Source organism: Narcine bancroftii, chromosome 1, assembly GCF_036971445.1.
Source record: "Narcine bancroftii isolate sNarBan1 chromosome 1, sNarBan1.hap1, whole genome shotgun sequence".
NCBI lineage: Eukaryota > Metazoa > Chordata > Chondrichthyes > Torpediniformes > Narcinidae > Narcine > Narcine bancroftii.
The window spans coordinates 279,739,324-280,316,039 of record NC_091469.1 but is presented as its reverse complement, the minus strand read 5'-3'; the positions used below and the strand labels follow the sequence as shown (position 1 = coordinate 280,316,039).

General features: G+C 41.4%; 6 protein-coding genes and 3 long non-coding RNA genes across 23 annotated transcripts; 6 read left to right on the top strand and 3 right to left on the bottom strand.

Moving 5' to 3' along the window:
- The first annotated feature begins 90,056 nt into the window (after nt 1–90,056).
- Nucleotides 90,057–163,838, top strand: LOC138751571 (tetraspanin-32-like). 5 transcript variants are annotated; one of them, XM_069914021.1, is made up of 9 exons: nt 90,060–90,236; nt 92,246–92,360; nt 99,822–99,919; nt 104,812–104,922; nt 133,772–133,846; nt 147,614–147,715; nt 154,941–155,027; nt 157,091–157,174; nt 163,522–163,838. In XM_069914021.1, exons 1-9 carry the CDS (start codon nt 90,153–90,155, stop codon nt 163,618–163,620), a joined length of 855 nt encoding a protein of 284 aa, XP_069770122.1. In that variant the 5' UTR covers nt 90,060–90,152; the 3' UTR covers nt 163,621–163,838. The 5 variants fall into 5 exon arrangements, with proteins under 5 accessions (XP_069770131.1, XP_069770137.1, XP_069770122.1 ...); XM_069914029.1 differs by lacking the exon at nt 90,060–90,236 and adding an exon at nt 90,976–91,071; XM_069914030.1 differs by lacking the exon at nt 157,091–157,174 and having other exon boundaries at nt 90,057–90,236.
- A 16,269-nt stretch (nt 163,839–180,107) lies between these two features.
- On the top strand, nt 180,108–275,437 carry LOC138744652 (CD81 antigen-like). Its single transcript, XM_069901142.1, has 8 exons — nt 180,108–180,271; nt 209,924–210,038; nt 256,398–256,495; nt 259,260–259,334; nt 263,924–264,040; nt 264,180–264,260; nt 272,433–272,519; nt 273,545–275,437. The coding sequence occupies exons 1-8, from the start codon at nt 180,206–180,208 to the stop codon at nt 273,605–273,607; spliced, it is 702 nt and encodes a 233-aa protein (XP_069757243.1). The 5' UTR covers nt 180,108–180,205; the 3' UTR covers nt 273,608–275,437.
- Nucleotides 275,438–277,799: 2,362 nt separating this feature from the next.
- On the bottom strand, nt 277,800–311,562 carry sigirr (single immunoglobulin and toll-interleukin 1 receptor (TIR) domain). Of its 3 annotated transcripts, XM_069901102.1 has the most exons (10): nt 311,243–311,540; nt 310,706–311,098; nt 303,526–303,730; nt 301,825–301,952; nt 301,392–301,538; nt 299,509–299,652; nt 298,791–298,893; nt 289,287–289,437; nt 285,759–285,933; nt 277,800–281,441 (listed from the first exon to the last, which is right to left on the bottom strand). In XM_069901102.1, exons 2-10 carry the CDS (start codon nt 310,824–310,826, stop codon nt 281,248–281,250), a joined length of 1,368 nt encoding a protein of 455 aa, XP_069757203.1. In that variant the 5' UTR covers nt 310,827–311,098; nt 311,243–311,540; the 3' UTR covers nt 277,800–281,247. The 3 variants fall into 3 exon arrangements, with proteins under 3 accessions (XP_069757203.1, XP_069757194.1, XP_069757208.1); XM_069901093.1 differs by having other exon boundaries at nt 310,706–311,540; XM_069901107.1 differs by lacking the exon at nt 285,759–285,933 and having other exon boundaries at nt 310,706–311,562.
- Nucleotides 311,153–319,234, top strand: LOC138744649 (uncharacterized). Of its 2 annotated transcripts, none has more exons than XR_011345676.1 (3): nt 311,153–311,396; nt 316,280–316,386; nt 318,590–319,234. It is a non-coding gene; the product is annotated as an uncharacterized lncRNA (long non-coding RNA). The 2 variants fall into 2 exon arrangements; XR_011345674.1 differs by lacking the exon at nt 311,153–311,396 and adding an exon at nt 311,411–311,560.
- On the bottom strand, nt 316,412–438,187 carry LOC138744625 (anoctamin-9-like). Of its 3 annotated transcripts, none has more exons than XM_069901064.1 (24): nt 437,982–438,187; nt 434,834–434,899; nt 433,067–433,180; nt 424,545–424,681; nt 410,962–411,011; nt 407,509–407,567; nt 405,727–405,815; nt 401,236–401,370; nt 400,673–400,769; nt 398,902–398,962; nt 398,367–398,449; nt 395,223–395,327; nt 391,738–391,902; nt 389,819–389,855; nt 385,050–385,161; nt 384,742–384,799; nt 382,547–382,644; nt 373,338–373,477; nt 369,099–369,251; nt 341,649–341,796; nt 333,132–333,251; nt 325,966–326,059; nt 325,408–325,520; nt 316,412–319,264 (listed from the first exon to the last, which is right to left on the bottom strand). In XM_069901064.1, exons 1-24 carry the CDS (start codon nt 438,165–438,167, stop codon nt 319,174–319,176), a joined length of 2,511 nt encoding a protein of 836 aa, XP_069757165.1. In that variant the 5' UTR covers nt 438,168–438,187; the 3' UTR covers nt 316,412–319,173. The 3 variants fall into 3 exon arrangements, with proteins under 3 accessions (XP_069757165.1, XP_069757176.1, XP_069757183.1); XM_069901075.1 differs by lacking the exon at nt 437,982–438,187 and adding an exon at nt 437,866–437,968; XM_069901082.1 differs by lacking the exons at nt 316,412–319,264; nt 325,408–325,520 and adding an exon at nt 329,649–329,702 and having other exon boundaries at nt 325,984–326,059.
- Nucleotides 400,251–408,397, top strand: LOC138744645 (uncharacterized). The gene is made up of 3 exons (XR_011345669.1): nt 400,251–400,591; nt 400,683–400,798; nt 407,886–408,397. It is a non-coding gene; the product is annotated as an uncharacterized lncRNA (long non-coding RNA).
- Nucleotides 438,188–446,565: 8,378 nt separating the features above from the next.
- ano9b (anoctamin 9b) lies at nt 446,566–575,368 on the bottom strand. Of its 6 annotated transcripts, none has more exons than XM_069901011.1 (25): nt 575,150–575,368; nt 543,646–543,714; nt 540,016–540,129; nt 530,193–530,326; nt 527,277–527,353; nt 518,579–518,643; nt 515,263–515,345; nt 498,596–498,730; nt 495,323–495,419; nt 494,908–494,968; nt 493,334–493,416; nt 492,501–492,605; nt 489,564–489,728; nt 488,976–489,012; nt 477,830–477,941; nt 476,175–476,232; nt 466,803–466,900; nt 464,892–465,034; nt 461,037–461,189; nt 458,252–458,399; nt 457,431–457,550; nt 454,183–454,276; nt 449,660–449,772; nt 448,448–448,532; nt 446,566–448,141 (listed from the first exon to the last, which is right to left on the bottom strand). In XM_069901011.1, the coding sequence occupies exons 1-24, from the start codon at nt 575,156–575,158 to the stop codon at nt 448,463–448,465; spliced, it is 2,343 nt and encodes a 780-aa protein (XP_069757112.1). In that variant the 5' UTR covers nt 575,159–575,368; the 3' UTR covers nt 446,566–448,141; nt 448,448–448,462. The 6 variants fall into 6 exon arrangements, 5 of the variants coding, with proteins under 5 accessions (XP_069757112.1, XP_069757119.1, XP_069757106.1 ...); XM_069901018.1 differs by having other exon boundaries at nt 446,566–447,909; XM_069901005.1 differs by having other exon boundaries at nt 446,566–448,532.
- LOC138744620 (uncharacterized) lies at nt 493,002–515,429 on the top strand. The gene is made up of 3 exons (XR_011345659.1): nt 493,002–493,081; nt 497,361–497,544; nt 515,357–515,429. It is a non-coding gene; the product is annotated as an uncharacterized lncRNA (long non-coding RNA).
- Nucleotides 547,856–565,462, top strand: LOC138751566 (uncharacterized). The gene is made up of 2 exons (XM_069914007.1): nt 547,856–548,557; nt 563,923–565,462. The coding sequence occupies exons 1-2, from the start codon at nt 547,885–547,887 to the stop codon at nt 564,039–564,041; spliced, it is 792 nt and encodes a 263-aa protein (XP_069770108.1). The 5' UTR covers nt 547,856–547,884; the 3' UTR covers nt 564,042–565,462.
- Nucleotides 575,369–576,716: the final 1,348 nt, after the last annotated feature.

The window sequence follows — 576,716 nt, the reverse complement described above, 5'->3', positions numbered from 1 at the left end:
AAAAAATTGCAAAATAATTCCCAAATCTTGAACTCCAATTTATTCATTTGGTGGGTGGGGGGGGGGAATGGGAGGGTTGGTGGGGGGGGAATGGGAGGATTGGGGGGAATGGGAGGGTGGGGGGGAATGGGAGGGTGGGGGGGAGGGGAAGTGGGGGGAAATAATCATTCTTAATGTACGTGTGATTTTTGGAAGTGTATGTCAAGAAACTGAATTTCAACTATAATTGGAGACCAAACCATTGCTGCATTTAAGCATTGTCTTTAATTTGGGACACTAGCAAAAAAAAAGATTTTGAAATGGTGTTTGAACAGTAAAATGTTGGAGGAACCCAGCAGGTCTCAGAGCGTCCATAGGAGGTAAAGGACCTTATACCTTGAAGAAGAGCTCAGGCCTAAAACGTTGATTATACACCTTTACCTCTTATGGACACTGTGAGACTTGCTGAGTTTCTCCAACATTTATGTGTTTTTAACTACAATCACAGTGTCTGCAGACTTTCGTCTTTCACTTAAAATTAGTGTTTGGGTCATTTATTCACAGAAACAATGTCTAAAGCAGGACTTGAGTTTGCTCACATTGGTGCCATTTCTGACACTTTGCTGACAACAACAGAGAAGGGTGCTTACCCTTAAAGTCATATTTCCGATGGTGACTGACAGCAGTGTGTTGTGACTGACATTCAGGAGAGAGAGAAGCTACAGGAGGGAAGGAGACATCTCCCACACTTGCATACATGCAAATCATGGTCAACGCGATAAAACACCAGAGGGAGTTCATGTGTGTTTGGGTGCAGAGGCTTCCCAAGTTGATCTTTAGAAGCAGCTCCCAGGAGATAACTGCAGGAGTGGGAATCTCCCCATGGTGCAAAAATGCAGAAAGAAATGTTATGTTCTTATGAAATGCCATGGTGATCAGCACAAAACTGTTTAGAACGCAGAGTAGAAATCCTTACAGGGGAAGATAGATTATACAGAACTTTAAGTGAATTAGGAATTTGAAATGTTTAAGGTGCTTTAAACAATTGAAGCTGCAATTCATTCATCTGCATTTTATTAACACTATAAGTGGATCTGCAAAGCTGGATGTGAGATTTTTATAGATCATCTGGACTCCCCACTTATTATTGCTGTACCATTTGGAGTATGAAAAGGGCAATTTGATTTCCATGAGGATAATTTTGCAGTGGCAAGTCACTCAAATAGAGAAAACAATGATACCCTCTTGCATATCGCTGGGAAATGAGTGTGAGGATACTGAGAGGGATATCTCTCTGGACAATCTCCTTCTTCCTGTTCCACTTGCTCTTCATCTCTGCCACATGACCCTTAGGATCTAGGAATCTTGGCTAGTCTTCTTCCAGCACCAGCTGTTGGCCTCAGTATGCATGAAGCAGACAACGAGGAAGTTTTGTCATTATTATTGACAACAGCAGAGGATGACTTGTGGTTTGTCTACCTGATCCAGGTATTTGTTTTGCTCTCATTAGACAGAACAATGAAGATTTTGCTTCCAGAATATTTTTGGGTGGATTTTATGGATTTTGAGTTGCTGATCATGAAAATCACCTTGACATTTTCCTATCACATACCATTTTTTTTTAGATATCACCTATCTTTGTGATTTCCTGTCCTATCTTAAAACTACTAGTATATTTCCCACAAGCAAGATGTTTTTGTTAGTCAAAGAATGCCTGGGGATGCACTCATTGCAGGTGCTATGCAAATAGTGCCTTAGGCCTGGGCATGTTTAGTCAAGATAGATGCTATGAAAGCAGCTCACATATACAGATGCTGTGCATTACATTGATTATAGATTTGATGCACATGTTCTTCAGGTAATAGCACAGTGAGTATATTTAACAATAGCATCTATTGTCTTCAAGAAGATTCAATACAGCAGAAATATCTTGTCAATGTTGCAACAGCTGTGATAGATTGTTACACTTGTGGCGCATATATGCTTAAGGCAGTGGTTTTCAACCGTTTTGTCCCACTCACATACAACCTTAAGTAATCCTTTACTAACTACAGAGTATCTATGCCATACGTGAGTGGAAAAACAAGGTTAAGAACCACAGGCTCAAAGATACAGCATGACTGCACTTATTAAGAAACCCTATGAGCTCTACTTCAATTGTAAAATTGGTGACCAAGACAAATCCTGAGCTCCTCATATTTGTGATGCAACATGTGCAGTCAACCTAGGAGCGTGACATGCAATTAAACATGTTAAGTTCAATAAAAAAATACTTTTTAAATGATACAGCAAATTTAAAATGATCTTTGTGTTCAGCTTGAAGATGTCCATCATAGTCCCTAATTTATTTCAGGAAGCAAACCCTTTGAAAAGATTTGTTGTCCAGTGTTATCTTCAATGATTAATGGGTTCACTGATTGAGCTGCCAGAGAAGCAATGTGTAGGTATTTCCTCTCCAAGGAGCTGGATGTTTCACTCAGTAAAAAGGACTCACATGGGCCTCTTCTAAATATTGCCTTCACTTCTCAAGATCCACAAGCTACTACACATTGTGAGAGTAGAATAATTTCCTGACGATGACAAGGTCCGGGTTCTTCAGAGGAACTCTTATGATTGCACACTCTTGGAAAGCCATTACATGAGCAAATCGTAATGTCTAAGATACTACCTGATCCTCTTTGAGAATTTATTTGTGAATGGAGTACCTTGGTGATCTCGCTTATGCTGCAAGGATTAGCAATTTAGCTGAGATCTGCTGTGGTCTCTTGGAAAGCTGTGATGAGAAAGCTGAGAGTCACTGTAATGTTGACCTCCAGTGACGGAGCAGTCCAGGCACAAGGCCACAGATAAGAATCTTCCTTCAGGATGTCATAGATCTCAATGGTAACAGCTTTAGAAAAGCTGAACCTGCAAATACATTGTTTACCAGAGATGTTTAAGGAGGATATGGTGTCTCTAAAGACTCTCTGGGGAGTAGATAGATATTCAAGGAGCTTGCCATAAATGCTCAGCAAGTTTATCCAATCAAAAAGAGGATACCATAGGAAAAGGACACAACCTATAGTTAATAACAGAGCTAACAGTATACAAAAAGGCAAAAGTTAGTGATAGGTCTGAAGACTGAGGTTTTTAGGATCCAGCAGCAAGACTGAAAAAGCTCATGTTGAAGGGAGAATATAAAAACAAACATTAGAAGTTTCTGTGGATATTAAATAAGAAGATGGCAGCCAAGGTAAATGTGGGGCCTCGAGAGAAGAAGTCTGATGAATTAATAATAGCTCACAAAGAAATGTTAGATGAATACATTTTTTTGCACATCTCCACCACAGAAGATATTGCTAATGTCCATGAGCTATCACATGGGTTCATTTCAAATACTCAGGTAGAACTTACAAAAACCCCAATTACATTGGATAAAATATTGGAGAAGCTCAGGGAACTAATGGCAGACAGGTCACCAGTCCTGATGGACTGCATGCAAAGGTTTTAAAGGAAGTAGCTTTAAAGATAGTGGACGCAATGGTTAAATTGTCTCCCTCTCTATATATTGTAAAGATATATTTGGCCAGATCCTTAAAAAAGAAAAATAAGGGAGATACTGAAAATGTAAAATACTTCTGACACATGGTCACTCATTGGAAAGGTTAACTGCTGTTCTTTCCAGAGATACAGCCTGGCAAATAGTGAGTGTGTCTTCTAACAAATCCTATATGTTCAATTAAGGGTTTGAATGCAATCTGAGATTACATTAGTCACAAAGTAGGAGTTTTCTCTCTTTGTAATTGTATCAGCGGGGCTCTTATCCAAAGATTCTTTCATCTGGGATATGTCCAAATGTCTGGTTCCAGAAACCCATTTAAATGCAATGGAAAGGTATTTTCTTTTGTATGAGACATTAAAATAAGGCCTGGACCATTTTCTCATGTGAACATACAAGATTATGGGGGAATCTCCTGTTCTTCTGTTTGATATCTACCCTTCACTTTCATTACTTAGCACAAATTTTCTTGTCAGTTGCCTCACCAATGTTTATGGGACCTTATGGTCCTCTAAATTGGTGACAGCAGTTACCTTCATTACAGGAGATGTGAAGGAGAAAGAAAATAAGTGGGTATTAAAACAAGTTGACAACTTGTTATCACTAATTTTGTGTTAGTATCTAAGATAAATTTCACTTTCTTTGGCTGAATCCTTGGTGTTGAATTACTTGAGCCTCAGGTGACAGATAAGTCAACGGTTGATGATGGTTTAACTGCAAACTGTCATTCCCATGCGTTTGCTTTCCTGATTGAGCAAGCGGCTTTCAGCCTGAAGTTTCAGTGGCGTGAAATCCATCACAGAACTGATTATATTTTGCTGGCTACTGAGATGAAACTCAATTTGTAGCCGATGGTCCTATCACAGGCTAACGGGTGTCGCTGCTGCAAAAGGCCTATCTACAGACACTGTTTATTCATCAACCTTCCAATTGCTTGTCCTGACCTATTTCTCTGCCAAAAATAGCCTTGCTCAGGTCATTGTTACAAATTGAATTGTGCTGCTTGAGTGCCTATGCCAGCTCTTCAAGCCAGATTGCCTGCAGTCAACACTCTGCCAGAATTACAACTACAACACATGTCCTAAGAAAGAGTAACCCTTTAAACAACATCAACTCTCTTGCCGTACACAAAGCTCTGGGATACAGGCATCCATCTCAAGCTGTCAGATCTTCTGCCTCATGGAGGATATAAAAAACACAGCAAAGGTGTGTGTGTGGATGTTTCCCATTAAATCTCTGGGGACAACACAAAATCTGATGAAATAATAAATCCAAAACTTAGACAAGATATTATTCAGATTTACCATAGCTTCTATTGGTAATACAGTTTCTAAAGGATGAGAACCCCCCATTTATAAACTGCTTAATCTCTCACTGCATTCAAACCCTTCATTTTACAAATAGGATAATAATGATTCTAATAATGACCTTACTGTCATATACGAGGAAAATGTACATATGCAATGAAATTTTTATTTGCTTCAGCCAGAGATGTACATTAGATGCACCAACTACAACAGCATATATTAAAATTACCCCAATACAATAAGAGATAATGGCATAAAGGATAGATAAATACACGTTACAGTTAGTGAAAGAAAGAAAAGTAGTGTTTCAATAGCACAGACTGTTTTTCAGGGGTTTCAGAGTAGTTTAAGGTTAGAGTAGTAAATGGAGGTTCAAGAGCCAAATGGCTATTGGATAAAAACTTTTCTTGAACCTAAAAGAGCTGAACCTCAGGATTCTGTGTCTCCTTCCCTCATTAAGCGGCAAGGAGAGGTTATGACCAGGATGAAGGGGGTCCTATATAATGTTGGCTACTGACTTAAGTCAGTGCCTCACATAGACACCTTCCATAGATGGGAGGTTGGAGGTCGTGAATGACTTGGGAATGTATGCTACTTTCTGTAGCGTTCTGTATTCCTATGTACTCAAATTACCAAACCAGTCAGCACACTTTCTATAGTACACCTACAGATGTTTAATACAGGATTTGACGTCATGCCAAATCATCTCAGAAAGTAGAGGCATTGGTATTCCTTCTTCATGGTCGCCTTGATGTGTTGGCTCCAAGAGAGGTTCTCTGATTTGTGAATTCACAGAAAATTGAAGGCCTTCTCCACTGCCGTCTCATCAATGAACATAAATACTTGGTCCCTTAGCCTTCCCTTCCTAAATTCCATAATAACCTCATTGGTCTTGTTGAAGGTGAGAGCAAGATTGTTGCGCTGGCACCATCCAACCAAATTCTCAATCTCCATCCTATATTCTGATACATCACTTCCTCCTATTTAGCCAATAACAGTGGTGTTGTTGGCAAATTTATAGAATTCATTGGAGTCTAACAATCTACATCTATTATAAGATACACATGCAGTGAGTCAGTCAGTATTTTGGGAGAAAGAAACAGTTTTAACATTTCAGATCACTGACATTGGATTGCATTGGAATTATTTTACATTTCCAGGATCTTTTGCTTTCGTAAAATCAAATTCATGCATTTTTTATGCATGCATTCCTTAGACAACTTTAGATCCTTGCCTTCTTAACCATATAACCATATAACCATTTACGGAGCGGAAACAGGCCATGTTTTGAGTCCGCATCAGTTCACTGATTTTGTGCGCCCTCTTCAGGCAATGGTGCCGATGGGTTTGGCCCTCGAAATCCAACTTCAGTGGCTGAAATCTTCCGTTATGACTTCTCAACTCATGAACTCAATTCCTCTATTTAATGAAGCCCGACATCCCATAGGTCTTCTTAACTATCCTATCAATATACGCAGCGATCTTGAGGAATGTATAGATTTGGTTGACATCCAGCTGAGTTGAGATGTATTCCATGGCAATGAATGGATCTGAACATGCATGAAGCTTTGCATGAAGAAAAGCATTACCCTGATTATATACATTGCCATACTTACATACTAACACAGTTACATCCTTGTTTATTCTGAAATATATAGCGGTTGGTGCAAACACTATTACTGCACCAGCGACCCGGGTGTCTAATAGGTTTGTAAATTCTCCCTATGTCTACATGGATTTCTTCTGGATGATCCAGTCTACCCTCAGGACCGGTGCTAGACTATTTTGTGCCCTTGGCAAGGCCAACTTCTTGCACGCACCCGCCCACCCACCACAAAAAAAGATTAAAGTCTTGCCTGCGAATGTTTAGAGGGTCGCTGTAGAGATTCGAACCGTCAAGGTTTAGCATTGAACAGGAGTTTGGGGTGCAAGGTGGGAGGGAACCAGGGAGGAAACCAGGGACCAAGGATAGAGCAGGTACAGTGCAGAAACTGGTGGGGAATGAGGGGAGGGAGTGCATGGACAGGGGGCATCATGGGGGCCAGGAAGGGAGGAAGCGTGGGGTCCAGGGAGGGGGAAAGCAGGGACTGGGGAGATAGAGAGGAGCAAGGAAGGGGGAGAGCAGGAACCTGGGGGGGGCATGGATCGCAGAGGAGGGAATGGGGAGAGGGGACTAGGGGGAAAGGGGGAAGCGGGTGAAGAAAGGGGGAGCATAGAGGACTGGGGACCTCATAGGGTGGGAACAGAGACCAGGGAGGGGTGAGAACAGGGAGGGACACATTGGGCTCCAGCGACTCAGTACTGAGCCAATGTGGCCAGGGCAGAGCAAGGGCATTTTCACCCCCCCCACCCTCCTCCCTTGGGGAGCCACTATCCCATTGCCTTCCTGGAGTCCCTCACTCACTGGACAGTGCCTCCCCCCTCAAAAAAAATTAAGGCTTTACCTGATCACCGTGCATTGGATGGGGCACTTGAGCTGAACTTGTCCGACCCTGACTGCTTTCCCTTTGGTCTACGCTCTAGCTGGCTGCCTAGTTTGTCGAATGGTAGCACCGGACCTGCCGACCCTCCAAACATGTATGGGGTTTGTAGTTAATTGGTGCATTTGGACAGCGCAGGCTTGTACAGCATAGAATAAAACAGCACAGTACAGAACTTTTTTTAAATTTTTTTTATTTTTCACACTGTAAACCATATCAATCAAGATACATACAAACATTTCCCTCTTAAATATACACAGTGGCATTTTTCCCCCTTATTTCCTCCCTACCTTCCCTCCCCCCCTTCCCACCCCCCTCCAAACCCATTTAATGTTCAACATATACAATACAATAAAACCGTTAAAAATGTCATCACACAATGAAAATAAACAAGAAAATTGTGTCACTAGACCAAGTCATTTTGTCTTCTTACCATTTTATCATTTTAGGGGGTGGAGGTCCGAGGCAAGCCCTCTCTGTTGTGTTCCATGTACGGTTCCCAAATTTGTTCAAATAATGTGACTTTATTTTTGAAATTAAATGTTATTTTTTCCAATGGAATATATTTATTCATTTCCATGTACCATTGCTGTACTCTCAGACTCTCTTCCATTTTCCAAGTTGACATTATACTTTTTTTGCTACAGCTAAGGCTATCATCATAAATCTTTTTTGCGCTTCATCCAGTTTGAGACTTAATTCTTTACTTCTTATGTTACTTAGAAGAAAGATCTCTGGATTTTTTGGTATGTTGCTTTTTGTGATTTTATTTAATACCTGATTTAGATCTTCCCAAAACTTTTTCACTTTCTCACATGCCCAAATTTCATGTACTGTTGTTCCAGTTTCGTTCTTACAGCGAAAACATCTATCTGATACTGTTGAATCCCATTTATTTAACTTTTGGGGTGTGATATATAACCTGTTTAACCAATTATACTGTATCATGCGTAACCTCATGTTTATTATATTCTTCATAGTTCCAGAGCATAACTTTTCCCATATTTCAATTTTTATCTTTATGTTTAAATCTTTTTCCCGCTTTTGTTTGGGTTTATAGCTTATTTCTTCATTTTCTTTCTCTTGCAGCTTGATGTACATGTTTGTTATAAATCTTTTAATTATTATTGTTTCTGTAATCACATAGTCAAAGCTGCTTCCTTCTGGTAATCTCAGACTGCTTCCCATTTATCCTTTAAGTAGGCTTTCAGTTAATGGTATGCAAACATTGTACCATTAGTTATTCCATATTTGTACATCATTTGTTCAAATGATAATAAATTATTTCCCAAAAAATAATTTTCTATTCTTTTAATTCCTTTTCTCCCCCATTCTCTAAAGGAAAGGTTATATATTGTGAAAGGGATTAGTTCATTTTGTGTCAATAATAATTTTGGTAGTTGGTAATTTGTTTTTTTTTCCTTTCTAAGTGAATCTTCTTCCATATATTGAGTAAATGATGCAGTACTGGTGAAGTTTTATATTGCACCAGTTTTTCATCCCACTTATAAAGTATATGTTCCAGTACCTTCTCCCCTATTTTATCTAGCTCTATCTTAGTCTAATCTGATAAAAATCTGATAAATACCTTAATTATGCTGCTCTATAATAATTTTTTAAGTTTGGTAAATGCAAACCTCCTTATTTGTACCACTCTGTTAATTTATCTAACGCTATCCTCGGTTTCCCCCCTTTCCATAAGATTTTCCTTATTTTTCTCTTTAGTTCATTGAAGAATTTCTCTGTTAAGGGAATTGGTTACGATTGAAATAGGTATTGTATCCTTGGGAAGACATTCATTTTAATGCAATTTACCCTCCCTATCAATGTTAGTGGCAATTCTTTCCAATGTTCTAAGTCATCCTATAATTTCTTCATTAATGGCTGATAATTTAATTTTTATTGGTATCTTAAATTATTATCTAATCTAATAACTAGATATCGGATTGCTTGTGTTTGCAATTTAAATGGTGATTCTTTTTTAAATTCTGTGTAATCCGCATTATTCATTGGCATCGCTTCACTTTTATTTGGGTTGATCTTGTACCCTGATATTTCTCCATATTCCTTCAATTTCTTATGCAGTTCTTTTATTGATATTTCTGGTTCTGTTAAGTATACTATGATGTCATCTGCTAATAAACTGATTTTATACTCCTCTTTTATTTTTATCCATTTTATTTTATTTTCTGTTCTTATCAGTTCTGCCAATGATTCTATTGCTAAAACGAACAGTGAGGGAGATAATGGACATCCCTGCCGAGTTGACCTACTTATTTTAAATTGGTTCGATACATATCCATTTACTGTCACCTTCGCCAATGGTCCATTATATAATGCTTTAATCCAATTAATATATTTTTCTGGTAGGTTGAACCTTTGTAATACTTTGAATAAATAATTCCATTCTACCCTGTCAAAGGCTTTTTCTGCATCTAAAGCAACAGCCATTGTTGGTATCTTATTTCATTGAATTCTCATTAATTTCCATTGGATTCTATGTAATTTGTTTGTCCTTTTTCCTTGATGCCAAAACAGTTCTTTTACCTTGTTCTGTTTTAAGTTGCCAGGCTAATATTTTGTGCATTTTTTCTCCCAGTTCGTAATACTTTTGCTTTGTTTTCATTATGTTCTTCTCCACCTTGTATGTTTGTAATATTTCATATTTTATTTTTTTGTCTGCCAATTCTCTCTTTTTCATTATATCATCTCTTTTTACTAGTTCCTTTTCTGTATTTACTATCTCCCTTTTCTACTGTTCTATTTTCCAATTGTAGTTCTTTTCATCCTAGTTACATAACTTATTATCTGCCCTCTAATGAATGCTTTCATTGCGACCCATAATATAAATTTGTCTTTCACTGATTCCATGTTTATTTCAAAATATGTATTAATTTGGCATTCAATAAACTCTCTAAATTCCTGTCTTTTAAGTAGCATGGAGTTTAATCTCCATCTATATGTTCTTGGTGGGATGTCCTCCAGTTCTATTGAGAATAATAGGGGTGAATGATCAGATAGCAATTTAGCTTTATACTCAGTTTTCCTAACTCTCCCTTGAATATGGGCTGACAACAAAAACATGTCAATCCTTGAGTATGTTTTATGTCTACTTGAATAATATGAGTATTCCTTCTCCATATATCCATAAGTTTAATTTCCTGCATTGATTTATCCATAAATTTGGCCATTTTATTCTTTTTGCTAGTCTTTTGTCCAGTTTTATCCAACTTTAGGTCCAAATTAAGGTTAAAATCCCCTCCTATCTATATATTCCCCTGCGTATCTACAATCTTCAAAAAAATATCTTGCATAAACTTTTGATCCTCTTCATTACGTGCATATATATTGATCAAATTCCAGAGTTCTGAATATATCTGACACTTTATCATTACATACCTCCCTGCTGAATCTATTATTTCCTCCTCTATTTTGATTGGTACATTTTTATTGATTAATATAGCTACACCTCTGGCTTTTGAATTATATGATGCTGCTGCTACATGCCCTACCCAGTCTCTCCTTAATTTATTATGTTCCACTTCAGTTAGATGCGTTTCCTGCACAAATGCCATATCTATGTTTTTTTTTCAATAAATTTAATAATAGCCTCTTACTTTTAATTGGGTTATGTATTCCATTAATATTTATAGTCATATAGTTCTACATAGCCATCTCATTCTCTGTTTATACCTTGTTTCTGCTTCCCCACCACCACCTTCCCCCTTTTCCCCATTTTCATCTCTCAGTTTTCCCTTTTTGAACTCAATGTATGACAACACTTCTAAAACATAAAATACTTCAACAACTGCCACATCTAAAATTCCCTTAACCTCAAGTGTTCCCCCCCCCCTCTCTGAGTTGCCCCTTGTCCCTTGCTGGGCAACCACAACTCCCCTCTCCATTTGGATTGCAAACCCCCTCGCAAGTGTCAATTGATTTTGCAGTGACTGCTATTCTCTCCCACCAAACCCCCCTCCAGAAAAGACTTTTATCTTCACAATTAATAAAGCTCACCCTTTTTTTCTTCCCCCACTTCCCTTTTCTTTCCCTTCTTTAGTTCTTACTTTTACATTATTTTTACATCTTTATATGTAGTTGTCGTCCTTCTTTGTTTTTGTTACATCTCTTCATTTCTCCTTCTGTCCTGCAGGCGTTCTGAAAATTCTCGTGCTTTCTCGTGGATTCTCCGGATCTGAGAACAGTCTGTTTTGCTCCCCCGGGATAAATATTTTAAGCACAGCTGGATATCTTAGCATAAATTTATAGCCTTTTTTCCATAGGATCGATTTTGCTGTGTTAAACTCCTTCTTAGTACAGTCCCTTGATGTTGTACTGACCCATATATCCCTTCCTTAAAAAAAAAGTATTAAACCCTCCCTATCCCCTAACCCTCTATTTTTCTGTCATTTATGTGTTTGTCTAAGAGTCTCTAAAATTCCCCCAATGTTTCAGCTTCCAACACCCTGGCAAGGCATTCCAGGCACCCACAACTTTCTGTGTTAAAAAACTTACCCCTGATGTCTCCCCTAAACTTCCCTCCCTTAACTTTGCACATATGTCCTTTGGTGTTTACTGATCTTGCCCTATAAAACAGGTGATGACTGTCCACCCTATCTATGCCTTTCATAATCTTGTAGTCCTCTATCAAGTCTCCTCTCATCCTTCTATGCTCCAAAGAGAAAAATCCCAGCTCTGCTAAACTTGCCTCATAAGACTTGTTTCCAAATCTAGGCAACATCCTAGTAAATCTCCTCTGCACTCTCTTCATAGCTTCCACTTCCTTCCTATAATGAGGTGATTAGAACTGAACACCATACTCTAAGTGTGGTCTCACTAAAGATTTGTAGAGTTGCAACATGACCCCTCTAATCCTGAATTCATTCCCTCATTAATGAATCCCAGCATCCCTTAAGCCTTCTTAACTATCCTATTAACCTATGTGGTGACCTTGAGGGATGTTTGGGTTTGCACCCCAAGGTCCCTCTGTTCATCCACACTCTTAAATAACTGACCATTAACCCTGCACTCAGCCTTCTGGTTAGTCCTTCCAAAATGCATCACCTCACACTTATCCAGATTGAAATCCATCTGTCACTTTTCCACCCAACACTGCATCTTGTCTATATAATTTATTTAACTTTCAATAACCTTCAACTCCATCCACAACTCCTCCAACCTTCGTGCCATCCGCAAAATTACTGACCCATCCTTCCGCTTCTTCATCCAGGCCATTTATAAAAATCACTAAGAGAAAGGATCCCAGAACAGATCCCTGTGGCACTCCACTTGTCACCAACCTCCAGGCAGAATACTTTCCTTCCACTCCTACTCTCTGCTTTCTTCCTACATACCATTCTTTTTATCTATACACTGATTTTCCACTGATCCCGTGACTCATGACTTTCTGGATGAGTCACTCGTGGGGGACCTTGTCAAATGCCGTGTTACAATCCATGTCGACCACATCTATCACCCTACCCTCATCAATTTCTTTTGTTACCTCCTCAAAAAACTCAATTAGACACATGAGGTATGAGCTTCCATTCACAAAGCTATGCTGACTATCCTTGAGTAGGCTGTACTTCTCCAAATGCTCATAGATCCAATCCTTAAGAATCCTCTCCATTAGTTTACACACCACTGATGTAAGACTCATCGGTCTATAATTCACAGGATTATCCCTATTACCTTTTTTAAACAAGAGCACTACATTTGCCATTCTCCAATCCTCTGGCATCCCCCCCCCCCCCCCCCCCCACTCCCAACACCTGCAGCCAAAGAGGATTCAAAGATTATAACTACTGCCCCAGCTATTTCTTCTCTCACTTCCCACAGCAGCCTGGGGTATATCACATCCAGCTCTGGGGACTTATCAATCTTGATGTTTTAAAGAAGATCCAACACTTCCTTAATCTCCAGTTGTGATCAAGGTCATTTCTCTTGTGAATACTGATGCCAAGTATTCACTTAGGACTTTTGTGGGCTGGAAGGACCCATTACTGTGGTATATTTCAAAATGTAAAATAAATAAGTAATACCTTCTCAATCTTACAGGCCTCTCACACACTCATGAGATTATATACTTGCACATTCACATGTTGAAACAAACTCTTGTCCTTATTCATGTCATGTGTTGATATACTTATTGTCACACATTCCACATGAACCATTTCATCTTTGGGGTAGCCCTGAGCTCCTAAATGAAATATCGTCCACAGATTCTTCATGACCAGCTGAGCATATCCTGCATTTTTTGTAATTATTTCAAATTTCCAGCAAATCTTTGCTTTTTGCCCACTCTGACCTCTCTGTTCCTTAGTTACACTGTTCTAAAGAAGTTCAATGTAAGCTCAAAGAACAGCTGTTCACATTCTGATTAAACCTGTTAGAGCCCTCAGCTTTCCTGCATCTTATATACTGTTCTTGTCTTAATGAACTTGTGATAAGATGATGAAATGATGAAAATTTATTGTTATTGTATAAAGACAATGTCCAGATGCGCCAAAATGTTTACTTTCAGCAACCACACATGTACACGAGTACACCATTACAATAATATAAATTAACTACCATAATATATCAAGACAGAAAAAGAGATAATAAATATAATAGGATAGATAAAGATTTACAATTGCAATTAGTGTAAGAAAAAAAATGCATTGCAATATAGCAGACAAATCTTTTGGTGGTCCTGGACTACTTCTTCACCCTTCCTTGACACCCAACTGGCATTGTGAAGCACCATTAATTTGTGCAAGAAGATAAAGTACCATGGCATGATGCCAAAAAGCATTGTTCTATAATGGACCCTATTACTGCAAAGGACTCCATTTATTTTTAATGTTCTGCCTTTGCCTGCAGATTACCATAGACTACATACAGGTGAGCAGAAGATCTCCAAGAAGCCATCCTTGCAATCTTCCTTGGCCTTCAAATAACCTTGGCCAGCATAATACCATGTTCTTTATACTAGAGGATGTGAAAACTTTACAAACAACTTCAGAGTTGCTTTGGGGCTGATAAGTCAAGCGAGAGGAATGGGTTTGGGTGAAATATATGTAAGGCTGTTAAGAGGAACAAATGGAGATACTTGTGGTGGTACACCATCGGCCTACTGCAGGGGGCAACCTCTGTACCTGCAGGAGTGTACCGCCGGCCAACTTCAGGGGGCAACCTCTGTACCTGCAGGAGTGTAAGGGGACAGGACAACACCTGGCTGGCTGTCAATCAGTCGACCTAAATGGATCAAGCCCCACCCGGTCAGGTGTCAATCACTCTCCGGGATATAAGCCTGAGGCAGCCTTCGAGTTACTGCAGCTACAGCCAGCCTGGCTCTGTGGAAGTCTTTGTGGATTAAAGCCTGTTGTACAGTCTTTACCTTGTGTGTGTCTGATTCTGGCCAACAGCACACCACAATACTGACTATTATTTCTCAATCCTTTTAGCTGCTGGTGGGGTGTCAGAGAAATAAAATGCAGTACATCTATTTAAGAAGTAATAGAAAATGTTAATAGCCGCTGGACAGTTTCAAGTCCATGGTCGATAAATCACCGGAGAAATTTTTGACAAATAGTCTAAAATCACCAATTAAAAAGTAATAATTAAATCAAGGACCTTCAACATAGATTTATTAAGGGAAGGTTATGCATGACCAATGACAGATTATTTTGAGGAAGTAACAAGAAGGGTCAGTTAAAGGAGGGGCACTTGACATAGGCTATAGGGATTTTAACAAAATTTTGACAGAACCACATGATATTCTGATTGGAAAAGTAAAAATACATGAGAGCCAAGGGAAGATAGCAACTGGAATCCAAAAATGATATAAGACAAAGGGTAATGATCAAAGAGAGTTTTAATGATTAGAAGTTTTAATTCTGTGGGGCTCTGCATTTATGTATCACTCGATTAGATGAATGCAGGAGCTAATATGTACAGGTTGTGAGCTTGACAGTGAAGAAGAAAATACCATATTAGTGTTCAGAAAAACACAGCAAACCAATGAAGTGAGTCAAAAAGTGACACATTGGATCCAGTCAGGAAAAATAAATAGTAAGACACTTGGAAACAACAACAGGTCACGGGAATGCATGACCAGTGGCATGATATCAAGAAGTGTAGGGAAATGGAAGTATCCTTGATGGAATATAATCTTGTTCCAATTCCAGCTAAAAGACACCCAGCATTCAATTGTTTGCTTCCCCTACTATTCCCTTCTGCATTTTGAAAAATGAGGCAAATGGTTTCTTTCACTTCTCCATTAGGCAGTGTGCACTCCAAGGAATATTGTGCACGTGGAATCATTAATAGGTGCTGATTACCACCTTCAGGGCAGCATCTCACCAGAAGGTCAGTCATCCCTTTCTCAAAGATCTTTGCAATGCTATAGTCCTCTTTGCATCCCTCAGTATATGCATTCTTAAATCAGTCTCAATTACAATTAACATTAATCTCTGCAACAGTTTATATCATGTAATCTCCAGTACAATTTAACTAAATGCCATAAAACCATAAGAATTAGGAACAGAATTCTGCCCACCGAGTCTACTCCGCCATTCGACACACGACTGATGTAATTTTCATCGCAACCTCTTTCTCCTGCCTTCTCATAACTTTTGATAACCTTACTTTTCTTTTTCAATATTTTTATTTAAATTGAAGTTCGGCATTGAAAAATACAGCATACATAAGAATACATATTAAAAGTCAAAAAAAGTACATTACACTTAGATCATAACAATTCATCTAAGGTACCTTCATTCTCAATTAAACAAATTATATTACAGTAATATTTTATTATATAAAAAAAGGTCTAAACCCACTACCAAAAACAAAGCTGGTTGGCAAGGAGAGGAGATAAAATTACCTTATTAGTCAATACTTCTGCATTCATATCAAATCAGAGATTCTGAAAATAATTCAAAAAGGTCCCACAATGTCTGAAATTTTAAATTCAAATGTAACCAATGAGCATGAGTAGGAGGAGCACTATCCTTTCATTTTAAGCAACACCACCTGCCTAGCCAGAAGAGAAGTAAAAGCTAATGCATGCAAATCGGATGCTATTAGAGTTATGCCACTCTCTCCAACAATATCAAAAAGGCAGTTAAAGGATTGGTCTAAAATTAATTTTAAAAAGTAAAGAAAAGGTTTGAAATATTTCATTCCAGTATTTCTCAAGGGTCTGGCATGTCCAAAACATATGAATTAATGAAGCATCTCCATTGTTGCACTATCGCAGCGAGGAGATACATCTGCATAAAAACAAGATAATTTGACTTGGCACATGTGAGCTCTATGGATTACTTTAAATTGTAGGAGAGAGTGGCGGGCACATAAAGCTGAGGTATTAACCAATTTGAAAATTGGGTTCTATGTTTCTTCAGAGATTAAAAGCTGTAGGTCCTGTTTGCAGGCTTTTTAAATTTTATATAAAGGCCCTCTCCTATTCCCATTAACATATAAATGTTAGATATTGAACCATTATAGAAAGGTTGTAAATAAAAATTAGATCTATTAAATTCTTACCAGTGCTCATAGGGAATGTAAATGAGATCGCAAAATATCTCTAACCTATAAATAATGAAAAAAATGAGTATTTGGTATTCCATAATAAACTGACAGTTGTTCAAAAGAAGCAAAACTTCCTTTGATAAATAAATCTTTCAAGCATTTAATACCTAATCTATACCATTCTTTAAAAGCTATGTTTATCATTGAAGATTTAAAGAAATAATTAGAAAAAATAGGACTAGAAAGAGAAAATCTCAATAAGCCAAAATGTTTTCTAAATTATATCCAGGTCCTCAAAGTGTGTTTAACCACTGGGTTACTGACACCCTTACTAATCGAGAAATCATCATCCTCTTCTTTAAATGTACTCAATGCCACCAGTTACCTTTTGGCAGGGCCCATATGACATTGTACTGTATCTGGGAAAACATGTTCTTAAGATGCCTATTGCTCATCCGGATATAACAGTGAAAGCAATGGTGGCACACATCTCAGACTTACCATCTTCACACTAATTTATCTTATTCATAAAATTAAACTTTTTAAACCAATTTACTTTTCTTTCTGCTGTGAGGTCAATCTGTCAATTGCCCCAGGAACTACACTACTAATACAAACAAGTTAAGAACAGGCAGTGAAAAAAAATGGTGGTGGTGCCATTACAGCTGCTCCAGCAGCACCATTGCTGTTGCGGACCCTCAGAGAGTAGGCAGTGGAGACACATTGCACCCCCGCGGGGCCCAATCCCCCAGTCTGACTGCTGCCAGCTCCGTACAGGCTTTACATGGCCCTTTAAAGGAGCTGATAGTGGTTTATTTTCAAATCCTGTAACTGCAGGGTTTGGTCTCAAGATGGCAGCGCCTATGCACGGCAGCAACCATGAGGGGTTGCAGACTCTGGGAAGCAGAGGACTGGTGAAGGTCACCAGAAAATGCAGAGTCCATCTTCCCCATTTGAAAAGAAGCAGAGGAATGACCTTACAAGATGGTGACTACAACGGCAGACCAGTGAGGGACTCTGAGGCTGAAGAACACATAGTTCTCTGTTGAGAACTCAAGGCAAGCAACACATATAGGCTGCAGGCTGCTGGAAAGAACATACACCAGGCTGCGGACTGCTGGAAACTGGCTCGAGACTGGCTGAAAAGGTACCAGGTATTAGAAGTGGGACACAAGAGGGTGCCAATGGTGCTGGAGGCATCCTGATCATGTCAGAGGTTTGCATCTGGAGCTCGGGTTGCTGATGGCTTAGATTGAAGGCTGTGTGGCAGTGGAGAGTGGGGGGAGAGCTGGAGGGGAATCCATGGATACTCAATGACTAGGGTGACTCTCTTTTGGTTCTCTTTTTCTGATTGTAAGGGGTGAATGGCAATTTCTGCTGATAGCAAATCTTTGTCTGCTTTACGGTAGACTAAAAGGAAATTCATGTAATATTACATTTTCTATTTTATTACATGAAAATAAAATAATTTTGAATCAGTATGTCTATCATTCTGATGCTGTGGTACTGTAAGTGGGAAGAAGATGAGTGACATCCTACAGAGACTAGAATCCAGTTGGACATCACTTGCATTGGTTCATGCTTATTCTGAACAACTGCAATCTGGGAAAATGCAACCCTGATATTTTTGAGTGTGGAGAAGGTGAAACAGGAGAAGGCATGTTTTGTTCACATGAATGCCCAGGATTTTTATTTTTAATTCACAGTCATAGTTAACCCAGTTAAAATATTAATAGTCATACTTAGTATGCTGGAGAATGGTACCCATAGACCCCTTACTAACATAAGGACTGTGGAACAATAAATGCTGCAGTGATGTACATCAGCATTCTATGGCCTATAGAATCCTAAAGATTCTCAGCTCAAAATTCAAATTTATTGTTGGACTACATACACGATATCACATATAATCCTGTTATTAAGTTCGTATGTTCTTTATAAATATAAAACAGTAATGGTCAGCCTAAGGTGGCTCCAATTTTGCCTGGATTTCAGGTGCGATATTTATCCTTGTAACAGCTTTGGCCATAAAAGCAATGTGCATTTAGATGGCCCCACTAAGTAAGTGGGTGTTCCAAGAAGTTTCGTTGGTTTAGAAAATACCTTGAAGTAGGGGTTGACTTGGTTCCCCTGATTCTGTAAGTCCTAAGATGAAGCTAATGTGGCACTTGTAGATTCAGCCATGAGGGAAATTAGTGTTGGTAAGTGGGCAGATTGTTTGCCATCTTGTGTTCTCCTTCCATTGATTGCACTGTTCCTTCCCAGGTGATTCATATTTATTTTGATTGTCATATGCCAGGGATTCCTGGGAGGGGGAGAGATTGAGCCTTTTAGGGCTAGAGAAACCATTTTCTCTGGCACGATGGCAATTTTTTGGCACAATGGTGCTTGGACTGGGGAGGTGGTTTTGGCACTATGTGTGTGGACAATGTTGGCTGCTCATTGATTCTGCCCAAGTCTTATCAGAGCTCTAAGCCTCTGGGTGTTGGCCAGGCACAAATAGTGATTTGCCGATCAAGCCAAAGGATTTGGAAAAGTTTGTGGGGACAGCTTTTGATGTAACTTTGCTGTTGCCTTGCAATGTTCGTGACTGCTAAACACATAAGAGGACATGAATCACTACCATTCACTGAAATATGAGATGGTGCTAGGTTTGATGACTTGGTCTGCTAATGCTCTTTTCAGACTTACAAAACAAAAATGGTGGCACTGCCAGAGCTGCTGTTACGGCAGTACTTCCACTGGTGCAAACCCGTGGAGAACGGGAGTGGAGACACAGCACTCCCCTGCAAGGTTCAACCGCCCAATCCAACTACCGAAAACTCCATACAGGATTTAAAGGGCCATTTAAAGCAGCCAACAGTGATTTATTTTAAAATCTTGTGACGTTGGGGTCTGGGCCTAAGATATTGGTGCCTGTGTTCTACAGCAGCCTCAGTTGATTACAGACTTGGGGAAGCAGAAGACTGGTCTAGGGCACCAGAAAACAGGGAGAACACCTCCATTTGGGAAGGAGAAGCAGAGGAGATGACCCACGAGGCAGTAACTACAGCGGCATACCAGTGAGGGGTTCTGAGTCTGAAGAACACACAAGCAGCAGGCTGTTGGTTACTCGAGGTGAGAAACACGCGCAGGCTGCAGGCTGCTGGTAACTGCAGTGAAACTCACACCAGGCTGCTGATTGCTGGAGACTGCCTCAAGACTAGCTGAAGGGGTTTCAGGTATCAGAACCAGGATTCGGCGAATGCACTATAGGCTTCCTGATCATGTTGGAGGTTTGGATCTGGAGCTTGGGTTGCCAATGGTTTGGTCTGGGTTCTGCATGGCTGTGGAAGCTGCAGGAGTGCTGGAGGTGAATCCAAGTATGCTTGGTATCTATGGGTGGACTCTTTATAGCTTCTCTTTCTTTGACTTTAAGAGGTGCCCAGCAAATTTCTGCTGATGGCAAAACTGTCTGCCTTATGGCAAACTACCGCAAATTTCATAGAATATTAAACCTGTTTTATTACATGACAATAAAGGAATCTTGAACTGTGCTGGTGCCGCAGTGTATTTCATCATCAATGCCTATCTTCACTAGGTGGTAGATCTGAGATATGGAAAAGGACTCGTATATTATTGGGTCTCCTGTACACCTTGATTGTCAGAGTGTAGTGTGCATGCCAGGGCAGGCTGATGGCCGATCAGAATGTTTGCAGCTAAGCCCATCAATGAAATATTTGATGATCTCTTGCTCAGCCTCCAAATATACTTGTATACAAATGTTGTCTGTCTCCAGCCAATTGATGTTGGTGTGATCATGATACGCTATTTTAAAACTGAAAATGTTAGAAATCAAGCTGGGCAACAAACTACTTTGCTGTAATAGGCCACCCATTTGCATAAATAACACAGCTTTCTACAATTTCCAGTCAACTGCAGCAGTGACATTTGATCTTTCCCAGGGTCTGAAACAACTGGCCAGGATGGCAGTTCACAGTGACAGATGTAGTCACAGTCTTCCTCCTCTATTTACAACTAAGATGAAGGTTACAGAAGCTTGGACAAATATTGTCCCTTCAAGAGTAAAACAGCCACATATTAGAGGACTCATCATAGCCTGGCCACACTCTTCTTCGGGAAGGATATTCACCAGTGTGAAATTATGCACCACCAGATTCAAGGACAGTTCTTTTTCTCCCCTCCACTGCTATCAGACTGCAGAACAAAACTCACATCAGTGAAATCCTATGCTCTATGCTAACAGATCTCTCTCAGTTACTCCACACTGTTTTATTTGCTGTACCCACACATGGGTTGACTTGCTGGATAGCACGCAAAACAAATCTTTTCACTATGCCTCACTACATGTGGCAATAAAATTGAATTTGAGAATATCACATAACATAGAGAACGCCTTGTGTTTCCAAAGCTTTTTGTTTACTTTTCCAATTTCTAATGCTCTGTTTTTTAATTAAAACAATCATGCCAATCTATATTTGAATTCATACCATAAAAGAAATTAGAACATTGGTTGAATTCAAGAATCCTGGGTGATAACTCTCCTCCGAGCTCACCCTCCAGAAAAAAAAAATAATTCCAATGGAGTGTTATGAAGCTTTCTTCCCATAAATTAACAGTGCACCATTCTTGCTTTAATTCAAATGTTGGCCTGAATTCATATTTGGTCAAAAAATGATCAATTCTGTCTGTCACTGGACCAAAATGAAAGATAATCACAGGAATACCATAACTGTAAACAATGCAGTGGTTCATGAAAGCATCTCACCATCACTCTCTCAATGCAACCAGAGTTGTTTAACAAATTTGGCCATTGCAGCATAGGAATACACACAACTTATTTTTGAACTTCCTCTTCTTTACCTGGCAAGATGCCTACATCCTAGAAGGCATAGTAATATTTCAGGCTGATGCTAATGTCCCTTGCAACATTACGATATTACGCTATGCAGATAAAATACATGCACCAATATAAGGGCCAAATATTAGAATCAAAACATGCTGAAAATCTGAAATAAAACAGATATACTGGAAACAAATATCAAGCGGAAGCAGTGGATAGAGAAACTGTACATGTTCATGTCTCAAACCCTGATAATGAGTCTCAGATCTGAAATATCCCTTTCCTCAGAAGCTACCTGATCTGGTGATTTTTCCAGTATTTTTTATGTTCAGAAAAGAAGATACGCGGACAGGCCATCAAAAGCTTGATCAAAGGGATAGACTTTCTGGACAAGGGAGGATTAGAGGGGTGGAGGTTTTAAGAACAAATATAAGTGTTTGGGATCTAAGCAGCAAAAGGCATGACTGTCCTCCATGATCTCCATTAGTATCGGAGCCTCACAGGGCTGTGTTCTTAGCTCTATTCACTCATCATCGGTAACACCAATAACACCATCTACAAATTTGCTGACAATACTATGGTAGTGGGTTATATAAAGGGAGGGGATGAGTCAATATTCAGGAGGGAGATTGAAAACTTGGCTGAATGGGGCACCAACAACAACCTTGCACTCAATGTCACCAAAAATAAGGAGCTGATTGTTGACTTCAGGAAGGGAAAGCCAGAGGTATACAATCCAGTAATCATTGGGGGATCAGAGGTGGGGAGGGAGAGCAAATTTAAGTTCTTGGGAGTCACTATCACAGAGGATCTTTCCTGGAAACACTGGAAAATTTCTACAGAGGTGTGGTGGAAAGTGTGCTGACTGTCTGCATCACAGTCTAGTATGGGAACACCAATACCCCTGAGCATAAAGGCATCCAAAAGGTAGTGAACACACAGGCAAAACCCTCCCCACTACTGAGTACATCTTCAGGGAATGCTGCTGTCAGCACATGCTCCGTTCTCACTGCTGTCATCAGGAAAGAGGTGCAGGTGCCACAAGTCTCACACCACCAGGTTCAGGAACAGCTTCACCATCAGACTCCTCAATGACAAACTCAATCAGAGACTCATTTAAGGTTTCTTACTTGTGCACTTTATTGCTTTTTTGTTCTCTTTGTATTTTACAGTCATTTTTTCCCCCATTCTTTATCTGTTCACAGTTCTTTATTTGTTTACATGTTTATGCTCCATGCAGTTTATTTTTGCACTACCAATTAGTGGTAATTCTGCTGTGCCTGCAGGAAAAAGGAATCTCAGGGTTGCATGTGTATGTACTCTGACAATAAATATGAAATCCGTCAATAGTGATAAGATTAAAATCAGGGTTGTCCAAACTTGCTGAAATGGAGGACCTTTTAGATGTAGAAGTTGTGTAGATGGGGAACACCAACAAGCATTCCTAATCTGGAGTTCCGCTCCCCGAGAGACTTGATGAAGAAGATCAACTGAATGGACCACATGAGCTTCATAATTTTGATGTGAAACTTGAAAGTCTGCAGACACTGCAATTGTAGTTAAAACACAGTAATGCTCGAGGAACTCAGCCTATCTCGCAGCATCCATAGGAGGAAAAGATATCTTGTTAAATAAGAGCTGCAAGAACAGTGGAAACACTTCAAGGCACATCCATTATCTTCAAGAGAGAGGAAGTTGTCATTGAGGATTATGATTATCCTACACAAATGCACATTTTTAGTTAATATCATCTTGAACTGAGCATACAATACAATTGTAACAAACACATGGATTATTGATTCACAGTGTCCCTGTAAAAAGGTTTTTGGTTATGCTGTGTCCAATGAAATTACTTAGAAGTGTCTCAAAGAATTTCACATGCAATTAATCTTTTAAAATAGACTTATTGTAGTTTGATAACATTGCAGTGGTTTTTTTTTCCAGCGTCTGTTAAGGAAGAAATATTAATCAAGAATTCCTAGATATACAGTACTATATTTAATATGTGAACAAATAGGTTAAATAAACAAAGTCTTAGTTTAATATTATAGGGCAAATATCAGAATATCAGCCTGCATTGTTAAGTACAGATTTTAGATTGTGATTCATTTCTTGTCTTCAAAAAAGACATAAAACAATGCAGAAAAGGAAAGAACAGATTACCCTTCCCTCCACCCCAACAATCAATTCCTTCTTCTATTGGGTCAATGTAAATAAGCAGCTTCTTATGCCACAATTTGTTTTATATTTGGCATCATGGGAACATAAAATGAATGAGTTATCTGGGAAATGTAGCGCTATAGTCAGTATGATGTTTCTTTTATTGTAATAAAGAAACGTGGGTTCTTTTCAAACAACTATACTTTATTAGCTATATAACTGACCATGTGGAAGCATCCATCTTGAATCCCCAAAGCTGCAACAAACTAGTCTCTGACTCCCTCTAATGGTCAGGACTGTCACTAGTACTCTATCATTACATCCCCTTTCCTTGAGATGTTTAACAATGTGACATACTAAATCTGTATTCATTTTAATTTAAAGTTCAACATAAATATAAACACAACTTCAGCACCACAAACTTTTTAAGTGTGCAGTTCTTTTTCTTTTAGAGATTCAGCCTTTCGGTTGTTTTGATAACACGTATGGATCTTCTTAACACAGGTGCTTGTGTCGGCTCTGCTGCTCCACTACTGTCTAGAACTGGTGATGTTTCCCCTGTTGCTTTGCAGGCTGGATCTTCTGCATTTGTCTGTTCCTGCAATGTCTTTTGCATTTTCAGCAGGCTCTTTCGATTCCTCCTCAGTATTTGACCATCCTCTATTCTGATCGTGTAGGATCTTGGATTTACTTCTTCGAGAACAGTGGCCTTTTTGTCCCATGTGTTGGAATCTCTGAGACTCACTGTGTCATGTTGTGCCAGTGTCCCTAAGCTTCTTGCTGACTTGTCATAGTTTGCTTTTTGACTCCACTGCAGATGCTTTTGTTTCCATTCAACATCTTAAACATCTCTGTTCTTTTTTGGGTCTGTAGAGTGGGTAAGTGTGGTGCATAGTCTACGTCCCATTAGAAACTCAATGGGTGACATGACGTGTTCAAGTGGCAAAGCACTGTAACTCAATAGAACTAAATATGGATCTGAGCCAGTGTCTAGTGCTTTCTTGAGCAACTATTTAACCATGTGCACTTTTTTCTCTGCTTTACCATTTGAATGTGGATGCAGAGGACTTGAAGTCACATGTCAAAAGTCATATTCTTCTGCAAAGTTCTGGTCTTCTCTACAGCTGTAGCAAAGTCCATTTTCAGTGTAGACCATTTGAGGAATTCCATGTCTCGTAAAGATTGATTTCATATATTTGATCACACAAGCAGCAGACATATTAGGAAGTAACACAATCTCCAGATAGTTCAATTGATAGTCAATAACCAGCAAGTAATTCTTTCCATCCATGTGGGACAGATCAGTCCAAACTTTTGGCATGGCTCTGCTGGTAAGTCAGTTATTATAAAGGTTCCTTTGTCTGCTTTGTGTGATGTCCAAACAGGTCTCACAGCTGTAAACCACCCTGTCAATGTCAGAATTTATCCCTGGCCAATAAACAGCAGTTCTGGTCCTCCTCTTGCATTTTCCATTCCAAGGTGCCTTTTTTCTCAGTGGGTCTGGGCTTCTCTAATATTGCTTTCACCTTGCTTCACCTTGCTTTTGTCTGGCTCCACACCTGCCTCTGACAGTTTATCTCCCAGAAAGGTGATTTTCTTCACACCAAACTGACATTTGAGTCCATGCACATGCATAGGACACCGTTCTTCTTTTTGACACACACCATTGAATTCACCCATTCTGTGAGCTCTTCCACTTTCTTTATGACCCCTAGTGATGTCATTCTGTTGAATTTCTGGTTGATCTTTTCCCTTAGTGGTGTTGGAACCTGCCTTGCACCCTCCTTTAACTGTAGGCCTTTTTATAGGGGGGAAAAAGGCAGATGTAAAGGTGGATATTCTCCATCTTTACATTGCTTTACTTACCTTCATAAAAGCTCTGAGGGCAAATTCAGCAAGCAAACTCCGATCTGTCCAGGAGATACGCTCAGAGTGGAGCGAGGTCGCTCCATCTCCTCCATAAAGGAAATGCTGCTGAAAGCGGCTGAAAAAGGGTGGTCTGATGATGTCATCAGGCCATGACCCAGGAGCGCAATTGTTAAAATTCTGTTTGCGCACTCAGCAGTGAGTGCTAACAGATCTCCACCAGTGCTCTTACCTGCTCTTCGGTCGCCATTTCGGGTATAGGCCGCTTTCCCATCACAGCATGTATGTTTGATGTCATGGCGATGGACAACGGTACTGCACCACTCGCCCTGCCTCCCTCAGCTCTAGTTGAAGGGAACGCTGGATCAGCCTTATAGGCCTTCTCCAAAAAAGGTAATAATTCATCTTTTTTTTGTTGAGCTGGCTTTAACTGGTAGTTGCACCATTAAAAGGCCTTGTTTCTTATAGGTGAATGGTAGAACTCAAAACCCCTTGAAGATGTATGGAAATTGATCCAGTATTTCCTCTACACTGTTGACTAGGCCTAGGTGTTCACATGCTTTGTCACCCAGCAGTGATTCATATCCATCTTGGACTATTATGAACCTGAGGTGGTGCCCTTTATCTTTAACTTTCACCTTGAGTTTACATGTACTTTTCATGTCGATGCTCTGTCCATTGTAGGCTTTGGTATAGGATTTGCATGGATGTATGGCTTTATCTTCATTGCCCTGATCTTGCGCTCACAGATCAAATTGATTTTTGCCTCTGTATCCAGCTTGAAAGGAATATTTGTTCCATTTGTAGGTAATGACACAGTTCACTTGTCCTTCTCGACTCTATTCATGCTTGGCTGTTCAGTGTCTGTTAGGTTATAGTCTTTCTGCACTACCATGCCCACGAAAAGTGTGTCACTGAGAGCAGTTTCTTCTATAGTGTGTATAGAGTGCATCTTTCACTTTTCTTTTGTTTCCCTTTGGAAAAACAATGCTTTGCATAATGATTCTGCCCTTTGCACTTATTACAGAATTTTCCACAGGCTGGGCATCATTTTGGTGCATGTTGAGTGCCACATCATTTACAATTGAAATTCTCTCCACTTTTTTGTTGCTTCCTATATCTAGTTTTTTTGCTTATATATGGGACACACACTATGGCTATGGTTATGCCTTTGTTTTCACTGGCTTTTGCACTCTCACTGACTCACTGGCATGGCATATCTTCACAGCTCCAGGTAAGGTAAGCGCTGTCTCTTTCAGCAACCTCGCTCTCACTTTCTTATCAATAATCCCCAACACAATTTGATCACGGATCATTGAATCTTGCACTGATCCAAAATTTCATGTTCTTGCTTTTAATTTCAAATCTGTTAAAAAAGTATCAAAGCTCTCTCCCTGCAGCTACGTGCATGAGCGAAACATGTCCCTCTCAAACATTATATTTTTCTTTGCTGAACAGTGTTTTTTAATTTTTTTTTATTTAAAAAATTTTTTAATTTTCTTTGGGAGGGGCATGAACGGTGTTTATCAACCATCTTGATAACCTTTCCAAACTTGCCCTAGTCTTCTGCCTCAGCAAAAACAAATGTGTTGACAACCTCTAATGCTTGAGGTCCCGCCATGATAAGTAGCAGTGCAACCTTCTGTGCATCAGATTTTCTATCAAGTCCAACGGCTTGCAGGTACAGCATGAATCTTTGTTGAAACAACCTCCACTCATGGTTGACATTTCCAGGCCAATTTACAGCATCACTATTCTTCACACTTTCCATATCTCTGCTGAGAACTACTAAATACACACTCTGCACACTCCTGATGTTTCTTCCACTTCTGTGCACATTCCCTGTGTTTCTTCCACTCCTGGTACCATGCCTACCCCTGGTCCCATGTGATGTTTCTTTTTATTGTAATAAAGAAACTTGGATTCTTTTAAAACAACAATACTTTATTAGCTACAGAACTGACTGTGTGAAAGCATCCATCTCGAATCCACAAAGCTGCAACAAATTAGTCTCTGACTCCCTCTAGTCAGGAGGATCACTAGCACTTTATCATTACCGTCATCTTTGGCTTGGCTTCGCGGACGAAGATTTATGGAGGGGGTAAAAAGTCCACGTCAGCTGCAGGCTCGTTTGTGGCTGACAAGTCCGATGCGGGACAGGCAGACACGATTGCAGCGGTTGCAGGGGAAAATTGGTTGGTTGGGGTTGGGTGTTGGGTTTTTCCTCCTTTGCCTTTTGTCAGTGAGGTGGGCTCTGCGGTCTTCTTCAAAGGAGGTTGCTGCCCGCCAAACTGTGAGGCGCCAAGATGCATGGTTTGAGGCGTTATCAGCCCACTGGCGGTGGTCAATGTGGCAGGCACCAAGAAATTTCTTTAGGCAGTCCTTGTACCTTTTCTTTGGTGCACCTCTGTCACGGTGGCCAGTGGAGAGCTCGCCATATAACACGATCTTGGGAAGGCGATGGTCCTCCATTCTGGAGACGTGACCCATCCAGCGCAGCTGGATCTTCAGCAGCGTGGACTCGATGCTGTCGACCTCTGCCATCTCGAGTACTTCGACGTTAGGGATGTAAGCGCTCCAATGGATGTTGAGGATGGAGCGGAGACAACGCTGGTGGAAGCGTTCTAGGAGCCGTAGGTGGTGCCGGTAGAGGACCCATGATTCGGAGCCGAACAGGAGTGTGGGTATGACAACGGCTCTGTATACGCTTATCTTTGTGAGGTTTTTCACTTGGTTGTTTTTCCAGACTCTTTTGTGTAGTCTTCCAAAGGCGCTATTTGCCTTGGCAAATGTCTATCTCATTGTCGATCCTTGCATCTGATGAAATGGTGCAGCCGAGATAGGTAAACTGGTTGACCGTTTTGAGTTTTGTGTGCCCGATGGAGATGTGGGGGGGCTGGTAATCATGGTGGGGAGCTGGCTGATGGAGGACCTCAGTTTTCTTCAGGCTGACTTCCAGGCCAAACATTTTGGCAGTTTCCGCAAAGCAGGACGTCAAGCGCTGAAGAGCTGGCTCTGAATGGGCAACTAAAGCGGCATCGTCTGCAAAGAGTAGTTCACGGACAAGTTTCTCTTGTGTCTTGGTGTGAGCTTGCAGGCGCCTCAGATTGAAGAGACTGCCATCCGTGCGGTACCGGAAGTAAACAGCGTCTTCATTGTTGGGGTCTTTCATGGCTTGGTTCAGCATCATGCTGAAGAAGATTGAAAAGAGGGTTGGTGCCAGAACACAGCCTTGCTTCACGCCATTGTTAATGGAGAAGGGTTCAGAGAGCTCATTGCTGTATCTGACCCGACCTTGTTGGTTTTCGTGCAGTTGGATAATCATGTTGAGGAACTTTGGGGGACATCCGATGCGCTCTAGTATTTGCCAAAGCCCTTTCCTGCTCACGGTGTCGAAGGCTTTGGTGAGGTCAACAAAGGTGATGTAGAGTCCTTTGTTTTGTTCTCTGCATTTTTCTTGGAGTTGTCTGAGGGCAAAGACCATGTCAGTAGTTCCTCTGTTTGTGCGAAAGCCGCACTGTGATTCTGGGAGAATATTCTCGGCGACACTAGGTATTATTCTATTTAGTAGAATCCTAGCGAAGATTTTGCCTGCAATGGAGAGCAACGTGATTCCCCTGTAGTTTGAGCAGTCTGATTTCTCGCCTTTGTTTTTGTACAGGGTGATGATGGTGGCATCACGAAGATCCTGAGGCAGTTTACCTTGGTCCCAACAAAGCTTGAAAAACTCATGCAGTTTGGCATGCAGAGTTTTGCCGCCAGCCTTCCAGACTTCTGGGGGGATTCCATCCATACCTGCTGCTTTGCCACTTTTCAGTTGTTCGATTGCCTTATATGTCTCATCCAGGGTGGGAACCTCATCCAGCTCTAGCCTTAGGGGCTGTTGAGGGAGCTGGAGCAGTGCGGAATCTTGGACTGAGCAGTTGGCACTGAAAAGAGATTGGAAGTGTTCTGACCATCGGTTGAGGATGGAGATCTTGTCGCTGAGGAGGACTTTGCCGTCTGAGCTGCGCAGCGGGCTTTGGACTTGGGGTGAGGGGCCGTACACAGCCTTTAGAGCCTCGTAGAAACCCCTGAAGTCGCCAATGTCCGCGCTGAGCTGGGTTCGTTTGGCGAGGCTAGTCCACCACTCATTTTGGATCTCCCGGAGTTTGCGCTGAAGATGGCTGCATGCGCGACGGAAGGCTTGTTTCTTCTCTGGACAGGACGGCTTTGTAAGGTGAGCCTGGTGGGCAGCTCGCTTCTTTGCCAGTAGCTCCTGGATTTCCTGGCTGTTTTCGTCAAACCAGTCCTTGTTTTTCCTGGAGGAGAAGCCCAGTACCTCTTCAGTGGATTGCAGTATGGTAGTCTTCAACTGATCCCAGAGGGTTTCAGGGGACGGGTCCGTGAGGCGGGTTGCATCGTCGAGCTTTGCTTTGAGGTTTGCCTGGAAGTTTCCTCTCGCTTCGTCTGACTGCAGGTTTACAACATTGAACCTCTTTCTGGGGGCTTTATTGTTCCTGGGCTTTGGTTTGAAGTGAAGGTTGAGCTTGCAGCGAACCAGCCGGTGGTCAGTGTGGCATTCCGCGCTAGGCATGACCCTGGTGTGGAGCACATCTCGTTTGTCACTTTCTCGCACCAGGATGTAGTCCAGGAGGTGCCAGTGTTTGGATCGGGGATGCATCCAGGTGGTCTTAAGGCTGTCCCTCTGCTGAAAAAGTGTGTTTGTAATGACAAGCCGCTGTTCTGCGCAGAGCTCCAACAGGAGGCGCCCATTGTCATTGCACTTGCCGACGCCATGCTTGCCCAGGATTCCTGGCCAGGTTTCTGAGTCTTTGCCGACACGAGCGTTGAAGTCGCCCAGGATGACAACCTTGTCGGCTGTAGGGGTGCGTTGGATGAGGTTGCGCAGGTCGGTGTAGAACTTGTCCTTTTCTGCTGGTTCCGCCTGGAGGGTTGGAGCATAGACACTGATGAGGGTGATGTGACGCTTGGTTTGAAGGGGGAGTCGCATGGACATGATTCGGTCCGAGAGGCCTGTCGGAAGGTTTTCGAGTTTGGAGGCAATGAAGCTCTTGACCATGAAGCCTACACCAGATAGGCGTCGTTCATCCGAAGGCTTGCCAGACCAGTAGAGTGTGTAGCCCGCGCCGCGTTCTTGGAGGCTGCCTACATCTGCCAGGCGGACTTCACTGAGAGCGGCTATGTCGATGTCAAGTCTGAGGAGTTCATGTGCAATGAGGGTAGACCGACGTTCAGGTCGGTGGCTGTCAGCCTTGTCTAGCATGGTTCTGATGTTCCAGCATGCTAGCTTGAGTTTGTGAGCATTGTGCCTTACTAATTAACAAACTTGACCCATTTTTTTTGCTCCTGTAAAGTGGAATGTTATCAGGAAGATTATGATGGAATCCATATTCAAAGTAAGCAGGATAAATCATAATTTCATTCATTGGGACAGCTACTGAGGAAACAGCTCAGTGAAATTTGAGAAATGGAAAGCAAACATTGGGAGTGCTGGGAATGAAGCCAATCATGTCTCTGTGATCTCATCGCAAAGTACAGATCAGAATCAATTATTTTCAGGCGAGTGATCCCATGGGCTCCTTTCAGTTTGGCAGAGTGAAATAAAGCTGCTTAATTCACCAAAGCTTCAATTTAGCAACAAGAGGACTGATGAGATGGTAAACTGCATGGACATTTCATCACAGCAAAGGAACTCTGACATCCAGTACAGGATGGAAATGATACCCTGCTGCAAGAAAGTGAGGCCACTCAGACCCTCTTGTCTGTTCCACCAGGTCAGATTGTGGCTGATCTAATTGTAACCTTGACTTCTGACTTCCATCTACCCACAGTAATCTTCCACTTCCCTGTACATCAAAAAGCTCGTCACACTGCCTTAAAGGTATTCATAGACTTTGCAACTCACAAAATATTGGGTCTAGAGCAATGGTTTTCAACCTTTTTCCTTTCCACTCACATACCACCTTAAGTAATCCCTTACTAATCACAGAGTACCATTGGCATAGGGATTACTTAAGGTGGTATGTGAGTGGAAAGAAAATGTTTGAAAACCACTGAGTTAGATCATTTGGAAAATATATGATTGAGATCAAGAACTATAGGAGAGTCTGGTGATTTGGGGTCAGGTCCAAGGGACATTGGGGAGTTAAAATGGTGTGTTGTGAGGTTGATATGGTGGTGTTATGGTAGCACGGGTCAGAGATGGAAGGTGTATGAGTTGTATAGCTTTACAGTCCCATTTGCCTACATTTGGTCCATATCCCTCTAAATTATTCCTATCCACACACCTGTCTGAGTGTTGTTTAAACATTGGAATTGCATCTGCCTCTACCACTCCCTCTGGCAGATCATTGCACATACATATCATCCTTTTATTAAAAAGATGGTCATGAGGTCCACTCTAAATCTTTCCCTCTTACATTAAATCTATGGCTCCTTGTTTTTAACTTCCCTACTTTGTGAAAAGACTATGATTTACTGTGCCTATTCTCTCTCACTTTTATATGCCTGGTTAATGTCATCCTTTGGTCTCCTATACTCCAGGGAAAAGTCACACAGCCTTTACTTATAACAAGCTCTCCAGCCATGAATCTTTTCTGCACCCTTTCCATCTTAATGATATATTTTCCATGGCTGGATTACCAGTACTACACACAATACTCCAAGTGTGGTCTCACCATTGTCTTGCATACTTGTAACATGGTGCCCCAATTCCTGTACTAAATGTTATAACTGATAGGGGCAAGAGTGCCAAATGCCTTCTTCACCACCCTGTCTACCTGTGTCACTACTCTCACTATACCAACATCTGAGGTCCCTCTGTTCTAAAAAACTTTCCAGGGCACTATCTTTTACTGTGCAAGTCTTGTGGTGGTTTAACTGACCCAAAATGGAGCATCTATATGTGTTAAAATTCAATTCCATCTGCCATTCCTTGTCCCTCTTTCTCAGTTGAACTGTCCATAAAACTGTCCATTTTGGTGTCACCTGTGAAGTTACTAACCATGATCATCCAAGTCATTAATATATATGACAAACTGATCCCTGCACATCACTGGTCTCCAATCTGAATAACATCTTTCCACTACCACCCTCTGACTCCTATCATCAGTCCAATTCTGTATGCTTGGTAGACTAGTCTGGAAGGTCAGATTGCTACAAAAGCTTTGCTTAAGTCCATTAGGTCAACATCCACCACCGTTTGCTTGTCAATCCTCTTCGTCATCTCTTAGTAAAAAATCAAATTTGTGAGACAATATTTCCCACAAACAAATCCATGCTGACTGTCCTTAATCAGAACACGCCTTTCCAAATGCTGAGAGATCCTGTCCCTCAGAATCCTCACTAACAACCTTCCCACTCCTGTTGTTAGAGTTACCAACCTATAGTTCCCTAACTTCACTTCTTAAATTAAGACATATCTTTATCTACCCTCCAAACTTATGGTATTTCGGCCATGGCTAAAGATTATACAAATATCTCTGCCGGGCTTCCTGCAATTAGTTGCCTAGCTTCCAACAATATATACCTGACCAAGCCCCAGGAATTTATTTACCATTATGTGCTTTAAGACTTTAAATATTTCCTCTTTTGTAATATGGATATGTTTGAAATGTACATCCTGGAAGTAATGAAAGCTACTTGTTCCAGGAGCAAATGACAAAGGTGGTTTCCAGAACAGTAAGATTCAATCTTTCTGTCAATATGCACCAGAAAGAATGAAAATAACTCACATGTGTCATGTGTTTATTATTGCATCTCATTCTGAAAAAAAATCATTTTAATTTGCTCGTGTTTGAAATAAACAACATGCAACCTAATTCCCAACCAATCTGTTAATGTGAGGATGATTTCACAGTATGTACATTGGTTTGGGATCCTCTGCTCTTGTTTGAAATAATAATGTGGAATCTTCTTTCCCTGCTAAACAAGTTGAGCATGCTAGCTAAAAGATGACAGTGCCTGTCTACTATGTGACAACAAATAATACCCCTGCCAGTAACATCAGAAGAAGGCAGGTATTGAACATTATGGGACTTGTGCACTCATTATTAATTTAACTGGTCACTCCAGGAAGCATAACTCACAACTCTAATTATCCCAGGTGTAACTGTTCCTAAATTAAAACCCAGATGAATATAGAAGCAAAGCACACAAAAAGTGCTGGAATGACTCAGCGAGCCAGGCAGCATCCATGAAAAGTCAAGTCAAAGCAAGTTTACTGTCATCTGATTACTCAAGAACAACCCGGTGAAACAGCTTTCCCTGGTCTTTAGTGCAAAACACAAAGACATACCACAAGACGTAACACACATACAGACAAACAATACATATGCAGGACAAGTATTACATCCATATAAATAAATAAATATTTTTTTAATTGTTTTGTGAATACGAGAGTCTCAGATGCTTAGTGTGAGCAGTTCCTTTGGTCATTCAGAATTGTCACTATCTGTGGGAAGAAGCTGTTCCTCAGCCTGGTAACGCTGGCTTTGATGCTCAAGTATCTCTTTCCCAACAGGAACAGCTGAAAGATGTGGAAGGGGTCCTCAATGATTTTGCATGCCCTCTTCAGACAAAAATGATGGTAGATCATGTCGATGGGGGGGAAGAAAGACTCCAGTGATCATCTCTGCTACTCTTATGGTCCTGTGGATTGACATTTGATCCATTTCTCTGCAGCAATTGTACCACATTATGACACAGCAGCCAGAATGCTCTTGATAGAGCTCCTATAGAAGGAAGACATAATGGTGGCCGGTAGCCTTGCTCGTTTCAGTCTTCTCAGGAAGTGCAGTCGATGTTGCCCCTTCCTGACAAGTGAGGAGATGTTAAGTGTCCATGGTAGGTCACTAGTTAAGTGTACTCTAAGGAACTTGGTGCTCTTGACTCTCTCTACTACAGAGTTGTTGATATGTAGCAGAGGGTGGTAGTTTCTGGTCCTCCTGAAGTATATGATCATCTCCTTCATCTTGTTCACATTGAGACTCAGGTTGTTACTTTTGCACCATTCTACAAGGGGTTTTCTACCTTTTCTCTGTAGTGCGACTTATTGTTGCTGATGACACCCACTATTGTTATGTCATTTGCAAACTTGATGACAGTGTTGGAGCTGGATCTGGCGTAGCAGTTGTGTGTCAGTAGCATAAACAGGAATGGGCCAAAAATCCTTCAAGTATCTTCAATCCAAAAGGTTGACTATGTATTGCGTTCCATGGATGCTGTCTGACCTGCTGAGTTCCTACGGCACTTTCTGTGCATGTTGCTTCAATTTTCCTGCATCTACTGACTTCTTGTTTACCATAGATAAAAAGAGCATGGCCTGCAGATAGTAATAGAGGCATTGAGTTCTTGCTCCACATAACAGCTGCTCTCATCTTGCCCTGTAGCCAGGCAGCTTCACACCCTTCACAGGAGGCAGGATGAAAAACATTCAAGCAACACAAGGCACAGTTGTAGATCAATGAAAAGGGAAATGACACCTAAAAATCATGAATGAATTGCTAGGTTTTACTATGATTTCCATCAATTCCTAATCCCAGCAATAATATGTTGCTTGGAGGGGAAGGGAAAAGGAGGCTCTTGGGCAGCTCGTTTAGGAAAAGCAATGTTCACACATTCAGGAATTTAACTAGAGGGGAAAAGGAAACCTCTACATGAACTCAATGCCCTTTCTTCCCTTCCCCATTCCAGACTATGTGTTGTGCATAAATGTAAATGGTAAGGATGAATTTAGTATACTGATTAGCTTGTCATTTTTACATGTACTTACATCAGTTGTAATAATTTGAATTATTTAGTAAGAGGCTTAGTGTACATTATATGGAGTAGATGAGAATAGGAGTCCTGCTTTCAGCATGTTTTGGTATAATATCTGTCTCTTGTTAGCAACGGGCACTGCTAACTGTGGTGTTACTATGGTTACAGCACGAGTTGAATGCTGCTTGACTAGGTCCTGATAGCATCAAAAGACATACTGTTAATGAGAGTGAGGCTGAATGCATCTGTAAAATTTTTACCAAATCTAGCAGCATCTTGCCTCCTGCAGGTATTGACTAGTATCCATTTAATAAGTGAAGGTAAAAGTTCCCCTATAAAAGCTTCCTTCCCTAAATTTAAAGCTTTATGTACCACCAATTGCCAGCTGATTAATTCACAGTGAAGTGACTTGTTGCCAGCATATGGATGTACTTCGCCCATACATGATGGGAGAGTGTTACACACAATTTAATTCCCTTGTCATGCAATGTACTCCTGCATTGCTTTATGGCTCAATGTCTCCCCCCTCAGGGGTTATTGTTCTACTTACCAAGGCACAGAGCAGGTAACAGCTATATTCTAATGAATAGGAATTTACTTCAAAATTATTTTGATAAAATAGTACATCCAACAAGGCTCAGCATCTGCTATTTTGTAGTTTAAAAATACTGACAAGCTCTGAATGTTATAGAAGGATATCCAAAATAGTCTTTTAAAATTTCTTTCATAGAAATGGATGCCCCCTTACTGTCATTGATAAAGCCTGCACCTGTATCTCCTCCATTTCAAGTACTTCTGCCCTTAAAACAAACATCCCCCCAAACCCCCCCCCCCTCCACCCCAGATAGAATGAGGATAGAATCCCTCTGGTCCTCACTTTCCACTCTACTAGGCTCCAGATCTGACACATTATCCTCTGACAAATTCAGCACAATCCTACTACCAGTCCAATGTTATCCTTTCTCCAGGAGGTGTATCCACATACATATATTGTAGAAAGTACTCCTGGACACACATAACAATGATCACCCCATCTAATCCTTAACACTCTGGCATTCGGAGTCAATGTTGGGGACACTGAAATCATCCAATATAACAGCTTTGCTATTTTCACAAACCTCAGCAATCTCTCCATATATTTGATCTTCTCACTCCCAGCGACTATTTGTTTACCTACAATTTATTCACATCGAGATGACTAAAACTTTTCAGTTTCTGATTTCCACAAACACCATCTCACACAATAGTTCTCCAGCAACATCCTCTTCAAAGACTACTGTGATATCCTCTTTGACAAATATTGCAAATCTAGCTCTCTTCCCACTGTTCTTATCACACCAGGAACACTGAGATGCCAGTCTTGGTCCTCCTTCAACCATGCCTCCTTCATGGCTACAGCATCCCATTGTTCTGTATCTATCCATGCCCTAAGTCTGTACACATTCCCCTTCAGGCTTCATTCATGAAAATAAAAGCAATGAAATTTACCCATCTTACCTCAACATTTGTCCTCCACTATTTGTCTTAGTCAGTCTCCTTAACCTTTTCAGTCCCTCACACTTCATCTAGTTTCCCCACCCCCTGTGAAACTAGCTTAAAGCCTCCTGGATGAGTCTATCAAATCTCCTCACTACAATGTTGGTCTCTCTTTGTTTCAGGTAATTGATGTTTGATGGGATAAGAAAAATAAGACAGAACATAGAGTCCTGTAAATGGCTGGTTAATGCTGGGAGTGCAGCAGAAGATCTGTGCAATTGCCAGTAAGTTTGTTGAGTCACACCCTTCTGTGTTCCATCAAGAAGAAGGTACACAAGTCTGAGAACGTGAACCTCCAGATTCACAAAAAATTATTTACTGCTATTATCAGATTGTAAAACAGACATCTCACTGGTAAAAGATCATGTGCTTACACTATTTTAACTATACTTTTCTCAGTATTCTGCAAATTGTATTTGTAATACCATATTCTGCATTCTTTTTCAAAGAGTAACACAAGTACAACACAACACCCTGCATGCACTTTTGTTTTATTATTGTATTTCCTGCTGTACTTCAATATGGGTTTACATGCCTGGATAGCAAGCAAAACCAAGCTCTTCCCTGTTTCTCAGTCCACATGATGATAAGTAATTCAATTGAGAAAAGAACATTTCAGGGCAACGTCTAAAACTTAATGGGAAATCCCTGGCCGCAAACTTGACAATTCCAATGTCTGCTGTCCATCCACAGAATACCAGCATGCTGGAATTCTCCAGGTACCTAAACTAGCCTTGAATCAGGTTAAGCCTGGTATAGGAACTAGAGACTTCTACTGCATGGTCCATTTTACCAACCCCCCCCCCCCCCCAACCATCTCCTCATCTCCTTCTTACTGTGGATATATACTAAAAATTTAGTCCTCAGATGCCCAAGTTCAACAACCTGGTAGAAGAAAAAGAGGGTGAAGAAATTATGTCAATTGATTTAACATCCTGAGTTGCCATATGCAGATGTTGACTTTGTGCACCTGATAAATCATTGGATGCAGGTGATCTGTAACCAGGGCAAGTAAAGGATGGACCAGGATAGGAGGGAGGAGGACAGGAATAAGAGGAAGAGGGAATTGGGCCATAGTGGAGGTGGATGAAAGGGAGAAGAGTTCTGTACTGCATACCTCTGGGAAGAGATCCTTCTCTCAAGCTCTGAGCAACTTTGCCAGTTGGATTTGAGCAGGAGAGGATCATTGAGTGGCTTGTCTCCATTTGCAAAGGAAGGGATTTTGGATGAGAAGAGGGAGCATTTCCAATGGAGCTCCTACTTCCAAGACTGACTTGACACAATCCCTGACCCTGACCAGAACCATATCATGCCTCAAGTTCTTCCATTCTGTTCTCTTTCAATCTCTCCTTCCACCTTCTGCTCTCTCCCTCCTGCCCACCTCCATCACAGAACTTCATAGTAAGTGAAGTATGTCCTTCTCCATGCTCTGGTTCTCCCCCACATGTACTCTGATCCTTTCTCTAGATCCACTGAGCAAAATCACAAAAGCTGAAGGAGACTGGGGAAAAGCTGGCTGTGAGGAAGGTTGGGAATAGGCGGAAACTGGGAGGGTTGAGGAAGATTAAGAGCAGGGAAAGTTGAATATTGGAAAGGTAGAAGAGACTGGAGATCAGGAGGACTGGGAGAGGATGAAAATTGGCATTGAGGAGCCTGGAAATCAGGATCTAGAGGAGGGTAGAGACTTGGGACTTGAGAGACCAGAATAGATAGGTGAAGGGAAGCCTAGCAAAACTTTAGGCATCTAAAGATCAAGTTAGAGCAGGAAAGTTGGACAAGACTAGAGTCAGGAATCTATAAAAAGCTGGAGTTCACAAGGACCGGCAAGTAGATTAAAGCCTTCTCAATAAGTTGAGACAGGAAGAACATTTAGTGAACCATCATTAATCACATTTATCACAGGGCTTCATAATGGGTACATGCATCACCTGCCAGCCAGGTGTACCAATCTTGTGCGTTGCATGGATCATCTCTATATACATAGGTTGGGAGTCCTATCAAAGCTCAGTGACCTAGTGAGATTCTTTGGAAGATTGACAGACAGCTGGAGGAGGACATCTGGAGACATTTAAACTTGTTATAATTTTTTAAAAATCCATTGTAATTGCTAGTATGCCTTAAGAAGATATAGATTATTACAGAGAAGTGTCAATAGTGAGAGGTACAATGGAATGCAGGTCAGACGAATAAAATTGGATCCCAAGATGTGTAAGCACCTGATCATAACCTCGTTTGTGAGGGCAGTTGATTGCCAACATCTTAATTCTGAACTGTACCACACATGGTATGCATCTGACAATAAATATGAATGCTCACAAATACTAATAATTAACTTGCAGTTATTCAGATCTGTAATTTCCAAAGAGGAGTTGAGGGTGAAGAATAGTGAATTTCTTGGAGGCTGAAAGGACTTTGACTATAACTGAAATCTTCTCTGAGACACTCAAAGCTGCACAGTGGGAATCTGAAAATTAATTGCCCTAATTTCATGCATCACAGCCTTAATGTCTATCTAATAAATGGATATTGGTAAATCTGGGCTTGATTAGCAGTTTCTGTCATCAGCTCCTATGTATAACATCATTTATACATCTAGACAGGTGACGTTTTGGCTTGTGGTAGTGTTTGTGCTTTTTACTTTTACCATCTTTAGCTTTGCTTGGTTCTACTTTTCAAGTCCCATTTAATGCAGCTAATTCTTTTCTTTAAATATTTAATTTTAAAAGACTGTTGGGTCAGCTTGTATTTTAACTCATTTCTCAAGTGGGGTGGGGCGGGGGAATTATAGATCATATCTGTGCACCTATGTGCCTCAGATATGGCAGCCACACTTCAAAGGCAGCCAATTCTTCCTCCCACCTGTTTCCCTTCAATGTCAGCTCAGATCAGATCAAATACCCATGGCATTTGATGTTGAGTCTGGATGAGTAGAATTTCTTTATTAACTTTGTAAGACCAAAAGCACCCAGTGCAATCAAATAGCTGCAAACGAATCACTGATCCTATCATTCCTCTTCCTGCTCGATCTGCCAAATACATTGATGGTGCAAAGGTCGAGGCAGAGATTAAGCAAGTGGTGCTGAAACTCAAACACCATATCCTCCGATTCAAAAGGATCACTGAACTCCATATCTTTAAAGTGGACTCTACTGATGCCCTATCTTCGAAGCATACCGTATCCAACAGTTGGTGAGCCTGTGGATTTGGCTTCACTGATGGTAATAGTCAACAAGCTGCAGGAATACAGGCCCTGCACTGTACTGCCCTTCACTGATCAGTTGCAGACTGGCCTTATTCTGGGAGACTGCATTCAGGATCACACTGGTAGAAAGAATATAGACCTGATGGGATGTAATCACTTAGTTTCTTCAGTTCATGTGTCATTTTTAGAAGGATCAATCCAATCTGTTGTACAGGTAGACCCTGACTTACGATGGGGTTCAGTTCCGGGACTCACATCGTAAGTTTAAGTTATCTTAAGTTGGGATCTTTCTGTAAGCAGTGGAAATAACAAGAGCTACACAAATGGACCCAATCTTGATGCAAGTATAGAAATAATTATTAAATTAATGGAATGTGGTGAGCAAGATTACTTTGCTCTCGGCATCCCCCTGTCCCTCACTCATCATCTTCTCCTCATGGTGCCAGGTAACTTGGGGCATTGGCACCTGGCTCCGTAAATAGTTATATGGCTATGGTTATGGTTATATGTCTGTGCATGCTCTCACCCTCTCTTCCTCCCCAGTGATGGAAATCTGTGCATGCATTCCAAATCACCATTTTAAAACAAATGGTGTTGGGCGATTGACTGTTGACGTACGTCTTCTTGATGTTACTACAAGAGAAGGAAAAGCAACCACATTGATATAGGTAGACTGTGACTTACTTTTATTCAAAATAGATTCTGATCATTGTAGCTTCGAAATATCATAAGTCGGAACATTGTAAATCAGGATCTATCTGTAGTGATTGGGGTAGGTTGGTGAATTACTTCCTTTAATCAACCAGAGCCTTGGTGACATTTCTGCAGCTCACCTCCTGAGTTACTGCACCCTGGTGAAAGTCATAAGTTTCATTCATGCTTTATTAAATCTGGATGTTGCCTTTGTTCAAAGAGCTTATACCCTGAACACCTCCTCCTGCTTCCCTCAAATTCCTGTTGTATATTTTAGGTGAGTTAAGATTACAAATTGTGAGTGCGTAATTCACCTATTATACAGCTAGGAGATATGCAACCTGGAGGCTAAAATTTTATGAATTATGCCGAAATCCAAATATCTGATGAACATAATTTTGCCCACATAATTACTTCAAAACTCTCTTCACACAAATATTGGTCCTTTCTGTCCAAATTTCCTTCTTCACCTTCCCAGCTGCTTGTATTGAAACTGAACTCCATAAATTATCATTCTAATGAAGTGTGCATTAATATGCACATATGCATGAAATGCATATTTATTTTTGGACGGTTTAGAGGTGAACTTGGTTCATTCTAAATTACATTTATGATAGTAGTTTTGCAATTGTAGTAAGGTTAGGTACTCTGATAGAAATAAAATGGTGACAGAGCTCAATAATTGTTCCTTCATGTCTCCACTTAACTTCACCTTCACTCCTTGAAACTGGATCTAGCAATGTTCTGGTCAGCTTATCTTCAATGAAAAGGACATACAAAATTTGGTACTTGAAAAATGTTTGGTTTTTCCTTGAACCATTAATGTTGGATTGTTAAAATTGCTTGGGATGAGATTCATGCATGAGAATGTTTGTCAAATCATCTGACCTAAGAAACGATCCAAAGTGGAATCTCGCCCTCACACGGACACACTCAGATTTTCTCACTTGTACTTTCACTTAGTTGCATTTATTTTCAGAAATCCGCACATTAACACATTCTGAGTCGTATTCATATAGAACTGCTCTGATTGACAGGATACAGAGATATTTAGGGCATTTAAGGACAAGAATTTTTAACATAATAGCTTTCAAAGGGGTACTTCAAAGTGATATCTAATATATTTATTCACAGAAACAAACATCTGTAACATGCTTAATAATAAGTGGTGGCCTATGAGCCAACCTCCTGCTCCTACAATGCACATGTCCTCAGAGATTTCTTCTTACCAGTGAAGTTACTGAAAGTCACATTTATCATTATACTCAAACATCTGACATTGTAATAGGATAAGTATGCCATGATTTTATTCCTTTGACTTTCAACTCAGGAGATTTTTAAAAATGTTATTGAATGACATTAAGCATTTTGCCTAACGCTGACACAGTATTGATGATCTACATTATTCTGAGTGCATGTGATATGTCTTAGGAGAAACTAAAAGTTTAGAAAATTTTCCTTCCCAACAGACCAAAAAATCTAAGAAAAACATCAACGTTTGACTTTCTTAGAAATGCCTAGGTCCTGTTCATTAAGACCCTTGTCATCTGTTCCTTGTATTGTCAGAAGTAAATACAGCTTCGAGCCATCTGATACTGAGAAAAATGCCTGAAAGTTCACTTCCATTTGGTAGAGGATATGTTTTAAATAGCAGCAATAGAACATACTAAGATGCCTATGAAATACATTCGTTTGAATGAACTTCAGAGGCAGATTTCAACATCCTGATACAAACACACAATTTCTATCCTATGCATAAGAATAAAGATACCATGTCTTTTCCCTAAATTAAATCTATGTCTCCCTGCTTCTCAAGATATGTTTAACAGAATAATAATTTTGTCTAATTCTCCAGGCCATTGTTTTAACTTTTTGATGTACATTTTATTCTCTTATTCTTATTCACATTTCTTCACATTAAATGTCATCTGTCCTCACAATTCATCGATATCCTCCTGAAGTCACTGAAGGAATTTTCATAATTAATCACTTTCTATTTTTGTTGCATCTCCACCTCTTATTTGTGCTCTTGCATCATGTGCCCATCTATTGCTCTTTAAGGTGACTGATTAAATCAACTGCAATACTCCAAATCCCAACCGTGAACAATTCCTGAAGAAGCTTGCAATGTTGTGATGAGGCCGCAACATTTCTTAGCTTCTACAGGTCCTACTAAGGGCAAGATCAAAGCTCAATAATCTATATGTCAAAAGAAGGAAAAAAAAGAACATTTTTCTCTTAATTTATTTTGACATTTTGTGTGGATTAGTCAGTAATGATAACTGCCTCTTCAAGTAAGTTGAAATGCTCATTGTGCAGGTCACTGAAATGATAAATGTTTTATAAATGAAGCACTTTATGCAGAGCAGGGGGTGTGATGATAGCCCAGGGCCAGATGGCATGAAGGAAATAGCAAAAGTAAAGTTGGCAGCTGTCAGCCTCTGCTTTTACCTCCTCTTCAATGCTCTATTCTGGATGACAGACTGACAGCTCTCTTTTCGCTCTCTCTGTGCTAATTCTCTTGGAAATATTGTAGAAACAGCAAATCTTGTCTCAGAATCAGAATCTATTGTCATGAACAGGTCACAGAATTTGTTGCTTTGCAGCAGCATGACGGGTGCAAACTTGCTATAAATTACATTATTGAAAAAATAATGCAAAAAAAAAGAGAAAATGAGGTAGTGTCTGTGGACAAATGCCTGAAGAGGGCGCACAAAATCAGTGAACCGGTGTGGACTCGAAAGGCCAACATGGCCTGTTTCCGCTCCATAAATGGTTATATGGTTATGGTTATGGTTCAATGTTCATTCTGAAATCTGATAGCAGAGGGGTAGCAGCTGCTTCTGTACCATTGGGTGTTCGTCTTCAGGCTCCTGTACCTCCTTCCTGATGGTAGCAGAGTGAAGAGGGCATGGTGAGTATCCTTGAGGATAGAGGATGCTTTCTTGAGAACCAGCTCTTGTAGATATCCTTAATGGAGTGAAGACTAATGTCCACCATGGTGCTGGCCAAGTTCACAACTCTCCATAGTCTTTTCTTGTCCTGTGCATTGGCACCTCCTTAATGGAGAGTGATGCAACTAATCAGAATGCTCTCCATGGTACACCTGTAGACATTTGCAAGAGTCTTTGGTGACATATCAAATCTCCTTAAACTCCTTATGAAGTATAGCTGTTGGTGAGCCTTCTTTATGATTGCATTAACGTGAAGGTCCCAGGGTAGGTCTTCAGAGATGTTGACACCCAGGAATTTGAAGGACTAAACCCTTTCCACAGTGAGTCCTCTGCAAGACCTGATTTGTGTTCTTCTGATTTCCCTGTCAAGAAGTCCATAATCAGCTCCTTAGTTTTGCTAATGTAGAGTGCAAGATTGTTGTTGTAACACCACTCAACTAGCTGATCTATCTCCCTCCTGTGCACTTCTTCATTGCAGACTGTGATTCTGCCGATGAACATGGTGACATTGGCAAATTTGTAGATGACATTTGAATCGTCATCAACACAGTCATGGGTATAGAGTGAGTAGAGCAGTGGGCTAAGCACATCCTTCAGCTGTGCCTGTATTGATTGTCAGCAGGGATGAGATGTCGTTCATGATTCGTACTGACTGTTGTCTTCCAATGAGGAAGTCAAAGATCCAGTTGCAGAGGAAGGTGCAGTGGCCCAGGTTTTGAAGCTTCTTGACCAGAACGGAGGCCCTGATGGTGTTGAAGGCTTAGCTGCTGTCGATGAAAAGGAGTCTGATATATGTGTTGCTGCTGTCCACATGATCCAGGACTAAGTGGAGAGCCAGTAATATTGCATCTGCTGTGGAGCAATCTTCACTGATGAAATCAAACAGCACATCATCATCTGGACAATCACTGCCCATACACTGAATTCTCAGCTGTTACAATTCCTGCTGATTGTTTCATAATCCACACTCTTTATCCTACTCTTTCACTCCCACTTCCGGGAAGATATTGCCTCTTGTTGAGTTACGGCTAGTCCTTCATCCAAGTGAATATTTCAGTACAAGCAGGAACCATGAGCATTAATTGTCTTACTTGCTGTGGAATTTTCAGGGTCATCACACATACTAGGCTAATCCCCAAAACTAAGGGATCGTCATTTGTCATTGTTCTGCATCTATTCGCTGAAATGTGGGGAGAACAACAACGTTGTGTGGCCATCATATTAATGTCACAACCCACATACCCGGTTCAATTCCAATGAACGTCATGCACGCATTATTACCCGCACCAATATGGCACCCACATGACTGAACTTTGGACCTTACACAGCTCCAGCAGTCTACACTGGCCCCAACCTGAGTTCAAGCAACATTTTATTTATGACATTTTCTTATTCGTTCGAGGGATGAGGGCTTTGAAGGCTGAGCAGCATTAATTGCCCTGAGGGAACTGTTGATGAGCTTCCTTCTTGAGATGTGGATAGATCCATAATGCTATGAGGGAGAGAATTCCAGGGTTCTGATCCAGTGGGAGTGAAGGACTGGCAATATATTTCCAAGTCAGGATGGTGTGGGGCTTAGAGGGAACCTCTTGGTGGTAGTGTTCCCATGGTTTTGCTGTCCTTGATCTTGTAGCTAGTAGAGGTCATGGGTTGTAAAGGTATTGTCATAGAAGTTTTGGTGAGTTACTGCAGTGCCTCCTGTAAATTATACAAACTGCTGCTACTGTGCACAGTGATACAGTAAATGAATAATTGTGGACATATTGCCTATTGAGCAGGCTGCTCTAGTCCGTATGGTGTTGTTGCAGGCGCTGCATTCAATCAGGCAAGTGGAGAGTTTTCTGTCACATCCCTGACTTGGGCCTTGTAAATGGTGGACAAACTTTGAGAATTAGATGGCGAATTACTTGACGTGGGTTTTCTAGTCACTGACCTGATCTTGTGACAACATTGTATATGGAGCTACTCCAATTTTAATTTCTGGTTAACAGCAACCCCGAGAATATTGACAGTGGGGTATTCAGTGATGTTCACACCACTGAATGCTGGGGAGTGATGCTGAGTTTTCTCTTGTTGGACATCATTATTGCCTGGCACTTGTGGAAAGTGCCATGAAATGCTTCAGAAATTTGCAGAGTTGCTGAAAGCGCTGGCAGAGGTTTTAATTTGTTCTATTCACTTCATCAAATTTTTAGATCCACAAAATCATATTGACACAGGGAAATATTACTGACAAAAATACAGGAAAAAGATGAAAATACCCTGTATGGTAGCCTAATCAAGAATTTGTAGATCAGGATAACGAAGAGGGTTCTGGTGAATTCTTAAAAGATGGCTTCAACAAGAGTTGGCTGAAATTGTTTCACACATTTGACTGTTTTCCAGCCTAATTATTTTATTCCTCTGGCTTTCTCAAGGTTTTTGAGTTGTTTGTCAATACAGCCATAGATTTGGAATCATTTCTACATTTTGGTGTCAGATGTAGGATCTAATGTGCAGGTATTAGTTGCTGTTACATAGACTATATATGCTTAATCCATTGCTAGAAATAGTGGCCTCAGCAAGTTATTTAACAGCTCAGGAAGCATGGGGTAGAGGACACAAAGCATGCAAGGTTAGAAACTCAAACAAAAAAAGTTATTTTGCTCACCAATGGAGGCGTGTAGAGAACCTAGTTACTGCATTTATAAAGAGAACTGGAAGCATATCTGCTGAGAAAGAATATTGAGAGTTATGGGGGTAAACAGGATAGCATGCAGATGCTGCATTTGCAGTGCAATACAAAAAAGTGCAGAGAAACTCAGCAGGTCTTGCAGCATCTGTTGGAAATAAAGAGCAACCAATGTTTCAGGCCTGAGCCCTTTGTTAGGGTTGGTGGGGTGGTAGGTAGGGTGGCCATTCCAAAAGAGGACATGGTCATAGGTTACTATGTATAATGTGTTAAATTAAATACACACTGTACATATATATGTTAACTTGTGACCATGTCCTCCTTTGGAATGGCCACCCTACTGGTAGGTGAGGACAAGAGGAATCCTGTCCTTGTTGTGTGGGGGGGGGGGCAGAGGGGGCCAGGGCAAATGTTGCTGTAGTGGGCTGAGTCCACTATCTTTTGCAGGGCTTTCTGCTCAGAGGTATTGGTGCCCCCATACCATGATGCAATGCAGCCGATCAATGCACTTTCCACTACGCATCTGTCGAAGTTTGCCAAGCTTTTTGATGTCTTACCAAATCTCTGCAAACTCCTAAGGAAGTAGAGACGCTAACATGATTTCTTCACTATGACCTTGGTATGAAGGGTCCAGGAAAGGTCTTCCAAGATAGTGACTCACAGGAATTTAAATTTCTTCAACCTTTTAGGTTAACTGCAACATGTCTTCAGAGACCGCTGAATGACTTATTTAGAAAATATAAGAACTGTTAGACTGATGCAGAAGTAGCCTCAAACAGACCCAAAGATTGGGACAATGAATTTAATCTTAGCTGTAGCTAACCTGGAAAGAAGGTGCCAGCAGTGGAACAAAGTGAAATAGATTTAATTCTGCAGTGTTACCATCCTTCACCTCCACAAGTATAAAATTATGCAAATCTTAAATGCCTCCATCTTTGTCCTATTGAAAGCAAGTTGCAAAGCTAAAAGAGTTCCTATTTAACAAAATATCCTATATTATGATCTATGAGGAAGACAATTGGCTTTAGTACAGCACTTGAGTATGTTTCAAAGCATATTTTAACAGAAATTCTTGGAACTGTACAGTAAAAAGGAAGAGGAGATAAAGTTTATCCATGGTTAAAACCCCACCAATAAGGGAGTCCTGGCGATCTAAGTAAGATGGGTTTGTTTCCTTGGTGAAATGTGAGAAGTGAATTTAATACTCGCTAAACCCCAGAGATCAGTCAGACCTTCTAAAGGATATTCAGTTCTTCAGGTCTCCTCCCGTTCATTTTCTCAGCATATTAATTTCCTTCTTATAATTATCCTGTATAATTAGCACATTAATAATTTTTTGACAGTTAACAACTTGAGCTCGAATCTACAGTTTGAGATAATTGCAAGACAAATTATTCCATTTTGATATAATATTATTTTTTTCCATTATATTGAACTTAACGATTAATTTGTGGGTTAATATATAATTAAAATAACATAGAGGAGTATATACAAATATGTTTACAAAAAAGGGAAGTAAAATTCATCCTCAATAATTTTTTCCTTTATTACTCCCATTAGAATATGCTATAATTTAAAGATTTTAATAATAAAAATGCTTCAAAATAGATTTTGTTAGTGTTTAAAATAAAGCATGATGGCAATATTTGTACATATTAATAAATTTGAATTCAATCAAATATTTTGCTTTGATTTGCACTTATTCGCATCAAACTATGAAAATAGTTAGTGAAAACAGGTAAATCCAAGCATCCTCAATTGACTTGATCTTCCACTCAGCACTATGCTGTCTGGAGTTTTGGATGTGATTGTAAAAACACTGCTGCTTGAGGTAATTGTAGAAGTGAATTATTAAAGGTTTCAATTCATGAATTTTAAATGATGTAAAAGAAAGAACATAAAATATATTTTACCAGTCCAGAAATGGACTGAACCTTTCCAAAACTGTATTAAACTTCCCAAGCAGCTTTTTATTATTTAATCAGTATTAGAAAAGCTAAACTCTGACAAGGGCCTCATTTGTTCATGTAAATCAAGGTCCCATCACATACATGGTCATGGATGGCATGTTAACTCACAAATCAATAAAGTACCTGCTGCAGACATCCCACAGGTAAAGCTCAGATGAACTTTCCTTCGTGAAGCCAGGAGCACTCTTGAGACTTTTTTTAACTACATTTCCTTCCTCTGCAATTATAAGTCTCTTGCAACTTTTACCAAAACCTCCCTCTATTAGACTTCCCTTGCCATTGGCAATTTTCTCTTCACTTTAAACACATTTGACCAACAAGATTAAACAAAGTTAAAATACCTGGATTGCTGTCCAATCCCATGGCTTCTGGACAATATCAACCCGAGAATTATAGTATGTCTCAAATTACTGGAAAATGAAGATGACATATTTTCTGGAGGTTGAAATGCTTCCAATCTCCACTCAAAAGTAATGTAATTTGCCCTTTCTTGCCACAAGAGTTTCTAAATATAACATGTTCCAATCTTTCACATTATATGGTTTAACTTTTTTTCAGATGATCTGACTTTAGTTTAAATAATAATGTCCATTCCTAGTTTAGGTACATTGTAAGACCTACATTCAGGGAATTTTTGAGGTGAGTCAGCTTTTGATGGTAGAATGATGTTTATACTTTTATTAATATTTTATAATCTATAAATTAGAAAGATTGCAATAGCATATGATGCTGTGAATGCTGAAATAGTATAATTTCTCTGATGTCCTTTGCTTTTTCTCATGAGAACGATGAGATGAAAGATTCCTGTAAACCTGGACACTTGCCATTGCAAAATGTAACCATCACCATCAATGGCATCTGTGGCTTCAGCTACCAAGACCTTGAGCTCAGAAATTCCCTCCTTAATATTCCTCACCTCTCTTTCATCCTTTAACAAACTCCTTAGATCCAAATTCAACAAACTTTTTGTCAAGTACCCTGTTATCTGCTTCTGTGGCTCTGCATTGAATTTTATTTGTCAATAGTCCTGAGAAATAGTTTCTTCTGTGAGGAGAGGTAAGGATCAACTCTGAAAACTAAAACAAACGACAGTTATACTTTAATAACCTGCATATCTGACAAATAATTGAAAAATGGTGGACAAACAGATAAATGCCCATTGCTGTATTTTCACATAAAGCAGAGAGGTCATTAATTTTTACAATGCTGCTGGTCTAGTTGGGAAGAGGAACAGAGAAATTCTGGAATAAAATTACATCATTAAATAAACATGTTAGAAAGGTCATAAAGAAGGCAAACCAAAGCTAGAATTTATTTCAAGAAAGATATAGCTAAAATAGATAGGTTATGTCAAAAGTGTATTGAACATTTGTTAAAACACACTTGGAGTCATAGTGTTAAACCCCACAGAAGCAGGCCTTTAGCTCAACTCGTCCATGCCAACCTGAGCTGGTCCAATTTACCTACTTTTGGAGCGTATCCCTTTAAGTTATTCCTATCCTTGTACCTGTCCAAATATATTTTTAAACATTTTCATTGTACCCCCCACTATTACTTCCTCTGACAACTCGTTCCACATTCCCACTACTGTCTGTGTGAAAAAAATTCTGTTTAAATCCATGTAAGATGCTAAATGGTGGGAGATGATCCTTGTTGTGATTATAAGTGCAAAATATTGCTTGAGCATTATAACTCACAAATAATTATCTAACAGCTAGCTTGTAACAGAATTGATAGAGCAGGTAATGAAAGGGTTGTGAAAGGGGGATTCTGAATGAGGCATCTTCCCTGGTGTCATTCTGTGTTGTATTAGTGCACTGAGCAGCACCAACATTTTCTACTTAATCTCAACAGTGAGCAAGCCAGGAAGGACATGACAGTGATCAGACCACCAAGCAGGATCCTGCTGTCCTCTGAGGCACACAGATTCCCACAGCGTACTCATTAATCAGTGTACATAGCAAGAACAAGTGTGCAGTAGAGGACAATAAGTCTATTCCTAAAGGTCAAAGACAGTGCGGTACTGAAATCAGCAGAGCAAGCCTTACAGACACTGCGTAAAGACAAGGTGACTGGAATCTGGGACTGACACATCTTTTCCTCTCTTTCTCTCCCACACGCAAGCAATCCATTCCATGATCAATTTCTTCCAGCGACTCATTTACCCACCACACTGATAAACACTTATGAATAAGGAAAACCTGTCAGTCCATCTGAATCAATCACCTTAAAAAAATCTCCCTTTGGAGCATTAAATAATTTCTTGAGTAATCATTTCCTTTCTTTTCATTGCATTATATACATGATTTGATTGTACCTTTTAACTCTGCATTTGCTTTTATTTATTTCAATCTGTGGTTAAATTGTTCCTGAAGTGTGTCCCTCAGAATGTGAAGTCAAGAATTTAATAATACTGTAAGTCACAAAAACTTTAAATTCTTAAACAGTCGGGGTTGCAGTGGGAAAAGGTTCAGTATTAAGTTCTAAGATAAATTAAGGAATATACAGTAAATTCAACAGGAGGGAGTAATGGGTTAAAGTTGAGTTCCATGTGATGAGACAGAGGTTGCCCTTGGCAAACTAGGAAAATCTAAAGTATTACTAATGCGCCACGGAGAGTAAAACAAAAACTGAAAGCGCACTGAAAGACAAAATATATTCCAAATGCAAACATTGGATGATAAAAGTCAATATTAATACCTATGAAAAGGAAGGATGAGAAGAAACAATGCAAATATTTGCTGCAATATTACGAAGAAAATGTGGATGATCAGCAGTAGTAATGATCCCCTTAGTTAGAAATATTGGGGGTACTGTAGGTGAATTAAGAAAATGACAGGTATGTGATTGATTATTTTGCATCAATGTCTACACTAGAAAGCATCTCAGAGTAAGTCTAATATTGAATCAAAAAGATGAATACAAGGAAATGTATTAATACTTTTCCTTAAACAGCCAGCCCACAACCCACAGCATCTGAGCCTACTTTCCCCTCTTGGGATTGGCGATGACTCTCTTCCAATTCTATTTTATAGGATCTGAGGTTACTGATGACCCTCCAGGCAATATCTTATCCAATCCCAAGTTTTAACCCAAATTTTTTTTGATGTCAGCTGTTTGTGTGAAACTTTCTCACATTCCTTTCAGAGACTAAGACATACCCAGTTCTAGGATTTATGACTGTTGTGCAAGTTATAACTGCCAGAAATGTTTAAGTTTACAGGCTAATATACAATATTCTCCTTCCAAGGTCATTATTAGATTGAAATACTGATTTGAGAGCCAATGCTGCAGTCTGGGTAGAAATGCAGCACAAAAATCTTGCTGTGCCAGCTCTGTGGTTCCAGGTCATTAGATATCAAGCATCACCACTTTATAAAACAGAAGTATCACATGAAAGGTACTTAAAATATATGAAACACATTACAAAAAAATGATCAAATAGTGAATCAGAGCTCATGTATGATTCACATCGTGATGGATTCACTCCACCTAATTAACTTTGAGGAAAAATTCTGCATAAGTATTTCATGACCCCTCAAGGAAATTAAGCAAATTTCTAAAATATTCATTCTTTTTGTTTACTTATCTTGACCAACTCATTCTCTAATTACTAAACAGTCTACCTCAAATCAACTACACTTCCAGATCTTTATGATCTTTATATGTAATCAAATATCTGAAGGACCAGTGATAGTAATAAATGAAAAGCAATCCAAGTTGCAATCTTGATACCTTTGATATAGTTAATGAATGATATTGAGCAGACATGACAGATGCAGGGCTGAATCTGACTAAAAGCAAGTAAGATTATGGCCACATTGTCCTTTCAATATCACTAGTGCCCTGCATTGAAAGAATGTTAACTATGCTGTATTCTGTCTTGTCACAGCCCAACAAGCACAGAAAGCAAACAGCTTTGCCAGGTCTGCAGACTTTTCCATAATGCCAAGTTTGATTGACACTTCTGATCATCTTTTTTCAAGATTTTTTCATTTCTTTCTTTTTAAAATATTTTTATTGAGTTTAATAAAAACAATACACACATATAAATCCAATACACAAGATGGAATATAAGAAGGTAGATCATTTGTACATTTCAAATGAAACCTTGATTATACATAGTATAAATTCTGCTCACCCATTCCAATCAAACCCATTATATCAAGATATTAACAAAGAAAAAAACAAAAAGGAAAATGAATACCCCCCAATAATCAAAACCTTGCCCTCTAAGCAAGGCAAACTTGCATAACTAATACATATAGGAAACGAAGGACAACATTCAGAAACCATTCGGTGCTATTTAGAAGCATCCAAACACCCTAATTCTTTAAATTATGGTAATACAGTACAACTCCAAATATCCAAAATGGTCGGGACTGGGCCTAAGTTGGATAAACTTTTTTTTCAGAGAATTGGTCATTAAAAAAAAATAAACAGCCCAGCAGCAACAGCAAATCACTTGTAAAGGTGTTTAAACAACAACAAACAACAATCCTTTTTAAGCATTAAAATAATGTTTAATTCTCACCAAAAAATGCTGGCTGCTGCCAATCACCGACACCTCCCCTCATCAAGGCCCTGATTCTGCCGGATGCTCGAGGTCAGCAGTCCTGCCGGGAGCCCAAGGTCCCCGCAGCCACCGGCAGCCCGAGGTCCTCACGGCCACTGGCAGCCTGACATCCCTATGGCTGCTGGCAGCCTGAGGACCCCACGGCCATGGGCAGCCCAATGTCCCCAGTCAGTTTGACTCTGAAAAAATTTCTGATAAATGAGGATTTCGATTTGTTTTGGATATCCTCATTTATCCGAAAAAATTTTTTTAACAAATTTATTTATATTATTAAGAATATACAGAAAAAAGTATATAAAGGAGCAAAATCCCTCATTACAGACTTATATTAATAAAGAACCTAAAAATAAATTAGTAAATTAGTAATACATTTATCCCCTCCCTTTTTTTAACATCTTTATTTATATTATTAAGAATGTTCAAAAAAATGTATATAAAAGAATTTATCCAAAATTTTTTTAAATTTTCAGATAAATGAGGATTTCAGAGAATCCAATTTTGGATAATTGGAGTTGTACTGTATTCCATGAATAGACCCCATGTCTCATAAAAGTTCACCTTTATACCTTTAACATTATATCTGATTTTTTTTTCTTCTAAACTTAGGAAGGACATGACCTCTTGCAACCATTGAGTATGTGTAGGTGGAGTGCTGTCTTTCCATATAACCATATAACCATATAACCATTTACGGAGCAGAAACAGGCCATGTCGGCCTTTCGAGTCTGCACCGGTTCACTAGAACAACTCCATTAGTTCAAACCTCCCACTCTCTGCCAATAACCCTCCAATCCCCTCACCTCCATGTACACATCCAACCTTCTCTTAAATGACAGAAGGGACCCTGACGCAACACGCCTTTATGGGTGGAGATTGATCTGCACAAAGTCGGAGAGAGTGTAGCAGAGGATTTTGTATATAAATGGGACACTAAACCTATATCTGATAGAAAGGAAGCACCATTAATAAAGCACACTTATAATATTTGGCATAAATTGAATAATTTAATTGGATTTAAAAGGATAACTCCAAAAAACACCCTTAAATCAAAATAGATCAATTCCTGTCCATTTCATTAAAATTGCCCATCCAGCTATCAGAGGTAAATGCTAAAATTCACTTCTGAGATGAAGTCAATACTATTTCCTCCTCCTGAGAAAGACCCAAATAGAGCAATTAAGGGGACATTTTTGCATTTCATACTGATATCACATTGTGCTTTGCTCAGTCTAAAATTCATGGTGTCAAACATAAGAGAGCAGACTTTACCATAGGCATTCTGACAAACAATGGAGGATCAGCAACATTAGCAGGAGGAAGAGAAAGGAATGAAGAAGTCCAAAGGGTTCATATGTACCTGGGGTGCTGTTGAAGAGCTCATAGTCACGTCCCATACTTCCCCTCTGACAGCTCAAAATCATCCACTTTGCCATAATGCAGGTTCTTAGCACAAAATAAACCCACAAATAAAATGTATTTAGGAAATCACACCATGTTGTAAACATAAATAATCTAATCACTCTTTACATGTACATTATTTATTCGGAACTAAAGATCTGACTGTGTTTTGCACCATCTCATCATCGTCAATGAAACATTGGTCCAGCTAGCCAATAAGGGACCAGCATGGATAGGAATAGTGTGCCTGGGTGGAAGGTCAAATGCTATCTGCATGAGAAAGAACAACAATTTTCGTTTCATGACGCCACTGTCCTTTCTCAGCAATCTTAATAATATGTCAGATTGATGTGGAATTTGGCAAGTTCCTCTATGCTCTGGTAATGCAGCAGTTTAACTGCAGAGCAATAAGTGATCTTGCATTGCAGCAATCTGAGCTTCAAATAATTCTCTGAAACTTTGACTGGCTACTGATATTGAGTCCCCAGAATCCACAATGTTGGTTTTCTTACATTGTACCCTGGTTAGGTCCATTCATGTATAGTTGGATTTTCCCCCATATTCTCCCTGAAAACTCCCTAAGACCTCCATAAAGCTCTTTGAAGGTTTTTTTTAATAATTTTTTATTTTTCACACAATAAATCACATTAACCATGATACACATTTTTTCCTTTTCACACATATACAATGTCATTTTCTCCCCCCCCTCCCTCCTCCCCTCCCACCCTCCCTACCTCCCCCCTCCTGTCCATTTAAGGTATAAAATCTAGGATACATTAAACCAGTCAGACAATGTTGTCATTCAATAAAAATACACCAGAAATTCCACTGAGTCCATTCTTTTCATTTCCCTTTCCTTCCGTTAACTTAGGTAGTGATTGTCCCTGGTAGGTTTTCGCTATTGTGTTTAATATAAGGCTCCCATATTTGTTCGAATATTTCAATATTATTTCTTAAACTATATGTTATTTTTTCTAATGGAATACATTTATTCATTTCTATATACCATTGTTGTATTTTCAAATTATCTTCCAATTTCCAGGTTGACATAATACATTTTTTTGCTACGGCTAGAGCTATCTTAACAAATCTTTTTTGTGCATCCTCCAAATCAATTCCAAATTCTTTGTTTTTTATGTTACTTAGGAGAAAGATCTCTGGATTCTTTGGTATATTGTTTTCTGTTATTTTATTTAATATCTGATTGAGATCTTCCCAAAATTTTTCTACTTTTTCACATGTCCAGATTGCATGAATTGTTCTTCCCATTTCTTTTTTACATCGAAAACATCTATCAGATACTGTTGGGTCCCATTTATTTAACTTTTGAGGTGTAATGTATAGCCTGTGTATCCAGTTATATTGTATCATATGTAACCTTGTATTTATTGTATTTCTCATCGTTCCAGAGCATAACTTCTCCCATGTTTCCTTTTTTATCTTTATATTTAAATCCTGTTCCAATTTTTGTTTAGTTTTACCATTTGTTTCCTCATTCTCCTTTTCTTGCAGTTTAATATACATATTTGTTATAAATCTTTTGATTATCATTGTATCTGTAATCACATATTCAAAGTTACTTCCCTCTGGCAAACTCAAACTGCTTCCTAATTTATCCTTCAAGTAGGATCTCAATTGGTAATATGCCAGTGCTGTATCTTGAGTTATATTGTATTTATCTTTCATTTGTTCAAAGGATAATAATCTATTTCCTGAAAAACAATTTTCTATTCTTTTAATCCCTTTTTTCTCCCATTCTCTAAAGGAAAGGTTATCTATTGTAAAAGGGAGTAACTTGTTTTGCGTCAATATTAGTTTTGGTAATTGATAATTTGTTTTATTTCTTTCTAAATGAATCTTCTTCCAAATATTGAGTAGATGATGTAATACTGGAGAACTTCTATGTTGTACCAATTTTTCATCCCATTTATATAATATGTGTTCAGGTGTCTTTTCCCCTATTTTATCTAATTCTAATCTAGTCCAATCTGGCTTTTCCCTTGTTTGATAAAAATCTGATAGGTATCTTAATTGTGTGGCTCTATAATAATTTTTAAAGTTTGGCAGTTGTAAGCCTCCTTGTTTATACCATTCTGTTAATTTATCTAGTGCTATCCTCGGTTTCCCCCCTTTCCATAAAAATTTCCTTATTATTTTCTTTAACTCCTTGAAGAATTTCTCTGTCAGTTGTATTGGCAATGCCTGAAATAGGTATAATATCCTTGGAAAAATGTTCATTTTAATACAGTTTATCCTTCCTATTAGTGTTAATGGTAAATCTTTCCAATGCTCTAAATCATCCTGTAATTTTTTCATTAGTGGATAATAATTGAGTTTATATAGTTGGCCGAGATTTTTGTTTATTTGTACACCTAGGTATCTTATTGCTTGCATTTGCCATCTAAATGGTGATTCTTTCTTAAATTTTGAGAAATCCGCATCATTCATAGGCATTGCTTCACTTTTATTTACGTTGATCTTGTAACCCAACACTTCTCCATATTCCTTCAATTTCTTATATAATTCTTTTATTGATAGTTCTGGTTCTGTTAAGTATACTATAACATCATCCGCAAATAAACTGATTTTATATTCCTTGTCTTTTATTTTTATCCCTTTTATATTATTTTCTGTTCTTATCAATTCTGCTAGTGGTTCTATAGCTAACGCAAACAGTAAAGGTGATAGTGGGCATCCCTGTCATGTTGACCTGCTTAAGTTAAATTGCTTTGATACATGTCCATTTACTGTCACTTTCGCTAATGGTCCCTTATATAATGCTTTAATCCAATTAATATACTTCTCCGGTAAACTGAATTTTTGCAATACTTTGAACAAATAATTCCATTCTACTCTGTCAAAGGCCTTCTCTGCGTCTAAAGCAACTGCTACTGTTGGTGCTTTATTCCCTTCTACTGCATGAATTAAGTTAATAAATTTACAAATATTGTCTGTTGTGCGTCTTTTTTTTGATAAATCCAGTTTGGTCTAGATTTACCATTTTTGGTACATACTCTACTAATCTGTTTGCTAATAATTTAGCTATTATCTTATAATCTGTGTTAAGTAAAGATATTGGTCTATATGACACTGGTGTGAGTGGATCTTTCCCTTGCTTTAGTATTACTGTAATTATTGCTGTTTTACATGAATCTGGTAAGCTTTGCGTTTTATCAATCTGGTTGATTACTTCCAGGAGGGGCGGAATTAATAAGTCTTTAAATGTTTTATAGAATTTTATTGGGAATCCATCCTCTCCTGGTGTCTTATTATTTGGTAATTTTTTTATTATCTCTTGTATTTCTACTATTCCAAATGGCTCTGTTAATTTATTTTGTTCCTCTATTTGTAGTTTTGGTAGTTCAATTTTAGTTAGAAATTCATCTATTTTCCCTTCTTTCCCTTCGTTTTCAGTTCGGTATAATTGTTCATAGAATTCTCTAAAGTTTTCCTTAATTTCTTTTGGATTATATGTAATTTGTTTGTCTTTTTTCCTTGGTGCCAATACCATTTTCTTAGCTTGTTCTGTCTTAAGCTGCCATGCTAGGATTTTGTGCGTTTTTTCACCTAGTTCATAATATTTCTGTTTTGTCTTCATTATATTTTTCTCCACCTTATATGTTTGTAGTGTTTCATATTTTATTTTTTTATCCGCCAATTCTCTTCTTTTAGTGATATCTTCCTTCATTGCTGATTCTTTTTCTATATTTACTATTTCCCTTTCCAACTGCTCTGTTTCCTGATTATAGTCCTTCTTCATCTTGGTTACATAACTTATTATTTGCCCTCTAATGAATGCTTTCATTGCATCCCATAGTATAAACTTATCTTCCACTGATTCCGTATTTATTTCAAAATACATTTTAATTTGTTTTTCAATAAATTCTCTAAAATCCTGCCTTTTAAGTAACATGGGGTTTAATCTCCATCTATACATTCTTGGAGGGATGTCCTCTAACTTTACTGTCAATATTAAGGGTGAATGGTCTGATAGTATTCTAGCTTTATATTCTGTTTTTTTTACTCTATCTTGCATACGAGCTGATAACAAAAATAGGTCTATTCTTGAGTATGTTTTATGTCTAGCCGAGTAATATGAATATTCCTTTTCCTTTGGGTGTTGTTTCCTCCATATATCCAAAAGTTGCATTTCTTCCATCGATTTAATTATAAATTTGGTTACTTTGTTCTTTCTGTTAATTTTTTTCCCAGTTTTGTCCATATTTGAATCCAAATTCAGGTTGAAATCCCCTCCTATTAATATGTTCCCTTGCGTATCTGCTATCTTCAAAAAGATATCTTGCATAAACTTTTGATCTTCTTCGTTAGGTGAATATACATTGAGTAGATTCCAAAACTCCGAATATATCTGACATTTTATCATTACATATCTCCCTGCTGGATCTATTATTTCCTCTTCTATTTTAAATGGCACATTTTTACTAATTAATATAGCTACTCCTCTTGCTTTTGAATTATATGATGCTGCTGTTACATGTCCTACCCAATCTCTCTTTAATTTCTTATGCTCCAATTCAGTTAAATGTTTCTTGCACAAATGCTATATCAATTTTTTTCTTTTTTCAGTAAATTTAGCAGTTTCTTCCTTTTAATTTGGTTATGTATTCCATTAATATTTAAAGTCATATAGTTCAACGTAGCCATTTTATACTTTGTTTATCTTCCCTTTCCGTTTCTCCATCATTACCTTTCCTTCTTATCCATTTCTGTTTTCTTGTTTTGAATCCTTTATAAGACAACATTCCTAAAACATCAAACATTTTCCTTATTCTCCTATTTAAAACTTCTTTAGCCCCAATCCCCCCTTCCCCTTCTGAGTTGTCCTTTATCCCTTGTCGGACAACCACATCTCCCCTCTCCATTTGGATTTGCGAATTCACTCGCAAGCGTCAGCTGATTTTGCAGTGACCGTAACACCCCCCCACCCAGCCCCCCCCCAGAAAAGATTTCACTTTTCATATGTGACAAAGGTCACTCTTTTAATTCCTTCCTTATTCCCTCTATTCCTTTTCCTTCCCTTATTAATTCTTGTCTATACTATCTATATTTTCCTCTAAATACGGATACATTCATGTATGCACATTATACATATACACACATATACCTCTTTACCCACATACATATAAATCGTGGTCATTTTTACTCTTATTACATGTCTTCATCTCTCTGTTTGTTTTGTAGTTGTTCTGCAAATTTCCTTGCTTCCCCTGGATCCAAGAATAGTTTTTTTCCATAAGATCGTTTTCGATGTTTTGAACTCCTTCCTCTTCTTCAGGAGTTCAAAACTTATGTCTTTTTAGTTCGCAGTCTTTTGTACTCTCGTTACACGTCTTCATCTCTCAGTCTATTTTGTAATTGTTCTGCAAATTTTCGTGCTTCCTCTGGATCCGAGAATAGTCTGTTTTGTTGTCCTGGAATAAATATTTTCAATACCGCTGGATGCTTTAGTATAAATTTATACCCTTTCTTCCATAAAATCGCCTTTCTCTTCTTCAGGAGTTCAAAACTTATATCTGGATAAATGAAGATTTTTTGCCCTTTCTACTCCAGTGGCTTATTGTCCTCTCTTACTTTTTCCATTGTTTTCTCCAGTACCTTTTCTCTTGTAGTATATCTTAGGAATTTTACTAAAACAGATCTTGGCTTTTGTTGTGATTGTGGTTTAAAGGCCAATGCTCTATGTGCCCTTTCTATTTCCATTTCTTGCTGTAGTTCTGGACATCCTAGGATCCTAGGGATCCAATCTTTTATAAACTCTCTCATATTCTTGCCTTCTTCATCTTCCTTAAGGCCCACTATCTTTATGTTATTTCTTCTGTTATAATTTTCCATTATATCTATTTTCTGAGCTAATAGTTCTTGTGTCTCTTTAACTTTTTTATTAGATTCCTCTAATTTCTTTTTTAAGTCCTCTACCTCCATTTCTACTGCTGATTCTCGTTCTTGCACCTTGTCCATTCTTTTTCCCATTTCTGATAAGGTCATATCTATTTTATTCATTTTCTCTTCTGTATTGTTTATTCTTCTTCTTAAATCATTAAATTCTTGCGCTTGCCATTCTTTAAATGACTCCATGTATTCTTTAATAAGAGAAAGTATATCCTTTATCTTGCCTTTCCCTTCTTCTTCTATTTCACTGTACTCTTCCTCTTCCTCTTCTTCTTCCTCTGGGTTGGCCATCTGTTGTTTCTTTGTTGCCCTTTTCTTCTCTTCTTTCTTGTTTTCGTTGTCTTCTGTGTTCTCCTCTTGCTGCAGGTGTTCTGCAGCTGTCATTGCCGGCTGTGGAGATCGACTCCCCAGCTGGTCACCCCTCCCGTCGGTGTGTTTTTTTTCATGCACATCGCGCATGGCGAGGAGTCACGCATTCACGGTTGCGCACTTTTACTCGGCTCAGCGAGCCATTTTTGTAGTCCACTTTCTACCGACCTGAGGGAGCGGGTTTCTCTCTCCACCGCGGGCCTCTTCGAACAGGTAAGGCCTTTTCCTTCATCTTCCGTTGTCTTCTCTTCCTCTCTTCTTACCGTTGGTTTCAACTTTTCTTTTTACGTCGCCATCTTCTTTCCACCTTTATATTCACTTTACTTTGATTTTTATTTTTGTGCCTTTGTGCTTTGCTTTGTTTTTTCTGACTTTTCTGGAGAGGGCTGGAGTTCACCGTCCGGCCACTACTCCATCACGTGACTCCTCATCGCTCTTCGCTAAGTTGATGCCAAATTTTTTTGATCTTATTAATACTGATATCGAGCGGGGATTCTAATGATCCAAGCACTTCATATTGCATACTCATCAACCCACTTCCACAACATCCATCATCTGCAGCAGAACAGAGATATGATTTCACCCCTTCAGTTTAGCTGGTGCTAATTTTGTGTTGGTACACCACCGGCCTACTGCAGGGGGCAACATCTGTACCTGCAGGAGTGTACTGCCGGCCTACTGCAGGGGGCAACCTCTGTATCTGCAGGAGTCTAAACGCCTGGCCGGCTATCAATCAGTTGGCCTGAATGGATCAAGCCCAACCCGGTCGGGTGTCAATCACCCCCTGGAATATAAGCCTGCGCCGGCCTCCCGAAGCCTCACTCAGAGTTACTGCAGCTACAGCCAGCCTGGCTCTGTGGAAGTCTTTGTGGATTAAAGCCTGTTGTACAGTCTTTACCTTGTGTGTGTCTGATTCTGGCTAACAATGCACCACAATATTTTTCCATGGCTGCCATGGAAAATCTCCTGAACACAGGGAGCCTCGAAGTCAACCCACGCCACCCGGAAGCCCAGACATGCTTCAAGATCTAGTGGCACGTGGTTGAGACAATCATCAAGGCACATGCAGGCAGTATCCTGGACTCAGATCAAAAGAGGCTGGTCCTACTCCGGTCAAAGCTGGGTCCCCATGCCTTCCAGGCAACCAAAGGCTGCTCCACGTACAAGAGTACAATGGACACTCTTGAGAACTTGTACAAGCCCCCCATGAATATGGTCTGTGCAAGGTACCTCCTCAACCCAGCAACCCGGGGAGACGGCTAAGTCTTACCTGGGACACCTGCGAGAGTTGGCCCAACCGTGTCTGGGCGGGGTAGGCGCAGAGGAGGTCGAGAGGCTGATCCAGGACGCCTTCGTCTGAGGGTTATGCTCGAGGGCCATCCGGCAGAAGCTGTTGTAAGATAATATGTATGCCCTGACCAAGACAGTGGAAGTGGTCCGAACCCTGGAAGCTGCAGCCCTGCACATCGAAGCCTTCGATTCCAGGTTCCCCCAGGTTCCCTTTTGGCCCTCTCACATTGCAGCTGCAGCCCCAGACCGAGCTGGGGAGGAGAACGTTGCTGCGGCATGCGCAAGGCGCCTCTGTAAGTACTGTGGGTCCTGGTGTGGGGCAGATCGACGATCACGCCAAAACTGCTCGGCTAGGAATCAGTACAGTTCCCGATTCGGCAAGTGAGGCCATTTTGCTAAAGTGTGCCTCTCAACATCAGCTGGCAGCTCAGTGGTCCTCTATGACCTCCCCCGCAGACCCCTCCATGTGCGCGTGCCGGGCGCCACCATTGTCCCCGCTTCAACTTCCGCGTTCCCCGACTCCCACAGTGCAGCATCTGGCTCCACCAGCGACAATCGCAGCATGTGCCCTGAGCACCTGGACCAGCCCCTGCCCTTGCCAGCGCTGCTCGCGGAAAACTACAGCGACGTCACTTCTGGCTCACGGTGTGACGTCACTTCCGGCTGATGTAATGACATCACTGCTGCCAGCCGCGATTATGTTACTTCCCCTGGCGCATCAAACACGGCTGGGGAAGGAGGCCAGCCACGCAGCGGGCCCCCACGTGCCGCCACCATCTTGAGCCAGGCAGCAGCTGACACGGAGGGCCCCCGACAATGATGAGAATGATGTGGTCAACTCAGGCAATGACCAGGCTGCCCTATTGACACTCCCCACGCCTCTAAACGCCATCGGCTACCGCACACCACACCCCACGACCGACATCAACGTGTTCAACAAGGGCGATGACCAGACTGCCCTACTGACACTCCCCACGCCTCTAAACGCCATCGGCTACCACACGCCACTCCCCATGACCAACATCGACGTGGTCAACACGGGCAGTGACCAGGCCACCCTACCGACGCTTCCCATGCCATAAATCGCTGCGCACAACTAGAAAGCAACAACTCCAACCCTGAGACGATTCTGGCTGCCACCATGCTGACCAGGGACATCCCTCACGACCTTGGGTGCTCAATGATGGTCGTGCAAGTCAACGGGCAGGTAACAAAGTGCCTGTTCAATAGTGGCAGCACTGAGAGCTTCATTCACCCGAGCGTGGCCCACTCATTGAGATTAAAAGTCCACCCCACCACCTGCTCGATCGCCCTCACCACCAAGGATAAGACTGTTGGTACCCTTGGATGCTGCTCGACCGATATAACTATGGGAGGGGAGACATACACAGGGTTCAGGCTCCTGGTCATGCACAAACTCTGCGCCCCAGTCGTCCTAGGCCTAGATTTCCAGTGCCACTTGCAAAGTGTCACCCGCCTTCGGGGGGCCCCAACCTCCACTCACGTTACACAGCACGCCAACCTACCAGCCCCGGCCAACCTGCGGCCTCTCCACATTATGCATCAACTCATCAGCGCTCTTCCCACATCTTACACTAGGCTGCAAGCCGATCGTCACCAGAAGTAGGCGCTATTGCACCGCAGACAGAAACTTCATCAAGGTGGAGGTGCGGCGACTCCTGGCGGAAGGTGTCATAGAGCCCAGTAACAGCCTTTGGAGAGCCCAAGTCTTGGTGGTCAAAATGGGAAGTAAGCCAAGGATGGTCGTGGATTATAGCCAGACCATCAACCGGTACACCCAACTGGATGCCTACCCCTTGCCGAGGATAGCCGACGTGGTCAACGAGATAGCCAGCTACCGGGTTTTCTCCAAGATTGACCTGAAGTCGGTGTATCACCAAATCCCATCCACCTGAAGGACAAGCCCTACACCGCCTTCGAGGCAGACGAGCGCCTGTACCAGTTTCGCCGAGTTTCCTTTGGGGTCACGAATGGGGTCTCCGTCTTCCAGAGGGAGATGGATCGCATGGTAGACTGGCACGTATCTGGATAACGTCACTATCTGCGGCCATGACAAGTGGAACCATTATGTTAACCTGTAAAAATTCCTCCAGACGGCTGGGGAGCTGAACCTCACTTACAACAAGGAGAAGTGTGTATTTAGCACCACCTGCCTTGCCATAGAAACATTAAACCATAGAAAATAGGTGTAGGAGTAGGCCATTTGGCCCTTCAAGCCTACACCACCATTCATTTTGATCATGGCTGATCATCCACTCAGTACCCTGTTCCAGCTCTCTCTCCATACCCCCTTGATCCCCCTAGTCACAAGTACTAAATCTAACTCTCTCTTAAATATAGCTATGGAACCGGCCTCAATCACTTCCTGTGGCAGATAATTCCATAAATTCACCACCCTCTGAGTGAAAAAATTCTTCCTCATCTCAGTCCTAAAGGACTTCCCCTTTATCCTTAAACTGTGACCCCTGGTTCTAGACTTGCTCAACATTGGGAACAATCTTCCTGCTTCTAGCCTGTCAAATCCCTTAAGAATTTTGAATGTTTCTATTAAATCTCCTCTTAATCGTCTAAATTCCAGTGAGTACAAGCCCAGTTGTTTTAGCCTTTCTTCATATGCAAGTCCCGCCATCCCTGGTATCAATCTGGTAAACCTTTTCTGCACTCTCTCCATGGCAATGATGTCCTTCCTCAGATAAGGAGACCAAAACTGAACACAATACTCAGGTAAGGTCTCACCAAGGCCCTATACAACTGCATCAATACCTCTCTGCTCCTGTACTCGAATCCTCTTGATATGAACGGCAACATACTATTCGCCTTTTTTACTGCTTGCTGCACCTGCCTGCCCACTTTTAATGACTGATGCACAGCAACACCCAGGTCTCTTTGCATCTCCCCTTTTCCTAATTGGATACCATTAAGATAGTACTCAGCCCTCCCATTCTTTCCTCCAAAGTGGATAACCACACACTTATCCACATTATATTGCATCTGCCATGCACTTGCCCACTCACACAACCTGTCCAAGTCACCCTGCACACTCTGAACAGCCTCTACACAGCTCACAATCCCACCCAGCTTCGTGTCGTCTGCAGACTTGGAAATGCTGTTTTCCATTTCCTCATCTAAATCATTAATATATATCGTAAATAACTGGGGTCCGAGCACTGAGCCTTGTGGTACCCCACTAGTAACTGACTGCCATTCCGAAAAGTACCCGTTTATTCCTACTCTTTGCTTCCTATCTGTCAACGAATTCTCTATCCTCCTCAATACCATATCCCCTATACCGTGTGCCTTAAGTTTGTATAATAATCTCCTGTGTAGGACCTTACCAAAAGCCTTCTGAAAATCCAGGTAAACCACATCCACTGGTTCTCCCCTATCCACTCTACTAGTTACATCCTCAAAAAATTCAATAAGATTATTCAGACACGATTTTCCCTTCATAAAACCATGCTGGTTCTCACCAATGAATTCACCACTTTCCAGATGTGCCACAATCACATCTTTAATAACTGACTCTAACATTTTCCCTACTACCAATGTCAAGCTATAATTCCCTGATTTCTCTTTCCCTCCCTTTTTAAAAAGTGGAGTTACATTAGCCACCCTCCAGTCCTCAGGAACTACTCCAGAATCTAAAGAGTTTTGAAAATTTATCAACAATGCATCCACTATTTCATGGGCTACTTCCTTTAGCACTCTGGGATGCAGGCCATCTGGCCCTGGGGACTTGTCTGCCTTTAATCCCTTCAATTTATCCAACACAACCTCATAACTTACACTTATTTTCCCCAGTCCTTCCGTCACATTAGCCCCATGGTCCCCTATTATTTCCTGAAGATTATTCATATTTTCCCTAGTAAAGACCGAACTTCATCCTGGGGTACATCGTGGCCCATGGGGTTGTCGGCTAAGATCCAGAAAGGATGCGCCCATTAATGGAGCTACCTCTGCTCCCCATGCTAAAGGCCCTCCACAGGTGCCTCGGCCTATTCTCCTATTACTCGCAGTGGGTCCCTCGCTTCTCAGACAAGGTCCGCCCATTGGCCCAAGCTACAACTTTTCCCCTCCCTCCCGAGGCGCAGGCAGCCTTCATCCGCACCAGGCAGGATATCACAGACACCATGATGCAGGCCATGGATGAGGACTCCCCCTTCCAAGTGGAGAGCGATGCCTCCGAGGTAGCCCTCGCCGCTACCCCCAACCAAGCCGGGGGGGCACCCCGTTGCTTTCTTCTCTAGGACACTCCATGGCTCCGAGTTAGGGCATTCCACCATTGAAAAGGAGGCCCAGGCGATTGAGGAAGCGGTCCGCCACTGGCGCCACTACCTGGCCGGCAGGAGATTCACCCTCATCACGGACTAGCGGGCCGTGGCGTTCATGTTTAACACTATCTACAAGAGCAAGATCAAGAACGACAAGATCCTGTGCTGGAGAGTCGAGCTGGCAACCTACAGCTACGACATCCAATACTGCCCCAGGAAGTTTAACAACTACCCTAATGCCCTCTTTTGGACCTGTGCGTCTATGCATGAAGACAGGCTGCAGGCATTGGATGAGTCCCTCTGCCATCTGGGTGTCACCAGGTTGTACCACTTCATTAAGTCCCGGAACCTGCCGTATACCATCAGGGACGTCAGGGACATGACTGAGGCCTGCCAGGTCTGCGTGGAGTGTAAACTTCGTTTCTTCCGCCCGTCCAAAGCCCACGTTGTAAAGGCCACTCGGCCCTTCGAGCATCTCGGCATAGACTTCAAAGGGCCCCTGCCTTCCACGAATCGAAATGTCTACTTCCTCACGGTAGTGGACAAGTACTCACGCTTCCCTTTCACTATCCCTTGCCTGGACACCTCCAAGGCCATCGTCATCAGAGCCCTGGGGCAGATCTTCACCATGTTTGGCTACACTGCTTTCATCCACAGTGACGGGGGATCTAGTTTCATGAGTGACGAGCTGCGCCAGTACCTGACAGCGAGGGGCATCGTGACCAGTCGCACGACGAATTATAACCCGAGAGGCAATGGGCAAGTGGAACACAAAAACAGGAGGTCTGGAAGGCAGTCCTCCTGGCTCTCAAGTCAAAAGGGTGGGCCGTTGAGTACTGGCAGGACACCCTGCCTGAGGTGCTCCATGCCATTCGGTCGCTGATGTGTATGGTTACCAACGAGACCCCTCATGAATATTTGTTCTCATTCCCCAGGAAGTCAGTTACTGGAATGTCCCTCCCAGAATGGCTCACGTCCCCGAGACCGGTGCTCCTGCGTAAGCACATACGGACACACAGGGCCGAAGCCCTGGCTGAGCAGGTCTTCCTCCAACGTGCAAAACACAACTACGCCTACATTAGGTTCGACTCTTATACGTTGACCCTGGCCCCCTCGGCCACCCCTCTGCACGGCACCACAACAGTCACACAGACCCCTGCCGCCAGCCCTCCCACTTCCCCTCCGACCAGTGACCAAGAGCCAGTCCTACGATGGTCACAGAGACGCCGGTGGCCGCTGTATCATCTCAATCTGTAAATATTGTATGTTGTATAGTGGGTACAATTCTTTGTTACTGCCCCCCCCACCCCCACCCCGGGACAATTTTAAAGAAGGCGGTGAATGTGGTGGTACACCACAGGTCTACTGCAGGGGGCAACATCTGTACCTGCAGGAGTGTACCGCCGGCCTACTGCAAAGGGCAACCTCTATACCTTCAGGAGTGTAAGGGGACAGGACAACACCTGGCTGGCTGTCAATCAGTCGGCCTGAATGGATCAAGACCCACTTGGTCGGGTGTCAATCACCCTCTGGTTTATAACCCTGCGCCATCCTCCTGAAGCCTCACTCAGAGTTACTGCAGCTACAGCCAACCTGGCTCTGTGAAAGTCTTTGTGGATTAAAGCCTGTTGTACAGTCTTTACCTTGTGTGCATCTGGTTCTGGCTAACAGCGCACCACAAATCTTCCTCTTCTTCTGGATGCAGGCCATTCACCACCTGATTCCTACCCCTAAGGTAACCCCTAAATTATGTAGAGCATCAACGTAGCTGACTGAAGACGTGGAGTTGATTGACAGTGTGGCGTCATTGTGATGCTGTCTGATTCTGAATTGTCAAGTAAGGCTGCAGCTTTTCAGCTGTCAACAAAAAAACCTAACAAAGGTAAGGTTGTAGTGCTGGGAGGGATAAATAAAAGATGCTAATTTTCAGCACCTCCCACGAATGAAGAAGTTGCAGTTTGATGGAATTTAAGTAGGGTTATGTATGGGGAAGCCAACTACAGCCTCAACAATTACTGTCCTGATAATGTCCAGCACCATCTTGTCCACGGGTCTAAGATTTGCAGAAACACCTGCACTCTTCTGGTTAAGATCTCACAAATGATGTTTGAAGTGAAATGTTCACTCTGGTTCTTTTTCATAGATCCTGTGTGACCTGTTCTCTTTCCACAGACATATACTACAAACCCTCCAACTCCCATAACTACCTGGACGACACTTCCTCACACCCTGTCCCCTGCAATGATTCCATCCCCTTCTCTCAATTTTTCTGTTCCCAAGATGAGGTCTTCCAGTCCAGATCTTCCGAAATGTTTGCCTTCTTCCACAAAAGTGGCTTGCCCTTCACCACTATCAACACACTCCTCATCTGCACCACCTCCTCCATTTCCCACTCATCTTCCCTGGCCCCTCTGCTCCCAGGCGCAACAAACATAGAATGCCCCTCATCCTCACCCACCAGTCTCCGCATCCAACATACTTATCTGATGGAATTTCTGGCACTTACTATAGGATCCCACCACCAGACACATTTTTCCTTCTCCTCCCCTCTCGGCATTCTGCAAGATCTGCTCCGTCCATGATTCCTTCTGGTTGCATTTTCTTTCCCCTCCCCTTTTCCTGTCTTTCCAGTTCTTCCACCCACCCAGCCATCCCTCATTTCTGCTGTTCCTTCCTTCCTTTCTTCACCTCATCTGTCATTGCCACCCTCCTTTTCCCACCCCTCACCACCCTTTTGTTCGGATGCCTGCCGGCATTTTCTCATACTTTGTTGAAGGGCTCAAGCCTGAAACATTGGTTTTGTATCTCTACCTTTGTTACATAAAGGGCACTGTTTGACCTGCTGAGCTTCTCCAGCATTTTGTGTTTTTACTTCAATTACAGTGTCTACATATTTTTGAGATTTACTTATATCTGACCCTCTCAGTGTTTGCAACATTTCTGCTTTTGTTTCAGTTTTCCAGGATCTCCCTTTTTTTTAAAACCTTATCCACAATTGCCTCTAGTTATACACATAATCCTACACGAGAAAGAGATGTTGAAAGTGAGTATTACACAATTCATTTGGGTCTTTGGTGGCAACATGACACTTTGTGCAAGCTGTGATATTTGAGTGTGATGCTTGCTGTGATTCCACATTTACAAGGAATTGATGTGCAAGGATCAAAATAATAAAGATTGTTGATAGATCAATGATGCTGATGTGGTAATCTGCAATCAAATCCTCGTGTTGACCTTTGTATTTATCTGTTCCCATTGCTCTTTGAACTTTTGCCTGGAGAACTTTGTGGCCATGTGAAGACACAGGGCATTTCTTTTACTGTGCGCCTCCTTCATAAGGACTTCCTGTGCAGCACCTAAAATCTCAGGAACTGGGAACTCCCATGTTGTCACATATTTACATGTTTCTCAGCTTGGATGTACTTGCAGAATAATATCAGCACCCACTCCAGTCACAATTTACTCCCCTTAAAAGATTGAGGATGACTTTAACTGTAATATCTCATGAGATCAGCCCCTGCAGATGCTTGCAGCCAATTAAGAGCCTGGTTTACCCTGGCTGGAAAATAAAATCATTAAAACCATGCTGCTGATATTGCAAACTATGGGGGCCACTTAATGGCAAAGAGGCAGTCAAATGAATCTATCTAGATTTTCCTCATAAATCCTTGTCCAATGTTTCTCTGTTAGAGAGGATCAAACTGAGCTAACATGCCTCCCACAAATGCAACCTTGGATTTTATCCCAGCAGGGCTGAGCTCAATGGTATACTATGTTTGTTTTGAGGAAGTTAATTAAATGACAATTTCTCAGTAGAAAACTTCAGCGAAGTAATCAATGTGTTTTCACGTCATCATAAGCAACTACAACAAATCAATTTGGTGAAGGGTCATTTGCTGGATTTGTCCGAACTATGTTCCGGGCACATGCAGAGTTAATCAGGTTGTATATGTGAGATGAACATCAATCTGTGTAAGTCTTGAGTTTCATGTGGTGCAACTGCTCCCTGCAGTACCAGATTAGCATGCCTTAAGCATTCAAACCAAGCAGTAGAAAAACTAGGTCAAGTAATGTGACTTCTAATAGAGGAAAATATTGCATCAGTGTGGAAAAGACTAAGGCAAGACTCTGTGGACACAACAGAATTTGTTTTATGTTTAATAGTAAATTGTGCTGATTATAGAATATGAAAAACATTTTGATTAGGATGTGGAATCCAAATTTTTTTTGACAAAGCTGGAATTCAATGCCCATTCCTTGTGAAGATGTAAGTGAGCAGCTGATGACTAATAGTCCTGACAGTACACATATCCTCCACAGAACTACCTGAAAGAATGGTCCAAGTCAGAGGTTCTCAACTGTTTTTTGCCCTAGGCCCCACTTAAATTTTTCAAAAATACATACGTCCCACCATTAGTGGAAAAAAAGTTTTATATTCAAAAGAAGGTTTAATTAAATCATTTAATGCAAGTATATTTCAATGCAATTAAGGTCGGGAATACTCTGGAAAACGTATTTCATATTCAACTACTACTTCAATATGTCAACCATCTCAAACACACATTCAAGATAACGGGTTTATTCTTTCAAACCAATTTTTAAATTATTTCCCAAAATATTCCTCTGCCCCACTAAAATATTCTTAAGTCCCACGCCGCACCAAAATATTCCCACACCCCACCAGTTGGGCGTCCAAATAATTGACTCAGTCACAAAGTTACAACAATAGATTTACAATTTGGGATTATGTGACAGGAGGCAAACCGCCCTTGCTCTGAGAGGTTAAAATGTCTCTGAGTTTGGAGGCTACTTTCATAGAAGCCTCAATGAGCTGGGAGCATTTTGTAGATACCACAATGCAATGCAACCACAAAACATCAGCGGTGGAGAAAGTAAATGCTCATAGGGGTGGAACAGGTGCTAATCAGATGCTTAGCTTTGTTCTGAATGCCACTTAGCTTCCCATGTGTTGCTACTGCCACACAAATATAGATAAGTGGAGAGTATTTTACCAAAACCTGATTCCTGTCTTGTGAAATGCTCTGCTTCTGACCTGTTTTGTGGACATAATAATTGTGGCTGGTCCATTTAAGTTTATGATCAATAATAACCATCCCCATGCTTGAACAATTGAAGGTGGTAGGTATTGTTGTCAAGTAGAGATGGCTATGTCTGGATCCTATTTGGCCCAATATTACCTTTGACATTAACTGAATCTGTTCGTCTGTTGGTGCAAGCAGTGACTAGCCATCTATGAGGCTGGTCAGTACATTGAAGTAAAAGCATTGTGTCAATGCACCAGACATCAGTGATTATACGCTGGTGAGTTTGATTTGTCATATTCCTCTGACAAATGAATGATGTCTGTTAACAAATATAGAGTAAAGCACATTCAGCAGAAAACTGGTGAATCTGCTGAGCTGGCAGGAGGGATATTATCCCAACAGGTCCTCAAACTGAGATGTTTGAGACATAGATGCTGTGCTAAGCTTTTGTAAAGTTGGTTCCTATCAATCCTCTAAATTAAAATTTTCATTCAGAGGCTTTATTTTATACATATACCTGTATATGTTATAGTATTCCTGGTTTCTTTATATATGTTGCCATTTCAGATTTTAACCAGTTGTTATCTAACCTTTCAGGTGGGAAGCAGATCAGAAATCACCTCATCTGCCAATCAAGGTCAGTCCCATTCACAGGTGAGGCTGCCACGCTACTGGTTCTCATATGTCACCTGAGCACATCTGAGCTGGCCTCCCCAGCCAACTGCAGTATAAAGCCCACCACATGGACCAACTTCATCACTTGTTCCTTCGAGATGATTGCTGAGCTCCACTCCAGGTTGCAAGCCACGATCAATGCTGGAAGACCGATTGTGAGGATTCTGATCAAGGTTGTGAGCCATGGGTTACATTGGAAAACCTGTTGTGAAGTGCATGCCAGTGCAGGGTGGGGGTTATTGTGGCTTACACCCACAAGAGACCACTGTGTTTCACCTGTTGTAATTGTAACTTTGTATTAATCAGTGTACCATGCTTGCTTATGGTAGAGGGATTGACGGATATTGTTTGTGTAACCCTAGCATCACAGTCGAGAGTTGTGATTATCATCAATTAACTAGCGATGGGTGTGCATGAGTTGAATGTTACTGCTTTGTATGCATGTGTGTGAGTGGATTCCCTGTTTTGAATTCCCCTGTGTGTAAATAAAAACTCTAGTTTACTACTAAAAGGTGTCCAGGACTTTGTTATTTCTTGAACCCTTCCCACCTATTCTCAACCTCACACTAGTATTTTATCAAATTTCTGTGGTTAAAAACTAGAATGCCATTCAGACTGAAAGGCAGCATTTTGGATCCTCTTTCAAATATTTTACAGCTTTCAGCCAGACACTTTCAATGAAGCCTCCATTTTTCTTATTGTTAAAAAGTATAAGGACCTGTTAGATTGTTCCTCCTACCAACCAATTTAAATATTGATACTAAGATAATGTCTAAGATTTTAGCTCATAGATTAGAGAATATCATGCCTTTAATCATTTCTGAGAATCAAACTGGGATAAGTGAGGGATGTTACTTACAATTTAATATCCATCGTTTGTTAGACATTCTTTATTCTCTTACAGTTTCATCCTCTGAATGTATTATTTCTTTAGATGCTGAAAATGCTTTTGATAGAGTAGAATGGGTTTGATATTGACTGCTTCACAATTCCATGTAAATGCCCTCGATTCCCTTATCAGTAGAAGGGACATTTTCACGAGGTGAAAAGATGCTGTCCCTCCCACTCACACTCAATGGTTGTCTGATGTGACGTTGGAAAAAATTAGATGCTCCACTACTGAAATGAATCTTAACTTTGTTTCTTTATGGGGTTCTTTTCTTAATCATTTTCTGGTTTATGACCCCATTGGTTACTTTTTTTTAATTATCAGCGGTAGCTGTTCGTGTTAAGCCAATAGTCTCTGTAGTGTGTGGTTTGATAAGTAGATCAGTAGTTTAGTGTTTTTATCTACTTTTTTTAATGTAACATAGGTTAAATACCATTTGTATTACTATATAAGATTTGTTATTATTCTATTTTATTCTCATGTACCTATGTAACATGTATATGATAAAACTAATAAAAATATTGAAAAAGGAAATACTTTACAGTTTTCAAATCTAAAATTTATCAACTGGTCTTTATTGGACTCTATTTGAAAATATAAAATCTCCAATTTGCTGTTCCCATTCAAGATGAAAGATTACTCATGGTACAATGATGGGGTTTCATTCAGAGCATAATGAAAGTCCTGGCAAGGATCTGAGGTACCCACAAAGCATTGACTGCTGCTCTCTCTGCTTCTTTGCAGTGTTTAATCTGGTGAGTTTCTCCAGCGTTGAGTTTTTACTTCAACCATGGTGTCTGCAGACTTTTGTATTTTACCCCTGCAGTAGTTCTCAGTCTTTTTCTTTCCATTCACATAACACTTTAAGTATTCCCTATGCCATGGATGCTCTGTGATTAGTAAGGGATTGCTTAAGGTGGGATGTGAGTGGAAAGAAAAAGTTTGAAAACCACTGTTTTAATTGTACCTAATTGACTCGTTATGTGCACGGTTTCAGAACTCCAAAGGAAATGGGCCAATGACAATTTTCTCAAGCAAAATACTTCAGTAACAATTGGGTCTTGAGCAGTGATTCTCAATCTTCCCTTCCCACTCAAGCAATCCCTTACTAATCACAGAGCACCTATGGCATAAGGATTACTTAAAATGGTATGTGAATGGAAAGAAAAAGTTGAGAACCACTGGCTTACAGCATTTAAAGCCTGTCCACCTGAAACCACGTTATAAGAGAGGAGCACAAGATCATCTAACTGTTGTACTTTATAATTTTTTAAAATAATTTGTGTTTCATGGGAGGAAGGCCATTGAATGCATGGACGTTGAAAGAATAAGGACTAAAGAATATTTTTCATTCATCTGAATGGTGACAGCATAACATCATATGAATCAGGTTTTTGGTAAGTAATCATTTCTTAAATATAATTTATATTTTAATTGATATTAAATGATTGTTTTCTGTCAAGATGTGTACAGGTTGAAATAGAATTTCACAGCCTTTAATTGCTATTAATTATTTAATTATGTTTCTACAGTATTTCCATTGACACAGCAGGAATACATAGTACTACAGACTGTTTAAATTTCCATGCCAACATTTGTGCCTACGGGATTATTTCCCCAATTTTTACTCCTCTCCAAAAGTAAATGAATCCAATCTGTGGATCTTGGCAGTCTTCCCAGTATATTATTCACAGCTATTCTATAGGTCCTAACTTCAGTAATATGTGTCAGAAGATGACGGCATTAAATCTGAGAACATTGAAGCTAAGTTCATCTTTGGCTCAGTTGAGAGCATTCCTCCCTTGAATATAATTATTCTAGAATAAAATCCCACGACAAAGATTCAAGAACAAAAATATAGCATACAGTGCGCTTGTGAAAGAGCGCTACAGCATCAAAGTTACTGCCTTTTGGGTCAGATTTTAAATGGTCTTCTTTCTATATTGCTCTATGTTAGAAGAGCAGAGGTATAATCCTGTCCAATATTTATCCTTCAACCAACATCACTGTATTGGGAAGGGTTGTGGCTGTCATGTGACAGCACTGCCCCCCTACCTCGTCTGAGGACACACCACCTGCCAATCAAGGTTTGGTTCCTCCCCAGCCATTAATGCACATCTTGCTGTTGGTGTCCATGTAAATTACCTGGACTGCATTCTCCAGCCTGTCTGTACTTGGCCTTGGGCCATTGGCTGTTGTAATTAGATTAACTCTCCTGCCACTGAGCCATTGGCCCCCAGTAAATGATGTGGGCTTGTCCCTCCAGCACTATAAAGGTTCCATGTGCTCTTTGTTCTCTCTCTTTGCCAGCTTGGGACCACCCTGCTTCACTCCAGGCCTAGAAATGTGGAAGGGCGCAGGGGAAACTGTTGGTAAGATGTGCATTGTTAAAAGGGTTGGGAGCATTTAATTAGTGTCCCTTGTAGCATAGAGCCATGCCTGCACTGAGTCAAGTGGTGGTGGGATCATCAAAGTGATTTTTCCCTGATCATTGTATGTTCCAGTTCATTGTGTGCGTGTGTGTGTTCGCTCTGCATCAGTTACCATTTTCCCACACGACTTCTGTAAATAAAATTCTTCCCTACATCAAAACTTTGTTCACAGTCCTTGCCTTTGAGACCTACTTTGTGTCCTCGCTCACAAGCACAAAAAACATTACCATTGTTACTTATGAGACCTTGCAGCTTGATTCCATGAGAGATAGAATGCATACCAATGTTCAACTACCATATATTTCAGGATACGTTGACCTTAAGATAAGTCGAGTCCCCATTTTTAGCCTCATTTTCATGGTTTTATCATATAAAATTGACCCTCCCAAAAATCGCGTTGACTGAGCTGTTGGGCCTAGCCTGAGGGTGGTTGTTATCATGGAGCCTCCAGCAAAATGACGTAACTATGAAGCAAGTTTTAAGTTAAAAGTAATAAAAGTGGCCAAGAAATCCAGCAACTCTGCTGCTGCAAGAAAATTTGTTATAGGTTGGGGGCTTTTCTTGTGATTCAAAGGTTGTCTCTCTCATATGCCAAATTTACGCTGAGCGTTTTTTTTTTTGGTTTAAGATCTCACTTTGTACCCAGTGTATAAGTTGACCCCTGATTTTTGAGTGCTTTTTGTGGGTTTCAAGACTCTATTTGTATGCCAAAATACACAGAAAATCCTTTGGAACAAGGATTGGTGTGCTAAGCTGCTCAACAGAATGACTTTCAGGAAATCCATCCACTTCATGCCAAACTTATCAAATCCCATTTGGCTATTTTGATAATTCCCCAGCAGTGTGGGTCAGATGGATATTATTTCAGTGTTAAAGGCTTGAATATTTGCAATTAGTTAGAATAACCTACCGTACAATATTGTCAATGGTGAGATCCAAAGAAGATGATTATTTGCTTGAGGGCAGGTGACCATTTGAATTTTGAGTCATAGGGGATTAAGTCTACTTTCAGATAGTGAGTGGTCACAGAGTGTTGCTGGTTGATCAGCTAATCAATGGATGCTGATGAAGAATAAGAGATTGAGCAATAAATACTAGAAGGATTGGTTGAATAAGGGGTTTCTTGTCTGCTCATTGGCATGTCTAACATTGGATGGAGTAAGGGATTAAATTAATCAATAAATAATTAGTATTGCCTTTGGAAGACTACACAAAAGAGTCTGGAAAAACAACCAACTGAAAAACCTCACAAAGATAAGCGTATACAGAGCCGTTGTCATACCCACACTCCTGTTCGGCTCCGAATCATGGGTCCTCTACCGGCACCACCTACGGCTCCTAGAACGCTTCCACCAGCGTTGTCTCCGCTCCATCCTCAACATCCATTGGAGCGCTTTCATCCCTAACGTCGAAGTACTCGAGATGGCAGAGGTTGACAGCATTGAGTCCACGCTGCTGAAGATCCAGCTGCGCTGGATGGGTCACGTCTCCAGAATGGAGGACCATCGCCTTCCCAAGATCGTGTTATATGGCGAGCTCTCCACTGGCCACCGTGACAGAGGTGCACCAAAGAAAAGGTACAAGGACTGCCTAAAGAAATCTCTTGGTGTCTGCCACATTGACCACCCCCAGTGGGCTGATAACGCCTCAAACCGTGCATCTTGGCGCCTCACAGTTTGGCGGGCAGCAACCTCCTTTGAAGAAGACCGCAGAGCCCACCTCACTGACAAAAGGCAAAGGAGGAAAAACCCAACACCCAACCCCAACCAACCAATTTTCCCCTGCAACCGCTGCAACCGTGTCTGCCTGTCCCGCATCGGACTTGTCAGCCACAAACGAGCCTGCAGCTGACGTGGACTTTCTACCCCCTCCATAAATCTTCGTCCGCGAAGCCAAGCCAAAGAAGAAGAAGAAGAAATAATTATCACTGAATAAATTAGTAATCAGTTGATATCTTTAATTCTTCCAGGTTTTATGTAATATTTAGAGCCATTGACATTCCTTACATTCCAATTAACCTTTTACTGCCCATCTCTATGCTGTCAAGAGAAGGATCCTGAACATCTCCCATTCACTGGTCTATGCCTCTTATAACAACAGTGCCACACTATCAATTCCTGGGAGTTATGTATTCCAGCTGTTGTTAGGTTCTCATTCTTCTCTCTCTTTCGTGCTCCTGTCACTGTTGTGCCTTTGATCAAAACTCAGTCACCTCTCACTCCGCACAGAGTATTCATCTGGGCTTTTTATTAGCTCCAAAATATATTCAGGTTCCATTTTTAGAAATTAATTGAATGTGGGGCTTATATTTGCATCTTATTACTGTGAGGCTGTTTATCTCCTTCCAACATATAAAATGAAAACTAACAAGCATGTGTTGATTTGATATTGTCCCTTCTGTCATGGAGACAAGTCACCACTTGCTAGAACATACAGGATCCGGCTTCCTCACTAATAAAGTAGTTAGCTTTATGACACATGCCAGCATTTTGGTTGGACTTGTTCCTGTAAAATGTGTATATCTGTTTCTTTAACAAGGGGAGTGTCCAGTAATCCATAGATGGAACCCAACATATTTTCACTCATTGAACCAGATGTACCAAAGGGAATTATAGCACAAATTTCCCAAACTGTCCAGTGAAAGCAGTTAAGAGCAAAGCGGGAGAAGGTTTTAAGGACAAGCTCAACCACTGTGGTCCTTAGCATGTGTCTGTAAGAATGTACAGTAGTTCCTGAGTAGATTATTTATCTCAGTCTTTTGTAAGGTCCATAATGTCACAGATGCCAGAATTTACCAATGCATTTCATTCTGTGTTGTATCAAGAACCATCAAAGAACTTCGGATCCCCAGCTGGATCAAGTAGTGATGTATACTCTAGAAACAACTGCAACTTTATCTAAGACGTTTCAGATTGCTTTCACTAGATTTTATCTTGCAATGTGAAAAATGTCCAAGTATGTTCTAATCACAAAAAAACAGATCAAATCAGCTGAAATACTGCCCCATTATTCTGCTATCAATCGTCAGCAGAGAGATGGAAGGTATCTTTGACCAAGATCATAAAGCTTCAATCCTCACTGTAACCTGTTCAACACGGACAAAGGAGACAATTTATAAACATGAAGCAAGAGCATCCATCTTTTATACCAAGAGATCATTTATTCCAACATGCCATTAAGGACCCTGAATAAACCACATTAATTGGCATCAAGGGAAAAATAAACACGTTGAATTTCAGTGAAGTAAAAACACAATGCTGGAGAAACTCAGTAGGTCAAACAGTGTACTTTATATAGCAACGGTAAAGATACACAAGATACATAACTAATGGAGGTGGCCTCATGTACTGTCCCATCAAGACCACCTGTAAATTGGAGGAACAACACTTGGTTTTACATATGGGCACTCTCCAACTGGATGGCGTTAACATCGACTTCTTCTGTTTTGCCAACTTGTTCTCCATTCTCCCTCTCTACCCTTTTTTCTTTGTCTTCTTTCCTTCAGCTCTCCACTCCCTTCCCTCTCCATTCACAGAGCCATTCCTCTTCCCCCTGTTTGCTGATGTGCCCTACCTCCTGCCTTTGGGACTGTGCCCTGCCCTCCCCCACCATTTTGTTTAGATGCCTACCAACATTTTTTCATACCTTGATGAAGGGCTCAAGCCTGAAACATTGGTTATCCATCTTTATCTTTGCTATATAAAGTACACTGTTTGACCAGCTGAGTTTCTTCAGAATCATGGTGTCTGCAGACATTTATGTTTTACTTCTGGAACTTCAAAGACCTTAGCCCACTACATTGTAGTAGTGTCTTATGGTAGTACCTAGACCCAGGTCCAAGTATTATGGTTACAAGAGCACCTTAGAAACAGAGAAATCTGCAGTGAGTGACTCAACTCCTTTCCTCCAAAACCTTCTGTTCCCTAAATCATAAATTATAAATGAATCGGTATAATCTCTACTTACCTGGATATATGCAGCTCCAACAACATTCAGGAAGTTGGACAGTTTTTAATGTGAAGCAGCCTGCTTAGATGCATATTGAATCTCCTTCCTCCTCTACCAGCAGATCCCAGTGTGCAGCATCCCAGAAGATCCACTGCAATAATTTGCCAAGGCTCTTTCAACAGCACATCCCAAACCTACCATGAAAGACAAGGCTTACTACTAACAGTCCTATGGTAGTGCTTTCACACAGGTTTAAGAAATCAGTTCGTTGCTGCTCTCTCAAGACCAATTAGAAATGGGCATTCAGTCCGAGCCCAAGTAGTGCCTCGCAAGAATGAATAACAAATGATCACATTAACTGTGATCAAAACTATTACTCTCCTTTAGTGTTTGTCCCAATGTTGGTGATATTTAGACATTGGTTTGAAATGCCCCTTTCATTCTAACATTAATATAATTCTCACTTTTTAAACTAATAAAAATCTGTGAATAGCCACTGTACTGCTTGATGATGTTGACCTGCTGCTCGTGATTAAATCGCTTATATTGCTAAAGATCCCAACGGACAGAATCAGACTTCTATTCCTCCATTTTCAGTGGTGATATTGACCCATTTATTACTCAAATTGGGAGGCCTTTTGTTTTGATGCAGTAGGGGCATTAATAGCAGCTTGCCAGGAACAGTTGCTTCAGAGTGAAAAATAACATGGAAGAAGGATTCATGCATTATGAAGTTTCTTTCTATAAATCCACTTCTAAAAACCTCTGTGAAAAATCAACTAATATATTTGGATTTAACTCAGATGCAGTATTGGAATCCTCACATAACTAATAGATGGCTTTGTAAGCCTCATGTGCAGTGATTAACTGTCTTGGTTGCAGCTGCGTATGAGGCAAATAGCGCCAATGTCAATAGACACTAAACAGTTGCCAGGATTATATTTATATTATTATACCTGCATAGATGGACTAATGTTTGGCAAATATCTGTATACTCAGGGAAACTATGCTGGCAGGGATGGGTGCACTGCATGACCCAGACTATTATAACTTCCTGGCTGAGGCAAACACCACCATTATTTCTGGATATAATATCCAGTGTAGATGTAATCACCTTCAATGAGATCATTGTTGTCAAAGGTAAAACTTCCATTATTGTCATCTAATACTACATTTAGAATGTAACATACATGAAATTCTTTAACTTTTGTCTATCGTAAGGCCCACAGAGTCACCACTTTGTCCAGAGCCCCTCGCAGAAACCTACAGCACTTACTGTTCCTAAGCACTCCTCTCCAAGTACTGACCAGTCCTGACCTTGCTTAGCTTCTGAAATCAATCTCAGGCGTATTCAGGCTATTAGGTGCTGTCAGCCACAATGGGTTGGGGAAGAGGGCCCTTTGGTATTCAGTCTGATTTCAAATCAAGTCGTCACTTTTATTTATCATTCATACCATGCTTGCACAGTAAAGAAGAGATGGCATTTCTCCAGGACCATGGACCATATTTACATAAATATAATTTAAAATAGAAGTTAAACACATAAAATATTAAATATACTGTAAGGGTCCCTGATACCAAGGTACTCTATGCACATATGTTCTGGGAATTCAGGCCTGGGGGAAAAACTGTTGCCCAATCTAGATGTATGGGCCCTATTCCTGCAATACCTCCTACCAGATGGAAGAAGGGAGAACAGTTTACGTGAGGGGTGTGTGGAGTCCTTCACAATGTTTATTGCCTTTCACCTGCATCGAGTATTATAGATGTCCTTCATGGTTGGAAGAAAGCCCCCAATCTTCATCTGGTTATATCCTAATTGAATTGAACCTCATTGCTCCCTGAAAACCTTAGTTAGTCAATATGTTGCGTAACTTAGAGAGCTGAGTTTATTCAATTCTGTTCTCAGCCCTTGTTTCAGTGAAGTGTGACATGTGGAGCAGGAGGACCATTAGAGTTGGGTTTTGTGTTCTTCACAAAGTGGAGAAATGTGGGCCATTAAGGAAAGCTGCCCTTGAAAAGTGTGCAATGTGGATGCCAGATCAGAAAAGACACTTTTTTCCTTTATTTGCCCCTGTGCTCCATAGTTTTTAATTTATAATCAAACAATTCACATGTGATTAAAGTGCACATTCCGGATTTTATTAAAGGTTATTTGTATACATTTTGGTTTGACCAAGTAGAAATTGCAGTACTTTTTAAACATAGTCCCCTCATTTTAGGCACCATATTTGGGACATAGCAATGGTATGTACATTAAAGGAGTCATTCTTTGTTGCATATCCCTTGCATGCAATGACTGCTTAAAGTCTGTGAAACCCTTAACAACTGGGGTGTGGCTCTCTACAAGTATTAATCCATCAACTTCAGTGTATTGTACACCTTACCCACAACACTTCCAGCAATGTCCACAGTAGCGACCTGGCATGGAGCGATGTCCGTGGCTTCGACCATGAGGCAGAGAGAGAAAGAATGTGCTATACATCGATGTTTTATACAGTTCTGATCTGGGTATCTAGTCAATAATTGTCATGTATTTGATGTTCAGAAAGAACTGCACGCGGAGATGTGATGCTTCATTCATTTTTTAATACAGAAATAAAAATGGTCCCCCCATACCCAATATGTATGAATGATGATGTCATCACACCCAGTGTAAATATACATAACACTCTTATTCCCCCACCCCCCGCCCCCACAAAATGAATGCTTTGTGAAATAACATATGGGCAGCACTATAACTAAACCACAATATCTATGTGGTTCCTCTCAGGATGATGAATAAGCTATAATTAAATGTAATATTAAACTGCCAAGTCACTGAGCATAGTCCTTCAGTCACTCGGGGGGATGATTTTCCCTTTTTGATCATCTCAGAGAGGTATAATCCATTGAGGAACTTTGCAACTTCTCCGGGCTCTTTGCTTTTGGGTGTAGTACCTCGGTTGGTGGTGAGGACTGTGAAGTTTGTCTTTCGAGAACCTTATTGGGACATTACATAGGACTGTGTTCAGCAGGACTGCTTTGTTGAGTCGTGGGACTGCTTGGTTGAGGCACAGCCTCATGCCTTGAAGGTAATTCTGGAATGTTCACAGTAGGATAGGCCCCTGGAGTTTCATCTAGAGTAGCATAGGCCCACAGAATTTCATCTGGTATCTCATCAGGATTGTTGGCTGTGGCCATAGGATCATCCACTGCTCTCAAATATTTTAGTTCCCACCAGTATAAGATAAGAACAAGGTCTTAGTTTTTTAAGGATAGCTCCTCTCACCCATGGTCCTTTATTATCCTGGTAGTCTCGTACCAGTATTGATTCTCCCACTTCTAGAGATCTGGTAGTCTTATCGGGAGATGTAGATTGCTCTATTTGAAGGCCTATGTTTGGATGTACTGTGGAAAGCATTTTTCTCAAGATACGTCCAAACATCAATTCAGCTGGTGTTTGTTTGGTGGTTGAGTGAGGTATAGTTCTATAGCCTAATACGAAATCTGCAATTTCATGATACATTTAGTGTTTTCTTTGTTTTCATGGCCTTCTTGAAGGACTGAAGGACTATGCTCAGTGACTTGGCGGTTTAATATTACAAAATGTTCTGCTTCCCTATTTGTGGTTTGGTGATAGGGTACTGACAAGATGTGTTGAATATTGTTATTCCATAGGCCTTAAAGGCCTCCAAACTGTGGAACATTATTGGAAACCAGTTCAATTAGTAATCTATACAATGCAAATATACTTCACAGTTTTTCAATGGTCTGGTCTGTTATTGTTTTCCTTATATGTTTCACCACTGGTCATTTGGAGTGTGCATCAACTAGATTGAGGAAGTTTTCCCCCAGCAAAATCAATGTGAATCCTGTGCCAGGGTTGTGATGGCCATTCCCATGATTCACTTCAGCCTGACGGGCTCTGGGTTGCACATCTTGACAAATGCCACATCTTCTAAACAATCTGTTCAATGTCCAGGCCTGTTGAGGGCCATCAGATGTGCATCCGTGCCAATGCCTTCATTCGAACCATCCCTAGGTGGTTGTTGAGGAGTTCTGATAATATAGCTGTTTGCCATTTTGTTCCCCACAATAAACAACCTTCCTCATGGTGCCTTGTATAATAAGATTTTAGTTCTTCCGATATCATTTCAGCCTTGGACCACCCATTTGGCGTGGATGACCCTTGATAGTAGAGTTTCTTTTTGTATTTCTTTTCTGATTGTTTTTGCTGTAATAGGTAGATGGTGAAGTTGTTCTTGATTGATAGAGCTGTAGCCTCCACCATCCATTTAATTATCTTGTCTTTCTGTTAATTTCCGGAAGGGGCAGGAGAGATAGTGCATCACCATGGTTGTTTTGTGTTGCTGGTTTATGTTTTAAGTTATAGTTGTATGTGGCAAGCAACGTGGCCCATCCTTGAATTCTTATCATCACTAGCGCTGGTATCCCCTTTTTAGAGCCTAGAATCAAACTTAGCTGTTTGTTGTCAGTTACTAAAGTAAATTTCCTACCATATAAGTTTTGATGGAATCATTTGATGCCAAACACTATGGCAAGTCCTTTTTCCAGTTGTGCATACTTCTGTTCACAAGTCATCAGAGACCGACTGGGAGGTATAAACCACTGGTTGTTCCCCTTCTTCAGTTACTTGTGACAACATCGTTCCTAATCCTACTGGCGACATGACTAGCACCAAAATAACTTCTTTGTTTTGGTCATTGCTTGATGTTAGTATTTCTTTCAAATGGTCCACTGCGTGACTAGTCTCGTCATTCCAATGCCATTTATGATAATGGTTAACCAAGCCTGGGTATGATTGCAATTTGGCTCGGTTTGTTGGGTAAGGTGCTCTGCAGAATGCTTTGGTGCCAGCAGTGTCTATTTGTACTCCTTCTCTGATAATTGTAAAGCCCAGATATGTGACGGAAGGTACCATAAATACACATTTATCTTGGCACAGCTGGATGTTTGCTTCTTGTAAACGGGTAAGGGCCTTTTCTAGATTGGATTGGTTCTCTGAGTCATCTCGACTGGTAATTATAATGTCATTAAAAGTCCATAAAATAATTTGTGTGTGGGCCCTTGAAATATGGCCGGGGCTGCTGATATTCTAGTATAGGTGGAAAACCCCAAATGAGTATCGATTGCCACATATTTATTTGCTTAAGGTGGTACGTGAATGGGAAGGGAAGATTGAGAACCACTGCTCTAGATCCAATTGTTACTGATATACTTTGCTTGAGTATTTCTGTTCTTAAAGTCTTCAGTGGACAGTAGTCATGACACATCCACGCCTGCCTCCTGAAGAGTGTTTCTGATCTGTCGGACATGTGTTTAGGGATTTTTCTTCATTATGATGAGAATTTTTCTATCATCAGTAGTGGAGATCTTCCTTGGCCTATAAGTCTCTTGGCGATTACTGAACTCACCAGTATGCTCCAATGATATTCCAAACAGTTGATTTACACAATCCTAAAGTTTGGACCATGTCTCTTAATGTTTTATTCTTGATTTTCAGCCTCATAATGGCTTCTTTGACGTTCATTGGCACAACTCTGGTCCTCATGTTGAAAAATGGCAACTACAGACTCCAAAGGTCATCAAAAGCTTAGAAGTGAACCTAGCTCTCTTATACCTGCACCAATGAATCAATTAAACAAACATGAGTAATCACAAACTCCTGTGAAGCCAAATGTCCCAAACATTATGGTGCCCTGAAATTGGAGAACTATGTATAAAAAGTGCTGTAATTTCTACATGGTCAAACCAAAATGTATGCAAATAACCTTGAATAAAACCTGGACTGTGCACTTTAGACAAGTGTGATTTGTTTGATTACAAATTTAAAACTGTGGAACTCAGGAGCATATAAACGAAAAAGTGTCTTTGTCCCAAATGTTATGTAGTGCACTGTAAATAGTGAACAATTGAATGAGGAATAAGAGCCAGAATATCTGGGAGGAATGTTGTGAATATGCAATAAAGCAAAGTGAGACATACTCTGCAAATGGAAGGAAAAGTAACCAACCTGTGTTCAGCATTATGAATGACACTGTCATGTCCTTACAGTGGGATCAGAAGCCAACAGCACCACCTGCTGTCATCGCATTCAAGAAATTATATTATTTCATCTGAGAAGAAATACAATTTGACATGATGATGTGTGACAACACATGTGGACTTGCTGAACATTTCCATATCATTAATATTAATTTCAATCAACTAGTCACCAAATGATATTTCTTGACTATCAGTCAAAAGACCCCTGAAGATGTATTTAAATGTTCTTGTATTTAATAAAAAACATAATCTAATAATGTTCATTTAGATATCCAGCATGTGACTTCCTTTGATATTTTGGATCAAATACTATTCTGCAAATGATTCTTAACAAAATGATGAGAAATGATGAGGCAGTCCATATCTTTGTTCTCCTCTTTGTCTGCTTTTAAAGATTGAATTGGAAATCTGTATATCTCATGTGGAGAGCAGAGAAAATGGAGCAGTGAAAGTACAGATTAAAGTGGTTCTGAATTAGTTGAAAGATTAGTATTTTGCTAATATAACACCAGATCATTTCATTGCTTTCAGAATCAGAATTTGTTATCTTGAATATGTCAAATATTCATTGCAGGTGCAAATACTAAAGTGATACTTTACACTTACAAATTAAGTAAATTAGTGCTAAAAGAAGAGAACATGAGGTAGTGTATATCAGTCTGTCGTGGTCGTGTACTTACCTTCATCGCGAATGGTGCTGGCCACCATCTTTTCCTCAAAGACTGTCTCTCGGGTGTTCAATTTCTTGTCAATTGCGGTGCAGAGATTTCAGTGGTCTCTCCAACCACAGAGGAACGCAGAACCCAAAATGTCATGTGTTCTTTCAGCCGCAAATGTTTCATGTGTTCAAACATATCGCCAATTGCTGCCGAATGCTGCAGCATCTCTATTACCCCTAACTGAACTACAAAAATGATCTGATAAGTCCGTTTCCTAAAAACCATTAACTCTGGGAGATGATGCGTGCCTTCAGTGATGTGAAGATGGCACTTGTGAATGCCATGATGTTTGTACATCAAAATGCCAATGCCTTGCTCTCTCTTACCACAGATGCATGCCAGTGCTGTGGGAACAGTGTTAGAACAATGTGTTCCTGGGCAATTGTTGTTTTTTTCAGCCAAGGTATCACTGGCACAAAGTATAGTAAGTTTAGTCAAGGACTCTTGGCCATCTATCTCACAGTGAAACATTTTCACTTTTTATTGGAAGGTCGTCCTTTCACCATTTATACAGACCACCAGCTTCTTATGCATATCGCAAGTACAAGCAAACATCTCTACTCAGCTAGAGAGATTTGGCACTTGGACTTCATCGTACAATTTTTATCGGACATTCGGCACATCCGAGGAAAAGCAAATGATGAGGCAAATTCCCTATCTAGACGTGATATTGACACCTTACATATAACTACTGTCACCACCATGTCTCATACACAGCACGTCAATCCCAATCCCATCCGGTATTGCCGGATCAACTCTGGTGTCCATCTTCGAGATGTGACCCTGGATGAATCGGTGAAAAGTTAGTCTGTGATTTTTTTTTTGACAGGAAGGCCTGGGGCTTTTGTGATGGTGGCTATGAGACATGAGTTTCTCTTCACAATCTGATAGATGAGCATCAACCAAACTAGTTTTACTTGGCCTCATGTTAAACGGAATGCTGGATTATAGGCAAGGACCTGCTTGCCAGTCAATGCTCTAAAGTCTCCAGGCACACCATATAACCACTTACAGCACAGAACAGGCCAGTTTGGCCCTACCTCTCCATGCCGTAACCAATCCCCACCCTCCTAGTCCCACTGACCAGCACCCAGTCCATACCCCTCCAGTCCTCTCCTCTCCATGTAACTATCCAGTCTTTCCTTAAATGTAACCAATGATCCCGCCTCAACCACGTCTGCCGGAAGCTCATTCCACATCCCCACCACCCTCTGCATAAAGAAATTTCCCCTCATGTTCCCCTTATAATTTTCCCTCTTCAATCTTAAACCATATCCTCTAGTTTGAATCTCCCCCTTTCTTAATTGAAAAAGCCTATCCACATTTACTCTGTCCCTTTTAAAATCTTAAACACCTCTATCAAGTTCCCTCTCAATCTTCTACGCTCCAGAGAAAAAAGCCCCAGTCTGCACAACCTTTCCCTGTAACTCAGACCCTGAAATCCTGTCAACATTCTCGTGAACCTTCTCTGCACTCTCTCTATTTTGTTTATATCTTTCCTATAATTTGGTGACCAAAACTGTACACAGTACTCCAAATTTGGCCTCACCAATGCCTTGTACAATTTCATCATAACCTCCCTACTCTTGAATTCAATACTCCGATTTATGAAGGCCAACATTCCAAATGCCTTCTTCGCCACACCATCTACCTGAGTATCAGCCTTGAGAGTACTATTTACCACAACTCCTAAATCCCTTTGTTGCTCTGCACATCTCGATAGCCTACCATTTAATGCATATGACCTATTTAGATTTGCCTTTCCAAAATGTAACACCTCACACTTATCTGTATTGAATTCCATCAGCCATTTCTCAGCCCACACCTCCAGCCTTCCTAAATCACCTTTTAATCTACGGTAATCCAAGTTGGGTGTTTTGTTGTTCTGGATTCCTTTTTCCAGCACGTGCACCTAGACATGATAGGCCCACTTCTGCCGTCTTGAAGATATACTAAATCATGTGTAAAGACTGGACTACCAGGTGGCAGGAGGCCATTCCTATCACTGACATCTCTGTGGGGATGGTCGCCAGGGCTTTTGTGGATCGTTGACTTCCATATTTTGGCGTTCCAGTCATTATTACAACAAATCAAGAGTCTCAGTTTCAGTCAGCATTGTTCAAAGCTCTCATTGATCTTCTGGGCACTACCTATATCATCTGCAGGCCATCGGCCTCATTGAGCATTTCCAGGTGGTGATGCATATACGTGGAGTGAATGTTTGCCCATAGTTCTCCTTGGAGAGTATATTGCTGTTAAGGCAGATGTTCAGTGGCAGAGCTAGTATATGGCCCTGCCATATACTAGTATATTACTAGTATATATACTAGTATATTAACCCTGCCAGGCGAGTTTGAAGTCCAAGCACAACGTTCTATGATCAGGCTAGTTATGTTGATCATCTTCAGGAAAACATGAGATGACTCCAACTACTCCGACGTGGCAGGTACCATCTCCAGTGTATGTGCCAAATGATTTACAATGCTGTACTCGTGTTCATTTGGCATGCTGTTGTTCACAAACTACTTCAGCCCTTTTACGATGGTCCTTTTCAGGTTGAATGATGCCACCCGAAGACTTTTGTGATTGACAGGAATGGAAAAGCTGACACAGTTTCCACTGATGGATTGAAGTCAGCGCATATCGATCGTCTGTATTCTAATTCGGAGCCAGAGTCAGAGGGCCAGTCACACCCTTGCCAGTCAGACTGTGCATTGCCTGTCTTGCACTACCACACAAGGTTGGGCTGAACTGTCAGCTCTCTGGACCATTACGTAGCGGGTAAGTTCCAATCAGTTGCCTCCTTGCATGGCTCGGAAGCTGGGGGTGGGGGGGGGGCGGGGGAGGGTAGGCACTGTTGCGTACATGTATTTACCCACATCAAGAGTGGTGCCAGCCGTCACTGATGATGTAAGTGAAGTGGTGCACATGAGTAATAGCATGCGTGCGCGGGCGTGTAAAGCATCAGTATGCTGATGATGGATCTCAGATGCAGGAGGAGGAGAGTGAGAGTGTCAGGATCATCCGTGTGGGCAGTGAGGCAATGAGAAGGTCAGAGGAGTTTAGCTGGGTGATGTTTGGGGAGTTGAAGAATGCAATTTCGAGCTTAAATGGGATATTCTGGGAAGACCATCTGTGACTTTTTTCAGTGGGTTTGGGATAGTTGCCTCCAAGAAACATTTATTTCAAATAATTCCCTACATCAGAAGAGATTCCAGTGCTATAGTTAAACAAGAGAATTATCATCCCTGCTTGCTGCTCAGTTTTCATTCCAACTCATATAACTACAAAGCAATACTGCCAAACATTTTTTTTCCATTATGATGTTTGTTAATGTTTATATATATATATATATATATATATACAGACAGACAGAGGCAGCATTAAGATTATACTCATGGTAATTGGACCATGTAAATACTAAGGAAGCAGACCAATACATTACAACATTGATGGAGAGAGCAACAGATTTAATGTTTCAGGCCAGAGACCCTTCGATAGAATTGGGTATTGGGTTACAAGGAGAGGGAGGAGGTGGAAAGACCTGGAAGGTTGTCCAGGTGATATGTTTTAGTTAATAAATGATGGGGGCAGCGAGAGAGAGAGAAAAAAAAATAAAGTGCTGGAAGTCTGGGTTGCTGAATACAGTGGAAAATTGAAATAAAGAGAAATTGGCAAAAACTCAGCAGATTGGACAGCATCCACAGAGAGGGGAAAGCTGAGGTCACGCACAGTTCTGACACAAAAGAGGTGGGTTACTATTTCCCCCAATAGACCCATGTCAACTCCACCACTATCCAAGGCAAAGCACGCTGTCCGGCCACAAAATGCCTGTGATGAAGGGGGTTATTTCTCCTGTGTCTGAGAAAGTTACTGAGTTTGCCAACTTGTCCCTTGTGAGAGTTGCCCGAGCAATAACTTTTTTAACAGATGGGTAAACGGATTTTCGTGTTCACACTTGTTTTCACGTCATGTAGCGACATGAAGGTCACGCCCCAAGGCAGACGACGCCAAGCGTGTGATAGCCCCTGAGGCGAGCTGATCTGATCCATGTCAGGCTGAGTGACACTTGGTAACTTGAGAAATGATCGGAGCTGCAAGCATGAAGATCGGGTGGCTGATCAGAGCCACAAAATACCAACTGTTGGGCATCAGTCTCGTCCTTGTGGTAAATGTTAAAACATTAATAATGATATGATTAATATCCGGAATTAATTCGGAAGTTAATAGTCCAGCGGTCGTGGTGTTGGGTCATTTTGTTTAACCGTTTAAAAGAGGGGACGAAAATAACGGGAATAGAATTCATATTTTATTTGAAGAAGTTTGGTTTATTTCCAAACTATTTTCTTAGCAAATGTTAACCATAGTAGAGATGCAGGTTTCCTCAATTTTTAAAAAGACTTTTAATAGTTGGGTTAAGGCTGTACACAGAGTTGAAATTCTTAACTTTTTAAAGTCCCCCCCCCCCCATCTTTTCTCACATCATGCCCGTCAGAGTTTTCTCTCCCCTCTATAACATGACAAGTGGGGGCTTCAGAATCAAAAAGCCTGGGTTCTTTATTCTTGGGGAAAATCATTGGTGAAAATCATTCCTTCCTCTCATTGAGCACTTTGGCTTACACCTTATTACTAAACTCATAAGATGATATCTGTCACTTCGGGCACCCATCATCAGTAAGATTATTGGATTGAGTAAAACTCTCTATTTCATTGCTAAACACCTCATTGCTTTGTGGGGCTCCTGCACTCAACAGGCTGGAATAACTCTTCATTTCTGGTTGTCTGATATTTCAAATCACCACCTCAGTCCCTCTTCGTGTAGGTGGCTCTTGTGCAATGTCATAATGAAGGCCAACACCTCATCTTCAGCTTGAGCTCATTGCTGCCTTCAGGGCTCAGTTGTGAATTCCCCAATTTAAGTTAACTAATTTTTTTTAAAAATCTGTCACAGAATCTGTCCTTTCTGAATGTCATCGTTTCTAAATTGTATCCAGATCCTCAAAGTATGTTTAATCATAAACATAAACATTAAACATAAATAATTAATTTATTTAAGGATATACAAATTGAGGATCCAAGAAGAGAAATGAGAGAAAATTTTGTAGCAGAATTAGAACTCCAAAGAGATCCATATTGGACAGGCTTCATGGTTAATATAGTATAACCAGAATGTAAGGTTTCATATATTGACTGCCCAATAATAAAACCTGAAGTTTGGCAATGCTAAACCTCCATTCTTTTTAAGTTTTTGCAAATAGACTTTATATAGTATAACCAGAATGTAAGGTCATCTTTTTAAGATTTTGTGGTTTTATGGTTTTTAGTAATTATTACACCTAAATAGGGGTAAAGTGATTTCTTACAATTATAAAAAGGAAGGTTAGTATTTATTGATGCAAAATTATTCAAAAGCTCAATCCAATCCTATAACTATTCTTTCCACTTGGTCTATCTTGCAATGCTATGAGAATGGAAATGGATTAAACAGCACCAGTATTTCCAAGAATATCTCTAAATTCCCTGAAAATCAACCTCAATTTCAACATCCAAGTTCACACATGCACATATTGATGTTGAATCAAAATCCTACTTGTCCATCAACTCCTTTGACCTCCTCAATATGCTCATTCAGAGTTTTCCCTCCCAAAATTATATCATATTGTGGATATATGTCTTACTCTATATATTATGCTTGGCTTATTAACCTATTCTTTCAAGAATCCATTTTAGAATAACCTACAGTCAGTTCCTGCAACCCTACTTTAATTAGTGAGATATTATCCCTCTTTGCTTGAAATGAATTAAAAAACCAATTAAATTCATTTTGGAAAAAGAAACTGTTTGATCCAACATTATTGTTGGAAAGATTTTCCTGTTTTATTGTTCCATTCCTTTCATCTTAGCTAAGAACATCAATACTGTATATTTTAAAAAAATACAAATACAAGGTGAATAGCTTTTCTGAAAATGTTTCTGATAGAAAAAAAGGCCTTTACTAGGGCATTTGGCGGAAACAAAAAATAACTTCAATGAATAGTAGGAGAGGAAAATGGAGTGGGATAAAAGAAAAGATAAAAGAAAGTATTTACTTTATTATCATTGTCTCATGATGAACAATTTTTCTCAGTTTATTATCTTGCATCTCAATACTTTTCCCATTGTTGTGTCTTAAACTAGTTCCTTGGAATTGTAGTTGCTGCAGTGATCATGTGGAACTCCTTCAATGACACGTGTTACGTCATCCGCAATGTGACAATGGAAACCAACCAATATGCCAAAATATATGATCTGGGTGAGTTTCCTTGCAGATGGCTAAAAAACGGATATACTAAAAGAGGCCTTTGTTTAATCCTAATGAATATATAGCCTGCTAATATATCACAGCTTTCTGACAGGACTTTGCAGATAACAGAATGCACTTAAAATAATGTGAATGCAATAACTGTATCTTTTAATCTACTTGATTGTTCACTTTCAATAGTAGCTAAATTAAAACTAAAATGAAAATTGAGCTGAAGGACCAGTATGCTTTATGGTAGGAATCACTAAGTATTGATACAATAAATATTGACTTTCAATTAGAATAACATCATGGCTTGGCTTAGTGAATGAAGATTTAGGAAGGATCGTAAACATGGGCAGTACTGGCCACAGTACCTGAGGTTTATCTGCCACTGCCCAGCACGCTGGATGGTGACAGCCAGGACCTCGGGTCATAAGTGTTACGTCAGAGTGTCCTTCTTCTAGACGGATGGCCTAATGAGGTTAATGAGCCCCATCTGCCCCGGTTTGAAATCAGAGTTTTCATTCTCTTAGGCTGGCTGCCAACCAAGGCTAACGAGCCCAGCCTACCCATCCTGTTATACCGCCAGACACTGGATTACGTGTACATTTTCCCTGAGTGAGTGGGAAAACAGGCCCAGACCTCACCCACCCACCCCACCCCCATTAGAATTACATATAATGAGCGAGAAAAATATATTGTATTTAGAAAGTTACATTGTTTAAATTTGTTTGTTCATTGGATATGGATATTGCAGGCAAAGCTGACATAAATTTTCCATTCTGAATTTTCCCAGTCCAAGTCATATACAGACCAGGCTGTGAAAAGATGGCAGATTTCCTTTAATGAAGGGTATTACCTGAACTGGGTTACATCAATTTTTACAACAAACTACTAATTTCATGGCAACAATTTTTGTTGCTCAGGTTTATGTAATTGTGCTTAAAATTGCCTGGGGTGGAATTCACACTTGAGCCTGGAGCAATGATCCACAACTCTGACTAACTGCTTGTCTGATAACTTACAATCTCTTAACTGTACCCCATATCAAGCTCATTCTCATAAAATAGGCATTGTCTATCAACAGTTTGGCATGAAGTCAGATGCAACTTACCAATAATTTGCATTTTTACTATGCTTTAGTATAAATAACATAACTGAAAGTTATGTTAAGAAGACCGCAGAGCCCACCTCACTGACAAAAGGCAAAGGAGGAAAAACCCAACACCCAACCCCAACCAACCAATTTTCCCTTGCAACCGCTGCAATCGTGTCTGCCTGTCCCGCATCGGACTGGTCAGCCACAAACGAGCCTGCAGCTGATGTGGACTTTTTACCCCCTCCATAAATCTTCGTCCGCGAAGCCAAGCCAAAGAAGAGTATAAATAACATAACTGAAAGTTACACAATGGCATAACAGAGCAAGAAAATTTGTGTACCATCCCAATCGCTCCACAGCAGACTCAATGTCACTGGGTTTTCACTCAGTTCTGGATTACCTAGAAGACAACAACTCATACGGCCGCTCTTCATAAACTACAGCTCAGCTTTCAACACCATTATTCCCTCAGTGCTGGTAGAGAAGCTCCAAATCCTGGGCCTCTGTACCCCTCTGCAACTGGATCTTTGACTTCCTCATTGGAAGATGACAGTCAATACAAATTGGAGACAACGTCTCCTCCTCAGTGACGATCAACACAAGTGCACCTCTAATATGTGTGCTTAGCCCACTGCTCAACCCACTGTGTAGCCACACAGTTGTAGGCACAATTCAAATGCTAACTACAAATTTGCCAATGACACCATTGTGTAGAGCAGAATCACAGAGGGCAATGGGGAAGTGTACAGGAGGGAGATAGATCAGCTCGTTAAGTGGTGTCACGACACAATATTGCACTCAGTGTTATCAAAACCAAAGAGATGATTGTGGACTTCAGGAGGAAAATCAGAAAAACACAAACCAGTCCTCCTCGAGGGCTCAGCAGTGGAGAGGGTCAAGAACTTCAAATTGCTGGGTGTCAACATCTTCAAGGATCTGTCCTGGAGCCTCCATGTCAATGCAATCATTAAGAAGGCTCGAGGATTTTGAGGAGATTCAGTATGTCACTGAAGACTCTCGAAAACGTCTACAGGTTTACTGTGGAGAGCATTCTGGCTGATACAGAGATGCCAATGGTCAGGACAAGAACAAACTCCAGGGTGTTTTTAACTTGGCCCGCAACATCACAGGCAAGGATCCCGACCACCCAGGCCATGCCCTCTTCCCTCTGCTAACATTGGGAAAAAAGTACAGGAGCCTGAAGACAAGCACTCGGCTGAACAAGGGCAGCTTCTTTCTCGCTGCCGTCAGATTCCTGAATGTACGATCAACCACAGACACTGCCTGACTTGGTCTTTTTTCTTGCACTATTTTTACTTATTTTATAAGGTGGTTTTATATAAATGTTTGCACTATGATGTTGCCGCAAAACAATGAATTACATGACATGCTCTTGACTATAAATTCTGATTTTGAAAAAGTCAGCACTGATTCAAGGATTGAAATAAAAGGAAAGACAACTGAAAGTTTGGTTAATGTGATTTAAAGGAGAATTTTGAAGGAACAGAGAAAGGTAGATGGGTTTGAGGAGAAAATTCCATCATCTCAGTTAAAAATCCCTTTTCACTGGCACCATGTCCCAGGAATTAATTGGGACAGGGAGCAATGGAAAAAAGAAATCTGTCAGCACGCTGGCATCACATGTTGTCATTTCACACCAGGGATTAACCACCTCGACCTCTACTCATATCCCTGGTGTCAGCTGACATCGGCATGCTGATAAAAGGGACAGCAGAAAGTCACCCATTTCCAGTTGAAGGTAAAACACTCAGAACCCCTGGGATGAGTTGTGTCCCAGTTAAGGGTCTTCTTCTTTGGCTTGGCTTCGCGGACGAAGATTTATGGAGGGGGTAAATGTCCACGTCAGCTGCAGGCTCGTTTGTGGCTGACAAGTCCGATGCGGGACAGGCAGACACGGTTGCAGCGGTTGCAGGGGAAAATTGGTTGGTTGGGGTTGGGTGTTGGGTTTTTCCTCCTTTGTCTTTTGTCAGTGAGGTGGGCTCTGCGGTCTTCTTCAAAGGAGGTTGCTGCCCGCCGAACTGTGAGGCGCCAAGATGCACGGTTTGAGGCGATATCAGCCCACTGGCGATGGTCAATGTGGCAGGCACCAAGAGATTTCTTTAGGCAGTCCTTGTACCTTTTCTTTGGTGCACCTCTGTCACGGTGGCTAGTGGAGAGCTCGCCATATAACACGATCTTGGGAAGGCGATGGTCCTCCATTCTGGAGACGTGACCCACCCAGCGCAGCTGGATCTTCAGCAGCGTGGACTCGATGCTGTTGGCCTCTGCCATCTCGAGTACTTCGATGTTAGGGATGAAAGCGCTCCAGTGAATGTTGAGGATGGAATGGAGACAACGCTGGTGGAAGCGTTCTAGGTGCCGTAGGTGATGCCAGTAGAGGACCCATGATTCGGAGCCGACATCCGGTACCGCACGGATGGCAGTCTCTTCAATCTGAGGCGCCTGCAAGCTCACACCAAGACACAAGAGCAACTTGTCCGTGAACTACTCTTTGCAGACGATGCCGCTTTAGTTGCCCATTCAGAGCCAGCTCTTCAGCGCTTGACGTCCTGTTTTGCGGAAACTGCCAAAATGTTTGGCCTGGAAGTCAGCCTGAATAAAACTGAGGTCCTCCATCAGCCAGCTCCCCACCATGACTACCAGCCCCCCCACATCTCCATTGGGCACACAAAACTCAAAACGGTCAACCAGTTTACCTATCTCAGCTGCACCATTTCATCAGATGCAAGGATCGACAACGAGATAGACAACAGACTCGCCAAGGCAAATAGCGCCTTTGGAAGACTACACAAAAGAGTCTGGAAAAACAACCAACTGAAAAACCTCACAAAGATAAGCGTATACAGAGCCGTTGTCCTACCCACACTCCTGCTGGAAGATATTACTAAGTTTATAAATGGACATGGAATTACATATAATATTCAATATAGATAAACTGAGGTAGCAAATTTTGGTAAGGATGGGGAAATTTCTGTTGGCTTTCAAAATCCTTTCCAATATTTCAAGTGTTGAAAGTGTGCTATGATCCATGCAGGAAGATAACTGGATTACTTTGCTGGAGATATGAATTCTAAGGTTGAGGCTGTAGTGAATTGCTAGAGGAAGCTTTCCTTTGCATTTGTGCTACACCTCTTCTACTGTGAGAGCACTGTCTTTTTGTCCAATGGATATTGCTTCTAATGGAACTTTATGCTGCATATTTACCACATTGGTATTCTGGGAGTGTTTGAAATGAAACATGAAAGGACCTGAAATGGACATGTTCTATTCACTACCAGTTACCTTAGTGACTCTCCTTCAACTCTTCCCATAACCAAAAAGAAGTGAGATTGGAATGAATCAATACCAAAAAGGTCCAGAAGTTAATTTGGTCATTTGAAGGAGATAAGTGTCAGGTATAAATTTTGTTTGGTATATGTGTCTGAATTCAGCTCAGGAAATAAAATTGCTGTGTTCCAGGCTGAAGTTCAAAGACATCTCCTGTCCACATGAGGAGCCAAGGCAAAATTTCACGAGTACAGTGAAAGCAGTGCTGCAGCTGCTGTTAAAGGGAAGAATTTGTTGATGTGGTCATTGACCTTGACCACATGCATGAGGATATTAAGCTGCATCCATATCTTTAGTATCTTGGTTCTGGTAGTGAACCTTTTGGCTACTTCTTCCCACTTCTGCTTAATTACTGTTTGGAAGCATTTCTTGGGCCCATTCCATCAAAAAGAGCAGGTTTAGAAATTCGACTCTCACGACCTGACACGAGCTGTGCAATGACTTCCATCAATAGCAAAAGCTACAGGCATACCTTCAATCACACCATCAAACTTCAGCCAGTGTAAAGGAGCTCCTGGAAATGCTTATATAGTAAATATTATGATTGGCCTCTATGATCATTTTAATGAGGTGGATAGATAAAATTAAGCTGTGGGTTGCACTGTGTCAATGTGGCAGAAAACCCTGAAAATTCTGTATTTCTAGCTATTTGAATTTTTATATCTTTATTACATTTTCTGTTTGTAACTCATTCTATCCTGTGCTTCATTCTATCATGAATACGTTTGTCCCATGTAATACTTTTTATCTAATACATGGTAATGCATGCATGTTCAATGTAACACACGTTAGCTAGTCTTATATTCTTTCTGAGGAGCCCACTCCAGCACTCCGCATTTGATTCCCTGATAGGATTAAATAATATAGCAGTCTGAGGGGCCCCTTCTCTGTTGTATCTCTATTCACATGGCAAGTACTGCTTCTGTTATCAGACACTGGCAGCACTGTGACAACTGTTATCCTGGTTATTTTTTTCATGTCTGTGGTCCCTGTAAATTTTGAGCAGAGTTGAGGGAGCTGATGTAGCTTGACTTGTTTACTCTATCTATGTGGTAAATCTCATTGATAGTCCTCCTCTGAGCCAGCAGGGAGGATGGGGAAGTTTATGTGAATAAGAGATTATCTTGTAGTCTCTGATCTTTGGCAGACATTTTTCTCTGATAGATACTGGTCAAAATGATAAAACTCCATGTCCTTTTGGTTTGAGATCCACAAGCCCAATGAGTTGAGAAATGTTCCTCTCAGCAGTGGGAGAGAGATTAGTGTCCTTTTGTTCATTCACTGACTGCAATGTAGACATTGCAAAAAAAAACCCTGCATTTTTTATGCATTCTTAGTTTCTGTTTAGATGGTAGCAGGGAGCTCCCTTATTGAATTGCTGCAGACCTGATGGTGAAGGTACGGAGAGATTGAGGAAGTTAACTACACGACACTGAAGTAACAAGGCCTAGGCCCTGATAGCTTGTGGCTTGAAGGGTGGTGCATACCTGTCACTGTGCCCTTGATCTTCCAGGTTTAGAACAGGTCATTGAATTCCAAATTAGTGCTGTGATGTATGATGCACACTACATCTGTAGTGAAATAATTAACATGTAAGGTGGCAGATGGAATTCCAATCAATGAAACTTCTTCATCCTGGGTGGAACTGAACTTAAAAGTTGGTGTGATGTAGAATAAGTGTACTTAAGTAGTGAACTCTGGAAATCTAAATAGACATGGAATGAATATATTCCATAATATAGTTTTCCCTTCTGCTGCTGGGTCATACAAGCAGCAGAATGTACAGTAGTGGGTTTCAAAGAAAAAAAAAACACATAGGATTCAGATTTCAATCTGAACTGAGTCATCTAAGTTGTGGCAATGTTCTTGAATACCAAGGGGAGAAACAACTCCTGATGTTCATGCAACCACAGCAATGTGAAACTCTTGAGTACAGGCAGGCATTGAACTCAGCATTGGTCATTCACTTTACAAGCTAATAAATAATCATCACATTTGTTGAGGCCCTAAGAAATTACAGGCCTCCTGTTGGTCCACAGTTCAGCAAAAGCTTTCAATCACCAAGAATAGAGAGGGAAGTGAGAAACAGAAAAATGACACGTGATGCAGGTTTCAGAGAGAGAGCCTATTAGATATGGAAGGGAAAGTTTATCATAATAAATTGTTCCTTGACCCAGAGGGACAGGTTGAGATCTCATGGGAAATCCAAGGGGGGGGTCCTTCCCATCCTCACTGGTGACAGGTGCCAGATCTGTTAGCAGAATAGGGCAGCTTGTCTGAAATGCTTTTGTACAGGTACAGGCATGCAACTCTCTCTACTAATTAGATTCTCTCCACCTTACCCACAATAATATATGATATTAGAGTAAAAGGACATGAAGCTAATGAGGTAGTAACTCCAGAAGATGGCAAAAATAGCCAGTTCCATCACAGGCTCTGACCTCCCATTCATTGAATGCATCTATGTGAGGGGCTGTCTCAAGAAGGCAGCCAACATCATAAAGGCTCCTTTTCACCCTGGTTATAAGCTCTTCTCTCTGCTATTTTCAGGCAGAAGGTGGAGAAGCCTTAAGGCCTGCACCTCTAGGTGCAAACCAATTTCTTTCCACAGCTATCAGACTCTTAAACCTCCGCTTGTAACACTAATCAGAGAGGGACTGCTCTGACACCTCAAAAGGGCTGTTCGTACTACTGCTGTCATTACTTTTGCACAAGGATAACTGTGAATATTTATCATCTCTATTTTTTATTGTCCCTTTTTAATTTAATTAACTATACTATTATTTAATAGCATTCTTTTATTTTAGTTGTTTTGTTTTTTCACAAAGTACATGTTCAGCTGCAGCAAGTAAAAGTTTTGGTGCATATATACATTGTACAATGGACAGTACATGACAATAAACTTGTTATCATTATTAAACCCATTCTGTGAACTACAAAACTGACGGTGAGCTTTCCATAAGAAATGCTCTCTCTGACTTCAACATGTTAAAAACAGTTGTGTTTTTTGTCTCTTTTTAAAGCTGTGTACAGCGGCCTGTCCATCAGCACCTTTATTGCACTCCTGGGAATCTTCTGTCTGATTGGAATTTTGAAGGAATCTGAACTCCTGCTCAGTGTGGTAAGTGCCAATTGTGAATAAATAGTCTGACCTAGAAATGATAAGATGTGAAATTACTTTGTGCAGCTGAGCTGCTCCAGATCCCTACATGCAAAGAGTTCAATTGCCAGACCTTCAATGCGGTAACCAACTGCATCTGCTGGGATTGTATCTGCTTAAGAGTTGCCTGGGAAACAACCATGTTTTCCTGCATTGGCAGTAACGTTTAAAGCAGCCGAACCCAAAAACAACCACTTTTCCATTTGGCAGGCTGAAGCACGAATAAATGCTCTCATGACTGGAGGGAGAACACACGCTTTTATTAGCTATAATTGAGGATAGGGATTTACAGTTGTCTTCAGAAGGGCTCAGGATCTAGGCGGGAAACCAGGTTTATATATGGGTAGATGGGGGCAGAGCCAGCCATCAGTATAACACACCACCAGTTCACAAATGAATCTAGGCTAGGTGGAGAGAGAAGGAAGTAAGAACTGGAATAACTAGTTTAAGGGGGGAGGGGGGAAGGGGGAACAAGCAAGTTGATTAGTGGAATGCAGTGAACTCAATGTTCATGCCCTGGGGTTGGAGAGTGCCCAGATGGAAAAATCAGGTGTAGTGCAGGTGGTCAGGGTGGGGTGGTGTGAAAGGCCATGGACAGACATGTGAGCTTGAGAGTGTGACTCAGAATTGAAATGGTTGGTAATGGGGAGGTTGCTTTTGTTGTGTTGGGTGAAGCTATCTCCTAATTTGCCCATCGGTCTCTCCAGTGGAGAGAAAGCCACAGATGAAGTGTTACTTGTTCACTATAATCTCAACCAGACACACAGTGATCCTGTCATAGCATCATGTGCACAGATCTAGCAATTCAGTTTCACTTGGATCAGCAACTGTATCGAGCTGCTGATTACAGTTTGTCAACATTCCTACACTTTAATTCCAGTACACAGAGCATATAAAACACAAATTTGCTCCAGTCATTTGAATTTGTTGAGCAATAATTTTGAAATAATTATCAAACAGCCCAAAATTCCACACACTTAACCCACCTGAACATTTCATACTGTCCACTAAGCAACAGCAAGATTGAGATTATAGCAATGGGTAGAATTTACTTGACATGGGCAAAAAAAGGGAAAAAAAAGCATGAGTTTAATTAATGTAATCAATTGCTAAATGAAATTAGCTTCATGAGTCTGCAGGCACCATGAATGAAGTAAAAACACAATGCTGGAGAAACTCAGCAGGGCAAACAGCGTACCTTATATTGCTAGACAGGAAAAGCCAGAGAGTAGTGGTGAATGATTGCTTCTCAGACTGGAGGCCTGTGAGTAGCGCTGTGCCTCAGGGACTATTGTTTTTTGTGATTTATATCAATGATATGGATAGTAATGTGGTAAATTGGATCAGTAAGTTTGCAGATGGCACTAAGATTGGAGGTGTTGTGCACAGTGAAGAAGGTTTTCAAAGACTGAAGAGGGATCTGGATCAGCTGGAAAAATGGGCTGAAAAATGGCAGATGGAATTTAATTCAGACAAGTGTGAGGTGTTGCATTTTGGAAGGGCAAACAAAGAAAGGACATACACCATAAATGGTAAGGCACTGGGGAGTATGGTGGAACAGAGGAATCTGGGAAATCAGATACATAATTCCCTGACAGTAGCGTCACAGGTGGATGTGGTTGTAAGAAAGCATTTGGAATATCGGCCTTCATAAATCAAAGTATTAAGTATAGGAATTGGGATTTGATGGTAAAGTTGTATAAGACATTGGTGAGGTCAAATGTGGAGAATTGTGTGCAGTTTTGGTCACCTAACTACAGGAAAGATATCAATAAGATAGAAATAGTGCAGAGAAAATTTACTAGGATGTTGCCCAGACTTCAGGAACTGAGTTACAGGGTAAGGCTAAACAGGTTAGGACTTTATTCCCTGGAGTATAGAAGAAATGAGGGGAGATTTGATAGAGTATTAAATATTAGGTGGAGGATAGACAGAGTAAATATAGACAGTTTTTTTTCCACTGAGAGTAGGTGAGATACAAGCCAGAGGACATGGGTTAAGAGTGAAAGGGGAAAAGTTTAGGAGGGAACGTGAAGGAGAACTTCTTTACAGAGAGTGGTGGGAGTGTGGAGCGAGCTGCTAGCTGAGGTGGTGAATGCGGGCTCAATTTTAACATTTAAGAAGAATTTGGACAGGATGGGAGTGGTATAGAGGGCTAAGGACTGGGTATGGACTGGGTGCAAGTGAGTGGGACAAGGCAAAAAAAATGGTTTGGCACAGACTAGAAGGGCCAAAGGGGCCTGTTTCTGTGCTGTAGTGTTCTGTGGTTCTATATCCAACATTTCAGGCTTGAGCCCTTCCCCATGGTATGAGCAAAATGTAGGACCTCCATTTTTTTGTTTATCTTGTTGTGGTGATATGTAATTACACCAATAGGTCACCAGGGGTCATCCTGGTGATCTTGTATATAAAGCAATCCAGAGCTACAGTCTAGCCTTCCAGGTTCATCTTGCAGAGACAAGACCTCTTACTGTACATATTAGTTTATTAGAGCTGTCTTATACTCGCACTGCTGGTGTGGTTATTGTAAGTACAATATGTAATTACATATCACCACACGTAACCTTGTTATCTTGTTATTCTGTTACCTTGAAGAAGGGCTGAAGCCCAAAATGTCGATAATATATCTTTACCTACTTTGGATGCCACAAGACCATCTGAGTTCCTCCAGCATTCTGTGTATTTTTACATTTTGCTCATACCTTGATGAAGTTCTCAAGTCTGAAACATTGGTTATGTATCTTTATCTTTGCAATATAACATACACTGTTTGACCTGTAGTTTCTCTAGCATTATGTTTTTACTTCGAGTCTATCCAATTGAATTCAGTCAGCTACTAAATGATTGTACAAACCAAAATACCAATATATCCTCTGCTATGTACAAAAATAATCTGTAAATTTATAAAATGAATTTCAAAGCAAAGTAAGAGGCCAATGTGTAAAAATCAGCACATATTCAAATAACTTTTGCATCATCCTTTTTGAATATAAACTTTCCTTCCTTTTTTTGTGCTGTGTTAACTCAGAGAATCCAGGACCAAATTTGGTATGACATTTGTACTGGTTTCAAGAAGGCTGCAGCCTGCAACATTATGAGAGGGCATACTGAAAAATTTATTTTTTCTAAAAATAAACTGTTAATAGTTGTAACAATTTCTCTGAAGATAAAACTAAGAGAGTCCGAGGGTATTTGAATAGTCACCTCATTCTGGAATTCAGTCACATTCCACTAGAGAGCAGTGAAGGCCATCTAATGAATTACAGAATTATTCTAAACAAGCATAGTTCAGGATCGAATTTAAAATGGAATAGTATTACGGTTTCAGTTATTTAAGCCGAATATTATTTTTATTTACATACCCCAATCTAAACCAGACTGATACAAAATATTACAGCCAAAATTGATTTTTTATGATTTGATTCATGTTTAACTTCAAATTCCTGGTTGTCAACATCTCCGAGGATCTGTCCAGGAGCCTCCATGTTGATGCAATCACAAAGAAGGCTCGCAAGTGGCTACATTTTGTGAGATCTGAGGAGGTTCGGTATATCACCGAAACTCGTAAACTTCTACAGGTGTACTGTGGTGAGCAGGCTGGCTGGTTGCATCACTGCCTGGTATGGAGGTGCCAACTCTCAGGACAAGAATAAGCTCCAGAGGATTGTTAACTTGGTCTGCGACATCACAGGCACCAGACTTCACTCCATTGAGGACATCTACATGAGGTGGTGCCTTAAAAAAGCAGCCTCTATCCTCAAAGTCCCCAACATCCAGGCCATTCCCTCTTCACTCTGCTACCATCGGGGCAAAGGTACAGGAACCTAAAGACGAGCACTCAGCGGCACAGGGACAGCTTTTTCCCCGCTGCCATCAGATTCCTGAATAATCAATGAACCAAAGACACTGCCTTACTTTTCGTGCCCTCGTATTGTTATTATTATTTTATTTTTTATAATAATGTCGTAAGATGATTATAATATGAATGTTTGTGATATGACGCTGCCGCAAAAGACCAAATTTCATAACTTGTTCATGACAATAAATCCTGATTCTGAAAAATATTCAAGGTTCCTTTATTGTCATGTAATAATACAGAAAATGTAATGTTCAACAAAATTTCATTCTGCCTGTGGTAAGACACCATTAGTATTGCCCGGCCTCCTTACAGTAGGAAAGAAAGAGAAACTTGATGTCCATGGATTCGCAGCCTCTGCAATTGCACAGACTCCTGTTCAATCCATCGGCAACATGAGCTCCAGTTCAAAGCTCTGACACGATCAAGAAGGCTTCAGCACCCAAGGTCCTTTGGGAGCCCTCATTGCCCTCAGCTCTCATGAATCCCAGTTCCATGAGTCCTTGCCTGCATGTCACTGACTGCCTGTGCCTATGTCGGTCTTTCAGCCACTGAGCCCCTCTCTAATCTGATGCTGGGATCACCATCCTGCACAGTCCTTTAGTTGCTGAGCCCCTCACTGGTCCACTGCCGTGGTCACCGTGCTGTAGGGTCGTCTCTTCTGCTTCTCCTTCTCAACAAGGTGGAGGTGTTCTCCCCATTTCCAGTGTCCTGCGCTAGTCCGTTGCTCCCCAGATCACTTGAAAAAGATTATTTGAAGAGCTAGCCTTACTCTAAAAATGGCTGTTTTCCAGACTGAATTATTTGCTGTTGTTAGTTTCCATTAACTGTGCTCATTTGCGGGAGTTTTAACATGCTCTTAAAGTTATTTATAAACCACAAAAATGTCACAGTGCATTCTTTAAAATGTTGTAATCTCATTAGAAGCAAACAGAAGTATAGGATTGCATGATTTTTGAGTAACTTTCAGTCCATTTTTTATCCACCCCTAATTCAGATGGGGATTGAAAAGCAAAAATCTGCACATGTTGGAAATCAGACAATGTTCGGAATATTCAGCAGGGGTCAGGCTGCATTTGTGGAAAAAGAAACAGAAGTAAAGCTTCAGGTCAATAGTTTTGATCACATACCACCTGACCCACTGGGTCTGTCCACTATACTCTGTTTTTTGTATCATGTGCAACTAATTTACCATCTTCATATAGTTTTTACTCAGAGGGCAGCCTGAAAGAAGAAGTCACACAAGACCTTGTGAAGAACTTGACAGTCATTAGGTGTGCATTGTAGATTGAGGTTTGTTCCTGAAGAAGACAGTACTATTCTGCAACAGAGTCAACTTGTTAAGCAAAAAATCCGTTGTAAGGAAAGCCATAGAGCTTTTCAGCACAGAAACAGGTTCTTTGCACCAACGTCTCTATATCATCCAAGTTTTCTAACAAACTTGTCCCACTTGCTGGTGTTCAGCCCATATGCCTCAGAACGTTTTCTGTCAATATCCTTTACAGCCTCTGGCAATTTGTTCCATATATCCAACATCCTCAGTTTCCTTTTAACTTCTTTTCAATTCTCACCTTAATTCTATGCCCTCTTGCTTTAGATTTGCCCTATGCTGGGAAAAAGACTACAACTACTTATAATTCTCTATAAGACCCTCTTCATCCTCCTAAGCTCCACAGATAAAAGTTCCAGCAACTCCTAATACTTCAAGCTCGCAAGTCCTGCTAACTTTCTTGTGGATCTTTTCAGCAATGATATCTCTCCTACAGCTGGGTAACTAGAATTCTACATACTATTCCAAGTGTAGGCTCACCAACATAATGTGCAGTTGTAGCATGACATCCCTGTTCCTATGCTCAATGCCTTCACCAATGAAGGCAAATTCGCCAAATGCTTTCTTCACCACACTCTCTACCTGTGTCACCCCTTTCATGGAACTATACACCTGTAAGCCTGTCTTTTGGTTCCACCATTTACTTTCAAAGTCCTGTCATCCTACCAAAGTGAAACACCTTGCACTTACCAAAGTTAAATTCTATCTGCTATTCCTCAGACCACAATCCCAGTTCATTTAGACCCTGCTGTATTCTCAGAATATTTTCTTCATTGTTAAACCACAATTTTGGTGTCGTCCTCAAACTCAAATTGTTATCCAACAGATACAAATAACAGAGGACTCAACTTTGATCCCTGATCATTGAGCGCCAATCTTAATAACAATCCTTCACTATCACTCTATGGCTTCTATCAGCCAATTCTGTATCCAATTGGTAAGCTCACCCTGGATCCCATGTGATCAAACCTTCCAGGTCAGCTGATCATTAGTGTCCTTGTCAAAAGGCTTGTTAAGATCCATGTAATTAACTCTACTGCCTTCCCTCTTCAATCTTCTTGGTCATCTCTTCAAGAGATGGTTAAATTCGTGAGACTTGATTTCCCATCCACAAATCCATACTGACTATCCTAACCAGTCTTTGTCTTTCCAAATGGATCTAGATTCCCCTCCTTTACCTTGCTCATAAAATTAAATTCATCATCCTTCAGTTCTGTGCTTTGTTCTTACAGCCTTTCCTAAATAAAGTCATGGCATTAGCCACGCTGTAGTCTTCTGATATCTTATTGTGCTTCACAATGATACAAATTTCTCAGCAAATTCTTCCCTAGACTCCTACACTTGCTCAGGCCCTGGGATTTATCTACCTTTATGCAATTTAACACATCCAGTACCTAAGTGGACTCCATTCAACACATCACTATTTCCTTCCCTGAGTTCCCTGGCATTCATGTCTTTCTTCATTATAGGCACAGATGAGAAATACTTAAAATATTAGTAAGCGGACCTATTCTCTCTGCAGTTACTCTTTTGCCCTTGATACACTGATTTTGCAATCTCCTTTACATTATCCACATTATGTCTCATTTTTACCTTCCTGGTTACCCTCTTTAGTGAACTCCTACATGCTCCACACTCCTCAAGGATTAATTTTATCTCACCTGCCTTTAGCTAATATATGCCTTCTTTTTCTTGATCAGTACCTCAATATCTCTAGTCATGGTTCCCTACTCTTTCCATCCTTACCTTTCATTCTAACAAGAACATGCTGTCCCTGAACCCTCCCTATCTTTCTTTCAAAAACCTCCCACTTGTCAGATGTCCCTTTACCCACATATGTCCTCTTCCTTTGCCATGACTTTTTGCAAATTCCTGTCTGATGCCATCAAAATCAGCATTGCTCCAATTTCTCTCTTGAACTTGTAGACCATCCCATCTTTTCCATAACCTTTATTAAGTTTTGAGATCTCTAATGAAGGCCCAAATGACCATTCAGCAGAATTCCAATGAAGGAACTTAGATCTGAAATATTACCGTATATTTCGGTGGATATGGCGACCTTCAGATAAGATGTGACCCCAATTTCAGTCTGAATTTCATGGTTTTAGCTCATATAAGATGACTCCCAAACATACCGCTACAATATGTGTGTTGACTGAGCTGGTGGGTGTGCCTGGTAGGTGAGTGATGCACTGTCACAAAGGGATTCATGGTTCAGTCTGTTGTTAGCTTCTGTCTTAACCAGTTTTTCAAAAAATTGTCGAATTATTATCATAGAGCCACCAGCAAAATTAAGAAAATATGAAACAAGTCTTAAGTTAATCTTTTAAAAAGTGTGGTATCTCTAGTGCAATGGAATGATTTATTGTGGGACACTGAAGCCTAAGCCAACTCACCAGATTCAGACTTTGACCCATATGATGACAGTGTAAACAGTGAGACCCCGGGTGTGGTTGCCGAGTTCTTTGTCTCAGGTGATGACACTGGTAATTTTCAAGGATTTTAAATGTATGTGATGTAATTTTTAAAAATTTTACAATTCTTTTATTAGTTTAATACCACATTGGCAATGGATTTTAGTGCAAAATAAACATTGTTTATTTTTTTTTAATATACGGGTAGCTTAAAACATTGTTATAGGGTGGGGTCTGGGTGGGTTAATGGAACCAATCAAGTGGTATTTTGAGTAGAATTTTAAGTCATTGTTTCTGTATTTGGCCTATTGGACGACCCCTTTTATGGAGGTTTTTTGGGTGCTTCAAATGTCATCTTATCCACCGAAATATATGCTAACTCTATTCCTCTTTTGCAGGAGTTGCCTGATCTGCTGAGTGTTTCTTGAATTTTCTGTTTACAGCATGTGCAGTTGTTTTGATTGCCGTATTTCCAAGTTTACTCAGGCTAAAAAAAAAACTAACGGAGAGTGATTCATAGAGATATGGTCAAGTTGAGTGAGCAGGCGAAAACATCTGGCAAATGGAATACAATGTAGGAAAATATGAGGTCATTCAGTCTGGTGCACAAAAAAGAAAAAGAGAGTTATGTTTTTAAAGAGTAAGAAGTGTGTAGAGCTCGTCGAAAGAACCAAAGACTTGTTGATCCAAACCAAGGCTTTTATTAGCAAAAGACCGGAGCTCTTCACAGGTGGCCGACCAGTCCGGAATGATCCGACCTGGCTAGGGACACAATCCTTTAAGGCCCAGGTAATAGGTGTGGCTTAGCTCTCAGCCAATCGCTGTAAGCACAGTCTAGATACAGTAACTATATACACTATGTACATTGGTGATAGATATGTACTATCACATTCACCCCTTCTTGGAGAACTGACCCTGGGAAAAACAAAAACGAGGGAGAGAATGAAAGGAAGGGGTAGGTCAAGGACTGTAGCGGTCAGGGGGTCTGACCATCCGGTGTGACCGCCGTGGTGCCGGGATTGGGGTCGCTGGAGTGGTGTCGCCAGCGGGCTTGTCGGGTGCGACTGCTCCGTCGCTCAATTCCCCAGTCGTGTTGTCGGCAGGGTGGCCCGGGTGCTGTTGGTCCTTCTGCTGCGGCACGGGGCCTGGAGAATAAAGAGTTGGGGAAGGTTGGGTTGGGGGGTTTGCTGGGTCTACCGCGTCCTGAGCTAGGTCCCGCACCGAAACAGTGTCCTCCCGCCCGTCTGGGAACCCAACGTAGGCGTAATGTGGGTTCGCGTGGAGTAGAGTCACTCGGTCGACCAAGGGGTCGTTCTTTGAGTGCCGGACGTGGCGTCGCAAAAGGACGGGGCCAGGGACGGTGAGCCATGCCGGTACAGTGGTTCCTGATTCGGATTTCCTCGGGAAAAGGAACATCCTTTCGTGGGGGGTGGCATTTGTTGCAGTACATAGGAGGGAGCGGATGGAGTGTAAGGCACTAGTGAGAACCTCCTGCCAGTGAGAGGTGGGGAGACCTTTAGACCGGAGAGCCAGTGTAACCGCTCTCCATATAGTGGCATTCTCCCTCTCGACCTGGCCGTTACCGCGTGGGTTATAGCTCATGGTCCTGCTTGAAGCAATACCACACTCCAGAAGGTACTGTCGCAGCTCTGCACTCATGAATGAGGACCCCCTATCACTGTGGATGGAATTGGGGTACCCGAAGATGGTGAAAATACTGTGAAGGGCCTGTATCACTGAGGTGGCAGTGGTGTCTGGGCAGGCCACAGCGAATGGGAAGCGGGAGTACTCGTCGATGGCTGTAAGGATGTAGGTATTACGGTTGGTCGACGGTAGGGGCCCCTTAAAGTCTACGCTAAGACGCTCGAAGGGGCGGGTGGCTTTGATAACGTGGGAGTTATCCGGACGGAAGAAGTGGGGCTTGCATTCAGCGCACACCGCACAGGCTCGGGTCATGGAGCGGATCTCCTCGAATGTGTAGGGTAAGTTGCGCGCCTTGACAAAGTGAGCAAACCTAGTGACCCCTGGATGACAGAGCGCCTCATGGAGTTTCCGTAGTCTGTCAATCTGTATGCTGGCGCACGTCCCCCTGGAGAGCACGTCAGGCGGGTCGTTGAGCTTACCAGGCCGGTACAGGATGTCATAGTTAAAGGTGGAGAGTTCGATTCTCCATCTGGCGATTTTGTCGTTTTTTATCTTACCACGCTGGGTGTTGCTGAACATGAAGGAGACTGCGCGTTGATCAGTCAACAGTGTAAAGCGCCTCCCAGCGAGGTAATGTCTCCAACGACGCACCGCTTCAACTATGGCCTGGGCCTCCTTCTCGATCGAGGAGTATCTACTCTCAGGACCCTGGAGGATTCTGGAGAAGAAGGCTACAGGCCGACCGGCCTGGTTCAAGGTGGCTGCCAGGGCGAAGTCGGATGCATCGCTCTCGACTTGAAACGGGACAGACTCATCGATCGCGTGCAGCGTCGCAGCAGCAATGTCAGATTTGATTCGATCGAAAGCCGCTGTGGCTTCGGTCGAGAGGGGAAAGGAGGTGGTCTTGATAAGAGGACGCGCCTTGTCGGCGTAGTGTGGAACCCATTGGGCGTAATACGAGAAAAGGCCCAGGCAACGTTTGAGAGCTTTCTGGGTATGTGGGGGGGTGGGGGGGGGGGGGGTAAGTCCATTAGGGGACGCATGCGGTCAGGATCTGGCATGACTATCCCGTTCTCCACCACACAACCTAGAATAGCGAGTCGAGTGGTCCGGAAGGCACACTTGTCCAAATTGTAAGTCAGGTTCAGCCGACGGGCAGTTTGAAGAAATTTGTCTAGGTTAGCGTCGTGGTCCTGCATGTCGTGGCCGCAGATGGTGATATTGTCCAGATACGGGAAGGTAGCGGTTAGCCCGTTCTGGTCCACCATCCTGTCCATTTCCCGCTGGAAGACCGCGACACCATTAGTGACCCCGAATGGTACCCTGAGAAATTGATATAGCCGCCCATTCGCTTCAAATGCCGTGAATGGTCGGTCCTCACAGCGGATCGGGAGCTGGTGGTAGGCCGAACGTAGGTCAATAGTGGAGAAAATGCGGTATTGGGCGATCTGATTCACCACATCCGTGATGCGTGGCAGGGGGTACGCATCCAGGAGCGTGAAGCGGTTAATGGTCTGGCTATAGTCGACCACCATCCGTAGTTTTTTTTCATTCTTGACAACCACCACCTGGGCTCTCCAGGGGCTTGAACTGGGTTCAATGATGCCCTCATCCAGCAATCTACGCACCTCACTCCTAATGAATTGCCTGTTTTCGTAACTATATTGCCGACTTTTGGTGGCCACAGGCTTCCAGCCAGGGGTGAGGTTTGCGAAGAGTGCCGGCGGTAGCGTCGGCCCCGGGGGTGGCTGTGGCGGCGGCAGCAGCGGCGGTAGCGTCGGCCCCGGGGGTGTCTGTGGCGGCGGCAGCAGCGGCGGTAGTGTCGAGTGTTCCGCACGGGGGCGAGAGGCGGGCCATCACCATGGTTGCGAGGGTGGGTTTCCCCTTCCGGGTTCGGCGTCTCCGTGACGTCAGGCGTTGCCGTGCAGGGGAGCCCTCGCTCTCATTGGACGAGAGCTCTGGGGAAGAAGAGTTTGAATGGGATAGCGGCGATTGGGCTTCACACGAGGCACTGTGTTTGCTGGCGGCCATTTTAGACCTACAGACTGCAGCAAAGTGGCCGTTTTTAAGGCACTTCTGGCACTTGGCTTTTCTTGCTGGGCACTGGGACCTGCTGTGCTTGTCCCTCCCGCAGAAATAACATTTTGGGTTCGCACGGGGTAGGGTAGCAGCAGCCGACAGGCCGTCAGGGGTAGGGTAGAAGGGCACTCTACTCACATCAGAACGAGGGGTCCAGTCCCTAGAGAGCTCGGTGGACTTTAAGGCTGCATCCTCCATTGTGATTGTAATCCGGGCCACGTCCTCTAGTTTTTCTACCCCTTGTTCGAGCAAGCGCAGCCTCACTTCATTTGATCTGAGCCCAGCCACATAGGCATCCCGGACAAGGTCGCTGGTGATCTCGGCAGCAGTTTTGTCCACACAGTTACAGTCCTTGCCCAATGCCTTTAATACTTGTAAATATGCCCTGCTGGACTCGCCGGGCTGTTGCTTCCTCGACGCAAGCACGAGCCGGGCATGAACTCTATCACCGGTACATTTCTTTCAGTACCTTTATGGCTGCGGTGTAAGTGGTCTCATCCTGGATGTTCTCGTAGACTCTCAAGGACACCATAGACAGCAATGCTGTTAGACGCTGGTTATCCTCCTCCACCTCAATGAGCCTTAGGAAGTTTTCAAAGTTCAGCAGCCAGAAGTTAAAGGCTTTGAAGGCTGTAGCTGACCGTGGGTCGATATCAAGTTTTTCTGGCCGAATTAAACGCTCCATCCCTTTCAAAAAAAATTTTTTTTTGCTAATAAAATTGTAGAGCTCGTCGAAAGAACCAAAGACTTGTTGATCCAAACCAAGGCTTTTATTAGCAAAAGACCGGAGCTCTTCACAGGTGGCCGACCAGTCCGGAATGATCCGACCTGGCTAGGGACACAACCCTTTAAGGCCCAGGTAATAGGTGTGGCTTAGCTCTCAGCCAATCGCTGTAAGCACAGTCTAGATACAGTAACTATATACACTATGTACATTGGTGATAGATATGTATTATCACAAAGTGTGAAAGATTCTGCACATCTCTAAAAAAAACAATGTGCAGGCGTAACTAACAGCTTGGAAACCAAATGTCTGTTGACCTTTGTTATGAGAGGATTTTAAAACAAAAGTACTGCCATTGTTTAGGGCCGAGATGGGATCAGGATTATTGCAATGCAGTTTTATTCTCCTTACCTTAAAACAAGGGAGCACAATGACAGTTCACTAGAATTCAGAGATGGTGAATTTGCTAGATATATTGAGATCAAGTTGGGCTAGCCCTGTATTCCTTCGACTTCAGAAAAGATGGAGGAGATCTCTTTAAAACTTTCAAAATGATTACAGAACTTGCCAGGCTAGATAAAGAAGAATGTTTCCCTAGTCAAGAAGTTTAAAACACAAGTCACAGAATCTCAGAATAAGGAGTAAACTGTTTAGGATTGAGATGAGGAAATTTTCTTCACTCAGAAGGTTGTGAATCTACAGCCCCTTTCATACTGGCGCTTGTCCCAGTAATGGATGACCAATTTACCAGTTAAGGGTCCAGTGTGAAAGCTCTTTAATTGGCATGCAGGCGTCATTAGGCGCCAGGGATGATACTATCTACCCAGTGTTTGATGACGCCTGCATGCTGATTACCCCAGTGTTGATTATGTTTTTGCAAGAACATGAAAGAAACAAAATTAAAAAGAAGGTATAAACCTTTATAAACGTCTAAAGGACTGGAAAAGTCGCAGCTGGAGAGAGAGGTGGCGGATCTTCCATCCCAGAATTCCATGCAGCAGAGAAATCCCTCCATGAGTGCTCCATGAGTACTCTGTGCATACAACCCTTTCTCTGCTGCACAGAGAGCAGGTCCGGTATTGCTCTTTCCTACGGTCTTTATAAATTGTGCGCTATTTCCGCTAGGACTTTCCCATAGCGTTTATAAATTGTGCAGTTATACTTTCCTGTGGTCTTTTATAAAATTATAAAGGTTCATATAGGTCGGCACAACAACAGGGGCTGAAGGGTTCATACTGTGATGTACATAAAGCTTAATCATGTTATAATTAAGCATGATTCATTTTGTTTAAATTGATCAGGATTTAGGACAGGTCCACCATAACTTGATGCATCACTCACACGTCACCAGTGAAAGATAAAATCCCCTATCCCCAGGGATGCCTTGTGATGAGTGTGAAAGAACACAGAGAACCGGTTAACAGTGTCCAATGTGAAAGGCAAAATCTGCTTCCTAAACCAGTTCTCTGAACAGCCAATCTACTGGTTAGCTAGTGTGAAAAGGGCCTAGGCACATCCTAGGCAGGATGTGAAAGGTAAATTGCTGAGTTCATTCAAAACAGAAATTAATAAATTTCTGGATATAAAGGAAATTCAGTCATATCAGATTATATACGAAATAGACAATTTGCCATGATCTTAATTAATAGCAGAACAGGCTTGATGAGATGAATGACCTTATTAAAGAATACAAGAAATTACAGCACCGTACAGGCCCTTCAGCCACAATGTTAATATAGATATACAGCACAGAAACAGGCCCTTCTGGCTCATGAGCTGGGGTGCCCAAATTCCCCAATTAATCTACAACCCCCATATATTTTGAATGGTAGGAGGAAACCGGAGCGTCCCAAAGAAACCCACACAGACATGGGGAGAACGTACAAACTCCCTGCAGACAGCGCCGGATTTGAACCCAGGTTGCTGGCACTGTAATGGCAATGTGCTAACTGCTTCACTAACTGTGCCGACCTACAGAAACCTACTCAACAAACTAAAGCTTCTCAACCTCACACCAATCACCCTCTATCTTTCTTTCATCCATGTGCCTGACAAAGAGTCTTTTAAATGATCCTGTTATACCAGCCTCCATCACCATGCCTGGCAAGACATTCCAGGCACCCACAACTCTCTGAGTAAAAAAAAAGTATCTCTGATGTCTTCTCTAACATTTCCTCCTCTCTCCTTGTACAAATGTCCTATGGTATTTGCCACTCTCGCCCTACCTAGCCTCCTATAATCTTGTAGACCTTTATTAAGTCACCTCTCCTCCTTCTTTGCTTAAATGAGTAGTACCCTAGCTCTGCTAACCTTGCCTCATAAAACATTTACTCCAATCCAGATAACATCCTGGTAAATCTCCTCTGCCTTCTTCATAGCTTCCGCATCCTTCCTGAAATGAGTTGACAAGAACAGAGCACAATATTTTGTGTGGTCTGGCCAGAGTTTTAGTGAACTGCAAAATGACCTTACGACTCTGGAACTCCATCCCACTACCGATGAGAACTGGCAAACGATAACCCTTCTTAACTATCCTATCAACTTGTGTGCCAACCTTGGGAGATCCCCCTTTTATTTCACATTTTTAAGAATCCTGCCATTAACTATGTACTCTGCTTTCAAGTTTTACCTTCCAAAATGCATCGCTTCATACTTATCCAGATTGAACTCCATCTGCCATTTCCCCATAACTCTGCATCCTGCCAATACCCTGTTGTAACCTATGACAACCTTCTACAATCCATAGCACCCCGATCCTTCATATCATTTGCAAAATTACTGACCCATCCCTCTACTTCTTCGTCCAGGTCATTAATAAAAATCACAATGAGCAGGAGTCCCAAAACAGATCTTTGCAGAACTCCATTAATCACTGCACTCCAGGCAGAATACATTCCATCTCCTAATATCCTCTGTTTTGTACAGGCAAGCCAATTCTGAATCTGCATATTAAAGGATTTCCATGCATTTAATGCCTCATTATTTTCTGAATGAATTTTCCATGGGGGACCTTGTCAAATGCCGTACTAACATCCATGTACACCATATCTATCCTCCTACCTTCATTAATTTCTTTTGCTACTTCCTCAAAAAAACTCAATTAAACTTGTGAGGAATGACCTGCCCTTCACAAAGCCATGCTGACTATCCCTGAGAAAACTATACTTCTCTAAATGCTTGTAAACCCTGTCCACAAGAATCATCTCCAATAGTTTGCCTACTTCTGACATAAGGTTTAATGGTCTATAATTCCGGCTCTGATTTCTAATGTTTATTATTTTATGTTTTTAAAATCTCCATGTGATGAAGTAAATTGAGGCTTTCTATTAAACATTTGATTTTGCATACAGCAAAATATGCAGATATACTTAGTTATCACCTAACATTACACAATCTTATTTATATTGGAGTGAAATGCAAAATGATGCTGTGATTATAGTAAAAACACAAAAATGCTGGAATACCTCAGTGGGTCTTGAAGCGTCCATTGCTGATAACCAATGCTGATCTTGATGGTTCTCTTTTCCAAATTCCAAATAACTTTGTGGTGACCCCTCGAATTGCATGCATGTATGTAATATGTAGTTGCTCTCTGCTAGCTGATATGGAGGACCGGCGCTACAGGCTGACTAGGGGGAAGTAGCCCCCCCCTCCCCCTTGCTTGCATATAAGTGTTCCTGCCCACTGCTCTCTGCTCAGATTGAGACTAGACTCATAGATGGCTAACCCTGCCATATTCTTGCTAATAAAAGCCCATGTTATTCGCATATCTCCTGTCTCATGCGGTGCCTGGAAGCATTCTTAAATGTGACTGGAATAGTGGACGACAAGCAGAAGCTACTCCTACTTCTGTCCTGGGTAGGCACCAAGGCTTTTGTGCTAATAAGAGACAAGGAGACTTATTTGGCTGCTATCGCTGCGGAATGAAGTGCATGCCAGACACTTGCTGGCTACATGCAAACAGCAGCCGGGAGAGTCAATCATTGACTTTATCCTGACCCTTCGTGACCTGGAAAAAGTTTGCTTAAGGAGAATGAAGTCTGCTGAGGAATTTGTTGATATACTGGTCCAAGAATCATTGGTCTCTGGAGTAAAATCAAACTATGTGAGACAGCGGCTGCTATAAGAATCGCCGAGCCCCAAGACCTTGAGCTTCGAAGGGGGGTGGATATCTACTCGTATGAACCGGCTGCTGAATTATGGCTGCGTGCCCCTAGTCTACTCGATACCCTTGGCCGGGCTCAAGACTTGGCCAGTGACCCTGTTGTGGCTGCACTCCTCGAAATCAGCAGAAGCGCTTCTTCTTTGGTTAAGCTAAGCACCCAAGATCCTGATCTGCTGCTGGAGAGGCTGTGTGTGTTAAGTGCGGCAAGAAGGGACACTATGCAAAGGTCTATAGAGGGTTCTCTGAAAGGACTGCCAAAACTGCTCTTATCTCTGAAGAGGAACAGGAAAATCCATTAATCCCTTCTGTCTGCTTATCTCAAAATCTCCCGCTGGCGCTCAATGTTTTGTGTGAATCGAGTTGGACAACGCCCTCTGGAGACGAATGACATGAAGAACAGGATGATTCATTACTGACGACGCTGGCTTCACTGAAACTTAATCAGGCAAGTAGCCGTGATTTAACCTGTTCCAGGCTGAACATAAATGGGCGCTGAATTAAATGGACGCTGCACAAACTGCTTGTTCGACAGTGGGATCACGGAGAGTTTTATCCACCCTCGTGTGGCTGCCCTCTGCACTCTCAAGGTACAAAACACTAACCGTAAGATTGGTCTAGCCTCTAGCTCCCTCACGGCAGAGGTACATAGCTACCGCCTTGCCGATCTGTCGATTAAGGGCACTGAATATAAAGATATGCGATTGCTTGTCTTACTTATTCTCTGCGCCCCTATGATCTTAGGACTGGATTTCCAGCATGAAAGTGTAACCCTATCTTACAAAAGACCTCATCCAACTGTGGTCATCAGACAACCCTCCTGCAACCTCTCGACACTGAGAGTGTCCCTGATGCGACTATTCATCGATCTCTCACCCGATTGCAGACCCATAGCTACCAAGAGCCAGCGCTACTCTGCTGCCGACAGGTCATCCATCAAATTAGAGATACAATGACTACTGCAGGAAGGCATTATCGAACCCAGCACCAGTCCCTGGCGTGGTCAAGTCGTCGTAGTAAAACAAGGAATAAAGCATCAGATGGATGTCGGTTACAGTCAAACTATAAACAAATTCACTCAATTGGATGCTTATCCCTTACCAAGAATAAATGGCATGGTGAACAAAATAGCCCACTACAAGGTCTTCTCCACCATAGACCTAAAATCTGCCTACCACCAGCTGCCCATTCATGAAAGTGACCGTACTTAAACAGCATTCGAAGCTGATGGTAGGCTGTACCAATTTCTCCATGTCCCTTTTGGGATCACCAACAGAGTGTCTGTATTCCAGAGAGAGATGGACCACATGGTGGATGACAATAACATAACCGCCACCTATCCCTACTTTGACAACATCACAATATGCGGCCACAACCTACAGGATCACGATGCTAATCTCGAAAAATTTCTCAAAGTTGCCCAGAATCTAGACCTCAGTTACAACAAACAAAAGTGCACCTTCCATGCAACTAGATTGTCTATCCTGGGCTATGAGGTACAAAATGGTGTGAACAGCCCAGATCCTGACTGGATGCACCCTCTCATGGAATTACCAGTCCCTACAACCCTTAAAAGATGTCTGGGATTTTTCTCCTACTATGCCCAATGGGTACTTCGCTACGCCGACAAAGCATCTTCTTTCCCCCTCTCTGAACAAGCACTGGCTGTTTTCACTAACATCAAGTAAAACATTGCCAGAGCTTCCAAGCTCTTGAATCTAAGCCATTCGAAGTGGAAAGCGACAACTCAGATTTTGCCCTGCCTGATACCTTAAATCAAGCAGGCATTGCCGCCTTCTCCCACACCCTGCAGGTCCCTGAAATACGACACTCATCAGTTGAGAAAGAGGTTCAGGCAATTGTCGAAGCTGTCAGATACTGGTGACACTATCCAGCAGATAGATAGTTCACCCTGATCACTGACCAACGATCAGTGACTTTCATGTTTAACATCCAGACCTGTAGCAAAATTAAAAACGACAAAATACTCTGCTGGAAATTAGAACTATCAACCTTCAATTATGATAACCTGTACCGCCCATGCAAACTCAATGAACCCTCTGATGCCCTATCCAGAGGTACTTGTGTCTCTACAAATTTCATTCAACTCCTCCATGCCAACCCATATTATGCCTTTGTTTCTTTTCCAGACGGGAGGGAGGACACCATGTCTGTCTGACATGTCACACTAGCTGGGGTGCCTGAGTCTCCCTCTCCACCCCAATCTCAAGCACGTAGCCCACCCACACAAGTACCACTCGGTATCCAACCACAGTGTCGACCCCATTTACCTACACTTCACCTCACCACATCCATTTTCTTCCACAGGAATCTAACCCCGCACCTACAAATGGCAGTACTGAACCTCCACCCACGACACCATCATTTCTGCCATCCCCTACAACACCCACCATTGGACCTTCTCCAGCTCAAGTATCACCACCACAAGAGTCTGCAACTCAAACCTCACCACCCCAGGAGCTGAGACTGTCCAAACGTCACATCAAGCTGCTGGAAAGACTGAACCTGTATTTGTAACTATAAATACTCCGATTGTATACTCTTAATTTAGCCTTGGTCCATTATTTTACCAGTCTGTCATGGATAGTTTCCATTTTTTAAAAAGTGGGGGTTGAATGTGGTGACCCCTGGAATTGCACGAATGTATGTACCTGTAGTATGTAGTTGCTTGTAGTTGCACTCTGCTAGCAACAGGCTGACTAGAGGGAAGTAGCCGCCTTGCTTGCACATAAGTGTTCCTGCCTACTGCTCTCAGCTCAGATTGGGACTAGCCTCGTAGATGGCTAACACTGCCAAGTTCTTGCCAATAAAAGCCCATGTTATTCGCATATCTCCTGTCTCGTGAGTTATTGACGGAGGTTCAAACTTACAAGAAAGGGCAAGCTTAATTTTTTACATTGTCAGTTTAGTTTTGTGTATTTATTTTTAAATATTTGTGGTTGTTACCAGAAAGCATATCTTCTTCTTTTCTTTGGCTTGGCCTCGCAGACGAAGATTTATGGAGGGGGTAAATGTCCACGTCAGCTGCAGGCTCATTTGTGGCTGACAAGTCTGATGTGGGACAGGCAGACATGGTTGCAGCGGTTGCAGGGGAAAATTGGTTGGTTGGGATTGGGTGTTGGGTTTTTCCTCCTTTGTCTTTTGTCAGTGAGATGGGCTCTGCGGTCTTCTTCAAAGGAGGTTGCTGCCCGCCGAACTGTGAGGCGCCAAGATGCACGGTTTGAGGCGATATCAGCCCACTGGCGGTGGTCAATGTGGCAGGCACCAAGAGATTTCTTTAGGCAGTCCTTGTACCTCTTCTTTGGTGCACCTCTGTCACGGTGGCCAGTGGAGAGCTCGCCATATAACACGATCTTGGGAAGGCGATGGTCCTCCATTCTGGAGACGTGACCTAACCAACGCAGTTGGATCTTCAGCAGTGTGGATTCGATGCTGTCGGCCTCTGCCATCTCGAGTACTTCCATGTTAGGGATGAAGTCGCTCCAATGAATGTTGAGGATGGAGCAGAGACAACGCTGGTGGAAGCGTTCTAGGAGCCGTAGGTGATGCCGGTAGAGGACCCATGATTCGGAGCCGAACAGGTGTGTGGGTATGACAACGGCTCTGTATACACTAATCTTTGTGAGGTTTTCCAGTTGGTTGTTTTTCCAGACTCTTTTGTGTAGTCTTCCAAAGGCGCTATTTGCCTTGGCGAGTCTGTTGTCTATCTTGTTGTCAATCCTTGCATCCAATGAAATGGTGCAGCCGAGATAGGTAAACTGGTTGACCGTTTTGAATTTTGTTTGCCCGATGGAGATGTGGGGGGGCTGGTAGTCATGGTGGGGAGCTGGCTGATGAAGGACCTCAGTTTTCTTCAGGCTGACTTCCAGGCCAAACATTTTGGCAGTTTCTGCAAAACAGGACGTCAAGCGCTGAAGAGCTGGCTCTGAATGGACAACTAAAACGGCATCGTCTGCAAAGAGTAGTTCACGGACAAGTTGCTCTTGTGTCTTGGTGTGAGCTTGCAGGTGCCTCAGATTGAAGAGACTGCCATTTGTGCGGTACCGGATGTAAACACCGTCTTCATTGTTGAGGTCTTTCATGGCTTGGTTCAGCATCATGCTGAAGAAGGTTGAAAAGAGGGTTGGTGCGAGAACGCAGCCTTGCTTCACGCCATTGTTAATGGAGAAGGGTTCAGAGAGCTCATTGCTGTATCTGACCTGACCTTGTTGGTTTTCGTGTAGTTGGATAACCATATTGAGGAACTTTGGGGGGCATCCAAGGCGCTCTAGTATTTGCCAAAGCCCTTTCCTGCTCACGGTATCGAAGGCTTTGGTGAGGTCAACAAAGGTGATGTAGAGTCCTTTGTTTTGTTCTCTGTACTTTTCTTGGAGCTGTCTGAGGGCAAAGACCATGTCAGTGGTTCCTCTGTTTGCGCGAAAGCCGCACTGTGATTCTGGGAGAACATTCTCGGCGACACTAGGTATTAATCTATTTTGGAGAATCCTAGCGAAGATTTTGCCTGCAATGGAGAGCAGTGTGATTCCCCTGTAGTTTGAGCAGTCTGATTTCTCGCCTTTGTTTTTGTACAGGGTGATGATGATGGCATCACGAAGGTCCTGAGGCAGCTTTCCTTGGTCCCAGCAGAGCTTGAAAAACTCATGCAGTTTGGCATGCAGAGTTTTGCCACCAGCCTTCCAGACCTCTGGGGGGATTCCATCCATACCTGCTGCTTTGCCACTTTAGTTGTTCAATTGCCTTATATGTCTCTTCCCGGGTGAGGACCTCATCCAGCTCTAGCCTTAGGGGCTGTTGAGGGAGCTGGAGCAGGGTGGATTCTTGGACTGAGCGGTTGGCACTGAAAAGAGATTTGTAGTGTTCTGACCATCGGTTGAGGATGGAGATATTGTCGCTGAGGAGGACTTTGCCGTCTGAACTTCGCAGCGGGGTTTGGACTTGGGGTGAGGGGTCGTACACAGCCTTTAGAGACTCGTAAAAACCCCTGAAGTTGCCAATGTCCGCGCTGAGCTGGGTTCATTTTGTGAGGCTAGTCCACCACTCATTTTGGATCTCCCTGAGTTTGCGCTGAAGTTGGCTGCATGCGCGACGGAAGGCTTGTTTCTTTTCTGGCCAGGACAGCTTTGTAAGGTGAGCCTGGTGGGCAGCTCGCTTCTTTGCCAGCAGCTCCTGGATTTCCTGGTTGTTTTCATCGAACCAGTCCTTGTTTTTCCTGGAAGAGAAGCCAAGTACCTCTTCAGTGGATTGCAGTATGGTAGTCTTCAGCTGATCTCAGAGGGTTTCAGGGGACGAGTCCATGAGGCGGATTGCATCCTCGAGCTTTGCTTTGAGGTATGCCTGGAAGTTTCCTCTCACTTCATCTGACTGCAGGTTTCCAACATTGAACCTCTTTCTGGGGCTTTACTGTTCCTGGACTTTGGCTTGAAGTGAAGGTTCAGCTTGCAGCGAACCAGCCGGTGGTCAGTGTGGCATTCCGCGCTGGGCATGACCCTGGTGTGGAGCACATCTCGTTTGTCCCTTTCTCGCACCAGGACGTAGTCCAGGAGGTGCCAGTGTTTGGATCGGGGATGCGGAGCATATACCATCTATTAATATGATGAAACTGTTAGTGAAGTTGACTGGATTAACAGTTGGGGGTCTGGTAAATTATTCTGAAGATGCAAGTTCAAATCCCACCACAACCGCTGGGGAACATAAATATGTCACAAACAAAGGTCGCAGCACCAATCCTTGCAGTACTCGTTACAGATTCCCAGTCAGAGAAGCACCTATCTGCCACTACCCTCTATCTCCTATAAAGCCAATTTGGATCCAGTTCACCAACACACCTTAGATCCCTTGTGTCTTAACCTTCTGCAGCAGAGTTAAATAAAATCTGGAAGTATATATATTTAAAAAAATCCAGGCATGGTAAAATTTACCTCAAAATACTACTTTACTGTGAAAACCCTAGCAGAACTGAAACTTAACTGTGAACTGTTTCTCTTACCATAGACATGCTGAGTTTTTCAGGAATTTAACTTTCTATTGTAAAAATGTACCTCGTTCATTAATTATCATTTGGGGAAAGAAATATGGTATCTTTACCTGGTCTGGCCTATATGTCTCCAAACACATTAATGTGGCTAATTCTTTATGAACTCCATATTTCAAGCTGGGTTTGATCTCTGGACAACAAATATTTTGTTTCCTGAACACTTTTGGGTTTATTTTATGGATTTTGGGCTGCTTATCATGAAAATCCCCTTAAAATATTCCTATCACATAACATTTTTTAGATATAACCTATTTCAAGCATACATAACCATGATTATTGAAAATCAATTTTCTGCATTCGCACTTGGACATCTTCCCTGCTGATCTTGGTGCAGTCAGTGGTAAACATGGTGAAAGGTTTCACCAGGATATTGTGACCATGGAAAAATGGTATCAGAGCAACTGGAATCCATCAATATTGGCCAACTATTGTTGGACACTGATATGAGAGGCCCCAGATGCTGAGTACAATGAAAGTCAGTGGCAAAACATTTTTAGATCAGTTGATCTATGTGCCAGCAACATTATGCAATTAAACATGCTAAATTCAATAAAAGTCAATGTTTCTCCAACTTCCTACATGATACAGCAAATTTGAAATTATCTTTGTGTTCAGCTTGAAGTTGCCTATCATAATCTCCATCTTTTTTTCAGGAAGCAAACCTTCTGAAAAAAAATTGTTCACCAGTGTAACCATTCTTTCCATTGTCAGTGATATCCAAATGCCATGACCAAGGTTAATCAGTATCCTAACCATCACTCGACATCAAAATTGAGTTTGTGGTCAGGTCTGTGTGATTTAATTGAACGGGGGGTATGCTTTTATCCAGTTGGAACTTGAAAACTGAATTATTTGGGGAGATTTTGGACAAACTGGCCAAATCAAATTGATGAGCGATTCTATTATCAATCACAGAGTTAGCATTTAAAACATGCTGAACTTTTCGGCTGAAGCATCTGCTCTCTAAAGGTTTAATTAATATTGCTGTTTCTCAGAATGTTCTGCTACTACAACAATAAATTCCCTGTGATGATGACAGCAGAGATTTTGAAGTGATCAGCCTCTGCAGATGAGGCAGAAGCTGATCACTTAACAGCAATTACAATATCGGGCGCCACTGATAATTTTCAGATGAATATCATCAACGTAGCTCAAGTAGGGAACAATAAGGATGGTTCCAAGGTTCCAAGGTTTCCATTCTATTCCATAACTAATCAGTGACTAATCAACCCCACCTCTACCAGGATCCTCAAGAGATGGGGAAAAGAAGGAAGAGCATAAATATCATCAAGAGAGAATTGTAATATTTATTCCATTCTGTTCTGTATCCATCGACAGGCACTATCCTGGGATTTCCCCGTCATGTGTTAAGCCTCTATGTGAGGATATGCTGAAATTTAATTTCAGTAATTACTCTTTAAACAAAATCAACGTGATGCTAAATAATCTAATTGCCTTTCAATTGTAAAGTCTATATGATATAAAAATATCATTTAATCTCTTACATTAACAACCAATTCTGTGTGCATGAGCCACCGATTTCAATCATAAAATGTGTCAAAACATTTTGATATCAAATCAGAAACATACATTAGAACACAAAACAGTACAGCAGATTAATAGGCCTTCAGCCTGCAATATTGTTAACCCAACTAATCTCATCTGCTTGAATAAGATCCACATCCTCTATCTCTGACCTGCACATGTGTATATTTAAATACCTCTTAAACAGTATCATATTGGCTTCATGCCCATGCTCTATGAAAAGAGAAACTTGCCTTATACATCACCTTTAAACTTTGCCATTCTCACTTTAAAATTATGACCTCTGGTGTTTGACTTTTCAGAATCAGGATTTATTGTCATGAACAAGTCATGAAATTTGGTCTTTTGTAGCAGCGTCATATCACAAACATTCATATTATAACCATCTTACTAAATATTATATTAAAAAAAATAACTATAATAGGGCACGAAAAGTACGGCAGTGTCTTTGGTTCATTGATTATTCAGGAATCTGATGACAGTGGGGAAGAAGCTGACCTTGTGCCGCTGAGTGCTCATCCTTAGGCTCCTGTACCTTTTCCCTGATGGTAGCAGAGTGAAGCGGGCATGGCCTGGGTGGTGGGGGGTTTTGAGGATAGAGGCTGCTTTTTCAAGACTGACTCGTGTGGATGTCCTCAATAGAGTGAAGTCTGGTGCCTGTTATGTCGCAAGCCGAATTAACAACCCTTTGGAGTTTATTCTTGTCCTGAGAATTGGCACCTACATACCAGGCAGTGATGTAACCAGCTAGAACACTCTCTACGATACACCTGTAGAAGCTTACGAGAGTCTTCAGTGACATAACAAACTGTCTGAGGCACCTCACAATGTATAGCCACTTCTTTGTGATTGCATCCAAGACAGATCCTTGGAGACATTGACACCCAGGAATTTGAAATTCTTGATCCTCTCCTCTACTGAGCTCTTGATGAGGACTAGGTCATGTTCCCCTGAAGTTCACAATCATCTCCTTGGTTTTGCTGACATTGAGCACAAAGCTGTTGACGTTACCCCATTCAACTAGCTGATCTATCTCCCTCCTGTACGTTTCCTCATTGCAGTTTGTGATTCTGCCGACAACTGTCGTGTCATCGGCAAACTTATAGATGGCACAACAACTATTTACCTGATCTATGTCTTTCATAATTTGATAAAGACTCATAGAGTATAGAGAATGGTAACAGGCCCTTGGCCCAACTCATCCATGCTGACCGAAATGATAATCCCATATACCTTAATTTGGCCCATATCCATTGAAACCTTTCTTTTTTTCAAATATTTTATTTATAAATTTTCAAACTCTAACCCAGTTTCCAGTAATCAATCATAATTTACAATTATCACTTATATACAAAATTTGCCATTGAGTCTGAGCTATTTTTCTCCTTCCCTCCCCCCTCCTCACAACAAAAGTAGGGAACACATCAGGGATTTGTCATGGCCTGAGTGCCGGAACACAGGGTGATACATTTTTCTTGACTTTACTTGATTGGGATGGTATGGACCCCTCCACCCCTCCCTCAGTAGAAGGATAGATGGGGAAGGCAAGGCGGCAAGATACACAGGTCCACACTATAAGTGTGCTCCTATAAAATTTAAATATCGTTGCTAAATTTTTAGGGTTATATTTTTTTCTTGAAGTTGTAAATAATTTTCTCCAAGGGAACACAGCTTTGCATTTCCGCATTCCAGTGCACAATGCTCAAATGGGAGTCAGATTTCCAGGTAAATGCTGTGCAGTTCCTGGCCACTGTCAATGTAATTGGATTTGGAAATTGGACAGCTTCATTCTAAGCCTTATGTCCATCATGTTTCCCAATAGGAACACCTCTGGGTACTATGGGAATTATTTACCTATGATTTTTTTTCTAGGGCTTGGCCTAGTTCCACCCAGAAGAGTCTCACCTTGGTACATGTCCAGTTCCTATCACAATGCCACATCTGAAGCATTGGTCTGAAATTTCTGGTTTACCCTTATTCAATTTTTGTGATGTCAAATATAGATGGTGGAGAAAGTTATACTGCATCAGCCTACACCATGCATTAATAATCACAGTCATGCTGCTCTGATACAGGTCTGACCAGCACCGCTTATCAATCATTGTTCCTGAGTCTGATTCCCACCTTTGCCTCAATTTGTGAAGGCCTGGTTCAGTGCCTTCCACTTGGAGTAAGAAATACATAACCGAAATGAACTCCTTTCAAATCAGGGTCTCTGTCATTGCACATCAGTAATGTCATGGATGTACCTAATTTGTCTCTCAAGAAAGATCTATCTGAAGGTAGTAGAGGAATGTCTTATTTGACAAGTCATATTTATTTCTGAGTTGCTCAAATGACCTTAGTTGCTCCTGTTCATAACAGTCCTTGATACACCTGGCCCCCTTTTGTCACCAGGTGTCCAAGATCTTGTTGTCTAAATCAATGTGATTAACCTATTCGGAGTCAGCGGTGTTTTTGGGGACAGCTCACTTTAGTCCCTACGTATTGATTAATTTTGTTCCATATAGAAATTGTGTGTTTTAATATGGGGTTGTCTTTTTTGCCAGATACTAATTTAGTGTCCCACTTATAAATAAAGTCTCCTGCTACCTTTTCACCCCCATGTGCAGACCAATTTGTGTCCAGAATGGTACACCTCCCCCCTCAAATAGTGAGGCGATATATTTCGACTGGGCAGCCCAATAATATTTCTTAAAGTCTGGTAACCTTAAACCACCCAAACTGAAGTCCCAGGTTAATTTTTCCATAGAGACCCTGGCTGCCTTGCCATTCTAACATGTGATTGTAAATTCTGAAATAATCCCCAGGACAGCACTATGGGCAGACTCTGGAAGAGGTACTGAAGCCTCGGCAACCCATTCATTTTAACATAGTTGACCCACCAGCGTGATAGGCAGGGCCATCCACCTATTTAAGTCCTCCTTGATTCTCCGGAGCAAGGGGGCATAGTTTAGCTTATATATCTCCTAGATATTTGATCCCATTTTGCGGCCACTTCAATTGACTATTCTCTTGATATTGACTGTAATCCCCCTTAATAAGTGGAATGATTTCACTATTATCCCATTGATCTTATTCCCAGAGACCTCTCCATAGTCTTTCAGAGTAGAGTCCAGCTTGGCCAGTGAATTTACTGAGTCTGTCAGATATATCAGCAAATAAATTGATTTTGTTTTCCTCCTAGCCTACCCTAAATCCCTTGATGTCTGGATACTGGTGAATGGCCTTGGCCAACAGCTCCATAGCTAGTATGACTAGAGCTGGACACCCTTGTCTACTAGATCTTGCCAGTGGGAAGGCATTGGTCACAACTTTAGTCTTATCTGCATGGTACAATGCCCTTATCCAATTTATAAAAGTTAGCCCTTGCCTCAACTTTTCTAGCACCTTGAACAAGAAGTCCCACTCCAGTCTGTCAAGTGCCTTCTCTGGATCCAGGGCTACAGCTACGCTTCTTTCATCCCTTGACTTTGCGGATGCATTATACTCAGCAGCCTGCCAATGTTGTCCGTCGCCTGCCATTTTTTGCCCAAAGCCCACTTGATCCTTATTTATTAATTTCGACCAATGTTCTGCCAATCTACTCGCCAGGGGTTTGGCAAGTATCTTATAGTCTGTATTTAATAATGAGATTGGTCTATAAGAGGACAGTTTCAGTGGATCCCTGCCTTTTTTGAGAATCACTATAATAATTGCTGTCAAAAACTATTCTGGAAGGTTCTGGGTCTCAATCACATGGTCTAACACCTCCATAAAAAGAGGTATCAATAAATCCTTAAATTTCTTGTAAAATTCAGGCAGAAACCCATCCTCCCTCAGAGATTTGCTAGTCTGTAGTAAAATCAATGCCTTTCTATTTCTTCCTCTGTGAAGGGGAAATCTAACCCTTCCTGTTCTTCTAGGTCTAAATTTGGTAGTTCCAATTTTGACAGTAACTCACTGATTTTATCTGGCCTTATATTGTTCTTCGGAGCTGGATTTTTAAAAGTCCCTCGCTAAACAAGTAATCTCCTGTTCCAATTCTTCCACCTCCCTCATATATTCCTTTCTGACTGCTTTAGTGTATCCAATTATTTGATCTCTCAGATAACGCCTTGAGTGTTTCCCAGAGGAGAAATTTATCTGGAGTAGAGGTACAGTTGGTCTCACAGCTTCTAACAAAGCTACAAAACTCTGGCTTCCTTAACAGCAACCTATTAAGGTGTCATCTAAACACTATCTTTTGTTTATCTGGCATTTCTATGCATTGAAATCTTTCTTAAACATAAGTCCAAATAACTTTTAAATGCTATCTTTATACCTGCCTCTACTATTTCTGTATGCAGCTCACCACCCTCTTTGCTTAAAGAGGAATTATTGAATGAAAAATTTGCCCTTCAGATTGCTTTTAAATCTTTCTCCTTAAGCCTATTCCCTCTAATTTTAGACATCCCTGGATAAGCAACTACCATATTTAATTTATCCCCTCAGCCTCCTGTGCTTTAGCTAAAACAGTCCCAACCTATCTAATCACTGCCTTTTACTTCCTATGGAAGCTGCTTGACATGGTAAATTTTTCAAGCATTTTTGTGTACTGCTCTAGTCCCCAACATCTGCAGATTGTCTTGTTTACCTATCTCTTCTTGTAATTCATGCCTTCCAGTCACGGCAACATTCCTGTAAATCTTTTCTGCTTCCCCCCAAATTGATAAATATGTCATAACTATCACTTTCTTATTGCAATGATGGAATATGTAATTCACGGTATTCAGAGTGAACTTTTGCTGAAACCAGCAGGTCTAAACAATAGGCCCTTTCAGGTGGACCCTCTGCCTTGAGGGTGGTGGACTCACCTTTCAGGTGGCAGCTGGAAAAGGCTGCTTGCAGCATTGCCTGGTCCACCTGAAAGGGCCTTCATATCCAGAGGCGCCTCGTAGCACCTCCAGATCTGATGGAGGCAGGGCAACAGGTGCTTCAGCACCACCCGTCATTAATATGTGGCATATCAATGACCGTCTTCCCTACCCATAATCCCCCATGCAGGTGGAACTGCTTGTTTCCCACAACAGTTCCAGCTGCATGGGGGATTATGGGTAGGGAAGAACCCCATTACTATGGTGCATTTTTTGTGCTGCAGAGAGCGGCCCCGGTGCAGGAACAGCCAGCCGGACAGTTGACAGTTGCACCAGCTGTCCGCCCCTGCCCCACCGATGGTCTACATCCTTGGCTAGTTGGGCCATGTCGATACCACCTGTAACCTGGAAATTGTTGGGCATGAGAGTGCTTCTGCTACTACATTGGATGTCCCTGCGACGCGTCAGATGTCGGTAGTAAATTCTGAGATATAGAAAAGGCGGCATTGCTGTCTGGCTGACCATGCCCACGATCTTCCCCAGTGCTTGCACCAGTGGTTTGTGGTCTGTGTATGCTGTGAATACCCAGCCTTCTAGGATGTATCTAAAATGGTGTATGGCCTGGTACAGATTGAGCACTCCTGGTCAAAAGCACCATACTTAAGTTTGGGTGGCCTCAGGTGCTTGATTGACCCACTACCGCTCTCTCGGAGGCGTCCGTCGTCAATGACAATGAGTCTGGGTCTGGGTGGGCCAAGAAGGTGGCTTCAGATAGTGTTGTTTTGGTTGCGTTGAAGGCTTGAAGTACTTCAGTGGGCCAGGTGAGAGTCTTCTCGCCCCTTTTGATGAGGTCGAATAGTGTTTGCATGATGGCTGCTGCTCCTGGGAGGAAACGATGGTAAAAGTTCACCATCCCTACGAATTCCTGCAGTCCCTTGAGAGAGGTTGGTTTGGAAAAACTGTGGATGGCCTCTACCTTATCAGGCAGTGGCATGACTCCTGTGCTGGTGATACAATGTCCCAGGAAATCGATGGTGTCCAAGCCATTTAGCTGGGTTGATCGTTAACCCATGAGCCTGAAATTTGGCAAAGAACTGCTGAAGGTGTTCCTTGTGAGTTCCTGTGTTGGGGCTGGCGATGAGAATATCGTCTAGATAGACGAATATTCCCTCCAGGTCCTGAGTCACCATGCTCATAGGCGCTGGAACGTTTGAGCTGCATTTTTTAGGCCAAAAGGCATGTGCACTAATTTGAAAAGTCCGAATAGGGTGATGATGGCAGTTTTTGGGATGTCATCGGGATGCACTGCGATCTGATGATATCCTTTAACCAAACTGACTTTAGAGAAGATTCAAGTTCCCCGGAGTCAAGCAGCGAAATCTTGCACATGTGGTATTGGATACCGGTGTGGCACTGTTGCGTCATTTAACCACTGGTAGTATCTGCACGGGCACCACCCTCCAGAGTTCTTGGGGCCCATATGTAGTGGGGAGGCCCAAGGGCTTTTCGAGTGGGAGACGATACCTAACTCCTCCATGTTTGCAAACTCGGTTTTGGCCAGGAGGAGTTTGTCCTGGGGAAGTCGTCTTGCCCTTGCATATGGTCCTGTCATCTCAATGAAGTGCTGCACACCATGTGCAAGTTCCGCATCGTGGAAGTTTGGGGCCAGTAGCGACGAAAAATTAGCCAATAGGGAGATGTACTCATTCCGGTTGGAGGCGTGGACTCCCATCGGCTGGAAATTTTGTTGGCATACGTTGAGGGGAAAAACCGGTTTGTTGGCCCACAGAGAGTCTGCCCCTAGGAGGGAACGCAACATCGGGCATTATGGCCCCATCGATGGTGATAATAGCAGTAACCAGTAGCCTTGTCGAGACGGCTGTTGGGGAAGGGGACTGAGTAGTTTCTGCCAGTGTGGTAGCACCCACCGCACAAACGGGCTGGACATGGATTTGGTCCGACTGAGGGGTTCAGAAAAGCCAGTCCGCTTCCTTGGCCACGAGGTGCAGGTGAGCAAAGTCTATATTGGAGATGGCTGAGGCAATGTGGATTGGCAACTTCGACAGGAATAGGGGTTCAAACAGTCTGTCTGCTAATGCCACTATCTCCTGCATAAGGTCGGAGGGGTTGCGATCCCCTAGGCCCTGTGAATTAAGTATGCAAATGGTCTGTTTGTGCCAGCTGAGTTCGAAAGGGTTGAGTAAGAACTGACGAAAGAGGGTATACTTGCATTCCATGGGTGGGTGGTTCACAAAAGGGCTGCCTCTTGCTGCTGTGACTGGATCCATGGCGCTGATAATGTTCCAGAATTTGGTGCCTTCAGCCATTATGCTTTTTAGCATGAACTGTGCCTCAGCTAATTGCAGCCAGCTGCGTGGCTGGTTGGTCCCAAATGAGGCAAGTGGACACCCATGGCATTCACTATAGCCGGGGCGGGAGCAAAAATGGTCGCAACTGCAGCAGGTTGGTCGCCGGCAACTTCAGGAGCCACTGAAAAGCCGGTAGGGTACATGCTGCTGCAAACCGTAGAAACCTATGTGGGATCACCACTGTAGCCTGCATGATATGGTGGTGCTGTGAAAAGAAAGGAACATGTCCACACTGAGCTGAATGAACCAGCAACTGACTCTTTACTCAAACAGACTGTGCTACGAAAGCAATATTGCGAAACCTCCCTCCCCCCCCCCCACTCACCGTGCTAGTTTACGGGAATTATGTCAGTGCACAGTCTCAGGAGCGGCGCTCATTTTCGCAGTCCACTCTTTAACCATGGCACTCTCCTCAGTGAAAAGGCAGTCTCTGCACCGTGGTGTGTAGGCTGTGTGCTGTGACAATTTGACCCCTTGTGTGCGGGGCCAGACAAGATAACAATAACAATAATAGCTTCTCTTAATTGCAAAACTCCTGCATTCTGGTAGTTGTCACGCTGTAATGGCATTTCTCTTACATCTGTGACAAGCGAAATGACTGGGAAGGAAATTGTAGGCATAAGCAGGTACTGCAAGAGCCTGAGGGCTTTCTGTCCATCTGCAAGCACTTCATGACCATGACATAGATATCCAACCAAACCAGATGGCATCAGTAATATATCCCTACCTCCTGTTAATGCTGCAAGACCTGCAGAGCTCCTTCAGCATTTCTGTATTTATACTGAAACCAATCCCATGTCTTGTTTCCTGGATACCAGCGTGACAATCTGTGTCACCTCATGAACATTATCTGAGATTTACAGCCTTCCAGTACAGTGAAGAACATTCTTGCTGCATTCCATAATAAAAAATATTAACATTGCTCTGAAGGAATCAATAGTGCTAGAGGATAAAATTGGGAGCCAGGATGGTGATTAAGCATATTGATTTGCTGTGGTGAAGAAACTTGGTTCTGGAGAGGTGCTGCTTTGATGCATAGCCAATGCCTGAGGTGCTATTATGCAGCTCAAGCCCACACTGTCTAATAGCAATATTTGCAGATAATAACATTTACAATTCAAGAAAACTATCCAAGGACAACCCATGCAAAGGCAAGAAAGATGTAGTTCCTGTTAGAAAATTAAGTAAGTCATTGAATAATGGTTATTTAGGCTCTGGGTGAACCATTCTGTTAAACTGGGGAATCCTAATAACATATGTCAGTTGTTATTCAGTGTGGCAGTATTTCTTTGAACTGGAGATGCTTTGTACTGAAAGAGTGCAGTAATACAGAGGTGTCTTCTGAACGAGACACAAAACTGTAGCTCTGCCTGCCTGCGTACACACTTAAAATAATACACTTATTTTGGAAAAGATTGGGGATTTTCCTTTCAGTGTTCAAGGTGAGGTTTGTCTCTCAATCCGTATTAGTGAAGCACCATTTTTGTAATTAGTGCCTTGTCTCTTGTAGGACCTTTATGTGTGCAAATAAGCAATTGCATTTTTTTTAATGTCAGAGAAGTGGTAAGTTTCAAAAGCACTATCATTGTTAGGCACTTTTGAATAAACTGGGCTTACAAAAGATGGCTTGCAAATTAATATCAAATAAATAAGGATCATTCTATTACATTCCCTCAGTCCCAGGTACATCTATCTTTGGCTTGGCTTCGCGGACGAAGATTTATGGAGGGGGTAAAAGTCCATGTCAGCTGCAGGCTCGTTTGTGGCTGACAAGTCCGATGCGGGACAGGCAGACACGGTTGCAGCGGCTGCAGGGGAAAATTGGTTGGTTGGGGTTGGGTGTTGGGTTTTTCCTCCTTTGCCTTTTGTCAGTGAGGTGGGCTATACCGAGAAGTAAAACACGAAGGTCTGCAGACATCATGGTTGAAGTAAAAACACAACGCTGGCGAAACTCAGTAGGTCAAACAATGTACTTTATACAGCAAAGATAAAAATATAACTGACATTTTGGGCTTAAGCCCTTTACCAAGGTATGGAAAATTGTCAGCAGGTGTCCGAATAAAAGGATAAGGGGGAGGTGTGGTCGCAGAGGCAGAAGGTAGCAGCAGGTATTACAGATGGGGAACATTGAAAACCAGTCCCACAGAATTCCCCTTGGAACTCTGTGCTGGTAGACACTCGCATGGAGGGCAGAAGAAACATTACGAAGACACACTAAAGGCTTCCCTAAAGTCGCTTGACATAGTCAAGACCACCTAGGAAACGCGGGCACAAAACTGCCCTAATTAGTGCGGCCTTATGAAACAAGGCACACTTCTGAAGCACAGCATGTGTGAGTTCCGCAAGTCCAGAGCCATTTGCCCAACCTGTGCCCAAATTGGCTTGACCAGTCATCTTCAGACACACCAATCTTAAATTGACTAATGGTGTTGAGGTCTTAATTGAGAACTTCTTCAGGGTAGGCATCCCTCAAAGAGACTGACAGAGTTTTGCAGTAGTCAGAAATAAAACACGAAAGTCTGCAGACGTCATGGTTGAAGTAAAAACACAATGCTGGAGAAACTCAGAAGATCAAACAGTGTCCTTTACACAGCAAAGATAAAAATACATATCCAACATTTCAAGCTTGAGCCCTTCATCAAGGCTTGGAAAAATGTCGGCAGGCATCTGAATAAAAGGGTGAGGGTGGAGGTGTGGACACAATGTATGTGCTCAACATTTCCTCGCAACAGTCTCTATTCTGGATGTTCACCTCACTAAAATACCTTATTTCTCAGTTTGCTTCTTTCTTTATCCACAGGCGCTGATCTGCTTCTCTGTGCTGTTTTGTGGAGTAGTACAGCTGGTGTATTGGAAGTCTGTCTATAAACAGGTGGTAAGTCCAATGTCAAACTTGGACGTGATAAAAAGAAACATTTCTCTTAATATCATTGTGGGTGACAGATTTTATATATCACACATGTCAAACTCTGGCCCGCGGGCCAAATTTGGCCCGTGATATAATTATATTTGGTCCGCAAGATCATATCAAAAATGTATTAGAGGTGGCCCGCTGGCCGCCGCGCCAGTATAGCGCATGCACAGTAACCACTGTGTCCCAGGGTGAGAGAGGGAGATAAAAATCCTGGACCTTGAAAAGTAGTGGTGGGTGGTTTTATAAACACGCTGTCGTGTCCCCCCACCCACCCCCCCCACCGCAGCGCGGCCTGGCCGGTGTCAGGGGAAGCCAAGGCCGCTTCCCAGCGCCCGGAACCCCAGTGGCACAGCGTTTCTTGGAGCTGCAGATGGAGTCGAGACGTCGGAGGGAAGATTGGGGCTCCCCGCCAGGCGATGGGGGCGCCGGCCGCCGGCCGCCCTGCGCCTTCCCACCGGACCAGTGGCGGGTGCCCAGAGTACACGTGGAGAGCGAGGCTGGTCGGGCAGGTAGGGTGGAACCCCCCGCCAATCTCAGGAGTGGCGTGGGCTGGATCGGGATTAGCCGCACTCACCTGCTCCTCCACCGCTGACCGGGATCCCAGCGCGGTCCTGAGCGCGGAGACTGCCCTGGAAAGGTCCTGGGACACCGGCACAGAAAGAAGAGCAGGGTCCGTAGAACATTACAGATCAGAAACAGGCCCTTCGGCCCTTTGACTCTACCTCGTGAAAACCCAACACTGGAGAAACTCAGCGGGTTAAACTGTATCCTTTATCCAGCAGAGAGGTACCTGACAATGTTTGGCCCTTGATCCCCCTCATCAATGTATGAGCGAAAGTCTGTGGTTCTCGTAAAAACACCAGAAGGGAGAAACTCAGCAGGTCAAAGGGGGTCCGGGAGAAACTCAGCAGGTCAAAGTGGGATCCGGGAGAAACTCAGCAGGTCAAAGGGGGGTCCGAGAGAAACTCAGCAGGTCAAGGGGGGTCCGGGAGAAACTCAGGGGGTGCCTGACCTCGCCAGGACCGTTGCCCACTCCCCCTCCCTGCCGTAGGCCGACCCGCGACTCACAGTGACGGGGCCGCTGATCCGCCGAGATGCCGCCCTGCAGCGAGAGCCGATGCCCCCGCACTGTCGTTGTCCAACCCGATCGCCCGCAAACCCCGCCCTCCCGCACACAGGCCTGAGTAAGGATTATGAACTTTAATCTCAGGATAAAACGATCTTCCAATAGTTTCATGTCACAATGATAAATATATTCCTGGTTAAAAATGGTCCTGCACCTGGATACAAGCTCATTAGGCATAAAACTTGAAAAGTGTGTCAATCAAAGGATATCTGTACCAATGGAAAAAGGGCATGGCAAATAACCCTGCTAGAGTTCATGCCCACAATCAGTCACCCATTTGATTGTTTCAGGAATCATGTTATTCTCCCACATTCTCAATAGCCCTCAGATTTTACTATTCGACAGCACACTAGCAACATTTGACAAATCCTCTATAGAGAAATATTATTTATTGAATATTTTATTTCTCATTTGTTAATGCTTCTGGAAAGAGTTTATCCAAAACTATTATTAAACATTTATTTTAATAAGAAAAAGTTTAACATTACATATGTTGAAAGAAGAGAAAACATGCAGATGTTGTTGAAAATTTTCAATAAATATTTAGTTCGGCCCTCGACTTAGTCCAAGTTTTTAATTTTGGCCCTCCGTGAATTTGAGTTTGACACCCCAGTTATATATGCTTGTTAATTTCAATGAATATGTTTAATTTACAATGATAATCCCTCAATAAGTATATTGTGCGGTTTGGAGAATAGGTCAACATTTCTATGAGTCCAAAATTGGTCTTAATGGTGAGCAATGAATTATCAGTTTTGTTGCAGGGATGCAAAGCTATCACACTGCTACATATTGGACAATAGACAGAAAATAAACATCTGAAAAAAATCTTGCCCCAGCAGATGGATGAGCTTAAGTAAAATGGGAAGTAAAACAAAGTCTCAGACCTGAATCTGACTGGTTTTAACAGAGGCAGAATGGGCCACCAACAACTCAAAGGAGTCAAATATCTTTATAAACAGTTCAAAAAGAGTAGTTTCCTCTGTTCAACAACAACCAAAAGAAATGTTCTTAAATCATCCCAAACTGTCTTGGACTAGGATTATCAACCAATATTTGATATTAAACCTTATGAGGATTACACAAATATAGTTCCAAAATATATTTTAAGGAACATATTAAAGAAGAAAAAGGTGGTAGAGTGTTGGTGAGGTTAAAGGAGCCCACATCAATTTGAGGGTCTTTGCAGTTGGTGATAATTAAAATTGGAAATGCCCTTGAGGCTGGAAGTGCATGAATATTCTATAAATGAGGAGATTAGAGAGTTAGGGGGAGATCACAGAGCTGATCTTAAAATGTATATGAACATTTTAAAAATTAAGATATCACTTAAGTTCATTGTTTATTTATCATCGGATTGTAAAAGTACAAGTCAATGAAACAGTGTTTTCCAATCCTCGGTGCAAAACATACAGACACACAACCAGAAATAACACACAACAGACAAACTATACATATGCAGAATATGTACAGTATATATAAATATTAAAATAAGTAAATATTATTGTTAAATGAATAATTGAGTCAAGAAGAGTTTGTATGAGCAGTTCATCCATTGTTCAGCAGTATCATTGCCCATTTCTCAGCCTGGTGGTACTGGTTCTGATACTCTTGTGTCTCCCAAAGGGAGTAGCTGAAAGATGCTGTGTGAAGAGTGGTAGGGGTCCTCAATGATTGTAGCAGCCCTATTTAGACAACAATCTTGGGAAAATGATCTGTGGCACAGTTTGCACAGTGGTTAGCACAACACCGTTACAGTGACTTCAACCCGGTTTGAATCTGTCACTGTCTGTAAGGGGTTCGTACGTTCTCCCCATGTCTATGTGAGTTTGCTTTGGTTTCCTCCTGCTTCAAAACATACCCAGTTAAGTTAATTGGGTGGCACGGACTCATGGGCTGAAAGGATCTGTTACCGTGCTGTATGACTAAACGTTAAAAATTAAATCCCATCAGTTGGGTGGAGGGACACCCCAGTGGTTCTCTCTGCCACTCTGATGGTCCTGTGGATTGACCTCCAATCGACTGCTCTACTGCAACCAAACTATGATGCAGCTGGCCAGGACCCTCATGATAGACCTCCAAGAAACTTGGCAGGATAGTGGCTGGTAGCTTTCTAAGGAAGTTTGGTCATCGTTGCTCCTTCCTGACAAGTGAGGAGATGTTTTGTGTCCAGGATAGGTCGCTTCTTAAGTAGATTGTGAGAAATGTTTGTCCACATTGAGACTCAGGTTGTTATGGTGGAGGGTGAGATGGAGTAGAACTGGGAATGAGAGGGGTTGGGCAGAGAATGAGGGAGTGAGATGGGTGAGAGTGAGAGAGGGGTGGAAGGAGAGTGAGGGATGGGGAGGAGAATAAGTGGATGATGGGGAGGAAAATGAGGGTGGTGGCAAGAGTGAGGGGTGAGTTGGAGGAGAATGAGAGGGTGGCGGGGGAGAGATTGAAAGCATGAGGAGGAAAGTGAGGAAGATAGGAATGAAGAGAATCACAAGGGTGGGAAAACTGCAAGTGCCAAATATATGTAGAAGTTAGATTTTAGGTCCCTTATCTGTCCTAATTAAATTGCAGAACCATTTATCATGAAGGCTGTGGATGTCCATTTGATGGGGCCACTTCTCCCTCCACCATCCTCAACCTCCATTTCCTTCACACTATGCCACTCCTAGTTCCACAGCTTCCCATGGGCAGTCGTGACTCCCTGCAGTAACATCACCAAGCCAGAGATGACATGAAACCAGAGAGGCCCCCACTGCAGCAGGAAACTAAATTTTCTGAATCTCAGGGCAGGAAATCTCATTTCCAGGAGATTATGGTCTGGAGGAGCTCCCCTTCACTGGAAGCATTGTAGGATATTTATTCTAAGTGATCAGCATCTCCCCTCGGGTTAGGGTTAGGTGTCTGAAGGGTACTTCGTTTGTAGTCAGTTCCTTCTGCTATTTTATTATTAATTACTTCATCTATGACATCAGCTCACTGCAACATTGCAAAAACCTTTCTGTACGTTGAGTGGTCAATTGCTTCAAAAATCACAACCAGTCTGCATTAACCAGCCTCAGTCTTGATACATGAGAATATATTCTCCTCAGCAGCCCATCGGTCCAAATACATTTCTGGTGCAAGTTGCAACTTCTGGCTTTTGGTATAGAGCACCTATTTTGCATTGGGGAGGGACAACATGGCGCATTATATAATGCTGCAAAATAATGAATTTCGTCACTAGTTCGTGACAGTAAATCCTGATTCTGACCATGTAAAGGGGTGTTATACAGATGGAGTCGGCATTTCACTGGGTCTGGAATTCAAAAGTTTCCTCAGCCATCGTCTTCCAGTGAATCTTAGTGTTCCATTTCCGCACCTTAGATAAAAGTGAGAGAAAACTCCATTGGCCAGCTAAGTGTACATCCACCATCCAGACTCCTGTCTGTCTGTGGGCCGCAGATTAGCTGGTATTAATTAAGCACTTGGTAAGTTATTGGTTGAACTGCTGAAATTGTAGAAGTGACTCGCAGACAAACAATTAATCTTATACAGACTGTCTTTGATTTATGTCATCATAACTCTAAGAGCTTTCCCTCAGTATCCATTACATATTAATGTGATCACTCAGCCAATAGCTCGGGCTTTTATTTAATGAAATCCCTGGGGTGTCTGGGTCATCATTAATAACCAAAAATTGATTTGAGTTTTGTTTTGTGAAGGCTGGGAGATATTTTACAAGTCAACCAAAACTTGTTTTGGGGAGGTAGGCATCAACAGCCTGATGAAGCTTCCTATCGGTCACACTTTTCCAACATACTGTATCATCCACAAAATTGAAACACCTCCCAAGCACCTGACTCCGTACTGAAACTGGGATAGATAGCTGTGCAACACTAATGTAGTCAGAATAGATCCAAAAATGCTCACACTTCACTTAATGTTTGTTAGTAGCTATGCTTCATTCCTGAAGCTGAATGCAAATACTACTTACATTATCACTGATTAGGTCAATTGACATAATCTATTTATATCTCTCTGTAATTTAATGTATTGACATACACCACATCATGTATCCTTGGTTCGTGACAAACTTGTTTACTTGGCTTTCAATCTCACCATCCAAGGCAAACCTGTCTGGACATTATAATCATACCCTGCCACAGGAAATACTTGGTCATTTTCTCCACTTACAAAATATCCTAATAATGTCAATAATATGTCTTCAATTCAACGAGTTCTGACTACAGCAATGTGCCTTTTATGAAGAACTTCCTCAAATATTTTTCTGGCAGTATATGTGAAGGACAACCATGGAGATTCTTTCAATCAGAGTTTTCAGGCATCATCCACCTTTACATTGAAGTGCTCGCACAGAGTGGGCAGAAGGAGGTACTGATGGGTGCTGATTGGACATCAAATGTTCTTATCCTCTATTTGATATCTAATTCAGTAATAACAAAGTTGAGCTTTGATGAAACTTGGTCTATACTTTGTTGTAACACCTTAGCTTACAAAGTATAGGTTTCTAAGTTTTCCTGTCCTGAAATGGAATTAAATGTTCAGTGTTAGACAAAGCTACAGTAAAACCATATATTTTCTGTAGTTAATAAATTCTGGTAGACATTCATAAAACTTCTGACTTTATCCCGATGCCAGTTCCTGAGCAATACTGCTTTCCAGATTACAGATCTCCATAATTATCCAAAATCAGTTCAGATAACTCCTTACTGACACCAATGTCGGCCATCTTCTCCTTCCTAGGCACTCCTTTTCAATCAAGGATGACGTTATCATTCGATCTCTGTGGGTTCTGAGATGGTAAATGAAGCCAAGGGAGGAACTGCACTCTTCCACAGATGGGGCAGGAGGGGGAGGTTGTGAAGTGATGTGCTCCTTCTGCCACTTACACAAGGATTATTTCTGATGCTGATGAATCAATGTGAATCTCTCAGTGCCATCCCAAATGCTACTCCTCCATTTGCAAATGTCATGGTCCAAGGATTCCAAGCAGGGAAGATGCATTTTGAAAAGACTTTATTGTAGGCCACAGGTCAAGATGAAAACCGCACTGTACATACAGGCAGAGGAAAGATATACTGATAATTTAAGATAGTGTAGTGTAGTCAAATTGGTGCTTCAGGTCCTGGAATAGTATTGATATCTCTTGTAATGATTCTGATCCAGGTTTAAGTTCTGGATAAGAGAGCAGGTTCATTGTCAGTGCAAATCCAGAATTAAAGCAGTGCAGACAAATTCCAGCATAATGAAAATGAATTAATTGCCATACACAATGTACAATGTCTGAAATTCTTACTCGCTGCAGTCGAGCAGGTACTTATAAAGAAAAAATATAAAAGTAAACTAATTGAATTAAATTAAAAAGAGACAATAAATACATGATAGATAATAAATATTCACAGTAATTCAATGCATAAAGTGACGTAATAGTGTCAGCAATCCATGATTAATGCACCAAGGAAAGATAACAGAGACTGATAGCTATTGGAAAGAGATTATTCTTATACCTAGAAGTGCTGGTTTTCAGGCTTCTGTACCTTCTGTCCAATGGTGGCAGTGAGAAAAGGTTGTGGCCATGGTGCTGAGGATCCTTTATGATGTTGGCTGCCTTCTTTGTGGCAACGGATCACATAGATGTCTGGAATGGTTGGGAAGTCAGAGGTTGTGAAGGATCAGGCTTGTGCTTCCTACCTTCTGCATATTTTTGCATTCCTGCGCACTTGGATTGCCAAACCAGTCTCTGATTCAACCAGTCAGTATATCTTCCATAATGCACCTTGAAGTGCCAGTTGATGAAGTAGACAAAGACGATGTGGTCAAACAATAATCATGGCTTTTATTACCAGAAACTCATTGCACAATAATGAAAGACAATAGATGCATATACAGTTATATCCAAGGGGAGTGTCCTTAACAGTAGAGATAATGCACAGCCAATGTTAGTAAAGCAAGGCTCGCCAGAGGGGAGACAAGCAGCTTGGCAGACATTCACCACAGTCATCCCCCCCAGCAGAAGAAGGGTTAAAATCAAAAGGACAGCTGCTATGAAAGACTGAAGCAAGCAATACATGGATACCATGTTTGGCCTTGAGATACTCTAACAGCCAAAATATGCCAGTACCTAGCAAGCAATCAAAATATAATGAGATGTTTTATGAATATGTCAGCCTACCAGGTTGTTTACGAATTCTGGTGCTTCGTCTCAAAACAGGTGGCTCCTTTGCAACCTTGGGAACTGGTACAGGTCCTGGGTCTGTAATGTGGGAAGGACTGGCTTCTGGACCCACTCCAGAATCACCAGCGTGAGGCAGTGGAGCCTCAGCATGGCCATCTGAAAGCTTACTAGGGATCACAGGCTGGGGGGGTTGAGTTCAACCTCCCAGGCTCACTCTGAGTAGGGGTGCAAGGAAGGGGCAAACCAGGCGAGGCAGATCTCTTAGGGGTACAGTGTCAGTACTCCCATCTGGGAATTTAACATGAGCGTAGTTGCGGTTAGTATGCAGTAGCTGAACTGGTTGGACTAGGGGGTCTGTTTTACGCGCCCAAGTGTAGCTCTTCAGCAGCACGGTTCCAGGCTCAGATAAACAGGCTGGCCAGTCCATCACAGTTCCTGATTTCCTAGGAAAGGCAAACATATGTTCATAAGGTGTTTGATTTGTTGCAGTACCCAATAAAGACCGAATAGAATGTAGTGCCTCAGGCAGCACCTCCTGCCACCGGGTAACAGGATAACCATGTGTTTTTAAACCAAGATTAACAGTCTTCCAGACTGTAGCATTAGCCCTTTCAACCTGCCCATTGCCCTGTGGGTTGTAGCTCGTGGTGCGGCTGGTGGCAATCCCCTTTCGTAGCAGGGCTCACACAGTTCAGTGCTCATGAATGCTGAGCCTCTATCGGTATGAATGTAATTGGGAAAACCAAAAATGCTGAAAATTCTGTCAAGTGACTTAATGATAGACGCTGACGAGACGTCACAGCAGGGTATAGCAAAGGGAAACCTGGAATATTTGTCAATTACAGTAAGGAAATATATATTTTTGTTGGAAGGTAACAGCCCTTTAAAATCTAAGCTAATCCTCTCAAAAGGTCAGGTTGCCTTGATGAGAGTGGCCTTTGGAGCTTTGAAGTTTTGCAGTTTGCATTCTGCACAAACAGGACTGCTTTTAGTCAGTTTCCTGACTTCTTCCAGAGAGTAAGGAAGGTTGTTAGCCCTTAAGTAGAATCTCGTGACTCCTGGGTGGCACAGTCAGCTATGGATCTCTTTTAGCCCCTTCAGCTGAGCACCAGCAGCAGATCGTGACAATGCGTCAGAGGGATCATTTAACCTGCCCAGTCTGTAGTGGATCTCATAATTATAAGTTGAGAGTTCTATTCGCCAGCGTGCCATCTTATCGTTCTTGATTTTACTTTTGTGTTGAGTACTGAACGTGTCGGCTACAGATTTCTAATCAGTGACAAGGGTACATTTTCTGCCATCTAGAAAGTGTCTCCAGTAGCGAACAGCTTCAATCATAGCCTGGGCTTCTTTTTCAATGGCAGGATGTTTAAGTTCAGGTCCGCGTAATGTGCGGGAGAAGAATGCCACATGTCTGCCCTTTTGATTAAGGGTTCATGGCAAGGCACAATCTGAGACATCAGTTTCCACTTGGAATGGGACATCCTCGACAATGGACGAGAGTGCAGCTTTGGCAATATCAGCTTTAATTCTCTCGAAACCTTTCAAGGTCATTGGAGAGAGAGGAAAAGATTTAGTGTCAAACAGAGGGCGTGCCTTCATGGCGTAGTCCCGAACCCATTTGCAGTAGTAGGAAAAGAATCCCATACACTTTTTAAGGGCTTTTGCTGAATTTGGGGGTGGTAACTTCTTAAGTGGAGCCATTCTTTCCGGGTCGGGGCTGATTTCGCCCTTGCGGACAATGTAGCCCAGAATGGGTAGCTCTGTCGTGCTGAACACACATTTGCCCTTGTTAAATGTAAGGTTGAGTTCTTTAGATGTTGCTAAAAATTTCTTTAAGTTGTTGTTGTGCTCAACCTGTGTTTTCCCACAGATTATCCAGATAATTATCATTATCTAGATAGGGAAATGTATCCTGTAACTCATACGTCCTAACAATCTTATCCATTTCCCTCTGAAACACTGACACACCATTAGTGACTCCAAAAGGTATCCTTTTAAACTGTTATAACCCCCCCCCCATCAGCCTCAAAGGCTGTATAGCACACATGTCAAACTCTGGCCCGCGGGCCATATAATTATATTTGGCCCGCAAGATCATTTCAGAAATGTATTAGAGGTGGCCCACCCTGCAGCGAGAGCCAATGCTGTTTTTTGGTAATGTCACCCCCACCATCCTCCCCCTTCATTGCACATCCTTCCCCATAGTAACACGAGAAATTGTAACACGAGAAGTCTGTCGCTGTCATCAGCCAGCAAGCCAGTTGGAAGGCTCCCTGCACAACCAGTCACTTCTCCCACCTGTCGAGCGGTGCGGCGGATGGGCGAGCGCCTGTGATTTCCTGTCGGCGCGACGGGCATGGCAGGCTGCGCACGGCCCTCGGGCAGCACGAGCCCCGCGCGACTGGCACCGGACGGCCCTTCCACAGCGCGAGCGCACTTCTCCTGGTCGCCACGGCCTTCAGCGCTTGCACCCACGCGGACCCCAGGGACGGCTGGTTCGGCCATGCATGTGAAGAGAGAGATAGTGGTTGTCCACAAAGGCTGATCGGCAGCGCACTGGGCCTAAGTGGGTGGGTAAGCAGGGGTGGGCAGAGGGTGTAGGTGAGGAGTAATGGGCAGGGGAAGTTATGGTGGTGCGAGGGGCAGTTAGAGGGAGGGATGAGTAGAAGGAGGGGTGGATAGGGAAGAGGTAAAAGGGGAGGGGCAGGGCGAGTAGGGGACGGGTGATTAGAGGGTGAGAGGGGTAGAGGGAGGAACAGGTTGAGGGGAGAGGCAGTAGAGGGGCATGTATAGGATGGGGTGGGTAGAGGCAGAGCGAGTGGAGTGAGGGGTGAGTAGAGGTTGGGTAAAGGACTGGTCAGGTAGAGGGATGGTGGGTCGAGGGTGAATAGAGGCCTAGAGCCTGAGGAGTGAGCAGGAAATGCTGAGTCCTGATGCAGGCCAAAATGGACACAGCCTGTGAATGCTGACAACATCTCCACAGGGACCAAATATGTTTCCCTCAGGTCAAGCAAAGGGTGAACTTGAGCTACCTACTCCTGACCTGTTACATTATCCTCCTAAAGTTATATCCTAAAGTTTAACATTACATATGTTGAAAGAAGAGAAAACATGCAGATGTTGTTGAAAATTTTCAATAAATATTTAGTTCGGCCCTCGACTTAGTCCAAGTTTTTAATTTTGGCCCTCCGTGAATTTGAGTTTGACACCCCTGCTGTATAGGGTCATTCCTTTTTTTTTAAAATGGGGATTTGGTGGTAAGCTGCTTTGAGGTTGATAGTGGAGTACACTTTGTATTGTACTATCTAATTAATCATTTCATTGATGCGTGGCAGGGGGTAGGCATCCAGGTTAGTGTAATGGTTGATTGTCTGGTTGTAGTCAGTAGCCAGTCATTTCTTAGTATGATTTTTCACAACTACCACCTGGGCTCGCCATGGACTCTTACTGGTTTCAATTACTCCCTCTTTAAGCAATCTCTGCGTCTCAGCTTTGATAAACTCACGATCTTTTTTGATGTAAGAATGGCTCTTAGTGGCAATCTGCCGACACTCGGGGGATAAATCACTGAAAAGGGAAGGAGCTTTGATCTTTAATGTGGACAGACCTCAGTAATTAGCGCGGGGGATGGTAAGTGTGGGTAGTGGCCCACCAAAATTTAACACTACCACTGTTTATCTGAAATTGAATAGCTAACCCCAGTACCACAGGGGCGCAGAGCTCCAGCATAATAAAGAGCCACACATCACCCAGGCAATATCCCTGCAAATTTAAAGTAACTTTACACTTGTCCCGTACAGTTTTTGTAAGTTCACTGCAAGCCATCGATATCTTTCGGTTCACTGGATATCTCCGCAAATTTAAGGCTCTGGCAACTCTCTCATGGATGTAGCTGTCAGCACTCTCCGAGTCTATTAGACAATCAAGAGTCTCATCATTCACCTTCCCCTTCGTAGTTGACCGTTCCAGTCCATAACATCCCTCAAGCTTTGGAGTCAATTGAGGTATCACAGGGGATCTCACCTCGCCGTCACTTGAAATCGATTCAGCCTGCTCATCTGAAGATTCCCCCTTTTCACAGTTGTCTTCCATTCCTGCAGCTCCAGGATGCATTTTCTTGGTGCTTCTCTTCTTCTTGCCAGTGGCAGTACTTTTCGCCTTACACGCTTTAGCAGAGTGGCCGAGTTTCCCACAATATCTGCAGGTAGAAAATCGAGCCAGGCACTTCTGTCTGGGGTGCCAGCTCTTATCACAGAAGTAGCATTTTTCAGGAGTTCACCTTTTTCTTTCCTTCGGGGTTCCAGCACTCTTGGATGTTTCCTTTTCAGTTTCTAGCATTTCACTGGACCGCATGGCACTTCTCAGTGTTTTGGCTAGAGTTAAGGGCTCCGTCTCCAGCAGTCTCTGTCAGATGTAACTGGAGTCAATCCCCTTGACTAAAACATCCAGCTTCAAGGCATTGCAGTGTTGTTGCACATTGACTGTGGTAATAAAATTGAATGCCAGTTGATGAAGTAGACAAAGACGATGTGGTCAAACAATAATCATGGCTTTTATTAACAGAAACTCATGGTACAATAATGAAAGACAATAGATGCATATACAGTTATATCCAAGGGGAGTGTCCTTAACAGTAGAGATAATGCACAGCCAATGTTAGTACAGCAAGGCTCGCCAGAGGGGGGAGTCAGGCAGCTTGGTAGACATTCACCACAGAGGCTTGATAGCGTATCTGACAACATGCTAAATCTCCTCAGAATCCTTAGAAAGTAGAGACACTGGCGTGCTTTCTTTACAATTGCCTCAGTGTGCTGGTTCCAGCAAAGGTCTTCTGAGATATGGACTCCCAGGAACTTGAAAATTCTAACTCTTCATCTCCTTCCTATTAATGCAAACAGGTGCATAATCCCTTAGCCTTTCTTTCCCAACATCAACAATAGGTTCCTTCGTTTTGGTGACATTGAAACCAAGATTTTTGTTCTGGCCCCACCCATCCAGGTTGTTGATCTCCATCCTGTATTCTTACTCATCATTTCCAGTTATTCAGTCAATGACAGTGGGGTCCTCAGTGAATTTACAAATTGAGTTGGGAGCTGAACAGGACTGCGCAGTCATGGGTGTAGAGTGGGGACTAAGCTTACAGTCTTTATGTAGCCCCTCTATTATTGGCCACAAAGGAGAAAGTGATGTTTGAGATCTGCATTAATTGGGGTCTGCCAATGAGGAAGTCAATGATCTGGTTTCAGGGGGAAAGACAGTCTCAGTTTACTGGTAAGGCTGTGTGGAACACCAAGCTGCATTCAATATTGACAGTGGCAATTTAGTGAGTAACCCCAAACTAAAAACCTCCTGAAAGCTCTGTTCTTCACCCTTGCACTTCTTCCAGGTTAATACAAAATACATTAGCAATCTTAAAAGGCTTGTAGTGTATTTATTTTTATGGCCATGAACTTCCTCCATTTTTCAATCAAATGGCAATAGCAGGACCACAGACTTGTCACCCACTGAAATTTTTAAAACTCAAGAGTATTGATCGATAATTCTCAGCTCATCCAGTTATCCAGCCACATTTTCCCACATCACTCTGAAGAGTTCCACTTCCTTGGAGTGCACTTGAGAAATTCCTCCATCAGGTTCTGTGCTCCCAGTAGTACAGCATGTCCATCAGGTTCTGTGCTCCCAGTAGTACTTATCATGGTATAATTTGAAGACAATCATCTGGTGCCAGGCTAATTTGAAGATATGGGCAGAAAGGAGGAAAAGATTTTGAAAGACTGAAGTGACCTACAGCCCAAAGTAATTACGGTGTGTTACTGCAATGATGGTCTTGGGGATATAATATACATCATTCTTTCCATACCAGTTGCTTTGGTTGATCATCAAAGAGACCTTTGGCGACTTTGCCAACAAATTCCAATTCCATGCTCCAACATTTGTTTCATCATATGATCTACTTTGTCCACTGTTTTCTTTGGCAAGTTCACAAAGCTAACATCAATCCATACTGGGAGATTATTTAAAATAAAATGTGAGAACTAAATAGTCTGGAAGAGTTGACTGTGACAATATACGCAAACTGGAAAATGCACATCCAGACTTCTCCCTTCTGTAATTGTCTACTTTTCTCATTATGCGAAATAACTTTTAGAATAGGTGTCCTGTACCACTAGAAGTAACTTGTTTCCTTCACTATGTTACACTTCACATCTGCAGTTAACAAAATGGACAAAGTAGGATCAACTCACTCATGCTTTTTGGGATCCATGTAATTCTCCAATTTTACTCCTAGTCAGGTGAACTATTACATCAGAGGTGGGAGCAGGGAAGAAAATCAGCAAAGCAAACCATGTGTCTTTAGTTCCTAAATGTTGCTAGAAGGCTTTGTATGCACATGTTTGGCTTTTAACATTTGGGTAACTTGTTCCATCAGGTGGAGGATGCAGCAAAGGATGTGTACGATTTCCTATATGCTGATTACATGAGAAATAACTCCTACCCTTCAAAGCAGGATTTATTAAACATTCACTCAGCTGTAAGTATTAGCAACATTTAATTCCACTTTGATAAAACCTTTGCTGCAGTAATGCTGGAGTTTGTCATTAGTACCAAAACAAATGGCATCAGTTTTACCAATATTTCTGTTCATTCAATCCCAATGATGAGCAGAGCGTCAGTTTAAAAAGTGAAAGGTATGACAAAGTTGGTACTCAATTCAATTCATGCAGAAAACTGAAATATCTGGTTTTCCCATGATAAAATATTGTACAAGCTGTGAGCTTTGAACCATTGGAATTTAGAAGCATTTGAAACACATGATATCCTGAAGGATCTTGATGTCAATAGAGGTGGAGAGGATATTTCCTTTGTTTTGGGAGAACTTGGAACTTGGAAGCTTTGAAAATGGGTTGTCCATTTAAGATCCGGAAGATGCAAAATTTTTCTCTCAAGGATTGTGGGTTTTTGGAATTCTCTTCTTTAAATGGCAGTGGAAACAGAGATGGAATATTTTTGAGGTAGAAGTAGATAGATGCTTGAAGCATAGGGATGAACAGTTACTGAAGAAATGGTGAAAAACCGAAGACACAGTTAGATCAAGTTTCTTTTTATTAAATGGTGGTCGAGATTTGCAGGACTGAATGGCCTACTCCTGCTTCTGATTTAAATGTTCCTTTCTTTGCATGAAACTGATTCAGTGTTTCCTAATGATACCTCTGAAAGACTATGTAGAAGAGAAATAAGAGACTCCAAAGGACGACTCTGGATGGATTCTAGACATTATGGTGCAAGCGCTGAGAAATGGTGTTACAGGTGACTGCCTGGCTGTGACTGGATGGATAAGGCAAATGTGTGCAAAAGTTGGGTGTCATGTTTGGGTGCCCAACATTTCTTCTGAAACAGTATTGTAACTATGACAACATATAAATCATTTTCCTTATTTTCTTTCAATGGGTTTACAGCATTAGGTCTTCTTCTTCTTTGGCTTGGCTTCGCGGACGAAGATTTATGGAGGGGTAATGTCCACGTCAGCTGCAGGCCCGTTTGTGGCTGACAAGTCCGATGCGGGACAGGCAGACACGGTTGCAGTGGTTGCAGGGGAAAATTGGTGGGTTGGGGTTGGGTGTTGGGTTTTTCCTCCTTTGCCTTTTGTCAGTGAGGTGGGCTCTGCGGTCTTCTTCAAAGGAGGTTGCTGCCCGCCGAACTGTGAGGCGCCAAGATGCACGGTTTGAGGCGATATCAGCCCACTGGCGGTGGTCAATGTGGCAGACATCAAGAGCTTTCTTTAAGCAGTCCTTGTACCTCTTCTTTGGTGCACCTCTGTCACGGTGGCCAGTGGAGAGCTCACCATAGAACACGATCTTGGGAAGGCGAAGGTCCTCCATTCTGGAGACTTGACCTACCCAGCGCAGTTGGATCTTCAGCGGCGTGGATTCGATGCTGTCGGCCTCTGCCATCTCGAGTACTTCGATGTTAGGGATGAAGTCGCTCCAATGAATGTTGAGGATGAAACGGAGACAACACTGGTGGAAGCGTTCTAGGAGCCGTAGGTGATGCCGGTAGAGGACCCATGATTCGGAGCCGAACAGGAGTGTGGGTATGACAACGGCTCTGTATACGCTAATCTTTGTGAGGTTTTTCAGTTGGTTGTTTTTCCAGACACTTTTGTGTAGTCTTCCAAAGGCGCTATTTGTCTTGGCGAGTCTGTTGTCTATCTCGTTGTCGATCCTTGCATCCGATGAAATGGTGCAGCCGAGATAGGTAAACTGGTTGACCGTTTTGAGTTCTGTGTGCCTGATGGAGATGTGGGGGGGCTGGCAGTCATGGTGGGGAGCTGGCTGATGGAGGACCTCAGTTTTATTCAGGCTGACTTCCAGGCCATACATTTTGGCAGTTTCCGCAAAACAGGACGTCAAGCGCTGAAGAGCTGGCTCTGAATTGGCAACTAAAGCGGCATCGTCTGCAAAGAGTAGTTCACGGACAAGTTGCTCTTGTGTCTTGGTGTGAGCTTGCAGGCGCCTCAGATTGAAGAGACTGCCATCCGTGCGGTACCGGATGTAAACAGCGTCTTCATTGTTGAGGTCTTTCATGGCTTGTTTCAGCATCATGCTGAAGAAGATTGAAAAGAGGGTTGGTGCGAGAACGCAGCCTTGCTTCACGCCATTGTTAATGGAGAAGGGTTCAGAGAGCTCATTGCTGTATCTGACCCGACCTTGTTGGTTTTCGTGTATTAGGTAGTTGAGCCATAAATAGCAAGGAGACCCTCTGATCTCTGGTCAATGTTGAGGTGGCAAAGCATTTTCAAGGACCCACAATAAGTGCTGTAATAGGGTCAATCTGCCAATTTCAGTTTAGGATTAGAAAAAGGTATTCAACAATGAAAATATTCTCAGGCATCTATACTTAGCCCTAAAAATTACTTGCAGCTAAAAGAAATCCTGAATATAATTCTTAGGCAAAATGAAAACAGTTTTATTTAAATGATGTGAAAAATTGTTTCCATTAGGGAATGAAGAGCAAGAATGGTAGGGCAGCACAATATAGCATGGAGGGTCATCATTGTTGTGTGAATCAACCTCTATATATGTTTCACTCATTTATTATTTCTTTCCAATTTCAATCTTGGTGTGAATGGAAATTTGACATTTATTTAACTAAATCAGGTACAAGAAATCAGAGTTCCCAAAAAACATGTCCTTCAGTTCCTTCCAAATACACTAAATATAAAACAAACACACATACATACACACCAAGATGGTGAACAATCCAACAGAAATGAACACTGAAAAGACCTTGAACAATGCTCCAGTTGTATGTCAGTGTTCATTATGTACTGTGGAAATTCTAGATGTGCATTTCAACATGATGAAAATGGTGATCTCTCTCGTCAACAACACATATTTAACTCCCTCTCCTGAATTAATTCTTCTAAAACTATTCTAACTTTAGTAGAACTGAATAGAATCAGGAGTTAACCAGCCTGCAAAGACCTTCCCTGATTCTCTACATCCATATATCACTGTATTTTATGAGAAGCTGAGCCTTTGCCAACATCTTCATTTTTCAATGTTCTGAATAAAGACCCAAAGCCAAAATCAAGTAAGGAAAAGACTGGATGCATGACTGAAAGAACAATTCTTAAGTTATTCTGCCTCAGATTTCTTCCAAACTGTAAACTGTTTTGCAGGATCTCTCTGTACATCTCTAAATGCTAGATCATTGTTTTCATAGCTGGAGAGGTCATTCACGTGTGATAGAAATTCAGTTTTATCGCATTGCAAAGTCAAGGGAGCAATAATTTATATCATACCGTAGGATCAAACAGTTTTTTTTAATGGTAAGCATAGTTTTAGTGCTTGGATAGAATTCAACCAGTTGCATTAAATTCTGGCAAAGCTTCAGCATGTCTGTCACAAGGAACCCAGCTTTAATCAGGCAAAACAATGGAGTGTCAGCATTCTTCTATATCTTACTTCCATCAGGGAGTAGATTTGTGAAGGCACTTGGGAACAAACCCAAGGAAACTTTTCCTAACAGTAAATAGCCACAGATGTTTGTGTATCTCATTGATGCCTCGCACTGTGCCAGCTGAAAGTTAAGTGGTGTTCTGTGAGTCTGTACTGCCATTAGAATCTGGTAGGCTACTATTTGTGTTTGCAGTTGTAGAAGTAGAATAGAGCTGCCACATAAACGATTGTCTTGCCAATACTTGCCAAGAATGTTTGGCACTAAGAGGAACAAGAGTTTAGAGCACAAATTCTCCATTCCTTGCTTTAATTTAACTCATTCTCTCATTTAAAAAACAACTTTGCAGAACAGTATATGGCAATAAAACACTGATTTAGATATTCCATCCTGAAGTCAAGAGTAATTAGACACCAAGACAAGCCTTATCACAGCATGGTAAAACCTATGACCACTTGAAAGACAGTTGATGATTCACCCTGTGCAGGGTAAGCCATTAGGAATGCAGACAAGCAACGAGTAGGTGGAGAAGGGGCTTCGAAAATTAACTAATTGTTATCAGTATCCTCCTGGTCCAGTGATCAGGAGATAACTTATGGATGATCAAAAGATCTCCAAGCCACCTACCAGCTAATAGATTAAATATTATGAAGAAGTCATGCAACTTCTTCAGGTTTCCCAGCCTAATGTGACCAAAGTTCCAGCAGGAAGTCTGATAATGGACATACATTGGCTCTTTTTGCACTTCTAGTGGTTACTGCAGTGGGGCAGAAATTGCTCCAAGGTACTTCTGGCAATGAGGAATACATGGAAGTAGGCAGCTGAACCATTTCATTAAGTAAGCTTCATCCGATCAAATTCAAGTACTAAATTTATCTTTAGTATTGTTTGCCTCTGTTGTAAATAGCTATATTAAAATTCCAACTGCTGAAAGACTGGTGTGAGTTTGCAGTTTAATAACAGCAAATGGAAAAAAAGATAACAAAGTATTTTCCATTCTACTGAAATTCTTGTCTGGGATGCTATTCTGGGCATTACTGGTGGCAACTATCAATAAAAGACTGCTGCATCAATTTTCTATGTTTTCCTTTGCTTCTCTCACTTTTGCCTTATCTTTCTTTGTTAACATTTTGATATAAACCCCATAAACCTATTAGAGAATGGCTCCTTATTGCCAAAACTATGCAGCATGCATAGGACTGTTTATCTCCAACTTTTTGGCACAACTGTAGAAGACACCCTGCCTCGCAGTTGCAACAAATAGTTTTTGTTGGACTATAAAGGTAATGTTCTGCACAAAAGAATGGGTATAGGAATGCAGATCATTATATTTACATTCCACTTACACTGAGGAATTTTGCAAAGGTTTAGCAGCCCTGGCAACAATGAATCTCACTGCCACCCACTGACTTCCATGACTTTAACCAAGAGGACAAAAGTAAGTATGCAGAGATGGGAGAAGAGTCAAACATCAAACCATGCTGAACTCACCATTTCTGGTCCAATTCCAGGCTACCACTAAATGGAAAAAGACACCTGTCCAACCAAATACTGAACAGTGGGTGGTTGGTTTCCAGCAAGAAATAATGGTTTGTTTGCCAGTCACAAAATAGTTCATGGAAATATCTCAATAATGTTCACTCCAATTGTTTCCAAAACTCTTTAAAATAGCTAAACATTCTGACCGTTAGATCTTCATTACATCATCTTCAATTGGCACCATATCTACAAGACTTCTCACTCAGGCCATCAATTAAAGCAATAGTCATTGGATCTCAATTTAAATTCCTTACCAGGTGTCCTCATTTCCTCCTCAGAAGAAGAGTGAATATGGAATATAGAAATCTATATCTCTTTGCTTGTTCTCACTTCCCACCACCCAACCAATTCCCATTGAGTCAGGAGAGTTTGAATCTCTTCTTTTGTAGTCAACGAGTAATGTGGGCATGATGGACAGTTACACAGGGAGGGAATAATGAAGGGTTCCTCCCTATCAAGAATTAATTTACTTTATAATCTATCTCTGTTCAGGCACCAGATGAATTTTAATTGAATGCAAGGGAAAACCTACCCCTACGCTGTAGGTTTACTGAAGCAGATGGTCTAGTGATGTGACAAAAATAGGTGTTCTCGATTGTGGACTAGAAATGTCAGGGTTTGTAAATATAGTTCCACAACCATAGACAGGTCCATGACATAGTACCTCAGGTGTAACAGCTACCATTTCTCTAAGTCATGGACTGCATGAGCAAGTACTTGTAGGACCCGCCATTAGCAGCACTTTGTCCCAAATTCTTTGCAATAGAAAACCATCAATATTGCAGAAAATTGCAGTAAACTAATTATATTAAGATGCAAAAGTAGCATCATCAGTAGCAGCAAAATATCATGGTTTGGACCTGATGCTATTCCCTATAGCTTTAAGTTTTCAGGATTCAAATTCAGAATGCCAGTCATTTTTATGAGCTATTTTCTAGAAGAACACTGATGAATTAACCATATTCCACTCCTCTTGCATGACAGTCTGCTTCACTTGGAGGTTTTGTCCACTGTGAACTGTGGTGCAGGTACCCAGGTCAAGTGCAGAATCTTGAATCATGAATGACCCAAGAGGACAGCAGAACCTTGCAATTTTGCTCTTTGTATAGCTCAAATAAAAATGCACTGGTTTCCTTGAGCCAGGGCATATACACTGAGAAACGATATATTCACTCTTATAGCTGCACATTTAGCTGCCTCAATGAGATATTCAAGTAGGAATATTCGTGTTACTGTCAATGACCGCAAGGAATAACCATCCAGAATTACATTACATGACCCCAGAGACAGGTAGGGTGTGTGTGTGTGTGTGTGTGTGTGTGTGTGTGTGTGTTGTAAGGTAAAACATCATGAGATGGGAATGTGTAGGGAGTTACCCTGTACAGGGCAGTAACAAGAAGGGGAGGTGTCCTTGTACTCCTGTTAGGTAAAACATCATGAGATGGGACCGGAGAAGGAGTCACCCAGTACTAAGGAGTAACAGAATGCATCCTTGTACTTACAAGATAAGAGAGACATTGATGGATTGAGAGGCAGGAAGCTAGCAGGGAAAGGATAGCAACAGTTTTAGTCATTGGACAAGTAATGATATGATGATGTTCTAAGCATGTATCCAAGGGTATAAAAAATCACCATTTTGCTGATAACGGCAGAATGCATTCTCCGACTAACTTTGTTGGTCGCAAGTGTTACAATCCGGTAATAAAGAACAAAGAACCCTGATTTCGACTCAGCCTGGTGTTTGTCTCACTCATTCATGAACAAAGCAGACCTAACAGTGTGTGTGTGTGTGTGTTGTGGGGACATCAAGGGACAAAATGACTATTCAGGCTCTCTATGACCATATTACATTCATGTCACACATGAAACAAAAATGACGGCTGAGATTTTGCATCTGCCAACTACCTGACCGTCAAGGCTGGGGACGGAGGAAGCAGGAAAGTAGTTTTAGGGCGAGGGTAGAAGTGGAGTGAATGGCAGTGGAATTCTAATCATTCCATTCTTAACCACTAATAAGAATTTCTATTGTGATCAAATTAATTTTAATTTGGAAAGTACATTTTTGAACTTGACAGTAATCTGGTTTTGTTTATGTCTAATATTTTATACAATTGCTAGGGGCACCCAGTGCAATTGGAACTAAGTAAACCTGTTCTATTAAAAACACAATGCTGGAGAAATTCAGCAGGTTAAGATAAAGGTACATAAACAACATTTCGGGTTGAGCCCTTCATCAAACCTTTTCTATTGTCTTATAGTTTTCCTGCTGTGGAAAAAACTCAACATTCAGCTACTACAGACAAGTTGAGAATGAAACATGCTTTCCAGATCATGAACCTCATAAGGTATGCAAAATATTAGAACTAATTACAGCATTAAAACTCTAGTCTTGGGTTAGAGACAATGGGAAGAGTCATGATTAGGATAATAGAGACCAATAAAGACCTTGTCCAGCATTATGGGCTACAGACTATATCTACGCATGGCCACTACAAGACATTAACACCCAATTAACCTACAACTCCCAGTATGTTTTGAACAATGGGAGGAAATCACTAGAGCCCCCAGAGAAAACCCATGCAGACTTTGGGAGAATGTACAAACTCCTTAAAGATAGTGCAGGATTTGAACCCCGGTCCCGATCTCTGGCACTGTAAAGGCATTGAGCTATACTTGGAGACTAAATTTGAAAGTCTGCAAATGATGTGACTGTAGTCAAAACACAGAAATGCTGGAGGAACTCAGCAGGTCTTGGTATCTCCATAGGAGGTAAAGCTATATATATATATATATCCAATGTTTCAGGCCCGAGTCCTTCTACGAGGTATATGTAAAAAGCAGCCAGGCACCTGAATTAAAAGGCTGAGGAGAAAGAAAGAAAGAACATGGGGAGGAGAACAGACCAACAGACAAAAGGTGACATTTGGTCATGGATAGGACAGGAGAGGAAAGGTGAGAATTCCACACAAGATTACAAGAAAATAAGTGCAGCAGAAGACTAATTGGCCTCTCAAACCTACCTCACCATTCAATACAATCACAGCTGATCTACACTGAGGATATGATGAGCACAGCGAATAGAGGGGAACAGATGAATGTTCCACACTTGGATTTCCAGAAGGTACCTCATGAAAGATTTATGCAAAGGATAAGAGAGCATGGACTTTGAGATAATGTATGATCATGGATAAAGAACTGGTTATCCAATAGAAGGCAGTGTTGCGATGGAAGCTTTGATGAGTGGAGAGCCGCAGGGACTGCTGGACCTGCAACTGTTCACAGTATACATTTACCAGTCCTCCATTGTCCTCATTCTCTGATCTTTCAAATTTTATCTACCTCCATTTAAGTACTTATTATGATCAGCTGCAGGGCAAAAAAACAGTCCCAGGCAACTCAATCTCTCCTACAAGGCTAACACACTCATCTCTGGAATCAACCTGGTAAAACTCCACTGTATCTCCTCAAAAGCTAGGATGTCTTTTCACAAGTAAGGAGACCAGAACTGCATTGAGTGCTCCAAATGAGGCATCCCCAGTGCCCCGTACGGTTGCAGCAGAACCTTCCTGCTCTTAAATTCAACCCCTCCAGCAATGAAGGCCAACATTCCATTTGCTTTCTTGAATCCCTGCAAACTAGCCTTTCGTGATTCAGACACAAGCATTCCCCAAATTCCTCTGCACAACAGCATGCGGCAAACTTTTACCATTTAAATAATAAACAGACTTATTTTTCTTTCCAAAGAGAATGGCCCCTCATGTACCAATATTATATTGCATATGCCTGACCTTTCCCCAGACATGTAAACTATTTATATCTCCTGGCAGACTCCCGCATCCTCTGCACAATTTGCATTTCCACTTAATTTAGTGTCATTATCAAACCTGGATACACAATACTCTTCTAAATCGTAAATGTATACCGTGAACAGTTGCAGGTCCAGCAGTCCCTGCGGCTCTCCACTCATCAAAGCTTTCATCGCAACTCTGCCTTCTATTGGATAACCAGTTCTTTATCCATGATCATACATTATCTCAAAGTCCATGCACTCTTATCCTTTGCATAAATCTTTCATGAGGTACCTTCTGGAAATCCAAGTGTGCAACATTCACCTGTTCCCCTCTATTTGCTGTGCTCATCATATCCTCAAAGTACTCCAGTAAATTTGTCAAACATGAAGTGCCTGTCCTGAATCCATGCTGCGTCTGTCTGATGGAACAATTTCAATCCAGATGTCTTGCTATTTCTTCCTTAATGATAGCTCAAGCATTTTCCAACTACAGATGTTAAGTTAATGACACTATAGTTATCAACCTTCGGCCTCCATCCTTTCTAAACAGTGGTGTGACATTTGCTGTTTTCCAATCTCTCCCGTAGCTTCTTAATAAGCATGTGCTTTATCCATTAGGATTGCCTCCAAGCAATACAGACTCAGATCGCTGACACTATTGCTATCATTGGAGTGCTGACTATTTTGCTGGGAATTGTTACGGTAAAACTTTAATTCAATGTTTACAATGCAACATGTGAGCTTTTTTCTGCTGTTGAACTTGAAGATGCAATGCATTTTATTTTGCACATATTTATTGATGGTGCTTTACACTCTGAAGTGTACATGCTACGTAGCCTATCCGGGTGCTGAGGTGAGATTATACTTGAGAGATGAGAGCAATGGTGGTGATTATCAGGATGGAGGTAACACAGTGTTACAGGAAGTCATGCTGCTGACTCACAGCTCCAGTGACCCAGGTTCAATCTCCAGTGCTGTGTCTGTCTACCCTTTGCACATTCTCCCTATGACTGCAAGAGTTTAAACTGGAAGCTCCAGCTTTCTTCCACATTCCAAAGATGTGCAGCTTGATTGCTTATAGGAGAATTGGGGAGTTGTTGGGTATCTGAGAGGGAATAGATTACAGAGAGGTAAGCAAATGGAATTGATCAAATCTAAGTGAAACACAAAAGTCTGCAGATGCTGTGATTATAGTAAAACACAGACAACTGCTGGAGGTAAAGATATATTACCAACATTTTGGGCCTGAGACCTTTTTCAAGGTATAAGTTAAAAAGCAGACAGACACCTGAAATAAAAGAAAATAAAGAGCAGGGGGCGCAGCACAGACCAACAGACAAAGGATGATAAGTGGACATGGATAAGGCGGAAAGAGAGATAAGGTGAGGATTGATCAGGGAGGGTGTGAATGCAGAGCTGGAGGAAAGGAGACAGAGGGAAAAGGAAAGAGAGAGACAGAGAGGGGAAAAGAGAAATAGGAATGGATGGGGACAAGGGGACTATTGGAAGCCAGAAAAGTCAATGTTAATGCCCTCAGGTTGGAGGGTACCCAGATGGAATTTGAGGTGTTGTTCCTCCAAATTGCAGATGGTCTCAATCTAACAGTGGACAGACATATTGGCATGGGAATGGGACGGGAAATTGAAATTGGTGGCCACTGGGAGATCCTGCTGTTGTGCTGAGGTGCCCTATGAAGCAATCTGCCAGTCTGTATCTGCACTCTCTCTCTCTAATGTAGAGGAGACGACAATGGGAGCATCAGATGCAGTAGATGATCCCTGCAGATTCACAAGTGAAGTTTGCTTCATTTAGAAAGATTGTTTGGAGCCCTGAATGGTGGTGAGGGAGGAGGTATGGACACAAGTGTAACACTTCCTGCATTCACAGGGGTAGGTGCCAAGGAGTCAATTGGTTGGAAGGGAGGAGTGGACAAGGGAATCTTGGAGGGAGTGATCGCTATGGAAGTCAAGAGTGGGGAATATATGTCCAGTGCTGGGAACACATAGTAGGACATAGTAGGTGGCAGAAATTGTGGAGGATGATATTTTGGATGTTGAGATCAGTGGGGTGGTGGGTGAGGACAAAGGGAATCTATCCTTGTAGACATGGGAGTGGAGGATGCCAGGGAAAATGTGCAAGTAATGGAGAATATGTGGCTGAAGGTCAAGTAGAGGAAATGCCAATTTGTTTTGAAAGAAGGCAGGCATTTTAGATGATCTGGCATGAAAGACCTCATCCTGGAAGCAAATGCAATGAAATCAAAGGAATTTTGTGAGAAAGGAATGGAATCCATACAGGGGACAGGGTGTGAAGAGGTTTAGTTGAGATACCTGTGGGAGTTGGTGGGTTTGTAGGAAACACCTGTCGAGAGTTTGTCTCCTGAGATTGAGAAAGGGCAGAGTGTTACTACAGATGGACCAAGTGGATGCAAGGTTGGGATGGAAGTTGGCAGCTAAATGAATAAAGTCAGCATGCTCATCATAGGTGCATGAGGCAGCACCAAATTAATCATCAATGAAGCAAAGCAAGAGCTGAGGAGCCTAGCCTGTATTGGCTTGCAGCGTTGATTGCTCCATGTAGTCAACAAAAGGCAGACATAGCTGGGGCCCATGCATGTATCCATGCTTACCCCTTTGATCTGTAGAAATTAGGATGATTTAAAGAATATGTTTTTGAGGGTGAGGACAGGATCTGCCAGCTGGAGGAGGGTGGTGGTAGAGAGAGACTGGTTGGATCTGTTGTCAAGGAAGAAACAAAGGGCTTTGAGGCCTTTGGTATGGGATATGGAGGTGGAGTGTGATTGATGTCCATGGTGAAGATGAAGTGGTCCAGAAAGAATTGGAAGTTGTTGAAGTGATGGAGGGCATGTGAAGTATCGCAGATGTAGGTGGGAAGGGACTGGACCAGGAGGACAAAATGGTCAAAGTAAGCAGATACCAGTTTGGTAGGGCAGGAACATGGAAATGATGGGTCTATTGTGGCAACTGGGTTTGTGGTTATTCCATAGGAGGTAGAACTGGCAGTATGGGATGGGAAGATGACCAGAAGTGATGAATTCAGAGATGGTGCATGAGGCAGAGGTTTGATGAGTTTTGGTTGAGTTCTGTTGAAGGGGTTAGTCGGAGGAGGTGTCTGAGAGTTGTCATCTGGTTTTGGCCAGATAGAGGTCAGCACCACCCTTGTCTGTGGGTTTGATGGTGAGGTTGGGATTAGTGCAGAGAGAGTATTGGGCAAGGCGTTCCAAGGGGTTGAGATTAAAATGAGTGAGGGGAGTGGTGAAATCAAGATGGTCAATATCTTGGCGGTAGTGGGAAATATAAAAGTCCAGAGCAGGCAGAAGGTTGGGATGAGGTGTCCAGGAGGAAGAAGATTTAAGGTGGGAGAAGGGGTCTGCATTGGGAACAGAGAATTATGGTTGTAGAACTAGGCACAGAGACAGAGCTGATAGAAGAAGAATTCATGGCATGTGTGGAACCCTCCTGAAGTGTGGGTGAATGGTGCCTCAACTGAGGACAGAGCATTCTCTCACTGAGAAAGGAAAGTTGGAGGGGGTGATAAAAACCTGGTAGTGGTTGGAGTGGGGTGGAGGGTCAATGGGGTGGAGGGTGTCATAGGGAGGAGGGTGGGGTGGATCAGGAGGTGGAGGGTAGGAAGGATTCAAGGGAGGAATGGGTGAGGTGGTAAATCGGAGGGGGGGGGGAAGGGGAAAGTGAAAGGGACCAGAGTGAGAGCTCACGACAGAGGTTCAATCCTTTAAGCCGCCAGGGCCAGAGTGAGAGTCCACAATGGATAGGTGCCCAGTCTGAGGTGGAGAATAGAATACAGGAACCAGTGTGCTGAACATCCTCCTATTACGTTGTTATAAAACATGTTAGATAAAGCATTGATGAAGGGTTCAAACCCAAAATGTCAGTTATGTATCTTTGTCTTTGCATTTTGTGTTTTTACTACAGAGTCTACAGAATTTTGTGATTTACTTTAGATATGACATTGGTAAATTCCTACATTCTGAAATCCTTAAGACTAAGGTGGATCCACAGCTCAGGACATTCAGTGTCAAAAGATTCTTCAGTGAGGGTGGGGCTACCATCTTTGTGACTGTGGGTGATATTCTCCCATATTATTAGAGAAAAGAGTAGTGCCATAAAAGTGTTTTTTTAATTAATCAAGAAAACTTTATTTTGTTTCTAAATCAGGATAGAAGATCTGATGATTAGATGATTCATAAGATGTCATGTGAGAATTTTTTTTAATCATTATGAATGCAGAAAGGAAAGTTGGATAAGGCGAGAAAAAGAGAAAAATATATATTTTAATACCACTGTTTATTATATTGCTTTTCACAATTTACACATAATATAATCAGGTATTAACTATGTTCATACTCATTTTAATTTGGAATAAGAATTAGCAAAGTTTTCAAGTGACATCAACATTAAAAGGTGGTTCAGCTATGAGAAAGCCTGTAAATGGTTTTCTGAGGACAGAGACAGTCAGTTACAAGTCAGATGAAATTTGACATTGAGAAATTTGAGGTGATACGATTATGGGATGAAGAGCAAGAATAAATATGTGCAGTTTGGAAAAGAACATTGAAATAGCACAACACATTAAGGTTCATAGAAATATCTCGAAATGGGCTGGCTAAATATAGATGTTATAAATATTGACAATATTATACTCGGGAAAGATTCTAAAATCAGCCACTGAATTGACTTGATTATTCCACTGCACCTCTGACTGACCTCACACTTTCTACTGTCTGTAAAGTTGAAGTCATCCAGAACTCTGCTGCCTACCTTCTAACTTCTCCCAAGTTGCTTTGCCGATAATGATGGCTTACACTCAAACTTGGTTATCCAAAGCTTTGAGTTTTAAATTCTCATTTTGAATGCAGGAAAAGAGAACCGTGGTTGACAAAACAGGTGAGGCATCTAGTTAAGAGGAAGAAGGAAGCATACATTAGATTTAGTAAGCAAAAAACAGAATGGCTCGAGAATTATATGGTAGCCAGGAAGAAATTTAAGAAAGGGGGCATGAGAAGGCCTTAGCAGGTAAGATTAAGGAGAACTCCAAGGGTTTCAATGTGTATTTGAAGAACAGAAGGATGATGAGAGTGAAGGAAGGGCCACATAAGGATAAAGTGAGCAGCATGAGCCTGGAGGCAGAGGAGGTTCAGGAGGTCCTAAATGAATGCTTCAGTATTCACCATAGAAAAGGACCTTGGTCAAGATGAGGTCAGAATAGAACAAACTTATGTTCTGGACCATGTTGAGATTAAGAAAGAGAAAGAGCTGGATCTTTTTAATAACATTAGGATTGATAAGTCCCTGTGACTGGACAAGATATACCCCAGGTTGCTATGGGAAAGGAGGGAAGAGATTGATCTTTGCATCCTCCTTGGCCACAGGAGAGGTGCTGGAGGATTGGAGAATGGTAAATGTGATCCCCTTGTTTTAAAAAGGTAAGAAGGTGAATCCTGGGAATTATAGACCAGTGAACCTTACATTAATGGTGGGCAAACTACAGGTACTCCTCTACTTATGATGGGGTTATGTTCCAACAAACCCATCGTAAATTGAAAAAATAGGTTCCGTTCAGTATCTAGTTTTGGTGGTACTGCTGTCGATTGATAACGAGTGTTAAGTTGCATGTGTACTCACCATTAATGTACATAGCTGAAAGCACACTGAAAGAAGTAGGGTCATCAATTTCTCACTCTTCTGCTGATGGTTGAGATTAAACAATGCCACAGTAACTGGAGTCTTTTTAAGTGATATTGATGGAAAGATAAATGTTGGACTGGATTATAAGATTTGTTCTTCTACATTCCTTGGTATAGTATCCTATCTGAAAGTGCAGCAATGCACATTAAGTCTTTTGTTATCACAAGAGAATTAGTAGTATTAATAATAAGACATGAATTTGCAACATTTATTTTAGCAAATTCATGTATTTTTTTTAAACTTCATCTTGGAAAGGAAAAAAATAATTGATTCTTTTTAAAGGTTGTGCATGCTCATTTCAGGTCCTTGCATCACTTCAGGTAATCCTTCAGTGTGTAGAGTGGGAGTCTGCCACCTTACAATGTTGCTCTTGGGCCAATGGGGTCATGCTGCAATGTGGGAACACAGAATGGCCATGTCCCAAGCTGGCATCATTCTAGAACTAAAGGCCTGGCAGATGGGCAGAAACTGTCCATTATCCCTCTTATATAAACATCCGAGGGAAATTTTTTTAATGTATTATTGTATTTTATCAATTTGTATCTTTAAATTTATTTTTAAAATCAGTATGTGCTTTTTTAAATTGTGATTTAATTTTAAGTGTAGGAAAATTGCTGCTATCGCTTTAACACTTGAAAGAATGAATGAATTGCCCTTGGAAATATCAATAAGTATTAGTCTGATTTTGAGGTTCTTAGTAGTTCCCGGATCTTGAAGGATTCCGTTAATGTGATAGTCAGTTATTTGATTTGTTATGTCGCAGACCAGCAGCAATAGAAATTCACCAAGAGTCCAGACTTTTAAACTGATGTACAGAAGTAATCACGAAGAAGATGTGAGAGACTGAGCCAAAATTCACTAATCATTGTCAAGTTGCTTCCAGAGAAATATCCTTTCATATGAATAGTTTTCACAACTCCCTGTTTTCTTACTTGGGGGAAACAAAACATGTTCAGAGAGCGGGAGGTTTGAACTAGTGGAATTGTTCCATTGAACCGGTGTGGACTCGAAAGGCCGACATGGCCTGTTTCCGCTCCGTGAATGGTTATATGATTATATATGATTATAACAGCTTGTCAAAGCCACCGGGGCATTGACACTTGTTGAATGCACTGTGTCTTTGACATTTGTTGAAGGCACTGTAACATCAACACTGTTTAAAGGCTGGGTCATCGACACTTATTTTGATGGTTTAACAAGCATAGTCTTCTTCAGGATGATATTGCTGTTCCTGTTAAGGTTTGCAAGTTGAGAAAAAGGAAGTAGGATGGGAGCTTATTTTTTAAAGTGGTCTTTAACATTTAGTTTCTGTTGTCACTCTAGGTCTATGGAATAATCCTCGCAGCCTTCTTCTGTTTTACTACTTGCATGATCCAGATCTGGAACAAGAAAGGAAAGTATTCACTGGGCAAGAAGCACTGAATCACTGGGTTGAAATCAGAAACTAGAAGCCTACAAATTTAGCTTTCTTAATAACTGTAAAAATTATGAAAGATACTATCTCTCAGATTCTCTTTACTCAAGTGTATCATGTTTTCATTGTAACGGGTATTTTGCTTCATGCCATTGAGATACAATACAAAAGGTCTTTTTCAAACAAAGGAATGGCTTCAAAAAATAAATTTATTAAACTCCTAAAATGACTACAAAATTCCTGTCCACAAGCCTAGCAACATTACACATCAATATATCTTTAATTTAAAAGGCATTTTCTTCAGTAATTTCTGTGGTCAGGTACAGCCTGAATGTGTGATTTCCTGAATAGCTGATACTTCTTGAAAGGTATTCTGAGATTCATCAGGTTGTTATCTAAACAAAGCATTTCCACTTTCACTTTTGATGTTAACTCAAGCCCTCAGATTGTCTTGCTTCATTTTCACTGTCCTCCACAGGAGTGTCAGTTTGGTCTTAATCATATACAGTACTCCCCATCCCCAATTCATTTAGCCTATATGTGCACAACTGAGTGTCTCTGCAGGAAGGGCAACTGCTTCACTGCTCCAGTGTCCTGAATCCAATCCTGATATTGTATGTGATCTGTGTCTGGAGTTTGCACATTCTCCCTCAGCCTGCATTTGTTTTGCTCAGATGCTTCAGTCTCTTCCCACATGCCAAAAGTTGGGATGTTGGTTGGTTAATTGGCTGCCATAAATTGTCCCTCATGCCAATGAGGATCAGAAAAATCAGAGGGTAATTCATGGGCATGAGAGAGAATAGAACACAAAGAAATGAATGGGGGAATGGGACTGTTGGGAATGTTCTGAGTGCTGACATTGATTCAAAGGGTTGAATGGCCTCCTTCTACATCGTAACAAAATACAAATAATATGCTGTCTTTGATGACACCGAAATCACCCCAAGCGGTCATGTTTCTCTGCTTCTAATTGATTGGAGTTTTTATTTCAGACCATTCCCTCCCCTAAAGTAATCTACAAATTGACAGTCCTCCTGACCTCAGTGTTAAATCCTTCCAATTCCAAAATTAAAATGTTTCACTGTTTGGTACCCACTGGGTGACTCACACACACAGGCAGCGAGATGACATGATTGACAGATGAATAGCCCCAATGTTTAATAAACAATACAACTTCTATGCAATGCTGCCTCAACCATTGAAAGGATGAATTATGCAATATTTTCAGTGCTTTCAGATGGTCTTTGCTGCAGTGAGAGTCTGTTTGTTACATTTAAATACTTGGTACTAATGTCTTCTATCTTGATGGTGACGGCTCAGTGGGTGAGTGATCCAGCTGGATTGGTACTGAGCCACACAGGCCCAAAAGCTCCTCGAATTAATTGCTGCTGCTCTGTTAGCTGATTAGAGCTGGGAATGGGAGCAGCAACTGCAGTGGTTCTGTTGACCACAATTCCTTGGGTTTGAGTAGCTAAAATCAGGTAAGGTTCCTAAATCTAATTGTCATCCACAATGACACCTGCATAAAAATACAAGTTTGCGAAGCCTTCACATTGCCTGTGGGAATTCCTATTATTTCTGAAAGAGAGTTCTCATGTCCAAAGGGTCCAACTTAACAAATACTCCAAAGCAAATGTGGATAATAATTGGCTCCCATGGTTCTTTTAAGCATTTAAAATATAATACAGGCATATTCTCTTGGAAAAAATATTGTGGTCAGTAGAAAAGTGGAGATTTACATTTAAATAGCACTTTTCATATTCTCTTCATATTCCAAATTCAAAAGGTGTGCTATTATGTTTGCAGACAGAGCAGTGAGGATGCACATAAAAAGGTCCCACAGAATGAAGCGAGAAAATAATCAAGACAGACATCTACTTATCATGGATGAAATAAATGTTTGTCAAAGCAATTTTCCTCAGAAGAAAAACATCAATTTAGAATTTTATTCAAAAGTGAGCCCTGGAAGCTAGGTTATGTATTTCCTTCCTAGGTAGGGCTTTAGCCATATCCTAAAGGCTCAGAAAGGTAAACATGCAACTGGTGAGCTGAGACTGATGTTAACAAATGTAGAGTCATGGAAACCATTTCATTTATGCTCAATAAATTATAGGAATAAAAGCTGATGAGATCCAGATGCCCCGTGATCTTACTGAGCCCAGAAAAAAATATCAAAGCATTCCAAATCCTGCTCAATTAGAATCACACAAGCAGAATGGTAAAATACAAAACCAGTATTTTACAACCAAGTTAAAGCAATAAATGGACAGACAAGGAAACTGAGCACAGCAATGGACAAAGATGGAAAATGAGAGAGAAAGATAGAGAAAGAGGAAAAGAGGGAAAGAATGAGACAGAAATCTATAACAAGAACAATCCAATGGTTCAGTAATAAAATTAACATTGAGAATGCAACACCAGACCAACAGAAAGGCGGGCACAACAGGTAGGAATCTGTAGAAAGGAATCTTTAATGTAACATCAGTCTACCAAATCAGGCACAACATTACACAAGTAGTGAGCATGAAAATTGTAGCCAGGCAGCGAATATTAGTATAAAACTAAGCAAGAAGGCTATCCTTGCACTTTGAGATGTGCACAGATGACTGAGCCCACTGAGAAACCAATATGAATCAGAATTATACTGGTCTGCCAGACTTCTACCAGCTGGGGATTAATGGAATAACAATTGTAACAAGGTTGTGCTCAAAGCGAGATTGGCAACACATAATTATTATTTTTGTGGAGAGGGACATTGGTATCAGTTTCCCTTATGCTGATTATTGTTGGGTCGGGCGGCAGATCGTGCCATTATTTCTGATGGACCCATCTTAGAATTTATTTTTAAACAACTTTTCCAGGGATATTTCAGGGTCTATATACCAGTCATTAAAACTGAGTTAAAATATGAGGAAAATAATTTTTTTTTAATTGAAATCTGTTAAAAAGATTGAAGATTCTAGATGTGTTGCAAAGATTCTCCTTCTCTGATTACTAAGACTCCCTATTTCATGTTCAGTAGATTTTTTTTTAAATTAAATACACAGCACGATAACAGGACCATCTGGCCCATGACCCTGTGCTGCCCCAAATACCCCAATTAACCTTCACCTGTATATATTTTTGATAGATGGGAGGAAAATGGAGCACCCAGTGAAAACCCATGGGGAGAAAGTACAAATTCATTACAGACAGCATCAGATTTGAACCTGGGATGATGGCACTGCAATATTAACTGCTATGCTGCCCTCTATGCTTTTTATAAGCTGAGAGCAGCTTCACCATGTTTAGTATGTAGTTTCATGTAGCCATACATCGAAGTACTCGAGTTGGCAGAGTCCGCAAGCATCGAATCCATGCTGCTGAAGACCCAACTGCGCTGGGTGGGTCATGTCTCCAGAATGGAGGACCATCGCCTTCCCAAGATCATGTTCTATGGCGAGCTCTCCACTGGCCACCGTGACAGAGGTGCACCAAAGAAGAGGTACAAGGACTGCTTAAAGAAATCTCTTGGTGCCTGCCACATTGACCACCCCCAGTGGGCTGATATCGCCTCCAACCGTGCATCTTGGCGCCTCACATTTCGGCGGGCAGCAACCTCCTTTGAAGAAGACCGCAGAGCCCACCTCACTGACAAAAGGCAAAGGAGGAAAAACCCAACACCCAACCCCAACCAACCAATTTTCCCTTGCAACCGCTGCAACCATGCCTGCATGTCCTGCATCGGACTTGTCAGTCACCAACGAGCCTGCAGCAGACGTGGACATACCCCTCCATAAATCTTTGTCCACGAAGCCAAGCCAAAGAAAGAAAAGATACCCCATGGATTCGACATTGGAGATCATCTGGCTCTGTGCACCGGTTCAATGGAATGGAGAGATCAGCACTAGGCAAGATGTTGAATAGGTGAACGGAGGCAATAGTTGAAAAGACAGTTTCACATTGTGTGAATGCAGTGAGAGGAAAGCCAGCTCTGTTTAAGAGACCCAGCTTGTACAACATCAAGCTATAAATTCTTTTCATTTTACCAAGTGGTTGGTTCTTTGAAGACACAGACGTCCTAATGGCCAAAGGAGCAAGGATCTAAGTCAAGATGGGGATGAGATGGATACAGCAATACAAGTAGAGGCAAAGCATATTTTAGAATTTCCAATTCTTCTAACGGAATAAATACATCAGGCAAGAAGTATGATGTACTTTTGTGTATTCTTACTGTAATTTTCAGTTGCAATTCAGGATGCAGAGTATTAATGCAGCCTCACTACAAATCACATTGAGTGTCATTCACATAAATTGTAAGCAATTTAATTGTATCAAATTTAGAATATTGCCTATAAGCTTAAGTAGAATGTTTAATCAAAACCCACCACTTAAAGACCAGGTTGTCAAGTTCAAGTTCAAATTTATTGATTATCTGATTTCACAATTACAATCTGATGAAACAGCCTTCTCCAGTCCTCAGCACAACACACAAACAGATATTACACACACACACACAAACGATACATATGCACAGTACTTGTGTAGAAATAATAAAATAAATAAATATAATTGTTAAATAAATAGTTGAGTCACAGAGGGTTTATAATGAGCAGTTCATCAGTCATTCAACAGTCTCACTACCTGTGGGAAGAAGCTATTTCCCACTCTGCTGGGTCTGGCTCTGATGCTCCTGTATCTCTTTCCATGATGCTAGATGTGGGATGGTAGGCGTCTTCACTATTTAGTTAACAATCCCAGTAAATCCCATTGATTGAGGGGAGGGAGACTGCATTGATCCTCTCTGTCACTCTTATGATCCTGTGGTCTGACATCCCCCGCAAGGCCACCAACCTCATTGTCTCCCATCCGCGCACCACCCATTTCTACCTTCTACCCAAGATACACCAACTTAACCCATCCGGGCAAATGTAGTTTCCATGACTCTACATTTGTCTCTGCTTGCCCTTGCCCCACAAACTAATTTCATCCTACTTTGCTCCATCTTTTCTCCCCACCTACATCTGAGATACCTCACACACCCTCCACCTCCTCCAAGATTTCAGATTCCCTGAACCAGACCTCCTCATCTTCACGAAGGATGTCCAATCCCTTTACACCTTCATTCCCCATACAGAAGGACTCAAAGCACTTTGCTTTTTCCTGAACCACAGACCTGAGCAGTCACCTCCCACCACCACCCTTCTCCGTCTATCAGAACTTGTCCTCTCTCTTAACAATTTTTCATTTAACTCACCCCACTACCTCCAGATTAAAGGAGTAGCCATGGGTACCTGCATGGGTCCCAGCTATGCCTGTCTGTTTGTGGGTTTTGTGGAGCAAAACATGCTACAAGCCTACACAGGCAAGTCCTCCCAACTCTTCCTCCGGTACATTGATGACTACATCAGGGCGGCCTCAGGCACCCATGATGAGCTTGTCATTTTCATCAATTTCGCGACTAATTTCCACCTGGACTTCAAACTCAACCTCAATCTCTCCCTTTTCTGGATCCCTCTGTCTCCATCTCAGGAGACAGACTCTCCACTGGCATTACAATTACAAATCCTCTAACTCCCACAACAACCTGGACTACTATTCCTTACACCCTGTCCTCTGCAAGGACTCCATCCCTTTCTCTCAATTTCTCCATCTCTGCTGCATCTGCTCCCAAGATGAGGTCTTCCAGTCCAGAGCCTCTGAAATGTCTGCCTTCTTCCATTATTAACTCGGCCCTCACCCACATCTCCTCCATTCCCCACTCATCTGCCCTAGCCCCCCTTCCCCCAGAAACAATAAACACAGAATCCCCCTTATCGTCACCTACCACCCCATCAGCCTCGCATCCAGCACATTATCCGGCACTTACTGCAGGACCCCACTACCAGACACATTTTTCCTTCTCCTCCCCTCTCAGCCTTCCATAGGCACTGCTCCCTCCGTGACTCCCTTGTGCACTCTTCCCTCCCCACCCATCCACTCCCCGGCACTTTCCACTGTGGTCATAGGAGGTATAATACTGCACCCACACCTCCTCCCTCACCATGGTCCGAGGTCCCAAGCATACCTTTCAGGTGAAGCAACACTTCACCTGTATCTCCAAAGAACTCATTTACTGCATCCGGTGCACCCTCTGTGGCCTTCTCTACATTGGAGAGATTGGTCGTAGATTAGGAGATCGCTTCACCCTGCACCTCCTCTCCATCCGCAACAAAAGTGCCCTCCTCGTAGTCAACCATTTCAATTCTGAGTCACACTCTCAAGCTCACATATCTGTCCATGGCCTTTCACACCACCCCACCTGACCACCCGCAGATTGGAGGAACAACACCTCATCTTTCGTCTGGGCATTCTCCAACCCCAGGGCATGAACACTGAGTTCACTGAATTCCACTAAACAGCTTGCTTGTTCCCCCTCCCCCCCTTTAACTAATTATTCCAGTTCCTACCTCCTTTCTCTCTCTACCTAGCCTACACTCCTCTTCCCCCCCCCCCACCCCCACGGTGTTTCTCCCCCCTCTCCACCTATCATCTCCCACCCTCACCACCCCCTCCTTTTGTTCAGAGGTCTGTCATGTTCCTCCACACCTTGATGAAGGGCTCAAGCCCGAAACATTGGTGATGTATCTTCACCTTTGCTACATAAAGGCACTGTTCGACCTGCTGAGTTTCTCCAGCATTTGTGTTTTTTTGACCTCCAATCTGGTGCTTCACTTCAACCATACCACTCTGTGATGCCACCAGCCAGGATACTCTTGATAGAGCTCCTGCAGAAAGTTGACAGGATAGCAGCCTTGTCTGCCTCCGTCTTCTAAGGAAGTGTAGTCATTGTTGTGCTCTCCTGTCAAGTTAGGAAATGTGACTCTGTGGCTAGGCCCAATTTAAATGCTATCTACAAATTTACTGATGACACCACGGTTTTCAGCAGAATCACAGACGGTAATGAGCATAGAGGAGTGAGAGATTAGCTGGTCGAGTGGTGTCACAACAAAAACCTTGCACGCAATTTTAGCAAAACTAAGGAACTGATTGAGGACTTCAGGAGGGGAAATCAAGAGAACACAAACCAGCCATCATTGAGTGGTCAGCAGTGGAAAGGATTAAGAACTTCAAATTCCTGGGTGTCAACATCTCTGCAGATCTATCCTGGGGTTTCCATGTCGATGCAATCATGAAGAAGGGTCACCATCAGTTATATTTCACGAGAAGTTTGAGAAGATTTGGTATGTTACCAAAGTCTCTTGCAAATTTCTGCAGATGTACTATGGAGAGCATTCTGTCTGGTTGCATCACTGCCTGATATGGAGGTACCAATGCACAGGACAGGAAAAGACTACAGAGAGTTGTGAACTCAGCCAGCGACATAACAGGGATCAGTCTTCACTCCATCAAGGACATCTACAAGAGGCGGTGTCTTAAGAAAACATCCTCTATCCTCAAGGATCCTCACCAACCAGACCATGTCCTCTTCACACTGCTATCATTGGGAAGGAGGTACAGGTGCCAGAAAATGAACATACAATGGTACAAACAGCTTCTTCCCCTCTTTCAAAAGATTTCTGAATGAACCACAAACAGTACCTCACTTTCTCTTCTTTGCACTAATTTATTTTTTTAATGTAATTTATAGCAATATGTGTGCACTGTAATGCTGCCTAAACCACAAATAAATTCTGATTCTGATATTTTATATCCAAGTTGGGTCACTTCTTAAGGACTCCAGGGAACTTGTTAGTGGAGAGAGTAGAGAGCAGAGTTATTAATTGGTAGTTATTAATTGGTCCTCTTGAAGACCATAATCGTCTTCTTCATCTTGTCCATATTAAGACTCAGGTTGTTATTCTCACATCTTTTTCATGAGATTTTCCACAAGTACAACTCTTTAGTACAACTCATCATTGTTGTTGATGAGGCCAACTACTGCTGTGTCATCTGCAAACTTGATGAATCTGTTGGAGTTGGATCTGGTGTTGCATTCGTGGGTTAGTAACGTGAACAGGAGCAGGTTGAGCACACAGCCCTAGGTGCACCAGTGCTGAGCGCGATGGTGCTCAACATTCTACTGCCATGCTGTTAAGAAGCCCAGAATCTAGTTATGAAGAGGGATGTTGAGTCCTAGCGAGAACAGCTTCTCTATGAGCTTCTGGGGCATGATCGAATTAAACTCTGAGCTGGTGAAAGAAAACCAGCCTGGCATAAGAGATGTCATTCTCCAGATGGGACAAGATGGAATGGAGGGACATAACTAGAGGCTACATTGGCTCAACCAATCATAAAGTTTCTGCCATCATTAGGGAGATGCTGAATATCTGCTAAGATGGGTTTTCTTCTTCCCCAGTCTATCACTGATGCAGTATCAGTGATATAGGTAGCCTACAAGAAATTGTTTTTTGCAGAGGAACACAAGAAACATGGTCTTGATCTTTGGTCCAATTTCCTGGTAATTCAAATATTCTATCTCAGACCTGAACATACTTAATGACTCAAAATTCATAAATATCTCAATTAATGCTCAACCAACACCAAAGATGACAAATCAAATCCTCTCAATCTTTCCAAATAAAACAACCTTCACATCCATCCCTAATCCCAAAACTTAATCTAGTGAACTTTACCTACATTGTTTCTCAGTCAGGTTTATCCTTCAGTAAATAATAAATCAAAACAGTACATAGTCCTCCATGTTTCTTCTTTGGCTTGGCTTCGCAGACGAAGATTTATGGAGGGGGTAAAAAGTCCACGTCAGCTGCAGGCTCGTTTGTGGCTGACAAGTCCGATGCGGGACATGTGTGGGCTCACTAAAGAACAAGATTTGTAGTGGGATTTCCTTATATTTTTACCTTGTACTGTTCCAATAAAATGTCATTCCATTTATCTATTTAATTGTTTAATTTCTTCTTGTACCATATGCTAAATTGATTAACTAACCAGAAAAATAATCACTCAGAATACCATTCAGCCCATCATTCCTGTCAGACACTTATATCACTATGAGCACCAATGTCATTGGACAACAAATTTTTTTCAAAAGGTTTGTTTCCTGAAAGGAAAGTGGGGATTATGGTAGACAACTTTAATGAGATAATTTAACTTTAATAAAGATAATGTCAGATTTGCTGTATCACGTAGCAAGTTGGAGAAACATTAAATTAACCTTTATTGAATCTAGCATGTTTAATTGAATATTGATGATGACACGTTGTTCTCAGGTTAACTGCTCATGTTGCAGAGCAAATTTGAGGGGCCCAGAATTTGTCTTGGTCACTAACTTTACAACCAAAGTGGAACTCATAGGCTTTCTTAATAAGTGCAGTCATGCTGCATCTTTGAGCCTTCAGTGTGTACTCACCACAAATGTAACAGAATATATTGCAGTTGTGACATTGACGAGACATTTCTGCTGCATTGAATCTTCCTGAACACAATAAATGCTATTGTTAAGTACACTCACTATGCCATAGCCTGAAGAACGTGTATCTACATTTGTTCAATCTACTGTATATCAATGTAATGCACAGCATCTGTATATGTCAGCTGCTTTTATAGCCTGCTGCATCAATCCTGACAAAGCATGCCCAGGCCTAAGACAACATTTGTATAGCATCTGCACAAAGTGCATTCCTAGGCATGCTTGGATTGACCAAAAGAGCTTGCTTTATTGGTTATATACTAGTAGACTTAAAATATGATAGGAAACCACAAAAATTGGTTATATCTTAAAAAATGTACATGATAAGAAAAGTTTAAAGTGATTTTTGTGATCAGCAGCCCAAAATCCATAAAATATCCCCAAAAGTGTTCAGGAAGCATATTTTACTGTATCACATCATCTAAATAGGACTCTGATTTTTTTTTAACCAAAGTAAATAACCTAACATTTTCCTTCAATGTATTCAACCTGCCATCTTTTTCATGGCAGATGACCTTGACATTTTGGGAGAGAGGCAGAAAAATTCTATAATCAGGAGCTGCAACCTGCAGAAAGACCATAGGTTAAGGGAGAAGCACAGTGGAAGAAAGTTGCCTGAGCAATCAGTGCCTGGACATATGTTTCAAATTCCTGGTTCCAGTATGGTTCCAGTGGCATTAAACTCCCACTTATGTGTTCAAGGTCAGTAGATTTTCCACATCTTAACCAGTACTGCAATTACAAATTTTACATAATCACGGCACTCACATATCTATCTCACACCTTACACATGTTACAGCTATCCAACCATTTTCTGCACAAACATTGAAATATTCCCTCCTTCTTATTGAGGTTACTCACAACTACACCCTTCCATGACTAGAGGCACAGTGAGTGAAAAAGAGGGACCTTCAATCTTGTCAAATCTTCACAGTACCACCGGGCACCTATTTATTGATCATTGTAAATGATAGTTATATCCAACCTCCCTTCTCATTTTTCAACCTTGCCTTATTCTACAATCACTTCTAATTGACAAAATACAGATAAAACACACCCCTCTAATCAGTTTATTCTTTATCATGATTATATCCTTGAATTTTTTATTTCAGAAGCAAAGCAGGGCTTTGAGCAGGAAAGAAGTCATTTTATTATTGCATTTGTCACTCCGAAGCACTCCCTCAAATTAATGCAACCATTAATTTGGAGCATGGATTTACATGTGGTGAATTATCAGGCATTTACTGCAGGCCAGGGTAAGTGGTAGTTCCGTACCAACACAAGGAAAGCAAAGTCAAATATCAGAGGTCTCATACTGGGGAAAGCTTGTAGATGACGACCAATGAGAATGCACATGGGACATGTTTAGGCTATTGTGTGGCCTGCTTTGAAATACTGGTAAGGTGCTAAGGAGCATGCAGTAAGTGCAGCTTCAACAATGCAAAGAGCCTGGAACCCAAATATTTCAGCATGAAAGTGGGAGCCAACTGCATGTCAATGCTCACAGATACCACATAGAGCACCATCTCCTGGCAGACAGAAGTCTTGTAGTAAAAGCTCAGACTCATCACAAATCCCAGCTTGCTGCTAAAATTGTTTGAGATTCTGTTGTTAACATGAGAACGCTGTGCATATTTCACACCCCCACCACCAGCTCTCCAATAGTGAACTTGCAATTACCTGTTGATCAATTTACCCATACTGTGGATGCTCAGATAAGTTTAAAGCCAGGCCACCAAGATCCAGAGTTGTTCACAGTTGCCCTCTATAACCATCTGTAACTTCCTTTACTCCAAGTAGGCTTGTTGCTCCATCAAACAAGCCAAGAGGAAAATAGGCACTCAAGTTCAATGGTGATTATTCAGTAATTGTTGGGCTTTGATTATAGTTGTACAAAAATATTGAGCATACACATTGCTTAATTCTAGATCATTCATATTGTAACAGAGCAACGGAGGAAACACAGTATTGGAAAGCTGTATTTTCTTTTTGAATTATCACATGTGATATTTAGATTATCAAAATGCATTGGATAATGTACTGTGAAAGAGATTGTTAGATAAAATTAGAGCAAATGGAATCTGAGTGTAAAGTACTGGCAAGAATTAAGTATCATTTAACAAACAGAAAACAGAGAAGAAATATACGAGTCTTAAGAACATAAAAACAGGAAACAGAAAAGGCCATCTGCCTACCATTCAACACAGTCATGCCTCAACTGGCCATGGACATCCACTTTTTTGCTGTAATTTCCTTATTCTTCAGAAATCTGTGTCTGAAATATATTCATTCAATTATGTTCTTGAGGAGAGAATTCCACAAATTCATGCTCACGAGGGGAAGCAGATATTCCTTGTGCCTATTTTAAATCTATCCCCTGAATCTTGAGGCTATTTCCCTCACTTCTTGTCTCACCCACTTCTACCTTATCTATTCCTTTCATAATTTTATATGTCTCTACAAGATCCCCTCATCCTTGTAAAATCAAATTAATATAGTAGAGGCTACTCCATCTCTCCTCATAAGATCACCCCTTCATTTGTGGAATCAAACTGGTGTCCCTCCATTCTTAAGTGAGGATAGCAGAGCCCACATACCGAACTCCAGGTGTGGTCTCATCTTTACTCTGTACAATTAATGCAGAAGTTTCCTCCAGCATGAGGACCAACATTCCAAGATTATTTGCTGCATCTGAAAATTAACCTTCTGTAGCTCAGGCACAAAAACTCCTGTCCACTGCACAACAGCGTTCTGCAAATTTTAAATAATAGTCCGATCTGCTGTTTTTCCTTTCAAAGTGGATTAACTCATTGACCGACGTAGTACACAGTCTGCCAGATCCCTTGCCCACAAATTAAAATATCACTCTGCAGAGTCTCTATGCCCTCCACATAATTTGCTTTTCTACTCATTTTAATGCTTTCAGCAAAGTTAGATATGTTGCACTTAGTCCCCCTCCTCTAAATCATTTATGAGTCATTTTCATGCAGGGAGGCTGGAACTAGTGGGGTGCTGCAGGAATTGGTACTGAGATACCAGCTTTTCCCACAATCTAAATCAGAGATTTGGGTGAGGAAACCTCATGTGATATATCCATGTCTGTTGAAAATCCAAAGCCAGGTGGCAGGTAGATTGTGAGGAGAACGTAGAAGGGCTTAGTAGTGATACAGACAAGTTAAATTGATGGATAAGTTCAGAGGGACATTGCTTTCTTGCAGACTGAGCCTGTATACTCAAAAGAGGTTATCCCTCATTGAAAGATACAAAATTCTTCCTGGGGCTTGACAGAGTGGATGCAGAGTTGGGGTCAGCTGTCAAGAACCAAATGAAACAGACACAAGTTAAGGGGCTGGCAATTCGGAAGAGGGATAAGAAGATATTTCTTCAGCCAGAGGCTAATCGACCCCTCGTCTTTTTTTTGCCTCAAGAGTTGTGGACCCACAATGGGTCAAGAAAGATTTTTATAGATATTTATTGTGAATCAAGGGACATAGAGTTAGTGAAAGAAAGTGGGGGGAGAGGTAATTAAAAGCTAGCTCTGATCTTATTGAGATCAGAATAATGGCCCTCTCCTGCTATTTCTCACGTTCTTATGTTACGTACATGGGTGCTAGGTATTACTGGGAAGTCAGCACTGATTGATCATCAACATTTGCCACAGAGAGCAGAAGGAACCTCTTCCAGAATTTCCAGCATTGAGCAAACTCCTGTTTCACAATACATGTTACTTATATTTTGGTGATTCAGTTTGGATTGCAGGGGAATAGATAATGGCTGTGTAGATACATTCTGTGATCTTTATGTAAATAACATAAAAAACTAAGTAGACCATTTAGACCCATATTCCTGCTCTGTCATTCTGCCCAGACTGCCAAATCCCTCCTTTTGAGATTGTGGCATTTAATCCCTGTTAACCTAGCCCAAAGTAAATATCATCCTTGCATTTACCAGGCCAAACTCCAAAAGAAATGTTATATTTTTCAATGAGATTTTATTCCGTTTTAAAAATTTACAGGATAAAATTGTGTGGTTACATGATCCACCATTTTAATTACCTCCTTGAAGGAATTCAATGAATTTGTAGAGTACATTCTATTATGTCTAATATTATCATGATCTCTGTTAAAGATGTCATTGTTTTTAGTTGTTTGTTCATAATACACTTAATAATTTTTCTATCAATTATTATTTAGAGCAGTGGTTTTCAAACCCCGCCCCCCTCACCCCAAATTCACATTCCACTTTAAGCAATCCCTTACCAATCATAGAACACTTATGGCATGGGGATTGCTAAAGGTGTAAGGCAAGCTGTTTGATTTAGAGTCATACATCTCAGCAGTCTCCAGCTAGACAGCATCAACATCTTTTCCAATTTGTGTTAAACCCCTCCCCCAGTCTCTCTCCTTCCCTCATTCTCTGTCTCCCCTTCCCTTCCTTCTCCTATAAGAGAGCTATCTTCTTAGCTCTCTCCCCTCTCTCTATCACTCCCCATCTTTTTTTCTTTCCTCTCCTCCCACCTGGATCCACCTTTGACTGTAAGGCTGTGTATCCCCCACCTTATTATTCATGTGTTTGTCTGTTTCTGAGCACTCCCAAAGAAGGCCTCAGGCCCAAAACATTGACTGTCTTTTAATTTCTGCACGACCTGCTGGATTTCCTAGCATTTTTGTGCACTGCACTAGACCCCATGATCTGCAGAATTTCTTGTTTAACCTCCTAAACATGGTTGGGGGTGGTCATATCACAGTGATGGCTTTGGTGATTATATGTTACGTATAATCGTATATGTTGTTAAGGTAAACGGGGTCAAGATTAATATCATTTTCAGACAGTCACCAGGAATAAATTTGGTGATTGGGACAACTCCTGATTTCTTCCCCACAGAAGTTGTCTAAAACAGATGGCACACATTTAAGATAAGAGGGAGAGTTGAAGAATACCTGAAGAATTTTTTTTCACTTCAAGGGTGGTTGGAATTTGGAATACAATACCTCAGGGGATGTGGAAAGAATATTCTGACATCATTTAAGAAATACAGAGGCCTGCACTTGAATTGTGAAGACATAGGAAGTCATGTGACAGAAAAAATAAGATGAGTCATGGAAAGTTGGCATGAACATCTGCGGCAAAAGCCCCATTTCTACCCGTAATTACTCCGTTCCTATATTAACAAATTCCTTATTCAATTTTAGCTGTGGGGAATTGGTAGATTACATGGATTTTATTTTTTTGCTATTCCCTTTTCCATTACTGGTCATTTGTGCTCTGCTTTAATATTTTCATTTGCATGCATGCAAATTCTTTCTAATCACATTTTTTCTTGTGATAATTCCCTTCTTTCTTTATCTTTCATCTTCCTTGCGATATTATTTACATACTCCCTTGTAGTACATGGGATTTTCCTCACAGAGCCAATAGCCCTCAGGTAGCAGTGAACTGAGAACAAGAATGCTTAACTGAAGTCCATCAATAAGACCAGAAGATACCGGGGCAGAAATAAGCTATACAGACCATTGAGTCCGAATAAAACAACTCCAAGAGTAGAAATATTGCAGTCTCCTGCCATCATCGATCAATTTTTTTTTAAATGCCCAATTATTTTTATACTAGACAAACATGACTGAATTTAAAAAAAAAACGATAACCTAGTTTTTCTCCTGCTCCTTAATTCTTCATTTGCCCGAAGAAAGGCACTTGCCTCTATGCCATTGTTCTGACAACCGAGATGGGACGCGTGATGAACAAAAGATGCTGGAAAATCTGAAATAAAACAGAAAATGCAGTCCACTCAAGGGATCAGGCTGGACCTGTAGCGAGCGAGCGAGAGAAACCACGTTTATCGATTCAGGCCGATGACTTTACTCAGGGTTACAATTGTAAAAGTGCCACCTTATTTCCCAAATAGCATTTTCGCGTTAGGGAATTTAAATAGAATATATATATATATATATATATATATATATATATACATACATACATATATATATACATATATATACATACATACATATATATATATACATATATATACATACATATATATATATACATACATACATATATATATACATATATATACATACATACATATATATATATATATACATATATATACATACATATATATACATACATACATATACATACATATACATACATATATATACATATATACATACATATATATACATACATATATATATACATATATATATATATATACATACATATATATACATATATATATACATATATACACACATATATATACACATATATATACATATACACACACATACATATATATATACACACATACACATACATATATATAGATATCTATCTATATTTATATAGATATATATATATAATACACAGCATGTATTTGATTCACACATATATATATGTATATATACACACACACATATATGTATATATACACACACTCATATATGTATATATACACACACACATACACACACACATATATATCTATATATATGTATATATACACACACACAGATATATATATTTATACAGTATAATATATAATATATATTATATATACTCAGTGTCTCGTACCTACACACACACATATATACTGAGGTGTACATCAGAGTTAAACAACAAAATCTGTAGATGCTGGGGTCGAGTGCAATTGACGCATTGCTAGTGACTTCAGTGACACTCGGTTTGTTCAAAAAGCCTTCCGAGAGTTTCACAAAACGTTAATCTATTTGTGGCAGCAACTGCGTCGTTCTTCAGTCACACAGACCCCCATCATCTCTTTAGACAGGCTCTGGAGTCAGGGAGCGTTCAGGCTGGTTCGGTTGAGTTTCACGCAAGAGTTTATCTATTCTGGGGAATTGGTCAAACTGGATTCACGCTGGCATTGGCCAGGAGCAGAGTGGAGCCCGGGTTCCAGTGGATCCGCGCCGGCTTTCACCCAAGTTGGCTTGGACAGGATTTCATTGGCCGTGGTCTGGGAATAATAGGATTGCTGTTCGATTTGGCCGTGGTGGTGGGCGTCATAGCGCGGTCATTGATTGGTTGGCTGGAATCTGGAAGGGTGGTTGTCTGCCTTTGATTGGACAGGTCTGTTGGGAGGGCGGCGCGTCCGGGAGCCCCTCAGTCGCTTCCAGCTCGTCAAAGCTTGTTGAGTTGCCGTCCGTGGGAGATTTGACGTGCGAATACCTGACGGGATCATGGGGGTGGAAGGTTGCATGAAGTGCATCAAATACCTGCTGTTCGTTTTTAATTTCCTTTTCTGGGTAAGTGATGATCCGCGGGCTGAGAATCCCCCGGCGGCGGCGGCGGCGGCGGCGGCGGCGGCGGAGGGGTTTCTGACGCTGGATTCGAGCCGGGAGATTGGGCGGAGCCCCCTCCCTCCTGCCCCAGACCCTGGGCTCGTCGACGCCCCGGTCTCGCGGTCATCGCTTCTCCCTGCCTGACCGTTCGCTCTTTTGTTCTCCCGGTGTGGGCGGGGGCGGGGGTCTTCGGATAATCCCTTTCTCCGCGTCGGGTTCCTCGTTTTCCCTGCTGCTGACTGGCTGGGTGGGTGGGTTTGGCAGCCAAACATCATCCTGTTTCTCCAGAATCTCTGGCAATGTCTCGCCGAGTCCCTCCCTCTAGAAGAGAGAAGCCCAGACGCTAGGAACGTGAGGTTATTTGGCAGCGGGGACCCAGACTAACCACGAATAGAGAACTTTAGACCCAAGGGAGGGATTGGGGGGGGGGGGGGGGTGCGAATATCTTTTCGTTCGCCTTTACAAAAAGGAGAAAATCACGTCGATTAAAGATGCAAACGCGAACATCATTGATTCTAAACCTAAACAGTCCAAAGGGCTGGTCTCTGTGAAAATGGTCACGAATGAATGAAATGTTTCCCAGGTTGATTTGGGGGGGGGAATAAATTCTGACCATTGCTTTCCAATCTACATTTGGGTAATAATACTGATAGACTTCATAAACATTTCAGCCCTGACAGTTTAGCTTGTGGGTGGAGAAGCGAATTGTTGGAGAAAAATACACTGATTAAGAATTGTTATAATTTAGAAATAAGCATATTAACTAATTAAGAGCTGGTATGGTCTTCGGTTAATGTTGCTGTCCACGAGTTTTTTTTTCCAGAAGTAACAAAAAGTCAGTAAATTCGAAACATTTAGTTAAGAGGTTGGACGAACTTTTATTTGACACTAGTGAAAATAAAGTACTGGGAAATTCAAGAGGAAGTTGGGTTCAACATCGTCTATGCCAGTAAATTAAGGGAATTTTAGTCATTTTGTTTTAGTCCTTAGTGATGCCATCATCATCACCCTGTACAGAAACAAAGGCGAGAAATCAGACTGCTCAAACTACAGGGGAATCACGCTGCTCTCCATTGCAGGCAAAATCTTCGCTAGGATTCTCTAAATAGAATAATACCTAGTGTCGCCAAAAATGTTCTCCCAGAATCACAGTGCGGCTTTTGCGCAAACAGAGGAACTACTGACATGGTCTTTGCCCTCAGACAGCTCCAAGAAAAGTGCAGAGAACAAAACAAAGGACTCTACATCACCTTTGTTGACCTCACCAAAGCCTTCGACACCGTGAGCAGGAAAGGGCTTTGGCAAATACTAGAGCGCATCGGATGTCCCCCAAAGTTCCTCAACATGATTATCCAACTGCACGAAAACCAACAAGGTCGGGTCAGATACAGCAATGAGCTCTCTGAACCCTTCTCCATTGACAACGGCATAAAGCAAGGCTGTGTCCTCGCACCAACCCTCTTTACTATCTTCTTCAGCATGATGCTGGAACAAGACATGAAAGACCTCAAGAATGAAGACGCTGTTTACATCTGGTACCGCACGGATGGCAGTCTCTTCAATCTGAGGCGCCTGCAAGATCACACCAAGATACAAGAGCAACTTGTCCGTGAACTACTCTTTGCAGACAATGCCGCTTTAGTTGCCCATTCAGAGCCAGCTCTCCAGCGCATGACGTCCTGTTTTGCGGAAACTGCCAAAATGTTTGGCCTGGAAGTCAGCCTGAAGAAAACTGAGGTCTTCCATCAGCCAGCTCCCCACCATGACTACCAGCCCCCCCCCACATCTCCATCAGGAATACTGAACTCAAAACGGTCAACCAGTTTACCTATCTCGGCTGCACCATTTCTTCGGATGCAAGGATCGACAACGAGAAAGACAACAGACTCGCTAAGGCAAATAGCGCCTTTGGAAGAGTACACAAAAGAGTCTGGAAAAACAACCAACTGAAAAACCTCACAAAGATTAGCGTACACAGAGCCGTTGTCATACACACACCCCTGTTTGGCTCCAAATCATGGGTCCTCTACCGGCATCACCTACGGCTCCTAGAACGCTTCCACCAGCGTTGTCTCCGCTCCATCCTCAACATTCATTGGAGCGACTTCATCACCAACATCGAAGTACTCGAGATGGCAGAGGCCAGCAGCATCGAATCCACGCTGCTGAAGATCCAACTGCGCTGGGTAGGTCACGTCTCCAGAATGGAGGACCATCGCCTTTCCAAGATGGTGTTATATGGCGAGCTCTCCACTGGCCACCGAGACAGGTGCACCAAAGAAGAGGTACAAGGACTGCCTAAAGAAATCTCTTGGTGCCTGCCACATTGACCACCACCATTGGCCTGATATCGCCTCAAACTGTGCATCTTGGCGCCTCACAGTTCGGCGGGCAGCAACCTCCTTTGAAGAAGACCGCAGAGCCCACCTCACTGACAAAAGGCAAAGGAGGAAAAACCCAACCCCAACCAACCAATTTTCCCCTGCAACCACTGAAACCGTGTCTGCCTGTCCCGCATCGGACTTGTCAGCCACAAACGAGCCTGCAGCTGACGTGGACATTACCCCTCCATAAATCTTCCGCGAAGCCAAGCCAAAGAGAGAGAGAGAGATTTGCAACTCAGCATGAAAGTAGTCTTGGACCTTAATTTCCTTCCATCCCCTTTAACTGTCTTTTTGAATCAAATTTTCTGAATCCAAAATTACTGCAGTGCTTTGCCCTCATTTTCCTGATTGTTTGTGTCCTAATGGGTACCAATTAGTTATTGAGTTTCCAAAGGAGCTACATTGCTGTGAATTGTTTTGAGGTCTTGTAGATGAATGCTCAGTTTGCTCTTCAATCTGATTTTGTCCCAACTGAAAGTGTGTTTAACTTGCTACAGCACCTGTTGATGGATTTGATTATGGTTGATGTGATGCTTGAGTAGGGCTGGAATGAATAGGTTTTGTTTTCACTTAATCATACGTTGTAATTATCTGAGAGGCTCATGTGGGTGTTTTCAATTTTGGGTGTATGGACAGTAATGGAGGAGACAAGTTAATTTTCTGCTAGCTTTTTGGAACCTGAAGTAACAATACTGCAAAATTAATATGGTATTTAAATCCTCTGAAGTTGGATTGTTTTGTGTTGCAAAGATGCATTTGCTTCACCTATGCTTCTAACGCAGTGTGGCATTTGTAACATTGGTTGACATATGTATGAAATTTGGCTGCATTACCCCAAATTCCATACTAAGTGGATAGGCACATAAAAATCCCACATAAATACATGAAAAAGCCCAAATTTTGCCTCCAAGACTTCAGGTAGTTAAAACTAGTACAAGAGACCATTTGATTGCTTTGGCTATAAAGATGCTTATCATTACATTAAAAAAAATCACCAGGTCATTGTCAGCACCCAGTGGACATCCCAATTGCTCTGGTGTGAGCTGGTGGAGGTATGCAGTTTGGGGCATGGAATTTGATGTCACTGATGCTTTGTTATTGTCCCAAGGTGGCGTAAAGTGATTGAGAATATTATCATTGTTGGTCTCAATTACTGCCTCTGCTGGAAACATTTGCAGGTGAATTCAGGCAGATTCTACTGCCTCATCCTTTAAGATCTCGGGCTGATTATTTATAATTAAGAAAACACTTTTTATTAACTGGTTTTGGTTTCAACTTGGCTAATAATATCACTTACAGAAACTTTCCTCTGATGGGATCATGAGGTTTTTAGTTTTGGATTCTATGTATTTGTATTCTTCCAACGTCAGGGTTGAAGAGAGTAATAATTTTGACCAAACTTTGTATGTGCCTTTTGCAGGATGCAATTTGTTGCTGTTTTTTTTATATTGGTTTGGAAATGGTGTTAACTAATCCTTCCATCCAGTTGAACTGCAAATCCAGTTTATTCTTATGGGTCTTTATCCTGCAGCCACACTTGGCCCTACCCTTTCATGTATAAGGATAAAATCTGTTCACTCTCTTAAATTTTGATCTTAAATTCATCTCTTCAGACAGCTCCTATTTCCAAGGATTGTTCTGGATCCGTCAACATTTTAAACTTTAACACAGCTCCGCTTTAGTAGCCTGGGTTCATGTGTGATGGTGTTTCTTTTATAAGTTGTTTTTTTGTAATTATTTATCGCACTATGAACCATATCAACCAATATATTTACAGTTGCATCTCTTTAAATATTCACAGTGACATTTTCTCTTTTTTTTCCCCCATCCCTCCCTTCCCCCTTCCCACCCCCCTCCAAAAACAGTAAATATTAGACATATAAAATACAATAAAACAATATCTTTATACAAAAGGAATGCAAACAAAAAAGACACATCATCTACTTATTCACATTAAATCAGATTGTGTTTATCTTCTTATCATTTTAAATGGTGGTGGTCCTAGTCCTGCTCTTTCTGTTATGTTCCATATATGGTTCCCAGGTTTTTTCAATCATTGGAACTTTGTCTTTTAAATAATATGTGAATTTTTTTTCCCTCCCAGTGGGATACCCTTAAACTTGGTTATATATTCCATTAATGTTTATAGTCATATGGTCCAACGTGGCCTTGTATCTTTATTTTCACTTCTTTTCTGCCTCTTCACCACCTCCATCACTTTTTTCCATTACTGTTTTTTGTCTTCCTTTTTAATCTCAATATATGACAATGCATTTAAGACATGAAATACCCCAACAATCCCCACAAGGAATAACCCTTAAACTCCAAATGAACCTACCCTCCTTGGATTGCCTCCTATCCCTTGACGGCAGCCACAACTCCTTTCCATTCGGTTTGCGAACTTGCAAACGTCAACCGATTTCGCAGTGACCATTATTCTCTTTTGCCCCCCCCTCAAGAGAACATTATTTTCCTATACTAATAACAAAGCTCTCTTTCTTTTCCTTCTTCCCTTTCTCTTATCCATCTTTAAATCTTTATGTATACATTATCTTTATATTTTTACATATTTTTGTATATTTTCTTGCCCGTCATCCTTCTTGTCACTCCTCCTCCTCTCTTCTCCTGTCCTGCAAATGTTCAGCAAATTCTTGGGCTTTCTTTGGGTCCGACAACAGTCTATTCCGTTCCCCAGGAATGAATACTTTGAGTACTGCTGGATGTCTTAATATAAAGTTATACCTTTTCTTTCATAAGATTGTTTTCGCCTTGTTGAATTCCTTTCTCTTCTTTAAAAGTTCGAAGCTTATGTCCAGGTAAAAAATATTTTTTGTCCCTTATATTCCAACGGCTTATTGTCTAACCTTCTTTCTTGCGTGCTCCAGTATGTTTTCTCTTGTTGTATATCTTAGAAATTTTACCAATATGGATCTCGGTTTTTGATGTGGTGGTTTCGGTATTAGTGCTCTAGGCGCCTTTCGATTTCTATTTCTTCATGTGAATCTGTCGTTTCCAGCACCTTCGGGATCCACCCTTTTATAAGTTCCTTCATATCTGACCCTTCTTTGCCTTCTTTCAGGCCAACTATATTTGTGCTGTTGTTTCGCCTACTGTAGTTTTCCAATACTTTAAATTTTTGTGACAATAAATCTTGTGTCTCTTTAATTTTTTTTCCGCTCTCTTCCAACTTCCCTCTTAAATCTTTTATCTTTTCTACAGCAGCTTCTTGTTCTTCCACATTTTCTACTCTTCCCTATTTCAGTCATGACCAACTCTAAGCTTTGCATTCCGTCTTCAGGTCTTTTCATTTTTCTTTTGATTGAACTAAATTCTAATGATAGCCATTCTTTTAATGACCTCATTTGTTCTTCAATAAAGGCTTTATCTAAACTTTGTCCTTCTATTTTACCTTCTTTCCTTTGAAATTCTTGGTCTTCTTCCTCTTCTTCTGTGTCTGTATCTATGTCTGTGTTATCGTCTTCTCTTCTCTGTATCTGTCTATCTTCATCCTTCTCTGGTGAGCTGCTTCTTTATCCTTGCTGGGCCTCCAGCTGCTGTGTCTCCTGTTGTTGGGCCTCCAGCTGCTGTGTCTCCTGTTGTTGGGCCTCCAGCTGCTGTGTCTCCTGTTGTTGGGCCTCCAGCTGCTGTGTCTCCTGTTGTTGGCCCCCCCCCCCCCCTTGCCGCAGGTCGACCCGCTGCTGGCCTCCCCCTTGCCGCAGGTCGACCCGCTGCTGGCCCCCCCCTTGCCGCAGGTCGACCCGCTGCTGGCCCCCCCCTTGCCGCAGGTCGACCCGCTGCTGGCCCCCCCCTTGCCGCAGGTCGACCCGCTGCTGGCCCCCCCCTTGCCGCAGGTCGACCCGCTGCTGGCCCCCCCCCTTGCCGCAGGTCGACCCGCTGCTGGCCCCCCCCTTGCCGCAGGTCGACCCGCTGCTGGCCCCCCCTTGCCGCAGGTCGACCCGCTTCTGGCCCCCCCCTTGCCGCAGGTCGACCCGCTGCTGGCCCCCCCCTTGCCGCAGGTCGACCCGCTGCTGGCCCCCCCCTTGCCGCAGGTCGACCCGCTGCTGGCCCCCCCCTTGCCGCAGGTCGACCCGCTGCTGGCCCCCCCCTTGCCGCAGGTCGACCCGCTGCTGGCCCCCCCCTTGCCGCAGGTCGACCCGCTGCTGGCCCCCCCTTGCCGCAGGTCGACCCGCTGCTGGCCCCCCCCCTTGCCGCAGGTCGACCCGCTGCTGGCCCCCCCCCCTTGCCGCAGGTCGACCCGCTGCTGGCCCCCCCCTTGGCGCAGGTCGACCCGCTGCTGGCCCCCCCCCTTGCCGCAGGTCGACCCGCTGCTGGCCCCCCCCTTGCCGCAGGTCGACCCGCTGCTGGCCCCCCCCTTGCCGCAGGTCGACCCGCTGCTGGCCCCCCCCTTGCCGCAGGTCGACCCGCTGCTGGCCCCCCCCCTTGCCGCAGGTCGACCCGCTGCTGGCCCCCCCCTTGCCGCAGGTCGACCCGCTGCTGGCCCCCCCCTTGCCGCAGGTCGACCCGCTGCTGGCCCCCCCCCTTGCCGCAGGTCGACCCGCTGCTGGCCCCCCCCTTGCCGCAGGTCGACCCGCTGCTGGCCCCCCCCTTGCCGCAGGTCGACCCGCTGCTGGCCCCCCCCTTGCCGCAGGTCGACCCGCTGCTGGCCCCCCCCCTTGCCGCAGGTCGACCCGCTGCTGGCCCCCCCCTTGCCGCAGGTCGACCCGCTGCTGGCCCACCCCCCCCCCCCCTTGCCACTCACCCTCTTCCAGCCCTTCATTCTCTTTCTCACCACACTTCTTCTTTCTTGTTTACTTCCCCCAGCTGAATGCCCCGATACTGGGTGTCTCTCAGCTGGCTGCTCCTCAGCTGAGTCCCCCTCCCATCAGCGTTAATCTTTTCTTTTACTTGCACACTGCGCACCTCTTCCTGGCTCTGAGAGCCATTTTTGGAGTCGCCCTAACCCCCACCAACACCGGAGATCAGCGCTCCTTTCCACGGTGACTCTCTACTCCGATGTGCAGGTAAGGCCTTCTTTCTTCTCCAGTGATTTTTCCTTCTTCCCTTTTCTCTGTTATTCTTACTTTTTCTCTTTTGGGTGCCATCTTCTGTCTCTTCCTTTTTTAAGTTTATTGAGCTCTGCTTTTTCACATTTTTTTTCTTTGGAGAGAGCTGGTTCCACTCCACCAGCTACTACTCCATCACGTGACTCCTCCTCCTTTTACAATGTTGTTAAACCTTCCTGAATGTTTCATGCTTTTGGAATCATATTTGACGAAGTTCCAAGTGATAATTGTGAGAAGGGTCTTTAAGGGTAATAAGTTCAGTGTTATTTTTTCCTCTTCCAGTTGTTGATCCAGGAAGGGAAAAGATGATAAGTTTATTTGGGGAACAGTGCATCCTTTAGCTGCCTTGTACCTACTAACCAGATCCTAGTTTTATTAGTTGATGTTGTTGGTATAAACAACATTATCTCTGATTCATTGTGAGTGAGTCATTTCCAGTAAATCAGATACTTCTGACTCGGGAGCTAAATGTAGCCTTCCCTTTCAGCAATGATCAAAGGATAGGGTTAAGGTAGTGGTTCTCAATCTTTTTCTTTCCACTCACATACATTATTTTAATTGTACTTAATTAACTTGTGTGCACAATTTCATAACTCTGAAGGAAATGGGCCAATGACAATTTTTCTCAAGCAAAATACTTCAGTAACAATTGAGTCCAGAGCAATGATTCTCAACCTTCTTTCCCACTCACATACCACTTTAAGCAATCCCTAGTCACCGAGCACCATTGGCATAGGGATTATTTAAAGTGGTATGTGAGTGGAAAGAAAAAGGTTGAGAACCACTGGGTTAAGGCCACAAATTGCCATTAGACTCTCTGCATATCCCACTGGAAAAGTTACGTTGTAGGAAGCAGTTGTCAGTTTCCCTTCTCTAACTGTTTATCAACACATTAACATGCATCAAGTCCATAACTTGAGCACATATAGCAAAATTATTAGTAATTGTGCCACATTTCTCAGAAGTTTAAAGCTGGATCACCTATGCCAACTTTCCTACACTTAATGAGTTCAAATGCCCCTTAACTACTGGAAAAACTGAGAATGTCAATCTCTATTTAGTGTAAAAAGGATTACTGTCTCTTCTAGAGATATATTTAGGACTGTATATTTACTTAGAACCATTGAACACTTCAGCACAAAAACAGGGTCTTCAGCCCTCTCTAGTCTGCTGAACTATGATCCTGCCTTAGCCCACTGACTTTCACCCAGACCATATTCATACATCTGTTTATATTTTTCATAAATACCAAAATTGAGCCCACATTTACCAATTCAACTGGCAGCTTGTTCTTCACCCACACACCTCTCTCTGCGTAAAGAAGTTCCCTTGGAAATTATAGGCTAATGACCCTGACATCAGTAGTAGGTAAATTATTGGAAGGTGTTTGAAGAGATCTGATGTACAATTATTTGGATAGCCAGAAACTGATTAGGAACAGTCAATATGGTTTTGGGTGTGGTAGGTCGTGTTTAACCAATCTTGTAGAGTTTTTTGAAGTGAAAGTGGCATCATGTGGATAGGGTGGGAAAGAGAGATTTTGCATATTGGCCTTCATAAATCAAAGTATTGAGTACAGGAATTGGGATGTTATAGTAAAGCTGTTTAAGACACTGGTGAGGCCAAATTTGGAGAATTGTTTGATGTTCTGGTCACCTAACTACAGGAAAGATACCAATAAGATAGAAAGAGTGCAGAGAAGATTTACTAGGATGTTGCCTGAATTTCAGGAATGGAGTTACAGGAAAAGGTTAAACAGGTTAAGGTACCACAAGGCTCAGTGCTAGGACCCCAGTTATTTACGATATATATTAATGATTTAGATGAGGAAATAGAAAACAGCACTTCCAAGTTTGCAGACGACACGAAGCTGGGTGGGATTGTGAGCTGTGTAGAGGCTGTTAAGAGTGTACAGGGTGACTTGGACAGGTTGGGTGAGTGGGCAAGTGCATGGCAGATGCAATATAATGTGGATAAGTGTGTGGTTATCCACTTTGGAGGAAAAAATGGAAGGGCTGAGTACTATCTTAATGGTATCCAATTAGGAAAAGGGGAGATGCAAAGAGACCTGGGTGTCGCTGTGCATCAGTCATTAAAAGTGGGTAGGCAGGTGCAGCAAGCAGTAAAAAAGGCGAATGGTATGTTGGCGTTTATATCAAGAGGATTCAAGTACAGGAGCAGAGAGGTATTGATGCAGTTGTATAGGGCCTTGGTGAGACCTCACCTGGAGTATTGTGTTCAGTTTTGGTCTCCTTATCTGAGGAAGGACATCATTCCCATGGAGAGAATGCATTATAAAGCTTACCAGATTAATACCAGGGATGGCAGGACTTGCATATGAAGAAGGCTAGAACGACTGGGCTTGTACTCGCTGGAGTTTAGATGATTAAGAGGAGATTTAATAGAAATGTTCAAAATTCTTAAGGGATTTGACAGGCTAGATGCAGGAAGATTGTTCCCAATGTTGAGCAAGTCTAGAACCAGGGGTCACAGTTTAAGGATAAAGGGGAAGTCCTTTAGGATTGAGATGAGGAAGAATTTTTTCAGTGGTGAATTTATGGAATTCTCTGCCATAGGAAGTGATTGAAGCTGGTTCCATAGCTATATTTAAGAGAGAGTTAGATTTAGTACTTGTGATTAGGGGGATCAGGGGGTATGAAGAGAGAGCTGGAACAGGGTACTGAGTGGATCAAAATGAATGGCGGTGTAGGCTTGATGGGCCAAATGGCCTACTCCTACACCTATTTTCTATGTTTTCTATGTTTATTCCCTGTAGCATAGAAGAATGAGGGGAGATTTGATAGAGGTATTTAAAATTGAGGGGGATAGACAGGTTTTTTTCCATTGAAGGTAGGTGAGACATGGGTTAAGCGTGAAAGGGAAAAATTTAGGGGGAACTTCTTCACGCAGAGTGGTGGGAGTGTGGAACAAGCTGCTAGCTGAAGTGGTGAATGCAGGCTCAATTTTAACATTTAAGAAGAATGTGGACAGGGAGATGTATGAAAGGCTATGGACTGGGTTCAGATCAGTGTGACTAGGAAAAAAATAGTTAGGCACAGACTAGAGGGGCCCAAGGGGCCTCTTTCTGTGCTGTAATGTTCTATGATTCCAATGTTCCCTTTTAACTTTTCCCCTGCCCATGTTCTCTAGTTTTCTCCAACCTCAGTGGAAAAAGTCTGCTTGCAATGACTCTACATTCATTGTAATTTTGTATACTTCTATCAATCACCCCCTCATTCTCACATTGCAGGGAATAAAGTCCTAACCTGTTCAGCCTTTCCCTGTAGCTCAGTTCAAGTCCTAGCAACATCCTTATAAATCTCCTCTGCACACTTTCAGCCTTGCATCATCCTTGTAGTTAGGTGACCAAAACTGCATACAATGGTCCAAATTTGGCTTAAGTGTCTTGTACAACTTTATCATAACATCCTAACCCCTATACTTAATACTTTGATTTCTGAAGGGTAATGTGCCAAAAACTCTTTACGAACCTATCTACTTGGCACTTTCAGGGAATTGTGTATCTGTATTCCTGGTCCCTTTTCTACCACACTCAGTGCTCAACAGTTTACCACGTACATTTAAAAATCCCCATTATCTGTCACCTACAGAGATCGCAGGATATGCAAACTTTCCCATTGAATAAGACTCACTTTTTCAATGTTTAACTTGTACACCTGCATTAAGAGTACACCATTTAAAAGACAAAGGACAGTGCAAAATGTAAAATAATTTGAAAAAAAATCAGTACTGTGATCTTAAATTACATAAAGTTCACTTTAATCAGCTAATTCCTGTGATTTACCAGTCCCTGGTGCTGTAACAGTGTTGTCTAGTTGCTATGCTAACCATGTTGCATCATAATTAACCCGACTCGCCTTCACTTAAGTGTCCCAGTCAGACCCAGAGTGCAATATAACTCTCTTCCACACAAGTGTCCCGGTCAGACCTTCATTTAAACGAGCTCCAGTTACTGGTGCTGCAACAGCCTTGTGCTAGCCGCGACACTAACTGTGCCACCGCAATAATTAACCTCTTTCCCCACCCCCTCTAAGTTGACAGATAAAGCTTACCAACATACTTATGGAAGAGTCACCCCAGTGGTGAGCAGCAACAGCCAGTTCTTCATCCTGGGCACCGCCATTTTATTCAAGCACAACTTTATTGAAACTTTGTTCAAACAGCTGCTATGGGTGTGGCACAACCATGGTGCTCTGCTTGCTGAATGTTTACTCAAGGGATTGTTTGTTGCTTCAGAGAACATTTACTTTTACAATTTTAAGCTTTTATTTAAAAGTTTATTTTTAAAATGTATTAATTTATTTCTCGACATTTTTGTCAGTTGTTTGATTTTCAGGTTGATTGAGTGCTGGATAATCGGGATTTTACTGTACAGCCTTCCTTGGTTTTTTTTTTACACAATGTAACACCTCACCTCACATTAGGTGGCATTAAATTCCATCTGCCATTTTGCAGCCCATTATTCCATCTGGTCCAGATCCCTCTGCAAACTTGAAAGCCTTATTTTCTGTCCACAACACCTGCAATCTTTAGCTGCTTTCAGGTGGCCAGAATACCCGACTGTAAAGCTGCCTATTTTACCCCAATGCGGCTGTCGGGTGGCCACCTGAAAGTGGAGAACCTGGCCAGGAGGAGCACTTACGTAGCCCTCCTCCTGTAGGTATTTCTCTGGCTCAGAGAATTCCCCCATTGCACCTGAAAGCAGCAGTGGGACTATGGCCACAGTTCACAGGAGTCTGTGTTCGCTCGGACGTGGCTCTCCTTCAGCCGGCACGTTCAGGTGACAGAAAGGTGTCTTCTCCACGGTCACCTGAATGTCCCAGCTGCACTCCCCCAGCCACGTCTGCCGGCACATTATCTGCATCCAAGCACCTGAAAGCGCTTTTATCATCTGCATACTTGCTGATCCAATTTGCCACATCATTATCCTGATTTATTGATGTAGATGACAAACAATGGACCCAGCACTAATTCCTGAGGCAAACCACTAGTCACAGGCCTTGTGTGAGAGGCAGTCATCTATTACCACTCTCTGGCTTCTTTAAAGTTAATGTCGAATCCAGTTTACTACCTCACCATGAATACAGAGAGACTGAACCTTCCTGACTAATCTCCCATGAGGGACCTTGTCAAAGGCCTTACTAAAGTCTAGATAGACAATATTCACAGCCTTTCCTTCAACTTTCCTGGTAACTTTTTAAAAAAAAAACACTCTACAAGATTAGTAAAACACAACCTTCAATGCACAAAGCCATGTTGACTCCCTAGTTGGTCCCTGTTTTTCCAATTACTTGTATTTTCAATCTCTGAGAACACCTTCCAATAATTTACCCACTACTGATGTCAGACTCGCTGATCTATAATTTCCCAAATTATTTTTAATAGCCTTTTTAATAAAGAACAACATGAGCTACCCTCCAATCTTACAGCATCTCATCTGTGGCTAAGGACACGTTAATCATAGCTACTAGGTGCCCTGCAAATTCTACACTAGCCTTCCTCCAGGTCAGAGGGAATAAGTTGTTAAGCCCTGGGGATTTATCCACCCTCATTTGCTTCAGACACCAAGCACTACTTCTTCTTTAATCTGTATAGGTTCCATGACCTCACAGCTTATTTGCTTCACTTTCATAGGATCTTTGCCAGTTTCCTGAGTAAATACAGATGCAAACAAAAAATCCCATTTAAGATCTTTTTTGGCTCCATACATAGCTGACATCTCTGATCTTCGAGAGGACCCATTTTGTCCCTTCTATCCTTTTGCTCTTAATACATGTATACCTAGAACCATAAAACACTACAGCACAGAAACAGACCCCTTCAGCCCTTCTAGTTTGTGCCAAACCATTTTTTTGCCTAGTCCCACTGACCCAGTCCATAGCCCTCCATACATCTCCAATCCATGTATCTGCCAATATTCTTCTTAAATGTTAAAATTGAGCCTGCATTCACCACCTCAGCTGGTAGCTTGTTCCACACTCCCATCACTCTGTGTGAAGTTGTTCCTCCACTCTTAACCCATGTCCTCTAATTTGTATTTCACCTACCCTCAGTGGGAAAAAAACCTGTCTACACTTACTCTGTCTATCTCCCTCATAATTTAAATATCTCTATCAAATCTTCTCTCATTCTTCTATGCAACGGGGAATAAAGTTCTAACCTGTTTAACCTTTTTCTGTAACTCCATTCCTGAAGTTTGGGCAACATCCTAGTAAATCTTCTCTGCATTCTTTCCATCTTATTGATATCTTTCATGTGTTAGGTGACCAAAATGGCATACAATACTCCAGATTTGGCCTCACCAATGTCCTGTACAACTTTACCATAAAAATCTCAACTCCTGTACCCAATACTTTATGAAGAAAAAAATTTGAAAAAGCTCTCTTTACAAATCCATCCACCTGTGATGCCACTTTTAGGGAATTGTGTATCTGTTTTCCCAGATCCCTTTGTTCTACTGCATTCCTCAGTGCCCTACCATTTTTAGTGTATGTTCTTTCTTTCTTTGTCCTTCCAAAATGCAACACCTCACACTTGTCTGCATTAAATTCTGTCTGCCATCTTTCAGTCCATTTTTCCACCTGGTCCAAATCCCTCTGCAAGCTTTGAAAATCTTCTTTGCTGCCCACAACATCTCCAATCTTAGTGTCAACTGGAAACTTGTTGATCCAATTTACCACATTATCATCGATAATTATGACAACAGTGGCCCCAGCACCAATCCCTGAGGCAACCACTTATCACAGGCCTCCAGTCTGGGAAGTAATCATCTCTGGCTTCTTCCTTCCAGCCATTGTTGAATCTAGTTCACTTCTTTTCCCTGGATACTTAGCATCTGAACCTTCCTGTCTAACCTTCCACATGGGACCTTGTCAAAAGCCTTACTACTAGGGGTGCAGTGCTCATTTTTTTAGGTGCAGGAGCTCACCAAAAACGGCGACAAGGAGATTTTGTGAGACCTGGCCTTGGTGGCTGCCATGTTGTTTTTGGTGTTGTATAATTGAGAGTGTTGTGTCTAATTTAATGATATGACAAAGTATTATTGCACAGTTGCACACACTAACTATCATAAAAGATAATGATCAACCAGTAAAGAAATAGACAGCAATCATGGATTTTACTCCTTTAAAACTAATTACCTACTTATCAAATGCCACCAATGAGAAGTTTGACAATAATTTCCACAAAGCGTCAGGTGTAATGTTTTTGGCAGTCTGAAGCAACTCTTGTCCTGGTGTCGTCTGCAGATCTGTGGTACATAACATAAGTGCTGAAACATGATTTATGTGAATTCTTGAGCGTGCTGTTGTTATTATCAAGTACATGTGGCTGAATCCCCCTCACGCTCAGCAATACTAATAGAAATAACTTGAACAGCTCAGTAATGGGCATAAATTTTGAGGGATCCTGCATCCACGATCCTCCACGTAATCTCTGAAGGCATTTATTGCATGGAAAGAAGAAAGTTTAAACCTCACAGAGAGATGATATTAGGCAGTATTTCAGCAGTACTGTAGCCTTTATCAAGGACACATTTCATTTAGCAGGGTTCAAATAGTAGGGCACTGAGGATGTTGTGATCATGTGGTGCTGCAAATTGTTTGAGGCTAGTAAGGAACTGTAAATAATGAGACAGTTTTGTAGCTTCATTTCTCCAAACTTCCTCTTGAACATCTAGGGTTGCTTTTTCAGTCCATGCAGTGAGGAGATGGAGGAAAGGGGGGACAGAGGGAAGGGGGGAGACGGAGGAAAGGGGGACCCGGCTCCGATGGATTACTTTGTCTACCTAAACAATCGCAATAGTGCTTTTCTGTAAATACTTTGACAGTAAACCAAATTAATGCTTCTTTGTCTACCTAAACAATCGCAATAGTGCTTTTCTGTAAATACTTTGACAGTAAACCAAATTAATGCTATGTTTCATGTTGAATCTAGTTCGCTACTTTACCCTGGATACTTAGCATCTGAACCTTCCTGTCTAACCTTCCACATGGGACCTTGTCAAAGGCCTTACTACTAGACCTACTTGGTTCGGCTGGGAGTCGGAGGAGGAGCTTGGAGAGAGTCGGGCTGTGAGTCAGAGGAGGAGGAGCTTGCTGAAAGTGAGTCAGAGGAGGAGGAGCTTGTTGAAAGTGAGTCAGAGGAGGAGGAGCTTGCTGAAAGTGCATCAGAGGAGGAGGAGCTTGCTGAAAGTGAGTCAGAGGAGGAGAAGCTTGCTGAAAGTGAGTCAGAGGAGGAGGAGCTTGCTGAAAGTGAGTCAGAGGAGGAGGAGCTTGCTGAAAGTGAGTCAGAGGAGGAGGAGCTTGCTGAAAGTGAGTCAGAGGAGGAGGAGCTTGCTGAAAGTGAGTCAGAGGAGGAGAAGCTTGCTGAAAGTGAGTCAGAGGAGGAGGAGCTTGCTGAAAGTGAGTCAGAGGAGGAGGAGCTTGCTGAAAGTGAGTCAGAGGAGGAGGAGCTTGCTGAAAGTGAGTCAGAGGAGGAGGAGCTTGCTGAAAGTGAGTCAGAGGAGGAGGAGCTTGCTGAAAGTGAGCCAGAGGAGGAGGAGCTTGTTGAAAGTGAGTCAGGAGGAGGAGGAGCTTGCTGAAAGTGAGTCAGAGGAGGAGGAGCTTGCTGAAAGTGAGTCAGAGGAGGAGGAGCTTGCTGAAAGTGAGTCAGAGGAGGAGGAGCTTGCTGAAAGTGAGTCAGAGGAGGAGGAGCTTGCTGAAAGTGAGTCAGAGGAGGAGGAGCTTGCTGAAAGTGAGTCAGAGGAGGAGGAGCTTGCTGAAAGTGAGTCAGAGGAGGAGGAGCTTGCTGAAAGTGAGTCAGAGGAGGAGCTTGCTGAAAGTGAGTCAGAGGAGGAGGAGCTTGCTGAAAGTGAGTCAGAGGAGGAGGAGCTTGCTGAAAGTGAGTCAGAGGAGGAGGAGCTTGCTGAAAGTGAGTCAGAGGAGGAGGAGCTTGCTGAAAGTGAGTCAGAGGAGGAGGAGCTTGCTGAAAGTGAGTCAGAGGAGGAGGAGCTTGCTGAAAGTGAGTCAGAGGAGGAGGAGCTTGCTGAAAGTGAGTCAGAGGAGGAGGAGCTTGCTGAAAGTGAGTCAGAGGAGGAGGAGCTTGCTGAAAGTGAGTCAGAGGAGGAGGAGCTTGCTGAAAGTGAGTCAGAGGAGGAGGAGCTTGCTGAAAGTGAGTCAGAGGAGGAGCTTGCTGAAAGTGAGCCAGGAGGAGGAGGAGCTTGCTGAAAGTGCGTCAGAGGAGGAGGAGCTTGCTGAAAGTGCGTCAGAGGAGGAGGAGCTTGCTGAAAGTGCGTCAGAGGAGGAGGAGCTTGCTGAAAGTGAGTCAGAGGAGGAGGAGCTTGTTGAAAGTGTCAGAGGAGGAGGAGCTTGCTGAAAGTGCATCAGAGGAGGAGGAGCTTGCTGAAAGTGAGTCAGAGGAGGAGGAGCTTGCTGAAAGTAGGTCAGAGGAGGAGGAGCTTGCTGAAAGTGAGTCAGAGGAGGAGGAGCTTGCTGAAAGTGAGTCAGGAGGAGGAGGAGCTTGTTTAAAGTGAGTCAGAGGAGGAGGAGCTTGCTGAAAGTGAGTCAGAGGAGGAGGAGCTTGCTGAAAGTGAGTCAGAGGAGGAGGAGCTTGCTGAAAGTGAGCCAGAGGAGGAGGAGCTTGCTGGAAGTGAGCCAGAGGAGGAGGAGCTTGCTGGAAGTGATCCAGAGGAGGAGGAGCTTGCTGGAAGTGAGCCAGAGGAGGAGGAGCTTGCTGGAAGTGAGCCAGAGGAGGAGGAGCTTGCTGAAAGTGAGCCAGAGGAGGAGGAGCTTGCTGAAAGTGAGCCAGAGGAGGAGGAGCTTGCTGAAAGTGAGCCAGAGGAGGAGGAGCTTGCTGAAAGTGAGCCAGAGGAGGAGGAGCTTGCTGAAAGTGAGTCAGAGGAGCAGGAGCTTGCTGAAAATGTGGAGAAGGTAAGCTATTAAAGTCGGGGCTTACTGGGGCTTGGGCCTACTTGGTTCGGCTGGGATTCGGATGAGGAGCTTGGAGAGAGTCGGGCTGTGAATCAGAGGAGGAGGAGCTTGCTGAAAGTGACAGGGTTAATTGGTCAAGGGGCCAATAAAAGGAGTGAAAGGGGAGGGAGCGGCCAGTGAGGAGTGGCTCAGGCAAGGAGAAAAGGTAAGCTGAGTTATTTGCCTTCGTATTCAGAGTCATGACCTCCACCCTTCCAAATGACCACATCTGCACCAGGTGTACCGAGATGCAGTTACTAAGGGAGCGAATTAGGGATATGGAGTTGCAGATTGATGACCTACGGCTTGTAAGGGAGAGTGAGGAGTTAATTGACTCAACTTTCATGGCGATAAATACTCCAGAACCCATGTCAGGTAAGTGGGAAACCGTCAGGGGGGAGAAAGAAAAAAGCGAGAAAAACGGAGAGCACACCAGTGACTATCCCACTCAGCAACAGTTATGTTGTGTTGGATTCTGTTGAGGGAGATGACTGGACAGCAGCTGGCCACGGACAGCAGCTGGTCACGGGCACCAGGTCAATGGCAATGAGCCTGGCAGAGTGGTGCAAAAGAAAAGGAAAAGGAAAAATGCAGTAGTTGTTGGGGACTCCATTGTCAGGGGTACGGACAGGAGGTGTGCTGCCTCCCTGGTGCAAGGGTACGAGATATCACAAATCGGGTCCAAAATATTCTGAGAGGAGAGGGAGAGCAGCCTGATGTCTTGGTACATGTGGGTACCCACGTCATTGACAAGAAAAGGGAGGAGGTAATGAAAAGGGATTACAGTGAGCTGGGTCGAAAGCTGAAAGACAGGAACGCTAGGGTGGTGATCTCGGGATTACTACCTGTTCCAAATGCAAGTGATGAAAAGAATGTAAGGATAAGGAAAATGAACGTGTGGCTGAGGTGCTTGTGTACAAGGCAAGGATTTGGCTTCTTGGATCATTGGGATCTCTTTTGGGGAAGTCATGATTTTTACAAGAGGGACGGGTTGCACCTAAATCCAAAAGGTGTCAACATTTTGGCAAGTATGTTTGTTACAGTAGTGGGGCAAGGTTTAAACTAATTTGGCAGGGGTATGGGAACCAGAGTGATAGGAAAAAGGGTAGGGAAGATAAAGTAATGGCCAGGAAAAGTAAAATAGGAAAAGTAATGTTGGGAGGAGAAAGTAAAAAATCAAATGGTACAGTGAGTTTTCGGGTCAATGATAGTGTTAAGAAAATTACAAAGAAAAATAGTGGGCAGAAAAATCAAAAGAAAAGGTTACAGAAGTCACTAGATATTAAAAGGACAAAGAGCATAAGGGCACTTTATCTGAATGCCCGCAGTATTAGAAATAAGGTTAGTGAACTTGAGGCGCAAATCGGTACCCATGCCTATGATTTGGTAGCTATCACGGAAACATGGCTACAAGGTGACCCTAAATGGGAATTAAACTTTCAAGGGTATCAGGTGGTGCAAAGAGATAGACAGGATGGTAAGGGAGGTGGAATTGCACTCTTAATCAAAGATGAGCTCCAGGCAGTAGTGAGGAATGATATAAGATCTAAAGAGCATAATCTTGAGTCCATTTGGGTAGATATAAAGAATAACAAAGGGAAAAAATTATTGGTGGGTGTTATCTATCGCCCACCATATAACAATAGTTTAGTGGCACAGGAAATAGAGAGATAAGTGAGGGATGTAATAATGATACGGCAGTCGTCATGGGGACTTTAACTTCTACATAGATTGGGAAAATCAAGTTGGTCGTGGGAGTCTGGAAGAGGACTTCATAGAATGCATCCGCGATAGCTTTCTTGAGCAGCATGTTAAGGAACCCTCAAGAGAAAATGCTCCCCTGGATCTAGTGTTGTGCAATGAGATAGGTAGAGTAAATGATGTAATAGTCAGAGACTAACTGGGAAATAGCAATCATAGTCTGATTGAATTTCTCATTCAGATGGAAGGGGAAATAGTTAGATCTAAAACTAATATATTATGCTTAAACAGGGGTGACTACCATAGGATGAGGGAGGAATTGGCCAGAGTGGACTGGGAGCACAGGGTAATTGATGAAACAGTTGAGGAACAATGGAAGATTTTCAAAGAAATATTTTGTAATGCTCAACAAAAATATATTCCAGTCAGGAAAAAGGTCTGCAAGGGAGGGAAAAAATCAACCGTGGTTAACAAAGGAAGTAAAGGAGAGTATAAAATTGAAGGCGCAGGTGTACAAAGCTGCAAAGAGCAGTGGGAAACTGGAAGATTGGGAAAACTTTAAGAGACACACGGGGTTACAAAGTGGGTAATAAGAAATGGGAAAAAGGATTATTAAAGTAAATTGGCACAAAATATAAAAACAGAAAGCAAAAAATTTTATAAATATATAAAATGGAAGAGGGTGGCCAGAGTTAACATAGGACCCTTGGAGGATGAGAAAGGAAAACTGGTAGCAAAAAATGAGGAAATGGCCGAGGCATTAAGCAAATATTTTGTGTCAGTCTTCATGGGGGAAGACATGTCCAGCATGCCCAAGTGCAGAGTTAAGGATGCGAATGTTGGGGAGGGCCTTGATAAAATAGTTGTTACAAAGGAAGTAGTGATGGAGAAACTAATGGGACTAAAGCCAGACAAATCACCTGGACCTGATGATATGCATCCAAGGGTTCTGAAGGAAATGGCAGAAGTTATAGTTGATGCATTGGTGGTCATATACCAAAATTCCTCGGATTCTGGGCAGGTCCCGGCAGACTGGAAGACAGCAAATGTCACGCCACTTTTTAAGAAGGGATGTAGGCAGAAGACTAGAAATTATCGGCCAATTAGCTTGACGTCTGTGGTTGGAAAAATGCTTAAAGCCGTCATTAAAGATGAAATAGTGAAACTTTTGGAACGTAAGGGTTCAATCAGGTAGATGCAGCATGGTTTTATAACCATATATAACCATATAACTGTTTACAGCACGGAAACAGGCCATGTCGGCCCTTCAAGTCCGTACCGGGTTCACTTGAACAACTCCACTAGCTCCTTCGCAAACTCCTGAGGAAGTAGAGGTTTTCTTCATGATGCCATTGGTGTGTTGGTTCCAGGAAAGATCTTCCGAGATGGTGACTCCCAAGAAGAAAGGGAAGATCTTGTTTGACAAACTTGTTAGGATTCTTTGAGGATATAATGGGTGCGGTGGATAGAGGGGAACAGGTTGATGTTGTATATTTGGATTTCCAGAAAGCGTTTGATAAGGTGCCGCACAAGAGACTTATCAGTAAGTTACAGGAAAGTGGAGTCCGGGGAAGTATATTGGCCTGGATTGAAAATTGGTTGTCTGACAGGAGGCAGAGAGTCGGGATAAATGGGAGTTTTTCAGGTTGGTAGAAAGTGGTAAGTGGGGTGCCACAGGGGTCAGTGTTAGGCCCACAACTGTTCATCATTTACATTGATGACTTGGAGGAGGGGACAAAATGTGGTGTAGCCAAGTTTGCGGATGACACCAAATTGAGTGGAAGAGCAAATTGTAATGAGGATGTGGAGAGACTGCAGAGGGATATAGTTAAGGTGGATTAGTGGGCAAAGGTCTGGCAGATGGAGTACAATGTTAGTAAGTGTGAGGTTATCCACTTTGGCAAGAAAAATAAAAGCTGAATATTATTTAAAGGGTGAAAAACTACAGCATGCTGTTTTGCAGAGGGACTTGGGAGTGCTTGTGCATGAATTTCAAAAAGTTAGGTTGCAGGTGCAGCAGGTTATTAAGAAGGCAAATGGAATGTTGGCCTTCATCGCTAGAGGAATTGAATTCAGGAGTAGGGAGGTAATGTTGCAACTGTATAAGGTACTGGTGAGACCGCACCTGGAGTACTGTCCAGTTCTGGTCTCCATATTTGAGGAAGGCTATACTGGCTTTGGAGACGGTCCAGAGGAGGTTTACTAGGTTGATCCCTGGGATGAAGGGGTTGACTTGTGATGAAAGATTAAATCATCTAGGATTGTATTCACACGAGTTCAGAAGAATGAGAGGAGATCTTATGGAAACATATAGGATTATGAAGGGTATGGATAGGATAGATGTCGGAAGGTTTTTTGAGCTGGCTGGGGAAACTAAAATGAGAGGACACAGTCTCAAGATTCGGGGGGAGTAGATTTAGGACAGAGATGAGGAAAAATAGTTTTTCCCAGAGAGTAGTGAATGTTTGGAATTCTCTAAACAGGGAAGTGGTTGAGGCTGCCTCATTAAACATATTTAGGTGCAGTCTTTAGGTATAAATTTTGAGATAGTCAAATGGATTGAACATTGGCTGAAAGGGAGAGGCCAGAGAGTGGTAGTGGATAATTGTCTGTCAGGTTGGAGGCCGGTGACCAGTGGTGTGCCTCAAGGATCTGTATTGGGCCCATTGTTGTTCGTTATATACATTAATGATCTAGATGATGGGTGGTGAATTGGATTAGTAAATATGCAGACGATACTAAGATAGGTGGAATAGTGGATAATGAAGAAGGTTTTCAAGGATTGCAGAGGGATTTGGGCTGCTTAGAAAAGTGGGCTGAAAAATGGCAGATGGAATTTAATGCTGATAAGTGTGAGGTGCTTCATTTTGGTAAGAAGAATCAGAATAGGACATATGTGGTAAATGGGAGAGCATTGAGAAATACAGAAGAGCAGAAAGATTTAGGAGTGACGGTACATCGTTCCCTGAAGGTAGAAACTCACGTGAATAGGGTTGTGAAGAAGGCTTTTAGTATGCTGGCCTTTATCAATCATTGCATGGAATATAGGAGTTGGGAGGTGATGTTGAGATTGTATAAGACGTTGGTGCGGCCTAATTTGGAGTTCTGTGCAGTTCTGGTCGCTTAATTATAGGAAGGATATAAACAGAGTGGAGAGAGTGCAGAGAAGGTTTACCAGAATGTTCCCTGGGTTTAAGTATCTGGAGTATGGGGAGAGATTGGACAGATTGGGTCTTTATTCTTTGGAGCGTAGAAGGTTGAGAGGGGATTTGATAGAAGTATTTAAGATTATGAAAGGGATAGACAGAATGGATGTGGATAGACTATTTCCGTTAAGAGGAGGAAAGTTTAAAACAAGAGGACATGAGTTAAGAATTAAGGGGCAGAGGTTTAGAGGTAACATGAGGGGGAACTTCTTTACTCAGAGAGTGGTAGCTGTGTGGAATGATCTTCCGGGAGAAATAGTGGCGGCGGAGTCAATTGTATTATTTAAGAAAAGGTTGGACAGGTATATGGATGAGAAGAAGATGGAGGGTTATGGGCATTGTGCAGGGAGGTGGGATTAGAAAGGGGTGTTTGGTTCGGTGTGGACTAGAAGGGCCTAATGGCCTGTTTCCGTGCTGTAATTGTTATGTTATGTTAAAATTCGGTTAGATAAATTTTTACATGATAGAGGAATTGGGGGATATGGGGAGAAGGCAGGTAGGTGGAGTTAGGTCATAAATTAGATCAGCCATGATCGTATTGAATGGCGGAGCAGGCTCGATGGGCCATTTTTGGCCTACTCCTGTTCTTACTTCCTATGTTCCTATGCAGCGTGTCCTACATTAGAGCTAAGTCCAATAGAAACTTTTCTGAAGAGAATCTTTTCAACAGAGGTTTTTCTGTCATTTCCAGATGTTATTTCATCTTTCATTGCTTTTTCAAAATGAAATCAGAGTGCCTCATAATTTTGCCACACTGCTAAAACTGTTCTCGTTGAGAGGCACATTCAGACATTTCCTTTTGATTTCAAGGTAGTCTACTGTAAGGAGTATAATTTGTCCATAAATGATTGAAAATGATTAATTCCATGAACTTCTCTCACCGAATCATCTACTGCAAGTTCTAATCCATGATTAAGACAGTGCCAAATTATTGCATCAGGGTAATGTTCCTTGAGAATTGTAGCAACAATAGATTTGACACCCCATTTACTAGCAAATGCTACAAGGGTCTGTTTCAAGTCAGAATCATCAAACCCATGGTTATTGAATATGGATTCAGCCTTCTGATCAGGCAGTTCAATTAGATCTAAAAACATAAAATGGGGATCACCTTCCTTGTCACTTTCATATTTCAGATAAACTATTAGGGTTGTCTTAATGCTTGTTGATTCATCAATGAGAACAGAAATTTTGCCTTTGATCTGATATGCTGCCAAATTTTCTTTTTCATATTAATGGCTATGTGATTAATTATCTCTGTAGCATTAGTGCGGGAATGCAGTCCAATTCCAATGTCAACACCATTTTTGTTTTGAAGTTCCAGTTAGCTAAATGATCTGTCATTCTGAGCTAAATAATATGCAGAATGAAAAATTGTACGTTGCCTTTAGATACATAGCATTCATGGTGTCACATATTTTTCCAAGAGCATCTTCGCTAGCTATATTTTCAGCATGTAGAGCAGCAGTGTGAGGTTTTGATAGTTTGTGACAATTTTTTTCTCTGAGAGACTTCAAGCATGTACTTCGATCAGCTCCATAATAGGTACATTTGACAGCCTCAAACCCTTAGAAGTGAAAACTATCAGATTGCTTATCTTTGTATGTATTTTACAGCCCAGTTTATCATCCTTGAAGTCTAACCAGGATAAGTTTTCTTCTTATTCTTCCACATTTCTTCAGTCTAAACACCTGAACAGGGATACAAGCCTGACTTCAAAGCACCATTACTTTCAGAATTGCATTTAGACCTGATTTTTTTTTAAATTGAACTAGAGGCAAGTGAAACACAGCTTTTGTCATTTTTACTGTTATCACCATCAGTCTCTTGTACGCTATTTTTGTTACAGTCCTCAGCTTGTTTACAAAAGAAAGGTTAGCGTTGTTTGCTGAGAAGACATTAGTGTTGTTAGTGAGGAAAAAAATTACTTCTGTATTAGCGAGCAAACCACAGACCACCATCCACCACAGATGTAGCTGTACTAATGTGACTGAATCAGAGCAGACAGGACCCACAGGGCTTAGCAGTGTTCCTAAGCAGGCATGTGTATGAAAATCACAGAAGTGAAATAAATAATTTTTGCACTTTTAGACACCTAAATTGGAACCAAGTAATCAAATATGAAAAAAGAATGTCTAACTAATGCCCCAGAGATGATTAATCACATAGCCATTAATATGAAAAAGAAAATTTGGCAGCATATCAGATCAAAGGCAAAATTTCTGTTCTCATTGATGAATCAACAAGCATTAAGACCACCCTAATAATTTATCTGAAATATGAAAGTGACAAGGAAGGTGATCCCCATTTTATGTTTTTAGATCTAATTGAACTGCCTGATCAGAAGGCTGCATCTATATTCAATAACCATGGGTTTGATGATTCTGACTTGAAACAGACCCTTGTAGCATTCGTTAGTAAATGGGGTGTCAAATCTATTGTTGCTACAATTCTCAAGGAACATTACCCAGATGTAATAATTTGGCACTGTCTTAATCACGGATTAGAACTTGCAGTAGATGATTCTGTGAGAGAAGTTCATGGAATTAATAATTTTCAATCATTTATGGACAAATTATACTCTTTACAGTAGACTACCTCGAAATCAAAAAGAAATGTCTGAATGTGCCTCTCAACGAGAACAGTTTTAGCAGTGTGGCAAAATTATGAAGAGCTATTGCTGTTGCTTCCCTGACCTTGAGTTTTTCTCTTTCACTTTTACTGTTTCTTTTTTGTTGTCTTCCCTCTTGAGTTTATTCCTTTTCTTTTTCCTGCTGCCGAGCATGTGCTTTCGTCACCTAACATCATTATTTTTTTTCCACAAAATTTTCACCTTTTCTTAGAAATTCTCTGGATCCTCTTGTCCAGAATGTGTATTTTTGTCTAATCCTCGTCACCACTTTGCCCACTTTGGAAATATCACTTCACTGCTGGTCATAAGATTCAGAGGAGCTGCAGTTCATGTGAGGATATGGCACCAAGCTCCCTTTAGAACATAACTCTGTGTATCTGAAGTCACATGCACATGACTCACAAGCGCTTCCCCATAACTCTCCTTCCCAACCCCCTCTTCTGTGAAATCATTACTGTATTTTGTGTGCAGCCATTGTCACCACTGTTAATTCCCACTGTCATTTAAATTTCCTGCTTTTTTTTTGCCACATTTTACAGAGGTACAGGAGCGGCGCTCCTGCAACACTGCACCCTTGCTTACTGAAGTCCATGTAGACAACATCCACAGCCTTTCGTTCATCAACTTTCCTGGTAACCTCCTCAAAAAAAACTCTCTCAAGATTGGTTAGACACAGCCTACCATGCAAAACCCTGTAGAAGCCTTTGGGATTTTTCCCTCCCCTTCTCTGCCAAAGCATCCTCCTGTCTTCTTTTAGTCCTCCTAACTTTGTTTTCATTTTGCACTTTTTTTTTTCACTTCAAGTACCTCATTTACTCCTTGTTGCCCATACCTACTATATACCATTCTTCTTCACCAGATCCTCAATAGCCTTCAAACTAAGAATCCTTTTGCCTGTTTACTTTGTCTTTAATCCTGACAGAAACATGCAGACGCTGTACTCCCAAAATTTCACCTTTGAAGGCCTTCCACTTACCAAGACCGTCCTTGCCAGAAAGCAACCTGTCCCATCCAATTCACACATTAGATTCTTTTTCATTTTCTCAAAATTGGCCTTTCTCCAATTTAGGATCTCAACCAGATGGCCAGATCTATCCTTATCCATATTTATCTTGAAGCTAATGGCATTTTGATCACTGGAGCCAAAGTTTTACCCTACACACACTTCTGTCACCTGTCCTTCTTCATTCCCCAATAGGGGATCCAGTGTGGCACTCTCTAGTTGATGCCTCTATATATTGATTTAGAAAATTTTCCTGAACACGTTTGATCTACTCTAGCCTATACAGCCCTTTTATGGTATGGCAGTCCCATCTACCATCTCAACTTTGTTTCCTACATTTCTCTGCAGATTTGCTCCTCCACTTCTCACTGACTTTTGGGTGGTCTGTAATACAACCCCATTAATGTGGTTATAACTTTCCCATTCCACGCAGGTAGCCTCAGTAGACATGCTCACTATTCGGTCCTGAGCACTACTGTGACATTTTCCCTGACGAGCAATGCCATTTCTTCCCCCCCCCCCCATCATATCTGAAACAACAGATCATCGGAACATTGAGCTGCCAGTCCTTCCCCTCCTACAACCAAATTTCACTAATGTCCATAATATCACAATTCTACATGCCAACCCACACGTTTATGCTCATTGGCCTTTCCTACAATACTTCTTGCATTGAAATAGACATCTGAACATTTTTCCCCACAATGCACAACCCTTTGATTCCTGTCTTTGTATGCAATCTTAGCATAATTTTTCACCTCCACTTCACTATCTGCTCTGGCACTCTGGTTCCCATCCCCTCGCAAATCTAGTTTAAACCTGCCAGAGCAGCACTAGCAAACTTTCCTGTGAGAATATTAGTCCATCAATAGTTTAGATGCCACCTGTCCTGCCAGTACAGGTTCCACCTTCCCTGGAAGAGAGTCCAATGATCCAAAAATCTGAAGCCACTCCGTCCTGCACCATCTCTTTAGCCGTATATTAAGCTGCCGCAGTCTCCATTTTTAACCTCATTTGCATGTGGCACAGGTAGTAATATTGAGATCACAACTCTCATGGTCCTGTCTTTCAACTTCATCCCTAACTCCCTGAGCTCTCTTTGCAGAGCATTATCACCCACATCATTGATCCCAACATAGACCATGACATCTGGATGCTCACACTCTGTCTTGAGAATGCTGTGAACTTGATCTGAGACATTCTGGACCCTGGCACCTGGGAAATGATTATACTATCTGGGATTCTTAAACTCTTCCACATATTCTCTTGTCTGTTTCCCCTAACTATTGAATTCCCCATCTCTACAGCTCGCCTTTCCCTTTTAGCCATGTGGCCAGTCTCTGTGCCAGAGATTATCCAAAACTGTATGTGTTATTGAGGGGAACAACCACAGGGTACTCTGCATTGAATGCAGGTTCCCTTTCCTTCTGACTGTCACTCAGCTACCTTCCTCCTGCTTTATTTCCTCCTGTCTCTCTTCCCCTCAGCCTCCCAAATGATCTGGAGTTCATCCAGCTCCAATTCCCTGACGTGGTTTGTAAGGAGCTGCAGTTAGATGCACTTCTCTCAGATCAAGTCACGAGGGATACTGTTGACTTCCTTGATGATCCACATACTGCAAGAGGAGCATATCCCTGCCATTCCCACTGACTATAAAATACAAAAAAAAACCTGCCCTTACCTGTGCCTTCTTGCTGAATCCTTTTATTTCTCTAAAGGGCTGCCTTACCTCAACTCCTGCACTACATCTTAAATTCTTCTTGCTACTACTTGGAAAAGATGCACTCCTCCTGAAGAAAGATATAAAAATTGTGCATTTACAATAACAAGAGAGAACTTCATTGAAACAAATGGATCCTGACAGTGCGAACATTGAGAAGACATTTAATCTTAAGGGAATCAAAAGCCAGAGATCCAATTTTAAAAATTAGGAGTTTCCCTAATTTAAGATAATTATGCAAAATGTTTGAAGGACACAAGTCTTTGAAATTCTTCCTCAAAGAATGTTAGAAGCAAAATCTTCAAACTTGAGTCTGAAGAAGGCAGAATCTTGGCACTTCTAAACTAACGCTACCCTCAAATTGGAGGAGCAGAACCTAATATTTTGTCTGGGCACTCTCCAACCAGACGGCATTAATATTGACTTCTCTACTTTCTATTAAACCCCTCTACCTGAGTTTCTCCCTTTACCTATCCCTCTGTTTCTTTTTCACCAGCTCCCCACCCCCTTCCTGACCCTCTCCATCCTGAGAGCTAACTCTCCCCGTCACTTCTCAGCTTTTCTCTTTTCTACTCTCCCACTCATACCTCTGTAGCAGAGGTATGACAAGAGCTATGACCTCTTGTCTGTTAAACTGGACTCCTCCCACTGCCCATTCCTCTCTCTCCTCCCCCACCTTTTTATTCAGGAGCCTGCCTGCTTATTTGCTGATACCTTGAAGGACCAGGTCCCAAATGTTGGTTACCCGTTACATTCTGTGGATGCAATGTGATCTGCTGAGTTTCTCCAGCACTTTTGTGTAATGCTCTACAATCTCAGTGACTTCTTCACCTCTGAGTCCTTTAGAAATATGCTGTAATTCTTGTTCCAATCTGATTTCTAATAAGGCAGCGAGAAAGGTTGGATAAACCTGGTTTATTGTCACATATCCAAACTTAATGAGTAAAGGAAGGGAATCCCATTTTATGGTAGATTTTGGATTACTACCTTATCTGGGAATCATGTTTGTTGAACTTCAACTATTTTTAATTACAAAATACTGTTCTTGAGGCACTTGATTGGATAAATGAAAAATTTGTTTTCCTTGCCATGGTTACATAGAACTATGATTTCCAGAATGATGGATCAGACAAAATGATGTGGGTGAGAAGAAATGACATCACATAGAAAAGAATTCTTTATCCAGAGGGCTATGGAAGATGAGTCAGAAAATGTACTGGCGACGAAGAACAATTGCTTTTCGTTTATTGGGGGAATCGAGAAATGTGAGGAAGATCAACCACAAAATGACAGAAAGGTGGAGCAGACCGAAAGGGTTCAAAGTTCAGATTTATTGCCAGAGTGCATGAATGACCCTGAGATTGTTTTCTCTATAGCAGAATTTCTATTTATTGGCAGTGATTTTAAAACTGTACTCAAGATGCTTATACAAAAGAGAGAAATGTAAACAAGGAAGGAATAATAAATAATGTGCAATGTCCTTAAATGAGACTCTGAATTTGTTGTTTAGGAGTTTAATAGTGGAGGGATAGCAACTGTTCCTTGTCTTGTGGCACCTAAACCTCTTTCCTGATGGCAGCAGGTGTTGTCAGGATACCCTGAAGGAATGTCAGCCCAGTATCTTGGGCATGTCAAATTGATGGGAGGGGAGGAATCATGAATCTTGTATTGTCATGGTTTGTTTATACTGTATTGGGGAATTTAATTTTAATGTTTAACTTGAAGATACAGCATGAAAGGAGGGCCTTTTGGCCCATGCTGCCCCAAATACACCCATGTGCCCAATTAAACTACTAACCCCATATGTCTTTGAAATAGGAGAGGAAAGTAGTATCTGGACAAATCTCACAAGGGGAACATACAAACTCCTAACAGCTGTGGATTCAAACCCGGGTGAGGGGAAAATCTCAATGTTTAATGTTTATTTTTGTTACTCCAGCTTGCAGGTGGTGTGGTTCTTGGTGTGGCTCTCTGGCTCAGACATGATCCTCAAACAACTCAAGTGCTAGATACACACTTTGAAGACCAGTCAGCCCCAAATACCTTCTTCATAGGTAAGAATTGAAACCTTAAGTTCAATGAATAAGAACAGTGTTGGAGCTGACAACATGCATTCTAAACAAAGGAACGATTAGAACTTTTAGCCTGAGTAATTTATTTTGTTAAAGTTGCCAGTGTCTTGATAGATAAACACTATGCTTCAGTGTCATATTTAACAGAGGAAGGATTCTCTAATTCTCTTCTGTTTTGCTAACAGTTAGATTCATACTTATAAGAATAAGAGTAACCCATTTGGTCAGAGAAGAGGATGAGATCTTCCATTCCAGCTCATCAGAGATGCCCTCCTTCTTCATGTGGCTTCCCCTCTACCACCATCAACTTGGCTCTCCCTTGTATATCCTCCATTACCAGCATATCCGCCTTGGCTCCCTCAGCCCTCATTCATAACAAGGTCAGGATTCCGCTCGTCCTCACTTACCACCCTACCAGCCTCCACATCCAAAATATCCTCTGCCATTTCCATCACTGACTACTTGATCCCTCCACCAGGCATATTTTTCTTGCTCCTTCCCACTCCACCTTGCGTAGGGAGCACCTTTGTCCACTTCTCCCTCCACTAATTGCCTCCATGATACCTACCCCTGTGACTGCAGGAGATGCTTAACTTGTGCCCACATGTTCTTCCTCATCACCATTTGGGGCCCCAAACAGTCCTTCCAAGTGAAGCAACATTTCACTTGTGAATCTGCAGGGGTCATCTACTGCATCCGGTGCTCCCATTGTGATCTCTTCTTCTTCAGAGAGAAGATTCAAGATTCAATTTATTGTTACGTAATAAAACAGTGTCCTATTGCTTTTGCCAGCTGTAAGACAGACATATTCACCTTCAGCAGAAATTGCCTGAAGTGCCTCTTGCAGTCAGAGAAGAAGAAGCAAAAGAAAGTCCCCCCCGGAGTCATCGTGTGTCCATGGATTCACCTCCAGCCCTCCCGCATCCTCTGTAGCCACACAGAGTCCAGTCCAATACCATTGGCAACCCGAGCTCCTGATCAAAACCTCCGACATGATCAGAAACCCTTTAGCACCCCCTCACATCCCAGTTCTGATACCTGGTAACCCTTCAGCCAGTTTCAAGGCAGTCTCCAGCACTCCGCAGCACAGTGTGAGTCCCCCAACAGCAATCTCCAGAAGCCCACCGTGACTGTGGGTTCCTCACCTCGAGTCGACAGCAACCCACTGCATGTGTGGATGCAGACTGGGAGATTAGTTCGTTGAGTATCTCAGCTATGTCTGCTGCAATAGCAGGAATAACCCAGTGGTCATTAATTTTAATTCCCTGCCCCATCTCCTTGCTGACATGTCTGTCCATAGTTTCATACACTGCCAGGCTGAGACCATCCACATATTGGAGGAACAGCACCTCTACAGCCGCGCTAAGAGGGGGACGTCGGGGGCAGGAGGGGTGGCCAGCAGGTGACGTCGGGGACTGGCTGGTGCAGGCTGTGACAGCCCTGCTGGCCGCTCTGGCACCTCACTGGGTGCTTCGGTCTTCGGAGCTGCATGTTTATGACTGGTGGCACTGCGGCACTAGTTGACCTATCTCCTTTGGATATGGAGGCCGCTAAGAGACACCTCTAGATATGAATGGGACGCTGGAGCAGCCCTTTAGGGTTGCTGCCTTAGAGGTAAGCTCTTAGTTTTCCATCCGCTCCTGTAGCCGGCCTCAAGGAATTTTGTAATGGCAGATCCACTATCTCTCTCTCCTGCTGTGACTTTCCCATGATCCTTTAGACATTTATATAGGTTTGCAAAGTTTATACATTTTTAATCTTTTGTTTCCTTCACGTTCCTGCACTCATGCAAAAATGTAATCAACCTCTCACTTCTTTATCCCAGGATACTCTATGTCCCTTTCACATTTGGCTGTTCGGCATGCTGACATCATTAGATGCCAGAGATGATACTACCTACCTAGGTAGAATCATCCCTGGCATCTGATGATGCTTTCACGTTGGACCCTTAACTTGTAGATTGGCCATCAATTACTGGGACAACGTGCCAGTGTAAAAGGGGCTATCTCTCTCCTTCCCCTTTTCTCTCTGTCCCCTTCATCCCAGCCCTGCATTCGCAGAGCCACCACTGCCATTAATTTTCACCTTTTCTTTCTGACCTCTTCAATTATCACCTGTATTTGAAAGTCTGCAATGCTCCCCCGCCAATTCTTTTATTCAGGAACTGCCTCTTTCTCATACCTTGAAGGGCTCAGGTACAAAACGAGGCCAATATATCTTTACCTGAGTTCCTCCAGTGTTTCTTTGTGTTTACTACAATCACAATCTCTGCAGACTTTTGTTTTCACCTCATTAACAATAGAGATTGGCAGATTTTTGCATTTTATATGAATCAAGAGTTTGGTTCTTAAAATCTGTCTCATTATCACCAATGTGAAGGAAAGAGATGGAATGGTTTAGGGAGGGAATTGAAGCTTAGAGCCTTAGCTGATGTGTTGGAGGAGATTTGGGACTGATGGAGGTCTGTCTTTCTTGAAAGAATTGTCGTTCAAAGGTAATTAGCAAATGAGAAGGATGAGACTAATTTGAAAAACATTTTAGATTTTAAAATTAAAAAGTTGCTTAGCTGTTCAGCAAGTAGAGAGATAGTAGATGAAACTCAATCTTAAGTTACATGCATCAAATCTTTTAGATGCCACCAATATATGGAGTGAAGAATGAGGGAGATTTACTAAGATCACATTGGATTAAGCAAGAGATAAATGAGGGTTAGGGAGGAAGAGGTGCTGTTTAATGGTGATGGAAGTGCACTTCCTTAGTAATGTGGTAAAGGTATGATCCAAAATTCACCTTGTAGTCAAATATGACCAAAGTTGTGAACCATTAGATCAGTTTCAGAAACTGTCAAGGAAAGAGCTGGCATGATGTGTGATTTCAAGTACTTCTGGTGTTGGAGTCATTTAACTGGTCTGGTTTGCAAAGACTAATTGAGCTGTTGAGCACCAATTAAACTAATCCTATGTTGTCCCCATGCTCCTATCATCTTTACCCCGTTGCTTGTTTTTTTTAACCACCCAGCTGGATATTAAGGGTAGTTTACAGTGGCCAATTAACCTACCAACCTGCATGTCTTTGAGGTGTGGGAGCATTTGGAGGCAACTCACTGATGGAGTGTGCAAACTGACATCTAGAACTCTGGATGGAATGGTGGAAGGAGATGTTGGGTGACTGGAAATAGTGTTTAAGATGTATTTTTTTTAGAGAAGGAGCATGCACGAAAAAGTGGTAAGAGCTGTGAAATTACTGAAGATATTTGTAGTTGTCTGGGTGAAGTATACAAGGCAGTGTGGTCTCAGCAGTTGAGCTGGAGGATAGTGATGGGTCAGTTGTTTCAAAGAGACTGATAAGGCATTGCTAGTCTTTTGAACCAGCAATGTCAGAAAATGGCATGGCAAAAAAAACTGAATGGCAGGATAATAAGTTCTGATAAAGCCCACATTTGAGAAACTGCAGTGTCTTTGTGGACGAGGTAAAGGAGAGGGATTTTTGAATGGACAACTCCAGTCTAGAAGTTTTACTTTGAGGATAATAATGATGATTTCAGGTTTGGAGGGAAGGAATTTTAAGATGATTGGAAGAGATGTTAATTGGATTTGCCAATTTGCAGCCCTTGCATATGTGGTCCAAGTAAAATTGAGGGAGTGTAAAGGAGATTTTATTGTCATTGTCGGCTCAATTGAGTTGAAAAGTTGGACTGAGTCTATGGGTGGAGTTCCTAACCACATTCCCATAACCCTCTAAATGATCTCATCTGCTTAAAACAGAAACAATCCAAATTGTTTTGCACACACTTAAATAAATGTTTATTATTGATGTCATATGTAAGGTTGAAAGTCTTGATTAACATTAAAAATACTCTGAAATTTAACTCATTTAAAGTTATGTGTTGACATGGTGATATTTTGCTCAGAATTCTTCCATCTTTAAAAAATTGTGTTGCTTATGAGGGGTGATCATTTAGAAGTGCTATTTAGATCACTGATTAGAATATAGAACTTGGGAAGACTAAGTTTAAAAGAAAAATAAGTCCTTGCTGGATGTTGCAAGCTGTTAGGTGATCCACGATCTCTGTGCCAAAAATATCAAAAATTATTAGGGTTGATGTTCTGTTGAGGCTTTGACTCTATAATCTAACTTGAGGTTTTTAAAAGTTGAATGTATGCAATGTTCAACCAGTTCTTTTGACAAGCTCAAAAATTTGTGCTGGCCATGCAAGTAAATCCACATTATCACAGCACATGTCCAGCAGATATGATGCCTGGCTGTATTATGTAAATATGTATGCTGACAGCAATTTTGGTCATTATCTACTAATGAATAAAATGACTCTCCAAACTCTCAGGTTTGGGAGTCCCAGTCAAGCTCTTGGCTGAATGAGAATTAAATATTTTTGCCACCCTCTAAAAATAATCTCATCCTAAATTGTGCCTGCTTTCTTAATGATGTTGTTAATCTTATAAAGAGATGCTTTTGTTTAGTTTTGTGGTGGTACACCATTGGCCTACTGCAGGGGGAAACCACTGTACCTGCAAGAGTGTTAGGGGGACAGGACAACACCTGGCCAGCTGTCAATGTTGGCCTGAATGGATCAAGCCCACCAGGTCGGGTGTCAATCACCCTCAGGGATATAAGCCTTGCGCCAGCCTCCTGAAGTCTCACTCAGTTACTGCAGCTACAGCCAGCCTGGCTCTGTGGAAGTCTTTGTGGATTAAAGCCTGTTGTACAGTCTTCACCTTGTGTGTGTCTGATTCTGGCTAACAGCACCACAAATTTTTTCTACATAAATGCATGTGATGGACTGAATTAAAGTGCAGGTTGTTAGGTCTGCTTTGTTCATGAATGAGTGAGACAAACACCAGACTGAGTCGAAATCAGGGTTCTTTGTTCTTTATTACCGGATTGTAACACTTGCAACTAACAATGTTAGTCGGAGAATGCATTCTGCCGTTATCAGCAAAATGGTGATTTTTTATACCCTTGGATACATGCTTAGAACATCATCATATCATTACTTGTCCAATGACTAAAACTGTTGCTATCCTTTCCCTGCTAGCTTCCTGCCTCTCAATCCATCAATGTCTCTCTTATCTTGTAAGTACAAGGATGCATTCACATCTTGTTACAGCCCTGCACAGGGTAACTCCTTACACATTCCCATCTCATGATGTTTTACCTAACAGGAGTACAAGGACACCTCCCCTTCTTGTTACAGCCCTGCACAGGGTAACTCCTTACACATTCCCATCTCATGATGTTTTACCTTACAAGGTCTAGGAGGAACCTTTAATGAGAAGGTAGAACCCACAGAAATAGGATAGGATTTTGATTCTTGAAAGCTCTTAATATGAAAAACCCACATCATTTCTGAAAATATTACTTTTTCATAGTTGAAACACTTCCCATCAATAGTCCTGCATCATTAATTAGTTCAGAACTATATGGAATAATATACATCATTATTGTCTAATCCTGATCTGGTTTCAGTGGTCCACAACTGACTGTTGAGGCCACTTTGCTAATTACCCTATTTTTATAAGGTAATAGGTGCAACAAAGTTGCATTCATTTCCTCCCCTTTAATATTGTGAAATTCTCCCAGATTCACAGACATTGGGAAAACATGACCCAAAATTATATTGATAATTTGATTTGTTATGGGATCATTTAAGTTGTGCGAGGGCATTCTTGTTTGGCATGAAATTTACAGATGCATGGTTGTAGTATTTGGTAATGAGTAGCAATCAGATTGGGAGGTGTGCAGTAATACAAGGAGTAGAACAAGAGAAGGACCTGATGATAGTGAAACTGGGGGATTTGAAAATGTGGCTGAGGAAAATTTAAAAATGAGTTAATTAATGGAGCCAGGGGAAGGTTGGATAGGTGGGATGATGTGAGAAAGGAGCTCTCTAATGAACTTGTGCGGATACAGATGTGCTGGAAAAATTCAGCAGGTCATGCAGCATCTATAAGAAGTAAAGGGTAACTAACATTTCAGGGCTGAGCCCTTCTTCAAGGTATGAGCAAGAAAGCAGACAGGCATCTGAATTAAAAAAGGTGAGGAGTGGAGGGAGAAAGGGGCTATCTCCCAATTTTTTTATTCCACCCAGATCAGTCTCTCAGACATGTCCTCTAACTTGCTTCTTGAACAAGACTCCATCAAGAAGCATCGTCACCATCTCACACCATCACTAATGTCATTGCTTCTGTCATCTCCCTCCTACACCCTCTAACCTCATTGTTAACTTCAAGAAGGGCTCAGGCCCAAATAGCCTGTTATATATCTTTGTCTCCTATGGAGGCTGTGAGACCTGCTGAGTTCTTCCACATTGTGTTTTTACTACAATCACAGTGACTGCAGACATGTTTCACTTCCCTCATTGTTTCCCACCCCTGCGCTGCCTGGTTCTATCTCCTACCCAAGATCCATAGCTCCTTCCTCCCTCCTCTCCCCTGCCCACCTTTTAATTCAGGTGCCTGCTTGCTTTTTGCTCATACTTTAGTATTTTGTATCTTTCTTTGCTTTAATCCTCAACTGTAACCCCTGACATCTATTCATACAGATCCCTCTGACTGTACAGGTGAACGATTCTAGCACTTTTGAGGGAAACTGGGCAAAATTTGTTCTAAACCTTCCTTTATATTTCCAACAATCACATCCCCATGACAATTTGGTTAGTGCAAAACCTAAATTGTCTGACTCTTAAGACGTCTTTTTTTGCCCAAGAGCATTAATAAGGTCTGAATTTGTTAGCATTTTGGAAAGTTGATAAATAGAGCGTTTACTGCAATGATACTGATGTTCACTACTTTTAGAAGCCTTAAGTTTCAGACTAGCTGTCCTGGAACTATTTTATTATTTATATTTGGAATTGTATGGTAACAACTGCATAGCAGGGGTTCAAGGGTGGTTTTGAGTTTATATAAACAAGTTCGTCTTGAGATTTCCTGTCAATTTGCAGCATGAAAAGTTCAGTGCACCGTCCCACATTATGGGATAGATTTTTTTTTGTCATATTAAGTCTACATTGTTTCAAAAATTGATTTGCTGAAAATTTAAAGCTGAGCAGTGGATATCTGAAATTTTTATTTTGTGCTTAAGTGATGCTGTTAATGTGAACGTTAATGTAATCTGCAGGTTCATGCAGATGAGCTTTGTATTTTTCAAATACAAATGTAAATATATGTGTGTGTGTGTGTGTGTGTGTGTGTGTGTGTGTGTGTGTGTGTGAGAGAGAGTGGGTGTGGTGGTTGTGGGGGTGGGGGGAGGAAAGCTGAACTGACAATTAATACACAAGAATGAGAGGATATCCGCAAATGATTTATCCAGACTTGCTGACTCACGGAAGAACAATGTGAGAGCAGAGTAAGTCTCGTCTTGCTTTTTGTCTCTGGAGACAACTGTCTGTGCATGCGGGTTGAAAGTAAAGACTGCACAGTGGTTTGAAGGTGATGACAGTTACTTAATTCTTTTGATAAGTAAATTTATCCTTTCTTGCAAGAATGTGATTGTTACTCCATTTATTGTCACATTCCCCTAAAAAGGCTAACAGTATGGAGTCCTGTCTTTAAAAAAACTTTTTTGATTATACTGAGAGTTGATTGGAAGAATCTGCCTGCCTTGAAAAAACATCTGTTTTGTATGACTGGCAAACAGTAAATTGCCAAACCCTGTGCAGCAGCTAGCTACTCAAAGTTGCTGAATATAGCTGAGAGTTAAGTCTGACTGAAGTTTTGCAAAACCTTCAAAGTTTTATGCTACTCATCTTTCCCTATTCCAAAGTCTGTCATTTGCTTTTGATGTCCTCTGTAATATGTTCCAGTACCCCCCCCCCCCACTTTTTTTCTGTGAAGAAGTAGCATGGTAGGATTTAAAACCACAGACCTCTGGTACAATCTTCAGAAGACAAAGGTTGACACCTGTCTCCATATGTGATGGAAATAAAGCAATGATTTTACTTCCAACTTGCTGAGGCTGGATGTTTTAAATGAATAAATGGCATTTGAATCTTTACCCTAACAGGATGTGTGTTACTGGTGGAAACTGTGATGAACCCAAGGCAAATCACTAACAGAAATTACACAGGAGAAATGAGTTTCATTTTCTGGCTAGTAATTGTAATTGTGAGGAGGCAGGGAAGGGTAATTCTTGAAAAAATTTGGGCAAGGGATTTGAGCCTAACGTATGGCAGAACCTTCTCTGTTAAGAATGTTAATAAACTGGCATAAGAACTTAATGAAGTAAAATGTGAGACTGTAGACTCAGTGATTTGTTATGAGCCCAGAGGACCCATAAACCCAACAGCAATAGATATTCACCAAGACAAATGGTTAAACAAAAGATGCTTTTAATTATCCTTAAACATGAAAATAGAATCAAACTTTTAACACCACTATTGACTTATTTAATCTAATTTAACCCCCTTCTAATTTTAAGTGCACATGTATGTAATGTGAGTGTAAGTTCAGAAAAGTTCTTTGGTTCACAGACCAATCTCACTTCTCAAATTCCTCCAAGTTCACTGGTTGCAGGCAGTTCTTATACTGTGCACAGAATTTAACATTTATAAAGTTCACCAGGCTTTGGTGCTTGAAAGGTAAATGGTTATCGCTCAGGAGGTTCAAGTCAGTTTTCAGAGAGATTGGTTGTATATTTACTTCCATCAGCCACTTCAGTGTCTTGCTGAAGAAACTTGCCCCGTCAGGGTTCTCCAGATGATAACCTTTCTTTCAGGTCACCACAGAGTTCCTTCTTGTTTTCTTATTCCAAGTGGAACATTAGACAGCCAGTCCTCTCCTCTTTCATGAACCACGAGGGCTTTGACCAGGCTGAAATAAGAACCAGACATCCGAATGGGGTTTTGCACAAGCTTGCCAGCCTGTCCTGTTTCAGTCCCAGCTGCTTCTGCTGGCTGTAACACTGTAGAACTGATCTCCCCCTCCCCCTCTCCCTGCAAAACCTGTTTGAATCTCTGCTTGCAAAACCACATGTCTACACCTGCTCCTGAAAGAACACACACAACCAGAAGGCTTAAGCTAAGTGAGCAGACTGGTTTATTGCAGGCTGCTGGGCTGTACTTATTCTCCCACCCTGGACCTGGCTGAGAACCGCGCTGGAGGGCACTGATGTCACCTGGGTGTCATGTGTCACCTGGGTGTCATGTGTCACCTGGGTGTCATGTGTCACCTGGGTGTCATGTGTCACCTGGGTGTCATGTGTCATGCTTTTGAGCCCCTAGCTGGGAAGAAGGGAACACCCCGGACGGCCCCATTTTGGCCGGCTGCCCCACCACATGGCTTACAAGCGGGGCCAATTCGCCTGCCACCAGCCCCCCCCCCCAAAGAACCGGCGCTAATGTCCTTTTTTTGCTGGGCGGCCTCGCTTCCTGGGCTGGGCTACGACCATGGGCTCAGTGGGATCGAGGTGCACTGGCTTCAGCCTGTCCATGGTAAACAGCTCTCACCTGCTGCCAATGTCCAGCATGAACGTGGAGCTGGAATGCTGTATAACCCTGTACGGCCCCTCATGCGGTCGTTGCAGAGGTGCCGTGGTCAGGCCACGCCGAACGAAAACTTACTCCGCAGAAAGCAGTTTGCCGGGAACGTGAGATGGGCAGGTGCCATGCCTGTGCAGCAGTGGGTTTTTTTGTTTTTTTTTTTAAACTTTATTTAAAATTTTATGACATGAATAAAATAAAAATTACATTTAAAGAAATAATAAAAAATAAGATAATAAAAATTAGAATACTACATCATTAAACTACACAAATTAACCCCCCCAATAATTATAACACAACATTAATCATCTAATTTAAAATTAGTCCAACCCTCCCCCCCCAAATAAAGAGTGAAGAATTAATTAACAATGTTGTAAATAAAATAGAAAAAACCCCACTTACAAAAAAAATAAAACTTAACAACAAAAAAAATTACTAACAACAAAAAAAATTACTAACAACAAAAAAAATATCAATACTAAAATAATACCCTTAAACATATATTTAAATCAAACATAATACATGTATTTAACAAATGAAATCCACTTTAAAACTAAGTTCAAATATTAAAATCATATATCAACCACATATCTGTTATACAAAAATCATAATTAATAATACATAAATACAGAATTTCCATTAATACCAAGTTTCCTTTATAATTCATCGAAAGGACAAAAACATCCCTTAGAAAAACAATCAGATAAACTTTTTATTCCCTTCCCCTCCCCTTATATAAAAAAAAAGTTCAAACTCTTATAAAATTCTCCATATTCTTCATTTATAACATCTTCAAAATTCTCTATCAAAATTAACTTGATTTTATTAAACTCTTCTCCCTCAATGTATTTGTACTTAATTTTCTTCTTTTTCTTCTTATCACCTTTCCCCTCATCTTCCTCTTCATCTAATTCAACATCCTCAATTTTTGACATCATCCTCTTAAAAAAGAAAGAAAAAAGAGGAAACCCTCCCCCCCAAAAAAGAGAAAAAAAAGGAGAGAAAAAAACCACCTAATTCCCTCTCAATTACAATCAGAAAACAAAAAGTTAAAAAAATATATTTATTTAAAAAAAAATAATTAAAAAAAACCTTCACTTCTTAACCCAAAAATTAAAAAGACAAAAAAACAGGTCGGAGGTCACAACTACCTTCTCCTGTTTAAACCGCCCAAAGCGGTAACTCCCCCAAAATATTGGGTGTGAGATAACTCACAGGTAGCTGATGACTTCTGGAAACTAGTGCCCACCCAGTTCCCTCTCCCAACTCCCATTTCATTAAACTATCATCATTATTTAAACTATTTAAACTCTTCTCAAAAAAAAAAGATTTATTTTTTTAAATCAACGTTACCACTTCGGTCACCATTGCTTCCATTTCTTTTAAAAATCTGGATCCCACCTTACATCTCTACTCTCTTTGGAGATCTTGAAGGACTACATCGTTCCTGAAACTGCATGATTGGTAGAGACTGAGCAAAGTCCATAACCTCTTTAGGATTGTCAAAGAACTTTGGCTAATTTCCATCCTAAAAAATCTTCAGTACCGCAGAATACCTGAATGTTGCCTTATGTCTTTTTTTCCACAACCATTCTTTCACAGAATTAAATTCGCGTCGTAATAGCATAGTATTAAATCTCCATCTTGAAGCTTTCTGAACATCTTGTGAACTCAAATATTCTAATAATAATAATGAATGATCCGAAACCAATCTAGCCTTATACTCCACAGATGTAACCCTATCCTGCAAATGTGCTGATATTAAAAAAATAATCAAATCTAGAAAAAGAATTATGGAATAAAAAGAAAAATCTTTCTCTGTAGGAGAAAAGTCCATGCCTCATTAAAGATTGTACAATTTAATTTTAATAATCTTCCACCATTTTTCTCTTCATTCTGTAACTGAAATGGTAGATTCTTATGTACCAAAATTGCCACACCTTTTGCCTTAGAATAAAAAACTTGCCCAACCCATTCACGTTTGAGTTTCAAATGTTCCTTATCTGTTAAATGAGTTTCCTTTGCCATTGCGACCACCGTTTCTTCCATTTCTTCCAGAAATCAAATTCCCTTCTTGCAGCTCTGCCCTCTTTGGAGACCGTGGAGGACTACGTCGTTCCTGGAATTGCGTAATTGGTAAAGACTGAGCAAAACCATAGCTTCTTTAGGATTATCAAAGAACTTTGGTTGATATCCATCCTGAAAAATCTTCAGTACCACAGGGTATCTAAATGTTGCCTTTTATCCTTTTTTCCACAATAATTCTTCCACAGAATTAAATTCACGTCGTTGAAACATAATTTCCTGACTCAAATCCGGATAGAAGAAAACACGATTACTCTGAACCATCAAAGGAGATTTGTTTTGCTGTACATTTCTCATAGCCATACGTAAAATAGTCTCTCTATCACAGTAATTTAAACAGTGAACCAGAACAGGTCTTGGATTCTGTCCTGAAAAAGGTCTCCTTCTCAAAGCTCTATGAGCCCGTTCCAATATTAAACCTTCAGGAAACTTATCTTGTCCCAACACTTGTGGAATCCATTCAGTGAAAAATTTTCTTGGATCTGGCCCTTCTATGCCTTCTGGCAAGCCGACAATTTTCACATTATTCCGTCTCGATTGGTTCTCCAAATAATCAACCTTTTTTGCTAAATTTTTATTCTGAATCTGTAACGTTTCAATTGTTTTATTCACATCTTGCAATTGATCTTGTACATCAGATAATCCTTGATCACACATCTCAAGTCTTTCAATAGTTTCGACTTTAAAAGCTCCATAATCAGCCATCTGTTGAGTATTGACATCCACCAATGCATTAATCTTAGAAGTAACCTAAGTGCATCATTGAAGAAAATATCTTATGTTCAAGACTCTTGAAAAGTATATCAACATCAGTAGATCCAGACATGGTGGGATTATGCTGTTGTGGAATCAGAGGACCTTCTATCCCTTCTTTTAATTTAGTAGCTTTTCTTGCAGTTTGACTCCGTGTAAGAGCCCCTGTCACAGACCCCCCCCCCCAGAAGTGTCAGGAGGCTGATGATCAGGGTTATCTTTGATCCAAACCTCCTTTAAAAGCTTCGTTACGTCAGTATCTGGAAGAGCTGTTATAACTGGTGGTATAGCAGTCAAATAACAACTCTTTAACTCTCCAACTGGTGGCGCCCCAGCTAATTCAGCAGTCAAAGTCTCAATCGACGTTGTTTGAAATACTGGCATCCGGCCAGCCCTTTGTTCTAAAGGCAGCTGAAAACGACCTTCAGAAAGACTTACGGAATCAGAACGGAGCTCCAAGGCCGAATTCTTCGCTTCTTTTCCTGGATCCATTTCACGCTGAGACGTGGCTTTTTGTAAACAAGCAGGCTCAGATAATTTTGGAAAATATAATTTTTTAACAATCTGTTGATGTTTCCTTTTACTTTTTTTTAACAAATGTACCATTAGGTATTAATTCAACACCTCATACTATTTATAAACTTTTTAAAAAAGTTTTAACGGGCACTTAAAGACAAAACAATAAGTTAGAGTCAGGAGAGGACTGGAAGGCACGTCTGTTCCTTACACCATCTTGCCACACCCCTCCCAGCAGTGGGGGTTTGAACAAGTCCCAAGTGTGCCCTGAGGTGAGGAAGTAGTTTGTGCGGTGACCGATGGGGATTGTGAGGGGCGTTGACGAACTCACCAGGTAGTGCTAACGGCGCACCATAGACCAGCTCAGCAGATGACGCCTGCAGATCTTCCTTGGGAGTGGAGCGGATGCCCAGGAGCACCCAAAGCAGTTCATCCGCCCAGTCGCGACCGGTGAGGTGGGCCATGAGTGCCGACTTAAGGTGGCAGTGCAGACATTCGACCAATCCATTGGTCTGCGGGTGGTAGGCCATGGTGCAGTGTAGCTGGATCCCCAACCTGTTGAGGAGCTGTGCCCAGAGCACAGATGTGAACTGGGCACCCCGATCACTGGTGAGGTGACCTGGGACACCAAACCGGGTGACCCAAACATGCAACAGTGCTCAGGAGCAGGAGTTGGTGGAGGCGTCTGGCATCGAGATCGCTTCAGGCCAGCAAGTGGTGCGGTCCACCATCATAAACAGGTAACGATTGCCCCTGGAAACGAGTAAGGGCCCAACGATGTCCTCGTGAATGTGGCTGAACCATTCCTGAACGTGCTCGAACTCCTGTACGGGTGCCCTGGTGTGCCTGTGCACCATGGACGTCTGGCAATGGTGCATGATCTGGCCCAGCCTGCGATCTGCTTCCGCAGCCCATGCCATACGAACCTTTCTGCCGCCATCCGGCCCGTGGACCTGATGGACGGATGTGAAAGGTCGTGGATGTGACGGAAGACCTGCCTGCGCCACTGCTAGGGAACCACTGGTCGTGGGGTGCCCATGGAGATATCGCACAGGATGGTGACTTCGCTGCTTGGAGTCGGGAGATCTCGGAACCGCAGGCCTGTGATGGCAGTCTTGAAGGCCCTCGTCTCCTCATCAGACTTCTGGTCCTAGGTGAGCTGGTCGAAGTCGAGGCCAGGCGTCAGCATGCAGATAGCCAGTTACGAGAGTGCATCAGCAACCACATTGTCCTTCCCCGCCTTGTGCCGAATGTTGGTGGTAAACTCCCAACACAAAGGAGAGGTGATGCTGCTGGCAGGCGACCAGGGATCCTTTGCCATTGTGAGCGCCTGGGTGAGGGGCTTGTTGTCGGTGAAGATGGTAAAAGTCCTCCCCTCCAAAAAAAATAGCGGAAATGCAGCACCACCAGGTACATGCCCAGAAACTCGCGGTCGAAGGCACTATACTTGCATTCTGGCAGGTGGAGTAGGCGGCTGAAGAATGCCAGCAGCTTCCAATGTCCATTCACCTGCTGCTCCAGGATGGCACCGATGGCTGTGGCAGATGCATCAACAGATAGTGCCATATGCAGGTTGATGTGCAGGTGGGTGAGCATGATGGCCTTTGAGGGCGTCCTTGGTGGCCACGAACGCGGTGCAGGCTTCTGGGTTCCAAGCGAGCATTTTGTGCTTGGCTGCGATGAGGGCGAATAGCGGCTGCATTGATGCACGCAGCTCCCGGGATGAAGCAGCTGTAAAAGTTGACCATACTCACGAACTCCTGCAGCCCCTTGAGGCTGTCCGGGCGTGGAAACTCCCTGATAGCAGCGACCTTCACTGCGGCGGGTGTGGCTCCTTCGGCCGTGATGGTATGGCCCAGGAACTGCATGGACTCTTTCCCGAACTGGTACTTGGTTGGTGATAAGGCCGAAGTTGGCCAGCCGGGAGAAAAGGGCGTGTAGGTGGGCCTTGTGTGGTGCCTGGTCCTTGCTGGCAATGATGTGGGGTTTGATATTTGGAGGAACCCATATGCCCTCGGGGATAAATCATTGAAAGATAATGTATAACCAGGGAATAAGGAATATTGCAAGAGGGTTAGAGTATAAGTGTGGAGCTCTGTCCATTTCTCAGTCCAGACCTGGGAAATAACTTCAGATTTGGCGAACTTCAAACCATACACTCTTTATTTCCAAACTTGCATTACTCAATTGATATGATGAGTCTAGCTCATAAAGCTTGGATATATATAAATGAACCCTGAACAATGTCGGAGGCTGCAGCTTTTATGTCAGTTATCTGGTACACTTGTATATTTTGGCCAGACGCTCTTGATTAGGGTTTCACAGCTACCTCAATCTGCAGGCATGTCCTGTAATGGTTTTGACCACCTCAGCCTTGATCAGCTCAGCAGGTAGTAATCAGGACGGCGCCATCAATTCCTTTGCAGCCATTATACACATATTCATGGCCGTTTTACACATAATAAAGTTCCTAAGCCACTTAATAGACTCTTTTAAGTCAATTCCTCTGCAGCCATTGTACAAGTAAATCACTACCTTTATGCTCATAATAAAGTTTGTTCAGCTGATGATAGTAATTCAAATTGCCTCAGTAGTAGTAAGAGAAGAGTTTCACAGGTTATGGTGAAGGATGTGGGAAGTGATCTCAATGTGCGGGGGAGGGGGGAGGGAGAATTGAGGGACTTGACTGGATTGATGTGTTCTCCTGACTTACAGTCCTCAAATAAGGGGTCAGCATATTCCAGAAGTCCATTGCTCTGTGATTAGTAAGGGATTGCTTAAGGTGGTATGTGGGTGGAAAGAAAAAGGTTGAAAACCACTGTTTTAATTGTACCTAATTGACTTGTTATGTGCACAGTTTCACAACTCCAAAGGAAATGGGCCAATGACATTTTTCTCAAGCAAAATATTTCAGTAACAATTTGATCTAGAGCAGTGATTCTCAACCTTCCCTTCCCACTCACCTACCACCTTAAGCCATCCCTTGCTAATCACAGAGCACCAATAGCATTGGGATTACTTCAAGTGGTACGTGAGTGGAAAGAAAAAGGTTGGGAACCACTGGATGATTTTTGTTTTATGGGGTCAGTCGACGAAAATAATGCTGAAGTAAATGATTGGCCTCGGTAGTTTTGAATAGTTGAGTAGACAAAAAGGGTTGAATGGTCTTTTACTCTGTTTCAAAGGTTCCCTTTATTGTCATGTAATAATGCATTCAAAATGTAATATACTTGATATACTTCAACTTTTGTCTTCCATAAGGCAAACAGTCTTCATGAGCATTTGCCAATTGCCCTAACAGTAGGAAAAGAGAATTGAATGACTCCCTTTAGAGATGCCGAGCGTGCATGGATTCGCCTCCATTACTCCTGCAACCGCACAGGCCCGGTTCAAATAATCAGCATCCTGAGCTCCAGATCCAAGTCTCCAATGTGGTCAGGTAACAACCTTCAGCACCTGAGAATTTTCAGGAGCCCTTCTTGCCCTCAGCATCCTCTTAAATCCTGGTTCCCATGAGCCAGTATCCAGTAGCCCACAGCCTGAGTAGGACCTTCTTGTGTTCCATGGTGTTTGTGTTGGTTGCTATCCTCTCTTTTCTCCACTTTGGGCTCATTGCCCAAAGTTCCACAACTCCTTACAGTGAGGACAGACTGAAAAGAGTCTATTTTCAGGTAGTGGGCATTGCCTAGTTACAGAGCTGCTTCAGATGTTGGTAATTCGCCTAATGTTGCAAGTACAGGCTTCCTGTATAATGTGCTGTATATGGCCCAGCTGTCTTGACTGTAGCCATTTTGCTCTTCTCTCTGTGACCTATAGAGCATATGGAGGATAATAAGGTTGGTATGAAAACTTTGACAATGGGATGGTCAGATGCAAAACATTGACAGTGTTTCCATTGAACTTGTCCTACTGTTCTGCAGGACCAAATGAGGTCAGTTTACGGCTTTTTAACAAATAGGTGTAACTTTTAATTTGGGGTAGTTAGACTAAGCTGTTAGGAAAATATTTTTATTTTGATGAACTTAGTACATATCCATAAGGAACTGCTCACATTAGCCATCTGAAACTCTAATATTTACAAAACAATATTTACTTGTACATATGAATTCTTGTCCTGAATGTGTGTCATTTGTATGTGTGTAATGTCTGGTTGTGTGTCTGCATGTTTTGCACCGAGGAACAGATTGTTTCGTTGGGTTGTACAATCCGATGACAATAAATTTGATTTGATAAGCCAATATTCCAAAGCTGAGATGCAGACCTGAAAATAGGAGCAAAAGTGGGTTACCTGGGCTTTCAAGCCGATCTTCCAATTTAGTGTGATGAATGATCTGCCTAGTTCCACCAGCAATTTGATATTTATTTTGCCCAAGTTTCAACTCTTGGCCTGTTTGATAAAGCCCTTAACATTTCATTACTTAATTTTTTTTCTACTTCCAGCAATCTGTCCTTGATAGCTCCGAGGTGGAGAATTCTGCAAATTCACCATTGTCGGGTAGGGGGGAATGCTTACGTACCTCTGTTTTTAAATTAATGTCCCAGAGCCTGTGTAGAATTTGAAATAGCAAGCTCAGCTATGATAACTCTAGAACTAAATAGCCTTGTTAATATAATTTGGTTATGGGAGAACACTGGGCTTCAACAGACATAAACTGCAAATTGAATGATGAGAGAAAGCCCACGACTTTTAATAGTCACACACACAAGATTGCACCCTTGAGATGATGGGAGCCACCGTAAGACCATAGAGGCCCAATGATCTAATCCTGGTTCTAAAGTCCCTGAGCATCAATTTTGGACAGAGGATTGAATCTGGGATTTGAAACACGTACATCAGGCAACTTTTAATTGACTACAGCTCAGCTTTCAACACCATGATCCCCTCAGTACTGGTCAGGAAGATTCAAAACCTTGGCCTCTGCAACTGGATCCTTGGCTTTCTCATCAGAAGACTGCTGTCGGTGCAAATTGGTAATGACCTTTCCTCCTAAAATACAACACAGGTGCACTTCAAGGATGCGTGTTTACCCTATTGCTCTCCTCTCTCTACACCCATGATCGTGTGGCTTGGCACAATTCAAATGCCATCTACAAATTTGCTGATGACACCATGATTATCGGCACAATCACAGACAGCAATGAGGAAGCGAACAGGTGAGATAGTTCAGCTAGTTAATTGAGTGATATCACAACAACAACCTTGCAAAACTAAATAACTGATTGTGGAGTTGAGGAAGCGGAAATCAGGAGAACACAGACCAAAATTTATCGAGGAGTCAGCGGTGGAGAGGGTCAAGAACGTCAAATATCTGGGCGTCAGCATCTCTGAAAACCTATCCTGCGGCCTCCATATCGATGCAGTCATAAAGAAGGATCACCAGCAGTTATATTTCATATGTCACTTATAAGACTTTTGGCGAATGTCTACAGGTATACTGTGGAGAACATTCTGACTGGTAGCATCATTGTCTGGTATGGAGGTGCCAAGGCACAGGACAGGAAAAGGCTGCAGAGGGATGTAAATTCAGCCAGAGCCATCATGGACATTAGTCTTCACTTCATTAAGAACATGTTTAAAAGGCAGTGTTACAAGAAAGCAGCCTCAATCCTCAATACCCCTCACAACCCAAGTCATGCCGCCTTCTCACTGCCTCCATCAGGGAGGAGATGCGAAAACCTGAAGACAAACACCCAATGTTACAAAACAGCTTCTTTCCCTCTGCCATCGGATTTCTGAATGTACAATAAACCACAGACACTCTCACATTTTTAAAAATAATCTAATTAATGCAAAAGATGTACTCGTGGAATTGTCGACCGCCCTCTTTTTTGGCCCTAAAACTGTGTTTTCTATATGACCTGCGTAAAAGGTCAACCCCCCCCCCCACCCTATTTTTGGCCCTGGCTGCCCGTCCATCCAAGCTCCCAATGCCTCTGCTCCCCACTCCCATCCATCCGAGCTCCTGATGCCTCGGCAGGGGATCAACTCTTTGGGGAGAAACAAGTGGGACTTCATCAGTAATAGTATAAAGGAAGTGAGGGAAATTCTTTTGAAATTAGGCTAGACCCAAGTGCAATAAACAGAATTGTGGGGCTCAAAAAGATGAAGAGGATTGGTGTTGTGAAGGAAAGAAGAATTGTAGCATTAGGTACACTCGTACCTCCTTTCTACATGTCTGACCCAACTTCGTGGCTTTGTCCATTGGTGACAGTGCGGAGAGGGTTCACCAAATTCTTTCCTGGATCAAGCATTTAATATGTGATATTTTTAGTAGGTTGAATCTCTACCATTAGAGTTTAGAAGAATGATGAGATCTTATTAAAATATATTAAGTTGGGAATTGACAGGATGTTTCTCCTGGAACTAGGGGGCATAATTTTTCAGATTAAGGCATTAGCTGTTTTGGACAGATGAATTTCAACTGCGATTAAAATATTCCAAATGGTTTCAGTCAGTCCTCAGGAAAAATGTGTTCAAGGCAGAAATTGACCGGTATGAGAGACCACAGTGAGTTGAGTATTGGGAGGCACTAGAGAGATTATTTTTTTTTGCGACAATATTGGATTTATGATCTGATTGAATGGCAGCACAGGACCCAAGGGACCGATTGACTGCTTTGCTGGCTCCTAATTTGTCCTCGAGCTTCAGATTTCCTTTCCCATTAAGAAGGAAAATGCAGTGAGCTTGACAAATGCGAAATCGGGAAGAAGGAGATCGTGACGGACAAGCCAAACAGTATTTCAATTAAATTACTGAAGCGATTTATTTGAAAGTTGGTGACTAACCAACTGGGGTTTACTGGTAAGTTTTTGGTTTGATGCAGCCAGTCTTTCTGTGATGGAAATAAAATGTCCTCAGGGATGGTTAATGTTTTTAATTAATCCTAGGGATAACTTTTTTAATGAAGAAAATATTGTTTCAAGGACTGAAGGTATTAATGGGGCTGATCAGTTCATTTTTGTTTGGGATGTTTTACTGAGAAGCAACTTAACCAGTTAGGCACTCTTTGGCATTTTTGCCAGAAGATCTTGGCAACAGCTATGATTCTGTCTTGTTGCAGAGCTCTGGTACATACTTTCCATTTGAAGTAACTTCCTGTGGGGCTGTCGATGTTTTTTTTTTGTGGAGGGGAGGAGGTGGTAGTGCTTGAGACTTAACAACCAAACATTAAGAAATATTTCCCCTTCCTGGCTTTGGCAGCCAATTTCTTGGAAGGACTGAGTCCTTCGAGAGAGGTATCTAGAATTGATGGCTGCTGGGCTGCAGACAAGTGCAGTGAAATATCTTCAAGCGAGCAGTTAAATAGAATATATGGGTGATTTTTGTGTTGAATTTTTAAATTCTTCACACCCAGAGACTCAGTTACTCTTGTCTCTTTTGACCTTTCAAGTTCAGATTTATTATAATCTAACTGTATATACAAAACTAAAGGATACTTTTTTCCAGACCATGGTACACATTCACAATACTTTTCTTCTTTGGCTTGGCTTCGCGGACGAAGATTTATAGAGGGGTAATGTCCACGTCAGCTGGAGGCTCGTTTGTGGCTGACAAGTCCGATTCACAATACACAGAACTTAATAATCACATACAGTATATATACATTATACAATTTAAAATAAATAGTTTGTGGTGATTGTCTCGGTGACAGGATACTATTCAATTTCACAGCCTGGCAATCCTAATTTTGATGCTCCTGTACCACCACCATGATGGTATTACGTTGAGGATACTATGTCCTGAATTAACCTTTGTTTTCCCAGTGCTGGGTTGCAATTCTGATTTGTTATACAGTAGTATAACTGTCCTGGAAAGAGATTGTTGTTCAGCCAGAGTAAAGGCTATCGGTTAGTTCAAAGCTTCCTTGCATAAATGCAACATATCCATTGACTTCCTGGGAATGTTGAGCAAATTACCACTTGAAGTAAAGAAGGACGTTTATAATGGTATAAGGAATTTTCAGTGCATACATCACTGTGTCTATATAGTTTTCAAAAAGAAGAAACTCAAAAGTCTTAAGATGGTCAAAATACTGGGCACTTCCTCATAGTATGAGGTACAGGTATCCCCCTCTGTCTGAAAGTGGAGCATTCCTATGAAACCTTTCAGAAGCCGAAATGCTGTAAAGTGAAGAAGCAATTACCATTCATTTATATGGGAAAAATTTTTGAGCGTTCCCAGACCCACCGCCCAGTCCTTTCTCAACAGCCTTCTGTCAATCCCCACACTGATCCCACTGCCCTGAACTCTCCCGACAGCCCGCTGAATGCCATTTTCGCTTTTTGCCTTTTGAAAAAAACAAAAATCCTCCAGATTTCTTTCGGTTAGCGAAAAAAGGTACTCGTATAGGTGTTTCATAAAAGTGAAATGGTGTAAAGTGAACTTTCAAAACAAATGGCGATACTTGTACAATATTGCAAGTTTTTAATGGGCTTTGAGAGAGTCTTGGAGGAGATGCTCTTGGAGAAGAGAGTTTGCATTCAAAAGGTACAGTGCCAAGGAGGAGGGTTGAGGAAGAGGCTGTAGTTGGGGATGGATGGTGTGAGCAGAGGACTCTTGAGGTGATGGAAATTTGAGAAAGGAGCAAATTAATGCAAGTCAATATTCTATTTTGTGGAATAGTATTCCAACTTTCTTTTAGAATTGTACTGTCACGTTGATAAAGTGAGGCAGGGGTAGTTGAGTGACATCTTTCAGAGGGTGCAAGCCCAGTCTGGGTATTGATCAGAGGTTGAGATTTTAATTATAGGCAAATTTTGTGTCTGCTTGCATGTGTGTCAATTGCTATTTTGACTGCATGATTCTAACCTGGCCATCAGTTATGTGACACGTTACTCACGTGGGCCCAATAGTTGGTGTTAAATCCATCGTGTGCTGAACTAGCTTAGCTGAATTCCCCCACCCCCAGACTGCAAAGATCCTGAGGGTGATTGTGAGGGTGTTTGCTGCTGTTTCAGGAAAGTGGATTGTAGTGGGGAATTTCTAACTAGGGATTGCTGTCTTGTGAAGGATGATTTACAGGTCCTTGTTTAATTAATAATTTGTAAATTGTAGAACCAACAGTCATTATTAATCTTTGCAAGTGTTTTAAAGATGCTGGGAACAATGTGTGAAATTGCTCTGCTATCTATTTAAACTGGTTAGTTACTAATAGCCATGTCGCGACCTGTCCACATGGGAGGATCTGGCTCAAGGTTGCTCACAGTGGAGGGCCACCATCAGAAAAGGTCTGGATGCTGCTGATCGAAAAGCTCGGAGGCAACAGAGGAAGGGCACGTCACAGGAAGTTCCACAAAAAAGCTGCTGCCCTACAGGCCTCACCTGCCAAGTAGGTGGCAAGCAGGGCCTGTCAAGGATCGACCTGTACAGCCACTCCAGGACACATATCAAACCCCACAAACTGACTGAAAGGAACCATCATCATCCTACTGGATGCATAACCAGAAGACTTCACAAATTCTCAGTGCTTCCCCTTACCCTGGGAATACACACATATACTGGGTCTCACCCAACTTTTATACAGTTGATTTCAGTATAGAAGTACCCTCCCCCTTACATTCTTCTGCCTCCTGGATGAGTTTGGCATTAGGCAATCCTGTCTGCCTACGGGCTGTTTCTGTGCACTTGGAGGACCAGGGGGTATCCTGTCTCATCATGTCATTGTCCTTATTCACACCTTCCCAACCCTCAGGGCTTACTAAACCTCTTATATGCAGAACTTGCTAATTCTGTCTAAGGCTAGAAGACCCTTATCTTATTCAGACTAACTTTACTTCCTACATTCTATTATCTACCCTTATCCTATTCATACTGGCTTTATTCATTACACATATATCCATACTAGCTTTCTTCATCTCTCATATTTTTATATTAATTTTACTCATCTCTCACAATCCTCACTTTTCTTTTAGCTACGCTTCGTGAATTCTCAACTGGAATGTATTACTTGTAAACTTGGTCTTTTTCCCAGCGGGTCAGTAAACGAACTGCAGTCTCAGCATCATCAGACAGAATTTGGGAACATACATCCTTTGGGTTATAGTGATCTGACGAGGGGGGTCTGTTGAATTAAATACTGCACACAAGTCTTTAGGTAGGGGAGCACCATAATGGCCAGAATAGTGAGTCCAGCTGCTATAAGGGCTGTGGGTATCAGACTCCAGTTACCAATAAAAAGTCTAGTCCATCCCACACGGGACCGAGGTTGCCAAGTCTGAACCTGGGCATGGGAAGATTTTCGAACTCCTGAAGAAGTGTCTTTAACCGCCTGACCATTGTGAGCATTGTCATTAACCTGTTTTTCACAAACGCTCCAACGAGTAATCGAGAGCCAGGCGGTTTTGTTGAACTGTGGCTCATATCTGTCATCTTTCTTCAGCCCATAAATTCAGGGCCATCACTGTCTGTTTGGTGATGATCTCCAAGGCTGCCTGGAGTCTGATTAAATGATTTAAATGCCAAGCAGCTGTGGTATTCTGGAGCAGCTTGCTAGTCATTTACAACTGGAACTCCCCTTACAGTGGTGGTTCTTAACATTCCGAATGTCTGTGTGACCCAAAGGATGATTTACAGGAGACCAAGTTGGGGAGGGGTGTTTCTTGTCACTTAACCTGTGAGTTGCAGCTTGTCTGCGAACATTAGCATATGTATTCACTCTATCTCTGCTACATGTACAATCCTGACTAACATTCTGTCTGTCATTGTCCCACCATCTTCTTTGTGCTATCTCTTTAAAACTCCTCTTTTTAATACCTGTAGAGGCCGAAATACAAATCAAATCTACTCTCCTAGAGCCGTTCTGTTCCCCTGGTCCATGTTGGGATCCTATATTAACCCATACCCTACTATGACTATACTCTATATCTGAGCCCTGTCTACATTCTAAAGGTAAATAATTGTCACCTCTGCTGCCCCTGTTCCAGGAGGACTTAATACATCGTGAGCAATTTGGTGATTTCCCAAAAATTGGGAACCAACAAGTAAACACAACAACAAATCGTAAAAATAACATTACAGCACTTTTTTCCCCGCGTAGTGTAACTTTTAGATCAGAAGGATGAGGGACTGCACGCCAGGTGGAGGGTAGATGATCAATGTCGTTAGTCCGTGGATCAGCAGCTCGTTTAATTTGTTGTATGTGGCTCCATTCCTTTTCTTTAGTTCGCACGGCAGTGTCTGTAATCAAAAGTACACAATAGGGGCCATCCCAGACAGGTTTTAGTTGATGATCTTGCCATGCTTTTACATATACCCAATCACCAGGTTTAATAGAATGAATAGGATACTCCAGCTAATAAACCCTTCCATTTTAATTCGTATAGAGAGGCAGAAAGTCCCTTTAAATATTTGGATATGTACTAGTTGTTAGCCTCAGGGGTAGGGGTATTAATGTGGAATCCCATGTAAGGAAGACCAAACATCATCTCATATACTGAGACAGCAAGATCCTTACGAGGGGCTGTGCAAGTCCTGATTAAAGCTAAGGGTAAGCATTTAATCCAGGAGAGACCAGTTTCCTCATGAAGTCGAGTGAGCTGATTTTTCAAGGTCTGATTCATTCGTTCAACACAGCCTGAGCTCTGCGGATGTCATAGGGTATGTAGCTGCCAATCTATTCCCACTATTTTACACACACCCTGGAGTACCTGAGAGGTAAAATGTGTACCTTGATCTGAGTCAATGGTTTGAATCATACCATATCGTGGAATCACAGACTCCAGTAGTATCCTGATAAATGGTGCTGGCACGATCATTAGGGGTCGGGAAAGCCTCAACCCATCGTGTGAAATGATCTACCATCACCAGGAGGTATTTGTAAACCCCTATCTTAGATAATTCCGTAAAGTTAATTTGTATCCGTTGAAACGGGCGTACAGCTATATCGCGACCACCAGGCATTACCTGGCGCATAACTTTCTTATTTACTCTCTGACAGATTGGACAACCCCCGAGTACTTTGCTTGGCTATAGTGTATATTCCCGAGCAATGAAAATACCGTACAAAAGTATCCACAAGTGCCTGTGTCCCCCAGTGTGTCTGCCGGTGGAGCTGATCAATAATTTGCCGAGCCAAGGCTTAGTTCAGCACTTGGCGTCCTTCTGCCATCCACCACAACCCATCAGCAGTTTGACGCATTCCCCAGTCCTTCATGTAAACCTCCTCTTCCCGTGAAAAGATGGGAGTCTTTTAAACCTCATATGGGGTGGGCAGTAACAGCTGCATGTCTATTTTCTCCGTGAGCGCAGCCTGTTTGGCAGCTGCATCTGCCTGTCTGTTCCCCGTGCTTCAGAACTGTCACCACTTTAATGGCCCCGTACATGAACTACAGCTATCTCCTCAGGTAATGTAAGAGCATCTAGAGATTGGACAATTAAGTTTTCATGGATCAACTTTTGTCCTTTTCCAGTTATCATTTCCCGCTCTTTCCAGATCTTCCCAAAGGTGTGCACTACACCAAAACTGTACTTTGAGTCTGTGTAGATCGTGCCCACCTTGTTCTCGAGACCCTGGAGAGCTCTACGGAGGGCATACAATTCACAAGATTGTGCTGACCAATGACCGGGAAGGCGACCGGCTTCAATCACCTCTCCTTCCTTCCCATCCACTACACTATACCCGCTATAACGAGTGCCATCAATGCAACGGGAAGATCCATCAATAGACCACCTTTCACCCTCCTGTAAAGACTCATCGCTTAAATCCTCTCTAATTTTGGTCTGTAAATCAATTACCTCTAAAACATACATGCTCTAAATCATTTATGGTATTGTCAGAATATGGAGAAACCAAGAAAGCTGCTGGATTGTGTTCTTTATTCTTAATCAGGGTCAAATCATCCCTATCCATTAGGATCGCTTCATATTTTAAAATTCTAGAGTCTGTAAGCCACCTTCCAGCACGTTGTAAGAGAATATTGCGGACTGTGTGAGGGGTGTGAACTATCATCGGGGCACCAAATGTAATCTTTCGTCCTTCCTCAACTACAATAACAGTGGCTGTGATGGCTTGCACACATTCTGGCCAACCACGACAAACAGGGTCTAAAACTTTTGACAGAAAAGCAACTGGCTGTCTACAGCCTGCCCTCTCTTGTGTTAGTACTCCGGTGGCCACACCGTCTGGTTTCTGGACAGGCAAAATTGGGGTATTAAAAGGTGACATACAAGGTTCGAGTATAGCATCTTTCACCAACTGGTCAATTACTGGCTGCAGCCCCTTTCGGCCAGCCATCGGAATTGGATACTGCTTTCATCTAATTACTTGCTCAGGATCTTTTAAAGTAACTTGCAAGGGAGGAATATTTAACACTCCTCTATTGCCTCTTTTTGCCCATACTCCAGGATTTATTAGTTCCCGATCCTCCTCGGTTAATACATACAATTGAACCCCGATACCTGATTCCTGTGGTCTGGTGCTGATAGCCAATTGGTCCTGTAAATCTCGTCCTAACAAACTCCAGCTTGGGGAACTAGTAGAATGTCCTCCATAACTATCTTCTCTCCCATTTGTATTCTTACATCCCTTAATGTCTGGGGCTGAATTTGTAATGAAGCCCGTTAATACTAATTGTTCACCTGCTGGGGATTCTACATCCAGACCCCCATATTGCTGTATGGCCGTACGCAATCTATTGAGAAATGCAGAGGGGGTTTCCTCGGGACCTTGAGGAACCTCAAATACTTTCTTAAAATTCTGTCCCTTTGGAACAGATTCCTTGATTCCTTTTATCAGATTAACCCTATATTCCTCCATTAATGTACGACCATCATTAGTATTCTTATCCCAATTTGGTTTTGCCAGGGGGAATTTAAGTTCCCCAGGTATCGCCTCTGGTCCCCCTTGGTGTTCCCTATCCCAGACTCTAGTCCTTGCCTGGCGAATCATTCCACGTTCATCCAAAGTGAACAGAGCCCTAAAGATCGATGTTAACTCATCCCATGTATATGTATATATATATATATATATATATATTTGGTCCCAAAAATTGATCTAATTGTTTGGCACATCCCTGAGGATCCTCTATCAGGGAGGTAATTTCTCTCTTAAAGTTACGCACCGTACTAGTCAGGGGCACATTTACGAAACTGAGACCCCCTCCCACGGGAACTTCCCGTAAAGGTCTCATCCAGTTAATTTCTGGCTTATCCTCTCCCTTATAATGTCTAGGTTCCTGCTCTCTGAGAAATGAATCAAAGGGTTCTGCCCTTCCCTCCCAGAGGGAATCAAAGTCTCCTCCTTCTCTTGTCAATAGAGGTGGTAATCTAGTACTTTGTGAACGGGTCATCATACCACCCCTACTTTCTTCTCCTTTCTTTAGCTGTGGGGGAGGAGGGGAAGGGAAAGAAGGATAGAGCATAGGAGAGAGGGGAAAGATAGGAGCCGGCATAGGAGGAGCATAAGGTGGAGGAAGGGAATGTAACATATCCCATCCTTGTGTTTCAGGGACAAAAGGTTCCTCATCCTTCTTGTCCTTGCATTCCTTTTCATTCAAAACCAGTTGATCAACTGATCCACTGAGCCAGCAGGCTGGATATTCTCTGCTCTCAATATTATCTCTTTGATTTTGATAGAGCCAGATGTTCAATGCCTGACACATCCAGTCCTCATCGGATCCGAACTTTGGCCAATATACCAAATTCCCTTTTATCGGGTTTTTAACCCATTCCAGACAGCAATACCTGACCATGGTCTGTTTGTCTTTCCCACGGGTTTTCCCGCACCCCAATCAGATAGCATTAATCCTAACGGACTTTGCTTAGTTATCTGATCGTCCCGTCCTTCCTTAGGACTATTTCCCTTGCTACTCACACCTCCCATACTAACAGGTAAGTAAAATTCCTCTTACCGGGATCCAGTAGCTATTCCTAGTGCGCTTCCTTAACGTCCTCCCGTTGTTTGTTCTCAATGCCTCTTCTCGGATATCACTCGCTTCATCCACTGACCAGTCACCCGTCGTCTGTGAGTCCAGCTGAATCAGCCGGGGTGCACCTACCCTCGTCGTCAGGCACTCTGTCAGTGGAGGGAGTGGGATCCCGGTCGAGGCCCCATTTGTGAGAAACAGAAGTACCTTCACAGAATTTGCTCGAGACAAAAATTGAGAACAAAGAACATTTATTATACAACAATGCAAAGTTGGGTGCTTCCCCTTACCCTGGGAATACACACACACACTGGGGCTCACCCAACTTTTATACAGTTTATTTCAGTATAGAAGTACCCTTCCCCTTGCATTCTTCTGCCTCCTGGATGAGTTTGGCATTAGGCAATCCTGTCTGCCTACGTGCTGTTTCTGTGAACTTGGAGGACCAGGGGGTATCCTGTCTCATCATGTCATTGTCCTTCACACCTTCCCAACCCTCAGGGCTTACTAAACCTCTTATATGCAGAACTTGCTAATTCTGTCTAAGGCTAGAAGACCCTTATCTTAATTCAGACTAAGTTTACTTCCTACATTCTATTATCTACCCTCCTTATCCTATTCATACTGGCTTTATTCATTACACATATATCCATACTAGCTTTCTTCATCTCTCATATTTTTATATTAGTTTTACTCATCTCTCATAGTAGTAATGGGGAATGAAAGCTAGATAGATGTTTGGGAGGGGGGAGGAGGAGGGATTAAAATGGCTGTACTTTTTTTAACCTGAAGTTAACAACAAGAGGAGGTTGTAACCAAAGTAAGGGGGTCTTCTATATTGGCTGCTTTTCTGAGGCAGTGCCTCATGTCTTCAATGGATGGATGGATGTCAGAGCCTGTGATGAACTGACTGCAACTTTTCCAGCCTTTAGCATTCTTGGGGCTCAAATTACCAAGCCAGATCATGACGCAACCAGTCAGTATTCTTTCCATAGTAGATCTACAGAGGTTTGACAGTATTTAACGATGTGGCCAATCTTCTCAGACTCCTGACAAAGTAGAGGCATTGATGATCTGCCTTCACAGTTGCCTCTGCATTAGCTCCCTCTCCATTGCTGTCCTATTGCTTCTTCAGCCTCCCCTTCTTCAAATCCACAGTAAGCTCCTTGGTGTTGGTGATGTTGATAGTAAGATTGTTGGTTTAACACCATAGGACCTGCAGCTGATGTGGACATTACCCCTCCATAAATCTTCGTCCGCGAAGCCAAGCCAAAGAAGAAAGACCTGATTCTCTATCTCCATTCTGTATCTTGATTCATAATTTCCTGTATTTGGCCAACAAGTGAGGTGTCATCAGCAAATTTAGAGATTGCATTGGAACTGAACATGGCCACCCAATTGTGACTGTATCGAGAATAGACCGGGGACTAAGCACACAGCCTTGAGGTGCCCCTGTGTAGGTCAATGAAGATGTCTTCTTCAACTAGCGTTGATTTTAGATACAAATTAGCTATGAAGTTTCCATAGTTTTCTTGGAAGTGAACTACTCTGGCCTTTGAGAGCTTAATTGTTGTGCCAAGTAACAGCTCAATAGGCCCTTTCAAACTGGCATGTAAAATAGGGTTAATGGAGCAATTTGCATGGTCAGCGATCAAGTTAACATGACAATTTGAAAGGGTCCAATTGGGTCCATGTCCTACCTCAGAGGTGGTCAGGGAAATCGGTAAAACTTTCCTGGGCATCCTGCTCCAGCGATTTGAAAGGGGAAGTGGCTGACCTGGTTACTCAGGTGACGTCAGTGCTTGCGTGCATCACGGGAAAACCCTGGCTGAAGTGCCGTGAACGGGATTGGGGCGCCATGATGTGCCGCTGCCGCTATCAGGTAGAGAGTGGTTGCTGTCGCATGTGCCGCTCCGGTTCACGGCAATGGCTGTCTTCCTTACCCATAATCCTCCACGCTGCTGGAACCACTCTGGCACTGGCTGACAGCAGGTACTTCCGATGAGTTACTCACAGCGTCATTGTGGGGGAAGAATCCCCCTTAAATCACCGGGTTAGTGATTTATCAGTTAAGATGGGTGTGATTTGAAAGGTTTGTATGGGTCAATGTGAGAAAAACTTTTAGGCAGAAGGTCTGTGCAGTTTGAAAGATGTTAGTTACAACAAAAGAATTTGCAGTGTTTTGGAGAAGTCTCTTTGGATCGGTCAGACTGTACACGTGAATCTCGGCAAATTCAATGATTGGATTGAAATCTAAATTGTCGGTTTATTTTCTGACAAAGTTGTAATGCCATCTCCACATGTTTTAGTGTTCAACATAGTTCTAGCAAGACAGTTGACCATGTGTCACCCTAGTGTAGTGATTGTCTTCAGTGAATGATTTTTTTGCTGGCCTGGCATGACTGAGTTAGCTGTACAAGCTGTTATGTTTTCCATTTATCATTTGCAGCTGGCCAGCTCCCCAGTGGGGATTTCTCTAGCCACAGGGAATGCTTGCTTTTTTAAAAAATTTCAGCCATTTTAATTTGAGAAGCTGGGCAAGTGAACATTTTGAATATCAGAATTTTCAAATGATTGGCTTGTACAACTGCAATTTTTTTCTGTGGAAAGAAGCAAAATAATGTTTCACATTAAAGACTCTTCCTTGGAACTTTTTTTGTTTCTGGTTCTCTGCTTCAGTGGTTTATTGAAAGGGCTGTGCTGAAGATGTACACAACCTGATATGCAGCCATACAATGCCAAACAAGCTTGCAGATCCCCTGACTCATTCACTGCCCATGGAGTAGTCAGGCATCCCTGTAAAACTTGGATGATTTTTTAAAAAATCCCTAACCATTTCTTCTCTCCCCTCTTCCTCCACAACCCTAGGACCAGACACAGGATGATTGCGTCTCCTTTTTAAGCTGGGGGGACATTAGCAAAAGTAAAATGAGTAAAAATTGGAATTGGAAAGGTGGTGTTTTGTCAGAATTATATTGGATATGTGGCACAGAAACCTGATCACTCCACAGAATTGGTGTTTTGCTACAGCCTCCATTCTTCTAAATCCATCAAGTACGGTGTAATGGAGGATTTAGACCAGCTGATGCAAGAAGGGATGTAGTTGCATCAGAAGACATAATCTCAATTCCACTATGAGACCCAGGATGCATATTTAGTAGACACACCTAAATTCCACCATGGGGCCCAGGGATGCATATGAATCAGTAGACATTATCCAACTTCCACCATGAGGCCAAGAGATGCAGTTGTCTTTTGTTGGTCGCAGACTGTCAGGAGACCTTGAAGATAATTAAATCATTTGTTCAAAGAGATAAGATCTGAAGTAAACAACTTTTGGGTAATATAAGCCATGGTCCCACTGCTGAAGTTTTGAGACTCTCCAAGAGGTGGCAACATCTCTCAGCAAGAAGAAGAACTTCAAGATTCCAAACCGACGTCCCGGTCCGCGGGGAGGTGGAGAAGCTGCTACTGGCGCCCAGACAACCTACTACAAGTGTGCAGTCGTCACCTCGCTTTGGCAGTTGGGACCAGTCCAGGCATTGATAAATATAATTGGAAAGGGCTTGCATATTGTAGTGTGAATTCAGCTTTAGATTTAGTAATAAAGACTTGTATAAACTGAACTGCTCTCGGTGTGTGTGTCTATTTTCTTTCAGTAGCTTGAACACTGACCAATCTAAAATGAACAAAGTGAGAGGTACAAGTTTACCCAAGACATACGGCTATCAATCTACTCCCTCATTTTATTGGGTTCCTGTTAAACATGTCCATTATTGTTCACTTCCACTCTGTGACATGTATGTTTTCCTGTATTTGAATTTCTGAATACCGAAAAGATCCAAACACTGAACTTTTTTTAAGGGCCGACATGATGTCACAAGTTGGAAAAAAAATTATCACCTGACTTGCCCATGCCTTTGGTTCAGTGCATGGTAGTGGGAAAGAGAATTATGACTTGCAATGAGTGGGCTATCAGCCATTGGAATGGCTCTGTATTGGTAGAGTCAGGTGGTGGAAAGGGTGTGTTGCACTGCCTGTTTCAATGAGGCAATGATCTTGTATCTTAGAGTATCTGGTCTGCTGGTGCCATTAAATTGTGTCATGATCGCTTGTGTTAGAAATAGGATTGAACTCTTCAAAAATGAACTAATAAGATGTGGATAATCAAGTTTACAGCAACATCAGTTGCTAATTTCTTATCACACTTATTTTGGTATAGTAATGTAGTTAAGGTTCATTGATTGTAGAGGTGAGATCGATGTTAATATTCAAGGAAAGGTTGGATAGGTATATGGACGGGAGAGGTGTGGAGGGTTATGGGCCGAATGCAGGTCAGTGGGACTAGGTGGGAGAAGATGTTCATCACAGACTGGTAAGGCCAAACTGGTCTGTTTCTGTGATGTCGATGATTATATAATCTGGGGTTTGGGATTTGTATTGGTCTGGTAATTTTGATCATTAGTTGGCAAGTATGAATTTGATTCTAAATTTGAGAGTCTTCTGAGAGTTATTTGATTAGGAAAGACCACAACCAGCACAAACATGTTTTTAAGTGTCCTTGCAGTATCGTCACTCAATTCTAAAAAATAAATTCCAAAAGCTAGATGTGGTATTCCCTGGCTCTGGGTGTTACGTATAGGAAGTTGACAAAAAAAATCTCACCATTGTCAGGAAATGTGTTGTTATATCTAGTTTAAATATACTTTGAGTATTGGGATTCTATATGAGACGTAGGAAATACAAACATTGTGCAGCTATTGGCAGAAGGATAACAGGAAAAGCAGGAAAAACTTGAGGCCTGACGTGAATAACAGGGATTAGGAAAGTTTTAAAATGTAACTTGGACTTTTCACTAATAATAAGTCTTAAAAAAGAGTTCACATCCAATAAAGTGAACCATCTATAGTGGTGGGTGTTTGAGTTCATTTGCTTAAGTATTCAGCATTAGAACATTGTATCAGCCACCCGTGCCAGGAGGAAATGGTTCTAGTCTGGATTTCTTCTATTTTTCTTGTTGGAAAATTATTCAAAAATTTCCAATTAACAGTTCTATATTGTGAGGAAGCATGTGGAACACAAGTCTCTAGTGTTGGGAATCTGAAGTAAAAACATTCCAGGTCTTGGGCAGACTAGTTGGAAATTACTAGAGATGCTGGGCAATATGAGAGCATGAAATTCAGAAGCCATTTTACAGGTTGATGGAGGAGGAAGGAACGTAAATGTTCCATATTGATCCATTTTGATACAGGGCTCACTAGAAATATCCCTTCCCCCTCTATCCAGGTGATGCAAAGCTTTGCAAGCACATCGTCAACCAAATTTACTGCATTTGGTGTACTCTAGTCTGTTGGTGAGACCAAATGTAGGTTGGGTGACTATGGGTTTTAAACATGCCGTGGCCAACCATTAGAACTTGTCTAACCATTTCTACCATGAAATTTCTGCCCTCTGCCTTATCCATTGTCAGGGTGAAGCTAAATGTAAACTTGAACAACACACCATATTCCTAATTTTGGGTCAACCCCATCCGTTTCTATGTTCCTCTTGTACGCCATTTTTGTCTCCAACTTTACTTGGCCCCTGTTCTAATGGATTCTCATTTGACCTATTTGTTCAATGCTCACACCTGTCTTTTCACTCCATCTAGGTTATTTCCCATTTTATTTATGTAATTTTACCAATTTAACTTAGTTTTGATAAAAGGATTTCAACTCACTATTGACTGACCATTTCTATCCCTGGATCAGAATAAGAATTTATTGTCATGAACAAGTCACAAAATTTGTTGTTTTGTGGCAATATCATAGTGTAAACATTCATATAAACCACCTTACAAAAATAAATAAATAGTGCATGAAAAATCAAAGTAAGGCAGTGTCTTTGGTTCACTGATCATTCAGGAATCTAATGGCAACAGGGAAGAAGCTGTCCTTGTACTGCTGAATGCTCGTCTTCAGGCTCCTATACCTTTTTCTTGTTGCTAGCAGAATGAAGAGGGCATGACCTGGGTGGTGGGGGTCCTTGAGGATAAAGGGTGCTTTCTTAAGAAGTCCACGATGGATTGAAGAATGGTGCCTATGATGTCGCAGGCTGAGTTAACATCCGTCTGGAGTTGTTTTTTCTTGTCCTGAGCATTGGCACCTCCGTACCAGACAGTGATGCCCAGCCAGAGTGCTGTTCATGGTTCACCTGTAGAAGTTTTCGAGACTCTTCAGTGACATACAGAATCTCCTCAAACACCTCCAGTATAGCTGCTGGTGAGCCTTCATCATGATTGCATAGACATGGAGACTTCAGGACAGATTCTCAGAGATCTGAAGTTTTTGATCCTCTTCACTACCTAGCCCTTGATGAGCACTGGTTTGTGTTTTCCTGACTTCCTCCTGAAGTCCACAATCCTTAGTTTTGCTAATATTGGCTGCAAGGTTGGTGTAACACCACTCAATGAGGTGATCTTTTTCCCTCTTGTGTGCTTCCTCATTGTCGTTTGTGATTCTACTGACAACCATGGTGTCATTGGCAAATTGGTAGATAGCATTTCAATTGTGTCTGGCCACACAGTCAAGGGTGTATAGTGAGTAGAGCAGTGGGCTGAGCACGCATCCTTGAGGTGCACCTGTGATAGGAGGAGACTATGTTTCCAATTCATACTGGCAATGGTCTTTTGATAAGGAGGTCAAGGATCCAGTTGCAGAGCAGGATGCAGAGGCCCATGGTTTGGAGCTTGTTGACCAGCATTGAGTGAATAATGATGTTGAAGGCTGAGCTGTAGTTGATGAAGAGCAGCCGCGTATGAGTTGCTGTTTTCTAGGTGATCCAGAGCTGAGTAGAGAGTCAGTGATATTGTGGCTGCTGTGGATGTTGTCTGACCTGCTGAATTCCTCCAGCAATTCTTTGTCTGCCACTGGAAATATGCTGCGAATAACTTGTGCTTTGTTTTATTTTGTTTGGTTTATTTTTAGTAATACCATGCCCTTCTGAAAGCCTGTAGGAGATAATTTCCCAGCACAATTAACTTTTATACCTCGTTGAAATTTCAATGTCCAGAAGGAATTCCCCTGCTTGGCAGGAGTATATCCAATGAGCAGAATACAGTTCCAGCAGTTGCTTTTGAAATGGTTGTGATGAGATGGTCCAGGTATTTCACACCAGAGTTGTAGAGTTCAGGTTATTTAATAAAACTTTGTCCAGAAAAATTAGGAGTGAGATTGGGAAGCATTTTTCTGACATTGAATTCTGAAATGTCATTTTTTTAAAAAACTATTAGGATTAGATCATTGAATTTGCCCAGGTTGCAATGAATAGCGCAAGAGGTACAAATGATAGGTGAGTAAATGGAATTGAAGGACAGATCAACTGATTTAATTAAATGACAGAAATCAATAGTTAGGGGAACAGATGGGAGATTCTGTGATTGAGATCAAGACTCCCAGAAGGTCTACTTCCTCCCAGGTGCCAGGGTCAGGGACATTCACAGCATTTTCAAGCAGGAGGGTGAGCAGCCAGATATTGTGGTCATAGATGGGAAAAGGGATGAGGTCCTGAAGAGGGAATATAGGGAGGAAACTAAATAGGAAATATGGAAGGCAACTAAAGAGCAAGACCTAAAGGGTGGTAATCTCTGGATTGCCTCCTATGCCAGACACCATTGAGGAAAGGAATAGGAAATTAAGGCAGATAAATGTGTGGCTGAAGAGTTGGTGCAGGGGATGGGGGTCCAGATTCATAGATATTGGGATCTCTTCTGGGGAATGTGTGACCTGGACAAAAAAAAAGACAGATTACACCTGAAAAGGGGGGGATGGTGGGAGAGTGAATTAATATCTTGGCAGGCAGGTTTGTTAGACCTGTGTGAAGGGTTTAAATTAGTTTGGCAGTGGTATGGGATCCAGAATGAGAGGGCAGCAGCCACACAAGTTGACACACTGTAGCAAGATTGAAGAAGGATAGGCAGACAATACAGCAAAATTGCAAGCCTAAGATTAAGGATTTAACTTGGGGGTACTTTGAAAACAAAATTAAAAAGGGTGATGAATACAGCACTAAAAGTCTGGTATTTAAATGGCCACAGTATTTGAAATAAGGTTGATCTTGTAGGTGCAGCTGTAAGTTGGCAGGTATGACATTGTAACCATCACTGAGTCGTGGCTGAAAGAAGCTTGCAACTGGGAATAAATATCTGGATTCAGAGCATATCAGGAAGGCAGAGGGGGTTGGTGGTTCTGCAGGTTAAAAATGGAATTAAATCTTTGGAGAGAGGAGACATTGGATCAGAAGATATAGAATTCTTGTTGGTAGAATGAAGAAACTAAAGGTAAAAATCCCTGGATGGGAGTTGTATACAGGCCTCCAAACAGTAGCCAGGATATGGCATGCAAACTAAGGAGGGGGGGAGAAGGAAAAGGAATCCAAAAACAGCAATATTACAATAGTCCGGAGGATTTCAATATGCAGATTGATTGGGACAACCAGGTGGTGCTGGATACCAAGAGAAGGAATTTATAGAATGCCTTTAGAATGGCTTCTTAAAATAGATTGTGACTGAGCCAACTGGGGTGTTAGCAATTCTGGATTGGGTATTGTGTTATGAAGCAGAGTTGATAAGGGAGCTCAGGAGGCAGTGATCATAATCTGATGGAATTTGCCCTGGAGTTTGGAGAAGCTAAAAGTGTCCATATACCAGTGCAATAAAGAGGTTTGCAGAGGTATGGGGGAGGAACTGGCCAAAGTTGATTGGAAGGGCCCAGTAGCAGGGCAGGAATGGCTGGGGTTTCTGCAAGAAATAAGCAAGTATATTCCAGGTATATTCCAGAAAATAAATATTTTAGAGGAAAATGACACAACTGAGGATGAAAGAGAATGTAAAGCCAAAGGAAAAACAAAAGAAAGGACGTACAAGGAAACTGAAATTAGTGGGAAGTAAAGGATGGGGAAGCTTTTAAAAAAAAATGTACAGAAGGCAATGAAGAAAGAAGGTCATTATGAAGGAAAAGATTAACTTTGAAAGGAAGCGAGCAAATAAAATCAAAAAAGATACCAAAAGCTTTAAGTATATTAAGTGTAAAAAGAAAATGAAAGTAGACATAGGAAGAAATTGTAATGGGAGACCAGAAGGTGGCAGAGAAACTGAGCATTTTGCATTAAATCACTGTGGAAGATGTTGGCAGTATACCTGACTTTTCAAAGGTATCAGCAAAGAGAGGAAAGTGCTTGGGAAGTTAAATACTCCAAGGGTAGAAAAGTTTCCCAGGCCAGATGGAATGCATCCCTGGGTTCTGAAAGTAGCTATAGAGATTTTGGAGCCATTAGTCTTGATCCTCCAAAAATCAAGAGATTCTGGCATGGTTCTAGAGGATTAGAAAATTGCAGTGGTCACTCCACTATTTAAAAAGGGAGGGAGGCAGCTGTCCTGGGTAAACTTGTACCTCTCACTTAGTTTGTTTTAGATTGGTCACAGTGTTTGAGCTACTGAAAGAAAACAAGAACACACGCTGAGAGCACTTCAGATTATACAAATCTTTATTACTAAATCTAAAGCTGATTTCAAACTACAATATGCAAGCCCTTCCCAATTATACTTATCAACGCCTGGACTGGTCCCAACTGCCGAAGCGAGGCAACAATTGCACACTTGTAGTAGGTTGTCGGGGCGCCGGTAGCAGCTTTTCCACCTCCCCCGACCGGGACATTGGTTGGACTCTAGAAGTTCTTCTTGCTGAGAGATGTTTCCACCCCTCAGAGAGTCTGAAACTTCAGCAGCGGGACCATGGCTTATATTACCCAAAAATTGCTTACTCAAGCACTGCAGGAAAAAAAAAGATAACCGAGCACGCCTAGGCTTCTATCAAATACCACAACTTTCTAGCTTATCACATTGAGTACAATGGTTTACTTAGCTTCAAGGTCTCGCCTGACAGTCTGCGACCAACAATCCCATCAATCTCAAACAGCAACCGGCTAACAAGCAGGAAGATTAAACGTTCTTATACCAGATGTCTTTTTGTCAGATAACTGCATCTTTGGGCCCCATGGTGGAATTTAGCTTATGTCTGTTGATTCTTACATTATTCTCAAAGTAGGTTACTGATACTCAGCCTAGCATAAGCAAAAGCATGGTCTAAATCCTCTATTACAGCAGCAGAAAGGAAATTATAAACACGATAGTCTTGCATTGGTGTTCGGGAAGTTGTTGGAGCTGTTTGGCCCACCTTTCTCATGCACCTCCAGGTACTCCATAACCTCATTCTTGACAATGTCAGCATGGCGCTGGGAGAGTCGTTCCAACAGTGTGGGGGAATTATGGGTAAGGAAGATGGCCATTGCTCCTGCACTCCTGTGTTGAGCCATCGCCGCGAACCAGAGAGGCAAGTCATGGCAGGAACCACTCTCCACAGGATCCCCGTTCGCAACAGCGGCACGTTGCGGGGGGGGGTGGGGGGGAATTTAGGAGAACTTTAAAATAGAAAGGGAACTGACTGCGTGATGCGTTACTCAGCAAGTCATCACGGGGGCAGGATCCCCCTTAAGTAGCCAAGTTGGCAATTTATCGGGTAAGTCTGGCTGTGATTTGAAAGGTGCGCCTTGCACCCATGACCCAGTATTTGCACCTCGGTCTCATGTGGGCTACCTGGGTGCTGCATTTTGAAAGCACCTACTGATGAAGAGGGTGAATGCAATGTTGGCATTCATATCTAGAGGAATAGGATAGAAGAGCAGAGATGTGATGTTGAAGTTTTATAAAGTAATACCTCACTTGGAGCACGGGGTACAGTTTGGGCTTTTTTTTTAAAAGAAGGTATGTGCTGGAACTGGAGATAGTACTGAGAAGATTCACAAAAATGATTCTGGAATGAAATTATTAGCATATGAGGAACTTTTGACGGCTCTTGTACTAGTAGCTGAAATTTCCATTGCTACCACACTTCATTCACTAAGCATTATGCATTAGATTATGTGTATGGAATGGGTTAAGTTTTAATTTTTCTCATGGAATTAATGGTATAATATTCCATGACTAGCAAAAATGACAAAAAAAGTCAAATGAAAAAGAGGAATTAGTTGGGGGGGGGGGGTAAAATTGGAAAAATTAATTGGAGTGAATAGCAATAAATTCCCTGGCCCTGATGATCTGAACTAAAAAGGGCGGCCATGGAAATAGCAGATGAATTTGTTGTCATCTTTCCAAAGATTTATAGATTATAGAAATATAGTAAAACCCCCTGTATCCAGAGCCTATGGGGATTGGATACACTATGGATCAGTGTATTTGACAGTTGCTTGAAATTCCATATTGTGTGATTGGCAAACTGACCACTAGGGGCACCAATTTTAAACATTCATTTTTTTAACCTATTTATTTTCTGCAATTTAATTTTTTTTGCTGATTGCTTGAGGCTGCCGATAGCTTGAATTCTAGATAGTAGGGATTTTACTGTAATTATCTAACTGGGTAAGTGGGGGTGGGTGGGAAGAGCAGAGAAGATACGTAATTGCAAACTGGTTTGATTAGATGCCATCATGATTTATAATTAAAAATAATGTATTTGATCAACTTTCTGGAGTTTTGAGGATGTAACTGGTGCAACAGATTAGCAAGAACCTGTGGATGTAGTTATTTAGATTTTCAGAATAGTCCTGTATCAATTTGGCTCAGTGCAAAATTAAACTCTGAATTAGGAGTAGTTTGGTGACATGAAGGAAAAAAAATTAGTTGACAATTAACAAATCCCTGTAGGAATAAATAGGTTGTTTACAGGGAGGCAAGTGGTCACTTCTGGAAGATGTAATATAATAATGTGTTGCCAATAACATAAAACCTGCATCTTTCTCACAAATGTAAATGCTTCAAAATGATTGACAAGTTGAGAGTGGGCAAATGCATGTCAAGGTGGATAAATGTGAAGTAGAAACGGAAAAGACAGGGTGTTACTTCATTTTAAGTGGGAATTGTTTATATACAAAGGGAACTAAATATTTGTGGACAAAAGTCAATTTAATAAAAGCACATCGAAATGCCGGAGGAACTCAGCCGGTCTATAGGAGACAAAGATATATTACCGACGTTTCGGGCCTGAACCCTTCTTCAAGGAATAAGCAGAGGAAGCTGGAAGTCTCAGAATTCAAGCAATGGGGGACCAACAAAATGAGGGACAAGTTGAGAATTTATCATGTGTATGCAAAAGGAGATGGAATGGAGCAACATTGGTGGGAAGGGGGAGGGGGAAAGGGGGGAGATTTAATGAAAGCCAGTGAAGTTGATATTAATGCCATCTGGTTGGATGCAGATAAGATAGAGGAATTGAAAGAATGGAATTCTCCATCACATCTTCATCCACGATGAGGACTTCCAAGCTAGATCATCAGATGTCCTCCTTCTTCAAACCTGTCTTTTCTTCTACCTGCATATCCTCCATTACCCGCACTTCTGCCCTGTCCCACTCCGTCCATGCACATAACGAGAACATGATTCCTCTTGTCCTTGCCATCCACCCCACCAGTCTCCACCTACTCCTCTGCCATTTCTGCCACCTACTAAGTGATCCCACCTCTAGACGTATTCTCCACTCCCTCTTCTGCAGGGACTGCTCCCTCTGTGACTTCCTTGTCCACTCCTCCCTCCCCTCTAATCATACCCTTGGGGCCTATCCCTGAGACTGCAGGAGATGCTCCACTTGGACCCACACCTCCTCCCTCACTACCATTCAGGGCCACAAATAGTCCTTCCAAGTGAAGCATCTGATGCTCCCGTTGTGACATATCTGGCCATGGTCTCGTGCACTGCCAGACTGAGACCACCTGCAAATTAGAGGAACAATACCTCATCTTCCAACTGGGGACCCTCCATCCAGATGGCATTAATATCTACTTCTCTGGCTTTCATTAAATCCCTTCTTCTCCCCCCCTCCTCCCCCCGCCGTCTTCTCTCTATTCCCTGTCTCCTTTTGCACAGACATAAATTTTTGCTTTATCCCTTATCATATCCAATTAATACCTTTTATTGGTCTGGATTTCTCCCCACATTGTTTGAATTCTGAGACTTTATAGCCCTTTATATGGTGGGGGAAAAAATAAGTGAGTGTAAAAGCGGATATTCTCCAGCCTTGCATCGCTTAACTTATTTTCATAAAACCTCCGCGAGCGGATCCAGCACATGAACTCCAATCCATCCTGAGAGTAGTGTCAGAGATGGAGCGACTTGCTCCATAAATGCAATGCCACTGAATGCAGCTGCTTAGGACTGGCCTGATTAGGTCACAATGACGCTGTCAGCCCACAACCCAGAAGCCACCACCAGGGCTTGCACGGTGATTGATGCTGGGGTTAGGTCTCCCTCCTGCCCTTCGGAAATGTCCTCTTCCCCCTCACTCCTTCACTAAGCCAAGCTGGAAGGAGGCAGACAAGGGCACGGTGGAGCCCGGTGGGGTTAGCCTCATTTTAATGTGGGATCAGTGACTGTTTTTGTTACCCATAATCCCCCACGCAGCTGGAACCACTTTGCGTTTCCCAGAATGGTTCCAGGTGCATGGGGGATTATGGGTTATGAAGACGGCCATTGCTCGGCGCGTATGTTTGACTTCATGGCGATGTGCGGCGCTACTGCACCACTCACCTCGCCTCCCTCAGCTCCAGAGTACGGCTCCCGACGCCACTCTCTATGAAAGGAACGCTGGATCAGCCTTGTAGGCCTTCTTCATAAAAGGAAAGTCCACTTTTTTTCCTTGTTGAGTTGGCGTCAATGCGATGTCGCTCCATAAAAAGAGTTACTAGGCCCTTTCATACAGTCAAAAAGCACAAGTGTAAAGGAAGAGATTCTTCGCCCTTGTGTCGGGAGACCTACCCTCTATGAATGTGCATTGGCCGGCTCCGAGGCACCGACTGCAATCCCTTTTGGGGGAAAGGTCAGTGGCGGAGCAGTGCGCTTTGCCATACTGCATAAATGTGCTGCCGCTGCATGCAGCTGGCCAGAGTCGGGCTGATGATGTCACTGAGACATCATCAGCCCATGACCCATCTCACTCACCCCTCTCCCTCCATGATCCCCTCAGGACAGCAGGGGCCAGGCCATCAGGGGATGAAAGCCCCGCCAACTGCTCCAGCCTCTGGCACCTCACTAGGCCGCTTTGACCTTCGGAGCCGCTCTTCGATGCCAGTAGCTTAATACGTGGCAGAGCAATGCTGTCTACCCTACCCATAATCCCCCACACAGCTGGAACTGTTCTGGGAAATGCAGAGTAGTTCCAGCTGTGTGGGGGCTTATGGGTAATGAAGTTGGCCATTGTTTGGCACATATTTATGGCGGCATGGAACCAGTAGCCACACCTCCTGAAAGCTCATCAATGCCCCAGCCCAGCCGCCTCTAGTCTGAAAGGGGGCATCGGAGCAAGCTTTTTGTGAACCTGGATGAAAAGGCATGAAAATCAGAGGCCTTTTATCTCCTATAGCCACTGAAAAGACTGGCTGAGTTCCTCCAGCATTTCGGCGTCTTTTAACTACTACCACAGTGTCTGTAGACTTCCATTTTTCACAAAAGTCAATGAAAGCAGATAGTCTGTGGCCTTTAAAGTAGAGAATTTAAGGACGGGTCCACGGCTATCTTCAACTATAAAGAATATATTCAGATCACTACTGGAATATTGTGCACAGTTTTAGACTCTCAAAGAGTACAATGATAATTTACCAAACTGATTCCTGGAATGGTGAACCTCTTGGGTGAGGGGAAATAAGATTAGTCCATTTCTTGTTGGACCTCAGCCTTGAGACTGGCTACGGAGCGGATAGAAAGATGGGAACTTACAGTGACCCATTCATATCTAGAGGCACCTCGTAGTGCCCTCCATATCTGATGGAGGTGGGGCGACTGGTGCCATAGCACCACTCGTTATTGATATGCGGCAGAGCAATGGCTACCTTTCTCTATCCATAATCCCCCACGCAGCTGAAACCGTTGTATGGTTCCCAGAATGGTTCCAGCTGCATGGGGGATTAAAGGTAGGGAAGATGGCCATTGCTCTGCCACATTTTGAGCTGCAGAGAGCGGTCCCGAAGACTGAAGCAGCCTGGTGTGGCTGCCCCAAGGGCTCTCTGCCACCCCTGACTTGGAGGGAGAGGGGTGAGTGGAGAGATGGGTCGCAGGCTGATGTCATCATCAGCCTGCCGCTGAACAGCCGCTTAGCACGGCTGTACATTCAGATTGATGGGCGCTGCGCTGCGGAGATCCTCCCTCTCGGAGAGAAGTTGGAATATGTGGCTCGGAGACCACCTCCGCACATTCAGAAAGGTAGGTGATTATGCGTTTTGGCAGAGTTTCTCTGCTTTTACATCTCAACTTTTGGCCTAGCTGAAATGACCTATTGACTGCCTACATTCACTGGAGTGAAATTATGATGGGGCATGACAGGCTAGATGAAGGAAGACTGTTTTCGCTGACTAGATGTTACATTTGCAGGATGTGGAATAAGATGTTTATGACCAAGAAGGTTCTTTCAGTGGTAAAGCAGTGGAATTTTCTACCACAGAAGACTGAAACATGTGACTGAATATACTTGGGAAGGACCAAAAACACAAATCTGCTGGAGGAACTCAGTGGGTTGGGGATCATCAGAGGGAGAAAAGGAATGGTCAACATTTTGGGTCAGAACCTTTCATCATGATCTTATAGGTGATTCTGTTTGTCCACTTCAGCTGCTTGACCTACTGAGGTCCTCCAGCAATTTTGTTTTACTCCAGATTCCAGCATTTGCAGTGTCTCGCGCAGCTCCATATTCAGGAAGAAGATTGCTGGATGAAAGAAGCATCAAATGAGAGTGGATCATGATATTGAGATGGTGCCATGATGGCATTGAATGGTGAAGGGCCTGCTCCTGTTTCTGTTTGTTGGAAATCGGTAGGAAGGTGTTATCAGTTTCAATTTTGCACTACTTCCCGAATTTCCTGCATGAAACAGAAACAAGGTCTTTGAAAGCTGCTGCTGTACAAGTTGCAACACCTTTCCTTTTCAACGAAGCAGGAAGTTGAAATTAAACTGTCAGTGCTTAAAATGTCTATGTCAGGGAATTGTTTGTGAAGATGGGTCGGGGTGTTTGAATGCAGAGATACAGTGAATGCTGTGAAGATGCAAGACCCCTCCTTCCTTTTTACCAACAACCTTGTGCATTCGTATAATAATGCAGTTAGCTTTATGGGTTTTTGTAACAAATCATTCTGCCTGATGTAGTCTGGAGCTCATTATTCTAATGTTTTCCATATTCGATGCTTCTTGCTAACTCCTGCTTTAACTGGTTGCTGTTGTGTGGGTGGATAGGGAAGTTGATTCTGAAAGATTAAACTTCCTTAATGAAGATCATATCTGATAACAACTTGACTCTTGTAAATTCTCCCACACTATTTAACCCATAAAGACTTGGTCAAAACTACAATTTCTCAGCTTGAGAAATGGACACATCAGCATTTGTGTTGAAAATTATTCTCCACTGTGGCCTCACTGGATCTAAATCAATTAGGAAAGAAGAAATGAAAATGTCACTGTGTATATTTAAATGATGAATGTTTGTATATATTATTGACATGGTTCACAGTGAAGTATTAAATAAAAAAATTATAATACTTGGGGTGGGGTAGGAAAGATCCAGAATGTCATATAATGGAGACAAAATACCATATATTTCGGTATATCTGCCAACCTTAAGGTAAGTTGGGTCCCCATTTTCAGCCTCGTCTTCAGCATTTTATCATATATCGCGCATATAAGTTTCTCCCCCCCCCCCCAAAAAATTTGTGATGACTGAGCTGTTGGGCCTAGCCTGAGGGTGGTTGTTATCATGGAGCCTCCAGCAAAACGACATAACTATGAAGCAAGTTTTAAGTTAAAAGTAATAAAAGTGGCCAAGAAATCCAGCAACTCTGCTGCTGTAAGAAAATTTGATGTGTATGAGAAGTTGGTAAGAGGTTGGAGAAAGAAAGAGGAGACTTTAAGGAAAAACACCAAAGAAGCAATGTTCGATCTGAAGAGGTCTCCTTCGTTGGCCAAAGTTGGAAAATCACGTATGTGAACAGAAGCAAGATTGCTACATAGTCACGCAAAATAAAATGAGAACATTTGCACTGCAGTGGGCAAAGTCACACGCAGAACATAGTAAAGATTTTAAAGCTACAGTGGACTGGTGCAACCATTTCATGAACAATAAAAATTTGGTATTGCAACAAAAAATTGCTCAGAAACTACCAAAAGATCTTGATGATAAAGTTGTAAATTTTAAGCAGTTTATTCTACCTAACCAGCAGAAACACAAGTTTACATTCGACCCTTTTATAATTTTTTTTTTAAAAAAAGCAACTGTAAAGGCAGAGATTCTCCACGTTCATGTTGATGACCCTCCCTTCATAAATGCTCCAGGGGCGGCTCCAAGATGCTGACTCTGATCCTTCTGTAGATGTATCAGAGGTGGAGCGAAGTGCTCCGCCTCGCTCCTTGTGTGTCCAACCACTGTAAGCGGCGGGCTGATGTCGTGATGACGCACTCAGCCTGTGATCCAGGACTTTTTAGCGAATCTGCGCTAAATAGTTCATGTCAGGCATAACCCTGGGTGCGAATGCGGAGTGTGGGAGCACAGAATTCCACAGGCAATTCCCAAATCATCGTCTCCCTAATATCTTGCAGAAGAACATATGCCAGTGTGATAGATATTATTTAGAATATGGTGGAATAGTTATCATTGGTGTGACCACTGCCGCAGACTTACCACTCTGCTCCCTTGTCCTTAATCTCCTGACTGCAGCGGGGCAGGATCACAAAGCCCACGACAATCCTTGCGCAGCAGACCAGCAGGAGCAGTCTGAAACCCCGGCGCTACTGGCCCAGCACCATTGTCAACTTGTAGTGGCTCTGGGGACAGCTTCATGATCCTGACCCACCACTTCTGGGTGATTGAGAAGGATGAAGGAGCAGAAGGGTTAGTGTGGGGCCCCGAAGGGGCAGCAGTGGGTGGTGGTGGCTGTCACGCCGATGATGTCTATTTTCACTGATGTAAAATTAATTTTATAGAAGGGAAGATTTTGCGCTAAACACCCAGGGAACTGTTCAAATTTAACAGAGATCTAAAACTTGGGTCTAAACCTGAATAGCAAGTGCCAAAGGGCAGCAGCTGTTCCACCCGTGCCACTGGTCATCTCCATGACAATAGATGAATTCCATGTTTTCTATCTTCCATGGCACTTGTGGTGGTGGCAGAAGTAACTTCAAAAAATGGAATCTACACTCCTTCCCTTCCCCTTTCTACATAGCAGCAGTAGGCTTGAAATGGATGGTCTGGATACGGAGAACTGGTCATCAGGAGGCATCAGGAGCAAACTGAAACCTGCCCTCAGCTGATGCTCTTTTACCAGAGGTAACAGGGTAAAGTGAAAACTGAATCATAATCCAATATTGCGTAGGCTAGCTCAAGGCTCTTTACTGCCATTATCTGGAAATGAAGATTTGCAAATAGCATTAAAATGAGCCTTTCCTAAAATTTGAACACAGAAGATAAAAGATAATCTGACATAGGCAGTGCTTGTGAATATCTTGTATTTGCCATGTGAATCCCAGGGTGAGCTTTGCTTTTTCATGTAAATCACTGTCCTTTCTCTCCCAGGGGTCTACATCCTGATTGGTGTTGGAGCTGTGATGATGGTTGTTGGTTTTCTTGGTTGCTATGGTGCCATCCAGGAATCTCAGTGTATGCTGGGAACGGTAAGACAATCGCCTTTCTGAATGCCCGCCCATTGTTTGAATCTGTAGATGTGACTGCTGGCACCAGAACAAGCTTTCGATGCTGTACTTCCATCAGTGCCTGTGACCCAGAGTGGAGGGAAAACTCCTTCAATGCTAAGCTTCACAAAAATTTGGAAGCTGGCAATGTGCAGGTCCTAAATTGTTGACAGTGCCCTCTCTGTTCCTTCACTGTTTTGTGTAAATGTTGCTGGATTTGTAGCATGGTGCTTTTGTGTATATAGGTACTTCAGGTGGGATGACTATATGTGCTGCAGTGTGCTAGCAAGTTATGTAGCCATAGGATGTGGGAGGCATCGCAGCAGAATCCAGTTGAGCCACTTATTGCAGTTTCCCAGATGTTTCACATGTTTAATGTTTGCAAGGGAACCTTAGCACACGGTTTCCTTTTCCACCTCCCACTCAACCCCCTCAAAAAAATAATCAAGCCCAAGGGCAGTGATGTGAATTGCTAGTTTCTAGTCAGATTAGTTCTCTCTTTACAGGCAGAGATCAAATGTGGAACTTCACTGAACAAGCTGTATGCTATCTGCAAATGTATTGTAGATTTGTGATTGAAGTAAGTTTTTTTTGTGGTGACATCTGAAGCATTCTCTTCTCACCTTGTCTACCTAAATTGTTTCATCTTGATCACTTGTATCCTTTTAATTTTTCTATCTTCTTCTTTTCACCCTTGTCTATTATCCATGGCCTTTGTTCCTTTCCATCCCTTGTTGTTACTGGCCTTCAGTCTCACAAGATTGCTTCCCCTCCAACCTCCACAATGAATGTCATCTGTAACTGGTCACTTTGATTATCTTGGCTCCATTTTTTTTTACTTCACTGTCCATTCTTTCCTAAATTCACTCTTTTGCATAAACTTACCATCCACATTCCTCCTTTGATCTTTCTGTAGTTTGCCTCTTGTAAACCTGATTGTGGACAAGACGCTTACCTTGTATCCTTCATTGGCTCTTGTCCTTTCAGCCCCATTTCCTCTGTATACAAATGGGAAATTATTTATTCCAAAATTACACCACAAATTGCTCGACCACATCCTTTCCTCAAACGCCAAACAGTCTATTTCCAACAGAATCTTCAGTCGTTTCTTTGCTTAAAACATGGGAGCCCATTGAATCTGCCCCACCATTTAATCATGAGCTGATCCCTTTTCCCCACTCAGCCCCACTTCCGGCCTTCTCCCCATAACCTGGCTAATCAAGAACCTATCAATCTCTGCCTTAAATACTTCCAATAACCTGGCCTCCACATCTGGCTGTTGGCAACAAATTCTACAGATTTACCACCCTCTGGCTAAAGAAATTCCTCTGTTCTAAATTGATACCCTTCAATTGTGAAATGATGCCCTCTTGTCCTAGACTGTTTAGACTATTGGAAAATTATACAAATTTTCTACCTCTACTCTGTCCGTGCCTTTCAACATTTGAAATGTTTCAATGAGATTCCCCCTTTCATTCTGCTAAATTCCAACAAATACAGATCAAAAGCTGTCAAATGCTCCTCATGTGATAAACCTTTAATTCCCAGAATTATCCTGTGAGCCTCCTCTAAACCCTCTCAAATGACAATGAGGCAATGATTAGCACAGTTATTTAGCAATCTTCTCTTTTGAATGAAGAGCCCCTACTTCTGCAGATGTATCCTGGAAAGCAAAAGCACCTTCCAAATAGTTTTCATTATCAACCAGGTGCAGTTCTGTGTTTTCATTTACAGCAGGTCTAACTACTGTATCCTTCAGACTGTGACCATCAGTTTAGACCTTCTGCCACTATCCTCCTTCCCAACTTTGCTGGCATCTTCCTGCAATCACTAATATTTTCTGCTACCACTCATCCATCTTTTCTGGGCATGTTTTGAACACAAAACTAACCGTGTACAATTTTGAGCAACACAATGTACTGGAGGAACTCAGTGGGTCAAGCAGTATCAGTTGGTGGGGGGGGGGGTATATGAGGGGTGAGAATTGTCATTGTTACAGGCTGGAACCTTTCATCAGGATTGAGAGTGTGGAGGAGAGGGAGTTGGTGTAATGCAGGACAGGGTAGAAGTAGGACCAAGGCCAGTGGGGGATTGGTGGACCAGGGAGAGAGGAAGGGTGACTGATACACAAGCAGATGATTGAGAGATGCCAGATAGAGAAAAGCAATAGGATGTGGTGGAGGAAGATAAATTATACAAGGTAGGTTGAATGGGAAGTAGGGGCAAAGGTTGTCATGGCTGGAATTGCATGAGAGCAGAGCAAATCTGGCTTTGCTGCTGCCTTTTGTGTGGTCAAGCAGTGCCCGCTTATCTGCCTTCGTGCACTTCTGTTGCTTTGTTATATTCGGCGGGCAGCAACCTCCTTTGAAGAAGACCGCAGAGCCCACCTCACTGACAAAAGACAAAGGAGGAAAATCCCAACACCCAACCCCAACCAACCAATTTTCCCTTGCAACCGCTGCAACCGTGTCTGCCTGTCCCACGTCGGACTTGTCAGCCACAAATGAGCCTGCAGCTGACGTGGACATTACCCCTCCATAAATCTTCGTCCGCGAAGCCAAGCCAAAGAAAAAAACCAGTGTACATTCACTAGAATCAGCATTTAAATTGGTATAACAATATTTTAATTACTGTGGTTGCCTGTTTTTTTGGGGTTTTTTTGCTGTCTCATCACAAGTTTGAATTGCTGTGCAGATGTTATTAATTTGAATTTGTTTAATATTATTTTTGCTCACTTTCCCTTCAGTTCTTCGTCTGTCTGGTGGTTCTATTCGCGTGTGAGGTTGCTGCTGGGATCTGGGGATTTGTACACAAGGATGAGGTTTGTACTGTTGTGCTTTCCAGCCTATTGAATGTCCGGAATCATTAGTGATGTGATTTAAGGGGAGATGGGGTGTGGACTTCTGAAACTTGTCCTGGGCGGAGTGGTTTATCAGGCAAATCAGGGCAGAGAGGATGTTGCACTTGAGCATTGTAAGAAGAAGAGAGAAAACAAAATACTGCATTGTGAAAGGAACAAACATTGGGAGTGGTTATTAGGTTGTACATCAGTGTGGGATTGAGATATTCCAAACCTTGCTCTCCTGGAATAGAGGAAAAAAAAACTATTGGACCTTATATTGGGGGAGAGAAGAGCTTCTTGTAGATGGTGAAGGACAGGGACTGTCTTCCACTAGGAAAATGGCCACTTGAATGAGATACCAAACAGCAGCCAATACTTGCAATGAAACTCTGTCCACAGGAGTAGGAAGAAGATGGGGAATAATTTAAGATGACGTTGTCACAGCTGCACACTTGCAGCCTTAGAGTGCATGGGAAAGGCAGGGGTTGTGGCTAGAGAGTATTCTGGAAAGAAGGTTGGTGCTGAAAAATATTTACTGTTTTTGAGCTGAAGACAAGCAAGTATGTCCTTGTAATTATTTAGCGTCTATCTAGTAGCCACAAGTTGTGACCTTGCTTGTTCGCAGCACCTTCTAAGTAAAGATGAAATTTCTTGATGATAAAAGTATTACACAGGAGCAGTCAGGGAGATGAAGCTTGAAGTCCCCGTCCGTCCCCCCCCCCCCCCCCCCCCCCATTTTTACAAACCACATACTGGGGAGACTTCGATCCTTGAGATGTTTCTCCTTAGTAAATGTGACAAGTCAGAAGAAAAAGTACAATTTGCTCACAGTGCACTTCCCAGAGCAGATTGCTTGTGAAGTGAAAGACGTGCTAGTTAACCCAGATGGCAACCTGCCATACGATAGATATCCTTGAGGCAGCTATTTTGGAGTGCAAACAGCCGTCCCAGGAGTCTTGCATTGTGGGACTGCTAGGTGACTGAGGAGGTGGTGCAGACTGGCTGGTAAAGAGGGTATTGAAGGAGATTCCTCCACTGTTTGCCTCCTTGGGTTCAAGGACTCCTGTTATGAGTCTTTTGGGTGTCCACCCTCGATGAATTAGCAAGACGTGCTGACCTTATTATGGCCACGATGTTTGCAGTGTAGCCAGAGGTATTCAAAGCTTCCCCCCCCCAGTCAGAAGAAGAAAACTGGCCTGGAGCAACAAGTGGCAGCACTCAGTGTGCAAGTTAAGGCTTTAATAACCCAAAGGAATCTACCCCATTTCCGATCTCACTGGAATCATATGTGTCAGAGGTCGAGCAAAGGCAGCAAACAGAATCTTTGTTGGAAGCACCAGAAATTCAGTGCTGCAGCCTAGTCGTGCCAGCTTTTACAAACAGCACCGGGAAACGACAAGGCCCAGCAGTAGAGGAAACTGCTGCCCATGGGCAATTCAGCCACTGTCTTTCCCTCCAGGACTGACACTCTGATAGTCAATTTCTTGTTGATTCTCGTGCAGAAATTTTGGTGATTCTTCCAACTCCTCAAGAGCCCCGGCACCCCAATGTGTCATGTAAATGATTCTAATATTCAGACATATGGTCAGAGGTCGCTCGCGCTTGATTTTGGTCTCGGGAAGCTGTTTCAGTGGGTTTTCATGGTTGTGAATGGTTGTAGCAAATCCCATTGTTTGGGTGGATTTTCTGACACTTGCTAGAAGACTTGAAGAGTTGCTGTGTAGTGGACCACCGCACTTGTATGCATTCATCATCGTACTAGCACCTATCCATTCTGAAGGTTATTTAAGCGGTTCCCTCACCTGGTAACCCCCTTCATATCGGTATGGCAACATCAAACATGCAGTCATCCACCACAGAGACCCGAGATCCTTGTTTACTTTGTTCTGTTTTTTCATGTGCCATTTTACACAAAGAACATTTTAGCTTTTTCCTTGCTTTTTTTCTTTCTACCTTCTATATTGTAGGAGTTTAGAAACAGTTATTATTTTAATGGTAGGAGTTCTGAAACAGTTATAGAAGGTAGAAAGAAAAAACAAGGAAAAAGCTAAAATGTTCTTTGTGTAAAATGGCACATGAAAAAGCAGAACAGAGTAAACAAGATAAGAGAGGAATTTAAGCAGACATAGAAATATGCACGACCACACAAAGAGCTTGGTTAATAGGGGGTGGGGAAAAGAGGTGTGAGCATGGGATAAGAGAAAGTTGGAGTCAGTCAAGAGTCAGACGAATAGGGAAAAGTGCCAAACCAATCCAAGAAGGACAAATGTAAGGGGAGGTGAAGTAAAAATCGTATAAAAACAAAGAGGCTTCCCGCCCTCGAGGTACTTTCCCGAGGTAAGGAGAGAGTACCCAACCTTGCAATGTTGTAAATATAAATAAATGTTCTTTGTTCTCAACTTTTGTCTCGAGCATATTTTGTGAACACGAAAGCACTTCTCACAAGCTACCCCCAGGTCGTCTTAAGATCATGAAGGCTGGGGATAGTTCATAGATCTGATAGCTGTTGGGCATCGCCTCTACATATGGTCCCGAAGAAGTCTTGAAGTCTCCGGGGGTTGGTGACCATGGCACGAACCAATGCCACCATCCCCGATCAATACAACATTCCAAATTTACAGGATTTCTGAGCAAATCTTCATGACAAATGGATATTTGGAAAAGTTGACGGTGCACACCTACTATTAGATTCTGGTGAAACCTACCAATGTTTTGAAGGTAGCAAAGATTTGGCACATTCAAGTTTCTTTGAATGCCTTTTGGTTTGCAAAACACAGTTCAAATATTGCAGTGGTTATTGGACCACGGAGTCTCCAGCCTCAATTTCGTTTATACTTTGATATTCTGATGGGAAGTGCTGATGAAGAGAAGCACTAGGACCATCTTATGATGCTGTTCCAGCAACTTGATGAATTTGGCATTGTGATCAATCCAACTAAATGCATTTTTTGGTGCCGCTGCGCCTATATATTTAGGGCATAAAATTACAAAGGACAGCATCTAGTTAGAAGTAATGAAAGTAGGGGAAGTTCAAGATTTCCCTTCACCAGTTTTGTTTGACCAGTTACGGTGTTTTCTAGGGATGAATTTCTTCTGCTGTGTTTCTTACCAAATCAGTGAGGATGCAAGAAGTGCTGGAGTTAAGCTCATTATAACCCATGATGGACAATATGAAAATATAACCAAAACTTGAGGTTACATCTATTGACTGCCCAATAATAAAACCTATAGTTAGGTACCACCATCCCTCCATTCCTTTTCGATTTTCCTAAATGAACTTTATTCAGATGAGGTTGCTTACCCTTTCAAATATAGGATGATCTAGCAGAGTCAAGTGAGTCAAAAAATGATTAAAGAATAAAAATATAGGTAGAATATTCATTTTAATAGAATTAATACAGCCAACCAAAGTTAGTTGGGGAGACCAAAGGTCGTTTCCCATACTTTAAGTTAAAAAAATTTTCTTTGAAAATATGTTTATGATTTTTAGTAACTAATGATAAGTTAAATGGATTGATTTCTCACAATCTTGAAAGGAGAACTAGTATGAACTGACAAAGGAAGAAGTTGACTTTTATGTAAATTTAAGTTGTAACCTGAAAACTGACTAAACTGAGAAAGTAGTGACATCATATGGGGAAAGGATCAGGGTCTGATATGTAAAGTAAAAGATCATCCACATAGAGGCTTTGTGTTCAAATGTTTTCGTATGATGATGGCATTCGCCAGCCACTCATGCCTATTTATGATGGCCCTTGCAAGGTCATACACCACCCTAAAAGTTTTGTGATCCAGTGGAATGAGAAGACTGACACGGTTTCTATTGACCAGTTTAAGCCAGTGCATAATCAAGGATCTGCCGCCTTTGTCACAGCCAATATGTGGGGAAAAAATTGCAGGATTCCTGCCAGTCTGATCATCCACTGCCTGCCTTGCAACGTCAGACTAAATTGGGCGGGAATGTCAGCCCGCCAGACTGTCTTGGAGGGTTGAGGTAAAGGTTGGGGGGGGGGGGGGGTGTATGGAGGTGGTTGGGCTGTCATGCTGCATACTTGTGCTTAGACCTTAAAGGGAAAGGCAGAGGGTGTGGTGAGAGAGGATTCTGAGAAGGTAGGTGTTGAAAAATAAAAATGTCTTCAGTTTTTGTGCTGAAGACAAGTGAGTGTGTCCTTTTAATTGTTTACATAGCGCCTCTCTAATAGTCACAACAATACAAATTACTTCAATTACAGTTTAAAGAAAAATTGTGGGACCACAAAATTTAGTACAAAAGGTTCTCAACAAGGCAATTAAGAGCCTGCTGGGGCAGGCAGCAACTGTGGGGAGAAACTCAGATCAATCACCTTCCATCATAACTGGAGGTGGGAAGGCAAGCATATATTTAATTGTGGAGAGAACAAAGGGAATATCTATGTTTGGGTGGAAATAAACCTCACCCAGGTGACATGCTTTCAGAGAAGGGGGTGAAAGTTTAATCATGGGTGATCCTTCCCACTTTTCTCTCAAACTTCTCTCAATTTCTCCTCTCCCTCTGTTGCATGAAACGAAGTATTTTCTTCTCTTGACAGGTGGCCAGTGAGTTTAAGCAGTTCTACGACCAAGCCTCCACTGCTTACATTATGCAACATCAAAGCCCAGAAAAAAAAGATCAGGCTAAAACCATGTTAGTGACCTTGCACAATGCGGTGAGTCAGGGTGGCGTTTTTATTTTCCAATGAATTCTTTGTATGGCTGACACTTTGCTGTGAGCTTAAGCTTGTTTGATGTTGATGTGTAATATTTGGATTTTGGAATTTTTTCTTCCTTCTCCATTTTCTCACTTAGCTGGATTGCTGTGGGTCCAGATTTATAACCAAGATTTTGACTGCTGAGTTGTGTCCTAGACAGAAGGAAATCCTGACCACGGTAAGTTTATTTTCTTTGATATCTTTTTAAAATTGTTTTTTTTTAACCTTTCCACTGTGTTTAGGAGGTACATTCAGCTAAGCTGCAGACATAATCCTGACCAAACACTTTAATCACTTTTGCTGAGGCAGTGCTAACAGTTGTCCGTGAAGCTGGGAAGGAAAGTGAAACAAGCAGTGGAATTCCTGGTGACAGTGTTAGACTTCAGGGAAAGGCTGGATGTGAAGGGAGGTTAGGCTTAGAATAAAACAAGTTGTGTGCTGTTGCTTCTTCTTGAGTTTTTACCCAGGAATGAACCATTTTCCAGATACCAGAACACTTAGTTTCTGTAAAACTTGTCCAGGAAGAGTAGAGCAAAAATCGCTCAATATATTTTTTACAGGATTAATCCAACATTCCGTTGCCATTTCAATTTGAAGTGATAGTATTGCACGAGTTATTCTGATCAAATTGATGCCACCAATGGACTGGAAGGAGTTCTTCACAGTGTGATCTTAACACTTGTTTTAAGTTGAAATTGAAAGGAAAATTGCTCTGTCAGCTGGTGGCTTGATATCCTTGGAGTGCAGTACATTAAACTACAGTTCTGTCACAACCTGACAATTCAGTAGCTCCACCAGTTAGATTTAATCCATCACCCAATGGTAAGTAAATAAACAAATGAATAAAAAGGAAGACTTTTCCGTTACTTTTTTTCAAAAAGCTTTTTTTCCATTCTTTTCTACATCACATACTCCAAAAAAAACCTCTCCACGTAGAACCTGAGGATTAAGTTTTCTACAAAGTAGAAACGCAGAACACTTGTATTGAGTACACTCAGGCTACCATGCAAGAACTCTGCCCAGTATTGAAAAGGGAACCTTTTTAGCAGACTCCTTGTGATAGTACAGATTTATCACCAATATACATAGTGTATATAGTTACTGTATCTAGACTGTGCTTACAGCGATTGGCTGAGAGCTAAGCCACGCCTATTGTCTGTGCCTTAAAGGGTTGTGTCCCTAGCCAGGTCGGATCATTCCGGACTGGTCGGCCACCTGTGAAGAGCTCCTGTCTTTTGCTAATAAAAGCCTTGGTTTGGATCAACAAGTCTTTGGTTCTTTCGACGAGCTCTACAATTTTATTAGCAAAAATAATTTTTTTTGAAAGGGATGGAGCGTTTAACTCAGCCAGAAAAACTTGATATTGACCCACAGTCAGCTACAGCCTTCAAAGCCTTTAAGTTCTGGCTGCTGAACTTTGAAAACTTCCTGAGATTCGTTGAGGTGGAGGAGGATAACCAGCGTCTAACAGCATTGCTGTCTATGGTGTCCTTGAGAGTCTACGAGAACATCCAGGATGAGACCACTTACACCGCAGCCATAAAGGTACTGAAAGAACTGTATGATCAACCAGTGAACAGAGTTCATGCCCGGCTCGTGCTTGCGTCGAGGAAGCAACAGCCCGGTGAGTCCAGCAGGGCATATTTACAAGTATTAAAGGCGTTGGGCAAGGACTGTAACTGTGTTGACAAAACTGCTGCTGTGATCACAAACGATCTCGTCTGGGATGCCTATGTGGCTGGGCTCCGATCGAACGAAGTGAGGCTGCGCTTGCTCGAGCAAGGAGTAGAAAAACTAGAGGACGTGGCCCGGATTGCAATCACAATGGAGGATGCAGCCTTAAAGTCCGAGTTCTCTAGGGACTGGACCCCACGTTCTGATGTGAGTAGAGTGCCCTTCTACCCTATCACCCCCCGAGATACTGACGGCCTGTCGGCTGCTGCTACGCTGCCCCGTGCAAACCCAAAATGTTATTTCTGTGGGAGGGACAAGCGCAGCAGGTCCCAGTGCCCAGCAAGAAAAGCCAGGTGCCAGAAGTGCCTTAAAAACGGCCACTTTGCTGCAGTCTGTAGGTCTAAAATGTTCGCCAGCAAACACAGTGCCTCGTGTGAAGCCCAACCACCACTATCCCATTCAAACTCTTCTTCCCCAGAGCTCTCGTCCAATGAGAGCGAGAGCTCCCCTGCACGGCAACGCCTGACGTCACGGAGACGCCGATCCCGTAAGGGGCAGCCCACCCTCGCAACCATGATGTTGGCCCGCCTCTCGCCCCCGTGTGGAACACTGACCCGGCCTCGGTCCCGACTGTGGCAACCGCTGCTGCTGCTGCCGCCGCCACGGCCACCCCCGGGGCCGACGCTACCGCTGCTGCTCCCGCCGCCACAGATACCCCCGGGGCCGACGCTACCGCTGCTGCTCCCGCTGCCACAGATACCCCCGGGGCCAACGCTACCGCTGCTGCTGCCGCCGCCGCCACAGTCAACCCCGGGGCCAACGCAACCGCCGCTGCTGCTGCCGCCGCCACAGACACCCCCGGGGGCGACGCAACCGCCGCTGCTGCCGCCGCCACAGCCATCCCCGCGGCCAACCAGGTACTCACCCTAGCGTCCATCACCGACGACTGCCGGGGCCCGAACACCGCGACCGAAGACCTACCCACCGCCAACCGCGAGCAACTACAAACCCCACTACTTCCCTTTCATCCGCCGACGCAGCCACAACAGCACTTCCGGGAGGTCCTCCAACCTGCTCCTCGAGCGTTGACTACGTCATCCCGTTGCGCGACGTCATCGCACAAAACTCCCCTGTCAACTGCTTCAATAACACTAAACCAGCAATGCTCTCATCCCCTCACCAGAGCAATGGAACTGATTAAAGTGCATGGACGCTACACTAATTGCTTATTTGACTCTGGGTTAACTGACAGTTTTATCCAGCCAGATCTGGCCCTCCGTTGGGGACTTGACATTATCCCCACTAACAAGAGGATCTCATTAGCGACGAGGTCGCACTCGACCGGGATAAAGGGGTATTGCATCGCCACGCTGGAAGTACAGGACGTAAGGGTTACCCACTTCAAATTATTCGTCGTTCCCCAATTGTGCGCCCCAGTGTTGCTGAGATTAGACTTTCAGTGTCAGTTCCGAACGGTGTCCCTACACTTTGGAGGACCCCACGCCCCCCTCTCGGTCTGCCATCGCCCCACCCCCGAAGCACCCGAGCAACCCACCCCCGTGCCCCGGGGCCAATCCTGCAGCCTTTCCACACTCAGGATTTCCCCGCCAGCACTCTTCGCAAACCTCACCCCTGGCTGGAAGCCTGTGGCCACCAAAAGTCACCAATATAGTTACGAAAACAGGCAATTAATTAGGAGTGAGGTGCGTAGATTGCTGGATGAGGGCATCATCGAACCCAGTTCAAGTCCCTGGAGAGCCCAGGTGGTGGTTGTCAAGAACGGGGAAAAGCTACGGATGGTGGTCGACTATAGCCAGACCATTAACCACTTCACGCTCCTGGATGCGTACCCCCTGCCACACATCACGGATGTGGTGAACCAGATCGCCCAATACCGCATATTCTCCATCATTGACCTACGTTCAGCCTACAATCATCTCCGATCCGCTGTGAGGACCGACCATTCACGGCCTTCGAAGCAAATGGGCGGCTGTATCAATTTCTCAGGGTACCATTCGGGGTCACGAATGGTGTCGTGGTCTTCCAGCGGGAAATGGACCGGATGGTGGACCAGAACGAGCTAACCACTACCTTCCCGTATCTGGACAATATCACCATCTGCGGCCACGACACGCAGGACCACGACGCCAACCTAGACAAATTTCTTCAAACTCCCCATTGGCTGAACCTGACTTACAATTTGGACAAGTGTGTCTTCCGGACCACACGACTCACGATTCTAGGTTGCGTGGTGGAGAACGGGATAGTCATGCCAGATCCTGACCGCATGCGTCCCCTAATGGGCTTACCCCCTCCCCCCATACCCAGAAAGCTCTCAAACGCTGCCTGGGCCTTTTCTCGTATTACGCCCAATGGGTTCCACACTACGCCGACAAGGCGCGTCCTCTTATCAAGACCACCTCCTTTCCCCTATCGACCGAAGCCAGAGCGGCTTTCGATCGAATCATATCCGACATCGCTGCGGCAATGCTTCACGTGATCGATGAGTCTGTACCGTTTCAAGTCGAGAGCGATGCATCCGACTTCGCCCTGGCAGCCACCTTGAACCAGGCCGGTCGGCCTGTAGCCTTCTCCAGAACCCTCCAGGGTCCAGAGAGTAGACACTCCTCGATCGAGAAAGAGGCCCAGGCCATAGTTGAAGTGGTGTGTCGTTGGAGACATTACCTCGCTGGGAGGTGCTTTACACTGTTGACTGATCAACGCGCGGTCTCCTTCATGTTCAGCAACACCCAGCGTGGTAAGATAAAAAACGACAAAGTCACCAGATGGAGAATTGAACTCTCCATCTTTAACTATGACATCCTGTATCGGCCTGGTAAGCTCAACAACCCGCCTGACGTGCTCTCCAGGGGGACGTACGCCAGCATACAGATGGACAGACTACAGAAACTCCATGAGGCGCTCTGTCATCCAGGGGTCACTAGGTTTGCCCACTTTGTGAAGGTGCGCAACCTACCCTACACAGTCGAGGAGATCCGCTCCATGACCCGAGCCTGTTCGGTGAGTGCTGAATGCAAACCCCACTTCTTCCGACCGGATAACTCCCACGTTATCAAAGCCACCCGCCCCTTCGAGCGTCTTAGCGTAGACTTTAAGGGGCCCCTACCGTCGACCAAACGTAATACCTACATCCTTACGGCCATCGATGAGTACTCCCGATTCCCATTCGCTGTGCCCTGCCCAGACACCACTGCCACCTCAGTGATACAGGCCCTTCACAGTATTTTCGCCATCTTCGGATACCCCAATTCCATCCACAGTGATAGGGGGTCCTCATTCATGAGCGCAGAGCTGCAACAGTACCTTCTGGAGTGTGGTATCGTTTCAAGCAGGACCACGAGCTATAACCCACGCGGTAACGGCCAGGTCGAGAGGGAGAATGCCACCATATGGAGAGCGGTTACACTGGCTCTCCCCACCTCTCACTGGCAGGAGGTTCTCACTAGTGCCTTATACTCCATCCGCTCCCTCCTATGTACTGCAACAAATGCCACCCCCCACGAAAGGATGTTCCTTTTCCCGAGGAAATCCAAATCAGGAACCACTGTACTGGCATGGCTCACCGTCCCTGGCCCCGTCCTTTTACGATGCCACGTCCGGCACTCAAAGAAGGAACCCTTGGTCGACCGAGTGACTCTACTCCACGCGAACCCACATTACGCCTACGTTGAGTTCCCAGACGGGCGGGAGGACACTGTTTTGGTGCGGGACCTAGCTCAGGATGCGGTAGACCCAGCAAACCCCCCCAACCCAACCTTCCCCAACTCTTTATTCCCCAGGCCCCGTGCCGCAACAGAAGGACCAACAGCACCCCAACGACCCGGGCCACCCTGCCAACAACACAACTGGGGAATTGAGCGACGGAGCAGTCGCACCTGACGAGCCCGCTGGCGACACCACCCCAGCGACCCCAATCCCGGCACCACGGCAGTCACGCCGGATGGTCAGACCCCCTGACCGCTACCGTCCTTGACCTACCCCTTCCTTTCATTCTCTCCCTCGTTTTTTTTTCCAGGGTCAGTTCTCCAAGGGGTGAATGTGATAGTACAGATCTATCACCAATGTACATAGTGTATATAGTTACTGTATCTATACTGTGCTTTCAGCGATTGGCTGAAAGCTAAGCCATGCCTATTGTCTGGGCCTTAAAGCACACATGTCAAACTCTGGCCCGTGGGCCAAAAGGATATAATTATATTTGGCCCGCAAGATCATTTCAAAAATGTATTAGAGGTGGCCCGCCCTGCAGCGAGAGCCAATGCTGTTTTTTGTTAATGTCACCCCCACCATCCTCCCCCTTCATTGCTCATCCTTCCCCATTATAACACGAGAAGTCTATCGATGTCATCAGCCGGCAAGCCAGTTGGAAGGCTCCCCGCACAACCACTCACTTCTCCCACCTGTCGAGCGGTGCGGCGGATTGGCGAGCGCCTGTGATTTCCTGTCGGCGCGACGGGCATGGCAGGCTGCGCGCGCCCCCCCCCCCCTCCGCGTGACTGGCACCGGACGGCCCTTCCACAGCGCGAGCGCACTTCTCCCGGTCGCCACGGCCTTCAGCACTTGCACCCGCGCGGACCCCAGGGACGGCTGGTTCGGCCCTGCACGTGAAGAGAGAGATGGTGGCTGTCTGCAAAGGCTGATCGGCAGCGCGCTGGGCCTGAGTAGGTGGGTAAGCAGGGGTGGGCAGAGGGTGTAGGTGAGGAGTAATGGGCAGGGGAAGTTATGGTGGTGCGAGGGGCAGTTAGAGGCAGGGATGAGTAGAAGGAGGGGTGGATAGGGAAGAGGTAAAAGGGGAGGGGCAGGGCGAGTAGGGGAGGGTGATTAGAGAGTGAGAGACGGGTAGAGGGAGGAACAGGTTGAGGGAAGAGGCTGTAGAGGGGCGTGTATAGGATGGGGTGGGTAGAGGCAGAGCGAGTGGAGTGAGGGGTGAGTAGAGGTTGGGTAAAGGACTGGTCAGGTAGAGGGATAGAGGGTCGAGGGTGAATAGAGGCCTAGAGCCTGAGGAGTGAGCAGGAAATGCTGAGTCCTGATGCAGGCCAAAATGGACACAGCCTGTGAATGCTGACTACATCTCCACAGGGACCAAATAGGTTTCCCTCAGGTCAAGCAAAGGGTGAACTTGAGCTACCTACTCCTGACCTGTAACATTATACTCCTAAAGTTATATCCTAAAGTTTAACATTACATATGAGGAAAGAAGAGAAAACATGCAGATGTTGTTGAAAATTTTCAATAAATATTTAGTTTAGCCCTCGACTTAGTCCAAGTTTTTAATTTTGGCCCTCCGTGAATTTGAGTTTGACACCCCTGCCTTAAAGGGTTGTGTCCCTAGCCAGGTCGGATCATTCCGGACTGGTCGGCCACCTGTGAAGAGCTCCTGTCTTTTGCTAATAAAAGCCTTGGTTTGGATCAACAAGTCTTTGGTTCTTTCGACGAGCTCTACACTCCTCTTCAATCCTGTCTTTTCTCAGATGGCCTCCTGTTAACTGCTTTCTCTGCCCCTCCCCTGATATTCCAGGCATTGTTTTTTTTTGTTTCAGTTTGCAAATGTTGCAATTTCCAAGCTTTACAAAAAACACATGGCCCCAACTCTCTCCAAATGTTTCAGTTTCTGGGGTGTGCTTGTAAATTTTGCTAAAGCCCAGAACCTTCTGTTTACAGCTGCCCTCGGAACTTTGCAAGGGATTGCTCTCTCTGTAAAATGCATTCAACTGAACAGCTAACCCAATTCTAATCCCTTTTCTAAGCATATATTTAATTAACCCATTGCATCACAGTGGGATTAATCAGAATATTTATTGTCATGAACAAGTCATGAAATTGGATGTTTTGTTGCAGCATCACAGTGCAAACGTTCCTATAACCACTTTTATAACAATAAATTAAAGAAAACAATAGTGCATGAAAAGTAAGCCAATGTCTTTGGTTCATTGATTATTCTGGAATTTGATGGAGCAGGGAAGAAGCTGTCCTTGTGCCACTGACTGCTCATTTTTAGGCACCTGTACCTTTTCCCTGATGGTAGTAGAGTGAAGAGGGCGTGGCCTGGGTGGTGACTGTCTTTGAGAATAGTGATTGCTTTATTAAGACACCACCTCTTGAAGATGTCCTCAATTGAGTGAAGTCAGGTGCCTGTGATGTTGCAGGCTGTGTTAATAACCCTCTGGAGTTTTTCTTGCCCTGAGAGTTGGCGCCTCCATCCCAGGCAGTGATGCAACCAGCCAGAATGCTCTCCACGGTAGATGTTTTTGAGAGCTTTTGGTAACATACCGAATCTCCTCAAGCACCTCACATAGTATAGCCTAGCCTTCTTCATGATTGCATTGACATGGAGGCTCCAGGACAGATCCTTGGAGATGTTAAGACTCTGGAATTTGAATTCTTGACCCTACTGAGCCCTCAATGAGGACTGGGTCATGTTCCCCCGACTTCCTCTTGAGTCCACAATCATCTCCTTGGTTTTGCTAACCAAGATTAAATGTCTGTTACTGGTAACACCTGTCATCTGGAGGTGAATAATTTAAATAATGAGTTGATGCCAGACCAAAATAATAAATGTAGCAATTTGGACCAAGCAGCAAGTTTGCATTGTAATTATTGATGACAAACTTAAATCTTGAGGATTTTTGCTAATATTTCTTTTTTTAAACTCTAGGTCGACTGCAGTACACGGATCAATGAGCTGTTTTCTGAGAAGTTGTACATAATTGGGATTGCTGCCGTCATTGTTGCAGTAATCATGGTACGAATCTAACAGATTGTGAATACAGATAATAAAGAAATTGATCTGTGTGTGGGATGCCACACTGAATGTCAATTTGATTTTTGGAGGACCGGAAGGGAGAGCCAAAATTGTCATTTATAATCTTGTGTGGTTGGGGGTGGGTCCTGAATTTCATTTCAGCACAGTCTCTTAAATATTTGGGCCACTTAGCTTTCTTTGTAATTAGTATGGGCTCAGAATATAAAAGTTGTCTTAATCAGCCATTGTTTTTAATGGTGACTAATTCAATGGCACAGACTATGTCCTTAACCTTGCACTGAAAATATTACTGTAGTAAAGATGAGTACAGACAGATGGGACTAACACAAGCTGAATTCATGCTTATCCCACTGTTTGGATGAACCGTTCCAAATTTGTTTGATTTAAACTGGAGATGAACATTACTGTTATACTGATGGGGCACAAGTAAAGTGTATCTAAGACTCCATCACCATTTGCTGCCCTGACACATTAGAGATAGAGGTACAAACTGGCTGTACAGCACAAATTTGGGCATCTCCAATTGCAAGTCAAGAAATGTGGAAAAGGGTTAGCATTTGTTTTTATGGCAGCTCAAGGAATTAGGCCTTAATGGCCTCAAATTTTAATATGCTCCCTGCTGCAAGTTCTCGAGAAAGCTTTTGTGAAATGCCTCCAACACCCCTTTCAGCTCCTCTCTGTTCACTACTTGCTTTAATTAAATGTAAAACTAAGGTCTCCACCTCCACACCTTTATCAGAAGAATATTTGTTATGGAGGTCGTTACTCCTGAGCCTGATCCCAATCCCTATGCATATACTTTGAGTTCAGTGGTAGGTTATGAGAAAACTTGGTGGGAGCTGAAGCCAAAAGTGCAATGATGACTAACCCCAGCAAAAATGGAGGAACTTCTTTACATCCAGGCCAGTTAGTTTAATGGGCTGTCAAGCTTCTGATACCTGACTTTAACTTGAATCTTGCAAGATTTTTCTTTTTTTTGAACTATTGATTATTCTCCTTTTCAGATCTTGGAGATGATCTTCAGCATGGTACTGTGCTGTGGAATCCGAAGCAACTCTGTGTACTAGAGGGGTGCCTCCTGCTGTCACCTCACAGGACTCCTGGAGAAGGCAGCAGATAGAAAAGCTTTGTAGTGGAATAGGTCTTGTCATAAGATGCCCAAACTAATCCTGTTCTGTGATGTTGCCACTTGTCATGCTCAGTTTTTAAAAAATATATATATATATATTATGTTTTTTATATTCTATAAATCATCTCCCCTGGCATTGACAGTTCTCCCCTACTGCCAAGCACAGCTTAAGCTGGAGAAATTGGTGTGCAAATGTTATCTGATACCTCCCCACCCACCTATCAGATCTGTAGCAAGCACATCATGTCCTTCATCAAATGGTGCATTTGAGTTCATAGTTAAGGTAACAAGTGGCTGGACAGCTGTTGAGCTTCTAGAGGGGGCTCAATGCTCCTATTGATTGGAAGCTTTGGGCTTGTGTGTGTGTGAGTGTCTGTCTGTGTATGCTTTGTTTTAAAATAATTGTAATTTAAATTGTCAGTTTATCAGTAAACTTGTCTATGCCTAAACTTTGCATTCAACTTGTGCAAACTTTCTAAATGATTGTACTGATTTCAAAGTTGGATTTTTGTTCCCCATTTGTACTACAGGTACTTTGAAAGTATACATTTTATAATATAATCAGTGCAGTGAATAACCTGTAATGATGGGTCTAGTCACAGTACCTGTCTGGTTACTTGCTGTTTTTTTTGTGTGCATCACTCCAGTTAAATAATGCAAATTAATTGAACTAGAGGAATCTGGGCTTTTTGCTTTAAGTTCAGCTAAAAGACCTCATAGTTAACCAGTGTTATAAGAAATTGCTTGTGTATAATCTCCAATGCTTAGCTTTCAGAGTCCTGCTGTGTTTGGTATAAAAGTCTGGCCACCTTACCATTTTAAAAAGGAGCCAACCATGGAATTTTAAGAGGTCTGAGCAAATTCGGACATGTATTTTTAAAACCATTTCTACATTCTGACTGCTGAAGCATGGATCTGATGGTGCTACGTGGATACTGAATGATGGCTCCTGTCAGAGTTTGTGTTGGGATATAATCTATAACCATTTTCCCTAAAGCTTCATTATGTGCCTAGAACCTAAAACATTTCTTCCTGTCAGGGCTTCCTGCAAGTTGACGGAACAGTGCCTTTGTCTCTGTGTCAAAGCCAATTGTGATTTCACTCCATTAATTGAATGGATGGGAGGTTAAGTAAGCAAGGGAGCTGAAATTGTAGTTCACTTGCTACCCCAGGGAATACTTTACAGAAATCCATTTAGCAGCAGCATCCTGTATTCCAAATGAAGGTGATTGATTATTGATCAGTTAACCACAGCAAATGTAATCATTTGATATGATCTTTTCTCTCGAAATTTAAGTGTGTGGATTGAGTGAGTGGTTACTACCTTGCCCATTTCCTTCCCGTAAAACATGTACAGTTGTTCAGCTTTAGGTACATTTTGTCCAATGTTAAGTTCGCCAAACCAAACTGAAGATATAAATCATTATCAGAAATGAGGTTGCCCCCAGATGCAATGCATGCTAATTAATGGCATTTAATTTGACAGCTGGCTTGAGGAGAATGACTATTTCATTAATGGACTTTTTTTCTAGCTGTAGAGATAGTCCACAGGCCTTCCACTGAAGTGCCCAGTTACTTTTGTCAGGCTACCTTAATGTTTCAAAGGAGTTTACTGTTTTGATTATGATGGCTTTGGTTAAAACTTGTATATTGGATTATATTCAGTGAATGTCTCCTGTATGTTTCGCATGTTTGCATTCCAAAGGGTTTGGACACAACTTGCCTGTTCTGTGAATACATAACAATAAAGATCACTTCCTTTAACACAGCTTTGACTTGAGTATATTTATATTTTAATTTACAAAACTAAATGTTATTGCAAATTCTACATCAAAGTGATAGGGAAATATTGCAGTATTTGGCATTTCCCTTCCAGGATCAAAATTGAAAAGTGTCTCAATCTTGTTACGTGGTCATTCCCAGATTATGTGCTGAGTGCAGCCACTTACTGCTAATAATGAAGGGCTTTTTGGATCCAGAGTATTTACTTTTGTAGGGAATCTTTGCAACCATTAAAAGACTTCTCCTGGAACCAAGGCTCTTCATGGTGAAATGAGTTGCAAGCAATTTACGAGCTGTTTATTGGGTTATTGAGTCTAAAACCTCAAGTTCTGGGATTGCACTTTCACAGAAAATGTTCTATTTTTTAAAAAAAAAATTTTTCACACTATAAACCATATTGACCAAGATACAGACATTTTTCTTCTTAAATATATAGTGTCGTTTTTTTCCCCCTCCCCATTTATTTGAAGATCAATCTATAAGATACATTAAACCCGTTAATAAAAATAAACAAGAAATTTTACTTTTTGTTATCTTCTCCTTCTGTCATTTTAGGTGGTGGAAGTCCATGATAGGATTTCTCTATTGTATTTCATGTATGGCTCCCATATTTGTTCGAATATTGTGATGTTATTTCTTAAATTATATGTTATTTTTTCTAATGGAATACATTTATTCATTTCTATATACCATTGTTGTATTCTCAAGTTGTCTTCTAATTTCCAGGTTGACATAATACATTTTTTTGCTACAGCTAGGGCTATCATAACAAATCTTTTTTATGCTCCATCCAAATTCTTTGTTTCTTATATTACTTAGAGGATCTCTGAGTTTTTTGGTATATTGCTTTTTGTGATTTTATTTAATATCTGGTTTAGATTTTCCCCAAATTTTTACACTTTCTCACATGTCCAAATTGCATGAATAATGCAATACCTAGGTATACAACTAAAATAAAACCTCGGCCATCTATATAAACTCAATTACCATCCATTAATGAAAAAATTACAAGACGACTTAGAGCATTGGAAAGACTTACCACTAACACTGATAGGAAGGATAAACTGTATTAAAATGAATATTTTCCCAAGGATACAATACCTATTTCAGTCATTACCAATACATCTAACAGAGAAATTCTTCAAGGAGTTAAAGAAAATAATAAGGAAATTCTTATGGAAAGGGGGGGAAACCGAGGATAGCACTAGATAAATTAACAGAATGGTACAAACAACGGGGGCTACAACTACCAAACTTTAAGAATTATTATAGAGCCGCACAATTAAGATACCTATCAGATTTTTATCAAACAAGGGAAAAGCCAGATTGGATCAGATTAGAACTAGATAAAATAGGGGAGAAGATACCTGAACACATACTATATAAATGGGATGAAAAATTGGTGCAATGTAGGAATTCACCGGTATTGCATCATCTGCTCAACATTTGGAAGAAGATTCATGTAGAAAGGAATAAAACAAATGACGCAAAATCAGCTGATCCCTTTTACAATAGATAACCTTTCCTTTAGAGAATGGGAGAGAAAAGGGATCAAAAGAATAGAAAATTGTTTTTTGGGAAATAAATTATTATCCTTTGAACAAATAAGGATAAATATAATATAACTCAAGAAAATGTTCTACTTGAAGCACTCAATGTTCTTGTGATCTCATTGGTTAATGCCAAATTTCAGGATTTGAATGCATTGCTCAACACTCACATAAATTCATTGCACTCAACATACTGAACTTCAAGTTACTCTTTACTAAGGATTGGACATAAAATGGAAGAACAAAGTGCTTATCCAAGAGTGAAATTTGTTGGCTGTTTTGTTAAACTGCTGAATTAAATGTCCTAATGTTGATGTATTAAGTCCAAACTGGAATAATGTACAGCTGGTCAGATAGCATCTAGATGAGTTATATCTCAGTTCCTGTACAGGCAGAAGTAATACAAAATGTCACACTACATTCCCTTTTTCCTGTGCCCTTCCTACAAGATGTACTTGGAACATTGTCTTCAAATTTAATCCACAATGATGCAAACTTTATTGATTACTGATCAATAGAACAAATTAATGAGGCTCAACTATCAGGACACAAGCTTTGAGACCTGCAGTAAACATTGCTGTAAAAGGGATGGTACTCCCAATCCAGACTTGTCTTTCACCTTCCCCAGATATCAATGTAGAGGGTTTGATAAGGGGGAAACTTTATCTTAAACAATGATAATTATGCTAGTTTCTCTTTAATTGTCAAAAGCAGAGGATTTTTAAAAAAAGTAAATTCAAATAAAAGATATTTAAATACGTATATTGAATAAAGCTCACAACCAACAGTGAAACCAAGTTCATTTTGACAATGATTCTAATTTATTTTGTAATGTGGTAGGTACCTGAGGAAATTGAATTACTTACGTAAATTCAGCAATCAAAATACAATAAACAAATGCTTTGCAGAGTTCCAAACTGAGCATCAATTATTCAACTAATTGATCTGTAATCTCTTGCGCTCCCAATTCCTGCAAGTCACTTAGGCACAATTGGTATACATTCAATTTAAGGATGATTGCAGTATCTTAAATGCAGTTCTCATTCTACTCAAACTATTTAATTTGCACTGAATTGTATTGCTATGATTAAAGCTTATCCATTTGTTGTTCAAGTCTAAAAAAGATTCAATGACAACCACTCAGAACAGTAACAATTCATTATTATCACAGAAAAAATAATTACACACATTACCCATGTAAAGACAAAGGTACAGGAAGCTGTAGCAAGTTGATAATGACCAGATTTTAAAGCATTCCACAAATACAGAAAAAGATGCCATGTAAGCTAATAACATGCAAGTCAAACATCTCAAACTTGTGTCCTTAGAAGTCTCTAGCATAAGCAAGTAATCTGTGATGAAATTAACAGGTTATGTGCAAGGTTATAAAATCTTACTTCACCTGTGAGCATATCAAGGTTCTGAAAAGTGGCAAGAGCTTTTGGATTAGGCTTTCTCAATTGACCTTGGTGGACAATCTAGTTACAGCCTCTCGGGTGAGCAGTGTAGAGGAATACACCAAGTCTATGGAAAGTATTGGAAGTAAAACACAAAAGTCTGTAGACAACAGTTGAAGTAAAAACACAATGGTGGATAAACTCAGCAGGTCAAACAGTGTCCTCTTAGTAGCAAAGATAATCCATGCTGCAAGCCTACACAGGCAAGGACCCTCAACTCTTCCTCTGCTATATTGATGACTACCAGGGCAGCCTCATGCACCCATGATGAGCTTGTCACCTTCATTTACTTCGCTGCCAACTCACCGGGTCTATCTCTGACAACACTCCCCTTTCTGGATCTCTGTCTCCATCTTGGTGGACAAGCTTCCCATTGGCATATTTTACAAACCCACGAGCTACCTCAACTATACTTCTTCACATTCTATCACCTGATAGAATTCTATTCCCTGCTTGCAATTTCTCCACCGCATCTGTTCCCAACAAGACAGTCCAGATCATCTGAAATTTCTTCCACAAATGTGGCTTCCCTTTATCATCAACTCAGCCCTCACCAACATTGCCGCCTCTGTCCTTAGACGCAATAAACACAGGACCCCCTGTCCTTACTTACTACCCTACCGGCCTCTGCATCCAACACATCACCTCTGGAATTTCCAGCACTTTCAACAGGATCCCATTACCAGACACATCTTCCCCCTCTCTGCCTTCCATAGGGACCACTCAGTCTGTGACTCCCTCATGCACTCATCCCTCTCTACCAATTAGCCCTGGCACCTTCCCTGTGGCTGCTGGTGATGCCACATTTGTGTCCACACCACCTCCCTCACCAGTCTGGAGCTCCAAACAGGCCTTTCAAGTGAAGCAACACTTCACATGTATCTGCAGGACTGATTTATTTTGTGGCCTTGTCTATATCTTTGCTCTGACTTCACCCGTGACAAGGGCTTCCCAGTGGACAACCACTTCCATTCTGCGTCCCACTTACATGCCTGTCCAATATCCCATCAAGACCACCATAAATTGGAGGAACACCACATGATTTTCCATCTGGACACTCTTCAGCAGTATGGCATTAACATTAGTTTCTGCTAACCTGCTCTCCTTTCTCCCTCCTTTCCCAGTCTTTTTTCCATCAGTTCTCCACTCCCTTTCCTCTCGGTTGCCTAGCTATCCATCCTCCCTTCTCTACCTATTACCTCCTGGCTTTGGGATCATGCTCACACCTTGATGAATGGCTCAAGCCTGAAACATCAGTTATGTATCTGCTAATATAAAGGACTCTGACTTTGAGTTTCTCCAGCATTGTGTTTTTAACTATGGAAAGTAGTAACTTGTACAAAACTTTCCAATGCTGTTGAAAACATTTCTACAAAACTATAGCTATGGATCATGTACAAGAATGGAAGATCAATAGATACTAATTCGACCAGAGCAGAGAGATTTAAGTTATAGAAAGCAAAATTGATTTATTACTATAAAAGATTTGGATTATAGAGGTAATTGTTTTCACACTCATGAAAACACCAGTATGAAGAAAACATTTGTAGTTAATTAGGAACACATACTCCCAATATCCTGAAAAGTCTAAGATCAATCAGATTCCTATCATAACTTCTGTTTCAAGAAGAACCTTGCAACCTTCTCTATTTATGTAGCTATATCCTCATTCCTCGAATAATTTTAACTAAACTACACCTTCTTAAAACCCTTCACATCTTTCTTCATATGAAGTGCTTAGAGCAATACTCCCAATTGTGGCAGTACCAGTTTATTAAAGTTCATCACAAGTTCCTTGCTCTTGTAATTTCTAACTGTTTACAATACACTGAATCAAATAATTTTTTAAACCTGTTTCTCAACCTATCCTTCCCTGTTGTATGCACATTTACCCTCACTTCAATGCCTACATCTCTTTTACATTGTCCTTGGCTTAAATTCCATCAGCAAGCTATGTGTCCATTCAAGCAGCCTACAGTTTCTTATTATAGATTATATATTTGCCAATTCACCATGCTTCCAGGTTTTATATTATGTGCACAATTGGAAATTGTCCAAATCTACAAACTAGGAGAATCAGTGGTCCCAGTACAAAGATGCAACTGTACACTTCCAACCTTAAAATCCTACCACTCGTAATTGTTTCCTTCGACTTGACTAGCCTTCACTCCTCGTAACAGCCCTATTATCAAAGACTTCTTAGATGTCCAAATGCATGAAATATCACCCTCTGTTACTGAATCAAAAGACAAATCAAGTTGTAAGACAAGATTTGCCTTTACAGAAAGCTTCATCAGTGCTAATTTTGGCCCTGAATATTGTTTCTTGAATTCATTCCATTCCAAGGTGAACACCAACCTTAGCTCACTGACAATCTCGGTATATTGAATTCAATTGACAAGAGTGATGAAACTCTCCAAATATGACCTCCATTCAACACTAACATTTTCTAATAGTAGATACCTGCTTGTCATTAAAGTTCCACTTTACCATCAGAAAATGGCTATGTTGAAATAGGTATTCATATTATTTTGATGCAAAATAATTTAAATGGGCCGAATCACAGCCTTAAAAAGCATTAATCCGATGGAACAGGAATCAAGGCACAGTAGGTGCTCATGAAGATTGAATATACAAATTTTCATACGACATTCTATAAAATTGATAGCAATATAATCACATACAAATTTAACCAACAGAGACTATTGAGGGATAGGATCAGAAATTTTACAATCATGAAGGAGCTGCAAAGAATAGTTTAATGCTATATATTTAATGCTTGCCCACAGTCAAATATCCTCTTCAGATACAAGGCAATAAAAATCAGTTCTAGTTCCATAATTTCGAGATCCCAGATCTGCAATATCGACTTCACTTTTATCTGTATCCTCATTAGGAAATTCCACATTGGGATTAGTCTTTGATGTGTTAGGAAGGGCTGATACTGGTGGAGGAGGCCCTTTGTAAATTGATGCCCGTACTCCTAGGATAAAAAGATATAAACAGTCACTGCCAGTTGTATGGACATAATACTATTTGGAGGGAAAATTCAAACATTCAAATAAGATGTTAGAAAGTATAAACTAAGACAGATACTTTAATGAATAAAATTGTAGAATGTGAGTAATTGAAATGAACAGTATAAATATTTGGTTCAAAACTATTCAAATGACAATTCCAATCAGTCTAGACTCTATGAAGAGATAGAAAGTTTTTTTTTCATCCTTTGTACTAGAACATCTTCCTACTTAGGAGACATAAAATATGATAAATAGAATGCCCACAGTCAAATTCCCAACTGTCATGCAGGAGTCAAGAGAGGATAGTTTGATTTTAATAAAATTCATTTCCTTGCATAGGCTGATATCCAGAATTGGGGTCCAGCCAAGGGGAAGGGAACCTCAAACCACAACCAGGAACTTTAAGACCAGGGAACCAGCAAGAGCTGCCACCAAAGAGAATCAAAATGGAAACCCTAGATCAGAGGTGGCCAACCTTTTAATTTTTAATTTAAACATACAGCACGGTAACAGGGCATTTCACCCCACAGGTCCATGATGGCCAATTAACCTACACACCCAGTATGCATTCGTGAGATAAAACAGCCTGTTACCATGCTGTATGTCTAAATTAAAAAATTTAAAGGATGGTCACCCCTGCCCCAGAGTGTAGGACCAACTGAGCTGAATACTTGGGAGAAATGAGCTGGTGACATATCAAAACTGACAATACACTAGAACCAATCCTGAGCATCTTGAATACAACCGAAAATTGAGCAACTATTTACATATCACAAAAGTGAATATCCATTTCAAGCAACCAAACCATGCCTTCAATTTCCAGTCTCAATTCACCAATAAGACTATACTGAGTGCATAAAGGCAGTCCAAAGGACCAGCTATAATTGATTTGAATTACTGTTAAATTTATGATCTACACATCACAAAGTCAATTTCTTTTACTTATGCAAACATCCTTATAATTTGCAATATTTGTTAAAAAAAAAGACCAAAGCCACGTAATTAATTGCACTCAAATCATAAACGGTAAAATTACAAAATGTTTCAAAAATAAAAGTTAGTTCATTTATATAAAAGATAACAAGTCAATTTACAAACTGAAAGAGATAGAGTTTTTTCTAGAAAAGTTGGAACATATGTCTAAGTCAGAAATCAGAGAGAGTTTATGATTTGAAACTTTCCAGTGGATGCAATAATTAGTCTTAGTGATGAACAAATGTTTGATTTGCAATACAGGTCCATCCCAACTTACGACCTTAACTGGGTCCAAAGGATCGGTCGCATCTCAAAATGGACCCAAGTCAGAATTTTGTCCATGCACATGAGTAATCATGTCTTAAAGCAAGCATTTTAAATCAAAATTTTCATCATCTGAACTTGTTAGTCGGTGTCCCAGGATCCATATGCTGGGCGTGGCCATCTAGATTGCTGTGCACATGTGTAGTGAGTTTGTGTATTGGAGTTTGGTTGGTGCATGCATGAGAGTTAAGCGCCCCAATGATATTGAATTCTGCCCTTAACTCACGCGCATGTGCCAACCGAACTCCAATATGCAAACCATTAAGTAGGCTCTTGCATGCCTTGTATCCCAGTTAAAGTTTGTCAAATACAACATAAACCTTGTAAATTTTATATTTTTTATATTTAAAAAAAAAATCAGTCATATGTGCAGATGGTCATAAGTTGCATCGGTCGCAAGTCGGGGAGTACCTGTAGTGAAAAGACATGGGAGAGGACTGTGAAGGGAAAAAAAAAATTGAATCATTGTTAAAAAAATTCCAAAAATTTAAGATAAAGAGGGTAGAAACAGCCAGTAGCTTGGGCACATCGGCCCCATCCTATCCACAACATGTCACTTTCCTTCATCTCCTGGATCCTACAATGTCAAAACTGCATACACCACTTAAAGGAAAAACAGGTCAAATTTGACTTAAAAAAGCACTGTTAACTTGATCCTCAGAAACATCACTAGTTTCCATTGTGTCAAAAACCTACAGCTGAACTGAATCTGTTCTCTTCTTTGGATGGACAAATTAATTCTATATTGTCCCATCTTTTCTTTTTCCACCCTATAACCTCATACAAATAATGCCCTATTTTCCATTTCTATAACAGGTGCCATTCATCAATACTTTGCTCTTGCTATTCTACAAACACCCAGTCAATCTCAAATTTGTGATTAAGCTCTTTCACCATTTTGACCCACCCTTTCTTTGACTCAACAAGTCATCCTCCCCCAACCTGTTGGCCAAAATATCTTAGATAACTCGAACCAGCTTTTTGCATTCCCTCCACTTACTGCCCATCATTCTTCTGGCTATCCATCCCATAGGAGATGATGGTTCCTTTCAGTCAGTTTGTGGGATTTTGTATGAGGATACCCCACTCCTCAGAAAGGAACAGCATGTGCGTGAATGGATTTAGGTGAGTAGGGGTTGCATAGGTCCAGACCCACAGTCCTGACATCCCCTCTCGGATCCAGTGGCATAGTGAGGTCCAAGTCAGCTGGTTAAGTTCTGTTACAGTGAATGGCCATACCAAGGCCTATGCAAGGGATGCCTTTTCTGCACTTCACGTCACATTTGATAGAAGGCCGTTGACCCTACAAGAGGGTTCATCTGCCCTTTGACAGGTCTTGTTTTTCATCCTGCAGAGTGTCTAACCACCCTCCACACCAGGCAAGCCTAGTGGGGAAGCCAGTTTAGTTGCTGACTATGCAACAGGTAGAACTGGATTACATGGTACCAGTAGTATTCAAACGAGTGACCTGACCAGGACTGCCAATCATTATAGAGCTGTTAAAGCCACTAAAGCCTGGGATCTATAATACCCTCTTCATCTTCTCTGTAAATCCATCTTTAAGAGTCAGAGTCTTGCAGCAGGAAACAGGCCCACAGGCCTAGTTTGTTGATGTCAAACAACGTGCCTCCTGCTTTATTCCCACTTTCCTGCATTAGGCCCATACCCCTCCATTTGAGTAATTCTACAAGGGTTTCTTAAAGGAAGCCAACATACCACTTTTGACTGCCAGATCATTCCATATGCTCAGCATACTTTGAGTGAGGAAATCTTCCCTTGTGACCCTTCTAAATGCCACTCCCTCACTTTATAGATACGCCCCCTTATCTTAGATTCTCTGACTCTAGGAAACAACCAGTCACTATTCATCTTATCTATGCCCTTCATGTGTTTTTAGGCCTCAATAAGATTTGTTCTCCAACATTCTATTGAAAACAGGCCTATTTTTCCAATCTCTTATGAAAGCTAAATTTCCCTAATCAAGGCAACATCTTCATAATATCTTTCTTGCAGCTAGGCAAAGAAAGCTCCACACAATATTTCAAGTGTGGCCTCATGGCTATCTTGTACAACTTCAACATGATGTCCCAATACTGACCGATGAGCATCCCAAACACTCTCTTCACTATTCTGTCCATCTGTGCTGCCATCTTAAAGAGGTATACACCTGCCCCTCTGCTTTATAGCACTCCTTAAGGCAACATCATTCACAGGGCAAGTCTTGCCTTGGTTTGATTTACCCAAATACACCTTGAACTTCTTCAAAAAACTCTTAACAAGTTTATGAAACACAATTTCTCATAACACATATCTATGCTAGCTCTCTTTAATTTTCCTGTGACCATCCAAATCTTGATAAGATTATATCTTTCAGAATCCTCTGCAGCAGTTTCCCTACCACTGAAGTCAGACTAATAAGGTCTGTAATGACCTGGATTATCCTAACAGCCCTTTTTAAATTTGCCATATTCTGGAACTTCTCCTGTCCACTACAATGAGTTAAAATGTTTTGTTTTCTTCCTGCCTTCCAACAATGTTCTGGGATGCACCTGGCCTGACCCTGTGATTTATTCACCTTCATACCATCTAAAGCTGTTAACATCTCTTCTCCATTGATGCAGACAAGCCACAGACTATTTAGTTACCTACCACTTATTATCTTGCTCCTCTGTAAACACATTCACAAAATATTCATTTAAGATCTTTCCCATCTCCTCTGGCTCTACACATGGACACCCCTTCTGATTCTTAAGGGAACCTATTCCTTCTCCATGACCTTTTTACCTCCTTTAAAAATTCCAAACTTCTAAGATTAACTCACTTGTTCATGATTTAGCTAACCCAAACCTATACCTCTTACAGGCTTTTAAATCCAAAGTTGGTTTCACAGTCAATTTATTTATGTTTTTGTTTTCACATTAACTGGTATCCTACTTTATTCACCATTTGAAAGGTATTCTCAGTTTCATTGATCCACTCACCCAGGTCCCCTTCAGGGTCAGGGTCAGATCTGCAGTCCAGGTAATCTGGGTTGAGGATCAACATAGGATCCTTATCATCCTGGAGTCGAGTCTGGGGATCAGCCATGGCAGTTCGCTGAGGTAGGTTTCGAGGCAAAAGCAATCGTAACTCTTTCCAAAATTCAGAGGATGGGGTCTATTAAAACAAGCAATCCGAAAATTCAAGATAAGAATGGGATCCAAATTCAGATCTTCCCATCATTTCATGTTATGTACATCTAGATACGCTAAGTGTCCAGGGTGCTTCATACCATCCATAGTTCTGAATCTGCTGAATCAAGAAATGAATTGACTATCCCAATTGAGAATTTGTTTCCTAGTTAAAGTAATTTCAAGTCAAGACAGGTCAAGTTTATTGTCATCTGATTGTACAAGTACAACCCAATGAAACAATGTTCTCTGGTCCTCAGTGCAAAAACATGCAGACACACATCCAGACTTAACACACATACAAGCAAATACTACATATGCAGAATAATTATTATATTTATATTAACAGATACTCGACTGTGAGAATGTTCAAACGAAGGCCAATTAACCTACTTTAACAAAAGGTGTTTTGAGGGTTTCAGGACTGGCAGGTAGGTCTCTGAATTACTAGTCCAATGAATAAATATTCAAGAGACAAATTTTAATTTGGAGTCACAAGAATCTACAGATGCTGGAATCTAGAGCAAAAATATTGGAGGAAATCAGGATGGTCAGAAAACAGGAATGTCGCTTGAAAACACAGTTTTGACCTGAAATGTTGACAGTCTATTTTCCTCCACAAATGCAGCCTAACTGACCAAGTTCATCCAACATTTTGTTATTTTTCCAAACTTTAATTTGATCTAAAACATGAAAATCTGTAGATACCGTAGTTTGATCTGTTGTGGGAACACTAACCTCTGGATATACATTTGTGTTCACAATTTAGTAACCGTTTAGCAAGTTGGCTCCTCGTATTCATGCATGTTTGGGACAGCTTCTCATCAAACTAGGGCAGGCTATTGATTTAATGGTACTGTTAGGCAATGCTGTGACATCAACATTGAAGACTTGCAGAACAACTCTTATGCACAAGTATACAGCACGGTAACAGGCCAGCCCACAAGTCCCAGCCGCCAAATTACACCCAATTAACCTACAAGCCCCATTATATTTTTGAACGGTGGGAGGAAACCAGAGTTACCAGAGGAAACCCACGCAGATATGGGGAGAACATACAAGCTCCTCACAGACAGCACTGGATTCTAATTCTGGTTCTGATAGCTGGTGCTGTAACAGCATTGCACTAACCCCTACTTCAACCATGCAGTCCCATGTGAAAATAGAGTTCCAGATAAAAACCCGCTTGGTATAAATGTTTTTATTTTCTCAGTTCACCGTGCACGTTCACTTTCTATTTCTGTAGTTTGGTGACTTTTCCAATTTTTAGTTCAATACTAAGTTCTGGCTCTGGGTGTTGCCTAATGGATACTAGAAAAGAAGTTTTCAACCATCCGACTTTCCTTGCTTTTGATTACAAACACAAGTGTAAGTAACTATTCCCAAATTCCCAGATCAGGATGCACATTGGTAAAGCCTGTGATATCATTTGAAGCAATGGACCTCCTTTTCATGTTATTACACAATGAATGACCACTCATTATCATGAGGCACAGAAACAAAAAAGGTCATCACTGTGATGGCCAATGGGAAGGAAGGGTTGTCTAAATTAATTAGTAATAAGAATGTGTACAACTATCTCCCTGGACGGTCTCCATTTCATTGGAAAAATTCTACCTCTTCCAACCATCAGAAATAGCATGAATGTTTTGATTTTCTTGAACATTAGAGATTGACCCCCTAATTTAATTTTTCTTCTGCTTCACTCCATCATTAAACACATTAGAGAAATGCAAAGGCTGCAGGCAGCTTGTGATCGAAGGACCCACACAGGGTGCGAGGGGAAGCAGACTTCAAGAGAGTACTGAGGGCAAGAAGGCTCCCGAAGGCTTCCTGATCTTATTGTGAGTTTGGATGTGGAGCTTGGGCTACTGATGGTTTGAACTGGGGTCTGCAGCTGCACAGGCTGGTGGTGAATCCATGGACACTCAGTAACTCTGAAGGGACACTCTCACTTTTCTTTCTCCTACTGTTTGGGGCACCAGGCAATGCTCATAATGACTCATTGCCTGCCTTATAGCAGACAGAGGTTGATGTATATCACGTATGTGACATTTTTAATGTATTATTATATGACGATAAAATTAATCTTTGAACCTTTGAAATCTGAAAATGCCATCTTTCATCCTTCTGTGTAAGTATACATTGTTTTGTTTTGTATACTTGCAGATAAAAGACAGAGAGTTGGGATAAACAGCTCATTTTCTGAGTGGCAGGCGGTGACCAGTGGGGTGCCACAGGGATCTGTACTGGGACCCCAGCTGTTCACAATTTACATTAATGATCTAGATAAGGGGATTGGATGTAATATCTCCAAATTTGCAGACGACACTAAGCTAGGAGGGGTTGTGTGCATTGAAGAGGGGGGTCAGAAAGCTCCATAAATTGGATAAATTGGGGGACTGGGCAGATACATGGCAGATGCACTACAATGTGGATAAATATGAGGTTATCCACTTTGGTAATACAAACCGGAGGGCAGATTACTATTTGAATGGCAATAGATTAAAAGATGGGGAAGTGCAGAGAGACCTAGGGGTACTTGTACATCAGTCTCTGAAGGCGAGCATGCAGGTACAACAGGCGGTTAAAAAGGCAAATGGTATGTTGGCCTTCATATCAAGAGGGTTTGAGTATAGGAACAAGGATACCTTACTGCAGCTGTACAGAGCCTTGGTGAGACCACACCTGGAGTATTGAGTGCAGTTTTGGTCGCCTTATCTGAGGAAGGATGTTCTTGCAATGGAGGGAGTGCAAAGGCGATTCACCAGGCTGATACCTGGAATGGCAGGAATAACTTATGAGGGAAGATTGCGCAATTTGGGATTGTACACGCTGGAGTTTAGAAGATTGAGAGGGGATCTCATAGAAACATATAAAATTCTGGCAGGACTGGACAGAATGGATGCGGAAGGGATGTTTCCAATCATGGGAAAATCCAGAACCCGGGGCCATGGTTTGAGGATAATAGGCAAACCATTTAGGACCGAGATGAGGAGGAATTTCTTTACCCAGTGGGTGGTGAATCTGTGGAATTCATTGCCACACAGAGAGCAGTAGAGGCAGGTTCATTGAATATATTTAAGAGAGAATTAGATATATTTCTTCAGTATAAGGGAATTAGGGGTTACGGAGAGAAGGCGGGGACGGGGTACTGAACTTTAAGATCAGCCATGATCTCATTGAATGGCGGTGCAGGCTCGAAGGGCCGAATGACCTACTCCTGCTCCTATCTTCTATGTTTCTATGTTTTGTAAAAAAAGCAATTCTCTTGATACAAAGAGTAATAAAAAAAACTGTTCTTTTTGATCAGGTTCCAATCACAGTTAGCTTATTTACCATCGATGTAGAAGTCCAGAGCAGGAGAGTGATGTTTTTCCTCTGTGCTTTAAGAAGTTGAAGTGCAGGGTGAGACAGCTCTCTGTAGTGTTTTTCAAACATGATAAAGATAGGCTTCCTGGAGAGATCCAGCAGATTCCAGAGTGCTTCCCTGGAGAATAAAAAATGTATCTGTAAGGATAATGAGGTACTATAATTCAAAGCAGCATGGCCTACAGAAATCAAACACGATGAAGTTTTATCTAACATGACTAATCCTGGTCTTTGTGTAATTCTGCAGATATTTGGACATAATCCAAATTGGCCAATCCAGGCTTTAGCTGTTCTTAACATTTCTTCATAGTAAAGACAGGATGCATGGGACACTGTCCAAATACAAAAAGTGCTACCACACCCAATCCTTCAGTTTCCCAAAGCATTAACTTACTGATATTCTGCACAGTCTATCTGGATTCTTATTTCCAAGATATACCAGTCCATTACTTTTATCCAAAAATAAAACTGAATAATACATTTTCCGTTGCTATGAGCCCAGAGGACCCTAAAACCCAGCAATAATATTCACAAAGACAAATGGTTTCTTAAACAGAAGTTGCTTTTAATTATCTTTAAACATAAAAACAGAATGACACTTTAATTTCACTATTATTAACTTACTTAACCTCATTTAACCCCCTTCTAATTCTAACTGCATATGTATGTAATGTGTATGTAAGTTCAGAAAAAGTTCTTTGATTCACAATCCAATCTCACTTCTCATTCCTCCAAGTTTACTGATTGTAGGCAATTCTTATACTATCCACAGAATTTAACATTTATGAAGTTCACCAGGCTTTGGTGCTTGAAAGGTAAATGGTTACCGGTCAGGAAGGTTCTTATCAGTTTTCAGAGAGAGATCATTGTTCGCTGGACATCCGCAACTGATTCCTTGAAACCTTGCCGAAGAAACTTGCCCCATCAGGGTTTTCCAGATGATAACCTCTTTCTTTCAGGTCACCACAGAGTTCCTTTTGTTTCTCTTATTACAAGTGAGACATTAGGCAGTCAGTCCTCTCCTCTTGTATGAGCCACAAGGGCTTTGACCAGGCTGAATTAAGCACTCACAACCCGTCTTCCAAATGGGGTTTTTCCACAAGCTTTCCAGGTTGTCCTGTTTCAGTCCCAGCTGTTGCTGCAGACTGTAGCACCTCAGAACTGAATTCCCCCTCTCTCTCTCTCACACACAGAGAAAAAGCCTGTTTTTAATCTCTCTGCTTGCAAAACCACATGACCCTCTTAGTTCCAGACAGCCTGCGGCTCCGATGAGTTCTTTCATCTGTTGCCTTTTGTAAACAACAATCCATTAGTGAAGTCTCTTGGGCACTCTCCACAGCTTTTGAAAAGGCTCGGAGCCAGCTTGTCTAGCATGAGCAGAGCTCCAGTATTTTAAATAAGATCTGTTTTAAAGAGTTTGTATGTGGCCTACATTAAAAAAAACTGCCCCAATTTATTTCCCAAAAACATATCTATAATCTATCATAGCTGTTGTTATATTTTTTGGCATCTATTCTAACCCCTCCAAAGAATGAGTGAAGCACCATTTACATCCCAGCTCTCCAAGCCTGGAAATATTGGTGCTACCTCAAAGTATACCTCTAAAACATACAGCTAGATGAAACAGGTAGTAGTAGTAAGACACACTATCAATGGCACATGATTTGCATCATTTACACTCCAAAACATGGCAATATCCAGCACTCCATCATTAACCAGAGCACAACACATTAAATAAGATGGTTGAAAGAGCTTCAAGAATTCTTTAAGTTTGGAAACATTGAATTAATTCTTCAGTGGTTGAACAGACAAATACAGTACATACTTGGTGTGGAACCAATCCGTAATGATGAAATCATTCCGACTCAACCAAGGATATGTATTAATATATCTTTTCTGATCCAGAGCAATAGGGTTAACAAGGGTCTTCTGTCCCTTGCGGTATACTGTAAAGCTTACATGACAGATATGACAGTAAAACTCAACCTTGAAGGAAAATCACATTTTCTCCCGAACACTGTCATTTTCCTTTCCTTAGTTTTCTCAGTTGTACCTGCATTCAAAATAATTTGTTTGAAACATTCATAGCGCTATTTGTATTTTGTATGGGAGAAATTAGTTTTGATTGTTGACCTTAAATATTACCTATGGTTGCATCTGCCTTCTATCTATTGTACTCCATTAATATCAATGGAATTAAATTTACAGACAGCCCCCAGCGCAGGACTGTGGGGTGAAGGCTGGAGTGGCCAGGGCTGGGTGGGGGGGGGCTGGGAAGGCTGGGGCGGGTGGTGGTGGTCACTACGGGGCTTATGCACACACACAAAATCCCACAAAATTTAAAAGGTGAGAGCTTTTGATAAGTCAGGATTCTCGGGGATGGCCGCCCCAACCCTGTACTCCCCCACCGGCCACCCCAGCCCCGTATTTCCCCGCCGGCCTCTCCAGCCCTGAACTCTTCCCCACCCCCTCCCCAGCCCCGTACTTCCCTGCTGGCCGCCCCAGACCTGAACTCTTCCCCCCTCCGGCTGCCCAGCCCAGTAGTCCCGGGGAGGCGAGCCGTCAGACTGCTGTCCCGAGTAGCCGGCTTTCGCTGCTACGTCTAGCAGTCAGCTGGCACGTTTAGGTGCCAGAAAGCTGTCCATTCCGTGGCCACCTAAACGTGCCAGCTGAACTCTGCTAGCTGCGCCTGCAGGTGGGTAATCTTCATCGGGACACTGGTGCTGATGTGCTTTCTTCACAAAGACATTAATGTGTTGGATCCAGGAAAGATCTTCCAAGATAGTGAGTCCCAGGAATTTAAATTTGCTCACTCTCTCCACATCAGATTCCCCAATGATAACTGCATTGTACACCTCTGATTTTCCCTTCCTAAAGTCCACAATCATCTCCTTGGTTTTGGTGATATTGAGTGTGATGTTGATTAACGATTCAGCCAGGTTTTCAATCTCTCTCCTGCATTCTGACTCATCGCCCCTTTTTACATAACCAGCAAAACTGTAGATGGTGTTATTGTTGTACTGAGTTTCACAGTCATAGATGTAAAATGAGCAGAGCAGGGGGTTAAGAATGCAGCCCTGTGGTGCTCCAGTACTGATGGAGATTGTGGAAGAGATGTTCTTACCAATCTTCACTGATTGTGGTCTGAGGATGAGGAAATTCAGGATCCAATTGCTCAGTGGGGTATTGACACCCAGGATTTGGAATTTGCTGATTAGTTTTGAGGGGATGATGGTGTTGAATGCAGAACTGTAGTCGAAAAAGACCATCCTAATGTATGCATCTTTAGTGTCCAGGGCTTTGTGAGATAGCATCTACTGTTTCCATGGTAGAAAAAATTGAATGGATCCATGTTGCCATTCAGACAGGAGTTAATAGTCTTCAACACCAGCCTCTCAAAAAGCTTCATCACAATGGAGATGAGTGTCATTTAGGCAGGTGGCACTCTTCTTGGGCACAGGCCCTTTTGGAACAGGTAGGTACTATGCCCTGCCAGAGTGAAATGATGAAAATATCTGAATGTACTGGCAAGGTGGTCAGCACAAGTTTTTAGTATTTGGCCGGGTACTCCATCCAGACCAGAGGTTTTCCTTGGATTCATTTACCTGAAGGCAGCTTGCATGCCATCCTCAGACACTGAACAGTAGAGGATCATTCAGGGACATGGGGGTGTGCAGTGGTTCTTCCTTGTTCTGGTGGTCAAACTGGGCATGAAAAGCATTAATCTGGGAGTGAGGTTTTGTAACAGGGCTATGTCATTTAAGCCCTGTCATAGCTTTTGGGTGTCCTTTATTATTTCCGTTCTTGTCCGGAATCTCCACTTCACACAGGAGATGGCTTTTCGTAGGCCGTGCATGCTCCTCGTCTAGTGTTTTGTATCTCTGGTCTTAAATGCCTCTGATATAGCTCTCAGCAGGGTCTATATTTCATTGACCACCCAGGGCTTCTGATTTGGGGAAAATCCTGAACGATTTGGTGGGGATACACCTGTCTGCAGCTGTTTTGACGAAGTCTGTAATGGCTCTGGTGTAGTCATCCAAATCCTTCACCAAGCCTTGAATCCTGCCCAATCCATACACTTACGGCAATCTTGTAATTGCTCTTCTGCCTTCTGTGACTACCTCCTTGCTGTCCTGATCTCTGGAGCCTTTCATTTTAGGCTCCGACTGTACGAAGGCAGAAGGAGCATAGCCAGACTTGTCAAAATGCGGTCTTGGGAAAGAATGGTAGGTCTTCCTTATCTTGGTGTAGCAGTGATCAAGTATACTGGGACTTCTTGTACATCAGGTTACATGCTAGTGGTAATTGGGCAGGGTTTTCTTGAGATAGGCCTGGTAAAAGTCACTGATTAGGATTTGTAGTGCTTTGGGGTGGGCCGTCTCGTTTACTGACCACAATGTGCAGCTCCACAATGCTGGTTTGCAATTGGCATCGGGAGGGTGTAGCGTAGATAAAAGCTCACACTCGACTGGAGAGAGAACTAATGCTTTTATTAGCTTACATCACAGGCTTCAGAGGAGTTCAGGGTTTAGGTGGGAAACCAGGGTTATATACAGGCCCCTGGGGGAGGAGCCGGGAGGCAGGACCAGTCATCAATACAGGACATTTCTAGTGAATCCTAGTTCACTATATTCACCCCTTCCTTCAGGATTAAGGGTCTGTGGATGAAGTGAACAAGGATCAGAAGCCGGTAATAGACACAGAAGAGAAATATTTACAATACTATTTATAGATTCAGGCGGACTGGGGGACTGGAGATCCTAGTGGAGTGCCTTAGCACCAGGGGGCCTTGGGCTCCTTGAGTTTCCTGGTCCACCTATGATGGAAGGGTAATGGGCTGGGACTCCGGGGGGGGGGCGGGTTCACTCTCCTCCTGAACCAGGTCACTGGAGGCCCTGAGCAGGGGTGGGGAAAAAGAGCTAGGTAGCTCATGGGGAACCTGAGGAAACAGATCCTCAGTTCTGGCGGGTGCCAGATCCCTGATGGAGATAGTATCCTCCCTGCCAACCGGGTACTCCATGTAGGCGTACGTGGAGTTGGCATGGAGCAATTTCACCCTTTCCACCGGAGGTGGGGTTCAGTCTTGCTTCTCCTCACGTGCTTCTTGAGAAGGACCGGACTAGGACTAGTGAGCCAGGCTGGAAGTGTAGTCCCTGATGCCGACCTTCTGTTGAATGTAAACATGAGCTCATGAGGAGTAGCATTGCTCACAGTGCAGAGTAGTGACCGAATTGACTGGAGTGCGATGGGGAAGACATCCTGCCAGCGTGAGTCTGAAAAGGCCTCTTTGTTTCAGGGCAAGTTTAACAGCCTTTTAGACCATGGCATTCTCTTTTTCAACCTGCCCATTTCCCCGGGGGTTGTAACTGGTAGTCTTGCTGGATGCGATGCTCCTTACCAACAGATACTGACACAGCTCGTCGTTCATGAAGGCTGAGCCCCAGTCACTATGAATATAGCCAGGATACCCAAACAGGGCAAAAATAGAGTCTAGGGTCTTCATAACGGACGAGGCGACATGTCTACGCACGGGATGGTGAACGGGAAGTGGGAGTACTCATCGATGACCAAAAGTAGGTGTTCCCGATCGTGGAGGGGAGAAGTCCCTTAAAATCGACACTGAGCCGTTCAAAGGGCCTGGATTTAATCAGGTGCGCTTTCACAGGACGAAAAAAGTGAGGCTTGCACTCAGCGCAGACCTGGTAATTTCCCTGACGTCTTCCATCGAGTAGGCAAATTGCAGAATTTGACAAAATGAGCCATGCGGGTGACCCCTGGATGGCAGAGCTCATTGTATATTGTCCACAGTTGACCGGTGTGTGCGGAGGCACAGCATCCCCTGGACAAGGCATCTGGAGGGTCATTAAGGGTCCCTGGTTAATAGGTGATGTCAAAACTGTAGGTGGAGAGTTCGATCCTCCACCTAGCAATTTTGTCATTCTTGATTTTTCCCCCCTTGGCCTTGCTAAACATGAATGCAACAGAGCACTGGCCTATGGGGAGGTAAATCTTCTACCAGCCAGGTAGAGCCTCCAGTGCCTTACGGCTTATACAATGGCTTGAGCCTCCTTTTCCGCAGATGGGTTCCAGAGCTCGTGGCCTTGAAGCGTCCATGACAGCCTGCCCATCTGATTGAGAGTAGAGGTCAGGGCTACATCCGAAGTGTCACTTTCCACTTGGAAAGGTACATTCTCATCTACCGTATGCCTGGTGGCTTTCGCAATGTAACTTCAGAGGTCATTAAAAGCCATCTGGGCTTTGGCAGAAAGGGGAAAGTGGTGGCCTTTAAGGCGTATTGAGGGACCCTCTGGGCATAATATGAGAAAAACCCCAGGCATCTCCTCAAAGCCTTTGTGGTTCTGGGGAGGGGAAGCTCTAACCGGGGGCACGTCCTATTAGAGTCAGGGCCAATGACGCTATTCTCCACCACGTAGCCAAGGATAGCCAGTCGTGTAGTCCTGAATACACATTTGTCAGAAATGTAGGTGAGATTCAGAGCTCTCTCCGTGTGAAGAAATCTCTGGAGATTGGCATCATGGTCTTCCATAGTGTAACCACAGATGGTGACATTGTCGAGGTAGGGGAAGGTAGCCTTCAACCTGTGCTCGTCCACCATCCTGTCCACCTGCCACTGGAAAATAGAGACCCCATTGTTAATACCGAAAGGGACGCTCCGGAACTGGTAGAGTTGACCGTTAGCCTCAAATGCTGTGTACGGTTGGTCCTTGGAACAGATTGGCAGCTTTCAGGTCGATGATCGAATAGACTCGATACTGCAAAATATCATTCAACATATATGAGATGCGAGGGAGGGGGTATGCATCCAGGAGTGTTTATCTGTTATTTTATTTCGCTATAGTCAATCACTAACCTGGACTTATTTTCCCCCTGTACTACCACCACTTGCACTCTCCATGAGCTGGTGTTGGGTTCAATGATTCCCTCTTCAGCAGGTGCTGGGTCTCCATCTTTATTAACTCCCTGTCTGCCATGCTGTGGTGGTGATGGCCTTACAGTTGGCAGGCAGGTTTGGGAACAGGGGTGGGGGAGGTCAATATACAGCATGGAGAGGCTGCAAGTGGGTTCTGATTTTGAGGGCCCTCCGTTCTGAACTGTTAATAAGGGAAGGGGACCAGAAAATTCCAAGGTCGTGCTTTTAAGGTGACACAGGAACCCCCTTCAAACGACAGATGAACTGTACAATGTTTCTGTACCCACGCCGAATGGGTCTGGGTCTCATTGGCTTTCAATGAAGCCTGTGTCAATCAGGCACTTGGTCGAATGTCTGTTTACCTTCACCATCGAGTTGCTGAGCTGGTGAGGTCTATTCTGGACAAGGACCAGCGATCCCAAGTCACCGGAGATGCTGTGTTCTTCCCTCGAGTAACCCCCTCTGTCCTGAGTCAACCTGTGCAGGTAAGATGGTGCCAACCTCATGTGGCAAGATGGCTGCCTTCTTTCCTCCTCTGACAACGATGGTGCTGAATTCAAAATCAGCCCACTGCAAGATGGCCGCAGAGCCTTTTTGTGCAGTTTCCGTAGTCGGTGGGTTGCGCAGTAGGTGATCTCAGACGAGTCCGGCGCAGACTACTTGGGGATAGACTTGGATCCAGGACCGGTACAGGCCATTTACTTCCCGACTTCCCTTCACACGGCAGACCCTCACCAGTTGTCCCTTCATCCCACAGCTGGAGCATGCCGATTCTTTGGCCAGGCAGTGGAGACAAGAGTGCTGTCCCTTGTCACAGAAAAAATATTCTCGGGCTCGGGAAGCGGCAGCCATTAAAAGGGAGGCAGCCGTAGCGGGAGCAGCCGTTCCTTGGAGGTGCTCACCCAAGAGAGCAACTTCGCTGGCCTCCAGGTCGTCGTTCTCGAGACTGGCCTGTTCCAGTGATTTGGCCAGCTTGAAGTGGCTAGCGAGGTCCTTACTTCCCAACTCGCAGTGTCGCTGCCTCATGTGCCTCAAGTGGACCCTTGCGACTAGGGGTCCCAGATCTGTTCATCTTCCTGGACACAGCCCGAAGAAGCCTCATACCTGCACTTCTTAGCCAGCATCCGCAGATGCAGCAGGTAGTAATCAATTGACTCTTCGGGCCGTTGGTGGCATAGGGCGAGACGGTGCCTCATTAGGACCTCGTTCAGGGCCTTCATGTAGGTCATCAGTGCCTCGATGGCGGCCTTGTATGTCAGGCAGTCTCGAACAATTGCGTACTCATTCATCCCTACCCTTGAGCTGAGCACCGGCCTCCGAAGCTCGTCTGTATGGAAGACGTCCCTGGTCACGTTCAGATAGGCCTGGAAGCAGTCTAGCCAATATGCAAACTCCTCAACTGCATCGGGGTACTGGGGGTCTATCAACAGCATTCTGGGCTTGAGCAACACCTCCATCCTTGCTTGTAAGCTAATAAAATTGTAGCGTAAAAAAAAGCTCACACTCGACTGGAGGGAGAACTAATGCTTTTATTGGCTTACAACACAGGTAGGGTTCATGAACAGGCTTCAGAGGGGTTCAGGGTTTAGACAGGAAACCAGGGTTATCTAGGGGCCCCCAGGGGATGAACCAGGAGGCGGGACCAGCCGTCAGTACAGGATATTTCTAGTGAATCCCAGTTCTCTACAGAGGGATATAAACTCCAGTAAGAATAACTGATGTGAACTCTTGGGGTAGATAGAAGGACCAGGAGCAGGAGGTTGACATGGCCCCAGTATCTGTGCACTAGCCAGAATTAACTAAAAACCATACACAGCCTCCTCTTTACCAGAATCTGAGTTCTGATCAGTCTGTGAATGGTGAAACCTTCTGGTCAAATTGTGGCATCTGGTATGTTCTCTGTTAGCCAGGTCTTGATGCAGCAAACAACTGAGATTTATCTCATCTGTCTCTGATAAAGCAGCCTTGCCTTGATGTTATCGATTTTATTTTCTAATGGCTGGACATTCCTTATGTCTCCATCAATTACCCATCACACCCCTCCCTTCTTTGCACTAGCTACCTTCCCTCTTTACAGAGGACAGAACTAAAAAGAGTAAAAGTTTGTTGTTAAACTAAAACTAACTTGCATCTCTTCCACCTGGTGAAACAAGCAATAGATTATGTGTAGCTGTTTATGAGTGATATATGATTACAGATTGCCACTCTTTTCTAAAAATACTGACTGATAACTAAGTATCTTAAAATATTAATAATTTTGAGGTGTATTTTATTTGTTGTAAGTACTTTAGTGGCCAATGCCAAAGGGGGGGGGGGGGTGCATTCACAGGCATCACCCCCCCCCCTCCCCCAATTTAGTGTCCCCTTGTTGCAGAAAATAGTCTGAAAAACCAGAGATCAAGGATCCTCATCACAGGTTGATACAATTTGAGAATATAGATCAAACAGAGTTAATCAATCAAACCCATAAGAGAAATGACTGTACACTTAATGCCTGCCCTACACCTAACCAATTCTCAGTTCAATAGAGTGAGCAATACCTAAAATTCAGTCTGCACCAGTCCTGCTCCAGATATGCCTTGGACAGTACCACAATCAGACGGCGGCAGCGACTAATGTTCATTATTAGCTCTGCAGAGGGCTCTAGATAAAGAGAAAAACAGCACAGAATAGCAAGTGAGTGAAGAAAATTGAAGAGGTATTATGACTATAAACACACAGGTTTATAGTAGGAAGATTTTTCCCAAGAAATTTTATAAATCAATTGCATGATTTAGTGCAGATTCTCATTTTCTTGACTCATCCCTCCTGGTAAGCTTGGATCTTAAAATGTTTTAGAATATGACTGGAAATTAAAAACAAAGTATTTAAGAACCCCAGCTATTATAGCCTTGCAAACTAACCAGCTCAAGAACAAGGCTAGTTAAGTCATGTCAGCCTTGAACAAGGTAAGACACTCATAGGGTCTGAATATTCCCTCAATAAGGCCAGGGAAACTTGACTCTTGCAGCTGGTTATTACTCAATGAGCTCCGCTTGAACATATGCATCAGAATATCAATTGTGTCCGAAGATAGGATTGGATCAAATGCAATACTGTCCACTGTCAAGTTGTCTGCGAATGTTCACTGTAAATGCCATTCATTGAAAATTTTTTTGGTGAGATACAGGAAGTTGGTGGCACAGAGAAATGTATCCCAGTGACAAGACCCTCTCTGGGGTTGTGACAGTTTCCTGATCAACATTAAAGGAGAGGTACCTGATCCCGGCAGGATATCACAGTCATCCAAGTGAAGCTTATATCCATATCGGTTCTCCAAATGTGGCTTCAGGATGAAGCTGACAAATTTTCGATCATCAACAGCAGACACATAGGAAACGTAAGCATCGTAAAGCTTACCATCTGGGAAGAGAATCACAAGGAAGAATTGACATTCCAGCACACTTGGTAAACATCTTCACAGAATAGAAAATTTGAATCATTTCCTCATATCTTTACCAAATGCCAATAATAGAAGGGTAATGAATGTTAAAGAGAAAATCTTGAGGGGGGGGGGGGTGTCCTGGATGGGAAATGGATAGTACATCTTCACATTTTTTTTTAATGCCAAAGTACATCACTTGGCCCATCAAGGCAATGCCAGCTCAGAGCATTCTCATCGTCCCATTATGCCACTTCTCTCCCTGTAACCTCTCATATGGTCATTAACTCTTCCCCAATTTCTCTGCCACTCACCCACAGTAGGGGCAATTTATACTTGCCAATTAACCAACCAGCATTTCCTTGGGTTGAGGGAGGAAACTAGAGCAGTCAGGGAGGGATGCCAAGGGGGAATGTTCTGACTGCACACAGATTGCCCCCGAGGTTAGGACTGAACCTGGGTCACTGCACCATTACGCTGCCAACTGTTCTAATGCATTAAGTGCAAGAGAGATCAGAGAAAGGGCCAGAGACAGATGGGATTGGACAGATGATCAGAACGAGATTATGTTATTACTTGGTGAGAGGATTGAGCAAAATTGCTGAGGACTGACAGTAAGTGAGAGGAAGTTCAGTAGCCCTGGAAGTTTGGAGAAAGTGCCAATTCAACGTAAGAGACAAGCTTTAGTTTCTCACAAGCGGCCTAAGCCAAGGTCCGTTACTTAATTTCTCACAAGCGGCCTAAGCAAAGTCTGTTCTTTAACCAACAAAAATGCATGTATCAACCCTTCAGTAAGGATCATTTCAATTTTTTGCAAGCTATGTATTTACAAATACATTGCTTGCAAAAATCATTTCAGCATGCTTCTGCTCCAAAATACAAACAAGTACAAACATTTAGGACAATGTTTCATAACATTAAAATATCATGGATATATGAAAACATTAATCAAATAGCCCCTTGTATCTGCTGGACTGGAGCACAGCAAGATGTATGTTATGTTCCTTCTATACAGAGTACATGAGACCATATCTGGGGAACTGTGATTCTTACACCACATCGTTTGAAGAGTGCTTTTACCTTGGAGAGGCTGCAAAATATTTTAACAAGAATGATACCTGGATGTCTAAGGTCTGCTTAGAATGACAAGTTTCACAATCTAGGGTTGTATTCTTTTGTATTTATAAGATTAAGGGTATTGGTAATGGGTCACCTGAGAAAAAACAGGATAGCTTGAGATGTGGGTCAGTAAGCTCATTTAGAGAGCAACAAAATTCAATTTCTAGTCGAGTAACTCTGTTTCTCTCATGTAAATACTGCCTGGTTTGAGGACTTTCTTCAGAATTTAATTAAAAAAAAAGATTTGGAGATGCCGCACACTAACAGGCCTTTTTGGCCCAGAAGCCTGTGCTGCCCCAATTACAAACAATTGACCTCCAACCTTAATATGTTTGAAGGGTGGGAGGAAACCAGAGGCCTGGGAGTAATTCCTTACAGACGGCATGGGATTCGAACCCCAGTCCCGATTGCTGGCGCTGTAATAGTGTTGCGCAAACCATGCCACCCAATATACAATTAAATTTTCCAGCAGCCTCAGCTTTTCATATTATGATGCTTTGATTTTGTTTTCAGTTCATAAAAACAAGACAAGTATTACAGATAGGTTTTGGGGCATCTATTATTAATATTTTGGTCACTGGAATAAATACACATTACTTACCATTGACTTCAAACTCTCCATATTTGTTTCTGTACCAGAGGCGCAAATCCAGTCTACACTTTACATATAGCAATCCAGCCAGGAGCAATGCAATAAGCACCAGGAGGGCACCCAGTACTGCTGGAACATGGCTGGCAATATCTGCAACTAGGAGACAAGGTCAATAATAACTGAAAACATTCCAGTACTGAGGTCACATAGCATCAGCTCTCATCTTTTTGGGGTTTTTTTTCTGCTGATCAGGGATGTAAAGTGCTGGGGAACAGGATATGATTTCCACTCAAGGCAGTGTGAAGCATGCCCAAGTGTGGTGCTGGTAATACAAGGTCAAGTCTTCTCCAACCAAACAACACACCTCAAGATGAACAAAATCTGAGGATCCAAAAAGGAAAAAAAAAACACTGGAGCCAAAGTCTAACAATGTTGGACTCACTTGCTTTTTCCAGTGTGAAGGTCATGGATTCTTTTCTTACACGACAGGCGAAGGTCCCATAATCAGCCTCATCAGACACGGTGACATTCAGGAAGCTGGAGAGAATCTTTTCTGAAACATTTTTAACCCTGATGAACAAGGAAGAAAGGGAATCAGTGACATTATCTAATAATATAGATCCAATATCCTCCTTGAAGAAGGGCTCAGGCCCCAAACAATAGTAATATATCTATCTCCTATGGATGTTGCAAAACCAGATGAGTTCCTCCAGCATTTGTGTGTTTTTACTAGATGCAAAGCCTGTTTTGGACCTGGTCTTCTCAGTCGCAGGAGCGACTGACTACATTACCACTTGAAAATTACTCTTCTTCTATGTTCATCCTCAAGCAGAATTTCTTCATTTTGTGCTAGGCTCAGTGTCATTCTTGCCCCTTGACTTTGAAGGGTGTGGGTTAGGGTTGCTCTCTATTCAACAAAATCAGTTTTTGCCCCCAGTTATCTATTGTATGGAATTTGTTGACATCTTTGCCAACATACTATTGATAATTAATCTTGGGACAGTCTTGCATCTAAATTTGAGTTCAAATTTTATTACTCCACTTTTTCCTATACCTCACTGGAACTACTTCTGAATATACTCTCTTGCCAGCTCTGAACCTTCATTACAACTCTCTCACCTTTAGGCAAAGAAACTTATTTTTAAATCTGGTGACAACACCTCCTCCATGATAAAACTGAACACCTCTGCCCCATAAGGCTGCATACAGACCTCCTTACTCTTGTATCTATATAATCACAATTGCATGGGCAAATATTACTCAAACACAATCTGGATCTAAAACGTGTGTAGGATGGAGTAACAAGCCTGTTGGCACAGGGTCAAGATAAACATCTTTTTTTCAACATTAGCAAAAGGAAGGATCCGATCGTGGATTTCATAAAACTGAGATGACATGTCCCCATATAAATTAACCTTGCTGAGGTGAAGTTGGTGGAAAGTTTTGAGTTCTTAGGAGTATGTATCACCAACAAAATATCCTGGTTTAATGACATTTAACTAAAAAAAGCAACCAGTCTCCATTTTCTCAGAAGCTTGAGTAAAGTTGGAATGTCCCCAAGTTCTCTTACCAACTTTTACAGTTGCGCCATAGAAAACATCCTGTCTGATTGCATCACAGGCTTGGTAAGGAAATTGCTCTACCCAAGAATGTAAGAAACTGGAAATTTGTAAATACAGCTCAGGCCATTCCCTCCATTGACTCTTGCTATCTAAAATATTAGAGGACTCATTCCACCCCAATCATACTCTCTTTTCCCCTTTCCATTGGGCAGAAGATCCACATGTGCGAGGACACAAACCTCCAGATTTGTGATTTCCTAATGTTATCGGACTCCTGGATGTATCTCACTGGCTAAAGATAATGCCCTTGCATTGGATTTTTCTCTATTTCCTGCACTACGTTTTAGATTTTCTCTATAACCCCGTACTATTTGACTATTGTTACACATTTATTGGTCTATTTATTTGTTATTATGGCAGTATCTGCTGGACAAGTTGAATTTCCTTGATAGTTTTGTTTTGTGTGCTTTCTGCTGTATTTTGGCATGTTATAAACACTCAATTCAATTAAACCAAATTTTGTGTTGCCCATATATGCTCACTTGGGAACAAGGGAATTAAATCATGATTAAGTACATTACCTACTCTCACCAATCTGGGAGTATTTACTACTGTTGATCACATGCTGGTCTTTAATCCACAGGATGCTTGGATCACACAAATTGAACTTCTCATCATAGAGGAGCTTCACTGTACAATTCAACACAAACCAGGATCCAATGGAAAGCTTGTAAGTCTCATTTGTAGAAGGCACAAGGAACTTAAGAGAAAAGTTACAGGGACCATCTAAAGAAAGAAAAACATGCACATTACTGCAATCCATTATCTACAAAATAGTTGGTAGCACTTTGTAGTGATACAGAAGGCCTTTGATAAGGTGCCACACAAAAAAAATTACTGCACAAGGCAAGAACCCCCAGCATTGAAGGTAAATGTGGATGTGGGTCAACTAAAATGAAAGTCCAGATTGTTTAATAATAGACCATTTTTGGATTGGTAACCTGTAACTAGTGGGGTGCTCACAAGATCAGTGCTGGGTCCTCAGTTAATTACAATCAATATTGTGGCGTCATGGTTGGTGTGGCGGTTAGCGCAACACCTTTATAGTGTTTGTAGAGCATTGGAATACAGGAATCATATTGTGGTTGGCTGCCAGTTGCTAGTGGTGCTAGGGCCGCTTCCCCCCCCCCCCCCCCCCTTGTATATCAATGATTTAGATTATGAAATGAATGGCTTTGTGGTCAATTTTGCACATGATATGAAGATAGGTGGAGGAGCAGATAGTGTACAGGAAACTGAGGCTGCAGAAGGACGTACAAATTAGGTGAATGGGCAGAGAAGGGCAAATGAAATGCAATGTTGGAAAGTGCATGGTCATGCACTTTGGTAGAAGAAATAAATAGGCAGACTTTTTTTTTTAAATGGGGAGAAAGCTGAAAATGCAAAGGGATGCAAAAGGACTTAGGAGTCCTTGTGCAGGTTAGCCTGAAAGTAAACTTGCAGGTTGAGTCAGTAGTGGAGAAGGCAAATGCAATGCTGGTATTCATTTCAAGGAGAATAGAGGACAAGAGCAGGGATGTGATGTTGAGGCTTTATAAGGTACTGGCGATCTCACTTGGAGATTTGTGAGCAGTTCTAGGCTCCTCATTTGAGAAAGGATCTGCTGATGCTAGGGAGGGCTCAGAGAAGGTTCACTAGGATGATTCTGTGAATGAAAGTATTGTAAATATGAGGAACATTTGGTGGCACTTGGCCTGTTTTCATTAGAATTTAGGAGAGTGAGAGGGGATCTCATGGAAACATGTTGAATGTTGAAAGGCATGGACAGAGTAAATGCAGAAAGGTTGTTTTTCATGGTGAAAGAGTCTCAGAAAAGAGGGCACAACTTCAGGATTGAAGGGCATCTACCTAGAACAGAGATGCATAAGAACTTCTTTAGCCAGAGGATGGTGAATTTATGGAATTTGTTGCCACACGTGGTTGTGGAGGCCAAGCCATTGGGTATATTTAAGGGAAAGATTGCTAGGTACGATTAGCCAGGGCATCAAAGGTTATGGAGAGAAGGCCGGGCAGTGAGGCTGCATGGGAAAATGGATCAGCTCATGATTTGAATGGCGGGGCAGACTTGAGGGGCTGAATTGCTGATTTCCACTCCTGTGTCTTATAGTCTTGAGGCTTGTCAAGCAAGATTTTCCCTTAAGGAAACCATGGTGCCATTGGCCTATCTTTTCATGTGCCTCCATACGATGTTACCTGATCCTTGATAATTGACTCCAACATCTTCCCAACCATCGATATTGGCCTTTCTGCTCCCTTATTAAATAGTGGGGTGACATTTATGATTTTCCTGTCCTCCATAACAATGCCTGAATCTAATGATTCCTGAACAATTATTTTCAATGTCTCCACAATCTTTACCACAACTTCTTTCAGAACACCAGGAGGCACTCTATCTGGTCTGGGAGACTTATCAACTCTTGGACCATTCAGCTTTCTGAGCACCTTCTCACTCGAAATAGCAACTGCACTCATTTCCCTTCCCTGATGTCCTTGGACATGCTAATGCCTTTCACAGTGAAGACAGATGAAAGTTTTTTTTAAAAAAACTTTCCAGTCCTCATTCTTCCCATTAATTTTTGCTTCCTTATAGGCCCTCTCTTTTACTTTGACTTCCCTTGTCATCCATGGTTGTGTCATTTTTCTATATGAATACTTCCTCTTTTTTTTTGTATGCATCTATCCTGCAAGTTCCTCATTTCTCACAGAAACTCCATGTATTGTTGCTTCACTGCCCTCCCTACTAGTGCCCCCTTCCAATCTACTTTGGCCAGTTCCTCACTCATGCCTCAGTAATTCCCTTTACTCCACTAAAATACCAACATATCTGACTTTAGTTTCTCCTTGTTAAATATAAAATTGAACTCAATCATATTGTGATTACCACCTATTCGTGGCTCCTTTAAGCTAAGCCCTCTAAATCACCTATGGTGCATTACACAACATCCAATCTAATACAGCCACTTATCAACAAACTACTCTAAAAGGCCATCTCGTAGGCATTCTACAAATTCTCTCTCTTGTGATCCAGTCCCAATTCAGTTTTTCCAATCTACTTGCATGCTAAAATTCCCCATGACTACCATAACACTAGCCTTCTGACATGCCTTTTCTATTTGGTGTTATAATCTGTTATCCACTTCTCAGCTACTGTTTGGAGGTCTGTAGATAAGTGCCAACAGTGTCCTTTTACCTTTCCTATTTCTTAACTCAACCCACAATGATTCTATATCTTCTGATCCTTATGTAACCCTAATGTCACTCCTAACTAACACAACCACATCACCCCTTCTGCTTACCTGCCTATCCTTTTGATACACTGTGTATCCTTGGACATTCAGTTCCCAATGACATCCATCCTTTAGCCATAACTCTGTTAATGGCCATATCATACCTGTCAATCTGCAGCTGTACTACTAGGTCATCCACTTTATTTCTTATGCCCTGTATTTGTTAATTTTTCTATATCCCTGTTGCATTGCAACTCATCCCAATTGCTGCAATTTTTCCCTATCTGCCTGTCCTTCCACACAAACTCCCTACCAGCTGTCTCTACTTGGGCACAAACAACCTCTTCATTATTCTTCCCACCCTCTGTAAACCTAGTTTAAATCTCCCCCTCCCTTAGCATTAAACTTCCCTGCCAGGATATTGGTTTCCCTCCAGTTCAGCTGCAACCCATCCCACTTATACATGTCACCTCTTTCCCATAAAAGGCTCAAATGATCAAAGAAATTGAAATTCTGTCCCTGCACCATCTCCTCAGCCACACATTTGTCTGCACCATCTTCCTGTTCGGACTTCCCTTGCTTATGATACCCTGAGAAATCCAGAGATGACCACCTAAGAGGTCCTGATCTTCAGCCTTTTTCCTCTCCCTAAACTTCCCATTCCCCTAGTTCTCAGACCTTCTCATCTCCCCCAAATCCCCTCGGAGCTTCCCCTTTTTATCCCCTCACCCCCCAGCCTTTAGATCCTCTCACCCCCTACCTTCAAACTCCCTCATCTGACCTATTCTATCTATTACTTCCACCCTCTGACCTATCCAGCCCTCCATGTCCCCCCTCCACAGTCCCAACCCTCCATTCCACCATCTCTCAATCTCACACCTTCTCTATTCAGTGCTATTCCCTCCCCTATTACTCCTCAGCTTTTCTTATCTTGTGCCCTCCCACCCTTATCCACCGATTATCTCTTGCCTGTGGCCCTGTGCTACTCCCTGTGCCTGACTGCTTTTGGATCACCTTTCTGAAGGGCTTAAGGCTGAAATGTTGGTTAAGTATCTTTATCTTTACAACATAAAAGAACGCTGCATGACTTGCTGAGTTTCTTCTGCATCCTTGTGTAGTGTTTAAAGAAAACGTCTGGACAAGTTTTTTTTTAAATTTACATATATGGTGATAAATGGTGAAAGCAGATACTATAGTAGCATTTAAGAGGCTTTTATACAAAGATATGAATATGTAGGAAATAGAAGGATATGAATCATGTGCAGGCAGGCAGAAGAGATTTAGTTCAATTTAGCATCATATTCACCACAGACATTGTGGCTGAAAAGCCTGGACCTGTGTTGCGACATTCTATGTTCATGAATAACTGCATCCTTATCCATAAGCAATGTCCCAGCAAAGTGTTTCCTCTGGGTGAACAGAACAGATAACTTAAACACAACCAAATTTCCATCTTTTTGAAATATAGTGCACATAGATACCACAAGTCTTTTAAAATCTTGTTCATTTTGTCTGGACCTAGGCAACCAGTATTCAATCACTGAAGGTAATAATGACCATGTCTAATCCCATCATCTGAACAACAATATTCTTGGCTGCACTTTTGCGAAAAAGGATTCTACCCTATTCTTCCACCAGTAACTGGTGCTTATTCACTTGTAGCAGCGCCACCATGTTGATCCAGGGGATCAACAGCGGATAAAATCCAGTACCTTTATCACATGACAACCAGTTCCAAAACACAGCAGTGAAACACGAGGCACATGTGGCAAGGGATCAAGACTATAACGGATCACAAGTTAACCTTGTGAGTTAAAGACAATGACACCTCCCTTCTGGACAGACTGAAGACCTATGAACGGTTTGGTGAGAAGAAAAGGATGATGCTAAAGAAATCTCCGTGTCCCCCGGATGAATGGGCCCCCTGTTCAGCTGCAGCCAAGGTGAGGAGAACCCTATCCAAAGTGAACCCACAAAAGGTGGCAGAACCAGACACACACCTGGTTAGGTACTGAAGGACTGCCCAGGCCAATTGATGGAGGTCTTCAGACATTTTCAATACCTCACTGCAGCAGTCCATCATTCCTATAAGATTCAAGACAACCACCATCATCACAGTGCCCAAGAAAGCAATAATAACAGACCTCAAGGACTACTGCTCTGTGGCACTGACATCCATCATTATGAAATCCTTTGAGCACCTCCCAGAGATGATGGAATCATTTCAAATTGTCTAGAGAAGAAATCTTTCCTCAGAAGATACTATAGCCTTGTTGCTTTACTCAGTCCTGATCCACCACCTGGAGAACATTGCCCCATACATTGACTTCAGCTCAGTGTTTAATACAATCATTCCCCAAAGGCTGGTGGGGAAGCTGTCCTTGTTGGGACTCTACACCCCTCTCTGTAACTGGATCCTGGACTTCCTAATGGAAAGACCACAGTCCGTCCAGGTCAGTAGCAGAACGTTGAGCATTGTCACGCTGAGCACTGGTGCACTTCAGGGCTGTGGGCTCAGCCCACTCCTGTTCACGCTACTGTCCCATGGCTGCGTCGCCAGATCCAGCTTCAACAGGGTCATCAAGTTTGCAGATGATACATCAGTCGTTGGCCTCATCAGTGACAACGATGAGTCGCACTGCAGAGAAGAGGTGGAAAATCTCAAATATCTTGAAAGCTTGACATAACAACCCGAGTCTCAAGGTGATTGCCCACTTCAGGAGGACCAGGAATGACCACCTCCACTACACATAAACTCTGTAGTTGAGAGAGTGGAAAGCACCAAATTCCTTGGAGTTCACTTAACTAGTAACCAATCATGGACACTCAACATCTCCTCAATTGTCAGAAAGGCACAACAGCAACTGCTCTTCCTGAGAAGAATGAAGCAGGCAAATCTACCGGCCACCATTACATCATCTTTTTAATGAGCTTTACCTATAGAAGCTCCTGGCTGGCTGCATCAAAGTGTGGTACAGTTGCTGCAGAGAAAAGGACTGGATGTCAATCCACAGGACCATAAGAGCCATAGAGAGGCTCATGAGAGTCTCCCTCCCCTATCTATGTGATCTATTGGGATCATTGTCCGAAGAGAGTGTGCAAAATCATTGAGGACCCCTTCTACCCTACATTCAGTATCTTTCAACTGATCCCTATGGGGAAGAGATACAGGAGTATCAGAGCCAGCACCACCAGGCTGAGGAAGAGCTTCTTCCCATGGTCAGTGAGAATGCTGAACAACCAAAAGAATCACCAGAATAACCATCTGAGATTCTCATATGTACAAAATAATATCCATTTGTATTGATGAAATATTTGTCCTGCATGTGTATTGTTTGGCTATATGTGTTATGTCTGGTTGTGTGACTGCATGTTTTACACCAAGGACTGGTGAACACTTTTGTTGGGTTGTACTTGTACAATGAGATGACAATAAACTTGACAGGTGGTCAAGTGCTGGTGGTCAGTGAAAAGAAGAAATTATAGGCATTAGCCATAAATTGTTTTACATGAAAGTTGTAAACAATGTCTCTGTCCAGCAACATATGGGATGGCTTTAGGCATGGTAAAGAAGCCAATATTATAAATAATCAAAGATGGCTTGTTTGTAAATGGTCTTTGTAACAAGGTGTACAAAATTATAATGGGCAGAGTTAATAGGAAACATTTTTCCTTCTTGTGTTGAGACATCTAAAACGGTGTTAAGATAAGGGAATAGGAGGCTCAGTCAGGATGTAATGAAAATGAAATTGAAAATGCACCTCTCGAAGAGTTGGGAGAGGTAGAGCCTCTCACAACATTTAAGAATCTAGACTCAGACTTGAATCACCATAGCATAGAAGGCAACAAGTATTAGTACAGTGGGTTGGCATGAACAAGGTGATACAAAGGGCATGCTTCTGTGCTGTAGGTGTCCATAATTTTAATATATTAAATAAGATTTAATACACCTTATTTTTTAAAATGACATAATTCATGTAGTGAACTAAATTTAGAATATACATACACAAAGAAGTACCTGCTGAATTGCCTCTTCCATCCTTCAGACTTTATGATTCTTTGAACAATGCTTGCAAGTTGACCTGCGATTCTTCCTTTTAACTGGATACAAAAGCATTCATACGTGGAGAGAAATGTGTATCTGAGCTGATTCTGGCAAATGAGCTCCATTTGTATTTACTTTTTACTCCATTTCTTTCAATCTAAAAGACTATGTGTTTCCCCGCTGCTGATCCTTTTTTCTTGATTTGGGACATTTTAACCTCATTAATGGCCCAGTATAAATGCCAGTTTTCATTAAATGGTGCTGGTGTGCACTTCTTACTTTAGCTTAAGAGGTCTTTCACATTTACTCATGGCTTCTGACACAAGTTGTCGTACAGAATTTGAATTTGTCAAGGTTTACAAAAAAGGTGCAGACACTTAAATGGCAAAACACATGCTTCAATACTAAAGATACTTTTGCTGATCTCACCTGATTCTGATAGGCCACTTTCCATCAGGTGGTTTCCTTTAACAGCATCAGTGATCGGCATACATAGTGACAGTATTGAACAGGAAACCCTGGCCCAGGTAAACAGATTGCTTTCCCACATGATATCAACGTACTCTGTTTATTCTTGTTTTTCTCCACACAATATGGAGCACGGGAATGGTCCGTCAGTTAAAGTTCAGGCTCACCAACTATAAATTCCGAGGTTCTTGCGGCTCGGTCCAACAAGTGCAGAGGGTCGTCAAACGTGGTGGATTGTCCAGGTGTGGGACCATGCCACAAACATTACCTGCATGATGAATCCAAGCAGGTCATCGTTTTAAATCCAAGCATGTCTTCTAATATCGACTTCACCCATCGATTTTCAGCTCGTTCCTGAGACCAAGAATGCAAGTTCAATCCCTCTTCAAAATTAACTTGTGGCTAATAACTCATACATTTTCCAGCCTAATCCGAACAACTTCTCTTTTTCTCAACTTATTATCTTAACTTATCGCAAGGAATTAACAGCTTCCTTACTGTTCCCGTCGACAGCAGGTGTATACTCGAGCGGACGGTGCGCTGTGCACGCTGGGTTTGTAGTCCAGGGGCTGATCTCCGAACTGCACGGAGCTTCACCTGGACTACAACTCCCGCAGCCGACCAGTCCAAGGACACGACAGCAAAGGGACAGGTGAGTCTCGGGGAGTGGCAAAGAACAATGGCGGACCGGGAGCGGTGAGGGGACGCCAGAGAGTGAATAGGAATCACAGGGAAGGTCACGGGCCCTGATTTCGATCATTATTCTTGTCGATTGACGATCTGGACTGGGTGAAAGGGGCAAGTTCGCACGTGACGGTAAACAGCCAATAGTAATCAGCGTATCAGAAAGCGTGGACAGGCTACATTTTGGCCAAAGACTAAATAGGAAGAGATGTTAATCAAATGACGTGAAAAAGCGGAAGAACATATTCACAAAAAAGAGGATATGCTGGAAACAGCTAAAATCAGTGACGCACGAAGATTCAATTCCAAACCTGTCTCCCACAGTTACCTGGATTACATCTCTTCCCACCATATCTTTTGGAAGGATGCAATTCCTTCCTCCCAATATTTCTCCATCTATTCCCAGGATGAGTCCTTCTACACCAGGGCATTCGAAATGCCTTCTTTCTTTAATGAACGTCAATTACTCCCAACCATCATTGATAAAGCCTGCACCCATATTTCCTCTATTTTTCTTACTTCTGCCCATGTACCATACCAGAATCCTTTGGTTCTTCAATTTCCATCCCATCAGCCTCCGTATCTGACACATTATTCTCTGACACTACCACCATTAAATTCAGACTGATCCCACTACCAGATAGATCTTCCATTCTCCAACCCAATTCACTTTTTTCCAGGGATCAGCCTCTTTGAGATTCCCTGGTCTGCTCTTCCACTGCTTAGGCACTTCCTACTATAATTGCACAATATTCCAGATGCCTCTATTTTACATCTCTACACTTGTATTCCTCAGACAATAAATACCAACAATTTCCCTTCTTAATTCCATGCTGATTTACATAGGGGTGCTGTTGCACATTCACTTTTCCTGTGAACATAGGGAAGTGTACATCTCACCCCATACTCTGTCCAGAGCCACAAACAGACCTTCCAAACAAGGCAAAGCTTTACATGCACTTCAGCCAATTTAGTCTACTGCATTAGGAGCACTCGATCTTGCCTCTTCTACATCAGAGAGATTGGATGACAGATTTACTGAACACCTGTGTGGTTCTAAGCCTGAACTTCCCATATCTAACCATTTCAATTTCCCTCACCATTCCCACACTGTCATGACTGTCCTTGGGCTTATTCATTGTCAGAGTGAGGCCAAATGCAAATGCACTTCATTTTCCCCTTGAACATCCTTAAACCCAAAGCCAAGCAAAATAACTTTAATTTTGGGTAATCCCATGCCCACTTAATTCCACTGTGCTCCTCCATCTCTCCTTTACGTTTCTTTCTAATTTCTCACTGATGCCTTCAGTTGTTTCTTCAATCTGTTTTTCCACTTCTCCCACCTATGTCCAATACCTCATCACCTCTTATTCCCTCCCAGCTGCTTTCACAGGTTGATATATTTGATATCTTCTCATCATACTTTAGTTCAAATAAAGGGTCCTGACCTGCAACATTAACTATTTTACATATAAATGCTGCATGGCCCACTAAGTTTATCCAGCAGCTCATTGTTTGCTCAAGGATAAAATGTTATTGATAACAATAATAACTAACATTTATGTGGCACTGTTAACATTGTCTCAAAAAGGTCTCCATCCCTTCACAGGAATAGTTATGAGACAAAAGTCACTACACAGGATTGTACAGGAATCCAAAAAATATTTTTAAAGTTACATTTTAAGAGACAATTCTGGAGAGGATTGAAATAATAAATTTCACAGTTTAAGTTGTAGGAACTGAAGAGTTAGCCATCACTGGTGGAGCAAAAAAATGCTAGAATTGGAAAGCGGAGAATTATTAAGATTGGAAACATAATTTCAAAGCTAGGTGGCAGTGGGGAACATTTCAAAAGGTTGTAGAGGGAGAGTGAAAGTGCAATGGCAGATGAAAAATAGGTGCCCTAGTATATGAATCAATGTTTTTCTTACATTATCCAGCAAGCTACTAGAAAGGCAAATTGTTGGTATTTATTTTACAAGGACTACAATGTATGCAGTCCCTGAACCAAGCCCCAATTATTTTTTTGTTTATGTTACGTGACCAATTAGATGATGAGCACGCCCAAGGGGAAAAAAAACAATAGCATTACAGCACCCGTGATTCGGGTTCAAATCTGGCGCTGTTTATAAGGAGCTTGTACGTTCTCCCTGTGTCTGTATGGGTTTCCTCTCACCCTTCAAAAATTGTGATATTTGGGTGGCAGGGCTTATGGGCCGGAAGCACTGTAATCATACTGAATATCAAAATTAAAATTAAATTAAAATAAATTCAGTTAAAACATACCAAATTAGCAGGAAATTTATAGAAAAACAAAAATTAGCAGTTTGAAATGTAAAATGCAATGAAAGGATATGTTTACAAATTAATTTAAATGTGCATGGAATAAACCAACTTTCCAAAAACACCTACTATTTTTACAGATGTGGAATTTCTTGCATTATAGAGATCAGCTGAATTTTGAGTCCCCATCGATGTGAAGAAGTGCTTCAACTCCATTCTCCCAGCAAAGTATCTTTAAGAGTAAATAGCAAAAAAGTCACTTGCAAAGACTATAAATTCTCATCTGACCACCAAACAATGCTCTTATTCTCTCTCACTTAGCCACATGATATCTATCTCAAAATAATCCATCAGATTGCTCCATGGTGGAAAAAAAATGAGAAAAGTGCTGGCAATACTTGCCCTCACTGAAGCGACTATCACCCACAGAAATGCTCTGATGGAAAAAAACTGATGATGCTGTCTCTCCCAATCATTGTCTATAATGCTAAAAGATTACCCCTTCAATTAGTTTTCTAAATCCTTTTCTAAATTTGTAATGAATGTACTTACACTACTCATTCAAACATTCCATATTGTAACAATCTGCTGCATAAGCATAAAAATCTCTTCATTTCCTCACCACAATTCTGCCCTAATTATCTTAATTTAGTAATTATCATAAATCTGCTTGCCACTTACAAATTTCTTTATCTATTTGATCAAGACTTAACTTTGAACACCCCAGCCATGTTGCACCTTAATTTTTCTGCATTCTGAAGAACATTCTCAGTTTCTCTGGTTTCTCCAATATAACCCATCACTCATAGAAGCATGATAGACCATATGGGCTATTATATTTACTTCATTATTTAATAACACTATAGCTGATCCCATTACTGTCCTCAACTCCACTTTCACCATGACCACTGATCTCTGTGGTGCAAAAATCTATCTCAACTCTGCATATATATCCATCTAGAGTAGATTTCTGCAAGTTCAGAAACCAAATCCCTCCAACTCACTGTCTTAAATAGTGACTCTTTTGAGTCAATACCTAGATGTAATTTCAAATGGCACTTTATCCATGCTTTTGGTCAACTTCCTTAATGTTATTCCTTTGAATTTCCACGCTGTGTTTTATTAAAGTGCTCCTGTTGTTTGATACTAAGGCTCCAGCTACTTTGTCTCTTTTGAATGATGAAGTTTCCATGGCACCAATTCTCCAAATCACTATTTTTATTTTCATAAAACACTAAAATAGAGATAATATGGTTCTTATAACACTGCCAGATGTGTAAATTAACTACCACAATATTTCAATTACATGAATGACAACACTTCAAAAATGTTTGTGATTGCAAATGTCTGAGATTGTGATTATGTTATAATATGTAATCCTTTTCTCTCCACTGATTTGATTTAATTTTCTTTCTATCATTTAATTTTCTGTCAAGTACAATTAGAACTTGAAAGTCATTTTATGAACCCCACGTTCAATTAGCTACATACTGTAAATATTGGATTGCCACCAGAATGTACTATTTGTTTGCCTTTTGTATTTTACTGATGATCACTAGAAATACATACTCTTTATTTTAGCTCCCACTGTAAGATTCAAGATTTAACTTGCAGCCACGAACAGAGTGACCATGTTGCAAGACCTCTTTAGTCATTAGAGGAGTGCACAATCCAGAACTTATATTCCCCAATTTTTATGTTTCCATCTTAATTTTATTCTTAAATTTATAAATAAATATTAGTCCATTCTATCCAGTAAGGACAGCTGCTTGTCACTTGATTATATCTCATTTTGTGCGCTTTGGTGGTTTTGCCAAATGACCACTCAACAATCCTACACTTAATTTTCTCCAGCAAATTCCCAAGATCTTGGGAATTAACCCTAGATCTTTTAGTTGACTAGGTTTTGGATCATATTATTTGTAAAAAATCATTAACACTGATTAATTTCACATTTACTTTCAATTAAGTTGGCAAAATTAACTTTTATTTCCATACTGTACTCCCTTATCATTTTTAAACCTTTCTTTTCCTCAACTTAATGGCAATTTCTTCTCTTCCCCATCCTTTCTCTATTTATCCAAATAGTATCCCTTCTCCAATCCTTCTTTTCCTGATTTATCCCCTTTCCGTCATCATCTCCATTTCCAAGTATGTAGAATTGGTTTTAACTGTGCAGATGTTTCTTTTAATCTCCTATTCCACTAATATTCACCCCATCTTCCTGTAAACCCAATTTTCAAAGATGTTCAGCATTTCCATCCTTTCATTTTATTTTTTTCTTGCCCTGATCTATCTCCCACTTTCACCAAGCTGCCAAACTTTTTTGTCTTTTCTACTTTACATTTCCCCATTTAGTCTAGATTGATGACTGATTTTTACAATCTTCTTTTTAACCACATTTCAATTAGATTGATACCGCAGAGTGTCCTTTCTAACACAATTGGGGATTAATATACACCATCTTTTTGGAAGATAAATTGGCTACATATTCAAAGGTGAGTGGTTTGCTATAACTCACCTTTCAAAAGAAGTGATATTAAATAAATATTTGCTTAATTTTTACAGGATATTGTCCTTATTCCAATACTGAAAGCTTCTCAAACCTCAAGTAAGAAAATACATTATTGAGGTGTTCAGTACGAAGTTGGGATTTGCCCATCAGATGATCTAAGGTACATAGATCAAAATGGTCTTAAAAACAGTGCAGATGTGCATGTGTTTATTGTTCAAATAGTTTCAGACTTATTACAATCTATAAACAATTGTATCAAAAACCAGCAATGCACATCCAATTGGAAAAAAAAGGCTGTGATGTGTGGTTGACATTTCTACAAAAAAGCTTTAAATCACAAACCAAGTGAATTGGCACTCCATAAACCACAACATTGATAATTATACTGAGAAAGGAAAAATGTAAAATAAACTAACATCCAAACTGCAACAATATTGAGAAAAACCTTACCAACATGTTGAAATGAGAATTGTATTTCAATTGAACTTGCTTATTTATAGTCAACAAGTTTAGGACAGTTCTCCATTCTTTGTGTGTAGGCATTGAGAATGTGCATTCCTCCTTTTGCAGAGGATCAGCTTGATTAGATTGGCTTAACTACTTATGTAGGATGAGCATCTAGTACAAAACCTGGTACAAGTAGAGAGCCCACTAATATCAAAGGTATTGGGAATAATGCTATTGAGGATGGGGGTAATTTTAAAGATTTTAAACCACCTATTGGAAAGACTTGGCTGATTTATTTTTATAATTGAGCCAAAGAATTAAATCGGGGTCTTAAAGATTGAATTAATGCAACATATAATAAACAATAGGCCTCCAATTGTTGCCACCAATTCATTGCTCATTCTGATAAAAAGAGACAAGAGCCTATAAACCCTACCATGTTTATAAAATCAGGCAGCAACCATGTGGACTGCAAAGTCCATCATTTTACTTTGTCATCAAGCCCTAAGATACCTTACACACGGTGGTGTCTAGCACAACTTTGAATGTTATTTTCATGATTTTCAATTGGATAAGCATGACCAGACATCAAAAGATATTTTTGCACAAGTCTTCATGGCACGAGGTACTTTGGCATAAATTGTTGAACTTCTTCCTGAGAATGACCCACTACCCTGTGGAGTACGGTGCCACCAACTTCCTTACCTTTAAGGGGCCTACCCCCATCTCCCATTGTTTTTCACATCGACACCACCAGCAATTAATTGTGACTTTTCTCCTCCTACCTTCAATGTGCAATTCAACTTAGAGGTCCCTGCCCAAACATATTCCCTCTCTCCCCATGAACCTATTTATTACACAGAAGTGCATATAAAAAATGTCTTTATCATTTGTGTGCAAAAGAATTTTGCAGCAGTAAGCTCAAGACAAAAATCATTGCTTACACGTCACTATTTAATGGTCCTTTCCAGATACAAAAGAATTTCTAGTTCAATGTCTTTTCTGTTACATTAATCCAATTGGTGTTCTCCATCTGTTAAGGTGAATTAGCTAATCGAACCTGCAAAATATGCCTCCTGATCAAAAGCAATTCGCTGCCTTTCTTCATAATACAATCCTGAAGCTATGCCATGAACTTTATCAATAATTTCCACTGCATTGCCCCATCTGATCCCTTGGTCTGATAACCAAGGATAACTCAACTGCAATATTAATGAATTTAAACAAGATTCCACTGTTGATATCAAGTTAACTGATCTCAGTAAGATATGTAGCTGGGAGATACAAATGGTCTTCATGCTCTGAACAAAGTGGAGGAGAACTGAACCACTATTCTCATTATCAATTGCAACTCAGCGACTGTAACAGGGAAGTATATGTGGATCCTAAGTAAGGGGTGGATCAGTGAGGAAATGATCCATGATTAAATTATCTGCAAACATCCACTCTCTGTGCTTAAACACAAAAATAGTCATTTGGCCCAAGAAACTGCTCCCAATGAAGCACAATGCTTTTTTTTGGGAGAGGATAAAATTGCAAAATTTTTCATAAAATACAGAGCAGAAATAATGATTCCAACACTCACAGAAATATTTTTCTGCCTCTAAAGCCAGCTATCAAGGATTTTGTAACTCTAATGTCTGTTTGAAGGAGTTTTGAAGAATCTGTTCTAGTCTCATAGTTTTTCTCAGTTACAGTATATTCAAGAAAACATTGACTGTGACATGACTAAATTATTGTAATTATGCAAAATTTTAACTTTAGTTTTGTATTGTGGTTTTGTAATACTAACATGTGTCATTTAACAGTTGTCATTTAAACTCCTTTCCAATCTTTCATTCTAATCAGATAGAAAGGGTGAGCATCAGTGAAGCTACAAAATAATAGAAAAATTCTGATTTATTACAACTTTTTAGGTTCCCCACTGTGAGGAACTACCAAATGGGGTCCAAACATCCTCTGTGATTTTTCAGAGTGGCAGCCAACAATCTCTTAGGCTTTACAAATGATGGAAGGTAATGCAGAGCAAATGGCAAAATTAGTGGGAAAAGAAAAGGTGTTCAATCCTGAATGTTTGCAACTCAGCTATTTTCCCAGGTGGAATCTTACAGGCTTCCAAGAATTATATTCAGAGTGGATTCATAGCCTCTTGGATTAGGTTAAAAATTGAAATGTGCAGTAGTAAAGCTTTCTGTTATGTCAGATTTGAACTAATCTTAGAAGTTACTAATAGATTAAACATACAATTGAATGTGAACATTGATAGGTTTGATTGCATTGAACAGGAGAGAATCTAGCTTCTTTCATCTACTGCCTAGTGTGATATAGCAATGTTTTCTTTTCACTGACAGGATTTAACTGTTAGAAATGTTGTATTTTTACAAGTCTTAATTGCTTGACTTTTTAATCCAGTCATGTTATCCAAAACTCGACAAGTTGACAATTCTTTCCCAAGTAAATAACTGTGGTGCAACATTTTTATTTTCACATTGTTCAATGACTAAATGATCAATTGCTGCTGCTGTTGTTGTTGTTGTTGATGATAATATAAATTATTCAATGAAGTTATTGCACTTTTCATTGGAATCATCCTAAAGGGAAAAATAAAAGCAAGTTCAAAATATTTTACTTGAAAATTCCTGCTTTGCACCACATTTTACTTTGAAAGTATGATAACCTATCAACAAGATCATTGATATAGTTTTGATTCGTAAAGCATAATTTTTAAAAATTTGTTTCAAAACACCTTTTAAACTTTCCGAGACAACTTTTACTATCCAAGGGCAGCACATTCAGTGAAGCGGTTAGCGCAGCGCTGTTACAGCAATCGGGAATGGGGTTCGAATCCCATGCTCTCTGCAAGGAGTTTGTATGTTCTCCCCATGTCTGTGAGGTTTTCCCCGGGGGCTCCGGTTTCCTCCCACCCTTCAAAACATACCGAGGGTGTAGGTCAATTGGGTGTCATTGGGTTGCACTGGCTCATGGGCCAAAAGGATTGTTACCATGCTGTATATTTCAATTTCAAAAAAAATTTAAAAATTTAAAACCAGATGAAATGCACATTCATCTCACAGCTTTTTTTTTTAAAGAACCTGGTTTGGCAAAATGATTGCCTTGATTATGGTCACGTCTCCAGAATGGAGGACCATCGCCTTCCCAAGATTGTGTTATATGGTGAGCTCTCCACTGGCCACCGTGACAGAGGTGCACCAAAGAAAAGGTACAAGGACTGCCTAACGAAATCTCTTGGTGCCTGCCACATTGACCACCGCCAGTGGGCTGATATCGCCTCAAACCGTGCATCTTGGCACCTCACAGTTCGGCGGGCAGCAACCTCCTTTGAAGAAGACCGCAGAGCCCACCTCATTGACAAAAGGCAAAGGAGGAAAAACCCAACACCCAATCCCAACCAACCAATTTTCCCCTGCAACCACTGCAACCGTGTCTGCCTGTCCCGCGTCGGACTTGTCAGCCACAAACGAGCCTGCAGCTGACGTGGACTTTTACCCCCTCCATAAATCTTCGTCCGCAAAGCCAAGCCAAAGAAAGAAGATTTCAAATGTATATAATGCTAAGGAGTGACTTAAGATATTTTGAGAAGTAACAGTAGTATGATAACATCCAAATCTTTTTATAGTGTCAGGATTCAGATGTAATAAAACTCAACAGCTTATGTAATCACAGACATTCTTATACCAGGTCTATCATGCCAGTTTAATTTCACTAATGTAGTTATAATATATGAACTATATTTGGTGTAATGATGGATATGTTTTCATAATTAAGTCAATGTCACATTAAAGATCAAGTTTAACCAACATTTATAACTATAATATTTAAAGTCAATCCAAACTATCCGAAGAGCCAGACTATATTCACAGTGTTATTGTTACACACTATCACAATGAAGTCAAGAGACTTCACACCTATCCACATGAATGAAAAGGAGGTGAAGAGGGTTAAGCTTTCAAGTTCCTGGGAGTTGTTATTACTTGAGGCAACCATAAAGAAGGCACACCAATCCCTCCACTTTCTAAGGAGTGTGGGGAGATGTGGCATGTCATAAAATACTCTAGCAAACCTCTAGAGGTGCATTGTGGAAAATGTACTTATTGGTTGCATCATAGCCTAGTTTGGTAATTTGAATGCCTAGGAAAATAGAAAGCTTCAGAAGATAGCAAACATATCCAGGCCAATCAAAAGCTCTGATCTCTCATCCATGTGAGGTGCTGCCTCAAGAAGGTAGCCAACATTATAAAGGACCCCATCACCATGGTCTCAACCTCTTCTCAGCATGCCTTTGGGCCGAAATTACAGTAGCCTGAAGACCTACAGCTCTAGGTTCAAGAATTCTTCAAGTAACTACTGTTACTTCCCCATCAGTTATCAGGCTCTGGAACCTTCCATTGTTACACCAATCATGGACTGTCTGCACTATTGCAGTCATTTTTTTTGCACTAGGATGACTGCATATTTAATATCTATCTTTTGCATTTAAAAAAATTGATTAGAACAGAACTTATGCAGATAATTCAATAAAGATATAGATAAATATACATAATTGAAAAAACATTCAGTATTACAAAAACATACATGGTATAAATCATATCAATAATTCATATTCAAAGTGCTCGAGGTGTATATATATATATATATATATATATATATAAATAAAATAGAACTAATAACAAAAAGGAGAGAAAAAGAGAAAGAACAAAAAAAAGAAAAAAGAGAAAAGAAAGTAATTAAAAGAAACAGAAAAAAACTCAAAACCCCTGCCTAATAGCATTGCCAGATGCTTTACATGATTAACATTTAAAGAAACATGAAAGTAGGAAAAAACATGTAAAAAAAATCCATGGTCACACAATTTAATTACATTGAAATGAAATTATAAAGTAAGAAAGTGAGTCATGAATGACCCCCATAACGTATGAAATCTTAATTATTAATTGACTAACAAATCTTTTCCATATTCAAACAGGACATGGTCACGCAACCATTGATCATGAGTAGGTGGGGCAGTATCCTTCCATTTAAATAAAATCGCATGCCTCACCAAAAGAGAGGCAAAAGAGATAACACGACTCTGAAGCAGATACAGAGAAAGAATAATTTCCTTCCATTGTGCGGCATTAAAGTAACGTTAAAAATTTTTGACAAAGTATGGAAAACTTTCTCTAGTATATGAATTAATGAGGCTTCTCTGCTCTTACATCTGTCACAACAAGAATTCATATGAGAAACAAGATAATTTAGCTTTAGACATGTGTGCTCTATGTACCACTATAAATTCTATAAATAATGATGAGCACATAATGAAGAGCTATTAACCAATTTGTATCCAAATCCACATCTGATATAGTCAAATTTAAATCCTGTTCCCAAGCATTTTTAATTCCAACTAACAAAGTCTGATTTAAACATAAACATCTCTTGTAAATGATAGATATTAAACCTTTATGAGAAGGTGTTAAATTAAAAAACATCTACAAAATTTGATTCAGATTCTCTTAGAAAATTAGATAGTTGTGATTCAAGAATGCTGGGCGTATAAATATCTAAAAAAATGAGATTTGGGCAGGTTAAATTTAGCAGAAAGCTGCTCAAATTATGCAAAACATCCAAAAATGAACAGATCCTTAAAAATTTGAATACCCTCTCTATACCATCTTTGAAAAGTAGCATCATGTAAAAAAGGTTGAAAAAAGTGAATGGATGTGATAGGGCTTGAAAGAGAGAAATTATGAAATGCAAAATGTTTTCCAAACTGTGTCCAAATTCTCATAGAATATTTAACAATTGGACTATCTATTAATTTAGTTGAAAATGGAAGTGAAGAGCCAGGAAGTGCTAAATTATACAAAATTTGCAGGGAATTCAGCTCCATTAATACCCAAAGGGGGATTCAGAATGATTATGAGGAAAGGACCAAAATGTAAGATTTTGTATATTGATTGCCCAATAATAAAATCTAAAATCAGACAGAGCCATTTCACCATCTCTCTTTGATCTTTGTCGGAAAACTTTAAGGTGGGAATGCTTATCCTTCCATATGCAAGATGATATAGCCAAATCAAGTAAGTCAAAAAATGATTTAGGAACAAAAATTGGAAGAGATAGAAAAAGATATAAATATTTAAGAAATATATTCATTTTAATAGAATTTATATGGCCTGCTAAATTTATGGACAAAGATGACCATTGGGTCAGGGAATGCTTTACTTGTTTAAGTAGAGCAAGATAATTTCCCTTAAAAGATGTTTATAATAGAACCATTGGCAGAACTGATAAGAACAGAAAATAAAATAAAAGGGATAAAAATTCCTTCTCCTTAAGGAATATAAAATCAGCTTATTTGCAGAGGACTTCATAGTATACTCAACAAAACCAGAAATATCAGTAAAAGAACTACATAAGAAATTGAAGGAATATGGAGAAATATCGGGGTACAAGATCAACGCAAATAAAAGTGAAGCAGTGCCAATGAATAATGCGGATTACACAGAGTTTAAAAAAGAATCACCATTTAAATGGCAAACACAAGCAATCCAATACCTAGATATTAGATTAGATAATAATTTAGGCCACCTATACAAATTAAATTATCAGCCATTAATGAAGAAATTACAGGATGACTTAGAACATTGGAAAGAATTGCCACTAACACTGATAGGGAGGGTAAATTGCATTAAAATGAATATCTTCCCAAGGATACAATACCTATTTCAATCTACCAATTCTCTTAACAGAGAAAATCTTCAATGAACTCAAGAGAATAATAAGGAAATTCTTACGGAAAGGGGGAAAACCGAGGATAGCGCTAGATAAATTAACAGAATGGTACAAACAAAGTGGTTTGCAGCTACCAAACTTTAAAAATTATTATAAAGCAGCACAGTTAAGGTATTTATCAGATTTTTATCAAACAAGGGAAAGAGATTGATAAAATAGGGGAGAAGGTACCAGAACATATACTTTATAAGTGGGATGAAAAACTGGTGCAATATAGAAGTTCACCAGTAATGCATCATTTACTCAACATATGGAAGAAGATTCACATAGAAAGGAAAAAAAACAAATTACCAACTACCAAAATTATTATTAACGCAAAATCAGCTAACCCCTTTAACAATAGGTAACCTTTCCTTTAGAGAATGGGAGAGAAAAAGAATTAAAAGAAGAGAAAATTGTTTTTTGGGAAATAATTTATTAACATTTGAACAAATGAAGCACAACTATGGATTAACTCATGGTACAATGTTTGCATACCATCAACTGAAAGCATACTTAAAGGACAAATTGGGAAGCAGACTGAGATTACCAGAAGGAAGCAGCTTTGAATATGTGATTACAGAAACAACAATAATAAAAAGATTTATAACAAACATGTACATCAAGCTGCAAGAGAAAGAAAATGATGAAATTATAAACCCAAACAAAAGTGGGAAAAAGACTTAAACATAAAGATAAAAAATGAAATATGCGAAAAGTTATGCTCTGGAACTATGAAAAATATAATAAATACGAGGTTACGCATGATACAATATAATTGGTTACATAGGCTATATCTCACGCCCCAAAAGTTAAATAAATGAGATCCAACATTATCAGATAGATGTTTTCGCTGTCAGAAGGAAATGGGAACAATAGTACATGCAATTTGGGCATGTGAGAAAGTGGAAAAAGTTTTTGGAAGATATAAATCAGGTATTAAATAAAATCACAAAAAGCAACATACCAAAAATTCCAGAGATCTTTCTTCTAAGTAATATAAGGAGTAAAGAATTAGGCCTTAAACTGGATGAAGCATTAAAAAGATTTATGATGATAGCCTTAGCTGTAGCAAAAAAATGTATAATGTCAACTTGGAAATCAGAAGAGAGCCTGTGAGTACAGCAATGGTACATGAAAATGAATAAATGTATTCCATTGGAAAAAATAACATATAATTTAAAAAATGTCTCAGTTTTCGAACAAATTTTGAAACCGAACATGGAACACAACAGAGAGGGTCTACCGCGGACCACCCCCACCCCCTAAAATGATAGAATGAGAAGACAAAATTACTTGATCCAGTGTGTAAAAGTAGATGACACAATTTTCTTGTTTATTTTCATTGTGTGATGACATTGTTTAATGGGTTTATTGTATTGTATATGTTGAACATTTAATAGGTTTGGAGGGGAGTGGGAAGGAGGGAGGGAAGGGAGGGGGGAAAAGGAGAAAATGACACTGTGTATATTCAAGAGGGAAATGTTTGTGTGTATTTTGATTAATATGGTTCATAGTGTGAAAAATAAAAAAAATTTTTAAAAAGATGTTTATAATTCTTTGTAATATTAAGATAGGTAAGATGATTTTTAACAATCTTAAAAGGAGAACCATCATACATTGCTGCAGAAAAATTCAATGGAAGAAGTTCATTTTTGTGTATATTTCAATTTATATCCTGAAAATTGACCAAATTGTGAAAGTAATGACATCATATGGGGAGGGGTGGAGGCAACTGGATCTGAAATGAAAAGTAAGAGGTCATCTGCATAAAGGGAGACCTGATGTCCAATATACTATTGCAGTTTTCCACTTTTTTTTTTACAGTACCTGTTCAGTTGAAGCAAATAAGTATTTTGGTGCATATGTACATTATACAATGTATGTGACAATAAACACATTATTGTTATCACTCCCTAAATACAGACTTTTAAAAAAAATTAAGAGAAGCAAAACTTACTTTAGCTCCTCATTTAATTGCTCATGTGTCCTCTGCAAATTTTGATTTCGAATTGAAACTGGGACTTCAGGGATATGCCAAGATGCAAGATACTTGATGCAAACAGCAATATTCTAAAACAGATGTGAAAAGTGTTTGTATTAATACATGCTATTGCATCAAGGTAGCTATATGACATCTAATAAGTCAGTTTCATTTTGATAGGCTATACTCAAATGTTACTGTTCCACCTGTGGGGTATGAACTGAACTATGCAGAGATCTAGACCTCAGTTTTCCTCTCTGTGTTAGTTTAACAGGGGAGCATAAATAACATGTCCACATGATTTTATTACCATGTGGTGTAACTTCCTTCCAGGGACCTATTTGTTATGCAAGAAAGGTTTGGGAAACTAAACTCTTCTGATAATTTTAATGTCACTGGTAGAGATAATTATTTTTTTCTCAATTTGGAGATTAATAAACACAGCTGCTATAGTTTTAATTTCCAGCACTGCTATGAATGAGGTCTATTACTCATCTCTGCCCCAATAATAGTTACCATGTAGGTATTTTTTACCTCAAATAATAGTAAAAAGGCCAAACGAGCAGCCAAAATATGCCAAAACTGGACAGTATATTCTTGGGTATATTCATCTCTGTAGTCACGATACCTGGACACAAGGCAGACAAGTCTAAAATCAAATATTTTTTCTTAAATACATTATTTAAAAATTTTAAAACCTCAATGACATCAATTATAATAAAATTCATATACAGAAAAATATTTGTGAATAATAACAAACCCTCCCCAACTCCCTCTCCCTCCCCACTAATACACCCTCTCCTTCCCCTATAACTACCCACTAAAAGAAAAAAAAGAAGGAGCTCATCTATCTATCTATATATATACTGCTTGGCTGTGAAACCAAGACGTCTCACCAGAATGGATTGAGAGCTCAAATCTTCAAACTAAGAATTTTCAAATATGGGCTCCATACTTTTATAAAAATGGTATTTGTACCTTAAATTATATGTTATCTTTTCAAGAGGGATATAAGATTTCATTTCAGTATGCCTTCTTTGCATTCCTAGAGCTAAGTCAGATTTCCCAGTAATAGCCAAACATTTCTTAGATATAGCCAGGGCTAAACATAAAAATTCAATTTGATACATGGTCAGTCTTAATCTTAAAGCAATCATATCTTTTTAATTGAAAAGTTAGGTTACAGTTTAAAATTACCTAGGCAATCTGCTTTAGAGTTATTACTTACTAAAGGACATTAAAATAAATTTATTTCTGAGATGTATAAATTATTACAAAGTAAAATGTCTAAGCAAAATATTCATAAGTCAAGAATGAAATGGGAAACTGATTTGAATATTACAGGATGGTATGGATAAAAAGGGTTGGGGTAGATCTAAAATTAAATGGGAAGCGGATATTGGTTTTATTTTTTCTGAAGATGATTGGTTGGATATCTGTTACGATAGTGTAACTAGATTGATAAATGCACGTTATGCAATGATTAATTACAATTTTTTACATCAATTATATTTGACACCTGAAAATTTAAAAAAATATGGTTTTAATGAATCAGATTTGTGTTTTAGATGTGGTGATACGGTTGGAACATTTTTTCATGCTGTTTGGTTATGTATACATATACAATCTTTTTGGAAGAAAATTCAATCATTTTTAGAATACCTGTATAAGATTAAAATAGTTTTAGATCCAACAGTATTTTTATTGGGTAGCTTGCAACTTCTGAAAGGTTTGGGATTAGATAAATTCCAGCTTGCTTTTGTATATTTAGCTTCATCCGTAGCGAAAAAATGTATTGCTAGTACGTGGAAAGATACAAATATGATTGATAATAATAAATGGGATAATGAGATGAAATATTGTTTAATAATGGAAAAAAATTTGTATGTTTCACATGATAATTATTATTTTTTATTAATAAGTGGCTGTTATACTCAGAATATTTACATTTCAATTTATATTGATTAGATTTTAATATGTATATTTAACTTTTTCTTTAATATTCTTTCTTTTTTCTTTTTTTATGGCTCTCCTTAGGAGAGTTGGCTGAAGTGGGGGGCGGGGGTTCTTTTCTTTTTTTTAATATATATTAAAAAAACGTTCATGTTTAATTGTCGTATATGTCATATATTATTTGTTTTTTGAACGAATAAATAAAGTTTTTAAAAAAAGGAAGCTGATTTGAATAGGAAAATAGATGAAAATGATTGGAGGAATTTATGTAAAGAAAATATGACTAATATTATAAATGTAAGGTACAGATTAGTACAATATAATTGTTTACATCAATTACACTTAACTCCTCAAAAATTAAAGAGATTTAATTTAATGTCTTCAGATTTATGTTTTAGATGTGGTCATTCGACTTGGATCTGTCCTAAAGTTAAGACCTTTTTGATACAAGTTAAATTATTTTTGGAAAACGTATTAAAAGTTAAACTTTCATTTGATCCAATGTTGTTTTTATTAAAATCAAGTTATCATTTGAAAATTTCTGTTAGAAGTATCAAGTAAGCATATATGCCAGAGCGCGTCGATGAATCAAAGTTACAACAAATGAATAAAATTACAGTAATAATGGAAAATTAGTATTAAAATTATAAAATTAATATGTCTGAAGTTTTACTTTTTCAAATTCTTGCATCATTAACATTTATAGCTAAGGTCCTGAATGGGCTGGGTTTCTATTCAATATCAGAAATGTACAATGTAAGTCCTATCTTTGTCAAGTATCTAAAACGGGTGGGCAACCTATGGCCCGCAGGCCGCATCTGGTCCACAACCCAGTGCAAAAGTACCATGTGCATGCGGCCCACCAATACAAGTACAGTTATGCGCCGCACAACATCTGTTCAAGCAACGTCCGACCGCATATACGTCTGTGGTCCCAAAAGGAGATGTAACTGGACATAATGAACGCAGCAGCTTCCCGCACGCAACAGATGTATCTCATATCTCTTGTATACAAATCAATTTTGCTGCTATGCATATAATGGTACAGTACATACATAACCTATAATACATGTCTTGATAGTCATAATAAACGCCTATGTTGCTGGCTTATGTATGTACTATACTTTCTATTGTTATTTTAACGTGAACTTTCCCTACTTAAAAATAAAAAGTTTACTGCAGATTATGTGTCTTTGATTGACTTCTACAAAAAATATCTTCTTCCATATGGGAATTATAAAAATTTGGTGGAGCATGCAAAAAATATAGCATAATTGTTTGGCAGTACGTACATGTGTGAGCAACTGTTCTCAACAATGAAGTACACCAAGAACTACTTGAGAACAATATGAGTAATGCCCATTTAGATGAGTCTTGCTGTTGGCTTCAACAACTATGTCACCCAATATCGAAAAGCTTCCAAACAAAAAACAAAATCAAGTTTCTCACTGACTGAGCTTCTGTCTGTTTTGGGGTCAGTTATTTTGTTTTCATTGTAACTCATTTTTCTCCTTTTTGACTTTTTTTGTGTCATTTTAATGACTAACTCATGATTTTTGGTGCATTTCCAGATTTGAAGATGCCTTCCCTGACCTGAAATACATCATTGTAGGTTTTGGTTTGAACGGCTTGAACAACTTCTTTGGATTGTTTTTTGATAAATTATCATCTGTGATATTCATACATTGTCTCCATTTGAAGTACGTAATGTACAATCAAAAACTTGCATTACATAATGTCTGTAGTTCAGTATTTATTTTATTTATGGTGATATCAGTACAGCCCATCATTCAACCGCTGACATACCATCTGGCCCATGCATGGTAATAGGTTGCCCACCCCTGATCTAGGAGATTGATCTCCACTACTTCTACCCCTTTCATTTAAAATAATATGAATGGTGTAACTTTCAAAATTTGTAGTAGGCAAATGACAAACTATAGCAGAAGAATATTCACCTTTCCTTTGACCTAAAGTGAATTGGTATTCTATTAAAGCGACCAGATTTTTAATATGTTCCTGTCAAATGGATTTGTGACATTTAGAAATAGGTAGGTAGTTAGAATTTTAATTGCATCCTCAACATAGCCGAAGGCCTATCCTTATCTGGTTAAGTTATCTATGTGGAATTCTTACATCCACTGAGCAGATTTCCTTGGGAAGGCATGAAAATCACTGAACATACATTTGATGGCTGCTTAATGAACCAGTATTTGCTGTAAAACCATCGGAGAAGCTGATAACAGTTATCATACTTTACCTACCAGTACTACTCTGAGGTCAGATGTAAAATTAAATACAATATCTTGAAGATGCTGCTGAAGATGAAAACAGGTGCATATGAATGACATTGTGCTGTTTCCTCACCATTGTATTTGAATATACTAAATTAAACTTAATACAATTTTTTTAATATAGCATTTGTCTTCAGTACATTCAATACTGTAGACATGTCTCATCAATGTCTGCAATACATTCTGTTACATTTGTGGCAAGTATACACAAGGGCTCAAAGACACAGCATGACTGCACTGAACTCAGAGGTTCTCGGAAGTTAATACAATTTGCAGTCCCAATGATATGGCAAGAACAGAAGATTCAGGTGATGGACTATTACTTCTGTCTTAAAAATACACTGAAATGCTGGAGGAATTTTTCACATCTAAAGGAGACAAAGATATATTACCGACATTTCAGGCCTGAGCTATTTTTCAAGGAATAAGGAGAATAAGCTATAAGTAGGAAATCTCAGAATTCGACAATGGGGGAGGAATCCAGACCAACAAAATGTATTAATTGGATATGATAAGGGACAAGGTAAAAATTTGTCATGTTTATATGAGGTAGTTGGTGAAGACAAGAGGAATCCTGACCTGTGCATGGGGTCGGAGGGGACCAGGGCAGATGTGCGGGTAATGGAGGATATATGGGTTGATGGTGGTAGAGGGAAAGCCACTTTTTTTTGAAGGTGGACAACTGATCTGGCATGTAAGTCCTCGTACTGAGTGCGGATGTGACGGAAACAGAGGAATTGAGAAAATGGATTGGAATTCTTACAGGGGACAGAGCGTGAAGAGGTATAGTCGAGGTTCCTGTGGGAGTTTTTTGTAAAAGATTCTATCAAGAGTTTGTCTGCCAAGATGGAGACAGAGAGATCAAGGAAAGAGAGAGTGTTGCTAGAGATGGACCAAGAGAATTTGAGGTCATGGTGGAAGTTGGCACCAAAGTGGATGAAGTCAGCGAGCTCAGCATGGGTGCATGAGGCAGCACTAAAGTAGTTATCAATGTAGCGGAAGAAGAGTTGAGGGGCCTTATCTATGTTGGCTTGTAGCATGGATTACTCCACGTAGCCAACAAAAAGACAGCATAGCTGGGGCCCATACAGGTATCACACTCTTCTTGAGCACAGGTAAAATTGAGGCCTGTTTGAAACAGGTGGGTGCCACGACCTGCCAGAGTGAAATGTTGAAGATATCTATGAATACATTGGCAAGTTGGTTAGCACAGGTTTTCAGTACTCGGCTGGGTACTCCATCTGGACTGGATGGCTTCCTTGGATTCACTCTCCTAAAGGCAGCCTGCATGTCATCCTCAGATACTGACAGTCAAGGACCACCAGGGGACATGAGGGTGCAGAGTGGCTCTTCCTTGTTCTGGTAGTCAAATCAGGCATAGATGGCATTGTGTTCATCTGGGAGTGAAACTTTTCTGTCTCCTTATGCATAAAATTTGGTTTTGTACCAGGTTATGTCACTTCGGCCCTGTCACAACTTTCGGATATCCTTCGTTATTTCCATTTTTGTCTGGAACCTCCACTTCACCAGGGAGATGATTTTATGTAGGGCCTCCCTGCTCCTTGTGTTGTGTTCTGGATTTCTGGACTTAAATGCCTTTGATCTGGCTCTCAGCAAGTTCCAGACTTCATTGTTCATCCAGGGTTTCTAGTTAGGAAAAGCCTGAATGATTTGGTGGGGATACTCTCGTCAACAGCTGCTTGATGAAATCTGGAATGACCAAGACGTAATCATTCAGACCCTCATCTGAGTTCTTGAACACTGCCCAATCCATTCTCTTGGGGCAGTTCTTCAGTCTCTCCAACCACCTTCTAGCTGTCCTGATCTATGAAGCCTCTCTTTTTATGAACTGTCTGTATGAAGGCAGGAGCACAGCCAGATGATCCCATTTGCAAAATGTAGTCTTGGTGTGTTGGGACCTCTGGTACAGCAGGTTACATTCTGGTGGTAATTAGACAGGGTTTTCTTGAGACACGGCTGGTTAAAGTAATTAACTATGATATGTAATGTGTCCAGATGGGCTGTCTCTTGTTTACTGACCATATCATGCAGCTACTGTTTGTAATTGGCATTCGGAGGGAATATAAACTCTGATGGGAATCACTGATAAGAACTATCAGGTTAGACAGAAGAATCTGCATTTAATTGAGATTTTCTCTAAGGCAATGGAGCAGGATGTCAACATGACCCCAAGTATTTATATATATATAGGCATTTTCTTGAAAAGTCTAATGCAAAACTCTCATCTTTTGTCTACAGATTTTGTTTGAAATCATGTGTTCAATGGTACACTACAAACTGTGACAAACTGCCTCTATCAGGCAATGCCAGGAATGATCAGATGCTAAGTAGTTCAAAAGTGACAGGAACCTTCACCTCAGAAGACTGATTAGTTCAAAACAGCATGGATGCATGTTTGGAACTTTGATGAACCAAAATTAAAAGATCACGATGACTAGTCTTTGAAAATCCTCTTGATACACTGTTCTTGGGACAGACGGAGATAGGAGTATGCTCACAAAAGGACAGACCCTTCTAGCCATTAGTCTTCTCCTTTATCTCTCCTGTAGCCTCCTCTTTAAGGGTGGTCTTTCATCTTTGCAAGCAAAAAAAATCAATGCTTTTGCTCTGAACTGCAGTCCTGTTCACCCAAATACTTCCTAGTAAACCTCTAAATAATTGACAATATTTCAAAAGTGCATTTGGGACAGCCTGCAGCTGTTCAGACTTTCCCTGTGCAAGGCCCATAGGAGGTCAATTGTGATCCGACAACACCAGTTCAAATGCTTTTTATCTCCCTCACATGTACCCTAACAAAATATCAAATTAATTTAAACACAGCTATCAGCATTCAGCTATATAGCCTGTGAGCTCTAGTCTTTAAAAGAGTCAGAATAACATGAGTATGCTCACACCCTTATTGCAGGTGATGCTGCACAATTCAATTGAATTCCTTAAGCATAATTTTACTGCTCATTATTGGTTGAAATCGATTTCGAAAGCACGAGGTACAGTTACCTCATCCAAACTTTTCACTGACAGACTGTTCCAAATACACAGTGAACTTCTGCCATGCTTACCATGTTTTATTTTATGCTGAGGTTAATAAAGGAAAGCATCTCATGCTTTTTCAATCACCTTAATGACCAGTCTTGCTACCACAGTGTACACACACTGCAAATTCATTCTGTTCTTCAACAACACTAAATACCCTCCCATTGCCTGTTGCATCTCTGCAGATAATTTGGATTTGCTCCTAGTTACATTTTTACATGCGTTCTGTATTGTGTAACTGAATACAAATTTGGAAGGTCAATCCACAGCCTGAATTCATTAGGCTTCAATGTTTTAGGTTAAAGGAATCAAATACATTTGGATATATTTCTAATTATCTTAAGCTGCTGTAAGCAAATAGCCATGTGCATGTGCTAAGGAAGGGGTCCAATGTCTTACCTGCAATGAGTTATCGGATATCCTAACAATTTTGATCCATTATCAATAGGAATTATTCTTTTCTCAAAATTCTTCAGATAGAATACAGAGAGGCTATTATTAACATACCCAGTCATACAGCTGTAAAAACAATACATATAAGTCAATGGTGTGATGATGATCTGCACTTGGACAATACAATTAAAGTATCATAAAATATGCACAAGCATTTTACAGAGGTAACAAGTAACTAGCATAGAATAGCTTGGGAGTAAAACAAAATGCCTAAGTCATGACCTAAAAGATAGACTTAAAAAAACTTAAGGAACAGCTGTCAAAAAAAATCTGTCACAAGGTTAAAAAAAAAATTGAGTATTTTCTGAGAGACTGCAATTCCTGGTTTTGTCCCTTAAATTATATCAGTCATAATCTTATTAAAATGGTAGGGAAGACATGAGATCCTCCTGTTCCTCCATCTAATTCATGTGTTTTATTTCTTTCATTACAATCTATGGGTAATTCACATTTTCCTTTGTCATATATGATTAGGAAGTTTTCAGAATGGAATCATGGATTTCAGAACTTTTAACCTGCCACATCCTACTACAGACACTTACTTGGTAGTCTTTAGGTTTCTGTATGTAATGTGCACGTAATGACATAATTCCTATCTAATTACCATTTAGCTTTCCCTCAGCGAAAAATTCAATGCTCCTGTAAATGATTCAATGCTCTGCCATGTTCCAGATTTGGAAGAAGCACTGAAAGAAGCAAGAGCAAAGAACTTCAAAAACCATTGCCTCAAGGAGACACCTGCCTGACTGCAATTGGTAGATAGAACACTAACCTAAACCTACTTGATCTCATCCATCCTATTGATCAACCTGTGGCTGAAGCATCTGTCCATGACCAGATTAGTGGAAGTGACCACTGACCAGAACTGTGGAGACAGTCTGTCTAAATGTTGAGGATATTCTCCACCCTGTGAAGTAGCAGAACAATTATGCAAAATGGGACAGAATCTAAATAAATAGAAGGTATTGACTGTTGTTGACTAATGGAAATAGCATCACAATTTGAAATTTCCCTGTCTGAATATTCTTCACTCACATTAGTCAAGCCAGAAAATCATCTTGGTTTAATGAGGAACACTAAAAGAGCATGGCAGTAGCAGCATAAAATGTACTTTAAAGTGAAGTGACAAGCTGGTGGAGCTGCAGTAATATGTCTGCCAAATATGCATGCAGCAGACAGAACCAAGTTATTCCACAATCAACAAATTAGATTAAAGCTTTGTAGTTCTGCCACATCTAGTCTGAAATGGTGGTGCACCTTCAAAGTGCTCATCGAAGAAGGCTCCAAGGACATACTCAGGGCGCAACCTGTGAATACTAAAGGAAAGACTGAAGCATTTTGCAATTAAATTCAGTCAGAAATGCAGAGTTGACAATTCATCTCAGCTTTCTCCTGACATAAGGATTTACAAGCATTCAGAGAAGTATCAGGGATAGTCTGCAGTTTTGTGAGGGGTAGGTCATGCCTCACAAGCTGAATTGAGTTTTTTTTTGAGGAAGTAACAAAGTAAATCAATGAAGATGTAGATGTGGTGTATATGGATTTTAGTAAGGCATTTGACAAAGTCCCCGATGGTAGACTCATTCAGAAATTTATGGGGTATGGGATCCATGGAACCTTGGCTTCATGGATTCAGAACTGGTTTGTCTGTAGAAAGCAGGGAGTAGCAGTAGATGGAATGTATTCTGGATCTGTTCTGGGACCCCCTGCTCTTTGTTATTTTTATAAATGACTTGGACGAAGTAAAGGGATGGGTCAGTAAGTTTGCAGATGATACAAAGGTTGGAGGTGTTATGGATTGATTGTACAAGGGTGTCATAGGTTACAACAAGAAATAAATAGGATGCAGAGTTGGGAGGAAAAGTGGCAGATGGAGTTCAATCCACAGAAGTGAGGTCATGCATTTTGTAAGGTCAAACTTGAAGGCAGAGTACATGGTTAATGGCAGGATTCTTAACAGTGTGGATGAACATAGGGGCCATGGGGTCCAAAGTCCATGGCTCTTTCAAGGTTGCCATGCAGATTGATAAGGTAGTTAAGAATGGTTATGGTATGCTGGCCCTCATTAGCCAGGGAAGTTCAAAAGTCATGAGGTAATGTTGAAGCTTTGTAAAACTGGTGAGATCACACTTGGAATATTGTGTTCCATTCTGGTTGCCTCATTATAGAAAGGATGTAGAAGCTATGGAGAGGATCCAGAGAAGATTTACATAAATGATGCTTGGATTAGCAGAGCTAGGGCTTTTCTCTTTGGAGTGAAGAAGGGTGAGAGGTGATTTAATAGATGTCTACAAGATTATGAGAAGGATAGATAGGTTGGACAGCAAGTAAAACATGAAAGTCCCAGACATCGTGGTTGAAGTAAAAACACATTGCTGGAGAAACTCAGCTGGTCAAATAGTGTACTTTATATAGCAGAGATATAGCAAGTAGCTTTTTCCCTGGGCGAGAGTAGCAAACACCAGAGGACATCTGTACAAGGTGATGAAAATTTAAGGGAGATGTCAGGGGTAGGTTTTTTTTCACAGAGTATTGAGCTCTTGGAATGCATTGTCGGAGTGGTGATAGAGGCTGGTACAAAAGGGATATTTACAAGCCTATTAGGCATGCACATCAATACAAGAAAAATAGAGGGTTATGGGTGTATGGTAGGAAAGGTTTAGTTTGTTGAGTATGTTTCCATCGATTAGCACAACAACATGGGCTGAAGGTCCTCTACTGTACTGTAATTTTTTATGTGGCAAGTTACCCTTCAGCCAATTTAATTCAATCCAATTGCTTTTATATAATCACTCAGCTAAGATAATAGGTGCAGACAACAACCTCATTGCATTCCAGAAGTAAATGTCCCTTCAGTTAAGCTATTCCTGTATAATTGTTGATCAAACAATGAGAACCTGGAAGAACTCAGTGGGTCAAACACCATCCATGGTTAGAAATGGTTAGTTAACATTTCAGGTTGGGAGCCTTTATGATTGGTATTAATAGACTAGCTCATTTAGAAGAAGACTTCCAATACCTGCAATTTTTTTCATTCTCATACAACCTGTGTTTAATTTCTCAAATGCAGGGAGACTGCGACCTGCCAACCCCCAGAAGTAAAATACAGATTCAGATGTGCTTGCATTCCTTGGTTGGAAAAGAAGAGATTTTCCAGAACACTGCTGTGATAATATGTGTAAAAAATTCTGGTTATGAAATCTTCAATTAGGAGAAAATAATTAAATCACTTACAACATTTAATGACATTGCCATTTTGCAAAATTGATGTCAAAACATTCAATCAGGTGAACAAAATGTGTAGATACACTATGAACAGGAGATGCTCCAGTGCCAAGTGCCTGAAATGAATGTTAGATGAGAGTTTATCAAGTTGTTAGGAAAACAGAAAAAGTTTACCCATAATTTTTCTAATAAATCTGGTGTATGTGCAGGCTAAAAGACAGCATAGGCTGTGTGTAGAACTCGTCGAAAGAATCAAAGACTCGTTGATCCAAACCAAGGCTTTTATTAGCAAAGGACAGGAGCTCTTCACAGGAGGCCAACCAGTCCGGAATGATCCGACCTGGCTAGGGACACAACCCTTTAAGGCCCAGACAGTAGGCATGGCTAAGCTCTCACACAATCGCTGTAAGCACAGTCTAGATACTGTAACTATATACACTATATACATTGGTGATAGATCTGTACTATCACATTCACCCCTTCTCGGAGAACTGACCCTGGAAAAAAAAACGAGGGAGAGAATGAAAGGAAGGGGTAGGTTAAGGACTGTAGCGGCGTGACCGCCATGGTGCCGGGATTGGGGTCACTGGAGTGGTGTTGCCAGCAGGCTCGTCGGGTGCGACCGCTCATTCGCTCAATTCCCCAGTCGTGTTGTCGGCAGGGTGGCCCGGGCCGTTGGAGTGCTGTTGGTCCTTCTGTTGCGGCACGGGACTTGGGGAATAAAGAGTTGGGAAGGTTGGGTTGGGGGGTTTGCTGGGTCTACCGCATCCTGAGCTAGGTCCCGCACTGAAACAGTGTCCTCCCGCCCGTCTGGGAACTCAACGTAGACGTAATGCGGGTTCGCGTGGAGTAGAGTCACTCGGTCGACCAAGAGCTCGTTCTTTGAGTGCCGGACGTGGCGTCGCAAAAGGACGGGGCCAGGGACAGTGAGCCATGCCGGTACAGTGGTTCCTGATTCGGATTTCCTCGGGAAAAGGAACATCCTTTCGTTGGGGGTGGCATTTGTTGCGGTACATAGGAGGGAGCGGATGGAGTGTAAGGCACTAGTGAGAACCTCCTGCCAGTGAGAGGTGGGGAGACCTTTAGACCGGAGAGCCAGTGTAACCGCTCTCCATATGGTGGCATTCTCCCTCTCGACCTGGCCGTTACCGCATGGGTTATAGCTCGTGGTCCTGCTTGAAGCGATACCACACTCCAGAAGGTACTGTTGCAGCTCTGCGCTCATGAATGAGGAGCCCCTATCACTGTGGATGGAATTGGGGTACCCGAAAATGGCGAAAATACTGTGAAGGGCCTGTATCACTGATGTCTGGGCAGGGCGCAACGAACGGGAAGCGGGAGTACTAGTTGATGGTCGTAAGGATGTAGTTATTATGGTTGGTCGACGGTAGGAGCCCCTTAAAGTCTACGCTAAGACGCTCGAAGGGGCGGGTTGCTTTGATAACGTGGGAGTTATCCGGACAGAAGAAGTGGGGCTTGCATTCAGCGCACACAGAACAGGCTTGGGTCATGGAGCGGATCTCCTCGACTGTGTAGGGTAGGTTGCGCACCTTCACAAAGTGGGCAAACCTAGTGACCCCTGGATGACAGAGCGCCTCATGGAGTTTCTGTAGTCTGTCCATCTGTATGCTGGCGCACGTCCCCCTGGAGAGCGCGTCAGGCGGGTCGTTGAGCTTACCAGGCCGGTACAGGATGTTGTAGTAAAAGGTGGAGAGTTCGATTCTCCATCTGGCGATTTTGTCGTTTTTTTATCTTACCACGCTGGGTGTGGCTGAACATAAAGGAGACCACGCGTTGATCAGTCAACAGTGTAAAGCGCCTCCCAGCGAGGTAATATCTCCAACGATGCACCGCTTCAACTATGGCCTGGGCCTCCTTCTCGATCGAGGAATGTCTACTCTCTGGACCCTGGAGGGTTCTGGAGAAGAAGGCTACAGGCCGACCGGCCTGGTTCAAGGTGGTTGCCAGGGCGAAGAGGGATGCTTCGCTCTCGACTTAAAATGGGACAGACTCATCGATCGCGTGCAGTGTCGCAGCGGCGATGTCGGATTTGATTCGATTGAAAGCCGCTCTGGCTTCGGTCTAGAGGGGAAAGGAGGTGGTCTTGAAAAGAGGACGCGCCTTGTCGGCGTAGTGAGGAACCCATTGGGCGTAATATGAGAAAGGCCCAGAGAGCGTTTGAGCGCTTTCTGGGTATGTGGGGGGGACGCATGCGGTCAGGATCTGGCATGACTATCCCATTCACCACCATGCAACCTAGAATTGTGAGTCGTGTGGTCCGGAAGACACACTTGTCCAAATTGTAAGTCAGGTTCAGCCAACGGGCAGTTTGAAGAAATTTGTCTAGTTTGGCGTTGTGGTCCTGCGTGTCGTGGCCGCAGATGGTGATATTGTCCAGATACGGGAAGGTAGTGGTTAGCCCATTCTGGTCCACCATCCGGTCCATTTTCCGCTGGAAGACCACTACTCCATTCGTGACCCCGAATGGTACCCTGAGAAATTGATACAGCCGCCCATTTGCTTCGAAGGCCGTGAATGGTCGGTCCTCACAGCGGATCGGAGCTGGTTGTAGGCTGAACGCAGGTCAATGATGGAGAATATGCGGTATTGGGCGATCTGGTTCACCACATCCGTGATGTGTGGCAGGGGGTACGCATCCAGGAGCGTGAAGTGGTTAATGGTCTGGCTATAGTCGACCACCATCCGTAGCTTTTCCCCGTTCTTGACAACCACCACCTGGGCTCTCCAGGGACTTGAACTGGGTTCGATGATGCCCTCATCCAGCAATCTACGCACCTCACTCCTAATTAATTGCCTGTTTTCGTAACTATATTGGTGACTTTTGGTGGCCACAGGCTTCCAGCCAGGGGTGAGGTTTGCGAAGAGTGCTGGCGGGGAAATCCTGAGTGTGGAAAGGCTGCAGGATTGGCCCCGGGGCACGGGGGTGGGTTGCTCGGGTGCTTCGGGGGTGGGGCGATGGCAGACCGAGAGGGGGGCGTGGGGTCCTCCAAAGTGTAGGGACACCGTTCGGAACTGACACTGAAATCTAATCCCAGCAACACTGGGGCGCACAATTGGGGAACGACGAATAATTTGAAGTGGGTAACCGTTACGTCCTGTACTTCCAGCGTGATGATGCAATACCCCTTTATCCCGGTCGAGTGCGACCTCGTCGCTAATGAGATCCTCTGGGTAGTGGGGATAATGTCAATTCCCAATGGAGGGCCAGATCTGGCCGGATAAAACTGTCAGTTGACCCAGAGTCAAATAAGCAATTGGTGTAGTGTCCATGCACTTTAATCAGTTCCATTACTTTACTGAGGGGATGAGAGCATTGCAGGTTTAGTGTTATAGAAGCAGCCACTGATCCAGTTGACAGGGGAGTTCCGCGTGATGACGTCACACAACGGGATGCCGTCACGCAACGGGATGACGTCATAGACGTAGTCAGCGCTGGAGGAGCAGGTTGGAGGACCTCCCGGAAGTGCTGTTGTGGCGGCATCAGCGGATGAAAGGTAAGTAGTGGGGTTTGTAGTTGCTCGTGGTTGGCGGTGGGTAGGTAGTCGGTCGCGGCAGTCGGGCTCCGGCGGTCGTCAGCGATGGACGCTAGGGTGAGTCCCTGGTTGGCCGCGGCGGGTCCCCAGTCGGTCATGGTAGCCGCACCGGCGGCGGCGTAGGTGGCAGCAGCAGGGGGGGCGGGCAGCAGCAGCAGAAGCGTCGGCCCCGGGGGTGGCCGTGGTGGCGGCAGCAGCAGCGGTTGCCACAGTTGGGACCGAGGCCGGGTCGAGTGTTCCGCACGGGGGCGAGAGGCAGGCCAACACCATGGTTGAGAGGGTGGGCTGCCCCTCTGGGTTCGGCGTCTCCGTGATGTCAGGCGTTGCCGTGCAGGGGAGCCCTCGCTCTCATTGGATGAGAGCTCTGGGGAAGAAGAGTTTGAATGGGATAGTGGCAGTTGGGCTTCACACGAGGCACTGTGTTTGCTGGCAGCCATTTTAGACCTACAGACTGCAGCAAAGTGGCCTTTTTTAAGGCACTTCTGGTATCTGGCTTTTCTTGCTGGGCACTGGGACCTGCTGCGCTTGTCCCTCCCGCAGAAATAACATTTTGGGTTCGCAGGGGGCAGTGTAGCAGCAGCCGACAGGCCGTCAGTATCTCGGGAGGTGGTAGGGTAGAAGGGCACTCTACTCACATCAGAACGAGGGGTGCAGTACCTAGAGAACTTGTTGGACTTTAAGGCTGCATCCTCCATTGTGATTGCAATCCGGGCCACGTCCTCTAGTTTTTCTACCCCTTGCTCGAGCAAGCGCAGCCTCACTTCGTTCGATCGGAGCCCGGCCACATAGGCATCCCGGACGAGGTCGCTGGTGATCTCGGCAGCAGTTTTGTCAACACAGTTACGGTCCTTGCCCAACGCCTTTAATACTTGTAAATATGCCTTGCTGGACTCGCCGGGCTGTTGCTTCCTCGACGCAAGCACGAGCCGGGCATGAACTCTGTTCACTGGTTGATCATACAGTTCTTTCAGTACCTTTATGGCTGCGGTGTAAGTGGTCTCATCCTGGATGTTCTCGTAGACTCTCAAGGACACCATAGACAGCAATGCTGTTAGACGCTGGTTATCCTCCTCCACCCAAATGAAACTCAGGAAGTTTTCAAAGTTCAGCAGCCAAAACTTAGAGGCTTTGAAGGCTGTAGCTGACTGTGGGTCGATATCAAGATTTTCTGGCCGAGTCAAATGCTCCATCCCTCTCAAAAAAAATTCTTTTTTTCTTTTTGCTAATAAAATTGTAGAGCTCGTCGAAAGAATCAAAGACTTGTTGATCCAAACCAAGGCTTTTATTAGCAAAAGACAGGAGCTCTTCACAGGTGGCTGACCAGCCCGGAATGATCCGACCTGGCTTGGGACACAACCCTTTAAGGCCCAGGCAGTAGGCGTGGCTAAGCTCTCAGCCAATCGCTGTAAGCACAGTCTAGATACTGTAACTATATACACTATATACATTGGTGATAGATCTGTACTATCACACTGTGAAAGTAACCAAAACTACAAATTAGAGGAATCTTTTCTTACTGAAACTTCAATGAGAGGTAGTGAGAAAAAAAAAGGCAATCCATTTCAAAAGCCTGTCAAGATGCTTCTTCCCAATGCATCTTCCTTGCATGTTCAATGACAGTACAAGTAAAAAATGTACTCCCTCTGTACATTTTGTATATTTACAATTCAAATTACATACTCACTCAACATTAGGTTGATTTTGATTCCTACATGGACCGTATTTATAAAAGTACACTTGTCGAGGAATGAAATCTGATGCAAGAGATATCACCAACCCATTTCCAATAACAGCAAGAACACCAATTATTTCCAGAATTTCCAACCATATTCCTGCAACAAACACAAAGATATGTTATTCATCATTTTCTTATTGACATACTGTTTTGCAAGTTCTTTTTTCCCCATTGTACCTTCCTGACGCTATTGTTTACCTTTTTAATATAGGTAGTTCTCATCTTACAACCTATGCGAGTTCTGTCCACTTGCACAAATGACCGAATTTAACAAAATAATACTGTACATATGCTGATATTCTTCATTCAAGGTTCATTTGTTGAAATATTTTTGTAAAATTACTTTAATACCTCAATAAGATGTGCAAATCTGACTTACAACCAATCCGAGTTATGACCAATCCTTTGGTTTCAATTAGAGTCATAAGTTGAGGACTACCTGTAATTTCACTGGCATCATATGGCTTTGATACGTTGCCTGAGCTGCAATTCATGTTTGAGTCAAGACAGTGAAGGATATCATATCACATTATTTTCAAATTGATGTACAGTACCTGAAATTAAATACGCACTCATGCTTACTCAGGTCCCATACCAGGAATGTGCTTTTATAAATTTACACTCAGACTGTTGGTAAGCTGTTCACTGAGGTTATCATGATGGATTGTTGTTTTATGTTCAAAGAAATTTTAAATATTCAGGGTTGAGTTTCTTCATGTTTTATTTGAAGAAGGAGCAAGAATAACTATACTTCTCATTCTGAAATAAGTGAATTCAACATAGACGAACAACAGAAAAGGGAGGTAAAGAAATCTTAAATATGTACAGAAAGTGGGAAGGGGCAAAGAAAACAAAGGGGAAGGTCTGTAGAGGGGCAAGAACAGGGAAAATTGAAGTGTCCATAGAACTGGTCAGTGGTATATCTGCAGGAAGAGACAAACTAAACTTGAAATAACAGAACAACTCTGATTATCCAAAATGGTAGGGACAAGGCTTATGTCAGATAAATGTTGTTTTTTGGATGACTGACCATTTTTTTAAAAACAGTCCAGTAGCAACAGCAAATCACTTGTAGCAGTGTCTTAACAACAAGGGAAGGCTTTTTAAGCATTAAAATAATGTTTACTTCTCACCAAAAAAAAAATGCTGGCCACCGACACCTTTGCTGCTGCCGGGAGCCTGATGTCCCTACTGCTGCCCAGGAGGCTGCTCTCCTTGATGATGCTGGGTCAAGGGATTCTTCCAACCATTTGCGGCTGGGAGTCAGTGGCATGCAGATTGAGAGGGAGAGTTGGAGAGAAAAGTCAATAGGGGGAGGTAAAGAAATGGAAAGAGAGAGGGGAGGGAATTACCTGAAACAAGGACAATCACCGTTCTAATTTCACGTTGGGTGAAATGGTGCAAGAACAACAACCTGAGCCTCAACATGGACAAGACAAAGGAGATGATTGTAGACTTTGAGATATTGAAGGTTGACAATTCTCCACTACAATCAACAGTTCTGTCTTGGAGAGAGTGAAGAGCACTCAAAGGATGACCTATCTTGGACTCACAACACCTCTTCATTAATTAGGAAGGCGCAGTAGCACCTATATATCCTAAGAAGGTTGAGGAGGGCAAGGGGTTTAGCTGTTGTGTTCAAACAGCAATACAAATCCTATTTATTGAATTCAGGTTATTTCTCCTCCTTCGAAGTCCAACTAATTGAAGTGGGGACAGTTTACCCCTTTTTAATCGTTCTGGTATATCGCCCACCAAAAATACGTAAGGATTTTATCACTCAGTTTGCTGACTTTCTTTCAAACACCAGGCCCATCTTCAATCGAGTTCTGATTTTGGGTGATTTAATATCCACATGTGCTGTCCAACCAAACCTCTTGTAAGCAAATTCATGGACCTAGTTGAGTCCTTTAACTTGGAACTGTTTCCAACAGGATCCACTCATAAGCAAGGACATACCTTGGCTTAGTCCTGTCATCCAATTTATCTATAAACAACCCGATATTGATACCAGCATGTCGGACATTACAGCAGTTATTTTCAACCTAGCCCTGTCTTGCTCCCCAAACAAACCTAGTCTTCCTATACGCTATTCTCCCTACATTAACTCGCAAACTGCAAATAGGTCTCAGAGGCCCTTATAGCTGCCCCAGGTACAGGTACACAATCCTTTATCTGGACATCTAAAATCCAGAAAGCTCCAAAATCCAGCAAGTAGGGAGAGAGACAAGCAGTGCGAGTCGGGCGGGCGAGAGACCAGCAGCATGAGTCGGGTGGGTGAGAGATCGGCTGTGCGAGTTGGGCGGGCGAGGGCGAGAGACCGGCAACGTGAGTCGGGTGGGCGAGGGGGGTGGGAGACCGACAGCGCGAGTCAGGCGGGCGAAGGGGGGGAGACCAGTAGCATGAGTCGGGCGGGCGAGGGGGGGGAGACTGGCAGCGCGGATCGGGCAGGCGGGGGGGGAGACGGCAGTGCGACGGGAAAGGGGTGGGGGTGGGGTGGATATGGCAGCACAATTCAGGTGGGTTTAATCTGGCTTTCCGATATACGGAAAAATCCAAAATTCATTACACACTGTCCCCCAAGGATTCCGGATAAAGAATTGTGTACCTGTACTACCACCAAGGAGATTCCCCCTCCTCACCTCAACATAGAGGAACTTTTGTCCCTATTTAATACCATGTGTTCTTCTATTCTGAATACCGTAGCCTCACTCAAGGAGAAAAAACTAAGCTCAAGACTGCACCTTGGCTCAATATCATCACCAAAGCCCTGAGGAGGGAGTGTAGGATAACCGAACGTAAGTGGAAGTGAGATAAATTACAAATTTCCCTTGAAATTCTGAAAAGCCACCTGCACACATACCAAGAAAGAGTAAAGGCCGAAAGAACAAAATACTTTGCCAACCTAATTTACAACAACTCCCAAAATCCGAAAGACTTGTTCAATACCATCAACTCAATTATTGGTCTCGCACCTAACACCAACTCTGAAGCTTCCCTTACCAAATGCAAAGAATTTTTAAAGTTCTTTATAAACAAAGTCGAGAACATCAGGACCAACATTCCCCCCTCCACCCACAATCTAACTGTACCACAGCTCTGTTCGTCCAACCTGGACTGTTTTAGCCCAATCACAGTACCAACCTTTAGAAAGATTGTGTTCACCATGAAGCCAACAACCTGCCCCCTCGACATTAATCCCACTCCCCTCCTGAGGAATGTTTTCAATTAAGTGGGTCCCAGCATCCTCTCTATTATTAACAGTTCCTTAGCCACTGGGACAGTTCCAATTTGCTTCAAGCAGGCTGTGCTCTAGCTCCTCCTGAAGAAACCCAACCTTGACCCCCTCCACACCCAAAAATTACAGACCGGTTTCTAAACTACCATTCTTGTCAAAGGTCCTCGAAAAAGTTGTTCTTAACCAATTGATGCCCTACCTACATCAAAACAACATATCCGAAAAATTCCAGTCAGATTATAAGGCCCGCCACAGCACAGGGTCGACTTGCAAGGAGTAGACAATTACCTTTTCATCTCCACTGACTCAGGAAGCTCCGCCATTCTAATTCTCCTCGTCCTTAGTGCAGCATTCGATACTGTGAATCACATTATTTTAATAGATTGCCTCTGGCAGAGGTTTGGTGTCAATGGGACAGCCATGAATTGGTTTAAATCTTATCTCAGTGATAGGACTTTATCAGTCAACATGGGCAAACTTTCATCCTCATCTGCTACCCTTTTCTGTAGGATCCCACAAGGGTCTATTCTGGGCCCCATTCTCTTCTTCTTATACATGCTTCCCCTTGGCCATAACATCCAAACATATAGCATCTCCTTCCACTGCTATGCTGATGACACCCAGCTCAACCACCCCCTGAAGCCCAACAATCAAGCAAAGATAAACAGCCTCATCAACTGACTGGAGGACATAGTGCTGGATGGCTCAAAACTAACTGAAGGCAAATCTAAAATCATCCTCTTTGTGCCCCCGCCCACCAAAATTATCACCAATACCCTTTGGCAACTTAGCCATCCTCATTAAACCACATGTCAAATCCCTTGCAGTGATATTTGATTCGACCTTCAAGTTTGACATACAAGTCAAAGCAGTAGTAAAAGCTAGCTTTATCCAGCTCCGCGCTATTGCCAAAATGAAATCATTCCTGTCACTGACAGACCTCAAGAAAGTTATCCACCCCTTCATTTTCTCTCGTTTAGACTAGTCTAACTCTCTTTACATGGGAATTGGTCAGTTTCCAGAGGGTTGTTAACTTGGCCTGCGGCATTACAGGCACCAGACTTCACTCCATTGAGGACATCTACTTGAGGCAGTGTCCTAAAAATTCAGCCTCTATCCTCAAAGACCCCCACCACCCAGGCCATGCTCTTTTCACTCTGCTTCTTCTTTGGCTTGGCTTCGCGGATGAAGATTTATGGAGGGGGTAAATGTCCACGTCAGCTGCAGGCTCGTTTGTGGCTGACAAGTCCGATGCGGGACAGGCAGACACGGTTGCAGCAGTTGCAGGGGAAAATTGGTTGGTTGGGGTTGGGTGTTGGGTTTTTCATCCTTTACCTTTTGTCAGTGAGGTGGGCTCTGCGGTCTTCTTCAAAGGAGGTTGCTGCCCGCCGAACTGTGAGGCGCCAAGATGCACGGTTTGAGGCGATATCAGCCCACTGGCGGTGGTCAATGTGGGAGGCACCAAGAGATTTCTTTAGGCAGTCCTTGTACCTTTTCTTTGGTGCACCTCTGTCATGGTGGCCAGTGGAGAGCTCGCCATATAACACGATCTTGGGAAGGCGATGGTCCTCCATTCTGGAGTCGTGACCCACCCAGCACAGCTGGATCTTCAGCAGCGTGGACTCGATGCTGTCGACCTCTGCCATCTCGAGTACTTCGACGTTAGGGATGAAAGCGCTCCAATGAATGTTGAGGATGGAGCGGAGACAATGCTGGTGGAAGCGTTCTAGGAGCCGTAGGTGATGCCAGTAGAGGACCCATGATTCGGAGCTGAACAGGAGTGTGGGTATGACAACGGCTCTGTATACGCTTATCTTTGTGAGGTTTTTCAGTTGGTTGTTTTTCCAGACTCTTTTGTGTAGTCTTCCAAAGGCGCTATTTGCCTTGGCGAGTCTGTTGTCTATCTCATTGTCGATCCTTGCATCTGATGAAATGGTGCAGCCGAGATAGGTAAACTGGTTGACCGTTTTGAGTTTTGTGTGCCCGATGGAGATGTGGGGGGGCTGGTAGTCATGGTGGGGAGCTGGCTGATGGAGGACCTCAGTTTTCTTCAGGCTGACTTCCAGGCCAAACATTTTGGCAGTTTCCACAAAACAGGACGTCAAGCGCTGAAGAGCTGGCTCTGAATGGGCAACTAAAGCGGCATCGTCTGCAAAGAGTAGTTCACGGACAAGTTTCTCTTGTGTCTTGGTGTGAGCTTGCAGGCGCCTCAGATTGAAGAGACTGCCATCCGTGTGGTACCGGATGTAAACAGCGTCTTCATTGTTGAGGTCTTTCATGGCTTGATTCAGCATCATGCTGAAGAAGATTGAAAAGAGGGTTGGTGTGAGAACACAGCCTTGCTTCATGCCATTGTTAATGGAGAAGGGTTCAGAGAGCTCATTGCTGTATCTGACCCGACCTTGTTGGTTTTCGTGCAGTTGGATAACCATGTTGAGGAACTTTGGGGGGCATCCGACGCGCTCTAGTATTTGCCAAAGCCCTTTCCTGCTCACGGTGTCGAAGGCTTTGGTGAGGTCAACAAAGGTGATGTAGAGTCCTTTGTTTTGTTCTCTGCACTTTTCTTGGAGCTGTCTGAGGGCAAAGACCATGTCAGTAGTTCCTCTGTTTGCGCAAAAGCCGCACTGTGATTCTGGGAGAATATTCTCGGCGACACTAGGTATTATTCTATTTAGGAGAATCCTAGCGAAGATTTTGCCTGCAATGGAGAGCAGCGTGATTCCCCTGTAGTTTGATCAGTCTGATTTCTCGCCTTTGTTTTTGTACAGGGTGATGATGGTGGCATCACGAAGGTCCTGAGGCAGTTTTCCTTGGTCCCAACAAAGCTTGAAAAACTCATGCAGTTTGACATGCAGAGTTTTGCCGCCAGCCTTCCAGACCTCTGAGGGGATTCCATTTATACCTGCTGCTTTGCCACTTTTCAGTTGTTCGATTGCCTTATATGTCTCATCCTGGCTGAGGACCTCATCCAGCTCTAGCCTTAGGGGCTGTTGAGGGAGCTGGAGCAGGGCAGAATCTTGGACTGAGCAGTTGGCACTGAAAAGAGATTGGAAGTGTTCTGACCATCGGTTGAGGATGAAGATCTTGTCGCTGAGGAGGACTTTGCCGTCTGAGCTGCGCAGCGGGCTTTGGACTTGGGGTGAGGGGCCGTACACAGCCTTTAGAGCCTCGTAGAAACCCCTGAAGTCGCCAATGTCCGCGCTGAGCTGGGTTCGCTTGGCGAGGCTAGTCCACTACTCATTTTGGAGCTCCCGGAGTTTGCGCTGAAGATGGCTGCATGCGCGATGGAAGGCTTGTTTCTTCTCTGGACAGGACGGCTTTGTAAGGTGAGCCTGGTGGGCAGCTCGCTTCTTTGCCAGCAGCTCCTGGATTTCCTGGCTGTTTTCGATGAACCAGTCCTTGTTTTTCCTGGAGGAGAAGCCCAGTACCTCTTCAGTGGATTGCAGTATGGTAGTCTTCAGCTGATCCCAGAGGGTTTCAGGGGACGAGTCCGTGAGGCGGATTGCATCATCGAGCTTTGCTTTGAGGTTTGCCTGGAAGTTTCCTCTCACTTCGTCTGACTGCAGGTTTCCAACATTGAACCTCTTTCTGGGGGCTTTACTGTTCCTGGGCTTTGGCTTGAAGTGAAGGTTGAGCTTGCAGCGAACCAGCCGGTGGTCAGTGTGGCATTCCGCGCTGGGCATGACCCTGGTGTGGAGCACATCTCGTTTGTCACTTTCTCGCACCAGGATGTAGTCCAGGAGGTGCCAGTGTTTGGATCGGGGATGCATCCAGGTAGTCTTCAGGCTGTCCCTCTGCTGAAAAAGGGTGTTTGTAATGACAAGCCGCTGTTCTGCGCAGAGCTCCAACAGGAGGCGCCCATTGTCGTTGCACTTGCCGACGCCATGCTTGCCCAGGATTCCTGGCCAGGTTTCTGAGTCTTTGCCGACGCGAGCGTTGAATTCGCCAAGGATGACAACCTTGTCGGCTGTAGGGGTGCGTTGGATGAGGTTGCACAGGTCAGTGTAGAACTTGTCCTTTTCTGCTGGTTCCGCCTGGAGGGTTGGAGCATAGACACTGATGAGGGTGATGCGATGCTTGTTTTGAAGGGTGAGTCGCATGGACATTATTTGGTCCGAGTGGCCTGTCGGAGGTTTTCGAGTTTGGAGGCAATGGAGTTCTTGACCATGAAGCCTACACCAGATAGGCGTCGTTCATCCAAAGGCTTGCCAGACCAGTAGAGTGTGTTCTTGGAGGCTGCCTACATCTGCAAGGCGGACTTCACTGAGAGCGGTTATGTCGATGTCAAGTCTGAGGAGTTGATGTGCAATGAGGGCAGACCGACGTTCAGGTCGGTGGCTGTCAGCCTTGTCTAGCATGGTTCTGATGTTCCAGCATGCTAGCTTGAGTTTGTGAGCTTCTTTTGAGGGGGAGGACGTGGAGGGGGAGGACGTGGAGGGGGAGGACGTGGAGGGGGAGGACGTGGACCTGTCCTCGGGCCTGCGCAAAGGAGCTTTTAGGTGGAGTGCAGTGTGCGCAGTACTGACCCCACCCTTTACACCCATGGTTCGTGTGCCGTGGCCAAGCAAGCTGGGACGTGGCAGCGAGGTCCTTGGGTCGTAGGTTTTATATCGGAGTGGCCTTCTCCTATGCAGGTTTCTTACCCGGGCTGGAGGGGTCTGCCTCCCCTCCTAGGTCGGTCCATACTGCCCGGACCGGGGCCGAGGCCGCCGTTGCTCTCCCTGTGCCCGGCCTGGTGCCGCCGCCTCCAACTCTCTGCCCGGACCGGGGCCTCCGCCTGCCTCACTCGACCGAGGCCGGGGCCGCCCCCTCCCCCTTGCTCCTGCCCGGATCGGGGCCGCCGCCGCCTACCCTCAGCCCGGACCGGGGCCGGGGCCGCCGCTGCTCTCCCTATGCCCGGCCTGGGGCCGCCGCCTCCACCTCTCTGCCCGGACCGGGGCCTCCGCTACCATCAGCAAAAAGGTAGAGGAGCCTAAAGACGAGCACTCAATTGGCAAGGACAGCTTCTTCCCCGCTGCCATCAGATTCCTGAATAATCAATGAATCACAGACACAACCCTACTTGTCGTGCCCTATTATTTTAACAGTAATGTTGTAAGATGGTTATAATATGAACATTTATACTATGATGCTTCCGCAAAACACCGAACTTCATGGCTTGTTCATGACAATAAATTCTGATTCTGTGTAATGTAGTAGCTGCACAGTGGATAATTAAAACAACTGAGAGGATCACTGGAGTCTCCCTTTCATCTATTGACGACATTTACTGAGAGCATTGTATTTACAGGGTTCAAGGAATAATAGAAGACCCTGTCCATCCAGCAGACAATACCCTTAATCCACTACCTTCAAAAAAGAGGTACAGGAGCATCAAAATTAGGACTGCCAGATGGAGGAATGAATTGTTTCTTCCCAGACTGTGCAATTGATGAACAGTATCCTGGAACCACGTAAATCACCCCAAATATTCATATATTTATATTGATTATTTGTGATCATTGTGTATTGTGTTTTTGTGTGAGCAACATGGTCTAGAGAGGCACTGTTTCATCAGGTCATACATGTACAATCAGATGATAATAAAATTAAACTTGAAAATATGAGGTGTTGTTTCTCTAGTTTATGGTAGGCCTCATTCTGGTAGTGGAGAGACCAAGGATGGACAAGTCAGTGTGGCAATGGGAAGGGGAGATGAAATAGCATGCAACTGGGTGTTCAGGATGGCCATTGTGGACAAAACGCAGATATCCTGCGAAACAGGCCTGAAGTCTGTGCTTGGTCTCACCAATGTAGAGGAAGGAGCAGTGAATGTAGTAGATGAGGTTGGAAGAGGTACACATCAATCTATCCCTCACCTGGAAAGATTGCTTAGCTAAATAACTGGTCATTGGAACCTGAAGTCACTTCTTCAGACTGAACGAGAGTGCCCTGCAAAGTGTTTTTGGTGAGCACCACATGCAGTACACCAAAATATATCCACTCTAACCTCTCTAGCTTTCTGGGCTATTCCAAGAACCCTAATGGATGCTCTATGAATAATATCCCCTGTTATTCCTAAGTATATGACAGCCTTTCAGGATCAAGAATAAATTCAACAATTTGATTATTGTTAGTCATTCTATTAATGTATCTCACATTTCCATGATCCAGGATTTTCTTTTCTCTTGTCTTCCAATAATTTAAGATTTCCTATTATTTAGATTTCAACCTAAATGAACTGCTTTCAACTGGCTCCATTGTCATATTTGCTATTGAAGCATCCCTAGCTTCCACCATAACAGGAACCTTCTTGTTTGTTAGTGCGTGCTGAATAACAAGACAACTACTGAGAGTATCGTTAAACAAACTGTCTACTTTGTACACACAGGAGAGGGAGCTTCTTACATTCCGTGCCAAAGCCTGTTTTTTCAACACTGCCCCTTTGTGGAACTTGCGCATTTGCAGAGCCCTGTTGTAAGCACGGTGGCTGAGACACAATTGCAGCGGGTGCAGAGCAGCCGATGGCAGCAGCTGTCTACATCTCCTTACTTGAGCAACCTCCCACATACCACAGTTCAAGCTAAAGCTCTACATTACATTGATTACATTCAAGTAACAAAACAGACAACCCAATTCAGTCTCTATACTTTGGGTTGGGTTTACAGATATGTGTCCTGTATTAACCCTCTATTGATGTGGAGGCTTTGGATGGCTCATGGATGGTCACTGAGGGAGCCCCACCAATCTCAGACTCACTTTCAAAATCCTGGAACACAGTCTTGTCAGGATTATTTTGGGATGGGAGTGGCTCCCCCTTACTGGAAGGATGTGTCATTGGTTTCTTCTGTACACCCTCCCTTCTGATCGAACCAGGTATGACCTGGGATCCTGGCTGCTCCCTTCGACTACACCCATACGGTCGTAGCCCTGCGGAGTCTGCATTCTGATGACATGCCTTTCTGCCAATGGCTTGAGTGGTCGGCTTGTTCTGTCGTAGCATTTCTTCTGCCCCAGTCTTTTGCTCAGCATCTGGGCCTTGATTTCTTGCAGGTTCCTCATTTGAGACTCCAGAAGCCTCCTCGCCACCGGTAGAGTCATCCGCGTCTCTCTTTACAGTAGTCTTTACGCCAGAGAAGCTAATGTGGTGTCACAAGGGATGTTCCTCAGGTTAAGCAGACTGAGCAATACGTCTGTCTTTTCCCTGTGAAACTTTTCCATGAGCTGTTTCGTACTTCTTACAGCTCTCTCAGCCAATCCATTTGATTGTGGATATTCTGGGCTGTTGGTGATGTGGGTGAAGTTCCACGCTACTACAAAGTCTTTGAATCTTTCGTTGATGAATTGTCTGCCATTGATTGATAGCGGAGTGTGAGGTGCCCCGTGCACTGAAAGGTGTTTTCTTTTTTTTTAAATTTTTTATTTTGCACACTATAAACCGTATTGACCAAGATACATACAGACATTTTTTCTATTGAATATATACAGTGTCATTTTCTCCCCCTTTTTCCTCCTCCCTTCCCTCCCTCCCTCACCCCCTTTCCCATTTATTTGAAGTTCAACCTATTTAACATTGTTAAACAATGTTGTCACTTAATAAAAATAAACAAGAAATTTTACTGAGTCAGTTCTTTTCGTTGTCTTCTCCTTTTGTCATTTTAGGTGGTGGAAGTCCATGGTAGGATTTCTCTATTGTATTTCATGTATGGCTCCCATATTTGTTCGAATATTGTGATGTTATTTCTTAAATTATATGTTATTTTTTTCTAATGGAATACATTTATTCATTTCTATGTACCATTGTTGTATTCTCAAGTTGTCTTCTAATTTCCAGGTTGACATAATACATTTTTTTGCTACAGCTAGGGCTATCATAACAAATCTTTTTTGTGCTCCATCCAAACCGAGTCCAAATTCTTTATTTCTTATATTATTTAAGAGGAAGATCTCTGGGTTTTTTGGTATATTGCTTTTTCTTTAGCTCGGTTATGACTGCTGAGGAGGTAGGTCTGGCACTGGGTGAAGCTGCAGTGGCTCCTTCTGCTGGTGTGCTGTTGCACACCAAGCAAACTCGCACTTCTTGATCAATGTTTTCTCTCATTCCTGGCCAAAAACTATGTCTCTCGCCCTTCATTTTGTAACCTCTGCACCTGGATGCCCTCTGTGCAGGATGCCAATGTATTGGTTTTGCAGTGAACTCAGATTACTGCTCTCTGACCCTTCATTACGATTCCTTCATCAGTAAGTAGCTGGTCACAGAATGGGAAGTAGGGCTGCACTTCTGGTGACAGGTGGTGCTGCTTGTCCGGCCAACCACCCCTGATAAAAATACCTAGGGTCCTTAAAGTGGCGTCTTCAACCGTGTGTCTTCTTAGTTCCTCCAGCTGGGACAAGGAAATGTGCATGACCGTCATTACGTCAAAAGTGTCCTCTTCCCTGATCTGTTAGACCGTGCATTTTCTGGGGGCATGGGATAATGCGATGGCAAGATGCATCTCTTTTCCACACTTGTATACCAAAGTGATGTTGTACTTCTGAAGTCTGAGCATCCATCATTCTTTGCAACCTCACCGATGCTGTGTCTATCAGCTTCTTCAATTTCGTGACCAGGGGTAGGTGGTGAGTCTCTATGGTCACTGGTCTACCATAGAAGTGGTAATTGAACTTGGAACAGGCAAAAACCACTGCCAATAACTCCTTTTCAATCTATGCATACCTGGTTTCCGTGTCAGTGAATTACCTTGATGCATAGGCCATAAATGTCCTGTCTTGCAGGCATGCTGCAACTTAGGCCATACTACAATGTGTCACAGGTCAGCAGCACTGGTCTTCGTAAGTTGTAGTAGACAAAAACGATGAGCATGACATATGCCTCTTTAAAGCGTTGAATGCATTCTGTTGCTGCTAGTGCCATGTCCACTCCACATCTTTATGTGTCAGCTATCGCAGTGGAGCTGTGAGTTCACTTGAGTTTGAACCATACCAAAGAATCTTTGTAGGGCTGTCACGTTCACCGGCACTGGCATCTCGCTGATTGCCTTGGTTTTTCAGGGGTCTGCCTTCAGGCCACATGACCTACGTAGCTGACCTAATGCAGCCGGAATTTGCACTTCCGGGGGTTAAGCCTAAGGTTTACCTTCCTGGCTCAGTCAAGTATCTTCTTTAAATTTGTATCTTGTTCCTCAAAATTCTTGCCGACCATGAATATGTTGTCAACTATGATGGCCCAGGGTACCCAGCAAAAACTTGCTTCAAGAATCTCTGGAATACTTTGCTAACTGAATTGATCCCAAATGGCATCCGCAGAAATCTGTATCGACCGAACCCAGTGCTGATTGTGGTCAGTAGTGACAATTTGTAGTCGAGCTTGATCTGCCAGAAGGAGTTTTTCACGTCTAGAACTGAGAAAACAATTGTGCCAGCAATTGTGTGGCAACTTCCTCCACAGTGAGCGTCGGGTGGTGTGGCCTCTTCAGTGCAGTATTGAGGTCTTGTGGGTTTATACATATCTAGATCTCTTGTCCATCTTTCTTCTTGGCAGCCACCATGGAGGAAACCCATTCAGTTGCCTTGGAGACTGGGGTAACCACACCCAGGTCTTGCATTCTGTCCAGCTCGGCCTTGACCTTGTCTTTCATTGCCACTGGTATATGATCCATGGGACAATCCATGTGTCTCACTTCTGAGTCAAGCCACATGGAATACATTACTGGCAACATCCTCAGCTCGTCTGCGAAAAGGTCGCTGTATTCTGAATAAATTCTCTGGGATAAATCATCTTTGGAGGGGGTAATTTGATGTACTTCTCTGCTAAACAAGACAAGTACCAGGTCCATGCATACATTCAGGCCCAACAGAGGAATGACATCTTCGTGGACTACAAAGAACATCAGTATGTGTAACTGTCTCTGTATGTAGCACTACAGCTGCACCATGCCATTGATTTTGATCCTGCTGCCTCCATACACCACTAGACTTGTTGACCTGATGCATGGCTTAATCTGTTCAGTTTTCCTCAGCCGAATGAATGTCTTCTGCGACATGACACTGCACTTTGCTCCTGTGTTGACCTTCATTTCTGCCATCTTGCCAATTGATTTTCATAGTCATAAAGGCTTCATTGTTTCCTCTGATTTGCATTTCCGCTGAGTTACCTGCTGTCTGCAGAGTCAGCCTATCAATGTAGCACTCATCATCTGGGTTACTTTCCCCTTGCTCTAGCTCCAGCTGGTTGATCATCTCCTAGGCCTGGGCCTAGCATTTGTTTGCTGCCTGGCTTTGCAGCATCTGCTGAAATGGTCCCATTTTCTGCAGGATCTACACAGTTACCCAAATGCTGGGCACATTTCTCCTCTTGCCACGTGGTCACCTCTGCAGTTGTGGCACTCTGCCTGACCCTAGTCATTGTCTGTTCATAGATCCCACCTAGACTGCGTCAACACTTGTGGCATGTTGCTGCGGAGGGGCTAGCTCCCTGCTATTCTCCTCCGAGGTTTTGTAAGCCAAACAGGTAGAGAGGGACTTTGCTAGCATTAAGTTATTGCCACGCAGAAGTGCCTTCCTCATACTATCATCACAAATGCCACAGACCATCTTGTCTTTAATTGATTCTTCACAGTGTGTTCCAAAGTCACAGGTCTTTGTCCTGATTTTCAAATCGCTGACATATGAGTTAATTGACTCACCAGGCTTTTGGTCTCTAGTGTTAAACTTCTGCCTCTCCATCATTACATTTCCCTGTGGATTCCACATTTCCCTGAATTTTCGTTTTAGATACTTGGGGTCATCTCTCGACTGAGCCGGACTGGTAACAAGTTCCCCTTCGCACACTTCGACTGCATACATGAATGACCTCTTCCTTTCAATGGCTTCCGGGCTTGTCAAATTCAATAAAATGTACGCTCTGGTGTGGGGAGGCTTGTCACTGTGTGCTGCCGCAATAAATGTCATACTCTTGCTTAAAAATATGTAATTCTCAGCTGCATTGCCTTCAAACTCAAGTGGGTCAGTCATCTAAATCCGTCTGCCATTATGACGACTGCTGCAACGTAGGGTTGGTTATTCAATTTTGATTGGTTGGAAGGCCTTAGGCTTGGGGCACTCATGATTCCACTTCGTGCGTGTTGAATAACAAGGTAACTACTGAGAGTAACTGTTTACTTTGTACACACAGGAGAGGGAACTTCTTATATGGCATACATGCCGTGCCAAAGCCCGCTTTTTCACTGTCGCCCATTCGCAGAGCTCATGCATATGCAGAGCGCTGTATGTGTGCGGTGGCTGCGACAAAATTGCAGCGGGTGCAGAACAGCCTATGGCAGTGGCAGTCTATACTTCCCTTTTGTTCTCTTCACCTCTTTTCCTTTTTCTCTGCCACTTAAAACATTTTCAAAACCTTTAGCTTTTCACAATTCATTAAGGTAATTGGCCTATAAATCCTGCATGACCTTCTGAATGCTTTTCACACTTATTTGGGGATTGCAAGGTGAAATTTTTAGATTGTGGCGCTTATCTCAAGACAAGCAACTCTGACAAACAGTAATTCATACTTAAGCTTGAAACTTTGGCCTCGAATGCCAGTCAGCTGGTGATGGGTAGTAGGGTACATTGCAAGGTCAGCATACAATGCCCCTGGACTTGGAAGCTTGAGGCAGGGGTAATTTTAAATCCTAGCTCTTATTTATCTGACTCTGCCCAGCTTCCTGTCTGAAATGGAGAAAGTGCTTTTGGGAGAAAATGGAAAAGCAGCAGAATAAGACCATAGAAACTGCATAGGAAACATAGTAATTGGTTAAATAAATTGTTGCCAGGACTCAGGTAGATCATGGGGAGATTGTAATGTAATTGTACTCGTTTTGCAGACAGGCAAGGTGTAAACTTGAGTCAGAGAAGGTCTAATGCCAAAGAATACAACCTTGCATAAATAAAACTAATCTTCAAAAGACTAAATGGAATGGGAGATTACATTTCCAAATCTTATTTAATATTGGGCAGTTAATATATGTAATCTACTTTTACTGTTACATTTTGATAAACTAGTGAACCACTCTTTTTAGGTAGAAATGGAATTGAATTTCTCAAAAAATTCATCCATGTTGGCAATTATAGGTTTGTTTTTAACCCCTTGACTTTCCTAAATTGAGACATAATCCATAATGAGAAAAAGGTTGAGAATATGGACACAATTTTGGCCATTTTTTGCCTATAATAGTTTTTCTTTTGCCAGTCCTATTATAGAGAACCATCTTTTTCAACCTTCTTTGTTAGATTCTGGTTTTAAGGAATGGGATGGATTAGGTATAAAGATCTTTTTATTCTAAATAATTTTGCTTCTTTTGAACAATTGAAAGCCAAATTTAAACTTCCTTATAGACATTTTTTTAGATATTTACAATTTAGATATTTTGTTCAGTCTAAGCTTTCTGATTTTTCTAGAATGTCAAAAAAAATTCTTGATTTACTTTTTGATTTGCAGTTCTCCCACTGTGGATTAATATCAATTATTTATAATAACTTTTTAGATTTAAGATCAGCCTCAATAGCTGAGATTAAGAATGATTGGGAACACAATTTGTATACATAATTTTCACTCCTAACTTGATTAATGATTCCTCATTCCTCATTTTGTGCACTATATAGTTTGTAACAGTTTAAGGAGGAGTGATACACATGTCCAAAGTAAAATTATCTCGTTTTTAACTGGATGTCGATCCACTATGCGATAAGTGTAAAATGTTTGAAGTCTTATTGATTCATATGTTCTGAGAGTGTCATAACTTAGAAAAATTTTGGGAAGATATTTTTCAAATTTCATCAGTGATTCTGAACATCAAATTAGAACCATGCCCTCTTATTGCTTTGTTTGGTTTTTCTCGAGAAGACGATACATTCTTGATTTCGACACAAAAGAGAATTTTTAACTTTTTCCTAGTTGATACCTTGACAAGCAATTTTAATGAAATGGAAAGATGACGCTCCACCTACTAATGATGTTTTATCCTATTTAAACTTGGAGAAAATTAGATACAACATTAAAGATATAAAGTTTCAATTTGACAAGATGTAGGGCCCATTCATAGATTACTATCATAATTGGAAGATTTAAGAAGTCTAGATGCTCCAGAGACTCTGTCTGGTATCTGAAAGTCACTATTCAATCCATAGCTTTACAATTCTACAAGTTAACCTTGGTTAGAGGGAGAGATTACTTAGAGGAATTTTGTTTTTTTCTTTTAAGATTAATTAGTTAAACATGGGTTTAAATATGGTTTATCATAGATCATATCATTAATTAAGATAAAATTTACTCTTTGTTTATATAAGGGGATTGTTTAATTTTCTCTTTTCTATCCAAAATTATTCTGTGATATATTATGAGAAAGGGATCAACTGTTAAATACCATATTTATAGAATTTGATGTCTCAAAGAAACAAGTCAAATATGGATTGGCTTTTGATTTACATTATATGTTTAATATATGATATGTATATGATATGACCTGTTGTTTGTTATTATTAGATGACTTTGTATGTAGGATTTATATATTAAACTCAAAAATACTTTAAAAAGAAAAGAGAGAACATCTCAGGATATGGAATCCTGATCCCAGTTTACTAAAACGCCTTTTTAAACTATCTCTGGCCCTGAATCCTTATTCTATCATCTTCACCTGGCGGGGAAATCACAATTTTATTGGAGGTAATCTGTACACTTAAAGAATAAACCCACTAATTGGAGTGGGTATTCTTACTGCCTGCATTGTGAGCAGCATGAACAGTGCATTTTGACTGAAAGCCTGCACTAAATTAGGAATTTACATCTGGATCAATTAAAATATATACAAGAGAGTTATTGCTCAAATTAATGCATTTGCATCATGATTTCCGGGAACCTGTTACCAGATCAAAAGGCCTGGTAAATCTCATATAATAGGAGAATATGAAGGAGGTCCCCAATTTAAAGGTCCTGGAATAGTCTTGCCTTACTGTTATATACATGGATGAAAATAAATCAGAAAACTCTACGGGTGTACCATCGAGAGCATTCTGGCTGGTCGCATCACTGTCTGGTAATGGAGGCCAAATCTCAGGACAAGAAAAAATTCCAGAGGGTTGTTAACTCGGCCTGCGACATCACAGGCACCAGATTTAACTCCATTGAGGACATCGACATTAGGCGGTATCTTAAAAAAGCAGCCTCTATCCTCAAAGACCCCCACCACCAGGCAATGCCCTCTTCACAGTACAGGAGCCTAAAGACAAGCACTCAGAAGCACAAGGATAGCTTTCCCGCTGCCATCAGATTCCTGAATAATCAATGAACCAAAGGCACTGCCTTACTTTTCATGCGCAATTATTTTTTTAATATATTATTGTTGTCTTCTTTGGCTTGGCTTCGCGGACGAAGATTTATGGAGGGGGTAAAAAGTCCACGTCAGCTGCAGGCTCATTTGTGGCTGACAAGTCCGATGCGGGACAGGCAGACACGATTGCAGCGGTTGCAAGGGAAAATTGGTTGGTTGGGGTTGGGTGTTGGGTTTTTCCTCCTTTGCCTTTTGTCAGTGAGGTGGGCTCTGCGGTCTTCTTCAAAGGAGGTTGCTGCCCGCCAAACTGTGAGGCGCCAAGATGCACGGTTTGAGGCGTTATCAGCCCACTGGCGGTGGTCAATGTGGCAGGCACCAAGAGATTTCTTTAGGCAGTCCTTGTACCTTTTCTTTGGTGCACCTCTGTCACGGTGGCCAGTGGAGAGCTCGCCATATAACACGATCTTGGGAAGGCGACGGTCCTCCATTCTGGAGACGTGACCCATCCAGCGCAGCTGGATCTTCAGCAGCGTGGACTCGATGCTGTCGACCTCTGCCATCTCGAGTGCTTCGACGTTAGGGGTGTAAGCGCTCCAATGGATGTTGAGGATGGAGCGGAGACAACGCTGGTGGAAGCGTTCTAGGAGCCGTAGGTGGTGCCGGTAGAGGACCCATGATTCGGAGCCGAACAGGAGTGTGGGTATGACAACGGCTCTGTATACGCTTATCTTTGTGAGGTTTTTCAGTTGGTTGTTTTTCCAGACTCTTTTGTGTAGTCTTCCAAAGGCGCTATTTGCCTTGGCGAGTCTGTTGTCTATCTCATTGTCGATCCTTGCATCTGATGAAATGGTGCAGCCGAGATAGGTAAACTGGTTGACCGTTTTGAGTTTTGTGTGCCCGATGGAGATGTGGGGGGGCTGGTAGTCATGGTGGGGAGCTGGCTGATGGAGGACCTCAGTTTTCTTCAGGCTGACTTCCAGGCCAAACAGGCCAAACATGACCGAATCATGTCCATGCGACTCCCACTTCAAAACAAGCGTCACATCACCCTCATCAGTGTCTATGCTCCAACCCTCCAGGCGGAACCAGCAGAAAAGAACAAGTTCTACACCAACCTGCGCAACCTCATCCAACGTACCCCTACAGCCGACAAGGTTGTCATCCTGGGCGACTTCAACGCTCGTGTCGGCAAAGACTCAGAAACCTGGCCAGGAATCCTGGGCAAGCATGGCGTCGGCAAGTGCAACGACAATGGGCGCCTCCTGTTGGAGCTCTGCGCAGAACAGCGATTTGTCATTACAAACACCCTTTTTCAGCAGAGGGACAGCCTTAAGACCACCTGGATGCATCCCCGATCCAAACACTGGCACCTCCTGGACTACATCCTGGTGCGAGAAAGTGACAAACAAGATGTGCTCCACACCAGGGTCATGCCTAGCGCGGAATGCCACACTGACCACCGGCTGGTTCGCTGCAAGCTCAACCTTCACTTCAAGCCAAAGCCCAGGAACAATAAAGCCCCCAGAAAGAGGTTCAATGTTGGAAACCTGCAGTCAGACGAAGCGAGAGAAAACTTCCAGGCAAACCTCAAAGCAAAGCTCGACGTTGCAACCCGCCTCACGGACCCGTCCCCTGAAACCCTCTGGGATCAGTTGAAGACTACCATACTGCAATCCACTGAAGAGGTACTGGGCTTCTCCTCCAGGAAAAACAAGGACTGGTTTGACGAAAACAGCCAGGAAATCCAGGAGCTGCTGGCAAAGAAGCGAGCTGCCCACCAGGCTCACCTTACAAAGCCGTCCTGTCCAGAGAAGAAACAAGCCTTCCGTCGCGCATGCAGCCATCTTCAGCGCAAACTCCGGGAGATCCAAAATGAGTGGTGGACTAGCCTCGCCAAACGAACCCAGCTCAGCGCGGACATTGGCGACTTCAGGGGTTTCTATGAGGCTCTAAAGGCTGTGTACGGCCCCTCACCCCAAGTCCAAAGCCCGCTGCGCAGCTCAGACGGCAAAGTCCTCCTCAGCGACAAGATCTCCATCCTCAACCGATGGTCAGAACACTTCCAATCTCTTTTCAGTGCCAACCGCTCAGTCCAAGATTCCGCCCTGCTCCAGCTCCCTCAACAGCCCCTAAGGCTACAGCTGGATGAGGTTCCCACCCTGGATGAGACATATAAGGCAATCGAACAACTGAAAAGTGGCAAAGCAGCAGGTATGGATGGAATCCACCCAGAAGTCTGGAAGGCTGGCGGCAAAACTCTGCATGCCAAACTGCATGAGTTTTTCAAGCTTTGTTGGGACCAAGGTAAACTGCCTCAGGATCTTCGTGATGCCACCATCATCACCCTGTACAAAAACAAAGGCGAGAAATCAGACTGCTCAAACTACAGGGGAATCACGTTGCTCTCCATTGCAGGCAAAATCTTCGCTAGGATTCTACTAAATAGAATAATACCTAGTGTCGCCGAGAATATTCTCCCAGAATCACAGTGCGGCTTTCGCGCAAACAGAGGAACCACTGACATGGTCTTTGCCCTCAGACAGCTCCAAGAAAAGTGCAGAGAACAAAACAAAGGACTCTACATCACCTTTGTTGACCTCACCAAAGCCTTCGACACCGTGCGCAGGAAAGGGCTTTGGCAAATACTAGAGCGCATCGGATGTCCCCCAAAGTTCCTCAACATGATTATCCAACTGCACGAAAACCAACAAGGTCGGGTCAGATACAGCAATGAGCTCTCTGAACCCTTCTCCATTAACAATGGCGTGAAGCAAGGCTGTGTTCTCACACTAACCCTCTTTTCAATCTTCTTCAGCATGATGCTGAACCAAGCCATGAAAGACCTCAACAATGAAGACGCTGTTTACATCCGGTACCACACGGATGGCAGTCTCTTCAATCTGAGGCGCCTGGAAGCTCACACCAAGACACAAGGGAAACTTGTCCGTGAACTACTCTTTGCAGATGATGCCGCTTTAGTTGCCCATTCAGAGCCAGCTCTTCAGCGCTTGACGTCCTGCTTTGCGGAAATATTATTGTTGTAAGATGATTAATATGAATGTTAGCACACTGATGCTGCCACAAAACACCAAAATTCATGACTTGTTCATGACAATAAATTCTGATTCTGAAAGAGCACAATGATCATCATGTACTTTATTTGATCTTCTATTTGTTAATTTAATCATAGAGTCCTACAACCTTACATGATCCATGCCAACCATTAGATACCCATTTATGGCAGCCCATTTATCAGCATTTGGTTCTTAACCTATTATGTCTTGCTGCTTGTCCAGATGCTTCTGTTTTTTTAAATTTTTAAATTTTTCACACTATGAACCATATTAACCAAAATACACACAAACATTTCCCTCTTGAATAATCACAGTGTCATTTTCTCCCCTTTTACTCCTCCCTTCCCTCCCTCCTTCCCACACCCCTCCCTACCCTCTAAATGTTCAACATATACAATAGAATAAACCATTAAACAATGTCATCACACAATGAAAATAAACAAGAAAATTGTGTCATCTACTTTTACATACTGGGTCAGTTAATTTCATCTTCTTCTCATTCTGTCATTTTAGGCGGTGGAGGTCCGCGGTAGGCCCTCTCTGTTGTCTTCCATGTACGGTTCCCAAATTTGTTTGAATATTGTGATGTAACTTTTTAAATTATATATTATTTTTTCCAATGGAATACATTTATTAATTTCTATGTACCATTGCTGTACTCTCAGGTTCTCTTCTGATTTCCAGGTTGACATTATATGTTTTTTTGCTACATCTAAGGCTATCATAATAAATATCCAAATTGAGGCCTAGTTCTTTACTTCTTATATTACTTAGAAGAAAGATCTCTGGATTTTTTGGTATGTTGCTTTTTGTGATTTTATTTAATACCTGATTTAGATCTTCCCAAAACTTTTCCACTTTCTCACATGCCCAAATTGCATGTATTGTTGTTTCCGTTTCCTTCTATCTGATACTGTTGGGTCCCATTTATTTAACTTTGGGGCATGGTATATAGCCTGTGTAACCAATTATATTGTATCATGCGTAACCTTGTGTTTATTGTATTTCTCATATGTTCCGGAGCATAGCTTTTCCTATTTTTCATTCTTTATCTTTATGTTTAGATTTTGTTCCCACTTTTGTTTGGGTTTACAGCTTATTTCATCGTTTCTTTCTCTTGCAGTTTGATGTACATGTCTGTTATAAATCTTTTAATTATCATTGTGTCTGTAATCACATATTCAAAGCTGCTTCCTTCTGGTAACCTCAGCCTGCTTCCCAATTTGTCCTTCAAGTAGGTTTTCAGTTGGTGGTATGCAAACATTGTACCATGAGGTCTTTGCCCTCAGACAGCTCCAAGAAAAGTGCAGAGAACAAAACAAAGGACTCAACATCACCTTTGTTGACCTCACCAAAGCCTTCGACACCGTGAGCAGGAAAGGGCTTTGGCAAATACTAGAGCGCATCGGATGTCCCCCAAAGTTCCTCAACATGATTATCCAACTGCACGAAAACCAACAAGGTCGGGTCAGATACAGCAATGAGCTCTCTGAACCCTTTTCCATTAACAATGGCGTGAAGCAAGGCTGTGTTCTCGCACCAACCCTCTTTTCAATCTTCTTCAGCATGATGCTGAACCAAGCCATGAAAGACCCCAACAATGAAGACGCTGTTTACATCCGGTACCGCACGGATGGCAGTCTCTTCAATCTGAGACGCCTGCAAGCTCACACCAAGACACAAGAGAAACTTGTCCGTGAACTACTCTTTGCAGACGATGCCGCTTTAGTTGCCCATTCAGAGCCAGCTCTTCAGCGCTTGACGTCCTGCTTTGCGGAAACTGCCAAAGTGTTTGGCCTGGAAGTCAGCCTGAAGAAAACTGAGGTCCTCCATCAGCCAGCTCCCCACCATGCTTACCAGCCCCCCCACATCTCCATCGGGCACACAAAACTCAAAACGGTCAACCAGTTTACCTATCTCGGCTGCACCATTTCATCAGATGCAAGGATCGACAATGAGATAGACAACAGACTCGCCAAGGCAAATAGCGCCTTTGGAAGACTACACAAAAGAGTCTGGAAAAACAACCAACTGAAAAACCTCACAAAGATAAGCGTATACAGAGCCGTTGTCATACCCACACTCCTGTTCGGCTCCGAATCATGGGTCCTCTACCGGCATCACCTACGGCTCCTAGAACGCTTCCACCAGCATTGTCTCCGCTCCATCCTCAACATCCATTGGAGCGCTTTCATCCCTAACGTCGAAGTACTCGAGATGGCAGAGGTCGACAGCATCGAGTCCACGCTGCTGAAGATCCAGCTGCGCTGGGTGGGTCACGTCTCCAGAATGGAGGACCATCGCCTTCCCAAGATCATGTTATATGGCGAGCTCTCCACTGGCCACCGTGTCAGAGGTGCACCAAAGAAAAGGTACAAGGACTGCCTAAAGAAATCTCTTGGTGCCTGCCACATTGACCACCGCCAGTGGGCTGATATCGCCTCAAACCGTGCATCTTGGCGCCTCACAGTTTGGCGGGCAGCAACCTCCTTTGAAGAAGACCGCAGAGCCCACCTCACTGACAAAAGGCAAAGGAGGAAAAACCCAACACCCAACCCCAACCAACCATTTTTCCCCTGCAGCCGCTGCAACCGTGTCTGCCTGTCCCGCATCGGACTTGTCAGCCACAAACGAGCCTGCAGCTGACGTGGACTTTTACCCCCTCCATAAATCTTTGTTCGCGAAGCCAAGCCAAAGAAAAAGAGACCATGAGTGATACCATATTTGTACTTAATTTGTTCAAAAGATAATAAATTTTTTCCCAAAAAACAATTTTTTATTCTTTTGATTCCTTTTCTCTCCAATTCTTTGAAGGAAAGGTTATCTATTGTGAAAGGGATTAGTTGATTTTGTGTCAATAATAATTTTGGTAGTTGATAATTTGTTTTTTTCCTTTCTACATGAATCTTCTTGACCAGATGCTTCTTAAATGTTACGAGACAGTAGGCACTTTCAGGTGGCCAATTGCCCCGCATGTAAAGCCGCATGTTTAGACAATATGCGGCTGTTTTGAGGCCACCTGAATGTGCAGGAGGCGCTCTTGATGCGAGCTAGGTAACCCTCCTCCAAGAGGGATAATCAGCTCAGCTCAGTGGCTCCCCCAGCCACCTGAATGCAGCTGGCTGAAAGTGGATGTTAAAGGGTCAGGCTGCTGATCAGAGCTGACCCTGGGCAGGAGACGGAGTGTGCTCAGAGCCGCATCCTGTGCAGATGTGTCCTTCAGGTGGCCAGCGTTGCATTTTAAACACTGCCACCTGAACGACAATTTAAAGGGCCGCTTCTGCTTCTTCAGGCGCATTCTTAGCGTAGAATGCACCTGAAAAACCCTACTGTCTTCTGATCAGTGGTGTGATGAACGGTTTAGTGCTGAGTCTCTTTTGTTATTTTAACTATTTGGATGAGAATGTTAATGATTAAAGCATTCAGATGACACCAATATTGGTGGTTTAGTGGGTATTGAAGGTTGCAACAGGGTCTAGATTGACTGGGAAAGTGGGCAATGCAATAGCAAACATAATTTAACTCAGATAAGAAAAGTGTTGCATTTTGGAAAGTTAACCTAGGGCAGTGCCCTCAGGAGTGTGTTGAATAGCAAAGAGTTCAAGTGCAAAGTTCCCTAAAAGTGAGGACATAGAAAGGAAGGTGTATGCAAAGGGCAAAAAAAATAAATGTTTTATTTCTCCTTGGTTCATACACCAAAAGAGCTCATCTGGTTCAGTATAAAGCGGCTATTTCTTGATTTCAATAAACAATATATTTTTAAACAATACCAGTAGTTAGACAGAGAACAGAACAGCCTTGTATGCCATCAAATAAGAAGTAACAGGGAAAAAGTTCCTTCTTTGGTTTATATTTAGGCCGAAGGATACAAGGGTAGATGCATGGAAAAATACTGAAAGCAGTTGTTTAGGTTGAAGAGGTATAAAAAGGATAATGCCTTTTGCACAGGATGACTCAACCTTAGATTGGGTTGTGACCAGTGACAGGATGGGCAAGGGTGAGTTGCAGCAAATAGGGGAGGACTGCCAAGCACCTGGGGTTCCCTTTGGCATTCTATTGGATTGTTTAACAAATAATCTTTTTACCTTGCATGCTTACAGGTATTATTTATTCTTCCCTCAAATATTTAGAAATGATATATACACCTTTGACATGTATCGAGTATCTCCTTTGATTGCTATATCTGGCACCTATGGGAATTGGTAGATGCCAGCTAAGTATATTTTCTGGTTGCTTGAGACTGACACCCACAATGCCTAACTAATACTCCTACATTCACCCTTTGGGCTCCATGCCCCAGTTTTCCAGGACTACAAACAATCATATGTACTCTGTGCCCCGGTTTTGTTGGACTACCAACAAGTGCATATGCTCCATATCCTGGTTTTGCAGGACTACCAACAAGTGCAATATACTCCATGTTCCAGTTTCCTGGTTTTGTGGGACTACCAACAAGCACATATAGTGTGTGTCTTGGTTTTGCTGGACTACAATCACATATACTCTTCTTCTTTTTCTTTGGCTTGGCTTCGCGGACGAAGATTTATGGAGGGGTAAATGTCCACATCAGCTGCAGGCTCGTTTGTGGCTGACAAGTCCGATGCGGGACAGGCAGACACGGTTGCAGCGGTTGCAAGGGAAAATTGGTTGGTTGGGGTTGGGTGTTGGGTTTTTCCACCTTTGTCTTTTGTCAGTGAGCCACTTGGTGGTTTGTATAGGTGTTTGTACTGTAAAGTGTATCTTTGCAAAAACTGGGGTAAAATCAGCTGCTTCACCAAATTTCACATCAAGAAAAAATACTGGAAGTCAAAATAAGGAGATTCAAAATTGTTGTTAGAGTATAATTGGACTATGTAGGGTATGAACAGGACAGTGTCTGGCCAGATATAATTTGGTTAATTTGAGCATAGCAACTAACTCTGGTTTACCCATGGACCCAGTCTGGAGTATAAATTATGAAAGGTTAAAATTGGCCAGAGTCCAGTGTTAAGAATAAATAATTTAAAAGACAAAAACACTATACTGTATTTATACTGAACAAACCTCACTGCATCTGCAGATTCCTCCCCCTCCACGGAGCTGCCCAAAAGTCAAAAATTAGCATTCTAGACGAATCAACCCCCACCTCAATTTACAGATAAAGCCTCTGACCATGGCAGCTTTTACTAAGGAGACATTTTAAGTACATCAACCTGCACTTCATCCTGGGTGATACCATTACTATTTCAGACAACTTCATTCAAACACCTGCTTCGAGCAAGCACAACCAAGACAGTCCACTTGCTGAATATTTGCTCCCATCTTCACTGAAGGTTTATGTGTTACTTCAGAGAACATTTATTTTTACAATTTTAAACTTGCATATTTTTACTCATTATCTTATTCTTATTTAATTTTTTTTTAATTATTTTCCTTGATTTTTTTGCCAGTTGCTTGAATTCTGGATACCAGAGGTTTTTCCCATAGCTCTTGTTGAAATAGGAAAGAACAAGGAACAAACAATGAAATTGTTCATTACAAAATTGGTGCAGTCGGCAGGATTCAGCACAATGTTTAACAAACAAAAACAGGTGGGATGCAATATAGTGCACTTGCCTTCATCAGCTGAGGATGTTACTTTACAAAAAAAATGGTCAGGCCCCACTCAGAGTAGTGTGTGTAATTTTGGTCACCAAGCGATAGCAAGGATATGTTCAAACTAGAGAGAGTGTAGAAATCATTGACAAATGAGTTCCCTGGATTGATGTGTTTGAGTTATCAAGAGAGATTGGATAGGCTTAGGTCTGTTTTCCCTGGAGCTGAGAGGAGACAAGATAGAAGTATATAAAGAGGCAATAGATAGAAGAGATAACCAGTGACTCTCTTACATGGTAAAGGTGTCCAAAACTTAAGGCCTTGGGATAAAAGGAGATTTGAGCAGCAAATCTTTTCAAACAAAAACAGTAGTTTTACCTAGAATGAATTGCTAAAGGTGGTAGAGACAGGAACAATAACAAAATTTAAGAAGCATCCTGATAGGTACTTGAATGAACAGAGGACCAAATAATAAAGCTATAATGCGACCAAATGGAATTAGTAGAGATAGACCTGGTCAGCACATATGCAATGGGCCAAAAGCACAGTTTATCTGCTGACGCCTCTGATTCTATGACGACCTGCCTCCACTACTTTATTGCATTCCAGACTGCAGATATCCTCTTGGTGAAAAAAATAAATATTCCCTCAAACTCTTACTCCCCACTTTAAACCTCTGCCCTATGATCTTAGACAATTCTGCTGAGGAAGGTATTTTTCACCATCTATGCCACTCAACTTTGTATCTCTCACTCATGTTCCCCTACAGCCTCCTCTACTCCCCTGCAAATTCCTGGCAAATCTCTTCTGGACTCTCTCAAAATATAAATTTCTGTCCATTGATGCGGCAACCAGTACTACCCACAATATTCCAGCTGTGGCCTAACCAATATTTTACCACCAACTGTATGAAGACAGTTGAACAATATGACTGGGTGCATTATAAAAGCATGATTCTTCCAATTAATTTTCTTCTTTTATCCTAACTTGAGAAATGCTCAATACCCAAAACTAAACAGATCAATCTTCCCCTAAATACAAAGAATCACAGAAATGCAGCTGGCTCACAGCACAGATAATACTTGCTACCAATTTTGCACTATTGATTTGTCTGGCATACAATAAGATTTTGTGTGATTTGAACTAAGATCAATTCATACCTTGTCAAGGATACACACAAATTAATTGTCATACAACTGAATAAAATAAATATCAGTCATCAAAATCTTACCAATATCTTTTGCTTTCCGTGGTATTGGTCGTTTAAGATGCCAAATCATCTTTCTGGCATCCAATCGAATTTCAAATAGGTTATTCAGAAAAGCTAGTAAAGGAGCCAATGGAAAGGCTGCAACAAATATGGTGATGAAACCATACTGAATTGCTGAAAAAGAAATTAGATAGAAAAGCTGTCACAAAACAACAAATCAAGAGCCAAAATTCATTGTAAGGACTCAAGTAATGGTCAGTTGGCAAAGCACTAGAGGCTACCACTCATTAATGAAGACATGTCCCTGCGCTGCACTTGATGGCTCAAGAAACGAGAATCAAGAGAAAGGAGGACAAATATAGTATCCAAATAAATCTACTTGCAATAAAGAGATCGGGATTCTCTCTGACAATTTTGCGATGTGATCCTCAGAGGCTGCATCTAATCGCAGGCACTGAAAAGCTCATTAGCACTGGTATTACACATGCTCAAACAACACAAATTTTAGTACTGGTGATATTTTCAATCACATTGATTTAAATGACAATAGTCATCATTCATTGGCAAAAGTAACTTTTATTAACACTAAAGGCTCAAAAAGAATGTAATTTAAAAGATTAATTACACTAAAATGTCTTCATAGGCAGACAGTTGCACACTATTCTACAAGATTACATACTTAAAATATGAACCTTTCTTTCTTTTTCATCACTTGAATTAAAACAGCCTACCAATATCCATTTTCCATTGTGGAGAATATAAGCATGCAAAACATGAATATCTGGTACCAGACATATTGACAAAACAATGTCATAAAAAGCATACAATGGCTAAACATCCAATTACTTTCATCCAAATGTCATAGGGAGCTACATTCTAACTTATGCATCTCCAAGGAGCAACGTTTCAACAAGGCATTTCTCATTTACATCTATGATGCCTTAAAATCTCAAATACAAGATCACACTCATGGTTGCACTAGTCTCACAATTAAAGTTAAAGTAATCTTCACTCTCAACTTCATTGCCTCAATATCATTCTTGCATATTTGCTCAAAAATGACATCTTCAATTTTCAGGTTATGACTATATTTTGAAGTTCGTGGACGTTTCCTATCTATATGAGCAGACTCAATTAACTTTTACATCAGCCCAATCCTGTCTATCAGGATTTGCTGCTACTTCAGGCTTCTGCCAGGTGTAGGTATTCATAGATTCCATACATGTCCTCAGTGATCTCTTTGTAGGTTCTTGCTAGACGTGCCTGACTACGGAACTGGAGGGTTGTCATAAAATAGGGGTGGCCAAACTTGCTTAATGCAAAGGCCACATTTGATAAACTTTAGATGTTTGAGAGCCGCAAGATATGAAAAAAAACTATTACATACACGTTTTACTCTTACATGCACATTTTGTGACAAAAAAATTATATAAATATTAAAAAATACATGTACATAATAATATTTATTCATATTGCAGTTTTTAAACTGCTAATTTGTATTAGTTTTGATAATCAAAAAGTACACATACAGTATAGTCAAATTTTGTGGACCAATTTTTAATTTTAATTTTAGACATACAGCATGGTAATAGACATTTTGGCCCACAAGACCGTGCCACTCAATTTAACCTACAGTAGGAGGAAACCGGAGCACCTGGAGAAAACCCACGCAGACATGGAAGAACGTAGTAACTCCTTGCAGACAGCGCAGGATTTGAATCCTGGTCCAGTCCTGATCACTGGCACTGTAAAGGCATTGCACTAACTGTTATGTCAACTGTGCTGCCCAAAGGGTAAAATTTAAGAGGTTGACTATTACATGCATACTACCTTTGACCGTAGTAAGTACCTGCATCGTTCAGGGGTCGGATGGGCAGCCGGGACCGCGTGGTAAGTCTGCGTCAGAAGCTCAGATGGATGGGCTGGTGGCAAGGACCGGTGGTAAGTGTGTATTCGAGGCGTCAAGAGCTCAGATGAGTGGCTGGCCAGGGCCTGGGCAAGAGTTTGCAGGCGGGTCGGACTCTTGCCTAGGTCCTGGCTGCCCTCCAATCTGAGCTCACAATGTCTGGCTGTGGACAACTGGCGCACAATTACAAGCCACGTGCTCTAAAACTACAATTATGCTTATATGATTCCTGTCTCAGCCAAGATATTTTCACGAGCCGCACATTAAAAGTCAAAGAGCCTCATGTGGCTTGTGAGCTGCTGTTTGGCCACCCCTGCCATAGACCCTTGTGCTGTCCTGGAGGTGCTGCAAGCCACCAGTTTCTCAAGCTCCATCTTCATAAACGTATCCACAGGAACCACAGATATTGCTACCTGCAGCTACTGGAGAGCGATGATGTTTTGGAGAGTAATGAATTCTTAGCTTCATGTCCAAGAAACCATTAAAAGCATTCCTCAATAGATCCACTGCCTGACAATGCAGAGTTCAGTTTTGACCTTTGTAATTGCCTGTACACAGTTTTCATGTTTGTCCTGTGACTTTCTGGGCTTTCCTACAGGTTTGGAAGATGCTGTCAGAAACCCAGAGATACACAGGAAACTGCAGATGCTGAAATTTGGACCAACACCTGCTGGAGGAACTTAATGGGTCAAGCAGCATCAGGAGGTGAAATGAGAAATTAATTTATTAAGCAAATTATTTTGGAAAACTTTGAAAGCAATAATAAATACATTAACTAAGATACATCCTGGTATTCAAGTTTGTAAATCCCAATGGTTTTGGCTGGCTTATCAGGTTCAGTTTCCTGCAATCCCTTGAAATACACCAGGCTATTTTCCACACTCCCTTTAAACTACTGGAGTCCAGTTTCCAATGCTCCATTTAAACTCATCGTTCACTAGAATAAAAATATTATTCTATCTATCATTTTTTTAAATGAAATAAAATTTTTCAGGGATCTTAAAATGAATAATATGCAAATGATTGAAAAGTTATTTATTTTAGGTAGGAAATACAACAGGCCCTTCCAGCCTGTAATGCCCAATTACACCCACATGACTAATTAACCAACTAATCCCTTATGTTTTTGGAGTGTAGGCGGAAACCAGAGAAAACCCACTTAGGCAAAAGGAATCAGTGGTAGATTCAAACCAGGGCCTCTGGCACTGTGATAGCATTGCACTAACCCCAACATCACAGGTACTGTCTCAGCACCAGGAATTGTTATTTTCCAAGCCTGTTCATCACAAGGGGTACTAAAATACAGGGAGTTTTACTTTAAGTCTACTAGTGGCCCTAACATCTATCATTATAAAGTTCTTTGAGAGCTTGGTTTTGCAGCAAATCAACTCCTATCTCAGGAAAGCCTTGGACACACTTCAGTTTGTCTATAACCACAACAGGTCAATGGCAGATACCCATCTTGCTGGCCTTCCCATCTGCATTAGATCACCTAGACCGCAGAAATACCTGTTAGGCTGTTGTTCAACCTGAAAAACCAATGATCATTTTAAAGTATTTGGGATTCTGTCCATACCTCTCCAATGGGATCCTTGACTTCCTCAATGGTAAATCCCAATCAGTGAGAATAAGCAGCAACATCTCCTCCACACTGACCATCAACCAAAGAACACAAAGGCTGCATGCTTAGTCCCCTCCTCTATTCCCTGAACACTCATGACTGTGCAGCCAAGTTAAGCTCCCACTCAATCTATAAGTTCACTGATGACCCCACCAGTGTCAGCTGAATAACTGGAAATGATGAGTCAGGATACAGAATGCAGATCAAGAACCTGGTTGGATAGTGCCAGAACAACATCTTGTCACTAAGGCCAAGAAGCCTATTAATGACTTTAGGAAAGAGAGGCCTATGGACCATGCACTTTCTCCATTGATGGAATGGAAACAGAGAACCTTCAAGCTCCTTGGGATCTATATTTCAGAATACCTTTCCTGGCACACCAACGCCTCTAATTTCTAAAGAATTTGAGGAGATTTTTGCATGCCGTCGGATATTCTATCAAACTTTGACAGGGGCGCTGTGAAAATTATACTGTCGAGTTGTATCACAGTCTGGTTTGGAAATTCAAATACTCAAGAATGCAGAAAGTAACACACAGCCCTATCAATCACATCTCCCATCCAGTGCAAACACCCATGTGAGGCCGTGCCTCAAGAAGGCAGTTAACATTATAGAGGACTCATATCACCTCACAACAATAATCAGACTTTAAATTCTGCAATGAATTATATACTTTTCCAAAACATCATAGTTATCGTAAATAAAGGAATGTGTTTAAAATGGCAAGGCTTACCCATTTCTAAAAACTCTTTGAACATAGAATAGGAGTTGAAGTCACATAAATTATAATTCCTAATCCAATGCTTAGTTACATCCTCTACATTGTCATTTGAGAATATTTTCTGAGATTTATTCCATTTATATTTTAAGTATCTGTAAAACATAGATAAATAAAAGTACACAGATGTAAGCATATTTAAGCTCAAATTGTGCATTCTAAGTAAAATACAATTGGTACTTCTAAAACAATACAACAATTCAGAAATCCAATTTTTACCAGAAGTATGCGTCTGAGAAGGCATTTACTGTTTGCTCCAATTATGGTAAGCTAACCACATGCAACATGTGCTTTGTTTATAAATTATATTCATTTTGTTTGCTGTCAACATTTCAGTGACAAGAGCTTCTTCAGGATTGAGGGGATATAGGAGCAGTGAACTGGTATTCATTGGTAAGGTGTTGTCCTGATGGCTGGCCCCGCCTCCCAGCTCCACCCCCATCTGCCCACATGTAACCCTGGTTTCCCACCTAATCCCAGAACCCTTCTGAAGACTACTTTTGAACCCTTGCCTTAGTCATGAGTTAATAAAAGCGTTTGTTCTCCCTCCAGTCGTGAGAGCTTTTATTCACACTACAATAGCTTTAAAGCAGCTATTCTCAACTTTTTTTCAGCCATGGCTCTATTAGAACTCCTTGCCAAGGACTCTGCTCAAAGTTTATGGGCCCCTTTCCTGTGAAGTAGTCAACTTTTGGTTTCTTCTCTACTGACAACATAAAAAGTATCAAAAATATGAAATGTTACACAAGGCGAAAAGAAAACAAGGGTTTGACTAAAATGTACTGTGGCCCCCAGGAAGGCTGTAGGCCCTTTGTTGAAAACAGCTGCTTTAAAGCAGCTAACACCTTGAAAAGTAAAGTAGAATTTTCTGAGGTAAACCAACTAAAAGAATTCATAAAGGAGCAACTGGACACCAAGATTCAGTACAATAATGCTATGAAGAAGGGAATCATTATTTTTACATCTAGAATGCATGTGGTGCACTGTTAGCCAGAATCAGACACACACAAAGATAGAGACTGTACAACAGGCTTTAATCCACAAACACTTCCACAGAGCCAGGCTGGCTGTGGCTGCAGCAACTCTGAGTGAGGCCTCGGGAGGCCAGCGCAGGCTTATATCCCTGAGGGTGATTGACACCCGACTGGGTGGGGCTTGATCCATTCAGGTCGACTGATTGACAGCCGGCCGGCCAGGTGTTGTCCTGTCCCCTTTGCACTCCTGCAGGTACAGAGGTTGCCCCCTGCAGAAGGCTGGTGGTGTACCACCACTGTGCAAGAAAATCTTTAATGATTAATTGAAGGGAAGAGGAATTTGCAGAGGTTTCGTTATGACACTTTGGCAAATCTCTACAGATGTGTAGTGAAAAATGTGCTGTCCAGCTGCATCATGGCCTGCATCATGGCCTGCATCATACCTCTGAGTGGAAAGCCCTGCAAAAAGTAGTGGACACAGCCCAGTACATCACAAGTAAAACTCTCCCCACTATCAAGAAAATGTATATGTAATGCTGCTGTTGGAGACCAGCAGCTATCATCAATGATCCTCGCCACCCAGGACTCCAACGCTGGATAAAATCAGCTATCACCCAATTTTAAAAGCTAAAATTCCTGTCAAAACATTTTGTGCTGAATTCAGCCACATCAATACAATGACCACATTGAAAACAATCCCATTTACTCTCCAACAATTATTACACCATATTTTTCTGAACTTTTGTAGCCCTAAGCTTACATGTTCACAATCATTACAACCTACATTCACTCAAAAATTATAAAATATCAGACGCCACTACAAAACAGTCATGTTTTACAAATACTTCTGAATAACTATGTTCAGGAGAGAGCAACAATCAACAAGCTAATAGAACAGACTATGGGCAACCACAGAGAATTAAGCAAAGTGAATGCTCCATGAAAAAACAAACACAGCAAAAGAAAACACTGGCTAGATGTCAATGAACTGGAATCTAACTGAAGGTATGATGCAGGCCACTCACTTTAACACAAATCACTATACCTTTAATTCAGCTAGATTTAAACATCCCTGCAACATCCTTTCAAATACTCAGAAATCAACAAACAGGTATATTCGAAAGCTCGCACCATATCAATGGGACAACGTGGTCAATATGGGCGCATACCCGATCGCCCACCCGACACACCCTACGACATAGAAGGAAGCTGCTGGCTGCTACTTGCCTCGACCATTGGGGAGCAATGACTCAGACCCCGAGATGGTCCTAGCATCCACCACCTTAAAAGGGAACATTCCCCATGGACTTGGGTGCTCAATGATGGACATCACTGTCAATGGGAAGCTAACAAAATGGCTGTTCGATAGCAGTACTACTGAGAGCTTCTATCCCACAAACTTTTCCATCGCTTTCACTGCCCAGGACCGCTCCATCATGGCCCTCGGGCACTGGTCAGTGGAATTGACAGTGGTGGGGGGGGGGGGGGGAGAATAGAACATACCAAGGGTTCAGGCTCTTGGTCATGCCCCAGCTCAATGACCCAATCCTCTTAGGGTTGGACTTCCAGTGCCACCTCCAAAGCCTTACCCTTGCATTCAGTAGGCCCCAACCCCCACTCCACAGCACACAGCCCTGCGACTTCCCCCAATCCACCCGAGGCCTCTCCATGCTACGAGTAGCCCCTCCCGCCCTCTTCAACTACCATGCATCAGTTTGCAAGTCCATAGCTGCCAAGAGCAGGCATTATTGTGTGGCCGACAGGGCCTTCATTAAGGCAAAAGTGAGGCAACTTCTGGCGGTATCATAGGGCCCAGCACCTGTTCCTGGAGAGCCCAAGTCCTAGTGGTAAAAGGAGGTAACAAACCAAAGATAGTAATCAATTCTAGCCAGACCATAAACCAATATGCCCAACTGGACGCCTACCCCCTACCCCGAATAGTCGACATATTCAGATAGCCCGCTATAAGGTTTTCTTGACAATTGACCTAAAGATCGGTTCCCAATCCATGCCCGGGATAAACCATACACCACCTTCGAGACAGACAGTTGCCTCTACCAGTTCCACCAAGTCCTGTTTGTGGTCACTAAGGGGGTTCTCTGTTTTCCAGCGGGAGATGGACCGCATGGTAGACCAGCACAACCCAAGAGCGACCTTCCCGTACTTGGACAATATCATCATCTGCAGCCACGACCAGCAGGACCATGATGACTACCTGGAGAGATTTCTCTAGATGGTCGAGGAGCTGAACCTCACTTACAACAAAGAGAAGTGTATGTTAAGCACCACCCGCCCTGCCATTATAGGGTACATTGTGGAACATAGTGTCATCGGTCCTGACCCAGAACACATGCGTCCACCAAAGGAAATGTCTCTCCCCTACACACTCAAGGCCCTCCGCAGGTGCCTTGGGCTTTTCTCCTATTACTACCAGTGGGTCCCCCATTTTTCGGACAAGGTCCGCCCACTGTCCAAAGCCACCACCTTTTCCCACCCCCCCTGAGGAGCAAGCAGCTTTCACTCACATCAGGCAGGACATCGCCAATGCCATGATGCATGCCATGGACGAGGACACCCCATTCCAGGTGGAGTGCGATGCCTCTGATGTTGCCCTCGCGGTCACCCTCAACCAAGGTGGGGAGGGCGACCTGTGGCCTTCTCCAGGACCTTCCACGGTTCCGAGCTTGGGCACTCTGCCATTGAAAAGGAAGCCCAGGCAATTGTGGAAGGGGCCCACCACTGGCGCCACTAACTGGCAGGTAGGAGGTTCACCTTCCTCACTGGCCAATGCGCAGTGGCTTTCATGTTCAGCACCACCCATAAAGGCAAGATGAAGAACGATAAGACCTTGCGCTGGAATCCAGACCATGACTGAGTCATGCAGGGTCTGTGCGGAGTGCAAACCGCGCTTCTTCCACCTGCCACAGGCCCACTTCGTCAAGGTCACTCGACCCTTCGAACAGCTTAGCATCGACTTCAAGGGCCCCCTGACTTCCACGAACAAGTACGTCTACTTTCTCACGGTCGTAGATGAATATTCCCGTATTCCCTTCGCCATCCCTTGCCCTGATACCTCCACAGCCACCATTATCAGGGCACTGATGCAGATCTTCACCATGCTCGGATACCCAGCATTCATCCACAGTGATTGGGGGGTCCGGCTTCATGAGTGAAGCCAGTACTTGGTAGCGGGAGGCACTGCGGCTAGTTGCACGACTAGCTACAACCCAAGGGGCAACAGGCAGGTGGAACGCAAAAACAGGGTGATCTGGAAGGCAGTCCACCTGGCACTGAGGTCCAAAGGCTGAACCGTTGAATATTGGCAAAAGGCTATCCCTGAGGCACTCCATGTCATTAGGTCGCTCTTGTGCACGGCTATTAATCAGACCCCTCACAAGTGCCTTTTCTCATTCTCCCAGCTTGGCTCACATCTCCGGGACTGGTACTCCTCTGCTAACACATGAGAGCCCACAAGTCTGACCGCCTGGTCGAGCAGGTGCTCCTCCTCCATACCAACAAGAACTATGCCTATGGGGAGACCAATACCCTTAAGTGTAAAGCCCTGCAAAAGGGAGTGGACACAACCCAGGACATCACAGGCACAACTCTCCCCACTACTGAGAGCATCTATGGGGAACGCTGCCATCGGAGAGCAGCAGCAATCATCAAGGATCCACACCACCCCAGCACATGCTCTGTTCTCACTGCTGCCATCAGGAAAGAGGTATAGGTGCCACAAGACCCACACCATCAGACTCCTCAACAACGTTTTATGAGGCAAGGTTAGCAGAGTTGGGACTTTTCACTTTGGAGCGCAGAGGATGAGAGGAGACTTGATAAAAGTTTACAAGATTATGAGAGGCATAGGTAGGATGGACAGCCAGCATATGTTTCCCAGGGCAGGATCAGCAAACACCAGAGGACATGTGTACAAAGTGAATGGAGGGAAATTTAGGGAAGACATCATGGTTAAATTGGTTTTTTTTTTACACGAGAGTTGTGGGTGCCTGGAATGGTGGTGGAGACTGAAACACCAGGGGCATTTAAGAGACTCTTAGACAGACACATGGATGAAAGGAAAATAGAGGGTTATGGGGTAGGGAGGGTCTAGTTTTTTTTGCAAGAAATATATGTGTCAACACAACATCAAAGGCCAAAAGGCCTGTACTCTGCTGTATTGTTCTATGTTCTAATATAGGCCAAGAGATATCAAACTCTCCTTGTATGGTAACCCTTTCATTCCCGGGATCCTTCTAGCGAACCTCCTTTGAACCCTCTCCAATGTCAGCACATTTTTTCTTAATGAGGAGCCCAAAACTGCTCACAATACTCCGTGATGTCTCACTAGTGCCTTATAAACCCTCAATATCACATCCCTGCTCTGGTATTTTCTTTCTCTTGAAATGAATGCTAGCATTGCATTTGCCTTCTTCAGCACCACCTCAACATGCAAGTTTACCTTCAGGCTATCCTGCACGGACACTCTCAGGTCCCTATGCATCTAGGTATTTTCAATTTTCTTCCCATTTAAAAAAATAGTCTACCCATTTATTTTTTCTACCGAGTGCATGTCCACACACTTTCCGACATTACATTTCATTTGCCACTTCTCTCTTCATTCTCTGAATCTGTCTAAATCCTTTTGCAGCCTTCCTATTTCCTCTTCACACCTGTTACTCCTAACTTTGTATCATCTGCAAACTTGGCCATAAAGCCACTCATGCCATAATACAAATTATTAATATACAGCATAAACAGCGGCCCCAACACCTACCCCTGTAGAATACCACAAACAACTGGCAGCCAATCAGGATATGATCCTTGTCTTCCAACTCTGCTTCCTGCCAATCAGCCAGTATATTTCCTGTTATACCATGGGCCCTCGTTATGTAGCCTCATGTGCGGAACCTTGTCAAATGCCTGCTGAAAATCCAAATGCACAACATTACATGCATCTTACTTATCCAGCCTGCTTGTCACTTCCTCAATGAATTCCAATAGGTTTGTCAAGCAAAAGTTTTCTTTATCTTGTCATGTGCCTCAAAGTACTCCATAATGTCTTCCTTTTCAATCGACTCATATATCTTCCCAACTACTGATGTCAGGCTAACCGGACTATAATTTCCTTTCTGCTGTCTTCCTCCCTTCTTGAATAGTGGGGTGACATTTGCAATTTTCCAGTCCTCTGGAACCATGTCAGAATCTACTGATCATTACTAATGCCTCCACGATCTCTAATGTCTCCTTTCAGGACCTGGGAATGCAATCCATCTGGTCTGGGAGACTTATCTACCTTTAGATCTCTTAGCTTTCTGAACACCTTTCTTGAAATAGTAACTGCCCTCAGTTACAATCCTTGAAACTCTTTGACTTCCAGCACATTGCTTGTGTCTTCCACAGTGAAGAATGATGCAAAATACGAATTTAGTTCCTCTAGCATCTCCTTGTCTCCCATTATTTCTTCTCTGGCATCATTTTCTAGTGGTCCTATATCTATTCTCACCTCTCTTTTATTTTTCATATATTGAAGAAGCTTTTTGTATCCTCTTTGATATTATTTGCAGGCCTACTTTCATACTTCATCCTTTCTCTCCTCATGAGTTTTTTTTAGCTATCTTCTGTAAGTTTTAAAAAAACTTCCCAATCCTCTAGCTTCCCATTAATTTTTTTCTTCCTTGTATAGCTTCTCTTTTTTTAAAACATTGGCTTTCACTTCCTGTGACTCAGCCACAGTTGTGACATTTTTCTATTTGAATATTTCCTCTTTTTTGGTATGTATTCATTTTGCATCTTTTCCATTTCTTGCAGAATCTCCATCCACTGCTGCTCTGCCATCTTCCCTACTATTGCTTCTTTCCATCTACTTTGGCCATTTCCTCTCACAAGCCACTGGAATTCCCTTTCCTCCTCTGAAATACTGACATATCTAATTTTATTATTTTCCTTGTTAAATCTCAAATTGAATGCAATCATGTTGTGATCACTTCCCCCTAAGATCTCTATTCACCTTGCGCACATTACACAAAGTCCAATCAGTACAGCCGATCCCCTCTTGGGCTCATCAAGAAGCTGTTTTAAAAGGCCATCCTATCGGCTTTCTTCAAAATTTCTCTCTTGTGGCCCAGTCCCAACTTGATTTTCCAAATCTACCAGCACGTTAAAATCCCCCATAACTACCATAACATTGTCATTTTCTATCTACTGTTTGGAAGTCTGTATACAACAGCCAATGGTGTCTTTGTACCCTTGTAATTCTATAACTTCTTATTGAATGTCATCTCTTTCTAGTGATTTAATGTTGTTCCTTTTTAACTCCATAAACTTACTTTGCAGAACCTCTATTGCACTCCTTCCTATGTAATTGGTACCAATATGTACCACAACTTCTGACTGATCACCCTGCCCCTTAAGAAAATTCTACACCCGCTCAGACATAACCTGGACCTGAACACCAAGGAGGCAACACACTAACCTGAAGTCTCTTTTGCGGCTGCAGAATCTGACTATCAAGTCCCTGATTATCGCTCTACCTGACCACCCTTCCCTTCCAAGGTTTAGAGCCGACCAAGGTGCTATTGGTTGGGCTTCTGCATGGCCAAGATAGGTCTTCCCCCCAGCTATACCCAAAGGAGTATACTTGTTGCTGAGGGGAATGGACACAGGGGTATCCTGCACTAACATCCTGTCCCCTTTCTCTCTCATGATTGTTACCCAGCTATCTTGCTCCTCTGTCCTAGTTATGATTGCATCCCTGCATCTTCTGTCTATCACCTCCTTCAGCCTCCCGAATGATCTGAAGTTCATTCATCTCCATCTGCAATTCCCTAAACAAATTGTCAGGTGTTGCAGTTTGCCACACCTTGCAGATGAAGTAATCAGGGATAGAGTTGGCTTCCCTGACTTTCTTCATTCTGCCCTGCCGTGGCTTCCATTCCCACTGTCTATTAAAGAGGAAAGAGTTAGAAAAACTTACCATTACCTTATCTTGAACTTACTCATGAACCTTCTCAGCCACTGCTTGCAGAAGCCTCGCCAGCAAAAGCCTCAAAGTCCCTCTCCTACACTGGGCACTCCATTTGAGTTTCCCCCTTTTTATTAGCTATAGCTATTTTGCCAATGCAGAAATTTAAATGAGTACTTTCCTCTGCCTCTGCTTTTCAATTGTTTTTAAACTGCTCGTCCCACCTCTCTCACTATTCCTGCTCACTCAGTCCCCGACTGTGAACAATGGAACTTGCACAAGGTTCAAGCAACCTCTCAGAGCAGTCACTCAATATCTGCTAGTCCAATGATGGAACAAATGCCCTGCAATTCCCTTGCATTTTACACTGAGAAATCTTTCCATGGAACCTTCTTGAGTTTACTGTGCCATTTTAGACATTTCACTGATTTTAAGTGAATAGTTAGAGAAATATAGGCAATTTAGTTAGATTACATCTATGGCATAAAGTTAAAATATATTTGTGTTTATTATGTGCAATTTTAAAGTGAATTTTTAAGAAAAAATTGTTCTAGAATATTTTTTGAACATCAGACATTCAAAAGGAACTGAAGATGTCAAAAGTTTAGTGAGTAAAGGTTGTTTACATTCCATCAGGCAGCTACTTGCAGTTAGAATGCTCTGCCTGCACAACAGTCTTGCCGCTTGTACTGACAAAATTGTAGCTTACTTTTGTCAAGTTGGCCAGAACCAATACATTTGCCACAAAATTAATATTTACTACTGTGTCTCATGATCTGTAACAAAGGTTTCACAGATGTTTTAGTTTTTAATCACTAGCATCTCATTAATTTAAAAGCTAATTCAGTTCATAACTGAAGGAATTTTTATGTAGCACATATCAGGCAACAACCAGGAAGAATCCTAAACTATGATTTACTACACACCTATTCATCCGAAAATATTAGATATTAAAATATAGTTTGTTATATGATGCTCTTGATGCCATTCATCATAAGATAACTGTATAAATTAATGAGCAATGATAGCTAGTAATATAATCTTATGTCTTAACTTGTACTCTAAGTGAAACAGGATAACATAAGATAATCTTCTAAATATTGGAATCCTTATGGTCTCGAACAATAAGATACAACTGAATTAATCTCAGTATTCTGTGATTACACATACTGAACAAAGTCTGCACTGTCCATTTAAAACAGATTTACTGCTACTGATGAAAAACTTACGGGGAAGCAAATTCCATGGTGGTGCTTAGCACCTGTTTCAACACCATTATAATAGACATTTGCAGAAAGAGATCCGTAATGCAGCCACTTGGATGACACTGGAAAGAATAATCAACCATTGTTGACAAATTCAAGATATTGAGCAGTCATAATGCACCATTTTAAATATTTAAACACAGAATGAACCTGATGGATACCGATTCTATAAAATAAAATCCTATGTGAAGAGATGATGTAAACAGAATCTAATGGCAGCGCAGTACCATCAATCTCCAGTAAAAAAAACAGTGCTGGAGAAACTCAGTAGGTCAAACTGCGTCCATTACATAGCAAAGGTAAAAATACATAACTGACATTTCGGCCTTGAGCCCTTCATCAAGGTATCATAACTGACATTTCAGGCTTGAGCCCTTCATTCAAGTATTCATACTTGATTGGTATTGACCTGCTGAGTTTCTCCAGCATTGTGTTTTTACTTCAACCACGGTGTCTACAGATTTTCACGTTTTATTTTTTTTAAACCATCAATCCTTAGGCTGTTGCATAAAGAGGATAGCCCTATTTGGCACTTAAAGCACATGCCCATAAAACAGTAGTACCTTGTACATAATATTGATCACAGATGATAGCTTTGATCAATATCTATAACGATACAGTTTCAAGAATCTTACATTTAAGGAAAACAACTTACATTTTCAGAGTATGTGGTGATACAGTTGGAACTTTTTTTCATGCTGTTTGGTCATGTATACATATACAATCTTTTTGGAAGAAAATTCAATCATTTTTTAGAATGTCTGTACAAGATTAAAATAGTTTTAGATCCAAAAGTATTTTTATTGGGTAGTTTGCAACCTCTGAAAGGTTTGGGATAAGATAAATTCCAGCTTGCTTTTGTATATTTAGCTTTATCCGTAGAGAAAAAATTTATTGTTAGTACTTGGAAAGATACAAATATGATTGATATTAATAGATGGCATAATGAGATGAAATATTGTTTAATAATGGAAAAAATCACATGTTTTGCATGATAATTATAATTTTTTTATTACTAAGTGGCTGTTATACTCAGAATATTTACATTTCAATTTATATTGATTAGATTTTAACATGTATATTTAACTTTTTTTAAGATTCTTTCTTTTTTCTTTTTTTATGGCTCTCCTTAGGAGAGTTGGCTGAAGGGGGGGGGGGGTTCTTTTCTTTTTTTTCTTTTTTCTATAAAATTCATGTTCATGTTTAATTGCTGTATATGTCATATATTATTTGTTTTTTGAACGAATAAATAGTTTAAAAAACTACATTTTCAGAGTACCTTAAAAATTTAGTACTTTTCAAATGCAATCCTTGTTGTATACTATAGAAAGCTGTTCATTTGCAATGACAATGACAGATAACCTGTTTTCTGATTTGCTGATTGGCACATTTACTTGATATTCAACCTACAGTGTTGACACATCATCTTCTGTAACTCAACATATTCAAGCTGTAAACTGCATAATTATTTTTTGATATTGAACTGTACCATCCTCAACTTTCTGAAGAAACTTCAGTCCAATGCTCATGTACCATTTTAAATCACATTGTAATTATCTCTAATTTTACTTCTCTAAATTATTTGATAAAATAAATCAAAAGTTTAAAGGTCAAACAAATAGTTATGTAAAATACTATTTCAGCACATCACTTTAAGGGGGTGTGGTGTTTTTTATGTATGACTGTGTATGGATAGCTGGCCCACCCACTGATGACTCACTCCTTCATAACTCCTCCCCTAGTAACGCAGCCATAAAGGTCGACCTCTCCTTCATTCGAGCTGGCTACAATATAAAGCATATTAAAGCCTATTGTTTCTCACTCACTGTCTTTGGAATAATTGATAGAGCGTATCAGGTGGGAAAAAAAACATTTCCTACTATGGTTATTTCAATCATTTTTCTGCAAATGGGATGTAGAAAGAAAGAATACATTTAGAAGTTAGATTATAAAAGAATACTACATTCAAATCTATCAAAATGAAAATAAACAAAAAATAGTTAACATACATATCATGCTACCTCCACAAATTCTGCAAACATTAAGCATTTCATTCAGATTATTTAATACTAGGATTAAGAGTAGTGCATGGTGCTATGATTTTGTTTCAATGAAGGGATTTTTTAAAATTTAGATGTGAAAAGGAATTTTTTGCTTACCTCTTCTAGTCGCCATTTTCTTGCTATTCTCACATAATTACCTGGATAGCCATTGATTCTATAAGAGAAACAAATTCAGTACAGTTTTACACTGATTAAACAAGGGCAACACAAACACAACATTCTCATTGCACAGTGCACTACCACCATATAGACATGCAAATATGAAGGGAGACTCAGTGGAATACAGACTGTCTTGATTAAATTACCAAAGTTTTAATATATAATGCTACTAGATTTTCCATAGTCAGTGATGAATCAGAAAATTAATTACTTTGTAAAAGAATAATTGCCACATGGGTACTCACCTTCCAAGAAAAAATGCGATGTATATAATAGAAGTAAACATGTTGAAAAACTGAAATGTGAACATTTTTAAAGTAAAGCTGTTTTCTTGAGCTAACACGGTACGCTGCTTTTCTGTAAAAATATTATAGGTGGAAAAACTAGAAATTATTATTTTAATATACATTTTCAATTCCATCCTTATTGTCTTTGATATAGCTCAACCCAACAGCACTAATATATTAGTTTCCCCTTTTTTCAGCTCTGAGATACAAATTATTGGTTACAAGTTTTATGCTGAGAGCTGACATGGAGAAGGTGGTAGAAGGTAGCTCAGATGCTCTCCTGCATCTTGGATCAGTGACAGAATAACATCCATGACTAGGTATGCCCAGGTGAAAACACAGACACTCCTCTTATCTTCCACTTATTAAAGCTTACCATCTCATCAGAGCATTCTCTTTCTAACCATTATTGGTGTTGCCAGGCCATGATACCTGGTACTGCTGAGCTCATGAAGGAAATCCCACAAATGCAAGTTTCTATCAGACTTTCCTCATGAATTATTTCCTCATGGAATTTTACTGTATATTCTGTACTTGCAAGTCTGCTGCTTTTTGTGCCTAACATCGCAATACATATTCACATTACCATGTTCTTTTTGATTTTATTGTAAAGACTCTCAAGATTCACACCACAGTCAATTGTGAAGAAAAACCTCTCTGCAAAGAAGCTGATTACCATATCATTCTGTTTAATACAATAAGCTACCAGCTCAAAATAAGGAAATATAAATAACAAGATAGAGATATACATTTTACAGAGAAATATAACTGCCACTAACCAGCTGTAGTTAAGACAGAGATACAAGGATACAAGTGTACCACCTAAAATAGAGAGGCTGAATATTTGGTTGTACTGCACTAAAGTTGGTTGAAGTTTACTATAAATGAGCATACCTGGAAGTGGCACTTAGTGCTATTGTGTATGTAGGCTGAAATACATGGCACTATGTCTGGCCTGCCTGACAATGAAAGTGATGTCAAGTAACATGGAAGATTCCATGTCTATCTTCTCATATGAACTCATTAACTTCATTTATGAAGTGAAGGAGACATTCATGCTAAAGAGGTATTCACAGGTCCAAGAAGGTGTGAATAATAAAGTGGGTTTCAGGTTTCTTTGGCAAAGGCAATCCATAATTATTTGTGTTTCTGTATTTTCTGTCTACACAACTTGGAATTCTCGTTTCATGTCATGTGGCAACACGTTGTTCTTCTGCAAAAATAGGAAAATGATTTGCAGGAACACACTGGTGTCATCAGGGAGCAGACTTACAACCTGAGAGTTGACCATCCTTATTTCCATGGAATGAGAGGCTTCATAAAAGATATACAATCTAGGTTACAAATGATGTACATCTACTTATCTGCAGAGTTCAGTGGATATTTTATATGGCATTATGGAGGGTGAAAGTTCTGTCCTCTCTCAGACTACGTGCATCTCATTTCCAATCGGATAATGTTGTCTCTCGAGTTAGCCACCCAGATTAAAAACCCTTGCTGTGAATTTTCACATTCGGTACAAATACATTTATGAATGCAACCTTCTGCCGGCCAGAATGCAGCCAGTAGGATTGTGAATGATAGCAATAGGTCTAACAAGTCTCATCAGAAAGCATCAGGAAACCATTCAGGTGATTATTGGTATCAATAATATATATTTTCTATATTATTACTGTTTGGATAGATCTCACTAAAAATCAGTGGAACATCATGGAGACTGATAATGCAGTCTTTGGTGAAGCTTGTGAAAGATGCTGTAATCGTCTTCATCTCTGTAGCCATAATTCATTTATGCAGGTGTGCCAATTCCCAAGCAATTTTCCTATTCCCCTTCAGAGTTGGGAATAAAACTGGTTCAACGGTAATTTCAATACTCCCACACTGCAACTCGTTACCATCACTACCCTTTACATGCAAAATTAATGGCAAATATAGGCAAGTTTGTCCAATGCCTTTCTGCTTTCATCATCTGCATTGATCTACTTTGTGTAGCACTTGGTTCAGAAAGAAACACTGATTTTTAGAGATTACTGTTCTTAACTGTTCTTAAAAATATTAACAGGTTACTGAAGAAATTCCTGTGAATTTAATGCTATTGGCCTAGGTTCTCAAATCTGGTTACTGAACTGCAGATTCTGCTGTGAAATAGCATTTACATCACAAAATTAAAAACTTCCAAATTAAACCATTTGGCAAAATGGCATTTAAATTGCTACTACTGACCCTCAGGTATACAGTCAATAATCTGAAATAACTCTTAAGAAATCCACTTGACAATAAAATTGATTTGTCATTGTATGCCGAAAAATCTTCATAAAGACAGCAACTGATGATGACATGAGCCATCAATGCAGTATACTGCATGAGGAAAAGTTGAGAAAACTGTCACTAAAATTTCTGTAACTTAATTCACACAGCATTGACATCTATGTTCTTTCTGAATCGCAAGAGAATAAGAGATCATATTTTACGGATCAGAGGTTCATTCAAGAGTCTGATAAAAACAAAGCTACTCTTGAATCTGGAAGTATGTGTTTAAAAATCTATATCTTTTGCCTGATGGGGGACAGGGGAAAAGAGAGTATGTCCTGAGTGGTATGGATACTTTATTACATTGGCTGCTTTTCCAATGCCGAGTCAATGCAGTGGAGGCTGGACTCCATGCTAGCCTGAGCAGCATTCACAAATCTCTATAATTTTTGTGATCTTCAGCAGTTCCCATATGAAGCTGTAATGCATCATATCAGGGTACTTTATATGGTGTATATATAATTGGAAAAAGACATTGGAGATGTGCTGAATTTGCTTCACCTCTGAAGAAACTGAGTTCTGGTGTACTTTCTTGGCCATAGGATCAATGTGGTTGGACCAGGAAAATTGGTTTATCATACTTACATCTAGATTCTACTATCTCTACCTCAGTATCATTGAGAAAAAACAGGGGTATGTGCTCACCCTATTTCCTGAAGTCACATTTTATTGACACTGAGGGAGAAGTTGTGGTTCTGACACCAGAACACAAAGCTCTCCTCTGTTTCTTACTGTTTGACATCTGGCCTACTATGATTGTGTCCTCAGCAAACTTATTGATGGAGTCGGAGCAACATTCATCCAGTTGTGAGTTCAAAAAGAATATAATAAGGGGCTAAGTCTACAGCCTTGCAGGACAAATGTTGATGATTATTGTGGAGCTGTCGTCCCCAATCTTCACTAATCACAGTCTGCAAGTCAGAAAGTTGAGGATAAGAAGCAAAAGGGGGTTTTTGAGATTCAAGTCCAAGAGTTTGGCTGAAACTATGGTGTTGAAGGTAGAGCTATGGTCAATAAATAGGATTCTAACTTTTGTATCTTGGTTATCCAGATGTTCCTGGAATGAGTGTTAGCCAGTGAGATGGTGTTGACCATAGATCTGTTGCAACAATATGTAATTTAGATTGATGTTTTCTGGGACTCTGGAGTTGATGTGGGTCATGACCAGTCTCTCAAAGCACTTCATAGTGATGGATGTCAGAGTGGCAATCATTGTCACATTATCTTATCTTTCTTTGGCACTGGGATGATAGTCATCTTCTAAAGCAAATAGGAATTTTAGATTACAGTTAGAAATGCCCACAAATACTCCAATGGGGATATAAAAAACTGCAACTCAATGGACAACCATAGGATAATTACAGCACAGAAACTGGCCACCTCAGCCCCTCTAGGCTGTGTTCTATCAGGCAGCATCTTGTGGACTGAAATGGACGTCGTCTGTACTTTATCTCAACTGAAGTAAAGGAGGAGAAATTGCCATATAAAAAGATGAGGGAATGGGTGAGTCAATAACTGGCACCAATGGGTAGATGTAGATGAGGAGGGAGGGTAGAGATAGTGACAGAGCCTGGTAGATGGTGGTATCCAATGGAGAATGAAAATGATGAAACCAAATAAGGGAGGGATACTGGGCAAATGGGAACAATGGGGGAAGGAGAAGAGTAATCCAGTGGAAGGAAAGTGTATGTGTAACAGGAAGACAGTGTAAGAGGGGAGGGGAAAAATTGGGTAACAAGGGCTGGGGGTGGGGACCATAAGTTGGAAAGAAATGCGTGGCTGAGAGGGACTTGGGTAGATTAGAAGGAAGATAAATGGGAGAGGGAGAACAGATGATCTGAAATCAACATTTATACCCTTGGGATGCAGGTTATCCAGGCAAAATACAAGGTTCTGTTCTTCAAGTCCGTGATGGTCTTACACTGGCATTGGGGGAGGCTAAAGACAGACAGGTCCATGTAAGAACAGGGAGGGAAATTGAAATTGCTTACAACTGAGAGCTCCAGCTAATTATTGCAGACAAAGCACATCATCTAGTCTAAATTTCCAAAACCTGATGGAGAATTGCAGATTTTTGCTCATTACCACAGCTTTGTTAAGGAATCATACATTTATCTTCTATCTAATGCTACCCAGGATACAATTGCTAATTGAGATTCTCCAGAATGGGAGTTGAGGCCACTCCACCTCCAGATAAGGATAAAGCCCTCACCACAGTCACAGATTAAGAGATTACTTTCAATGTATTCTTGCATAACCTTCCCTAAAGATCTGGAATACAAGATCACCTTTCGAATACTTAAGGAGATATTGGATCTTCAGCTGCATGGAGAAGGCATATATGAAAAATTAGAATCAAGTATAACCTGCAATTTTTTTGGAATCATGATTTGAAATTTAAAGAATACATTACATACCCAATTCGCACAGTTTCTTTGCAACAACATAATTAACCTGCAATATGAAATGCCAGTCAGTCAGTTTCTTATATGTTTTTGAGCAGCAGGTGTATTATTTATAGAATGATTAGCATTTGTAATGGACAATCAATCATCATATTTCTCCTGACTCCCTGGTAATCCCACCTGATAAATCTTATTTGCTCCTTAATCCTGCAATTTCTTTTCTCTTCAAGTACTTATCATTCACATTTTTTATGTTACTCCTAATTTTGCTTCCATGCTCCAACAAACTTACTCCATATCTTTAGGACAATTAACAAATGGAAAAAATGTTTTTATATTAAATCTGTATTCTTCAGTTACTGGCCAGCAGGAAATAGAATCTCAGGGTTGTACGTTATATTATGTATGTACTCTGACAATAAATCTGAATCTGTACTGCTCCTACTATTGTAAGTTTGTAAATATTTCTCATTCACCATTTCAACACTAAAATTTTGATATTCTTTATCAAATATTCTCTTCATCAACATGTCCTCAGGTGAATTGTCCCAGATTTTACACATAATTGAAGTCTTTCATCACTGCTGCCAGTATATAAACTCTTTTCTGCAGCATTGCCAAGGCTTTGTGATCCCTCCTAGTTTATGATGCCTGGAATCAAACTACTGTTCAGTCTAGCCAATGTTTGATCAAGGGAGAACAACTTTCTTGCTTTATCAAAAAAAAAGCTCCTTGATTAATAATGATAAACTCCATTCAAAACATAAAATGTTGAAATTATTCAACGTCTGGCTACTTCTGTGAACAAAAATATGTTTTGAACTGATTAGAACTGAAAAAAGCAAAAATCTAATGTTCAATAAATTCTATCACATAGCAAATGCTTTTAATGCACTCTGCGAAAGATTGTTAACTGAAAATCGATTGTGAGGTGCAACTGCCACTTCTTATAACTTATTTGTAATTTTAAATGTTAAAAATTTTCAAGGGATGGGAAGAATGCAGGAAAATAGTACAGGTGCTTAATTTTTTTATCCAAAATCCTTGGGACCAGACACTTTTCGGAATTTGGAATTTTCAGATAATATTTTGAATAATCAGTGTAACTTTTAAGTAATTGAGTTGCTGTATGTCGGGGGCAGTTACAGTGCTACTGGATGTCAGGGGCAGTTGTGGCGGTGCTGGACATCAGGTGCTGAACATTGGGGGTTTACCTGCCATGAACCTTCATGCACCGCCATCACACTTCCCCCTTATCGCGCATGCGCATGCTGCGCATGGCCTATGGACTCCAGGATGCACATTTACAGGCCTTTCTGCCCCTTAATTTGTCCTCCATTTGGAAGTGTACGCCCTACATCCTCAAATGGAGGACAAATTAACATCTGGCTCAAGGTGGCACCAGACAAAGAACAGAGGGCTCAAAAGCCAGACTGTCCAGCCTAAAACCGGATATCTGGCCACCCTAGCTAGATGCGGGGGACAGGAGTCACGACGATGCTGGACATCGAGGGTGGTTGCAGCAGCACTGAATGTCGGGAGCGGTTGCAAAAATGTTCAGTTTCCAATTTATGGAATTTTGGATAAAAGAATTTGTACCTCTACTAATGGGAACATTCAGGCATGAGCAATTGAATCATGAAGCTGGCACACATGGTGAATTAGCCTGCTCCTACATTGAGGGCCAAAGAGCCTGTACTATGCTATAATATTCTATGTTCCACAAATACCTTTACTGCCCTACCTTGAAGTTTTTTTTTCCAAATTTAGAAATAGCATTATGCTGATTGGAACGTTGCTAATTGAGAAATAAAATATACGTGACCTGATGACAAACAAGTTTTCATCTTTAAAGTCAAACATTGGAAAAAGTAAAATGTTGGAAGTTAAATTTCAGTTAAGTTGAGCAAACCAATTTATCTCAGTCCTACCTTGGTCATGATTAGAAACGTTAAATAGTGCAATCCAGCACTAATTATTACAGCCACTGATTGAGCACTTTCACGCACAACAGCCAATGGTGCTTTCATCAATGCGACAGAGACAGCAATTCGAAATACCACAATGCCAAGTGCAATACAGATTATAACAGTAATCTGTAAAGTAATAGAAGAATTAAAGAAGTCAGGGGCTGTGAGAAAAAGTGAATACAATTGGCTGAACACTAACACAGCCCAAATAGCCAGAGAGATAACAGCACACAAGAGCAATTGTGAGAGCAGGGATATACCATACTGATAGATACAATATACCTGTACAAATGCAGGAGGAGCTCATCAATTCCTGTGATATTAAATGTAATAAATACACAAAATAAAATGCAAAAAAACAGAGAACAAATGTAAGGGAGGCAGGGTTCTGCAATTTAGACACATTTGTCCCACTGGAACAGGGAAAGGATAGTATGGTAGAGGAACCATGGCTTACAAGAGAAATGGAACAGTTTGTCAAAAGGAAGAAGGAAGCATATATAAAAGTTTCAGAAGCAAAATTCTGGCACAGTTCATGAAAATTATAACTCAGCAAAGAAGCAAATTAAGAAGGGACTTTGGAGAACTATAAGTGGACAAGAGAAGGCATTGACAAGCCTCTAAGGAAAACCCCCAGACCTTCGACATGTACATGAAAAACAGGAGGATAATGAGAGTAAGGATATGACTGCTCATGGATAAAAGGGGAAAACATGTGCATGGAGGCAGAGAAGTTGAAGAGTGTTTCACCAGGGAGAAGAACCTTGGGAAATGCAAGGCCAGTGTAAAACAGGCAAATGTTCTGGAGCATGTCAAAGTTAAGAAAGAGGAAGTGCTGGAGATTCTGAAAAACATAGGATAAGTAAGTCCTCAAGGCTGGACAGGTTGTAGCCCAGGAACTACAGGAAGAAATTACTGGGCATTGATGACAATCTTTGCATCCTTCCTGGCCACAGGTGGTACCAGAGGATTGGAAGATGGGAAAAGTGTCTCCATCTTGAAGAACAGTAAGAGGGAGAATCCTTGGAATAATAGACCAGTGAGTCTTTACATCAGTGGTGGGTTACGAGCATGTAGAGCAGCATAGTTATATTAGGTATAGACAGCATGGATTTGTGTGGGGCAGGTCATGCCTCATTAGCCTAATTGAGTATTTTGAGGAGTATTCAAAAGGAATAGATGAAGGTGGGGCAGTTGATGTGTACATGGATTTTAGTTAGGCATTTGACAAGGCTCCCCAGGGTAGGCTTGTCAATGCACAGGATATCTGGAAACTTGGTTGCATGGATTCAGGATTGGTTTGCTTGCAGAAGGTAGAGGGTGGAAGTAAAAGGAGCATATTCTGATTGGATGTTGGAAACTAGTGGTGTTCCACAAGGATTCATTCTTGGAATCTTGTTCTTTGTGATTTTATAAATGAAGTGAACGAAGAAGTGGAGGGATAGGTCAGTAACTTTGCACGTGGCACAAAAGTTGGATGTATTGTGCATAGTGTACAAGGTTGTCGTAGATTACAACTGGATAAAAACAGGATACAGAGTTGAGCAGAGAAATGGCAGATCAGAAAAGTGTGAAGTGATTGATGCACATTCAAAGATCAAACTTGAAATTATGGTCAATAGCAGGATTCTTAGCAGTAAAGAGGGATATAGGAGTCCAAGTCCAGAGGTCCCTCACAGGTTGCCGTGAAAGTTAATAGAGTGGTAATGAAGGCATGTGGTGTGGCAGCCTTCATTAATCAGGGTTCTGAGTTCAAAAGCCACAAGGGAGTGTTGCAGCTCTATAAAACTCTGGTTACACCATACTTCGGATATTATGATCTCATCATCATAGGAAAGATCTGCAAGCTTTCAAGAGGGTGCAGAGGAGATTTACCAGGATGTTGTCTAGATTGGACAACATGTCTCATCAGGAAAAGTTGACTGAGCTATGGGTTTTTTTTCTTTGGAGCAAAAGATAATGAGAGGCGTCTTAAAAGAGATGAGTAAGATTATGAGAGGCATAGATGGGGTGGACATCAGCAACTTTTTCTCAGGGCAGCAATGTTAATACCAGAGGTTCGTGAAGGAAAGTTTAAGGGAAATGATAAAAGTAATTTTTTTTTTAAACAGAGTAATGGGTGCCTGGAATACATTGCTGAAGGTGGTGGTGGAGATTGGTACAATAGGGATATTTAAAAGATTCTTAGGTAGACAGATAGATGTTATAGAAATGAAAAGTCATGTACTTGTGAGGGAGATAATGTTTAAACTGATGTGGAGTAGGTTTACATAGGCTGGCACAACACTGTGGGTCAAAGGGCCCATACTGTGCTGCATTGTTCTATGTTTTAAGTCCCTCCGAAAAGCAGTCCAGCATCATTGACATTTTAAGGGCTGACAGGAGTCTATTATTAGCTGTGCCAGCTTGAGCTTCCATTATATGATAAGACATCCCACTCACTGACATTATGACCTCCATAGAGGTTGCAATCAGATGAGTCCACAGCCTTCACTTAGTGCCTCATGGTTGGGTCCCTCATTGTTGCTGCAGAGTTGTCCCCACTTACTGATTAGAAAGATGATACCCACAATTGCTTTAAAACATGACAGAGATTAATGCTGAACAATCCAGTGCTCCTTGATATCTAATGCAGGCTTTCTAGAAAATTAGGCAATGCTGCAAATAATTCCATATGCATTTGCAAAAGCCTTTTCCTATAGGTTGGACTCTTAAAGTCCTCGTCCCAGCTCTCTGGAGTAAAACTGATATATATTTTGCCTTCCAAAGAGTTGGAAAACTAGGTATACTTTTCCTTGACTAGGCTGCTATCTGCTAGTTAGTAGTCTCACCAAATAAAATGAGAACATCAAAGTGTCTTGCTATATTCTGCAAGTTGCAGGATTGAAAGTTAATGCATCTTCCTTGCCTAAATCCAGCCAGTCATTTACAGTAGATGCAAGCAGAATATCTCTCCATAATTCAGAACTGAGCATGGTTCTGAGAAGGCAAAGGGCACATGAAACACATAAATATTGTGCAGAAGAAGGTGAAATATAAATGGGGAAATCACATACATGTACCTGATCAGCCACTGATCACAAGCTGTTTGGTGGCAAATTCCTTGATGGCTAGGACACAATCCTTTAAAGTTGCAGGCCTTTTCTGAATGAAAGAGTTCGCCTTCAGTCTGCTGCTGCAAATCCCTATTGTGAACTACTTCTCCTTACAAGGAGAGACAAAAGAGTGTTGGTGAGTGTGTCTTCCTTTTACATTTGAAGAACTGTGAATGTGAATTTCCCGATATTATATTAAAAAAGTACAGATGTGATTTTCTGGGTCAATTAGTTTAGCCTTTTGTATACATACCCAAAGACTTCCAGAAAACTAAATATGGTATTGAAATAAATTTTGATTGTTTATTATGCACCAGCAAGTACTGAAATTGAAAATATAGGAACACTTACCAGAACACATGCCAAGAAGAGAACCACAGCTCTTCGCAAAAACGAATAATGATATTTTACTGGCGGTACTTCAGGATCATATATTAGTCCGAGAGCAAGTTCTTCCTGCATAAAATAATATTTTTCAGAATTGATTTTTTTCTCTTACACCAGAAAAGTTTTAAAGAAGGGAGGGTCAACAAAACTGAACATAAATGCAACAAACTGGAAATCAATGAAAATATAGCTTTTCTTTGATTTTTAATTCAAAATGAATTTTAAGTAAATTTTTTTCATCTGTAGTTTTGAAAATAGACATTTCTTAAAGTTTAAATTGAAATTAAAAAGCAAAATAGGTTTGTATATTTAAGCAGACACAGAGCATAGTGTTTGTATAACTACATTATCACTAGTAGCTCGCAACTTGTAATCGCTGAAGCCTGAACTAACATCCAGACATGTTAACCAGAGGAAACCTGAAAATATGATTAGGAATCAAAATCAATTTCTAAATTTGTGCCTAACACCGTGTTGAAGTCCACAATAAATTACAAGATAAAAGTTACCAAAGCATATATAATTGGAAGATAACTTTTAAAGTATGTAAGGAATATTTGAGTAGAAAACAAAATCACCAATTATTAGATTCATCTTTTCCAAATTAAAGGTAAAGAAGCAAAGGAATCTCAGATTAAACACATGCAAATCATCTAGAATGACAACACAAATTATTAAGAATGGGGAATACCACAAGATTTATTTTAGATGGACTAGAATTTAAAAGTAATGCTGAACACATTTAATTTTTGATAGGTCACAGTGCTGTATAATTCTGATTGCCATTTCAGACACTTAGTAGATACAAACATTGTTTATGACAAAGGAGTTAATATTCATCAGGGAAGAAAGAATAGAGGCGTTTAATACTTTGAAAGGTTTTGATAGTGCGGACAGACAGTAAAATAGAAATTAAATAAGTCTGTAGCGGGCTGAGCAATTGCGCAGATAGATGGGCTGAATCACTGGCCCAGTCAGTTGGTGCAAGATGGCATGGGCCCCCCTTCCCTTCTCAGGAGAAGCCCACATTTGGCAACATGCATTGCCTAGGTAATGTCGCCACTTCCTTCTAACATGTACTGGAAATGTCGTATTGCCAGGTACAGGGCCAACAGCTCACGGTCGAACGCATTGTATTTGAGTTCGGGTGTCCAGAGATGTTTGCTAAAGAAGGCTGGTGGTGCCATTGATTGTTGACCCACTGCTCAAGCGCCGCATTGACCACTCTGTCCAATGCATCGGACAGAGCCACAAGCCACTGACTTATGCCCTAAGCAAGGTCTCAGACCCATGGTTGGCAAGGAAACAATGACATCTCTCCTATATTTCAAAGTATACAAGTGACATTCACCACATTGCAGGCAATTACAACGTTGTGGCCAATGCTCTGTCCAGACCAGCCATCTGTGCTATCTTAGGAGGACTCGATGTTGCCAAACTGGCTAAGGACCAGGCGGAGGATACCGACGTCCAGGTCTACCGGTCTGCCATCACCGGCCTTAAGGTTAGCGATTTCTGTCCTTCACCAGGAGCCTGACTTTACTGTGTGACATATCAACAGGTTTTCCTCGACCCATTCTACCCGTGACCTGGTGATGGTGGGTGTTCAACCAAATGCATGGCTTGTCACACCCTTCGATAAGGTCCATGGTCCATTTGCTGTCTGACAAGTTCACGAGGCATGGCCACCACTGTGTCGTCACTCTGTGGGATAGGACTTGTTTGGACTGCCAGTGTGCAAAAGTTCAGATACTCCAAGGCCCCTCTCCAGAGTTTCAACCTAGCGTAACATTGTTTTGAGCATGTGCATGTGGACATTGTTGGCCCACTCACCATGAACCAAGGTATGCAGAATTTATTCACAATAGTTGACCGTTTTACCTGTTGGCTAGAAGCAGTACCTCTGCTCATGTGACACAGAGACTTACACCAGAGCCTTTTTGTCCAGTTGGGTCGCATATTTTGGTGTCCCAACTCACATCACCTCTGACCAAGGGGCCTAGTTCACTTCCTCATTCTGGTCAAGGCTAGCCAAGTTCTTTAGCAGCTAGTTACATCACATCACAGCCTACCATCCTCAGGCAAACGGATTTGTCGAACGTTTTCACCACCATCTGTAAGCAGCCCTGAAAGCCTGACTACAAGACTAGAATTGAATGGACAAACTCCCATGGGTGCTGCTGGGAATTCACACAGCACCAAAAGAAGACATGCTGCTATCGTCTCGCGACTTAATATACAATTCCCCACTTACCATCCCAGGGGATATTCACTTCAACCATTCCGGCCCATAACCCAGTGCCTTAGATATCCTCCAGTGCTTGAGAGAACAGATGGTTAAATTGAAACCTCCACCACCTTCCTGGCACGGCTCTCCACCTTGCAGATCTGCAGTCAACTGACTTTGTTTTCATTCACAGAGGAATACCCATGCAATGCCCCTACGAGGCCCATTCAAGGTGTTGCAGCACAACGGTGTTGTTTTTACACTGGACATTAGCACGCAGCAGGACATGTTTACCACTGACCACTTCAAGGCAGAGCATTTAGACTCAGCCCTGCCTGTCCCAGCTCCCCATGTCAGACACAGATGCTGCCCGCCTAATTACAATACTGTGACTTGCTCAAAGGATGGCAGGAATTCTCGGGGGTTGGTGTAGTGGGCTGAGCTATTGCACGGTTAGACGGGCCAAATCGCCGCCCCAGTCTGTTGGCGTAAAATGGTGCAGGCCCCCCTTCCCTTCTCAGGAAAAGCACATGTTTGGCAACATGTGTTGCCTAGCTAATGTTGTCACTTCCTGGTCACGTAGCGCTGAGCAGGCAGTGACTCCGCAATGAATTGATGTCACTCGCACAGACCAAAGTATTCCAGACAGGAAATGCCTCATACCCTTAAAGCAGCGCATGAAATTCAAATAAAGTCAGTTAATGGTTCACCCTCATGTGTGTGTGGACTTATTTCATTTCAGCAGCGCTGCTGTTATCAGACTCTACAAGTCAATCTCAGTGCCAGTTGGCCTGCTTACATCAAGTAATTATGCATGAAATCAAACTCAGATTTAAGTGAAATCATAAATTGCCATCAGCATGCAAGTCAGTATAAATCACCTCATCTTCATCCCAATGGAACAAGTCCCACTCACTGATGACCTTTGCTCGGGCTCGTTTCCACAGCTCCAAAAATATAGTGGCTGCAGTTTGAGAGAGAGAGAGAGAGAGAGAGAGAAATCTTATTGAGATTACTGATGCTTTTATTCTTAAATAATTTTAAATCATTATTGCATATGCAAATAAGTGAATGGGACAATATTTTGTGTTATAATCCTTTATTGCCATAATGGATAGATTTAGGATGTAATGTGATGTGATTAAAAATGAGAGATCAGGAAAATACTATTTTGTTCTCAGTTTTTTGATTAAATCTATGGGATTATTAGGAAAACCATGGATGAGAACAAATCTTGACAAAAAAATATCAGCCTTGGGTTTTCTCACGATATCTATTGTCTGCCCACTTATTGAAAGTTTAAATCTATGGTACCAACTGGAACAGATTCATAGTGATGTTAGCATGGATATCAATCATGTCAATACCTTTCTAAAAGAAAAATAGCTATTGCTGTGCTAAATAAAATGTACATACCCCAGATTGCCATGAACATGGCAAAGAAAACTGTTATTTCTTGATCAAATAGTTGTGTAATCTGCAGGAAAATAAAAAGAATTTGTTCTTTCCAACTCTAGTTATTCAACACAGCACACATGGTGTCTTAATCTCTGAATTTTAAACCATTAAGTGTTTGTACCCAAGTTTAATGAGTCAATAAATGAAAAAAATATATACAAGTGTTGAATGTACCCATTGTAATATCAGACACTATGGAATACCTGAATTTAGACATCCTTGAACCTTTCACCATTGGAATTATTTCAATTGAAGTATGGTATCCATGGTTCAATTGGCAGACCACCTAACCTGGACATGTGACTATATATAGTAAGCTGCCAGAAAAGCCTCTGACAAGGCTACCGAAAAGATGCAAGCAACTTCCGGCAAAGTGAAAGGTGAAAGCCATTCAATTGTTACTCAAAGCTAGGAAAGGTCATTAAGACATTTGTAATTGAATGTGGGAACTAAGTGAGAAATTCATCAAAATCCTGATCCAGATGATTAGTCTGCACATTAAAAAAGAAAACTATTACATTTAAAAGAAAAACAAGTGCACAGAACTGCCAATAATTAAAATTGTTTCTACATTTTAAAAGAGAATTAGAACAAGTTTGCATAATATCAGTGATAAAAGGCCAAATGATTCTGACTATAGCTGATAGCTGCCAAAGGAACTATTGCATTGGTCATTTGTGGTGAAGACAATCCTGAACTTAGATGCAAGACTTGGGAGCAGAATTAGACCAATCAAGACTGATTTGTCATTTGAATCATGGCTGATGTGTCTTCTCTCTCAATTCTCCTCATTACCTTATTAATCAAAAACTTCTAAACGACTCTCTCATAGGGGACCTTGTCAAATGCCTTACTAAAATCCATAAACAGCACATCTACAGCCTTTAACCTATAACCTTTTTTAAACAAGGGGACCACATTTGCCATTTTCCAATCCTCCAGCACCTTTCCTGTGCCCAAGGAGGACACAAAGATCATTGCCAGAGCCCCTATATCTGAATTAAAATGTGAAAAGACTCTGCTTAAACAGAAGCCTAATGGCCTGAATATACATGAAATTGTCTATCTTGGAAGCTAAGCAGGAACAGGCCTAGTCAGTACTTGGAGGGGAGTCTGACTAAGAACACCAGGTGTTGTAGGTTTCTGTGAGAGGCTCTGGACTAATGGTGATTCTCTATCTGCCTTACAGTCAACAAAGGTCACAGAATTTCATGTATGTTACATTCTAAATGTAGTATTATGTGACAATAATCAAACCTTTATCTTTACCTTTTACTATCCTTTGAGGAAGAGAGTTCCAAAGATTCCCAATGCTCAAAAAAAATCACATTTCTGACTTAAATGGGAGACTCTTTATTCTTAAACTGGACTCTCATATTTCTAGGTTCCCCCAGAAGAGGAAACATCCTCTGCAATTGTCAAGATGCCAGACACAACAGGATCTTCTACACCTCAATGACATAATCTCTCAGTCATCTTTCTGGAAATATACAAAACTCATCTATCTAAGCCAGTCATACAACCAGAAGTTCTGCATCAATTTTGACAAACTAAGTGATTCTCATGGATCAACATTTTTGTAATTGCTCACAAAAGAATCAACATTCAAGCACCCACCATTGCAATAACAAAAAAACAGACAAAAAAGGTAATCTTTCCCATTAATATTTTAATTTTTTTCAACTTTCCTAAAGTCATTCAATTGCTTGAAATAAATATTTTATTGTACCTTTGAATAGGCGCATGTATTGGAGAGCTTCCAAAATGAACAACCCTGATCACACTGAGGACACATTATTGTTGTGTGGGCCTCACAGATCTCCTTACTGTAGATTCAAAGGGGATTAAACAACAGGTAAAATATTTCAGTGATTTTCTGAAGTAATATTCATTAAGAATGGATTAATATCACTTTTATCCAAAGAAAAAAGCTATTCAGGTCAAATGGTCCAAACTATTCTTTTTCACACAGGTCTCCATTCTACTCATTCTTTTCTCCATCATGCATTTATCTATTTTAAACATGCTACTTGTTTTTACCACACAATGTAGTTCACATTCTCATTAGGTAGCTAAAGTCAATTTACATCATCTGTGATCTTCAGTAGAATTGCTTTTTTTGTTATGGATCACCTAACCCACGGTGAAGTGTCAGAATTCACAACACTATTCTTCTGTTATTCAGTATTATATGGACTTCTATGGAATATGAAATTGTATTTATTATGTTATAGACCTTAAAGATAATAAATATTCCAAATACCATTATGTGACAGGAAAAAAAAACAGTACCTTACTTGATTATTTTCAAAGCGGAATAAGCCATATACAAAGACTAAAATTCCACACAATGCAGCAGGAATTAGCATTCTTGTGTACCAGCCAAGCCAGGCATAGTACAAGGCATGACGCTCTCCGAAGTAGAGTCTATAAAAAGAGAAAAAATGCAAGTCATTCAAAATGTTAAACATTCCTTTGTCAAACATTAGATTTTTAAAATACCCAATTTCTTTATTTTCACAAAACAGGTACATAATTTGACCTCTCTACCAATTTAAAATCTATGCTGTCCTGGTCTTTGATTATCTTGAATAATCCTAAATGTTCATGAGCTTGTGATAAAACACCTTACACTATTTTTAATCACCTGGCTTATATCTTTTTTTATATAACAGAAATTATCCTTTGCATTATCCAAGATGGAATAAGTGCCTCTGCTAACTCCTTTTCAGCTTCTCTTCCATTTATAATATTTAGACAGATTTTCCACTCTCCAAATGCAGCCTGATGTATTTCTTCCTTTGTTTTATTTTCTGGCCTCATACTATAAGAAATATTTCTTTATTTTAAACTTTATTTAAAATTTTATGACATGAATAAAATAAAAATTACATTTAAAGAAATAATAAAAAATGAGATAATAAAAATTAGAATACTACATCATTAAACTACACAAATTAACCCCCCCAATAATTATAACACAACATTAATCATCTAATTTAAAATTAGTCCAACCCTCCCCCCAAAATAAAGAGTGAAGAATTAATTAACAATGTGGTAAATAAAATAGAAAAAACCCCACTTACAAAAAAGGATAAAACTTAACAACAACAAAAATTACTAACAACAAAAAAAATATCAATACTAAAATAATACCCTTAAACATATATTTAAATCAAACATAATACATGTATTTAACAAAGGAAATCCACTTTAAAATTAAGTTCAAATATTAAAATCATATATAAACCACATATCTGTTATACAAAAAATCATAATTAATAATACATAAATACAGAATTTCCATTAATACCAAGTTTCCTTTATAATTCATCAAGAGAACAAAACATTCCTTAGAAAAACAATCAGATAAACTTTTTATTCCCTTCCCCTCCCCTTATATAAAAAAATAGAAAAAAAAGAAAAAAAGTTCATTCTTATAAAATTCTCCATATTCTTCATTTATAACATCTTCAAAATTCTCTATTGAAATTAACTTAATTTTATTAAACTCTTCTCCCTCAATGTATTTGTACTTAATTTTCTTCTTTTTCTTCTTATCACCTTTCCCCTCATCTTCATCTAATTCAACATCCTCAATTTTTGACATCTTCCTCTTAAAAAAGAAAGAAAAAAGAGAAAAACCCCCCCAAAAAAGAGAAAAAAAAGGAGAGAAAAAACCTCCTAATTCCCTTTCAATTACAATCAGAAAACAAAAAGAGTTAAAAAAAAATATTTATTTAAAAAAAAATAATAAAAAAAACCTTCACTTCTTAACCCAAAAATTAAAAAGAAAAAAAAACAGGTCGGAGGTCACAACTACCTCCTCCTGTTTAAACAGCCCAAAGCGGTAACTCCCCCAAAATATTGGGTGTGAGATAACTCACAGGTAGCTGATGACTTCTGGAAACTAGTGCTCACCCAGTTCCCTCTCCCAATTCCCATTTCATTAAACTATCATCATTATTTAAACTATTTAAACTCTTCTCAAAAAAAAAAGATTTATTTTTTTTAAATCAACGTTACCACTTCGGTCACCATTGCTTCCATTTCTTTTAAAAATCTGGATCCCACCTTACATCTCTACTCTCTTTGGAGACCTTGAAGGACTACATCGTTCCTGAAACTGCATGATTGGTAGAGACTGAGCAAAGTCCATAACCTCTTTACGATTGTCAAAGAACTTTGGCTAATTTCCATCCTAAAAAATCTTCAGTACCGCAGAATACCTGAATGTTGCCTTATGTCTGTTTTTTCCACAACCGTTCTTTCACAAAATTAAATTCGCGTCGTTGAAACATAATTTCTTGACTCAAATCTTGATAGAAGAAAACAGGATTATTCTGAACCATCAAAGGAGATCTATTTTGCTGGGCATTTCTAGTAACCGTACGTAAAATTGTCTATCTGTCACAACAGTTTAAACAATGGATCAAAACAGATCTTGGATTCTGTCCTGAAAAAGATTTTCTTCTTAAAACTCTATAAGCACATTCCAGTATTAAACCTTCAGGGAATTTATCCTGTCCTAACACTCGTGGAATCCATTCAGTAAAAATTTTTCTTGGATCTGGTCCTTCTATGCCTTCTGGCAAACCAACAATTTTCACGTTGTTCCGTCTAGATTGATTCTCCAAATAATCAACCTTTTTTGCTAAATTTTTATTTTGGATCTGCAATGTTTCAATTATTCTATTTTCATCTTGCAGTTGATCCTGTGCATCGACTAAACCTTGATCACACATTTCAAATCTTTCAATGGTTTCAAGCTTAAAAGCTCCATTAATGACTTCCGCCATCGCATTAATCTTGGAAATAAACAGGTTCACAAAATTAGCTAAGTGACTCGATACAGAATATATCTTATCTTCAAGATCCTTAACAGACATTTCAACAGAAATAGATTCAGGCATAATGGGGTCTTGCTGTTCCTTAGAGACCACGGGATCTTCTGTCCCTTCCCTTAATTTAGTATCTTTTCTAGCAGTTTGACTTCGTATAAAAATCCCTCTCAAAGTCCCCCCAGCAATGCCAGGAGACTGAAGATCAGAGATATCTTTAAGCCAAATCTCTTTAATCATCTTCACTGAATCGATGTCTGGAAAAACCGTTGTAATTGAAGATGCATTTTGCAGCGCCACCACTGTAGCAGTCGAATGACAGCTCTTTAACTCTCCAGCTGGTGGCGCCCCAGCTGATTCAACTGTCAAAGACTGAGTTCTCTCTTTTTCTTTGGCTTGGCTTCGCGGACGAAGATTTATGGAGGGGGTAAAAAGTCCACGTCAGCTGCAGGCTCGTTTGTGGCTGACAAGTCCGATGCGGGACAGGCAGACACGATTGCAGCGGTTGCAGGGGAAAATTGGTTGGTTGGGGTTGGGTGTTGGGTTTTTCCTCCTTTACCTTTTGTCAGTGAGGTGGGCTCTGCGGTCTTCTTCAAAGGAGGTTGCTGCCCGCCAAACTGTGAGGCGCCAAGATGCACGGTTTGAGGCGTTATCAGCCCACTGGCGGTGGTCAATGTGGCAGGCACCAAGAGATTTCTTTAGGCAGTCCTTGTACCTTTTCTTTGGTGCACCTCTGTCACGGTGGCCAGTGGAGAGCTCGCCATATAACACGATCTTGGGAAGGCGATGGTCCTCCATTCTGGAGACGTGACCCATCCAGCGCAGCTGGATCTTCAGCAGCATGGACTCGATGCTGTCGACCTCTGCCATCTCGAGTACTTCGACGTTAGGGATGTAAGCGCTCCAATGGATGTTGAGGATGGAGCGGAGACAACGCTGGTGGAAGCGTTCTAGGAGCCGTAGGTGGTGCCGGTAGAGGACCCATGATTCGGAGCCGAACAGGAGTGTGGGTATGACAACGGCTCTGTATACGCTTATCTTTGTGAGGTTTTTCAGTTGGTTGTTTTTCCAGACTCTTTTGTGTAGTCTTCCAAAGGCGCTATTTGCCTTGGCGAGTCTGTTGTCTATCTCATTGTCGATCCTTGCATCTGATGAAATGGTGCAACCGAGATAGGTAAACTGGTTGACCGTTTTGAGTTTTGTGTGCCCGATGGAGATGTGGGGGGGCTGGTAATCATGGTGGGGAGCTGAGTAACAGCACTCACATTGGCCATTGTGTGAAATACTGGCACTCGTCCAGCTCCTTGGTCTGAAAGCTGTTGAATGCGACCTTCAAAGAGCCTCACCGGCTTAAAACAGAGCTTCAATGCCGAACTCTGCATGTCCTCCTCTGGATCCATTCTACGCTGAGTCCTGGCTTCTTGTAAACAAGTAAGCTCAGACAATTTCGGAAAATGTAGTTTTTTTACAGTCTGTTGATGTTTTCTTTTACCTCTTTTTTTTTGCATATAAACCATTAGGCACTAATCCAACACCTCTTATTATTTATAAACTTTTAAAAGAACTTTAACGGGTACTTAAAGACAAAACAATAAATCAGAGTCAGGAGAGGTCTGGAAGGCATGTCTGTTCCCTACGCCATCTTGCCACGCCCCCCATAAGAAATATTTCTATTATCCACTCCTCCCCTATCTATTCTGCAACTCAAAACTAACTTGTTTTCTCAACAGGCTCACCTGGCTGTCCTTGTAACTTTTTCCACGTTGCTGTCACATTTTGCAAGCATAATGTTTGAGAACTCTTGCCTTACATAAGCATTTCTCATACCATTTCACTGAATTAGATTCTTGGATACTGCATTTTTTCTCATCCTTTGGATTCCGGCAAAAACTATATGCTGCAATTTGAAAGCAATAATCCAAAAAGCATAATTGTGTATTACCTTATATGATTGATTGGTTGTCTGGCAAACAAGCTTTTCCAATTAGTCCAGTTACTTTGAAATATATGTTCTTTCTTCCAAATGTTTGCCTAAATAAAACAAAAAGAAATAGGAAGAAACATTGCTTGTATTCTCCCTTAAATGCTCAGTTCTAAGTAACCTTTTGCTATATTTTTATTGCTCATTATGCATTACAGAAATCAACACTAATTAGCATGGTTTATTATGGAAAGTTCATGTTTGACAAATTTGGGTAATTTTTGAGGAGCTAAAGTCATGCTTTCATGGATCTAAGACATTTGACAAGGTCCCAATCAGGACTCTAATGCATGCAGTTTTTGCAGTGGCCTCCCCTACACTGGCAAAGCAAAGCATTAATTAAGCAACTGTTTTACAGAGCACCTATGCTCTGTCTGCAAAGGCATCCTAAGCTTTCAGTTGCAAGTCATTTCAACTTCCCTTTTCATTCCCACACCCACATGCCTGTCCTTAACCATCACCACTGCCATACTGAAGCCAAATGGAAACTTGAAGAGCAGCACCTCATAATTCAGTTTGGTATTCTACAGTCAATTTTAGGTAATCCACTTTCCCAGTGTTATTTCCCTACTCCCACCAATTCATCAAGGTCTCTCACCTTTTCTTCACTTTTTCCACCCCACCCACAATTCCCTCTCCCAATCACCCACATATCTAGCTACCATCCTTTTGCTTGACCTAATGAGATCTTACAGTTTATCTTTTGCCTTACAATAGTAGCTAATCGGTAAACTGAATACCCATGGAAAGCAAAAGAAGATACTAAGTTAGATCCAAGTCTGGCTCAAAGGCAAGTTACAGTAAGGTGGAGATTTAATGAGTTAGACACAAGAACACTCAAATGGGATATGACATAATGAAAGGCCTAATATAGATGAATAAATGTAACTTTAAAATTTATATTTAGACATACAGCATGGTAACAGGACATTTCGGATGAGTCTGTGTTGCCTAATTTTCACCAAATTAACCTACATCCCTGGTACACTTTAAACAATGGGAGGAAACTGGAAACCTTGGGTAAAACCCACGCAGACACAGGGAGAACGTACAAACTCTTTACCGACAGCGTCAGATTTTAACTCTAGTCCTGATCACTGGTGCTGTTAAGGCACTGCGCTAACTACTACGCCAACCATGCCACCAGCAAAAGAAAAGGCAACCCTGATTATGTCTGCATGACCATACAATATATTATGTATGTCTGCCTAATTAGGCACATCTAAGCTAAATGGCAGAAAGATTAATTGTCAAATCTCTACTGTTTTTTATTTAGTGACACATTTCTTCATTACAGATGATTTATGATTAAGTTATTAATGACACTGATTATGCAGCATCTTCAATGAACACTTCCTTGTTTCATGTAACATTTTATTAGAAAATAAAAACCCAAGAAGAAAAAATTCATTCTTTCAGCATCTAAATTCATGATGAAATTTTCAGGCTCTTCAATATTCTTACATTTTCATTAGTAATGTATACATTATGGGATATTGTCAACAACTCCATTACAGGCCATCAACATTAATTATCTGTGTAATGAAATAAAACTAGCTCTTTCCGTGTGAATTTACTTTGCATGGAATTGTTAATGTGGTTAGAAATACTTCTATGGTCACAGCGTATCACTCTTCTTGGCTCAGTGCTGAGCTTTTATTCATGTAAATACAAAAGCATGCTTTTTTTGAAGTTAGAAGGATCCAATTTACTGCTTTTACCAAAATAAGGAGTAAAAATTACCTCATGAAGTGGGAAAGCTGAATGAAATGTCTTGTTTTTTAGTAATTCGTGAAGTCCACCTATTTTCAAAGGGTACCAAAACATTATGTATAAGTAAGGCACGTGAATGTCATTCTAATACAATAATCTATTCTCTGGATAAAAATACCTTCTTCCACCAGGAGGAATATTTATTTTTAATGACATCATCATGCAATGAGTATTTCGTTAGAAGTGCAGAAGGTTGCAGAAGATAGCAAATGTAGTCATGTCCATCGCAGGCTCTAACCTCTATTCTGCTGAAGCCATGTATGAGGTGCTGCCACAAGGAGATAGCCGACATCATAAAGGTCCCTCCATCATCTTTTGTATAACCTCTTCTCACTGCTGTCTTTCAGAAATAGATACAGAAACCTGAAGACCAGTACCTCCAAGTTCCAGAACAACTTCTTTCCTACGACTATCAGGATCTTGAACCTCCCCCTGCTATACTATCATAAACAAGTCTGACACCACTAAAAGGCCCATCTGCACTATTGAATGTCACTTTTTTTTGCACTATGAAAATGTAATATTTATTATATACCTTTTGCATTTATCTCTTTTTTAAATTTAATGTAGACTATTGTAGTTTTTTTTCTTTACAAAGCAAGAAAGAAATTGTGTGCATATGTACATTGAACAATGTACGTGACAATAAACTCCTTATCACTTGTTACTGAAATAACCAGGCAGAGGGCCAATGTTAAATAATTGAGCAAAAGCAGATGGTGTATATCAACCAGAGCTGAAATTGATTTCAACTGTAAAGAGGGTACTAAATCTCAAGTTTCAAAACATGGATTCTTCTGGTGTTGATGAGCATCAAGGTCTATGCATTAGGAGAGGCTTTAAAATACATTGCCAATCTCTGACAATTAAAGTAATGGTTTTTTCAAATAGCAGGTCACATCTTCAATTTAAGTCCAGTTTGAAACTCAACTATAGCTAACCATCGATGGAATGTTCTTTATGGTTCACCACATGATCATACGTGCTGAGCTGAAGGGTGCAAGAAACTCCAGCATAAGATACTCTAGCTGCATTTGAGATTTTTTTATGTGTAACAATACTTTCTTTTAAAGGTATTCTAGAAAGTAGGATAATAATTTGCAGTTTTCTAACACAAATGACATTAGTCTACACATCATAATTTCTCAAGTAGACATCATTGAGCACAAAGATATGCACTCAATGGAAGATATTTAAAGGATTTTTAAAAATTTAAATTTAGACACAGCATGGTAACATGACATTTTGGCCCACGAGTCTGTGCCACTCAATTTACACCCAATCAACCTACATCCCCGAGCTTTAGAAAGTCTACAAAGGGATTTAAACAAGGGGGTTAGTAATTATAGAAATAGTTTGATTTAATTTGGAGGAAGCTTTAAAAATAACTTTTTTCAATAGTTTGCATTTCACCAGAGCTGATTAAATGGTTCAGTGAAGATGATGAAAAGGAAAGGGCTCAAGTATTCAAGAGTTTCAGATTTGTATAACACAAGCAAGTATCTCAGATGAAAGTCATTAACTATGAAATATCTTCTGCAAACATTAAATGTTTACAAAATACAATATACAGTAAAATCCCTGGTATCTAGCACCAACGGGGATTGGTAGATGCCTGATGAGCAAGTTTTCTGGTTACTTGAGACTCTCTCGCACAATGCTTACTAATACACCTGCATTAGGAATAAACAGTTTAAAAGACAAAATTACTATACTTTATTTACACTGAACAAACTTCACTTGCATGAATATATAAACCTTAAATTATTTTATTTTATTTTCAGTCACATTGAAAACATTTAATTGTAATTATATCTGCAGGCTCTCTCCCCTTCACAGAGGTGCCCAAAAAACAAATAATAACATTATAGATAATTACCCACCCCTCCCCCATTTTCAGATAAAGCCTTGCTAATATACTTAATAATATACAATAAAGATAAAGATTCTTACTATTTAGGGGTAAGGAGACACTTTAAGAGAGTCACCCCAACAGTGAGCAGCATCAACCAGCTCTTCATCCTTAGTGACACCATTTTATTCAAACACAACTTTAGAAAAACAGCTGCTACGTGCAAAGCACGTCCAAAGTATTCCACTGGCTCGCATCTTCACTAAAGGTTTATGTGTTAGTTCAGAGAACATTTAGTTTTACAATTTTAAACTAAGTAAAACTTAGTTTTACAATTTTATATTTTTATTTATTTTTTCTTTTTCTCCTTTCTCTTGGCTAGGGCTGCTAGTTGTTTGAATTCCAGATAACAGGGGTTTTACTGTAATATAGTAGATAATTTGGCAAATCAAAATTCTGCTTCATAGTATCTTGTAAACTACACAAAATACTGTATCTATAGTTAGTCATGCTAAACATGCAGTGTAGAGAGAGCTAGTTTAATTACTTCCAAAGATTCCAATAGAATCAATGAATTATATTTTCTATTTTTTTTAAACTTTATTTATTAGTTCAAAGTACAGATAGTAAGTAACATATATAACAATAAACCATAAACATGAACGTTATATTTTATATATATAAAAGAAAGAAAAGAAAAAAAAAGAACCCCCCCCCCCCACTTCAGCCAACTCTCCTAAGGAGAGCCATAAAGAGAAGAAAAAAAAATTAAGGAAAAATTAAGCATACATATTAAGATCTAATCAATGTAAATCAAAATGTAAATATTCTGAATATAACAACCACTTGTTAATAAAGAAACTATAGTTATCAAGTGAAACATATGTAATTGTTTCCATTATTAAACAATATTTCATCTCATTATGCCATCTATTAATATCAATCATATTCATATCTTTCCACGTACTAGCAATACATTTTTTCGCTACAGATAAAGCTAAATATACTAAAGCAAGTTGAAACTTATCTAATCCCAAACCTTTTAGAGGTTGCAAACTACCCAATAAAAATACTGTCGGATCTAAAGGTATTTTAATCTTATACAGGTATTCCAGAAACAACTGAACTTCCAAAAAGATTATATATATATATATATATATACATGATCAAACTGCATGAAAAAAAGTTCCAACAGAGTTACCACATCTAAAACACAAATCTGATTCATGAAAACCATACTTTTTTAGTTTTTCAGGTGTTAAGTATAATTGATGTAAAAAATTATAATTAATCATTGCATAGCGTGCATTTATCAGTCTAGTTACACTATCATAACAAATATCTAACCAATCATCCTCGGAAAAAATAAAACTGATATCCACTTCCCATTTACTTTTGGATTTATCCCAACCCTTTTTATCCATACCATCCTGTAATATTTGATACATAAATGAAAAATAACCCTTCTCTGGTACCTTCATAAGAAAAGTCTCAAATTTAGTCATTTCAGGTAAAATCATAATGAATTATATTTTCTGAAGTAGAATATAAAATGTAAGTCAAGTCCTTACCAATGCCTGGAATTGATGTCCTCCTCAGAATAAAATTTATAATTCGAATTCTAAAATAAACAAAAATGAAACTATTATCTTCAGTCAATAGTTAAGAGTTCCACTGGGCTTGTCATTGTGATTAATTACTGAAAAATAAAGTCATATTTACATATTTTCTTTCTGGATGCTCATTGCTTTGAACACCAGTGCATATTTGCTGCATGCAGAAGCTAAATTCAATACAACTTCATCGCAGTATTAATTGATAAAACATTGCAGAGCATGCATAAAATTTGCCAAAAAGCAGTACAAAGATGCTTCACCATCATTACCCGAGCACTGCAGATTCACATATTGGATAGTTAACCTGACGTCATCCTTGTTTGTCCTCTTTATTAAAGGAAAGTGTACGTTACAAATATAATCTGACAGCTTTGGAACTTGGATAGTGCTGTACAAGAAGATTTTCTAGATGATTAGATATGATACCTATTCACAGACCTACACGTTAATTTGTAATGACACTGATTTACCATAGGTTACAAATAAAGAATTCACTCACTTGCTTCTTTCAGTACACCATGAAGTCGACTTTCTTTTTATTATTCACAAGACACAACTTTGCAATCTTCAACTCCCCAAACACCATACAGCCAAACTCCTCTGACCTTCTCATTGTCTGAATGCCACACGGGTGATCCTGACACTCTCACTCTCCTCCTCATGCATCTGAAATTCATCACCTGTGTAGTGACGCTCAACACGCCCGCGCATACGCTTTATTACCATTGCTTACGTCATTAGCAGAGGCCAGCACCACTCCCGATAAAGGCAAGTAGATGACAATGACAAATTTACTTCTTTTAGAAGATGTTCCACAGTTATAAAGTTAATTTTCCAATGAACCAGGGCACCAGTGAGTTTAAATAAGTGTGGGAATGGAGCTCCATTAGGTTTAAAAGGAGGACAGGAAAAAAGGCTTCAATGGGTTTAAAAGGATCATAAAAATATTATCCAGTGAATTTAAAAGGGGTGTGGGAACAATGGCTGGTGAGGCTAAAAGGAGTACAAGGAATGGGACCCTGGTGACTCGACAAGGACTGCAGGAAAAGGGTCCTTTTGAAATTAAAAGATGGATGGGAACAGGGCACCCAGAAATTAAAAACAGCAGGGAAACAATATCCAGTGAGACTAAAGGCATTTTGTGTTTACATGCAGCATGAGTACGAGCAACCCCCCCCCCCCCCCCACCCCTGTTATTTAAATGGATCACAGTAAATGGGGCCTGGGTGAGCATTAAGGGAATGTGAGAATAGGGCTCTCATGAGTTTAATGGGATTAGGGCCTGGCCCCATGAGTTGAAAGGAGCATGGGAATGAGATTAAAGGGAGTGTGGGAATAGAGTGAGGTAAAAGGGAACAATATACAGGGACTCAATTAAATTAAAAGAAGCATAGGAATGATACCCTCTGAGGCTAAAGAAGCATGGGATTGAGGCCGCTCTGGTTAAAAGTAGCACAAGAACTTGGCTCCAATGAATATGGAGTACACAAAAGGGGCCCTGGTGAGTTTTAAGGGGATGCAGGAACAGGGCCATTGAGGTTAAATAGAATATGAAAGGATCATGGAAAAATGCCACTATTTATTTTAAAAGTAACTTGGGGATGGGTTTAGGTGTTAGGTTTAGTATGGGAAACAGAACCAGACAATCCAGATACTGAAGTATTGGGATTTCCGAACAATGGGACAGTGAATTACCAGAATTTCACTGTAAAATGCAACAATTTAAAGAAACACCAATGAACTAATACCAATTATGTAATTTGATATTTAAAAATAGCAAATAGAAGAAATGGAAATTTCTTCAAATTAGAAAAAGGAATTAGCACAGAAAATGATTAAGTAAACGGTATAACAGACAAATAAATAAAAATAAGTAAGTTAGAGGGACTCACTGGGTTAGGCAGCATTCACGGAGAGGAACGTTCAGTTTGGGACCCTTTATGGAGTCTAAAATAGGATGATGCAGGTCGGGGGGAGATTAAAGGGGAGAGGCCATGATAGAATACTGGACAGAAGAAAGTCAAAGAGGTGGAGAGGCAGATAGGGGAGGAGATCACTAAGGAGAGGGGAGGTCTCCTTAACTTGGCCATGAATGCATCCCATCCTAAAACACTGAGAAAAGGAGAATAAGAGAAAATTAAAGTTTGGGAGGAAAGGAGATCAACATTAGGGTTAGGTTGCCAATATGCAGGCAGCGGGATAATTATCCCCCTTGTGTTCACCTGTTTCTCTTCTCTGGGGTTCTGTGTCACTCTGAACTGCACTTTGTGCTGGCCCATGTTTTCATTACACTTTGTCTGTTTCTAGCTCCTGCTGGCCTCGTTTCTTCTCCACTGGTGGGTTTCTGCATCATCCATTGACTGGCTGGGTCTGCTGTGGGGTTTTACAGTTTGTATGGGATTCCTGTTTGGGTTATTGGGGGGATTTAGGGTAAGGTTGGGTCTGGGTTAGGGAGTCTCTGTGGTCCCTCTTGTGGGTGCTGGCTGGGGAGTCTGCATTGCCCAATGTCTGGGTTTGCTATGGTGGGGTTTCAGGGCTTGTGTGGGATTCCTGTTTGGGTAATTTGGGGAGTTGGGTAAGGTTGGGCCTGTGTTTGGGTGTCCCTGTGGCACCTCATGGGTGTCTGGCCCAGGGAGTCTGTTGTGGGGATTGGGATTTGTGTGGGGCTTCTATTTTGGTTGTTTGGCGGTGGGGGGGGGGGGTTGGATAGGGTTGAATCTGGGTAAGGGTGCCTCTGTGATCCCTGATTGTGTCCTGGCCTGGGGGGGGGGGGGGGGGGGGGGGCTCTGCCTTGAGCAGTGCCTGGTGGAGTTTGCCAAAAGTTCTTAGGGCCCCTGTGAGATTAATTTTGGGTTATTATAAGGTTAAGTCTGGGTAAGGGTGCCTCTGTGATCTCCGATTGTGTCCTAGCCTGGGGAATCTGCCTTAAGCAGTGCCTGGTGGGGTTTGCTGCCAGGTCTTAGTGCCCATGTGAAATTAATTTTGGGTTATTATAAGGTTAAGTCTGGGTAAGGGTGCCTCTGTGATCAATGTTTCAGTTTGGGGTCCTTTATGGAGTGCACTTGAAAGTTCACTTGAACATTGTTGAACTTGATTTTAAAAATAGAACAATATCCATTCTGCAATTTGTGAACGATGAGCTATGCTACACAAGCATGTATATTAATTGCTAGCAGGATACCCAGCGTTTCCCAGGAAATAAAATACTCAGTTGTTGACTACATCATTGAAACAAAATACCCCAAAAACATAATGGTAATTCTGTTTAAATTGCCCCTTGCTTGTCTGGAGGCCTGAGCATTGAGAAGGGCATGTTGTTGCTGTTCTTTTTCCTGCTGCCTGCTCCTTGCAGGCCTGGAAGCATCAACAGTGAGGCGAGACTGATGTTCCTCTGCTGTCTCTTGCTTTCTCCTTTGTCTAACTCAATGAGCTGGTGAAGAGCTTCTGCCAATGTTGTTTCGCTTCTTTGGGCCCATATTGAACTGGTTTGGCCACTTGTTTTTATTCTGAATGTATATTATACACAGCACTGTTACCAATTGAGGTGTCCCTGGTGAAAGTTCAAATTTCTTTTTGAACTTTTGTATTTCATATGACCTTAAAGGTTAAATTCAATGTGGTCATGATATTCAGCATCAAATGTTACAACACTTATAGTAAACAGTAATGCAAGTCAGTGCTAGTAAATACATGCATAATAAACAATAATGTAAGTCAGTGCTAGTAAATACTTGTAAAATAAACAATAATGCAAGTCAGTGCAAGGTGGTCATAAAACACTTTTGAATTAACTTAAAGGTTAAATTCAACAAGGTTGTGACATTCAGTACCAAATATTACCCCGGTTAAACCTCCTTGACACTTCTTGAATGTTCCATATTGATTTACATGGAGAACAGTCAAACAAACATACATGCACAAATATATATTAGAGTTTATGCATTTTAGCCTTCTTTAACCAAGTCTCCTGTGCCTGATCAAAACTCAACAGTTAAGGATAATTAGTCAAAATAAACTCAGATTATGGTGGGCAATCTGTTCATATACTTTTGAGTGTGCAATGGCACTAAATAACTATTCTTAGCTCAGAAAATTAATTCAACATCATAGATACATTGAATTCCTTTAATCCTTCCAAATTAACATGCCATCCATCTACTTTAAATTATTCCAGTGGTTTACCTACCACTAAACTATGTATTTGGAAGATAATTCTGCAAAATGATCATGCTTCTTGTGCAAAATATGTGCTTCCCCGAAAGGTTCAACCACCTGGTCCCGATGCCCAATGGCTCCAGACAGGATTTAAATGGTATGTAAAGGAGCCTACAGTGTTTAATTTTACAGAAGGGCTCTGGAAAGGCCTCAGGCGCTAAAGACTTCCTGGTTGTGATAGAAGTATGGACCTGGAGCTTGGGTTACCGATGGATTGAACAGAAGACTGTGGGGCATCAGAGTCTGAAGGCAAATCCACAGACACTCTGTAATTCTGAAGGGACCCTCTTTTGCTTCTCTTTCTCTCTTTCTGGAAGGGGGAACAGGCAACACTAATGGCGACACTTTGTCTGCCTTAAAGTAGCCAGAAGGCAATTACTTGTAATATTCTGTACTATTACATGTCAATAAAGAAATTTTCGATCTAAAATTACCATTACCTTTTATTAAAGCAGGTAGGATTTATATAAAATATTAAATTTTCTGTTTCAATTAAATTTACTAAAGTAAATTAACATTACTTGTGTAATGTTCCTACATAGAATCATCTGTTCATGTCCATATTTTCCACTTTTCCCTTCACATTCTTTTAATTAAAGAAATCCAAGATGGCAACAATGGACTTGTAAGATGATCCAAGAGCTCCCAAGGAGAAGAGAATTAAGAATAGATATAAGAAGATCCCCTAAAATAAAAAGACCCCAAAAAGGAAGATAACAAAAAATACAAATAGAAGAATGAAAAGGGAGAGGAAAAAAATGGGAAAAAGAACAAAGAAACAGGATGGAAGAAGACTCATTGCGTGATGGAGGTGGTGAAGCTGACTTGGGGCCTAATAAGGCAGCAACAGTGGACAGTGGAACCCCAAAACTTCCCAAGCAAACAAGACTCGCCTGGGAGAAACAGGATGGCCCCGATAAGGTTGGATCTCAAGGGGGGGTCAGGGGAAGGACCGAAGCAGCGGGAGCAGACAGGCATGGGAGGTGTGGAGGCCCAAGGTCACAAGGCCAAAACGAAGCAGAGTTGGTGGAAATGCAGGCGGCAGCAGGAGTGCTATCAGGAACGGGAGAATCGGGAATCTGAGCTCGGGGAAGTTGAGATGAGGCAGAGTCAGCAGTGATGCTGGCAGTGGCAGAGAGAAGGACTCTGTGGGCTGGAAGAAAAAGTGAAGTTGAAGACAAAGACTCACCTGGTTAGGCTGCTCCAACCGGCAGGTGCAAAGAGGTTAGGTCCGACGTGTCAGAGGGCATTCGAGGCAGCAGGACTGTAGGACTCTAGGAGCAGCGTGGTCAGAGGGGTTCCCGGCAGGAACGTAACATGGTGGGATGGCCTGGAGTCAGAAAGCGAGGTGGAGGAGAAGAGGAAGGGGAAGAACATGGGAGTAAAAGAAGGACAATACAGGAAGGGGAAAGACAGTTAAAGGTGGCAGAGAACCTGATGCCTTTTGCCAGATATTGAAGGCCACTGGCCAGATAAAACTAACTTTGAAGATACTGGTAGCAGAGAAGGGGGTAATCAAAGAAAGATTGTATAATTTGATAGAACGGGTATCGGAAAGGGAAGAGAGAATTGAGAGAGTAGATGAAAGATTGGATGAGGGAGAACAAAATGGAGGCATGGGAAAGGGACAGGGTAAGGATGTGGGAGAAGATAAATACCTTAGAAAACATCAGCAGCAGGAATACAGTCGAAATTGTGGGGGTAAGGAGGGGAGAGTCATGGTAGAGATCCTGAAAAAGCAGATCCCAGATATATTGGGGAAAGAAATAATAGGAAATAATCTGGAAATAGAATGGGCCAACCGGTTTCTCCCACCCTGCCTGGGGCCAAATCAACAGCCTTGCTTAATCCTGGTAAAGCTCCTTCGCTACTAGGAGAGAAAGAGAGAAGATTTTGTGGGCGGTGGCGGTGGATGCGAAGGCAAGGGGGGTGGGTTTTGGTGGAATATAAGAGGGAGAAGGTTTTATTCTACCCTTACATAAGTGTGGCACTATTGAAATACCGGAGGGAATTTGACCCAGTTAAAAAGAGCCTTAAACAAAAAGGAATTGAGTTTACCCTCCTTCACCTGGTAATGTTAAAGATAGTAAGGGCAGGAGGGGAAAGGTGAACTGTAAATGATGTAATTGTGAGGAATATGAGGGGGCGATGTGTTTTTCTTTATAATGTTAATCTTTAAAGATGAATGTATATTAGAAGTAAGAATGAATACAAGGAGCTTCAAAGAAAGGGAAGGAGGTACGTGGTAGACAGGTGTATTGGGCACGTCTTAAAATGGCAGGGGGTTTGGCACTAATAGCTTGGTTATTGCTGCCAGTAGAGGTAAAGATTAACTGGGAGGGGAAAAAGAGGAGGGGGGGTGTAATGCGCGTCGAAAGAACCAAAGACTTGTTTATCCAAACCAAGGCTTTTATTATCTAAAAGACGAGCATATCACAAGTAGGTCGACCAGTCCAGAATAAACTGGTCTGGCTAGGGGCAATCCTTTAAGACCTGCCAGTAGGTGTGGCTACACTCTCAGCCAATCACAGTCATCCTACACTCTTTTCTTTTTTTTTTCTTTGGCTTGGCTTCACAGACAAAGATTTATGGAGGGGTAATGTCCACGTCTGCTGCAGGCTTGTTTGTGGCTGACAAGTCCGATGCGGGACAGGCAGGCACGGTTGCAGTGGTTGCAAGGGAAAATTGATTGGTTGGGGTTGGGTGTTGGGTTTTTCCTCCTTTCTCTTTTGTCAGTGAGGTGGGCTCTGCGGTCTTCTTCAAAGGAGGTTGCTGCCCGCTGAACTGTGAGGCGCCAAGATGCACAGTTGGAGGCGATATCAGCCCACTGGCGGTGGTCAATGTGGCAGGCACCAAGAGATTTCTTTAGGCAGTCCTTCTATCTCTTCTTTGGTGCACCTCTGTCTCAGTGGCCAGTGGAGAGCTTGCCATATAACACGATCTTGGGAAGGTGATGGTCCTCCATTCTGGAGACGTGACCTACCCAGCGCAGTTTGATCTTCAGCAGCATGGATTCGATGCTGTCGGCCTCTGCCATCTCGAGTACTTTGATATTGGAGATGAAGTCGCTCCAATGAATGTTGAGGATGGAGCAGAGACAACGCTGGTGGAAGCGTTCTAGGAGCCATAGGTGATGCCAGTAGAGGACCCATGATTCGGAGCCGAACAGGAGTGTGGGTATGACAACGGTTCTGTATACGCTAATCTTTGTGAGGTTTTTCAGTTGGTTGTTTTTCCAGACTCTTTTGTGTAGTCTTCCAAAGGAGCTATTTGCCTTGGCGAGTCTGTTGTCTATCTCATTGTCGATCCTTGCATCCGATGAAATGGTGCAGCCGAGATAGGTACACTGGTTGACCGTTTTGAGTTCTGTGTGCCCGATGGTGGAGATGTGGGGGGGTGCTGGTAGTCATGGTGGGGAGCTGGCTGATGGAGGACCTCAGTTTTCTTCAGCCTGACTTCCAGGCCAAACATTTTGGCAGTTTCCGCAAAACAGGACGTCAAGCACTGAAGAGCTGGCTCTGAATTGGCAACTAAAGCGGCATCGTCTGCAAAGAGTAGTTCACGGACAAGTTGCTCGTGTGTCTTGGTGTGAGCTTGCAGGCGCCTCAGATTGAAGAGACTGCCATCCATGCGGTACCGGATGTAAACAGCATCTTCATTGTTGAGGTCTTTCATGGCTTGTTTCAGCATCATGCTGAAGAAGATTGAAAAGAGGGTTGGTGCGAGAACGTAGCCTTGCTTCATGCCATTGTTAATGGAGAAGGGTTCAGAGAGCTCATTGCTGTATCTGACCCGACCTTGTTGGTTTTCGTGCAGTTGGATAACCATGTTGAGGAACTTGGGGGGGCATCCGAGGCTCTAGTATTTGCCAAAGCCCTTTCCTGCTCACGGTGTCGAAGGCTTTGGTGAGGTCAGCAAAGGTGATGTAGAGTCCTTTGTTTTGTTCTCTGCACTTTTCTTGGAGCTGTCTGAGGGCAAAGACCATGTCAGTAGTTCCTCTGTTTGTGCAAAAGCCGCACTGTGATTGTGGGAAAACATTTTCGGCGACGCTAGGTATTATTCTATTTAGGAGAATTCTAGCGAACATTTTGCTTGCAATGGAGAGCAGCGTGATTCCCCTGTAGTTTGAGCAGTCTGATTTCTCGCCTTTATTTTTGTACAGGGTGATGATGATGGCATCACGAAGGTCCTGAGGCAGCTTTCCTTGGTCCCAGCAGAGCTGGGACATCTGTACATATGTACATATACATATTGGTGATAGAATCTGTACTATCACAGGGGGTTTCTAGGGGGCTTTTCATTTTGTTGTGAATTGTGGGTGTTAGTTTTGTTAATTTGTTTAGTTCTTCTGTGGAACATGGTTGACTACGCCAAGAATTTACGGAGGAGAGTCAGGATGGAGGTTAAGTATCAGGGGATGAGAAGGAAGGGGAAAGATAAAACAGAATGGTCCAGGGATCATGGATAAGTCTATCAAATTTGTGAGTTTTAATGCAAATGGGATTAAAAGAAAGAGTCTTGACACACCTAAAAAAGATGCAGGTGGATATAGTGCTTTTAATAGGAGACCCACCTTACAAAGCAGGAGCATTTAAAGTTAAAGAGGGGGTGGGTGGGCCAGGTGGCAATGTTCTCCTTCAATTCCAGAGCCAGGGGAATGGCTATTTTGATAGGGAAGAATGTTCCATTGACGGTCAAGGAAGTGGTCACTGACTCGGTGGGGAGATTCATGATGAAACATGAATCAAACATACTCAGAGCCCTGGACACTTAAGAATATTTATACCCCGAACTTCAATGACGAAAAATTCATACAGGACATATTCTTGATAGTATCCAAAGGGAGGGAGAAGGTTTTGATTGGAGGGGACTTTAATTTTTGTCTGGATCCAGTCATGGACAAATCAGCAAAGAAGGTAACAAGGGCCAGGGTGGATAAGTCTACCCTGGCCTTTATGAACAAGCTAAATCTCATAGATGTCTCCAGAAAGCTGAATCCGAGAGAAAGGGACTACAACTTTTACTCAAGACAACACAATTCCTACATCAGAATTGATTTTTTTTTGAAGGGTAGGATAGTGGAGACCAAGTACACGGCTCAACTTCTGCCTGACCATTCACCCTTGATGCTGTCAAGCAGTGTCAAGCCAGATAAGCAGGCCTTAATGTATAGATGGCACTTGAATACGTTGCTGTTGGCAAGACAAGAAAGTTTGTAGATTTGTTAGAGCTCAGACAGAATTGTTCTGTGAGACAAACTGCCCCTCTTCTGAGAAAACTTCCTAATATGGGACACATTGAAGATTTATTTAAGGGGCCAGATAATTGGTTATACCAAGAGCATTAAAAAGGGGCACAAGAAGAAGGATAACACTTTAGAACAGGAGATAGCACAACTGGAAAAGGACTATCAAAGAGCGGGCACAGAAGAAGAATATAGAAATTTGGTGAATAAAATACTCAAATATAATTCGTTACAAAAATATAAGACAGAAAGGTTTATTTTCAGATCTAGACAGCAGTATTATGAGCTGGGGAAGTGGGCCCACAAAGTCTTGACCTGGCAGGTGAGTGCAGAAGAGGCCTCAAGAAGAATTCATGCAATTCAGACAGGGGAAGGCAAGATCTCATATAAGCCAAAATAAATAAACAAAATATTTGGAAAGTTTTATAAGGAATTGTATAAATCTGAGTCGGGGGTGATCCTACCAAAATAGATGATTTCTTGCTTTCTTTGGAACTACTAAATTTGGATCAAGAAGAGCAAAGGGAGCTGAGTGCCCTTTTCACTAAAGAGGAGTTTGCATGGACTACATCTGGTAGATGAAAAGATAGCAGGAGAATTTATATATAAATGGGATATTAAATTCTTTCTTCTTTGGCTTGGCTTCGCGGACGAAGATTTATGGAGGGAGGACCCGAAGCTGGGCTTACAAAGGTCAAGGAAGAGATGGGAGTCGGACTTGGGTACAACAATCAATGAAGAGTGGTGGCAGGACCTGTGTCTGGACAGCATGACTGCAGTCATCAACAGTGCAATACAATACAATACATGATGGTGCACTACAATTTCTTGCACCAATTGTACCTCACACCACAAAAATTAGATAAATTAAAGCCAGAAATTTCAGAAATGTGCTTTAGGTGTGGTGTGGAGGTTGGAACTTTTGTCCACTCCACCTGGCTATGTATAAAGGTAAGATCTTTCTGGGAAGTCCTGGGGGCGGACATTCTTTTAAAAAAATTACAAAAGTGGATTTTCCACAGGATCCAGAAATGTACCTTCTGGGAGACATTGGGGACAATGAGTTTTAGACTATCCAAATTTTGTTTGTGAAGGACACCTTGGTGGTGGTTAAGAAGTGTATGGCGGTTTCGTGGAAGTCCAACTCCCAACTAAATGGAATATGGAAATCACATACAATCTAAGAAAGAAACATAACACATTCATTAAGGTGTGCAACCTTACTTGAAATATATTGGCACACAGATAGATTAGTCTCCCCCAACCCCTCTTCGAAATAGGGGTACTGTAGCAATCCGTCGCAGAAGGGAAATGAATATGATCAAAGAAGTGGGACGTGGTGGAGGCAACATGTTTCTTTCAGTTTCGTTTTGAGTTTCTTTACTTTTGTTTAATTTAATAGTATCAATGTAATTTAATTGACTGTACTTTCAGTTGTATGAAGTCCAGGGTGGGGAGGTGGGGGATAAATATGAAGGTTAAAAAAATTACATGGTTTGTTTGAATTTTATGTCAATGAAAATGAAAATAAAATATTTAAAAAAACATTATTTTGATTAGTCTATTGAGCAGAACATTGCATTGTAATCTATTCTATTATAGAAGTATGGTATTCCCAATCTGTTACATTGCACTCAGTTCTTTAGAGCATGCAAGAAATGTATTAAATGCTGTCCTTTTTTAATTATTCATAAACATTTCAGAATCAGTATTTATTATCATGAACAAGTCTCGAAATTCGTTATTTTACAGCAGCGTCATAGTGTAAACATTCACTTTTCAACCATAAATAAAAATAGTGTATGAAAAGTCAAAGTAAGGCAGTGACTTTGGTTCATTGATCATTCAGGAATCTGATGGCAGTGGGGAAGAAGCTGTCCTTGTGCCACCGAGTGCTCGTCTTTAGGTTCCTGTATCTTTTTCACCAATTGTAGCGGAGTGAAGAGGACATGGGCTGGATGGTAGATTCCCTGAAGATAGAGGCCACTTTCTTAAAACACCACCTCTTGTAGATGTCCTCGATGAAGTCTGGTGCCCATGATGTCACAGGTGAGTTGACAACCCTCTGGAGCTTTTTCTTGTCCTGAGCATTAGCACCTCTGTACTAGCCAGAATGCTCTCCACGGTACACCTGTAGAGGTTTTCAAGAGTCTTTGGTGACATACCAAATCTCCTCAAATGCTTAACAAAGGATAGGGGCTGGCGAGCCTTCTTCATGATTACATTGGCAATGAGGCTCCAGGACAAATCCTCGGAGATATTGACTCCCAGAAATTTGAGATTCTTGACCCTCACCACTACTGAGTCCTTGATGATGACTGGATCATGTTCTCCTGACTTCCTCCTGAGTACACAATCATCTCCTTGGTTTTGCTAAAGTCAAGCGCAAAGTTGTTGGCATGACACCACTCAATGAGCTATATCCCTCCTGTATGCCTTCACATTGCTGTTTATGATTCTGTCATCTGCATATTTGTAGATAGCATTGGAACAGATGTCATGGGTGTATAGTGAGAGTGAATTAAGCACATCCTTGAGGTGTGCCCGTGTTGATAGGAGGAGACATAGTTTCTAATCCATACTGATTGTGGTCTTCCAGTGAGGAAGTCAAGAATTCAGTTGCAGAGGGGCATGCAAAGGCCTAGAGTTTGGAGCTTCTTGACCAGTACTTTGGGAATAATGATGTTGAAGACTGTGCTGTAGTCTATGAAGAGCACCTGTATGTATGAAGTGCTGTTTTTTAGCCACAGTTAATACTCTATAAAAACAAGGATTATTAATGGAAAAACTATGAACAACAAAGTATCAGAAAAGGGCAATTTCTCAAATTCAAATAACAAATGGGTTAGGAAAATGTTTAAAAATACATCTACAAGTGAAGAATAAGAAAATCCATGCACATTGTGGGAATGCCAATACAAAAGCAACATTAATTTGTTCTGCCATATCAGATTAAGTAAACCCGATAATATCACTACTAAATATAGAGCCAAATATGCAAATTCAAATTCCTGGGTGTCAACATCTCTGAGGATCTATCCTGGAGCCTCCATGTCAAAGCAATCACAAAGAAAGCTCGCCAATCGCTATACTTTGTAAGGTGTTTGAGAAGATTCAGTATGTCACTGAAGACTCTTGAAAACTTCTACAGGTGTAGAGCATTCTGGCTGGTTGCATCACTGTCTGGTATGGTGATGCCAACACTTAAGACAAGAACAATCTCCATAATGGCCTGTGACATTATAGGCACCAGACTTCATTTAATCGAGGACATCTACAAAAGGTGATGTCTTAAGAAATCAGCCTCTATCCTCAAGGATCCCCACCACCAAGGCCATGCCCTCTTCCTCTGCTACCATCGGGAAAAAGGAACGGGAGCCTAAAGATGAGCCCTTAGCGGCACAACGACTGTTGTCATCATATTTCTGAATGATCAATGAACCAAAAACACAGCCTTACTATGACTTTTCATGCACTATTTTTATTGATTTTTGTAAGGTGCTTTATATAAATGTTTGGACTGTGATGCTGCCACCAAAAAAATGAATTTCATGACTTGTTCAAGACAATAAATTCTGATTCTGAAATAAGACTTAAATGCAGCCAAGGCTCCTGGAGGTACAATTTATTTTCAGTTTTATTTTTAAGTGATGTATATGGAGAACATTTAAAATCACATTTAGTCGATTGGATGACACCAATGAAGACTAGTCATAAAACATGGGTCTGCAGACTCTATGGTTGAAGTAAAACACAATGCTGGAGAAACTCAGCTGGTCAAACAATATACTTTATTTCTCAAAGATAAAGATACATAACCAATGTTTCGGGCTTGAACCCTTCATCAAGGTACTTTACCTTTGCTATATAAAGTACACTGTTTGACCAACTGAGTTTCTCCAGCTTTGTGTTTTTTCCAATGAAGACTAACCTTTTATAAAATCTTGTGAACTATTAAACTAAAAATACCTGAGCAAATTTACTTAATTTCTCATCAAGAAAAGATGGGTAATATTTTTAATGTTATTAAATGTAATATTAAAAACAAAAATATTTAGCAGTTGAATAACAGTGATACCTGGTTGACTTTGAGACTGTTTCCAGTCCAGTACTGCTACTTGTCCTTTCAGCGATATCCAAAAGATATATATATTTTTCAAATAACATGTCAGGGGCTTGAATTCCAAAGAATATATTGAACTCATCATCTTTTTTCTGACAAAACAATAAAAGCAAACATTATTTGTGATCATTTGGTTTCAAATTAATCCATTGCTCCATATCAGCATTCAAGTTCAAAGTCCAGATTTATTGTCAGAATACATACATGACATCACATGCAATCCTGAGATTTTTCCTGCATGTCAGGCAGAATTTGTATCTAGCAGTAACTGTAAACTGTCCTCAAGAAAAAAAATACATATACAAAAGAGATAAATTTAAACAAACTCACTGTGCACTACAGAAAAAGTTAATATTCAGTAATAAGTAATGTGCAAAATCAGAGTCCTTAAATGAATCTCTAATTGATTCTGGAGAGTGGAGGGGTAGCAACTGTTCCTGAACCTGGTGGTACAAGTCTTGTGGCACCTATATCTCTTTCTTGATGGTAGCAGCATGAACAGAGCATGCCCTGGGTGGTGTGGATTCTTGATGATTGCTGCTGCTCTCTGACAGCAGACTTTCTCAATGGTTGGAGAGTTTTGCCTGTGACGTCTTGGTCTGTGTCCACTACCTTTTTCAGGGGTTTCAACTCAGAGATATTGGTGCCTCCATTCCAGGCCATGATGTAGCCATTCAGCACATTTTCCATGAAACATCTGCAGAAGTTTGTCAAATTTTCTGATGTCATACAAAACCTACACAAATGCCTGAAGAAGTAGAGGTGCTGACATGCTTTCTTCACTATGACATTAATATGATGGATCCAGGAAAAGGTCCTCAGAGATAGTGACTCCCAGGAATTTAAATTTGTTTTCCCTCTCCACCTCTGATTCCCTAATCATCACTGATCGTACACCTCTGGTTTTCCCTAAATTCAGCTCTTTGGTTTTGGTGACATTGAGTGAGGTGGTTGTTGATACGGCATTCAGTCAAGTTTTTAATCTTCCTCCTGTATGCTGACTTATCATCCCTTTTTATGCAGTTCCCTAGTGTGGTATCGTCAGCAAATTAGTAAATGGTGTTGTACTGAGCCAATCTTTTCTTGCTCTCAAACATTGACCCGCTTAAGACTTCCATTGTCAGCACTTGCTTTAAAATCTCAAAATCTATTTTTCTCTTGGAAATGTTGGAAATGGCACGAGTATCCAACCCCTACACTGCCCACCAAATACTTCCTACTTCATCTGCCAATGGAGTGGAGATTGTCCTCAATCATAAGGGACTACTTACAAAGGTTCACGTGGATTGACATTTAATGTTAACTTTAACCTTTCCTTTTATGCTACTTAACTATGCCAACCAACTTTCTTCTCTCATGATTTATTCAATCTAGCTCATTCTTTTTATTGTTTTGGCCTCCAGATATTCCATCCTCTCTGGTTTCCTTTCACTGTACTGATTTTGTATACCATGATTCTATTTCTATCAGACCAACATCTCTTCAAACATTTTCTCACTCCAACCATACATCTACCTCCAACAATTTGCTTTCACTTCAGTAGCAGAAATATCCAATTTCACTTCTTTGATCCCACTTCCATCTGTGGTTCATAATCAGCCCATTGTGCTGATATACATCAAGCATTAGATATTCTATTATGAGAAAGTATGATCTATAACCTTTAATCTTAAAACACATTGAATCACAATGCCTTTTGTGGCATTGTAGAATGCATTACATGGATTAATTACTGATATACCTCCACAATAATGATGTTCTGGCAATTATGGAAATTATATTTATTTTTATGGTTGCTGCTTGGATGTGCAGGTTTTGCTCCACCCAAAAGTTATGAGTGGAGCAGAAGGGAAAAACAGAAAACATTAATTTTGTCTGCAAAATCCCCTCATTACATATGTAACCCTAGTTATTAAAGGATAGAAAACAAAGTTGGAATAAATAGGTTTTCTCCAGGTAGCTGAGTGAGATTGTGCAGGAGTGAGTCTCTGCACCCCAGCTACACATCAGTGATTTGGAGAAAGGAACTAAGTGTAACATCCCTAAATATTCTGATGACACAAAGCTTGGGAAGAGGATAGAATAAGGCCAGCATGATTAGCGTAGACATTAGCACAACTCTATTACAGAGCCAGCAACCTAGGTTCGAATCTGGCACTGCCTGCAAGGAGTTTGTACATTTTCCCTGTGATTGTGTGGGCTTCTTCCAGGTACTTTGGTTTTCTCTCAAGATGTGCATGGTTAGTAGGTTAATTGGTCTCCGTCGTAGATATCAGAAGACCAGGTCATAAATCCAGAGTATCTTTATGATATGCATGAGTATATCCTCATGTTCCTACAGATATGATACAAAATCTTCTATGCCAAGTGTGGCAAGGCATCAGTCATGTTTTTGTTTTGGATATAGCACTTTTCATGTCAATCAGAAGTAGCAGCAGGGCAAGACTGTAGAGCGCGTTGAAAGAATCAAAGGCTTGTTGATCCAAACCAAGGCTTTTATTAACTAGAAGACTGGAGCATATCACAAGTAGGTTGACCAGTTCAGAATGACCTGGTCTGGCTAGGAGCAATCCTCTAAGACCTGCCAGTAGGTGTGACTACACTCCCAGCCAATCACAGTCATCCTACACTACAATCTGTACATATGCACATTGGTGATAGAATCTGTACTATCACAAAGACAAAAATAGATTGCTATGGAATGGAGTTATAGGTGCTCATGTGAAGTACAGAGTTGTGTTGGAAGAGAGTTTTGAAGTGTTCCTTCCAGTAGGTGTTCATTGCCTACATGTTTGACAATTTCCCCACTTCTCCTGGCTTTGAGTAACATGCTAGATCTCCTGTTTCATTTCCTTAACCATTGATTTATGGTGTTCTTGCTGTACTTCATGTGCCTGAAAAGCTGTTGTTTACCCTTGAACCATACGTTTTAAATTCAGGAACATCTTGCATTTGCAGATGCAACTAGCCATGAAACTCCTGCTCATTCTTAAACTAATCTCAAGAGCTACAGAGCAATAGGGTATGACAGGGGAATATCAACTTTCCCAATCATAACTGAGATCAGGTTACTGTAAAAGGCATCAAGAGGGTGGAAAGCTTTTTGAGACAGTAAATTGATACCATTACCAGAGAAAGCGAAGAACCAGATCTAATCTTAGGGAATAAAATCATGCAAGCTGTTGAAGTGTCTGTGCAGTTTAGATGCCTTGTTGGTACGTCATGGGGTGGGAGATGCACAATTACCCACTGTGGGGTCAGCAGCATTGGAGGTACATCTGGGAGCAGGATGGTCAGAAGGCATTCACGATCCACCATATGGATGCCCACAGCAGAGGCCATTGACAATGCCACTGTGTAGCGTGCAGCACAAATTACAACGTCCTTCCAGGCTTCCTCAATAATAGAAACTAATTCCTCATGGGGTGGACTCTTCAGGAACTTTTAAAAGCAACTAATTTGGCTAATTTTCAGTCCTGACTCCTCCTGGCTATCACTACAGAGAACCAACGCAGGCATATGTAGCACCCGTTTAAAGGGAACATGAGCAGGAATGGCATCCTGGTGTCAGATGACAGCGCAGAAAAATGGGGCGCTCCCACAAGAAAACGGGTACACCCTGGATGCATGCCTATTGGCTTGTCCCCGCCTCTCCACAGAATAGCACAGAGGCAGGCATCTTAGTCTGTGCCAAGAAAGCACCCAAATGTGAAGCCAAGGAGCAGGATGTGCTAGCCAAGAGTTGGCTTTGGCACCTTATGGTTGACCTTGCACTGCCTGCTCACAGAAGTTGGTGGTAAAGATGCACACATATGCCAAACAAGCTGGAGAAACCAGGCATGTGAGTCAGCGAAGAGACAATTTTCTTTCTCTTTCCTCCCCTCTCGCACGGGGGAGCAGCTTCCACAGCACCCTGCTCCATCGGAAACACAACGCCCTACTTGGTTTGGGGGAGGGAGGGGGGTAGAGGAAGCCAGTGAAACGTTGTCATTGAGTGTTATCATGTGCCTTGTCCATCATAAGGAGGGAACTTGTGCATACAGTACTGTATATCGATCCACTTGATTTACATCATTTTAAACAAGTTTTTACAGTCATAACATGTTACCTAGATTTTACAATTTAGAAACCAGTTACACATTGTGTTTGTATGATTGGCAAGTGATGTGACTTCCGAGGTGGAATGTTATTTATGGATTGTGGAGGAACATGTGACTTACCTGTCTGAAACTTATTCGGAAGTCACATCACCTGCCAATCAAGGTTGGACTTCGTCCACCCATTAGTGCACACCTTACCACTGGCTCATTTTAATTATCCAGTGTATTCACTTAGCAGATGCCCAGCTCAGAACAATTTAAGCATCGATTCATACCATATTTCTTTCTCTCTGCCTCTTCGTCAAAGTTCCAGACATCACTCAACGCCAGGTCACTACTGTGGATATTGCTGGAGGAGTTGTCGGTAGGTGTGCACTACACTTAAAGCTCGTTGGTGACTGACAGGTCTGATGCGGGACAGGCAGGCATGGTTGCAGCGGTGGCAAGGGAAAATTGGTTGGTTGGGGTTGGGTGTTGGGTTTTTCCTCCTTTGTCTTTTGTCAGTGAGGTGGGCTCTGCGGTCTTCTTCAAAGGAGGTTGCTGCCCACCGAACTGTGAGGTGTCAAGATGCACAGTTGGAGGCGATATCAGCCCACTGGCGGTGGTCAATGTGGCAGGCACCAAGAGATTTCTTTAAGCAGTCCTTGTACCTCTTCTTTGGTGCACCTGAAGAAACACACAAAGATCAGCGTGTACAGAGCCGTTGTCATACCCACGCTCCTGTTCGGCTCCGAATCATGGGTCCTCTACCGGCATCACCTATGGCTCCTAGAACGCTTCCATCAGCGCTGTCTCCGCTCCATCCTCAACATTCATTGGAATGACTTCATCACCAACATTGAAGTACTCGAGCTGGCAGAGTCCGCAAGCATCGAATCCATGCTGCTGAAGACCCAACTGCGCTGGGTGAGTCACGTCTCCAGAATGGAGGACCATCGCCTTCCCAAGGTCGTGTTCTATGGCGAGCTCTCCACTGGCCACCGAGACAGAGGTGCACCAATTATTAAGTTGAGCCGTCGTACTGCAATAAATCAGTGCTTGCAGAGAGCCGCACCCCTGTTGGTACAGGGAATTGGGAATGTGTTTGAAAGTCCCTGTCTGAGAGGTATGTACATGTGTGAAAGGCTGGAAAAGACAGATAACTACTGGTATTGTTTAGTAATAGAGTAATTAAGTATTGTTTGATATTTCCCCGTTTGACTCCCGTGTGTTTAATAGTGAGCTTTGATTACAACACTTGTGTCCCGATGTCTCTCTGAACCCACCAAACCTGATACTTTCCAAACACAACAACTGTATTAAAAAGTGCTGTAATTTTTACATGGGAAAACCAAAATTTATCCAAATAACCTTGAATAAACTCTGGAATGAGCACTTTAATTATAAATGTTTGATTATAAATTTAAAACTGTGGACACAGGGGCAAATAAAGGAAAAAAAATGTCTTCGCCCCAAACATTATAAAAAGCACTGCATGACATCTTTAAGAGTATGAAGATATTTCTTGCATCTTTAGGTCTGTCAATTTAACATCAGTGTAGTGAAGATTTTAAAAATGATAAGAGAAGTGAACAGGCTCAGTTAGAACCAGCACACATTTTCTTGTAAAGGACAATCTTATAAAGGACAGACTCAATTTGACCCATATATACTTGTGCAATAGGTGATCCCATGTAAAAGTTGACACCCTACCCCCCCCCCCCCACCTTTTTGGTCCAAACATCATACATTTTCCATCTATCCCATATAAATGTTAACCCCCTATTTTTGCCCTGACCGCCGGCCCATCCAAGTTCCCAGCACCCCAACCACGAATCCTCACCATAGCCACCTCCCCATCCGAACTCCCATCATCCAGGCTACAGATCCTTGCCCTGACTGCCTGCTGGAGCCCCTGACATCCCCAACGCAGATCTTCGCTTTTGTCGCTCATCTACTGGAGCTCCTGACAGCCCGACCTCGGATCCTGACTTCGGCCACCCACCCATCTGAGTTCCTGATGCCCTGGCCACACACCCATCCAAGCTCCTGATGCCCTGGCCACAAACCCTCCCCTCAGCCTCCCACCCACTGGAGCTCCCAATACCCTGACTATGAACTATTTCCTTGGCCGCCCACCCACTAGAGCTCCCAACGCCCCAACCACAGCTTCTCATCTCAGCTGTCCACCCATTCAAGCTCCCAACGCCCAGAGCGAGGACTTACCACACAGTCCTGGCCATCCGAGCTCTTGACACCTTGAATGACACAGATATGCACCATGGTCAAAAGTATTATCTGTGTATAAGTCAATCCCCAAGTTTGATCCCAAAAAAATTGGTCTCCAAAATTCAACCATTACACAAGTATATATGGTAATTAATTGAAGATTTTGGTGCAGATTCAGAAGTTAAAATTGAGAAGCCAGTGGACAACACTGAACATGGATTTTAAAAGATTTGATAAAGTGCCACAGAAAAGGATGATTAACAAAATGAGGCTTGTGAAACAGGAGGGTCAGTCCATTTAAAATTGATAAACACCATAGTCTATTTTTCCATAATGGAAGAATATCCACCAATGACCAGAGATAGGACCAAAGTAATTCAAAATGCTGAAATATAGAGTAAAATTTCAAAATTTGTTGATGATTCCAAATCCAGAAATGTGCCAAACAATGAGAATGTGAATTAAATACAAGAAGACATAGAAAGACTGGTAAAATGGACAAACAAATAGCAAATGGAATTTAACATCAGTAATTGTGAGGTCATGAATTTTTGGTAAAAGGAATGGGAGAGGCAACGAACATACCATATATGTCAGTATACAAGATGACCCCCTGTATTTCCATCTAAAATGGAGGTTTTGAGTTATATTCATTGTATAAGTCTATCCCAAGTCTTACTGCCCCAATAGTTCTTTACGAACCATCCTATTGACCAGTGGAGTGATACTACCACAATATTTTAAAAGTAAATTTCCCAGTAAAAGTTTAAATCATTAGCATATTTTAAAATAGTCCACGGTAACAGGCCATTTAAAGCCTGTACAGAGCCGAAGGCAGTCAGACTGGGCAGATGGACCCTGTGGAGGAACGCTGAGACTTCGCTGTTAAGGTTTGGAATTATATTGGTGCAGGGATGCACTGAGACTTTGCTGTTACTGTTTGGATTTTATACTTGGCACAGGGGTGTGTTGAGACTTTGCTGCTAAGGTTTGGATTTTATACTTGGTGCAGGTGTACACTGAGACTTCACTGTTAAGGTTCAGATTTTATATCTGGTGTACAAGAGGACTCCTGGTTTTGGAGTGACATTTTTAAAGTTCAAGTACAGACTTACATGCCAGCATATACAGTACTTTAGAATAAGGGTTTCATAAGCATTTTTGTGAAGCTGGCAGGGCATGTTGAGAAATTAGTTAACAAAAGCACAGAGAATATTGGGCTTTAATGTCATAAATTGGATATGAAAGCTGGGAAATAATGCTAAAATATTTCTTGGAAATAGGAATTTTAATAGGCCAGGACGGGATGCAGAAGCTGAAGTTATTTTCCTGAAGCAACTGAGAATTATAGGAGATTTGAAGGTACAGAAGATTAAACTAAATTTAGAAAAGCGAGAGAAAGAAAGACTTCCCTTTGACCAATGTTACAAGGACTAGTGCGGAAGAAATGTAAAGTTTTGGGCAAGAAAAAAGGGGGTGTGAAGAAGAATTTTCTTAAAAATAACTTTAAATAATAATCTCATGACACATTTAAATTTGAATTTAGACATACAGCATGGGAACAGGCCATCTCGGCCCACAAGTCCGTGCCGCCCAATTTACACCAAATTAACATACACCCCCGATACATTTCGAATGGTGGGAGGAAACCGGAGCCACTGGGGAAAACCCATGCAGACACGGGGAGAAAATACAAACTCCTTACAGACAGTGTGGGATTTTGACCCTGGGTCCCAAGTGTTGGTGTTTAAAGGCATTGTGCTAACCGCTACGCCAACCATGCTGCCATAGGATGCTCATTAGGATGATGGAAGTAAAGGCAAGTAATTGTCTCAAAAGAAAACTGCAACCAAAATGTTGGAAATAGATTGACACGGTTAGAGCAAATAGGTAAGGGAATAGGATTGAATTATATACTCTGCAGAGAGCCAGCATAAACTCAAGAGTCCAAATAACCTCCCTAACTGCCATGATCTTGTGGTGACATGCAAAACAATTAATAATCAGGGAATTTTCTTTTTCAAGGTTGTTAAAATGGATCATAAATTAGTCAGCATTCCAAGTGAAATAGTATTTATAAGGGAATAATTAAAAAAAACAAGTATTAAAAGTTCATAATTCAGTTTCTGTTTGTAAGATTTTGAATTTGCACGACTTTATTCTACTTACCATTATATTGAAGCCAATTTCCTTCAACCTTCTCAGATAAATCCTCCGATCCAGTTCACTTTTACCAGTGCCAATATCTGATTTTCTCATCACTAAGACAAATTCAACACCAATCTGAAACATTAATAAAAACACAAAATGAAGAGTGCACATTCAACAAGATATTTTGAAACAAGACTTACAGTTTACCAAATTCAAGCTTCCTCCAATTTGAGGATTTATTTTTAAATGGAGCAATGAGAAAGAATTTAATGCCACATCTACCTTACAGGAAAGAGTCTGTTAAAGTTTTTAGAACCTTTTCATTCCTAATCTGGGAACATGTGCTGTGGTGGCAGCCTGACTCTTCAGTAACATCTTTTTTAATGGAAGGTTGTCTTACTGAAAGACACAGATTACTTTATTTCTAACATCTCCACTAAATGTAATTATAGCAACATGAATATATCCCTCATACCTTCCTGGATATCAGATAATTTTCTTACTCACTCAAGTCCAAAACATTTCATTGGTGAAGTATTTTCACAGCCTCCACCAAGAGACCACAAAAAATGTTGCTCAGATTCAAACATAGTTTTTATGGCAGCAGGATATTTAAAGATGCCTGGTCTTAGGTCTACAGATGATGCCAGCAGGTACCTTTAAAGAACTTACTATTCTCACTGGAATTGGAAAATAGTGAATCTCTGTGACATTCTCCACCTAACAAACAGAATAGTTTTAGGAGTATTTGGTATTTAATAACTCATTCTTCAATATATAATGTGTCCACCCCTATCAGTGCCTCTCATAATTTTATAAACTTCTTTCAGCACAGCCTCTTATGCTCCAGAAAAAAATCCCGTTTGTTTAAATTCTTCCCATATCTCATACCCTCTAAGCAAGGCTCCATCCTGATTAACATCCTCTGTACCCTTTCCATAGCTCCACATCATCCTATAATGGGGCAACTAGAATTGCATAGTATTCCAAGTGGAGTCTAACCAAATTTTTACATAAGTTTACAGCATGGAAACAGACCATATCGGCCCTATGAGACCGCGCCGGTTCACTTGAACAACTCTAGTAGTTCCCCCCTCCCACTCTCTGCCCATAACCCTCCAGCCCCCTCATATCCATGTATACATCAAACCTTCTCTTAAATGACAGAAAGGACCCTGCCGCAAGTATCTCCTCTGGAAGATCATTCCATTCTGCCACAACTCTCTGAGTGAAGAAGCCTCCTCTAACATTTCTCCTAAAGTTTTTCCCCTCTTGCCCTTAATTTATGTAACTATGACTTTTTTATTTTGGTACTTGAATAATTGGATCTGAACATTCTATCTGTGCTGTTCTATCATCAATCCTCCTTAAGGGAATTCACTGCCATTATTTCTGATTTTGTATCCCAAAAATTTCTGCCAGAAATCATATGGGCACAAATCATTTTTGATACATAATAACAGGGAATTCTTGAGGAATATTTGTACATTTATGGAATCACTGTCAGAAATTTTTGAAAATAAATGAAAATGTTTCTTGGCTTAAATTATCTTTTACCCCAACTAGGATTAATAGACGACCAAGAAATAGGTTTCAACCTATCCCAAGCCAACCCTGACCTGGAATATCTTAACCAAAAATAGAAAATGACCTTTTTCTTTTAATCTACATTTTAAGATGTATACCCTGAAATTGATTAACAATCAACAATCCCTTTTCCACAACAAAGTGGGCAATTAACCCACTTCTACTGAATCAGAGTATGGATCAATAGAATAGCATTACCAGATCACCTGCATCTTCATGCATTAGGTAGTCTTCGTCACTGTCAACTTTAACAATCTGAATATTCTACAATAAAGAAATTAATTATGCTGAGTTATTTGTTTTAATGAAACAAAAAACTTAAGCAAGCCCACCCAAATGTACAGGGTCAATGGATAATTAAATATCAATAAGAGCAGTTAAGTTCAGTCAAGTCAGCAGAACTGGTAAATTCTTTGAGAGTAGTAATTATGAGTGACTTCTTTGTTATAGTAAGCAACATTCTGGGAGCCATGAAAGATTTCAACTGCAATTACGAGGATTCTAGGGTAGAAAGAAAAGTTGAGCAATCATCATTTCACCTCCAGGGTCCGAGAAGTCTGGGCACATGAGCATAATTGAAGTTTTCCTGTCAGAATGTCACATGTCAGTGAAGTCAACACTGGAAAACCTGAACTTGTGAATATATTGTTCATCAGAGAATTCCAAGATGTGGGTCTCTGAAAGGCATTTCTGGTGGATATTTTTAAAATACATATCCTATCCCAAGTCCCACCCAAACCCACAAATGAATAGCCAGCCAAGACAGCAAGCACCTCCAGAAATTGACTGCTACCTAGAATAACGGTGGACAGGGGAGACATTGTGTGGATTGGTGGTCATAGGAAAGAAGCGCAGGAAAGCAAGTTATGTAAAATTCAGACCGTAGGGCTGTAGGCATAGACTAGGTGACTATTTTTGTAGAATTGATACATTGTCTGCAACAGTCACCTTGACCCAGGTTCATCATTCACCGATCCAGCCACCAATCGATCAGTGGCCAGCGCTTGCTGGCTGTCAGCAATGGAGATGATTACCGTAAACTGAAAACACCACCAACCTCAATGGAACCTTATAACCGCGCACCTTTCACACAACAGGTCCTTCTTCGGCGAGTACATCAAAGTGGTGGAGTAAATCTGATCATGCTACATCCATGGGAAGTTGTAGTGCACTGTCAGAAACCACCAAGACTAGGCTGAGGGAATGATAGGCTTTAATATACAGAAGAACCTAGCTGGCCCGGATCCAGATATAGGAATAGATGGAAGAGAGAGGTGGCTCGACCTTTATGGCCCAAGACCCCAGGGGAGGAGTCATAGCGTATGTGCCATCAGTGGGGAATGATAGGCTTTAATATACAGAAGAACCTAGCCGGCCCGGATCCAGATATAGGAATGGAGGGAAGGGAGAGGTGGCTCGACCTTTATGGCCCAAGACCCCAGGGGAGGAGTCAAAGGGTATGTACCATCAGTGGGGAATGAGAGGCATTAATATACAGAAGAAACTAACCGGCCCGCATCCAGATATAGGAATAGAGGGAAGGGAGAGGTGGCTCAACCTCCATGGCCCAAGACCCCAGGGGAGGAGACATAGGGTATGTGCCATCAGTGGGGAATGAGAGGCTTTAATATACAGAAGAACCTAGCCGGCCCGGATCCAGATATAGGAATAGAGGGAAGGGAGAGGTGACTCAACCTTCATGCCCAAGACCCCAGGGGAGGAGTCATAGGGTATGTGCCATCAGTGGGGAATGATAGACTTTAATATATAGGAGAACCTAGCCGGCCCGGATTCAGATATAGGAATAGAGGGAAGGGAGAGGTGGCTCGACCTTCATGGCCCAAGACCCCAGCGGAGGAGACATAGAGTATGTGCCATCAGTGGGGAATGATAGACTTTAATATACAGGAGAACCTAGCCGGCCCGGATCCAGATATAGGAATAGAGGGAAGGGAGAGGTGGCTCGACCTTCATGGCCCAAGACCCCAGCGGAGGAGACATAGGGTATGTGTCATCAGTGGGGAATGAGAGGCTTTAATATACAGAAGAACCTAGCCGGCATGGATCCAGATATAGGAATAGAGGGAAGGGAGAGGTGGCTCGACCTTGATGGCCCAAGACCCCAGCGGAGGAGACATAGGGTATGTGTCATCAGTGGGGAATGAGAGGCTTTAATATACAGAAGAACCTAGCCGGCCCGGATCCAGATATAGGAATAGAGGGAAGGGAGAGGTGACTCAACCTTCATGCCCAAGACCCCAGGGGAGGAGTCATAGGGTATGTGCCATCAGTGGGGAATGATAGACTTTAATATATAGGAGAACCTAGCCGGGACGGATCCAGATATAGGAATAGAGGGAAGGGAGAGGTGGCTCAACCTTCATGGCCCAAGACCCCAGGGGAGGAGGCATAGGGTATGTGCCATCAGTGGGGAATGAGAGGCTTTAATATACAGAAGAAACTAGCCGGCCCGGATCCAGATATAGGAATAGAGGGAAGGGAGAGGTGGCTCGACCTTCATGGCCCAAGACCCCAGGGGAGGAGTCATAGGGTATGTGTTATCAGTGGGGAATGAGAGGCTTTAATATACAGAAGAACCTAGCCGGCCCGGATCTCGATAAAGGAATAGAGGGAAGGGAGAGGTGGCTTGACCTTCATGGCCCAAGACCCCAGGGGAGGAGGCATAGGGTATGTGCCATCAGTGGGGAATGAGAGGCTTTAATATACAGAAGAAACTAGCCGGCCCGGATCCAGATATAGGAATAGAGGGAAGGGAGAGGTGGCTCGACCTTCATGGCCCAAGACCCCAGGGGAGGAGTCATAGGGTATGTGTTATCAGTGGGGAATGAGAGGCTTTAATATACAGAAGAACCTCGCCGGCCCGGATCTCGATAAAGGAATAGAGGGAAGGGAGAGGTGGCTCGACCTTCATGGCCCAAGACCCCAGGGGATGAGACATGGGTATGTGCCATCAGTGGGCGGGCCAGCTCAATATCTACAGTAGCCAACAAGAACTAGATACAATGGAGGAAACATATCAGCGCAGCAGTCCAACACAGTCGACGTTTCGAGGCCGACTCCATCCTTCTTCAGGTCCGAAACTCTGCCTATGGATGCCGCGAGGACTGTTGAGTTTCTCCAACACTTTTGTGCACTCGCTGAATAAGGTTCGATGAAAGTTGCCGGTCTATTGGGGTGGTTGGTTTTTTTTTCAGTTAACCTTTATTTACCTCCTTGTCCAGTGGCTGACATCCGTGAACATTTAGCCTACCGCTTAGCTGGACTCTGCTTTGATTATACTTTAAACAGAAATTATTAAAGTAGCAAAACTGATCCGTGTCCGCACCACCATGTCATTTCCCTGTGTCCGCTTTTTAAATGTCTCTATCTTCAGTTGAGATATCTTGTTCAACCTCTTGGCTTTTCTGAACGCAGACAAGGTGCCGCGTTTAATCCTGAATTTGAATTGCGATTGAAGACTGGTCCCTGGCCTCTCCCGGGAGCCTTGCTCCGACCCCGGCTCATCCGACATCCCCCTAACTCCCTCCACCTCCACCAACAACCCTCGAGGCCCTCGCCCCCACCCCCCCCGTCAACGCTCCAACAGCGGCAGCGGTCGTCCTCGTCGAACCCAACGCGCGCGCCCCGCTGCAGCAGCGCGTGTTGGGCGGCGGATCGGAAGAGCGCGCGCGGGGCGAGAGGACGTCGGGGAGAAGAGGGGACGGAGACGCTGCTGGATTGGAAGAGGGAGGATTGAGGCTCTGTGGCAGAAGAAGCTGGGGAGGGAGCGAGGAAGGAGTGGGGAGAGAGGAGGGTGAGGTTGGGGAAGGAGTGGGGAGAGAGGAGGGTGAGGTTGGGGAAGGAGTGGGGAGAGAGGAGGGTGAGGTTGGGGAAGGAGTGGGGAGAGAGGAGGGTGAGGTTGGGGAAGGAGTGGGGAGAGAGGAGGGTGAGGTTGGGGAAGGAGTGGGGAGAGAGGAGGGTGAGGTTGGGGAAGGAGTGGGGAGAGAGGAGGGTGAGGTTGGGGAAGGAGTGGGGAGAGAGGAGGGTGAGGTTGGGGAAGGAGTGGGGAGAGAGGAGGGTGAGGTTGGGGAAGGAGTGGGGAGAGAGGAGGGTGAGGTTGGGGAAGGAGTGGGGAGAGAGGAGGGTGAGGTTGGGGAAGGAGTGGGGAGAGAGGAGGGTGAGGTTGGGGAAGGAGTGGGGAGAGAGGAGGGTGAGGTTGGGGAAGGAGTGGGGAGAGAGGAGGGTGAGGTTGGGGAAGGAGTGGGGAGAGAGGAGGGTGAGGTTGGGGAAGGAGTGGGGAGAGAGGAGGGTGAGGTTGGGGAAGGAGTGGGGAGAGAGGAGGGTGAGGTTGGGGAAGGAGTGGGGAGAGAGGTGGGTGAGGTTGGGGAAGGAGTGGGGAGAGAGGAGGGTGAGGTTGGGGAAGGAGTGCGGAGAGAGGAGGGTGAGGTTGGGGAAGGAGTGCGGAGAGAGGAGGGTGAGGTTGGGGAAGAGGGGCTGTGGAGTTGGAAAATAATGGAAACATTCAAAGTTCAGATTTATTCTGAGAGGACTCCAGGACATCACATACAACCCTAAGTTTCTTTTTCCTGCAGGCAAGTCAGAATTTCTACTTATTGGTAATGTAAACTGTACTCAAGAAAAAAAATACATATACAAAAGAGAAATGTAAATAAAGAAATCTCAACAAAAACACAAAAAGTTCAATAATAAATAATGTGCAAATTAAGAGACCTTAAATAAGTCACTGATTGTGTTTGTGGTTGAGGAGTCTGATGGTGGAGGAATAGCAACTGTTCCTGACATTGGTGGTGCCAGTCTTGTGGTATCTATACCTCTTTCCTGATGGCAGCAGCAAGAATAGAGCAGGTCCTGGATGGTGTGAATCAGACAGCAGTGTTCCTTGTTAATTTTCTCGATAGGAGAGTTTTGCCTGTGTCCAAAACTATGGAAAGAGAAGCAGAATTAATCTTTCAGGTTGAAGATCTACTGTGTTTTCAGAATGTTCTTTTTAATTTTCAATTGATTTCCAGCATCTGCAGGTTTTATTTTTATCCCCAACATATTCCTCAGTTATATCTTGATTCAATTAGGGGACTTGAAAACAGAAATGAATAAACAACAGACTGATTAGCCTGACATCTGTCATTGAGAAGATTATGGAAACATTGTTAAGAAGATGATAGGAAGAAACATTTAGAAAATCATGGCAGTTAGGCAGACTTAACATGATTTTATGAATTATGTGAAATAAAATGTGGTAGAATTCTTTGAAAATGTTACGAACAAGGTGCATACAAAAGGAACCAGTAACTACTGTATTTAGATTTCCAAAAGGCCTTTGATAAGGAGCCATAAAAAGAGCTCACAGGGTTGAAGGTAAATATGGATGTGGGATTGGTTAACTAAGTCTAACTTGTGATAAATAGACCATTTTTTGGATTGGTAACCTGTAACTAGTAGGATACTCACAGGATCAGTCCTGGGACCTCAGTTAATCACAATCATTATTGGGGCGGGACAGTGTTTTGTGTGGAGGAGGCATTGCAAAGGTTAAAACTTTGAGTTTTTGATTCTTAGTTAATTTTGTGTCTATCTCTTTAAGAAAAAAATATTGTTTGTAGTGATACCATAGTGACTGTGACATAATATGTCATAATATCCACGCAGACTAAGTGCTTGCATCTCTTTCTTTGATGAACTATGAAGGAGACGTGAGCTCGAGATAATTTTCTTTTATTTCGTCTTATTTCTTTTTAAAGTTCTCTTTAAAGTTGAATATCATTGTCTTTAAATATAGCCGAATGCCTTGTTTATTCACTGTTATTAAAATCTTTATGTGAAGTTATACAAAATGTTTATCTTTTATCAGCGGATTAAAGCTACATAAAGCTGTATCTACAAAGTTTGTTTTATTGGATTAATTAGATAATAATTCAAAATATCAACCTTGTGCTTCCTTGAAAATGACATTTTGAAATTAGAATATATTGGAACCTGGAAAGTGTCGTCTATAGGCATAGCCTCCCTGCCTTTTGCTGGTGGTCACATGACCTCCCCATCTGAAACTTATTTGGAAGTCACATCACCTGTCAGTACATGGTGTACTTTTTGTTTCACTCAAAGTTTAAAAAATTGTAGACAAAGTTACTATTTGCAGGTAGAGTGTCAGTTCAGATTGCTCTAGTCACTGGTCAGTGCACACCTTGCCATTGGCTGGTTCAGATCACCTAGTGTCCATATTGGCTAGAGGACTTACACAGAGGACTTTTCCTCTCTCTGCCTTGTGTGATAGCCCCGGACACCACAGGTGCTACTGTAGACATCGCTTGGAAGGGTCATGGGTAAAGTGCACACTGCACTGAAGCTGAGTCGAAGTATTGCTATTGCTCAAATTGCTATAGATCAATATTGGCAGTAGAGTTTCCACTCTCAGCTTATCAGGGGTCTGAGATCGTGCGTGTACCCTTGAATGGATAGTGGTGCCAGATCCACCTACTCTCATTCACGGGTCTGGGAGGGTGTGCATAACCCCTGCTTATGATGTGCGAATGTCTGCATTGCCTGTGTGAATTAATAACTGTGTACTGTTTAACATTTTCCCCTGTCACGAAGTTTCCCACATTCTTTATTAATTGTGCGTGTTTTATTCCCGTTAAAATTATTCCCCACGCTCCCTTATAAATTGTGCTCGTATGTTCTCACGTTCCTTTATACATTGTGTGCGTCTGTTCCCACATTCTTTTATTAAATGTGATAAATAGACCATTTTTTTGCATTGGTAATCTGTAACTAGAGGGATGCTCACAGGATCAGTGCTGAGACCTCAATTAATCACAATCAATATTGGGGTGGCATGGTTAGCGTAGCAGTTAGCGCAATGCCTTAAAAGATCAGGACTGGGGTTCAAATCTCACGATATCTGTAAGATGTTTGTACCCTGTGTGACCATGGGTTTTCCCGGGGACCCAGGTTTCCTCCCACTGTTCAAAACGTATTGGGGGTGTAGGTTAATTGGGCGGCATGGACTCATGGCTGAAATGGCTTGTTAATGTGCTATATGTCTAAATTTAATTTAAATTAAAAATTTATATGAATGATATGAATGAAGTGACTGAGTGTACAAAAGCCAAGTTTGCTGTAGATACAAAATATAACTGGGTGAACAAGTTGTGAAGAAGTAAAACAAACTTGTAAAAGTATTTTGTAGAGTTATGTGAATGGGCAATAAGTCTATAGATGGAGTGTATTGTTGCAAACTAGGATTTTTTACTTTGAAAAGAATGAGAAAACAATTATTTAAATGGAAAGAGATTACAAAATGTTAATGTAAAATGGTCTCTGGGGTCATTACATAAAACAACAAAATGCCTGCAGATGTAGTAAGTTGTTAGGAGAACGAAAGAAATGTTGCAATTCATTGTTATGAAGTACAAATTTTGGGAAATTTTTAATCCAACTGTACAGGGAGTACTGGTGAGACTGAATCTGAAGTATTTGTACTACACACAATTTTAGCCTCCATCCTTACCACTTAAATAAGAATGTGCTTGAACTCAGGTATTGCAGAGAAGGTACTTTAGGTTGATATGTGGGATGAAAGGCTTAACATATGAAACAAGTTAAGCAAGTTAGGCCTAAACTTGTTAGAGTTTAGAAGAATGAAAGGTGATCTTACTGAAACATGTAAGATTGAAGGCCATTGACAAGGTTTGTATTGAGAGGATAATTCCCTTCTGGGGGTACCTAGTACTGGGAGTCATACTTTCAGAATAAGGGCTTGCCCATTTAAACCAGTGATAATCATGAATTTCTCTTCTCAGAATGATATTAGTATTTTGAATTATCATACCCAGCGAACTGTAGAGGAGACATTATTGAATATATTCAGGCCAGAGATTAATAGGTATTTAATCTACAAGGCAGATGCAAAGTGAATATGAGAAATTTGCGCTGGGTGGGTCACGTCTCCAGAATGGAGGACCATCGCCTTCCCAAGATCGTGTTATATGGCGAGCTCTCCACTGGCCACCGTGACAGAGGTGCACCAAAGAAAAGGTACAAGGACTGCCTAAAGAAATCTCTTGGTGCCTGCCACATTGACCACCGCCAGTGGGCTGATATCGCCTCAAACCGTGCATCTTGGCGCCTCACAGTTCGGCGGGCAGCAACCTCCTTTGAAGAAGACCGCAGAGCCCACCTCACTGACAAAAGGCAAAGGAGGAAAAACCCAACACCCAACCCCAACCAATTTTCCCCTGCAACCGCTGCAACCGTGTCTGCCTGTCCCGCGTCGGACTTGTCAGCCACAAACTAGCCTGCAGCTGACGTGGACATTTACCCCCTCCATAAATCTTCGTCCGCGAAGCCAAGCCAAAGAAAGAAGAAGAATGTAAGAGTAGACTTGCTGAATGGGGTGGAGAGATGGGCTTAGTGATGTCAATTGGCCACCTGTTACTCCTGTTGCAATCGTATAGAGAATCATCTGGGGTATTTAGAATGAGATACCTGTCTCGTGTACATGCTATGCATTATTTAGATGTGCTAAATAATTGGAGCAGTATTATTTAAATAATCCCAAACCAGTGGATGAGATCATAGTTCTGTAGTTCTGCCACATTCATTCTTAAATGGATATACTCTGTACACAATTTGGGGGAGTCATTTTCATGAATTTCACCATCCTCGACAATGATTGTTTCCAAACCTATAAAGTACAGACACTCTAATTTGCCTGAAATGTATAGTTCAGCAGGGTAAGATAAAGTACGACAAGATTCTGAGATGGAGGATTAAACTCTCCACCTATAACTACAACATCTCAATGAGCCCCCGGATGCCCTGTCCCGAGGAACAGATAGATCGCTTCAAAACCCTCCACAATGACCTCTACAATCCTGGAGTCACGAGATTTTTCCAGTTCACTAAATCTCAAAATCTCCCATACTCCATCGGGAATGTCAGAGACATGACTAGGGACTGCCAGGTCTGCACGAACAGGGCTCACCTGATAAAGGCTACACGGCCTTTTGAATGCCTGAGCATGGACTTCAAGGGCTCCCTCCCCTCCACCAACTGCAACATGAATTTCCACATGGTTATCGATGAGTACTCACGTTTCCCCTTTGCCATCCCCTGCTCAGGTATGACCACTACAATAGTCATCAGGGCACTGCACAAGCTTTTCACCCTGTTTGGGTACCCGTCATACATCCACAATGACTGGGGGTCCTCGTTCATGAGAAGCGAACTGCGTCAATACTTGCAGTCTTGAGGTATCGTCACTAGCAGGACCACTAGCTATAACCACCAAGGGAATGGCCATTTGGAGAGGGATAATGCTACCTTGTGGAAGGCCATCCTCTTCACCCTTAAGTCCAGAGGAATACCAGTCTCTCACTGGTAGGAGGTCCTCCCCGAAGCACTCCATGTGATCAGGTTGCTTTAATGTACCGCCACCAACTCTACCCCTCATGAAAGAATTTTCTCCTTCCCCTGGAAGTCAGCATTGGGGACCACCCTGCCATCCTAGTTGACGTCCCCTGGGTCGGTCCTGCTACAGAAGCACGCAAGGGGCCATAAAACTTACTCTCTGGTCAAAAGGGTCCAGCTCCTCCACGCAAACTCCCAATATGTGTGGACCTCATGCATGCAGGGGCTCCTGAGGAGTTTAGACACCAAACAGCACCCTCCCCTCCCATAGACACACACTGCATTATTATGCACCCTAGTCCCGCCCTCATCCCAGTCACTCTGGCCAAGCCGCCATGCATATGTATGCAGTTATAGGGTTCTCAATCACTCTTAATGATTCTTAAGTGAATTATTGCCACTATGAAAATACCTCTTACTGTCTAGCTCCTATGTAAACTGACTAAGTTTTAACAGAAAACATTAACTTTCCACAGAAATATTACCTGCTTTCAAGCATTTTCTCTTTTGCAAGGCATATTAGATAGCATTCCATCAAGGCGAGGCATAACTTTTTACAAAAAAAAGCTTGTTTATTTTACATGACTCTTGTGATTGAATAGTTTTCCTAGTGTATTTAGTTTTCTTTTCATTGTATTTAGAAATAAATGCTCAATTGGCTGCTTTTGAGGTTGGTAATCTGATATGAGAGAACTAGCTCTTTCCATTTTAGTGAGAAATCAGTTCACTGGGGAGTCAAATTTACCAGCCTAGTTTTTGAGACTATAAGTAACCCCTACTGGTTGAACAAAATATTACCATCTCTGGCTGTTAAACAGGAAAATCTACAATACACAAAAGTGCTGGAGAAACTCAGCAAGTCATGCAGCGTCAATAGGAACCAAAGGGATATAACCAACATTTTGGGCCTGAGGCCTTCATCAAGGTTTGAGCAAAAAGCAGGCAGGTGCCAAAATAAAAAAAAAGTGGAGGGGAGGAGAGGAGGGAAGAAGGGCAGGGGTAGGTGCACAGGCCAACAGGCAAGAGGTCATAGTTGGAAGGACAGAAGAGAAAAAAGCTGAGAAGTTATAGGGGGATGGGTTGGTGAGCTGGCAGAAAGAAGGCAGAGGGATAGGGAAAGAGAGATGGGGGAGGGCCTAATAGAAGTCAATATTGATGCCATCTGTTTGGAGACTGCCCAGATGGAATATTAGGCATTGTTCCTCCAATTTTCAGGTAGCCTTGCTTTAGCAATGCATAAGGACATATCGGTGTGGAATTGAAATAAATGGTTAGCCACTGGACAGGCCCTGTTATTACAGTGGACAGAGTGAAGGTTCTCAACAAAACAATCTCCCTGGTCTCTAATGTGGAAGAGGCCACAACAGGTGCATCGGATACAGTAGATGATGTCTACAGATTCACAAGTGTTGCTTCACTTGAAAGGACTGATTAGGGTTGAATGGTGGTGAGTGAGCAGGTGTGGGTGGTAAGTATAGGATTTCCTGCAGTCACAGGGTAGGTATTTAGTGGGAATTAGTGGATACATGAGACAGCACCAATGTAATTGTCAATGTAGCAGAGGAAGAGTTGAGGCACCCCTATCCCTGTCACTTCAGCTTTATTTTCTCTTTTGTCATCCCACCTATCTCTGCCTATGACCTTTTGTCTCTTTTCCTCTCCCTACCTTTTTATTCAGGCACTTGTCTGCTTTTTGCTCATTCCTTGACAAAGATCTGATTATATCCCTTTGCTTCCTATAGATGCTGTGTGATCTTCTGAGTTTCTCCAGCACTTTTGTAAAATGCACCATCTCTGGCTATCTTGTTCAGGAAATGGTAGAAAAACCAAACCACCTATATGTCTAGAAATATTAGATAATTACACCGTGGATGTCATTATCATTGAAAGATTGAAGGCGCAGTCAACTGTGTATCATGTCTTCACAGAATTGGCATCAATTATTAAGAGAAAGTACTTTTCCATACCAGTTGATACTGTATGTTTCCAAAGAAATGTAAAAGAGCATAGAATGAAAGTACATATAGGCATTTGGGGACTCTTTGGTTAAGGGCAGAGGGGTTGATTTGCCTGAAATTTTACATGGGGCCTACTCTGCATCCGGGCCTCGCATCTCACCTCTGGGCCCAGTTTTCTCCGCGAAACAGCTGCCGGCATGCTGAACAGGCTGAGTCAGGTGGGAGGGGGAAAAGGTGCTGAACGGGGTGGGGGGAAGCTGATAGACCCAACAGGCAAGAGGTCATAAAGTAAAGCTGCGGCTGTGAGGGAAAGATGGAAGGTGAGATCAGGCAAAGCTGAGGAGACGGAGACTTGAATCATTCAGGTCACCATCTCTCTGGCTTTGCTTGAATTTTCCCCACTGTTTTGACCAAATTTTGGGAGGGGGTTGTTCCCCCCCTGCGCTCCCCACCCCACCCCCCAGCTTGTATGCCCATGAAAGTATAACGGTTGAGGGGAAAAAAAGGAAACAAACTGCGGATATTTTTCAATATTATGGACATTTTACTTTGTTCTGTAAAAATACAAATTAATTTTATACAAAGCAAGGATTAAAAACAATTTTTAGAACACAAAAATATAATTATACTCTTAAACTTATTGTTAACATTATATTTTGAATGTAATTAACTGAAATTTTCAAAACAGCTGAATTTGCACATTTCCCTAATGTTCATACATGATCATTCTCCAGCCAAGTACATGAAAATGTTAACTCATGCACAAAATTGCAGAAAAAATCCTTGTCTGTAGGTTCAGTGCTCACAAGTTCATACATTTATTCAAATGACTCTAATTCATCTGCTGCAATATTGATTATACAGTTTTCCAATCATAGAAAATCTTATATGATGCAGTACCTTACATTCAAGTTTCTTTTTTTCAACACTTCATTTACACATCCACTGTTATTCATGAATTAAGAGTCAATTTTTTTTCTGCTTAATTTTTTAAAAAAATAAATATCTTACTCACACTTAAGGATTTTTGGCATTAGATGAAAACTTGAGTAAAGAAAATATTCATTTTTACCAAAAAATTGTTCCATACAACTTTAAAAGCTGAAGTTTGAATGATACAAATAATCAATGAGTCAAGGAAGAAGAAGAAAGTAAAGAGAACTAAAATGTTGTTGGATTATACCCTAAAGGCCTAAGTAATAAGATCACTTGTTGGATGGATTGGCTTTTGTTTTCATTACTATCTTCTGGTTCTATTACTAGTAATCGAGTGGCACTACTTTCTATAAAGGAGTGGATGGGTAAAGGAAGGCTGCCCTTAGCAAACATTCAGCATACTACTCAACTCAAAACTGTTAGATTCTCACCACATTTAACTAAGTCTAAAGGACAAATTTGGATCAGTGACTCTGATAAGAACGACTGGTTTTTCTTTAACTCTTCTTAGTTTCAACTTTGTTCAAAATCATCTCGGACATAAAGGAGGATTTTAATCTTTTCAAAGTTTGCAAATAGCTCCGTGGATGTAATTAAACTGTCTTATTTTTATTTATCCTTATTTATATGACTCCAACTAATGATGGCAATTTATTTTTCCTTTAGTATCATTTCATTGATCCAATCTTTTAGAGCCGATACTGAATAAATACCATTGAGATAATTAAGCACATAATATGTAAAATGAATTAAATGCACCTAACAGCAATGAATAAACGTATTAACAGTTGAACTGAGGTATGAAAGGTGGCCCCATTATTTTGCCAGAGAGTAAACATTTCGATATCTGTGGACACATTTCTCCTCTTAGTTAATGGATGAGAAGGTTTATTTGCAGCTCAGGATTCATGATTTTGCTGTCCAACGACTGGATTGAACTTCATTCTGATGCTGTAAAAGGATAGTAACACATTTTTTTTCTTGTCAAATAGACTGTCAATTCACAAAGTTTATTTCTCAAAGAAATCGTCCAAGCCCTGGGGGTTCAGAATACAGGTTCTAAGATTCCATCGGTTGGATACTGAAAGTGTATACATTTTTCATGTTGAGGTTTGTAGCATTGTACCTGTTTGATGCATATAATCCACTGTTGCTTTTGAATCTGAAATGTCAGTCTAGTTCTCTGAGTTGAGGAAAAAAATGCCAGGATTTAGAGACACATTGTTTAGTCAGTATCTTTCACCATGAAAACTTGTAAACAATAATCAGCTTGATTGGCATGAAACTGATTATTCAAAAATGGATTTCTGCTGTCTGCAATGCATGATTAATTAGGAGATCTTTCATAGAGAAAAATCATCTGTGTGAACTGATTTTTCTTCAGACTCCTCCTCTTGACCAAATATCCTTGATCCAGCACAATAATATATAATACATTATTAAAACAAATATGATCAGGAAAGAAGTTGTTAAATCTTTGCTGGCATACTTATTTTCAAAATGTTCACACAGATGTTGACTGAGATCTCCACACTTTAAGTGAACGTTTTTCACGAATTTCTCTTGATGTCATCCTGAAAGAAAGAAAGAATTATTATCAATAATCTAAAACCTAAGACAACATGATTTCTTCAGATTCAATTTACATCCTCTTACTGCATTGTAAATTTTGTTAGTCTCTTATGCTAACCAATAGGCCTGTAGGTATTATTACAGGTTTTATATACCATACAGGTATTATTAATGCAGACAATCCCTGCATTACCTGGATGGGGAGTTGCATTCCAAGAAAATGGTCCACACCATGATTTTACATAAAGTGAAGCTGTGTCCTTTGCGCAAGTGTCAAGAAATGTGAGTTTTAAAAAAATGTTTATTGATTTACTTTTTTCATATATATTGTGAGAGTACATTTTGTTCTTCGTCTCAGATTTTTGGATGCTGATTCGCAAATTCTGAAAGAGTGAATTTCTGTTACCAGAAGTCCACAGGGCTTGAAAAAGCATTGTACTTGGCACATGATTACACTGTCTAACAGAAGCAATAGCTAGAATTACTGTTTGACTTCAATCTACCCCAGCACAGGCTCCACCAATCCCTCTATCTCTGTTGATTCTGGACACTTGCCTATTGGATGGATAATATTAGCCATTTTTTGGTATCCACCAATTACACCTATATCTGGACAGTTTGAATGGATTTTTGGTCACCTTTATTGGTTCTTATCTACTGCTACTCACTACTGTAAGCACGACTGTTAATAAAAATGCTCTTCATTGTTAAAATGTATAAATAAATTTACATATGAAGTACTTTAAGAACTTTGAAGTTAACAGGGTCCAGAACATTTTTATTTTTATTGCAATCATTTAATTAATTCTGCTGGGTGGAATTAAGATGATGCAGTTGGTGCTGGGGCCAACACAACATATATTGATATATAATAAAATAGTAGCTACAATATTAGGAATTTCAGGAAAAATTACTTAATGGCCAGTGTTACAAAACTTTTGATTAACATTGTATGTTGCAGAGATGTTGTATAAGTGAACAAATTATGTTTGAGTGTATTACTGTCAACATTGATATTACATGGAATCTGGATTACACTGTTCTAATTGGATGTTCAACAAAATTTAAATAACTCTAGAAGGATATTTGTGATTTGAACTCATGGAAATTGATTGGAGCACAAACTTACTGCAATTCATTCTGTAGTCGCTTATATGTTTGATGTAGATTTTCATTTGTCACTGAAGTTGGAAGATCAGGAACAAACCATGCTGTGATATACTTGATGAAAACAACAACATTCTGAAGTGGAAATTAAAACAGATATTTTTATTGTGTACAAACTATATGTTTTACATTGTGTTCAGTTCATTTTATAACTGATAATAGTCAAATTGTAGCGGCACTATAGATAGACTACAACTTCCAGAAGTCTCGCGAACAGGCATGGGATGTCATAACGTGGCATGTGTGATTCAGTATTTTAAAAGAATACACGCGTGACTCGAGTAAACTAGTTCTGATTTACCTGCAATTGTGTGTGTCATTATTTCACGTTTTCAGGGGCTACAATTGGTGACCCTGACGGGTTCAAAACAAGCTTTTCAACCTTATGGATACTGCAGCTGTTGTTAAGCTACCGCCCAACCAGAGCTGTGGTTTTGACAGGCTGAGGGACAATTTCACCTCCGGAAGATCAAGGTGGATGCGACTCGCTATTATCACCTTGTCAGTGCCTTGGACGAAGCCACTGCCAAGTGAGTGGGTGGCATCCTGTGTGATCCACCAGAGCCTGGAGAATGCAAGTATGACACTCTTAAAGCACCAGACTGTTACACATGGAGGAGTTGGGTGACTGTGCCCCGACTGAACTAATGGACAAAATTGCTGTGCCTGGAATCCAGATAATGGCCAGATATGTTATTCGTACAGCTCTTCCTGGAGAGGATGCCTGAGACATTAGACTCTTATTATCAAAGAGTTCTTTTGAAGACCCCAGGGTAGTAGCTGCAAAGGCAGATGTCCTGTGGCTGGCAAAAAAAAACACACCAAAAAGGTTCATTGCCACAGAGGGCAGTAGAGGCAGGTTCATTAAATATATTTAAGAGGGAATTAGATCTGTTTCTTCAGTATAAGGGTATTAAAGGTTATGGAGAGAAGGCGGGGACGGGGTACTGAACTTTAAGATCAGCCATGATCTCGTTGAATGGCGGAGCAGGCTCGAAGGGTCGAATGACCTACTCCTGCTCCTATCTTCTATGTTTCTATGTTCTATGACAGTGCCACTGCAAGCCAATGCTCTCAATACACCAGCTCCTATAACGAGGCAACATCTCCAGTCAGGCAGACAGCCTGTCGACATTTCCGCCTGGTATTTTTACCACCAGCATTGGGGAGTCAATGCATGTGAGTGCCTGCCATCCTGTGTGTTCTCAGGAAATGCCCTGGCCGACTGTCGTTAATGGTGACAGTTGGCCAAAAACCTACAAGCCTTCTTTATGTTTGGGATCAGCTATCCCAACGTAAATTTTTTATATAATAAAATAGTAGCTACAATATTAGGAATTTCAGGAAAAATTACTTAATGGCCAGTGTTACAAAACTTTTGATTAACATTATATGTTGCAGAGATGTATAAGTGAACAAATTATGTTTGAGTGTATTACTGTCAACATTGATATTGCATGGAATCTGGATTACACTGTTCTAATTGGATGTTCAACAAAATTTAAATAACTCTGGAAGGATATTTGTGATTTGAACTCATGGAAATTGATTGGAGCACAAACTTACTGCAATTCATTCTGTAGTCACTTATATGTTTGATGTATATTTTCATTGGGATCAGCTATCCCAACGTAAATTTTACACAGGATCGAAAGTTAGTGTTTTTTCACCACTGGTTTTGATACACGTTATCCTACCCCTAACCACCAACTCACAGCAGTCAATAGTTCAACATACCCATGTATGGCACCAAAAAAATGAATGTTCAGGGGAACATTTACACATGGCCTTTTATTATAGCAGCAGTATCACGACCGCTACTTGGGCCAATTTCCTTCGAGCTCATTCATTCAAGGTGGATTTAAAAGGGCATCGGCTGGTGGATAGTACCACCTTTCAAACTATTCGCCAGGCAGAATGGCATGTTCCTGTGCTATGCCTTCAAGCCCTGTTGTTAAGTTCTCCAGACTTGTAGATGAGTTTCCAGAAATTACAACTTTGCAGTTTTCGACCCCACTCTGAAACATGGAGTAACTCACCATGTTTCTACCAAGGGTCCTCCCATTCATGCTAAGCCACGTCGCTTGCCTCCGGAGAAACTGCAGTTTCCTAAACAAGAATTCCACAAAATGGAAGAGCTGGAGATAATTTGCAGGCCCGACAGCCCATGGACGTCTGCATTACATTTAGTCCAACAACGCACCAGAGGGTGGAGATCTTATGGAGATCCTAGATGGCTCAATTACACCACTATACCTTATAATGGATCGTTACCCTATTCCCCATATTCACGATTTTTCAATGAATCAAGGTGAGGTGTATATCTTTTCAAAAGTAGACTTGTTGCATGGATATCACCAGGTGCCAGTGCAACCAGATGACAATCCAAAAACAGCAATAATTGCCCCTTTCAGATTGTTTGAATTTTTACATATCCCTTTTGGGTTTAAAAAAATACAGCACCATTGATAAAGAGCTCCTAGCCACGCATTTGTACATCCGTCACTTCGGTTACTTTTTGAAAGGCATCTTCACAGTCCATAAGCCCTTGACCCTCGTGTTTTTTGAAGGTGTTGGAGCCCTGGTCAGCTCGACAACAGCAGCAGTTATCCTTCATTTTGGAATTCTCTACCAGAATAATTAATATTTCTGGAAAAAAAACAATGTAGTGGCTGATGTACTTTCCCGCTCAGTTGCGCTCGAGGTATTAGCTATAGACCATGGCATTGATGACGTGACTCTCGCTGCTGCCCAAGCACAAGACAGTGAGATGGAGTTGTATTGCATCTCGATAACTAACCTACAATGGAAGGATGGGAAAATCGATGCCAACGGCAAGCTGCTCTTTTGCAATGGGAATCCACGGCCAGTGGTTCCAGCTTTTTGGAGACATTGCACTTTTGATTCTGTCCATGGTTTTTCTCATCCATCAGATCAACCATTCATCTGATTTCAGGCAGATTTGTTTGGCATGGTCTGAAGAAAGAAGTCACAAATGGCCAGATTTTGTGTTGCTTGTCAAAAAGTCAAAATCCATTGTCATACAAAAGCACCGCTACAACCCTTCCCACTGGTAACTCGCTACTTCGACCATGTCCATGTGGACATTGTGGGACCAACTCCAGTTTCACGAGGCTACTGCTATATTTTCATAGTGATCGATAGGCTTAAGAGATGGCCTGAGGCAGTCCCCATGGCAGATGCTTCTACGTTCTCTTGTGTACGAGAATTCCTTAATTCCTGGGTAGTTCGCTTCAGCCTAATGACACACATCACTTCTGACAGAGGACCTCAATTTACATCTTTATTATGGATGGCCTACTTTGGCTGCTCAGATCTAGGCTTCATCATACAAGCGCCTATCACCCGCAGTCCAATGGGATGGTTGAACGATTCAATCGTTGCCTTAAATCAGCCTTAATTGCTTGTTTGGATGGTCCCAACTGGGCAGATGAATTACCATGGGTGTTGCTCGGAATTAGGACAACTCCAAAAGAGGATCTTCACACTTCGTCTGCTGACCTCGTATACGACGCGCCTTTGGTGGTCCCAGAGGAATTTGTTCCACAGAGATCCAGTAAAGATGAAGATCTCAAAGATGCTAAGCAGACTAAGGGATACCATAGGCAAATTATCCCCTGTACCACCATCATAATATGGCAAACATGTTTCTTTTGTACCACACGAACTGAAAGGCTGTGAATACATGCTCGTATGTAGAGGAACACATGGACAGCCCTTGCAGTTGCTATACGATGAACCATAAAGGGTGATGAGACAAATGAGGTCAACCTGCATCTTGGACGTTGTTGGGCAGCCTCTGTCATTCACAATGCTTTCAGTACAAAAGAAACATGTTTGCCAATATTATGATGGTGGTACAGGGGATAATTTTCCTATGGTATCTCTTAGTCTGCTTAGCATCTCTGAGATCTTCATCTTTACTGGATCTGTGTGGAACAAATTCCTCTGGGACCACCAAAGGCGGGCGCCGTATACGAGGTCAGCAGATGAAGTGTGAGGATCCTCTTTTGGAGTTGTCCTAATGCCGAGCAACACCCATGGTAATTCATCTGCCCAGTTGGGACCATCCAAACGAGCAATTAAGGCTCAAACCTGCAACACCTTCTGCCCCTATTCAACAGCCAGCAGTCCTACGCAGGGGTTGAACTCCCAAACAACTACCAGGTGATAGTGCCGGCGCGCTATAGATAGACTACAACTGCCAGAAGTCTAGTGAACCAGCACGGGACGTCATAACATCATGATGTGGTGCACGTGATTCAGTGTTTTAAAAGAATACATATGTGACTCAGTAAATGAGTTCTGATTTACCTGCAACTGTGTGTGTCATTATTTTGTCTTCATCAGCCACCACTGTGTTTTTAGTGGCTACGACATCCTCAAACCGTTAGATTGTGCAAAGGAAAGCCATAATTTGACATTGGTTTCGTGCATTGTACCAAGGGGAACTAGTTTACTTACCTCAAATAAAATAAGAAATCCCAAACGAGCAGCAAAGATATGCCAGAACTGAATTGAATATTCATAGTCATCAGCAGTTCTGTAATCACGATACCTGAGGAAGAGAAACAAGACGAGCTCTAAACTTGCAATCCAAAGAAAGTGAAATCATAATGTCCCAACTACCATTATGGCAAAAAAAACTAGTGACTGGTGTCACCTGGCAAATATGGATTACCCCCATCTCTGAAGGCAATTAGATTTTACCCATTTTCGATGATACATGCATTTACCTCTGCTACTGTAGAATCGCTAGGTATATTGATGGACAAGTTTGTTTAAATTGCAGAGAAGCTTTGGGCTCCGGATGCATATTGTATGCAAGTCTGGTGGGAACCCGGGACAGTGTTGAGCAGAGACACAGAACTGTACCACAGGGTCTTTCTGTTTGGTCATGATGTTGATGGCTTCCTACATCTGCAGAGGCAACGGTGGTGCAAGAGGCAATCCATGGACACTCAGTGTCTCTAAAGGGACTCTCTTTTGCTTCTCTTTCTCCTATTGTTAGGAGCCCCAGGCAATTCTCATGGTGACCCTTTGCCTTACGAAAGACAAAAATTGAAGTATGTATATTACCTTTTTATGTATTATTATGTGAGAATAAAAGAAACTTTGAACTTGAGACCCATCTGGAATATGGTGTACAATTCCTGTCTCTGGACCTGAGGAAAGATATACCCTTGTACAGTATTCATAATAGAGGGAGTGTGTTGATAGTTTAGCAGATTTGATTCCTAAGATAACAAGTTAGTTATGTGAAGGGAAATGAAGCAAACTATATCTAGACCATCTTGAGTTTAAAGGATGGGAGGTAATCTCACTGAAGCATACAACATTTGTACAATGCTTGATGCTGTTGATACAGGGATGATGTTTCCTCTGGCTGGAGTGTCTTCTAGAACCAGGTGTAAGAGTCTCAAAGTAAAGAGTAGATCATTCTGGACTAAGATAAGACATTTCTTCACCCAAAGTAAGTTAAATTTTTGGAAAGCTGAATCTAAGAAGTCTATGGAGGTACAAACACTATATAGTCAAGACAGCAACTGAAGGAATTTTAGATATAGAACTAGCGCAGGACAAAGGTGTTAACTTTGATGCACTGGACAATAATTTTTTTTTCAAATGGTTTTCTTCCTGAAAAAAATTGGGAATTGGGAGCATGAGGACACTTTATCTGAATCCCCGTAGTATTAGAAATGAGGTTAGTGAACTTGAGGTGCAAATCAGTACCCAGGCATATGATTTAATGGCCATCACAGAAACCCGATTACAAGATGGGCATAATTGGAAATTAAATTTTCAAGGAATCAGGTAGTATGAAAAGATAGGATGCTAAAGGTGACGGGGTGGCGCTCTTAATCAAGGATGAGATCAGGGGAATAGTGAGAGAAGATATAAAATCTAAGGAACAGAATTTTGAGTCCATCTGGGTAAAGATTAAGAATAGTAAAGGGAAAAAAATCACTGATGGGAATTGTCTATCGCCCACCAAATAACAATAGCACAGGCAATTAACTGAGAGATAACTGAGACATGTAAGAACGGAATGGCAGTTGTCGTGGGGGACTTTAACTTCCATGTAGATTGGGAAAATCAATTTCGTCGAGAGAGCCAGGAGGATAACTTCATAGAATGCATCCATGATAGCTTTCTTGAGAAGCATGTTAAGGAACCAGCAAGGGAGAATGTTATTTTAGATCTAGTATTGTGCAATGAGATAGGTAAGATTAACAATCTAGTAGTTAGGAATCCTCTTGGAAAAAATGATCATAGTACGATGGAATTTCTTACACAGATGGAGGGTGCAATAGTTAGATCTAAAACTAGTGTATTATGCTTGAACAGGGAGACTACAACAGGAAAAAGGAGGAATTGGTCAGCGTTGTCTGGGTGCACAGGCTAGTTGGAAGAACAGTTGAGAAGACTTTTACACAGACTCAAAAGATTTCCCATTTATATATAAAAAAATAACGTTGACAAGAGAATTGGACTCGGAATTGAAATGGGTAGGCATTGGAAGATCCCTGTGATTGCAGTAGCAGGGCTGAGGTGCTCAACGAAGTGTTCTCCCAGTCTGCATCCAGTCTCTCTGATATGGAGGAAACTACAATGGGTACACCAGATGACCAGTGCAGATTCACAGGTGAAGTGTTGCTTCAATTGGAAGGAAATATGCAGTCCTGAATAGTGGCGAACGGGAGGTGTGGACGCAAGTGCAGCACCTCCCTGCGGTCACAGGGGTAGGGAGATGGGGGCAATTGGTGGAGAGGGAGGAGTTGTCAAGGTAGTGATGGAGGGAGCAGTCCATGCAGAAGGCAGAGAGGCATTGCCTTTCTAACATTATTGTGCTCCTATCCAGACTCCAAAGATTGCAGTGCTACAAGTTTGAACCATGCAAGAAAAACACAAAAAAATAAGAGCAGGAGAAGGCCACCTTCCCTCAAGTCAATGCTGCCATTCAATATGATCATGATCAACCTACCCCAGGTCTCATATTCTTCTCTGTGTCAAATTCCCGTAGCCTTAATCATTCCAAATATATCTATCATCACTTCAAATGCTGCTCATGATCTCAACTTTCTAACTCTCTGGATCGGAGAATTCCAAAGGTTCATAATTTGAGAAGGGTGTCTACATGTCAGTTGTAAATGATTGACCACAATATTGAAACTTTTTTTTGCCTCATTTTGAGATTCCCCTCAAAAGAAAACATCTTGACAGTTACCCATTTGTATTTACTTAGAATGTTGTATGTTTCAGTAAGTTCACACCTCATTCTTCTAAACTTCAAAAAATATAACGTACTATACAATGTAGACCCACCCTGTTTAGCTTCTCTTTGTAGGACAATCCTCTCATCCAGGAATTAACCTGGTGAATTTCTTTTGGACTGCTTCCAAAAATATCATAACCATTCTTAGCTAAGGGAACCAAAACTGTACACAATACTCACCAATACCCTTTATTATTGTCTTTTTCTACACTCCTTCCCTTTTTGCAACAAAGGTGAAAATACCCCAAGATAAAGAAAGTAATAAAAAGAGATCAGGAAACCTGAACATATTGGTATTCACAAGAGATGGAAATACCTGACGAAAAGCATAAGCTCCAAATGTTGGTTACCCTTTACTTTCTATGGATACTGTGTGACCTGGTTCTCCAGTATGTTTGTGTATCACAAGAGATGGAAGTGTTTGGCAATGTTATACCTGCAATAGTTTACTTGGAATCCCAGTGACTCTGATCCATTGTCCTTCAAACGAGTTTCATTCTCAAAATCTTTCACATAGAACACTGAGAGGCTGTTATTAACATATCCCATCAAACAACTGCAAAGTAAACAAATACAGCATAGCTAACATCTGGAGGAAAAAACATTAGGATCCAAAAAAAACATTTATTTGAAATGTGTTCATGTGAACATTCAGGTACCAAACATTTCTAGGCTGCATTTTTGATACATACATAAGACAGGATGCATTGATGTTTCAGGAATTACTAATGATGCATTGTTAAGTCAGCTCTTCAATGTAATAAAGCTAATTGCACATCATACTGTCAGTTGATGAAGATTTTCCAGCTTTCATCCACTTAAATGAGAGTAGTGAATACTTGTTAGATGAACTGATTTTCATTAAGATCTCAAGGGAAGGGATCCGTATCAGCAGGTATATAGTTGTACTGTGTGTCAGTTTTGGAAATCAAAAATAAGAAAAGAAAATGCAAGTAATACTCAGCAAGTCACGCACATCTGTAAATATTAATTGTCTTTCTCTTTCTATAGATGTTACTTAATTTGTCAACTATTTTCTGCTCTCCCTGTTTATAGATTCGAGCATCTGCAGTTTTTTGCTTTAGGAATTCAGGAATTGGATTTGAATTGATAATTCACATAAATATTTTATATATTGACTAATTCTTTCAATGTAGAAATCTGCCATGTACCCAAACATTGCATGAAGATGATCACCCTCTGCTTTGTTTGGAAATTAATTTACTAGAGATAATATAATTCATGTATTGTACTCACTTGTCAACTGAACTTTGTCCACCTGCACACGGACCATATTCATATCTATAAACTAATTGTGGGATGAAATCAGATGTGATTGAGATCACCAGTCCATTTCCAATGACAGCCAGAACGCCGACTGCCTCAAGAATTTTCACCCATATCCCTGCAGCATAGATATATCCCAGTTATTTTCTTGATACTAAAACACCAATGAGCAGATTTTTTTTTTAATATATGTAATTTCTATCCTTTCCTGTTTGCATATATTGTGTATCTAAATCTAGGTTTCTGTGGAACCATTGCATCACATTCTATACATTGAGCCTGTGTACATCTCACCAAATTAGGGAAGCACAAGTGATTGAGGGGAGAGATGAAATGGTCACACTATGAAACATGAACCACATTCTATTTGATCAGATCTTGATTAAACTGTATTGAAATGACATCTCAGTTTATCATATTAAGGTTCTTGAATCTGAATGATAAAAGCACACAAAAAATAATATTGGTTGTTAAACAATGATACCACGCTAGTGGGTTGTATAAAGGCAAGGGACGAGTCAGCATACAGGATGGAGATTGAAAACTTGGTTGAATAGAGCATCAACAACAACTTTGCACTCATTATCACCAAAACTAAGGAGCTGGTTGTTGACTTCGGGAAAGGAAAGCCAGAGGTATACAATCCATTGATCATTGGGGGATCAGAGGTGGAGAGGGTGAGCACATTTAACTTCTTGGGAGTCACTGTCTCAGAGGATCTTTCCTGGACCCAACACACCAATGGCATCATGAAAAAAACACGTCAGCACCTCTACTCCTCAGGAGTTTGCAGAGGTTTGGTGTGACATCAGAAACCCTGACATATTTCTACAGAGGCGTGCTGGAAAGTGGGCTGACCAGCTGCCTCATGGTCTGGTATGGAAACACCAATACTCCTGAGCATAAAGCCCTCCAAAAAGTAGTGGACACAGCCAAAGACATCTACAGGGAACGCTGCCGTCAGAGAACAGTAGCAATCATCAAAGACCCTCACCACCTTGCACACATTCTGTTTTCACTGCTGCCATCAGGAAAGAGGTGTCATAAGATTTGCATTACCAGGTTCAGGAACAGCTGCTATCCCTCCACCATCAGACTCCTCAACGACAAACTCAGAGACCCATTTAGGACTCTTGTGCACTTTTTTGATTTTCTTTTTGTTCTCCCTATATTGCAGTCAGTTTGTTTACATTCATTATCTGTTTACAGTTTTTTGTTTACATGTTTTATGCTGTGTATAGTTTATTTGTTGCACTACCATTTAGTGGTATTTCTGCCGCACCCACAGGAAAAAAGGAATCTCAGGGTTGATTGTGATGTCATGTATATACTCTGACAATAAATCTGAATTAAACTATAGTAAATGATGAATAAAGAAAATAACATATCTAAAGATCGAGTACTTCACTGATTGTTACCTGTCAGCACAGCAAATGCTGAAAATATTCAGCAGGTCGCGCAGGGTCTGAGGAGAGTTGTCTTGCAGAGTATTTTCAATACCTTTTATTACAGATTTCTTGCATTGATATTTTTTCTTTTAGACTAAATTGTTATTGATCGTTTTGAAACTTTGTGCACTATTCCACTGTATAAGCCCTCTCCACAATTTCGTTTACAACAGTATGTTGTATCAAATTGCACTGCAGTCAGCCATTATCATTCTTTGATCACCCATGTGTTGACGTGACCCAGTTAATATTGAGCAACTGTGGTATGAGGTTAAAGAATAATTTAAATCTACAGCAAAAAAAAATCTGTAATATGGACTCCTGTGAAATGCCTTAGGATATCATACTATACTAAAGGAGTGAAATTGAACAAAATTTGAAACCAAGGTTTCACAAGGACATGGATGGCCAAAAGCTTGATCAAAAGAATAGAATTTAAAGAGTGTCCAAAAGAGAAGGACAGTAATTTAAGAAGTGATGAGCATGGCTGTTCCAGGAGGATTTGTAAACAAAGGTGAAAATTTGAAATTGATGTGTTCCTTAACCAGGTGTCAGCAAACAGACAAAATATGTGCATATTAAAATGTGGATATTAACATTTTGATTGAGCTTAGGGAGGAAGAAAAGGTATGCCATGGCCCTGTAAATAGATTTATAGATACGAAGAGTAGTACATATAGAATTGAGACATTGGATCAACCACTTTCATATTGAATGGCAGAAAGATTTGAAGGGTCAAATGATTGACTCCTATTCCTATTTTTAATGTCAAATCTAGAGGTAAAAGAGGCAAATGAAGGCTTCATCAAAAGCTGAGAAAGCAGCTCTGGCAGATAAGAAGGAAATTTTGAGCTTTGAAAAGATTGTGTAACTTGCTTCAGAAATATTCCATCCACTGATACCTTGGTATTGATGAGTAACAATTGATATGAATAGCAAGTCTGAATATACTAGAATTTAATTGAGCAGGCATATTCAGAAGTTCAGTGTGACTTCTGGCTGAAACTATCACTTCATAAATTATGAGTTCATAGTTATTAGAATTGTATTTTGGTTATATTTTCACCCTACTCATGTTAGTTCTGCTGCTAAACGGGTAGAAGTTTATAAGTCTATTGAGGATAAATAAACTAAAAGGGACTACAAAGGGGGTAAGCTATATCATCAATAATAAAGTTCACCATAGACTAATTCTCATCTGAATATCTTCTCTTGTTATTGTATATTCTTTACCTTATAAAGCATACAAATTAAAATACTTCCCTCAATGTGAAAGAGACAAAAGTAATTGTTAGTTGGAACCTTACCAATATCTTTCGCTTTTCGTGGTATTGGCCGTCTCTGAAGCAATAGCATCTTGCGAGCATCCAGTCGAATTTCAAATAGATTATTCACAAGTGCCAACAGTGGAGCCAGTGGGAAGGCTGCGACAAAGATCGTGGTGAAACTATATTGAATTGCTGAAAAGGAAAATATATTGATAAAAATTGTCAGATATATACCAAATAAATATAAAATCAGTTCAGTCAGTTCAGTAAGAAACTGGTCTTGAACTTTAATGAAATCAGGTTATATTGATTTGTGGGGTAAACTGACTAAGGTTGATTAGAACCTAGATTAAAAACTTGCTGTTAAATACTCAAAAGCAAGGAATGAGTTCTTCAAAATTCTTACTAAATATACATTATGCTGAAAATTTAAAAATTCATGGGAAAACTGATCCATCTATAGCTAGCAAATAAGGTTAAGATCTTGTCGCATTAGATTAAAAGCAAAGGTTTACAATGTTTTCAAGATCAGTGGTAAGGTGAGGAATAGAGAAGTGAAACAAAAGTCTACAGATGCTGTGATTGTTGTAAAAACACAGAAATGCTGGAGGAACTCAACAGGTCTCGCAGTGTTCATAGGAGGTAAAGGCATATTACCGACATTTTGAGCCTGAGCACTTCAAGGTATGAGGAATGGAAATGTACCAGTGAATGACCAAAACATCGATAAAGAGCGGGAGGGAAGGAAAGGAAAGAATGGATTTTAGAAATTCTGAAGAACCTCTACAACATAAATAGTGAAGCAGTACCATATAATTAAGCACAGGCTTCCATTTCAATAATCACAGGAGAAATCACAAAGCAAAAATGAGAAATGGGTGAGATATTATACAATTTGTTTTGAACATTTCATCGCCATAAAGACAATGGAAACAGAAATAACAGAAAGGAAATCAAAGTAATCAATATTTCTAAAGAAGAGTTATTAGAGAAAGATTAATGGGACTAAAATGCAGAAACATGCTCAGAAATATTCCAGTGGACAAGAAGCTAGCAGGAAAAAATTTGCCACTTTTTAAGAGAGAAAGAAAGAAAAATAGGTTATTATTTAGCCTAACATCAGTTGTCTGCAAAATGTGAGAATCCGTCATAAAGGATGTGGTAACAAAGCACTTGGGTCATAATATGACAAATGGTCAAAATGTTTCACAACATGATAAAGGAATTTAAACAACAGATTAGATAGGGGGAGCCAGTGACTATAATAATATCTAAGGCTTCAAAAGGTTTTGATTATTTCCATTTAAAAAGTTATTACATAATATTAGGGCTCAAGGTGTGTAAGAGTGTATTTTAAACTTTAAGAACTTGGGGTAGTAATCCAGAGGTCTATACTAATGGGAAGCATTAGTAGGCAAGGAGAGTGGTCGATGAAACTTCTACATTGACACCAACTCATGAAGTTTCATGGCATCAGGCAAGGGAATTCATCACCAACAATTTCATCATCGATTGATGAAAAGAGACTCCACATTGAACTGCACTTGGAAGAAATACTGACTGACAAGAAAACTGAGTATTCTCTAAAGGCCGTTCAAAGTCCATAACTTAGTGGTTTGGAAGCTAGCTTGGTCAATGGGGGTGGTAGATCCTAAAGAGTACAGGTAGTGGACTGGGCCTGTAACAGATAGTGAAATAACTAATATGAGGAATAAACGTAATTGACCTTGTCCTCCCGTATTTACCTGTGGTAGAGGTATCTCTTTTAAAACTGTCTTGATGGGATAAATCTCACACAGTCCTTGGGAAGACAAGGTTTCATCTTCACATCGATGTCACCCGCCATCAAGCTGTGTGCCATTATTATTATTTAAAATTGAAGTCTCAGAACAGGCTTTTCAACTTAACATCGGGCATCAACAGAAATGATAGATCATCACAAACTGAAACCTATTTGTTCAAAAGACCAGCCCTAGTTCAATGTGTGCAAAAGGTAATGTGGGAAGCAGTAACAAACCTACCTAAAAATGAAACTTTATGACTCTTCACCTCCAGGCTACATGTGCACCGAAGAGTAAAAATAGCATGCAGTTGAGAAATTGATTCTGCAACCAACAGGTCAGAATAAACCATAATAGTCCTGACACATCCAGTTATAAATGTTGGTGGGCAGTGATGCAAATGCAGTAGAGTATTTTGCTATCTTCAGAAACGTCAATCTATCTCTGCTTTCTCCTATTATCCCTGCCAACATGGAAACCAGTTTTTACCCAAATATATTTGCTCCCTATAATGTAAAGAAATTCCAGATTGCAATGGATGCAGCAAAAACTAAGAAACCAGAAAGAAATCCAGTTTGGTGTTGAAGACCTGTGCTCTTAAACTTGATGTACCAATGGCTAAACTGAAATTACAATTACATCTACCTGAAAATGTGCAAAATTGGCTAAGTGTTCGTCCACTCTAAAGCAGGACAAATTCAATCTGATTAATGATGGAAGGTATTGTTGACAGTGCTGCTGGAGAGCATTTATAAAATAACTCAGTTTGGGTTTCACTGAAATCAACTCAGATCCAGATCTCATCAAACTCTCAGTAAAAACAGACAAAAACATTGAATTTCAAAAGAGAAATGTGAGAGTGACTGCCCTTGGCAGCATTTAACTGAATGTGGTATCAAAGAGTCCTGATCAAACTGAAATCAATGAAAATCAAGGGGTTAACACTAACATGAATGAAGTCATACATCACATAAAGAAAGGTGGTTGTGGTTGCTAATGTCAATCATTTTAGCCTAAGACATAAAATAGTATCCAAGCCCCAACTATTTTCAGCTGCTTCTTTAATGACTTTCCTTCAGTTAAAAGATTATAAATGATAATGGTTGTTGATGCTAGCATTATGTTTCACTTACAGCTCCCAGAAATTATGCATTCTGTGCCTGGGTGCAGCAAGACCAGTTAACAGAGACATGAACTTCTTATAAATGGTAACTAACAATCATGCCACAGAAGTGCCATGGAATAACCATCTTCTTCCAGAGAGAGTAACGAATTACCCTTGATTCTTAGACAATAGACAATAGGTGCAGGAGTAGGCCATTTGGCCCTTTGAGGCGGCACTGCCATTCACTGTGATCATGGCTGATCATCCTCAATCAGTACCCCATTCCTTCATTCTCCCCATATACCTTGACACCACTATCTTTAAGATCTCTATCTAACTCTTTCTTGAAAGCATCCAGAGAATTGGCCTCCACTGTCTTTTGAGGCAGAGCATTCCAAAGATCCACAAATCTCTGGGTGAAAAAGGTTTTCCTCAACTCTGTTCTAAATGGCCTACCCCTTAATTCTTAAACTGTGGCCTCTGGTTCCAGACTCCCCCAACATCGGGAACATGTTTCCTATCTCTAATGTGTCCAATCTCTTAATATTCTTGTATGTTTCAATCAGATCCCCTCTCATCCTTTTAAATTCCAGTGTATACAAGTGTATACCTTGCTGTAAAAATCAATAAATCAATCACCTTCAACATCCTATGGATCACCATTAAGCAGATCCATTCCTGGAACATTCGCATAAAAGCATAAGCGAATTTTATCAGAATCCCAAAAGGGAAATTAAAATTTTCCATCCTGCTCATATCTTATTCCCATTTATACATTGTCATTTCTCTCTCTCTCTCTTTCCCCAAAGTACATCCTCTTCAGCATGCACAAGCCAATTTGTTATTCCTGTGTTTTCATGTACATATTATCTACACATCTGTTGTATTTCTAACAAGTAATGCAATCATATTTATTTTTAATTACCTATTAAAATTTATTACAGTTCATGAGAGAAATAATTTATACACTGAGACTGAGTGTGAAGCTGAAGTTAATAAGAAACGTACCCATTTCCAAAAATTCATTGAATAAGCTGAAGGAATCAACACTATTCAGGCTATAATTTTTCACCCAATGATCCTTATTTCCATCTTCCACATCTTCCTTCTGAAGCTTTTTATGACATTTCTTCCACTGATGTTTCAAGGATCTGTCAAAGAGAGATCATTAAATTAAATTGGAACATGCAGTCAGTCATGTTTAACAACACATCAAGAAAATGGTGAAAATTATCAGCATACAGTATATGTGGAAGAGAAAAACAGTTAATATTTCTGGGTTATGATGCTTCCAGAATCTACAATGGTTTGCTTTTGGACATTTAAAATGTGGTGTGGATCCTCCTGAAGGTCGCGTCTTTTTTTTTTCTGTGACACAATTCTTACATATTTAGCAAGGTTAGATCTGTTGCCAAAAAAATGGTATGTGCTCTAAACAAATATGATTAAATGAACAGTCCTATTCTGGGAGATCTCAGCTGACAGCTTGATAATTAGAATTTGGATAAATGGATAGGAAGCCTTTACAGGAAACTGCTCTCCTTCTAACTATTATTTGCTTAATCTTGGTTTTACCCAAAATGGTAATGCCCACTCACTTTCCACTTTCCAATATTGGAAATCTTGAAAGAGGTTTTTATGAAGCTTCTACTAACTTTTGAATCTTTTCTGTTTTGCACAGTCATCATAATCCAACAAGAAAGAAAGAATAATTCATGCCATAATTCAAACATTTAATCATATAGTTTTCATGCAGGAATAATACCAGAATTTTTTACAATTATATGTGGATTTAGAATTTCACAGTCCACTTGACATTAATTTAGTCCATAAAGCTCTAATTGTTGCTGTTATAATGGGCAGAACTATGTTAACAACTAGCCAGCAGCATTGACTTCTCACTCTCTTTTTCCAACTGAGCCAAGAAATACAAGTATTTCAAATCCTACTGAGCTAAGTGAGGCAATTACACCTCATACGTAACACCATTGCTTTATCTAAAACATGAGTTTTAAAATCTTCATTAGAAGGTTTTTGATTGTGTAACTTTATTTTAATGAATATTAATGACTAATTAATTTCTGTTAGTTAACCATTTAGGTAAATTTATTAGTTCCTTTTTTTTTCCAATTTGTAAATGTCTTATGATCAGACACACTTTGAAACTGTGAGAAGATCCTATGACAAAACAAAACAAAACAAGGCCAGCAAGATGATCCATGAGCAGTATCTCACTTTCTGCCACTTGTGGTCCTGATGTCATTCATTGCTCACTCCATCCCAGAAAGCAAATAGAGTAGATTAATTAATGGTACCCTAAGAGCACTACACCATAAATATCTACCTTTAGTCATAAACTGGGTCCATTGCAATCCAGCTCAACAGATCATCATTGTTTCCAATTGCAGATAACCAATTTTATATCAAACATCAGCTATTCAAAATCCAACGTTTAATTTATTAGTTGTACAGAAGTTATGAAAATGGGAGAACAAATCAATTTCTCACATACCTTGCAAATAATTTTGAATTAATATAATTTTCAATGCTTAGAAAATTGGAAGAAGGGGAAAATTTCTGTCTTTAATAACTAATGATACAAATTGTTAGAATTTGTGTTATAATTTTGCCTCAGATGAACCAATATATATCAAAGCAAACACTGGAACATGGTCTCCAAATGTGAATATTGTGCCTTATGATAATGTACCAGATAAGTGCACGGATTATATACATAGGATATTAATTTGTACTGTCATCCAGTCATTTAGAATGTCAAAGAAAATGTTGTCCAAGGCACATTATTTCAGCCTGCTGTACATTTAGGTACCCAGTGTAATATCCTTTGAATACAAATAACCTGATCTGAGTACAATACTGTGCAGTCAGTAGATTTATTTCTGGCTCAGGTCAACTTACGGGACAGCATACTCCACACAGCTGCTCAGTATTTGTTTCAGTATCATGACGACAGCCATTTGGATGAATAGATCTGTCATGCAGCCACTTGGATGACACTAAAAAGAAAAAGAACACAGGCTATTCCTGACTGTCCATTTATGATAGTACAATGTTTATTTTACTGACTTCTATCCAGTGAGCAAGATTCAAGTTCAAGCGCCATACTGGCAAATATGGAACTCAGATTTTAAAAAAAATGATAAACAACAAGACCATCAATAAAACCCATGCTGATCTGTAATATCCTCCAAGAAAGGACATCTGCTAGCTTTACATGTTTTGGCCAGTATGTGACTCCAGACTTACAAATCTGATTGATTCAGTTTAGCTATGTTTACATTCCCAGGAATTAATTAAACAGAGACTTGAGGCAAAGGCAATAAAGGGCTTTGTTATAGCTACATTTTACCACTGGTAAATATTTAATAATATTGTGCATTGCTGACCCAACTAGTGATTATGGGTAGTTCAACACAGATGTTTTCTTTTAATATTATCACTGAAATAAATGGGGTTAATCTGCCAAATTTTAACATTTCAGTTGTTGTCAACATGTCTGGTTAAATATTTGCAATTTTGACAACAAATTGTGGAAGGATAAGATTTAAATATCTGCAACAACTTCAAGGGTCAAGACTTTTAAATAAGTATAGATAGGGAGTGGTTAGATTGGTTTAGTTAGTGGTTGAACTCATAACTGATAAAGCAAAGTTGAGATAGTTACTGAAAGTCAATTGTTTATAATTTAGGATTAAGTTGCAAGGATCCTTAGCCTACTTACCGTCAACTCTCTTAGCAATGACTAATAAAGTCAGGATTGTTGAAGAGCAAGTATCTTTCCTTCATCATTCAGTTTGACTGGAATATTCACTGTTTTCTACTAAGTATGTTAATACATATTCTCACAAAAAAAAATCAGTGACCTTTCCTTTGGTCAAGGTGGTTCAGTAATTTCCCAGATAGGGAGAATCAGCCGAAGTGTCCATTTCACACAGTCACTCCACCTCTTTGTTCATCAGATGGCTGGTCAATAATGAAAATCATGTTTCTTTAAGTGTCCCACTCACATGATTTTCTCACCACCTGTGTTCCTGGATAAACAACTATTTTGTTCTTTCACTTCCTTCAAAGTGTCAACTTCCACTATAGTCTGTACTTGATGGTGCCATCCAGTCTCTCCACAACTGTGAATGGTTGCCAACTGTACTAATCCTTAAAGTGACAGTCACACTAAATAAAACGGGAGCTCGTAATATCTCCCCCCAGCAAAGAAAATTCTGAGCTGTAAAAGCAAAATTTTAACTGCAACCCACAATGTTTGAAATAATATATTCACTATTCTTACATGATATAATACAGACAAATAAAATATTTTTCAGCAATGAATACAAAAAATAAGTTTCAATTTTCTGCAAAACATTGCAAACTTAACATCTTGAAAATCAATCAGCAATTATATTATGCTTGCCTTTAAGATGAGTTATAATTAAATCATATTCCTGCAGCATTAGACTCCAGTTTAACAATCGTCTAATTTTGTTTTTCATTTTACTCAAGTATATAAAGGACTATGAAATGCTGTAAAGGTAGTCCAAGGGACAACAATTTCTTTATGGCTGAATAATTCTTTTGATGTTCATTGAATTGCTTGGAAAATAAGCCACTGGATCGTCATTATCATCACAACCATTCTTTTGTAATAATGCTGCTCCTGCAGCTTCTTCACCAGCATCCACTGCTAATGAAAATGGCTTTTCAAAATCAGGTGGCTTAAGTACAGGCTAGTGACATAAAATGGCATTCAGTTTATCAAATGCTTCCTGACAAATTCTGTCCAAACAAACTTTTCTCCCTTCAGAAGGGTCAAAGGAAGGGCGATATCAGCAAACTTTTTACAGAACTTTCTATAATACACTACCTTTCCCAAAAACCTCCTTACTCACTGGAATGGGAAACTCAGAAATTGAACTTATGTTTGAACAGGCCAATTTGCCTTGACCAACAGCATAACCAGGGTAAGTCACAGTAGCATGACCAAATTCACTTTTATCTAAATTAACAGTAAGGTTTGCTTTTGAAAGTTTATCAATCAATTTCTCTAACTCAGAGATGTGTGCTTCCCCAGGTGTCATTCCCTGTAACCAAATCATCAGTATAACCATTTGTATGCTCTAAACCTTGAATCACAGAATTAATCATTCTTTGGACTAGCCCTGGAGGACTTTTCATTCCAAATGGTAAAATATTGTAACCTCATAAGGGCTATATGAATATAAATGCAGAAATGTCCCTACCTCCCTCTGTTAAGGGAACACACCAGTTACCTTTCAATCAGTCCATCTTTGTAAGAAACTTAGCCGTTCCAAATGTGCACTCAATCATCCACCCTAGGGATAGGATAAGCATCTGTCTTTGTTACCGCATTAACTTTTCTATAATATGTGCAAAATCTAACTGTCCCATCTGGTTTAGGCACCAGGACACAAGGTGAACTCCAATCTGAGGTAGAACATCTACCTATCTTTAACATATATTCAACCTCTTGATCTATCAGTCTACACTTTTCATTCAGTATGGATATTGTTTGATAGGTTTGGCATCTCCAACACCAACATCATGAAAAGTTATTGGGGTTCTCTTAGGCACATCTGGAAACAGATTCCTAAATTTTAAAAGTAGCTATTTCATTTGTTCCTTTCCTTGGGGCTGAAGAAGAGCCAACTTAAAATCCAAATTTTGTAAAACATTTGAATTAGACAAACTGGGACAATATTTTGTTTGAAGTGTCCCTCACAAGAGTCAGCTTGTACTGTCTCATAATCCATCAATGATGGTAGTTCCATCAACAACCAATAACGCTGGGGAAGGCTGTTCCTTGCTAAAAGCCAAGTTCTCAAAATAAGATTTTAACATGTTGACATGGCAACTCTGATCAGGTGTTCTATCTACATAGCTGACTTTATTCACCTTTGACTCTATCCATATAGTCCTGAAAATCCAGCCCTAAGGGGACTAGAATTTGTTGGGAAAAGGATTAACACTTTATTCCCCGGTTTAAAAGTTCTCACCCTAGCCTTTTTTTTTAATCATACCAGACCTTCATTTTGCCTTACGCCATTTTCAAACTAATTTACAGACCTTTTACAAATTATCTTTAAACTTTGAAATATAATCTAACAAATTCAACTTCACATCCTCATTAACCCATAGTTTCTTCAGCAACACTAAAGATCCTCTAACTTGGTATCCAAACACCAGCTCAAAAGAACTAAAGCTTAATGATTCTTGTACAGACTCTCTCACTACAAACAAAAGCAAATGGACACCCTCATCCCAGTGCTTCTCATTCTCAAAACAATAGGTCCTCATCTTGGTTTTGAGGGTTGAATGACCCCTCCAAGGTCATTCTGGATGATATGCAGATGACGTGATTTGGTTAGCTCCCAATTTATAAACCATTTGCTGAAACAGCCCCAACATGAAATTATTTCCCTGGTCTGATTGGTTCTCTTTAGGCAAACTAACTAAAGTGAACAATTTTATGAGCTTTCACTACAGCTTTAGCTTTAATATTTCTAAGTGGAACTGCTTTTGGAAACCTGGAGGCTGTACACATGACAGTTAACAAATATTGAATCCCAGCTTTTGTCTAGGGCAATGGACCCACACAATCCACAATAATTTTAGAAAAGGAGTTGTCAAAAACCAGAATGGGTTTAATGGAGCCATTGGGGGACCCTTATTGGGTTTACCCACAACCTGACAAATTTGACATGTCTAGTAAGTAGAATGTCACAACATCTTTCCTTAAATTAGGCCAATAGAATTGTTTCATAGGCTTTAGGAACTATAACCTGGTGAACAACAGCCCATTCTTCACTGGCAGGGATATCAGGTGGTCTCCACTTCATCATCAACATGCCATCCTGGAGGAGTCACGCGATGGAGTAGTGGCCGGACGGTGAACTCCAGCCCTCTCCAGAAAAGTCGGGAAAAACAAGAGAAAACACAAAGGCACAGAAATAAAAGTTACAGAAAAGTGAGTATAAAGGTGGAAAGAAGATGGCGACAAAAAAAGAAAAGTCGAAAGCAAAGGTAAGAAGAGAGGAAGAGAAGACAAAGGAGGGAAAAGGTGAAGGCCTTACCTGTCCGAAGAGGCCAGCTGCGGAGAGAGAAACCCGCTCCCTCAGGTCGGTAAATAATGGACTACAAAAATGGCTCGCAGAGCCGAACGAAAGTGCGCAACCGCGCATGCGCGAAGTTTCGCGCATGCGCGATGCGAATGAAAAAAAACACACCGACGGGAGGGGGGACCAGCTGGGGAGTCGATCTCCACAGCCGGCAACGACAGCTGCAGAACACCTGCAGCAAGAAGAGACCACAGAAGACAATAGAAACAAGATAGAAGAGGAGGAAAGGGCACCAAAGAAACAACAGATGGTCAACCCAGAGGAAGAAGAAGAGGAAGAGTATGGTGAAATAGAAGAAGAAAAGAGAGGCAAGGTAAAGGATATACTTGCTCTTATTAGAGGATACATGGAATCATTTAAAGAATGGCAAACACAGGAATTTAAGGATTTAAGAAAAAGAATAAACAACACAGAGGAGAAAATAATTAAAATGGAGATGACCTTAACAGAAATGGGAAAAAAAATGGACAAGATGGAAGAGCGGGCAGTAGCAGCAGAAATGGAGGTAGAAGACTTAAAAAAGAAATTGGAGAAATCTAATAAAAAAACTAAAGAGACACAAGAACTACTAGCTCAAAAAATAGATACAATGGAAAACCATAACAGAAGAAATAACATAAAGATAGTGGGCCTTAAGGAAGATGAAGAAGGCAAGAATATGAGGGAGTTTATAAAAGAGTGGATCCCTAAGACCCTAGGATGTCCAGAACTACAGCATGAAATGGAAATAGAAAGGGCACATAGAGTAATGGCCTCTAAACCACAACCACAACAAAAACCAAGATCTATTGTAGTAAAATTCCTAAGATATACTACAAGAGAAAAGGTACTGGAGAAGACAATGGAAAAAGTAAGAGAGGGCAACAAACCACTGGAGTATAAAGGGCAAAAAATCTTCATTTATCCAGATATAAGTTTTGAACTCCTAAAGAAGAGAAAAGAGTTCAATACAGCAAAAGCGATTTTATGGAAGAAAGGGTATAAATTTATACTAAAGCATCCAGCGGTATTGAAAATATTTATTCCAGGACAACAAAACAGACTATTCGCGGATCCAGAAGAAGCACGAAAATTTGCAGAACAATTACAAAAATAGACTGAGGGAGGAAGACGGGTAATGAGAGTTAAAATGATCACGACTGATATGTATGTGGGTAAAGACAAAAATAGACTGAGGGATGAAGACGGGTAATGAGAGTAAAAATGATCACGATTGATATGTATGCAGGTAAAGAGGTATAAGAGTGAATAGAGACAATGAGCATACATGAATGTATCTGTACTTAGAGGAAAATATGGATAGTATAGACAAGAATTAATAAGGGAAGGTAATGGAATAGAGAGAATAAGGAGGGAATTAAAAGAGGGACCTTTGTGACATATGAAAAGTGAAATCTTTTCTGGGGGAGGCGGGGTGGGGGGAAATAGCGGTCACTGCAAAATCAGTTGACGCTTGCGAGTGGATTCGCAAATCCAAATGGAGAGGGGAGATGTGGTTGTCCGACAAGGGATAAAGGACAACTCAGGAGGTGAAGGGGAGATTGGGGATAAATAAGATAGAAATAGGAGAATAAGGAAAATGTTAGATGTTGTAGGAATGTTGTCTTATAAAGAGTTGAAAATAAGAAAACAGAAATGGAAAAGGAGGAAAGGTAATGATGGAAAAACGGAAAGAGAAGATAAACAAAATATAAAAGGGCTACGCTGAACTATATGTCTTTAAATATTAATGGAATACATAACCAAATTAAAAGGAAGAAACTACCAAATTTAAATGAATAAATGTATTCCATTAGAAAAAATAACATATTGGTTAAGAAATAACATTGAAATATTCGAACAAGTATAGGAGCCTTACATTAAATACAATAGCGAAAACCTACCGGGGACAAACATTACCTAAGTTGATGGAAGGAGAAGGAAAGAAAAGAATGGACTCAGTAGAATTTCTGGTGTAATTTTGTTGAATGACAACATTGTCTGACTGGCTTAATGCAACCTAGATTGTATACCTAAAATGGATGAGAGGGGGGGGTGGGGGGGTGGTTTGGGAGGAAAGGGGGGGGGGAGAAAAAGTCACTGTATATGTGTGAAAAGAAATAGTGTATATCATGGCTAATGTGATTTATGGTGTGAAAAATAAAAAAATTTAAAAAAAAAACAAAAAAAAAAAAAAAAACATGCCATCCTTGAAATAATAGCCAACTGGCACTTTCTTAATTTCATCATCAGAGAGAACCTTATCTCTCACTTCATTAAGATCAGGATCTCTGTTCTGCCTCATTGTAAACTCTTTTTAGATAATGACAAATTCTTACACTCAGGTTTAACACCAGAATTCTGGTCCAATACATTGGCAGGTCATTACAACCTAAGTGTTGTTTTGTTCTATCACAGATTCTGGTCCCTGTGAAATCAGTCTGCGCAGCACCATCTGCACTGGCAAGCTTTTTAGCCATAGTTCGAGTCACTGCAGGATTGATATTTATCAGAAATTGTCTTTGCAAGGTCATTTCCTAATAATAACGAAGGCCCCCCCCCCCCCACTCCACTGGTAAACTTGATCAAATCCCTCTCATAACAATTGCATCAACTCATTCTGATTTCGACATTATCTTGTGCAGAGGAATCGACTCTGGATCAACCAACCCCCCCCCCCCCCCCCCCCCCCACTCAGACTTCAAATCAAATTTATTTCACCAGTGGCAGTCTCATCACCAAACTCCAAAATACTGTCCAACACAAGTGACTGGGTGGCCCCAGTAACTCACATGATTTTCACTGTCACTTGTGGTGACCCTTCCTTTACCGAAATCAAACCATCTGACACAAGATATTTGAATTCATCCTTAATGTTATCAGCTCATCTGGAACCTTTTGGATTTCTATGTGTTTCATCTCTTTGAATGTATGCATCTGGCGCTGCCTCCTTTTCTTTTGTTTCTCAGCACAGAACAATTTGCTATCACGTGACCAGGTTTCTTACAATAGAGGGGAACCAAAGGTTTTTCCTTTTCTTGCTTCTCTTCATCTTGACCCCTAGCACTACTTCTTGATTTATTTTCTAACTTACTTGGATAATCTATATTACCCTTTTGGAAGGTTCTACAGTTATACTGGTTCACCAATTTTCTCAAATTCCTGAATTTTTGCCTATAAGCTTCAGGAACCAATTCATAAGCTTTAAGCATGGCTTGTTCCGCATCTTGTTTGGTTGTAAGGCAGAGCAAGCCTGTCAGGCTTCCCTTTAATCCCATTCTGTAACATGAGGTACCAATGATCCTGTGGCCACTTTATACTCTCAGCAACTTTTTCAAAATGCTGGAAGTAATTATCAATCTCAGCCTCATCAAATAGAGGAACTAACCTAAACTCCCTATTGATCACAAACCTCTCACTAGGACCAGAAGCTGGAACTCCATCTCTCATCTTCTCTTTCTCAAACTGTCTTTGCTTCTCTGCTTCCTCCACCTCAAGTCTATGTTCCAACTTTAACCGCTTCTCAAGGGATTTACTCTCGGGAAATTGTTCTATCGCCCCCCTCTCCAATCTCTGCTACTATTCAATGTTGTCCTATAATTTTCTGAATTTCCGCTTTTTTCATAGACAGTTTTATCGCACCAAGTCCCAACCTTTGGGCAATATCTACCAACTCATAATTTTTCGCCCTCTGCAAACCCACAGAGGAGGGCAATTTTAAAATCTCATCAATATGCATTGCTGCTGTTTTTCCACAAGCTTAATTAGCTTTCAAAAAGGAATTTAACAAATCAAATCGAAAATCAATCGATCAATAAGCTCCAATTTTGGTCAAGTCCCCCAATTTGTTATGTCACAGACCAGCTGCAAGAGACTGTTATTGTTTTTTTTTAAAACAATATATTTATTTATAACTACTAATAATGTAACATATAAATTTACCCCAACTCTGCATGAATGTGTGTGTGTGTGTGTGTGTGTGTGTGTGTGTGTGTGTGTGTGTGTGTGTGTGTGTGTGTGTGTGAGATACCCAACCCATTCCCAATGTTCAGTCTAAGAAATCCTGTGCTGAAACTCAGATTTTTAAACTGATGACCAGAAGTAATCATGAAGGAGGTAGGAAAGAGAGAGTGACTGGACTGCTGAAAACTCACGAATCCTTGTTGAGTTTCTTGCTGAGAAATATCCTTTCTGACTAATGGTGATCACAACTCCCCTTTTCCTTGCCTAGGGGAAACAAAACGATTGACTTCCACGATGCTTCCAAAATCCAGGCATGGATCAGTCAAAATAACCATTACCTTGGTCATGATTCAATACAGCAATTCTCCTTCCTTTGATTACAGTGGTTCAATAATTCCCCTGACAGGGAGAATCAGCCAAAGTGTCCATTTCTCACAGAGTTAATCCACCTTTCTGTCAATCAAATAGCTGATCAATACTATAATCAAAATCCTGTTTCTTTAAGTCTCCCACTCATATGGCTCTCTCATCAACGGTGTTCCTGGATAAACAACCATTGTTCTTTCTCTTCCTCCAGAGTATCAACTTCGGGTATAATCTATACTTGATTGCACCATCCAGTCTCTCCATGACTGTGAATAGTTGCAGCCTGTACTAACCCTTAAAGTGATAACCACACTAAATGAAGCAGAAGCTCGTAATACCAATCTGCATATCTATGGGATATGGGAGGAGACCTGAGACCTAGGGGAAACCAAGGCTGTCATGGGAGAATGCACAAATTCCACAGTTAGCGCTGGTGATCAAGACTGAATCCTAGTCACTGAAGCTGCAAAACATTGATTCTATCTGCTATGGGACTGGGATGTTCTATGTCTTTTGAATTCCCTTCACAGTTGGTACTGAAGATAAATAATTTGTGTGACATAATAATTTAATTTATGTACACCATTTATTTCAGGAAAACATATGTGCCAGGTTGGAATTGGCAGAAAATTGGACCAGTGAGAAGTGGGTATTAAAGAATTAAAGTAAGATAACGTGAAGTGGAAGTCATGACCATTATTAATTCATCCGAACAAAAGTTCATGAATCAGGGCAAATTTGTGGGTGTAATCTGCCTCAACTGATATTGTTGATACTTTATACTTATGGTGTCCCTTATGTGAAAAATGTGGGTCAATAAATGAGTATTCACCTCTTCTAGTCGCCACTCCCTTGCTATTCTCACATAGTTCTTTGGATGACCATTAATCCTAAAAGAGAAACAAAATAATTACTACAAATGAGACATACCAATTTAATCAAGACAAATGCACATTGCTTGTGTACAGTGCAGTTCTACTGCAGATTAACTGAATGATGGAAACCTACAAGACTTTCATAAACCATGCATTATCATTGTACACTTCATTTAGCTGTGGAGCATGTACAAAATTACCCCAAAGAGTTCACAGGTCCGAGTATAAATCATATATCAATATCCTAGAAGAATTTATTCACATTTAATGGAATAATTTTAGCACTATTGAAAGCTATAAACTTTGGCACTTCATTCATATTTAAAGTGTGCAGTGTCCACTTTAATTAATATACAGTAGTCACCATTATACTCACAAGACGTGTTAGTTTTGTCCACCTACTACAAAGCGGACACAATTCACAACCTATCCAAACCCATTTGTGATTCACTACAAAATCATGTGATCCAAAAATTGCACAACTGCACTATTGATGCCAGTAACATTATTTTCTAGACGAGCTGAATATGTAAGATAAAGAAATGGATGAAATTATTTATTTTTAAAAATCACTACAACTTTGGTATTTCTTTGGGTTCTTTCTTGAAATGATCAATGAAAGCATCTGTCTAGCTGAACTTGTCCTTAACCTCAAGAGCTTCTCTTTTGATCCATCCCACATCCTGCAGAATGGACATAGACTTGTCCTTTAATTGGCTATGTGGAACAGTCCCTAACTCTTTCTCCCTTACTTCAAGAAAGGGAGAGTGTGAAAACAGACAATTTTATGTCAATTAGCCTGACAGTAGAAACAGAAAAAAATAGATAGAATGTATTCCAAAGGAAGTTAGGAAATAATAATGGACTGTGCAGCATCAATATAAATCTATACAGATATAAAACAGGAGAATACGCTTTGAGATTTTTCAGGTTTTGAGTAGAATAGATGAGGGAAATGTAGTGGACTTTCTGCATTTATATAGAATTCAGCAAGACCCCCCCATCTGTTTGATCTCTCTCCCTAGGTAAGATATACTTGCAATGGAGGAAGCATAATAAAGAGGTTCCAGCTCAATTTCTAGGGAGAAATAAAAAGGTTCCAGCTCAATTTACCTTATGAAAAGATATTAAACTGTATTTGCATATTGTTTCTGTTTTAAAAAATAAAAGTTGATCTTGATGAAATATTCTAAGTACTTATGGGGCTTTGACAGAGTATTTTCCCTGGATGGAGTGATAGGACCAAAGGCTCAAATTAAAGTGTTGGCCATTCAGGCTTGGGGTTAGGAATTCTGTACTCAAAATAACTGGATCCTCAGTGACTGAGTATATTTAAGGCAAAGATCAATAGATTTTTGATTAGTGATGGCTTGGAGTTGCTGCTGGAAAATGCAACTGAGGTAAATGATCAACCACAATTTTTATTTGAATGGTGGAGCTGATGCCGAACCAAATTGTATTTCTGCTTGTACTTCTGTTTCTTGTTCTAAATGTTATGAATGCAAATTTTGCTAGATTCCAGGGAGAATATCAATGATAGTGAATTTATAGGAAAAGATTACATTTGGAAATAGTCACAGTGCATATTTATTCGTGAGGCCATACTACTCACCTTCCAAGAAAAAATGCAATGTAGAAGATAGATGAAAACATTGTGAAGAACTGGAATGTGAACATTTTTACAGTGAAGCTGTTTTCTTTTGCCAATGCAGTGCGTGGCCTTTCTGCAAAATACCAGAAGGTTATCATTTACCATTTTCCCAGAGTTTGGTCTGGAAGATAAAAATAAATATGCTGAGCGTGGAAACAGAAAATGCTGGAAACACTCAGTAGGAAAGACAGCATATTTGGAAAGAGTTAATATTTCAGTTGAGGTCCTCTGTATTTAGCCTGACCTGCTGAGTGGTTCTTGCATTTTCTCTTTTTATTTCAGATTTACTACATTTTTAGTTTTATTTGATTAACAGTTTGAATATCTTCTGAAATACTATCTATACAAATTTGGCAACTATTTATTCTCTTTAAGGACCATCGGAAATTGCCAACACTCATGATAAGCACCTTGTCTCTGTTGCAACTTTCTTTGTTCTTTCCACCTGCAATAGGTGCCAAAATGAATGCAAAGGCATTCATGGCATTTACTATCCAAATAGTTTTGATCGAACACATGCCCAGTGAACATCCATTAGAAACACACATATGAGGTAGATTAGTATTGTCTGCAAACTTGCTGATCCAATCACCACATTGTTGTCCAGATTGTGGATCTAGATGACAAGCTACGCTGGTCCCATCACCAATCCCTGCAGCACACCACTAGTCACAGGCCTCCAGTCTGAGAAGTAATTGTCCACGGCCATTCACTGGCTTCTCCCACACAGCCAATGTTTTTGAATATTTTGATATGAGATTTCACATCCAAAGTACAGAGTACCTATGGATAGATGTTAAAATTCTCAAAGATACACTACACAAAATCACCAATGCCTGAAGAGGGCGCACAAAATCAGTGAACCGGTGCGGACATGGGAGTCACTATTTTGTACAGTAGTTTACTTGTTTAGTGGGTCCTAAACTTGTGCTAATTATATGTTCAGCAGCAGGGAGGAACCACTTTCCCCATTTTACAAGCAGTGGTATTTAATAGTATTATCAGCTGCTCAAAAGGTTAACTGATTGAATTTTTTTCTTGATCTTGGCATGATCTCGAGTTACTTTATCAAATTCCAAAATTGGAGTGATATGTGTTAGGACTGTGTGAGATATCTACACTACAGTAGAGATAATAATCATTTAAATATGCCAACAATGCTCACACTGTTAGCATAGCACTACTAGTTATTGTGAAGGCAAATATAACCATGTGTATGGATTTTTTTCATAGTGGAGGAAGGAGTATTTGTAGATTTTCATCCACTGTTGGGCAAGAGTGGACTATGTCTCTTCTCAATGAAAGATAAATACATTTTATTCCTTCCACATAGAAACCTGCTGTGGGAGGGAACATGGGGCTTCACTAAAATCAAGTTGTCTATTGTCATGTGATTGCACAAGAACAACCTGATGAAATAATGTTCTCTGAAATTTGGTGCAAAACACACAGCCACGCAACCAGACATAACACACATACAGATAAACAATACACATGCAGGACAAGTATTCATAAAAACAAATAAATAAATATTGCTTCATGAATATGAGAGTATCAAATGGTTAGTGTGAGCAGTTCCTTGGGTTGTTCAACATTCTTCTCTGCCTTTGAGAAGATGCTGTTTCTCGGCCTAAAATTATGAAGATTTCAAAAGTGCAGAGTTCCACTGACTGAAAAAACATTACCTTGCTGGTGTAGCAGCAGCTACACCTGCTCCTGAAAGAACATACACAACCAGATGGGTTGAGCTCAGTGAACTGACTAGTTTATTGCAGGCTGCTGGGCTGCACTTATACTCTCAGCCCGGACCTGGCTGAGAACCATGATGGAGGGCGCTGACGTCACCTGGGCATCACGGGGTCCCCCAGCGTGGGCTTCTGAGCCCCATTCTGGGAGGAAGGGAAAACCCCCGATGGTGCCATTTTGCCGGCTGCCCTGCCGCGTGGCTTACAAGCAGGGCCGGTTTGCCTGCCTAGTGGTGAGCCATCACACAGCTCCCCCCTCCAAGAACCGGCGCCAATGTCCTTTATCATTGGCATCCTCGCTTCTTGGGCTGGGCTATGACCACAGGCTCAGTGGGATCAAGGTGTGCTGGCTTCAGCCTGTCCATGGTAAACAGCTCCTGCCTGCCGCCAATGTCCAGCATGAATGTAGAGCCGGAATGCTGTACAACTCTGTACGGTCCCTTGTACGGTCGCTGCAGAGGTGCCGGAGTTGGGCCCCGCCGAACGAAAATGTACTCCGCGGAAAGCAGTTTCCCGGGAACAAGACCACCCCCATGCCTGGGTGGCAGTGGGGGTTCGAAGGAGTCCAAGCGTGCCCTGAGGTGAGGAAGTAGTTCATGCGGCGACTGCTGGGGATTGTGAGGTGCGTTGATGAACTCACCAAGTAGTGCCAGCGGCGCACTGTAGACCAGCTCAGCTGATGACACCTGCATATCTTCCTTGGGAGTGGAGCAGATGCCCAGGAGCACCCAAGGCAGTTCGTCCGCCCAGTCAGGACCGGTGAGGCGGCACTTAAGGTGGCAGTGCAGACATTCAACCAATACATTGGCCTGCGGGTGGTAGGCCATGGTGTGTAGCTGGATCCCCAACCTGTTGGCGAGCTGTGCCCAGAGTGCAGATGTGAACTGGGCAGCCCGATTGCTGGTGAGGTGACCCGCGACGTCGAACTGGGCGACCCAATCATGCAACAGTGCTCGGGAGCAGGAGTCAGTGATGTCTGGTATCGGGATCGCCTCGGGCCAGCGAGTGGTGCGGTTCATCATCGTAAACAGGTAACGGTTGCCCCAGGAAACGGGTAAGGGCCTGACGATGTCCACGTGAATGTGGCTGAACCGTTTCCGGACATGCTCAAATTCCTGTATGGGCGCCCTGGTACGCCTGTGCACCTTGGACGTCTGGCAATGGGTGCACGTTCTGGCCCAGCCCGCAATCTGCTTCCACATACGAACGATTCTGTCACCATCTGGACCATGGACCTGATGGATGGATGTGAAAGGTTGTGGGTGTGATAGAAGACCTGCCTGTGCCACTGCTGGGTAACCACTAGTCACGGGGTGCCCATGGAGATATCGCACAGTATGGTACCTTCGCCGCATGGAGTCAGGAGGTCTCAGAACTGCAGGCCCGTGATGGCGGTCTTGAAGGCCCTCGTCTCCTCATCAGACTTCTGGTCCCAGGCAAGCTGGTCGAAGTCAAGGCTGGGCATCAGCACGCAGATGGCTGGTCATGAGAGTGCATCGGCAACAACATTGTCCTTCCCCGCCTTGTGCCAAATGTCAGTGATAAATTCTGACACGAAAGAGAGGTGACGTTGCTGGTGGGCCGACCAGGGATCCTTTGCCATCGCGACCGCCTGGGTGAGGAGTTTGTGGTCAGTGAAGATGGTAAAATTCCTCCCTTCCAAAAAAATAGCAGAAATGCGAGCGTTTTGTGCTTGGCTGCAATGAGGGCGAATAGCGGCTGCATGACGCACACAGCTCCCGGGATGAAGCGGTTGTAAATGTTGACCATACCCGCAAACTCCTGCAGCCCCTTGAGGCTGTCCGGGTGTGAGAACTCCCTGAAAGCAGCAACCTTCGCAGCGGCAGGCATGGCTCCTTCGGCCATGATTGTATGGCCCAGGAACTGCATGGACTCTTTCCCAAACTGGCACTTGGCCGGGTTGATGGTAAGGCCGAAGTCAGCCACCCGGAAGAAAAGGGCGTGTAGGTGGGCCTTGTGTTGCACCCGGTCCTTGCTGGCGACAAGCATGTCATCCAAATAAATAAAGACAAAATCTAAGTCCCTGCCCACAAAGTCTATGAGTCAATGGAAGGTCTGAATGGCGTTCTTGAGCACGAACGGCATGTGCAGGAATTTGAACAAGCCAAAGGGGGTGATGATGGCCATCCTCAGGGTGCACTGGGATCTGGTGATATCTGCGCACCAGGTCAACCTTGAAGAAAATCCTCGCACCATGCAGGTTGGCCATAAAGTCTTGGATGTGAGGAATGGGGTAATGGTCAGGAACTGTTGCCTCGTTGAGCCGTCGATAGTCTCCGCAGGGACGCCAGCCACTGGAGGCTTTAGGGGCCAGATGGAGCGGCGAGGCCCATGGGGTGTCAGACCGTCGAATGATCCCCAGTTCCAACAGGTGTGAAAACTCCTCCTTGGCGTGAACCGGTGGGCCCTGGGTGGGGATGTGGTGGAACACCCTGTGGTGCAGCGAGGCAGCGGAGAACTGTGGCTTGAGGAGTGTCGGGAACTCGTCCAGGATTTGCTGGAACTCATCTCTAGGCATGCTGATTGTGGCCATCTGCAGTTGCTCTGAGCGGGAGGCGTCGAGGCGAATGGCCTGGAAGGTACGGGTTTCCACCAGGTGCCTACTTCGAATGTCCACCAGAAGCACGTATGTGAGGAGGAAGTCTACACCCAGGATGGTGGTCGGGAGGGACGAGATAGTGAACCTCCACGCGAAATTTTGTTGACCGATATGGAAGTGTCTAGTCTCCATACATCTGGATTTCTGTTGCGTTGGCCGCATGGAGGGGAGGTCCACAAGGTCGGTTCTTGGACTCGACGGCCGTGGCTGGGATGACGCTGATCTGGGCTCCAGTGTCAACAAGGAACCGCCGGCCGCTGACTGAGTCCTGCAGGTAGATGAGGCTGTGTCTTTGACCAGCTGTTGCAGCCATTAACAGGAGCCAGCCTGGTCATTTCCCTGGAACGAGCAGGGCTGACGACACTTCCGAGCCTTGGCTCCCCAGCACTGGTGGTAGAAGCAGAGGCTTGGAGCAGATGCTGTGGCCTTGGTTATGCACTTGTGGGCCCCTGCAGGGGCCAGATGCTCTACCGCAGTGCTAGGGGCGGGCTTGGCGTGGTCATGCCTGTGCCTTGTGACTGCTGGACTGCTGAGCCCTCCGGGAATCGTACAAGCCATAGCTCTTGGGCCTTCTGGGCAACCTTCCTCGGGCCGGTGAAGCTCTCCTGGACCAGCAGCGGCCTGATGTCCCCAGGTCGAGGAAAATGCGTTCAAAGAGTGGACAGTTGATGTGATCACCCATGAGCATGAGCATCTCTCATCCATCGGCTCCATTGGAGACCTGTCCCCCAGGGTGTCGAGGTGCAGCATCCGAGCGGCACGCTGGTGCCTGGATAGTCCAAGGAATCCGGTAGGCACTCGCTTGATGGTCTTGTATTTGTCTTCGGCGGGTGGGTGCTGAATGAGATGCAGCACGCGTCTGGTGGTGGCCTGGTCCAGGGCAGCGACCACATGGTAGAATTTGGTCTTGGACGAAATCTGGAGGAGGTGAAACTGAGCCTCTGCGTGGCCGAACCAGGTCTCCGGTTCCTGAACCCAGAATTTAGACAGTTTCATGGCTATAGCGCTGATTCCAGGCTCGCTTATGATGGGTTCAAAGATGTTTGAACCTGTCAGGGTCACCAATTGTAGCGGCAGCTACACTGTTCCTGAAAGAACACACACAACCAGACGGGTTGAGCTCAGTGACCAGACTAGTTTATTGCAGGCTGCTGGGCTGCACTTATACTCTCAGCCCGGTCCTGGCTGAGAACCACGCTGGAGGGCGTCACGTGGTCCCCCAGTGCGTGCTTCTGAGCACCGTGCTGGGAGGAAGGGAAAACCCCCGACGGCGCCATATTGGCCGGCTGCCCCGTTGCGTGGCTTACAAGCGGGGCTGGTTCACCTGCTTAGTGGTGAGCCGCCACACTGGTAACTAATGTTAGTTGTGCCTGAACCAGAACCATATCCGGTTATGCAGCTGATGTCTTACCATTAATAGTGAATCATGGCTATGAATATTGGTATCCAGCCATTAGTTAAAATGTTTACATTCTGCTACAGTTTACTTGCTATCTTTCTTCCACAGGATACAAGAGCTAACTTCACATATTTGTGAACGGTAACCCTATTGCGGAGCCATTGCCACAACCAGTCACTGGAAGTTTTCTTGCCAATCAGAGATAGATGGAGCAGAGAATTGATATGAACCTCCCACTGTCAGGCAGAATGCTGGGATCAGGTGTCAAATTCTTATTGATCTTCTCTATGCTGCATGAAAAGAACGTTATTGTCATCAATAAGCAGGAACAAGGAGCATGTAGTTATAACAATGATATGCCCATTCAGTCTAACATTAATTAAATATGCTATCAATAGCAAGAATTCCACATTTTCAGCCTGTCACTAACTATGACTAAATCTGCTTAGTCATTAAACAAAAGGAAAGGCTATCATAAAGAAAATGTGTTTTAAACCAAATTAATTATGTAAGTCAACTAATTTCCCTTGATCAATCTCTAAATGCTTGTCTGCCTTAGTCATGCCTGACCATGCTACCCAATGATAGCAGCATGAACAGGTGAAACTCAGTATTTTTTAGCAGAGATGTTGGAGGGCCACTGATGCAGTTCTAGCACTGCAAGACCTGACTATGGACAGCTACATCTTGGCATTGGCAGATGGTTAAATGGTAATGGAAAGAGTATTGTCAGAGGAGCAGAGGTGGAACGACATGCTGTACAACTCATAAGGTGTTTTTATGCTGGGCCTCTGCCTCAAGGTCGGCTCCATCCGCGGAGAAAAATTTGAACTTACTTTTTTTTTTACGGAGGACCCCTAAAAGCGGCACTTCATAGTATCCTCCAGAGCATATTGATGCAGGGTGAGTGGTGCCATAGTACCGCCTTTCGCCATGAGGTCTAACATACGCACTGAGCAATGGAAATTCAGAGCGGTCCATCTGCATGGTGAAGGATTATGGGTAACGAAGATGGCCATTGATCATTCTTCCAGGTCTTTTGCCTGGCGTTGCCCCTCCAGCTCTTTGCTCCCCTCATGCATCCATCAGACTCCCCTGTCCATAGTCAGTTTTTCTGTCTCTGCTCCTCATCATCTGTCCTCCTTCCTCCTGGGCCATGGAGCTCAGCACCTGGGTCCATTCACCCTCTGGCCCCAGCAACTAAGCAGGCTCCGACTCTCCTTGCTCCTGCTGGGCCTCCAGCACTCTCCGGGTACTCATTGCCCTCCTGCTCTTCAGTTTTGACAACCTTGGTGAAGGAGTGAAGGGTAGAGGGAGAATGAGGAGGACATTTCCAGGTGGCAGGAGGGATCCCTAACCCCAGCACCACCCCTCGCCAGCTGCTTGCAGCGGCAGTTAATTTATGATGTGTGGTGGAGCACTCCGCTCCACCTCTGACACAAGATTGAAAAGGGATTGGAATCGGCACCTTGGAGCACTCATGAATCATTTATGATGTTAAGTTCTGTGACGTAAGTACAGAGAATCTCCGCCTTTATGGTCACATTTTTTGACTCTATAAAAGGGCCTATAGTGAGCAACAGTTCTGTGCTCTGTAAATTTACTGGCTCATCCATCTCTCCCAGAGAAACACCTCAGCATCTTGTAATTTGTTGAAGATTGGATTGATTGGTTGTTGGAACAGTCATTAAATGTCCTTGAAGACAAGTATCCATAGCCATAATAACAACAGCTTAAACTGGAATGGCAGTAATCTGAGCTTCCACAACACAATCATTAATATTTGCAGGAGAAAGAGGAGGAATGGGCTACGCCGTCCCTTAAACTTGCAGTTTACAGGCAATCTTCTCCAAATCTATTTTCCAGCATGATCCCTATATTCTTTGCTTTCTTCTGAATTCCAGCCTTTTGAGTAAAGTTTCCCAAAAAGTCACAATGCCTTGAGTGAAAATTTTCTTCTTGATCCCAGCCCCATATGGCCAATCCCATTTACACCATGATTATACTCTCTAGTTCCAGATTCTCCATCTATGGGAAACAATCTACCTGTATTCAGCCAACCAATCCACTACAAGATCATGTAATAAATCACTTGTCATTTTCTAACTGTTCGATCTTTCCTCATAGGACAGTGATGAAATCCTAGAAATCTGTCCAGTAAACTTTCATTGTACTATGTTCAAGATAGGTATGAGGAGCCAAATTTAAAGTTTCCTAGTAATATTTCAAGTCAAATCACCTTTATTTGTCATTCATATCATGCTTGCATGGTAACAACAAGATAACGTTTCTCCAGGACCATGGAGCATACTTACATAAATATAAGTTAGAATAGAATTGAACACATTAATATATTAAAATATTAAGATGTATAAAATAGCAGTCAACAGTACCCTATCCACAAATGTTCTGGGAATTCAGGAGTCTGATGGCTTGAGGGGAAAAACAATTGCCCAATCTGGATGTGAGGGCCCGAGTGCTTCAGTACCTCCTACCAGAAGGCAGAAAAGAGAACAGTTTACATGAGGGGTGTGTGGAGTCTTTCACAATGTTTAGTGCCTTTCACCTGCATCGAGTGTTGTAGATGTCCTTCATGGTAGGAAGAGAGCTCCCAATGATCTTTTCCGCTGACTTCACTACCCTCTTCAGGATCTTGCGGTCCACGGAGCTTCAGCTTCCAAACCATGTGGAGATGAAGTTGCACAGGATGCTCTGATACATCCTCTGCAGAATGTAGTGAGGATGGAGGGTTGGAGATGAACTTTCCTCAGCCTTCACAGGAAGTAGAAAAGTAACTTGATACCCTTAATGACCTCAATGGTGGAACCATCAATGGTCAGCAGAGCATGGTCCCCCTGGGCCCTCCTGAAGTCAACAACCATCTCTTTAGTTATTTTAATGTTCAGAAACAGGTTCTTGGCTTTGCACCAACCAATTAGACTTTGAAAATTAAATCCTTAACAAATATAGCAAGGCTTCCTTATCCTTGCACCTCACTCTGCACTTAATCAATTATATGCTCTATCTTGCTAGGTCACCAGCATCACCATAGCAAAATGATACCATCTGTCCAACCTCCATGTTCTTTTAAATTTAAATAGAAATGTTTTTACAGGCTCTCAGTACATTTTTTTAAGCATTGACAATTTAAGAGTACAGAATAGCAAACTCATCCTTATTCTGGCAAGATGACAGCTACTCTATCTTTGACTCTTCAGTATCTCATCACAAATGAATGTTGTCTCTGAGATATACTCAATCTGACAGCTACTCTATCTTTGAATCCTTCTCAGTCTATCGTCACAAGTAAACAATTTTCAGTCCCTACACTGCCTGCCTAAGACGCTTAGGTACCTGAAAATAGAAAGAGGTAACACCTTCTGTACTGGGAAGAAGGCAAAATAAAAGGATTTCATTTATACTGATTGCTTGTAAATCAGAACAGAATTTGGGTTGCAGAGAGGTAGAATGTGACAGGGAGGTTTAGGTAAGGTATTGTCATCTGTAAAAACTTCAATCCCACTGACTGAAACTAGCCTTCGCAATAATGGTCAGCTCCATTTTGCCCACAAGTTGAGAATGTGGAATGCACTTTCCATCCGTAATTTGCTCCAACCTATCTTTTCTTCTTTCTTTGGCTTGGCTTAGCGGACGAAGATTTATGGAGGGGTAATGTCAACGTCAGCTGCAGGCTCGTTTGTGGCTGACAAGTCCGATGCGGAACAGGCAGACACGGTTGCAGCGGTTGCAAAGGAAAATTGGTTGGTTGGGGTTGGGTGTTGGGTTTTTCCTCCTTTGTCTTTTGTCAGTGAGGTGGGCTCTGCGGTCTCCTTCAAAGAAGGTTGCTGTCTGCCGAACTGTGAGGCGCCAAGATGCACGGTTTGAGGCGATATCAGCCCACTGGCGGTGGTCAATGTGGCAGGCACCAAGAGATTTCTTTAGGCAGTCCTTGTACCTCTTCTTTGGTGCACCTCTGACACGGTGGCCAGTGGAGAGCTCGCAATAGAACACGATCTTGGGAAGGTGATGGTCCTCCATTCTGGAGACGTGATCTACCCAGCGCAGTTGGATCTTCAGCAGCGTGGATTCGATGCTGTCGGCCTCTGCCATCTCGAGTACTTCGATGTTAGGGATGAAGTCGCTCCAATGAATGTTGAGGATGGAGTGGAGACAACGCTGGTGGAAGCGTTTTAGGAGCCGTAGGTGATGCCAGTAGAGGACCCATGATTCGGAGCCGAACAGGAGTGTGGGTATGACAACGGCTCTGTATATGCTAATCTTTGTGAGGTTTTTCAGTTGGTTGTTTTTCCAGACTCTTTTGTGTAGTCTTCCAAAGGCGCTATTTGCCTTGGCGAGTCTGTTGTCTATCTCGTTGTCGATCCTTGCATCCGATGAAATGGTGCAGCCGAGATAGGTAAACTGGTTGACCGTTTTGAGTTTTGTGTGCCCGATGGAGATGTGGGGGGGCTGGTAGTCATGGTGGGGTGCTGACTGATGGAGGACCTCAGTTTTCTTCAGGCTGACTTCCAGGCCAAACATTTTGGCACTTTCCGCAAAACAGGACGTCAAGCGCTGAAGAGCTGGCTCTGAATGGGCAACTAAAGCGGCATCGTCTGCAAAGAGTAGTTCACGGACAAGTTGCTCTTGTGTCTTGGTGTGAGCTTGCAGGCGCCTCAGATTGAAGAGACTGCCATCCGTGCGGTACCGGATGTAAACAGCGTCTTCATTGTTGAGGTCTTTCATGGCTTGTTTCAGCATCATGCTGAAGAAGATTGAAAAGAGAGTTGGTGCGAGAACGCAGCCTTGCTTCACGCCATTGTTAATGGAGAAGGGTTCAGAGAGCTCATTGCTGTATCTGACCTGACCTTGTTGGTTTTCGTGCAGTTGGATAACCATGTTGAGGAACCCAACCTATCTGATTGTGTACAAAAGGTACAAGGGGAAAGAAGGACCACAGATGCAACAATTTTTTATTTGTGCTGCTTCTTGTAAATTAATGTGAGACAGTTATTAAGGATAAAACTGAGAATCTATCAATAAATCATTGCATCTTCCTAACTTCCTCCTGATTTTACTGTGTATAAAAAAAATTAAGAATGTAGGAATACATTTGTGCTCCCACTGGTACTATTTTTGATCCAGGTGCTGTTGGGTAGAAATGCATGTGATGGTGTTATTGCCTGTACAAAACATAGCAGATGAATTGGGCGTACCAAGCCAAATTTCATAATGTGATCTCAATTTGATTAAGGCAAAAAAAATCTTCAAAACAGTTATAAATGCTTTTAATGCACATAAAAAGGTAGATTTTTTTTAACTTGCCCAAATTAGAGGCATACATACCTAATTCACATAACTTCTCAGCAACCTTGCGATTAATCTGCAACAAAAATAAAATGTCAATAATATTTGGCTTATTGGAAGTATTTCTAATATCTTTACTACAAGAGTTGCAGCAAGAGAAACAATTGCTTTAAATAAATTGTTAAGCCTTCAAATAATGGTTCGTGTGATATCAACTTTTTGACCCTTCTTTCCCCTTGTACCTTTTGTACAAATTCTTGAGCCCTTCCTATATTGAAGTATAATCTAATTTTTCCTTATGTTTGGGTTTTTCATGTGCTAGGAATGTATGAAAACATTCAAAACATTTTTTTCATTGTAATTTTATGTGCATTCTCTGAATATTTAAATATATGCAACTCATTGATCAGTAGAATTGTTTTATTAAAATCTCCCATAATTTTGAATTTCTACATTTGATTTGCCTTGTACTTGGGGAGATAGGTGAGAGAATATTACATTTGTAGATAGATGTGCCACATGCTTCATTTATTCATTCAATGTAAACTCTGCCCAAATACATCTATCCATCTCACCAGCGTGCATAAAAGTATCATGAATTATAAAAAAATATTGTCAACCTCATACCTTAGTCATGATGAGAATTGTAAAAAAATGCAACAAAGCACCGACCATTACAGCAGCTGTTGAGGCATGATCGCTCAAAAACTCTGATGAAGATTTTGTGAAAAGGACAGCAACAATAACTCGACATATTACAATTCCAAGGGCAATGCCAATAATAATTGTGAGCTGTAAAATAACAGGAAAAATAATCAACATATGTAAATAAGAAACAAAGTCATAACAATTTTTTAGATATTATACCAAGGTATGACCACTGTTGGTATAAAGTAATTCATGTGGTTTATATTCATAATTATTTTAACAAATAATGTCAAATTAACAATTATGGATGAAATTTGTTGTAAAGTGCATTTATATTAATTATATATGTATATATATGTTATGATATTCCTTTGTTATATTAGTAGAACGTGTATAGGATTATTATGTTTAATTCAATAAAAATATTTTTAAAAGAAAGAAAAATTGTGGGTGGCTGAGGAGACAGACAACTGACATAAATTATGATCCCAAAGAGAGCAGTGAGAGATCCAACAGCAAAATAGTGCTGATGTTCAAGATGTAAAATCAAACATGTTGCCCAGACTGCATCCATGGAGAGAGAAATAGAATTTGCATTCGAAGCAACCATACATAAATGCCATTGTTACCATGGACTTGAAGGAATGACAATTTGATGACTGGTTTCCAACAGCCTGAAGTGTCAGTGGTCTATGGAGCAAGAATCTGTTGTGCACTCTCAGAAGGAATGCATTTATGCTTCCACTAGTACTATTCTGGCATTATCGTCAGTAGCCAGGGTCAGCAAACAAGTCCAGACTACAGCTGCTCTAGGTGAAATGGTGCACTCTGACACTGGATCAATCAGGCAAAGACTTGCTCAACATTATTCCTTATTTTGGGGATTACAAAGGGTGCTCTTTAATATCTTTGGCTTTGAATCCTTACAGTCAATTAGAGAACAAGGAGATGAGTATTTTACTGTGTCATTCAAGAATCCAATCTGGCATTTCAGTCACAGTAATTAAGAAACTAGTTCAGGTATTTTTCTGGTCTTTTTTTTTAAATTTTTATTTATTTTTCACACTATGAAACATATTAATCAAAATACACACAAACATTTCCCTCTTGAATATACAGTGTAATTTTCTCCCCTTTTTCCCCCCTCCCTCCTTCCCACCCCCCTCCAAACCCATTAAACGTTCAACATATACAATACAATAAACCCATTAAACAATGTCATCACACAATGAAAATAAACAAGAAAATTGTGTCATCTACTGTTACATACTGGGTCAGTTCATTTCGTCTTCTTCTCATTTTATCATTTTAGGGGGTGGAGGTCCACAGTAGGCCCTCTCTGTTATGTTCCATGTACGGTTCCCAAATTTGTTCAAATAATGTGACTTTATTTTTGAAATGATGTTATTTTTTTCCAATGGAATACATTTATTCATTTCTATGTACCATTGCTGTACACTCAGGCTCTCTTCCGATTTCCAAGTGGCATTATACATTTTTTTGCTACAGCTAAGACTATCATAATAAATCTTTTTGCGCTTCATCCAGTTTGAGGCCTAATTCTTTACTTCTTATATTACTTAGAAGAAAGATCTCTGGATTTTTTGGTATGTTGCTTTTTGTGATTTTACTTAATACCTGATTTAGATCTTCCCAAAACTTTTCTACTTTCTCTCATGCCCAAATTGCATGTACTTTTGTTCCTGTTTCCTTCTTACAGCGAAAACATCTATCTGTTCCTGTTGGGTCCCATTTATTTAAAGGTATTTTTCTGGTCAATGTTAGACTTGCTAGGGAGGGTTTGGGAAGGGAGGGGAGGGTTTATAACCATCATGTAATTATTGAAATTTTCTTAAATTTAAAATTTACCGTTTTGTATACTTGTTTATTAATTACATTTATGGAAAAATTTTAAATAAAATATTTTTTAAAAGTTAGACATGTTAAGCTTGCCCTGTAAAACTTCAAGTACATATAGTGGTATGATCATGCTTTTGCTGCTAAATATAGAATTTGTAATTAATTTTGCAGTAAAACTGCTGAATATCACCAGCATTTTCAGTTGCTATTTCAAATTTCCAGCAACCATCATTTGTTTGATTTTTATTCTATAATACGGCATGGATTACCATGGCCAGTACTCTGAACTGGTGGCTGGAATTTCAAGCAAATCTAAGACCTAGAAACCATATGTATAAGATGCAACTGGTAATGATATCCCCTCATTATTATCTTCCAATTTTCTCCTCCTTGACTTGCAAACATCAAATAGTACCTCGTGTTGGTTGTCTGCTAAGCAAAAATTGCTGTTTATTTTTGGGATCATCCTGTTACCAATATGACATGATGTCTATTTTAAAAGAACTTAATCAACTCTAAAGCAGTTTGGGACATGACAAAAGGCTTTGAAAAGAAGCAACATATTATTTTCTTCAACATTTAACTCTGTAACCAATACCTTCACCTAAAATTCTAGCACAGAGGCATGAAAACTCCTTGCTGATAATCACTTGGCATCCAAGTGATGAAAGGCCTCTTATTCAATAATAACTTGACCACTAATGCTCTGTTTGCATGATGACAGGACCACTCTGCTACAAACTTTATTACTTCTCTTGTCCAGATATAGACAAAACAGCTGAATTACAGAAGGAAGATGAATGTGAATGGCCTTGAAACAAGTTTTATTTGCCATCAGGGAGCTCTAGTAAAACCTGTCCATATGAATCAGAGAAATTATTTCATATTCCTGAAGTTATGCATAGACAAAATAAGAAAATTGTGCTTATTGAAGTCAAATCACCTCAACTCTAGATCATTGCTAGAATAGATATTTCTAACGGAATATCTTCACCATAAAATATACATCAAATTTTACTATTATTAATGTGGTGTACAGCTTACAAATCTACTTACCAGAACACACGCCAGCAACATGACTATTGTTGTGTGTTTGTATGAATGATGATATTCTTTATGTGGAACGTTAGGGTTGTAAATTAACCCAAGAACCAGGTCCTCCTGATGTATAAAATGAATCAATTTTAAGACTCCATTTTACTATTAATCTTGAAAAATTGAAATTGAACTAAAAAACTATTACTTGTCAGTTAAATAAGAAATCTTTACCCTTCATTGAGAAAGGATATGAATACAAGTGGTAGCTTGCTTAAACTAAGTTGATTGATGTCCCATGTTTTTTTTTGCTTTTTGATAATGGGTGTACATTTCTTCTTTAAGTGCAATTATTCATTGTTTATCTCTGTGTATTGCTTCTTTGGGTTCTCATAGTTGTGCTAATTGGGGGCCCTTGCTGTTAATGGTGGTCAGACAAAGCCAAGGATGAATGTGAGGGAAAGAAATAATACAGAGGAATGAGAATAAATTTTAAAAACTGGTGATTTTTATGTTTTATAGATTCAATCAAGATTGAGATTCTGCAATTCAAGCTTTCAGAAATGTTGGCTGTCATTCCATCAACAATATGGCTTTAGAAAGTATGTCATATTCTTAATTATCAATTATTTTCCATGGCACATTCTGCTTTAACTGAGTCAAATCACTGGCCAGTGAATCCTGAAAGTTCACAACTCATCCTGAATTTCATTATCCCCAAAAACTGCAGAATGGTTCCGGCATTAATTAAAACATGCATTGATATCTTTGTATACTTTTACAGGATGATCAGGCCCAAAATTGTAAACTCAATAACTTACAAAACGGAATTTAAATGCTAGTCATGACTTTACCTCATCTTCATCCCAGTGGTATAATTCCCAAGAGCAGACAGTTTTTGCTCGGGCTCTTTTCCATATCTCCAAAAATACTGTGGCTATGTTTGGAGAGAGAAATATTCACTGAAGTTACTGAGTTTAGTTGTTTAATAACAATTGAACATTATTAAGTATAATCAGAAAAATCAAAATAAGCTTCATTCAATTAGTCTAACTATTATTTAATAAAATCTCCTAATACTAAGGTGAAAAATAGTTGGATGCACAAAGCAGGAAATTAGATTGGTCCCTTCAGTTATATTATTCCTGCCATAGAACAATAGAACACTACAGCTCTGAAAACAGGCCATTTGGCCCTTCTAGTCTGTGCTGAAACATCATTCTGCTTGTCCCACTGACCTGCACCCATTCCATAACCATCCAGACCTCTCCCATCCATGTATCTATCCAATTTATTCTTAAGACTTAAGAGTGAGCCCGTTCTTACCACGTCAGATGGCAGCTCTTTCCACACTCCTACCACCACCACCCTCTGAGTGAAGACGTTCCCCTAATGTTCCCCTAAATCTTTCCCCTTTCACCCTAAAGCCATGTCCTCTCGTATTTATCTTTCCTAATCTAAGTGGAAAGAGCCTACTCTCATTTACCCTCTAGATACCCCCCATAATTTTGTAAACCTCTATCAAATCTCTCCTCATTCTTCTATGCTCCAAGGAATAAAGTCCTAACTGGTTTAATCTTTCCCTGTAACTCAACTCCTGAAGACTTGGCAATATCCTAGTAAATCTTCTCTGCACTCTTTCAATCCTTCCTGTAGTTTGGCGACTAGAAATGCGCACTTTGCTCCAAATTTGGCTTTACCAATGTTTCATACAACCTCACCATAACATCCCAACTCCTGTACTAAACTCAATACTTTGATTTATGAAGGCCAAGATGCCAAAAGCTTTCTTTACAACCCTGTCTACCTGTGACCCCACTTTCAGGGAATTATGTATCTTTATTCCCAGATCCTTTTATTCCTCCGAAGTCTTTAGTGCCCTACCATTTATTATGTATGTCCTACTTTGGTTTGTCCTTCCAAGATGCAACACCTCACACTTGTCTGCATTAAATTCCATCTGCCATATTCTGGCCCATTTTTCCAGTTGGTCCAGATCCCTCTGCAAGCCATTGGGAATATTATAAATGGCATCAATTCATTGGGCTTGGATGTGGTAGGATCTGCTTGAATCCCCACTCCAGACCTCTTATTCTATCGGTGCATATTTTTGGTCAGATTAGGGTGGGCTTCAGTCAAGCTGTAATTATTAGCTGGAAGTGAATAGTTGTAAATACTTGTAGTTTGTGTTAACTCATAAAAAGACTAATTGTATGAATGTCCTCTTATTAAATTGACTTCCCTTGCAATCTTATTTCATTGCTAGGTATCATTAAATTCAGACATTTGAAGAAATGACATCTATGGTTTATTATAATATAAAAGTTGTGTGGTTTCCATTACTGGGATTTTAACATGCAGATCACTTTTTTTTATATCAACAATTAAGTGCAATACAGAATAGCATTGAACTGAAGAGAATACAAACCCCATATTGCCATGATCATTGCAAAAAGAACAGTTATTTCATGGTCAAATAGTTGTGTGACCTGCAGGAATAGAATTAAAATAAATGCTCATCAGAACTATTCTCAGTTGGCAATGCACAAAACATCTTAGTTTTTCCATCACAGTGCACAAGATTTTTCTTTGCATTAGATAATAATAAAGCAGTGGCAGAATCATAGATAAAAGCAATGTTTTAAAGAGGAAATATGAGATTTCTCAGAGAACAAAATAGAGCAAAATTGTGATTTGCTGCATAGCAATGCAAAATTAATGAAAAAGAAATTGCACTGGATTTAGAAAATGTGACTAATCTAAAAAGCCAACAGTTGTAAATTCGCCCATTGCCTTGGCTGAAGCAGGTGACCACCACTGCCTTCCTATATGATAAAAAATACCTTGGCATAGGAACAAGTCTCATTGAGCCTCCAGTATCGACAACGTTGATCACACAGTGGGCACATAATAATCCCAGAAGCATTGCAAATTTCTTTACTAATTCATGGGAAGAAAGGAAAGTCAATTAAAATTGTGAATAAATTTTCAAAAAAAAACTGCAGATGCTGGAAATCTGGAATTTAAAAATATCTGTAAACACAGCAGGTCATGTACCATATGTAGGAGAAATGGAGTTAATCTATAAGAGGTGGTGTCTTAAAAAAGCAGCTTCTATCTTCAGGGACCCTCACCACCCAGGCCTAGCCTTCTTCACACTGTAACCATCAGGGAGGAGGTACAGAAGCCTGAAGACAAACACTCAATGGTACAAAAGCAACTTCTTCCCCCTTGCCATCAATTTCTGAATGGACAATGAACCACAGACGCTATCTCGCTGGTACTAATCCATCTATTTATTTATTTATCTTTATTTATGTATGTATTTATATATTTATCTGCCTGTCCATCCATCTATCTATCTATTTATTTATTTATTTATTTAAACTGTAATTTATAGCAATATTTGCACCTGTAATGCTACCACAAAAAAATGAATTTTATAACATGTTCATGGCAATAAATTCTGATTCAAGTTATCCTGTCTATCCCACTCCATTCTCTCTGCAAATTAAAACTAACTTGTTTTCTTTCTTTTTCATTTTTGCTGAAGGACATTTGACCTGAGTTGTTAATCCTTCTTCTCTTTCCCCAGATTCTGCATGATCTGCTGAGTATTTCTAGCAATTTCTTAAAAATTATTTCAATTTAAGTGAAAACTGCAGTTTCATTAGTTACATTTGATAAATGGAACAAAGCTTTAGGGTTTGGTAAATGATTATGTGGCTTATGAAATCTGCCTTTGCTCTGGCAACTGAGTTTCCGAAAGATGATCCTGACTGAATAAAAATCAAACATACAGAGCGTAAATGGAATAATAATGAAGGTAGATTAAATGGATGATAGCATATTTAATTGATCAATCTTGTACATTATGCTCTTGCAAAATCAGAAACCATTTCTGTTTTACAAGAATGTTACACGATAAATATTTTTGTTGAAGTGCACTGTTCTACATAATGCTGACCTTGGAGCATAATTTTTTTTTCTGGTAATTTTCCTACTTCTAGATTCCTTTGTTTTAACCAGCACTATGGTTAAGGGTGTGTCATTCTCAGTCTATTCAAACGCGAAGGGCATTTCCATCGAACTGAAAATCAAAATCACTGCAAATGCTAGAACTCTAAAATTACAAAAAATTTGGAAATGTCCTGCAGGTCAAGTGGAATCTGGAAAAAGTAGCAGTTTAGAGTTGAGCTCAGAGTTCCTTTGTCAGAACTGGGAAAGAGAAATAATTATGAGTTACAGATAAGTTGGAATGGCGGGGAATGCAATGGTCAAATAAAATGTCACTCCTAAAGTTGAAACCGGGTCAAATAGGAAAAGCAAGCTGATTATCTATTACAGCAGGACTGGGGACATGCCCTGCATGGGTCAGGCTGTTCATATACTGTATATGGAGGAAGAGAAAATGAGCAATATCACAGATAGATGAATGGCAGCAGAGAGGCAAGTTCTGATACAAACTGAAAGAGGAGGTTGTCTAAAGTTGGACAATTCACTATCAAGTTCAGAAAGCTGCAACTTGTCCAAACAGAAGTTGTGTTGTGTTGGGTCTAATTGCAAGAGCCCAGACAGAGGTCAAATTGCAATTGGGTTGGTGAAATAAAATATCATACAATCAGAAGCAAACTTAATTACAGTACTCAGAAAAGTAATCTATGTTTCATTTCTCCATTGTTCAGTCCACATTGTGAACACTGGATTCAGTACACGAGATTGGAAGCAATGAAGGTTGTTTACTATTTTACCTGGAAGCCCAGTTGGGTTTTCTTTAATTCTGATGAAGGGTCTATAACCTGTAACATTATCTCTGTCTCTCTTTTTGCAGTTGTTGCCTGCCCTTTTGAGTGTTTTCAATATTTTCTGTTTTATTTCCAGATAATTCATCAACAAAATCTCAGAGGGCTGTGAGGTCTGAGCCCAATACAAGAACTGCATCACCTTCACAGATGGGAGAGGTGAATCTGGAAGGAGAGGTAGCTTGAGAGGTGATGTGATCCTTCAACCATTTACATGGACTTCATGTGCCCTGATGCATGGATTTGAGGCTTCATTTAGAGAGGTAATTGACCAGAGATTCACAGTAATTAGTAGGAATACAGCATTTCAAGATGCTTTATTGTTGGCCCAGGGCCCCAAAATCAAAACCTTTTTATAGATCCAGGAAAAGTAAAGATCTACTGATAATTGAAGCTACCAGAGTTTCATAAAAAGTATGAATTTCTTTGCTGACATGTCTGTCCATGGTCTCATATGCTGTCAGACTGGGACCACCTGAAAACTGGAGGAACAACACCTCATATTCGATCTGGACACCCTCCAACCAGATGGCATTAACTTTGTCTTCTCCGGTTTCCATTAGCCCCAACCACCTTTTATCCCTATGTCCCCTTTCCTCTAGCTCTGTCTGTCTGTCTGTCTCTCTCTCTTCCCTTTTCCTTCCATATCCTTTCCCTCAGCTCTGGATTCACTGAGCTCACCCCCCCCCCCCCACCCGCCATCTTTTCTCCTATCCATATCCAATTAACACCTTTTGTCTGTTGGTCTGAACTCCTCCCCCTGCCTTTTCTTTTCTTCCCTGCAGTCTTTTAATTCAGGTGTCTGCCTGATCTTTACTCATAGCTTGAAGGAGGGCTCAGGTCCGAAGTGCCGGTTTACCTCATATGGACACTGCAAAACCTGCTGAGTTCCTGCAGCATATCTGTGTTTTTACTAAAGTCCAGGATTAACAGTGATAACCTCATTAATAACCCCAAACTTGAACTGATAACTCTGTTTTTAGCCCAGCCACTCCTTCCAAATTGTTACAGAAGTTCCTAACCCAAACCTTTTTTTCTCCGTTTATGATTTTTGGCATTTGCAACTTGGATTCTGAGAGCAATCTCTTCTGCATTCAAATCTACCAATTTTCATTGCTTCAGCATTCATTGCAATTATTAAAGTGAGAATATTTATAAATCTGATTCAGGCTATTTACCCTAATGTCCGAACAGTTGTAAATTGATTGATGATGTTAAACAAGCTATATAAAATCACTTGAAAATAATATGCTATGATCTGAGATACTAGCAATTAATTTGCTCAGTGATTGAAGCATGTTGCCAATACTATACCTCACTTGATTGCTTTCAAAAAACACTAATCCATATAGAAAGACAACAACTCCACTCAGAGCAGCAGGAATCAGCATGGTAGTGTACCAGCCAAGCCAGGCAAAATACAAGGCGATCCTCTCTCCAAAATATTCCCTGCAAATAGAGACATCTGAAAAATTATATCTCTGTTGTCACATTTATGAATAGATGAAGCATACATATCAAAAACAATTATTTCTGTGAATATTTGCTTTTAGTTTTAATAAAAGCTCTGGGTAAATATTTAATTATGAACTGAAGTGATCTGAAGAGTTTGAAATCTATTTGGTTTCAAACACCAGATTGATTAATACTAAAATGATCAGGTTTTTCAGATGGAAACCTACAAAATAATGTAAACCCACAGAACAGATACAGGAAGGAAGAAAAGGAGACACATCAAACCCTTTGTCAGCACCTTATACAAAAATAATCTAGCTTGTTTGGTTTTCCAGTCCTTTCCCTATGACTCAGCATTTCGTTTCCTGCCAAGAACTTATCTACCTCCTTTTTTTCAGGCTATAGCTGGATCTTCCATCATTTTTTCTCAGGTAGAGAATTCTAGCTTGCTATATGAAACTTTTGCCACATGTCAGCTTTGGTTCTTTTTCCTGTAACCTTGAATCTCTTCCTGTGGTTCTCAACATGTATTGTAAACATGTATTATTCATTCACTTTCTCTCAATCCTAATTATTTTGAAGACTATCAAATCATATATCAACATTCAGAGACAAAGTAGAAACCCAGCATCTGCAACTTTTATCTTGCAACTCCAGAGAATCGCTTAAGTAAATTTTATCTGTGCCTCCTCTAAGGTTTTTATGTCTTTAAGTGGTTCTCAAAAACAGAGGCAAAACACTCCAGTTGCAGATGAAATAATATACAAACAATGAATATCAAGACACTCATGCTCACTACTGACCTTCAAAAAAATTATATTCTGCAAGGATCACCCAAGAATAATTTGCAGAAAAGATTTGGCTCCAACTGTGGGATAAAATGATCCTGAACTGTTACAGGACTTTCCCTATAGATCCCATCAGACAAATGCTAGACCAAGCCTTCCCAACAAGAATATTTAAATAAAGACCATTAAATAAGACCATACGACATAGGAGCAGAATAGGATTTTCAGCCCATCGAGTCATCCCTGCCATTCAATCATGAGCTGATATATTTTCCCACTCAGCCCCACTGCCCAGCCTTCTCCCCATATCCTTTGATGCCCTGGCTAATCAAGAACATAGCAATCACTGCCTTAAATACACACAATGACCTGGCTTCCACAACTGCCCGGGACAACAAATTTCACAGATTTACCTACCTGTGGCTGAAGAAATTCCTCGACATCTCTGTTCAAAGTGGACACCATTCAATCGTGAAATTGTGCCCTCTTCTCCTAGACTCTCCCGCAATAGCAAACAGCCTTTCTACATCTACTCAAACCATATCTTTCAACTTTTGAAATGTTTCAGAGATTTCCCGTCGTTCAACAAATTCAGGCCAAAAGATGTCAAACACTCCTCATATGATAATTCTGTAATTCCCTGAATCATTCTTATGAACGGGGGAGTCATGTGATGGAGTAGTGGCCGGTAGGGGAATACCAGCCCTCTCCAGAAAAGAAGAAATAAAGTGAAGAAAATACAAAGTTCAAGAAATACAAAACATAACAAATAAAAGAAAAGAGTGAAAATGGCACCCAAGAAGGAAAAAGTAAAACAACAAGAAAAAAAGAAAAGACGCCAGAAGGGCAAGGAGAAGGCCTTACCTGCATAAAGAAACAGGGAGCCGTCGTGGAGAAGAGAGCCCATTCTCCGAGGTTGGTGACGACCCCGCAGAGTCGCGACCCCCCCCCCCCCCCACAGACCGCTGGACTGCAAAAATGGCTCTCTGAGCCAAACAAAAGTGCACAGTGCGCTTACTAAGGAGAAGGAGAACACCGACGGGAGGGGGGCTCAGCTGAGGAGCGGGCAAACACACCGCAACTAGCTGAGGGATGCTCGACACCAGGGCTCTCAGTTGGAAGAGGAAAGCGACAGGAAAGGGAGTGAAAGGAAAGAAGAGCAGCAGCAGGAGGCCCAACAGATGAGCAGCCTAGAAGAAGAGAAACAACAGCAAGAGGCCAAGCAAGAAGAAGCCCAGCAAAGTGAGACAAGTAACTCATCAGGAAAGTCAGAAGAGACACAGATACAAGAAAGTGAAGAAGAAGACACAAACACAGGTGCAGACACAGAAGAAGAGGAAGAAGACCAAGATCTGCACAGAGAAATAGAAGGTAAAACAGATGGACAGAATATAGCTAAAGTTATTTTTCAAGAACAAATGAGAGTATTAAAAAAATGGTTGACATTAGAATTTAGTGAAATGAAAAGAAAAATGAAAAGTACAGAAGAAAAAGTGAATAGATTAGAGCTGGTCATGACAGAAATAGGGAAAAGATTAGAAAACATGGAAGAACGAGAAACAGCTGTAGAAATGGAAGTGAATGACTTAAGAAGAAAATTGGAAGAAAGTGATAAAAAAGTTAAAGAATCACAAGAGTTGTTAGCTCAGAAAATTGATGTTGGAAAATTATAGTAGGCGAAACAACATAAAAATAGTGGGCCTAAAGGAAAATGAAGAAGGCACAGATATAAAGGAATTTATAAAAGAATGGATCCCAAAGGTCCTGGGAATGACAGAAATATAGGAAGGAATGGAAATAGAAAGGGCACACAGAACACTAGTTCTGAAACTACAGACACATCAAAAACCAAGATATGTTGTAGTAAAATTTTTGAGATATACAACAAGAGAAAATATACTGGAGTGGGCAAGGAATAAAATTAGAGAAGACAATAAACCATTGGAATACAAGGGTCAAAAAATATCTTTTTACCCAGACATAAGTTTTGAACTCTTAAAGAAGAGGAAGGAGGTTAATACAGCAAAATCGATCCTATGGAAAAAAGTTTATAAATTTATGTTAAGACATCCAGCTGTGCTTAAAATATTTATCCCTAGGGAGCAAAACAGACTGTTCTCGGATCTGGAGGAAGCACGAGAATTTGCAGAAAGCCTACAGGACCGAAGGAGAGATGAAGAGATGTAACAAGAATGAAGAACGGCGATAAAATACATATAGAGATGTAAAAACTAAATGTAAGAACTAAAGAAGTTAAGTAGCCTCATGTACAGTACCTTGTCGAAGGCCTTCTGAAAATCGAAATACACCACATCCACTGCATCTACTTTATCCGGCCTGCTTGTCACTTCTTTAAAGAATTCCAATAGGTTTGTCAAAGAAGATTTTCCCTTAAGGAAACCATGCTGGCTCATAATATGCCTCCAAGTACTCCATAACCTCATCCTTGACAATTGACTCCAACATCTGATGTCAGGCTAACCGGTCTTTAATTTGCTTTCACTGCCTCCCTCCCTTCTTGAATATTGGAGTGACATTTGCATTTTTCCAGTCCTCTGGGACCATGACAGAATCTATTTATTCCTGAAAGATCAATACCAATGCCTCCACAATCTCTACCACTACTTCTTTCAGGACTCGAGGGTGCAATCTATCTGGTCTGTGAGACTTATCCACCCTTAGACCATATACTTCCAACAAAACACTGACATTTAGAAATGTAACGACACGCTGAAACTAGATGTAAAAAAAATCAAAAAGTTTTAAAGAATAAAGAAATAAGGTGGTAAAATGTGTAAAAGGTAATTGAGAGGAAGGATCTTAGAAAATCAAAAAATAGAAACAATTTGGATGGAGGGAGCTAAGAAACATTAAGGGGTGTATAGCCCACAGGCAATAATGGTCATGTTGAGCAAGGTATAAATCAAGAGATTTGTTAGAAACATTTCAAGGTTAGTGTGGTGGTACATCACCGGCCTACTGAAGGGGGAAACCTCTGTACCTGCAGGAGTGTAATGGGACAGGACAACACCTGGCTGGCTGTCAATCACCCTCCGGGATATAAGCCAGTTCCAGCCTCCCGAGGCCTCACTCAGAGTTGCTACAGCCACAACCAGCCTGGCCCTGTGGAAGTCTTTGTGGATTAAAGCCTGTTGTACACTCTTTACCTTGTGTGTGTCTGATTCCGTCTAACAGCGCACCACAATTTAATCCACAAAATTTTCCCACAGCTGCCATGGAAAAACTCCTGTGTGCAAGGAGCTTCGAAGTCGACCCACGCCTCCCGGAAGCTTAGACACGCTTCGAGATCTGGCAGCATGCGGTCGAGGCAATCATCAAGGCACACGAGGGCAACATCCTGGACTCCGATTGGAAGAGGTTGGTCAAAGCTGGGTCCCTGTGGCTTCCAGGTAACCAAAGGCTGCTCCACGTACAAAAGCGCAATGGACACTCTCGAGAACCTGCACAAGCCCCCCATGAATCTGGTCTGGTCAAGGTACCTCCTCAACATCCAAGCCCAACAACCTGGGGAGATGGCTGAGTCTTACCTTACGAGAGTTGACCCTACTGTGTCTGGCTGAACCCGGGATAGGTGTAGAGGAGGTCGAGAGGTTGATCTGGGATGCCTTCGTCCAAGGGCTATGCTCGAGGGCCATCTGGCAGAAGCTGCTGGAAGACATCTATGCCCTAACCAGGACTGTGGAAGTGGTCCAAGCCCTGGAAGCAGCAGCCCTGCATGTCGAAGCCTTTGATTCCATGTTCCCCCAGGCTCCCTCCTGGCCCTCTCACACTGCAGCTCCAGCCCCAGGCTGAGCTGGGGAGAAGAACATCGCTGCGGCAGGCACCCGGTGCCCCTGTAAGTACTGTGGGTCCTGGTGTGGGTCAGATCGATGATCGCGCCAAAACTGCCCAGCTAGGAACCAGTATTGTTTCCGATGCAGCAAGAAAAGCCACTTTGCAAAAGTGTGCCTCTCTAAACCTGCCAGCACCTCAGCGGCCCTCTATGACCTCCTCACCTCCCCCGCAGGACCCCCCCGCCAACGTGCACCAGCCAGGCGGCGCCATTGACCCCACAACAACTTCCCTCTTCCCTGACTTCAACCGCACAACATCCAGCCCTGCCAGCAACCGTCACAGCGTGTGCCCCAAACATCTGCACCAGCACCCGCCCCTTCCAGTGCCGCTCACTGAGAACTACAGCGACATCACTTCCCACTTCACAGTGTGACATCACTTCCGGCTGACGTAATGACATCACTGCCACCAGCCATGATGATGTCACTTCCCCTGGCACAGCGGACATGGCTGGGGAAGGAGCCCAGCCACGCAGCGCCCCCCCCTTGTGCTGCCGCCATTTTGGGCCAGGCAGTGCCCGACACAGAGGGCCCCCAATGACGTTGAGAATGACGTGGTCAACACGGGCGATGACCAGGCCGCTCTACCGACGCTCCCCACACCTCCGGGTGCCATCAGCTGCTGCACACCGCACCCAGTGACCAACAGCAACGTGGTCAACAAGGGCGATGACCAGGCCGTCTTACCGATGCTCCCCATGCCTCCGGAGGCCATCGGTTAGTGCACGCTGCAACTCACGACCGATGGTCAACATGGGTGATGACCAGGCCGCCATATCTACGCTCCCCATCCCTCCAGATAGCGACGACTCTGATTCTGAGATGGTCCTGGCTGCCGGCTTGCTGACCAGGGACATCCCCCACGATCTCGGGCACTTGATGATGGACGTGCGAATCAACGGGCAGGTAACAAAGTGTCTGTTGGACAGAGGCAGCAATGAGAGCTTCACTCACCCGAGTGTGGCCCACTCCCTAAGGTTAAAGGTCCACCCCACCACCTGCTCGATCACCCTCGCCGCCAAGGATAAGACTGTTTGTACCCTTGGGCGCTGCTCGGTCAATATAACGGTGGGAGGGGAGACTTACACAGGATTCAGGCTTCTGGTCATGCCCAAATTCTGCGCACCACTCCTGGGCCTGGATTTCCAGTGCCACCTGCAGAGTGTCACACTTGGCTTCAAGGGGCCCCAACCTCCACTCACATTGCACAGCATGCCAACCTATCAGCCCCAGCCAACCTGTGGCCTCTCCTCACTGCGCATCACTTCACTGGCGCTCTTTCCACATTTTGTACTAGGCTGTAAGCCAATCGACACCAGAAATAGGCGCTATTGTGCTGCAGATAGGGACTTCATCAAGGCAGAGGTGCGGTGACTCTAGGCGGAAGGCATTATAGAGCCCAGTAACAGCCCTTGGAGAGCCCAAGTCCTGGTGGTTAAAGGGGAAAGTAAGCAGAGGATGGTCGTGGATTACAGCCAGACCATTAATCGGTACACCCCGCTGGATGCCTTCCCCCTGCCGAGGTTTGCCGACATGGTCATTGAGATAGCCCGCTACCGGGTTTTCTCCACGATTGATCTGAAGTCGGCGTATCACCAAATCCCTAGCCACCCGAAGGACAAGCCCTACACCGCCTTTGAGGTGGACGGGCGCCTGTACCAGTTCCGCTGGGTTCCTCTTGGGGTCACGAATGGGGTCTCTGACTTCCAGCGGGAGATGGATCGCATGGTAGACTGGCACAAGCTGAAGGTGACGTTCCTATATCTGGATAACATCACTATCTGTGGCTGTGACCAGCAGGACCACGATACTAACCTGGAAAAATTCCTCCAGACGGTCGCGGAGTTGAACCTCACTTACAACAAGGAGAAGTGTGTGTTCAGCACCACCCGCCTCACCATTCTGGGGTACATCGTGGCTGACGACGCCAAGGATGCACCCATTAACGGAGTTACCCCTCCCCCCCACGCTAAAGGCCCTCCGCAGGTGCCTGGGCCTGTTCTCTTATTACTCACAGTGGGTCCCTCGCTTCTCGGACAAGGTCCGCCCACTGGCCCAAGCCACAATTTTTCCCCTCCCACCTGAGGCGCAGGCAGCCTTCACCCGCATCAGGCAAGACATTGCAGATGCCACGATGCAGGCTGTGGATGAGGACTCCCCCTTCCAGGTGGAGAGCGATGCCTCCGAGGTGGCTGTCACTGCTACCCTCAACCAAAGGGGGTGCCCCATTACCTTCTTCTCCGGGACCCTCCAAGGCTCCGAGCTAGGGCACTCCGCCATTGAAAAGGAGGCCCAGGCGATTGTGGAAGTGGTCCGCCACTGGTGCCACTACCTGGCCAGCAGGAGATTCACGCTTCTCACAGACCAGCGGGCCGTGGTGTTCATGTTTAACATTACCCACAAGAGCAAGATCAAGAACGACAAGATCCTGCACTGGAGAGTCAAGCTGGCAACCTACAGCTACGAGATCCAGTACCACCCCGGGAAGTTTAACGACTCCCGTGATGCCCTCTCTCGCACTTTCGCGTCTACGCATGACAACAGGTTGCAGGCATTGCATGAGTCCCTCGGCCATCCAGGCATAACCAGGTTGTACCATTTCGTTAAGTCCCGAAATCTGCTGTACACCATCAGGGACGTCAGGGACATGACCGATGCCTGTCGGGTATGTGCGGAGTGTAAACCCCGTTTCTTCCGCCCGCACCCCCCCCCCCCATATTGTAAAGACAACTCGGGCTTTCGAGTGTCTCAGCCTAGACTTTAAAGAGCCCCTGCCTTCCACGAACCAAAATGTCAACTTCCTCACGGTAATGGACGAGTACTCACGCTTCCCTTTCGCCATCCCTTGTCTGGACACCTCCACGGCCACCATCATCAGGGCCTTGGGGCAGATTTTCACCATGTTTGGCTACCCCGCCTTCATCCACAGCAACCGTGAATCTAGTTTCATGAACGACGAGCTGCGCCAGTACCTGATGGCGAGGGGCATCGTGACCAGTCGCACGACAAGCAATAACCCGAGAGGCAATAGGCAAGTGGAATGCGAGAATGGAGTGGTCTGGAAGGCAGTCCTCCTGGGACTCAGGTCAAAAGGGTGGGCCGTTGAGTACTGGCAGGACACCCTGCCCGAGGCGCTCCATGCCATTCAGTCACTGCTGTGCATGGCTACCAATGAGACCCCTCACGAACGTCTGTTCTCATTCCCCAGGAGGTCGGCGACTGGAATGTCACTCCCAGCATGGCTCACGTCCCCGGGACCTGCGCTTCTGCATAAGCATGTATGGACACACAAGGCCGAAGCCCTGGTAGAGCAGGTTTTCCTTCTTCATGCAAACCATAATTACACTTACGTTAGGTTCGGCTGTGGCAGGGAGGACACCATCTCAACCAGGGACCTGGCACCAGCAGGAGCACCCACCACATCACGCCACCCTCCAACCCAGTACGATGCTGACCGGGCATACATCCCCTTCCCCAGGGGCCCACTTCAGCCTTAGGAGATGAACCCACCCCTCCCCACCCATCCAATACAACCCGCATACGTCGACCCTGGCCCCCCCTGGCCACACCTCCGCGCGGCACCACACCAGCCACACACACCCCTGACGCCAGCCCCCCCACTTCCCCTCTGACCAGGAGCCAGTCTTACGACGGTCACAGAGACCCTGGCGGCCACCAAATCGTCTCAACCTGTAAATATTGTATGTACATAATGGGTGCGATTCCTTGTTACTGCCCCCCCCGGGACAATTTTAAAGAAGGGGGTGAATGTGGTGGTATACCACTGGCATACTGCAGGGGGCAACCTCTGTACCTGCAGGAGTGTAAAGGGACAGAACAACACCTGGCTGGCTGTCAGTTGGCCTGAATCGATGAAGCCCCACCTGGTTGGGTGTCAATCACCCTCCGGGATATAAGCCTGCGTCGGCCTCCTGAGGCCTCACTCAGAGTTGCTGCAGCCACAGCCAGTCTGGCTCTGTGGAAGTTTTTGTGGATTAAAGCCTGTTGTACAGTCTTTACCTTGTGTGTGTCTGATTCCGTCTAACAGCGCACCACTGTTAGTAATGATGGGAGCCATTAATCTACACCTGAATGGGCTAGACATATTACCACAAATATGTGGAGGACAAATTTTTTTTTTTTTTTTTATTTAAATTTTTTATTTTTCACACCATAAATCACAATAGCCATGATATACACTTTTTCTTTTCCACACATTTACAGTGACTTTTTCTCCCTCCCCCCTCCCTCCTCCCAAGCCACCCCCCCATCCCCCCCCCCTCTCATCCATTTTAGTTATACAATCTAGGTTGCATTAATTCAGTTAGACAATGTTGTCATTCAACAAAAATACACCAGAAATTCTACTGAGTCCATTCTTTTCTTCTCTTCTCCTTCCATCAACTTAGGTAATGTTTGTTCCCGGTAGGTTTTCGCTATTGTATTTAATGTAAGGCTCCCATACTTGTTCGAATATTTCAATATTATTTCTTAAACTATATGTTATTTTTTCTAATGGAATACATTTATTCATTTCTATATACCATTGTTGTATTTTCAAATTATCTTCCAATTTCCAGGTTGACATAATACATTTTTTTGCTACAGCTAGGGCTATCTTAACAAATCTTTTTTGTGCATCCTCCAAGTCAATTCCAAATTCTTTATTTTTTATGTTACTTAGGAGAAAGATCTCTGGATTCTTTGGTATATTGTTTTCTGTTATTTTATTTAATATCTGATTGAGATCATCCCAAAATTTTTCTACTCTCTCACATGTCCAGATTGCATGAATTGTTGTTCCCCTTTCTTTTTTACATCGAAAACATCTATCAGATACTGTTGGGTCCCATTTATTTAACTTTTGCGGTGTAATGTATAGTCTGTGTAACCAATTATATTGTATCATACGCAGCCTCGTATTTATTGTATTTCTCATCGTTCCAGAGCATAACTTCTCCCATGTTTCCTTTTTTATCTTTATATTTAAATCTTGTTCCCATTTTTGTTTAGTTTTACCATTTGTTTCCTCATTTTCCTTTTCTTGCAGTTTAATATACATATTTTTTATAAATCTTTTGATTAACATTGTATCTGTAATCACATATTCAAGGTTACTTCCCTCTGGTAAACTCAAGTTGCTTCCTAATTTATCTTTCAAGTAGGATCTCAGTTGGTAATATGCCAGCGCTGTATCTCCCGTTATATTGTACTTATCTCTCATTTGTTCAAAGGATAAGAATCTACTTCCTGAAAAACAATTTTCTATTCTTTTAATCCCTTTTTTTTCCCATTTTCTAAAGGCAAGGTTGTCTATTGTAAAAGGGAGTAGCTTATTTTGCGTCAATATTAGTTTTGATATTTGGTAATTTATTTTATTTCTTTCTACATGAATCTTCTTCCATATATTGAGGAGATGGTGTAATACTGGAGAAGTTCTATGTTGTACCAATTTTTCGTCCCATTTATATAATATGTGTTCAGGTATCTTTTCCCCTATTTTATCTAATTCTAGTCTCGTCCAGTCTGGTTTTTCCCTTGTTTGATAAAAATCTGATAGGTACCTTAATTGTGCGGCTCTATAATAATTTTTGAAGTTTGGCAATTGTAAGCCTCCTTGTTTATACCATTCTGTTAATTTGTCTAGTGCTATCCTCGGTTTCCCCCCTCTCCATAAAAATCTCCTTATTATTTTCTTTAACTCTTTGAAGAATTTTTCTGTCAGTTGTATTGGCAATGCCTGAAATAAGTATAGTATCCTTGGAAAAATGTTCATTTTAATACAGTTTATCCTTCCTATCAGTGTTAGTGGTAGCTCTTTCCAATGCTCTAAATCGTCCTGTAATTTTTTCATTAGTGGATTGTAATTGAGTTTATATAATTGGCCTAGATTTTTGTTTATTTGCACACCTAGGTATCTTATTGCCTGCGTTTGCCATCTGAATGGGGATTCCTCCTTAAATTTTGAGAAATCCGCGTTATTCATAGGCATTGCTTCACTTTTATTTACGTTTATCTTGTATCCCGACACTTCTCCATATTCCTTCAATTTCCTATATAGTTCTTTTATTGATAGTTCTGGTTCTGTTAAGTACACTATCACATCATCCGCAAACAGACTGATTTTATATTCCCTGTCTTTTATTTTTATTCCTTTTATATTATTATCTCTTCTTATCGATTCTGCTAGTGGTTCTATAGCTAGCGCAAACAATAATGGTGATAGTGGGCATCCCTGCCGCGTTGACCTGCTTAAGTTAAATTGCTTTGATACATGTCCATTTACTGTCACTTTCGCTAACGGTCCCTTATATAATGCTTTAATCCAATTAATATACTTCTCCGGTAAACTGAATTTTTGCAATACTTTGAACAAGTAATTCCATTCTACTCTGTCGAAGGCCTTCTCTGCGTCTAAAGCAACTGCTACTGCCGGTGCTTTATTTCCTTCTACTGCATGAATTAAGTTAATAAATTTACAAATATTGTCTGTTGTGCGTCTTTTTTTGATAAATCCAGTTTGGTCTAAATTTACCATTTTCGGTACCTGTTCTGCTAATCTGTTCGCTAATAGTTTAGCTATTATCTTATAATCTGTGTTTAGCAAAGATATTGGTCTATATGACGCTGGTGAGAGTGGATCTTTCCCTTGTTTTAGTATCACTGTAATTATTGCTGTTTTACATGAATCTGGTAAGTTTTGTGTCTCATCAATTTGGTTGATTACATCCAGGAGGGGCGGTATTATTAGGTCTTTAAATGTTTTGTAGAATTCTATTGGGAGTCCATCCTCTCCTGGTGTCTTATTATTTGGTAAATTTTTTATTATCTCTTGTATTTCTACTGTTCCAAATGGTTCTGTTAATTTATTTTGTTCCTCTATTTGTAGTTTTGGTAGTTCAATTTTAGTCAAAAATTCATCTATTTTCCCTTCTTTCCCTTCGTTTTCGGTTCGGTATAATTGTTCATAGAATTCTCTGAAGTTTTCCTTAATTTCTTTTGGATTATATGTAATTTGTTTGTCTTTTTTCCTTGTTGCCAATACCATTTTCTTAGTTTGCTCTGTCTTAAGCTGCCATGCTAGGATTTTGTGTGTTTTTTCCCCTAGTTCATAATATTTCTGTTTTGTCTTCATTATATTCTTCTCCACCTTATATGTTTGTAATGTTTCATATTTTATTTTTTTATCAGCCAATTCTCTTCTTTTGGTTGTATCTTCCTTTATTGCTAATTTTTTTTCTATGTTTATTATTTCCCTTTCCAACTGCTCTGTTTCCTGGTTATAGTCCTTCTTCATCTTGGTTGCATAACTTATTATTTGCCCTCTAATGAATGCTTTCATTGCGTCCCATAGTATAAACTTATCTTCCACTGATTCCGTATTTACTTCAAAGTACATTTTTAATTGTTTTTCAATAAATTCTCTAAAATCCTGTCTTTTAAGTAGCATGGGGTTTAATCTCCATCTATACATTCTTGGAGGGATGTCTTCTAGCTCTATTGCCAATAACAGGGGTGAGTGGTCCGATAATAGTCTAGCTTTATATTCCGTTTTCCTAACTCTCCCTTGTATGTGGGCTGATAACAGGAATAGGTCTATCCTTGAGTATGTTTTATGTCTAGTCGAGTAGTATGAGTATTCCTTTTCTTTTGGGTTTTGTTTCCTCCATATGTCCACAAGTTTCATTTCTTGCATTGATTTAATTATAAATTTGGTTACTTTGTTCTTCCTGTTAATTTTTTTCCCCGTTTTATCCATATTTGGATCCAAATTCAGATTGAAATCCCCTCCTATTAGTATGTTCCCTTGCGTATTAGCTACCTTCAAAAAGATATCTTGCATAAACTTTTGATCTTCTTCGTTAGGTGAGTATATATTAAGTAGATTCCAAAGCTCTGAATATATCTGACATTTTATCATAACATATCTCCCTGCTGGATCTATTATTTCCTCTTCTATTTTAAATGGCACATTTTTGCTAATTAATATAGCCACTCCTCTTGCTTTTGAATTATACGATGCTGCTGTTACATGTCCTACCCAATCTCTCTTTAATTTCTTGTGCTCCAATTCAGTTAAATGTGTTTCTTGGACAAATGCTATATCTATTTTTTCCTTTTTCAGTAAATTTAGTAGTTTCTTCCTTTTAATTTGGTTATGTATTCCATTAATATTTAGAGTCATATAGTTCAGCGTAGCCATTTTATATTTTGTTTATCTTCTCTTTCCGTTTTTCCATCATTACCTTTCCTCCTTTTCCATTTCTGTTTTCTTATTTTCAACTCTTTACCAGACAACATTCCTACAACATCCAACATTTTCCTTATTCTCCTATTTCTATCTTCTTTATCCCCAATCTCCCCTTCCCCTCCTGAGTTGCCCTTTATCCCTTGTCGGACAACCACATCTCCCCTCTCCATTTGGATTTGCGAATCCACTCGCAAGCGTCAACTGATTTTGCAGTGACCGCTCTTTTCCCCCCACCCAGCCCCCCCCAGAAAAGATTTCGTTTTTTATATGTCACAAAGGTCACTCTTTTAGTTCCCTCCTTATTCTCTCTATTCCATTACCTTCCCTTATTAATTCTTGTCTATACTTTCTATGTTTTCCTCTAATTACAGATACTTTCACATATGCCCATTGTCTCTATTCACTCTTATACCTCTTTACCCGCATACATATCACTCGTGGTCATTTTTACCCTCCTTACCCGTCTTCATCCCTCAGTCTATTTTTGTCTTTACCCACATACATATCAATCGTGATAATTTTTGCTCTCATTACCCGTCTTCATCCCTCAGTCTATTTTTGTAATTGTTCTGCAAATTTTCGTGCTTCTTCTGGATCCGAGAATAGTCTGTTTTGTTGTCCTGGAATAAATATTTTCAATACCGCAGGATGCTTCAGTGTAAATTTATATCCTTTCTTCCATAAAATCGCTTTTGCTGCATTGAACTCTTTTCTCTTCTTTAGGAGTTCAAAGCTTATATCTGGATAAATGAAGATTTTTTGCCCTTTATACTCCAGTGGTTTGTTGCCCTCTCTTACTTTTTCCATTGTCTTCTCCAGTACCTTTTCTCTTGTAGTATATCTTAGGAATTTTACTACAATAGATCTTGGTTTTTGTTGTGGTTGTGGTTTAGGGGCCAATGCTCTATGTGCCCTTTCTATTTCCATTTCTTGCTGTAGTTCTGGACATCCTAGGGCCTTAGGGATCCATTCTTTTATAAACTCCCTCATATTCTTGCCTTCTACATCTTCCTTAAGGCCCACTATCTTTATGTTATTTCTTCTGTTATAATTTTCCATTATATCTATTTTTTGGGCTAGTAATTCTTGTGTCTCTTTAGTTTTTTTATTAGATTCCTCCAATTTCTTTTTTAAGTCTTCTACCTCCATTTCTGCTGCTATTGCCCGTTCTTCCATCTTGTCCATTTTTTTCCCCATTTCTGTTAAGGTCATATCCATTTTATTTATTTTCTTTTCTGTGTTGTTTATTCTTCTTCTTAAATCATTGAATTCCTGTGTTTGCCATTCTTTAAATGACTCCATGTATCCTCTAACAAGAGCAAGTACCTCCTTTACCTTGCCTCTCTTTTCTTCTTCTATTTCACCATACTCTTCCTCTTCTTCTTCCTCTGGGTTGACCATCTGTTGTTTCTTTGCTGCCCTTTCCTCCTCTTCTATCTTGTTTCTCTTGTCTTCTGTGGTCTCTTCTTGCTGCAGGTGTTCTGCAGCTGTCGTTGCCGGCTGTGGAGATCGACTCCCCAGCTGGTCCCCCCTCCCGTCGGTGTGTTTTTTTGTATGCGCATCGCGCATGCGCGAGGAGTCGCGCATGCGCGGTTGCGCACTTTTACTCGGCTCTGTGAGCCATTGTTGTAGTTCTTTTTCTACCGACCTGAGGTAGTGGGGTCTTCTCTCCACAGCGGGCCTCTTCGGACAGGTAAGGCCTTCACCTTTTTCCTCCGTTGTCTTCTCTTCCTCTCTTCTTTCCGTTGATTTTGATTTTTCTCCTTTTGTCTCCATCTTCTTTCCACCTTTATACTCACTTTTCTTTAACTTGTATTTCTGTGCCTTTGTATTTTCTCTTGTTTTTCCCGACTTTTCTGGAGAGGGCTGGAGTTCACCGTCCGGCCACTACTCCATCACGTGACTCCTCTCTGTGGAGGACAAATTCATGGAGTGTATGCAAGGTGGTTTTCTGGAATAGACTGTAGAGGAATCAACCAGACTATTTGGAGTTCAGTAGTTATCTTGTAAACAAAGGAGCCTTTGTAGAAAAATTGTCATTAATGATAGAATTTTATATTAATGTTGAAAGTGATTTTGTTCAAATTGAAACAGGAAATACAAAGATATGAGACATGAAAAGATATGACCATGCATAATTAGAGGGTAACATTTTAAGAATGAATACATTGTTTAAAGCAAATATGATTTTAGGGCAGAAAATAAAAAGGATAAGTGGTCCAACCATTCATAGCAAGAGAACTTAAAGTATGAGATAAAAAAAAACATATCATGTTCAAAATAAACAGAAGGGCTGAGAATTGAGGAAAGTTCAGAATTCATGAAGGTGATAAAACAGATATAACATTAGTGCATTTTGTTTAAATATGATACAATGAAAAGTGTTAATATTCTAAATGACCTGTCCTGGAGGTCTTTATATCTAAAACTTTGGAAGTGAACATTGCAATTATGAATGCTCAGTCACCAGCTATATTCAAAGTAGAGATGCTAATTTTTTTGTATTATTTAGGAAAGTGATGCTGAAGTAAATAGTTAGTCATGATCTTACTCAACGGTGGAGCTGAAACCAATCGGCAAAGGGATCGCTTTTTTTTATTGTCTTATGAAAACATCTAAATTAATTTAAACAATGAAAAAGAACTAAACAAAAATTCCCCCAGAATTATTGTCTTCTCCTGAATTCAAATGAGAAATTTTTGTATCAGTTCTAAATTGGCTTGGATTCTTCAAGGAAAATGCTGCAATATTATACTTCATTCTGAATTCAATAAGTATCCTACCACAGATGGGATATCTGAAACATCTGCATCCCTGCACTTATGCACAGTAATGATGAACTCAGAGGCGCTTTAAATTTTTTAATTTAGACATACAGCACAGTAACAGGCCATTTCGGCCCATGAGTCCATGCCATGGCACCCAATTTACATTAATCTATACCACCGGAGCCCCTGGAGAAAATCCAAACAGACATGGGAAGAATGTACAAACTCCTTACAGACAGCGCATGATTCGAACCCCAGTCTGGTCCCAATTGCTGGCGCTGTAAAGGTGTTGGCCTAATCGCTATGCCAACTGTCTCACCCACAATTGCTGAGAAATGGCATTCGGGGCTGCTAGCATTTTCTTCCAAGAAAAAAGGACTGTACAGTAATTGCAATAATACATTACTAAAATGCTGCTTCCTGAAAGAATGTTACAGAATGTTCACTGTTAAAGCTGTGGCTACTAAGAAAAAAAGGAGGAAGAAGGAATAGGTTTGGGAGACAGAGCATGGGCTGGAAGTTTCCACTGGAGAAATTGGAACTTAGCTGGAGAAATGAAAATCACCATAATTCCTTTGCTTTTATAGTCCTTCCCACCTCTTAAATAACCCAGGAGCCTGTGTCTCTTTTTGATTGCTCTCCTAACCTGCTCTACCGTTCTCCTGTGAACACACAGATATCCTGAGCTTCAGTCCTCATTTTAGAACAAAACATTCTAAATTAAATCTTTCTTTGTTGCACTTCCTACTAAAATGTTTTAAGATTGCCATCCTTTGTGTGATATTGCATGATTTCATATTACAGCACCCATGGCTACAAACACAACCCACAGAGGAAGATCATTGCACATCTTTTACTGCTATACCTTATTTCATTGATGGGTTGTTTCTCAAATAAGTATTTCCATTTTGCCCAATCACGATGTAACTTGCCTTCTTTCTTGTCTTTCTAAATTAAAGAAAAACAGATCAGAAGACTTGGTTTTCAAAGCACTCAAGCAACAGTGACATGAAATTGTGAGTATTTGTGGGTTTTTTTCATGGACACAAAGATTTGTCAGTGAAATCTATGCTCTGAACAATTTATCTGTTGATGCTATCTATTTGCGAGAAACAAGGATGGTACAGTAATTGCAATAACAACTTACATTACTAAAATGCTGCTTTCTGGATGAATATTATAGAATATTCACTGTAAAGCTCTGGCTACTAAGAAAAAAAAGGAGGAATAAGGGTTTGGGAGAACAGAGCATGGCTAGAAGTTTCACATATTTGAACATAGCTGGAGAAATTGGAATCTAGACCACAATGTTTATTTCCAAGAGTCAATATAAGCAGCTTCAGGCTTACTGGTACCAAAGATTTTTGTGTTTGCATATGGTAATGTTGGATAGAACATTGGGATCATTTTGCAGGATCCAATCTCAAAATTGTCATTGATGGAAGAAACAATTCAAATTCGAAACATGTATATAGAAATTAACCCTGTCCATTGAAATGAAAGCTCTATGCCAAATATGTAACAAAAATTGCAGTCATATAATAAAATATTATATCACCTAAAATGCTTTCACCAATTTATTGATTATTCAAATTACTGAGGATTGACAACAACATACAAATTTCTAGCTTCTGTGTGACTGGAGATTTGGATCTCTTCTATCATGCTGAATTTATATAACTTTAACATATCAAATATCTCAAGGGCTTCCAGGAAGGTTAGCATAAATAGGGTGAAATTATGTGGTCTTGTAGATCATTGTTTGAGGAAATTATGCTAAAACATAGCATAGTATACATGTTCAATGAAAGAATCTGGAATGTAGTTAAAGAGACTCTGATAGCTCTGGTCTTGTAAACCAGAGGTTGTGAATTTGTTTCTCACTGGGGCCTCACTTCTGCGAGGGGAACAAGACAAAGTGGCGACTCTCTTTCTTCCTTACGGTCGACAAAGTTAAAGAATTTCATGTATGTTGCATTCTAAATGTAGTTTGACGTGACAATAATGGAACCTTTACCTTTAGATAATTAAATGTTCCAGTGCTGAACATAGACCAGAAGGAAGAGAAACTAAAATGACTGACAATGGAGATGATGCATTGAGACATCAGAGTGAAGGCAGTTTATATACATGCAGCACAATGAAAAAATTATAAACAAACTTAAATTCAATGCATTTTGGCACAGAAGCTATTTGAATAAGCCAAGATTAGGAATAATGTGGAACAAAATTTCAGGAATTGGACAGCTTACTTTGATAAAGATAAAAACTGGAAAGAGAAAGAGGCAGTTAAGTAGATAAGCTAAGTCGTTGAGTTAAATAACATCTTGTGCAATTCAAATATTTTGTAGGCAAGGACTAAAGATGAAGATGACTTGTTTGCTTTTGAGAAACTATATTTTGTGACTATCCACTTGCTGCAGAGTATTTGTAAAATGTTCCTGCAAAGAAACAGCCCTGTAAATTGGTTCAGTTGAATTTGACAGTGAACAAGCCAGTTGTATACCCTCATACTGAGGCATGTGCAGGAGTTTAGGGTAGACTGTGGAATATGTTAAGATCTATTATGCACCTGTATTTACACTATGATCCTAGCACTGATCATTAAGGCAGGATACAGAGGAACACATACCTTTCCTTGCACTGTTTGCACTCAACATTATCCTTGGAATCACGGCTGTATGTAAGGATTCAACAGCTTAAAAGTTGTGATTTTATCAGCTTTTAAATATTTCTTTTACTTCCTAATCTTTAATACATATAACTGATTGAAATTATGGGGTTTCAAAGTCTGCACTAGCTATGACCTAGAATAGGTTTCATTAGACAGTTCACTATCATCATGTTTACGAAGAATCTGAGCAAGATTGGCCACTGTTCCTGGATTCCGTGTATGCAAAATGACAGTTTTGGCTTCCAAATCCATCTCTAAATCATAGAATTCCTATTTTATAGCATTTGAGATGAACCTCAGCACTTGCTTAGTTTCAACACCTAAACCCTGGTAGGTCCACCAGCAAGATCAGGAATTCATGTACCTAAGAATAAATGCAGCAGGCTTAAAAGTCTAAGTTTAGTACATTGTTGTCTTCTAGCTGGAACATGTGGCTCTCATAAAGCCCTAATAATATATTTAACAGTACAGTGCACTTTGGAAATTCTTTGTGTTTAACTTAGAGTTTCTGGTCATTTTCGAAACACAAACATGGATCTTCAAGTGTGCACCTAAATCCAGACCATACTGACATTGGTGGAGTTTCCTATCATGACTTATATCAGGGATTGGATGGGCATGAATTGAAACCTGAATGGATTTAATATTGAATTCGACAACTTAGCCATCCAGCTGTGACATTAGCTCAGCTTGTTCGTTGTTTTTTAAATTTTTTTTTTCCCTTTGTGAATGTGAGTCATATACAGCCTGCCTGCTGGGCATTTCCTACAACCTTCTGTCTATGGTCTCACTTATTAACCAGATAGCCTTCTTTACAGCTTATCCCAATGTTTTACCCTATCAGAAACATACACCCTCCCTATTCTCCCTGCTGTTTAACAAGGTTCTTTTGTCTCCTTCCCAGTTATGATGAAGGATGTTCAACCTGAATCATTAGCTCTGTTTCCCTCCCCTCAGATGCAGCCTGACCTGCTAAGTATTTCCAGCATTTTCTGTTTTTATTACAAATTCAATTTAATGTAGCTCATATGAAATTTTATTAAATAGAAGAATTCGGTATAGTTTTCATAATGGGCATGATTAAGTGTGAGCATGACATGATAGAATCATTACACCTGGATCTACTTTTAAAACCCTGGTAAAATTATTTGAACAGATCACTTTCTTTTTTAATTAAGATAAATACAGAGCTCTTTAAACAATACACAATTGAACTAAGAATTTGAATCAAATCCAATTCAATAACATTTCATTGAAATCATTTCATGAAATGGAAAATCAAGATCCTCTTCTTTTAAACTCCTAGTTTAAATGATTGTGAAACATGCCAACGTTAGACCAAAAGCAGGTTAATTAAAGATTAATTTTATTTACTGGTTTTTCTCCTCACTATGAAAGAATTGCCTGATAAATTTGCCTACATGCAAACATGTTTCATTTTAAATGTATGATAATAAGGCATTATTAAGTGCAATAATTTTATAACAGAATGTAGAATTTTATTTACCTCATGAAGTGGGAAGGCGGCCTGAAATGCACCATCTTTTAGTAAGTTTTGCAGAGAATTACTTGCTAAAATGAAATGCAAAAATATACATGATATAACTTTTCCTTTACCAATAACACTGTAATAATAAATCATCATCTTCTACATCACTGCTGACAATTGCAAATTGCTTGTACACATTTTTTTTGAAAGGGTGTCAGTACTTTCAAAGTAGGAAGTAAATAGGCTGAAAGGGTTGAGAGATTATACAAATCAGCATAACTGTGAAACCACCATGGGTTTTAGGACATAGCACAAAGGATGAAAGATCCCAGTTTTAAAGTATGAGAGAAAAAAAGACACCTGGTTTAAAGAATTTGAAATGAATCTGGATTGTTACAAAGTAGGTATAGATTAGAAGAAAAGGGCAAAAGTTAAAAGAAACAATGGAATTTGACAGTAAAAATTTTTTAAAAATAGGAAAGAGGAAAGAGAAGTTTAAGGTTTGTGGCAAGAAAATCATCAACAATTAATGTTTTTACTTTGTGTCTATGCATAGGTAAGAAGGAAGTACGATATTGACTTTATAAAGTAAGCACCCCAAAGGCTTTTGCAATATTTTTCTTAAGTTGTCCTGCACTGGAATTCCACAGCACCTCTTGCCTCAACTTCTCTCATTCTTTCTTCCAAATTATCATTCCATCCCATTTCAATACCTTCAGAGTCCTGGAGACTGTTACTCCACTGAGTTCATGTTCTGTAAACTTTGAAGTTATGCCCTATAAACTTGTTCAGAAAATTAATGTCTATATATAAACTATTCCCAAAGCACCTAAAGAAACAAACATCAATTTATTGAAATATGCTGTCAAGGTTAAGATTAAAATAGCATCAGAATTAGGGACACAAATGAATGGAAGATAAAAACGTGGTTGGAAATCTTAAAACTGCAATTTTTCTCTAAGTGGTATGGTTTATTTCTCTTTGTCGCCATGAAACACTTTATCTTAGCTGCTGGTCAGTAGATTTTGTGGAGATGGGAACTTACGAAAAACATTCCTACCATTTCTGGCCTTTAAACATTGGTAACCCTTTACATCCTATTGATGCTGTGGGGCCTGCTGAATTCTCCAGCACATTGTATTTTCACTTGACCTCAGCATTTGCAGACATTCTTGTTTAACTGACAATGTGGTTAGTATAGTTAGTAAGTTTGCCGATGACACATAAATTGGTAGTAAAGTGGACAGTGAAGAAGGTAATCTAAGATTAAAACAGGATCTAGATGAACTGGGTTTAGGGGACCAATCAATTCATGAGGAGAGAAAGTTCCATATAGGTCAGGGAGAAAAGATTAAAAAGGAGCTGGGTTTAGGATCCTCTGGGTTCATAAGAGGAAGAGTCTGGGATTTTCTCACTGGAGCATGGCGTCACCTTATAGAAGTTTATTAAAATTATGAGGGTTATCCCAGGTTATGGGATAACATTTACATGGAACATTGCCATCGGAGAGCAGCAGCAATTATTAGTGATCCACACTGTCACATTTGTGGCCCGAAATGTGAAGTTAATAAAACATTAAACACAACTTTATCAGGTAAACTTCTTAGTGTCTTTTTATTCTCCGGTTTCCTTTGTTCTCCTGCTTGTGTTCTTATCTCTCTCTCTCATACCACGTGACTTCCGGTATATCTCATACATATTCATTATCATGACATCCCTCCTTTAATCAGAAATAAACTTTACCTTCACTTATCAATATCCCTCGGAAACATACAAACATCGTAACTAATGGTAATACTATAACTCAACTACATAAAATTTACTTCCTACAGCACTCATACATTTATGACATAAGATTAAAATACTGTCCCAAAGTTCTTATCAAAACTATGGCACAAAGTCTTCGTATCGTTTGGGCACTTTCCGGTTTCGTTTCGGCCTGCCTGTGATATTGTTTCGCTTCTCGGTTGTTCACTCTCGGCGTCGAAAATACTGCTCGCCACGGCTTCGGGTGTTTCTGGCGCTCTAGTCACTTCATCAGGAGTGCTGGTAACTGCCTCTGGAACATCATCAGGTCTCTCAGTTTCAGCATCTCGTATTGGCCTTTCAGCCTCTTCGCTCGATGTATCTCTGGACTGGTACCTTTTTACACTTGATACATTTCTCTTATACAGGACTCCAGTCGGAGACTTGACTGTCACCATACTGCCACTTCTGGATACGACAGTATAGGGTTGATGGTAATAAGGTGTGTCTAGCTTACCACCAGTTTCATGCCTCACTAGAACATTATCTCCTGGCATGATGTCTGAGTACTTGGCTCCACGTTTCGAATCTGTGTACAGCTTTGCTGCACTTTTCTTTTCAGCATCGTGGTCCCTCATCTCCTGGTCGTCTCGGATTTCCTTTATTTCTGGCATTTTTGTGCGGATTTTTCTCCCAAAAAATGCTTCTGCAGGACTTTTTCCAGTGGTTGCATGAGGCGTTGCTCGATAGACAGCCACATAAGATAGCAATGCTTCTCGCCAATTTTGTCCTTCTGCGTGTGCAATCCTCAATCGTTTTTCAATGGACTGATTTTGTCTCTCTACTTCTCCATTGGCTTGCGTCCATTTCGGAGTTACTTTATGATGGTGGATACCTGTGGTCCTCATGTATTCCGCAAATGTCTCTGAAATGAATTGTGGACCATTGTCAGAGTATAATGTAACAGGTAATCCATATCTTGCGAATATCTCTGCTAACGCTTGTATTGTTTTTTCAGTGGTTGTGGACTTCAACACCACGTACTCATAGTATCTGCTGTAGTAATCTATCACTACCATAATTGATTCACCCGTCGGTAAAGGTCCAAGAAAATCAACAGCTACGTCGATCCATGGTCCTGTCGGAAGTTGCGTACTCCGGATCGGTTCTGGCGGATTACTCCTACTTGTGATTTGACATCCATGATAAGTTTTAACAAATTTCTCTGCATCTTTATCACAACTTGGCCACCATACCTTGGTCCTGAGGTTTTGCTTGGTACCAACAATGCCTAGGTGTCCTTCATGCGCTAAGGATACGATCTTCGGTCTCAATCTTTGTGGTATCACCAATCTGCAACCTCTTAATACACACTGTCCGATGCAACAAAGTTCGTCTCTAATGGGAATGTAAGCCTTGTGAGTACACTTGTCCCATTGTCCACTCTGTATGCATTCTCTTACTTCCATGAGTTCTGGATCACGTTCGGATTCTCTCTCGACTTCCTTCGTAGTCACAGCTTTCGGTGTCGCCTGAATAGCTACGAAGCGTACAAAGCTCTCTGTTTCTGTTCCCAATTCTGACTTGGATTGTGGACCTCCATCCTTCATCAATCTGGACAGCGGATCTGCAATGTTTGCTTTCCCTGCAATGTGGATTACTTCATATTTGTAGGGTTGTAGTCTGAGTACCCATCTCTCTATTCTGGCACATGGTTTGGATCTAGGTGCATAGATCACCTCTAATGGTTTATGATCTGTGATGAGTTCAAATTCAATGCCGTATAAATATGCATGGAACCTCTCACACGCCCATACAAGTCCAAGTGCTTCTTTCTCTGTCTGAGAGTATCTTCTTTCCACATCTGATAACGATCTGCTGCCATAGGCAATGATTCTTGGACCTCCATCATGCATCTGGACCAACACTGCTCCTAAACCAACCGGGCTGGCATCCGCTATGACTTTGGTTGATGCCGCCGGATCGTAATATCCAAGAGTTTTTGCATCTGTCAGGCTTTGCTTCAGCACTGTGAACGCTTTCTTCTGCTCAGATCCAAAATGAAATGGTACACGTTTCCTGGTTAGTTTCCTTAGTGGTTCTGCCACTGTAGCGAAATTAGGAATGAACTTTGCACAAAAATTGACCAATCCCAGGAAACTCCTCACCTCTGTTGCGTTCTGAGGTGCACGTGCCTCTGCAATAGCTTTCACCTTGGCCTCTGCAGGGTTTAGTCCTTCTCGTGTAAGTCTGTGTCCCATGAAGTCCATTTCTGACACACCGAACTGGCACTTGTTTCCATTCACGGTAAGGCCTGCCTCCTGTAGTCTAGATAGTACACGCCTCAACCGTTTGTCATGCTCTTCCTTCGTTGGTGCATGGACTATGATGTTGTCAGAAATGTTGGCAACTCCAGGAATGCCTTGAATCACTTGATGGATTTCATACTGGTAGATCTCCGAAGCTGCATTAATTCCAAATGATAGCTCTTGTAACGATACAATCCACAGTGAGTCACAAATGTTGTCACATCTCGGGAACCTGGATCCAGCTCTAATTGATGATAGCCCCATTTCAGATCAATTTTTGAGAATATCTTGCTGGTAGTTAGTTCTTGAAGTATTTCCTCCACCGTTGGTATAGGGTGTCATTCTCTAATTATAGCTTCATTGGCCATTCTCATGTCAACACATAGTCTTATGTCACCCTTTGGTTTGGGCACAATTACTACGGGACTGACCCATTGTGTCGAATGTTCCACCGGTTCAATAATGTCTTGTTCGATCAATTCTTTAATTTTGGCTTCGACTTTCCCACGAAGTCCAAACGGAGTTCGGCGCATTGGTTGTGCCTTGGGATTGACCGTTTCATCTACCGCTAGCTTCAATTGTCGACCTTTCAGCTTTCCTACTCCTTGGAAGACTGCGGGGAATTCTTGCTTCATATCCTCGTATGACTGAATTGAATTGACACAAGCTCCAATATGAAGTATTGCCAGGTCTTGCGCTGTGCTTCTACTCAGCAATGGTTCTCCCCTCTCTTCTATGACCATAAACTCTGCTTCGGTGTACTTATCTCCAGCTTCAACAGTTGCAGTAAAACATCCAATGGTCTGCAATGGCTTGGTTGCTGTGTATGGATACAGTTTCTTGGAACACTTTGAGGTACAGATGATCTTTTTCCTTTTCAACTTCTCCCATAAATGTCGATCAATCACATTACTGTCACTGCCTGAGTCTACAATGACCTGCACTGTCACTCCACCAATGATCACTGGGACCTTCTCATGATGTATCTCATTCAACGTAAATTGGTAACAACTCTGTTCCTCTTGGGTATCATCATCGTCACCGTCTATCTGGCGAATGGTATCTTTCTTTCCAGGATACTTTCCTTTCCCCCAGGCTTTGCCTTTGGAAGTTGTACTCTTCCTCTTCTGGTCTGCATTGGACTTGCTTTTGCACTTCTTTGCAAAGTGGTCCTTACCTCCACACTTTCTGCAAACTTTGCCGTTGGCCGGGCAATATGGGTCTTTTCCAAAGTGACCTCGGTTTCCACATCGATAACACTCCACGTCATGTGTCGATGAATATCTTGGCTGATTATGGCGATGTGAGAGCCTCTTAATTTGCTGGCTTGAGTTGTCTTTCAGGGTCATGGTATGAAATTGCCCTTCAACAGCCTCTAATGCAGCAGCAATGGTTAAAGCATCGGTGAGTTCCAACTCACTCCCTCTTTCCAGTAGACGTCTTCTGAGTTTATCTGATCTGCAGTGCTGTACAACTTGATCCAGTAATTGGTTGTCCAAATCAGCTGGCATGTAATTGCATCCAACAGCTAGCTGGCGTAGTCTCGTCACGTACTGAGCAATTGTCTGGCCATCTTCTTGTCTCGTTCTCCGAAACAAATGGCGTTGAAATGTAGCATTCGGTGTCACTACATAGTGTGCATTTAATGCATCTACCGCTTTCCGGTACTCATCCTTTCTTCCAGTATTCAAAAGTGTCTTAAATGTTTCCCGAACTGAGGGTCCTGCAGTGAAAAGAAGTAACGCCCTTCTCTGCGCTTTTTGTTCAACTGTACCGGTATCTAGAAATAGGCCACGACTGTCAGCGTAGGATTCAAATTCTTCCAGCCATGCCTTCCACTTCACACTTACAGTGCTTGCGTCACCCGTTGGGTCAAAATGAGCAATTCCACTATGTGTTAGAAAGTCACTGTCTGCACCAGCCATGAGGAAATATTCCAGCCCCAAAAGTACTGAGTCACAGAGAAAATTCTTATCACTTTGAAGTTGTTTGTAATCCTCTGTAATCTTGTTTAGTCTTTAATTTTCTTCAAGCTTCTTTCATCCTCGTCGCCAATGTCACATTTGTGGCCCGAAATGTGAAGTTAATAAAACATTAAACACAAGTTTATCAGGTAAATTTCTTAGTGTCTTTTTATTCTCCGGTTTCCTTTGTTCTCCTGCTTGTGTTCTTATCTCTCTCTCTCATACCACGTGACTTCCAGTATATCTCATACATATTCATTATCATGACACACACCATCTAGGATATGCTCTGCACTTTATGCTACTATCAGGAAGGAAGTGGAGGTACCACAGGACTCGTACCTCCTGGTTCAGGAATAGTTGCTACCCTCTCATCTCCTAAACTCCTGAACAACAACTTTGCTCATTATTTATTGCTTCTATATTTGCACAGTATATTTCCAAAGGCAAATAGCGCCTTTGGAAGACTACACAAAAGAGTCTGGAAAAACAACCAACTGAAAAACCTCACAAAGATTAGCATATACAGAGCCGTTGTCATACCCACACTCCTGTTCGGCTCCGAATCATGGGTCCTCTACCGGCACCACCTACTGCTCCTAGAACGCTTCCACCAGCGTTGTCTCCGCTCCATCCTCAACATCCATTGGAGCGCTTACATCCCTAACGTCGAAGTACTCGAGATGGCAGAGGTCGACAGCATCGAGTCCACGCTGCTGAAGATCCAGCTGCGCTGGATGGGTCACGTCTCCAGAATGGAGGACCATCGCCTTCCCAAGATCGTGTTATATGACGAGCTCTCCACTGGCCACCGTGACAGAGGTGCACCAAAGAAAAGGTACAAGGACTGCCTAAAGAAATCTCTTGGTGCCTGCCACATTGACCACCGCCAGTGGGCTGATATCGCCTCAAACCGTGCATCTTGGCGACTCACAGTTTGGCGGGCAGCAACCTCCTTTGAAGAAGACCGCAGAGCCCACCTCACTGACAAAAGGCAAAGGAGGAAAAACCCAACACCCAACCCCAACCAACCAATTTTCCCCTGCAACCGCTGCAATCGTGTCTGCCTGTCCCGCATCGGACTTGTCAGCCACAAACGAGTCTGCAGCTGACGTTGACTTTTTACCCCCTCCATAAATCTTCGTCCGCGAAGCCAAGCCAAAGAAAGAAAGATTTGCACAGTTAATTTATTTACAGCTCTTTTTTTTTTTAGCACGATTTACATTACCAGTAACACTGGGCAATGAAGATTTTGCTTCCTGAAAACCTTTGGGTGCATTTTATGGGTTTTTGTTTGCTGATCACAAAAATCACCTGAAAATTTTCCTATCGTATACCGATTTTAGATATAACATATTATTTTATTTCCTGTCATATTTTTAAACATGTTTCAAGCATACAAAGCCATGAAGTGCAACATGTCATTGAAAATTCATTATCTGCTTTCACACTGGGACTTCTTCCCAAACATGGTGAAAGGTTTCACAAGGACATTGAGACCATGGAAAAATGGCATCCGGGCAACTGGAATCCATCAATATTGGCCAACTAATGTTGAACACTGACACAAGAGGCATCAGATGCTGAGTACAAACAAAAATCAATGGTGAAACAATTTTAGGTCAGTTGAACTAACACAATATGTCAGCATCATTATGTGACTAAACATGTTGAATCAATAAAAGTTAATGTTTCTCCAACTTCCCACATGATACAGCAAAATCTGAAATTATCTTTGTGTTCAGCTTGAAGTTGTCTATCATAATTATCTCTTTTTTCAGGAAGCAAAACTTTTAAAAAAATTGTTGTCCAGTGTAATTAGAAATTTTGCTTGGCCTGCAGGAAAAAGAATCTCAGGGTTGTAATGTCATGTCATGTATGTTCTCTGACAATAAATTTGAATGTTAAACTTAGAATCTAAAACTAGAGGGTTTAGATTTAAGGTGAGTAAGGAAAATTTAGAAAGAGACCTGAGGGGCACCTTCTTCACATAGAGGGTGATGGATATATAGAATGAGCTGTTAGAAAAAGTGGTTGAAGCACGGGTAATTATCTCATTCAAAAGACATTTAGACAGGTAGATTTAAAGGGATAGGGACTAAAATGCAGGCAAATAGGACTAACTTGGTCAGCATGGATCAATTGGGCTGAAAGGCCTGTTTCCCTGCTGCAGGACTCAATGATTCTCATTTTACATCTATGCCCTCTAGTCATTTACTCCAAGAAAATGACTATGAACATACACTTTATCCATGATCCTCAGGATTTTATAAACCTCTATAAAGTCATCCCTCAATCAGCCTCCTACACTACGGAAACAGACCTAGCCTATTCCAACCTCTTCCTATAACTCAAGCCCTCTTGTCCAGTGACATCCTGGTGAATCTCTTCTTCATCTTTTCAAGCTGGTTGATGTCCTTTGTATCACTGGACAACCAGAACTGCACACAGTAATCCAACAATGGCCTCACCAAATGTGTTATACAATTTTATCATGTGATCCCAACTTTTTTTTACTCAATACCCCGCCTAATGAAGGCAAGCATGTCAAATTCCTCCTTCACCAATTGCCAATCTGTATTGCCGTAGCTACAGAAAGGGCAAATGTACAAAAATGTACAAAATTAATGTCTTCAATCTTGTGTGATAAGTCAATTTGTCAGAGGCTCTATTTATTATTAAAAATACATTGTTTACCATAAAGATCATCTTCATTTTGACCATCATTCGTCGAATACCTTGTTTTTGATAGAATAAAGTTTATAATTCGAACTCTGTAATGAACATGAAAATCAGTGCATTCAATTTGGGTAATAAGCTTGATTAAAATGCAGTTTTTTATTCAAAGTTGCGATTGCTAGACCTTTATGCATGGAAGTTCAGTATAAATTCACTGATTGCTTTCATGATTTGATTTTGTTACTTTAGTCAGTAATTGTATCAATGATCTCTTGGACTTATCAATATGCGCACCCGCTCCTTTTTCACACACATAACTTATTAGTCTCTTGCAAAACCCGACATGACATTTTATCTAATTTGAATTCTGTAAAATATTCATTGCAGTGCATGAGATTTCTTAGGATGTAAATCAAAATTCGTGTGTGTGTGTGTGTGTGTGTGTGTGTGTGTGTGTGTGTGTGTGTGTGTGTGTGTGTGTGTGTGTGTGTGTGTGTGTGTGTGAGAGAGAGAGAGAGAGAGAGAGAGAAGGCCAATAGTGTTGTTCATTTAATAAACATGAAATAGAAGTGTTTGAGTGAGTAATACAACATCCTATAAAGGTGGGGAGAGGAGACTTTACAATGATGAATATATGTGAAATGGAAACTGTCATGCATGAATATTTAATTTTGACAGCTTGTACACACACACGCGCGTGCACAAAATCAGTGAGCCACCGCACTGAACAGCCACAAGTACCTGGATGTACAAGTGGGTTTTACAAGAAACTAGAAAGTTATGTGAGTGTAAAAGGAATGAAGGCTGCTAGACATGTGGACTCCGAAGGCGAAAAGTCTTGCCATGGATGTTTTGAAGAACTTAGAATGCTTGCATATGATGATATATTGCATATTTCACTAAAAAGGGTATCTTCTACCATGGATACCATGTAGATTCCTTATGTGAATGCAAGGACCCCAGTATTAGTACAGTCATGGAGTACCAAACATGATAAATCAGAAAATGACAGGAGTATTGAAAGGCATTTATTACACACCTGGAGGAGAATATAGAAAGTACATTAAAGGCCAGCTTGTTGATTGAGAAAGTAGCAATAATGAGTCTTGATTCTGCTTCAAAACAAGCTATTTGAGGCAGGTTATTTATTGGAAATAACTAAAGCACTTTACAATGAAGTAGAACAAAGAGGTGCTGTCAACAAGTTATTGGAAAGTTAACAGTTTGTTAATTGATAACAATCTAGAGAATTGATTTGTACTTCAAAAGGGCAGAGGAATGGGGAAATGTTTAATGTCTGCAAGGTGTTAGAGTGAAAATAAAGATCTAAGGGAGGGTAAAAACAAATGCGCAAGATGAGCTTAAAAATAATAAAACAACGTTGAAGAAATTGTTCATGGTATCCAATAAGGTGCCGAGTACAAGGTATAATTGTAATTGCCTGATGGTTGGTGCATTTTATTAAAAAGGCATTTTATTAGCTTACATTAAGTTTGATATTAACATTTTAAGTTAGAAATATGTAAAGCAATGTTTTTATAGTTATGCACAATTAGGGAAAATTGTATAAAATAACAATTGTTGTATAGGATCTGAAATCAGATGCAAGACATATAAACTGCCTAGAAAATAATTTATTGAAATTATTAGGGTCTGAAATGGATACCAGGGATGCTAAATGTAACATGAAGGAAGAATTTATAGCTGAGAGACTGAGTAAATAAATGTTTGGTTAGGTTTATAACATTTTGTCCTTATAAGTAATTAATTAATTCTATGCTTTCCTAGAAGTCAATAGATAATTGAAGTTAGAGCTTTTCAATCTTATACAATTGGTAGTTTGTATGAGTTTTTAACTACTTCAAGGAGTTGCAGAGTAGCAGTACATTTGCGAGTACATATCTTTATGAATTGAATGTAGCATGTGATATAATTTTCAATAAATCAAAATACCAGCCACCAGTAAGAAATGGAAGCTGACTATTTTAAACCAAGGATGTTTTTGGTTGTTCTGTGATTGCTTTATAAAATAGCAACACCAAGAATCTGGGAATACTGCAGAAATCCTCTATCATATTTCAGATGTGGCATAGATTGAATAATGGAGTAGTAAAAAGACTGAAATTGAGTCATGACATATCTGTTTTCAATATTACACATGTTTGGATGGGAAGAGTATTCTTAAATGCTTTGTTGATGATCAAATATATAATTATATTGAGCTATGGGCTTAGACCCCCCACACCCCAAGATCTCCATCAACATTCCTCGGTACTCTAAATTTACTGAGCATGTCTCATCCCTATTTAACCCTGACAGCAAAATACATAGCCTCCATTTACTGAGCATGTCTCATCCCTATTTAACCCTAACAGCAAAATACATAGCCTTGAACCTGCAAGAATTCAGTTCGAACTGGCCATGATCTGCTCAACTTTCCAACTGATCTATATCCTGCTGTAGTCCTGGATATTATTTATTGTTATCCACAGCACCAACTTACAAGTTATCTGCAAAGTAACTTACAATATCTCTTGCATTCACATGCAATTTGTCGATGTGTGGCCCCAATCCCTGCAGTACACCATGTGTCACAGACTTCCAATCATAAAAACATCCATCCACCAATTGCTTCCCTTTCTCTCTTAGAGCAAGAGCACTGGGCAATACTAATGGCGACTCTTTGTCTGCCTTACAACAGACAAAACTTAAAGTATATTATGTATATCATATTTTTAATGTATTGTTATGTGGTAATAAAAGGAACCTTGAATTAGAGGAGAGTTATAATTTTTAGTCTTATTGCATGTTTTTCCAATTGAATCCACCCAATTCCATAAGGTAAAAAAAAATGCTGAACCTAATTTAATTAGAAAAATCAGATATACTTTGCTAATTATCAATTACATGTAAATAAAGGTATAAAATCAATACCTGGTTGATTTTGAAACAGTGGTCATTTTGCAATCATATCTTCTCTGAGAAATGTTTAAGTGATGTATGTATTTATCAAAAATATTTTCACAGGCTTGAATTCCAAAATACAAATTTTGAGCATCTTCTTTTTTCTGTGATAGAAGGAAAATTATTTTTGTTTTCTTAAATTATTTTACATGTTCTTACACGTAAGTATCACTTTTTAGAAAAATACTGTTTATAAATCATTTAGGAATTTTGGTAGACTGGATTTTAAAATGCTAAAAACTATAGATGCTGTAAACCCAAAATAAAAACAGAAAAGCAGAACTCAGCAGATCAGGTTGTCTCTTCTCAGGGTACTTATTTGTACAACTTCAGTCAGCCCTTCTCACCATTCAGGTATCGAAACAGTCCCTCCAGGTGAAGCAGTAATTCATTTGTACTTCTTTCATTTTAGTGCATTGAACTCAGTACTCACAATTTATTGGCCTCTAGATTAAAGAAACTAGAAACCAACTCCTTTTACTATAATCACAGCGTCTGAAGACTTCTGTGTTTCACTCCTTGCAGAAGTTCTTTGTTACTTGCCAGTTTCATTCTTAATCCTTTTCCCTCTCTGACCCCTGTCTTTGGCTCTTGCACAATTCAAATGTAAGCTCAAGAAACAGAAAATTATCTTCCATCTTGGTTCTTTGCAGCCCTTGGAAATCAATTTTGATCAACCAGACTATAGAATATAAGAGTAGGGAGATTGTCATGTTAACTTGCCCTTTGTGAAAACATCTAAAAGAGATTAACATTTACTGCAGCTAATTGACATAATCGCAGAAATAGAATGAATAAAAGGGGGCAGAAGTGCTGTGCGCCGTCTCATTACCCTTCAGGATCATTAAATTTACATATAGGAATTAATCTGAATGAACCAGCAGATCTTGGCTGGTGAGTTTGAAAAGGCCCCTGTAAAATGTTGAGATCTAGGGACACAGCAAGTGGAGGTGATGGTGAAAAATAGCAAACATCTACCTGGATTTTCATTTTCAGCATCCCACAACTGTTTATTAACAGGATTTGTCACATTTCCTTCCGACATAGGAGGAGGCCAACTGATTCACTGTCTAGGCCAGCCCTCAGAGAAATTCCATTCCCTCACTTGATCTTCCTGTTACCTATTCTCTTCCATATGCCTATCAACTCTCACCCTCACCGACCTACACAAGACAATTTAAAGTAACCTATTAGCCAACAGCTAGCACACTCTTGGTTATGTCGGGGAAGCAATAAACCTGGGGAATCCCAAACAATCACAGGGATAGTGTGCAAACTCCAGACAGCATCAGACCTCAGGCTTCCTTCAACACTATTGTGCTGTTTGGTACTGCCACATTCTGAAGTAGTTAATAAACAGATTTTTTGTACAGAGTACTAACACTGCAAAAGTTATCATAGAATGTACACTACTTGCATTTCAATTTTTTTTTTAATTTTTATTTTTCACACTGTGAATCATGTCAACCAAAATATGTAGAAACGTTTCTCATTAAATTTATACAGAGACCTTTTCTCCCTTTTTTCCCCCTTTCCCTCCCTCCCCTCTACCCACCCCACCCCCCAAAACCCATTGGTATTCAACATATACAATACAATAAAATCATAAAACAATATCTTCACACAAAGAAAAATGTGTCGTCTATTTATTACACACTGAATCTAGTCGTTTTGTCTTCTTACCATTTTCATTTTAGGGAATGGAGGTCCGAGGCATTCTCTCTCTGATATGTTCCATGTATGGTTCCAAAATTTGTTCAAACATTGTGACTTTATTTTTTAAATTATATGTTATTTTTTCCAATGGAATACATTTATTCATTTCCATGTACCATTGCTGTATTTTCATGCTCTCTTCCATTTTCCAAGTTGACATTATACATTTTTTTGCAAATGCTAAGACTATCATAATGAATTTTTTTGGTGCTTTATCCAATTTGAGGCCTAATTCTTTACTTCTTATGTTATTTAAAAGAAATATCTGTTTTTTTTGGTATGCTATTTTTTGTAATTTTATTTAGTATCTGATTTAGTTCTTCCCAAAACATATTCACCTTCGCACATGTCCAAGTTGCATGTAATGTTGTTCCCATTTCCTTCTTACAGCGAAAACATCTATCTGATAATGTTGGATCCCATTTATTTAACTTTTTGGGCATGATATATAACCTGTGTAACCAATTATACTGTATCATGCGTAACCTTGTATTCCAAATATTCCATATTTGTACTTCAACTGTTCAAATGTTAATAAATTATTTACCAAAAAACAATTTTCTATTCTTTTGATTCCTTTTCTCTCCTATTCTCTAAAGGAAAGGTTATCTATTGTAAAAGGAATTAACGAATTTTGCGTCAATAATAATTTTGGTATTTGGTAATTTGTCTTTTTCCTTTCTAAGTGGATCTTCTTCCATGTATTAAGTAAATGATGCAATACTGGTGAGTTTTTAAATTGCACCAATTTTTCATCCCACTTATAAAGTATATGTTCCAGTACCTTCTCGCCTATTTTATCCAGTTCTATCTTAGTCCAGTCTGGTTTTTCCCTTGTCTGGTAAAAATATGATAATTGTGTTGCTCTATAATAATTTCTAAAATTTGGTAACTGCAAACTACCTTGATTATACCTCTCTGTTAATTTATCTAATGCTACCCTTGGTTCCTTCCCTTTCCACAAGAATTTCCTTATTGTTCTCTTTAGTTCAATTAAAAATTTTTCTGTTAAGGAAATTGGTAATGTTTAAAATAAGTATTATATCCTTGGGAACACGTTCATTTTAATGCAGCTCACCCTCCCTATCAACGTTAACGGCAGTTCTTTACAATGTTCTAAGTCTTCCTGCAATTTCTTTATTGAGCTTGCCATTTAAATGGTGATTCTTTTTTAAATTCTGTTTAATCCACATTACTCATTGGCATCACTTCACTTTTATTTGCGTTGATCTTGTACCTCGATATTTCTCCATATTCCTTCAATTTCTTATATAATTCTTTTATTGATATCTCTGGTTCTATTAAGTATACTATAATGTCATCTGCAAATAAGCTAATTTTATACTCCTCCTTTATTTTTATCCTTTTTATTTTATTTTCTATTCTTATAAGTTCTGCCAAAGGTTCTATTGCTAAGGCGAACAATGAGGGGGATAGTGGACATCCCTGTCTAGTTGACCTACTTAATTTAAATTGATTTGATACATATCCATTTACTGCTACTTTTGCCAACGGTCCATTATACAATACTTTAATCCAATTTATATATTTTTCTGGTAGACTGAACTTCTGTAATACTTTAAATAAGTAGTTCCACTCTACTCTGTCAAAAGATTTTTCTGCATCTAAAGTAACAGCCACTGTTTGTTCCTTATTTCCTTGAACTGCATGAATTAGATTAATAAATTTACAGACATTGTCCACTGTTCGTCTTTTCTTAATAAATCCAGTTTGATCTTGTTTTACTATTTTTGGTACACAATCGGCCAATCTGTTTGCTAATAATTTTGCTATTATCTTATAATCTGAGTTAAGTAGAGATATTGGTCTATATGATGCTGGTGTTAATGGATCCTTCCCCGTCTTTGGTATTACTGTAATTATTGCTGTCTTACATGAATCTGGCAAGTTTTGTGTTTCCTCTTCCTGGTTCATTACTTCCAGGAGAGGAAGAATTAATAACTCTTTAAATGTTTTATTAAATTCTATTGGAAATCCATCTTCTCCTGGTGTTTTATTGTTCGGCAGCTTTTTTAATATATCTTGTACTTCCTCTATTTCAAATGGTTTTATTAGTTTGTTTTGTTCCTCTTCTTGCAATTTCAGCAGTTCAATTTTAGCTAAAAATTCCTCTATTTTGTCATCTTTTCCCTCCTTCTCAGTTTGGTATAATTGTTCATAAAATTCCTTAAAATTTTCATTAATCTCTGTTGGCTTATATGTAGTTTGTTTGTCCTTTTTCCTTGATGCCAATACTGTTCTTTTAGCTTGTTCTGTTTTAAATTGCCAGGCTAATATTTTATGTGTTTTTTCTCCCAGTTTGTAATACTTTTGCATTGTTTTCATTGTTGTTCACCACCTTATACATTTGTAATGTTTCATATTTTATTTTTTTGTCTGCCAATTCTCTCCTTTTTGTTATATCATCCCTTTTTATTAGTTCCTTTTCTGTACTTACTATCTCCCTTTCCAACTTCTCTGTTTCCCAATTGTAATCCTTTTTCATCTTAGTCAGATAACTTATTATCTGCCCTCTAATGAAGGCTTTCATTGCATCCCATAATATAAATTTATCTTTCACTGATCCTGTGTTTATTTCAAAATATGTTTTAATTTGGTGTTCAATAAACTCCCTAAATTCCTACCTTTTAAGTAGCATGGAGTTTAACCTACATCTATATGTTCTTGGTGGGATGTCCTTCAGTTCAATTGCTAATAATAGGGGTGAATGATCTGATAGTAGTCTAGCTTTATACTCAGTTTTTCTATCTCTCCCTTGAATATGGGCTGACAACAAAAACATATCAATCCTTGAGTAAGTTTTGTGTCTACTCAAATAATATAAATATTCCTTCTCTCTTGGGCGCTGCCTCCTCCATATATCCATAAGTTTCATTTCCTGCATTGATTTAACCATAAATTTGGCTACTTTATTCTTATTACTTGTCTTTTTTCCAGTTTTATCCAACAATGGGTCCAAATTAATGTTAAAATCTCCTCCTATCAATATATTTCTTTGTGTGTCTGCAATCTTCAAAAAAATATCCTGCATAAATTTTTGATCCTCCTCATAAGGCGCATATATATTGAGCAAATTCCAAAATTCTGAGAATATCTGACATTTTATCATTACATACCTCCCTGCCAGATCTAATATTTCCTCCTCTATTTTAATTAGTACATTTTTGTTAAATAGGATGGCTACACCTCTAGCTTTTGAATTATATGTTGCCGCTACGTGTCCTACCCAGTATCTCTTTAATTTGTTATGTTCCGCTTCAGTTAGATGTGTTTCCTGCACAAATGCTATATCTATTTTTCCCTTCTTCAATAAATTTAGTAGCCTCTTCCTTTTAATTTGATTATGTATTCCATTAATGTTTATAGTCATATAATTCAACATGGCTATCTTATATCTTGCTTATATTTCTTTTCCACCTCTTCGCCTCCTCCATCCCCCTTTTGGCCATTTTAATTTCTTAGTTTTCTCTTATTAAACTTAATGTATGACAACACATTTAAAACATAAAGATCCCACACCCACTAATACCTTAACCCCAAAAGTTCCCTCCCTCTCTGAGTTGCCCCTTATCCCTTGTCGGGCAACCACAACTCCCCTTTTCATTTGGATTGCGATCTTGCTCCCAGCGTCAACTGATTTCTTCCCTTTCCCCTCCCCAGAAAATACTTTTCCACCCTTACTTCCTTCCTTCCCTTCTGTTTTCCCTCTTTAGTTCTTTACATATACATTGTTTCTACATTTTTATATATACTTTATCGCCGTTCTTCATTCTTACTACACCTCTTCATCTCTTCTTCTGTCCTGCAAACATTCTGCGAATTCTAGCGCTTCCTCTAGATCCGGGAACAGTCTGTTTTGCTCCCCGGGTATAAATATTTTAAGCACAGATGGATGTCTTAACATGAATTTGTAACCTTTTTTCCATAAAATCATTTTTGCTGTATTAAACTCTTTCCTCATCTTTAAGAGGATAAAAAAAAATATTTTTGACCCTTGTATTCCAATGGTTTATTGTCTTCTCTAACTTTAGAAAAAGACAAAACACAACAAAATAAAATAGAAAAAATAGAAGATAAATTTACACAGAAGAGAAGGAGAATGGCATCCAAGAAGGAAAAAATATGAACAACTGGAATAAAAGAAGTAGAAAAACGCCGAAGAAGAAAGAAGAAGGCCTTACCTGCACGAAGGAACAGGATGTTGTGGTGGCGAGGAGCACCCAACCCCAGAGGTCAGTGCCTGCCCTGCGGAGTCACGACTCACCTGCTGGTGGACTTCAAAAATGGCTCTTGGAGCCAAACAAAAGTGCGCAACCAACGGAAACAAGGGAAAAAAAGGACACTGGTGGGAGGGGGGCCAAGCAGAGGACCAGGTAGCTGCAGCGCGAACAGCTGAGAAACACCCAACACCAGGACATTCAGCTGGAAGACAAGAAAGGCAACAGAGAAGGGAGTGACGTGGGAGAGAGATGGAGAGATGACTGGCAAGAAGATCAATGGCAGGAATTGCCCATTCCAGTATATTTTCTCTTGTCGTATATCTCAAAAATTTTACTAAGATGGATCTTGGTTTTTGATGTGTCTGTGGTTTCGGAGTTAGTGCTCTCTGAGCCCTTTTTATTTCCATTTCTTCGTATTTCTGTCATTCCTAGGACCTTTGGGATCCATCCTTTTATAAATTCTTTCATGTCTGTGCTTTCTTCACCCTACTTCAGGCCCACTATTTTTATGTTGTTTCGTCTACTATAATTTTCCAACATATCAATTTTCTAAGATAACAACTCTTGCGTCTCTTGAATTTTTTTGTAATTTTCTTCCAATTTTTCTCTTGTCATTTACTTCCATTTCTACAGCTGTTTCCCGCTCTTCCTCGTTCTCTGCTCTTTTCCCTCTTTCTGTCATTACCAGTTCTAACCTTTGCATTTTATCTTCTGTTCTTTTCATTTTCTTTTTAATTGCATTAAATTCTAATGATAACCATTCTTTTAATGACCTCATTTGTTCTTCAAAAAAACTTTATCTATATTCTGTCCATCAGTTTTACCTTCTATTTTTCTTTGTCCATCAGTTTTACCTTCTATTTCTCTGAAGATCTTTGTCTTCTTCTTCCTCTTCTTCTGTGTCTGTACCTGTGTTTGTGTCTTCTTCTCTTCTTTGTGTCTGTGTCTCTTCTGTTTTTCCTGTAGATCTGCTTGCATCTCTTTGTCGGGCCTCTTCTTGCTGGGCCTCTTGTTGCTGGTCCTTCCCTCTTGAGCTACTCCTCTTTTGTGCCTCCTGCCGTTGATGTTCTTGCTGGTCGTCTCTCCATCTCTCTCCAATGTCACTCCCTTCTCTGCTGACTTGCTCGTCTTCCAGCTGAGTGCCCTTGTGTTGGGCGTCCCTCAGCTGTTCGTGCTGCAGCTGCCCGCTCCTCTGCTTGGTCCCCCTCCCAGCGGTGTCCTCTTTTTCCCTTGTTTCCGCTGGTTGCGCACTTTTCTTTGGCTCCAAGAGCTATTTTTGAAGTCCACCGGCGGGTGAGTCGCAGCTCCACAGGCCTCTGGGGTCGGGCACTCCTCACCACCACAGCATCCTGTTTCTTCATGCACGTAAGGCCTTCTTCTTTCTTCTTCGGTGATTTTTCTACTTCTTTTATCCCAGTTGTTTTTATTTTCTCCTTCTTGGATGCCATCCTCCTTCTCTTCTCTGTAACTTTATCTTCTATTTTATTTTTGTTGTGCTTTGTCTTTTTCTAACTTTTTTCCTGTTTTCCTGGAGAGGGCTGGTTTTCCCGACCAGCCACTACTCCATCACGTGACTCCTTGCATTTCAAATTTATTGTGCATGGGATTGTTAAACCAATTAAATGGGGAATTTTGAGAGAACAAATAACATTAAGTTTATTTTATATTGTATATTAACAAAATTCAGCAGCTGCTTTGCTTGACCAAGTTTGGGGAGAGAGCAAAGTGTGAGGTTTGCCAGTGCCAATGAAAATCCACCAATTGTTTGTTGAACTACAGATTAATAGTTAACTTGCAATAAAGATTACTACTTGGAAAATGTCAGGTCAGGGACAAAGAAAGCAAGGACATTTTATATCTACATTTGTCTTCCTTGAAAACATTGAACAAGCCTTATCAGTGGACTGTCACTTGTAGCTATTGTTTGGTCAGACATAGCTTCTGCATCATTTCAATTATAATCTATAAGACCCATTTTCTGTTAGCTCAATCCCATCCCCTCCACACTGATGTCCATTTTTCACCTTTAAATTTCTGCAATCTTCATCAACCCCACAAGCCTTCTTGGTATAGCCACTTCTCTGATTCTTTCCTCTTGCACGCTCATGTTCTTAATGACTCCATCAGTGGTCACCTTTGTGCTCTTTGCTCTATGATCTGAGATTATCTTCCTAATACTCCTCACCTCTCCATCATTTTCCCCTTGTTTAAGTTTTGACATGTCATTATGCTGGATGTGCAATATAAATATGTTCAATTGATATTCTTCTTTGAGGCAATCACTGGCCATCTTATTTACTTTCCCCAAAAAGGGAACATTTAAGTCTAGTAGAAGAATTATAGCTGGTAAGGAGTCCAACAGCATGCATATGATGGGTGTGAGACAAAATGCTATAGAATATTAGCATTATATTTCTAGAGCTGCCATTGCTGCATCATCAATTTCTTACTTAAGTTGCATGCTTATTCACCTTTGGAGAAGAAAAATAGCCCAACATATAGTGAAACCTTAGGAACTTTTACTAATCCATAGCGATAAGCCATGTTTTAAAATTCCATCAGTGAATTCCTAATTTAAAAAGATTACTAATGTCCCTTTGATTTGGTTTATCCACTCACCATACTACTTACATCCTGTTCATTTATCCAATCAATTCTATGCTTTAAAAAATCTTTCAAAATTATTTGTTCAAGTGGGTATTGTGACAGATTATGTTAGTGTTTGTTTTGTATATAGATATGTTTTTGGGAGATAAATTGGGGCAGTTTTTTTTAGGATAGATTGCATACAAATACTTCACAACAGATCTCATTTAAAATACCGGAGCTCTGCTCAAGCCAGACATGGCACCTCCTGGGGGCCTTTGCAAACACTTTGGGGAGTGCCCAAGAGTCTTCACTAATGGATTGTTGTTTTGAAAAGCAACAGATGAAAGAGATCAGAGGAGTAATTCAGAGCCGCAGGCTGTCTGGAGTGCAGCTTGCTGTTCTAAGAGGGTCATGTGGTTTTTTGCAAGCAGAGAGAGTAAAACAGGCTTTTTCTCTGTAAGAGAGCGATCAGTTCTGCAGTTTTACAGTCAGCAGCAGCTGGGATTGGAACAGGACAAACTGGAAAGCTTGTGGAAAATCACAATTTAGAAGACAGGTTGTAAGTGCTTATTTCAGCCTGGTCAAAGCCCTTGTGGTTCATGCAAGAGGAGAGGTCTGGCTGTCTAATGTTTCACTTGAAATAAGGAAAATCCTGATGGGACAAGTTTCTTCAGCAAGACTCTGTCGTGGCTGATTAAAAGGGATCAGTTTGTGTCCAGAAACAACAAATCTCTCTCTGAAAACCGATGAGAACCTTCCTGAGTGGTAACCATTTACCTTTCAAGCACCAAAGCCTGCTGACCATCATAAATGTTAAATTTTGTGCACAGTAAAAGAATTGCCTGCAACCAGTGAACTTGGAGGGATGAGAAGTGAGATTGGACTGTGAATATACACACATATACATACACATTACACACACATGCACTTAGAATTAGAAGGGGGTTGTTAGGTTAGTTCAGTTAATAATGATAAGTTAAAGTGTGATCCTGTTTTCATGTTTAAAGATAATTAAAAGCAACTTTTGTCTTGGTGAATAACTATTGTTGCCAGGTTTTGGGGTCCTCTGGGGTCATAACAGTATCAATTTAATTTCTATGAAGTGTGTTTCAATTAATTCATTATTTATTAAATCTATGTCAAATTCTATCCAATAAAATAGTAATTTCAAATACTATTAATTCCTGTGGTTAAATTCTGAACCTTACATCATTCTTAAAATTTAACATTCATATAATTCTACTCACCATGATTCGAAAGCCCTTTTCACTTAAGTTTCTCAGATATCTTTGCCTATTCACTCTATTTTTTTCCAAGGCATTCAATGTTTTTTTCACAACGAAGACAAAATCAATATTATCCTGAAAGATAAATAATGATTTCTGAAAGTCAAAATATGTCAAATGTTTCGCTTTTTATTGAGAGCTATTTCTCCCTTCAACCTGCATGTTGAACCACTGTAGAGTTAACTTGTATTAATGTAGATGCTTCATGTGCCAATGTAAAGGGAACTCGTATTCCTGCTCTACAATGCCCTGCATAATGTTTTGGACAAGTTCACTTTTTTTTTCCTTTATTTGCCGCAGAGCTCCACAGTTTTAAATTTGTAATCAAACAATTCATGTGATTAAAGTGCACATTCCAGATTTTATTACAGGTTATTGTATACATTTTGGTTTGACCATGTGGAATTTACAGCATTTTTTATACGTAGTTCCTTCTTTTGAGGGCACCATAATATTTGGGACATAGCAATAGTACATACATGTCATCTTTAGTACTTTGTTGCATATCCTTTGCATGATTCATAGACATTACCAGGTGCTGAATAACTTCTATGGTGATGCTCTGCCAGGCCTCTACTGCAACCATCTTCAACTCCTGCTTGTTATGAGGGGTTTGTCCCCCTAGGTTTTTTTCTTCAGCATATGGAAGACATGCTCAATTGGATTTAGATCCAATGATTGAGTTGGTCATTCAAGAATTTTCTAGTTTTTAACTTTGAAAAACTCCTATGTTGCTTTAGCAGAATATTTGGGATCATTGTCTTGCTGTAGGATAAAACACCAGCCAATGAGTTTAGAGGCATTTGCTCGAACTTGAGCAGATAAGATGTGTCTATTCAAATCAGAATTCATTTTTCTGCCATCAGCAGTAATATCAATGTAGATAAGTGTGCCAGTACCTGTGCAGTCATACATGCCCTGGCTTGAGCACCCCCACTAACATGTTTCAGTTATGAGGTGGCATGCTTTGGACTTTGGGCAGTTCCCTTATGCTTCCACACTTTGTTTTTGCCATCACTCTCATACAGGTTAATTTTGGTCTCATCTGTCCATAAGACCTTTTTACAGCATTCTGCAGGCTCTTTAAAAAAAACTTTTGGCAAACTAATCTGGGCATCTGATTTCTGTGGCTAACTAGTGGTTTGCTTATTGCAGTGTGGCCTCTCTATTTCTGTTCATGAAGTCTTCTGCAGACTGTAGTCATTAATAGCCCCTTTCACACTGGCACCTAGTCCTAGTAATTAACGGCCAATATACAGGTTAAGAATCCAGTGTGAACGTTCCTGAATCGGCACGCAGGCATGCCCATTAGCCCAATGTGAAAGGGACATGGACTATCCAGAGACAAAGTAGTGATGCATTGATGTTGTTTTTGCATAAGTGCAGGAATCTGAAGGAAACGAAAGATTAAAAAGGTTTAAACTTTGTAGACCTAATATAAACCTTTATAAATGTCTAAAGGACTTTGGGAAATTTGCAGCAGGAGAGAGAGCGAATGCGTGTGGGCGGTGGTGGACCTGCCCTCCCAGAATTCCATGGGGCTGAGAAACCCCTCCATGAGATCTCCATGCATACAGTCCTGTCTCTGCCCCAGGAATTCTAGGAGGGCAGGTTCGCCTTTGCTCTTTCCCATGGCTTTTATAAATTGTGCACTATTGCCGCTACAACTTTATTACGGTTTTTATAAATTGTCTGCTATTGCTGCTTGAACTTTCCTACTGTCTTTATAAATTGTCTGTTATTGCTGCTACAATTTTCCAACTGATGTTTATAAATTAATAAAGGTTTACATAGGTCAGCACAACAACAACAGGGGCTGTACATAATCTTTAATTATGTTATAATTAGGTATGATTAATTTTATTGAAATACAAGATCATAATACATTGATCAAGATTTAGGGCAGGTCCACCATGGTTCGATGCTTCACTCTGATGTCACTGGTGGAGGATAGTCTCCTTTATCTCCGGGGATGCCTTGTGATGAGTGTGAAAGGACACAGAGAACCGGTTAATGGTGGTCCAGTGTGAATGACAAAAACAGTTTCTTTAACCAGTTCACTGAACACCCAATTTACTGGTTAGCCAGTGTGAAAAGGGGAATTGACACATGCCCCCTGAAGAGTGTTTCTAATCTTTTGGATGAACATTTGGGTATTTTTCTTCATCAAGATGAGAAATCTTCTTTCATCAGCAGTAAAGATCTTCCTTGGCCTACCAGTCCTTTTACAATAAATGAGCTCACCAGCATGCGCTTTCTTCTTAATGATGTTCCAAACAGTTGATTTTGATAATCCTAAGGTTCAGATGATGATTCTTACTGTTTTATTTTTGATTTTCAGCCTCATAATGGCTTTTTAGCAGCCTTCAACAGGGATTTATCTGAAGGCTTACCTGGCAATTGGAGTCAGGTAACTCAGACATTTGGAGTTGAAAAGCTCAGATTAGCAGGAAGCTGATTGAGCAATAGAAATCAAGGGACACAGGTGGTATTAATTCACTTCAACTCAGCAGTCTAAAGAGTTAATGCTATTGACTGGAGTTCCATACAGTACATGATGCAGTGAGTAGGAGATTTACAACTATTTAGTTTTTTTTTCCTTCAGCTTCTTTGAGTTTCATTGACACATCACTGGTCCTCATGTTGAAAAATAGCAATGACAGACTCCAAAGGAGATTAAAAGCTGAGAAGTAAGCCTAGCTCTCTTATACCTGCACCAGTGAAGCAAATAAACATAAATGAATAATTACAAACACCTGTAAAGACAAATGTCCCGAACATTATGGTGCCATGAAATGCAGGAACTATGTAAAAAAAAAATGCTGCAATTTCTAAATGATCAAGCCAAAATGTATATGAATAACCTTGAATAAAATCTAGAATGTGCACTTTAATCGCATATGAATTGTTTGATTACAAATTTAAAACTATGGAGCATAGGGGCAAATAAAGGGAAAAAAAAGTGTCTTTGTCATAAACATTATGGCGGGTCCTGAACCTCATGAAGCATTCATGTTGAGAGAATGTATAAGAAAGTTTATTTCCAGTGTGATTTGAAAGTGCTCGATAGAGTACAAAGAAATATATTTTCTGCAATTAATTCAAAAATCACATGAATGGACATTGTAAACCATTCCATACCTGATTTATAAGCATTTCAGGGATCAGAATAAAAGCCCCATATCTTACCTGAATTGACATTCTTGATGGAATTCAATTGCACAGTGGTCTTGTGTTGCATCTTGTCAATTATTTAGCTGAATAATGATTTAGCACTCATTGTCGTATGAGTTTTATTCTGAAAGAAATTACGTGACTTAAGAGGACTTTGTGAATGGTGCAGAGTGATTGGTGTTCTCTCCATCTGAATGATGTTCAGTCAAGTAGAGAGGAAAGCATGGCGCCTAATCTTCTTGAGTGAACGGTAATGTAAGTGAGCTCCAATGAGACATCTAGAGTTCAGTGCAACAGGAGAGCACACCTATGGACACAACCTTTAGAGCTAGTGCCAGTAGAACAGTGTTTTTATTTTTTCATTATTAATTATTCTCATGGTTTCTTTTATTAGTTTTTTTATAAAAAAGAACTTACTTCCATATTGTAATCCTCAATTAGTAGGTGTTCCTCTTCATTGGTGGGTACAATGTTAATCATTTCATTCTGTAAACAAAAATATTAGAGTGTGATACATTTGCTGTGGTATACAGCTCATGTTTTTATAGTTTTCATTGCCTCAAGCCATTCATTTCCAAGAACTGACTTCTTAAATGAGAAAATTATATGATATTTGTCTTCATGAATTGCCTCTCCCATTAAAAATTTTGTAAAAAATAATTAAAGGACTCAAATATCACTATTAGTAAGGAAGAGATATCAAATTTTAATTCTACAGTACTTCTTTATCATAGGGATTGAGAGTAAATTAAGGCAAAAGTGATCTCCTAAAGGAGAAAGTCTATCTTTTTTGTATAATTGAATGTGACATATTGTTTAATTCTAAAAGTATGAGGCAATTTTGTGTCAAATTAATATGATATTCACTTTATATTCATTTGAACTCTTGTCCTAAATGATCCTTCAGCAATGACATCCATTCACACATCATCATATGGAGTAATTGAGTAACTCTCTAAATACAACATGCAACTTTACCCTGCAGCTTAAATACTTACAAAAAAGCAGAATTTTGAGGATTTTTTAAAAATTTCCAAGTCTCAACATGAAAATCTAACACAAACCCTAATATACCTACTGTAATAATTAACAACAACAACAACAACAACAACATTTGTTGTTGAAAGACAGTCATTGAACTGTGCTATCCGATAGAAAGGTTTTGGATTCAGCGGGGAAACACATCAGGAAAAGTGTTGCCAAAGACTGTTGTATTTACAATTCACTACTGTCATGATAATGAATATGTATGGTATGTACCGGAAGTCACGTGGTATGAGAGAGATAGGAACACAAGCAAGAGAACAAAGGAAACTGTAGAATAAAGGACCCAGAGAAGTTTACCTGATAAACTAGTGTTTAATGTTTTATTAACTTCACATTTCGGGCCACAAATGTGACATTGGCGACGAGGATGAAAGAAGCTTGAAGAAAATTAAAGACTAAACAAGATTACAGACGTTTACAGACAACTTCAAGGTGATAAGAATTTTCCCTGTGACTCAGTACTTTTGGGGCTGGAATATTTCCTCATGGCTGGGGCAGACAGTGACTTTATAACACATAGTGGAATTGCTCATTTTGACCCAACGGGTGATGCAAGCACTGTAAGTGTGAAGTGGAAGGCATGGCTGGAAGAATTTGAATCCTACGCCGACAGTCGTGGCCTATTTCTAGATACCGGTACGGTTGAACAAAAAGTGCAGAGAAGGGCGTTACTTCTTTTCACTGCAGGACCCTCAGTTCGGGAAACATTTAAGACACTTTTGAATACTGGAAGAAAGGATGAGTACCAGAAAGCGGTAGATGCATTAAATGCACACTATGTAGTGACACCGAATGCTACATTTCAACGCCATTTGTTTCGGAGAACGAGACAAGAAGATAGCCAGACAATTGCTCAGTACGTGACGAGACTACGCCAGCTAGCTGTTGGATGCAATTACATGCCAGCTGATTTGGACAACCAATTATTGGATCAAGTTGTACAGCACTGTAGATCAGATAAACTCAGAAGACGTCTACTGGAAAGAGGGAGTGAGTTGGAACTCACCGATGCTTTAATCATTGCTGCTGCATTAGAGGCTGTTGAAGGGCAATTTCATACCATGACCCTGAAAGACAACTCAAGCCAGCAAATTAAGAGCCTCTCACATCGCCATAACCAGCCCAGATATGCGTCGACACAGGTCGTGGAGTGTTATAGATGTGGAAACCGAGGTCACTTTGGAAAAGACCCATATTGCCCAGCCAAAGGCAAAGTTTGCAGAAAGTGTGGAGGTAAGGACCACTTTGCAAAGAAGTACAAAAGCCCACGCTGCTGAAGATCCAGCTGCGCTGGATGGGTCACGTCTCCAGAATGGAGGACCATCGCCTTCCCAAGATCGTGTTATATGGCGAGATCTCCACTGGCCACCGTGACAGAGGTGCACCAAAGAAAAGGTACAAGGACTGCCTAAAGAAATCCCTTGGTGCCTGCCACATTGACCACCGCCAGTGGGCTGATAACGCCTCAAACCGTGCATCTTGGCGCCTCACAGTTTGGCGGGCAGCAACCTCCTTTGAAGAAGACCGCAGAGCCCACCTCACTGACAAAAGGCAAAGGAGGAAAAACCCAACACCCAACCCCAACCAACCAATTTTCCCTTGCAACCGCTGCAATCGTGTCTGCCTGACCCGCATCGGACTTGTCAGCCACAAACGAGCCTGCAGCTGACGTGGACTTTTTACCCCCTCCATAAATCTTCGTCCGCGAAGCCAAGCCAAAGAAAAGAAAAAAGACAAAAGCAAGTCCAATGCAGACCAGAAGAGGAAGAGTACAACTTCCAAAGGCAAAGCCTGGGGGAAAGGAAAGTATCCTGGAAAGAAAGATACCATTCGCCAGATAGACGGTGACGATGATGATACCCAGGAGGAACAGAATTGTTACCAATTTACGTTGAATGAGATACATCATGAGAAGGTCCCAGTGATCATTGGTGGAGTGACAGTGCAGGTCATTGTAGACTCAGGCAGTGACAGTAATGTGATTGATCGACATTTATGGGAGAAGTTGAAAAGGAAAAAGATCATCTGTACCTCAAAGAAGTGTTCCAAGAAACTGTATCCATACACAGCAACCAAGCCATTGCAGACCATTGGATGTTTTACTGCAACTGTTGAAGCTGGAGATAAGTACACCGAAGCAGAGTTTATGGTCATAGAAGAGAGGGGAGAACCATTGCTGAGTAGAAGCACAGCGCAAGACCTGGCAATACTTCATATTGGAGCTTGTGTCAATTCAATTCAGTCATACGAGGATATGAAGCAAGAATTCCCCGCAGTCTTCCAAGGAGTAGGAAAGCTGAAAGGTCGACAATTGAAGCTAGAGGTAGATGAAACGGTCAATCCCAAGGCACAACCAATGCGCCGAACTCCATTTGGACTTCGTGGGAAAGTCGAAGCCAAAATTAAAGAATTGATCGAACAAGACATTATTGAACCGGGAAAGGTGTACCATTTCATTTTGGATCTGAGCAGAAGAAAGCGTTCACAGCGCTGAAGCAAAGCCTGACAGATGCAAAAACTCTTGGATATTACGATCCGGCGGCATCAACCAAAGTCATAGCGGATGCCAGCCAGGTTGGTTTAGGAGCCGTGTTGGTCCAGATGCATGATGGAGGACCAAGAATCATTGCCTATGCCAGCAGATCGTTATCAGATGTGGAAAGAAGATACTCTCAGACAGAGAAAGAAGCACTCGGACTTGTATGGGCCTGTGAGAGGATCCATGCATATTTATACGGCATTGAATTTGAACTCATCACAGATCATAAGCCATTAGAGGTGATCTATGCACCTAGATCCAAACCATGTGCCAGAATAGAGAGATGGGTACTCAGACTACAACCCTACAAATATAAAGTAATCCACATTGCAGGGAAAGCAAACATTGCTGATCCGCTGTCCAGATTGGTGAAGGATGGAGGTCCACAATCCAAGTCAGAATTGGGAACAGAAACAGAGAGCTTTGTACGCTTCGTAGCTATTCAGGCGACACCGAAAGCTGTGACTACGAAGGAAGTCGAGAGAGAATCCGAACGTGATCCAGAACTCATGGAAGTAAGAGAATGCATACAGAGTGGACAATGGGACAAGTGTACTCACAAGGCTTACATTCCCATTAGAGACGAACTTTGTTGCATCGGACAGTGTGTATTAAGAGGTTGCAGATTGGTGATTCCGCAAAGATTGAGACCGAAGATCATATCCTTAGCGCATGAAGGACACCTAGGTATTGTTGGTACCAAGCAAAACCTCAGAACCAAGGTATGGTGGCCAGGTTGTGATAAAGACGCAGAGAGATTTGTTAAAACTTGTGACGGATGTCAAATCACAAGTAGGAGTAATCCGCCAGAACTGATCCGGAGTACGCAACTTCTGACAGGACCATGGATCGACGTAGCTGTTGATTTTCTTGGACCTTTACCGACGGGTGAATCAATTATGGTAGTGATAGATTACTACAGCAGATACTATGAGTACGTGGTGTTGAAGTCCACAACCACTGAAAAAACAATACAAGCGTTAGCAGAGATATTCGCAAGATATGGATTACCTGTTACATTATACTCTGACAATGGTCCACAATTCATTTCAGAGACATTTGCGGAATACATGAGGACCACAGGTATCCACCATCATAAAGTAACTCCGAAATGGCCGCAAGCCAACGGAGAAGTAGAGAGACAAAATCAGTCCATTGAAAAACGATTGAGGATTGCACACGCAGAAGGACAAAATTGGCGAGAAGCATTGCTATCTTATGTGGCTGTCTATCGAGCAACGCCTCATGCAACCACTGGAAAAAGTCCTACAGAAGCATTTTTTGGGAGAAAAATCCACACAAAAATGCCAGAAATAAAGGAAATCCGAGATGACCAGGAGATGAGGGACCACGATGCTGAAAAGAAAGGTGCAGCAAAGCTGTACACAGATTCGAAATGTGGAGCCAAGTACTCAGACATCATGCCAGGAGATAATGTTCTAGTGAGGCATGAAACTGGTGGTAAGCTAGACTCACCTTATTACCATCAACCCTATACTGTCGTATCCAGAAGTGGCAGTATGGTGACAGTCAAGTCTCCGACTGGAGTCCTGTATAAGAGAAATATATCAAGTGTAAAATGGTACCAGTCCAGAGATACATCGAGTGAAGAGGTTGAAAGGCCAATACGAGATGCTGAAACTGAGAGACCTGATGATGTTCCAGAGGCAGTTACCAGCACTCCTGATGAAGTGACTAGTTACGCTGAGAGTGAACAACCGAGAAGCGACGACAATATCGCAGGTAGGCCGAAACGAAACCGGAAAGTGCCCAAACGATACGAAGACTTTGTGTCATTGTTTTAATAAGAACTTTGGGACAGTATTTAATCTTATATCATAAAGTGCATGTATGAATGCTGTAGGAAGTAAATTTTATGTAGTTGAGTTATAGTATTACCATTAGTTACGATGTTTGTATGTTTCCGAGGGATATTGGTAAGTGAAGGTAAAGTTTATTTCTGATTAAAGGAGGGATGTCATGATAATGAATATGTATGAGATGTACCAGAAGTCATGTGGTATGAGAGAGAGATAAGAACACAAGCAAGAGAACAAAGGAAACTGTAGAATAAAGGACCCAGAGAAGTTTACCTGATAAACTAGTGTTTAATGTTTTATTAACTTCACATTTCGGGCCACAAATGTGACAACTACCATATTCCTTCTTCCACGTGGCATCAATTCATTCATAATCAAAGCCTGTTACCACAAAGAGATTTCCTTTTACATTGAATATTTGGTAAATGATATGGTTCTTAAAATAAGAGAAAATAAGTCAAGTCACCTTTATTTGTCATTCATACCACGCATTGCATTGTAAAGACGAGATAGCGTTTCTCCAGGACCACGGAGCAGATTTATATAAATATAAGATAAAATAGAAGTTTAACTATTAAGATAAAACTTAATAAAACCATTATTTGTGAGGGAGAAAGTGTATATAATACTGGAGAGCATACACTGTATAGTTGGACGGCGTGACATGTATGGTCTGGGATAGAAAAGTATAATGCATAACATTACGGAGGTGAAATAAACTGCAATCTAACAGTAAAGAAATTAAATGGATTATAGGAGCACTGACATTTTCAAAAGATAGGTGGGAGAAAATGAAATTAAGGAGATAAATCCAAAATGGAGACACAGGAGACTACAGATGCTAGAATCCAGGAGCCCCCCCCCAAAAAAAAAACAAGCTTCTGGAAGAACTCAGTGTGAGGCAACATCCACAGAGGAAACCAGATGGTCAACATTTCAGGACTGAGAAAGGAGATGGAAGAATGGAAATATTAACGAGGAGGGGGAGGGGATAGATGGTCCAAGGCAGACAGATGGAGCCAGGTGGAGAGCAGTAGGAGTCGAATTGTGAGAAAGTGGAAGGAGAGCGACAGGTAGGAGCAGATAAAGGTGGAAGTAAAATAAAGAAAGAACAGTAGATGGAGCAGGGAGAAAGTGCATGGGGAACTTTATTTAGGCTACATTTGCAATACCGTTTGCAGTATGAACAATCCATTGTAAGGATTTTTTAAAAACCCAGATTGAGACAATATAGATTTCCTAAAATGTTCTCTTGACCTGAACAAATCAAAATTGAAGATTAAAGAGCATGAAGAAAATCATTTGCAGAAAGAGGCATCAGAGTTTGACACTAGAGTCAAGTCTCTTTGACCTCTTTAAAACAAATAATTGAACTCCCACTGTAAATTCATCAGTGGAAAATTAACCTGTAATTTACAAAACTGTTTCCATGCTCAGTAAGTCCATTCTGCTGGGGAACAGAACCATATCAACTACATATGGCATCAAAAATCTACAGAAAACAACAAAGAGCACCAGTTCGAGGGGAAGGACAAAGAATGGGTAGAGCTGCCAGCAAGAAATAATAAGTCCCAGTAAAAAATACAAAGATTTTAGTAACAATTAAAATATAATGTTTTTCATCTATTTATTTTTTGGACTCTGGATATAATGGTAAGACCAGCATTTTATCACCTATCCCAGAATGTCTACTTGAAAAGAAAATGGTGAGCTATCTCCCTGCATTGCTACAATCTTTCTATTGAAGTTACTCCCTCCTGCTGTTGGGAAGGGTGTAACATAACATAACATAACAATTACAGCACGGAAACAGGCCATTAGGCCCTTCTAGTCCGCACCGAACCAAACACCCCTTTCTAGTCCCACCTCCCTGCACAATGCCCATAACCCTCCATCTTCTTCTCATCCATATACCTGTCCAACCTTTTCTTAAATAATACAATTGACTCCGCCGCCACTATTTCTCCCGGAAGATCATTCCACACGGCTACCACTCTCTGAGTAAAGAAGTTCCCCCTCATGTTACCTCTAAACCTCTGCCCCTTAATTCTTAACTCATGTCCTCTTGTTTTAATCTTTCCTCCTCTTAACGGAAATAGTCTATCCACATCCACTCTGTCTATCCCTTTCATAATCTTAAATACTTCTATCAAATCCCCTCTCAACCTTCTACGCTCCAAAGAATAAAGACTCATTTAGTCTTTATTGTACCAGGAACAATAAAGGATTTCCAAGTTAGGATAGTGTGCAACTTGAGCAGAACTTGCAGTTAGTGATCTTATTAGTCTCTTATTAGTCTCTTATTATCTTATTAGTCTTTATTGTACCAGGAACAATAAAGGATTTCCAAGTTAGGATAGTGTGCAACTTGAGCAGAACTTGTAGTTAGTGATCTTACCAAATGCTAAAGCCCATGTCCATCATCAGTTTGGGAGGAACTACTGAAGGAAATGGTGCACATTGTAATCATGCAGTGTTGTGTTGAAGTGAATGTCTGTTCAAATGGTGAATAGGGTACCAGTGAAGTGGGCTGCCTGGTCCTGCATGGTGTCAATTTTCTTGTGTGTGTTTGGAAGTCATGCTCATTCAGGGAAATGGAGTATTTATTCAGTCTAGACTTAAAGATGGTGAAAGAACTTAAGATCTCAGTAGGTATATCACTCACTGTAGGATACCTAGTCCCTGAACTCCTCTTGTATTTCTGTGGCAATTAAGTTGCATTTCTGGGCAATGGCAACCTCAAGCCACTTCTGTGGAGGATTCAGCAATGATAATGCCATTAAATGTCAAGGTAGGTAGTTAAACTCTCTTGAGTTGGAGTTTGTCAATATTTATCTATTATTAAAAATACTAACCACTTATCATCTATGCCTAAACATTGCCTGGGTCTTGTGACATGCAGGCTTAGGATATGTAAATAGAATTGAACATTGAGCAATCATTGGTGACATTCCCACCTCTGACCTTATTGAAGAAGTGTATTGTCCTGCATCCAGGATGATGGACTTCCATTGCAATCACCTTCTAACTTTGTATGAGGTATACTTCCTACCATTAGCATGCTTTACCCATGGTTCCCATTGCCCTTAATTTTACCAGTACTTAGTGCCACACTCAGTCAAATGTTGCCTTGAAGTCAAGGGCATTCAGTCTCTCTTCATCTCTGTAATTCAGCTCTTTGTCTATGTTTAAAATCTGTGATGAAATCTGGAATCCAATAGTCCTGATGAAATTCAAACTGGGCATTGTTGAGCAGATTTTTTATGAACAATTGTCATTGCTGACGACACCTTCTGTCACCTTGCTGATGAATAAGTGTAAATTGACTGAACAGTAATTAACCAGATTTAATTTGCCTGCTGTTTCTGAGCAAATATACTTGGGCAATTTTCCACATTGTGGGATAGATGCCAGTATTGAAACTGTATTAGAATAGCTTGCTCTGAGTGCAGGTCTTCAGTACTCCAGACAGAACTTTGTCTGATCCCACACCTAAGATTCTCATGAATTTTTTAATACTATAGGCAATTCCTGCTGGTAGTGAATCTGTCTGTCTTGCATCAGGCAAAAAGAAATTTCATGTAATATGACACTGTTTTATTACTATGATTACTGGAAGTCAGCCTGAAGAAAACTGAGGTCCTCCATCAGCCAGCTCCCCACCATGACTACCAGCCCCCCCACATCTCCATCGGGCACACAAAACTCAAAACGGTCAACCAGTTTACCTATCTCGGCTGCACCATTTCATCAGATGCAAGGATCGACAATGAGATAGACAACAGACTCGCCAAGGCAAATAGCGCCTTTGGAAGACTACACAAAAGAAGCTGGAAAAACAACCAACTGAAAAACCTCACAAAGATAAGCGTATACAGAGCCGTTGTCATACCCACACTCCTGTTCGGCTCCGAATCATGGGTCCTCTACCGGCACCACCTACGGCTCCTAGAACGCTTCCACCAGCGTTGTCTCCGCTCCATCCTCAACATCCATTGGAGCGCTCACACCCCTAACGTCGAGGTACTCGAGATGGCAGAGGTCGACAGCATCGAGTCCACGCTGCTGAAGATCCAGCTGCGCTGGATGGGTCACGTCTCCAGAATGGAGGACCATCGCCTTCCCAAGATCGTATTATATGGCGAGCTCTCCACTGGCCACCGTGACAGAGGTGCACCAAAGAAAAGGTACAAGGACTGCCTAAAGAAATCTCTTGGTGCCTGCCACATTGACCACCGCCAGTGGGCTGATAACGCCTCAAACCGTGCATCTTGGCGCCTCACAGTTTGGCGGGCAGCAGCCTCCTTTGAAGAAGACCGCAGAGCCCACCTCACTGACAAAAGGCAAAGGAGGAAAAACCCAACACCCAACCCCAACCAACCAATTTTCCCTTGCAACCGCTGCAATCGTGTCTGCCTGTCCCGCATCGGACTGGTCAGCCACAAACGAGCCTGCAGCTGACGTGGACTTTTTTACCCCCTCCATAAATCTTCGTCCGCGAAGCCAAGCCAAAGATTACTATGATAATAAATTGAATCTTGAGTGAATTAAATTAGTTGAAGATTGGCTTCTGTGATGCTGGAGACATCAGGACGATGCTGTGTGTAGCCTTCTGTTTGAAAGTACAGTTTATATAACACCCAGTATGATAGCCAGTTCACGATCTGCTGGTTATTAGCAGATGAGGTTGTTTTTTTTTTCTGCACCATTGAAAACTCTGCATTGTTATAAATCTGTTGAGATACTCCAGAATTGGTGAAGTGGGAATCTCCTGAGATTGTAGGGGTGAGCAGGGGCCTAATCAGCACAAAACCATAAAGAAATATGAAACAGGGAATACAATATTAAAATCAAGATGTTGCTAGACCATGTACCAAGGTAAATAAGCAAGTATACAGGTGATGAGTTTGTGGAATAGTTCAGGACAGGATGTGAGCAAAATTTGGCACTAACTCAGCTTTACAGAAGATGGAAGCAGGGTGGCCATTAAAACACAGTTGGAATATCAATAAGTATGGATAGTTACATTGGTGCATTATGAAAAGACTTGTCCAGAGACCTGATATTTTCTTCTCTCATTTTTCTTCACTTCACACAGAAGATAAAAATTCCATGTTTTACCATGTTTTATTTGGAAATCTGGGCAGCAAATGCATCTCTATCACACACACACACACACACACACACACACACACACACACACACACACACACACACACACACACACACACACACACACACAAGCAGGGATCACCAAACAGGTAAAAGTGATGGACTTGGTCTACTGTAGACAAATGTTAAAGAATTTCATATATGTTATATTCTAAATGTAGTATTACATGACAGTAATGGAACCTGCGCTGCGCTGCGCTGGGTGGGTCACGTCTCCAGAATGGAGGACCATCGCCTTTCCAAGATCGTGTTATATGGCGAGCTCTCCACTGGCCACCGTGACAGAGGTGCACCAAAGAAAAGGTACAAGGACTGCCTAAAGAAATCTCTTGGTGCCTGCCACATTGACCACCGCCAGTGGGCTGATATCGCCTCAAACCGTGCATCTTGGCACCTCACAGTTCGGCGGGCAGCAACCTCCTTTGAAGAAGACCGCAGAGCCCACCTCACTGACAAAAGGCAAAAGAGGAAAAACCCAACACCCAAACCCAACCAACCAATTTTCCCCTGCAGCCGCTGCAACCGTGTCTGCCTGTCCCGCATCGGACTTGTCAGCCACAATCAAGCCTGCAGCTGACGTGGACTTTTACCCCCTCCATAAATCTTCGTCCGCGAAGCCAAGCCAAAGAAGAAGAATGGAACCTTTACCTTTTTAAATTTTTCTTTCTAATTTCTGGAACTACAAGAGGTTTCTATTTATGCCCCTACCATCTCAAATACCTATCATGTCTTAGAACTGGAATTGAACATCTTATCTATTTAGGAACTACGATCCCTCTGAATCATCCAGAGTATTTGACTCAATTTAGGGATGTGAGTTTTAATGGCAAAACCATCATTTATTGTTGGTTCCTTTTTTACCTTTGAGAAGGAGGTAATAAGGCACCATCTTGACTTAATTTAGACCTTGAGATGAAAGTACTCCATGAGTGTTGTTGGGTAGCGATTTATTCCCAGTGTGATGCTAAATGAGTGATACATTTCTGAATCAGAAATGTGTGCAAATTTGAAGGTGGTTGTTTATCCTTGTTCTTTAGTGTTTAATATGTCAATATACCTAGGACAGTCAGAAGGGTTCTACAGAGTATGTGAGATTACAACTGAAAGAAAGATCATTTAAGCAAGGGCAGCATGACAGCATGATTATGGGGTTCATTCAGGAGCCTGATGACTGCAGGGGAGAATTTGTCTTTGAGCCTGAAAGTATGTGTGTGTGTTCATGATGGGAAGAGGGAGAAGAGTGTGTCCAGAATTTGATGTGTCTTTCAGTACATTGGCTGCCTTTCCTAGGCAATAAATAAAAAGATGTCCATAGAGAGGAAAGAAGTTTGTGTTATGTTCTGAGCTGCATTCACTACCTTCTGTAGTTTCTTCCAATCTTGAGCAGAGCAGCTCCTCCACCTTGCCTTTGATGGTTTACCTGTAGAGGTTGTTGAGGGATGTGGAACTTGCTGAACTTACATAGTCTTTTAAGAAAGTAGAGGCATTGGGATACTTCATTGATCATTGCATTGATGTGCTTGTCATAGATCAGGTCATTGGAGATATTTCTTCTTAAGAACTTGAAGCTATCTATTCTTTGACTTTAGCACCATAAGCGTGGCCAGGGTGTGGACTCTGCCCCTCTCCTGATGTCAATGATAATCTCTTTCACCTTATTAATGTTCAGAGAGATGTTGTTACCTTGGCACCATCTCTCTAGACTTCCAGTCTCTTTCCTGTATTCTGTCTCACCATTATTTGATACTTGGGTAACTACCATAGTGTTGTTGGCAAATTTTAAGTTGGGAAGTTGGAATAGTATTTAGCTGTACAGTCATGAGTGTAGAGGGATTATAGTAGTGGAGTGAGTATGCATCCTTGAGGAACACTGGTATTGAGTGTGATTGTGGGGGAGATGTTGTTACCCATCTTCACTGACTGTAGTCTGTTAGACAGAAAGTCAAGTAGCAGAGGACACTGAGGCCAAGATCCTGATATATGGGAAAAAGTTTGCTTGGGACCATGGTATTGAAGGTGGAATTGTAGCCTGTAAACAGTTGTCTTACATAAATGTCCTGAGCATTCAGATATTCTCAGGCCAAATGGAGAACTAGGGAGATGGCATCTGCTGAGGATCTGTTTGACTGGTAGGCAAATTGAAGAAGGTCAGGGCAGATTGATAGGCTAGAGTTGACGTGAGCCATGATCAGTATCTCAAAGCACTTCATGATGGTAAATGTCAAAGCCACCGGTTAGCAGTCATTCAGGTTTTGGAACTGATGGTTTGTTTGGAGGAGCTAATGTTGAATACTTTTTACAGATGCTAAACTCTGTGGCTATGATGTTCTAGTGGTGAAGGAAATTAATATTTAGGATGGGGGATTGGATTTCAATCAAGTGAGCTACTTTATCCTTGATATCATTGACCTTCTTTAATGTTGGTGCAGCTGCACACATCCAGACAAGTGGAGGATACTCCATCATATCCTTCAGAGTTTCATTACTTCATAAATTTCTATACACCTCAATTTTAAAAGATTGGGCTCTTATTTTGTAGTTATGTGCTTCTGTTCATGACTTCCCCTCCCGTGAAAAAAGACAAATAAGATTATTTTCTTTCCTCTCATGGGAGTTTGAGGCACCAACAAGCAATTGTATGTTTCCAATTCAGCATGTTAATTCACTTTAAGCATTAATGCAATTTCTATAGTCTAAGCTTTTTCAACATCAAGGTATCTTCCTTGAGAAGGTTAAGAAGTTACATTTTCTTTGGTTCCTGTAACAGTCAATGCAAATTAGCAATGCAAAATTTAATAATGATGTTGTCACCTGTAAAAGCAAATTTGTGATGTTGCAAAATGTTGTAACCACAGACTTAGGCCAGAGCTATCTTATCGGGGTAAGCAGCATAAGGAAAGTCGAGTGTTTCAGATCCTTTTTTTATGGATCGATAAGATTTTTATATCCTTGCCCTAGATTAGAATGAATTAATAGTAGTGCAGAATAGCTTGATGGTTATGGTCATGGGGTGAGATGGTCATTGGGCACAGAAGGCTTCCTGATTGTATTGGAGGTGTAGATCTAGAGCTCAGGTTGCTGATGGTTTGAACTGGAAACTGTGCAGTTGCAAAGGCCATGGGAATGCTGGAGGGGTATCCACAGACACCCAGTTTCTCTGAAGGGACTCTCCTTTATTCCCAATGCTCAGTTGTCCCTTTTTTGCCTTACAGCAGACCAAAGTTGAAGTATATTATGCTTTTTTACATTTTTAATGTATTGATGCATGACAATAAAAGGATCATTTGAAATATGATGGAGCATGCATCTAAAACTCTGGACCCACAAAGACTTGAAAAATAGAGGAAGTTCTTCTTAAATTTTAATTTCATATAAACAAGAAATTCCCTCCAGCTGTAACAGCATTTTCTGAAACATGTCTCATCATGTCAGTGCTCTTCAGAATTCAGAGGTTTTCACAAGGTAACTTCAGAACAGTTTGCAACTCAGAATAGTTTTAGATTTCCCCCATCGTAGCATTTAAATTTGTAAAATATTTTGAGTGTACTGTATTACATTACTTTTGTCAAGATAGTTTTTCAATATCAAAGAACGTACCAACAAGACTAATTCTTTGCCTGCTCTAAATTCGTGCTGCTTAGAAATAATGATATAGACATGATAATAGTCTATAGAGGCCAAAATGGAAGTAGAATGGTGTTGTTCATCTATGCCCTTCTAGTCTGTGCCAATCTATTATTTTGCCTAGTCCTAATGACCTGCACCTCCTTCATACCTCTCCCATTCATGTACCTATCCAAATTTTTCTTAAATGTTAAAATTGAGCCCGCATTCATCACTTCAGCTGCCTGCTCATTCCACACTCCCACCACTCTCTGTGTGAAGAAGTACTCCATAACGTTCCTCTAAACTTTTCCCCTTTCACTCTTAACTCTGGTTTTTATCTCATCTACCTTCAGAGGAAAAAGCCTACTCTATCTATTTTTGTCTATCCCCCTCATAATTTTAAATACCTCTATCAAATCTCCCTCTTTTCTTCTATGCTCCAGGGAATAAAGTCTTAACCTGTTTAACCTTTCCCTGTAACTCAGTTCCTGAAGTCCAGGCAACATCCTAGCAAATCTTCTCTGCACTCTTTCTATCTTATTGATATCTTTCCTGTATTTAGGTGACCAAAACTGCACACAATACTCCAAATTTGGCCTCACCATTGTCTTATACAACTTTACCATAACATTCCAGCTCCTATACTCAATACTTTGATTTATGGCCAATATGCCAAAATCTCTCTTTACAAACCTATCCACCTGTGATGCCACATTCAGGGAAATATGTATCTGTATTCCCAGATCCCTTGGTTCTACCACACTCTTCAGTGCACCATCATTCACCGTGAATGTCCTTTCTTTGTTCTTTTCTTCCAACACCTCACACTTGTCTGCATTAAATTCCATCTGCCATTTTTCAGCCCATTTTTCCAGCTGGTCCAGATCCTTCTGCAAACTTTGAAAACCTTCTTCGCTGGCCATAAAACCTCCAATCTTAGTGTCATCTGCAAACTTGCTGATCAAATTTACCACATTATCATCCAGGTCATTAATATAGATGACAAACAACAATGGTCACAGCACCAATCCCTGAGGTACACTACTAGACACAGGCCTCCAGTCTAAGAAGCAATTATCCACCACTACTCTCTGGCTTCTCTCATCCAAACTTTGTCAAATCCAGTTCACTACTTCACCATAAATACCTAACGTCTGAACCTTCCTGACTAACCTCCCACGTGGTACCTTGTGAAACGCCTTACTAAAGTTCATATAGACAACATCCACAGCCTTTCCTTCATCAACTTTCTTGGTAACCTCCTCAAAACACTCTATAAAATTGGTTAAAAATGGTCCACCACGCACAATTTCTGGCTATCCAAATAAATGTATATCTGATCTCTCTGAACATCTTCCAATAATTTACCTACTACTGAAGTCAGGCTCACCGGCCTATAATTTCCAGGGTTACTTTTGGAGCCTATTTTAAACAAAGCAAAAACATCAGCTACCCTTAAATCCTCTGGCACCACACCTGTGACTAAGGACCTTTTAAATATTTCTGCAAGAGCCCCTGCAATTTCTACACTAGGCTCCCTCAAGGTCCAAGGGAATATCTTGTCAGGCCTTAGGGATTTATCCACCCTTACTTACTTTAAGACAGCAAGCACTTCCTCCTCTTTAATCTCTGTAGGTTCCATGACCTCAATGCTTGTTTTTCTTACTTCTCATCACTCTGTGTCTGTTTTCTGAGTGAATACTGATGAAAAAAAAATTAAGATCTCTCCTATCTCTTTTTGCTCCATACAAATCTGACCACTCTAATCTTCAAGGGGATCAATTTTGTATTCTTTTGGTCGTAATGTACCTGTCAAACCCCTTAGGATTTTCCTTTATCGTGTCTTTTTTTTAAGCCTTCCTAATTTCTTTTTTTAGTTTTTTCTTGCATTTTTTAAACTGCTCAAATACCTCATTTACTCCCTGTTCCCTATACCTGTTATACACCTTCAAAATCAGATCCCCATTATCCCTTGAAACCAAGGTTCCTTATGCCTGCTAACCTTGCCCTTAATCATGATAGGAACATACAAACTCTGTACTCAAACTTTTACCTTTGGAGGCCCTACACTTATCTTGTACATCCTTCCCTGTAAACAACTTATCCCAATCCACACATTCTAGATACTTTCTCATTTCTCAAAATTGGCCTTTCTTCAATTTAGAAACTCAAACACTTGACACTAATGGCATCACTGGACCCAAAATGTTCCCCTACACACACTTCTGTCACCTGTCCTGTCTCGTTCCCTAATAGGAGATCCTGTATTGCATTCTTTCCAATTGGTATTTCTTTATATTGATTTAGAAAACTTTCCTGAGCACATTTGACAAACTCCCAAGCCATCCAGCCCTTTTACAGTATGGGAATCCTAGGCAATATGTGGAAAATTAAAATTCCCTACTATCACAGCCTTGTGTTTCCTGCAGCTCTCTGCAAATTCTCTACAGAATTGCTCCTCCAATTCTAGTTGACTGTTGGGTGGTCTATAATAGAATCCTATGAGGGTTATCATACTTTTCCTGTTTTTCTGCTACACCCTTATAGCCTCAGTAGATGAGCCCTTTGATCTGTCCTGCCTGAGCACAGCTGTGATATTTTCCCTGACGAGCGATGCCACTCATCCCTACCGCTCTATCGTGTTTGAAACAACAGAATCCTGCACACATTGAGCTGCCAATCCTGCCCCTTCTGCAACCAAGTTTCACTGAAGGCCACAATGTCATAAATCTATGTGCCAATCCACAATCTTATGCTCGTCAGCCTTTCTTACAAAATTCCTTGTATTGAAATAGATGCATCTGAGAACATTTCCAGCATGTGCAACCCTTTAATCTCTGTCTTTATTTGCAGTCTTCACATCACTTTTTCCCTCCTCCACTCTATTATCTGCTCTAACACTCTGGTTCCCATCCCCATGCAAATCTAGTTTAACTGCCTAGGAGCAGCACTAATGAATCTTTCCACAAGGATATTAGTCTCCCTCCAGTTCAGATGCAAACCATACAGATAGGACAGGTTCCTGGAAGAGAGCCCAATGATCCAGAAACTTGAAGCCCTCCTTCATGCACCACCTCTTTAGCTATGTGTAAAGCTGCATTATCCTCGTATTACTAACCTCACTAGCATATAACATGGGTAGTAATCCTTAGATCACTTCCCTGAAGGATCTGTCCTTCAACTTAGTGCTAACTCTCTGAACTCTTTTTGCAGGACCTCATCACACTTCCTACCCATGTCTTTCATCCCTACATGAACCACAACATCGACTGCTCACCCTTCCTCCTGAGAATGCTACCTCGGACCCTGGCGTCAGAGAGGCAACATACTATCCAAACTCTTCCACAGAACCTCTCATCTGTCCCCCTAACTATGGAATGAATCCCTTATCACTACACCTCGTCTCTTCTCCTCCTCTCCCTTCCTAGGCACAAGACCAGAATCTGTCACAGAGAGCAGATCGCTATGGCATGTCCCTGGTAGGTTGACCTGCCCCAACATTATCCAAAATAGTATATGTGTTATTGAGGGGCACAGCCACAGTGGTACCCTGCACTGCCTGTCTGTTTCCTTTTCTCGCTCCTGAATGTCACCCAGCTACCTCTCTCCTGACTCGTAGGCGTGATAATGTCCCTGTAACTCCTGTCTATCATTCTCCCAAATTATCCAGAGTTCATACAACTCCAGCTCCAATTCCCTAACTTGGCTTGTAAGGAGCTGCAGCTGTTCGCACCTCTGACAGATGAAATCGTCAGGGATACTGTTGGTTTCCCCGATGATCCACATTTTGCAATAGGAGTATGCCCTTGGCTTTGCTGCCATCACCACTGTCTATGAACTAGAGAAAAAAAATTAAGTTCAGCTGAACTGTTAAATATATTGATCATGATCTTATGACATTATAGGGACTGTGTCAATATTAACTTGGAATGTGAAGTAAGTACCAGAAGAGGCCCAAGATAAGTATTCTTTTATTTAATGTTTTCTTGTTGGTCAAGAAAACCAAGAAGGGTCCAAGTGCTCCACATGGGCAAACAGTATAAGAATGAGGGATCTGGTGTCATTATCTGATGTTTTGTCATTCACTTTCTCAGAGAACCAGTGCCAGATTAACTACCACCCTGGCCCCTAGGCTGAGTTTTAGTAAGGCCCGCCCTTACCTTGTCCCCTCACTGGGTGATACTCTCCCCTCACATATTCTAAATTTATCTGCTGGGTATTTACTCGGGGTGTGCGTGTGTATGCTGTGCTAAGTGATGGCAGATAGATTGATGGGCTGGGTAGTAATAGCCCTATGGAGAGGGGTGCACGAGGAGGGGAGGGGTTGGGCCGGTAGTGAGTTGCCTTGGTGCTGGCTGCTGGTGGGGACCTCATCACCGGGCTCTGACACAGGGCTGCATTTGGGGCAATTTATCCAGTCCCTGTTCAACTCTCTGCTGCACAACACCCCCCTGGTTTGTATCAGCCAGCCGCCCCACCTTTCAACCATTTACAGCAACCATTGCAAACTCTGGGTACAATTTCCAGAAACTGTTCTGACTGTTGTTCATAATTTATTTTTAAACAGCATGAATAATTAAAGTGATCACTTACTTACTTCTCTCCCATGGCAGTGGCAGAGAGTCCAGCTGAGGGCTACCAGGTAGTGTTGTGTTCGTTGTGGGGGACTCCTAAACTCTTCCTTGTTATTTAGCGTTATGGGCAGGATTCAACCCTGTCCCCCACCCTCCACCTTCTCATCAAACTGAAATAGATGTTAAAAATCTAATAGTTTGGTGGGAAGGTGCAGGATCACACACGCTGAATGGCGCCACCACCAGCTCCCAGAAACAACAGCATGCGTCACCTTGGCAACGGCACGCCGCCGACTCTGGCCCACAGTCACCGGCTTCACCCACGCAGTAAGTGTGAAATGATAAGCAGACCAGACTACCCTTTACTGACTAGGCTGAAGCCTTGGGACTCGGGGCACCCTTACCTTCAGGGCCCCTAGGCTTCAGCCTACTCAGCCTAATGGTTAATTCACCACTGCAGACCATTGTCATTTCCTGCTTGTCCGATGGTGCGATCTTTAGTGATAATTCAGACAGGAAACAAGCCAGATGTCTTTGGAGTGAAGTAGTTCAGGTCTCACTCTGAATCTGTGAGACCATGATCCTTTCCCACTGGACCCACATTTGCTTTTTGGAAGAAGTCAATTCTCATAGATTGCATCATCTTGCCTTTGTATCCTTCTCTTATTCCAGCCCTTCTTTTCTCCCACTCATTCTCCTTTCTGTCACTGGCCTACTTGTCTTTTTAATTTGACTGAAATATACCCCATAGATTTTTGGAAAAAAAAAATCATGTTAAAGGTGCTATATAAATGTAGTATTTTTATCTCAAGTTGAACTTTTCCATACAATTTGTTGAACCAGTTGGGAGATGTTCATCTCATCAGCTGTAGAAGTAAGGGTCTTTCTAGTTTAGATTGATGTTGATTAATATATCAGATAAATCAGCACATTAATTAATTAACCAAAATATTAATACAGAAATACCTCTTGGTTAATGCTTTTGCTGAGACAGGGTCAGGTACCTAAGGATAGCATGAGGCTTCAGAATGTGTGTTGCATCGCCTTGACAGCCAAGCTGAAATTCCACCAACCCTGACCATGGACAGCGAGAGGCTCTGGAATGTGTGTTACCTGATAACAATAGCCTGGCTGATAAATTTCCAACCGTCATATTTCTCGCTAGAATCATGTGACTTAGTAGCATTGGGAGAATCATAACTGTAAAAATACCTGAGAGGAGGGGGACACATGTGCGATTGGTCCATAATATTTTGCAGTGTGTAGAAGGATATTTCATAGATAGGATAATGTTTGCTGCCTAGGAGGAGACTATTTCAAGATTGGTTAATGTCAGATAGCATTGGAGAATTTAAACCCATGTATCTGTATGTTGGGGGAGCTCCTCCCTCCTCTGCGTAGGTGATGGTCCTCCCACAAACTTGTGTATCAAAAAAAGTTATTTGGCTGAAGAAAAGTCTGAGCCTTTCATTCCTCAGGAGAGTAAACAGCTGATTGGGACCTCTCCCCAGAATCTGAATTGAGGATCAACACCTATCCTCCATATTGAACCTAGGGCTCAGAGCAAGAAGAAACAATGAAATTACAGACTTCCCACATTGATGTGAGAATTTTAAAAAATATTAAAGTAGCATTGTTGAATTTAGCGCTCTCTTATTTGAAATAGTAGCCTCCAAAATCAAAGGCTTCTAAAGTTTATGTTGCAAGAGAAATTTAGGTTCAAAATTTTGATTCTAATTCACAGAATAACTTCAAATATAGTTGTAATTAAGTTTTATTCCTGTTGTTAATCACATCTCCAAACTTAATCTCTGTATTTTAACTTCCTTATGAATAACTCAAAGAACTAAAGATACTTCTGCAAGCCCTGAAAATCTACAAAAGTTTGACTTTTATTGTGTTTTTGTACCTTTCTATAAATATGTTTTTTTTCTAGAAAGAAGTTGCACATGTGATGTTCACCCCAAGAACCCACTAAAGAAAAAATTGTCTCTGAACTATTTAACCAAGCAGATGTGTCTGCCAAAGCCAGTTAGGCTGGTTAGACAGCATTGATGCTTGCAGTGTGCCATGGTCAGATGGGCATGGTGAAAGCACTCCTTCTCTGTGCTGCTGATGTCAATATCCTGGAAGATGAGGCAAATAAGTATGCTTCATTACTCAACAGGGAGAATCAGATGCAAAATGCAAGTGTCAGATCTTTCACAGCAGAATAGCGTGCTTTTGATGGAACTAGAAGATGCGCAAGGAAGTTAATTCTGCTGACATAAGCATTTCTCTGAAGTGATTTCTCAGCATCTATCGTAATGATGAGCAACTGCAACATCAAAATCAATAGCTTTGGTGACTGTTCATGAACTTGATGATAAACAGGAAAAGGAAGAGCAGAGGAGAAAACCTCTTCATGGATATCTGAACTTCAGCTAAATCCTGCTGATGCCCTGAATGAATTTGAACGACTTCTTAAAGACATGTCATTAGATACAACTGGTGGAAAGAGACCACCCATGGAATGTAGATACTTTTGTTATGTAAACATACTGTGATTGTGCTTTTATTTTTTTCTAAAGGGGAAAGATGTGTTATTATGTGTATAAATAATAACATTTCCCAGCATGCAATGTGCACGGTTGGCCAGAAACCATATGTGACATATCATATGGGAGTTGTTGCAAGTCGGTTGAAGCAGCTCAAGGAAAATAAAGTTGGTTAAGTGTTAAACCCATGTAAAGATGTTCTTCCAGAAAGAACAAGCATAACGCCTACCCCTGCCCATCACTCCACCATTTTATTCAGGTACCTGCCTATTTTTAGTTCATATCTTGACAGAGGGGTCAGGCCTGAAATGTTGGTCATGTATCTTTATCTTTACTACATAAAGAATGTTGCATCACTTGCTGAATTTCTCCAGCATTATTGTGTAAACTGCAATCACAGCGTCTACAGACTTTCTTGTTTAACTCTGAAGCAATGATACTTCACAATTAAGATAGATCAATTTAAGTGCTAGGGTTTTTAGCAGGATTTAGGACATCACTATGTGAAATATTACTTTTACAAAGATGAACTAGGTTTAACTGGCAAGTTTATACCACTATGACTTTATTTTTCTTGTTTTCATATCTGACCTAGTCTGGGCAATTCATGCCATACTATCTAATCTAATGGTCCGTCAGATAGGAAGATGGCAGTTGCCAAAAACGAATGGAATTTCATGTCAGGCTGCACATCTTCCCACATTTAAAATAGCTATTGTAGTTGTGCATTAAATAACAGTGAATGCCTTTCTCCCTCATCCATATTCTGACACCAGATTATGGCCCAACAGAAAAACAAAGTAAGGCAGCTCGTTTGTCTAAGATTCAGAGTTTTTTTTACATTTTGTCCATAATTCCAGAATCTTCATGCTACATCTGTTTTTCTATCCCAATATTAACATTTGTCTACTGGTAATGACCTGGATTTAGTCTCTAATATCATTCCACCATTTTCAAAATAATACATCTTCCATTTTCATAGTTTGTCATAAAAGTGAAACTGTATATTCCCCTCTTTCTTTCATTAGTACCTTATCACAATCCTCTCTCTGTCCAAAGTTCAACGATGCAATTCCTAATCCTGGCTATATTACTTGACTTCTGTCCCACCCAAGTAGAGGTAGCATCCTTGTCAAGAAAACTAACAATATTCTGTGAATGAATATTCTCATTGTTCACCACTGTGGCTCCCATTTTGTTTGATTCAAATTCAATTCAATATTGTCAACACATATTGTCCTCTGGCTTTTTCTTGTTTTCATTCACAAAAGCTTGGCACTATTGACATGGCTGTCTTTTATGGGACATTCTGAATTACCTTGTAAATTCATGATTTGATAGGTCTTTGCAGAAGAAAGTTAAAAATGGACCTTGGCCAAACCAGATGAACAGAATGTTTCCTTCCAGATGTGTTTTTAAATAACAATCTGGTAGATACAATCCTATATGCTAGATTTATTTAAGTAGTTGTGTTATATAGTAGCATCTGAGTTCAAGCCTCACTCTTCAGAGTGGTAACTAAATCTACACTATCTACACTATTGGTATTTTTCATCGTTTGTTGGATCATCTAAAGAGCTGGCAAACATTCTATATACTTTCTCTCAATTTCTCCATCTACTCCCAGGATGAGGTTTTCTGTTCTAGAACATTCAAAATATCCTCCTTTTCAAATAAATGTGGCTTCCCCCTCTACTGCCATCAACACAGCCCTTACCTACATTTCCTCAATTTCCTGCAGATCTGCCCTAGCTAACTCCACCCCCAAAAGCAACAATCAAAGGATTCCCCTTGTCCTCATCTATCACCCCACCAGTTCTCCGGACCCAAAATCTGAAATTTCTGCCACCTACAACGTGATCCCACCATCAGCCACAAACTCCCCTCTCCTCTCCTCTCCCCACTTCACTCCTAGGGACAACTCCCTCTGTGACAACTTCGTCCACTCATCCCTTCCCACTAATCAACCCCTTCGTACGTACCCATATGACCTAAGGAAATGCTGTATTTGCGTCCACACCTCTTCCCTCACCACTATTCGGCTCCCCAGACAGTCCTTCCAAGTAAAACAATACTTGACTTGTGAATCTGCATCTGGTGCTCTCGTTGTGGCCTCCTCTACATCAGAGAGACTGCATGCAGACTGGGAGATCATTTCGTTGAGCACTTTCACTCTGTCTGCTGCAATAACAAGGACCTGCCAGTAGCCAACTATTTTAATTCCACACACCATTCCATACTGACATGTCTGTCCATGATCTCAAGCCATGCCAAACCGAGGCTACCAACAAAGTGGAAGAACAACACCTTCAGCCTCATAGCATTAACATTGATCTTCATTTTCTGTTAAACCCTTCCCACGAGGCTCTCTCTTTCCTCTGTCTCTTTTCCTCCAGCTCCTCCCTCCACTTCCCTTCCCTTTCCATTCAGAGAGCAACTCCCTCCCCAAATCACTTCTCAGGTTTTTTCTCTTCTACCATCCTACCTACTGTATATTCAGCTATGACCTCTTAGCTGTTAGCCTGTGCTCCTCCTACAACCCTTCCTCCCTCTTCTCCTCTCCCCCTTTGCCCATTTCCCAGATATTTTTATTCAGGCACCTGCTTGCTTTTTCTTACACCTTGATAAAGGGCTTGGGGTCGAAACATTGGTTTCTATAGATGCTGGGTGATCTGCTGAGTTTCTCTATGTTAAAGTCCAAAACATTTACAGACTCATCCATATTTTTAACAACCAACTTTTTCGCAATACACAAATGTGACAAAGGGCCCCAAGCCCAAAACATTGGTTGCCCTTTTCTTCGAATGGATGCTGCGTGACCTGCTGAGTTTCTCCAGCACATTTGGGCATTGCACTTGACCTCGACATCTTTCTTCTTTAACACAATCTAGATGGTCAAGCTCCTCAGAATCTTATTTCACTAAGATCACCTCTCATTCTTACAAATTTTCCAGAGAATACTAATCTTTCCTCATTAAAGCAACCTTTCATCCTGAAGCAACAAAAAATCTGTTGGAATGATTCAACGACTTGACCTGCAGACTTCCTCCAGCAAATTGTTGCTTCAGATTCCAGCATCTGGAGTCTTCTATCCCTAGAATTGATCTGGTAATTCAATTTTGTGAATCTAGCTGCACTGCTTCTAATATTTAGCAATTTAAAATTATGTTAATAACTTACATGAAAATACCCAAATTTTCTGGTGGTATTAATTTGCAGTAAATACCACTGCTCTCCCCTGTTACATAAGAATTACTATGTAGAATTGTCAAAACTATAAGCAGTAACTAGCGGACAGAAAAGGAAGAAAATGACTAGGATGTGTTAGCAGGTATTGAGTAGGAAAGGGCTTTGGCAAATACTAGAGCGCCTCGGATGCCCCCCAAAGTTCCTCAACATGGTTATCCAACTGCACGAAAACCAACAAGGTCGGGTCAGATACAGCAATGAGCTCTCTGAACCCTTCTCCATTAACAATGGCGTGAAGTAAGGCTGCGTTCTCGCACCAACCCTCTTTTCAATCTTCTTCAGCATGATGCTGAAACAAGCCATGAAAGACTTCAACAATGAAGACGCTGTTTACATCCGGTACCGCACGGATGGCAGTCTCTTCAATCTGAGGCGCCTGCAAGCTCACACCAAGACACAAGAGCAACTTGTCCGTGAATTACTCTTTGCAGACGATGCCGCTTTAGTTGCCCATTCAGAGCCAGCTCTTCAGCGCTTGACATCCTGTTTTGCGGAAAGTGCCAAAATGTTTGGCCTGGAAGTCAGCCTGAAGAAAACTGAGGTCCTCCATCAGCCAGCTCCCCACCATGACTACCAGCCCCCCCACATCTCCATCGGGCACACAAAACTCAAAACGGTCAACCAGTTTACCTATGTCGGCTGCACAATTTCATCGGATGCAAGGATCGACAACGAGATAGACAACAGACTCGCCAAGGCAAATAGCTCCTTTGGAAGACTACACAAAAGAGTCTGGAAAAACAACCAACAACTTGTGATCAATTGCAACAGTTTTGGAAGGGTATTCAATCTATACTTAATAGTTTATATAATATTTGTCTTGTATTAGATCCTGGTATATTTTTATTAGGGAATATGCAATCATTAATTGATTTGGGCCTACAAGATTATCAGATTTCTTTTATCTATTTAGCTTTAGCTGTGGCCAAGAAATGTATAACTCTTACTTGGAAAGATAGAAATATATTAACTTTAGATAGGTGGTATTTGGAGATGAAGTTCTGTTTGACTATGGAAAGGATATCTTTTTCATTTCTGGATTGGATGTCTTTTTATAGGTTGAAGTGGACTCCGTTTGCTAAATATATGCATTTGTTTGATTTAAATATGTTTTTAAGTTTGATATTTTAGTATTGATAATTTTTTTTAATGTTAGTATCTTTATTTGTTATGTTTTTTCTTTTTTTGTGTAAGGGGGTTTCTTTTTTATATAATTATTGTTCATTTTATTAACTCTTCACTCTTTATTTTGGGGGGCGGTTAGACTAACTTTAAGCTAGGTCATTAATGTTGTGTACTAATTTAGGGGGGGGGGGTTTAGTTTATTTAGTCTGCCGATGTAGTATTGTAATTTTTATTATCTTATGTTTAATCTTTTTACTGTAACTTTCTATTTTATTCATGTTATAAAATCTTAAATAAAGTTTTTAAAAAAAAGAAAAACAACCAACTGAAAAACCTCACAAAGATTAGCGTATACAGAGCCGTTGTCATACCCACACTCCTGTTCGGCTCCGAATCATGGGTCCTTTACCGGCATCACCTACGGCTCCTAGAACACTTCCACCAGTGTTGTCTCTGCTCCATCCTCAACATTCATTGGAGCGACTTCACCTCCAACATCTAAGTACTCGAGATGGCAGAGGCCGAAAGCATCGAATCCACGCTGTTGAAGATCCAACTGCGCTGGGTAGGTTACGTCTCCAGAGTGGAGGACCATCGGCTTCTCAAGATCGTGTTATATGGCGAGCTCTCCACTGGCCACCGAGACAGAGGTGCACCAAAGAAGAGGTACAAGGACTGCCTAAAGAAATCTCTTGGTGCCTGCCACATTGACCACCGCCAGGGGGCTGATATCGCCTCAAACCGCGCATCTTGGCGCCTCACAGTTCAGCAGGCAGCAACCTCCTTTGAAGAAGACCGCAGAGTCCACCTTAAAAGGAGAAAAAACCCAACACTCAACCCCAACCAACCAATTTTCCCTTGCAATCACTGCAACCGTGTCTGCCTGTCCCGCATCGGACTTGTCAGCCATAAACAAGCCTGCAGCTGACGTGGACTTTACCCCTCCATAAATGAAGTGAGCAGGAGTAGAAGCTGAACTTTCCCAGTGAATTGCAGCTATGACAAATGCTGAAGAGCAGCCTGGCAGCATAGAAGAACATTTGAGACATTTAGAAACTTGGGTTGAATAAAAGAATCAGGAACTGAAAAGGGCCCGACAAAAAGACATCTCAGCATTGGTCGTTCACACATGAACAACCAAAACTCCAAATCTCAGTTTCTTTATGCGAATTTAGACAGCATACTGGAAATGTGGTAAGTGAAGAGGCGGGACTTGCAACACCACTGCGGTGACGTCCTATTTATTACCCCGTTGTTCACAGAATGCCTCCAGTTTAATTTAACTGCAGGCGTTCTGGGAAATTGACAAGGGGTCTAGGAAGTAAAATGTCAAAAGGGGAATGGCACCTTCATTCCCATTCCATGCTTTTTATACCACATGCATTCTGGGAAAATGGGAATCATTTCCTGGAATGCAATGTATGTCTAAAAAAATACACAATATATTTTGACATATAAGTCGAGTTGTAAAACCCTAAAAATGTTCTCAAAAAGGAAGGGGGGGGGTCAACTTGTGCACTGGATTTATTTTGAGACCTTAAATTCACCAAGAAAACCAGATTGATGTCAATTTGGTGTATGTCGATGCTGGAAGCACCTCCCCACCACTGGTTCCACCACTCCCCGACACCTCCCCACCACTGGCTGCCGCCACAACCACTCCTACTTGGGACCCTCAGGTCGCCATCGCTGCTCCTGCCTGGTAGGCCGAGCTTCCTGCTCCTGCCAGGAGCACAATGTCGTCGCTGTCTGGTAGGCAGAGGTTTTTTTTTTAAAACTTACTTAATTTACAGTTTTTTTACTTGTAACTGGGATATTTTAAAATGTTTTAGGTTGTTCCTGGGAGCCCTGGACAGCCCAAAAAATGGGGGTTGACTTATACACCAGATATACTCTTTAAATTAGGCAGAACAATGGGGGTCAACTTATACGCTGAAATATACAGTAAATGTTAGACAGTGTAATTAGCAGGCAGTTATTTGCACAATTGCAATTGTAAGCCAAATTTAAATTAATTATGACCCAATGAGTAAGCATTCACACCTCTTTGATGAAGAGAATTCTAAGTACAGTATTTACAATCCCCTCAGAGAAGGTTTCACCTAATTTTGGCCTTTATCCTAAGAATGCTTCCAATTTTTGATTTTGATTTTCCTTACCACACAAAATAAATGGTCGAGACCCCAGAATCTTATTTCAAGAAGATCACCTCTCATCCTTGTAAACCTCTATTTAAGTCACCTCATATTCTTCACTCCAATCCAAGTAAAATCCTGGTAAACCTCTACTCTCCATAGCACCCTTTCCATACCTTCCACATCCTTCCTGTAATGAGGCAAACAGAACAGAAAACAATATTCCAAGTGTGGTCTCACCAGAGGTTTATAGACCTGCAACATTACCTCAAGACTCCTGAAGTCAATCCTCTGACTAATGAAGCCCAGTATACCATAGAACTTCTTAACTATCCCATCAAACTTCGAGGTAACCTTGAGAGATCTATGGATTTAAATCCCAAGGTCCCTAACCTTTCAACACTGTTGTATCCTACCATTAACCATGTACTCTGGTTTCATGTTTGACCATCCTCAGTGGATCACCTTACATTTCTTCTGATTGAACTCTTTTTGCTACTTTTTTGCTCAACTCTACATCCTTCCATATCCTGTTTTAATCTACAACAACCTTCAACACTATCCCTAACACCTCCAACCTTTGCATCATACACAAACTAACTTACCCTCTACTTCTTCAACTAGGTCATTTATAAAAATCCAAAGAAGAGGGTCCAAGACTCTTCCTGCGGATCGTATGATTGCTTTTCTTACACTAATGGCTAGAAGATCTATACTATTAAATTGGAAAGAGGTAAATCCTCCCACTGTTTTCCAATGGTTTACCCAAACTATACTATGTTTAAATTTAGAGAAAATTAGAAACTCTGTCTATGAATCCCCTTCTAAGTTTGAGTTAACGTGGCGACCATTTATTCAATATTTTCATTTGTGGTGAGTTGATCTGGCTCTGTTTTCTTTCTATGATTATGTATGATAATTGGGCTGTAAGATGAGATTGGAGTGATCGGCATGGTTTAGCTATATCTGTAGGTTTTTTTAAAGTTTTTTTTAAAGTTTTTTTTTTAATTCAGATTTGTTTTTTCTTCTTTTTTGGGGTTTTTTTTCTCTTTTTTCATATATTGTTATTAATTATATCTTTTTTTTTAGAGAAAGTTCACACCCTAAACTGATCAAAAAAAATTTTTTTATGATATATTTTTATTCTGTAATATTATTGTTTAATATCTCTGTATTAATTCATTACTTACGATGTATTTTTTTTATATCTCTTTGAACTGTATGTGTTTATAAATTATAATAATAATAAAAAGATTGAAAAAGAAAGAAGAGGTTCCAAGGACCGATCTCTGAGGAATTTCACTAATCACTGACCTCCAGGCAGAATACTTTTCATTCACTACTACTCTCTCCTTTCTACAGGCAGCCAATTCTGAATCCACACAGCCCAGGTTCTATGGATCCCATGCCTCATGATTTTCTGAACAAGTCTCGTGTGGGGTCCTTGTCAGATGCTTACTAAAATCCATGTACACCACACCTACTGCACTACGTTCATCAATCTTCTGTTACCTTAAAAGCTCAATTAGTTTTTGGTCGTGAGGCATGACCTTCCCCTCACAAAGCCATACTGACTATTCCTGAGAAGATTAAATGCTCGTAAATCTTATCCTTAAGAATCATCTCCATTAGTTTTCCCACCACTGATGCAAGACTCACTTATCTATAATTCCCAGTATTCTCCCTATTACCATTTTTGAATAAGGTGCCACATTTGCTATTCTATGATCCTCTGGCACCTCCCCTTTGACCAAGGAGGACACTAAGATAATAGCCAATGCCCCAGCGATCTCTTCCATCCCTTCCCATAGCAACCTGGGATATATATTGTCCGGAACTGAGAGTTTCTTGATCGTAATTTTAGTGTCTTGTTGATCCCGAAACATCAGTTATACATCTTTACCTTTGCTACATAAAGGACACAGTTTGACCTGCTGAGTTTCTCCAGCATTTTGTGTTTTTACTTCAACCACGTTGTCTACGGATTTTCGTGATTTATTTCTGACTACTACAACAAATCTGTGAAGGCTCTTCAAGCAGTGCCGGATTAATGTTGTAGTGAAAGTAGCATATGCTACAGGCCCCGGATTTTCAAGGCCCCCTGCGTTTATGTACTATGAATTATGAGAAACTTTTTCATTTTTATCTTTGTGAATTGGCTATGAGATACCACACTGACAGTCTGTGTTAATAACCTTGATTAAAGGTGATGTTTTTAAATATTTTATTTTAATTTTCAAACACTCCTAAAATTCAAACAAACCATATAAATTTTTTTAACATTCATATAACAAGAGTCTGTATTTATCTCCTTCCCCACCTTCGTACAACTGAAAGTACAGTGAATTAAATTACATTGAATTAAAGGTGATAATAATCTTTAATAACTTTTAATCGGGGTTATTACCACAGTCTATGGTGTGTTGTATCTTATAGCCACTGCACAATAGTCTGATGAAAGGTGATAATAGGTTAAAAATCATTAATCTTAAAGGACAGAGGCTGTCCTCGCCTCTGTCAACACCTTGCTCCTAGCCCTACCCATCCCCCCAGCTGCCTGGTGTCCCTCCCAGCTGTCCGCCACACCCCCCCCAGGCTGTCCCCCGACCCCCATCCACCGCCCCCCCCATCTAGCTCCCAAATGGCAGCAGGGGTGCAGTGCTGCCGAAGTTTACCAGTGCGCTGTTCCGGCATCTGATTGGGCCGCTTCTGGGATGCCTCTGCATTTCCCTGGGCTACCAGTGCTAGGGAAATGCAGAACAGTTCCAGCTGCATGGGGGATTATGGGTTACAAAGTCGGCCAATGATCCCACATTAAGCCAGTCACCGGCCATTGCTGCTGCCACCATAAGTAAGTTTTGTTTTAACAAAATGTGTAAGTTTTAACAGGGGAGAGGAGGGGAAGGGGAGCACAATTTCAGTGTAAGTGCAAAATGTATAAGTAAGTTTTAACGGGGGGGGGGTGCAATTTCAGTGCTTGCTATAGCCACTATGTTCCCTAGATACGCCATTGGTAATCACTGAATATAGAGTGAACTCAGAAAGCTAGACTATTTCAAACTTATCAAAATGGGCCTACAGGGTCAGTGTCAGAAACTCTCTAGGGGGGGGTTGGGGGGGGGATTTACTGCAGTCACACTTCCCTCTCATTGCGCATGCGCCAGCTGGCACTTCATGCGCTGCCGTCACACTCCCCCCTCACCGTGCTGCGCCAGCCAGCACTATTTAGGACCGCACATGCACCAGCCAGCACTATTTACGACCCCTTTAAAATAAATGCTACAGGCCCTGCAATACCTTAATCTGGCACTATCTTCAAGGGATCCCTGCCCTGAAGAAGTTCACCTTTGTTCTCTGAAGGGAGTTCTGTGGGATTCTCTCTCACTTCTCCCCATCTGTGACCCCTGCTGCTCTCAAGCTCTGCATAAGGGCTCAAGCCTGAAACGTTGGTTATGTATCATTACCTTTGCTACATAAAGGACATCGTTTGACCTGTTTCTCCAGCAATTTGTGTTTTTACTTCAACCACAGTGTCTACAGATTTTCGTGATTTACTTCTAATCTAGTTCTGACCTCATCTTGACCAAGGTCCATTTCTCTGTTGAATACTGAAGCAAAGCATTCATTTACCGAGACACAACACAGGAAAACTGGCTGAGGAAGAGTTGATTAGGAAGAGTTGATTGAGCATTACTCCCTTACCTGGGGTGCCCCTGGTCGTGGGAGCAGGGCAATCAGCCTTAGGCATTCCTGCCCTTCAAGCCTCGATTTTATTGCTCTATTCGTCTCCTTCCCAAACGCGTCTTTTAATGCACTTACACAGCTACAAATGACATGTCAAATATATCTCACCATTACCCCTTTTCCGGGAAGAAGCATCACTCAATCACTTTAATTTTTGGAGAAAATTCTCGCATTTAAAAAAAAATAGATTGAAACCAAGAAATGTAATTGCCTTTCTCCCGGTCAATGGGTTCGAAGTATCTGTCACGCCCTTACGCTTTTCTGTTTGACTTATTTTAAAAGTTCATGGATTTGTGCTAATGGGCAGAAAAGCTTCAAACTGAGGCGCAAAAACAACGCGGGCTGCAAGCAATTTAAATATCTCCGGATTTACCTGCTCCATATCTTTGGCTGCGATCTCGTTCGACGATGTTTCTCTCTCTCTCTCTCTCTCTCCCCCCCCCAAACGTTTGAATCCTGCAAATAACCAACCAGTCCCACTTGACCAGCGATCTCCTTCGATCTCCAGCCTTGAATTCGCCGCGGATCCCCTGCTGGGACACTAGCCGATAGCTGCTGCTCTCGGAGCTCTCTGAGTTACACCGAGTGATATGTTCCCAACCCTCCCGCTACGACTTCCTCATTCCACATACTGAGTAATGTGATGCCAACTTCAGCACTCTTCCATCCTATTCTAAGATTCACGGTACTCTGATTGAAATGGCCGGCTCCTGGAATAGGCCAGAATTAGATTATGGGAATACAGAAATTGTGACAAGCATCCGCGCTGGAATCCGATAACCAATTTCGTTTCACGTTTCTCTATTCCAAATAGCATCAATGAAGTTCCACTTTTTGGAGAAAATGCAACTTGAAGGGAAATGTGTCTGCAATATAAAGTACATTTTTGGCTCCTACTTAACCCCCTCAGGGCACGTGTGGTTTAATGTGTGTGTAAGTTCAGCAAAATTCTTGCAATCTCACTAGTTGCAGGCAATTCTTATACTGTGCACAGAAGTTAACATGAATAAAGTTCACCAGGCTTTGGTGCTTAACAGGTGAATGGTTACCACTCAGAAGGGTTCTTGTTGGTTTTCAGAGAGTTTTTCTTGTTTCAGGTCACCACAGAGTTCCTTTCTCTTTCTCCTATTCCAAGGGAAACACCGGACAGTTGGTCCTCTCTATTGACCAGGCCGTCTTCCAAAGCTTGCCAGCTTGTCCCTATGGAACCAATTTTCTCACTCCCTCTTTGAGAGCAAAGCCTGCTTTTTCTCTGCTCTCTGCCTGCAAAGATCACATGACCTTCCAGACAGTAAGTTGTTATATTTGTTTCCTTTTTGTCAGAAGTACAAATTCTCACACATGAGTCTCTTTAAAATTGATGACACGACAAGCTTTATTTACAAGTCTGCAGAGTTGGACTCAACTGGCTTCTCGCCAAGTCAAGCCCCGATACATACAGTGCATTGATTTTTATACCTTTTTTTGTTTGTCCTTCCCCTTCTTTTTAACACTGTTTTAATTGGTTAGTTTTTGCAAAATCATCCTAAGTACACTTGCATTTGTAATTATCATGTTTGTCACGTACACTACGAACTCTACACACACTAAATTCTGTTTCTCACTCTTTTTATCAATCTTTGGCTCCTACATGTCTCTCTGTGACCATGAAAATCTCTGTTTGTTATAACATTGTCTAGCTGAACTTTTATGGTAAGCTCCCTGTCTATTCTGGCTTCCCCTTTTATGATTAATCATCACATTTTAACTTAAGCCCTTTTTATCCTAAATTCTCTATCTATAACAATCCACCCCTTTCTTTCTTTAAAATGTGTGTATTATTTCTGAATGGGGACCTTAACCCAGGGAAGAGAACCATCTTCTGATAAATCAATTTCGTGCTGAAGTAAAATTCTAACTGGGTCTCCCAGGCCCCCTGGTTGCATGGTCTGCTGGACCAT

Bases quoted from the DNA above. Each gene is read 5' to 3' on its own strand.
- LOC138744625 (XM_069901064.1), bottom strand. From the start codon at position 438,167: ATGTCGGATGAGCCGGGGTCGGAGCAAGGCTCCCGGGAGAGGCCAGGG. The intron at 405,816-407,508 runs GTAATTTTTACT...TGTTTTATTTAG, and splicing joins CAGCTTTCCCACTTCATGAG to GCAAACATTTGGAAGAAAGA. The intron at 391,903-395,222 runs GTAAGTGTTCCT...ATTACTTTACAG, and splicing joins TCTTCTTGGCATGTGTTCTG to ATTACTGTTATAATCTGTAT.
- ano9b (XM_069901005.1), bottom strand. The intron at 489,013-489,563 runs GTATGAGGTTGA...TTTTTGTTGCAG, and splicing joins CAATTCTCATCATGACTAAG to ATTAATCGCAAGGTTGCTGA. The intron at 461,190-464,891 runs GTACGTTTCTTA...TTTCCTTTTCAG, and splicing joins CAATGAATTTTTGGAAATGG to CAATTCAATATAGTTTCACC.
- LOC138744652 (XM_069901142.1), top strand. From the start codon at position 180,206: ATGGGGGTGGAAGGTTGCATGAAGTGCATCAAATACCTGCTGTTCGTT. The intron at 210,039-256,397 runs GTAAGAATTGAA...TTTCTCTCCCAG, and splicing joins CCCAAATACCTTCTTCATAG to GGGTCTACATCCTGATTGGT. The intron at 264,261-272,432 runs GTAAGTTTATTT...TTTAAACTCTAG, and splicing joins AGAAGGAAATCCTGACCACG to GTCGACTGCAGTACACGGAT.
- LOC138751571 (XM_069914021.1), top strand. From the start codon at position 90,153: ATGATCGGAGCTGCAAGCATGAAGATCGGGTGGCTGATCAGAGCCACA. The intron at 99,920-104,811 runs GTAAGTGCCAAT...CCCCTAATTCAG, and splicing joins CTGAACTCCTGCTCAGTGTG to ATGGGGATTGAAAAGCAAAA. The intron at 155,028-157,090 runs GTATGCAAAATA...TTTATCCATTAG, and splicing joins CAGATCATGAACCTCATAAG to GATTGCCTCCAAGCAATACA.
- LOC138751566 (XM_069914007.1), top strand. From the start codon at position 547,885: ATGAGGACCACAGGTATCCACCATCATAAAGTAACTCCGAAATGGCCG. The intron at 548,558-563,922 runs GTAGGCCGAAAC...TTTTTTTTCTAG, and splicing joins AAGCGACGACAATATCGCAG to AAAGAAGTTGCACATGTGAT.
- sigirr (XM_069901093.1), bottom strand. From the start codon at position 310,826: ATGTGGGAAAGCAATCTGTTTACCTGGGCCAGGGTTTCCTGTTCAATA. The intron at 303,731-310,705 runs GTGAGATCAGCA...TTCTTTCTTTAG, and splicing joins AAGTGGCCTATCAGAATCAG to ATGGTCCCTGTAACTTTTCT. The intron at 301,539-301,824 runs GTGAGTCCAACA...CTTGTCTCCTAG, and splicing joins CTTCACACTGGAAAAAGCAA to TTGCAGATATTGCCAGCCAT.